This window comes from Apodemus sylvaticus, chromosome 3 (assembly GCF_947179515.1).
Source record: "Apodemus sylvaticus chromosome 3, mApoSyl1.1, whole genome shotgun sequence".
Classification (NCBI taxonomy): Eukaryota; Metazoa; Chordata; class Mammalia; order Rodentia; family Muridae; genus Apodemus; species Apodemus sylvaticus.
The window spans coordinates 20,730,633-21,307,348 of NC_067474.1; the positions used below are offsets into that span (position 1 = coordinate 20,730,633).

A 576,716-nucleotide genomic window follows, 5' to 3' on the forward strand; every position below is an offset into this window, starting at 1 on the left:
TACTTAGGCTATAGGGGTGTGTCCTCCAAAGGACTTGTGGAACTTCATATCATCTACATTCCTCTTAACTCCCTGTATTATGATATGGATGTTTTTGCTTTGCTACACACACCTGCCTTGTCAAGTGCTTGATTATGAACTAGAAACTTTAGAATTATGAGCCCTCTTAATAAGTTAACTCTCTTAGAGTTATATATAGTTGTAAAATTTGACTGATATATATATATCAGTAGGAAGTATATATATATATATATATATATATATATATATATATATATATATATATATACTCCTCCTTTAGAGGAGTCTTTGCTCAGAGGTCTTATTAGATAGAGCCACTAAGGTATAGGTTGCTTTTGTGCTTCTTTGTGTAACAAAATTGGAGACAGAAAGATGCTCTATGGTGGGTGAGCTCCTGCTCTTGAGTGACGTTGTTTTCATGGATGTAAGACCCTGACTTTCCTGCATCACGCTTCCTTATCCTCCACCAGCTTGTTATCAACCTCAGAGATATTAGTTTAAATTGGATTTTAAGATGAAGAAATAGAGGTTCTACGAGATGAAGTCAGTCATGAATGGATTGTGTGACTCAGCCATAGGGTGTGCATACATCTCAGTTGTTCAAAATAATCTCACTTCTGATTTTTCAGTGTGCAATCTATTCCTCACAAGGGACTCTATACAACCTGGGTTTTGAACTGATGTTTATTTTAATACATTTTGTTCTTGGACAATTACATATATGTAAATAACACAGTTTAGGTAGCCTCCTCCCTTTATCTCCTTTCTATCCCTGTCAGCTTCCTTCTTCCTTACAAATATCTTTCCCATATTTGCTAGTTTTTCATTTGGTGTCCTACAGAGTAGGACCATCTTTGTGACCCAGAATTTGGAATGCTCATTGGTTCATTACATCAAGCTTGTAGGGTTTATTAGTGAATACTGTGTCTGTCCTAGAATCTGTTAATTCCAATAGATCATCAGAACTTTATACTTTCCTGTGAGCCTGTTCTCCATCCGTAGGTGACCATTAGGAGATTCCTGCTTGTGCAGGCTAAGTGCCAGTAGGCACAGCTACTGTGCATCTTTGATTGCCATGGTGATCAGATGCTCAGAAGAAGGAACTTTGCATCCCTTCACCTTATCCCATAGCCCTACACTCTTTTTGCCTCCTTTTCCAGAGTGTTTAGTGAGCCTTAAGGGTGTGGTATAAATGTCATGTCAAGGGCTGAGCCCACAGTAGTCCTTTATTTTCAGCGTTTTGTGCAGTCATCAACCTTTGACTTTACCTCTGTTCAAGGTAAAGAGAGACTTCTGTGATTAAGGACGAGAGTAGCCTTAGGCTTTGGGAGTTTGCTATTTAGAGGGTTGCTTCCTAAAGAGGGACAGAGGGGAAGAAGTGGACGAGAGAGGGAGAGGGAGGTAGGGAACAAAAAGATGAAGAGGAGTTGAGGAGAGAAAAGACAAGTCAGGTTGGGGAAATTAGCATTTATGATTTGTAGGCGAACAATAAATCTATTTTTGAGCATTCACTTTTTATTAAAACACACAGATGCATTAGAAAATTACTATATTCCCATAGAAAAAGTAACATGTAAATCTGATGCAAAGGCAGAGCCAGAAAGCCGCCCCCAGAGGCAGTGACAGTCTGTTTGGGCCTGGCTGAGGTTCAGGACTGAGCATATATTGGAGTCTTCAAATAACATATTCCTGTACAGCAGCAGGTGATAGAAGTCTGAGTTAAAAAGATGTCTCTGTGAAGGAGTAAAAGTCTTGGAAAAGGCGAAGAATTACAAACAAACCAAGAATATGTGAATTGTTGCTATCCTTCTCCTGAGATACTTCCCTGGGATATTTAAGAGAAACTTAAAAATTTCAGGTTAGACATGGCACCCATTCAACACAGGGAGAAGGCTCATCGTCCAGGGCTAGAAGAAGTGAAGATTTTGCAGTCAAGGATCTTCTCCACCCATGTTGTGGGGCCTCCTATATTCAGAAGCACATTTAGGATTTGTTTTCCTTTTTGTATCCCTATGAGACTATGGAATAAATTCAGTGTGAAGAGACCATGTTGTCTTAAAGTTTCATTGCTGTGAAGAGACATTATGACCATGACAACTCTTTCTTTTGTATTGTTTTGTTTTGTTTTGTTTTTCGAGACAGGGTTTCTCTGTGAAATTCTGGCTGTCCTGGAACTCACTCTGTAGACTAGGCTGGGCTTGGAACTCAGAAATCCACCTGCCTCTGCCTCCCAAGTGCTGGGATTACAGGCATGTGTCACCATGCCCGGCCCATGGCAACTCTTAAAGGAAAACATTTAATTGGGGCTGGCTTACAGTTTCAAAGGTTTAGTCCATTGTTATCATGGTAGGAAGTGCAGCTTCCAGGCAGATATGGTGCTGGAGGAGCCAAGAGTTCTATGTTTTGATACATGGGCAGCTGGAGAATGTATTCCACACCGGGCAGAGCTTGAGTCTGGAAGACCACAAAACTGGACCTACAGTGACACACTTCTTCCAACAAGGCCATACTTCCTCCAACAAGGTCACACCTCCTAATAGTGTTACTGCCCATTGGCTAAGCTTTCAAACACATAAAGCCATGCCAATTCAGATAACCACATTGTTGAAGGTAGACATTTTTTGTAGCAGTTGGTAGAGTGCTTATCTGGCATGCTAAAAGCTCTGGGTTTGATGCCCAGTAATGTATAAATGAAGGTTTGTGCTATAGAAGTAAGCCTAGCACTTGGGAGGTAGAAGAATGAGTACCAGGAGTTCATTCTGGACTACTTTTCAAGTTCTAGGCCAGTCTGGGAAATGTGTGACTTCAAACAAAGCATTACAAAGTTCAAGCACATCTCAAATAAACGAACATCTTTAGATGGACAGATGTCCATGGAATCTTCCTTTCATTGTGTCATAGAATTTCCCTCATTCTCTACCCATTTTGTTCCCTGACTTCAACCTTGGAAAGACTTCAGAATGGCATGAATGTGTCTATAAGTACCTGAGTTAGTGTGATAGCTGCTAATTATTATATCAAAATACCTAAGGTTGTTGTTTATACTAAATAAGAGACGTGTATTTACTCTGAAGGATCAGGGGAATGGCATAATTGCAAACTGACTGGTCTCTTTGAACTGTTTAAATTTTTCTGATGTCACACTCCAGTGATTTAAGACCTGTCTCAAGATTTTCTTCTTTAGAGATTCCACCAATACAGGATGCTTAAGGTCAAGCCACATTCAAATGTTAGCAATGTCGACCAAGGCTTGCTTATATATTTTCCTGCCACCTGTTTTGATATATTTCCCCCGAAAATTCTTGACTCATATACAAGTCAGCTTAGAGCAAGAAATATGTCCGTGTGTGTGTGTGTTTGTGTGTGTGTGTGTGTGTGAAATCATTATATGAATTTGCTAAGCAAGTTGTTTGAGGCCCTCCCACCTTAATTTTTTCTTAAAATTTAATTTATTTCTATTTTATGTATATGGGCATTTTGCCTGCATATATATCTGAGTACTACATGTGTTTCTGGTGCCCCAAAACAGTAGAAAGAGTGTCTGATTCCCTGAAACTGGAGTCATAGACAGCTGTGGTTTATAGACACAACTGAACACAAGCACAGCGCTTAACCATGGAGTCATTTCTCTAGTCCCCAAACACCTTTTTTTTTTTTTTATTAGTAGTTAGCATCTTCCTGCTGTGCTATTGGAATAGGCTTTTCTACTAATCAGGGAGTCATGACACATAATGAAGGTTGGTAGAGTTAGAATACAGTTTTTCTTTAGACATAAAGATAGTAATCTGGAAATTTCTCCATTCTTCAATTCAGTCACAATATACAAGGAAAAATGTCATGTTATCACAGAAGAAACAAATGAGAAAGGATGGAAGCCATAATTAGATGTTTGCTTAATGGATTGAGAAATCTCTATCAGGAATTCACAGTAATAGAATATGTCTGCAGAACAGCATCTTAATTGTTCCTGAGGACCAAGTAAGCACTGCTTAGGGTCTGCTATGTGCTGTGGAAATCTCAAACTCTTTCTGGATTCCTCTGATTTCTCAGACAACATGCAAGAATGCTCCTTACAAATCTTGGACACCTCATAATTCAGACCCAAACATCTGATTCCACACCAACTTTGTTGTTGTTGCTGTTATTATTATTATTATTATTATTATCTTGTCTCTTTTATTAAGTTGTCAGTCCTATTGTGCTGAATCAAATGTGTAGTTCAGCCTTTTCCATGTTATCTATGAAAATTACACATATGAATTCTGTGCACGCAAAATATTTTTTTTAATTTTTTTATTAAATATATTCTTTATTTACATTTCAAATGATTTCCCCTTTCCTGGTTCCCTCCCCCAAAAATCCCATGAGCCATCTTCCCTCCCCCTGTTCCCCAATCAACTCCCTCCCACTTCCCTGTCCTGGTATTCCCCTACACTGCTTCATCAAGCCTTTCCAGGACCAGGGGCCTCTCCTCCCTTTGATGTCCAACAAGACCATCCTCTGCTGCCTATATATCTGGAGCCATGGGTAAAATCATGTGTACTATCTGGTTGATGCTTTTGTCCGTGGGAGCTCTGGGAGTTCTGGGTGGCTCATATCGTTTTTCTTCCTATGGCACTGCAAACCCCTTCAGCTCCTTGGGTCCTTTCTCTAGCTCCCCAATTGGGGACCCTGTGCTCAGTTCAATGGCTGGCTGAGAGTGTCCCCCTCTGTATTTGTCATGCACTAGCAGAGCCTCCAAGGTGACAGCTATATCCGACTCCAGTCAACAAGTACTTGTGGGCATCCACAATATGGGATGGATCCCTAGGTGGGGTAGTCTCTGGATGGTCTTTCCCTCAGAGTCTGCTCCACACTTTGTCTCTGTATCACCTTCTGTGGGTATTCTGCTTCCCCTTCTAAGAAGGACCCGAGTATCCATACTTTGTTCTTCCGTCTTTTGGGGCATTGTTTGACATGTGCATTGTGATTTGGATATTCCAAGCTTCTGGGTTAATATCAACTTATCAGTGAGTGCATACCATGTGTCTTCTTTTGTGACTGGGTTACCTCACTTAGGATGATATTTTCCATTTCCACCCATTTGCCTAAGAATTTCATGAATTCATTGTTTTTAATACCTGAGTAGCATTCCATTGTATAAATATAGCATATTTTCTCTATCCATTCCTCCATTGAGGGACTTCTGGGTTCTTTCCAGCTTCTGGCTATTATAAATAGGGCTACTATGAACATAGTGGAGCATGTGTCCTTATTACATGCTGGGGAATCCTCTGGGTATATGCCAAGGAGTGGTATAACAGGGTCCTCCAGTAGTATCATGCCCAGTTTTGAGGAACCACCAGAATGATTTCCAGAGTGGTTGTACCAGCTTGCAATCCCACTAACAGTGGAGGAGTGTTCCTCTTTTTCCACATCCTCGCCAGTAGCTGTTTTCTCCTGAGTTTTTGATCTTAGCCATTCTGACTAGTGTGAGGTGAAATCTCAGGGTTGCTTTGATTTGCATTTCCCTGATGACTAAGGATGTTGAACATTTCTTTAGGTGCTTCTTAGTCATTCGATATTCCTCAGGTGAAATTTTTGTTTATCACTGTACCACATTTTTAATAGGGTTATTTGGCTCTTTGGAGTCTAAATTCTTGAGTTCTTTGTATATATTGGCTATTAGCCCTCTGTTGGATGTAGAGTTGGTAAAGATATTTCCCCAATTTGTTGGTGCCTGTTTTGTCCTATTGACAGTGTCCTTTGTCTTATAGAAACCTTGTAATTTTATGAGGTTACATTTGTCAATTCTTGATCTTAGAGCATAAGTTATTGGTATTCTGTCCAGGAAATTTTCTTCTGTGCCCATGTGTTCAAGACTCTTCCCCAGCTTCTTTTGTATTAGTTTCTATGTCTGGTTTTATGTGGAGATCCTTGATCCACTTGGACTTGACCTTAGTACAAGGAGATAAGAATGGATTGATTTGCATTCTTCTTCATGCTAGCTGCAGACTGAACTAGCACCATTTGTTGAAAATGGTGTCTTTTTTCCACTTGATGGTTTTAGCTTTGTCAAAGATCAAGTGACCATAGGTGTGGGGGTTCATTTCTGGGTCTTCAATTCTGTTCCATAGATCTACCTGCCTGTCACTGTACCAGTACTATACAGTTTTTAACACTATTGCTCTGTAGTACTGCTTGAGGTCCAGGATACTGATTCCCCCAGAACTTCTTTTACCATTGAGAATAGTTTAAGCTATTCTGGGATTTTGTCATTCCAGATGAATTTGAGAATTGCTCTTCCTCTATGAAGAATTGAGTTGGGATTTTGATGGGGATTGCATTGAATCTGTAGATTGCTTTTGGCAAGATGGCCATTTTTATTATATTAATCCTGCCAATCCATGAGCATGGGAGATCTATCTTCTGAGGTATTCTTCAATTTCTTTCTTTAGAGACTTGAAGTTCTTGTCATATGGATCTTTGACTTGTTTGGTTATAGTCACACCAAGATACTTTATGTTGTTTGTGAGTATTATGAAGGGTGTTGTTTCCCTAATTTCTTTCTCAGTCTCTTTATCCTTTGAGTATAAGACGTTTGCTGATTTGTTTGAGTTAATTTTATATCCGGCCATTTTCCTGAAGTTGTTTATCAGCTGTAGGAGTTCTCTGGTGGAGTTTTTTGGGTGGCTTAAGTATACTATCATATCATCTGCATGTAGTGATAATTTGACTTCTTCCTTTCCAATTTACATCCGTTTGACTTCTTTTTGTTGTCTAATTGCTCTAGCTAGAACTTCAAGTACTGTATTAAGCATATATATATATATATATATATATATATATATATATATATATATGGCAGCCTTGTCTAGTCCCTGATTTTAGTGGGATTGCTTCAAATTTCTCTCCATTTAGTTTGCTGTTGGATACTGGTTTCCTGTATATTGCTTTTACTATGTTTAGGTATGTGCCTTAAATTCCTGTTCTTTCCAAGACTTTTAACATGGAAGGATGCTGAATTTTGTCAAATGCTTTTTCAGCATCTAATGAAATGACGGTGTGGTTTTTTTCTTTGAGTTTGTTTATGTAGTGGATTACATTGATGGATATCCATATATTGAACCATCCCAGCATCCCTTGGATGAAGCCTACTTGATCATGGTGAAGGATAATTTTGATGTGTTCTTGGAATCGGTTGGTAAGAATTTTTTGAGTATTTTTGCATTGATATTCATAAGGAAAATTGGTCTGAAGTTCTCTTTCTTTGTTGGATCTTTGTCTGTTTTTGGTATCAGAGTAATTGTGGCTTCATAGAATGAGTTGGGTAGTGTTCCTTCTGTTTCTATTTTGTGGAATAGTTTGAAGAGTATCAGTATTAGGTCTCCTTTGAAGGTCTGATAGAATTCTGCACTAAAACCGTCTGATTCTGTGCTTTTTTTGGTTGGAGACTTTCAATGACTCCTTCTGTTTCTTTAGGGCTTATGAGACTGTTTAGATGGTCTATCTGGTCCTGATTTAACTTTGGTATTTGTTATCTGTCTAGAAAATTGTCCATTTAATCCAAATTTTCCAGTTTTGTTGAGTATAGGCTTTTGTAAAAGGATCTGATGATTTTCCTAATTTCTGTTGTTATATCTCCCTTTTCATTCCTGATTTTGTTAATTTGGATAATGTGTCTGTGCCCCCTGGTTAGTCTGGCTAAGGGTTTATCTATCTTGTTGATTTTCTCAAAGAACCAGCTCCTGGTTTTGTTGATTCTTTGTATAGTTCTTTTTGTTTCTTCATGGTTGATTTCATCCCTGAGTTTAATGATTTCCTGCCTTCTACTCCTTTTGGGTATATTAGCTTCTTTCTGTATTAACGTTTTTCAGGTGTGCTGTTAAGCTTCTTTTTGGTGGCACTTAGAGTTATGAGTTTTCCTCTTATCACTGCTTTCATTGTGTCCCATAAATTTGGGTATGTTGTGACTTCATTTTCATTAAATTCTAGAAGGTCTTTGATTTCTTTCTTATTTCTTTCTTGACCAGGGTATCATTGAGTAGAGCACTGTTCAGCTTCCACGTGTTTGTGGGCTTTCTGTTGTTTTTGTTGCTATTGAAGACCAACCTTACTCTATAGTGGTCTGATAGGAGGCGTGGGATTAGTTCGATCTTATATCTGTGGAGGTCTGTTTTGTGACCAATTATATGATCAATTTTGGAGAAGGTGCAGAGGGTACCTTGAGTACTGAGTGCCATGAGGTGCTGAAAAGAAGGTATATTTATTTGATTTAGGATGAAATGTTCTATAGATATCTATTAAATCCATTTGGTCCAAAACTTCTGTTAGTTTCATTGTGTCTCCGTTTTTTGTGTTTCCCTGATCTGTCCATTGAGGAGAGTGGGGTGTTGAAGTCACCCACAAGTATTGTGTGAGGTGCAATGTGTGCTTTAAACTTTAGTAACGTTTCTTTTACGAATGAGGGTGCCCTGACATTTGGAGCATAAATGTTCAGAATTGAGAGTTCTTCTTAGTAGATTTTTCCTTTGATGAGTATAAAGTGTCCTTCCATGTCTTTTTTGATGACTTTTGGTTGAAAGACTATTTTATTGGATATTAGAATGGCTACTCCCGCATGTTTCCTGAAACCATTTGCTTAGACAATAGTTTTCCAGCCTTTTACTCTGAGGTAGTATTTGTCTTTGACACTGAGATGTGTTTACTGTATGCAGTAAAATGTTGGGCAGTTTATGTTTCCAGTCTGTTAGTCTATGTCTTTTTACTTGGGAATTGAGTCCATTGATATTAAGAGATACTAAGGAACAGTGATTGCTGCTTCCTGCTATTTGTGATGTAATTTTTATGTTTGTGTGGTTATCTTCTTTTGAGTTTGTTGAAAGAAGATTAATTTCTTGCTTTTTCTAGTGTGTATTTCACTCCTTTTATTGGTGTTTTCCATTCATTATCCTTTGAAGGGCTGGATTTGTGGAAAGTTACAGTGTAAATTTGTTTTTATCATGGAATACCTTGGTTTCTCCATCTATGGTAATTGAGAGATTTGCTGAGTATAGCAGCCTGGGTTGGCATTTGTTTTCCCTTAGGGTCTGCATGACATCTGCTCAGGCTCTTCTGGCTTTCGTAGTCTCTGGTGAGAAGTCTGCTGTAATTCTGATAGGCCTTCTTTTATGTGTTACTTGACCTCTTCCCTTTACTGCTTTTAACATTCTTTCTTTGTTTAGTATGTTTGGCATTTTAATTATTTTGTGACAAGAGCAATTTCTTTCCTGGTCAAATCTTTTTGGAGTTCTGTAGGCCTCTTGTATGTTCATGGGCATCTCTTTCTCTAGGTTAGGGAAGTTTTCTTCTATAATTTTGTCGAAGATCTTTACTGGCCCTTTAAGTTGGAAATCTTCATTCTCTTCTATACCTATAGTCCTTAGGATTGGTCTTCTCATTTTGTACTGGATTTCCTGGATATTTTGGTCAGGAACTTTCTGCATTTTGCATTTTCTTTGACTGTTGTGTTGATGCTTTCTATGGTATCTTCAGCATCTGAGATTTTCTCTTTTATATCTTGTATTCTGTTGTTAATGCTTGCATCCATGACTCCTGACTTCTTTTCTAGGTTTTCTATGTCCAGAGTTGTTTCCCTTTGTGTGTTCTTTGTTGTTTCTACGTCTGTTTTTAGATCCTGGATGGTTTTGTTCAATTCCTTCACTTGCTTGGTTGTGCTTTCCTGTAATTCTTTAAGGGCTTCTACCTGTTTACCTATGTTCACCTGTATTCCTTTAAGGGAGTTAATTATGTCCTTTTTTTCTCCCCCCCCCCTTAAATAGTTGTTTATTGGAAGAGGTCTGGAAGGGATGGCAGATTTAGCATTCACAGTCAACATGGCATACACGAGGGCAGCAAGAGTGATGGGAAAGAGCCTGAAGGCCCCTCTTCAGTAGCAAGTAGGTAAGCAGGTGCCTGGAGTGGTAGATCAGCTCTAGTTAGTAGGCATGGTTAGAGATGAAGAAAGATTCACTGGCTGCATCTCCAGACTGGCCACTTGGGGTATACTTTCCTTCACAAGCAAGGTTGTTGACCAGGGTTTGCTTGATCCACTCCTCCTGGGCTGCCTTCAGGTTCTTCTTCTTCCCAACCCAGGCCTTCAGAGCAGAGGCCTGCAGGGCTCGGCCATAGGAAAATGTCGAGGCCCATGGCTTCAGCAGGGGACACTTGTTGATAGCATTGAGGTTGATTGATGCCTCTTCCTTACTCTGTCCTCTAGACACAGGGACAGAAGTGGGCACTGTGCCACAAAATGCTGTGACTGTTGCCATGGCAGTCTCCTCATTGGAAAATTTCTGGGTGCAGGCATGGCCAGGGTGACCATGTTTGGCTTCAGCAATGTGCCTTCCAGGTAAACATGGCGATACCTCAGAGCCTTGTAGACAGCCACCAGGACCTTCTCAGTTATATATTGACAGCACTTCAAGTCATGGTCTTCATCAGGGAGAATTTCAGGCTCCACAATAGGTACAATGCCATTCTTCTGGGAGATGCTGGCATAACATGCCCAAACACTGGCATTTTCCATGATGGCAAGGGGCAAGGGAGTATGTTCCCCAATCGTTAGCACACACCACCACTTGGCAAAGTCGGCTCCATCCTTCTTATACTGGGCACAGCATTCAGACAGCCATCCAGCCCTTGGGTATTGGTCTCACCATTGGTTCCTGCCAGGGGCACTATACCCTTATCTACCTTAAAGCCCACAACACCACCCTTGAACTTGATAACTTGGGGGAAGGGATGTCCATCATCTGCCTTCTGGTACAGTGTCTTGTGGAAGAGGATCACGCCCCCAGTGCAGGGATTCACATGGTCAGCAGCAGTCAGCAGCAGCTGGCAGCAGAAGTGCCTGTTCTCCTAGGTGTTCTTGGTGCCAATGGAATGCAGGCGCTTGGCAATGCTTCCAGTGAACTTGTCTGCAGCTAGGATGCCCTTGCCTGGAGCCATAATTTGGTGAGTGATGTCAGACAGCTCCTTCTTCTGATCTGAGGTCAGTGCTGGGTATAGCATGATATACCTAGCGTGGTGTCGCTGGGTATAGGTAGGGCATGGTGCCTGTGGCAGTACTTTCCTGGCACAGGACGGGGTGGGTCTGCCGGGTACACCAGCAAAAGGACTAAGGAGCGAACTCGGCTAGGGTCACCAGAACCTTGTTCTGACTATTTATGTCCTTCTTGAAGCCCTCTATCAGCATCATGAGCTGTAATTTTAAGCCCAAATCTTGCTTTTCCAGTGTGTTAGGGTGTCTAGGACTTGCTACTGTGGGAGAGTTGGGTTCAGATGGTGCCTTGATTTCTGTTAGTAACCTTCCTGTGTTTGCCTTTTGCTATCTGGTTATGTCTGGTATTAGTTGGTCTGTCCAGCTTTCTCTGGCTGGTGCTTGTCCTTCCTGTGTGCCTGCAAGCATGCCTCAGCACCCCTGGGTGAACGGCTCTCTCTTGGCACAGAGTGTTGTGGTGCTGCCCAGCTCCTGAGTGCAGGTGGGGGCCTGGTGGACCTTGTCCCAACTGATCTTACACTTCGCTGGTCCCTGCATTCCTGGCTGCATCTGCCTGCTCAGTCCTGCCCACAGGAGCAAAGATGGCAGCCTCACCCCTAAATGTGGGACTTTCTCCAACTGCGGGACTCCCTGCAGAGCAGATGTCCCTTGGCAGGATAGGTGCACAGACAGGTGTGGTGCTGTCCAGCTCCTGGGTGCAGTTGGGGCCCTGGCAGACTGAGTCACAACTGATCTGACAAGTGGGTGTTCCCTGCGTTTCTGCCTGTAATATACCTCTCAGTTGCTGACACAAGACATTTTTTTATGAAACCATGGGTAAGTGGTAGTCAGTATAAGAACTGGGTGAGGGTGTTAAATCTAAAAATGGAAATAGTGAAGAATGTGATGTTCTAGGACTCAAATGTCCTTGGATTATCTGGCATTTTGGTTTCAAAATAAAAAAAAATGAGTTTTGGAATATTTAAAATATATAGACAGCAATATATAGTATTAAAATGAAGATCCTAGAATATTAACATTAGGCGATATGGGTCAGTTTTGAATGCACATTGTGTGTGTGTGTGTGTAAGAGAGAGGGGGAGGGGAAGGAGAAGGGGGAGGGGAAGATAAAGAAAGAGAGTGAGAGAGAGAGTGAGAGAGAGAGAGAGCAGGAGATGTGTGTGTATGTGCAGGTACCTTTGCCCATGTGCACATGTATGTGATGAGTGGAGACTGACGTCACATGCCGTTTCCTATTGCTCTCCGCCTTAGCCTCTGAGACTATTTCTTGTTGAACTTGCAGCACACTGATAGTGCACTAGACTGGCTTGGCCATTGAGCCTGTGGTGGCTCCAACTTTCTCTGCCTCCCTCCCCAGTGCTGGGCTTCCAGATGTGTGCCATTGCATCTTGCTTTTATGTGGGTCCTGGAGATGAAAATTCAGGTCCTCATGCATGCACAGCAAATACTTTACCCACAGAGTCATCTCCGTAGCTCTGGGTACATTTAAAACAAAGAAAACATCAAGACGGCTGACGTTTCTATTTAAAGCTCTCTGTTCTTCCTGGCCTTTTGAGAGAAAGCTGCTCTCAGAACCTTGCTCATCATTCTCATATATATTTTGATACTTCTTTTGCATATATACATTGCTACAGTCTGTATATATCATTGTATACTTCCTTTCAACTTTATACAAATGATATTATGAACATGGTATTAATATCTGTCTTTGAAAACACAATATTAACACATACAGTACTGGATTATTATCCAGTCATCCTATTTTTGTTCAGATAGGGTTTTGGTATAGAGTTCGGGCTGGCTGCAACCCTGTAATCCTCCTGTTTTATTCTCCCGGAGGCTTAGATTATAAGTCTCTAGATCTCTATGAAAATTCTATGTTTTGCCTACTTTCCTATCAATAAAACTTAGAATGTTTTGGTCTTAGCAATCACACACAACGTTGTAGTGAGCATTCTTTAATGTTTCTCCAAGGATGCATGTCATCGTGACTTTGCATGAATGTGAGAGGCACATTGGCCAATCCATCCCGCTCAAGGCCAGCTCTACACTTCTACTGCTTGCTATTCCTACTAGCCTTTTCTTTTCCTATCTTCTTCCTCATTCCCATTGGTGTTAAACATCTCCTCCAATTAGAATTATCAGAATACATTATTTTCATCTTTTGGCCAAATAGTTGAGCTCTTTCTCACCCCTACTCTTAGTTCTTGATTTATCTTTGCAAATACAGTTCCACTGTGACTGTAGGGCCAAATACAGAGGAAAACCAAACCACATATTTTAACCAGTCTCACTTAGACCCTTATCTGTGAATGCCCAAAACATTTGAAAGTTAGACAGTGGCCCAGCTATTATATTTCCTAAGATGTATTAAAATTAAAGACTATATATGTCTTTCATTCAAGAATATAAAACATTAAGGCATATAGGGAATCCACCACTGAGACTGATTAGTTAATTAATTAATTCAGCACATTACTTTTGCAAAAGGACTCAATTGGTTGATGTTTTACTGCATCTTTTGCTGAAAAGGAGTCTGGAAGAATAAAAGGGAGCCTTCACTTGATACTTGGTGTTCATCTTTGCCTAGTGCTAAGCTCATGTACCCTGGAATAACTACAAAGCCACTCCTGGCCTAAGTAGGCAACTCACAGTCTAGTGGAGGTAACAATCTAGAAGCAAGTATTTAGGTTTTCATTTTTTTCCCCAAGAGAGGAGCAGTGTTGTAGAAATGTTAAAAGAAGAATTTGCAATTTAACAAGGGGGACATTTCAGAAAGGAGATGCAAGAGAATGATTACAAGGTGATTAGAGTCTTGTGCTTTCAGGACTGACAAAGAATTTAATCATCACATCCTAGACTTTTGGGGTATATAGTTGAAGAACAGATGCAAGCAACATGTATTGTTGCTAGGTTTTATATGGTTGCATACACCAGCCTCTTATAAAAAAAAAAAAAAACAAAAAACTGAAGGGGTCAGGAGAGTTTGAGCAATGATTCCTTGTATTAAAGAGACACCAAAAGCTGTCTGTAAACACAAGTGAGGCCCCATGTGTCGCTGAAGTGTGGGTCCAGAGGACAATGCAGAGAAATGACAGGAAGACCCTGGCTAAGAATGAACAGCACACAGTACCTCTGGAATTTAAAAGCTGACCAGGATTCAGCATTTAAGCAGCATCACAGCTCTATGAGAAATGAGAAACTCATTGTCTCATGGAGGTTAGGGGTGGCATGGGGCCATCATTCAAGGGACAGGCTCTGGGAAAAGGGAGGTACCCTTTCCTGATAGGTTGTAACTTTGTTTTATACAGATCTCCATAGAGTGGTACTGTCTATTTGTGGCCAGTTGAACTGTGACTTAGTATTTAGAACAAGTAGGACAGAAAGGACGGTAAGAAGGTTTCAGTATTGTGAAGAGCATTAAGAAACCACAGAAGGTAGACACACAGAACTCATGGTTAGGGATGATTGTGAGTTTCATCAAGAACAGAGTGAGTAGGGGTACCCAGAGGTGGGGATGGTGGATGCTGCTGGTTCTCTCTGCCTTCCTTGCCAATAGGACACTGATTTTATGGGTGGAGCAACAATTAGTGAATGATGACCATGTGGAGCTCATAAGGCACAAGTACAAGTCTGTTGGAGAGTTCTAGAAATTGTGTGGTTTCCTGGCAAGCAGTATTATTTTTAATTTCCCCTCTCTGTTCTCCTTTCTTCTTTCTTAGAAGCTTTAGGAGGCAACAAGGATGACTGAGATGTCTTCTTCATATTTCCAGTGACAAGGTTGTTGAGTACCCTACAGTTCTCATCTCTTTAGCTCTGACCATCTTGTCATATAAGACAGACAGTTAAAGTGTTTTTAACAAATAAGCTAGCAAAAAAAAATAGCAGAAAATGTTTTTATATTTTACATTATTTACATGTCTGTATATAACACTGAACATTGATTCTAAGCTGGTGTGTTAGCATCAGAGAGCCTCTGAATCTCCAAAGTTGATCTTAAGCTTAGATTGACCTCCTCTTATCTAATGGCGTATGAACTTCTCCATAGAAATGCCTGGAGTAGCTATGAAACTGCATATGTATGTATATCTTTTTAGATTGGATATATCGCATTAGTGGGAAATGGAGCCTGAGGATCTACTAAAGTTTGAGAAATGAAATTTTAGTGTGGTATCCATACATGGCACTCACTCTCAGAGCTATGGATGTCAGCATGTGGACATTACAACTGTGGACAGCAGCTACAAATAACCGCATGTCCATTACCATGAGGGTGAGTAGCTCTCTGCATCTAGCTGGATTTGTTTAAGGAGATCAATCATCAGCAACATCAGGCTTAGATATGACACTGTCCAGGTTGATCTCAGATAATATCACTCAGTCCTTAGTGCCTTTAGGTTTTCTAAGGGATTTGGATATAGTGGCCATGCTTTCAAACCCAGCAGTCAGGAGGCTGAGACAGGAGGAATAAAGATTTGAGGCCAGCCTGGAGCAGGTGATTCACATTAAAATCTTGTCTCAGTCCCCACACATCCCCAGTAGAATGTAAATAACTATTGGGACAATAAAGGCATAAATTTTTCAAAAGGAAGGCAGGACGTGGGAGTGGGAAGTCAAGATGGAGAACAATCACCCTCTGTGTTTTCAGAAATGAGTCAGGTTTTTGAGGCATACTATATTTCTTATACTAGAGTCCATCAATGCCCAGTTCAAGGGAGTACTTTACTATCTAAATAAATACCTTAGCAGAACGTGTTTTCTTCTTGAGCTGGTAATATGGCAACTGAGCCTAAGGTGACAGCGATATCCCAAAATGGTAAAGATTTGAGATGCTTATCTGGACTCTCTCTCTCCTTCAATGTATATTCTCTGAAGTGCTGCTTTCTATTTTCTCTCCAGGATAGCATGTTGTCCAAATGGAAATAATCTCTAAGTAATGACATCAAAAGAAAGCAAGATAAAGACCCATATTTGACAGAGCCTGTGTAGGGCTTCACTGTAATTCAAGGGATCAAAACTAGTATCATAAAGAAAGGCAAACTCTCATAAAAATATGCACAAATCAAATCTGCCCAGAATGCCAGCTCATTTTCAAAAGTAAATCCCACCTTAGACTATGTATTAGTCAGCTCCACTGCTGCCCAAGAGCTTGTGGGGCAGTAGGGACATGAGCAAATGTCCTTACATTTACAAAGAGAAAGGAAAAGAGAAAAGGTAAAAGAAAAAAGAAAAAGAAAAACAACCCTGTAGGCCAAGTGCTAAAAATAGGCTCCTTTTGGTGCAATGAAGCTGTTTGAATAAATGAAACGAATAGTTTTTGTCTAAACCATCTGTGGTGTGAAAATGGGAAGTCATATAGAAAAGTCCTTGGAGACTGATCACACTGCACTGCGAGAGAGGGGGAGGGGAGAAAAGTGCTGACTCCCCATTTATCTGGGGATTAACAAAGTGATCAACAGGGAAGCTCTCCAGGCTGGCCAGAGCAGGCTGCAGGCGCTCAGCGGATGCCTTGTAGGTGCGTGTTCTCAGAAGGAAAACAAGAATCCTTGGAAACTGACACGTTATGAAATGTTGCAGATTCCGCCTTCTGCAAGGGAAATAGAAATGAAGGAAAGGAAAGGAGGGAAGCGGAAAGGAAGAGAAGGTAGTGAAAGGGAGAGGATAAGAGTGGAGGGGGAGAAACAAGATGGGAAACTAATTACAGGATCACTAAAGAATCAGGGAGTTAGTGTTGAAATCCCTTTGGTTTGGTTTGCTGAAACCGTGTCCTGAGAGCTGGTGTTGGGAAAGACCACTCTGATGCTGGGTGGGCGGCACAGTCCATGAATCACTTGTCCTGTGCAAGCAAACAGATCTGAGTTTTGGATCCCCAGAACCCAAGTAAACAAAATAAAGCAACGCCCAAACTCTGTGTGGTGGCATGACCTTTATAAAACCAACACCCATGACTGGGCTCGCTGGCCACCTAGCCTGGCAGCCTACTCTGCTTAACTAGTTTTAGGCCAGCAAAAGATTTGTCTAAGAACATATAGTATAGAGCACCCACGCAAGGACAAATGAGGCTGTCCTCAGGCCTCCATATGGACACACACACATGCCCCTGTATGCTCACATATAAACACATGCTCACATACATTCACACACACACACACACACATGCACTCACATACTTACATATACACTCTCACACATTCATACACACATACACACATACTCTCTCACACACACACATACACACTCTCACATACATGCCCACACACATGCTCATATACACACATGCTCACATACACACTCATATACACACACTCACAGTCAGACACGTACTCATACTCACACACATTCAGACACTCAAGCACTCATATACACTCTTACACACATACTAATGCTCACTAATATACACTTACACACATACATATATACTCTCATTCACTCACACACACAAACTTCTCACACACATACATTTCTTTCTTCTTTCTTTCTTTCTTTCCTTCTTTCTTTCTTTCTTTCTTTCTTTCTTTCTTTCTTTCTTTCTTTCTTTCTCTCTTTCTTTCTTCTCTCTCTCTCTCTCTCTCTCTCTCTCTCACACACACACACACACACACACAAGCAATCTCACATACTAGTTCTCACACATAAACACTCTCTGGAAACTCTACTTAGTAACTAGAATGACTCTGTAGGCTCACACTTTTCAATGCTACCTGGAATTGCAGTTCGATTTAGAGATATTGTTCTTTCTTTTTGTATCATACTCCTGCTCAGATTTAGGTGTCTGAGAGGATACCTTGACTTTTGCAAACAAACAAACAAACAAACAAACAAGCAAAACCCCAAAAATACATCCTAGAAGCATTCCAGTGTGCTGGAGTGAATTCTGAGGCTTCCCTTAGCGTGAGGAAATTGCATAACACTGGGAGACAGATGCAACAGGATGGAAGTGCAGGCTACAGCCAACCTGGGGCAACTTGTGTACACGAATCATGCCAAGAATGCTAGGTTTCTGCTAGAACAGCAAGGGCCATGGCGTCTACTGAAAGCCAGACAGTGACTGAAGCCTTGTGCCCTGAGGCACAAGTGAGAGGATGCATTTTGCCCAGTCTATCGTCTGGCCAGTTCTCTTCGAACGATGCAACCCTCTGGAGATATCTCTTGCCTCAGAAAGTGGCCACAAGTATGCACATGCCCAGAGTCATTTTAGGACTTAAGACACTCTGTAACTTAGAGTCATGGGCTGACGCCACACTCCTGTTTTGCAGCTTGATTTTTAAGTCACTTCTGCATTTGTCCCTAGGTTGAGCATTCGATGCAGAGCCAGGCTGACCCTGGCCAGACAGATGCACCTGGAGCCTGTGTGTTCAGCCGCTCTATTTTTTCCTCAACTACTCTTGTAATGGTATGAAGAAAGGTCAGGGTAGGCAGAGAAAGGTCAGGGTAGGCAGAGAGGCACATATTTGGGAGCTACATAGTATGGTTCATTTGTCTATTCTTTAGATTAGATTTGGTCTGGATTTCATCTATACTTAAACATCAAGGTCTGTCTGCACCAATAACTAACTTCAAAATTCAATTACATGGGATTAAGTGAAGTTTTTAGCACCTGATTTAAAGTCCTTCTAGAAAACTTAGCTCCTTCTTCCTGTGCCAAAGGGCATTGAGAAGTGCTGGTAGCAGAATATCAGAGTCCACCATGTCCTGTTGAGTTTGCCCTGATAGGTCATCCTATACCAGTGCCACATAGGCTGAGAGGAAGCCTCAACCCAGCCTTCCTGGGAAGGGTTCTGCTACTGCACTTGACCTTTGAGGTCTGGTGTTTAGAGCACTGCAGGGCTCTTCTTTCCACATCTTCTGAAAGATGGTGGTTGGGTCTTGGTCCAGTATAATTCTCTATCTGCCTTTTATTTTACAGATGCCAAGTGAAGTGGCCTCATCCTATAGTTTGCCACTAAATAAGAACAAGGGGTATGGTGCTTTATTTATTTATTTATTCATTTATTTATATATTTATTTATTTGTTTGTTTGTTTGTTTGTTTGTTGGGGTCCTAGAGGGAACCCTCAATGCCTTTGCTGTAGACAGATAGTATCCAACTTTCATCCCACTTGCCCTTGTTTAGTCTTTTTCAAACTAAAAGAAATGGTGATCTTTTGGAATGTCAATGGTTGGAAGCCTTTGATAGCACATCTCTGTCTTTAAAACCTTTGGCCATCAACAGTTGCAGGCTGTGGTTTTCTTGTCTGTGTGGGGTGACTAACAGTGTAGCACTCTTATGTGGGGTTTGTGCTCACCTAGCACCCAAAACCTCCTACTGGTTTCCGGCCCCCCTTATCAGCAAAAAGCATCAGGCTGGAGCTGACATTTCAACTGTGAGCGGCTCCTCATCCCCACCAAAGAAAGCCTGTGACGGGAGGAAGAAAAGGCTTATTTGGCAATAGTTGTTTGGCCTGGAGAGAGACGTTCAGGGCTGTGCAAGACTGTGCAGTAACAGCTGGCGGGCACCGGGGTGCGAGGCTGCTTTTCAGTGATGACAGCCACTTACAGGAATGCTGCCAGATACAGCTGTTTAAAAGCCTTAATAAACAGCAAGTCAATACTAATCTTTGCCAAATTAATCTTTTCCCTGACAGCCCATCACAGCAATTATGTTTGGGCTTATTGTAAACACACAATTGTCAAACAGGGAGATGCCAGACTTTAAAAATACTGTAGTTTTGTTCATAGGATGTTTAGAATTGTGTTTTTATTTTCCCTGTAGGGTTGTTTTTTCCATGTTATTGTCTGGTCTTTTTTTTTTTTAACCCCTTTTTGGCCTCACATCAGTGTGAATGAAATTTCACTTTGGAAAGTCTTGGCTAGCAAGCTGTTCATAAGTGTGAACTAACCATTTGCTGGTGGGCTTCTGTAATCAGCCCAGGCTCTGATGATGTTGAAATACAGCCTATCATTGCTCCTGGGTGTCTACCAAGGAACAAAGACTTCAACTACACTTAACATATACTCTGAGGCTGCACACAAAGGGTTGATTAAGTATAAAAAAAGAAGGTGGAGCTGACACTCAGTGCACAAAATAGATGCCACTTCCTCTAACTTAGTACTAAAGGTCTTTCTCATCTTGGGGTCCCAAACTCTCTCTCCTTCCTCTTCCCCCAATACCTGGAGACGTATTTGTTCACACAGAGAAATGGTGCCAGATGAAAGCATGAATATTGCCTTTGACTGTCTTTTAAAGACACTATTATTTCTTCCTCCCCTGGTGTCATTTAGGTGGGATCCAGAAAATGAATCCTTTCTTCCTGTACCAAGTCTACCTACCCACTGTATCCTGTTCCTTCATCACTGTTTGAATTTAGCATCCATACATTTGTCTCCTGAGAGTTCTCTCTTGTTCCCAGCACTCCTACATGTCTAGCACCTTCTCCTTGCTTGTATATTTCTCTTGTGCTGAGAGTGTATATTATATCTTGTCAGGAGTAGGAAAAAAAATTCCATTTCTTTCCTTCTTTCTTTCTCTCCTGCTTCCCTTCACCTTTCTGACTCTTTCTTTCTTTCTTTCCTTTGTTTGTTTGTTTGTTTCTTTCTTTCTTTCTTTCTTTCTTTCTTTCTTTCTTTCTTTCTTTCTTTCTTTCTTTCTTTCTTTCTTTCTTCCTTTCCTTCTTTCTTTCTTTCCTTCTTTCTTTCTTTCCTTCTTTCTTTCTTTCCAGAAGTTTTACTCTAGTCTTAACTGACCTGGAACTTACTATGTAGGCCCAGTTGACTTTGAAGTAGTAGAAGTGATCCTCCAGCCTCAGGCTGGATAGAACTAGACCCCATTCTCCTGCTTCTGCCTGCTGAATGCTGCTAGGATTAAGGTTATGTGCCTCCATGCCTTGCTCTTTCAAACCTTTGTAGTCTTAGGTATCATGGTGAGATATTGCAATCTTTTCCTCTTTAAATGCTTCCCTTTAAGCAAATATTTAATTCATTTTTATATTTAAAAGGAAACACAATACAATTTATGTGGAGGATAATTTGTGATGTGTTCTTGCTTTTTTATTTTAATTAATTAATTAATTAATTAATTTTTACACTCCATATTTTATTCCCCACCCTACATCTACCCTCTTACTGTCTCACATCCCTTACCTCCTCCCCACCTCCCTGTCTCCACATGGATGTCCCTACCCTCCATCCCCCCTGACCTCTAAACTCCCTGGGGCCTCTAGTCTCTTGAGGGTTAGGTGCATCATCTCTGAACAAACACAGACCCAGCAGTCCTCTACTGTATGTATGTGAGGGGCCTCATATCAGCACCAGCTGTATGCTGCGTGTTTGGTGGTCCAGTGTTTGAGAGATCTTGGGGGGGGGGTTCATGATTAAATGAGACTGCTGGTCCTCCTACAGGATTGCCCTTCTCCTCAGCTTCTTTCAACCTTTTCTAATTCAACAACAGGGGTCAGCTGCCTGTCCATTTGTTGGGTGCAAATATCTGCATTTGACTCTTTCAGCTGCTAGTTGGTTCTTTTGTAGTGTGATCATGCTCAGTACCTTTTTGTGAGCGCTCTGTAGCCTCATTAATAGAGCCCACCTCCAGCAGGAAGACAGGGTATCAAAGGAGGGAGGGGGCATCCCACAGTCACAACTCTGACTCATAATTGCGCCTCTCTGAAAGAATTACAGGGATGGAAATAGAGAGGAGCCTGAGGAAAAGGCTCCAGAGACAGACCCAAAGTGGGATCCAGCTCAAGGGGTGGTCCCAAGTGTGCTTGCTTTTTATAACATTAAATTTGAACCTACTGTGTGCTATAGTACTGCAGTTAGAGTTATGAAAATCACTCAATTTCATGGAGCCAGAGGGGTAGGAGAAGATGGAGAGGTATGGGGAATGGAGGGAAGAGGGAAGAGGAGGGGGAGATTTTGGCCATGACTAACTTATGAGTTTACCTACTTAAGGGGTGAACTTTCCCTACTTTTGTGTGTGCTTTGCCATTTTTATTGTGCTTTGCCATTGTCCAACCATCAGCAACACAGTTAGGGAGTTTCCTGTTTTTTCTATCCTCGCTTTAAAAGGAGGATCACCAGTAGAGTAAGAATATAGTCAATGCCAATTCTACAAGCAATATTGTGAGAACAACTACCTGTTATAGGTTTTCATGTTTTAGTAGACAGCAACTTCCCTCTAACAAAGACACCGTGATCTACTGGAACCTACTAGTTTATTACATTCCTTCCCGGGCTGAAGCTTTCTAAGATGGATTCTAATTGGAGAAATGTGTAAACCATCTGTCAGTTACTTTTTGAGTGTTTTGTTGCTTAGTTCTTTGTAAAGTGTTTCAAATGGACTTAGAAATTATATTTAAAGCTACAGCTAAAAGTGTAACTGTTGTCTTTAGTTCCCACATGAATCTTCTGATGGACCATAAAAATGGCTTCTTGTACTGGTAAAAAGGGTGAGAACTGTCCAGGTCACATGGGTCAAGCTAAGGACTTTTTGAGTGAGTGGGAAAACTCTTTAGCGTGGAAGGAGATAGATGGTGGCACTAATTCTAAGTTTTGCATTCTTACGTTTTAAAAATTTCTGGACAGTGAATTTGAGCTAGGACAGGACATATTGCTTTGGTTAATCCTGGTGCTTTATAGACAGCTCTTGTCCCATGTAGATGGGCTTCTCACCTCTAAGAAAGCAAATAATTAGCACAGAAGACAATTTCCTTTTAGCTATATTCCTGAATTGGATATTTCTGCAAGTCATTATGTGACTCATTTCCCATTGTCAACTCACAGGCATGTAGATGCAACTCAGGGTTCTATAGTACCACCCTTTCCATCTGTTAGAGATGTAACCAGGTATTCCCCACTGGTACAGTGCTCACTTCCTCTGCTTAGCCACCATTCTTATTTTGGATAGACTACTGACGATACTTTATGTTCAGTACCATTGTTGAATGCTAGAATGACTTTTATCTCTACCCAGGAGCCACTGCTTTGTTGGGTAACGAGTTATTTAAGTTTATTATCGTGTATAAGTTATCTGTATCTGAAGATGGCAGAATTAAAACAATCAATTTCTTTGGTTGGTGAGAAACACTCAAGAGATTCTGGGAAAGAATCTTTGAAGCCATCACAGCTGTTGCTACCTTTTGTTCTCTTTCACTTCTGGCCTGATGCTTCCAGGAGATTCCTCATTACACTGGGCATGTCCTTTCAAGCTTGAGGAATCTCCAAGTAGAATACAGTCATATACAGTAAGAGTTTAATTGATAATATGTTTCCTTTTTTATATGTTTTTTTTTTTTCATTTTGCCTGCTGGGAAAAGCTGCAGACAATCTCCTGACAAAACTCTTGTCTTAACTGGTAGGACCGTTCTCAGTTTAGACTTAATGTAGGGGGAAGCTATACTTTATCATAATACAATAATAGAAGACATTGCTTAATTAGTAGTACTGGTATATTTCTAAAATACTAAACAGCCAAACAATAAACTGGGAAGTTAGTCACATGAATTCTGATACAGTATCAAGACAGGAAAATTTGAGCTCTCAATCCCAGTCATTTTAATAATAACACTGGATCTGCATTATTTATTAGTTATTACATGCCGAGTGATTCAATGTTGTACAGTGTCTGAAAATCAATCCAAAGCAAGCAATCCTTTTGTCTCTTTAATTTTGACTGGATTACATGATGTATTTGTATTTAAATTGCTAAGGTTATTTCATACATTCCACAAAACCTTCATTCTCTTCATGTCCAGCCAGATGAATTTACATGTCAGAAGCCTGTGGAAGGGGACATTTGGTCACCCCCCTCTGCTATCAAAACTATGCAAACCCATCTAGTGGGGAATCAGAATGCGTGGAAAGGGAAGAGAGTGGAGGGGAGAGGGACGGATGGCAGGACTCCCAGTGTCTAGCAACTGCTTCGAGTTTCCATGTTTTTCCTACTTATTTAGCTGGTCTGATTACTAGCCCTTCATTTCTAGATTGATTCTAGACACTATAATACTCCCCTGATCTCTTCCTGAACCCTTCGTCAATTAGATGTTTTCTGCATGAGAAGCATGTGGCTTGAGGAATTTTGGGTGACTCAACTTGAATTTGGATTTTAGTGATGAGGTGTGTGTGTGGTAGGTGGGTGGTGGTGTTGGGGGCAAGTGTTTTGGAACTGAGAAGTAAGAAACAGCTCTTTTTTTTTTAATCTTTTTAGGAACAGGGTGCACTTGTGTTTGCTTAGGCTTGCAAATGTGAGACCTCCGGGGCAATCTTCTGTTGTATTGTTCAAGAAAAAAAGATGGCTAACAAAAGATATGCAAAAATACAGATTCATTACTCTATTTTGCTACTAAATGGAAAGCAGATTTGGTTTTATTCATGTCACTGTAAAAACTAAATAAGTATTCACACCAAGCATGGATTTTTTTTTTTTGCCAGCAAAAATTAAAACATCAATGAAACCTCTTTCAAATACTAACAAATTTACTTACAAACACCTATATTTATTATTTCATAAATAGGCGCAACAAGTTCCATAAAAAAAAAGAAGAAGAAGAAGAAAACGATTAAATACAGACACGGTATGAAGAAACAGTAACACAGAGCCATAGATAAAGATGACCTGTTTCTGCAGCTAAGATACCAGGTGAGCATTTGGCAGCTTTATACGTAAAAGGACTTCGATGACATTTACTAACCATTACACAAAAGTGATACAAAAAAGGATTTTTTTTTCTGCAATACAAAATAAATGTGTTTGCGTTTCCCTCCACACTAGCTTCTTTTTGTCTGATCAATACGACAAAGCCAATTTGTTCTTAAATTAAAATCATTTGGGAATATTTTTCAAGTATTTTGAAAATATAGAACTATTAGTCAGTCGTTTTTAAAAATGAAGTAAAAATATGAATGTTTGCCAATTTAACCCCTCTGTGAAATCAACAAACTGGGGCGAGCCAGTTTCAAATTACAATTTAGCTACAAAAACATTCACATTTTATACTCTAAGAGAGTGTAACATAGATGCTATTTACAAACTTGCTATGACTGCTACATCAAGCCATTTAAAAAGTCTTTAGTAGTTTCATATAAACACCCATTATGAAAACCAATGGAAAACCCAGGACCATTTACCCCAGACATCTACCGTTGCTAAGGCAGTACTAGAGCGGCAGCACTTCACAGCAAAACCAACAGAAATCAGAATGGTCCATACTTCCTTCAGGGAAGAGGAACAATGTCCATAAAAGATTAAAAAAATAATAAAGAAGCATGACTATTTCTTCCAGCGTTGGTGACCCACAAGCTCACATGGTCCTAAGTGCTTAGCAACTTGTATTTTCTAATCAAATGAAGAACTGCTTTGAATTGCACAAAGCAATCCGTGGTGAAAAGATTTCCCTGAACTCCTCAGTGGAAAGGAGAGGTGTTGAGATTTTCAGGTGAGGTACAGCGCTTTGTCCCTCTGCATGCCCCTGTGTGGAGAGAAAACATTGTTAGGAGGAAATTAGAATCACAGTGGGAGGGGGTGGCAGAGGGAGGCTGGAGGGAGCCTGGGTGGCGAAGGTAGTATCTTTTGCTCTAGCTCGAGGGAAAGCGCACAGGTAGTTGACCTGAATGCTTAGCAAAGAGAAACATGGAGACATTTGTTCTTGGAAAAGCTAGAAGATGAAGGCTCTACTTTTATTATTATTATTATTATTATTATTATTATTATTATTATTATTTATTATTATTTGGACGATAATTTTCTGAAGCCTTCCTGGACATGAGACCCCTCTCCCAAACTGAGGCGAATGCTGTGAGACTCTCCACCACCAGGTGGCGATGGCCCGCTGCTTACCCACTACTGCAGTAGTCGGTACTCCAGTCCACCGGCTGTGGGGGAGGATTTCTGCACCCAGAACGCACGTACTCCATCGCTTGGGTGACAACTTGTGCGGCTGTAGATGTAGGGTTGATAATAGTCTGATAGTCGGGTTGAAGAGTAAATCCCTGAGGGAAAAGCAAATCTACATTTGAGAAAAGGCGGTACCCTTTAAAGAAAAGAGCAGAGACATAGTTATCCATGGCCGCAAATATGGTAGGTCGCCTCAGTTCTGCAAGAGCCAGCTGAAGGGGCTCCCTGACTTAAAGTAAAAAAGAAACACCCATCACCTCATTATTCTTACCTTTCCCTCGTTTAACCAGGTGTCCAAAACCCTTTCATTATACCCTTGGGCAGATAAATTGAGTTTGGAAACGATTTAAAATATAGAAAAGCCAACTCAATCTAAGCAAAGGGAGAATGACCGTAAGCTCTTCACAGTTGATGTTTTCTATCAACCTAAAGATACATTAATGGTTAATCCCCAGAATAAGCAACAGCGCCTTCCTGAAGGATTCAGGCAGCAGGTGGCTGAGTGTTTTATTAGGCTATACCTATTCACACATTGTTACTCAAAACCCTTTTCTTCATTCAGTCACAATGGGACCATCTGCTTCTTCTTTTTCTTTATTTGTATTTCTCTATCAGCTAAAAATTTCAACCAAAGATTTTTTTTAAATCAGTTGTTGGACTAATATAGAGACAGAAAACAACTTGCCATTGGAAAACACAGGGAATAAAACATGTAAAGACAGCAAGTATTTTTAATTGAAAAGTCTCTTAGCTGGCAAACAATATTCAGACTTGGGGAAGATTCTTTTAATTCACTAGTGGTCAAGTGTTGACTTTTAATCCCAGTAAAGCTATTAAAAATTCAAGGACAGAATCTCTGAAGTATATAACTGTATCTGGTAAACAAAAAGCAGTATACACAATTTATTTTTAGCTTATCAGGTGAATTCAAGAGCAGCAGAAGCGGGCTTTCTGGAAGTGACCACAGAAAGAAACTTCATTAATTATCTCATGGCTGTCTCTGAAGCAGATTCTAGCCATGGTTTTTAACACCCAAGAAATCAAGATTTAAAGTGCACCATGCACAGTTTAGTTTCAAGTAGCCTTGGAAGGGGAACTGTTATGGACATATTCCTTAAACTAAGCGGGATGGTGAGAGGGTTGATTCTTTAAATCAGATATTTCCTTAGCCTTTTACTTATATGCAGGTGGTCCCTCACATAGTGATTTGAAGACCACATCTGCTCTCACTCTTCCTTAACCCTCTAGTTGGCTTCTAGATTTACCATTTCACTGATAAAGACTGTAGACTCATGTGCATGTCTACTCCCACTGAAACTGTGGAGAGAGATAAAATTCAGGGTCATGGGTAACAAGTCACCAATAGGTCCAGAGTTTAGTAATACAGGTTGTTAACCCAACACACAGTTAAAGCAATAGATTTCCTAAGTAACAACTGCCTTAGAGGAGGTGTTCCTGAACGGAGGCCCCGTAGCTCAGGCTGAAGGCCTGGTCCTGAGGGAAGGTAGCTGCCCCTGGCTTCTCAGCCCAGATGGAACCTTTCTCTAGGTCTTCCTGGAGTCCCAGCATGGAAGGAGCCTCGCTGGAAATGAAAGATCTTCATTTCCTTTGGTCCTGACCTGCTGCCCACCTCCTCAGTTTCTGTTCCTAGGGTCCAGTGTGATAGTAGGTGAAGAGCAGAAGTGAGTCTGAGAGACCCTATATCTCGTTCTATCCCCACTGAGCAGAACAACAGGCTGTGATTGCTGTTTGTAGAGCTTGCTGGGTAGCCTCAGGGCTTAGCCTACAGCAGTGGCTCAATAAATCATGTTTTTCAATAAAGAAAGATAATTTGGCTCTCCAGTTCAGAAAAAGGCAAACATGACCCTGTAAATGGCAAGAATTATTTCTCTCTTTAGTGTTAAGTTCTCTGTAGGATTTTTTTTTCTTTTTGGACACAACAGACAAACTCTAACTTAAAAGCAAACAAGGATCAAAACAAACAATAAGTAGAATTATCCCAAGTTAGTTGAAGTTACAGACACATGGAAAAATAATACAAACACTGGAAATAGCTCTACAGTTGAGTCAGAATATCAGGAAATCATTTTTTTAATTAGTAGGTTAAAAAGTATTATCTACAAAGTTCCAACATGGAAAACTATGCTATCTTCAAAATACATTTGAATAAATCACTTCTTCCTAAACAACCAAGGACCAAGAAAAATAGAGGTATAGACTGAAGAAATAATATTTACCATTATTTTACTTTCAACATAGAAACAGAAATGGAAACATTCCTCAGTACACTGTATAAAAAGATGCTAAGGTCAACCCTTGAGCCGAGTACACACGATTATGGATGTAAATAGGAAACAACAATGATGATATAAATTTTTTGAAACATGTTTGCTTAGCAGTCTAATTAAACGAGACTGAATATTTTGCATTTTAATGCTCAGGAGAAAAATCACCAACTGTTTTGTAGCATGCCTGGAATTTTAAATTTTATTTTCTGGTGCCAGATTGAAATAAAAATAGGAAACATGATAAAGATTAATTTGATGTCAGAAGGGACATTTGCTCTTTAATTAGATTTCTGTAGCCCTCACTGTTTTGTTTTGCCACATAGCAAGGCTGAGAAAGCCTGTAGCACCATGAAACAGTGATCCTTAGAACCACACGCTACTGCAAACTAATTTCATTTCCTGTCTGTCTGGAGAGGTATTTTCAACAGGCATCAGTGTTTTGTCTTTATGGCTGATTTATTCATCAATCTCAATGTGATTTAAAAAAAAAAGAAAACCTTCAAATTACACCCAAATCCTAAAGCAGCTGTTTATTACACAAGGAAATTGAAAAACTGTCTGTGGTATCATACAAAGATTTTTTTCTTATGGTTATAAAGGAAGTTGACAGATATTAATGATTTTTTTCTCTTGACCTCACTCAACAATAAAAGTGCACTGGGAAACAGAAAGAAAACTGAAACAACAACAAAATGTAGGTCCATGAACTTAATGTATAATAAGATGTCTTCAAGAAAATAATGGAATATTATTCCTGGTTACACTAACAATCATTTTTTTGTTGGAAAAATTTCATTTTTCAAAGGGATAATAGTGTATCCAAAGTAATACTGAAATGTGAGACCACCTTTAAAAAGTACAGTAGCCATTATTTTTATTTTGTCTTTCTTTCGGAACTTAGACAGGAATGTGGCCAACATAATAGGAAGCAAATTGCTTCAGGATAAAGATAGATTGGGTGATGAATCAGACAGGTCAACTTGAATCTACTGCTAAAATCTCATTCACGATGTGAACAGTGGACCTGACACGCTTTGAGAGTGTATTACACATGCCATCAGTGGGTGCCAACTCTTCCATCTTGCTTCAGAAGGTTAGCTGAGAAGAGCTTCTAGTCTTTCTAATCTACTGGTTCCTTGCCCTGTCTACCTGCCCACGACTCATACATTGTCCCTTTGACTTTCATTTCCTAGAATCTGTTTTTCTGGTTCCTGGTCTTTGCTGGAATGTCTGTACACCCTTCCTATCTTCCAGGGTTTAAAGGTTACATCCCTGGTCCCTGAGACCTCAAGGAGGACTATGAGAGTGCTCTCCATGATCGGGAATCTTCTCGAGTCATTGCCATAGAATTTCAATCCATTGTCTTCTTAGAGTAATTGTTATCACGTCCCATGTTCCAACTCTAGGGAGCAAGGCTTTCTTTCCCTGGACTCCTAGATCACTTAAGTTTCAGAGTTCAGGCAATGCCTGGCACATGTTAGGACACAATCAACTTATTTTTGTCATATCAACTGTTTTTAAACTTCCAAGGACTTAAAGAGTCCACAGCTAAATCTACAACTCCTCCAAATAGTCAAGGCAGTGTTGAAAGTGATTTTAGTCAGTGCCATTTTTGTATTTTTCTTCATTGTGGGTTTCTGTCATTATCTTTTATTATGATCTCTTGTCCCAGACACTTGTGGAAATATGTGGTTCCTTGACTTGCCTCACCACTGGGATGTGTGAACACTGCTGGCATGATAAAAAGGGAGGTGCTTAGGTTGCATTTCACCCTATGAAGTCATGGGTGTAGGGCTCATGGGAAGCTCTGATGCACCACATAGGGGTGGGAGTACACATCCTAAGATGGGGAACCCAGCCAGGTGAGAAATGATGCAGACTGAGGCTGAAGCTTGTGTTCCTTAACCTTGGATACCCATTTGTTTCTGGGAACCATGAGGATTCAGTAATGGGGCAGTGATAGCTAAGCCTAGGGGCATGGATCAGGGGGAGGGGGAACTCTGGCTTTGCTTAGTGGTTAGTGTTAGGGAGTGTGGAGGCCACAGGGGCCTTCTGCAGGAGACTTAGGAGGCCTGGCTCTATATGACAAAGGCTTCCCCCACTGCAATTCTGGGTGAGACTGTCCTTGCTTGTTCATACTGTTTATTTAGTATTCATCATATGACTTACTCAGGGTGGACCAAAGAGATTAAACACTTTCTGTAGGAAGGAATGTCCAGGAATGGAAGCTTACTGGCTAAATTTTTGGGGTCTGCCCATCTAGATACTTATTGGCCTGGAGAATTCTGTGTTACTTGATTAATGGCCATGATTTTCATGTGGGGTGCTGTAGTCATGTGCTCCAGGATAGTAACCAGTCGGGAACAGATGAAATGACTATTGGCCTCAGATATGAGAATACTGGGGTTTCTAAATCCTTTCAATCATCCCTGTTTTTGTCTGGTGACATGGTTCCACTTGCTCCACACTCTTCCTTTTTTTTTTAAGGGGAGGTGTCATGGGAGTGACTGTGGGTAGAGGGTGAGACTCTTAATCTCAGGGTCATGGGTTCATGCCCCACATTGGATGCCAGTTGCTGGTCTGTTCACTAGATGCTATCTGCAGACATGAACTGGGAAGAGGAGTCCGATATAGACGAGCTGCCTGGGTCTCTTGTGCAGTCGTTGGAGACAGTATGATGTAGCTAGACACTATGCTGCAGTGGGCCAGTGGGGCACAAAGGCTAGGAGCCAAGGTTGGTGCCATTGAGTGGGAAATGATAGCAGTAGCCTCCAGCAGCTTTCAACTGTGAAAGCTTTGGGGAGAACTCTCTTCTCCAAAGTGCTCTATATGACAGACAACCTCAGATGGTCTTTAATGAAATAACTTTTGTGCACCTTTTATTCCTTGTGGACAGGGTCTTTTATACATTTTTGGGTTGGGTCAGGGTTTAAAGGCAGATGTTTTCTGTTGGCTTGGTCTGAGATGTTAGGGATGCCTCATCTGCATCTGAAGGAGCTTCAAGTACTACCCCTAAGTGACTGATCCTCACAGTCTTCTCCATGATGTGTTGTGGTCATATGTTTCAGGACAGGAACCTGCTCAGGAGTAGATGAACCAACTACATCCTCATGTATGAGTGTACCGGATATGGGACCATGAAAGGTAAGTTGGTCCCCATTGAGCTAAGGTTTGAAGTTCTGGAGAACCTGAAGGAATGGTAGGCGCTTTGCCTGTTCCTGGGCACCAGGCCCCTGTCACTATCTGAAGCCCCCACCCCATAGATTTGTGGCTATCAGTCCTATGGAGGCAACACCCCAAGCCCCTCCACATGTAGAAGACATGACCTATGGTCACATAGGTTCAAGACAGATCTCCATTTCAATGAGGCACCTAGAGGCCTGAAGGGCTTAGCCATTAAGCTTTCCTTCCCTGACATTCCTCCTTGCAAAGGGTATTTAATTTCAGGCCCGCCCTACGAAGTGGGATATGGTTTTCTCATCTACTTTCTGCCATGATGATAAATGTCTTAAAACCATGGAATGCCTCTTTTCATCGGTATCCACCATAGGGAATCCTTCTCCTTTAGAGCCACCATCTAATATCCCACAGAAGGCCTCTCTGTGCTCCCAGCCATGACCACACCAAGCTCAAGCCAAGCCCAAGACTGTCACTGTCAAGCTAAGGACTCCCCCTGTGGGACCAGCAGAGATCTCCTTTCTGGCCCTAAGTCAGATCCAGCCCACAGGGACCCCTGCTCCATTCCTAGTTCTTCTGCATCTGGTGCCTAGATGTCCAAGACCCTGAGAAGCAGATGGCCCTGGCCTTGTCACAGGTCTGGGGACCCTGGAACTAGCTCAGGCTGTCCTGCGCCTCAGACTGCACTTACCCACACCAGAGTCGGGTACCAAGGCTTACCTACAGCCCAACAGGTGTAAGCTTGGTCAACTTCCTGTATCCCAGCTCCCTGAATGGCTATGCCCTGTGGCAGAGTGAATACAGAATCTCAACAACCTTACACCAGCAATTCTGAATCCACTCAACTTTACCAAATTTTCTGTCTGATGGCACAGTCCACTGTTCCACAGAGATATAGTGTTACTGACTTATAGACTAAAAAATACCTGGTTCAAAACAATAAGAGTTATTCATTCCTACCCTATTAAGACTTTTGTGTATTGGAATTAATCTCTTGAGTTTGTATAAGTGAAGTAAGAATGAAAACTATTTATGGTGACCTTTTCATTATTCAAGGTGTTAATATAGGAAAGAGTGAACAAATTAGGAAAGGGTCTCTGATCTGGATATTTCTGTCCCTCTTCCTGGGGGACAAAATCATGTCTTTGTACTTTCTTTCCTTGAAAAGAAGTAGATGAACTAGTGCATAGTGATCACCACACGACCTGGAGCTCACAGCACCTGCAAGCCAGTGGTGTCAACCTACCCCAGTGAAAGTGACAGCTCTCTAATTGCTGACTCATCATGCAGCTACCATTGACTTGCTAAAATAAGAAGGCATCAGTGGTGTCCATTTCCTTATGAGTAATGTCTGATGCAAAGGGTGAAGATTCTACTCCATGAACATCTCTTGGTCATAAGTGCATGGAGACCCTGCTGGAGGTCAGAAACTGTTACCACCTTGGTCTCCCCTCTAACCTCTAGTGAGTCAGCTTCAGCAACTGGTTGTGATGTGTAGTTAAGACAGCTGTTAATGTATTGGCTTAGGAACCAAGGAAGATAGTGAGTTGATGAATTCCATTGTTTTTCATAAAAGGTTTGATTTGAAACTGAGATTTAAAGGCATTCTAAAGTCTTAGAAGACACAGGATTTCTGTTCTACAAGTAAGCTTAAGGATGAGAGGCAGTCACTAAGCATTAGGTCTGGCACGTCTGAGTTCTAATTGGATCTGTATTTGAATTTCAGCTCTCACCTTGTGAGCTCATTAATCTAACCTTCCAAGACTCAGTTTCTTCATTCATAAAACAAGGACAGGACTGCAAAGTTTCTAAGAATTTAAATATAGGTACTGGGTTTGCTATAGTCAGCTTTCAGAAACCTTGTCTACAATAACCATATAAAATGCATTTTAGACTGCCCAGACATGGCCCCTCCCTCCGCCTCTCCTTCCGCTGCTTTTCCTAGGGTAAGCATGTGTTCTGTGTACAAACAGCCAGATATGAATTCTGCAGGAAGCTGTGCTTGTGTATTTTTCTCCCAGCTCTGGGAAAAGCATAATTGAACAGTGAAGTCGGTGGTTAAGTTTGCTATGCTTTGTAGTTTTTACCTTTGCCTATTTCCAAAAGTGTGCTTTTGGGGTATTTGAATAGTTTATGTTCCACTGTGTTTGTAGAGTATGCTCCTAATTCTCAAATTAGAAAAGAATATCAAAAATCTACAAAAAAAATCAGAAAGGAAAGCTTGATTTCAAATAAAAACTGAACAGAATTATCAAGAAACTTCTCGAGTTTTCTTATTTAGGCAGAGGACAGATGCCCTCCCTCTCTGCCAGCACACACATGCATTTGCAATGCAAGGGATTATACCCAGGGTCTGTTACCTGATGGAAAGATACTCACTCCAGGCTCCTTGTATGCATTTCTAAATGAAGCAGGAGTTACTGATTGGTTCTTACTGTTTCTAGAACTCTGCTAAATTTGGAATTCAGTCTGATTTCATTTGGTTCCAATTATTGAACTCAAGGGTCATCTCAGTCAAGAAAGCCTCATTTCCTAATGACATTAGAAAGAGATTACAGATTCTGTTTCAACAAGATCTACGAGACACATGGTATCTTAGCACATGTTAGCATTAAAGAAACAAACCAGAAATAAAGGGCTACCAAAAGCAGTGATTTGAGAGGAAGTGCTATCAATGCCTGGTTTAGACAACTTACCTCTCGTAAATTATATTTTCCAGATGTAAGTCTGAGAACTCTCCAAGGTCTCCTTTCCAATAGACTAACCACCCCCTCTAGCCATTGCTTGATATCAGGCATCCCACTCCCCAAGCATGCACAAAACCCATGTAGAGACTTACTTGCTGCATGGTGGGTGAGTGTAAGGCAGTCTGGACCTGCATGGGGAGCTGACTCCCAAGGGGTTGCTGCATAGCAAGCGGCTGATGCTGCTGCATGCTGAGATGCTGATGAAGAGGTGGGCTGATCTGGAGGGGTGGTGGTGGGGACACAGCCATGTTGGCTATGGAGACAGTCACTGGCATTTGGTTATTGGGCTTAGGTGCTATGTTTCTGGGGAGGCTCGGATGCATGGCGGTGAGCTGAGGACTCATTCCTGGTTGTTGGTGATAGTGAGAACTTAGGTACAGAGCTGAGTGGGCCTGGCTGGGCCCATGGAACACCGACGGCTTTGAGTTGACCAGCTGGGGTGGCTGAGATGTCTTTACATCAACAGGATCATTGTAGCTCTGCAAAGGGAACAAAGAAGAACGGTGTTAGGAGACAGGTTTCTGAGCATGATGCTATTCCCAGGATGTTTGTGAATTTTTTCAAGGACCCTCATAAAACTCAATACCCATTTTTGTGTCTCTTATCTAAGGATCGTTCCATTGTTATTTTAAAATAACTTATACGACATAGAGTTTCTAACTCACTCCTTTATGAACTCTTTTTAGTTCATAATGACATTTTATTCCTTTGCCTTTGCCTAAATGCTCTGCTCTGAATGACTGGTCATCCAAGGAAAGATAGAAAGATGCAGCAGACACCGTTATCACCGTAAGTCATCTCAGTTTCAGAGCATTTCAGTTCAATTCTCCAACTGATCTTATGCTAAGTTTCTTCTCTTTGCATTGTCACAGAGCCTTGGCCCTAGATATTTCCACAAAGGAAACAGAGCTGGTCCATAGCAGTGGCTATGGAAGAAGTCTAAAATACCTTCCAAAAGTCATGGGACATCATATTAATAAGTCTTCAAAGAAACTGCAGAACACATCTTGATTTTTCTTTTAAAAAGAAGTTAGTGATAAATTGTCCTCATTAATGAAGTGGATAAAAATACCTTCTCTTTGATATTTTAAACTCCATCATAAATTAATATAATTTTGCCCTAATTTTTCCACACCTGATACCCTTTTAATTGACTTAAAAACCAGGCACTTCAATGGCAGCTGAGAGGAATAAAAGACTAGCCATGTGGTATCCCCTCCTGGAGAAGATCCTAGTCATATATTTCCTGTGAGAAGAAAATGATGGAACAAGTATGAGAATCCAAGTGGAGGAGAAGAATCAGTTGTGCTTCTGGAGAAGAAAGCCACCTTTGCCAACCTATCTTGGGTATCCACATAGATGCTAACATGTGACTTTGATGTGCCTCTTTGGTTCATAAGTCAGCGCTGTGCTTAAGCCCTGACCATCACCAACAGCCAGGGGTGAGTCCTCTTTCAGTAATGCAGGGACTGTGTGTCCATGAAGGCATCGATGTCCGTCTTGCTTGGGCAATGGTACTCACTATCCATAGCCTGCACTATGGATGATGGAAGTCAACATAAGCTAGTCATTATCACAAACGAGTCTGAAGCACTATGAGCAATGTAGTACAAGCACTCCCAGGGATACAGAGAAAGTAAATGACTCACAGTAAGAATGATGCTCCTGAGTGTGTTAGATTCCCTGCCCTGCCCATTGTGGTTGGTGATTCTCAGTCCCTTATTATTGTTTTATAGGAAGGATATATATGACCGCTTAGAAAATATGGCAAAAGTGTGCATGTGTGAAAATGTTGTGATGGAATAAGGAAATGGATTATTACATAGATCCATAACAGGTCAAAAGGCAGATAATGTCATGGAGGGGTGCCTGTCCCTGGTCGCTACATCTGCAATACAACCTCTATATACAAGGCTCAGGAACTATCACTGAAGAGAGGGTGGAAAGATTGTAAAAGAAGGGGACTAGGACACCTGATCCAGATGGTGCCTTCTAGATAGCATAGATGATGAAAACATGGAAGCACAACAGTATGGCTACCTAAACAAGACCTGCACAATTACAATATTATGCCAGTATGAATGGATATATGAGAATTTCATGATGAAATAACAAAAAATGCTATTATAGAGATTCACAACAGGTCCAAACTCAGAGAATGTCACTTGGATGTGCTCTAGCTAGAGAGCTTCATTATCACAGGCCAGTCTGAAGCACTGTGAGCTACAGACGCAAACACACACACACACACACACACACACACACACACACACAATAGCCATACATATACACTCATATACTCACACACATACAATCACACACTCACCACTACCCCAAAACTGTGGGAATGCTCAGGGAGGTTAAATTTTCTCTCGAGAGCTGATAGAAAGGCACACCATACCCAAGGAAACCTATCGCCCTCCACCTCCCAAAACAATTTTGATTAGTAGAATTGGAACACAAGTTTGTGTTCTCTGTATTCTATAGTATACAGAGAACACAGATGCCAAAAATTGTTCATCAAGAATTTTTAAAAGGGTCTGTAGACAGAAAGAGTTTATGAAATATAGTTCCAGGGGATACTTTCAATGAAAGAAAACTAGATTGTTTTGCCTCTGTATTTAAGAGTTTGTATAAAACAGTTAATAATTTAAGGCAAAGGTCAATTTTTAGGCAAAGGTAAATTTTTAACAGGGAGAGTTTTAGAAAGCTATATATTCATCATAGTGGTAGAAATGTCTCTAAATGTGTTCAGCATTCTTAACAATCAAGAAAGAACAAATTTAAACTACTTTGAGATTTCATCTTATGCCGGTCAGATGGCTAAAGTCAAGAACCCAACTGACAACAGTGCTCGTGAGGATTTGGGGGAAGGAGAACTCTCATTCATTGTTGGTGGGATTGCAAACTGGTACAAATCCCAAAAGTCTCAAAATGTTAAAGAGAACCCACAAATGACTCAGCTATACCAACTTTTGGCATATGCCCAAAGGCCTTGACATCCCCCTGCACAAACACTTGCTCAGCCATTCCCATTACAGTATCTAGGAGCTGGAAACAACTTTAATGTCTTTCAACTGACACATAAATAATATAAAATGTGGCACATATGCACTGTGGAATACTATTCAGCTATAAAGGAAAATGAAATTATGAAATTTTCATGTAAATGGATGAAAATGGGCAATGATATGTGAACTGAGATAATCTATTCACAGACAGATAAACACTGCATGCATGTTTTTATTATGTGTGGCTCCTAGCTCTGAGGCTTACATTTGAGTGCAGGACCAGATGTGACCTCAGAGGCTCAGGATGCAGAGGTATCGGTGGAAATGAGGGTGAGGCACTCTAAAGATGGGGATAATAGGATACAGGTGTTATGAAAGGAAGGAAAGAAAGATAGCAGGGGGTGGGTAGGACAAAACTATGGGGGGAAGGGAGGAATACAGAGAAAGTGGGAGGAAGGAACGAGAGAAATATCACTAAATACACTGGAAGAAATAGGGAAATACTGTCTTATAAGCTTACTTAAGAAATATATATATATATGCATATATATATATATATATATAATGCGTATATATGTGTGTATGTGCTTGTATGTATATTGGGGGAGATTTAAGGGAGCTATGCCACACAGGGACATAATGCTTCCCTCTAAGCATAGACTATGCAATTAAAGTCCCAATACAAGGCATAGAAAACCTGAGTTGTTAATCAGAGTTGTTCATAAAACACAAGCTACTGCCATTGCCCTCCATTGCCTCTTAGAACTTGAAGGTATAAATTCATGGCTGAAGATAACATAGACCTCTGGGAAGCAGGACTGGGGGAAGTGGTCTGGTACGGACGGACGCTCCCTCCCCACGGAAGAGCTTCCATAGTAAGGGAGGGGTCTTTCCCTCATGGATGATTAAGTGCGAACCATTCTCTGTAAGACATTTATCCTCTTCTCAACAAAGAATTCAAAGACTAGCAGCATCTAAAACTACTTTGAAATAATGTTTACATGCCAGGATTATTGTTTTTTGTTTTTTTCCAAACTAAGTAGATTTCTGAAACAAATTTATTTATAAAACAATTAACATACAGTTTCTGACACAAAGGGAAGATTTTAGGAGACTGCCATTTTTAAAAATTCCTTTCCTCTTTACTTTGTAAGGAGTTTAGCCTATTTCACAGGCTAAATAACCTGATGGGCCATTTTTGTATCCACCACAGATGTCCAAGTGTGTGTTACCGCTGAGCCACTTCTAAAGCTACTGTAGACACTCAAGTATAAGTTCTTGTCCTAACTTGTGTTTTGACTAAGATATCCTAGATGAAAACAGAGTTCTTTTACATTTCAATGACCTGCTTCTCTATGACTTATGCAGTTTGTTGTCAAATCTATTGTGTCTGGACAACGCTTGGCAAATATAAGCTCAAAGAACACACAGGAGTTCTTTGTTCACATACTGCCCTTCAGCCTCATCATTTCTAAAAATATCTTTTAAGCTTCTTGAGATGATAACATATCATCCCCCCTCCAAGCCCTCCTATGAATTCCTCCTTGCTCTCTTTCACCACCATGCTCTCCTTTTCTTTAATTGTTGATTCCTCAACACATATATACAACCTATTCAGTCTGTATAATCATACTCATATGTGTGATTTTAGGGTGGTTGATTTGGTATTGGATAAACAATTAGTGTGCTGTTTTCTTGGGAAGATCATCTCCACATTCCTTAGCTGCATGGAGTTCATTGTCTGGGTTTTTAGGCTTATGAGCTTCCCTCTTTCACATTACCAAGTGTATTGCAGTCATTCCTGTTCAGGACAAGTTTGGATGGCTACAGGTCCCACAGGTATGTTTGCAGTGTCCTACCCAAATATGAAAAATTTGTGCCTTTATGCAAAGGTCAGTCATTTAGATGGGGCTTTTAACTCCATTTATGACAAACTATTAATTAGACCAGTACAACTGCCATCCACTAATTACAGTGACTTGTTTTGGAAATAGGTAAAATATATTCATTTTGGATAGATAGCAATTAATCATGAATTCATAATCTCACTAAATGGAAATACAAAGAAATCATAAATTTAGTATAAATTTTCTTCCAATGAAAATGCAAACGCCATCCAAAAATTCTGCCAAATCAGTTGCACTACATAAAACAACATTCTGCCAATTAGAAGTAAGAATTCCTGTCTCATATGTGTTAAGTAACTTAAATTTGTTTCAATTTTCAACCTTTCCATTTTGCATGTCTCATGTTGATCCTCTGACAAACATGGTATTAATGTAAATTGAAAATCAATCAAAGATTTTGATATTTTTAGAGGAGAGATGTGTTCTATAAATTTATTTTTCAGTTCTGGAGTCAGACACAAGGCCTCATGCATGCTAGGTAAGGGCTTTACCATAAGTCACATCTGACTTGCTATTTACTGTTGGTTTCTAACCATGCTCTCTTTCCACTTGTATTTGAACCATTGGATCTGGATGTCACCTTCTTTAGGGAAAAGGGAAAGTTAGTAGCAACAGAGACCTTTTAGGCATTATGTTGGAGACTTCCTTTGATGACGTGCAAGATGTACAAAGGGTATGATGCTAAAGGCCTTAAGAAAGTTCTCATTAAACAAGTTGATAACCACCCAAGAAAACTGCATTCTCATTTACTTTGTATAATGAAAATGATGCTGCAGTGTATAAATGCCCCCATTCTGGCAATGATGTGTGCTATAAAAATGAAGAATTGCAAAAATAATTGTTATTTAAAATAGCAAAGTATAAACACAAGACATAAAACTCAGTAGAAGCAATAATATAAGAGTTGCTGGACCAAATCAAATTAATAGTCCATCTAATTTGATTCTTGTTTTCAGTACTGACCAGTACTTGATGCATTGAAAATTAAACAAGATATATGCACCTCCTCTATTGTACATTGTTACTTCTGAGAAGCAAATCCTTCCTGGCCCTTGCAGGTGATTAACTTATACCCTGAAGCATGAGGTTTTATTATCTTTAAATCACAATCTTGACTCAGAGCTTCACATTTTATGTTAACAGCCATAAAATGATCCATCCCATTTGCAGATTCGCACTCACTATTTGTCTCAATAGCTCGCCACAGCATGAATGCTGCAAGTTTATCTTGTTCTCCAAAAAGAAAACATTTCTTTATTTCTAATTGAAACTAGTTTAATTGAAACTGGGCTTTGAGTTTATTATTGATAATAGCATCGGAGAACTTAATTAATTTACTTAAATACCATCCTGTCCTATATATTGCTTTTTTTTTTTAAAAGAAGTATTTTCACTGTCCTTTCTAATAAGCCTTTCTAAGGAAATCTCTTTGAATGTGGCATTAGTAAGCATTTGTAATCCCACCATAGCTAAAGTGAAATGGGCAGAGACGGGAGAATCCAAGATGCTCACAGACTTAGACAGCCCATCATACGCAGGAAAAGGAGAGTCTGACTCCAACAAGGGGAGAGGTGGAGACCCACACTGAGATTACCCCCCTCCCATGACTTACTGTGATATGCCCCCCTCATTCAAACACACACACACACACATACACACACACACACACACACATACACACACCCCTTGTGCCATCTAGGTTTTGCCAACTTCACACAAGCTAGAGTCCTTGGAGAAGTGGGAACCCTAGTTCAGATAATGCCTCTATAAAACAGGGCTGTTGCAAGCCTATAGGGCGTTTTATTAATTAGTGATTTATGTAGGAGGGCCTAGACCATTGTGGACTGGTGGTCCTGGGTTCTATGAGAAAGCATGCCAGTGGAACAAGTCATTGAGCAGCACCCCTCTGTGGCCTCTGTACCAGCTCCCGCCTCTGCATATGCAGTCCTAATAAACATTTTCCTCTTCAAGTTGCTTCAGTTTGTCGTGTTTCATTATAGCAATAGCACCCCTAAAGCCCCTTTTAGCAAAAATAATATCACACATATTATGGGTGGTTTCAAGCAACTAGCTAACTACTTTTCCTTATCACAACACAGACACCGAAATGTTCTCTCCCGAGCTGGCCTCTAAACGGGCTTCACATCCAGTATGGTTGCTGTAACAGAAGATATTTGGGAACTTCTCTGTTGGATTTTTCTTCAGAATCTAGAGGATGCCATTTTACATATCCCCATACAACGCTTTTGCCTCTTGATGGTGAATTCAATTTTTGGAGCTAGCCAATAGTGAGCCAAAGCCAAAGTTGTGGGTTCTATCTTGGTGATGTTTGGAGCGAAGAATGATGTGTGAAAATAGTGTAACAAGATTGATTTTCTAGAGTGGCTCATAAACTTTTCCTGACTACAGTTGTAAATGAGAGTTTCAAAAAAATCTCTTGAACCCTGGGAGCAATAAAAAAAAATGAGTTTCTGGCCTCCCAAGGTGACTTCTTTGAATGCAACACTCATTTGGGGAATATAAATCCTGGTCTATGTGGTGAAATGAAACCACTTCCATTGCTTTAAAGTTTTCTCTATTGCTTTCAACATAATGATTTAGACTCATGTCTAGGAATTTCTTAGTCTATGGAAAAACTATATTTCCTTAAGCTGTATTTAATAGCCCAACTCAATATGACCTTCCACAGTGAACAACCAAGTTGGAACAACTCTACTCTCTTCATGATCTTCTTCACAGGATTCAGGGAGCCTACTTCACTTAAGAAGAAGACTTGAACAAATGTATTTTTGTCTATTTTTAGAACATTTTAATTTTTTAATGGGATGGAGGTAAGAGCAAAATATTTAAATATTTTAAATATTAAAATTAAATTAAAATTAATAAGTTACTTTTTCTCACCTCTAGAGTATCTTTATGAAGAGGTAGTTTTGCAAACAAATTGAAGCTATGACCCAGCTATCTTTTCTCCACACAATGGTTCTTTTACTACTCCTGTGAATACTTACCCATAATATTAAAATGTAATTATGAATCCATTGTATTAAGTAAGATATCCTTTGCTCAATATCCTCAACCATGCAGCCGAGTTTTAAATCAAAAATTATTTTATCATGGTAAGAACACAACACAAATCTACCCTTTTCACACATGTTTTTAAGTGGATTAAAAGTCACTGTGCACTACAGGTATAGCTAATTCATCTTCCTCTCTGGACCTTTAAGCCTGCGGGTTAGCAATCCCTCTTTCCCTCTCAGATACTAGCAACCGCCGTTCTCTTTTTAAAGTCCACAGGCATGACTACTTTGCATACTACACTTAAACTCTAAGTGAAACCCAGGACTTGGCCCTTATGCCACCAATTTAGTTCATTTAGCTTATTGTCCTCAACTGTAACACGCAATTATCCAGATTTCCTTATTTTATTCTGGAAATTTCATTCAAAAGGTCCTGTGACCTCCGCTTACTAGTAGAGTGAGCTAAACCTTAGAACCTCTAAGTAACTGCGCAAACACAACTGGGTAGGAAGTGGTAAACTGGATTTGAACTCAGGCTCCTTTGTTATCTATCTGTGGCTGATGATTTTCCTCCCCATCCCCTCCCCACCGAGGCTGTCCTAGATTGACGGTTGCAACCTTTATGACGTCCTCTAACATTGTTCCTTTAATAATATATGGAAACACAGATGTTGAAGGTACCTCAGAACCCCTCTGCCTGCTTAATCGCAGCCTTTGCTTTTGCTTTTTAAAGATTCCTTGAAAAAGAGATTATTATATCTTACACTTTGAGACTTCAGCAAACCTTAACATCCATGATCTGATTACTCTCCTGTAAAATACTCGCTTATTCATTCTACACTCATTGTAAGTGCAATGTGGATAACGCCCTTTCTCTGCCTAATGCCCTGTGTGGGCTTGAACATCCCCAAGTCTTTGGTTATCAAGTGTAATCAGCATAAACTCCTCTTTTCTCTAGCACTATCTTTTAACCTCAGCCATTCCAGTAATACTGCCTTTCTTTATAATTTATTTTAAAATTATAGATATAATAGTTCTTAAAATCAGAAATTCTGGGACTTTCCTAGCACTGTTTGCACACAGGACTCCCAGAGAAGCACCCAGAAATTCCGGAATGCCTGGACAGTGTTGCAGCTGTCACCACTCAGAATGACTAGGTAAAATTCCACCCACTTGGAGCTCGGTGATATTGGGTGGGTGATCCCAGTGTTGAGCATAACTCCATTCCTCAGTACTCTGTTAAGACATCAGTGGTGGCTGTTGTTGAGCCGGAATAGCCTTCCAGAAGCCAGACTTGTTTGAGGCAAGGCAGCACCACTCTTAGCTGTTAAAAGGTTAGGAGCTGGTGTAGAGTTTCTTAGAAAAGAGTAAGAGGCATTGGTTCTAAAGAGAAGACAGATTTGACAGCCTCTGAGGGTAGAGGAAAACCTAGAAGCCCCAAAGGAAGACTACTGGGTTACACTCCTCGATGTCAGTACCACCCTGTCCACAAGGTAGACAAGACATTAGACTTCCTTTTGGGAGCGAGACATAGCCCTATAAAAGACAGGATTGTGTAGAAGTGTTTCCGCAGAAGAACGGCTCATGAGGGTCCACTCAGCAGCAGGGAGCCATTTCTATTTATGTTATCATTGGGAGAAAATTTGAAGGATACATTAGGACTGTCATTTTGAGGTTCAAAGGTCACTATTATCCTTGGCCCTTATTCTTAGGGGTAGATTTCAATTTCACTCAAGTCTGGGGCCACATTAAGTGGCATGTGGATTGCATTCTCTGTCACACACGTAACCCGAAGACTAAAGAGTGCTGTTGCCACGATTCAGGTTCACTGCTATTTCTATTTTTGATCATGTTCTGTTAGAATCAGCTAATTTTAGAAAATAGCTCCAGGTCATCTGAGTATCAAGAAACATTCCACAGGGACCTGCCTACCCATGTTTGTCTTTCAGCACCTTCCAGTGAGCCTGACACGGAGCAGGGTCCAGCAGGCCTGGGCTGGTGCACATTGGGGCCTGGGGTAGAAACCATGTGCAGTGCAGTAGCAGACTATGTCCTGACCACAAGAGAGGGAGATCTATCAGTCCAGGAATGCAGGAGAAATGCAGGCACCGAACAGAGCAGACGTCTGGAGAAGTGACGTGAAGAGCCTGGCAAGGACCCAAGAAAGCAGATGTGAGACTTACACAGTGATTTCTGGGTGGAATGACCATTGGGGGGAGAGAGGGAATGCTATGCCATGTCATAACTTCAGGACCCTGGCGACTTGAAAAATGTAGGTGAGTACTGTGTTTATGTCCTTGAGTAACATGGCCCAGAGAATGTCAAGAGTCAAACAAAAACAATGCTGCCTTGATGCTGGGCATCTCCTTCCTATGTAAGACTATTTCACAGAATAAAGCACGTAGAAGATTAAGAGAGCGCTCTCTCACGCCCCATCATTGAGCCCCGCATCCCCTTGCCCTGAGAATAAATCCCAGCTCCCTTCACACTCCCATATGGTATCCATTCACAACCCCTCTAATCACTCAGGTCTGGCCACAGCAGCCTCCTCTAAGTTGCTGTCTTCCCCTCCCTTTGGGTATTTGGGGTCTATAAGGTCAAGTCTTCTCTTGCCTTCAACTTCAATACCACATTTTCCATGAGGCCTCTGCTAATCAGTCTAACCAAGTCTTTACTATGTAGCCTTGGGTTTTGTAAACCTTAACCACTTATTAGCCCATGCTTTTACTAGTGGCCTTCCATGTCTGAAATGTGTTTTTTGTAGGAAGAGTCCAGGTTATGTGTTGTCTATTTTCTCCTCTCTGCTTGGCTTAGGACTATATCTACATGACCACGAAAATTTGCCAACAAATCCATGAATTAGCAAACAGCCAAAAAGAATATAGTCTTCCACATGCCTGCACATGAAAGAATTTTGGAATTATAATTTCTCGTTTGTCACTTTAAATGTGTAACATAGTATGGGCTTATAACATGGAAAAACAAATGTTTAAATTTCAGATAGTCTTTCTTTGCCTTGCCATAATTAAACTGGAAAAGGGTTAGATTTTTACACTTTGTGCCACACATTCTGGGAGGTAGGATGTGAATTGCCTATAACTGTGGAGAAGGTTATGCATGCAGGATTGCAGGGGTATCTCTCTGACCCACAGAGTCTAAAGCTTTCCTTCAATTTGTGTACACATCATAGAGAACCATACATAAAGAGAGATTCAACAGCTCCAGCAACATTCCTGCTGCTAAAGAGAAGGAAAAAAGATGTCAGAGTAAGCTGTAAAAAATGTGCTTGGTTTCTTAAATGTAGAAATGGCAATTTGCAGCGTTTACACAGATTGCCATGTGCAGAGGGAGGGTTGCAGCTTGGAGACTGAACAGGGAGCAGAGCTGCAGCTAATAGCAAATCTGGTGATGCATGCTTTCAAAGCTATGGCTTCCTCAGTACTTCGGGCATCATGGTGGCAATCTGCAAATCACTAGCCAAAGGGCTTTGTATCAAGACTGACACCTCCCATGTTGATTTTCTCTCAGGGAAAAGCACTCCAGCTAAATTCTCTCTTTGGGAGAGAGGAGTTTGCTGAGGTCTTCCTTGCTAATGCTGAAATGGATCTTACATTCGATGGGGGCTTTGTTACAATTTTCTGAATATTCTCTAAATTCTGCATATAGACTGAAATGTGAGCTCAGGTGAAAACACAAACAAGTCAAAGGGGAGTTAGACAAATCCAGAAAGTGGGGATGTGGAATGAGACCGTATGTGAGAAAAAATTAATTTTACATTGTCAACAGTAATTTTCCTGCAGCACAATCATATGTCTTTGTACTTTGCCTTCTTTTCCCCTTTGTGCACCAACATGCTCAGTATGGTTTTTTGCTGTTGTTGTTGATACCTAAAACCTAATGCATGTACTTTTTAAAGGGTTGTTAGAACAGAAATGGATATTTGTAAATGTGAAAAGAAAGCACATTTTGTGGATGAATGCAATGAAATCCAGAGCTTGTGGCAGGCACAGTGAACAAAGGAATAGCAATCTGAATTAGACAAGTCCTTCTACCTGTAACCCAGAGTCACCCTCCTGAGAACTCCTCAAAAGGGTAGTGTGTTTTTAGTAATACAAGACCAAACAGAGTAAACGCTTTAGTGTCTATATAAGCAAGGACTAATATAAGATTATCTGACTCACAAAATATTTTTTTCAGTTTATTCATTTAAAAACACAATGAAGCTGATATAATGAGACCTGAACTTGAAGTGGTTAGCATCTCCTCAGGAAAGGCGCGTGTGGTGGAAGGAAGCTAAGAATCAGATTGGAGTCATCTGCTAAGAATGTGCTGTGTTTGACTTCAAATGAACAACGCACAGGTACACAGTGTCTTACAAAAGGCTACCAGATAAGACTCTGGTCTTCCAGGGATGAGCAAATATTCTACAACACGAAGAAAATGATATAGAAATGCCAACATGATCATTTCTGCTTTAAAATGACTATCAAAGTCTGCATAAGATGGCCACAGTCTGTCGCAGTACCAAACAATTGCATGTTACCTTGGATACAAGGCTGGCTCTGTATGCTGCTAGCTGCTTCAGGTATTCCTTCTTTGCAGCCTCGGTTTTCTTCTTATAGACCTGTGACAGCAACAGAAAGTCTTAAATTAGACCGTGTACGTGCTTTTGTTTCAAGGGGTGATGGTAAAGACAGAATGGTAATCGAGCACACATATGGATAATTATATAATAATATATAGCTCTCAAAGAGTGTGTTTTCTTCCCAATGCAGGTTTGAAAGAATAATGAAAATAGATTGTTGGAAAAGAAGGAACATCATAATGTGTTACATTTTTTTCAGAATATGTACCAAAGGGTTTGAGTGTGGGATTATTGGAGGCATTGCTGAAGCCTTTCTGAAAAGACTCACCCACAATAAGGTGTTCCCATTTAAACAGAAGGCAGACATTCAACAGTACAGTAATATTCTAATATTTGTGATCCATGTCAAACGCAAAACTGAGATGAACTTCAAGGATGATGCCTCTTATCCGGTATGAAGACCAATGGACAGCCATTGGTATTTGTGGCTCCATCAGAATTTTAAGAGTCTCTAGAATTTATTTCCAAGGATTCAGGAGTCAGCAGCAGCAGGCAAGGACACCCTCAGGACAGGAATGGGGATGGCAAGTGGCTAGGAAAACAACATTCTATGGTCACGTTCTATGGCCTATGTGTCATGTCCATTCCAACAGAAACATGGACTACAGCCATGGGGCCCTCATAAAAAGTTTTCTGCAATGGACACTGACAGAGGCTTGAAAACCAAAGTAAATGCAGAGGAAACTCATTGCAATCTGACAAGTGACCAGCTCCTCTGTGCCAGAGGTCACTATGGGTCACTTAAACAGGGGAAGGGGCAGGGCAGGAGAGAGGGTAAGCTGGGGCACAGACAGGTTTACCTTCTGCCCTGAGGCTGCATTTCAAGGTTCCATAGTTTTGCAGTCTTTTGAAATCAGCCCAACTGAACAAAGTGCTCCTCAGTAGTTACTGTAGAAATGGAAACGTATTCGCCCTGCTGTGACTATTAACCAGAGTCAGGCGAATATCGAAGTGATGGAGAATCTATGTGAACAGGTAGTTAGGAGTGTCTATAAGGCCCAAGCACACGGCAGCTGGCAGCAGAGGGCAATGTTTAGTTTTAGTGACAGTGCTTTGCTGAGCCCAAAATACAATTCTAAAACTTTAGATGTGAAAAATATTTTTTACTCATGAATATTTTAAGTCTAAAAGATCTCCAGGTAAACAAACTACTGCACTAGTATAACAGGACCTATGAAATGAACATGATTACTCCCTTTTAGGGAGGCATGCAGTGTTGACTTTTACAGATAGCTAGAATTTTATGTAGTAGAAACTAATTAAGGTGAGGACTCATTAATCAGTGCAATATTATCATTTAATCAGCCTACTACTTTTACTAAATAAGAAACCAAAGAAAATTAGAAATCTTATTTATGAGTTCTGTTATTGTTCTTAGTAAAAAAAAAAAGTTGGTTGATACATCTTTTGATTGAAGCACAAAAGTGTCATAGATTTACAGGACTACCAATTCCAATCCAGAATCTTTTGTGGAAATTCTTACACGAATACAAATGGCCGTTCTGTCGAATTTTCACTGCTTTTACTTTAAACATTATGACCCATATTGGTTCAGCCACATTTAGAAAAAAGTGCTTCTGATCTCTATTGATTTATTCCCTTTCTTTTTCCTGTGAGAAAGATTACTCTTACTAGTTTTGCCTTAAGCCCATTTCTCCATGACATAATTTGTAAATAATGGCTTTAAGCACACTCTTTCCTCTTATTACCTTAAAGTGGTTCCAAGGAGGATCTGGCAGGATCGGGATCTGGTGAGAGTGCTTGCATACAACTATGTGAGCTTGTTTTTGAATGCCCAGGACCCATGCAAATTGCTCAGCATGTGACCCTGGGGTAGAGATGAGGGCATGCAGAGGGCAGAGCCTGCTGGCCAGGCAGCCTAGCAGAAATGGCAGGCTTCCTGTTCAGAAAGACTTTGTCAAGGCAGTAAGGCAGAGAGCAAGGGAGGAGGAGACGCAAAGTTCTCCTCTGATTTCTACATGCATACATAGGGGCATATATGCCTACACATTCATGTGCATGCATCACACACACACACACACACACATACTTCACAAATGGTTTTGAGAGGTATTTTCTCCTATACACACTGACATCTCAGAACATTTTGAAAAAATATTTAATCAATTTTTTATTTTAGTAAATAAAATATTTGACACTTCTAAATGTCCTAAATAATTGTATCATGATTTTAATGAACATGCCTCCCATTAGTTAGGGTCCATTTAGCTTTTAGAGGGACTTATAATACATATTGGCCTCTAGCCTTGCTCTAAGTATTGTTTTCTAAATAACAAAGGTAAGATGGCCTGATTCTAGCATCTCCCGTCTTTTTTTTTTTTTCATTTGATTTCTATTGAAAACAGCAACATGTAAGTATGTTGTTACCCTTTGTTGGGCTGCTGGCAGTAAACACCACACAGTGTTAACATTCCTGCAATGTGTTGATTAACAACGAAGAGGAGGAGGCAGGTACCCCCCACCCTTCATGCTGAACAGAAGGCCTTGTTCCATGCCAGGATCGATGCTGTTACAGGATGCCTGACTAGCATCCAGTCATCCCTGTTTCACAAATGGCTCCCCATTGGCTATTGATGATCGGCTATGCTGGGATCATTGCGTAAGTGCCTAAACACCACTTTAGGGAAGAGTAAACTCATCACTTTACATTATGTGGATTGATGGGTCTACACGTTCCCAAATAGCTGCAGATGTTCAGAGGGAGAATTCAAAGGGGGGTCATTTCAGGAGGTATATTTCTGTAATTGTGTTTAAAGGTGGGTAGCCTAGATCAGAATGAGGTTGTCTGCCCACAAATAATTAGACCCTCCACCTTTGAGAACTACCTAATGGTTCCAATTCTACACACTAGGTATGCCTCTCTGATGCTACTCCCTAAAATTGAGATAGGATGCTGTTTGAATCCTGTATTAGTGGAAGTGTCCAAAGAGAATGATAGTCATATATAAGAATTTCACATGTAAAGGGAAATAGGGCAAATTCTTACTTTAGAAGAGACATTCCAAGAAAACTGGTAAAAAAAAAAAACCCTGAAAGATGTTTCAAACTCTAAGTTATAGTTGGAGAAAGCCCTTTATTTCCAGAAACCGAAGGGGTCGTGGGATTGTATTCGGCAGTGAATGATCACTTCAGCGATCAAATGCATGAACCTGGCCTTTGAGGATGGGTCTGATTTATGTCAAAGTTAAGTTTGGGAAAGGCATAGTTTCTCTCAGGAAAGACAAATATTTTAAAGGTATGTGATTCATACAGTAAATATTAGTGTTCTGCTGAGCTACAAAATGGCTTCCAAATGGGCCACAGCTGTTTGAAATAAAGTACAAAGTTGGCCAGAAGAGGATTTAAAAATCATAATATATCATTTATCATTTCCTCAGCTCATCTAAACACTTTTGAATTCATCCTTCCTTAACATAGTCATATGCTGTGGTTTGTTATTCCAAGAAAGCCACCATTTCCTATCTAAGCATTGCATCTCGTTGGTTAAACTAAAACATGTATAACAGCTAACCCGAAACACACATAGATAGATATCAGAGAGCAGTTCTGGAGGACACAAATCCTGTTCATGTGATCCTGTGATTCACTGAATTCTCTAAATACCACTGAGTGCATGTGTTTTTATAGGGTGATAATCCCTAATTAAAATCAGCACTTCAATGTCAGTGATTATGACACACTTAACCAGAATAAAAATTCTAATGTAATCTGTCAGTTCACCCTTGCCTTCTTCTTCCTCCAACAATCCACCTAGCCCACAGAGAAAAGCAACATCTTAAAAATACTTGATAATTTCTTCTTCCTTTCCTCTCTGGCTCCAGGTTGTAATCTCTAGTCAGTTTACTTCAACAGTTGTTACAGTCATAAGAAGAAAAGGTGCAAAATCCTTCTTATTCTGAATTCTATTCAAACCTTATTTAAAAAACTGACAAGGTGCTTTCCATTTTTGTTAAGCACAAATGTATTTTTTCCACTACCGTTTCTTATTTATAGAAAATGCTTAGCAACAGAATTATGTATGAAGAAGAATAACTTCATCACAATCCCGGAGATACCTCTTCAGCAACTTCATATGTATTCCCGCTTTCAGGGATGATGCCCTTTAGGCCAATCGGAGAAAATGCATCAGTATTTTGCATGCAACTTGGTCCTTAAATACGGCGACCTACCTATTTTGTATAACTTGCTCAGCATCTTTGTAAGGACACTCTAACTGGAAAGATTTCCTAAGGTTGTGTTTTGAGGTCTGAAAACATTACAGGATGTGACAGAAATCTTGCTATCGATTCCTTTTGAAGACTGTTTGATACACCTGAAGGGCTTCAGCCATGTGGATACCATCTGTTTCTAGGTGCTAGGGACCAGAAACCAGCAGTTTGCCTTTAGAAATGGCTGCAAAACATATCTACTGATTTATTAAATGATGACGACTCACTAAGTACCATGTTGTTAGTTAATTACTCTTAACTCACAGGCAGACTCCTAGGTGCCTAATGTAGCCTGAAGCACATAGGGTGCAGACACCAAGAAGCAGCAAAGCATGCTCTGACTACTTGTCTCCTGCCATTGCCATCACCAGGCTCTTTCTTTTATATATCATCTTTAGTTCCTCCAAAAAGAATGTTGCCTTGGTGATGTTCCTTCTCACGGACACAATAAACAATACCGTGTGGCAGAATTAGGAGTGAGTCAAAGCAATATGGCATCAAAGGTTCCTTTATGCTTGCTCCTGCCTCCCCCTGGATGTGAAAATGCCCCCTGATGCACCTTGAAATTCATAGTTGCAAAGTCTGGTCTATTTCTCATGATAGAAGTCCAACATCACATAGTAGGTACTCAGGAAATAGGCATCAGCAAATGATAGGGCAGTATTCTGAGAAATGTATTGGTAGGTGGTACTGCTATAGTGTTGACTTAATGGCGTGTTTACACTATACAGGAGCTGCAATGGTATTGGGCTGTATAATTGCACAGAAGCACTGTTGCCCACGTTGTCCATGTCACCAGAAGCAGTATTGTGAACCCCGTGGCAGTATTTATGGAATAAAAATCCTTGGAATGGGCTTTCCCATTGTAGGAGTCAGCATTCGCATGGATTTTAAGGATAAATTACTAAATTGCATCTTCTAAATTAAAACACACATCAATGGAAACAGAACTTGATAGATATACAACTTATCCCAAACATTTATACAAATGTAGAGTTGCAAGAGACTTGAATGGAATGAATATCATCTGGTGTTATCTCCTCATTCAAGCTATGGAAACATTTAAATGAATTATTAACTCTTACTGTGTATAGTATATAAATATTCACATATCTGAATTATACATGCTTATATCCATGATGCCATGAAACACTCTTATTGCTGTCTTAACATGTGTGTGTATAATATATATATATTTATTATATATACATATATATATAAAACTTGGCTTTAGAAGTAAAATATGCTTTACATTTTTTACATTTCAAGTTATAATCTAATTGCCCCTCTGCAAATTTCCGTGAATATAAACTTTGCTTATGTGCTATGGTTGTTATTACTTTTTGCTAATTAAATTTTTCTTTATATATTATTTTAATATTGTAATTTTTGAGACTAATTGTTTTTCCTTTTCTTATTTTCTGTTTCTGAGTGTATCATTTATGAGTACAGTGTATTTTCATCATATCTATTCTCCCATCCCCCTCCATCTCCTCCTGTGTCCTTTCTGATACCTCCCAATCAAATTCATACCCTCTTTATAAATGTGCGTGCGTGTGTGTGTGTGTGTGTGTGTGTGTGTGTGTGTAAGTGCTGCCTTGTGTACTTGGGTATAGTATTTAGAGTTCTGCATGAACAATTGCTTTACCTATCCATAACCTGTCCAATCCATTTCATCTTTCAGAGAGTAGGAAACACGCCGTGTTTAGATGTAAATTGTTAAGATAAAGTTACGCCTGTTAAAATGCTATAGTGTGGCAGGGTTTGCGGTAACCTTAAGTATGGTTGACATAAAATCCAAATTTTGTCCTAAGGTAAGGAGCGCAAGCCCAGCAGCATTTATGTGGTGTATGTCTGAACACCAGTGAGGAGCAAGTGATTGGATTCCACGGACTCAGAGGGTCTGTCAGCTGTTTCCTAAGTATAATTCTGGCTCTTCATAGCCCTGCTGCTTCTAATTTAGCAGGACAGGCTCATAATTGAAGCAAATTAACTATTTACAGTTGCCCCTTCTACCAGGGAAGAAGAAACAGCAGCAGGAAGAAGGAGGAAATGACACTCTTCCCACTTGTCAGATCTGCCCTTATATAAACACATTAACAGTAATTTCATGAGGCGTCAAACATAGGAATAAATACTGAGAGATAAAATAATGAGGTGCTGCTATTGAGCTGAACTGCTGGGGCTAATATCTTTGGATATGAATTATGCATCCCGAAAGAAGGCATATGCTACAGTATTCAGACATGTTCCCGGCAAGTGATGTCTGCTCATTAGGCTGTGCATCTTGAGGTAAATCCACTCTCTTCTTCCACGACAGGACTAGCATTTACAAAAATACACTCTCCAGGCCCCCGTGGGCTGCGGTTTCCCCCAACACACCAAATCCGAATAGGCTTTCCACTCCATTTTTAGCATAACAGCATGTTTATTTAGCTCCTGGCTGCAGCTTTAAAGCCATTTAACGTAATGTAAACAAGAACATTTTGTTTGTAATTTGCTAAATGTCTTACAGCCCGACTGTGTCTCCAATTAGGAACTTAAGGTTCATTTAGTAATTTACATCTGGTTCTGATTTAAGGTGACTTTCCATGACTAAAAGGGACTCAAGAACCCTTTAGAGCTCCCTGGGTCAACCTGTTCTGTTGGAAGCTGACCAGCCCTTTTATTTTATAGAGTTGGAATTGTCTTATATTGTCATCGTGAGCTCAGGCCCTATACCACAGTGATCAGAAAGAGAGCATTCCAAAGTCATGGAGGTAGATGAAACATGTAGATGGAACCTTGTAAAAAGATGCCCAGGGTTGCTGAAGCAAGGCACCAGGATGCAGGAGGATAGGACTGCTAACTTATTTTTCTTCCTCTGCAGGCTCCAGTCAGGGAAAGAAAAGTAGCAAAACCCAGAATCACAGCAATACTTGTGTTTTATCTCCTTTCTCCATCTGGTGCCTTTTAAACAACTTGGTATGCTTCTGAAATGGGTTCTTCATTGTCTTACGAGTCATTAGCATTTAAAACCTCCCGGTTGGAATCCTAAGCACTGCTTTCTCTGCATTCCAGATTCAGCATTGTCTTCCCAAGTATTAAAATGGAGGCTTCTCTGAGCTGCGGATTGTGTCCAGTGTCTTTGAAGGGAAGGATCCATGGGCAGGGGTGTTTTTCTTGCTGTAGTTATTACTCCTCTTGCCTTCCTTTCAATTTTTTTCATTGACAGAGTATTTGCAGAACCAACGTACACACAGTTTCTCACTCACCATGGTTTCTAAAAAAACAGAGATCTGAAAGATCTCTCCATGCTGGGTTTCCATCCCTGCCTCAGTTCCACACTGAGCAGGCATGGAAACTCAGGGATGGAAACCGTGCTCCATCAGGTGTGCTTCTTCTGGTTAGCAGAAAGCTATTTATTTGTAATCTTGCTAATGATGTTTTCCCTTAAATATTGTCATTTTTTCCAAGTGCCCAATAGGGCATTGATAACTCTGTCCATTTCCCTCTGTTTGTTTTTCTATTGGTAGCTGCTCACAATTGTGGGCTATTATGACAACAGGGTTTTCAAGTAACTACAGCACATGAAATCTCGACCTCCTACCCTAACTGCCTACACAGCCTAAAACCTTCCTGTGGGCTTCTCTAAACTAATGTGGGACTGTTCCTTTAAAAATACAGAGCAGTAAGCAGGCTCCCCAAATTTGAATATTCAATGAGAGTTAAGTACAATTACTTTAAGTTGGAAGCAGATATTATAGTGAGTTGGCTCGATGAGACAACATCAAAGGGGGATGAACAGGTGGTAATGCAGCAGATAACAACATTCTGGAGTAATTTCAGGATGGTTTTGGAAGCTCCAGAGTGCCTTTGGGCAGGCACGGTCACCACACTGGCCTCTCCTGCAAACATTTAGTGACAGGTGGCCACAGAGCAGCAGAGCAGTGTGGCCAGACCATAGGATGCCATCCACTCCCTTCTCTGATGCGCAGACAGGTGTAGGTCCTATGTGTGTTGTAGTGTAGTATGATAATCCAATCATTGGAGAGGAATGTGTAGTCTCTGTCTTTATTAAACAAGAGCATCTTTAGAGGAAAAGAGTCAGTTCTCCTGGATTCCTGCTATAACAGGGAACATCAGGCTCAGACACAGACTATACGGACTATCTCAGGGTAACATAAATTGCTCACAACACATTATTTGGGTAACTCTCCAAAAAGTACTCAAATTTAAAATACTTCCTTAAAGAAATACAATATGGCAATATTTTCGTAGACAATCTTGACATAAATCTTTTTATTCAGTAGATTTGATTCTTGGATATGAACCATATTGCCCAACTATTATATAATTGTATCCTTCATTTATCAAATGAGTTTCCTCTCATCGCCTCAACTACTTCCGTAAGTGAGAACCAAGGTAGACACATTTTGAGTTCTTTCTTTCTTTTCTTTTCTTTCTTTCTTTCTTTCTTTCTTCCTTTCTTTCTTTCTTTCTTTCTTTCTTTCTTTCTTTCTTTCTTTCTTTCTTTCTTTCTTTCTTTCTTTCTTTCTTTCTTTCTTTCTTTCTTTCTTTCTTTCTTTCCTTCCTTCCTTCCTTCCTTCTTTCTTTCTTTCTCCGTCCTTCCTTCCTTCCTTCCTTCCTTCCTTCCTTCCTTCCTTCCTTCCTTCTTTTCCTTTCCTTTCTTTTCCTAAAATTCTCTCTGAAGATCAGAGGGGTCTCAAAGTCACAGAGATCCTCCTGCTTCTGACTTCTGAGTGTTGGGATTAGAGGGGTGTGTCACCACTGCCCAGCTTTGAGTTAGTTATAGAATGAGAAGGAACACACAAAAGAGAAAAGGGAAAATGTCTCGACATTGCAGGTGTTTGATTAATAAATCTTGACTATTATATTATAAGCCCTGAAGCATAAAGTAGGGGAATGTGAATAATGTCCACCTTTAAATTGATAAGAGCACTTCTTATAATCTCTCTCTCCTCTCTCTCTCTCTCTCTCTCTCTCTCTCTCTCTCTCTCTCTCCCCCTTCCTCACCCTCTCCCTCTCATATGTATAGACGTGTAATCACAGACACAATTTCCTTATACAGCTAGGCAAAAAGTATGTTGAAAGCTATTTTAATAGTCCCCTCTTGCTATATTAAAAATACAAATCATCATTGTAATAGAATTAGTAGACAAAACTTCGCTTTACACTTTGGCTTTATCTGGTTTTGTTTGCATGAGCATCATGATTTTCCATCAGAAATAAGAGTACAGCCAGCCATTTTTTACATTGGTAATGCAAAAGACAGATCCTGGGCTGTGAAAAGTCTTTATAGACCTCTCTCTTAAACACTCTGGTTTTGAATATAGGAGAGTATTAGGACCTCTGTGCCCACAGAGGCACGTAAGAAAAGGTGACTAAGTGTTAGCTAGAGAGAGTGATGGTTTCGAAAAAGCAGAAGGCAAGGCAGAACGAAGAGCAGCCATGTATGACTTCTGATGAGCAAGGGCTGCTGTACACAATCCCCGAGGACAGAATCTAATCTCAGAGTAGAAGAGGACAGGGCAGGGCTTGATGCTCAGACCATTCCCAAGAGCACATGGGAGATTAGCAGAACAGCAGGATAGCTGGGCATGGACATGACATTGTTCAGAGGACAGGGCCAAGGGCTGGGCTTTCTCCTCCATGTGTTCTTTGGCCATCATTCAGCAATTGCATGGAGGAGAGGAGGATGACTGGATGGGAAGCTATTTGTACAGTTCCATACTCATTTGGAAATTTCTTTTAAGATCTGGGGGTATGGGAAATAATTGATCTGTGTTAGGGACCAGCTCGAAACTGGCTCCAAAGTCCTGAAATGATCATTTTAATTTTCACTTAGAATTCTACAGTACAGCATTACCTGCTCCAATTACATGGCTATGTTAACATAGTACACAGAGAGTTCATACAGTATCTTTATCATTCTTAAAGGTGACTCTTAAAGCCCAGTACTCTGCATGCCAGGTCTTATTGACATTTATCCTGTGTGTGGCAATCTTGAAGGCATAAAAAAATGTGTATCAAGATAGATGTGTCTCAGAGGTTAAGAACACTGGCTGTTGTTCTTCCAGAGTACTGGGATTAAAGTTCCAACACCTAAATAGCAGCTCACAACTGTCTACAAAGCCAGTTCTAAGGGATCTGACACCCTCACACAGACATACATGCAGGTAAAATGCCAATGCACATGAAATAAAACTAAGTTGAAAATGTATATTATTTTCAGGTCCTAAATGATAACTGACAAAGAGTTGGAGGTGTTGGGGAGTGGGAGAAGTAAGTTTTGTTTCTCGGTATCTGGTTTTTAATCATTGCAACCTTTGCCATTTCTAAGAGTTTTTCAGAAAGAGAACTATAAATTAAATGGCAAGTTCTCATCGAAATTCTATGTCCCAATGAAATAAGAATAGATTGCTTGTTCAGCGTTATGGAGACCCATTTGTCTTGCTTGTTGCCAAATCTTTTGTGTCTGGACAATGCTTGGCAATTATATGCTCAAAGATTCTTGTCAAATAAGTGAGTGAACTTAATTTTCCTGACTCTATTTCATAGACTTTGGACAATTTATTATAGACCTATGACTACTGAGTAGAAAAAAAAGGAGGTAATTCAAGTGTCTCTCAAGAGTATACAACCCTACTTAGCGTATAGATATTGACATAAACTAAGGTAACTCCAGAACTTAGACATTTTTCTTTTTACTCTTCTTAAAAGTCTCATTCTCTCTCATGCATCCCTGCCTTGTATGTGTGTTTGTACATGTGTGAGCACTTGTGTATTTGCATGCATGTATGAAAGCATGTGTATATGAGTATGTGTGTGTGTGCATGTACTTAGGTATGTATGTGCATGTGTGTGCATATGTGTATGTGCATGTGTGTGCATGTGTGTATGTCTGGGCGGCCTTGTGTGTGCCAAAGTCCATGTGTAGAGGTCAGAGTGCTGGCCATCGCCTTCCATGTTGTTTGTAGCAAAGACTCTTTCTTGTTCTCTCCCATGCATGCCAGGCTGGCTGGCCCATGAGCTTCCAGGAATTCTCCTATCTCTGCCTACTATCTCACTGTGGAAGTGCTATCAATACAAACGTGTTACCTCGCATCTGGCTTTATAGGAGCTCTTTTCCTTATGTGCTTTAAACTCAGGTTTTCACATTGGCACAGCAAGTACTTTATCTTTGTTTTAAAATACATTTCCCTGGGCATGGTGAAGAGTCAAATGTTATCTTAACATACATACATGCAATAGCTGTGTTTATGTTGTTATATTAATAATTTATTTGGGTCATCATGATTATTTAATGTTTGTGGCAATAAATACTACATCGTTACAATGACTATCTAGTCTCTAGTTTAGACATAGAATTTCTTCTTCATGTTGGTAAGCTCTCAGAGTGACTCCTCACTGTCTTTAAGATTTCCTAAATGACTGTGGTACTGTCGGCATGTCTCACAGACCCCTCCCTAAGCATGGCCCTCAGTCATACCTTGGCCATCCATAGGAAAAGAAAGCAAAAGCAGCCGACGGGTCCCACTTAGCACAGCCTAGAAACATGAGCTAAATATATGTGAAGGGTTAAATAACATTCCCTGGTGGTCTTTAGAGAAGGGACAAGGATAGAAACAAACTTGAGGTTCATTTGCAAAGAACAGAAAGAGTTTGCTGAAAGGAAAGCAAATAGCAAGCCCCGAAGAGAGGTGTGGATAGTTTTCAAGGGGAAACTTTTAGTCTCTGTGCTCATATGGGCAACATTAAGAAGTGATGTAATCCTGGCTGGGGTATGTGGAAGTCTTTCCAAAAGCCGCTACACTGTGTAAACTTTGAAACGAGGGGAACTAACATGCTACTTAGGGAAGAGTATAAAGAGAGTACAAGATTAAGTGGCACTCTCTAAAAGTATCATTCAGATAGGGGCCATTTTCAAAGTCATAGTTATGGTGTCTGACCAATTTCCCTGCGGCTCATAGAATTTATCTCTGAAGCCCACACACGCTGTCTGCCATCAAGCTGATTCCGGTGATTTTAAGCCCTCTTACCTGTTTCTGCTCCTCTCCTAGGCCATCCCACATGGAGGCCACAATCTTAGAGACTTCTCCAAAAGTAGCATTTGGATTCTGGCCCTTGATGGCAGCCTGGGTGTCACGAAAGAACAAAGCATAGGCAGACACAGGCTTTTGGGGCTCATTGGGATCCTTCTTCTTCTTCTTTTTGGGAGTTTTTGGTTTTTTCCCCATATCAGAGGCAGGCCTCTTCTCTCCTCCATTGATCTGAAACAAACACCAAGATAGAGTTAATGAAGTAACTGAGAAAATCAGCAGCTGAATCATATTGCTACATTCCCTTGACACAGTCTCAAAATGCCACCCCGACAACCATCACCAGAGACATTTCTAAGAATAGTAGCTATTCATTGTTCAGTTTACACATAAATCCTCATATGGTGGGGGGTGTGGATATAGCTCACTGGTAGAGCGCTTGTCCAGCATGTTCAAGGTCTTGGATATTTTTCCCTAGTACATAACAGAACAAAAAAGTACAAACAAAAAAGACAACATATCTTCACATTTCATGTGCCCTCCCTCCTCATCCTTTTCCTAGTTCAATTTGTGTAGCTCGACCTTGTTTTGTTTCCTTTTGTACCTTCTGCTGTGTATGCCCTGCCTAGCTGATGCTTTGCCCAACTCTACTTCTTTCTGTAGATGTGCAGGGATTAAAGACATGTGATAACACATCTGGCTTTACTTGAGTTCTGTGGATTTGTACTCAGATCCTAACACTTATCAGCAGGTGCTACACAGTTAAATGCTACTCCTTACCTGGCTTCATCCTCTTTCTGCCACCGTGGCTGTGACAATAGCAACCTGCTCTTGTAGGGATTCTCTTCTGGGGAGTTCTGACGTAGCTTTCTAATTATGACTTTAAACATTGGGTCAACATGCCTAAGAAATAAAGTCAAATGATTCTTGATTTTACACTTAGGTCTGTAGATGTGGTTGGCAGTTGAGGTGGGTGGAAGTGGGGTGGGAATCCAGTAATGCTTATGGTTTTGACTGGTTTAGAATCTGGGTCATTTTTATCAAGGGGAACTTTCTGCAATGAGGATAAAATTCTAGAATCTGCACTATCCTGTTTGGGTTTTGCGAGCCACATGATGGTAATGAATTCTTAAATGAGTAAGATGAGTTATATCCTTTCTAATAATCTATGAGTACCTAATGGCTACCATATTGAAGAGTATACCCTAAAAATCTGGATTCTAGAGATTTCTAGAACAATTTAGAACAGCATTTTACTCCACTTAAAAATAGATCCTGTCTTTTCCCACTGTTCTCAAGTAATTTAAATGGCTATTCTGACACAATTAGAAAGGCTACACCACTACTAGTGTGTTTGTGGTACCTGTATGTGAATAACATATTTGTTGTTAAGTAAAGGTGATGTCATTTAATCCCTCCCGGTAAAATCGGGATTCTGGCGAGTATTTCTTTTCACTTTTCAGCTATAAAGTCATATGAATTGATAGGAATATGTGTGTGTGTGTGTATGTATGTATACCAGTGCTAACTGGATTATTCCATTCACAGGTGCCTGTCATACTGACCTAAATCCTATTTACACTACTACGACCCAACAGTGTACACTCTCACAGCTATTCTGACTTTTATCTTCTATGACTACTGTGTACTTTTCCTACCTGTGGATAACGTACAACATGTTCATATAGCATGCTTGATAAGGTGTAAGTGTAAAATAACACCCCACCCATCATGCAGAGGAAGAGTGTTCAATTAAAAGTTCTATGGCCGTAGCAGATGATCTAAATTCATGACCTCTCATAATTACCCAACAGCTATGTTGTCTTTCTGAAATTAATTTTCCTAAGCTCTTATTTTTCTACCATGAGTGAGTTTCAGATCAATTTTTATTATTACTGGAATGTATATACTTATATATCTGAAAAGTTTAAAAGTCTATTCAAATACAAATGATGAGACATTTAGAACTTCAAAAAATTAACTTCACATATGATATGTAAAGGCAGTTTAAAAGACTTGCTCAAGAACCAATAAGAAACAGGAAAACAGCTGAGAGGGAATTCTTTGGCTTTGTATTCATTTGAGAAGCATAGAGAACTGAGAAAGATAATAAGATGACGACTGGTTACTGAAAAATGGTGGCTTCTAGGAGGTAGACAGTTGATTTTCTACAGGGATTTGACTCCCAAGTCTCTATCCATTTTCCACTATAGGGTCCTACACTCTTGAACATACAGGTAGCACTTGTGGACTTGTGCATTTCAAAAGAATACATAAATTGGGAGGTGTGATAATTTGAGTAAGAATATCCCATTGGCTCATATATTTGAATGTCTGGTCACCAGAGAGTATAATTGTATGGAAGAATTAGAAAGATAGGAGGAACACCCTTGACAGAAGAAGTGTGTCACTGGAGTGGGTGTTGCAAAAGCGTAGTATTTCATGCCAAGAATCTATTTTTTCTTGTTGCCTGCAGATCTGGATACAGAGTTCTCAGTTACTTCTCCAAGAGCAAGTGTGCCTGTGTGCTGCCATGCTCCCACAATGATGACAATAGAGTAACTTCTCAAACTGTAAGCAAGGCCCCCAATTAAATGCTTTCTTTTATAAGAGTTGTCTTGGTCATGGTGTCTGTTCACAGCAATACAATACTGACTAAAACAGGAAGGAAAGAGGGAGGGGACAAGAGAGAATGGGGAAGTTTATCAGTTTACATTATATGTATGGATGAAATTCTTGAACAATGAAAAATAAAAAATTTACAAAAAACAATTAAAAAGTTACAAAAATATTCTGCTATAAAAAATAGAAGTTGGCTACTCTGAATATATCTACTCCCTGAGCTCTAAGAACCCCATGATGCCATGATGCTCTGAATCAAGTTGCAAAGCTAGTTTGCATCTTAGAGGTGATCTTGGGAAACTTCTAGACCCTATCAAATTCTGTTAGAAGAGATAGTCATCAAATATGGCTCCCCATTGGGCTTGCCTGAAGAAGCTTTAACAGATGCCCTGATATACCTAGGCATGGGAAAATAATCTCGGTCAAACCACTGACTTCCACTTGATTACCTAACATATAAAACATACTGAAAGAGAGAAGAGCTACCTTTTTCTTTCTGCTAAGAAGACACATGCTCACAGTCTCCTCCTTTCTGTAACCAACCCCTCCAAGCATGTTTTGTGCTGGCTGTTCCCTGTCTCTTGTCATAAATGCCTACTGCTTTCTACTCTTTTAGCTCTTCATAAAGTCACTGATGCTTTCACAGAGCCATCTACAGGAAGGCTCTTCTCTTCTGTTTTAGAACACACAGCTCTTGAATTCACCTCTTGTGTTGCTGGCATTGCTGGTTTTAGAGGAATTTTCTTTGGCCCATCTTCCCCTACACAATCGTTTTATGGCAGCATTCTTTGCCGGGCTTGGTGTATAACTCTCTTCTTTCATGAGAAAGCACCTAAGCACATATGATTTCTGTGACCATTTATGGCTGGATGATTGTTAGGTCTGTGTGTTCCTCATTTGACATGAATAGAAGCAATTGCTATGTGACGTCGTTATCTGAACACCTTAACCATATCTCATATTCAAGTCAGTCTCTTTTAATGTATTTGTCGAGTTACCTAGATTTCTATCCATAGCGTTCAATGAAGTACACAACAATGTGCACATGGTTGCTATGCTATTTTTCAGTTCAATTGGTAGTTCTACCAAGGTAGGGTCAGGTCTAGTTTTGCTTACTAGTGCTTAAGTAGTTCCTGAAATAAACAAAAAGTACTTAACAGTTGCTAGAGTACTAGCATAAAATAATATACTATAACATAATACTTTGACAGGAAAGATGAATGAATGTCAGTAGAAGTGGTTTCTATTACAGGAAATTACACACAGATGTGCTTGAGCACTTTAGGATAATAAACAACTATGTAGCAAAAGGAAAAACATGGATAGGTTTTCTTTAACAAGTATTTGAAATCTTAATAGCAATTTCTTTGCACTACAGGATGTATCTTTGTGGTTTTCTTCTTTATAGTTTTTTATAACTTCTAATTTTATAAACAGCCATCTGCAGTTATAACAATAAAATCATTTAAAAAGAGGAATAATAAAAGGAGCCAATGAGGTTGTCTATGAAGAAGGTTAAAGATGGTGTATGAGTCACCTTTCCTGGATCCATGTGCTTAGGGCCCCCCATCAAAGAAGTCTTTCTTTACAGTAAGTGGAGACACAGTAACAGAAAAGAACAACTGCATTCAATGCAGAGATCAACAAACCATGGGGAGCCCTACTCCAACAGAAGCATCTGCCTCACAGCTCCTGCCTCTGTGGATCATGAACTGTGAAGTAAGGGGGGGTGGAGATCTTGTAAGCATCATAATACCAGGAAGCCTGATGGGAAACAGTTTCTCCTAGAAATAGCTGCACAAACAAGATCAGAACAATGGCAGTTTCAATGGATTTGTTAATGTGGAAGGGGAAATTTTTCTCAGAAACCCACCCCTGTGCAAAGAACTATAGGCAAGCAAGGAATGCTGGGAGAAGAATAATTAGCCTCTCTCAGGGAAAAGTCCTCTATCTGGGTATCCAACGCAGAATGGTCAGCCCTAAAACTCAGTAGGTGATATATATTTGTGCATACACACATGTGCGCACGCACACACATGTATGTATGTAATAGTAATCAAAGAAAAAGAAGCTATAAGTTTGAGAGTTGGGATATGAGAGGGCTTCGAGGAAGGGTGACTGCGAGGGTCTGGAAGGAGAAAGGAAGGGGTGCAGAGCTATAATTCTATTTCGATTAAAACCATATTAACAAAAATAATATTAAGCGTAGAGTAGCCAAAGGAGACAAGCATTCAACTGTGGATGACTTCTGTTGATGCAACAGGAAGCACGGCTACTCGGGAAGTGATATTGTAGTATATGCTTAGGCGAGGTGGAAGGCAGGAGGATTGGGAAGAACAGAGATAGGGGAAACTGTGGTTGGGATGTAATGTATGTATGGAATAAAAAGTAAAAAAAAAAAAAAATTGAGCAGAGTTTCTCTGGGTAACAGCCCGGCTGTACTGAACCTCACTGGTAGACCAGGCTGGTCTGAAACTCACATAGATCTACCTCCCTCTGCCTTCTGAGTCCTGGGACTAAAGGTGTTCATCGTCACTCCTAGCCAAGCAAAAACATTTCTTAAAATGGAAAAAAGCAGAAGGAAAAGGCGATGATATTGTGAAAACCAATATATGCTACATGAAGAGTCTATCTGGAATTTATGTCTACTTATTATTAATGATTTGGTGTATATGGGGATAAGCCTATGGGAATAAAAAGATATAGAAATGTTGGCTTTTAATTCATTAATTTTTTTAATGAAAGTATAAATAGCAGGCATACTTAACTTGAGGAATTGTTTGTATAACAATAAATTGAGATTCTGTATTGTACTTTATGAACATTAGTAATGCATAAAATTCTTTCAATAAGCTCAGCTTCATTATTAAGGTTGCAGTTTGCAATGTTTAGAATAAGTGTCAAGGTGGTAAGCTAAAAAATTTTCTAAGTGAGGTCATATAGTAAACATCCTTACTAACAACAGAACAGAACAAACAAAAATAATAAGAAAACAAAAATGGGTGGCTCGTTAAAATCAAGTGGTGGGTGTGTTAATTATCTTGGCTGTAGTATTAATTTGATAATGTATATAGTACATCAAATTGTTATGTTGCACACCTCATATATAATTTTATTGGTCAATCACAGCTTAATAAAGCTGGAAATAAAAGGGGGTGGTTGGAAAATGAAGGAGCTTATTTCTTCCACGATGGCAATACTTAGAAGTGGAGTAAAGCACAGATAACTAAATGCTTATCTACAGAGAATGCTACATATATTCATTTTAAAAATTAATTAAAATAGCAATGGTTGGAGAAATTGAAATAATTATGAATGACAGTTATGCCCATCTTTCCCAAAGATTATCAAATGTCAAGAGATAAATCTGTCATGTAAGACAAATTTTTTTAAAGGATTTCCTCCAAAAATTTTTAATTAATTTCCTTCCTCCTCTGTTCAAAATTGAGCCTGAACCACAAGGATTCAGGTTTGTTTCATTTTTATTTTTATTTATTTATTTATTTATTTATTTGTTTGTTTATTTATTCATTTATTTTAGTTTTTCGAGACAGGGTTTCTCTGTGTAGCCCTGGCTGTCCTGGAACTCATTTTGTAGACCAGGCTGGCCTCGAACTCAGAAATCCACCTGCCTCTGCCTCCCAAGTGCTGGGATTAAAGGCGTGCACCACAATTGCCCAGCTTGTTTCATTTTCAAACTGGTTTTATAATAAATATCGCCTTGGTTTTATAATAAGACTCTACTCTCTGGGATGACTGAATAAGGAGAAGAATCTGTAACAAAAGAGGCCCAGGGATGTTGACTGAAATACAGATCATCATTTGAAGCCGTGCAGAGCATGGGCCAGAAAACTGTAAGCTGTCTGCACAAGCGACCTTTCAGGTAGCTGACTGCAGGTTTTCTAGACTTTCCTGACTTGGTTTGCAGTGCTGGTCAGGGTGGATTCTGTCTTAATATCAGAGTTTTGTTTAACTGAAGGAAGTGTATCATGATCTCTCTCTCCATATTCTGAAGGCACAGGAGACATAATCTGTGTGCCATCGTGGATTCCTCTGGATCTTTGGGGATGCATCTGACATTCCTGAGAAATACCAATCTGTAAATCTGCGTCTCATCCCTCTTAAGGCCAGATTATTCATAGTAGTACACTCCATCTTTACTTTTGCTCTGCTTGAACCAAGAACATACCCATCCACTTTCAGTCACCAATATGCTAAGTCTTCCATTTAGAGGCATACTCTTGCTATGTCACTCGTGCTCAGAACTGTCTACCATGCATCAGAACTGACTGCCATCTGAGAGCACCAATTTCAAAGATAGCTACTCACTACTCATTTCTAAAGATTCACTTTCCTTATTTCAATAATTAACCTATGCCATCTAAGCTCTCTTGGGTTGTAATTGTCTGAAGACTCATAAAATTGCCTGCATGTAACTCAACTGTGCTTTGAGAGAATGCCCTAGTTTTCACTAGAGATACACACGAAGGGGGAAGATGTGTGCATGAAATATCTTCCCTTTTATAAAAATGAATTGCAATTTAGAGAGGCTGGTTTATTAAGAAAATAAAATGAAACTTCACGCATGTTGCTTGATGTCTTCTGTGTTCTAGTTCTTGGGTGGTTTTTCGTAAAGATATTTGCCTTAGGATGGTTCTCTGATGTGTGGTTTGTATTTTCCACTGCTTTTCATACACGAGAAGCATGCAAAAAGGAGCTATCCTTTAAGAGTCTAGTTGATGTGCTGGGATTGAAAAGGCCTACTTTCCAGTGGGAGCTTTGTTATTCATGTGACAAGCACATGGTCACTATCCATACGCAAAGCTTCCTTGGAACCGAGCATTGTTTCAATGTGGACCACGTACATGCTAGTAATGGATTGTATTTTGAAAAGTACCTGACTCTTCTGAGCTCAAAGTATTTAGAATGAACATAAGAATAATAAATATAGTTGAGGTGAAAAAAGTAGCTAAATGGATTTACAATATGTTTATGGGTTTTGCCTGGATTTTGGTTTCATATGTTTATGTATGAAAGCTTGTGATTTCATATCTTAACTTTCTAAAAAATTCTAAGTTCTATAATCTGTCTCATAGAACATTCTAGAGTAATAATTATGTTCTCTGTCCTGTCTACAAGGGTGGCTACTACCCACATATAGCTATAGGTCACCTGTATAAAGCTGGTACAATTGAGAATTGAAAGGCTTTAAATTGAATATTAGTTGTTTAATTATAAATCTAAGCAGCCATTGGTGACTAGCGGGTCTGTTTTATTGGATGGTAGAGAAGGGTTCAACAGACACTAATCTAGAGTATTTATTAACTTACTACGGTTCTATAGGGTTCCATTTAGAACACAGGAGAAACCTTATTATGTACAAAATAAACTTCCAAAGAAGCCAGGCATATTGAACATCAGAAGGCTTAGGAATCTTGATGCCACCTCTTCTCTTATGTGGTTCCATTCAGTGGTTCACCATATATTTCTACTCTTCTGTTCCACAGTGATGGGCAAAGGTTTATTATTGCAGGGCAACAATTTGAAATACATTTAAAAAATGTATGAACACCATAGTAGCTAACGCCATGGCTAAACTAAAGCATGCAATGTATCCAGGATTACCCCCAGCCATTTCATACTTAGAGCACTGATGAATAAATATAGTAAAATACATATATTTTACTCATAAATAAATTTATACAAAAGCTTTTTCAGGTTGCACATGCTTAGTCTAACTTACTTAAATGTGTTTGTCATAATTCTACAATATCTTCAGGCTTCTGGCAATTCACCTCCTGTCGTGTATTATTTCTTAGTTATAATGGTGCATTTAACAAGCGTATCACAAGAAAATAATAATCTCTTAATTTAAAAGAAGCATGTGCTCAGAATGTTGCTTGGAGAATACTTCCTACAGTACAAAAATTTAGCATTATCAGGGAAAGAGAGCCAGGGGTGGGGCTTAGTGTTGGAGCTCTTGCCTAGTATGCAGAAAGCATAGCATCACACACTCTCTCTCTCTTACACACACACACACACACACACACACACACACACACACACGATTATTAAGGAAAGAGAATCATTGATATTGAAGCATCTCTGGAGAAGTTAGAAATGTCTATAAGCATATTTAAAATAAACTGCCACAGTCCCAAACCCTTTAATAGAGCCAGGAGAGCTCTTTAATGCATACTATCTAGCAGTAATCGCTGCAGTTTAAAATAGATTTTAATCAAGCACCATCTGCATAATAGGTTGAACAAATGCATAGAACGCCACTTATAACTCTTATCATACAAAGTAAACATTGTAAAGTCTTCACCAGAGAGACAGGGCACACCACAGCAGTTTTGGGATGCCCTGTTTCCAAAAGTGAAAATTCTGCTGCTTCCAACCATTCTCTTTTCCTCATAAGCGAGGTCATCTAATCCTCATATGAGAATAAATTCAGATAAGCATGGAAAGTGAGTCATCTAGTTACTGCGAAATCAGCAAGCCTGTAGCACTTCTTTCATTTTACAGTTTGGTTTATTATCTTCATTAATAATACCACCATGTGCAATGACTCAACACATCAATTATAGGAAAACACATAGAAAGGCCTTTTGGGTTGAAATGATTCACAACCGTGGGGGCACTGTAGCATTTGTAAAGCAAATTCATGTTTAAGGACCCTTGATTCTAAAATAAAACAAAAAATAAACCATGTATGGTTTTTAGATGAGTTTAGCAAAGACACCTGGCAGCATTACGTGAAGTATAAACTTTGGGCTACTGTCCAGAGAAACTATTCTAAAGTGAGGTACGGTTGGTTATAATTACACATACCTACTAGCTTTTAGGGACAGTCTCTGGGATCCACTGGATCTTTGCTCAATCTCTCTGAATCAAGCAATATGCCTACTTCTCATTCCTCTGTACCGGGGCTCTGCCTTATAAATAACACAAGTGGTTAAGGTAAGGGCCCAAGGAGGCAGAGACCAGGTGGCTAGTCTAGGCCTCATGTTATTTTTATTCCATGAATTACCAAATGTGCTCACTCATCTAGAATATGTCTAAGAACATATGCTCTTTGAAAATACTACATCCTAGCATAATTTGTATGAATTGATTTTTAGAAACAATCATTTGACAGACTGAATTTTATCATCTTCCTGGTACTAGATTTTAGGATCGCCATTAACATGCATGTGTGTGTGTGTGTATGTGTGTGTATGTGTGTGTGTGTGTGCGTGTATGTGCATATATGTATGTATGTGCATGTGAGTGTGAGTGTGTGTGTGTGTGTCTGTGCATGTGTGTGTGTGTGTCTGTGCATGTGTGTGTGTGTCTGTGCATGTGTGTGTGTGTGTGTGTCTGTGCATGTGTGTGTGTGTCTGTGCATGTGTGTGTGTGTAGATGTGGCAATGGATCTAATAACATTTAGCATATGTTAGAGGAGAAGGTCAGAAGACTGTCACCTAGGATTCCAGCAATTCCTCTTTCCTGCCCTCCCCACCATGGTAAGTGACCTTGAGTGTCAAAGAGTATATGGAAAATAGAAGCTTGAAGGACGCAGCTTCGTTGAGGTTGTCATCCATGGTGAAATGCCATCTTTGCTAAGGTATCTCTTTGGGGATCTTCCAAGTTTTTGTAAGTAATCCTTTACCCATTTTCCTTAATTAAGCCCAGTTAACTTATTGATTCATTAAGTTGGATTTTGATGGACTCTCATTTGAGTCTCTTAGTACCCTATCTGTAGTGAGTAGATGTGTATTGCCTCTCTCAATGTAAAGTTGACACAATAATATTTACATATAAAAATAGGCAAAGAACATTTAGTAATTTAATTGGCATGAGTCTAAGAACTTGGACAATATTGTACATATTAAATCATGTGAATTGTTGATATGTAATTGCACAATACAAAAATGCCAATATGGAAAATATCTGAGATTCAAACCCTAACTTAAAATATTATGTCTCATTTCTTGATAAAGTTATGTGATATTTTGACTAAAAAACACTGTTCAGTTTTACTTAATGAGTATAGAAGATCATCTAGAATTTTTACTGCAGTCTAAGAATCTCTTGATTGTAAAACACTGCTAAAGACAAACTACTCTGAATGAGGCTTACTCTAGTGCATGAATAAAGCACAAGGAGGACACTCACCAAGTCCCTACCTTTCTGACTCTATTTGCATTTGAGATCACATGCACTGAGGAATCAGCAACTCAATAAGAGTGCCTTAAAGCAAAAGGTCTAAGTGAAAGGAGAGAAGCAGGGAGAGTCCTAAGCCAGCATTCACTCCAAGGTATTGCTGGAAAAGCTTCGCCTGGGTGACGACGAGTCCAGGCCACAGAAAATAAAACTGAGGTCCACATAAGCAGGGTGCTTATAGCAAGGATTTGTTAAAAGAGCTCATATAAAAGAATGAGAATCATCCATCTCAAGGCTAGGGTAAGAGGAATTCTCCTTGCAGGGGCCCTCACACCTCAAGGAAGTATGCCCTGGAAACTTGTCTCTACAAAGAGAGAAGAAAAATAACAGGATAATGTCTAAACAGCAGCCAACATCTGCAAGGGGTTTTCTTCTTATCTATTTGGGTGGTTGGAAAAGGTCTGAACACTTCAAGCTAAGTGCGCATCTATATTGTAAAGGTCCAAGAGATCCAGTAGAAGCAAACTAAAACTCTCTCTTGAGGACTATGTTTTCAAACTGCGACTGAAATGATTTTTATGGAATTGAAAAATAAACTCATATTCCAAAAGCAGAAACCAAAATAAGGTAAGATATTAAAAGAAGAAATAGATCACAAACTTCATGAGTAAGAATTAGGCAAGGGAATGTGTACTAGTTGAATGAGAATGGTCCTCATAGACTCCTATATTTGAGTGCTCAGTTCCTAGCTGGTGGAGCTGTTTGGGAAGGATTAATACTACCTTGTTGGAGAAGGAGTGTCATGGGTCAGGCTTTTAGGTTCCAAAAGCCCATGCAACAATCTCTCTCCCTCTCTCTCTCCCTCTCTCCTCCTTTCTCCCTCCCCTCCCCTTCCCTCCCCTCCCCTCCTCTCCCCTCCTTCCCTCCCTCCTCCCCTCCCTCCTTCTCTCTCTCTCTCTCTCTCTCTCTGCCTGCTACTTGCAGATAAGTAGGCAAATCTCTCATCTACTGTTCTAGCCATGTCTGCCTGCTTAGTGCCAGCCATATTCCCTGCCATGATGCTTCTGGACTCTAAACCTCATGGACTTGAAGATTCCAATAAACTCTTTGTTTATAAATGGCCTTAGTCATGGTGTTCTGTCACAGCAACTGAAAGGTAACTAAGGCAGAGGGTATGTAACATAATGCAGATAAGGAAATAAAATATATGAGAAAAATATTAAGTAACTAAGAAAATGTTTAGGATTGAAAAAATACTGCTAGAAATGTAATTGAAATTACAATTGCTAAGGATCATTTAAATTTCAGATTAAATGTAGGTGAAAAAATTACCAACTAAGATATAAAGATAGACAAATTAGTCAGAATCAGTATAGCTGGTAAAAAAAAAATAATTGCACAAAAGCACTTTGGGCAGAAGAGGGATCGTTCAAGGTTAAGAAGGGATGTCTATCACAAATCATTTTGAAACTACCAAATGAAAGGAAGCAAGGGGCAATATCCCCCCCCCCCAAAAGAAAGTGGTTGGAGTATTCCCAAAATGAAATACGGAGATAATTAAAATCAGAATAAATATGACGAAGCCCACACACACCATCTTGAAGCTGAAGAACACCAATGGCAAGAGATTTTCAAAGCCATCAGAGAGAAGAGACAGGTTACTCTCAAAGCAAGGTGGAGGAAGTGGATCTCAAATGCCTCAACAGAACCCAGGGCTCCAAAGGCTAAGATGGCAGCCTAAAATGCTGGAAGGTAGGGATGGCAGTCTAGAAATGGATGCAGCAGAAATCTTCTTTAAGGTAAGCATGTTCCCAGCAGACCCACTCCAAAAGAACACTTTAAAATTAAGACAAAAGTAATACTAAATGAAGGTATGTATAAATAAAATTGGAGGAAAAACTTGTGCATGAAACAATAAACATGGTATTTAATGAATTTCACTGTTAAAAAATTAAAAATTATACTTAAAAGGATCGTTGCAAAACTAGAAGTATATAAATGAGAAGAAAGAGACTAAGACTTAAAAGTAATTTAAACAGTAATGCAAAAATACCAATTAATTTATACCTTTCATGCATAAAAGCCATGGAATCCGAAATTAGACTAAATCCCAGGGTAGAAAGAGAAGCTTGGTCTATAATCCCACAGCCATGAGCTATTGACCCTTGTTAGCTATTGGGGAAGGAAGAATCGGTTTTCTGTGCAAGAGTAGCTACTGTCACGTCAACCTCAATCCAGTGGAAGACAACACAGTCAAGTATATTTTGAGACCACAAATTATTCTTGAGGATATGGAAGGGACAGTGGGCTTGGCGTGACATGGTGAAGGAACATCACGAAAACATGTTGGAGGCAACTCAAAATTCTCAAAGAATTAATAAAAGAGAAGTAAGAAAGCAAACATCAACTTTCCTAGTCTTAAACTCAGAGATGGTGGGAGAAAAAAAAATCAAAAACCTTAAAGAAGGTAGAACAAGTCATATCAAATACCTATGGGGCAAATAGGAGGAACTACAACGAGAAAGGGAATACAATGAGAAAGGGAGATGGGCCCAGCTGTTTGTGGAAATGATGCGACCGTCCCATTTCAGAGTAAAAGATTATTTACCCATGTGTCCTTTATGAGACACATGCAAACATAAGGATGTTTTCAACAGAAAAATGAAAGCAAAACAAGCAAAATTAAACCCTATATCTACTGTGATTCATAGCCTATAATTTAATTAAAGGAACTGCTAACTATATCCCAAATGCACTTGTAACACCAGGTACCATAAGTGTTTTGAAGTGTCTGTTAAATTACAGGAGCTGGATTACAGATGTAGGACCCCAAGCAGCTTGAGCTTGTTTTTTTTTTCTTTTCTTTTTTTTTCTTGTTTCTTCTCTGCAGGTCTCGTTTGTGACTTGAAGCTGTCAACAGAACTCCAGAGTAATGAAAGCCATGGGTGGTGCTTGTAAGATGGTAATTAATTCTACTGGTGTATTTATGATTTTTTTTTCTGTCAAAACAGAGTTATTCCATTTAATTGTTCAATTAGATAATCTGGAATCAATATGTAATTGCCAAAAGACAGCATGGCGTGTTAAGAGGGATGCTTTGAAAGCTGCTTTCGCTGGGCTGCAACTCCTTATCCCTGTGTGGCTCACTAGTTATAAATGATTTCAGTGATCTTTTGACTTAATGCTGTTTCAACTAGAAACATGTTCAACTAGAGTTGTTGTAATACAACATTCCACAGAAATCCTACACACACACACACAAAGGATAAAATACTGTATAATTCTTAAACGTCATGAAAAATACTGAGACAGTTTCAGCAGAGGATTTTTCCAGCAGTTTAACACAGGTAAGAGGATATAACACACAACACACACACACACACACACACACACACACACACACACACACAAAGAGAAGAATTCTGATTCTGTGGAGAGTAATGGCATTCAGAAGTAGACTAGGGGACAGGTTTTCTTAAGATGGAAAATACAGTTGAACAGAACCTCGGAATGTTTGTGTAAAAGAAAAGAGTAATTGTAAAACAAACAAACAAACAAACAAACAAACAAACAAACAAACAAAGCAGACCAGTTCTTCCCTGTTTGAAAGAACTGCAGGGACAAAAAAAAAAGTAGAAGAGCCTGAGGAAAACAAGGTCAGTGGCAGGCCCAAATTGGGACCCAGCTCAGGGGAGGCCCCAAGGCTTGACACTAGTACTAATGCCATGGTGTGCTTACAAACAGGGGCCTAGCATGGCTGCACTCCCAAAGGCCCAACAAGCAGCTGTCTGAGACAGATGCAGATATTTACAGCCAACTAATAGACCCCTGTGGTCGAATTAGGGAAAAGTTGGAAGAAGCTGAGGAGCAGGGCCACCCTCTAGGAAGACCAGCAGTCTCAAATAACCTGGACCCTGGGGATCTACAAGACACTGAGCCTGTTTAGGTTCTGTCTAAGCTCCACCACACACCTACCTGGCAATAGCCAGGTATGCCCCGCCCCAAAGATCTGGCCCACTATAAGAGGGGCTACTTGTTCCTCCTCTCTTTGCTCTCCAGCTCTCCCACATACTCTCACCTCTCTGCCCCTTGGGCTCTCCCTCCCTCCATGTGGTCATGGCTGGCTTCCACTCTACTTCTCTACTCTCTCTCTCTCTCTCTCTCTCTCTCTCTCTCTCTCTCTCTCTCCCTTTCTCTACCACTAACTCCCATCCCCTACTCTGAATAAACTCTATTCTATACCATGCCTGTGTGTGTGTGGTCCCTCAGGGAGAAGAGGTGCCTGGACAGGGGCTTGCCTGGGCATCCCCTTCCCCATACCACCATGCCACACTTCCCTAACCCCCAATCTTCTCCTTTTTAAGCCCTCACAGAGCCACCAACCAGGTAGCATATATCCCCTGATCTGAGAACCGCAACACATATACAAGAGGACTGCCAGGTCTGGAGTCAGTCAGAGAAGATGCACCTAACCCTCAGAGACTTGGGGCCCCAGGGAGTGGGGAGGTTTGGTGGGGTGGGGACATCCTCTCCTCTTGGAGACAGAGGTTGGTAGGGAGGGAGGAGGTGTGGGATGTGGAACAGTCGGAGGGTGGACCGGGAGTGGGATAACTTCTGTACTGTAAAAAAAAAAAAGACTAAAGAATAAATTTTTAAAAAGGAAGAAAAAGCCGGGTGGTGGTGGCTCACACCTGTAATCCCAGCACTCTGGGAGGCAGAGGCAGGCGGATCTCTGAGTTCGAGGCCAGCCTGGTCTACAGAGTGAGTTCCAGGACAGCCAGGGCTACACAGAGAAACCCTGTCTCAAAAAAAAAAAAAAAAAAAAAAAAAAAAAAAAAAAAAAAAAAAAAAAGAAAGAAAGAAAAAAAAAAGAAAAGAAAAGAAAAGAAAAGAAAAAGGAAGAATAAAACAAGGATATTGTTGAGAAATCCATCTTTTTACACCCCCCCCAACACACACCATTATAGCTCATGAGACTTTTGCTACAGAATATGAATTCTTCCACACAGGCTTATAGCCACTGGCAGAGTTTTTTAAAATCTGAGAATTGAGTGATGGACTAGAAACTCATGGTAAAATTTCACATCAGTTTGGAGGTTTATAATGTACAAGTTCATGCCTTGGGACAATTATGAGCTGTGTTCCTAAGGAGTTAATAGTACAGGGCAGAATGAGAGTTCTGAGAATTTCAGACTCTTATCCACTCAGCCACTTGTGTAAGCTGAAGAGTGGATACAACGTTACTGTAGTTAAGACATACACTGTATAAAATTTTTAGAAGATACCACAATTTTGCATTAATTTTTTGAAATGTCAGGAAGGATTGCTGATAAAGACATAATGATGATGCACAAATTGAACACACACATGTATGTATGTATTATATGTATGAATATAATACAACACATATCATTTCTGCCTAGGCCTAGCAACCATGAATTTCTGGCAATAAGCATATGGTTGATGTCCATATTTGAGGCAAAGAATCACTGGCTGTTAGGTACTATTAGAATAATCCACATTTCCTTAGGAAAATGTCTTTGTCATCTAACTATTCAGCTGGTTTCTAGGATTTCACTGAAGCAGCAATTAGATTATTATTAATTAGTCTTCTAGTCGTATCTCTTTCTGAGCATGGCTACAACCTCTCTTACCTCAGGACTGACAATGAAAGTAAGGAGAATCGAATGTGTTTGCAGACACACTCAGATTCATACCTGGGATTCATTTTTATTTCGTTTGGGAAGTCTTCAAAGCATGGAAATGGCTGTGGGGACTGGAGAAGTTTGCACTCACAGATTCCCCAAAGCAGGAGGCACAGCTCAGTACATGACTGCCTGTGGAGGGACCTAACTCAATGAGGGACAGAAAGGACCAGGGCAACACAGGACACGGAGGATCTGCTGGCAGGTTTGTATGCAGGAATGGACAGTGTGGGCATGTTGCAAGAAAAGAAAGTACCCGGTTAGCACAATGTCATCAGACTCTGGCCTGTATGGGTGGGTCTCAGTTGGGTATACCCAACCCAGGGTGGTAGCAGTCCTCTGCCCGGCCCATCCCAAATACCAGGGCATCAGGAGTACAGAGATAAGAAAATACTCTCAATACTGTCAATAAATTGAATTAATCTGTGAATTATAATTCATTTGAACTATTAGCAGTTTAGTGTATATATTTACAGTCACACTGATGACAGCTGCATAGATCTGATCTATAGATCAGATCTCATAGCAGTTCCTTTAGCTGAATGGTGAGAGTTTAAGTTCTCCCAAACAAAATTCTTATGAAGGTGATAAGAAAACAGAGTGGTGGACACATTTGCCTTTTTATTAGGAAGATTTTAAAGGAAATAAAAGAGGTCTTGAAAGATGGTTCAGCAGTTAAGAGCCTGAAGTTATCACGCAGAGGACCTGTATTTGGTTTCCAGAATCTACATCAGGCAGTCACAAAAGCCCCCGAGGAGCCCGAACCTCTGGCCTCCTTGGGTACCTGCATTTGCCTGCATATTGTCCACCCACTGCCTATACATAACCACAAGTAAAATAAATCTTTAAAAATGAATGACAATAGAAAGACAGTATTCGTGTACTGGTGGGCATGTTCACAGTAGGGAGACACACATCCTTCACTAGGATAAATTTGGGTGGCGCGTCAATGGTGATGAAGGAGGGGAAGAGGGAAGAGTTTAGTAATTTTCAAGCAAAAACCTACAGAGTTTTGGTAGACATTTCTTTTTCTTTCTTTTCTTATCCCCCCCCCTTTAAAAAGGTATTATACTTTAAAGTAACAACTCCCTTAAACAACTTTTAACCAAATTTAAAGGGAATTTCACCTAATTTTCCTCTCCAAGAGCATTTAAAAAGCAATGTCCCACTCAAATGACTTAAAGAAAGACATCTAGTGACAGACCCATAGGGAACCACAAACATTAGCACCCAGGCCTCTCTTCTGTATCATCGTCCTCTTATGTCCCGCCTGTCAAGTTGGGTGCAGTGATCTGAGTCTGTCATCCTTCTGACCCTCTCCTCACTCCCTCCATACACACCACAGGACTTCTGCTGTGTCCGAGTAAACTGGGGTGGAGATGGAGCTCAGTTTTGTAGAGTGCTTTCCCAGCAGGGGTTTGACCTCCAACATTCCACAAACCTGGTGTGGGGCTCCAAACTTTTAATCCAAGGACTCAGAGGTTGAAACAGGGCCATCAGAAGGTCCTCCTCAGATACATAGCACCTACCTCAGGCATCTGAGGCTAGCCCATGCTACATGAGATCATTGCAAGGAAAATAAAAATGGGTCTACAGAGAAACATGTTTTTAAAGGAGAGTAAGATGGACTCAATTGCAGAAGTGAAGTGCAACAGTTTTTCGAGTCTTACTCTGTAGACCATACATTTTAAGAGTTAAAACAACCTTTGTGATGCATACACACACACACACACACACATATATATATTTGTGTATTTATATATATAAATGTATATGTCAAATGTATATGTGTATATATACATACACACATATACACATATATACACACATACACACACACACATTGAAAGGACAAATAAGGAACTTAAAAGTATAAGGTAAGCACGTGATTGAATCCATTAAGTTTGTAGCCTCCTGCTTCGTTAACCAAGTCTTTGCTTCCCATCAGTGTTTCTCATAGGGGAGACATACGCACGCCCTCCTCACAGGACAATGAAGGTGGCAAGCACAGGTCATACCTTGGAGGTTTCCTCACACTCATCCTCATGCACTGAGCTGGATGGAGAAGGGGTTGCAGACTTGCTCCCGGGTGGAGAAGGGGAGTTGTGGGGGACATTGGTTCCTCCCATGTTCAAGCCCAGCTGTGCGCTCAGCTGCGACTGGTTGATGGTGGTCAGCTGGCCGTGCTGCATCATGCTTGCCTGCTGTCTGATATCTGTAGGCTGGCCTCTCGGCCTCATGGCTGCCATCTGAGGATGGGAACTGTACTGAGCTCCTTCTGCGTTTCCAATATCTTGCATCTAAAATAAATGAACGAATAGACACGTTTTCAGAAACATGCTTCTCGAAAGGTTTCTTCTAATTTTACTATTTTTACGTTTTGACTTTTTGATGAAGGATCTCACTGTGCCGGCTCAGGCTACCATGCAACTCACGAGTCTTCTGCTTCAGCCTCTGTAGTTCTGAGGTTAGAGGACAATGCTACTGAGACCAGTTCAGAAAACTTTAACGTATAGATTGTAGGATGTGCTTCTAAGCGGTATAGACATTAATTTTCTCTGTAGTGTAATAATTCTAACATATACATTACCTTACAGAATATCAAAAATAGAGCTTGAAAATCGCTCACTCGTAGTGCTTGCCTGGCAGGACAAGGTCCTGGGTTTTCCTCTCATTATCACAGTCATCCAACCCAAACAAGATTTTGATAATTGGGTCAACATTGCATTTCATCACCCAAGACCAGGTCCACATACTTAGGTCTTTGTTCTGATAGACATCTTATTGGCTTACATTTACATGTTATAACATTGTATTTATTTATGTGATGAAGATGTCAACATGCTGGCTCTTGTTAGAAAAACGTACAAATTACAAAGCCATTTGTGATTTTAGCATTACAGTCACCCCTTAAGCCCTGTGTTTTAATTCTAATCATTTAAGGAAGGTTTTAGAAGACGATAAGAGAATAAACATTCTCAGTTGCTATTTTTTGCGAGTTTCATACATGACTAAATTGTACTTACATCTCTTCTATCCCTCACCCCACATCCCCCATTCCATATTTATTATATATAATGCACACACTCACACACACACACACACACACAAGCACACAAATGTATATGTTTAAAAAACTTGACAAGTCCATTGACTGTTGCTTTTAGGTGATAACCTATCAGGGTAATTGTCCTTTGAGAGAACTAATCTTCCTTGCCTCAGAAGCCATTGACTACCCTTGTAGCTCTTTATTTAAGGTTGGGGTTTGGTGGGTTTCCTCCAAATTTTTGGACATGTCAACTGCTGTGACTATCATTCATGTCTTTCTTAGGCAATCATTTTGAGATTTCAGGGCTGCAGTTTCACGCCATGTCTACAAGACACTCTTTGCCGCCAGGAGCTCCTGTTCAGTTAATCCTTTATCCAATAGCCAGAAGTATCTCCTAACTACCTCTCTCAGAATGCTTATGAACAGGTATGAGCCAGTTGATCAGTTGACTATTGCAGTGACTTGACTGTGCAGACAGATTTGATAGCAAGGCTCTAAAACTGCCAGGTCTCCGTATTAATCCGCTATGCTATCAGGGTGACTGCTTTCCTGCCTTAACAAGACTCACTCTTGTAATTCGAGCAATGACTTTTGTCTCTGTAGGATTAAAATGAAACACATTGGGAGATGAAGCGCTTAACGTTATCTGGAGGTCAAATGCACTGTATAAGAGGAGTATGGTGGATTTCACTTAACATTTCTCTATCAGGTCTAACCTAAGACATCAGGGAACAGTCCTGGTATGTATTGGTGTGGCTTGTTTAGTTCCCTGTGAGAAGGCTTGTTTAAAAAGTGCTCAAGACGGGAGAAAATGAGTGAAGAATATGGACGAAGATGCAGTCAGTGAAGGGCTTGATAGTTAAAAATACACACGGAACTGAAACCTCTAATTAATGCTATCTGCAATTGCATAGCGAAAAGATTCCACATAGACTGAGTTGTAAAGATTTTTTCAGGTCATAATAACATTTCAGTCGGGTAATTTCTAAGCATTTTTTTTTTTTTTTGTATAACAGCAACATTATTTTCTACCAGTGTGCACACACCATTTCACAACACTAACTAGTCCAACTGAGTGTACACTGAGGCTGTGCAGGTCTGGAGTCAGTGTTCTTGTGTTCTGACAGGCCTTTCGTTGGACCATTTCACCCTCTGACTGTTCCCGGCTCCAGGGCAGGCTCCACTGTGGAGCCTTGAGTCGCTGCACTTTGCATGGTTGTTGCTGGTGAAGCTTAAGTTGGTGCCACAAGTTTTCTAACTTCCTGGTTTCAACCAGAATTTATTTTCCAAAAACACATACTGTATTGCTCCATGCCTTTAAAGGCAAATCTCATAATTCACGAAGCCTCCCTGTCCCGCCCCAAACAGTCATGGAAGAGACAGCTCTCACAGATATTCTGCCGTTTTCAGAGGGTAGCGAGAAAATCAGAACTGACTTTTAAAAGAGGGAACATCAACTATTTTTCGGAAAGGCGTACTCCCGAGTGTATTGAACTCCTATGCCGCGTAGCATTTCGCACAGCTTTAATTATGGGTAAGGAAAAGAGGCCGCCCATGAATGAGTACAGCCACGTCTCCTAATCCCACCTCCTGTAAAGCGCTCAGGTACGCATTCAGCCCTGGTGCTGGGGAGGACGTGTTCCACAGCTTTGGGAATGAGTGCTCGCCAGATGAGTCAGACTTTAGCTAAATCATCTTTCTAACAATGTGGAGCAACTTGATACCTTGATTTCTTCTTTCCATGCACCTCTGGTTCCAAAGCATGCGCCCACGTGCGGCATGTTTTGAACCCATGTTATCTCGTCTGTGCAGCAATCTGGTAGTTGTAGCTTGGTGCTTCAGGATTATCCTGTCTAAACTGAGTTTCTCACAGAGCCTCCAGATTCATGGCATTGAAGTGTTCTTTCCTGGAGGAAAAGCTACCTTCAGCAGCAGCAATTTCTTTTACTGTTTTGGAAAATATCCATTTTTTTGTATGCTAATTTGTGTTCTTCTAGGTCTATACTCTTGCCCAAGCCTTAAAGAGGAAGTAGCCTTTGGCTTAGTGGAACAAAGAATAATGCGGGTAAGGACTTACCATGCCACCAGAGGCATCTGGCTAGGCAGATACTTCTGACACTGTACCAGGCAAGCATAAGCCAGAGTCCATCATCAACTCTTCAGGACTCACAGGCTCATATACAACGGAATCCTAGCACCACCCTGACATTCCTGATTCGGAGAAGTACACTAAAGTTGTGTTGCTTTCATGGGAACCAGTTAAGTTTTAATTACTATTGTTTAAATATGGGGGATGGGTGGATTAAGGGAGATGATTATACTAATTATAAAGCATAATAATGAGTGACGTCACACAGGCCAGCAAATGCCTTCGTTACCAGACTCCTCCTGCAGGGAACTGGTTGGTTGTTACTCTTTGATGACAGATACGAAATTTAAACAGGCCAGATAGTTTTCTGTTATCCTCATATTTTAAATTTATAGTGAACAAGTGTGTACAGTCACACTTATTAGTGATGATTTTTTTCTGTGCTCTTTTCTTGTTCCTGTTAGTAAAAAATGTTGGATGTTGGTTCGAGTTGGAGGAAGTGGCAGAGCTAATCAGCAGGGCTCTGAGGTGGCTGGGAGAACAGGGAGCACAGGACTTTGGTCTCTGATTAACATGTATGGTCTGTAACATGACCTGCTAACTTTTATATTCTGCTAAAGGTAATTTTAATTGATACAGCCTAATTGGTTATAGACTAAATCGCTTCTGTTCTTCACCACTGTGAAGAATCCAGCACGTAGGAGGAATTCATCATGCTTTTGTGAACTGGAATGTAGAGGTGTTTTGCTCAGGCACAGTTTGCATTGATTGGGCTAGCTCCGTATACAGGGCACTGCATATCCTCAGCACTTGGGGATTTTATTTGCTAAGTCCTAGAACTCAAATGCATTAGAAGTAATATCTAATGTGTTTATTTCTCACTTTAAAAAAAAGTTGTAAACTTTATGTTATCTTGTCTAAAAGTACTATCTACCATTGGTATTTTAACTTCCTATTTATTTCCTCATTTAGGAATCACATTTGATTTGAGAGTAGGCTGGATTTCTTTCTTAGGTGGACTGGATTGCATTGTTTCATTGAATTTCACTAGTTGCTATTGTACAATAGTATTTTTTCATACTTACGGAAGTAAAAATGCCAATTAAAATAAAGCAGGAAGATTATACCAATGAAGGGGAATTTCATATGCATTCCTTCAAAGCCTTTTTTTTTCAATTAATTAGAGCCCAATATTCCATTAGAATCAATTATGAGAGCAGGGTAGAGACTGCCCACTCATTCTGCCTGTGCCCTGCTTGGCCATGGACCTTATAACTTGTATGGCACATTCCTTCTATAGCAGAAGAGTTCCAGGTTGAAGAACAGTGGGAAACCCTAGGTACAACATGTAACACACCTTTCAGCACGTGTGAGTCCTTTGATTGTCTTTGAAAATGGAAAGAAAAGCACAGGCCCGTGTTGCCTACCTAGGACTGTAATTGTTATACATTATTTTGGTGTGATTGGAACACCTCTGCCTCCAGAAAATACCTGTAATCATGTTAGCTCTATAGTGACAAATGATGTTAAAATTGCACTCTAGAATAATACAGAACATTGGAAGCTTGCTGTTGGTGTTCAAAGCTCTGTGTGTATATCACAATTCTCCTGTCTGCTGTTTCTTTGAACATCAGCATTCTTCCCTGTCCAATGTGGGAGCCTGGGAAGCTATCATTATCCCTGCCTCTAGCAGACAATCTATATTGAAACAGTTGTACACATAAAACTCTAACGACACCTCGTCTCTCTCTGCTCAGATCCAGCTGTTTAAGTGAACAGCAGTTGCTGAACAGAGCTCCGGAGCAGGCCTAGCCCCAAGGCCTTCTCTGCTAATATGGTTTACCAGCTGCTACATTCTGTGGTCTATGCAGGCAACTCCTGGATGTGTGCCAGATGCAACTGGAGCAAGGGAACATGAGGAATCTCTGAAGCTCTTGTGCTGAACCCTGTCTGTCAACATTTGACACCTTTCGCTGTGGAGTGCTTTCCCCGGGGCCATGAAGAGACCCTACTGGCATTGGCTGTGACAAGTGCTTGCTCCCAACCCCTTTTATGTGTGTATATCATCAAACACAAACCATTCTTAGCATCTAAGACAAGCTTCAGAGTCTTGCTCTGGGTTGCCCGTGCAGCCCTGCATGATTAATTAGGGCTGGAAGGCCAAACAGTTTTAGTTTTTTTCTAAGGAATGATACACTGTAAGAGTCTATGAGAAGAACGGCAATGTTGGTATTATTTAAATCCACAATTTGATTACATATTTTGAAGAGGATTCAATTAATATGTAAATGTATGTATCAGAACAATTCTGTATGTGATTTTAATAGTTAAATTTTACTTATTATTCTCATAAGTACATTTCTATGAGAAAGCTTAATTATTTGTTGTCTAAAAAAGTTAAATAAATTATCCTAGCGTGATGTCCTTGCATGTTCCATTTATTATTTGGACATGCATAATTTACACAAATATCAACATTTTGCTATTAGGTATTTGACACTAAACACTGATATTGTCAAAAAGAAAGAAAGAAAAAAATATCTAAGTACTACACAAATTGTATTTTTAAAGATGAAGAAAAATAAATTTTAAGGAAGGGTAGAACATTTAAAAGAAAACATTTCCATCAATAAATGTTTAAAATTTAAATTAGCTTGATTTCAACTCTAAACTTCCAAAACAAAGTTTACTTTTTGAATTCAGTAATTCAAAAGACAGTAGAAACTCTACAAGGCTTCGGAGCTCTTTCTGGTACCCTAATGTGAGATATTTGTAGTTAGGACAAGTATATAGTGAGGGACACAGTTCATTAGATGTTACATCTCTGAGACACTACATTCTCTGTAACTATCGCCCTGGAGGGACATCTAAACCTGTGAAGACACACAGGTCCATGCTGACGTAGCCTCCCTAACGCTCATCCCCTGCTCCGCCAGTGCTACGTCAGACTCATTCATGACGGGGACGCTCATTACTCAGAGACTTTGGAAGTAAGAGACAAACTTTACTGAAGAGTGTTACAAGAGGAACCGAACATACTTTGCTATATCTTTAAAAAAAATCTTCTCCCACAAGATGACCCAAAGAAGAATCTTTGTTACCCTCACAAATATGTCCAGGTTTCTTGCACAAAAAAGACAATCTGTTAATGTGTGCAGCTGACATGTCTTCTCGGGCTCAGGATTTGCACACTTGAAGCCTGGTTCATGCAGCATTTTGAAGGTCATAGAGCCTTTAGGAAGTAGGGTCTAACTGCTGAGGTATCTTGGTAGGGACGAACCTTTGATAGCTTTGGAATGCCCATGCTCCAGTTCCTGTCTCTTCTCTCTGTAACCCACCTGCCATCATGGTAATAAGTGCCCAGTGTATGCCCAGGCACTGTGACCTGTGCCACGCTTTCCTACCAGGACATGCCATACTTCCTGAAACTGTGAGCCAAATGGACCTTTCCTCCTAAAGCTGTTGTGACAGGTGGCTTGTCACAGAGATTGTACAACTAGTTAACCTACAGAGTCTTTCTCCTTTTATTTGACTTCTTTTTCTCTCCTCCTCATCCTCCTCCTCTTGCACCTCCTCCTCCTGCTCCTCCTCCTGCTCCTCCTCCTCCTGCTCCTCCTCCTCCTGCTCCTCCTCCTCCTGCTCTTCCTCCTCCTCCTCCTTCTTGGTAAATGGTTTGCTCTCATGGAGACACTACTCATCAAATCAGCCTGACTCTGTTTCCAGTGAACTATCATAGTTTTTAATTACTTCCACCTTGGACAAAGGAGGGCTTTTCACATTCTTACTATGCCTACTATATGGCAGGTCTTGACTCCTGGCCAACCGAAAGGGGCCAACTTGCCTGACACCTCTGCTGTATGCAGCTCAATTTGAAGTGTGAGAAACACAAAGCAACATGTACGTGTCACTGGTGCCATAGTGATGAGTCTCCAGAAGAAACAAGGAGAGAAGGTAACAGAATTTGCCTTTAAGTACCTCACCTTGAGGATTAACTATGATAGAAGTGTTTTCTCAAGATTGAACTTAGTTTCACGTTTGTGGCTTGTGCTGAAGTCTTTTGTTGCTCTCTTTGACAAGTTCTAGTTCGTGCAGAACTGTTGACAGACTACTGTGAACCCATGCAGCCAAGGGCTGTGACTGTGGAGATTGTCCCTAGAATAAGATGGGCAGTTTATGGCCACAAAGCACAGAGTGCCACTGTGAGGAAGTAAACAGACTCCACAAAGGCTGTTTATAACTTGGTTTTACTGGCTCCATGATAAGGCTAAATGGGTACCTGCCTGGCAGAAGGCTTAACAAAACTGTAATGCATGTAAAGGCATTATGACTCACAGTCCATCTTTCTCATTCACAAATCTTGGCCCTAGCCCCTTTCCTGCACAACATCACTATGGGTAGTAGTTAGGGGTTGTGCCTTTTTACCATATAGTTATCAACTGTTTGGACCTGGGTTGAGAAAACCCATTTCAGAATATTTCATATGAATAATAATTGTCTCCCAATGTGATTTTTAAACTATGGACAATATCAATATCGTCAGGCTTGATGAAGCTTCAGGAGGCTTCAGGGCTCTTCTGTTTCACACAAATAAGGGAAACATGAAAATTGCATGTTGATGCGAACCTAAGTTCAGTTCATTGCAGGATATAATGACTCATGGATGAAATGCTCTGTCACGTCTAAAGAATTTTGGGGACCATGTGATCTATCCACTGTTTCCCAAGACTGGTGAATTACCAGTCTCTACAAGGTTGTGTCCCTCTGACAGTAAGAATCGATAGACTATTGTGACTAGTCATGAAGGTGTTCCTTTGTCTATCTCATGTCGTTTGTGTGTGTGTTTTACAAAGTGTGGGCAGTGCTTTGCTCTAAAAAAAAAGTGTCACCCTTTAGCAAGTGTGTCCCACAATGCTCACGTCTGTTCACATCTCCTTAACTTGAATGTGCACAAAGACAGGAGAGAATTATGCTGTCTATATTTCTTTTCAGGATACTTTTGAGGACTGTGAGCCTAGCAACATGAAGAACAACCCGGAAGAGTAAGTGATGAAGAATTGGGAGGTCCTCTGCGGCTCTGCGCTCTGAGTGGTAACCAACTGCTCAGAACTGCCTCTGCGTGTTCATGGCAGTGTGCAGCAGCCCAAACAGCACTCCACGCTATATTTAGATACTATTAACTTGTGTTGTCATCTTTTCCACAGGGATGTTGATGGGATGCTGGTAGAAATGGAGATATGAGTGGCATGTTGACCTTTTCACAGCAGTTCTGAACGGGGACACTGGAGTTCACCTGGAGGCTCTGACATCCCTGGAAGCTGGCAGCACCCAGCTCAAAAGCACATCCCAGGAGGCAGAATTAAGACTCTGCTTGCATAAAAGAGCTTCTTGGACAGTTTTTTGTATGTTTCCAGCTTATTAAAAATTTGAAGAAAAGTGCTGCTTTAAATTAGCCTTTTATTATGGAACCCATCCAATAATCCTTCTAATAATATATTATGAAACATTAAAATAGCATGAAACCCAGATAGGAAAAGGCTAGAAATCCTGTCCTGTCGAGCATAGTATTAATAACTTAGGAAAAAAATCAGTCCAAGGAAATTATAATTCGTTCAGTTCCTTTAAAGTGACTGACTCTGTAAGTGACCTTAAGCTCCTTTAAAACAATTATGATTCAAATATTTGTCTGGCAAAATTTTATAGCCTGTTAGATAATTGCATGAATGTAGTTATGTACAGTCTCTCTATTTCTTGGTATACCTGATTTAGTTAATCTCAACACACTTCATTCATTTATGTTATTACATACTTTGAGTCATATAAAGTCAAGGTCTCAAAACTAATCATAAAAAATACTGACTGCTATTCATGCTAACATAATAACCCTTTCTTTAAAACAACTTCCAATAAATTTCATTATAAGAAGTTATTAAAAGGGTTAAAAACCTATTAAATGTCAAAGAATTTGCTTGACTCAAACTTCTAATAAAGAAAGAGAATAGGCTTTCTTACTAAATTATTTAAATCTTTACTGACTGTGCAATGAACCATGAAATTAGAAAAGTGTTATTAGAAATGTTCACTGGTTTTTATAAAAGTTGGAGCACAGAATGTATCAAGCCATAGTCTTTAACAAGACTAGTTAGAGCAGCAAGTTCCTAATCCTAAATATACAGCTTCTCTTGATAGAAAGGTCATAATTAAAGCCGTGCTGTAAAATGGTGATAATAAAATTATGACTACAGAAGCTCACATGTTCATTTTGAATATGGAAGATGCATGCTTTAATTTTAATTTGGACAAATATCCTCTATTTTTTAATTTTTCCATGTCCAGTAAAGAGACTCTCTCAATCAATGATTAGGTTTTAATAGTGGCTAATTTTAAACTAGTGTTAGCTTGAATTAACCATCATTTATGGGTTTTCACTTCCCAAATGCACACCAAAATTAGAAACTTATGATCTAAAGAGTTAAAAATCATAATGCTATTAATTTTGTATGTCAGGCTAAAAAATAAAATGGGTAGAAGTCATTATCTCTTTTTTCCCTTTCCTTCTTTCTTTCTTTCTTTTTTTTTTAATTTTTATTGGGGCAGTTTTTACTATGTAGCCATTGCTAGCCTGTAACTTGCTACATAAATTAGCCTGGCCTCTAACTCACAGAGATTCACCGGTTTCTGCTTCTGGAATGCTAGGATTAAATGTGCACCATGATGTCTGGCCCTGATAACAATTATTAATATAACAAGCTTAGATTTTCATGATTCCTAACAAACAGTGCTTAGCACACATTATTTAAATTGGTGAGGACCCAAAAACATCAGTCTCCTCATTGGCTCATTCCTGGCCTTAAGTAGTTGTGGTTCTAAGCACTTGTATAAATAATACAGAATACCAACAGATACTGCACACCAATGAGAGTGCTTACCGTGGAGGGCCACCACACTAGTGCAAAGGAGACTACTGCCATCATCAGCACCGTGAAAATACAAAGAAGCAGAGAGGCAATTCTGAAGACAGTGAGATTAATCACAACCATCACAATCTGTCTGATCTTCAAACTTCACCCTAACCACGACATCTAAACTAGTCAACTAGTGTATGAGCTCATATAAGCATGTTCTTATAACAAGAGGTGGCCAGAAGGACTTGCCAATGAAGATTCAGCTGGAACACGGATCTACTGAGTTGAAGGCACTGATTCCTTAGGTAGAAAATTCGATGTAAGTTTCTTTTTCTAAACACTCTGCCTGGCACTGAAGGGGACCCTGGGAAAAAGGGCAGATAAGAAGCATCCTGTGTTCAAGGCTCTCCCAGGCAGCCAGGCACATACATCAGAGGGGTTTACTGTTCTGATCAAAAGTACAATACAAGTGCAGAGACCACTGCTCCAACAGGGAAACTGCACTGCAGTTAGGCCCCCAGCAAGCATCTTCTAGAATGAAGAACTCTGTTTAATATGGGAGGATGTGTGAGAATGGAATGGGTAGAACTTCACCTATACAGCTGTGAGGATTGCATTTTCAGAACAGCAGTGCTTGTCGGTAAAAATGAGAAATATGTTGTGTGAGTAAAGGAGGAGTTCCAGTTATGAAAAGTTAGATGTGTGAGGAAACCACTTTTCAAGCATGTAACTCAGAGCTGTCTGGTAGGAGATTGCATGTAATAGTCAAGGGTCACACCTTTGAAGTCTTTGGATACCTCCTTCATCTGGTAATAGTTGATGCTAATTTAGCAGAAAAATCCTTATTAGTTCTTAAACTGAGGCTCAAAACAGTAACACGTTTCCCCCCCTGAATCTTAAACAACAAAACAACAACAAGTAACTACCACCCCAAAACAGATGTGGGCAAAGCAATTTCAATTATGTGTACCCTGGATCTATTCAAGACACATACAAATTATGCTTTTGTAGATCATCTGACTCAACTATGTCAATAAAAATATTTTTATTTTTGTTTACCTTTTATTTTTATTTTTTAAATTTATTTTTATGTACACAGATGTTTTGCCTGAATATATCTCTGTGCATCACATGTTTGTTTGGTACTCAAGGAGGCCAAAAGGTCAAAGGTCAAATTCCTCTAGACTGGAGTGTTAGAGAGTTGCAAGTGGCCATGTGGGTGCAGAGAGTTGAGGCCAGGCCTTTGGGAGACAGCCAGTGCTCCTAGCCTTGGAGCCGTCTCTCCAGCTCCCACCCTTTTCATTTTTGTTCCCCTTGGGACTCGGGCCATCCCGAGTAACTAGTTGGCAGAATATTTTATCAAAATAAAATTCAAGCAAGGCACTATGCAGAAGAAAAGCAGTGTATTCCATCCTTAATGTGGCTTCATCTGTCTCCTAGAATCATTAAGGGAAGCTATCGGGCACACTGGGACACATAAGAAAGTTTGGACCCAATCTCTCATCTGGGATGGGCATTGAAGTGTATTGCTTGCTTAGAAAAAATTTTTACTTTTTCTTTAATAGTAAAGAATAAATAAATGCTTCCTAGGCTTGTGGCAGAAGAGGGTAATGTTTGAAAAGTACAGATTTCCAGTCTCAAATGTTGAGCCTTGGTTGACGGCGGATGGAAATTTTGCAAAGTGATTGGATCTGGAGGGCTGAGACCGAGGCCAGAGATCACTTCCTTAGATTCATGATATTATGTCATTACTGGGAGCTGGGTTAGAGAAGAAGGTGTGGCTAGTTGGAGGAAGTATGACCATGGGGGTTCTCCTTTATGATGATAGCATCCTTGGTTTTTTCCTATAATCCTTTGACCCTGCTTTCCTGGCCACCGTGATGTGAACATCTTCGCAACACACACCCCTACCCCCATGGTGTTGGACTGAAGCTTCAAACTTCTTTTCTCAGATTATTTTGATCACAGTGCCACCAAAGCAAGCAGCTCAGATGATAGCAAGGACTTCTATTGGAGTTGACTTTCTGAACTTACTGTATTCAGTGTTTAGTGAGTGGAACTCCAGATGCAGGGAAGCCTGAAAAAAAATCACTGCTGCATCACTGTAAGCTTTTAGAGCTGTGTGACAGCTACACCAGAGGAAGGGAAAATACAAATGGTGGCTTAGGCCTGGTTCTTGACAACACAGAAGCTAACTTCCAATACAAATGCAGTTTGAAGTAAGTTACCTCTAAACATCCATGTTATGTCATCTGAATATTTTCTGAAACCATAACTTTACTAAGATACCCAAAATTTCCAAAGAAACCGGGTATCTTATTCAATGCAATTTGAGTTAAATTGAATATCCCCGTATTCCTTTTGTTTTTTTTATTGCCTAAAGTTGTTCTTGAATATCTCTTCCACTTTTGTGATCCAGAAAAATCATATTATTTCTGATAAAATAATGGAGCTGTGTTATTTTCCTGGATCTTGGATGAGTGTAAAGACCAAACACAATCACCTTAGCCACCCTGCTATTCCGCAACTATGGAGTGTGGAACAGACCAAGTTAATTACATGAGTATATGTGGACACATCCCTCCTGGTAAAGTTGTTCTGGGTTTAAAGTATTCTGTAGGAAGAAATGGAAGTGTGGGGGGTGATAAAAGGGGGGGAAACAAGGCAATTGTCATGGAGGGGCTTGTTTGTAGGGATTCTTAACAGATATTTTAAGAGAAACATTTTAATCAGAAGGACAATTTAATTAATTGTCTTATTTTTTTCTACATTTTAATAATAGCAGTGACTTGTTTTACCACCCCTCCCAGACTGTTATTATCTTAGAGGATGTCTAATGTCTGTTTGAGTTTAAATCCACATGTGTACCAGCAGAAGTACTTAAACAGGAAGATCCTGAATAGTTAAGGACTATTGGACTCAACCATTCGGAGGGCACAGCCACCAGGTGCTAGTGAAGTCCAGCAGGGGCAGAGGCTTGGCCATTGACTAGGATGGTAGTCTAGGATCTGAATAATTGGTAGACTAGTATGACCAATAAGTTAAACACCATGGGAATAATAAAGCAGCAATAGTTATTATGAAAATTTAATTGCAGCAAATGAACAAACAGGAAAGAAGGCTTTACTGTTTGTAATTTTGGACACGTGTTTTTATGCTTTTGGGTCTTTTCATAAGCAGTGCCATTTCATAAAGGTTATCCTGGCTCCTGAAAAAAAAATCTATTGATAGAATGACCATTCAGAAAAGCATAGAATTTAATAATCAACCATATATATTGATACTTAACAATTGACCATAGTATATAGTCTCAATATATTCAATATATATTTGTCAATTTTGCTGTCCCTTTAGTCTGTTATAATAAAATAATCCAAATAGCAACATCAAGTTGAGTGGCTTTAAAAGAACATTAACTGTGTGTCACTGTAGAGCAAGGCATTTCTTGCAAGTTATGAAAAATGCACTTTGCTTGTAGGTAAAATGGGGTTTAATGACATGGAAATAAGTTCATGATTCCTCTATATTGTATTTACATTTTTCGTTTCTAAAACATATTTAACATCTCTAGCATAATTAGATGACCCCTTAATGACAGCTCCAATAAATAGGAAAAATCTGAACTAGTCAACTGAAGGAATAAGGAGACATTCTTATTCCAATTATATAATAAGTCTCAAACTTATTCTAAGTAACAAGAAAGAATATCGACCCAGCAGTTTTTAAAATTAAAGCCATCCAATCATTTCTCTGCATCTACATTTACAAAAGCTAATAGAATGTCCGGTACCTATTTATTTTCTGATGGAAAAAACATTTTCTTTTGGAAAAGACAAACTCAGACTTTTTGTAATACTGTATCATACTCCATTTCCTCTTTCATAGGCCAGGGTATTCTAGTTGAAGACTATAGCTGCCTATCTCTTATAAAGAGACAGGGAGATTTTTTTAAAGTTATATACCCTGATTCTCTCTTTCTTAGATATTTTTTGGCTTCTTTCTATGGTTGGTGCATGGGCTTCAGAACAGATGTCGGGGACCAGTAGAGTGGAGTTAAGTCCCTCTCCTGTGGTCTCACTCAAGGGAAGTCCTTTTTGAGAGATTTTTCTCTGAGCAGTTCATCAAAAGATCATCCTTCCCAACCTGGCATGTTTTTTTGTGGCATAAACACATTCAAAATTCATTTCAGACAGGGCTCTGTAACCTTTAAGATGCACATGAACTTTTCAGGGATGCTATTAAAGCATGAGTGATATGATTCAGAGACTCCAGAGAGGGAATTGGAGTCTACATGTCTACTGCAGAGCCCTGTGCCTACTGGACAAACAGAGGTTAGAGTGGTAAAGCACAGAAAGTTCTTGACTCTCTTTAGCAGCACTATAAAGCCCCTGCTCTGTGTCTGTTGCCAAATGTCAATCTGAGCCTCAGTGAAGAGCAGGTCTCAGAGGGGAGCTTCAGGTGATGCAATGGCAGCAGCGTCATCAGCTCAAGGCTCATGGACACCTACACCTGAGTGTTGGCCACTGCTCAGGAATGTCTTGTTAGTCTAAATCACACGGAATTGTCAGCTGACAATGTATCAGTGCAACTCACTTTTTGGATAAAGGTATCAATAAGGAAGTTATTTCTTTTTGGTCCTGAATTATTAATTGATTAACAAAGACAAGGAAGGAAGGGGTTCTTTTTATCTGGCTTGATAGTACATTGATTAACGTCAGAGATTCTTGCTCTTAAAAATATTTCATAGCTACTTGAGAGTAGTCCCTTTTCAAGGGTTAAAAACTTTATTTATTAAAATTTAATTAGAATTTCTCAGTGTGTGAACAACTTCAGAAACAACTGATTAAAAATAAAAACACAACACAATTTGCTGGCAATGCTTAGAGAAACAGTTATTGGACATTTTACAAAATAAGAATAATATAAAACCTGTCACCCAAGCTTTTGTCTAGGCAGGCTGGAGAAAGAAGACCAATTTAAGATGAACAAGTAGAAGAAAATAGTAAAAACCAGAGCAGTAACCTCAGAATGGAGGGGGAGGGGCCAGCAAAGCAAAAGTAGGTCCCTTAAGAAGCTTTAAAATTGTTAATATATCAAGCAGGCTAAGTAACAAAATGGGGAGAAGACAAACTGTGAATACCAGAAAAAAAGAAGGGCTCTCACAACTCATTCACAGAAAAGTTAATTAAAGGGGAAAAGTGAATGAACATGTTTAAAATTTAACATACTATGGGATATACAAAATTCACTGAAATAAATCAAGACAAAACACATCCAATAAGAGAAAAATAACATGAACTACCCAACACCCATCAAAGCAAATGAATGGTTACTAATGCTCTTTCAGAAAGAAATCACCCTTGCCACTGGTGTTTACCCAAAATGTATGGACGAAATGGACTAGAGCTCTCAAAAACCTCCCCGAATTAGAAGTGAGTATAAGACTTCATAATTTATTCTTTGAGAGCATATAGAGGAAAAATTATAGACTGGAGTCTCTCATGAACATAAATGCAAACTCAATAAAATATTCACACATTTAAACACATTTAATCCAACACTACACAAAAGACTTATACTCCATAATCAAGTAGAATGTTAGATGTGTAAGAGTAACCACCATTTACATACCTCTCTATAAAATCTGATGTATCGGTAAGATAAAAAAATCCTATGATCACATCTGTATAGGCAAAAAAGGACACGGTGAAGCCTAATAATTATTCATAATAAAAAAAAGCCTTTCAATGGGAAGGAATTTTCTCAGCTTGATTAAAAATATACTATATCAAAAGCAATATTGATAGAAACCCTACAGTTAATATTACAGTAGTGACGGAAAACTTCCTGTAAGACTAGAAACAAGACAAGGACATCATCTCAGCCCTAATGAGGACTGCATTGAATGTCTGTCCTGGATGCATAAAAGAGACAGAAAGAAAGAAAGAAAGAAAGAAAGAAAGAAAGAAAGAAAGAAAGAAAGAAAGAAAGAAAGAAAGAAAGAAAGAAAGAAAGAAAGAAAGAAAGAAAAAACAAAGAAACAAAGAAACAAAGAAAAAAAGAAAGAGAGAGAAAGAGAGAGAGAAAGAGAAAGAAAGAAAGAAAGAGAGAGAGAAAGGGAGAGAAAGAAAGAGAGAGAGAAAGAAGAAAGGAAGGAAAGAAGGAAGAAAGAAGAAAGGAAGGAAAGAAGGAAGAAAGAAAGAAAGAAAAAAGAGAAGGAAAGAAAGATAATTCCTTTCTAGTCACAGATGGCTTGCTTTTGCACATAGAAAATCACAAAGAATTATCATCAACAACAAAACTGACCTGAAAACATTAAGCAACAGATATACAGAGTGTTCTGCCAGCCACAAGATCTGCATGTTGAACATATAAAAACACCACTTATAAGAGTCTTCTAAAAATACAATACCTAGGTATAAATCTAAGGGAACATGTATAAGTCTTACAGACTATTCCAAGCCACTGATGGAGGAAATGAAGTTATCTAAATACATGGCAAGTACTCCATGTTAACAGATGGGAATGCTCACTGTTGGGTGTTGTCAAGTTATTTCCAACTTCATGTATAGCTTCAGTAAAATTTCAATGAAATGCCCATAAGCAATTTTATAGGTACTGATAAACTGATTCTGAAAAGACAGGGTGAAGCAAGGGACCTGAAACAGACAACATAATCTGAAGTTGAATTCACACTGACAAAGCTCTGCTGAAAGGGCAAAATATTGAAGACTGAACCTATTGGTAAAGAGCAAACAGATCAATGGAGCAGGATGGAGAACAGACATGGATGCTGGCATAGAGATTCCTGATCTCTGGAAAATGAACAAAAGTTATTCAAAACAAATGACAATGTAAAAATATGGTGTTGGCATTGTGCATGCACACCTAGCATCTGCACTTGCCTCTCTGGCCTTAGCAATTTAGTATGTTTACAGACATCAGGGTGGCATCCACTCACAATCTGTATCAACTGCAGCATCTTATCTTGATCATCCCCATATCCAGGTAAGAATTAGGTAATTTTGGTAGAATGGCACATTTTTACTATATACATTGTTGGACCTTGTTATTGATCCCTTAAAAATACTGAGGATTTTTTTTAAAAGTGATTATTTAGGAAATCTATGGTGTAACTCACCATTCTATTTAGCTTCAGCCCAAAGCAGTTCAGATGAGATATTGTTGCAGTGTAAAACACAGTTGTTTACATGAGCATGGCCTTTTAGTCACAACCACGCAACAATGGAAGATTCTTTCCGTTTGCACGAAAGGAGTATATGTTTGAGTCCCTGTTATCAATAACTAATGATTCTGGGGCTAGAGACAAGACTCGGTGGTTCGGAGCACTTGTTGCTCTCGCAGAGGACACAGGCACCCACATGGCGGTGTATGAAGATGTACAGGTATATCACATGCACTCTGATCCCGGTCAGGCCTGGCTCACTGCAGAAGTTCAGGGACCTTTGTGGGATGCCTGTACATTAAGCAGAAGGTCTCAGAAAACACTGATTTCCCCACTCTCACTATATGTTCTGATTGCTCAGGGTAATGAAGATGTCAGAGGGGCTGTTTTAGGTCACCCTGTCTGCAGCAGATCAACCATCAAATATCAAATACCAATGCCAGGTGTCAAGGGTTCCCAGAAGCCGGGTTCCCAGGCTCTCCCTTGAGTGTCTGAGCTCAGAGCCATCACTAACTGAGCAGCCAGCTTTGTAGCTTTCAGATGATCACATGTGATGTTTTCCTTCTTTCCTCCTTTCTCTGTCTCCTTCATTCCCCTTTTTTTATGTCTTGTTGCTCCCTTTTTCTCTCCATCTCTATCCTTCCTGTTCTTCTCTCCCTCTCTTGTTCTTGTGATTAAAATGGCAATTCTCTATGATTTTCTAGTCAAAAATACATTATCTCAGTCTAACTATAAGGAAAACCTCGGATAGTTTCCAGCAGTAGAACAATCTAGAAAACATAGGAATTTTTCAAAGCTGTTGAGTCATTCCAAAAGGAAAAATCATGTTGGAAACAACATGTAGTGGGGAAAAAAAGAGGCTATGAATATGAAAGAGAGCAAGGAGTCACATGGACCGGTTTAGAAGGAGGAAATGGAAAGGCTCTGATTCTTAGCTATCACACTAGGAGGCTAGTGTAGCTTATTTATTTCCCGAATATCAAAGTATCATCTATACTCTATAGCTCCAATTGGTTCTGTAGAATACTAATTGGAAGGCTTTGCCCTTGAGTGTAGCTTTTAAAGGAAATGAGAGTTTATTCACTTTCCTTTTCCTAAATTTACTCAAACTCAATTACTGTTATGGTGATCTGTCTACTGGCAGGGGGGGCGGGGAGGGAGGGAAAGGGAGAGGGAAAGGGAGAGGGAGAGGAAGAGAACAAGGGAAGGAGGGAGAGAGAAGGAAGGAGGGAGAGAGGGAGGGAGGGAGGGAGAGAGACAAAAAGAGAGAAAAAAGAAAATTGTAATACTCTTTTAAAAGGAAGAAATGAAGGAAAGAAAGGAAAAAACCAAATCTTTTAGTTTATTTTCATCTGAAAAGCACACAAAGGCCCTGAAAATATTAAAGGACTCAGAAACAGTCCAGAAAAACAGAATCCCAATCAAAGACAAACCCGAATCACTGGGGTGAGCCAAGAATATGGGTCTGTATAATGTTGTTGTGAAACAGAACTTGACTGATGGTTTTTCTGTTCTCAAAGAGTACACCTTATCTCCGCATTAATCTCTTCATCCAGAACTATTTCAAGCCAACTGAAATGGAGAACTGAATAAACCTTATTAATCTCAAGGAAGCTCGAGAAGGATGAAGGCTGCAAGATTCTAAAGAAAAAAAAAGGCTTGAATTTTCAGAGAGATCTCGCCTGTTTCCAAGGCACGCTCTCTGGGATGCTTCTGAAGCCTGACCTTGGCCTCCTCCGAGAGGAGGAGGCTGTGTTCTCTTCCCCTCAACAGCCTGTGCTTTTCTCCTCCTAGTCCATGCCCTGGATATTGGTGGGAACTTAGGAAACAACAAGAGGTTCCAGGTTCTCTTGCTCTCAACAATCACCTAAGTTTGAATCAATGCCTCTTCCTACCTTCTTCTAAGGAGACAGAGAGGGACTATGAGTTGTGGTGTGATCGTCTGAGCTGGGTGTGTGGTGGTGCACACCTATAATTCTAGCACTTGGGAGGCAGAGTCAGGAAGATCACTCCAAGGCTGAAGCCAGTCTGCACAGTGAGTTCTAAGACTGGGTGATAACTTGGAGTTTAATGACGCAAGATCCTAGATGACTCAAAGGGGATATTTGGAGAAGGCTAGGGCTGTTCAGATGTGGAGGGACTTAAGATGGCCATGCATCAAGGCTAGTTCATAATGTTGACTCGTGTACCCTTCAAAATGTGATGTGTCAAACCACGAAGCTAGATCTAGTGTGCTCTCTCTGTAGATGAGTACAGTGATTATTAAATCACAACCCTTTTCAAAATAGTGTATTAATTTAAAAGAAACCAACCGTACTTTTATTCTTTAAGGGTTGAACTGTGAACTATAAATAACCAAGTCAGTTTCCAAGCCTGCTACATTTTGTGATGTGATTAAAACATGCATTCAAATCTTGTTTAACCAGGTTGTAATATGTTGCATGAAATGGGATTTCTAAATCATTTAGCCCTAGGAAGACTAACTAGAGATGGTTTGCTAATAAACTTGTTAATTTTGGCATTCTACTTTGAAAGCTATGAAAATTTGAAAGACTTCATCAAGAATCTTCCTTCATGATGACCAATAAGAAATTTCATTATTTTTCTACCATTGTAAATAAGTTTAATTGGATAAATTCTCAAAGACGTAGAGTTAGGGATGATATTCCACAGGAACGATCACTCGCTATATACTCATCTGTGTTCCATCCCTTTAACCAAGGGCTGTCCCCTGATCTTACATTAGATTATTTTTAAATTTGTTTACTTGCATTTTATGTGTTTGGGTGTTGTTTTGTATGTACCATCTATGTAACATGTGAATGCAGGAAACCACAGAGGCCAGAGGAGGATATTGGTTTCCATGGGACTAAAGTCAGAAGTGGTGGTGAGCCCCCACATAGGTACTGGGAACCAAATCTTGGTTCTCTGCAAGAGCAGCAACTGTTCACAACTTCTGACACATCTTTCCAGCTTCTTATATTAAAAAGTTTTAATTCTATGTAGAACTCTGTTTTCCACCTACTTTAATCTTATACATGGGTGAACTGGACTTGTGCCTAGGACTGGTGGCTTGTCACTGGTCAGCATTTGATACAACCTTTCAAACTAAAGACATTGAACTTCAACTACATGTCAGTAGATGATGCTTAATTCAACTTATGATAGCTTTTGATATTTGCACATGAGGGAGTCTATGTGTGTATCTGGAGGTACATAAATTCTGGATATTTCACCTCTACAACTAAGTAGAGATTTTCTGAGTGACTCTGCTTTACCAAAAGGCATACAGGGCCTGAATGCCAAGGTACTATCCTCTTGATGATAGATGCTGGTTTATTGCTGCTGACCAGATATGGCAGAAAACGGGGTCCTATCATTAATCACAGAGAAAGAAATAATAAAAAAGGAAAAATACATTACAACTTCTAGGGTGTTTCTTCTACCTGAGATGTATCCTGTTTGGGGGTTCATGCATTTTTGCCTCACATCCATTTTACTGGATGGTAAAGGCTGGCATTGTGTTGACTGTTTAATCCAAAATTTTCTCTTTTCACCTTTCACTACTTGGTTGCTTTTTAAATTGATATTAAGTTTCTAGTGACTTTTCCTGATGCTTATTGGGTAAAAAAAGTTTGTAGGCCACTTTGTGTATATGTGGGTAGACTGTGGTAGGAATAAATGTGTTCTTACGGAAAATTTGGCTTCCTGAGACTTTGTGAATATAAAGGTAATGCTGGCTCTGGATTCACCCACTTAAGGCATTTCTTAGCCAAGATTAGAAAAATCAGAGCCAAGGACGTGTGTCATACACTGTGTATTCTTGGGAGAACAGAGTCTATTTGTAGTGGAGTCCATTTCCAAAGAAGGATGTCTAAAAAAATCTCAATAGCTATTTTAATATGCAAAAATGAAGGCAAATTTAATTTTAATTTACTTTAATTTAAAACACTATCCTATGCTATGAAAATCTTTTAGGGTAGAAATGTAAGTTGCTAAGGATGTAAAAATATACTGACTGCCTGATATAAAAGGCCGGGATTCCTGTTATTTGCAGATAGCTCCTTTAATGGCTAGATCAGTACTCTGCAGAAGAGACATTAAAACAAAAATCTTAGCTAATTTTTTGTTGTTGTTGCTGTGACCAAATACCTAACAAAAAAGAACTTAAGGGGAAACGTTTACTTAGTTTTTGTTGTTGCTGTTGCTTTGTTTATAGTTTAAGGGATATGGTCCATCAATTTCTAGAAGGCATGATGACCAGGGTATGGGAAGCCAGCTTCCTATATCTCCAGTCAGGATGCAGAAAACACACAGAAAGTTGGGCAGGGTTAAGGAGCCCCAACGCCCATCCTCAGTGGCTTTACTTCTTTCTGTCAGGTCTCTCAAGGGACACCTGTGCCAGGGACTAAGTGTGGAGTATTTATTCTCAAACCACTGAAGACAAGCCATGATCACTGAACATCTCAGAAATTTGTCTTTTCTAGGCAAAGTATCAAAAACAAATTTTTTTTGATGCATTTATTTAGTGAATGCAGCTAGTACATTTTATAATGAAGAGTTGTAATAGGTTCTGTGTATTGCATGACTTGTAGGAGTCCAACAGTTCACACAAATGAAATGCAGCATTTGCCTCTCAGAAGACTGATGCGTGCCTAAGCTACACAGGGTGCAGAAAAGTCCTCTGCTCCTTGGAGCATCCAGAGGAGGGCTCTTGCTCTAGGAGCAAGCACACAGGCAGAAATGTCGGAGTACACCCAGGCTTTCCACTGTCCCTCGGTAGTGTCTGTCAGGGTTGGGATCAAGCACAAGGCCTTTCTGCAACTGCTTTTGTCGCTCTTACCACAGTACTAAATGGAAGGCAACTAAAGAAGTCTTCATGCTTTCCAAATTTTTCATCATCTTTTTTTTTTACAGGTAATATTTAGTATTTTACTTTTTTTTCCCCAATTTTTTTATTGGTTATTTTGTTCATTTACATTTCAAATGTTATCCCCCTTCCAGGTTTAAGAATATTTTAAGATTGGAGAGCACATCTATATTCATTGACTCAGTAAAGTCTCTGTACAGCCAGGAGAACAGAGCAGTGTGTGGTAATTCCCAGTACTCTGCGCCTTCAGATCTCACCCTCTCCTTCAGTGATCTGCTGAGTTCAGGGATCTTTTTGCTCAGGACAGGCTCCAGAAAAGCCACAGAAATATGGCCACCTGCTAGAACAACAGGACACTGTGACAAAAGTATCCTAATGCACTAAAAGACTATGCTGTATGGTATTCTAACTGTACACTAGAATAGGTAAAGTGAAGATGATTGTGCTTAATTATATGCAATACTTTTGGTGTTACCTGCTTATGATTCTTCTGTATAAAGTGAAAGGAGTGCGCAGGCATAGAATATGTCCTCGCAAAATTTCTGGGAAGGTCAGAAATCTAACACAGGCAGCCCCAATAAATACACATAATATATTTAATATACTATAACATTCAATTGTGTAACATAATATAATATATAAAATATAAAAAATATATTTTTTGCCTTGTGTATTGTACATTGAAATATTGGCTGAGGGCCAGCAAGATGGCTGAATAGACAAAGGTACTTCCTGCCAAGCCTGACAACCTTAGTTCAATTCCCAAGCCCCACATGGTGTAAGGAAAGAAGCAATGCTAGAAAAACGTTCTCTGAGCTCTGTAAGCACTTTGTGGGATATGTGGCCACACACACACACACACACACACACACACACGCACACACATGCACACATATACGCACATATACTGGTACACATATAAACACACACACACACTATTATACACACATATGTATATACACATATACCCAAATGACACACACACGTACATATACAAATATATAAATATATACATATATACACATACACAAATATATCCTCCACACATATGTATATACAATTAATAATTGTAAGAGTCTTAAGTTACAGGTGAGATCTGGTGATTCCTGAGGCTTTGTCAGGGCCTGGGGCTCATAAATGGGGCGGCACTAATTACAGAGGGAGGCTCACACAGGAGAATGGGAGCATAATCAGGTTCTCACTGGAAAGGCGGATGGGCTGCGGACCTAGCTCAGTGATTGAGCAATCGCATGGTCTGGGTGAGGGCTTGAGCACAGCATTCCACTCCGCCAACATGCGCACCTCCACACAAAAGAGCAGAGCTGGCTCCCTCTGCACTGACCATTCCCTTACTTTGTATATTAAACACGAAACATTAAAAAGCTTTCAGGATGCCTTATCTGTTCATTGTGACTATTTCATCAACAAAATAATTTGAGATATAGACATTTTAGCAACAGAAGCATTTCCAAAAAGCATCCATTAACATATGATATAGGTGGATTTTGCTAGTCACATTCTTTCCAGCTTTATTCACACACACACACCACCACCCTTCCCCCCCACCCCCCTCACACACACAGTGAGGCTTGGCACTGTCTTACCCCCATGTATTTATGAAGAAGTACACAACAGATCTAATTAGAAGCAATTTCCTCATGTAACTTTTAAGACAGTTATCTCTGACAGCCAATTTCGACTATATATATGCTTTAAACTTATTTTTCATGTTTTGATTGTACGTATTCATTATATGTGTGTGACACAAAGATATTTTATGCACGTAGGTAGTGTACGTGCAGCATATTTCCAGGCCTAGAATTTTTAGTAGGTAAGATTATACTATATGATGTGCTAAGAGAAGTAATGAATGCATTAAAGTGTTTTGTATGCCAGTGTTTTTCAAAGGTCTGTAACATGCCTACTCTATGTATCTTATGGTATTACAATTTGGGCTCAGGCTGTTTTATTATGAGAAGGTGGTTAAGTGGGCCCCTTTAGCGACCAGGACAGAACACGACGTGTTCTGATTAGAGGCTGTCTATATCAGCTCTGGCACCTGCAGGCCTCCTGGGCAAAGGCTGCCTTTCATTCCTCATTAATTTGAATTGACACAATTTTTGGAAAATAAGCAAAAAGGACAATAGTGAATGTGTGGAGCTACTCACAGCCACTCACGTTCTACAGCAATGATGATGGTTTATGTGACGTCTTTCAAAATGTAGTGTGAGGAGGGTCTGAGGGAACATGGCACGTCCTAGGTAGGCAGAGGCAAGTGGGTAGCCAGGAGAATCTTGAGTGTGAAAGGAGCACCAAAGAATATTTCAAAGATTCAAGTTAAACCTCATGCTTTCAAGCTACACTGTGGTCTGAAGAGTGCCCATGGCGTGCCAACCACTCTTCAGGAGCTACAACACAGACAGAATTGTCTAGTTCTGTTTTTTTCTGTTCAAGATACAAATATACAGGAGCAATATTCTTTTAGCCTTTCTGAGGATGCGCTGAGTTACAGTTAGTGTGGTCTCTTCAGCGTATTGTATTTTTGAACTTTTTAGTTGAGGTACATTAATAATTCAGCTTTGAAGTGAACTCATGTGAAATGATGGAGAATTAAAAGCATCACGAACGCTGCTAAAATATTTATGGAGACTGCATTTTGGCTAAAAGTCTGCATTTACAGAGTGATTTATGCCCTAATTCCTGAGATCCCAGCTTATAAAGGAGCAAGCCTGGGACCTAGCTTTGCAACTGCCTTTTCCATATAGGCATGCATCAGCCCAGTTGTACCTTAGATACATAGACGTGCAACTAGATATTCTATGTTTGACTTTCAATTAACTCCTCTGAAACACATATCTTCATTTTGTCACATCAGAAAAACCAATGGTTTCTGGAACCAGGAAGAGTCAAGAGCTTGACCACCATGGTAAGTGCTGGCAACAAGAAAGCATGGGTAAGTCAGGCATGGCAGCTCCTGACTGCAATTCCTGTAGGGAGGCTGAGGCGTGAGTTTAAGGTTAGTTTGTTTATAATGAGTTTTAGGCCACTTCAGCTCTAGTATGAGTCCCTCAATCAATCAATCAATCAATCAATCAATCAATCAATCAATCAACAAATAAAAATACAACCAAAGAAACAAGCAAGTAAATAATAAAAAAAGAAGAAAGGAAAGGGAGAAAGCAGCCATTAGGAACTAAAACAGTAACGTTAGGTGAGGCCAAAGGGCGGGGGTGGGTAAGGGGACATGGGACATGAAAGAAGGCAAGAAACAGGGAGCTAAAAGAAGGAATGGGGACATGGGGAATTGGGAGAGGAGAGAAGGAGAAACACAATGACACACTAGGTTAGAAAATATCATAATAGTATCTAGACCATCATATGCTGTTCTAAATATAAATATATGTTCATCATAAAAAGGAAAGGAAAAGAAGGATGTGGGGATTCATCTTTGTAATCCCAGTACTTGGGAGACTGATGCAGGAAAATTGTTGTGAGTTCAAAGCCAGCTTGGGTGGCTATGTAGTGAGTTTCAGGTCAAGTGAAATCAGAGAGACAACCTCCCGTTTAAAAAAAAGAAAATGCTAAGAAATGTGTGTGCACATGATGTGTGCACATGTTTATATACATGTATCTATATGCCTATTGTTGCTGAGGATGGAACTCAGGACCTCACTCATGCTAATCATGCACTCTTAGCACCATATTCCTGCCTCATGAAAGACAAAGCAAGAAAGCACAAATGTTAGCTTTGGAAGTATGACAGGGAGAGTAGGACATGCACACCTTAAATTTCCTTCATCCTGGGAGAACTCCGTCCGTTACAAATGTGTTCTCTTCCCTAAATTTGTGACATGAGAATTAAAAGCATTTTTAACTCTCAACATTGCCTGCTGTGCACGCACAGTTGAATCATAGCCAGTACATAATCCAGTAAAGCTCACACCAACCAAAGCCGGTGCAGTCAAGGATCAGAAAGAATATTCTTCAAGTGGTAGCCAGTCTCGTAAATTGTACCTCGCAAAACAGACAGACTCTCAAGCAGAAGGAAAATATATGTCTGTTATCAAAGCAACCATGAAGTGCGGTGTATGAAGATGTACAGGTATATCACATGCACTCTGACCCAGGTCGGGCCTGGCTCACTGCAGAAGTTCAGGGACCTTTGTAGGATGCCTGTATATTAAAAGAAGAAGGCCTCAGAAAACTTGGCCACTGATTTCTCCACTCTCACTGTATGTTCTGATTGTTCAGGGTAATGAAGATGCCAGAGAGGCTGTCTTAGGTCACCCTGTCTGCAGATCAGCTATAAATACCAAAGCCAAGTGTCACAGGTTCCCAGAAGCCAGGGTTCCCAGGCTCTCCCTTCAGAGTCTGAAGTCAGCTCAGAGGCCATCACCAACCAAGCAGCCAGCTTTGTAGCTTTCTGATCATCATATGTGGTGTTTTCCTTCTTCCCCCTTTCTGTTTCTTTCTTTCTTTTCCCCTTTCGTTACATCTTGCTTTTCTCTTCTTTTTCTCACCATCTTCATCCTTCCTCTTTCTTCTTGCCCTGTCTCTTTTTTTTAATTTTTAAAAAGGTAATCTTGGAACTCACTATGCAGATTGGCCTCAGACTTGGAGTGACCTTCCTACACTTGATCTTTGCCAAAAATCTGTGGAGTGATTGGTGTGACCTTCCTGACTCTGCCTCCCAAGTGCTAGAATTATAGGAATTATAGGTGTGCACCACCACACACCCAGCTCAGACGATCACACCACAACGCACAGTCCCTCTCTGTCTCCTTCGAAGAAGGTAGGAAGAGGCATTGATTCAAACTTAGGTGATTGTTGAGAACAAGAGAACCCGGAACCTCTTGTTGTCTCCTAAGTTCCCACCAATACCCAGGGCATGGGCTAGGAGGAGAAAAACACAGGCTGTTGAGGGGAAGAGAACACAGCTCGGAGGAGGCCAAGGTCGTGCTTCCATAGGGTCCCAGAGAGCGTGCCTTGGAAACAGGCAATCTCAGTTAAAATTCAAATCTTTTTTGTTTGTTTTTCTTGCCAAAAATCCTTAGACTTTTCTATCTCTCATCCTTCTCAATCTTAATTCTTAAGACCACTAAGGTTCACTCAGTTCTCCATTTTAATCGACTTGAAATGGTTCTAGATGGAGAAATATATTTGGGGCTAAGGTGTGCCCTTTGAGAACAGAAGAACCATCAGGCAAGTTCTGTTTCACAACTACCATTACAGCCCCGTATTCTTGACACAACTCGTGGCACTGGTTTGTCTTTGACAGGGATCCTGTCTTGCTGGACTGTTCCTGAGTGCTATGACACTCTTAGGGGCTTGCTGTGTTTTTCAGCTCTCATATAGATGACAATTAACTAAACCCTTGTCAAGGGATTATTTTCTTTCCTTTCTTCATTTCCTTCCTTCCTTCCTTCCTTCCTTCCTTCCTTCCTTCCTTCCTTCCTTCCTTCCTTCCTTCCTTCTTCCCTCCCCTCCCTCTCTCCCCTCTCTCTCTCTTTCTTTCTCTCTCTCTCTCTCTCTCTCTCTCTCTCTCTCTTTCTTTCTTTCTTTCTTTCTTTCTTTCTTTCTTTCTTTCTTTCTTTCTTTCTTTCTTTCTTTCTTTTTGGCCAGCAAACAGATCACCATAAGAATTGAGCTGAAGTAAATTTAACGGAAGGGAATTGAATAAAACTTATTTCTATTAAATAAATTCATGGGCAAAACCTTCCAATTATAATTCTATAGAACCAATGATGCTTTGACATTTGGAACATAAATAAACTGCACTAGACTCCTGGTGTGATAGCTAAGAATTGTTGTGTTTCTATGGCAATTTATTTTAGACAAATTTTCCATGATGGTTAAAATAAAATATCAATTAGTGCACATGATTTAGAAATTACACTTAAGCCTCCAAAATTTTAACTAAAATCAAATGTTATTTCAATAGAGTAAATTAACTTTCTTCAAAGGGGTATCACCACAATTCAATAATAAAAATCAAAAGGAATTGCCTAGTTTTGTGACTTGGAGGCCATGCAAAGAAAAACTTGTTTCAGGACTGCTATTATATTAAGCAAAATCATTTTATTATAAATAATAAAATATACAAGGCCCATAGTGCTCAGCCACTCAATCCGGTCATCTAAGGAGTTCTTTAACACAATTGATTTGTCCTTTGATATTCACTATGTTATGTTCCTTGAAAAACATAAAGGACTGTCACGGTGTCAAGGGAAGTAGTTCTTACAAACAAAATCAAGAGAAATAAAAGTCAATCTTGGGTTTGTAGTTGACTGAACTGCAAAGCAAACAGGACTCTTCAAATGGTCTTCTGTGACTAACATCAGGACACAGAATTCAATTATTCAGGCTTCTGAATTAGAACCAAATGTTCTCCACAGTAGCACACACTTATCGCATGTTTCAGGTACCATGAAGCCTATTTCTCTTCTCTCTCTCTCTCTCTCTCTCTCTCTCTCTCTCTCTCTCTCTCTCTCTCTCTCTCTCTCATAAATGGCAGTAATAAATATTTTTAAATTTTTTTATCCTCAATATTTTTAAACTATCTGACTCAACTTTACATCATTCAAACACAAAAGACTATCCTTTGGAACTCCATTCTCAGGTGCCCTGAGCAAGTTTATACAGTTGCTTGGCTAGAAGGGAAGATTATTCTAGGGGCACCAAAAACTATTGAGAAAATCCAGAAACCATGTGGACAGGACATACTCAGTGCAGTACACACACCCTGTGCAGCAGGTTGCAGGTTGGTCTAGCTAGTGGCAGTTAGAATCTCAGGCAATGGCCACGAGGAATGGATGGACAATTAGTTCAGCATCCCATATGTACTGGGGAACTGAACACAGATCCTCTGAAAGACAGTATATGTCCTTAATCACCATGCCAATCTCCATGGTCCCTAAAACTGCAACCTAGGGCTAGTAAGCTACAGCACACTGATTTAGCAATGAGGATTATATACAACCATTCTCAAGTCTCTGAAAACTGGTGTCAGATATATTAGTTACTGTGGGGACATCGCAGCACTTCTGTAGTAATAATCAGTAGGTGCAGGAAGGAGGTGAAGTGGAAGATTCCGAGTAGATACACCGACTTTAAGCTATCCCCAGGAACAAAGTGTCTTGTGATGGACTTCCCAAAACATTCCCCAACTTCTGCTGGTAAATGGATGCAATGCCAATCAGGTCACTATGTCAAATAATGCCAAATAAGGTTACTATGTCAGCCAGGCCACTTCCCAATAAACTCGTGAAGATAAACCCTTAGATTGAGGTAAAAGGGTTTTTTAAAGTATTTTTTATTATGATTGTGTGTGTGTGTGTGTGTGTGTGTGTGTGTGTGTAGAGGATGTACAAGCCAAGATCAGAACACAAGCTCATGGACTGGGTTTTCTCCTGCTTTTAGGTGAGTTCTAGGGACTAAACTTAAATCATCAGAACATGATTTTACCCACAGCACCATCTCACTGGGCCCTACACAAAAGCAGACAATCAGGGTAGCTCTAAGGTGTATTGAGAAATAGCTTGATTTGTGTTTGTTATTACCATTTTTTAACTATGTGTATGTGTGGAGGTGTGTTTACATGATGGCAGATGTCCAGAAAGACCGCAAACATCAAACATGTAGTTACATGTTGTTACATGTAGTTTCTAGTTCACTAACATGAAGTGCTGGGAACTGAGCAGAGGTCCCCCTCAGGAGCTCTGTGTTCTCTTAACTGTTTCTCTAGCTGTGTCTTATCAGTTCTTCAGCAAAGTCCACAGGCGTGTTGACAGAGCCAAGGATGGTGCTAGATTCTCTGCTTACAACCATAGCTTAAAAGCTCGTACAGTTTGCTCACAATATAACTGTCTGGCACCCAGGGTCGCTGTCACTCATGACTTGTGAACATTGAAGTGTTTAGCCTTTCTTTTCAGTCACATATAAGATTGAAATTTAGGAACTTGTTTGCTTATTATAGATCAAATATACTTAATATCTAATTAATTATTCTCTGATATAGTTCATTAAAAGCTTAAGATAATGCATTCCAAATTACCTTCTGCATTCTTTTATTTTCTATGTGGTCAATAAGCAAAATGCTGGGGAGTTTGGTGTTGTAACCAAAGCTCACCCAGCGCCTTTGTTCTTTTAAAAGCACTATGTTTGCAAGTGGTCACAATGATGTCACCCAGCTACCTCTCTTGTTCACAGAATTTTCCTACTGAGTTTGTCTTATATTGAAGTTCATCACTGTGACAGTCTTGTCGAATCAAAACTACATTTTAAACCCAGTATTTTATTTGCTTACAAAACCTGTTATATTTGAGACCATTTTTTAAGTCTGGAAAAGTGAACCTAGTCTACGATGTGTGATTTCTGAGAAAATCATTCACTCGTATCCTGTTTTAGGAAAAAATGAACCACCTTCTAGAAGGAAAATATAATCATGAGAAATAGTCCATACCATAAATTGAAACCTCCAAGAAGACATATGATTGACTTGAAAATTAATTGGTATCTTTCTACTTAATCTACATTAATGTAAACAATAAATCTTCTTTTAAACAAAGATTGTGTGACTCTTCATTTATCTTTTATGACAAGAGAACAAAGGTTGTGGTTTAATGAATGGAGAGAAGCAGCAAGGTCAGGTTTAAAAGCCTCACAGGTCAAATGTCTGACATCAGTGAACATTTCTTTGAAAAGCCCCAACATAGTAATTTCTATTTTAGTGAAACCTCAGGGGTCCAGCTGAGGCTTCGGGTAGGGAGAAAGAAGACACCATAATTTAGTAACAGACAGACAAGCAATTGGAATGACAGCACTCTCTTAGGACATATTCAACAACATCTTACTAGGACTGGATTAGGTAGATTTGAGAATAATTTTGAAGCTTTAGGCTTTGAAAGCTGACAACAGTTTCTTGTGTTGAAAAAGGGAGGGGAAGGAGGGGAAGACCATAAACTTTTAGTTTGCATAAGCATTGATACCCCCACCCCCAATGGATGACCTCTGTCATCTAGAAAGGTTATTCTTAGATCCAAAGAGCTGATCAGGGTCATTAGTAACAATAGTAAACTGATCATCATTGCAATGGGACCTGACAAGTTTCTTTTCAAAGTGGATCCTAATGTATTGATGCCTGTGAAGTTCATTACAGCAGTAATAAATCATTAGTCTCCACAAAGTGATTTATAACTCTGTTGAAGTGCATTATAATAGGCTGCCAAAAGCTTTGCAGACACAAGAAGGCTTTCTCTCAAGCTCTGCCCACACTGTAATAGCAAGGAGCAACCACTATAAATACAGCCAAGCTTGTAGTAACCACAGATGCCTCTTGTTTGCTTAAAAAATATCAAATTTTAATTTGGCATATTCTTAGTCCTGCCTTGAACTACTACTGTCTTAAAAATGCTTTAAGATTCCCTTTCCTCCTTTTATTCCATAAAGGTGCATTGCAGCCTTTCCTTAAATTTCAATTTTTTCCCTAGTCAGAATTAATTCCATAAGGTTATTTGCATGCATGATGATATGCAGAATAAATGCATTCCAATGCATTTTACATTCTGAGCTAAGATTGTAATCAAGTGATTCTAAGTACAGCTTGGGCTGAAACACTTACTTATAAACTTGTATAAAAATGTTTCTAGCATTCCTATAATGGTCTGACATGATAAAAATGATAAAAGCACTTTTATCTATTGATTAAAGTGCTTTGAAGCCTGACCACCTCAGTTTGATACCTTGGACACACAGTGGAACTGTGTGTGGGGGGAGAATAAACTCCCAGAAGTTGCCTTCTAACTGCACATGTACATTGTGGAATGCAAATACAGACCACCATTAAAAAATAAACAACTATAGTAAAACTAGGTCTTTTGTTTAGAAACAAAAATAATAAATAATTTAATCATTAATCATATTTAAATTTCAGAATTTTACTTTTTCTAGTACACATATGAATATTTTAATTGAAAAATATTTTAATTCTAAAGAATTTCTATTTATATAGACATAAAAGATGACAACAGATGATACATCTTTAACTTAGGTATAGATTGAAAACAAAAGTATTCTGCATCATTTGTGAACAGTACAGTAATAGAAGAAGTAGTTTCTATCCAATTTTAGAGATATCAGTTACTAAGCAATGTCTATGTCCTTGGGAGTCAGACCCTTACCCATTGCTAGCTGTGGCTGAAAAGCCGACACAGACACAGATTTGCTAATTTCCAGTCTCTTTCTGGCTGGTTAGCTGTGAGGTAAAGCTGGTGCTAACTCTGTCACCTCTTGTCTCTGACAAGTTGTTGAACTTTCCCCCAAATGAGCCTGTCCTGATGGTAGAGCAATGCACTTGAGTGTCTGGAGTTCTCTGCTGCTGGACCAGCAAAACCATATCCCTCCAAACCAATTCTGAATTCAGGACAACTTGTTGCTTGTTCTTGTGCATTGTGTCTAGAGCTGTACTTCAAGACAAATACTGCATGAGCCTCCCTACTGGTCTCCCAGTTAGTGAAGAGTGTTCAATGGATTCATGACCATGCGTGTGTTCCTGATGTTCATTCTTCAGTGATAACCTGTTATATTGACTCTATAATTTGACTAGAACTTCCTTGATGTCCATGCCTTGTATCTGGATATGTCACTTAAAGTGCTTCCTAAGACAAGGCATTCAGCCTATCTTAGTCATATTCCTGTATCAAACCATGTCTTCATCTACAAGCTGATCTGGAGCTGTTAACCTTGAAGGTAACTGTAATGTCAATGCTTTCACATTTTGTACACCTGTCACCTTTTATCCCCGATGACCATCCCAACATGTATTCTTCTAGTTGATGGCTTGTGCAGCGTCTAAATGGGAACAAGCAAGGTGACTTGGAGGTAGCAGCTGAGACCCGCCCCAAGATCCTATATCTCGAGTGAACTTTCACAGCCTCATTCAGCAGAACACAATCACCAGCTTTCTAACCAACAACCTGGGACTTCCCAGATGCCTAGACTGTCATCCAAGTGCTGGATGTAAGGAAGACTCATGACAGACATGGGGTTAAAATGTTTTATTCCAAAGTGCAGCCAACTCAGTGACTTTATAAAATTAATTGCTTGATTTATTAATTTGTTATAAAGACAACTGAAATGGCTGACTTCATACTCACATCAAAGGGGAATCTGGATTCATTTCCAGCTGAGGGCCAACTTGTGGACTCCAGATACCTGTTTCTGAAGAGAGTTTCTAAAGTAGGAAGATGAGTATAAAAGAGAATGCTGGTACTCATCACCAGGATTATCTTCATTTTAATTTTTTTGTTCAGTTTGTGTCAGCTCCTTAGTAATTCACATACGGTAAGATAACTGTCTATACAGAGCAACTAAAACTAATGACAGGCGGTGTTCAAGTGGCAAGACAATGAATTTTACGTATGAAAGCAGTGCTTAACAACAATTATATTTGAAAAATCATTTCTTTCTACTAAATTTGTATTAATACTACACACTGCAGAAGATTCGCAACAGTCCTTTTGTAGATTTTCCAAGATCCACGTTCATCACCAAGAGTTTTACCTCTTTTTACCAATGTTTCTTCTCATTAATTGATTTCTTTTGTGTAGTGACATTGACTAGTGTGTTAAAGGCAGTTATTATAAGTGGCATTTTGGCATGGTTTTTGTTTGGTTTTTAGTTTTTTGGGTTTTTTTTTTCCTGCATGGTTCTAATGTCTGTCATGGAAACTCGAGGCTATGCTCAAATACATGAATTCCATTCCACTGAGGAAGGAACCGATGAACCCAATTTTATGTAACTTTAGAAATAAAGAACCGGACAAAAATACAGAGAGTGAGAGACTTTGGAGCACTCAGTTCTGAATGGCAAGTTGTAATGAAAGCCCTCTTCTCAAGGCTCAGGGATTTTTGTGAAAGAGGGGCCTAGTGATGGAAGACTCCAAGGAAACAGTGTCTTTCAGAAACAACAGGACTGATACACACATAAACTCACAGAGACTGGGTCAGCATCCACGTACATATACAGGTTCAAGCCAAAAGAGGTCTTAGCACCCCTGGGAAGGGAAAGTGGCCCCAAAGTCCCATTCCAAACCAAGAGGCTATCTGCATTAATTCTGCTGCTGGCAAACGCAAACAAGTGTTCTCCAATGAAGCTTCAGAGGGCGTGTCAATCACACCCCAAGGCAAGCCCAGAGCCTAGCAGTAGTGGGCTAACCTAAAATGAATTCCATGGGCCCTTTTTCCATGTGGAAGATTTTTGCTTCATTTCTCGCTTTGGCATCTTACTGTGGTTTTTTTGTTCGTTTGTTTTGATTTTCTTCTTTTTTGTTCTCTTTTTTTTGTTTTTCTTGAGAAAGAGAAAGAAAGAATATAAAGTTGGGTGGGGAAAGGGGAGGAATTAGAGGAAAGGCAAAACGTGGTCAAAATATATTTATATTGATATTAAAATCTTTAAATATATTTATAGTTATATTAAAATCGTTAAAATAGAGAAGCAGTGTTAATGTTTTCAAACATGGCTAAGTATTTACCATATGATTCCTGAGATGTTAATGCTTTGTTTATTTGTTTGTTTGTTTAATATTGAACCCATTGATGTAATAAGCTCTTTCAGTCAGAATGCATTCTTACTATTAAATTTTCTTTACTAACATTGTACTCAGTCAAACTTGGTAGCATAGGCCTCTAAACCAAGCTGCTTAGAAGGGAGACAGGAGGACTACAGTTGCAGTCGGACAGAGGTCAGAGCCACCTTGAGAAAAATGAGAGTGGGTCTCACTATAAAAAGAGAACTCAGGATGGGGCTCTGCAGCAGGGTGCTTGCCTGGTCTGCATGAGGCCTCGGATCCAGTCCCCAATCCAGTCAAAAATGAAGAGCAAGTGAAGGGTTTATTGAGGCTTTTACGTTGACGTATGCTGGACTCTCTCCTCTGTTCTCTCTTTTGTGCCACTGAGGTCACTTTAAAATCAATATTGTGCTTCCCTCAAACAAATAGACAGACAGACAGACAGACAGACAGACAGACACAAAGTTGCACTTTTCCTTTACTCCTGATCTTTCAAGCAGCTTTGACAACTTTAAACATTTGTTACGGCTCCTTCTCTAAGCTGTTGGAACCGATTCTATTTTTATTAGTAGGGAAACAATTTTGACAAGTTACTAATTTCTTGTCATCAGCTTTTAGTTTTACCTCGGGAAGGGGGGAGATAAGTTTTTAAATAAATTTTATCCTTACAGATTTCAGATCCATTTACAAAAAGAAAGTAATCTTTTAAGGGTGTCTCAATTTTATATGAATCTTTATTTAATATATATATATATAGTTATTTTTTTCTTTTTAAAAACTAACCTATTTTGCTATATCTTTAAGAAGTAGAATTTATTTCTCTTTTGCTTCCTAATGTATATTTTTTGCTTTTATTTTTAATATGTTTAATTTTTCTTCAGTGTATTTTGTTCCTTTCCTAATCTGCCTAACTTATACATTAAACTTTATAATTTCATTTTTATGCACTTTATATCCTTACCAATAAAAGCACTCAAGGCCACAAATCCTCCTATAAAAGAATATTCTGTCTTCTCTACATTATGCTCTTTCTTATTACATTTTCTTATTTTTTTGAGAAAGCCTCCAATCACTTAGAAAAACCATTCATAACTGCAACATAAAACGTAACCATTAATAAGTAGCTAGCAACAAGTCTCACAGAACTTGTAAGACCTTATAAAGAGAACTTATTAAAACACTGTTGAAGATTGCAGAAAACACCTGAAAACTGGACTTGTGTTCTCTGACCTTGAAAAGAAACCTGAATCACACCCAGAGAAGTCTTCAAAGGCCTGTTTAAAAGCAGAGTGCTGTGTTACACAGTGTGATACCCATCGAGGTAGCCAGGTTTGATGTAGGTGCTTTGGTCACTGGTCAGAAAGCACAAGTCTCAGAATTTACAGAAGTAGCCAAGAAGAACAATGAAGAAGGCTTAGAACTAAGAGATAATAAAAGCAATGAAATGCTTGAAGGAAACCACAAGGGCAGAGTTAGTACTGGAATAAACAGAACATAGAACAGAGACCTGAAATAGAATCAACTATATTTGCAAACTCGCCGAGATAATCCACTGGCGCCAAACTGCAGAACTAAAGCTGCCTGCACAAGGAGTGCCGTGAAGCTGATCAGGGAGCCCACAGAAAGTGTTACACAGTATCCTTACCTCCTTTTTAACACTAGGATAACTTTTAAAGAATTTGCCCCTTAAGGGTTCTTAATTATAGGAACCAAGTTTGTCTAATTATGATTATATCATCAAGTTTGTGTGATGAGCAGATTGGTGGAAATCCAAAATCCGATAAAGTGAGGGAAAGGAGACAGCCATACGCAGGCAGTGTCAATGCAAACTGGTACAACAGATAGACTGTGTAGTTAGGTAAGCTGACAGCAGTCACAGACAGACTTTTTTTTATTGATATATTTTTAATTTACATTTCAAATGATTTCCCCTTTTCTGGGACCCTACTCCCCGCAAGTCCCAGAAGCCCTCTTCCCTCCCCCTGTTCCTCCATCTGCCCCTTCCCACTTCCCTGTTCTGGAATTCCCCTATACTCTTGCACAGAGTCTTTCCAGAACCAGGGGCCACTCCTCCATTCTTTTGGACATCATTTGATGTGTGGATTATGTCCTGGGTATTCAAAGTTTCTAGGCTAATATCCACTTATCAGTGAGTGCATTCCATGATTGATCTTTGAGACTGGGTTACCTCACTTAGTATGATGTTCTCCAGCTCCACCCATTTGTCTAAGAATTTCATGAATTCATTGTTTCTAATGGCTGAATAGTACTCCATTGTGTAAATATACCACATTTTTTGTATCCATTCCTCCGTTGAAGGACACCTGGGTTCTTTCCAGCTTCTGGCTACTACAAATAGGGCTGCTATGAAGATAGTGGAGCATGTGTCCTTATTGCATGCTGAAGAATCCTCTGAATATATGCCCAGGAGTGGTATAACCGGGTCCTCATGAAGTGTCATGCCCAGTTTTCTGAGGAACCGCCAGACTGATTTCCAAAGTGGTTGCACCATCTTGCAATCCCACCAGCAGTGGAGGAGTGTTCCTCTTTCTCCACATCCTAGCCAAGAAGACTTAACACCAATACTCTTCAAACTTTTCCACCAAATAGAAACAGAAGGAACACTACCCAACTCCTTCTTCGAAGCCACTATTATGCTGATACCAAAACCACACAAAGATCCAATTAAGAAAGAGAATTTCAGGCCAATTTCCCTTATGAATATCGATGCAAAAATACTAAATAAAATTCTTGCCCACCATATCCAAGAACACATCAAAATGATCAGCCACCATGATCAAGTAGGCTTCATCCCAGGGATGCAGGGATGGTTCAATATAAGGACATCCATAAATTCTATCCACTACATAAACAAACTCAAAGAAAAAAACCACATGATCATTTCATTAGATGCTGAAAAAGCATTTGACAAAATTCAGCATCCTTTCATGCTAAAAGTCTTGGAAATGACAAGAATTCAAGGCCCATACCTAAACATAGTAAAAGCAATATACAGCAAACCGGTAGGCAACATCAAACTAAATGGAGAAAAACTTGAAGCAATCCCACTAAAATCAGGGACTAGACAAGGCTGCCCCCTCTCTCCATATCTTTTAAATATAGTTCTTGAAGTCCTAACTAGAGCAATTAGACAACATAAGGAGGTCAAAGGTATACAAATTGGAAAGGAAGAAGTCAAACTATCACTATTTGCAGATGATATGATAGTATACTTAAGTGACCCTAAAAACTCTACTAGAGAACTCCTACAGCTGATAAACAAACAGACATTTTTAAATCCAAAAATCCCACCACAGTATTTGTTCCCTCATGAATAACAATTTACACATGTCTCACTTACAGCTTGTGTATATCAGCAAAAACAAGACAAGCAAACATCAAAAACAAAAAAGGACAATGCATGTTTTAATAAGTTATTAACTAATTGAACTGTGAAAAATTCACACAGTAGGAGACTATGCAACAATAAAAGCAGAAGAGGAAATGACAACTGTTATTTCAAAGATGAACAAATCAAAAAGGTGTTAGAATATGGAGAGATGGCTCTCTGGGTTAAGTGCTTGATGCACAATCCCAAGGACCTGAGTTCAGATCCCCAGCCCCCCATGGAAAAGAGAAAGTGGGAGCAGTGGCAAACACCAATAGCTCTTGTCTCAGGTGGGGCAAAGGCAAGATGGCTCCTGAGGCATGTTGGCTAGTCACTCTACCAGAAACTGAAAGCCAATGATGCTTCAATATAGGTAACCCCAAACATGGGATGTACACCCTCTCACAGGTACACATGTGTTCACACCCATGTGTGCACAGGTGCACAGGCACACACACAGAGCACACACACACACAGCACACACCACACACACACATACCACACACACACACACACACACACACACACACACACTGTATGCACAATTTTCAAAAAAGAAAAAAAAACAGTAACAGGTTCATAATATGGAAAAAGACCCAGGAGCAGTAGAGCTTAGCAATAGAAATCTTCCAATGCTCCCTTTGAAGTTTTCAGGTCTTAAGGAGTTATACTCAAGCCATGGCTTAAGAAGTCAATTACCATGTCCAGAGATTTGACCCAGCACAATTGCAGTGTGTGGATGCTTGGAAATGCCTTGTATACATCTGAATGTTTATTTAAGCATCAACAAAAAATTTGTTATTGGTAATTAAGAGTTCAATTTCAGGAAATTATGACTAAAATGATCTTTTAACATTATAAAATTGAGGTTTCCGATCGGGAAAAACCTAGAGGCTATATAAGTTGTGACATATGACTCAGAGTTTTCCAGATGGATATGTATTATTCAGAAAGGATGGGTGTGAACATGGAAAAATAGGTTTGAAAAGTTATGCTGGTAAAAAAAAATCAGAGAAGTAAGGTTTAATCATTCTGCACATTTTATAAAATAATGTTTATCCTTTTGATAAACATATATTTGGCTATTATTATGATGATATATTTGATAATGACATATGCCAATTCATCAAATAAATGAGAGGTGTCATGTTCCAGAATGGTTAGTATTTCTCATTGGCAAGAAGTGAAACAAGGATCCCATGTAGCTGTTGCAACCAGAGTTCTTGCAGTCTAGAAGGGACTGCATACCTCAACACTGAAGACGAACTGTACACTCTGGAGAGAGGGACACAGTGAGAAGGCAAAGCCTCACATGAGAGGATCATGACCTGAAGTGTGACAATCTTAAGAAGCAGAAGAAAGAGAATTAGAAATATCTAAGTCAAAATAACTATAATTTGGCACAGAAACCTAGAGAAGGTTATTTTCTTAATGCTTGTATTGGACACATGAGAGAACACATTGGAGAAGTAAGTCTGTAGTTAGAGGTGAGTTGGGGTGAAACAGCAGGGAATTAGGAAGTCCAGGTGATCTGGTCATGTAGTTACCAGGGCCCCATTTCACCTGTAGCATTACTTCCAAAGTTCCTTTTCTAGTGAATGAAGCGTGATAACTCAAGAAAACATGTTGGGCATTGAAATGACGCAAAAGAGTTATGTTGATCATGGCAACAACTACATGGAAGAATGGGAGAATAAATACATACTTTTGGATCAGAACCCACAAAAGAAGGTCCCTTTTCTGTCTCTGTGAGAAAAATGTCCAAGAACAACTTAAAGGTTTGGGGGATATTTTTACTCACAACTTGGGCGGGTTATGTCCATGTTTAGTTGGCTAGAACCAGATATCATGGTGGCAGGAAGAGATGGCAGAGGGATCTGGCCACATTAAAGCAGAGAGGAAGCAGAGGATGAGAGGAAGTAAGCAGAGGGACGAGGAAAGCCTCAAGGAGTAGCCATTTTTATTGCAGTCAGGCTACACTTTCCAGATCATGGCAACACAGTATCCCAAGCATGGGACCAAGAATTCAAAACAAGAACCTGTGTAGGACATTACAGAGTTAGCCCACAATAGTACTTCATTTTTTCTTGCTTAGAATTGTTAAAAGAGCATCTCTCTTTGTATGTTGATATGTGGAAGGTAAAAATGTGTAAAGAGACACTGAAAAGGCAGAAATGTGTTAGTAGAAATGATGACATTGAAATTTCAGCAGTTAACACTGAAGGTGACCAATCAATAAATGCTGTCAGTATTGCAAGGAAATTAAGCTTGAGATGCTAGCAGACGACCCTGAAAGGTATCTAAGCAGGGTAGGTCATGGATTGAGAAGGCGCAGAGCAGAGCAGTGAAGGAGGCATGGATAGGTACCTAAACAAGGAGACGGTTAAACCAGGAAGCCAGCTGAGGTGCACATCGTCAGGACTATCAGAGAAGATGAAGCTAGTGGTGGAGGTAGAGGTTTGGTATCACACCCAGGGGGGAAGCGGTCTCAGAGATCAGTGCTCACAGCACCAAGCATGACCATCTTCCTTCAGAAATGAACAAGTCAAGGGTGTAACATGTGCAAAGGAAGATAAATGATGTTTATTAATTCATAGAAGGAGAATAAGGTCATATCTGATATTTTGAAAGTAGTGAGACATTGGGCAAACAGATGAGAAAAATCATAATCTTCAGGGAGTTGCCATTTTACTTTTAAGAAACTAAGAGTCCTAATTACAATTATAAATAGAAGCAAGTCAATCTGAAGTAAGAGGACCAAGATTTATAGCTGCTAATTTAAATAGAGAAAAACAAATAGGAAATAAAAACAATAACAACAAAACATAAAAATAAAAATTAAGATGGCGTCTTTGTCAGATGTTGAAGGGAATGAACAGCAAGAAGACTAGGTCGGTTGAGTGCCCTGCATGATCTGTGACTTGAGAGAAATGGAAGCAAATCATATTGTTTTGAAGTTGAGGCAAGAGCTCAGCTATATCTGAGCAAAGAACCCCAGGGTCATGAGGGGGGTGGAAAGAATCACACCTCACCCCCATCCCTCCACGACTCCACTGCCCCAACACAATGATGTGTAAAAAATGGGAGATTGGTGGATATCTGAGTATATCAGGATGAGAATAAGGAAAACCCACAGACATTTTCTCAGGTTGCTATGATTTCCTTGTGAGATGGAAGGTCAGCTCCACTGTTCACCTGGGGAACTGAGGGCCTAGAAAGGCTAATTTGAACACAGTGTCAGATGCAGGAGAAAGTGTATAAGTCTCATCTGCAGACGTTCCTCAGGGAGAGGCCAGGGCCTATTTTTCTAAAATTTTACAGAGCCACATCAGTTTCTTAAGTACATGTGGTTCTCCTGTTAATGTCTCTCAGCTCTTGCTGCTGGTTTTTGAGACTATGTGTGCTTGCAATCAGAGCACGCCATAGTGATCGGTGATAATGAGCCAGAGCTTGCGTATGAAATACCAATATTGTAGGAGGAAACTTTTCTCTACAGTCTTTGATCACTATGCTATCTAGACATTTCAGCAATTTGCCATCATCATAACCGAAGTGACTCACATTGGATTTTGAATTTTCACTCTCAAATATACTTTTATGTATGTATCCACTAGCCAAACCTGAAAACACCACACCAGAGTTTGAACCAGAGAAACAGCTAGCTTTCTATCTTCATTCCTTTTTTGTAACAGGTAATGGTATGGTTCTCAGTGTTTCTTCATTTTATTACATGCATGTCTGCAAGAATGATGACTGCTTCAGTCTTAGAAAGAATAAGAGTCTAAGGGAGGCAGCTGTGAGGGGGAGAGGTAGGTACGGAGAGGACAGGAGGCACGTGAAGATAGATATCCAAGCAACAAACCAACAAGGGGCTTTTCTTCTCCTCACAGAATAGTACTATTTCCCTGGTATCTCTCAGTCTAACTGGTTAAAATGAACAAACAGGCTTGATATGGCCGCACATTGGATTAAAATGCACTTGTATTATAGTTGCTTGATGGATGCTAGGTATGTTATGTCGAAAACAGATAAAGAATGTGATCTGATTTGTAGCTCTCTTAAAAGTACTACACCGCAATAGAACCGTGCCTCTGCAAGATCTTTGTTGAGGTACTGTTGGGTACATAAAACCACACTAATTAAACATGGTTCAGATGCAGGTCGTGTGTCAGTGCCTTGGCTGAATGTCTGGATTGTACGGTTCCGAGAAGATTTTAGTAGTAGTGTCTAAAATGTTGCCGATCAGTGTCTCACTGTCTTGAGTCTGACTATAAATCAGCTCATGGATGCTCTGGAGAGTTCTACAAACAACTGTAGAGGCTAAATTTCAAAAATTACGAAGGGGTTAGCAACAATAGCAGAATGCTGCAAACTACGTGATGACCTGCTTCGAGATATACTTAGACGGAGATGAATTTGTTGCTTGAAGCCTTGTGCTTGAGGTCAAACATTGCACGTATTCAAATACATTGTCTTTCTGCCACTCTGTCACACGTTTAAATTTTAGTATAGCTTAGTTGTCACTGAACCCAAGAGTGTAATTACTTCATGTCTATACTAAATATTTAAAAGTTAATTTTGTATTGAAATTATGACTTATTTTTCACATTGTCTTAAGTCCAACACTTATACATGTACTGGCATGAGAGAGACACACATACACAGAGACAGAGAGACAGAGACAGAAAGACACACACACACAGAGAGAGAGAGAGAGAGAGAGATCCACAGATATGATCCCTGACAAAAAAACTAAAATCTCCATAATTTCGTGCCCATTGTTGGCTGGCTAGTAAAATGTTTCTTTACTTTCCTAAAGAAAGTATTTACTTTTCAAAAATCTCTTCTCATTCTATAGAAAAATACTGCCCATTCCAAGTATTACCCAGTTCAGATGGTGCCCACTGTTTCAGTGGTCAATATCCAAGACACATGGGCCAAACTGCTGATAGCATTTTCAAAACTGAAAATATATTTTAAATTATATATTGGTGTATGTGCACAAAGCATTTTAGTTTCCTATAAATGGAGGCAATTATAATCTTTTGAGGGCTAAATATTAATCTTCTGATAAAATAAATCAACCCTTGTTCTAGTAGTCAGTTATATTGACCTTAGCTTCATAGAGTGTGGGTTCCTTATCTTGCCTGATAAACACCAATAATGTGTTTCATAAAGCTAAGGTTTTTTCCATGGAAGATAATAACAAAAGCCTTCAAACACTCCATTGGAAGATATAGCTGAGCTCTGGTCTCAACTTCAAAACTCTTTATGGTGAAAATGTGAAGGCTATCGAATGAAATTGTAAATATACATAGAACTGAGTTTAGCATTTTTCCTCTTCTCAGAGTGCTGAGAAAGATGGCAGATTCCTTGGGTAGTGGCTGGGAAGGCACCCCTCCTTCCTCTAGAAAGTGAAATGCCCTAGCTTTATGAAAGTCAAGAATGAGGACCAGTTTTTGAACACAAAAGCCCATTTGGCAGTGTCATATGGGCTACTCTTTGCTTTATTGGAAGCTAGATTTGAGAGAAGGAATCCTTTGTTTTTAACTGTGCTGAAAATCTTCTGAAATTGCACTCATGTTCTTTGAAATGATAGTGCACTAAGGCCACTGCTAATGTTTGATGAAAGTTGCAAACACTGTCATGCTGTGAGGCCATGGGTTAGACTGAGACCTGGGGACTCCTTAGTGATTATACATGCTGCTACAGGCAGGGCCTGCACTGGTGATGCAGCATTTAGGTTCACCAAAGGATGTTTGTTATCCTTACATCTTACATAAATGAGTAAGGACTCTGGGCTCACTGTCACTTGATGTCAATAAAGTACTCTTAGCAACAAGGGTGTTTTCTTCACTCTTGGGACTCAGCCCCCCCCTTTAAAAATCAATAATGTACAGGAGTAAGAAAGAGCTGTGTTTAATGTTACTTTTTATTTAGTGGTGTATTCTTAAGACCATTGCTGATAACAATTTGCTTGGGAATTACGTGCAGTATTAAAGGATAAACAGACTGAGAAAGAAATTAGAGAAACGACACCCTTCACAATAGTGACAAATAATATAAAATACCTTGGTGTGGTTCTAACAAAGCAAGTGAAAGATCTGTACAACAAGAACGTCAAGTCTCTGAAGAAAGAAATTGAAGAAGATCTCAGAAGATGGAAAAATCTCCCATGTTCATGGATTGGCAGGATTAATATAGTAAAAAATGGCCATCTTGCTGAAAGTAATCTACAAATTCAATGCAATCCCCATTAAAATTCCAACTCAATTCTTCATAGAGTTAGAAAGAACAATTCTCAAATTCATCTGGAATAACAACAACAACAACAACAACAAAAAACCCAACAGAATAGATAAAGCTATTCTCAACAGTAAAAGAACTTCTGGGGGTATGGGGAATCAGTATCCCATACCTCAAGCAGTACTACAGAGCAATAGTGTTAAAAACTGAATGGTATTGGTACAGTGACAATCAGATCAGGTAGATCAATAGAATAGAATTGAAGACCCAGAAATGAACCCTATGGTCTATGGTCACTTGATTTTTGACAAAGGAGCTAAAACCATCCACTGAAAAACGACAGCATTTTCAACAAATGGTGCTGGTTCAACTGGAGATCAGCATGGAGAAGAATACAAATCGAGACATACTTATCTCCTTGTACAAAGCTTAAGTCCAAGTGGATCAAGGACCTCCACATAAAACCAGACACACTGAAACTAGTAGATAAGAAGGTAGCAAAGAGTCTCTAACACATGGGCACAGGGGAAATTTTCCTGAATATAACACCAACGGTGTATGCTCTAAGATCAACAATAGACAAATGGGACTTCATAAAATTGCAAAGCTACTGTAAGGCAAAGAATACTGTCAGTAGGACAAAATGGCAAGTAACAGATTGGAAAAAGATCTTTACTAACCCTAATCTGATAGAGGGCTAATATCTAATATGCACAACGAACATAAGAAATTAGGCTCCAGACAATCAAATAACCCTATTAAAAATGGAGCACAGATCTAAACAAAGAATTCTCAGTTGAGGAAACCGAAATGGTCAAGATGCACCTAAAGAAATGTTCAACATTCTTAGTCATCAGGGAAATGCAAATCAAAACAATCCTCTGATTCTACCTCACACCAGTCGTAATGGCTAAGATCAAAAACTCAGGTGACATCAGATGCTGGTGAGGATGTGGAGAAAGGAACACTCTTCCATTGTTGGTAGGGTAGCAAGCTGGCACAACCACTCTGGAAATCAGTCTTGTGGTTCCTTAGAAAATTGGACATAATATTACCTGAGGACTCAGCTTTACCGTTCCTGGGCATATACCCAAATGATGCTCCCCCATATTACAAAGACACATGCTCTGCTATATTCATAGCAGCCTTATTTATAATAGCTAGTAGCTGGAAAGAACTCAGATGTCCTTCAGCAGGGGGATGGATACAGAAAATTTAGTACATTTACACAATGGAGTACTACTCAGCTACTAAAAACAATGACTTTATGAAATTCTTAGGCAAATTGATGGAACTGAAAAATATCATCCTGAGTGAGGTAATCCAATCACAAAAGAACATACATTGTATGCTCTCACAGATAAGTGGATATTAGTCCAAAAGCTTGGAACACACAAGATACAAATTTCAGACCAAATGAAGCTCAAGAAGAAGGAAGACCAAAGTGTGGATGCTTCAGTCCTTCCTAGAAGGGGTAACAAAATACTCATGGGAACATATATGGAGAAAAAGTGTGGAGCAGATACTGAAGGAAAGGCCATCCAAAGTCTGCCCTATCTGGCATATACAGTCACCAAACCAGCCACTATTGTGGATGCCAAAAAGTGAATGCTGACAAGAACCTGATATAGCTGTCTCCTGAGAAGCTCTGCCAGAGCCTGACATACACTGAGGCAGATGCTTGCAGCCAACCATTGAACTGAACACGGGTCCCCAATGAAGAAGTTAGAGAAAGGACTAAAGGTGTTGAGGTTATTTGTAACTCCATAGGAAGAACAATAATACCAACCAATCAGAGCTCCCAGGCTCTAAATCACCAACCAAGGAGTATACATGAAGGTACCCATGGCTCCAGCCCTATATGTAGCAGAGGATGGCCCTGTTGGGCATCAATGGGAGAAGAGGACCTTGGTCCTGTGAAGACTTGATGCTCCATTGTAAGGGAATGAGAGGACAGGGAGACAGTGGTGGGTGGGTGGGTTGTGGCACACCCTCATAGAAGCAGGAGGAAGGTGGATGGTATAAGAGGGTTCTGGAGGGGGAACGGGAAAGGGGATAACATTTGAAATGTAAATAAATAAAATAACCAATAAAAAAACAATTGTAGTGACTTATTTGGAGTGCAACCTTCCTATTTTTAAAATACATAGTATTTAGAAAACAGAAAATATGACCCCTAATTCTATCTGTATATACAAAATGATTATAATTCTGTACATTCAAGGATATTATATACAAGTAAACTTCCATGCTTATTTTACATATATGTATGGAAAAATAAAACACTGAGATCAAAGCATGAGAACAGGAGATGGATCTCTGGAGAGGTATGAACAGCTGTGTAAGGTACTAATAACTCTGGGTCACTTCAAACCAGGCAGACCCTATTTATGGTGGATATGAAGCCCAGGAGTTCAGACAGGCTCACTGTGTCTCCTTTAAACTTCTGGACTTGAATATCCTATGACTCCACCTCCTTCTCTGCTTTAGTCAAGTGTTGTTCTCTAACAAAAGCCCTCCTTTGCCTTTGTATAACACAGCAAATTATTTAGGTTGGGAACAGTCTGGAAAGATTATCAGTAAGCAGATAGATCTTTGGCTTGTTTCCTGGAGATGGCCCCAGACTGATAACCATGGTAGACTAGCAATCTACTATTGAGCCATATTCTCAGCTGTTTTTTACATTTTCCTTCTTGAGACAGGATCTCATTAGGTTTGTCACCCAGGATGTCTTGAACCCAAGATTTTCCATTATCAGCTTTGTGAGTATCGAGTTACAAACACATGTCTGGCTATAGACTATGCTTGCTTTATAATTCCCCTGAGCACCAGTGTCTTTATCAACAAAAACATGGCACTATGTGAAGAATAAATATTGTAATGTAGCCATAGAGATCCCAGCAGAAGCCTGAGCTGTAGTTCATGACTTACAGGTTTAAAGTACTTCACAAAAATAATTCAATTTGATTAGAATGATTAGAAGAATATTCAGTAAGTCAGATATGTTGTTCACTCTAATTTTTCCCTAACCCTACCCTAACAATGCTAAGATTCTAGTGTCCATTCAACTCTGAGTCTCTCCATCTCATTTTCCCTCCATTTGGTTATGTGAAAACCTTGAGTATAAATCTTTCTGCTATGATCTGAATGACTTGCTGGGCTGTGGATACCTAGAGGTTTGAGCAATGAACTCCTGGTTGCATTTGGATATTGGTAACATGTCGGGAAGCTAGTTCTGCTGCTGTACCTTACATAATAGGGGAAAAATTTCTGAACTGGCCTTTAGAATTCCGTGTTACTGTCAATAAGTTTCAAATTTGTATTTACTTGTGAGAGGAGATGCCAGTGCACTAACTTGCTCTCTTCCAAATGTTAGCTTAGCACAGCTGTTCAGGGTGGATCAGATGATAGTCTGCACAGAACAGGAAAGAAACTCCCTCACATATTCTCACCGGCGTCATGCACAAAGACATACTGAGACTTACTTTAGCACAGTCCTGAACCATGGATGATTCTGTCTCAAGAGGCACAATGGCATGAGACATGTTTCCAGTTTAATTATCTATCTATCTATCTATCTATCTATCTATCTATCTATCTATCTATCTATCTATCTTTGATCAGCGTCCATTTCTTTTCCTAGTCCACAGCTCTGGAAGTTCAAACTCTTAGAATATTACCTCTAGATATAATAAAATATATATTTCTAATAATTGCATCCACCTTCTAATATCACCACTGACAGTGTGAAAAATCAGGTCAATTAAACCCTGGGTTATATAATGACTTCTTAGAGACAAAAGATTCTAGAATCACGTTTACCTATATGAACTCACACTTTCCCTAACTTATGACCACTATTTTTATTAGTCATCACTTATTTCTTACTTTATTTGTGCTTAATTTTTAATTAATATTCAATTTATTCTTACTACACTTGTCTAGTTACATGGCAGCATTCTAGAATAGGATGCAGAACTCCTGGATACTCTAGAACACGTTATTATGTCAGTGAAACAATATGCTGTGAAGACAGTGTCTTTACAGCATGTGCCAGAGGGCACAACCATATATCTATCACATGAGCATGTCAACTACAGGAGTGACAGGAGCCCATCATATGGAGAAATGCATCACTCAAAATCAAACTGTAACACCAAGGAAAACTCAGCAATGTGTCTCTGCTTCTTTTTGACCTTCTGTTGTTGCTTATTTGAAGATCCTGGCAACTGTCAGGAATGGAATATTCATGAGGCTAGAGTCATTCCAAGACTAAAATGTTAGATTCTGCCATTTTTTTCATAGATGGCTGCAGAAGTAGGATTTCATTTAAATAGAAGTCTTTAAAACAACACATCCTACACACATGAGTCAGTAGGAACTGTGGATGAACTAGGAATGTTATTTCCATGAATGATAAGTCCTGTTATCCTGCCTACCTCAGACACGTCCACCTTTGTTTTTAATTTGGGTGGTTTGGCAATCTATCAAGAGACTGGCAAGCCTTTTATTGTTCTCATAAAGAAAAAAATTAATTAAAGGTTTCATATTAAATTGAATAGTAATTTTCCCATAATCACATGTGACCTAAGAATATGGCCCTAAACTATAGCAACAGTAAAACATTCGAGAATAAATAAAAATATAAACATACTTTCAGGTACCTTTCTCCACTGAAAATGGTTCTCATTGTAAGCCCATGGTAAACACATTCAGGTGGTGTCTCATAAGTCTATGCAAATATCAGAAAGAGTTTTCAATTTGGCTTCCTCAATAACTACATAGGATTATTGTGAGTGTAATAGTTTTATGTTCAAGTGGGATTATACTTTATTAAACTCATTGTTAATCAAATCAATCAATCTCCCTCCAGAATTTCAATTTACACCTTTGCAGAATATTAGTAGTGAATAATGTCTGATTTATTCATGTTTGCTTATTCATATAGACTTGAAAACACAGCTCTCCATTCTCCAAGCTGTCTTCATTTATCTTTTGTTACACTAGAAAACTATATACGCAGTCCTCACAAGTTACAATTAATTTTAAGAACATGACTGTTAATACATTCACTATAGAAACAAAATGCACTGAAATATTGGTTTGGGGGAAGGGACTCCTATTGTTTTTGAAATTCAGACAGTGATGATATTGTGGCAAAGCAGCAGGTCTAAAGTTTCAGTTGGTGTGAGCAGAGAGCCCACAAGAACATTTCTCACACAGAGATGTGGAGGGCATTGGGGCAGACCAGTGGGCGGCACAGCAATCTGTGCTCAACTTTTCATGAGTCTTGCTTTGCTCTACATCTCAGTTCTGTTCTTGCTCAGAAAGAGTCCTGTGATTCCCTTGCAATGTCAACCGCAGGATTGAAGGATCTGCTGCAATTCAGAATAGCTTTTTAAGACCTTCTTCTTCCCTACCTATGACTTCATAGTTGGTTGTGCCCACTTGCCTACTCCAAGGCTCAATTCTGCAATCAACAACTGTAATTCAGGTTCTACGTGTATTTAGTGAGCATTTATTACTTGGACAGTTATACATCTGATATTGAGGTTGAAACACTAATCTGGGAAATATACAGTCTCCTTTTAGAGGCTACTGAGGTACTAAGGGTCCCACAGTTTGGCTGAGGGTACACAGTGAGATGTAGCCTGAATCTGGTCCTGTCACTCAAAATCTAGGTTGTTTCTGCAGGAAACTGCTTTTTTTTTTTTTTTTTTTTTTTTTTTTTTTTTAGTAGCAACTCATGTACCTCGTCTATAAGAGGCTAGGTATAAAAACTGAATTCAGTCTCATACATGATTTCTTGGTAAGCTGTGATGAAATGCAAGGCCCAGGTTAACATGATCTTTTCCCATGTTTAAGTCTTTCCTTTGCACTATCTGGTTAATGAGAGCACAAACTCCTCATTCTGTACCAGTGAGAGTCAGCCCCACCAGACCATCATTTTAGGAAGACCACCAACCACCAAAGCAGGCAAGTACCCTCATTTTCAGTTCTTATCAGAATCTAGGTATCGGAACCAGTCTTTTTCTTGTTTGTTATTGTTGTTAAGATGGATATTTCCATGTTTTTGCTAAGTATTCTGAGACCATTCAAGCAGAGTATCACGCCTGGATCTCAAACATAACTGAGGCAGAGTCATTAATGAGAACTTCACCCTTTGCTGAAGCTGGGTCGTTTGTTCACTTCTGAAGAGAGCAATCTTACTATCTCATTTCAGTTGTGCTAAACACCCTTCACCAGGAAGCTATGCAAGGAAAGTCTCTGCTCTCTCTCAGCAACAATCAGTGTTACTGCCTGAAACCACAAACTTGTTTTCCTCCATAGATATGTTTCAATGAATGTGATTTAAAACCCAGTTGGATTTGAAGGTTGACTCCAAGATTGGCATTTCAGAATATGGTCTTTCCATTACTTTTCTATATGAGGAATTACTCTATATAAATTCTTTCCATCTACAATGATCAATAGTATTCCCATTTGCCCATTTCTCTTGGAACTCACTTGCACTAAACATGGTTGGAATAATCCATGTCCTTATGGACAAAGAAGCACCAGTGGTGTAAAGACAAGAATAACACAACCCCCTTTCCAGCAAGATGTTAGATTATAATATAATGAATCCTGCTCTCAACATTCCTAAGCAAGATGTTACATAAAACAGCCACTGGACATGTAAAATTTGTCATTTAAGAAATACAATTTCCAGGTATAAAGGAGTAGATGGATAAATGTGCTTTGGCCAAGGCAGATGAAAATACATTATGAAACATGCTATGTGGATTATAGAAACTGTAGTGAAATGGGGAGCCAAAAGAAAATTTTGTAATACACACACACACACACACACACACACAAGATGCATATAAATTTTAATATATATTTTTATTTAACTGTTTCTGTTTTAAGGTATTTTTAACTACTTTTCCAGCTGCGGGGTTTTACAGTTTCTACAGACCACTTTAAATTGTAGAAGCACTCATACCACATATTTCGAATGTGTTATGAAACCATCTATTCATATTACATGGATGAATTTCTTGGGATAAGAGCCTTGCAGGGCAATACTACATAAGGTGTAATCCAATCACTGCAGCAAAATGCCCAAGAATGATAGTGATATTTTATATATATATATATATATATGTATATGTATGTATACTTATTATATAATATATTACCACCGTGTTTAGCATACCAGATAATGCGCACAAAAATAAAAATAAAGGCAAATATATAACTAGTAAAAATTTTCTGATAAACATCTGGATTTTGTTGAAATGAATTTTTACACACATCAAAGGAAAATATTTAAAAAATCTATTCTTGTTGTGTTTCATAGACTACAGGGTGTTTCTGTAGCTTATATAACTAAGAATCCATTATTTCAATCTTATACCTTGGAAAGCATCAGCAGGATTATGAATTCTATCAGAGTCTATTCTTAATTAGAAACCAATGTAGAATAGCTCATCAAATATTTTATTTCTTCCTTCAAAAATCCACACAGGATTGTTTGGTGACTTTGCTTTGAAGAAAGTGTCTTTTATTACTTATTTTAGTACAACACATTAAAATCAAATATCTCCTGTAGCAAAACGATTCAAGTCCCCGGAACTCAAATAATTTTCTAATAAAAAATGCATGAGACAAATAAATGCACTTTATGTTCCACAAGAAAAGGCAGTTTCAACAGGCTAATGCTCAGAGAAAATTCATTTTATCAACCAGCCATTTCATTCTTTGGTGCTGTTACAAGCTCCTTCCAGTTGCTAGGCAACCATAATTCATAGTACCTTTTAATGGATACTCTGCTACTGCTGAGAACATTAAGGTGAAGAGAATAAATGCCTTGGGTGAATCTTGAAATCTTTCATTATGCATGTCATTCTATTCCTGTAATGCTATAATGTTGCAATGTTTCTGTGGCAGGAAGCGCAGTTGTAGTAATTGCATATTCCACTCATATGTGTTTTGTAAGCAGAGCAGCGCATACTTGTCTGAAATGAGTTATTTCAAACATGATTGAAATTGGACTTTTCTACTTCTAAAGGTAGTAAATAAATCTAAAGAAAGAAAGAATGGGTTTAGAGTAAAATGCCTGGAAATTTCCAGGAAGAATAAAGAAATCTTACAGCACAAATCAAAAGTAATCAGGCTGGTTCAAGCTTGGTCAGGGTGGTTTATAAATATATGGTACATACGAGTTGAAATGTAAAAATACAACAATAGGCAAAGAGTAGCCTGCCAGCCATGCATAACCCAGGCAGGCTTCACAAACAGGTGTTTGTATGCAAGAGACATTTTGGGTCCAAATCTCATAGACTAGGGCTGATATGTACCTGGTATGCTCAATACAAGTAATTGCAATAACACATTGAGAAATGTATTACATGCTAAAGAAATATTTTATTATTTGGAAAGTACACTGTTTTTAATTCATTTTTCTGATACTGGTACCTTATCTGTATGTTTGGAATTCACAGGTGCATGTCATTGTATCAAGCATACATCTGGGTTTATAACATATCAACCTTCCTTGGAGTATATATATTTCTTCTCACAGCCCCGCCTTTTCTTCATACTTGCTGCATATATTCCATGTAATGTGGAAATCCCAGCCTTTCTCTAACAGGCTCCCACATTTAGCTCTTTCTTTCTGCATTTACTTGTTGGCCACCTTTAATCTCTGAACTGAAACGCAGAATCTGTCCCTCTGTCTTTATGCATGGATGACAAATGAGGACTTCTGTCAAGAGCTCGATCTTGATCTTGATCTGGGTCTTCAGAGGTGCAGGTGGGGGAGAACTATAGGGCTGCGCTTTGTTTTTTTTTTTTTTTTGTTTTTTTTTGTTGTTGTTGGTTTTTTTTTTTTTTTTTTGGTTTTTTCTCCTTCAGTCCTGTGGAATCTCCAGGAATGAATACTGGCAGGAAAGACAGCTACTTGGGAATGTAAATACAAGCTTAGCACACACTTTCAAGTCTGGATGCTTCTCCCACCTGCAACCCAGGGATTGCTTTGGCTTTTGTTTTTGCAGCAGAGAACTTCCTTGTAAAGATGTGTTTTCTGGAGACATGCGTCCACCATTCATGTTGTTTTGTTAATAGAGGGGAGGATAAGAGAGAAATACCTCTGTCTTCTGGACACGTGGATGATTCCAAGTCCTGTTTCTTTAATAGCTGGTTGTATATAGCCACCCCTTCATAGGGAAATGTGTCCCATGTTTATCAGGCATGCAGCTGTACTTAAGGCTAGAGCCTCTTTTATATGAAAATTCTTTGCGTGTGAAATTCATGTGCTTCTACTTACTTAGAATAATGCCAGCTATACTAGTTCTGGATAAGTGTCATCTCTGTCACAGGGCCTTAAAATGACATTAAACTATCTTTTGCCATCTCATTAAATGCTGGCTGGTAGCCCAGACTGAATTCTGAAAATGAAAGTAGCTGTCCTAAATAAAAATGATGCTGTTTACCACTGAAAAGTGTCTTTGGTTGGAGCTTAATCTTTTGTGAAAAGCAACAAACCAAAAGAAACCAAACAAAAACAAAAAACAAAAACAAACAAACAAACAAAAAATCCCAAAGTCTACCACCTGAGTAAGTCGGGTTCACATAGCCCTCCTTAGACAGCAACCATAGAATTAATGCTCTGCAGAACTAAGTCAGAGCCAGACCACAGGGCCTGGACAGAATACAGTTTTATAAGGATGTGAAGTACAGAAACACAGCATTAAACCTGTTCCAACGTACTGAGGGAATTGACCATGCTACACCAGTCGGGTAGACTTTTTGGCTTTGCATTTAGTGTTAAAATTACACTCACCTGCCATTAGCATCACATGGTAAATAGACTTCCTGTAGGAGGAGGTGGTTACTCAAAAGCATTTGGACAAATTTCAATTGTGTAATTACATCGCATTTAAATTCCTCCCCATCCCTGTAGCTTCACCTGGATAAAGTATTTCTTTTTTACTTCTATTTCAAAATTCTTGAGCAGTTTTTCTCTGCCCTGCTAATCAGCTGCTATGTTTCTGTCCCGGGCAGTGTTGGAAGTGGACTCAGAAGCTGGGCTTTCCCACTATCCCAGCACTATTCATCTTGACTTCCTGGTCTCAGTAAGGGATCTTTTCAACGTTACCATTGTTATTTGCATTACTTAAATTCTCACTGAATCACGGGTACAAGGTAAATACAGAGATTTCAAACAGAGGACAAACATAGGTGCCGCATACTCTTGCGCCCTTCCTTTCAGGGAGATAACTTAATTGCTAACAAGCTCACACAGATACAGGGCCTACTATGTAGACCTCAAATATTTCAGTAATCAGCTGCACAAAGTTCTAGAAATAAGTAGTCTCGGATGCAGAACTCTTCGCCTGGATTCCTGCCTGCTCACCCAACACTCTCAGCTCTGTGTTGGTATGATCTCTGCATATTTCTAATAAAATGGACTGCCTTATGTTTGGTCATGATAGCTAGGTGACCAAGCAGTGTGATAATAGCCATCTACCTAACTCTACAAGCTTATTCAAGCATAGGAAGGATTACAGGGGCCGTAGAGAGATGGCACAGTGGGCAGGAACAAGGGCTACTTCTCAGAGTTTATTTCCAACAGCAGCATGGTGGCTCAAAACCATCTGTTACTCCAGTCACAAGGGATCCAACCCCGACCTCTGACTTCCACCAACACTGTATGCAGACAGTATGGAGACGTATAGATAGGCAAAGCAAACACATATATATAATAGTAATAGTAATAGTAATAATAATAAAATATATAATAAATAGTAATAATAATAATAGTATAATAATAGTAATAGTAATAATAATAAATATATATAATAGTAATAGTAATAATAATAAAAATAAGATTAAGAATAAGAATGATGATGATGATGATGGTGTTGATAATAGTAATAATGACAATAAATTCCATGTTTAGAAAGCTGGGAACAAACCACATTTTTAGGAAAAGATGCCTGCTGTTCTCCAGTGGGGAAAGCATTACAAATATACTGACTTGGATACTTTACTATGCTATGTACTAAAATGCTGGACTAGTAGACTGACCCTTGATATAATAAAATGCAGAAAATGCTTTTATGCTATTAAATGAGATTTATTTTTGTATTCTAGTTAACTATGTATCTTTCATCCACAAATATAAGTGTTAATATTGGAGGGTGCTACCAACAAAACACACACACATACACACACACACACACGCACACATGCATACACACACACACACACGCGCACACACACACACACATGCACACACGCATAAACACATGCACACACACACACGCACATGCACACACACATACTCACACACACACATGCACACACACGCACACGCACACACGCACACACACACGCACACACACACATGCATACACACACACATACTCACACACACACACACACACACACACACACACGCACAAGCACACACTCATACACACACATGCACACTTATATTTGTTTACTGCTTAGTGTGCTGCTGAGACACAAGCCGTGCGCCCCAGCAGGAGGCAGAGCACACTCACCCTGTTCTATCACTTGCAGGTTTCCCACATTACACGGAAAGCACTCTATTCTCTATTACATCTCTACTTCCTCAGCCTACTGGGGACTGCAGCACTGTTTCCACCCCTGGAAGTCTGTGAAACCCAACATTGACCTGTGTTCTGTTGACATAAAATGACAATTTTACCAGGGAATTCCAATGGCCTAAAAACACTAGCTACCTGCCAATAGCCACTTTTATTTGTCACTCGCAGGCAGTGGCAGCAGGGGCTTAACTGAGTTAATGACCCTATTGTCCATGCTTCCCGTCCCCACATGGCAGGGGCCAAGAATGAACTCTAGTCAATGTTTGTGCAAGCCACTATGCCTGTCACAGGGGAGGAGGCCTTTAAGTTTTTACTGAATGAATGAATGAACGAATGTAAATTATAGCCACAGCTGGGTGAAAGAGACGATCATCCTGTGAACTGACCTGAACAAGGTTAGAGTTAGCACCCATCCTCATCTTTGTTGATCTGGAACACAGGTGCAGTGCATGTGGGTTTTTGACCAGCCACTACAGGCTCGTTTATTTGAATGTGTGGTCACCGACTGGTGAAACTATTTGGGAAGGATTAGGAGGTGTGGCCTTGGTAGAGGGAATACCATTAGGGATGTAAGTTGAGGGTTCAGAACCCACTGCATGGCCAGTTGGTTCTTTCTCTGCCTTCTACTTAGGAATAAGGAGGCAGCTCTCAGCTACTGCCCCAGCAGCACACCTGCTTATTGCCACATTCCCTGTCAGGAAGGTCACAAACCTTCTGGAACTGTAAATCCCCAATAAACTCTTCTTTTAATTGTCTTGCTTGTTGTATCTTCACAGCAATGAAATGAGGCTAAGCATCCCATGCTCTGATGTTGGAGTTTCTTTCCAATGTTAAAGTTAGCAAAGGAAAGGGTTGATTAAATAACCAACAGCAACTTCCAAGACCTGAACCACAGAAAAGTTCAAATATTTCCAGTGTATGTACTTTCCTAGGAATGTAAAATATTAACTGATACTTCTACTCTCCAAAAGATTCCTATTAATCCTTCCCTGAAACAAATTTAATTTTAATCTCAATATTAATTTGAACTTGATGAAGACGACTTTTACCTTAACATAGAAAATGAATTTCCTGCCAAGCAAAAATGTTTTCTGCAGCCCTCTGTCTGCTTCAGTATGCCCGCTGAGCGGCCCGTAATAACCCAAGAAGAACATGCAAAAGTCATAGCTTAGTTGTGCAATGAGAAAAATTGTGGCTGTCCAATATCATTTGTCAAAGGATGAAGAAAAAAATGGAAAAACAAAACAGAAACCCATCCAGTGAAGGTCAGAGCCAATAACATTCCAGAAAGCAGAGGAGGCAGCCGGGGCATTGGATGGAAATTGCCGTCTGCTGGAGAATTTTAATGGACTGCTACGTCACATTATAAAATGTTTAATTGTAACCCCATTTTAATAACAACATCTGATTAAATGAAAAGACGCCTTGCTGATCGCAATTACAATCTGTCAAACTGCATATTTATTTACAGTTTGGTTTTCTAAAACCACAAGATAAAAAAAGAAAACTCTATTCAGCTTGTCAGGAAACTATAATTATTGTGTATCCTTCTGTCAGTTTCTGCATAAAACTTTTGGTCCTAAAATGGATCTAATTATATCTACATCAACATTTTTATAAATGCAACATTTTTCCCTCCATCTCAGTGAAATCTTTGTCATTAACTAGGAGAAACATATTCTCTCTTTTAAAAAGAGAGACATATTCTCTCTTTTTAAAAATTAGCCAGGCTTGTTTGCTTTCTTGCCTTCAAGATGTTATAAAATAAGACGTCCTTTTCAAAATACAAAATATTTGCTTATGTCCCCTCCTTTTTCTGGCATGAAATGATGAATAAATCCAACAGTTTGGTGTTTCCTGACAACATGTTTTTTTTAATTGTCTAGGGTACCATATAATTTCTTCAGTCTGTAGCAGTGAAAATACAAGTCTCTTTTCATAAATATAACTGAGATGCAAAGCTTAGAAATCCTCTACAGACACCAGCAGAACTGAGATGCTTACAGGGAAAGGGCAGTTCAAATGGGACATCTGAGGTCTTTTGACCTCCAGCCTGAAGGGTTTTCCTGCCCATTGACTCCCAAAGCATCTGGTGGCTTCATCCTTCTTGTGGTTCTCCACCCTGCCACAGAACTAATGAATGTAGGGAGACAGTGATGTATGGTTATAAACCCAGCACCTTAGGTGGTAGAAGCAGGAGGATCATCACGAGTTCAAGATCAGCTTGGGTAATAATCTCTCGTCTTAAATAAACAACAAATGAACACATAAGCCACAGACATGTCCCAAACACTGAACATACATCAAATCATACATATTCTGCCTTCTGTTACTTGAAAATTTACTTAGATAAAAGACTAGCTGGTCTGATTCTTCACAGTTTTACCAAGATGTATAGCAGTGATGATGGTAAATAGGCAGCTTACTCTAGGAATTGCAGCTATAGGCTTCTGGGTTTAAAAGAACACCAGCTTTGTTTTGGGGAACGAAGGGGCCATATATGATGTTTTGGAACAAAACTGGACACTCTTCCTGTCTGACCATCTAATCCAGCCTCTATGAAGACCTTTAAAGATCATTATATTATTCCAAGCTAGTTTAACAGAGTGAATATGGGTGTACTAGTTACTTTTCTGCCGCCATAATGACCGAGGCATCTTATAAAAGGGAGGGTTGTTCTGGGCTTAGTGTTCCACAGGGATTAGTCCATAACAGCAGGGAAGCCCAGTGGTAAGGAGAAGGCATGATGGAAGAGCAGGACCCTGTGCACTCACGTCTCCAACCACAACATGAAGCAGAGAGCCCTCTGAAACTGTGAGTCTAAAGGAAAATCATTCCTCATTTAAGATGCATTAGGCAGTCGGTCCAAGTAATGAGAAAAGTAGTGTGTTCTGCTCTGAATGGAGAGTTTTAGGGATTACTTCCAATGTCTAAAAACACCATATAAATGGAAGAAGTTGCAGACCAATGCTTTTTAAATCTATGCAAATGCTACTGACAAAATACAAATGCATTCAATAGCAGTGTTACCAATTTCGAAGTGAAGCTTCCAAATAATAATTTTTGAACTTTTAGCAATCATTAACACAGATTAGATAAACTTTAGAAATTAGAAGATAGATAGTACGAAGGCGTGTAGTGGACAGGTTTGAGGACAACATGACAAAGAGTGTGCAGACATTTACTGGAGCCTGTATAAAGAGGTATGTTCACCTGGTATGTTCTATAGCAGAGATACCCTCAGCTTGCTGAAGCACGTTTCTACAAAAGAAATTACCCAGGAACTGGTTTCATTTCTTTTTTCTTTTTGAAATACAATCCTAAACCTTTCAAGTAAGCTAATTAAATAGTGTAGTTTGATTTTCCAAAATATATGTTGCAATTACCCGTTAAAGAGACCATTTCATCCTTAACTACAAAACTCTAGAAATTCTAAGCACAGAGAATTTAGCCTTGCAGAAAACTTATTTGTATTGTTTAAATTAAACTGTCTCCACCCTCTACATGAGGCTTTCTTTCCAATCTGAAGCTATTGCTATTGTTTACCAAGGAGATCAATGAACAGTTACACACTGAACAAGTTTGGTTAGCACCACCAGAACCTGCTACACAAGCACTCAAGGGCACCCCTCTTCCTAAAAGCATCATTATACATGAGATCTTTCTAAACATTGCCCAGTTTACCCCTTGTCTCTTTTCTTTTGATATAGAGAAGTATTCCTTTATGTGATGTATTTTTTAAGTCTTTTTCACTTTCATTGTCAGAATTTCTAGCCTCTTAGATACCTCCCAAATTCTTTGGGGAATTTATTTTATGGTTTACTATGGGATGAACTATTTTAAACAGTTGCCTTAAGAAGGATGAATGAGGCTGTTTTAAATGAGCAACACTTGTGTTTGGGACAAGGGTAGTTCTTGACTTTAATACTAGGTCCATACTGACTGGTGTAAGGTGAAATCTCAGGGTTGTTTTGATTTGCATTTCCCTAATGACTAATGAAGTTGAGCATTTTTTAAGATGCTTCTCCGCCATCCGAAGTTCTTCAGGTGAGAATTCCCTTTTTAACTCTGTACCCCATTTTTTAATAGGGTTGTTTGGTTTTCTGGAGTCTAACTTCTTGAGTTCTTTATATATATATTGGATATTAGCCCTCTATCTGATGTAGGATTGGTGAAGATCTTTTCCCAATTTGTTGGTTGCCGATTTGTCCTTTTGATGGTGTCCTTTGCCGTACAGAAACTTTGTAATTTTATGAGGTCCCATTTGTCAATTCTTGATCTTAGAGCATACGCTATTGGTGTTCTGTTCAGAAAGACTCCCTCAAGGGTCTTCCCCAGTTTCTTTTCTATTAGCTTCAGAGTGTCTGGCTTTATGTGGAGGTCTTTGATCCATTTGGATTTGAGTTTAGTACAAGGCGACAAAGATGGATCAATTCACATTCTTCTGCATGCTGACCTCCAGTTGAACCAACACCATTTGTTGAAAAGGCTATCTTTTTTCCATTGGATGTTTTCAGCCCCTTTGTCGAGGATCAAGTGGCCATAGGTGTGTGGGTTCATTTCTGGATCTTCAATCCTGTTCCATTGATCTGCCTGCCTGTCACTGTACCAATACCATGCAGTTTTTAACACTATTGCTCTGTAGTATTGCTTGAGGTCAGGGATACTGATTCCCCCAGAATTTCTTTTGTTGATGAGAATAGTTTTAGCTATCCTGGGTTTTTTGTTATTCCAGATGAATTTGTTAATTGCTTTTTCTAACTCTGTGAAGAATTGAGTTGGGATTTTGATGGGTATTGCATTGAATCTGTATATTGCTTTTGGCAAAATGGCCATTTTAACTAATGAGGTACAAGAAGAAAGGAGGAGTGGCCCCTTGTTCTGGAAAGACTCAGTGAAGAAGTATAGGGCAAAACCAGAACGGGGAAGTGGGAAGGGGTGGGTGGGAGGACAGGGGGAGAGAAGGGGGCTTATGGGACTTTCGGGGAGTGGGGGGCTAGAAAAGGGGAAATCATTTGAAATGTAAATAAAAAATATATCGAATAAAAAAAAAGACAAAAAAAAAAAAAGAAAAAAAATACTAGGTCCATAGCTACAGAGCTATAGACACCTAAATGATCGTACTCGAAGTAGAATGTGGAGCTCAGTAACATTAGAGCAGCTGGTTCTGCGGTAAACATCTCTTCAACTTTACATTATTTCACTTACTATAAATACATGTATGCATATATATTTTTCAAACTAAATATACTATATTTTGTTAACACCAGGTTTAAATTGAAGAAATGAACCACATAATTAAGTATTCAATTATAGATGAGCCTCTGCTGAGAATTCTGTATTGTTCAGAGTTGATTAGATGCTACACAGAGGCTGAGATTTGAATTATTTTGGACTTTAGTATAGGATGACAGAATCATCTCTAGCAGAATATGGAAAAAATACTCATAAAACTCAATTACTTTTCAGTGCAACATCCTGTGCTGCCGTGACTCCAGGCTTCTATTAAAATAAAAATGGGGTCCTCAAACTCTAGAAAAGAACGTTGAAATGCAGTTAAATGCTTTCTTCATTTTCTTCTGGTTATCGAATTTTATGTTGTTTGTTTCCTGTGTATTCCGTTCTAATTTGTTAATTTAATGAATTTATATATTGAAACCAAAGATGTGTTTTTTTATTTCTGTAATGATCTTTTGCACAGATTGGTTCATTTTATCACATACACACACACAGAAACATATATATATATATATATATATATATATATATATATATATATATATATATATGTATGTATGTATCAATGGATCTAATTCTCTGCACCTGTCATGATTGTGTTATATCTTAAACCAAGACTAGATCATACGCTGCCTCTAAGTATTTGCTTTGAGGAAGAACAATAGTAAATTTTGTTTTCTTTCCCTTTTAAAGGCCAGTTTGATTATGTCTAGTGTAAGATCTATTTCCTGGTTTCCTTTCTCTACACCACAGTCGTTTTTGTAGTAAATGAGCACAGCTTCTCTCTTTCACTCTGGCATGTGATGGCTATAATAACCTTCTGACTTTGAGGGTATGATTTAATGTATGGCTTCTCACTTCGGTCATTCTTTGGTCTTATATCAGAGCTAAGATTCACATGAAAATCCACAAGAAGACAGTGGTAAACTGTACAACTCTAATCACATCTCCATCATCACAAACTGTCCATGCTCCCAACTGCCTGACTAGCAGATGAAGTTTAATTGCCTCAGTTTCACATGCAAAGGTCGTAATCAGCAGGCCCTAATCTACTTTTCATTCACATCCATAGAATTGGTGCTTGGTGAGATTAATTCTAGGTTCCTGTTCCCATTCATTGTATGATGCAATGAATGTTTGTTGGTTGAGTCTCCATTCTATATGCTCTTACTAGCATTGTTCACAAGGCAACACTTTATTTTTGCAAATGCAGGAAATCATGCACATTTCAGACCACAGGGCTGTAAAATGGCATCTTTAAGAAGCAACCATGATAGCTGGCATAGTATATTCTTAATGAACATGGTTTTTTTTTTTTGTATTTGCTCTTTTTCTCTTCTTTGTCACACTGTTTACTTGGAGGTTGTTGAGGTTTGGTCTTGCTGTCTATTGTAAGAAGTGTGGGTCCCTAAGACCTGGAGTCCACTCTTAGATCCAAGTGACGCTCTGCAACCCCTGCCTCCAGGTTATTTTTGATTGGTAAATAAAGATGCTGACAGCCAACAACTGTGTAGAAGGGACATAGGTGAGATTTAGGATTCCCAGGGTTGAGGTCAGAGGAGAAAGGGGTTGGAAGGGGTAGGGGGAAGGAGAGTAGAAGGTGAGGAAGAAGGGAAGCCAACATGTATGAGGTGAATTCATGAAAATGTGGCTGTGAGGGCTGGTCATTTTGAGTTAAGAGCTGTCCAAATAAAATATAGTAAGTAGCAAGTAATACCTAGTGGATATCTGTAGGAAAGTAGATTCTAATAGTACAAAGGATAGCTATTTGCAGAACTTTCATGATGTTTAAGGCTTATTATAAATGTAAAGTGTGTATGTATCTTTTACGTGGGAAGTGATTATCAAGGCAGGGTAGAAACCTTGGATTGGGATTCAAATGTTGTGCGAGAGGAGATCAACTTTAGCCACCTTCTAAATGTTCACTGACTTAGGTGGCATGTTTATATATCACGTCTTCAGTAAGCATTTTTCAGATTGCTCATGTGAAGAAGTCACAAGAGTGTCAATAACTTCTTTATTCTTACTACAGACATGAATTCTTACTACAAATGTAGAGTGTTAAGTATTTTTATTGCAAAACTCAAATATTCAATACTTGAAATTACAAGGGCATTTAAAAAAAAACTCTACTCAAAATGCAAGAAATATTTATTGATTGATTATATACACAGTATATAGACTAAGTATACACCCTGAGTTTATTTAATTTAGAATTTAGGAACCACTGGCTCAACGTTAGTTTTTACTTAGCTACTTTTCAAGAAAAAAAAAAGTCACATCCTAGTTATTCCAATGATAGGAAATAAAGCAGTGAGTTGAAAGTTTGCTTTGTAAACTGGAAGGAAGCAAGGTGGCAGGAGGTCCACCTGACTTCACTCTGCTGTTGCCTAAACCATGTAAACTGCAGTAAGTGCTGTTTATCAGAATGGCTACCTTCAGAAAATGGGGGCAGGTGCTGTGCTGTCGATACCAATGCATCTTTTATCCAAAAGCAATGAGATATGACAGTAAGAACCCAGAGAGTGTTAGGAGGTATGGTACAGGGGGAGGATTTCCTGAGGCAATCTTGACTATCTTAAGGAAGTGATGCTTTGGGCTGTGGTGTGAAAGCTTTTCTTAATGAGCTGTGGTAGTTTGAATAACAATGTTCCTCTTAGGCTCATATGTTTGAAAGCTTAGTCAACAGGGAGTGGCACTATTTGAAAGGATTAGAAGGTGTGGCCTTGGGGTTGGAGAGATGGCTCAGTAGTTAAGAGCCCCGACTACTCTTCTGAAGGTCCTGAGTTCAAATTCCAGCAACCACATGGTGGCTCACAGATGTAATGGAATCTGATGCTCTCTCTTCTGGTGTATCTGAAGAAGCAACAGTGTACTCATATAAATAAAACAAATAAATCTTAAAAAAAGAAGGTGTGGCCTTGTTGGAGGAAGTATGTCAATGACCAGTAGGTTTTAAAGCCCATACCAGGCCCAATCTCCCCAGATGTCTTTCTCTCTCCCTCTCTGTAATCCATTTCACAGATCAGGAGATAGGTCTCAACAATTTTTCCAGCATTGTGCCTTTGGCCATGATTCCTGAGATGATGAAAATGGACTAAACCTCTGAAACTATAAGCAAATCCAGCTAAAATGCTTTTTCTTGTAAGAGTTGTCTTGATCCTGGTGTCTCTTCAAGCAATAGAATAGTGACTGAGTTGTGAGGCTCATAATTTGACTCTATGCTTGCTCCTAAGAGACTTGGAACGTAAGTAAGAATTCTGATGTGCTCCTGCAAATTCCTTTGGGAGGCAACTGGTGCATAGCTATAACTACTCTTTATCACACTTGAACTGAAATGTTCTACACAGAAGAGTTGTTCCCATTCACACACAGTTTTACCTCCCAAACGCCCTTTCACAGAGTCTCCAGAGTTTCTCATTTTTATCACTGTGGAGTAAGGTTGATGGGTTCAGGTCAGCACTGTAGGAAAGAACCTACAAGGCCAAGACATTACCTGCTTCATCCTCTATGGATGAGAATGTTCAAGCTCAATGCATTATTCATCACCAGATGTCAATTGTGCCAAAGCCAAGAACTCCAGCCTAAGTATTAAGTTACATAACATCTCTGTGAGAGATATTTGAGAATATTCACACTCTACAAGAGGCCAGAGGTTGATAACTGGCGTTTTCCTCATGTCTTCCTCAATCATTCTCTTCCTTCATTTTTAAGACAGTTTCTTTCTGTACTTGGAACTCACTTATTCAGCTGGATTTGTTAGTGAGGGAAGGCTAAGAATCCCCCCTCCCCAGTGTTAGGATTATAGGTGCAGATCACCCCAGTTAGCCTTAACATGGGTGTTTGGGATCTAAACTCAGGATCTAGACTTGTGTGATAAGTGCTTTACATACTGAGCATCTATCCCTGTCCCTACATTTTAGTTTCTCTAATAGTTCTGGGAACATAAAAAGATTTCAATATAAGTTTATTAAATCTGAAAACATTGCCTAGTTTAAAAAGCATGAGATAGTCTCAGCTCATTAGTTATGCCTTTGAGATAAGATTGTACAGATCCTTCTAGAGACTCATCTGTGACTCATGGATGGGTGACGTAGGAGCCGATTGATTAAGTTAAGTGTCTAATCATTGCTGAGCACACATCCTGCTGAGTGGAGAGACAGGAGCTTAGAAAAGAAACAGGACCATGAGGTGGAAGCCTCAGTACACAGAATTGAAACTGCAAATGCAGCCTGAGATTCAGACTTCTCAATGTTTGACATTACCTCTGTTTAGTTTTTGAATAAAAAAATTATGTCTCATTTACTTGATTTTAAGTGGCCAATTTTTGGAATTCTATTATTTATCTACTGATATTAAGCACGAAATAAAAATAAAGTCATGTAAAAGTTTACAAAGAAATACAGCCTTGACACAGGAACTGTGCTTCAAATTGATAGGACTCAAATGTCACAAACACTTATTTTGTGAATTTCTATGATAAATTTCCTAAAACCAAGTTGTTATCGATAAACACAGAGTGTTATAACCAGAAAGGACATTATTTTGTACTGTAGCCCGAAAAGATATCTATTTGTGTTGTAACCACAAAGAATATCAATTAGACTGCATTTTGGTCAGAAAATTAGGTGACTTACCATAGGTTTTCATCTGTGCATTCAATATGTCTAATAACTCCAAAATGAATCTCTTCACCACTCAATCAGCATTATTCTCCATAACAATTTCCAGGGTTAGTAAGAATAGTAAGGAAATGAGTCTAGATATTTTTCTGGCTTTCTATTTTGCAGATATTCATGAAAACCATTTGCTATCTACCAGATCTCATCAAAACTTACTAATTTGAATTTTTGTCTTGAAAGTGCCTCTTAATTTCCTTTTAGAGTCTTAAAAATATTATCTTAATTTTCAAAGCTATTTTATCAGACATAGTTATCTTAACATTGAAACTTTAAAAGTGCATTGAAGTCTAATCAACTATATAACTTTCCTTATGATGACCGAGATTTTTATCATGATCAGAACTGTCACCAGAAACCTTGAAGTGGGAAAAAGAGTTGTGTGCCAGTCTCTTGGTCTCCGATTATCCCTCTATGCAAAGATATACACTATTGTGACTTATTATAGTCGAAGGACTGAAAGTGGAAATAAGAGCATGCTTCATTTAGGTTCTTCTAAATGCAGGTACCAGACACAAATAAATTCACAGTGGGATAATTCATATTGTTTACAGACAAGACCCCTGGCTTTGTAATTATGTCTATCTTGGGAAAGTCCTAAGTGCTTTTGTTTTTATTTTGTCTTGTTTGTTTGTTTGTTTATTTTTCATTTATGCCCCTGGAATTGAAGTTTAAAAGTAAGATAGGATAAGAACATATACAAACTATTATAAGTCAGTATATTTGTACAATAAGAAAGAGTGCACAACTCTATACCTACTTCTGAGGTATCTGTTTTACTGAGGTATAAGGTATGAGTTATCTGATAGTCACCATGTTTCAAAAACTCTTTTTAATCTACTGCAGATTATACATACAGTATATATGTAATTGAACATCTACCATGAAGCTGCCTCTGCAGTGTCTCTTAACTCTGGGGTCTCTTCGAGGTTACACTGTGAAATTTCTACCTATCATGGGGACCAGCATCTTGCAGTGGATTGCAGATACCATTCCTGAAATAAACCACCTCATCTCAAGAGTCAGTGCTTCAAGTGGCAGATATGTTCACATCTCTGTCTTAGCTCATGTGCTTTCCAGTGTTGAGGAGATCATAAAGGAGGGCAACATGATGAGGCGTGATCAGCAGGGCAGGGGCAAAGCCACTGTCAACTCATGCTCTCGAGGGCTCTCTTCTGAGTGAGAAGTAAATGTGAAAATCTTGGGCAAAGTTTTGGGTCCCAACTGGGAAAAGCAAGCACAAATGTCATTAGGTGTAAGGTGAGAGAGAAAAAAGCCAGGGTGAGGCCGTGCTCTTGTGGACATGCAGTAGCATGAAACCAATTTCGAGAGTTTAGAGGCGCGTGCAGATCCTATTCAGAAAATATGCAAGTTGTTTGTCTTTATTGTTCTCGGTGCAAGAGAGGAGAGTCGTTTGTAATTCATGCTAAGAAAGACAAAGCAACGTGAAGGGAAGATTGTGGAACGACAGTGGGAAGAGTTGATTTGTTTGGTTGCCATGACTTAGCTGGGCGGTGGTGGTGCATGCCTGTAATCCCAGCACTCTGGGAGGCAGAGGCAGGCGGATTTCTGAGTTCGAGGCCAGCCTGGTCTACAGAGTGAGTTCCAGGACAGCCAGGGCTACACAGAGAAACCCTGTCTCGAAAAAAAAACAGAACAACAAAAACAAAAAAACCAAACAAACAAAAACAAATCCACAATCCACAAAGCAAAGACCGATTTGGAGAGTGGCAGGGACAGAGAAGAGGCAACAAAGAGCGAAGACTTTGAAGGTGGATGGTCCAAGGCTTGTCATGAGCCAGCTGTCAGGACTGAGACCCAGAGATGAAGATGCGCTGAGTCTCGGGGTTTCAGGCGGAGGATCCAGGGTGGATGATGATTCACTTCCCATAACTATTCAACGAAACCTGCTCACTCCAAAATAGTCTCCATTTCTTCCTGTCAGTAATCAACCATATCTTCTAGACTCTGTTCAAAGTCTACCTTTATTAATTAAGATTATTGCAAAATATCCAAACCATATTTTAAATTCTTATTGTATCACAGCTTGAACTGTTTTGATAATTTTTAAATTTTATATTTTATTCTAATTTAAAATTGCGTGTGTGTGTGTATGTGTGTATGTGTGTGTGAGTGTGTGAATGAGTGTGTGTGTGTATGTGTATGTATGAGTTTGTGTGTGTGCGTGTGTGTGTTGAGGCATATGTGAACATGATTGCTGAAGTCCATGGAGCTTAGATGAGGTTGTCAGATCCCTGCTGGAGTTACAGGCAGCTGTAAGTTATCTGATGTGGATGCTGAGACTCAAATTCAGGTCCTCATCAAGACCAGCAAGTGCTCTTAACCACTGAGTCATCTCAATGGCCCATTTCATGACTTTGAATCTATACCGTATTTACGAGGCACTTCAGGTCAAGAACCACACCCATGTTAAATCTTGTATCACTGCCAGTCAGCACATTGTCTCCTAAGGAGTGGAGACAGAATTCCATTTTCCCCTGGAGAGCATAGCTGCAGGCTTCATTATGAGAATTTTTCCAATTTTCTCTCTACACTGTCGGCTTGGACAATGATTCTACATGTAGTACATGCCCCATTGCCTAGTTATTGTAAGATGCAGTGCAAAAGGAAAACAGGTTCAATTTTGGAATCAATTTTGGAAACTTTCAGATTCTCAGTAAAGAGTCTTGAATAAAGAACCCAGTGCAGAAGCCAGATCTGTTCTGAGAAATTCACACTCTGCAGTTGGAGAGAGTGCAGAGTAATGGATTGCACATGTTTGATGAGTTCTCTGCTTCAAGCATCTTTGTGATCGAGGTAAATTTTGTAATTGGCACTAGTGTGACTTCAGTGTATTCAGTGATAGTGAAGTTTTAGAACATAATGTGACATTTCCAAGATTTGCTGTAAATAGGAACTGGCTTCACATCCATATTTTTACATTTAGCCAAAGTAGACAACTTCTCATCAGGACTATTGTTACCTGTTTTAACTCAATGACTGTTAAAGAAAAGCACCTGTAACTAGGCCTATTCCGTGTTCACACCTTGAATTGCTTTCTTGTGGGTACAACCCTAATCCTTTTTTCTTTCTCTTCATTGTATCTCCCCCAAGAGGCCTCTGGCCAGAATCCTTTCTCTCCTGTGTGGCACAGCTCTGTGTTCATAGAGGTGCTTATCCAATAACTTGTAATAGGAGGAATCCACTATTTTATGCATCATGAAGTTGTCACCGAGGTGCCTGAGGGAACCCTTTGTGATCCATGATTTAGTTACACGCATTTGTCTCCCAATGGGTGTTTGATATTTTCTCATTACCAACATATTTTTCTCAACATTTTGATAGATTGCCCAGGGAAATTTAATGCCTGTTTTTTTTTTCAAACTATTCAGGAAGGCACTACAATTATTTTCTTTCTGTTTATGTTCTCTGTGTTTTTGGACTAGTTCTACCTTTTACATTTTGTTTTTAAAGATTGTTCCCAGATGTAAGAAAATGAGAGGCCCAGGAGCCTCTTCCCTACTGGAGCAATGAAGTTTCAAAGAAGCAACCCTATTACCTAGGTGGCTCCTCCTTATTCCCACTAAAGCTTCCAATGGTAAGGCAAAAGAGAACTCTTATTTAATGCAAATACTGCATTCAATAACCTCAAACCCTTCATGTGTTCAGAAAATTTGAATATTTTCTTTTAAGTTAATACATACAGCTAAAATCTTTACTCTGTAAATTATTTCGGTGAAACTTTTATATTCTTACATTTATAGTGTAAGATTTCAGCTTTTATAAATCCTCACATTTATAAATTACTAGATATGATGTTATGTAATCCTCAACACAACAGCGTTGGGGAAAACTACTACACACCAAGCATTTTCCCACTTTCCAAAGTGGAGACTCAGTAATGCCTGTCTCCAGGTTCTGCAGCTGTTATAATGATTGATATTTTTTGGTATTGTTTGACAGAAAAATGCCTCAAATTCTCAACTTAAAAACAGGGAAGTTTTGTGTTTGGTTAGTGGTTTTAGAGTTTTCATTCCATGATGCTTTGACTTCACGGGCTCTGGACCTGGGATGGCACATTGCCGTTGGAGTCTGGCAGGAAACAAAGGGAGAGAGGCAGAAAGGTACCAACTCCCTGTTATCTCCTTCAAGGACTTGGTCCCAATGTCCTATCCTTCTTCATTCCTCATGAGCCATTGTAGTAAAGGTGTGGATAAGCCTCCAACATGGGGCCTTTGGGGACACTGCAAGCAACTGCATGTACCATTGTGTCTGGAATTCTGTACTTTTGGACATAAAGAGCCTCAATAACTTTTTTTTGAATTTTCAAAAAAAACATTTGTAACTGCACTATCAGGTTTGAAGTCTCTTTCCCCCTCTTCTCTCCTTTCTCTCCTCCCCTCCCTCACAAGCCAATACGTGTGCATGTGTGTGTGTGTGTGTGTGTGTGCATGTGTGTGTGTGTGTGATCAATGTGGGAGGCCTGAGCATGTATGGCATAAGTGTGCACATGAGAGAAAAACTCACGTGGTCTTTGGGGACTGGTCATCAGGTTTGGTGAAAAATGTCTTTAACCATGGAGAAATCTCTGCATGCCCACTGAAAGGTATCTTTTAAGTTATTTTGAGTAGATTTTCCAATGTTACTGGTGCCTGGTACCATGCTGTCGTTTTCACTGTGCATTAGCCTTTTAACTTTAATTTAATTTTTTTTGTTTATGGAAAAGAGTATCACTCTGCATCCCAAAGTGGCTTTAATCTCACAGAAATCTTCCTGTCTCTACTTTCCAAATGTTGGGATTCCAGGCAGATGCCAATGTAATTGGCACAGCCACCAGTAGTGTCCACCATGTGTTGATAAGACTCCACTCATAATTTTCAGTGCATTTCTTCATATTTGAGGATTTGATCACCCACATTGAGTCCCATATTTTCACCTTGTCCTATATATATAACCCTCACCTTTCCAAGAGAATCATCCCTGGGCCTGACAGTACTAGGTGTTCCGAGTCAGCAAAGTCTCCATAGTGTATTCACCAGAGTTGTGCTAATTATGGAAACATCGTGGTCCATGTCATCACATGGTGCATTCATTGAGGACCAAATTCCCAAGGAAACTACCACAGGCTACTAAGTGTCTTAGTTGACCTGGATTTTAATTATTGTGAAAATCTCACAAATTTGATGTGTCTGGACCCTAGAGTCCCTCTTCTAAAATAACTGAATATGGACTTGGCAGGCACCTAGCTTCTGTTTTGGGAAGAGATCTCAATGAAACTGTGCTGGGATGGGCTCATGTTAGTGAGGAGGACGCTAGGGAATGTTTGCCTGGCTGCCCTATGGGAACTCATTTTCCATTGTTATCCAATTTAGAGTATCAGAGACAGCCTGAGCCCTTCGGAAATCCTTGCTTTTAAGATTCTAGTCTCAATGTGTAGCATTGTTGGGAAGAAATGAGTAATATTTGATTGACGGTCATTCACAGAACATTATTTCTTTAGTTTTTTAATAAATTTTCTGCTATAAAGAGTATTTGAGTCGTTAAGAAACTATAATTGCTAGGAACATACCAGGACCAGTAGCAGAACTGTAGGTAAGCTGTCTAGAGCTTCCTCCTTTTTGCTTTTGAAAAAAATGTGGATGCCTTTTGTACTTGATTAAATTTCTTAAACTCTTATGGAGGAGAAGTATCCTTTCATAGTTGTTCAAATATAGCTATGTAGCACTGGGCCCCAACCCGAGTCCTGGGCCTGAGGCATAGCCAGAGGACACCTTGCCTGCGAGTAAAGTCTGCTGCTATTGGAGATGACACTGTCTTCCTTGCAGAAGACAGGGATAATTTCAGTCAATGGGTGTGTGTGGTCAATGGTACTCAGTTGCAATTGTAATGAGCTATACATGTTTTAGAGAGGGCATATAAGCCCTGAAGTATCAGAAATCCTGTTTTTAAGACTTAATCTCTGTAGCCACCAAGCAGACTAAATATAATTGTTGTCACACCCCCCATTTCATTTATAGATATAGAAGAAATAAGATTCAGAGAAATCATGTGATTTATCCGCATTCTCAGGCAGAACTCCAAGTTCATCATCTTGTCTAACTGGAGTATTAGATCCCTCTTCCTACACACTCATTATTTCAGCAATGTAAGAAGAATGTGAGTTTATTATATATATATATATATATATATATATATATATATATATATATATATATATGAGCAGAACTATGTGTGATGTGTGGGTTGGCATGGTGATCTTAACTTCAGCAGCCAAAGCATCAACTTTATCAGGACTACTTCCTCAAAATTCAGTGAAATCTTACCAGACTGCTCCCCACAACTGCGGGCTTTTCCACCTGAGCCCCAGTTACTGGATAATGACTCAGAGACTTACTTATTTATGAACAAATGCATATGCTATAGGCTATGTTTTTTCCTTGACTAGTTTATAGCCTATATTAACCCATTTATACTATTCTATGTATGCTTCCAATTTTTCCTAAGTCTAGGTGAAGAAATTCCTGTGCCTAGCCTATTTCCCAGAGTTTCTCTCTCTCTCTCTCTCTCTCTCTCTCTCTCTCTCTCTCTCTCTCTCTCTCTCTCTCTCTCCCTGATGGTCTACCTTCTAATTCTGCCTTAGCTTGTTGGCCATCAGGTTTTTATCAACAGGTGATATTTCTACTCAATACACAAGAGATTATCCCTATATCTATCATAGGTAAAGCTAAGGCTCTGATATGATGTAAATGAGGACACCAGCTCCTCACCAACTGCCCTGCCCAGGAAATACCCCCTGCCCCCTGGGTATGAATCACAGTACCCACCACCTGGTGTGGCTGTGTGGGATTAAGGCCATGTAGACTCACATCTGGCCAGATAGCTGTCCATCTTGTCATGGTAACAAATAACAGAACTACCAACTTATAAAGCGGAGAAGCTTATTTGGGCTCTGTTCACTTGGTCATGTTGCCTCTATGCTGGTGGCAGAGAATTACGTAGACTATGTGGCATAGGAAACAGCTCTCTTCATGGAGACGGAAAGAAAGCAAGGACTAGGATCCTAACATCCACCTTCAAGGCTATGTTCCCTGGACCTGATCTCCCTTCACAAAGTCCCACCTCTTAGAGACTCCACAGCTTCCCAAGAGCTCCTTGGACTTCTAGTCAAGTCTTTAATATGTGAGCATTTGTGGGACATTCAGGACCCAAGCTATGACACCCGGCAAGAGGACACGTTTCAAAAGGGGGAACTGAATAGTTCCCAGTATTGTCTGTGGAACGTGGAGATGAGTAACTAGGAGAATGAGAGGACGGGTAAGGAAACCTAGGCTGCCAGTGATGGACATACACAGGGGTGGGGGACAGAGACACGGATCTGAAGTTTGCTATTTGTCTAATGCTGCTTCTAGGGCTTCACACATACACATGCACTCAAGCCCAGGTACTGAAGGGGAAACTGAGGCCTGAGCAGGTGAAATTGACTGCCTGGGCTAAGGCACCTATAATGACATTATACCTACATTAGACAGGGTCCTAATGTAGCTCTGTAGATCATCTTCCTTAGCTATGTTCTCAGGAGTCCACTGTCATAGGTACCACTCAACAGGTACTGCTAGGACATCTCTGGTAATTTAACTCGTGTTCACCCATATTTGAGGTTTTGATCTCCTGTGTGCCCACAGTTTTCCATGGATTATGAATGTAACTCTCACTTCCCCCAAGTGAATTGTCATCTCCTACATTTGAACATATGCTCCAGATAACACCTAGCATATTGAGGCAAAATTAAGACACCCCAACCATTCTAGGAAGGAAAGAAATGATACCATGAACCATGGCTTGAAAGAAGATAAAGTTTGCTGGTCCAGCCTCAAGCATTGCTATAATCAGAAATGAGGTTGTTTTGGGGAAAGCAAAACCAGCCAGATGCTAAGCAAACAGTGCACAGAACTAGGAGCTTCTACTTAAAGGCAACACGGCTGTTGGTAGGCACTTCACAGTAACTTGATTAGCCTGTTGCTTCTCCTTCCTTCTTAGTTATTCACTACTTAGTGTATTATGTGTATAATATGTATTGTATATAAATAATGATAAGATGCTTTAAAATGCTAATAGTTTTCCTGAGAGTTTTGTTTTAATGTTTATAATTTGGTTGTTTGAAAGTCATTAATACTATACATCTTTATGACCTTTTCAAGCATCCTACTTATTTTAGTCTCCCCTCCTTTTGCTGTGTTTACCTTTTACCTCCTCTATAACTAGAATCTCTGAATTTTTTCCAGTCCCCTAGATCTGACCCTGTGTAACCTGCTGATCTCCTAAGGCTCCCAACCTCACCCCAGTAATGGTCCCTTTTTTTCCTTCCATTGAAAACAGACTTCCATGCATATAATATGTCCTAATTATTGCTTCCCCTCCCTCTACTCCACCAAATTTCTTCCCACCTTTCCTCTCAACTGGAGCCATACTCTTAAGTTTCTTATTAGAAAACAAATAAGTTTCTAAGGCTTAAAATAAAATAAATAAAATGAAACAAAACAAAATTAGACAAAGCAAAAACAAACACATTGGAATTGGAAATAATAAACAGAAGAAAGAGAGCCCAAGAAACAGCACATGGAACAGATGTAGAGACAGATATTTCTGCATTCAGGAATCTTATAAAAAACACAAAACTGCAAGCCATATTAGATATGCAAAGAGCCTATAGGGTTAAAAAAAAGGAAAAAAAAACAAAAATACAAGATAAAAGTCTTTTTAAAAAGAGGATATAATTTTTAAAAAGGCAAAGAAAAGGCCCTGACATGACATTACAAGATGAGGAAACTCCAAAGATGGCGATGAGCTCATTTTCTGTGAGCCATCTTCTGCTGGGCATGCGGCCCACCCGTAGCAGTTTGTTTTCCTAGTGAGACTCCCTTGGAGAAAAGTAAACTATCTTTGGCAAGTGATTATTAGTTGGAATAATACCAAAAATTCTGGGTAAGGAATGGGGCCACATGTCTAGTTCTCCTTTCAGCTCTAGAACCCTACCTAATGCAGACCCATGTAGGCATGTGCAGGCTGCCTCAGTCTCTGTGAGTTCATATGTGCCCCAGTCCTGTTGATTAGAGTGGCGTCTATCCCTCATGACCTGGTTGCCCTCTGGTTCTTATGCATTTTTCGCATTGTCTTCCTAAGGGGTCCCTGTGCCCTGAGAGTAAGAGTTAGATGGAGATATTGCTGGGAGCTTTATTGAGGTAATCATGGGTATAGATACGTGGGATTAAACCTAGGTCCTCACACATTCTTTCGCCACTGAGCTATGTATACGCACTCTTCTTTCTCTTTTAACTAAGTGTTCAGCTGTGTGTGAATCGTATTGCAGACAGGCCTTGGATTTGTAATTCTCCTGCTTTACCCTTACGAATTGTGTCTAAACTTCCTGGCCTGTGCTTCTAGGCCTGCTTGGTTCAATTTCTGGAGGCCCCAGCGGGATAGCATTTTTTGTTCAGCTGTGTGTGAATCATATTGCAGACAGGCCTTGGATTTGTAATTCTCCTGCTTTACCCTTACGAATTGTGTCTGAACTTCCTGGCCTGTGCTTCTAGGCCTGCTTGGTTCAATTTCTGGAGGCCCCAGCGGGATAGCATTTTTTAGCAAGGACCTTTAAGAATCCACCATCTATAGAACTGATGTTTTATTCACAGAAATTGCAAGTTTCAGTGTGGGAAGGATGGTCCTATCTCTGTTTGGAAACCATTAGTCATATGTGCTGTTTAGTACAAAATGAGATTAGATAAACAATTGAAATGCAAGATGTGAAATTTTTTCACAGTGTAATATGTTCTCAGGGTTGAGTAATTTTTTATTAAAGATTATGAGTGTTGTTATTACAGAAAACAAAACTCTGAAATGTTGAAGAATAACGCTTTTCAAATGCAACATACTTTGATAAAGTATCTTGCTATCATAACTAGAATACAAGCTTAAATTGTAAAAGGGAGTTTAGTATTTTCCCTTTAAATACTCTATTTCTAAGTATCTCTGCTTACCTAGGGAATCTGTACAATGATTAAGCTCAAGGATGTTCGACTATCAGCTTTATGATTATATGTTTATCAAAATGTTCAATTAGGCACAGGAAAAAAATTGTGTTCTCTCTCTGGATGAGTAAAATGTCTGTAACATTTTAAAGGATCAAAAAGCGGGAGAGTGAAATCTCATATCTTAGTGATTCTAACAAATGTCCAAACCCTACAGCCCTTTGCTATACAGCACTTACCCACTGTAGGCAGAGTTAGAGTAGAAATGGTTAATACCCAAAGACAAAGATTATTACGTTCCCTCGGGTAACACTTGTCCACACCAAACTAGAAGAGAAAAAATTTAAAGCAGAAAGGAAAAAGTGAAAAAATGTAATAGGAAACCAAACTTGCTCTTAAAATCCTCCTGTGTGTTCTGAATAAGAATAGTCAAGGAGGAAGGAAGAAAGTGGTGTTTTGAAATCAGACTTTTTCATTATACTGAAACCCATTTGAGGATACTGCTTCCATGTCTCTATGACAGAATGGGTTTATGGGGCAATGTTTTAATGCTAATAATCCACTGGAGCAGACCAAGCAAATGGCAAATCAACAGACAGTCAACAGGCAAATCTCTCTCTCTCTCTCTCTCTCTCTCTCTCTCTCTCTCTCTCTCTCTCTCTCTCTCACACACACACACACACACACACACACACACATTTTCTACCTTCTTATCTTGGCCCCTTGCCTGAGACTTTGGGGGGAACCTGGCAGAAACATTTGCCTTTTGAAGTCATAATTTTGTAGATAACATTTCTTCATAGGACTATCTCTCCTCAGAAAATAAAAGCATGCATTTAAAAAGGAGGATCAATATAAACTGTAATTAGTTGATGAATACATCAATTTAATTGTAGTGTGCTAGAGTAACTAGCAGTAACTGATACAGATTACGAAGTTGAGTTTATATTTAGGGCTGAAACTGGCTTAATTGAATGCATTTAGACCCCATGGTACTTGCTGTTATGTGTGCTTACAATCTGGACAGTTTGACCTGAACATGATGCCACAGGATTATAATCTCAGTGCTTGCTGAGGAACAGACCACATCTGGGACCTCACAAAAGGCATCAATGGCCCTGGAGGCACCTGGGGGAAACAGCCTTTCAGAGAGAAGCCTTGTGTTTCTTCATACACTGGCCTGAAATAACTGTGTTTGGTGCTCACTAGGATGTTGCTGTAATCAGTTTGTTTGAAAGCTTGACACAACCTGGAGTCTTTTGGAAAGAGGAACTCTTAACCGAGAAAATGCCTCCACCAAACTGGACTGTAGACAAGCCTGTGGGCATCTTCTTGATTAGTGATTCAGATGACTGGGCCCATCCCATAGAGGAGCAAGGCCAGGGTGTGTCCTGAGATTTGCTCAGCAAGGAAATGGACACAGAAGCCATCTGTAACTTAGGAAGGTTACAAGTTGCTGACTTGTTTTGTTATTATTTAAGAAGGCCAAAGAAAGGAACATTTCTTAAACCAGGAACAGAGAGAAAGTAACACGTCAGGAGCCTAGTTTTAGACGCAGCCACCACTACAAACAGAACTATATTTTCATATAGAACCTCCACATATAGCACTGGGGCTCCAGAGGGGTGCTCAAATTTGTTCTTGCTCTCTCTCTCTCTCTCTCTCTCTCTCTCTCCATGTACACACTGGCACGCTGAGCTTTCAACCCAGGGCCTTAAGATCTATCACTAGGCTCTACTCTGGCCCCATTTTTCTGTTATCTGTTTCTTGTTCATACCTATTTGTGACCCCACTTTTCAGCTGCCTCTCCCAAATATCCACAACAACACCTCAAAAAAGCATCTACTAACAACATCAAGGATCCAGGAAGGAAGGTTGGCTCAAGCCTGGACAATTCCTTTTGAGGAGCTTACTTAGAAATCTAAGAATTCTGTAGCTCAATTTTCTTCCTTCTTTATTTGCTCAGGGCTATTTAATGGCCAATGCCCACTGGGAGTGAGGTATGAGGGGGAATTCCTTGAAGAGCAACCCTATAATGGCCTTCCCAGATGTTTGCCTTTAGGATGCAAAATGAGTTATACAAACACACATTGGAACATTGCTGGCCAGATACCAAGAGTGAGAAACACTCAACAAATAAGAGTGATAGATGAATCAAAAAATTAATACATCAGCAATCCACGATGTCATTAAAGACCCAGTAGACTAGCCATGAGGAGGCAAATACAATTTCAAAACTCAGAAACTGTTCTGTAGTTTCTGCAGCTCTGCCTTCCATTGTGGTCAATGTTCTCTAGAATTATGAATATTCGAGAGAAATAGTAATAAAAAGAAGCTAATTTGATTTAGAAGTTGAACAATACAGATCTTTGAGAAAAAGTTCAAGAAATCGGGCTAACTTGGCCTAGGTAAAACTCACCTGCTAGAGAGACTCAATACATGTCAAATACTTGAGCTCACCTGCTACCCAATGGGAACAATGCATAAAGTAGACAGCAATGGCAAGAAGAGATGTTGGGTTAAATTTAATAGGTATTTCCTGGAAGGACTCTAAATCTCTTACTGCAATTTAACTCAGTGTTACAAGGTTAATCAAACACAAACAAGCTACCAAGGAAAGCTGTAGAATCTTGGCTCTTGAGCAGGAAACCACGTATCTCAGCTGTTTTAGGTTCATGACTGCCCAGACTATCTAGGCTGAATAGAAGAGTCACCTCATTTTCTCTCAGCAGATCATGTAACTGACATTGCAGGTTTTTGACTTCTACTACATATGAGTCGAAGTGGAGTTTAGTGTGAGTTCTGGAAATGAAGAAACTGGACAAGGCCTGTATCCCAGAGAACTTTGACTTTTTGCTTGGTGTACAAAGAGTACTGTTGTTTTTTAAATTAGCTGCTTTCCAGATCCTATTACTGACAGTTCTACTTTGGAATATATTGTCATAACACTAAAAGATAGCCCAAATCATTAACAAACTGAGGCCATAGAACTGCTTATCAATCCCACATTCAAAGAAGAGGCTGCATAGAGTCTAATATTTAACCACAAACACATCTAGTTTTGGTCTTATTGGGAATTAATCAAATGCAAAACCAAGAATGTGTGGCCAAATATAGGAACAAAATGGCAGCCTTTTTTTTCAAAGTATTTAAAGTAGTTTAAAAGACTGTTCTCTGTTTTGTGACATTCAAAGAGAATAATTTGTGTGTGTGAGCATACCTTAAATTAATCATTTTTGAGAAATTATGGCATTATTCTAAGTAATTATCTACATACTTCACCTCCTGTAATGGTAGGCAATATCATTTTTTTTGCCCTTTTTGTATTTTTTAGAGAAAGAAACAAGCCTCTTTGGCGTCCCCTCCATTCTAAACAGATGTATTAATTATTCCATATGGACATGGGGTGACATCCTCCGTCCCATGTGTCCTGAGAGGTCCTCAGCTCTGCTTGCTCACTGTTACACACTTTAGGCACTACACGGAAAGAAATACCTCAAGATTTTTGAAAATATTTACTTTTAAAAAAACAGCCATCAAATTGTCCGTAATCACATTTTCTGCCTGGCCTTGAAAGGAGCATTATTCAATACATCAGTGGCCCTTCCCATAATGGCAACCTATTAGAAACTCATGCTGTTCTTATACATCTGAACTCCTTGATGTACTGTGCTCCCCCGTGGGCCCAGGGGAGCACTCTTGCTTCCGTTTCATGAGTCCTGTATGGTACCTACTGAAGCGATGGTTGTCAAAACAGTTGTAGAGTGGCCTTTGAATGCCAAGTGTGCCATGCCTTCACGCTGCAAATGACAATAAGTCTGAGTATATACATTATGCTGGCTTTTGTTGCCTGGAAAAAGGGAAGGCATTTGGGAAATAAACCCCCCAATTTTATTGCCTTTTAACATCTTTTTTCCATTTTAAACTTCAGAACTGGAAATTTGAAGCATTCAAAGGAACTGAAATCTCCTTTGTTGCCTTTTTTTCATTGTAAATTTTCTATAATGTGCCATTAGAAACTACACTCCACAAAGCCAGGCTTCTAAATGAATCCTTTCTGTGAGGCCATTTGAAAACTTCTCACGGTTTTTCTTTGTATGAAAGAGCTTCTGTTGATGGCACAAAGAACAAGCCATCGTCACATATAGGCCAGGCTGAGCAGCCCGGATAACTTCATACAAGGTTGCATTTTTCCCTCCACCAGTTCTTGATTAAGCTCAGCAATGACTGTTATCTGGGTGAGGAGCAAAAGCAGGATGCTTAGTTTTACTTTGCAAAAATCAAAAGACTCTTCTTAAGTCATGAATATTTACTAGGACATGTTCTTATTTTTCTTTCTTCCAGAATAATTTTCTACTTTCTAACAACGTGAAAACCTCCACTATCCACACAATGCCACATCGCTTTCTTTGAAAGAAGATTGTATTTATTTTGTGTGTATTGGTGTTTTGCCTGTATGTATGTCCATGGTACCTCATTGTCCACCGTGCTTGTGGAACCCAGAAGGGAGCACTGGATTCCCTGGAAACTGTAGTTACAGACAGTTTTGATCTGTCATGTAGGTGCAGAGGAATCAAACCTGGGTCCTCAGGAATAGTAACCAGTGCCCTTAATCACTGAATCATCTCTGCACGCCCACCCCTTCCTTTGTAACAGGAAATGACACTAACCACTGTTCAAATATCTTTATATCTGATTGACCTTTGAGAAAAAAATAGTTAAAAATCTGAGATGGCCAAAGCCACAGCAAGAAAACCAGCCAGGTACAATGCACACACCTGTTACTTCAGCACTCGGAAGGGAAGACTCCCAAGTTGAAGGATAGTCTAGGCTACAGTCTGAGACTCTGTCAGAAGACCAACAATCACAGGGTAGGAGTAACAGTAAAGTAAAGTCACTAGGTAACAGTGCTATTTAAACTTTATTATCAAAACTCTGCCAACTCTAGACTGGCCTACCAGAGGTCCTCTAGACCAGTTCTCAATCTTCCTAAAGCTGCAACCTCTTAATACAGTTTCTCAGGTTGTGGTGACCCCAACCATAAAATTATCTCGTTTCTACTTCATAACTGTAATTTTGCTATGGTCATGACTTTTAATGTAAAAGTCTGATATTCAGTATATGTGAACCTCCACAAAAGGGTAGCCCACAGGTTGAGAACCACTGCTCGAGGCACAGCATCATTCCATTTATTTGGGTCCTCAATAAAAAAAGAGAACATCACTGAGTAGGTGCAGGCATTTCTCTGTTTCCTGTCTGAATACAATGTGAATGCAGCTGCGGTTCCCAGTGTTGGACCTTCCTCACTGCGATTGGACTGTGTCCTCGGACTCTGAGACAAAATAAACTTTCCTTCCATTTAACTTGTGTTTGCCAGGTAGTTTGTCAAGGCAGCAAGAAAAATAACTAATTTAATAATTAACAGCAGTAGACAAGTTTAGTCAATCTTAGAATCTTGACAAGGCACGCGTGGTCTCAGGAGGAATCAGGGAAATGCCGGCCTGGCAGGAACCAGAGCCACCAACCAGGCAGTTGTGGGTTTTTCCCTTGGAAAGAAGATCTTGTGTTCAAGGATGCTTTTATAAGAAATGTACCTAAGAGAAATGCTTCGACAAGTCTGCCTTATTGCCTTACCATTGCCCCTCTCTACTCTAGGGAGCTGAGCTTGTGCCATTGAGCAGCTCCAGCCCTGCTGGGGTACAGACGTGCAAGGCTTACTGGTAGTTAACACGCTTATCTGACATTCCTGCTCCACTGCGTTTCCACCAGACTCCAGTTCTCAGGAAGTGCAGACAAGTCAGTTCCCCACTATCAAAACAACTCAGGGGAGTTTTGAGAAATTGGAGCTCTTGCATATTGGGTCATGAATGGCTGTTGAATTTGAACCTAGAGAATAAGAACTCATCGTCACCCACCCACCAGTGTGTAATTCAGAAATTCTACCTGTTTTATGGCCTGTTCTTGGAACAGAGAGACTTTAGGAATATGCAATCTATTTTAGGAGTGCCAAAATCTAAGTTGTTGCTGGAGCTCTGAATAACTACTGAGTAAGGAGTCCCAATGGACCATAAAATGGCACAGGCACGAATTTTCAATAAATAAATCAATGGAGGAAAATTTTGAAAGTCTGAATCCTCATCTTATGTGTACTAAATGAACCCTGTACAGGATTTTGGTGAATTTTATAAGGCAATACACATTTTCTACTCTCGTGAAAAAAAGATTATTAAAGCTGAAAGGCATCCTGGTATAAAGGACTTAAACCTATTGTGAATCAGGTACCATTTAATGGATATAATCTATTTTAACGCTTACCCACATTGTGGGATTAAATATTGCATTATGCCCTTCCAATTTTATGTTTATTATTTTAAAAGACATGAAATGGCATCGCATTGCTCAGGCTGGCCCCAAACGTTTGGATGCAACCATTCTCCTTTCTCAGCTTCAGAAGTGCCTGGGACTACAGGCCTGGTGTACCATACCCCACTATAGCCATGTGATAGGTAAGGCCAAGCAAGCACAAAAAGGCTATTTAAATGGCTCAGGGTCACACATCAGATAGATAGTAGCACCAGGATCTGAACTGTGGCAATCCAGCTCCAAGAAAACAATGTTAGTTGCAGAGATAGACAACGGCACTGTAAGCAAGGAAAGGACTTCTTTAGTTAATAGTAGGCTTAGTGCTGTCTTGTTGACAGATGTGAAGAAGATTAAAGATTAAAAGTATGAATAACTCTTTGAAGAGTCTTCACTCTCATGCATTTTAACCTTCTCGAAAGTGTCACACAGGCACAGGCTTGGGAAAACCATTTTACCTAACCAACACTTACATAAGGCATCCTATGTGCCAGCCAGTGGTCTTAGCAATTTATCAAACTCAGTTTACCCCATGAGATAAGGCCTATCATTGTCCCCATTTCCCCAGAAAATGGAAACTAGAATGTTTATTGGCTGAGCCGTCAAACAATCACTGGAGTCCTCTGAGAATCCATCTTTTGTAAAACTGGGATACTAATACTTCACACAGATAGAGATTTTTAGCTGTGGACTAAACGTTTTGTGTCTTCAATGCTGGCGCATGTTAACAGCAAGACTGGCCCTGTTGTTGCCAGAAGGAATAAGAAACAAAATATATACGAGAAAATTTAACTTTAAGATACCATATCACTAAGCATTATGCATTATAATGTATATCAAACAGTCATATGCATAACACATAATAATATATTCAAAGTATGCATCACAATGTCTAAAATATATACAATTTCTAACTATGAACTAAAATACTGACATCTCTTTCATTCATTCACTCAAACACTAAAGTTCTAGAATGGAAAAATGCTCATGCAAAGATTCGATCACAATTCTAAGGGCAACAGTTTCTGTTTATTACATTGAGAAGTGTCTGGAAAACACAGTTAAGGCTAGTCAATTCTGTCTATATCTCAACAGGCTTCCAATGATAGGATTCTCACAGATTACAGCAAATGCCTCACTCAGAGTCCACAACTGTTATGCCTCTAATGTGCTACAACCATTCTGGACAAGCTCCAGAGAGATCTCCAAATGAACATTATAATGCTTAGGATTTTAACTGAAAATTTTTCTCTGTTACGCATTTTAAACTTTCCAAAGGAGCCACACAGGAACAGGTTTGTGAAGCCCACTGTATCTGATTTCTGCAGCCATTTGTATATTTAACCAAAGCTTCCCTTACTTGTAAATGTATTTTTGAGCATGGCAAACCCACTAACATGGTATTGTTGGTTCACCTAATTTTAAAGTAATTTTCTAGTTGGCATATGAAGTTTGCAGGCCATATGGGATTCTCGGGGAATGCTTTGCTGCATGTGTTCACCTGTGTGATTCTGAACTGTGTTCTTCCTTTCCATTTAATTTTTTCCATGAATTTGATGATGTTCAATAATTTGACAAGCTGTGAACCTATAAGCAGGAGCTAAGTTCTTTAGAGCTTAGATAGAACTTTAGTTTTTATCAAAAAGTATGCTGAGGCATAGAGAAGAAGTAGCCTTATACAAAATCTTTTTCAAAGAAAATGACCCTGTGTGTGTGTGTGTGTGTGTGTGTGCGCGTGCGTGCGTGCGTGCGTGCATGTGTGTGTGTGTGTGTGTGTGTGTGTGTGTGAAAGAGAGAGAGAGACAGAGACAGAGACAGAGACAGAGACAGAGAGATCTCCAGTAGGTATTACTAATGAGTACATATGCTCAATACAAGTAGACCTTCATCCTCTCTTGGATTCTAATTACTTTGTTTTTCCCCCATTTTTGTTAACTCTTGGTTTTCTTCAGTTGTCTGTAAGTGACTAAGGTACCATGTTTCTTATTAATCTATTATTTGAGCCTTTCAGACTGGCAGGTTATGATAAATACCACGTGATATGGAAAAGTAACTAAAAAGGTTTTTGTTTCAGTTGGTAGACAAAAGATAGCTGTTGGTACTTCCACCTTTATGAAACTTGTATTATGACATTAGAGTCTAGGAAACTGTGGTTCTTAGACTCCATCCAGAAAGATTCCCACAGGGATGACTAATTTCACCACAGCATCCACTTTCTCTATTGCAGTACTTGCTTGTAAAAAATCCACAGATTTAATCATATCACTCCCTATTTCCAAAACAGAAGAGGGAAAAGTAAGCCAAACAACTAAACAAAAAACCCCATAAAGTAAGTCTGTAGGATTTCAGGGAGCAAACGACAACATTGAGGCTAAGAGCAGGCACTCCCAAGAAAATGCAGGCATTTTGGCTAGCAACCCAAGACATCGCTAGAAATAGTACTATTCATGGCTACCTTTTACCTGAAATCTGGCAAGCTCTTCTTTCCTAACAGTGTTATGAACCGGATATAGTACTCTGACAACCACAAGTGAACACACAAGTAATTCACTGATTTAAATACGAAATTAAAAATGACATAAGGAATTGACAATATTTACAAAGCCATTGCTATAGCTAAAACTTCTCTCTGGGTTTAGAAGGCCATTCACACAATTTACAGATCATTGAATGGGGCTGACCCTTGTTTTTCCTGCGACTTTCATGCCCGCCACAATCAGACATGCCAATCCTTACCACAGAGATGGAATTGGAGAGCAGCGTGCCATCCTGGCCCAGCATGTTGGACACGGTGATCTCTGGCAGATCCATGTTTTGTGGATGGAACGGGAGCAGGCCATTGTGGTTCATGGGGTGACACAGAGAGTGGTAACCGGACTCCACGTCATTCAGGTGCACCAGAGTGTGGTCAGGGAGGGAGGGAGGTGTGATGGGTGGGATGTTAAAGTCTTCACTTTCCAGACTTGGGCCAGGGTAGGACTGAAAAGACAGAGTGACACAGATGGTCATTAGCACTCACTTGTTTGTCATTCAAACCCAGGGACACAGCGTCCCCGATGATGGAAATGTCTACCAGCAGCATCACAGATTTGGCTAGGACATTCAAACATTGAGATCACCCCCATGCTTTGTTTCTTTTATGTTTGGAAAAAAATGCTTGTGAGATATCTGCTTTGGGTATAAAACCTGACTCTGCTTTGTGGCTGTTTTCCTAGGAAGTTGAACTCAAACAGATTTCAAAGATCCCATTAACATTTTCTAGAGCATTCATCTAGCTGAATACTTTTTTTTTCCCAATGAGAATTGTAGGGAAGGAAGACAATTTGTAAAATTCTTTGATCAAACATGTTTTATAGGACTCCCTACTGCTAAGATTATGGGATGCAGTAAAAATGAATTCCAGAAGTCTGGGGCAGTTGCTTTTCAGTTTGAAAAACCTATCTGCTTGTAATTAAAAAAAAAGTTATTACTTAAGAAGTAAGTTAAGAAGTAAGTGCCTAAGGGTGTGCTTGCTGAAAGTTTGGGGAATTTTAAAATGCCATTCGATGCTAATTTTACCATTAACATTTTATCATCAAAATAAAAGTGAAGATTGCTTTCCTGACTTCTGTAAATATTTATTTGAATTTCCCCCACAGGCTGATAACATTGCAACTGTTTAAATTCAGTCCCTTCCATGGTGCAAGACACAAACAATATTAATATTATATAGTACTCATTGTGAAACAAAAGTTAATGAGTAAAATAAATGGCATTAATATATCAGAGGCGTTTCTTTTATAAACTAGCAGGAAAATAGGAAGAAAGGAAGAAAAGCAAGATTATATTAAGACAAGCCTGCTTAAGAAGGGAATGTGGGAAAAGTTGAAAATGTTGGAAAGAGCTGAATAAACATTGTAGCAATCAATGTGCAGGGTCAGAAAGAACTTATTTTGTTAAACAGGTGTCATGATGTAAAAAGAAACATTTTGGCCCAAATTATTCCTACAAGTCAATCTTTCAAATTCCAGGGGCCTTTAATGTTTGTGTGCATGGGTAACAAAGATTCTCTTGTCTAACTGTACAGTGCTGGTTACAGTGTGCAGAATTTGAAACAAGCGAGCAGGCAAAGTGTAGGAGCCAAAGAAAGTAGTGTTCACTGTTCATTGAGTGTTCAGCCAATAAGCTCTATGCCTCCCTGCCCAAATGCCTGGGGTTATTTTTTCCAGATGGCGTCTATTTGTCTAACAGAAAGAAAATCTTCAACTTGCACTTGCTAAATGTTGAATGAGTTCTGATATATTTGTTTAGGTGCCGTCAGAAGGCACAATTAAATGGAGTGCTGCTTGGAACATCTGGAGTCTGGAGGTCGTCCCAGAGAAGAATGTGTAGGTATCATCTGAAGTCTATGAAGGAAGGACTGCCTTCTCCTCAGTTAAGTTTTTCTTAACTATATACAGCCTTCTGTTAAAAAAAGGCCAACCTCTCTGAAAGTTTAGTTATCCTTCACCAAAGTATTTTATTAATAGTGTAAATTTTTTGGCAGAAAAACATGTCAGTGCCCTGTGTCAGAATTATGTTTGATTACCCTGGGTGTAGAGACCCCAGCTTGAAGTTCCTTGTAAGTGAATTCAATATGAGATACAAAGGGCCTGATGGAGAAGAAGAAAGCAAAGTGTGCTTGGCCACTCCTATTTCAGATGAGTAATGTGACAGCCTGTTTACTATCTTGTCGTTATTCAAACCTTATAACTGCTTTCTCTGTTTTCCCCCTTTTGCTAATTAGAAAACTGGAATGCAGAAGTTTCTTAGTGGTTGACAGTCCATGTATAGGGGATGAATAGAAGACGACAGAATCCCTTCTTTCTCTTTTTATTTGTTGTGATCAAACCCAGTGCCTTGTGGATGTGAGACTAGTGTACCGGATGGAGCTCCGTGGCTAGTTGCCATCGTTTTTATCAGGCCAAATGATACAAAATGTCTTTGCTTCACAAAACTTCATAGTTTAAGAATCATCGCCATCAACAGCAGATTTTCCCTTGTGCTAAATTCTGTCACAATGTCTACCCATTGATTAAATATTTAGTTCACATAAGCACAAGAATTCACAATCTGTCTTTCTGCAACCACTGTCAATTGTGATTTTAGTTTATTTTATTGGTAAATTATTGTTTTTATTTAGCTATTTATTCATTTTCTACTTATGTGCTTCATATCCCACTCACTGCCCTCTTCCAGGTCACCCCACTCTACAGTGCTTTTAAGACATCAATCAGTGCCTGTTTGAAACGTTCCTCAATAATCATAACTAATACAGAGGTAAAGGAGAAAGATGGTTTTAATTTCAGAAATGCCATTAACCCTCTGAAAATACTAAGTGATATTTCACCCTGGTGGACCAGGACTTTACATTCTAGAGTTTCTTCGGTAGTTAAGTCTTACTTTGTGGTATTTTAAAGGAAGGTTTAATTGGTATCACTTTACATTGGGTGATAACAATTGCACTGCAATTTAGCTAAGCTACATGGTTTATTTTCACATAATTACACATTAAGGTTATTTAATCCATACAATTATATGCCAAAACCACAGACTCTACAACTTAGCTGGTAATGCACAGTTATATGGGTCAAGAATTTTAACAACGTAAGGTTACTTAGCAGTTTCTGTTCCTTACATTAGAAGTCATGATGTGGTTATTTGCTATGAGCCTATTAGAGAGTAATTGATGCCCCATAAAAGTACCATGGTAATTGTTTAAATGTCAAAATGTCCAGGAATGTTGAAAAAGTTGACTAATTCCTAGCTTTTCTAAAGTGTGGAAATGAATTAATATCCAACAGTGGCTTCCATAGGACATGGCAGGTATAACCTGACTTTCAAGACCTTACTTATGACGTGTTTAATAAGTGCAGTTTATATTACATCCACTTTCAGTTTGAGGGCATCTAGCACAACAGGGTGTGGTTTAATACTTCTCATTCCACATGAAAATGCTTTCTAGAATTGTCCTTAAATATTTGTTGGACAATTAAGAGAGGATTGCCAAATTCGTTCACTCTTCCATTCCTTCCCTCCCTCCTTCCTTCCTATATGATAAACTGAGTCTTTAAAAGCATAAAGTTTGAGAATATATTGCAGTTATTGCAAAGGCTCAAATAATTATATTCTCCGAACTACCATTACCCGATCCTAACACAGAAGGTACAAGTTACACCACAGAGTGCCAAACAGCTAAGGTGTCCTGTAAGGAGAGTGGTGGGTACAACAGACCCAGGAGGCTGGGCAGAGGAGTCTTAATTGTCCTGTGACTGCTCACCTGGCCATGGCATGGTTTCCTAGCCTTTCCATAATTACACAAATGATGTATAATGCAGAATTTATGATCCTCTGGCTCTCCGAGCTGTTGGCAGCTAATCCCCCATGTCTCATGAAGCCCCTAATGCCCTATCCTCAGATAGGGTCTGGGGAAAGGAGTAGAGTCTGATCAAAGCAACAGAACACTCCAGAAAGATTGGCCTGAGAAGACGAAGGTAAAGTCCTCCTGTGGATACAGGACCAGATGCGGCACTTGCTCATTGATAGGCACCTTTGGTTCCTACTTATTTTCTCGCTTCATTGTGGCCTGTATTTTAAACATTCAACTATTCTCAAACTCTCCCAGGAACAAAGATTATGCATGTGATCCTTTTTTAAGGGTCTCCATATTCCTATAAGGCAAGAGCAGCACTTTTTAAGAATTGAATTAGAGATTGCAAAAAAAAAAAAGTTAATCCCGTGTTCTAGAAGGCTCCCTTGGGCTGGGGCCCGCTACAGAGTGCGGTGCAGGATAGGCACAGAGTTTCAAGGTGATACTTTCATCTTGATCCTCATCTACAGTCTCTTCCCGGGGCCAGAATCTAAACCATTGGCCTCCCGTGTCCCCAGCAAATGTGGAAGTCGCTAGTAACTGTCTCTACGAATAGAAGAGGATGCTTTAGGGGACAGCGGGGCAAAATGCTTTCCTGCACTTTTAACTGCTGAAATTTACTTCAATAAAATGTAAGCTGGAAATGGGCACACAAACTAATCTAAGCCACAGCTGAGCTACATACGTATACATGGATCCAGTCCCCCAGAAGAATTCAAATCGCCCCTGAGTAGCAGGCTTTTCATTGTATATATACATGGGGAACTCTCATGGCGATGCAGTGCTGGGCCTCACTGTGTCCTGAGGAAACCAAGCACCATCAAGTGTGGGGTAGGACCAGGTGTACTGGCTTGAGGTTGGGTTAATTCTGAAAAACAGACCAACTACTCAGGCTGCAGGGGGACTGCCTGAAGCTTTACAATAGCAATTTACAAATATTACCTCCCTCAAGAGAGTACGTTTATAGTTGTAAATAAGAGGCCATGACTACTACAACTCATTTTTGTAAATCCTGAAAAAAAGTGGAATTTGCACAGTTTCACTTAAAAGGTTCTCTGGTGAGAAGTGGACTGGTTACAAGCATGCTAGTGAGTCCTTCAGTGACTAATGAAAGCATCCACAGCATGTTGGAAAGACTGGCAGCTGCTCAGTCCAACAGACAAGACTCATCTAGGGTCCCAAGAGCAGGTAGGAGTTTGGTTTTGGATGCAAGTTTTCTTCTGCTCTTGAACCTATTTTAAAACTCAATTTATAGAGTTCTTAAGAGCATTTACAACATACATTAAAAATCCAATAATATACGTTCTCCAGATAAAATGTACCTGATAAAGTGTTGTTGTTAGATGGATTTGTATGTGTCTTAGAATGAGTCCTGTCTAAGAATAAGCACTTTAAGACAGTTCATGAGGGACTACATGTTCAATAAAATGAGATTGTATAGGATTTTCTATCATAGGTAAGACCTGATAGTGAAAAAAATGTAGTTATACACAATGTACTTAATTATTCCACAAACAGCTAAGTTTCACACTTAGTTGAATGGAATTAGGTTGAATGTCTTCCTTTTCATATCTGTGTACTGGCATGTGTGCATGAATGCTTGTGTGTGTGCTCACTGGTGGTATATGTGTGTGTATGATATAGGCCAGAGGATATGTATAGAGGTCAGAGATCAATGCTGGGTGTTTCCCTCAGTCCTTCTCTGCTGTAATAACAGACATTTATTATTTTTAGTTTATGTGTATGGGTTTTGCTTGCATGCATGTTTGTGCAATATGTGCCAACATTGCTAGAGCAGGCCAGAAGAGGGCATCAGATACCCTTGGAACAGGAGTTAGAGAAGATTGTTAGCTGTCACATGGGTGTTAGGAACTGATCCTGGGTCCTCTGGCAGAGCAGCCTGTGCTCGTAACTGCTGAGCCACCTCTCTAGCTTCTCTGCCTTATTTTTTGAAACAAGGTCTCTCACTAAGCTCAGAACTTACCTATTGAGCTGCCTGTACAGCCAGCGAGTTTCAGTGAATAGGAATACAGCTCTAGGAATACAGCTCTAGGAATACAGACATAGGTAACTGCATCTGGACTTTGGTTGGTTGGGCACTGGTTTTAAGGCATCATGAAGCCAGCACTTTGCTGACTGGACCATCTATTCAGTCCCTAAATTGCATGCTTTAAATCAAAGAATAAAATAATAGGGAACAGAGAGCGTACAAAGGATACTGAATGCTGGGATTGACTTACTGAGTAAAGGCCGACACTTGGCTCCTTAAGGAGCCTTGCAGCCATGCAGTCTTGCAGTCTTGCAGCCATGCAGCCTGGGACTGCAGAGTTCCCATCCAAGTCAAAAGATGAAGGAATCTGTGAGTCAAAATGATCATGCTAATTTTTCACAAACAATACACTGCTAGCATTATGGCCAGCCTGTCTTGGATTTGGGGCAGGTCAGGGATTGGGGAGCTTCCCAGGAAAAACTTTGGCAAAGCGGCAAATTGGATAAGGAAATGGTTTCATTCTAAGACTATAACTAAAGAGAGTAGGGTTAGGAAAACTCCAGGGGATTGGTCTGCTTGCAGGCCTTCTCAGCCATTTGAGTAAAGCCGACGTCCGCCCCACACGTGCAGCCTTCTCCAGCTCCCATTTCAGTGTTACAGGAAAAGAGAGTTCTCACCTAATTTCTGGAAGGTCTCATTCTCCTGACTGTTTGAGTGCATAGGTACTCACTTCCTGTTTAATTGCATAGGTAATCGCTTCTTGAACCCCTCGCCTTACTTATTCCATGGCCCTGTATCCTGTTTATGTTATTTTCTCTGTCTGCAGCTCCATTTCCTTTGCCACGGTCTGGTCTTTATTTTGTATTCCCAGTCCACATTATTGTATCTGCAAATGGAATGTTAATTACACTGACTTTTCTTTCTTTCTTTCTTTTTTTTTTTTTGACTGCAGAGAATTCAGGTTTTCATATCATCAAAATAATCCATGCCGACCAGAAAAAAAAAAGTTTCTCCCAGCTTTTGTCTTTTCTTCTCTTTTCAAAATCTAATCCTCTACCAGAGGGACACTATATTTTGTGGGTCCCTACCACATATTGCAATCATTATGCACAGCATTCAATCTTTTGTGACAAGAAGTCCCATAACTCAGAAGAATTCAAAAGATAGCGTCTTGTACACATCTTTAAATTATGTGATGGACTCAAGCAATCATGCAAACACTAAAAATATGGCTATAGTTATAGTGCTGTAAAATATGGTTCTCATATAGGTCTTTATTTGAAAGATAAATAAATACTACTGCCATATACAGAATTCCTTAATTTTTAATCTGTCACATAGTTCCTGAAAGTGAAGGACAGAAATATGCCAATGTTTAAACATGTTTTATCTTCTATTACTGAGCAAATAACTCAATGGGAATCAAAATGAGCTGAAAAATTTACAGGAAAAAATGTAAACAATAACTACCAAAAAAAAAAAAAACCCAAATCCTTTAAGCATTCTCCGTACACTTTGTTGAGTGTCTACATTGCATTGCAGAAGTGATTTTTCCCAAAGGCTTTGAATAGCATCAATTCAATCTCTAATTTCTTTTGAGAAGACCTTCAGAGTCAGATTTTTTTCTGATTCTTTTGTCTCTGCATGAACAAGGGTTGATAGCTTGAGACTATAATGTATTACTGTGGAAAGCTTTGGTCTGTTACATAAATCATTTTAACACTCAGCAAGAATTGTCCAACAGTGCCATTGACGTGCTCAGGCCAACGATCCTGAAAACAATTTTTTTGTCTTTCTTCACATGCTAGACAATAGCAATAAATCATCTTCATTTAAAAACACACAATGTACTAATTTTTCAACCAATAGTTATCAAAATAAAATTTTGGGGCAGGAAGCATAGCATTTATATTATTGTGGTCATTAATTTTTAGAACGTTGTTAAAAAACAGACAGTTCATGCTCATTTAGTATAGAAACGTTGAATGTCTACTATGTTTAAGACATTCTGCAAACAGTCACTTGAGCTACAAAAAATTCGAAAATGGTTTGTAGGAAGGAACAAATTGGAAGATACAAAAAGAAATCCAACTCCCCTGTAAAGGCCATGTACTTGAAATATCAAACTAGGTCATCCAGAAAGGGAAATTATGTGGAGCTGGATGTCGAAGTGGTACTATCAGCAGATTACACAGATTTCCCATCCTGAAGATCAGATATTCTTGTTCAGATGTGACAAAAGAGGACCATGATATAAACCCGTGCTTGACCAGGCAGCAGAAACAAGACTCAAAGCAAGGCCTTCATGGGCAAGACCAGTCTCACCAATCAAATCAAACTCGGGTACGGGCTCAGGTCTGGCCTTTACTAGCATTTCAATAGAAGATCAAAGTAAAACTTGCATGAAACTAGAAAGTGGGATCACCTTGTGCATACCTAGAGAATCAGGGAGCTAGGACTGGAGGAGCTGAGCGGTCAGGGCTAATAGCGGGAGCTTCAAGCATTTTTGGCGTCATGAGGTCAGTGCTTATACCAGATGTGCATGGGACATGGTTTCCTGTCTCTCATGTCTGTCGCCAGCAGCAAAGGGCTTCTTTTGCCATTGTCTATTAATGACCTCAGAATGAGGAAGAAGATTATTTCCCCTCAGTGTGGCTTAGAATTCTGTATGAGTGTCCTCACATATTTTAAATTCAAGCATGGAGTCTAGTTGTCATGAATAAGGGGAAACAAAAACAAGAACTAACTGATTTCCTCACAACATTGTGTTTCTCCCACCATGTGGGTAGTGAAGAAAGCAGGCAGAAGCTGAGGCATTACCTCTAAGACCCCAGTCGGGGTCATTCCTGATTTCCAGTGACAGGCCACCATTCCATGTTTGCTGTTTACTGGGCTAATTGAAGCATTTAATTTTCAATTTTCAATATATAATCTTAGTGGAAATGTAACCTAAACTTTTTCAAATTTTTAAAAAGTTTTTATGACTGGATATCTTGTTTTACCAAATGTATTATTTTATAAATAACCCAAGTAAATCAAGTTTTGAAAAAGGAAAACCATCCTGAAATGTGTTTTTTCCCCCTAGAGCCTTTTTACTGCATACTTGACACTTCATTTCGATCCTTTGTTTTCATTTCTAGTAAGGAATATCCTATCACCGGTGTCTGATTTAGGAGACAGGAACATCAGGCACAAATATCAGATCACCTCTTAATAACAACTAATATTTTCTTTCTTTACACCTCAGATCTCAAGTCTGTACAACAGGGATGAAAATGATCAGCCCATCCATGAAGAGGTTGTCATGGTGCAATAAGGAAAATGAAAGATTGTCCAGGCTCTAGGTGCTACCCTAGCCCAGCAGCAGCAGCAGCAGCAGAGCAAAACCCCCAAACTATATTTATTCAACTCTGTATAATTTAACCTTTTCACATATAATGACCAATACTAATGAATACTATCTAGACCATTGTTTAAATATATGTATATTATTTCATTGTTGTCTAATTTATTTCAAGTTTACATTTTGCATATTTAAACTGTTTCCAGTTTTCCTGTTATGAGTCACTGTGATGAATCATATCCGTTTATTTCCTTAGGAGAATATTCTAGAATTCTATGTTTATCCTCAAATGGAATCACAGAATGCCAAGAAAATTTCATGTTTAAAATAGTGTGTCGAAACCTAATGTGTTTTGTCAACTTAATAAATTAAAAAAAAAACTTTGGATTTCTTCTGTTCCTAAATATGTCTAAAATAATCAAATCCTTCAGCATGTCTGAGCTCGGGTCTCATCTACAGTGCATAGCTGCAATTGCCCAGACACTGCATGTCTAGTGAAGAGGAAGAAGAACTCACCACCACTGATAACCTTATCCAGGTTGCAAACAGCCACCTCATAAAAATACATAAAATATATGCAAACAAACATGCATTTGCTGATTTTATAGCTGAAAAACTCTCTATGGCTTTTTTGGTTCAACCTATTATTTCTCAAAGCATTCCCATACATGTCACACCGTACACCTCTTTTAATCCAGGCAAGGACTGAGGTCAGGATACTGACACATAACTAAGTTTTTAAATTAAAATTAAGCCTCATCCAACAAAGAGGTAGGCTCATGTGGGCTTTAGATCTTCCCAAGCCCAAGGAGTTCACTATGAAGTTTACTTTTCAGTGTTTCCCATGTCACTCAAACTTTCTCAGCATCCTTGAGTGGTAGGAAGGATTGAAGGCATTGCTGGTCAAGGTTTTCTTCAGTTCACCCACAGAGAGTGACAGCTGGCAGTCCCTTTCATTCTTAAGCCTCTAATTCATGCTTGACGGGAGTAAAGGACACACTGACAGAAACTTCCAGCAAGCATGGATGTCCTGGTGAAGTTCATCATCAGCTTCAGAGCATAAGAAATAAATGGCTGGTGAATGAAGATAGCAACTGCGTACGATGGTCAACCCTGGGACTGCCTCTTCACAGAGGGGCCAATGTAAACTCACACACCAAGCTGGCCTTACAGGACAGAGGAAACTGGGAAGCTGCTAAGGCCTTGTTTATCAGACTCCCTTTTCAGTATGGAGGAGTTCCTCTTGCGTTCCCAAAAGGTGACTGCTACATGGAAGTGCCAGCCCCTCACCCGCATGGCCTCCAGAACCTTTCTGCTTTATGATTTCTGGATGTGAGAACTCACAGTAGGCTCAGCTCTTGAAAAGCTGTTTTCAGCTGAGTCTAGAGAGGCCTTCAGGGTTGGTCGCAAACTCTGACCCTCAGAGATATGTGGTGAACCATCTGAGTCACAGGCCAAGTCACCTGGTCACTTGTTTAACTTTCCAGCTGACAGGATCAAACGCCAGAACCGATGGACAGGAAGGACAGCACGGACAACATACTCCAACTAGTGCCACCAAGTATATTCAATATATAGACTATTAAATAATGTAGGTCAGATGAAGCATAGAAAAATACAGAAATAAATAAAAATTAAACTGAAACCTTGGAGTTTCTGGGACCTCTAGCTGGTTCTGTTTCCAAACCCAAGGACAGAACTACTCAAGGAAACTTGACACTTCTGAAAAGTGTTTGAGGTGGCAGATGAGGGGACAACAGAAAGTGGTAGAGTGATGGGGGTGAGTGGAAAAAAAGTCCTCGGGCCAAGGCAGTGTTCTTGTGTTAAAAATGAGCAGCACAGTCATTTATGACATATTAAGATTTTAGTGATTGTGTAGAACAAAATTTAATTGCCTTGGTAACACAGTTGGTACACACACATCATGACTCAGCACAGTAGTGTTCTGAGACTGAAATGCCACTAAGTTTTTAGGCATTCCCTGGTAACAGGTTTATTATGAGTGACCCAAAATATAGAGCTTTACAAAGACACATTGCATTCCCAAAGGTCATACTCTTCCATGTGTTAACGAAAAAGAAATCCAAAATATAATTGTAAAAATGGCAAAAAATTGGTTGAAAAATGCTTCCCATGCTATGGGTGGTGGTCAGCTGTGCTCTCCCTGCACATGTCTCCCCACTGCCCGAACAGCCTGCAGTCTCCAGAGGTCTTCCCACTGAAGAAACCAAGCTCTAAACAGAGTGTGGCTTTTCCAGAATCTGCTTCTACCACAGATGATGCTCCATTCACGTGCTTTTGTAATTTTTATCACTGAGATGCATTCCCCAATGTCTAAAAAAACACACTATTAGACAACTCTAATGAAATGCTCAAGCAGGCCCAGCAACAAACATTCATTTTCTGAAAGTTAAAAATGAGTCTTTATATTCACAAATCCCACCGCTTGGAAATGTATATGATACACAACATTTAACCTGTCAGCAGCCTCATTAGTGTCAATGAGTAGAAACTGGCAATCAGGAATGGTGAGCTTCACGTGTGTTTATGTTTTAAAATGTTCCTGAAATAGCTCTGCTGGCAGGGATGAAACACACACTTCTCTGAGACAAATGGATTTCAGTCTCCATTTTATGGTCTATCTACATTTTTTAAGAAATTTGTATTTCACACATAGACAGTCGTTTGTAATTAACAGAGTTAACAGCCCACAAAATAATAATAAAGTGTAATAATAACAATTAATAATAATAATAATAAATTTAAGTTTAACCATACTGGTACATAAATGATCCATAAAATATGCGAGGAGACTGATGGGTGCTTAATGAGCAGGAGCTCAAAGATATCTATTTGGATGGAGCCTGTCTTCAGTATCCATACAGCCATTAAGACATTTTCATAAAGTGGAAGAAATATGTGAGCTATTTCAAGATATAATGCAGAAAAACAGACTTCCATGTAAAAAACCAATTTAGGAAGAAAACAACATAAACAATAGTAACTTGTGTGTTCAGGGGAAGCATCTTTTAAATTTTGAGTAATGAAGACGTCAAGCCAAATGCTAGAGTAGTTTAACTTAATTAGGTGGCCTAGTTCTCCAGGCATCCTTTCATTTCCCATTGAAAACTCAGCTTGTATGCGAGGCAACAGGAGCAATTTTGTCTGTAATGAATACCTCTGGGATCGCACAGTAATCATTTGAATGTTATTCTGAAGACTGGTTTGAGTAACTAGTCTGTGCTTGTTAAGACACCAGACTCTGTTGGGCTAACTAGATTACTTGCTACATGCAGTTTCATCATTTTATTGGGCTAATGGACAAAAAGTCAGGTTGACTTTACTCCTGAAAAATGTCCAAAGGAGCCAGTCTAAGGGCAATCGGCCTAATCCACGGTAGAAACTTAGGCCATGATCATGGATATTTTCTGGCCCAAGATAAAGAGGTTTTGTTTTTTAAATTTAAAACTACTCTTAAAAACACAACCCCTTCCAGGCTCTTTTTTACCACACCTCATTTACACTCTGATCTACAGCGTGTTCTCATTAGAAAAACATATAATTACAAAAATAGAGAGTCATTGCAATGCTTGCAAATTTTAGAATATAATTCTTAGAATAGGTTGAGGAAAATATTGGTGCAAAACTGAACGTGGAGAGCCAAATAGCCCCACTGCCTTTGGATTGCTTACCACAAACAGCAGCAAGTTGCTGTGATGATAATTCCAGTTATTATTTAGCTTATTACCATATTAACGCTGCATGTCCTGTTCTTGAAATGACTCTCCCAGGAGGAGGAGACACTGGCACCTCAGATTAAATGTGTCTTGGCTTATCACCCAGACAATATCACAATAAACCAAGGAACCCGAGGCACACTACATTTCAGCAAGGCAACATTGAGAATCCTTAGGAATGGAAGTGTCAAAGTACTGAGGTGACAAAACCACACAAAATAAGTTTATTCATCTACTTATCTTACAATAAATGGCTCTGCATACTTGATGATTCAAACATGTTTCTATGCCTGGAGAGAAAGAAGAGCAGCAAGTCCTACCTTTAAGGGTGCACAGCCACAGGGAAGGGCTCAGGCGCATGGAGTAGCAAGTCCACCCCTCCGTATGACACTGCAAAACCTTGACGACCACCTCTCCATTACAATGAGGAGCAGACAGGTAGCAGAAGTGAGCATGCAGGGTGAACTCTTGAGGGATGGTGACCAGGAGAAAATGGTTTTATTGAGTGAAGAAAGATCAAAATTGGAGTGAAGACTATGTTCGATTAAGTACAGCTTGAGTAATGAAGGCATCCCCATAGGACTGTGCCTGAGGATCAGGTAACGATTTTACCACTTCTAGAAAATAAGTTTGATGTGTAAGGAAGCCAGAGGGTCAGCTCCCCTCACGGGATCCCTGAACTCAGTCTGATGGTTGGCTCCAAGCATCCACATTTGCATTGGTCAGTTGTTGGAATGGCCTTGCCTGACAGCAGTGGGAGGGAAGGGCCTTGGTTCTGTGGAGGTTTGATGCCCCAATTAAGGAGATGCTGGAACAGTGGAACAGGAGAGGATGAGTGGGTAGGGGAACACCCTTATGGAGGCAAAGGGGAGGGAGAAGGATGTTGGATGTGGGAGGGGGGTTTGTGGAGGAGTAACTGGGAAGTGAGATATCATTTGAGATATAAACAAATGGAATGATTTTTCAAAAGCATGAAAAAAGAGACAAAGTAATAAAAAGGAGAAGAAGAAAGCCAGAGGGCATGCATCACAAGTTGATGAACTGGTGAGCTAAAGTCTGCACTGCTACTAGGTTCAAGTCCCAAGATGAGTCAGAAAGCAATGTTGAAACTCATAGAAGAGTTTACCCACATGTATGGACGAACTTGAATTTTTATTTGTATTTTAAGTGAACTGTAAAAAGTTTGAGTCAGTGCTTCTTAAGACTGGTGGAAAACATAGCACTGCTGCACTTTATTGTTATTGGTTAGCTTCTTGAATAAAGCAGTATCGGAGGCAATTACCTTACAAAGGGAAGGTTTGTTTTGGTCCAGAGTTTTACAAGTAAAGTTTCAGCCCCTTTGCTTTAGGTTGCTGGTGGGCCTGCTGGACGGTAATTGGAATCAAGAGAGAGAAAGGGGTCATGGTACAATCCACAGTAACAGTGTGTCCCTGTGGCCTAAGGATTTCCCACTCTGCCCAACTTCCCAAAGGGGCCATCCCTTCCAAACAGGGCCACTGTACAGAAGAAGATGAGGGTGACGTTTGGACCTCTGAGGACAGCCATCTGAAGTGCTGCATCTACCACTTGCTTGAGACCTGGAAACTTCAGTAGAAGATAGAAGAGAGAATTTTGATGCAGATGAGAGCTTGGAAGGAGGCCGAGAGAACATGGAACACACACTGAGAAGAATGGAGAGTATGATCTTAGGTATGGATGCTACACATATAGGGTGTGGCATGAGGTTCTGAGTTAGTACAAACAATTCATTCAAACTGAAGGAAAATCATCCCCAGAAGGAAGGACAGAAGAAGGAAATAAAGAAGAAAGGTACAGAAACAGGAAGTAGGATGGGGGATGGGAATAGAACAATCAAATAGAAAAAAATTAATATAGTCAAGGCAAAGGTCATGGATGATGTAATTTCTCAAAAAAATTAAAACCACAAAACCTAAGGTTCTCCATTTGTGCTCATCAGAAATATCTTTGGAAATCCACCAGCAACGGACTGCTCCCTGTATAAATATGAGCCACCCTTCCCCACTTTTTCACACAGACCTATTCCTGAAGGAGCAGAGTTCCTGTGTCCATGGACCAGGAACATGATGCTGTTCCTAGGTGTGGACAGCAGGGAGCAGAAGATGGAGAGGCAATGTGAAAAGAATGCTCCTCAAATGTCTATGGAAGAAGAAAGAAGCAAAGGTGTGTACCCAAGAATAGACTATCTCAGGAGCCAGAGAAGGCACTGATGGGGAAATCCAAATGACATACGTCCCTGTGATGCACTCAGTTCCGATGGTCACAGCCATCTTAATTTACGACATCTAAGGAACTCTGGGATGTACTACCATGCTGCTGGGAACCAGCGAGAAGAACTTACTGTGAAAAACAGTAAGGAGTGTTGCACATAAGGTAGATCTAACAAGACTTAGGAAGGTGTGGGGGTTCCAGCTCAGGCCAGAAGCCCTGTTTCCCACCACCTTGATGTGCATTCTGCCACAGCAGTGTAGGTAATGTGTAAATTAAATTTTGTTGTATCTATTCAACATACCCAGAACTATGAGGAGTATATAGACACAACAAAAATGGTTCCTACAGAGAATGTGGCTATCATCGCAGAGGAGCCCTTACCTTGGCATGTGACAGGAGCATCATCTACTCCTTTAGGAAGGATCTCAAGTATGTTACTAACAGTCTTTGTGTTGCATGGTAGGTCTGCAGACTTATTCTTTCCAAGTATCTGCTCCTTTGTTTCTATCTCTGTTATCTCACACAAGCATGACAAGAAGGCTGCCCACATCTCTGTCCCGTTCTCATCTGGCCCTCTGTTAGTCTCTTCACAGCTCTCTTAAACTGGACAAGCCAGATCTCGCTAGGTCGTGGGCTACCCAGCAACATAGTCCCGTCAGACAGGGTTTGGAAGCATATGAAAAGAAATATTGCATTGCATGGTGTAAAATGATTTTACTCAGGGTTTAAACAAGTTAACTAGTGTTTAAAGCCAAGTCCTGAGTGCCCAGAACAGTTACAGCTGTTAGAGCAGAAAATAGTCAGGTTTGTAAGCATGGCACCGGGGTGCAGTGGCAATGTTATGGTCTTTTATTACATACTCGTCAGTCTCATTATGGGTGGTGTTTTCAATTTAAAATCTGCCTATCAATTACCAAGCCATATGCAGAAACATTTAAGGGTCTGTATATACTAGCTTAAGAGGTAGAGAATGCTCTCAGCAGATAGGGCAAGGAGCCCTTTGAGACTGTCTAAAAGAATATCATTAATTTTTACAGTGTACTTTCGTTTCTGGAGCAGCTCCAGCATGGGCTTTCTATAAAAATCATCTCAAGTTCAGGATTATGCTATTGCTTGCAGAAGCATCTCAGCAACAGCACTGTTCCATATGCTGCTACTTAGCAACATGGTCTGTAAGTCCCACAGCAGGCACGGAGTTGAGAACTAAACAGGAATTACAATGTTGACTGATGCGATGAAACAAGTTGTCCTTGACCACTAAGCTGTACAGCTGTTTGATGTTAGGTAGGAAACAGAACAAAACTCCTTTCTTTCCTACAGGATGGCGGAGATCGGAGTTATGGCTGCCTAAAGGATACATTGATTCAAATTGCCAAAAAGAATACTAGGTAATGAATTCTTGAACACAGTGTATCACAGGAAACCAAAAGAATGTTAAGTTGTACAATTTGGCAAAGGCCATTTGCCTTGGGTAATTTGTGAAGTTTATTTGCCTCCAGGGTATGTATTCTCTTACATTAGTCTAATTTTTAAAACAGCTCATTCTAAAAACATTTTAATACATTATTTTAAAATAAACTTAAAATAAAAAAAATATGTTGCTCCTGGATCACAAAGCTGCCATATCTTTAGAAAGCAAAAAATTCTTTGGATCTCTTTTATTCCTTCATTACAAACAGTCATTATCTTGGAAACATTCTCCTGGCCAAAATATTTTAAAAAATTAAGCCTGCTTGTTTGACTTTAGTAGGATATTAATAGTCCATACTGTAGTTGAATTTAGAAATCTAAGGAGCTGAATTGCTTAGATGCATATATTCTGAAGTTGCCATCCTTTATCCAAAACTCTTTAAAATGGACATAATGATTCTCTGCGAGTGAGCAGCTGCTTCATAACCGTAATCATTTATTGAGTTTGTGTTTCTACTGTTTCAAACAAATTCAATTAGCCCTCACACTTCAAAACCCTAAAGGCCCAAAAGAGATGGTACCAGGCGGCTTTAATCTAATAGTAATACTAAACTTGTCAGTACAGTTTTGGGATTGATGGTTAGAAGCAAATTAATAGTAACATTTTTCATTTTTTAATCAAACAGTCCTATTCAGAACTACCTATGGGTCCTAGAGGGTACTTAGCAGAACGAATTCAGTGACGGAAAAAATTGTACATTCAAAGAAAGCTTCCCATTCAGACTGGTTCCTATAAGGATCTTCTCAACAAAAAAGGAAGCAGGAGACTCCTGGCCTCTGAACTTCGTGATGACCTTTATGCTTGAGTGGCACAGTGGAGTGTCCAGGAATCAAGGCAGTGGGCATAGTGCCTTCTAAAAAATGTGGAGCTCGTGGGGATGCCCGCCTGCCTGTTTTTAGTTAAACTGGAGACATTTGCTCACAGAGAGCTCTCCTATTATATGCATTAGATTGAGTTTCCTGTCAACCACCGTGAAAGAAAATGTTTTCGTATGTAGCCCCTTTGCACCCCTCTCCTCTCAGTAATCAAACCAACTTGGGCAGATAAATAGGCATTGAAAACTACTACCTGGGCCGGTATGGGAAATTCCAGGCATATGCGATTTTTACTATTGAAGAAAAAAAAAATAGGTTAATGTCCACAGACTGCTCCCGTGAACTCTCCCTGCTCTCATATATTTGCTTATTTATTTTTGCTTATAGTGCTCTGATATTCTATGTTATCCTGGCACCCTGGGGGAGTTATAATTTTGCTTTAACTGCCCTCTCTGGATGAGAGGGCCAGGCTTTAAGTATCTAAAAATAAATAGGCAAGCATTTACTTTTATAAATGTAACCGTTTACATTCTCATTCGGCCTTTGCTGTCAATTCTCGTGATGGAATACCTTGTCAGCCCTTCCCAGGAAATGGACACAAAGGTGCCCTTGAAAGGTTTCAGTCATGCTTAGGCTCTGGGGCCTAAAAGCTGCGCTCTCCCCGGTTCCCCAGAAAGTCCCAAAAGTAGTGACCGAGGAGCCACCAACCATAACACCTCAGTGAGGAAGAGAGTGACAGAAAAAATCTCCAAATGGTTGATAATTGGAGCTATCGGTGGCGTGCGTAGCTTACTACGATAAACTCATCCACAGTCAGACACACAAATAACTTGCACCTGTAAAGACTTTATTTCCTAAAGGTAACACAACTGTTTAGGAAAAGCTCATGCTGGCAAAACAGCTGCTTGTCATTCTGGAGGGGAAGCAAGGTAGCATCCTTCAACAAATGCCAAGGCTGGGGTTTTATCAGCTCCATCTCATTAACTGGAAACAAGGCTTAAATGCTTTGTTTATAAATTATGATTATTCCTGATTGCGGCAGTTACTGATAGTGCTACTCATTTGCAATGCAACTCTTTGAATTTGTTTAATTACAATTTGAAACAAGGCAGAGAAGATTAATTAACCCACCTGGCTGGCTGGCGCATAGTCCTGGCTCGGTTCTGTCATGCTCATATACATGTTCTCACCGTCAAACTGCAGAGGAAATAATAGTAAACATTGAGCAATTCTGACTGCATGTATGTTTTTCTTTCTTTCTCTCATTCTTTAAAAAAAAAAAAAAAAACCCTCACCATCAAACTAGGGAAACAGTAGCCATAAAACAATAGCACGGCTGAGAATATGAAAAATCTGTCGTGGTAAGTGAGCCACATCTTTCCTTTGATGTTTCTGTTGTCATCTTTCCTGACCCTGCGTGTCAGTGATTTGGAGTAATTAGTGCTCTAGTAATTACAGCAAGCAAGCAAGAAATGAATGGTTTCCTTTCATCTGCAATCTGTTTTAAAACAAAATGGCTCATTTTGCACGCCATGTATACATACTGCAGTTGGGCTGTAATGAAGTATTAAATGAATGGCACGTTTTCTGAAAGGAAAAAAAAATAATGGAATATACAAGGAGGAGGCAGAGCTCCGTGCATTCTGAGTTTAGCTCTCAAAAAAGAAAAAGTGCAGAGCTTCATAATGGACTAAAGCTGGCTTCACTCTAATGGCCTTCTGATTAAAAAGCATTTTAAACTGACAGTAATATTCGAAGAAAGCATGTGCCACCCGAGCCATGCCTACGAATGGAATGTAAGAAAACCAACAATAGCATACAGGTACCATGATCCAATTTCTTTTCCTGAGGAAATGCAAATTCATAGAATGAATATAAACAGGCAAATGCATACAAATCGACCCATATATTTGTGAGTTAGGAACGGAGAGAAGGAGGCTATTCACAGGGCAGCCCCTTTGCAACACCGCCAAACAAGCCAGAGCATTGACAGCAGCAAAGGGCTCTTGGCAATGCTGGGTCTGAATCCTTCCATTGAGACTTAATCCTCCTCTATCTTAAGTCACTTGGTAAGTGGGAAATGAGGAGAATATTCCTCATTAGTTTAAGGAAGATTTTTTTTCCCATGTTAATCACTAAATGCACCGATATAATCCGTTTCAAAACTAGGTCTGGATAGGCTCTCAGTGGTAGACTTTTGAGACATAGGAACTTGCAAATCTGAGAATCTACTTTTCAAAACAAAACCACCATTGTTAGAAGTACAAATTGTTGGTAACATGGAGATTTTTACATACCACCAAATGATATACAAACAGAAATCCATGAGTCAGAGAGACTGTAGTCCATCCTCTAAGGATTGCTGGCTCTCTAAGAAGGTTAAATGAGATCCACAGATATATCAGGGCCTCTACTACAGTCAGCAATAGTGACTTGTGGTGGTAAGAAGCCCCGTAGTAACACTGAAGAACTCAGCAGGCCCACTTTAAATACTAAAAAGATTTCTTCATGTATCACCCTACACTACCGACCTAAGTCGTCCCAAAATCTTTTATGAATGACACGGTCATACAATTCACAGATTAGTACAAGGCTCAGGAGCTTTGAGTCCTAATGACTTACCCAAGGATGCAGCTCCATCAACCAGGTGCACCTTGATTGATCCCTAAACACCCAACATGTCCAAAAATTCAAACCCCAACAAAGATCTTCACAGGAAATTCACCAGCATGGCCTGCTGTAGGGTGGACTGGTTTGTTTGCAAATGTTTTTAATGTTGAGATGCCAAAGAATCACTTAAAATATGGACACTTTTTTTTTTTTACTATAACAAACTAAACGGAGCAGAAGTAGTGGAGTGAATCAGATGTTCTGCGGTCCATGCATATTCTAGAATGTGTTACTTTCTATTTCATCTACTCAAACTCAGTTTTTAAATTTGGCATTCTTCTCCAGCCAGCTAAGTCTTTGAAGTTTTGGTTTTAGTCTATCCAAACTGTAGACTAATTGAATATGTTCATGTTTCTGTTCTGGATGAACACTTTCCCTCAAAATGTATCAAAGTTAAGTGATTTTTGAGCCAAGGCTGAAATAGCATTTCAAAATAAAGCGTATGCAGTTACAGACATTGTAACTTTTTTAGTGTATTCCATGTCTCCCCTACCCATACACATACCTACTGTAAGCATTAACTAATTTTATTTTTTGTGTCTATTGAGAGTTAGGTACCATTATTAATACTTGCATAGTATAAACAAGAATTCAAAGAGACAGAGTAATTTAACTAGATGCTGAGTTATTCGCTTCTACCAGGCATGTTAGGGTATAAGCCCAGGGTGACTAGCACATGCATTCACCACCAGGGCCGGTGGACATATTCTCAGTTATAACGGCAAGTTACTACTAATGCTGGAACAGTGTTACTGCAGACAGGTGACAGTTCAGGTTAAGTGTCCCTAATCTGAAAGTTGGAAAGCCAAATTGCTTTAAAATTCGAGACATTTTAAGCACCACTATGTTGTCATAAATGCAGAACTCCACACATCTTTCTCTAGTCAAAATAATGCAGGCACACTAAAAATAGTATATGAAATTGCCTTCTGATTACAGTTATATAGGTAAATGAAATGCGAGTGTCTTACTTACAATTAGGTCACCTCTTGCTCTCTCTCTTCACACATGTACACACACACACACTCACACACACACACACACACACACACACTCCAAAATAAAAAAATGTGAAATTCTGAACACAAAATTTCAGGTAAGAATAATTTAACCTGTATCTTGTTGGATACTGGTCCAGAATTTCCATCATCTAGATGGGTGCTGTTTTTCACACGACAGTAAACTGAATGTTTAGTGTTAAGCTTGTCAAAATGTCATTGGATGCTCAAAAGACTGTGTAGGTTAGGATGGTTAATTTTATGAGTTAAATGGACTGGACCTTGGGGTGCACAGATATCTTGTAAAATGTTTTCTGGGGTGTGTCCCTGAGACTACTTTTAGATAATCCCAACATTTGAATAGGTAAACTGAAAAACCAGACCACTCCCAATATACATGTGCCATATCAAACCCACTGAAGGCCCTATTTCTCCAATCGCATAAGGAAATGTGACACCTGTGTTTTTCTGCCTTCATGGTCAACTGAAGCATTGGCTTTCTAAAGTCTCAAGTCTATAGCTCTCTCTAGGCTCTGTTTTTTATTTTTATTTTTAATTTTTTTGATTTTTCATTTTGTATTAGATATTTGCCTTATCTACATTTCCAATGTTATTCCCTTTCCTTATCACCCCTCTGAAAACCCCCTATTCCATCCCCCTCTCCCTCCTTACCAATCCCCTCCCACTTTCCTGTCCTGGCATTCCCCTACACTGGGGCATTGAGTCTTCAGAGGACCAATAGCCTCTCTTCTCATTGATGTCCAACAAGGCCATCCTCTGCTACATATGTAGCTGGAGCCATGGGTCCCTCCATGTGTACTCTTCGGTTGGTGGTTTAGTCCCTGGGAGCTTTGGGGGTAGTGTTTGGTATATATTGTTGTTCCTCCTATGGGGCTGCAAACCCCTTCAGCTCCTTGGATCCTTTCTCTAGCTGCTCCATTGGGGACCCTGTGCTTAGTCCATTGGTTGGCTGGGAGCCATGGGTATTTTGATCCTCCTTCTAAGAAAGACCAAAGTATCCACACTTTAGTCATCCTTCTTCTTGAGCTTCATGTGTTCTGTTAGTTGTATCTTCACAGTCTCTGGATTTCTAATTGTAGATTTGGAATTGCTCAGTCTCTTTAACTATACGGGTTAATATTTTATAATTAATCTGTCCACCCCAACACACTCATGCACACACCCTCTATATATCCATCCATCATCCATCTATCTATCTATCTATCTATCTATCTATCTATCTATCTATCTATATCTCCTGTTGACTTTATTTTTCCAGGGAACTGTAACACAAGCAGCTTCTTTTATTACTACTGTGGTATTCAGAACTCTTTACAATTGTATTTTTGGTAGGTATACTGCCAGACATTAATTGTACTGGCATGCAGGTGACAGAACCATCAGGATCTTGAGTTTGTGGCCAGTCTTCACTATACAGAAAGAGCTTTTTTTGAGGCAAGGAAGAAAGGAGAGGTAGAGTGGGGAGAAAAGGGAATGAAGGGAGTGTGCATTATTTCTGGACCGCATAAGACTTGGAAACACTCAGTTCTTGTGTGCACTTGCTTTCTAGAGAGTAGAGCCTAGTTTTCTAGGAGAGTTATTTTGCTGTCTTTTGCTAGGAGACTCCTTAGGTCTCTTTCCCACTATAGTACTTTCTGTGTCTATCCACACCTCACAAATCACTCTCATAGTTCCACTGTGCCTTTCTTCCCTTCTACATTTGGAAGTATTTCCCAATGCCCACTGCTCCCTTCAGTAAAGGCCAGCCAATCCCGGCCTATGGGCTCCCCTAAGTAGTTCTGGGTTTCTAGGCAAATGTTGTGGTAAGAGATGGACTACACTAGATAGTGGGTGACCTGAATACACTGTGGTTACACTTTGGGCCCCATAATGTAGGATAAGCATTAGATTATTTAAAAACTTATGTAATCAACAAAACTCAAATCATACTTGTTTCATTGAACAAATTATTTTTCTAAATAAAGTAGAAGTGGATTTAGAAGAGAAAGAAGGTAAAATTTCCAGACAAGGCCTTGATGAATTTTTGTTATGCCATTGATGAAATCTAGGACATTGGACAAATTTTGAGCTCCATCCTAGTCCTCACCATTGTCTTAATGGTGATTCAATCAAAGTTTGTAGCAGATTAGAATGGGTTGAGGGACAGGGAAATAACTCAGTCAACTGTTTCTATGCAAACCCAAGTTCAGTCTGGAGTGCTCACAATTTTTAGCCTAACTGGCAAACATCAACTCTCAGTGGGAGACTAGGTCTAAGCAGTGAAGCAAATGGCATCTGAAGGACACATGAGTTGACTCTGGCCTCTGACATGTATCTCCACATACATGTACCTGCACTTATGAGTGTGTGTGCAAGTGTGCACATACATATGCACAACTGATTAATTTTCAGGCAGAACCCTTGGGAGGAAAAGAATGCAAAGTACAGAAACGATAAGGGCACCAGCATTCTAATTCCTCAGGCTTCTCATTCGTAAGACTGTATTTAATAGAAGACACATAGATCGGCTGGGAACCACAATCCCTGATCCTATGTAAGCAGGCTCCCATGTATGAGTTGTGAAACAACAATCTGTACATGTCCAGACATACCTCCACCATCTCCTTGCAATTGGACAATGACCAGGAAGGAGAGAGGGCACGGCTATCCTGACCCAGCTCCTCCCCCATCAGGCTGGATTTTCATAGCTTACCACACCCTGTCCAGGAGCTGCTGCCAGGGTCTCAGCAGGCCTCCCACTACTCCAACCATATTGAAAGGCAGCCCATGTTGTGGGCTAAAGCCATGTTGTCACTTGAAGTAGAATTATAGCTCGCAGAGTCCTAGAATTTTGGGTTTGGAGAGATCCCTAAAGACATTTATCTGAATTTCTCACGTCGTGTGGAAGAAATAGATGCTTTGTTAGTTACATGGACCATCTGGGAATAGAACCAAGGTCTGGATTCGGAGCAGGAAAGCTTTCCACTCTGATATGCTGCTTTATTTTGTGTTACTCATAAAAAGTGGTGATTGGACTGTATGGCTACCGATGTTCCTCAACGTGCAGAGGAGTTGTGTCCTGATAGAATCATTGTCAAGTGAGTAAAACTATACGTGGAACACGTCTAACCTACTAAACATCCCAGCTTAACAACAAAACACTGCAGAGTGTTGCTTTCTTCCGCCTATGATTGTGTGGCTGACTAGAAGCTGTAAATTGCTGTCACTGCCCAGTAACATAGAGAGAACTGAATTGCACAGTGCAGGCCCAAGAAAAGAACAAAATTCAAAATTAGGACTAGGGGGCTGCAAGTATTGTTTAGTAACAGTGAACATTCTTAGCATATACAAAGCCCTAGTCTCAACCCCTGGCTTCATTAAATAAATAAATACAACAATTGTGGTGTCTAATGAATGTACATTGTTTCTGCATTTTCATAAAGCAAAGAAAAAAGTGTTGACTTGAACCATCGTAAGTCAGAGGCTGTCCTGTGTGTGATGTATATTTGTGTATTCACAAATCTGGAGGCACAGCAGGAGGATTATTATACTCTAATGACCCCAATTCCTTCTGCATGGATCACATATTAGATAACCATTATTAGATTATTAGTAATTACCACAATAAAGTTGTTTCATTAAACATAACTAACTGCATTTACCCATGCTTTATCCTGATTGCTCTTAGTATTCTTGGAAGTCAACTGAATTTAGGCATTATAACTTTTCAAAATATATATGACCATACTGGGGCTTTTAATTTCCATGTTTTCTCAATTTAAATCCTGCAGTAAAGTTTAAAAGAATAAATAGACTGACTTCTTTAAATCTAAATGTAAATGGCATCAACTCAGGATTAGCTTTTCTGACCAAGAGCTTTTATATTCTTTATTGTGTTTTCATTTCAAAGCACCAGGGGATGCAATCACATAAAAACTCATTTATAATCTTCTACTACAGTTTTTTGAAATTGTTTTTAGAGCATATTAAGCAAGCCCATAATCCCAAAGAGCCTTTCAAACTAGGTAGTCATTATTTCTTCTGTTTAAAAGCAGAAAGCAGACATCCAGCACTGTGTGAACGTAGTCAGCGATGAGCAACATGGGGCAATGTGACACTAGGCAGTGTGAGGCTCTCCAAAGAAGAACACAAGGGACAGCGAAGTGAGAACACGACACGCACATCAGTCACCGACTCTGGTACAGAACATGGTCTCTTTTCTTATGGAAACCATGAAAAAAAACCAAAACAGAAAACTACTGCTAAAGGGGAGAGATACAGAGAGGAGAAATACACACACACACACACACACACACACACACACACACACACACACAGAGAGAGAGAGAGAGAGAGAGAGAGAGAGAGAGAGAGAGAGAGAGGAGAGAAAATCTCAAGAAATTCATGGAAAGATACCACACTGTGTCTATGTGGGAAAAATCCTCACATACATTTCTACACGTTTTCTATAGGAACTGTTGATTCCAAAAACAAGCTAAGAACAGAAATGATTATGAAAGTGATAGATGACATTTCTTAGACAATCCATTATGCTAAATCATAAGAAGAAGTAATAAATATCAAAATAAAATTTTCATCTTTGTATTGTTTGGTCCAGCATTAGAAGCTGTATTTCTTTATTTATTGTAAATAAAGAAGTAAAGACTTTGGGCAGCAAGTCCAAGCCTTTCCATGTTTTGTCTGGATGCAAGTGGAGCTGGAGGATTAGATCAGTGGTAGAATGCTTGGCTAGCAGATACAAGACCTCAGCATCAACCTGCTGAATCTGAAGGAAAAAATCACATTGAAAGAAACACCTTGAAAGCTAGGCATAAAGAAACAAATGGGACAATGTGAGCCATTAGAAGGCTAGTCATATGGTCACCCAGGAGGGATCCAGGAGGGCCCCACCCCTCCATATCCAAGATGTTCTGATTTGGCTAGGGGGCACTGGATGGGGAACAGTTGTCTACGTTTCTTCCAGTAAGAAGGCTGCACCTGCTAATGTGCAGCCATCATCCTGTGTGCTGAACCCTGATGAATGCATTGGAAATGTAGCTGGCACAGCCAGAAACACACTATAGCACAGACAAGACCAGGAACCTAGCTATTCTGATTCCAAGTCTGTGTGTATTGCAATGAGAACTTCAGAGAACTGACGTGGCTAGGAGGCTGGCTGACCGCCCCCCTCAGGCTCCTGTGACCTGAACTGGAGTGTTAAAGAATACACTGTGGACCTGAATTGCATGTAGCTAAGTAACATGGAAAGAATACTAGACCACAGCTTAAAACCTAGATTCTACTTTGAAACCAAATGAATGTTCTCACTGTATAGCATTTGCAGCAGAACATTTACTTGGGGATGCTTTGCTTTTGAGAATTCTGAAACCTGAGATTTCCATTATTTGCTTAAGGATTTTTCTAGAACACATCTTGTGATGCAACATGCCTGTGGCATGCATCTCATGGAGAGATGCCTCTAAAGTTCAGGGCATGGTTGTCATGCAATGGCTTTGGCATCTTGACTGCTTACAAACAAACGTACTATGCTCATATATTCAGATGGACTTGGAATTCCTAACAGGCTCCACACACAGTCATAATTTAAACGAGTTTTAACTTCTTCCTTTGTAAGCACTTCCATTCCCATCAAATACATAATTTTAATTATAGTTGTCATGCAGTAACTATCATAGCTCTTATTATATAGATGATAAAGAGTTTGTATACTCTCTGAGATGGATTGAGTCTCAGGGATTAGCTAGTAACTCCAGGGTTAGCTAGTAACCTTTGCTTCCAACAGTGGTTGATGCCAATTCCATAGCCATTAAAGCATTCAAAGACCGTATTCGTAGCCATAGGAGTTATGGGTCCTCTAAGCAGAGTACCAGGCTATATGGGGACAAAAACTGCCTCTGAATGGGAGCCAGAGAAGGTCGTCCCTGTCTCAGCATCTGCAATCCTGGATGCAGCAGCTTAGGGTATAGGGGTATTATGAAAGGAAGGAACAGACCCTGTGTGTTTCCTGTGGCCTTCCTGGAAATGGAGCTCACAGCCATTGCTATAGAGTCATCGCCAATTGGAAGTATTGCCGTGTGATTTGATCCCTCAACCTCCTCCATTTCATCACTCAGACTTCCCAGGGGTTGCATTGCCAGGGTTAATCTGTGGGCTTGCATTCGCTACACGGTGGGCTAGAGCAACATCTGATGGCACAGATGGTAAGTTCTGATGGTAAACTCTGTTCTTACCCAGAGTTTGTTCTTCTTTCATTGTATGATGGTTAAGAGCCATGATTTCTCTCTTATATTCTGATGCAAAGGCTAAAATCAGCTGAAGAAGTATAGAGGTAGAAGAAACAAGATTCCATACATCATGAACAGCATTCCTCTATTTCAAGCAAAAAGTTCAAGTTTCTAGGAAAAAAATCAAACAAGCAGAAGACAACCAGCCAAACAAAATCCCCCAAAAAGGTCATTTATCACAAACCTTCAACACCAAACAATCAATATGCATTATACCTTGTGTTGGAAAGAAGAGAATGTATAAATGAAAGCTTAATTACCAAGCGCTCCTGCTGAGTTTAATGAAAATTTATTTAAATCAATCAAAATATTCATAATGTAGTTACACATCTTTACAAAATATGCACCAAAAACCTCAATATTAGCTAATAATGAGCAAACATCGCTAATACCATAAGGTAAGACACTGTCTCATAAAGAAATACCTGCATAATTCTGAAATTCTGTAAAGATCCAAGCTGTAAAGCTATGCTACCGAATGTTTACTTCAGAGCGTTCTTTGGCCTCATCTTGCTTTAGACCAATTTTTCTGAATCTATGAAAGGAACATTTGAGACGTGCTTCGAACTTCCTGGCAACTTTTACCTAAGCTTGCTTGCCTCCACATTCTATCAGCTATCACCACCTTTACCACAGAACTCTACTTCAGTGTGGAATGAAAAGCGTTAGGGCCAATAATTAGCACGAGGGTGGCTGGCTCCTGCAGTGTCAGAATCCCCTCTTAAGCATAGGACATTTCCAGTATCTGACACAGAGAGAAAAAGGTGAGAGTGTTTTTCAACATTTGTCTGGTTTGGAGGAGTTTGCTCACTTCTGAGACTCTCTGAGTAAGAGAAATGTAAGACTAGGAAGAAATTAGGCACTGACTGACCAGTCATACTTATGAGTTACAGTGAGGTTAGCTTCAGAATGATTGAGAAGACCATGGGCAGTAACTGATGGTTACATATTTGTTGCAATGAAGTTATAATCAGACTAGGTTGGGGCAGTTGAGTGGACAGAGAATGGGTACAGCTTTTTAAGAAGACTGAGGACAAATAGTGATTGAGCTATTTTGAGAAAAAAGTGATAATTTAAAAGTCTATAAAGTTTTTGGGTGATGAGATGGGTAATTTCATCTCTCTTAGTAATTACCCAGACAAACAGCATTTGGACCGAGTTGACAATTACGTTATAGGAACAGACTAAAATATTTAAATCTAACAGGAGGATAGGTGTAGGAATGGGTGTTGGTGACACAGGGAGAGTCTGACCAATGAGAAATGCATCTGGCTCCATTGTGATATGTTGCAGACATTCCTTTTCTTTTTAGAGACTCTAGAGTTCCTATGTTTTAAACAAAAGTACAGTGATATTTTAAAGAACCAGAGGAGAAAAATCTTCCAAGTCACTGGGTTTGAGGAGGGCTCTGTTCACCCCTTAAGGGTCAAGATTTGTTTGGGAAACAGGAAGTCGTGAAAAAAAAGGTGGACCAGTACATTTTCTTTTATCATCTTCAAATATTATGTGGTTATAGATATTTTGCCACTTCCAAAGAGGGTCTCATGAATTTATCATCTAATGGGACTTTCTTGGATGACTTATCTATATTTTAATGGAGATGAATCAGTTGTTTGTTCCTCTGCTTAAGTTTTATACATCAATTGTCATCCCCCCAGGGAATCCTCATTATAAATGGTCTGAGTTCCAATCTGAAGGCTCCCTTTGCTCCCTCCTTGCAGAAGGTTTAAAGATTCTACACAGGTGTTCTTTCATGATCCTGCTCTCATTTCATGGTTTTTGCTTTTGTGGGGATTGATTTTTGTTTTTGCTTGTTTGCTTGTTTGTTTTGGAAGGGACTACACCTCAAATCTTTTATCCTCTCCTTTGTAGAACAGAACACTTTGTCAGGAATACACTAGAGCTGACACTGGAACTCCTGTGCAAGGCAGTGTTTGAATGTCCACTCAGAACACCATTCTCTCTGTGGTGAGAAACAGTCGGTTTCCTGTGGAAAAACTGAGACTGGAAGATAGTCCCATATTATGCTAACCATCTGACCTACGATGGCCATGCTGACACATTAAAATTAAGTGATAATCCATGCGTGTCTACATAACACTGTGATAATGACTCACTGTTACTCAACCAAATGCTTATTTAGCACAAACTTATGTGTAGAGGGCACAGAAAACCCCACAGTGCAGGCAGCTCTCACAATATCACTTTACCAACAGTAGAATGAGTGCTAGACAATTGGCATTAAGTGCGTTAGAATTGTTCTGTGCACTTTCTCCAGTAATTCTGAACTCTGTGTTCACTTAATAATGTTTTCCTGTCCAGACCTGGGACTCAAAGGCCTTCCAAGGGCTCCTCTCACCTTTGGCTTCCTACTCTTTCATGCCTTACTTCTTAATAATAAGACGATCAGTGTGAATACATCAACTGACTTGGAGTGTGAGAGGTTGATGCTACCACTAATTATTAGCAACCAAGCATAAATGTGGAATCTCCCAACCAGGGACTTTTCCTACCAAAGGACAAAGTTTCTAGATGTCAGTGATAATGTCACTTCTCTGCCTTGTGTAAGCTCTCTGCAGCATCTTGTGCTTATGTTGGCCTGTGTCTCATTGTATTGTCCCCAGCCTCACTCATGAATTTCACTATAGATACTATGAGTTCAGAAACTTTCTGACCCAGGGCTGTCATAGTTTAGTGCTCACGTAGTGGTGTGTTCCTGTCAATTAAAGGAATGAGTAAATAAAATTCAGTCCTATATGATGAGAACTATAGCATTGGAGCATCTCATGACTTCACAATTCTCTAGCAACATTTATTTGCTATGCATTAATTTCCAAATAGTATCTGTTTACGGAGAGTGGTTCTCTGGGGGTTATGAAACATAGGTGCCCAGATCACATATCAGTTTTCTGGTACTTATTGTTCTGTAGAGATAAACTTTCTCGAGACACTCTATACTTGGAATATTTTGAAATGAAGCTCATTTTACAGGAGTTTAGACAACAGTTCCAAGCTTTATTCTCCAGAGTTGTCCAGGCTTCAGGTTCCTTACTCCTGGCATTAGCCAGAGATCAGATTATGGACAAGATGCTCCAGGTCAAACTGATGTGTGCTTTCACAGTCAGCATGATACTGAGGGTGAACAAGTCACTAAAGCTAGACCAGCACGCTGATGAAAGGTTGGAAGGCCTGGCAGGTTAAGGGAGTCTCCTTATTTCTCTTTACCACATGATTCCAGGGTAATTTTGTAATCTTTTCCATGTGCAGATATGGCACGACAGGACAGGTATGGGAGGGGCTGGCATCTGAAATGAAAGGCCCAGGTCAGAATCAAGGTCTGGTGTTTCCTATTAGATTGGCTTTGGGATGAAGATGACAATTATAGTCTCCTGTGATTTTTTTCAGATTCAAATGAGACATGCAAATGTGTTTGTGAATTGTAAAGTTCTATACCCACATGTGCTGTGCTCGGTTGTGGAAACCATGGGACTTCCCCACAGGCAAGTTTGCTTAACGGTTTCCATCAGTGATTGGAAAGGTTAATAACAGGAAAGCACTAGAGACAACCAACTTTGTGCCTAAATTTGTGCAATATAGCATTCAGACAGAAAATTATATTTAGACCTATGTTTTATTGCCGTATGTCCAAATTCAGTCAAACATTAACTATGGGATGATCCGGGGAAAGCAAAGAGAGAGATAAATATTGGTAGTCAAGTCCTCAGGTCAAGGACAGCTTGCGGATCATCCCAGCTGTGCATGCAAGGATGCACACATCAACATGTTATTCACACTTGCACATACTTACTTCCTGTCTGCACAAAATGTTTTTTGCTTCCAAGGTTTTTAATCAGCTAATGTTTAACTTACTTGTAACTTGTAATGTTTGAGGGCCCCTCTTGGAGTGCGCTTTTAAAATCTCTCACACAAAGCTGTTGAAGTTGCCGGGAAGGACACAGCCTTGTACAACTTTTCTCTTAATAAACAGGAAATATTACCTACTCATAGCAAGACCCACTGTATCTTATCTGCCAAAACAATTTACCCATTAACCTAATTTATTGTCATTGAAAATTAAGACATCAAATAGTTTGTCCCTAAAGTACAGGATTATGTGCCTCACAGCAGCCATACAACATTGAATGGCATAAATCTTCTATACATTTCCTTTTTCATAGCTTATTAGTTTTATACATGAAATTATCCTCAAGCTAACAATCAACTATATTTCATAGAACTATACACCCATTTGTCGCTAACAATTACATAACCTAGCTAGACCCTAAGGTATTTTATCTATTCTGACCATTCTTCTGTCACTGCTATAGATGAAGTGACATAGCTTCTGGCTTTCTTTGTTCTATTATGCACCTCTGAAAGAAGAGATGCATTATTAATACCTTCTGCGCATTTCATATTTGCTATGAAAGACTTTGACATAACATACTTTTATAGCCATTAAGTTAATTAATATTAATGTTAGATTAAGTGGTTTTAAGAATTTTTTGTTAGAAATTCCTTCTGAATAGTTCTGGACAGAGTGTACATACTTTAAATATATCTAATGAGTCTTGTCTCCAAGAAATTCTTCAATGTTACTTGAGACATTAAACTTGGACAAATAAGTTAAACACACTGAAGGGAGAAGAAACTGGAAGCCAAACACTGCAGCAGACTAAATGATCAAAAATGGACTTTTATTTTAAAAAGCAGAACAATGTTGTCTTTTCTTGAAAACTAATACACATTTCTCCTAACTAATATACTTTCTCCAAAAGTCATTGTTATGTGTCTAATCCTCATTCCACATAATTTAAGAGCAAAGCTCTCGGGACACACGGCAGGAAATAGGCCCACGGTGATTATTTAAAATCTATATTTTATAATACCGGCTGCAGTCCATTTTCAGGCAATGAACCCATACGTATGAACGTCCAGCTCTATTAATGCTTTCAAAAGCTAATGTGGTTCTCAAAGCTCATACTTTGTAACCTCGAAGTGCACTGTAAACTCAGATTTTCAAAACACTGCATCCCACACTGTTAGATGGTTGATAGGAAAGAGTTATGGATATGTTTTGCAGAAGTCACTGTCAATCTCAAGGTGCCGGCTATTTTCTTCATAGCTTCTCTTTAGCCATTAGCAGCTACTGCATACTATTTTCAGTCAGATGGTCTTTGAGAGTTAGGCACATTAAGTATATGGCATAAGAGGTAACAGTATTTAAAGGGTTATTAGTATTTTCTTTGTTTTGATTTTTTTATCCAAATTTTGTTTTGATTTCCTTTTTTAGCTGCTTCTTCATAGATTTACCTATTCTTATTAAAATATATAGTGATGGAGATATAACTTCTGTGAAAGTGGCTCTTAGAAAAGAAGATTTTATTCTCTTCTGGGATGTCAGGGCATTTTACACTTAGGAACATTTGATGGCTGATGCCATTTGTTTCTAGAAAGTAGGAGCATAAAGCCATGGAGGCTTCTTTCTATTTTACTGCACAAGACAGACTTGCAAGAATGGTCTAACCTCATACCAACAGAGCTGTTGCTGAGCAAACCTGGTCTATGATGAGCAACTCAGGCTGTGTCACTTTCGTGACGAACCTTGAGGAAAGATGTGAAGAACTGTGAAATGGTTCATGTGAATAACCAAAGTATCTGCTTAGATTCTAGATCGGACAACGTATCATTTTGAAAAATCACACAGATATTCCCTAGCAGTGTGGTATAGCCACAGAACTCTCATTGAGCCTGCAACTGCTCCAGGTCTTTGGGGTATGGTACTCAAAAGAATTATGGAGCCTTGAGGGGCTTAGATATCTAGTCCATTAATTCAAGATGAATACACACTGTACTTCATATACTTGGCAGTTACAGTTGTTCTTGGTTAATATAAAATTAGAAAATGTGTTCTTCAAACTATACACAAAATGTGACTTGTCATGCTTCAAACCTAAAAGCTCTAAGAAAAATTAATAACTTGTTAATTGGGATTTTATTTATCCTTTCCCTTATAAATCTAATCATTTGTTTGCAAGATGTTACATCTTCATTAACGCCATTAGTATTCCAAGTAGATGGCTGTACTCATTTTCTTAATGCAACTGGAATTCTACCACTGTGTTTCAAGCGGCTCTTAGAAGTAAATATTCTCACATAATATAATTTCTTTCAAACGAGCAATCTTGACAACAGGTATGTGGGAAAATAGGCAACATCACTAATCCTGGCAGACAGGCACACCAAGACCAGTGTGAGACAAGACTTCTTTTTACTTAAAATATCTACTCTCAAAATGAAAAAAAAAAAAAAAAGACAAATGCTAAGACGTGAAAAAAAAGAGAAATATATATATTTACATATCTTATACATCATGATAAATAAATATTATATGGTAAGAAAAGAGAACACAACATTTGTGAGAATCAATACTAGCTCAGCCCTTAAAGCAAAAGTAAGCAGGTTGCTCAAAATACTAAAATAGAACTAACCTATGCTCTAGAAATCCCATTCCTGGATATAAAGACAAGAAAAATGAAGCCATTGTTGCACTGTCTGCTTATTGCAGCAGTATTTATAATAGCCAATCTGTCCATCAACTATGGACCGAATGAAGAAAATGTGGTGCAGTGTGGAGTGCTATCTAGTCATAAATAGAATAAAACGTCATGTTTGGGACACATGGATGGAGATAAACAGCACATAAAAGACAAATACCTCTCGATCTTAGTCTATGTAAAATTAAAGAAAATTAACCATGAGAATAGGGTGGTGGGTATTTATCACAGGCTGGGGAGAGTCTGGAGCAGTGTATGAGGCAGGACCAATTAATGGGTTGTAACCTGTAGCTGGGAGAAATGAGTTTCCTGCATTCCACTGTATATAGTATTGCCACTTAGAACAATACCATTTTGCATATTTTTATAAGCTACAAAAGGACCTTTGAATATTTTCACTCCAGAAAACATGATAAATGTTTTAGGAAATAGCTGTGTTTACTCAGATGTGACATAATGTTTGGTTGTATAAACCATCATATGGCAGTCCATAAGTTTATCATTTAAAAGGTAAAAAGGGGCAATTCCTTATAGCAAAAACAACAACAACAAAAAGCCAGTTAAATTCAACTTATACCGTCTGAGAGTTTTCAAATAGTCTTATTATACATAAGGCCAAGATTATATGCTGTGTATGTATAGATGTATGTAAATGTTATATGTAATAAATAGTACATTATTTGAATCTGAGGGTGCAGATTCCATTTTAAAGAGATAATGTCTCTTTTAAGGAAAGACAAGTTTATAGTAAAGGTGTTTCCTAGAAGAGCAGGTCATAAAATCATCACCATCATCAGCAGCAGCAGCAGCAGCAGCAGCAGCAGCAGCAGCAGCAGGAGCACATTCCACAGTGTTTAGGTGGTGCATTGGTCTCTGCAGCTGTGATTAAATTTGTTGGTGACATTATGGGCATGCCCTTCTGTTCTTATGGTAGATGGGTAGCCAGGGAACCTCTAGGGAAAGAGGCCATGGCTACTGAAGGACACTAAGTCAGAGCAGAGGGCAAGGTCAACCAGGTGGAGTGCTCACAGAAGGCATCAAACAGAATTCTGGGAGGAGTTTATTTGAGTTCTCTTCAATGGGTTAGAGAGTTTTCATTTAAAAAGACCTCGAATTTGTCTGCACAGTATGCTTAATGTTTCTAAGTATTCAAATGTTTTTCAGCAAAATTCTATACATAAATTTTATCTTTAAAATAGCTTTAAAAACCCCCTCAAAGAGCAATTACTTGTTTATGGCAACAGTGAGCTCTACCCGGCAAGGATTCCTATTGTATTGCTAAGTCTACACTCATCATCAGCCACAGGTAGCCATCAGCCTGCACAGGCCTGTCAGTGTCTAAGTCCACCATTTAACCCAATGGCTGCGGACAACCCACTTGATACTTCAAACTTCCAGATGATATCTTTTGATCTCTGTGACCTCATTGGTGAGTTTATCTAGTTAGCAAATGTTATCTACTGCCAAGTCTCCGATTTAATTTCTGTTCTATAGAAAATTATTTAAAATTTTCAGTAACTCCAAGTATCCACTATGTAAAGATATGAGTATTTTAACATTGAAGCTGGGTTTCAAATTCCGTGCTGACAATGTAGAGGGAATCATGGGAGCACGAGTCCAGGTGTCTGGCATGAATTGAAATCAAGTCTGGGGCCAGATTAGCAGCACTGGAGGAGGCTAGCGACTCACAGACCTGACTTTTAGAATTTCCACAGGGGTCCATCTTTGCCCAGTGAGGAGGCTATACTCCTCATTTGTAGTTCACTCTAAGCATCAAACAAGCCACTGCTTTAAATGGGGTTCACCTGAATTACCCTCCCAAATGCAGCCATGTTCCATATATTAAACTTATTAAGAAGATTAACAAAAGCTGGTCCTAGGAGATAGCACAGTAGATAAAGTGCTTGCCACACAGGCAATAAGCAGTAGGATCTCAATTTAGATCCAGGGAACTGACAGCAAGGCTGATGCAGTAGGGCCTATCTGTGATGCCAATGCCCCTTGGAGAGGTAAGGGATGGAAACAGGAGTTTTCCAAGAGCTCATGGGCCAGACAACCTGGCAGATGCTCTGACAAACAGTAGACCCCCTTTCAAACAAGGTAGAAGGCAAGGACTAATGATGGATTCTGTCCTGTCTTCCACGTGTGCACCATTGCACATGCGTACCACATTCACACACACACACACACACACACACACACACACCAGATACACACACACAACTGGAAAATCAAAACACTGACCATGTACATCATTGCACATGCATACCACATTCACACACACACACAAACACACACACAAACACGCGCGCGCGCACGCACACACACACAACTGGAAAATCAAAACACTGACCAAAGCTGTAAAGAAATTTTGAGATGATGAAACTATTCTGAAACTGAATTTTTTAAAATAAGGGTACAATAAGATAAATTAATGTTAAACTCCTTAACTTTATTTAGCAGAGAGGAGAAGGGGGAGTTTCATGACAAATAAAGCTATTATTTTAAAAGAAGAAGACTATTCAACCTGGTAGCTTTAGGCTCCTATAGCTAATTCTATATTTATAGAATATAAAGCCTATAAGATCTGTGAAGGAAATCTGACCATCTGATGACACTAGAATATCCCCCCTGTCTCATATCCCCATGTAAGATGTCCTTCTTAATGCTGGACCCAGAAAGCATCTGCAGAGCATCTTCTCTGTACTAGTTCATCCTCTGTCATTGCACATCCAGTAATGAGGTAGAGACAATCTACGCAGCACAAGCAAGTGTATCTTAAACATCTAAGTATGTTGCTATAAGGTAGCCACATTTAGGATGTCTCAAGATTACCCCTAAATCTTGTTTTCTACCCTTCTGTTCCTTAAAAACCAAATACAACAAATGGGCTCACCGTATGATCCAGCAATTGACATGCTGGTTACACACTAATTTAGGAAATGAAATCTGCACCTTGAAGCGATGTCCTACACCTCATCATGGCAGCACTAGTCACAGTAGCCAATCAATGGAATTAAGTATCTATCAACCGCTGAGTGGATCAAGGACCTCCTGGGAAACTACGAAGCCATAAAAAGATAAAACCTTTGACATTTATGAGAACATTAGGAGCTGGTAGACCTGAGAGTGACTGAAGTAGGCCAGACACAGAAAGACCAATGCTGTGTGACCTCACCTTTAAGTGGAATCTGGATCTCAGAGATGAGAGGAAATTCTCTTTATCAAAGATGCTTGGAGGGTGATGTGCAGAGGCTGACAAGCAGTCTCCCAGTTACAGTAATGCAGTGGTAAGCTCTGCAGTACCTCATACATTAGAGACTAAAGGCAACAGGATGTCTTATAGCCTTTTACAAGCTATAAGACAGCATTCTGTAGGGTTGCTACCACAAAAACAAAACAAAACAACAACAAAACCAAATACATGAGGTGGTACAAATGCTTTTTCTGTGAACATTACACAGTGTCCATAGGTGTGAAGATGACTCTAGCCAAGAATTGTGTGCTTTTCTTTTTTTAAGTTTCAATAAAATCACATATCAGGTACAACCTGGAGATGTCTTTCCATTGGCTAAGTGTTTGGCTAAGATATGTCACACTCAGAGTTTAATCTCCACTACCTCCTAACATCAAGTATCATCATCATGGTGACACTTGAGGGTAATCTGAGCATTCTGGAGGGAACGGCAAGAATTCCAAAGCAAAAAGCCAGCCTAGAATACATGAAACCTTGTATTAGACAAAGTAAAGATAGAAAGAAGGTAAAGAAACCAAGCTTAGCTACTCAACTAAAAATAGCCTGAAAGTGTATCACATGCCTCACTCTCGCTATCCACTGACTGATAGCTTCTTTTAAAATTTGTTTTTTTTTTTAAAATTGGTGCAATGGTTACTTCTTGATTTGGCAATTTATTGCCAGACTATTTTTCTGTTCTTGAACACAGAAAGAAAAGGGGCCAAGATAATTAAATCTCTTTGCTCCAAGGTCTAAGCATCTTCAAGCTTATTTATTATTCGCCATTGAAAAGAAACGCTTTGAAGCTTTCTCGCTATTAGTACCTTTTCCTTAGAGCTAATCCCTCTAGGCTCTTCAAGGTGTGAGTTTCCAGAGAGAGGGGAAGACTGAATCTTTCCAGAAGACCATTCCACTGTTCTCAACCGTTCCTCAGTAGTTAACATCTGCTCATCCTGTGTTTGTGTCTTAATGTTGGCAATTCTGGTTTATAACACCTCTTCTTCCCACATCTGCTTCTGGTTGCCACATTTCTGGTGTCGACAGTTGTTTCAAAAGTAGCTTCATGTTCTGTGGTTGTCCCAGTGTTCACTAATGCCTGGGCATGGTCTTCCTAAAAGCCCAGGAGAGGGCACGGACCAGCGGTCATGGGAGAAGGGAAGGGCCTCAGGAACAAGATTTACTCCCTCGCTCTGCCTTCTCCCCTTCTGTAGCCACATAGGGGTCTTCAATCTGCCCTTTCAACTATCTTTAATCTCATCTATCTCTCGTCTTTGTTTACTTGACCTGAGATATAAACTAGATTTCAGAATGGGTCATTGCAAGAAAACATCTATAATCCTGTTGTTCCTGAGTTTCAATATACTGTTTTATTAATTCTTTGAGCATTTTATACAATGTACTTGGTCATTTTCACACACACCACGCCTCCCCTCCCATTTGTCCTTCTAACTCTTCCCAGGTAGGTCCCCACTGCCTGCATTTCTGTCCTCTTCTGTTTGTTTTTAGCGTCAGGTCCAGTTTGTGCTACTCATATAATCCTGGGTGTGGGGTCAGATCTTAGAGCATGGTCAGCCTACCAGGGGGCCACAGCCCTAAATAAAACTCTTGTCCCTTCCTCTAGGAGCCATTAACTCTCCACGGCTTGTTTGTTTTCAACGTCTTTGACATTTTGCTTTTGGTTCCTGGTCCTTCTGGGTTTGGTTCACTTTAATTTCTTACTCTTGAATCCTTCCTGACCCCAATCGTCCCTGATTCAATGACACAGCGTAGAGGCATCCAAAAGGCTCGGCTGGTTAATTCCTCTTACAGTCATGGTTTCCATTAGCATCAAACATCATCGCTCACTGTTTCCACTGAGTTGCCGCCACACGTTCCACCTTGTCTGTTCCAAATTTCTTCTGATCTTTGAAAGCCATGACTATCCTGATACTCCCCTACTATGCTGGATCAATGGAGAGAAGAGGACTTATGGAACATATGGGGGGGATGGGAAAAGGGACGGCTTCTAGAATGTAAACAAAGAATATAGAAAATAAATAAAAAAAATTAAAAAAAAAGAAAAAAAGAGTATGTGGCATATTTACACAATGGAATACTACTCAGCAATTAAAAACAATGATTTCATGAATTTTTAGGCAAATGGTTGGAACTGGAAAATATCATCCTAAGTGAGGTAACCCAATCACAAAAGAATACTGATGGAATGCAATCACTGATAAGTGGATATTAATTAGCCCAGAAGCTCTGAATACTCAAGACACAATTAGCATATCAAATGATTCCCAAGAAGAAGGAAGAAGAGGGCCCTGGTCCTGGAAAGGCTTGATCCAGCATAGTAGGGGTGTACCAGGACAGAGAAATGGGAGGGGGTGATTGGAGAATGGGTGGAAAGAAGAGGGCTTATGGGACATATGGGGAGGGGGAAACTGGGAAAGGGTAAAGCATTTGGAATGTAAACAAATAATATAGAAAATTAAAAAAATAAAAGAGTAAAAAAAAAAAAGAAAGAAAGCCATGACTAGGTGACCACTCTGAGGATGATATGCTCTCTTAATGCACTGAAAGCTCTCCCTGAATTAGCTAGTAACTCTGTTCAAGATCTCAAAATATATTGATCTCTTTTGGGTTTGGACCCAAAGTCTCTGCTTTGCTCTGTAGTTTCAGCTCCTGGCATGCACTCTTGTCCCCTCATAGGAATAATATTTATTTCACCATTACCTTTCTCCCTCCGTTAGCTTGACGAATCAGATGCTGCTTAGCTTTCTGCACCTTCTCTGCCTACAAAAGTCTTGGGATCTTCTCTTTCTCATATGCCCACAAGTCATCAGTGCATCTCCGCACATAACTGGTGTCTCAAGCATCTCTCTACTTCCTGACATCACAGTATTTCCTTAAGATTCTGCTGTACATGTTTCCCCACCACAAATAACTTCTGATGACTTGATTTGGTGTCATCATCCCTTACACACTGTTTCTCATTGTTTCTCTCCTTGAGAAGCCATAGCCAGCCTTCCTGCTGATGTCTCTTTTGTTGGTCCCACAATACTGCCACTCTCTGTCTTTACCCACAGCTTTCCCCAGACCAAGGGCTTACCACACCATCTTTTCAGAAGTGACTACCCCTTTGCTGAGATGACTTTTAGACATATCTTTGGAGGAGTGATATTTCTGCCATTGCTTATCATCATTGCCATCCCTTGCTGAATATCTTCAGCAAACAGACTTAATAGAATCTCAACCTGACTACGAATCTGTCTCAAATTTTCCTTCTTATACATTGAGACTTGCTTCTATTTAGAGCACATGGCACCTGCATGTAAGATCTTTAAATATTTTGTGAACTTATCTTTCTTCTTTATATACTAAGTTGTAGCTGATAGATGCCAAATATTCTCAACCCCTTACTACCTCTTGTCTAGCCTGTTGCCACTGTGAGCAATATCATCAAGTAATTTTCCATATCCTTCCTGCCCCATCCCTATCATCTCAGTCTTGATTTCTTTCCACTATTTGCATCTGTATCTGCATCTTTATCTCCACCTCTATTTCTGTCTCCTAAGCACTGAACTCAGGCTCTCGTGCATGCAAAAAGCACATGCTACTGTTGACCTGTGTCCATAGCCATCAGCAGCTTCTCTAATGCAGTCTATCAGACTTAATCATGAGGATAATTTTCTCAGTTTTTAACCCTGATCATCATTCCATGATTCGAAATATGCCCTGGCTTCTCATTTCTAAGTGAACAAAAAATTGAATTCTTCTTATTCTGGTTTCTGAAGTCTCTTCCTATGGCACTCTCTGATTAATGAAGCTTGTGCCATTACCAAACCAAGTTGCTTCCTGTGCCCTATGAGGTCATCATTGCTCTTGCCTCAACATTCATTCATGTGGGCCGACTTGATGTACCCATATTTGATATCATTCTCCTGATCCTTCCCTCATCTTCAGATCACACTGAAGCTTAACTGTCTTCTAAAATCAGAAAATGTTATATCCATATTACTATGATGTTGGCGTCCCTGTCTTCCTACACATGAGTGTGTTTCTCACTTCAACTGTTTACTTTTAAGTCAGCCTGGGGAACTCAAGACTAACTCAGTGCCTGTGGATGTGGATGTGCCATTATGCAAAGTGATGGTTGCTATGCAAGCCCGACAGAAGGCAGAGCTCCCAGGGAGCCAAGTCAAACACAGATGGCTAGACCACTCCTCTGTGTCTGAGTCAGCAGGACAGGGATGGGGCCTGATAATTTCCATTCTTTGAAGGTTCACAGGCTGTACCACCCCTGCTGGTCCAGGGGCCACACTTTTGAAAGAAACTTGCAAAGAGTTCTGTGTCTGAGATAAATGTAGTTTCTATCTCTTAGATGCACGGAACATCAAATGAGTCGGGATGTTTTCTCTAGGCCAAGTTCCTTCTATGAAACATAAAACTATGATACTGCCAAACTCACAAATATCAGCAATGCTATTGAAATCAATCACTGAAAGTTTTTAGAAATCCACATAATCAAATGTCAAATAAAAAAATAATTATGCTATCCACAGTGGAATGTCAAGTTTGTTTTGGTGACATTTCTCTAGGTGTCTTTCTTCTTGCTCCAGGATATGTTTTTGAGATTGCTCTCTAGGGAAATAATCACTACCACTTTTTTCTCCTATAGTGCTGCATCTTCTTAAAAAGTACTTGATAAACCAATGCTATATTTAAAACCAGATGCGATAATATATTCTATAAATTCCCATATTTTGTTTACAAAATGCCTATGTAGAAAGTTTGGCTCATCATTTGAAACACTGCCTTAACTATAAATGAATGACATGGTTCCTTTTACATATGTTTCCTAAATTCATGGCCAATACTCAGCTGAACTACATTTGACTAAAGAGAAAAACTCAAGAGAGTGCCAAAGAGTTGAATGTCCAAGATCAATGATATTTTAAAAATATTTATAAAATTCAAAATCAATGTTAAAGAAATCCATTGTGACAAGAACATGTCATAACATGAATTTAGCAATGATTTTGTAGATTTACCCAAAATCTATTTACCCACCGGTGTTAATAGAAAAACACCTATAAATTTGATTACATAATACCATAAACTTATAATAAACAAAGACACAATCGATAATATAAGAGAAAATATTAAAGAGCTCATTTCTCAGATGCATAAATAATTCTAACAATTTGTCAATACAAAATAGCAAACAAGTTATTCTAAAGACTTCTCTCATCGAAGAAATAGAAGTGAACAGAAGCACAAACAGTAACACCCAAAACTGAGCAGTAGGCATCCTTCTCTTGCCTTTGCAAGAAGCACAGGAGTGCATGCACGCGCACACACACACACACACACACACACACACACACACATACACACACAGAGAGAGAGAGAGAGAGAGAGAGAGAGAGAGAGCACATACCATCACCACATACAGAAGAAAAAGAGGAGGAGAAAGAAAGAAAGAAGTAAAGGAAAGAGCAGGAGAAGGAGAAGGGGAGGAGGAAGAATTGGAAGCCTGGTATAGAATATATACAAATAAAAGCTGATGGTCATAGCAGCAATATTCCCAAAGCCAAATGGGGGCAGATATCCAGAAATTCATTGATGGACAGGCAGATACATGAAATGTGGAATGCATAGAAATACTACTAAGACATGAAATGAAGGAAATTCTAACACATACTTAACAGGAACAAAACTTGGGGCCTGCCTTCTGCGCTAAACAAGCCAGTTACAAAATGTCAAATGCTGTATCATTCTACTTGATGACATTTCTAGGCGAATTTACAGGGACAAATGTATTTGGTAGTTAGCAGGGCCCTGAGGAAGAGGGAGCAAGTTGCAAGTTTATTGTTTATAGAGTGTCAGTTATGCAAGATCTAGATTCTGATTGTCCTGAAAGGTGAGTGTACTGATCATTATTGACTGCACTTTTAAAGTTAAGAAGATGGGGTCAGGACAGATGGCTCAGTGGTTAAGAGCACTGCTCTTCAGGAAAACTGAGGTCAAGTTTCCTGCACCCACATGACAGCTCATAACTATCTGTAACTCCAGTTTCAGGAGATCCAGCATTCTCACACAGATATTCATGGAAGAAAATGCACATACAGATAAATAAATATTTTTTAAATTAATAAAATGATAGATTTTGTTATGTGTATTTTACCAGGATTTCAAAGCATATCTGAAAAAATGTAGTAAACAAATTATTAAAATGTTAATAAAGAGACTGGAGCAATGGCTCAGGATTAAGAGCACCCGCTGCTCTGATAGAAGACCCAGGTGTGATCCCATGTGGCAGCTCACAGTTCTCTGTACCCCAGTCCCAGTGCATCTGACACTCTCTTCTGGCCACTGAAGGCACTGCATGCATATGGTGCATAGCCAAACATGCAGGCAAAACACCCATCAACACAGAATATAAAACAATTTTTTTAAGTTGAAAGACACATTGTGTTGCTTTATGGTAGAGATCAGCTGGCCAGAGTCTCTTTCCTTGCTAGTTTCTTTGAATGAGGTTTTAACCAAACATCAGATATTAGAGTTGCTGTATAGTAGCCTTCTACTATTCAACGCCTCAGTCTTCATCCATTGAGAGGATAACAGAGTTTGTAATGACCCATCCATGCAATACATCTTTTAAAGGACAGATTCTGACTTTCTGATCTACGTTTTATGAGCTTTACCTATTGCTCAAATATGAATCGTCATAATAATAAATGGCATATTTTAGCTGCAGCACACTTCAATCGCTCATTTTACAAATTCTCTCCAGTCTTTACAAACACAGTACTTAAGGTTCATCATGTAAATTTGCTGGTGGGGAAACAGTCAGGCCAGATCCAGCACTTCAGCCAAGTACTTACTGTTTTGCTAATCAGAGAAAGCACAGAGAAAGAACCTCATTAGGATTAGAGCCCAGCCAAGCACTGGTGACTTCACAAAGGTGTGGCCTGAGAACTAGCACAGGCTTTAGAAAGAGATGATGGATTTGCATCCTCAAACTTAAGTTTCTGCCATTTGATTCCATTGGTTGCAATAGAAACCGCTGCAAAACGAGGGTGAATGCATTTTGCTGCTTCTTGCAGCAGTTCAAAATAACTCAGAGCAGTGAAGATTGGATGAACCACCGGAATCAGAATGAGATTTGAGGAATATGCTTTCTCCTTTTTTTTTTCCTTTCTAATTTCTGCTCGAAGAGCAATTTGACTTATATATTCAAGTTTGTTTCTTCCCGTTGAACACAGACATTGAAATGTGCATCCAGGGTCTTTTAGGGATACAAACTAAAAGCCATACCATGCATTGTGCTCCTACAGGTAATTCAGCATTTTAGCAGCAGTCAAGAAATTTATCAAAACGCCTCTGAGGGAAGCAGAGTTCGTGGCTGGGCTCATCAATAATACATAAATAAACTAAACAATTAGGTACAAAGTGGCTATCTTGTCAGACAACTTATTAGCCGATAAGTGATGCTCTCACTCGCAGCCCTGGATGCTGGAAGAAAGATGAATTAGAAAGGAAAGGGCTGAATGACAGAGTGAAGGAGCATCTGAGGTGTGCCTGCAGCCTCTATGGGTCCTTCCTGTCATATCCTGTTGTGGGGAAGTAAGACCTAAATGTGAGGGAGGGGCACCTGCCAAATGCTCACAATCTCAGTGCTTCTATTAATAGCCGGGAGAATCACAGGTAGACAATGGAGGCAGGGCTAAGCCCATTCAGTATCAGTCATTGTTTCTATAAGGAGCTCCGAGAATCACAAGTAGATTATTGGGAGTGGGAGCTGTTAAAATTTATTTTAGACAATGACCCTTGTGAGGCACAGTCTCTCCTGTGAAGGCCTAATGAAGTGGGGTGCAGGTCTGGGCTGCATTGGCTTATTGCTAACAAGGTGCCAACAAACAGGCACCCCTCATTTGCCTCTATTGAACATGGGGTTCCCCACCCTCAATTTGTGGCAATTAAAATCAAAAAAGAACTTGCTTTCCACATCCTTGATAGTAATTCATAAATCCCACTGGAGCTAAGTCTTTGGACTATCTAGAGCCTTGCTGATTCAATCCCGTTGTGCAGTGTGATTAACAACAGCAGGTGAATGCAATGCCGTGCAGATGCTCTCGTCCTAAGCACCTTTGGATGCACTGTGATCTGGAACTCCGAATAATGAACCACCTTAACAATTTCACCATTGCAAAGACTGAAGTGAGGCAGCTCAGAGGCCATGAAACACACATGCTTTACCAATAAAGCTGGGTGATTTGTGTCTCTCCTTGTACCACACTAGGGCTTCTGAACCTGGGCAGGAGCAGCAGAGCTTCAAGTCCCAATTGTCCAAATGCACGTTGTGGCCTATGAATCGCTTCTTTAGCTGTGACTCTCGGAAGGCACGCTTTAGTAAGCACTGCTTTACTTCTTAAACGCTTTTACGCTATGATGAGTTCATGCGGTTCGTTCTTATATATGCACTCTATACTTAGCTTTCTATACTACTGGACTATGGAGTAAGTCTCAATTCATAGGATATTAATTCCCCTAAATTAGAGATCTTAAACTATTGCTACCAGCCTCATCTGGCCTTCCATATGTGTTTTTGACTGTTAGTCTATTGTACATTTTAGGCCATCATGGTTAGGCTGCCTTTGGACCGCAGTGACAGAGCTAGGAGGTGGCAGAGTAGCTTTTGAACCTGCCAAAAAAATGCTTACCACCCCACCCATGTCAGGAAGTTTGCCAACTCTCCAGCTAGTTCAGGCTAAAGCCTGGATAAAGTTGTGAGTTACTGATTGCATTTGTTCGTCAGGGCACACAATTCTTGAACTGGGACACATAAAACCACATCTGCTGGACGTTATGAATAATCTTGTAAGGGTGGATACAATGAACCAATGTATTTGGGAAAGGCTGAAAATCCTGGGGAATAATCATAATTTAAGGCTTATGATAGGATTCCTTAGTCTTTAGTATGCAATGTGCTGTAGGGGTATTCAAGATAAGGTGGGGACCACCACTTCTTCAGCACCCCCATAAGTCATTTGAGAAATTGTCCACAACCCACATACCGAGAGCTGACTCAGCTGTCTCTACAAGTATCTTGCAAGATAGGCATTTGAAAGGCAGAATGAACACCAAGACTGAGATGCACCCGTCTCTTTGCCTGATCACTGGATTCTTTATTTGTACCATGAAATAAACCAAGTTTTCTTCCAAGAGCCCAGAGATCAGTAAGTTCATCACAAGCTGAATACATCATTTAGGATGAAAACTGCCCTTGCTAAAACCGCCTTTCAAACACGAGCTCAGTGAGCAACGCTTAGCAGGAGTGACTCATTCCACCTGGGGCTGAAGTCCTTCTGCAAAGAATTTGTGTGACTATCCAACAAAAAGAGAAAAACTTAAAACCTCAAGTCCAGTTTCTAATCCAGTTTCTCAAGTCCAGAATCAAGGTTGTGCTCAATTCTGCTCTTAGCAGAAGACCCACAGGAACACCTCACTGACCAGTGCTCGCTGCCACAGCACCTCCTCTTTCACAGTTTGCCAAAGTCTCTCTAAGCTGCTCAACACTTCTGTTTGCGACTGAGCAGAGGCAAGCCTCCTAACACTCAGGGCATCCTTACAATGTCCTCTCTCCACATACGGGGACAATGGAAAAGGTGAACATGATTTAGATTCTCAATGTCAATTCCTTTGTCCAATGGCTTCTTTGCTTTTCATCTGACATGTATTTAGGACTAGAATTAATGGAGTCCATTTCTATGAGAATCCCATAAAAGATAACATGAAGTGCTACAGATGCTAGAGACTGAGGCAGAATGTGCTGCTAGGTACAACCAATCCAGCTGACATGGCCCAGAATATAAATGCTGGCTTCCACCCCCACTGTCCTATCTAGGAACCACAAAGATGTATCAGTTGTAGGCATAAACTGTCTTGTTTTGTAATTGTGAAGGAAATTTGCTAACTCTGGATCTAATCAGTAAGAAAATTAAGCACCGGCCTTCCAACTAGAAAAGAGAGACCTCAGAGCAGGCAAAACAAGAGGGGAAGTCAGTCCCAGTCCACAATGGTGCACTTTCTCAGGAACACCCAACAATGCCTAGTTTGCATCTTAGATATCTTCCAGAATCCTTTATCAAATGCGTGGTCACTACCTTGTGCCGCCATTGAGGGGTGGTGGGAGCTTTCAAACAAGGGGTTCTATGGAGGAAGTCAGGTTCTTGGAAACATGTCTTTGGAAGCAACACTGGGAGCCAACCCTCCCCTTTTCCTACTTACAGCCACTACAAGGTACATATTTATCTATTGTGGTTTCTACCACAAAGCACTCTACCACCACAGGCCTCAAGGTAATGGCCAAGTGGAGGCTGAGACTACTGAAACCCTGAGCCAAAATCACTCCCCTTCCTTAAGGTGTTTTGTCTCAAGTGGTTCACCCTGGTAACAGTAAGAGACTGTAATCTAAGTAACATGGATTACACTAAAGTCAAAGCCAAAGCCTACAGGAAATTCACATTGCAGCACTCTTCTTCCTAGTCACGTGGTTCCTTAGAGTGAGGGTTTTCTGAACCCCCTCTCCCCTTGTTCAGTCACATCCTTCATTTGTAAATTCTATCCTTTCCTTCTGGCTTTATAGAAGTGTTCACTAGGACTCTGTCTACAACAATGATTTCCAAGCCAGCTCAGCCCTGCCAATATGTAGCAAAATAAGATCTGTGATTTGAAACAATTTCAAAGAAACATGCCTGCCCACACTCCAGAATGTTCTGGGTTCTCCCCCCACACACCCCCACCCTTTTGTTTTTGGTGTATGTGTTTCATCCCCAGCAATGAATTTATCTGAACAGGTTCCTGTCACATGCATTGATGTTACAAACAGAGACTTATGGAGATGTTCTATCTTGGGACTTAAGGAGGGTTAAGGAGTCCCTGAATGCAGTGTCATTCCCACTGCTAAGTGTCTGCAGCAGCAGACACAGGTCTGCGCATGGCAGGGTTGGCAGCAAGGGGCTCCCGCTGCAGCCCCTGTTACACTAGTTGTGCCTGGCAGGCCATGCTGGCTCTGGGCAAAGATTAAAGAAAAAGTCCCAGAGCAACCTCAGGCTATCTGTCTCTGCTACACATGCTGCTGGCTGTGACTTTGTAGTTTATGTAAAAATAGTTGTTTTCTGAAATGTAATGAAAGCTAGTCCGAGGGAGGCAACTGGAGACTGGGAAAAGCAAGTTCTGACACAGTGCCTAAGCCCACAGGGATTCTGAGAGGACAGATGATTAGCACCGACTAACAGCGAGGAGGAAGGCAGCCGTAAGAGTGTCCCCTTGATGTCTTGGTCAGTCCCTATGCAGGAATGGTTGCTCCAGGTGGGAATGCTCTCCATGTTTCGAGTGGGAAGTTTTGTAACTTTGTGCTCATTCCTTTTACGGTATGCATGCCTATCCTGTGGGCACAATAGCCTCCTTTGGATGCAGCCACACATTTTTTTTCCTTTCAAAGCACAGAAGAAGATGCTTATGGCTACGGCTCTGTCTCAAGTCACACGTCTCAGGACTCACTGTTACCTTTGTTCAACCCCCAGCTCAAAACAGCTCAGGTTCAGGGCACATCTCAGGACTGACTATGACCAAGGATCAACCACCAGCTCAAGAACAGCAACACAAAACCCACGCATATTTTAAATTGCCAACACTATCTTGGGAGGGTGGTAGCAAACTCTGCTTTTTCTGCCAGATGGAGTCATGGTTGCCTACTCGGTTAAATTCTGAACTTAGATTAAGAATCTTCAATAATAGTTTCTTTACAGAATAGTGATAATTTGTTCTCAAGAAGAAACAAATTGGTGGGAATTACTTGATATATAAGAGTCTATCTTCATGGAAAAAATCTAGAATCAAATACTGCATCTTGTGTGTGTGTGTGTGTGTGTGTGTGTGTGTATGTGTGCTCATGTATTGTTGCTTGGGGGTCATCTACATTTATTTTTTATTATACTGGTTATTTTTGAAAGATGGTCTCCCACTCACCTAGGACTTCCAATGAGGCTAGATTGGATGGTAGCAAGACTTGGGAATCTGTTTTCCTCTGTGTCCCAGGCCTGGGATTTTAAGTACACAAGCCCAGTCTCTTCCCCCCTCCTCTCTCTCTCTCTCTCTCTCTCTCTCTCTCTCTCTCTCTCTCTCTTTCTCTCTCTTTCTTTCTATCTTTCTTTCTCTTTCTCTTTCTTTCTTTCTTTCTTTCTTTCTTTCTTTCTTTCTTTCTTTCTTTCTTTCTTTCTTTCTTTCTTTCTTTCCTTCCTTCCGTATCTCTCTTTCTTTCTTTCTTTCTTTCTTTCTTTCTTTCTTTCTTTCTTTCTTTCTTTCTTTCTTTCTTTCTTTCTTTCTTTCTTTCTTTCTTTCTTTCCATATCTCTTTCTTTCCACATCTTTCTTTCTTTCTTCTTTCCTTCTTTTTTTCCATCCCTCCCTCTTTCCCCTCCTCCCTTCCTTCCTCCATCTCTTCCTTCTTTTCCTTTAAACAGTGTAGGGGTTCTGAATTATAGACTCCTCTGCTAGATACTGAAGTGGTATCTAGCAGAAGAGGTAGAGGTGGTTTTTTTGCACTGTAGAATTCTGGCTACTGGATGATGGATCGTAAGTAGAGAAGAGAGTCAGAACAGTGTTCCTTTTCTTTACATTTCTTCATCATCCCAGGATGAGGGCCTGAAACTAGGGTCGCCATCCTGTCCAAGGGCAGGAACGAGTTTTACAGGCTGGAACTGGAAGCTATGGGAGGGATCTCCTCATTCACTTGATGCTGAAGACTTCAGAATTTGGGTGTGAGAGACCTAGACAAATGACTATCCAGAGCCGACTGTTCACAGAAGGTGCTCAGTGTTCATTAAAGTTTGGTGTCATTTGGTAGGTCAGCCATGAGGGAAGCGACAGCAGTAGATAGACCCAGTTCATGGGCTTACTGTCCTCTGTGGGTACTAATAAGCTGTGGCTGTGTTGTTACACTAGGAAAAGCAGTAAGGGGAGCAACCGTGTGCTCACAGGATGTCCAAAGCACTGGCTAGGAATGGACAGGAAAACTTTAGTTGCCTGCAGGGTACAGGAACAGCAGAGCCACCATGAAATAGAATGCATAAGTGGAGGCCAGGCCTCTCCTAAGGGAAAATGAGGGTAGGGGTATCACTGAGGGGAAAGGGGGGAGAAGATGTCATTCTGGGGCCACTGTTATCTTATTTCATCTTGTTTTAAACTTCTCACCTCTGTAAGAGGTAAGGACAAGGCAGGAGTCTAATCTGAAAAGCACTTTAAATATAGGGTCTTGAGAACACTAAGTGTGCTCTTTTTTATGTTTCATATCCTTGGGATATTAGTAACGATACCTCTGACCAGCCTCGTATGGTATATGATGAGCTAAGAGGAAAGCCTTCTTACCACACTTCCTTCTTAATACAGAGATGAGAGTTCTGGGCTTGGTTGGGTGATCAGTTGCCATGGTAGCACAAAGTAGTCTCTAAGTATAGACTGAACAGAATGTTCTACCTATGGAAAGAGTTTACAAAAATAGAACGCAGCCTATAGTAACCTAGATCCACATTTGTTTGCCAGCACTTATCAGAGATTTCCAGAGCCTCAAGCTAAGAGTGCAATAGTCAGAAAACACAGAAGGGTACACTGGCTTCTCTTTTACAATGTACACATACAAACGTCCTCTCTCGGTGGTCATACCATTAGGAAGACACAGTGAAATGATCATCTTTTCAGTGGTATGGTTGAGAAACTGCAGTTCTGGAAGATTTGAGCAGTATGTGAAGGAAAACACAGGAGGATCAGTTCAAATCTGTCTATGGAGGACACATTCAACAGATGGGCTGACACACATTTCCACAAAGGTCAGTAAAGTCATTGGTCATAGACTGTGCCTTCCAGGTATCAATGTGCATACACACCTACACACACATTTTCTTTCCTTCTTTTCTTTTGATTTCATTGTTTTACTTAAACACGAAATCCTGTTAAGCCTGTCAGGAACACGCAGCCTCTGTGGTAGACAGGTTCGGCAGTGTAGAAGTCTGTTTCTACCTTGACTTGGCTGATAATTCCCTAGCTCACTTCTTAGCACACTAGAGGCAAGAATGCTGTGGTAGGGCTGTGTTTTCAGGAGCACACATGGAATGTGAGGGTGTACAATTTCAAACAGTCACAAATCAAACCCAGCTTCTAAGGGATCGTGTAACCGTTCACTGGTGGTCCTGAGCTTGGTTGCTTTAAGGAAGCTGTCAGCTCTCCCATTCCTCGTGGGTCTTCTTCCCACACCGGTGACCTGAAGCTGGGTCAGAAGCACAGAAGAACTGCCGGCTCTCTGCTCTGTGCAGGTCACTCCCATCAACCTCTTTCTTGCATCTACCATCCTCCAGAGCCACAGTCCTTAGGCATCATGCCACCTTAAGTCACTTTGTAGATCATATTTCTAATCAATAAGTAGATACAAAACTGTCCAACTGGAGAGTCAATTGGTCACTCAATGGTGTCGACCATGTCTTTATATCTATGTACTTCATGAGCTAAGTTGATTTAAATTTGTTTTGGTCTTTTACCATAGCCACTGTCCTCTGGCATGTCATTTCTTTAATTTGCCACTTAAAGACTAATCACCATCTCTGTAATTAGAGATATAAGTCCAAAGGTTTGGTATTTCTTACAAATACAGATTTAAATTTCATTCTTTCTTCTTTTAATTTTCATAATTAAGGCCAAATAAGAACTTTCTTCATAGCCCAGAGGCCTGGGAATTAAGTACCAGTGACTAAATTTCTATTTCAATTTCTCAAATGTAAAACTGAGCTCTAATATCCCAAATTTCTCTTAATGAATGTTTAAGAAAGCAAACTGCAAACTGAGGAATAGTGGTGCCTTTACAAGCTAGGCTGAAGGTGACACATGACAGTCATCTTGTTGTGTGGTAACAACTACAAGTGCCACCTATTTATTGTTTGTATCAAACAGAGTGAAAAGGAAACAGAGGCAGCACATATGTTGTTTGTAAAGATCTGAGCACCCCTCTGCTTGACACAGATGACCAAGGCTCGGCATTTGAACAGTGCAGCGAGGAACACACACCAAACTTGATTATCTCCAAAATGGAAAAATAAATGCATTCATTTTACTTGGTAAAACATGGTGAACACAAGGACAGAAATCAGGCCCATCCCCTTCTGTGCTGGTCATCTTTTCCATCATGAATAATATGCTTTAGCATTTTGTATAGCAGCGAGGAATGCACTGGCCTGGATGAACCCTTACCAACAGGTAAAATATCATTTCCATTACCCGGTGCCATTTCCACACCGAGGTGACTCAGCCAGTGATGAGATGGAGTGTAAAGCAGTTGTTTGCAGTGGGTTTTTTCCCCGGGACTGGGTAGTGTTTTAATTTACTCGTCCCAGATGCCACATTTCATCTAGTTGGTATTCCCTTCATTCCAAGCCACTCTCCCCTTACTCAATAAATATGGAAATCTATTCCTCGTCCAGTTTGAACATTGTAATTTTTATACCAGTTCTACTCTTTCTGACAAGCGTATTTCCCTTCTCCTTGTGTCCCTAAAGAACAAGAAGAAATGCATTGTCTCCTGAGAATGCTTTGCCTGTGCTACGCCCACTGCCCGGTTTAAATTGTCTACAGCCATCCACCCAGGCATCCCCACAAGACCCCCAGTGTCCTCCCACACCAAGAAGGTGAGTGGAGGCAGAGGCTGGGCAATGACTGAGGCAGGTATGGCTGTGTGCAAGTACAATCTCCGTAAGTCCAGTTTCAAGTGTCCTGGCTCCCAGGGTATCACGTGACGACAACAGCAAGCCCAACGCCCAGCCCATCTTATCCCACAGCTGCCCACATCCCAGCCTGCACAAGACCAAATAACCTTTGGAGTCACCTTCCTCCCACGTCTTCCTGTCATCCCCACTCAGCAATGGTCCCCGTTCTGCAGCTAAAGGTGGAACTCTGGACTCCTTCATGATTGGCAGGTGCTACATCACTAGGCTCCGCCCCAACCCCCTTTGTCTTTCTTGTAATCCTTGCTGGAAAGTGGAGAATTTCACAAAACAAGTAATTTAACAGTGAATAAAAATAAAGACGATACCCTCTAACTTTACCTGATTCCACTGTGACTTTTTAAAGAGGAAGCTCTTTCTCTTAACTTTTATGAGTTTTAAAAAATATCTGCAGAGCCAGATAAGGTTGATGCTTACTCTACGATCAGCACTTAGGAAAGAGAGGGGAGAGAATTTGGAGTTTAATACATTCCAAACTACACAGGGACACTCTGTCTCCAAAGCAAAAATAAGACTTTTTTTCATACTAAATCTTATCATTGCGGTTTACTTGGAAAAGAATATCATGACATGAAATAAATGTTATAGGCAAATGATACCCACATGTGTTCCTATTTAGAAAATTCTTCTTGTTTGTTTTTGTAAAACAACACTGAAGTGGTCACAACAAGTTTCTGAAGACCTCGATCCTTGCTGGGGATGGTAGTTCCTGGAGTTAGCAGAAGCCAGTGCCAGAGGCTGCTGTTATGGCCTCTACTTCAGCCTCACCCTGTCTGTCCCTACAGCCTCCACATCAGCCTCCACCCTGTCTGTCCCTACAGACTCCACTTCAGCCTCACCCTGTCTGTCCCTACAGCCTCCACCTCAGCCTCCACCCTGTCTGTCCCTACAGACTCCACTTCAGCCTCACCCTGTCTGTCCCTACAGACTCCACCTCAGTCTCACCCTGTCTGTTCCAACAGCCTCCACCTCACCCTCCACCCTGTCTATTCCCAGAGCCTCCACCTCAGCCTCCACCCTGTCTGTCCCAACAGCCTCTACCTCAGCCTCCACCCTGTCTGTTCCAACAGCCTCCACCTCAGCCTCCACCTCAGCCTCCACCCTGTCTGTCCCAACAGCCTTCACCTTAGCCTCCACCCTGTCTGTCCCAACAGCCTGCACCTCAGCCTCCACCATGTCTGTCCCTACAGCCTTCACCTCAGCCTTCACCCTGTCTGTTCCTACAGCCTCCACCTCAGCCTTCACCCTGTCTGTTCCAACAGCCTCCACCGCAGCCTCCACCCTGTCTGTTCCTACAGCCTCCACCTTAGCCTCACATTGCCTGTCCCTACAACCTCTACCTGCCTTATACTTCCCTACAGATGCCACCTTAGCCTCACTCTACCTGTCTCTAGATGTCTCTACCTGTCTCTAGAGCTTTCCTTTCTCCCTCGAAATTTCCACCTTCACAGTTCTGCCTAGAGCTCACATGGATGGAACACTCTGAAGACCAGCTGTGTATTAAAGGCATAGCACAATCACCCGAGTTCAGAATCCAGGTCCCTCCCCACACCACTGCAGGATGAAGCTGCGTTTGCAGGTGTCCAAGAGGATACCTGATGAGTGCTGTGTCCCCTGGTGAAGGGCTGACAGTGTCTGTGGCTACAGAAGCAGCTCCGAGAGCAGAGCAAGCCAGGCCAAAGCTGAGCTAGAAAACAGTCTTAGGAGTAAGACTCGGCCGGAAGCCAGCTCTTCGAGACCAGACTGCATCAGTCTGAATCTCGGTCTGTAGCCCTAGGCCGCGAGTCTTTAACAGGTCTGAAGCCGGCTGCTAGGCCTCGGGCTTAAGCCGTGGATTGAACATCCACCACACATCTGTATTCATCCACTGTTTCCCTTCCACTGGGCACCTGTGTACGTCAGCCTGCCTCTGTTTACAGGTGGCAGGAAGTAAATTAAGTATCTGTTCCACTTAGCCTGTCACACTTGCCGGTCATAGTCTGACATTATCTTGCTGACCATGCAGATTACGTTTTAAAAGTAGCGATTCAATGTGGGGATGTACTTCAGCGGCCACGCACTTGACTAGCTCGCACCAAACCCCAGGTTTAATCTTTAGCACTACAAAGTACATAAATAAAACAGTTCTAGAAACACAGCTCTCAGATCATCAAACTACTATTTCGCGAGTGACTTCTTTGGGCCCTGCACAGAGTATGCATTTTAAGTGTACATATGATGTGAGGAAAGATTATAAATTTCAAAATTACTTCTTCCTGGGGTGTAAATATTACATAAGTGATTGTAATGCTACATATAATACCTTGATTATGTTAATGAGATTATCAAGGGTAAATATGTACATTTAATTTAGTACAGAAAATATTTAATTGAACATGAGAGTGAAGATTAGTCTCACCTCAGTAAAATAATAAGGTAAGATTTTTCAATATATTCTGTTATTAATCACTAGCAGCCTGAAGGGCATGTTTGCCTCAAATTAGGCTTGTGTGATAAAAGTTCACAGCCTTCACAGCTTCTGCTGGCTGCAAACTGACTCACAAGATTTTTTTTTTTTTTTTTTTTGGTGGTGGTGGTGTTTGTTTGTTTGTTTGGATTTTGTTTTGGGTTTTTTGTTTGTTTGTTTTGTTTTTTTAGACAGGGTTTCTGTAGCCCTGCCTGTCCTGGAACTCACTCTGTAGACCAGGCTGGCCTCGAACCACCTGCCTCTGCCTCCCAAGTGTGAGGATTAAAGACGTTTGCCACCACTGCCCTGCTTAGATTTTGTTTTGAGTGTGGAAGTCCAGGGGCTGAAGCAGATCTGTGCAGCAGGACAGTCTGAGTTCAGGGCATCAGACAAACTTCCTAATGTCCGGCTTCTTCGAAGAGAGTGCTCTATATCCATCAGCTACTAATTCTCTTATTAATTCCATTCAATCTGTTCTTCTGAGACCTACCAAATGTTTTCTTTGGCAACGTGTTTATAATCAAAATGTTTGCTCTAAAGTGAAAACATTTGTGTTGCTGACGGGAGTTCCGATAGCAACTGATTCCCAGTGAGAGGGGAGGGACCAGGTTCTGATTGTTACATAGCGGTTTTTGTGTTTCCTGTTCCTTCCCAATGATGAACCAGGCTGGTCAAGAGAGAACAAATTATTTTTTGAATTGAGATTACAGACATGACTGAAAAAAATTAACTGATTTTAAAACAATCCAAATATCTGGTTCTTTGAAATTGAAACCGATGAAGGAAATTTTAAAACAAATGAAATGTGAATTTCTTGATCTTGAGACATAGTACGTATATGCATTCCTCATGAACAGAGGAGGAGACAAAAATTAAAGCTTAGGTTGGATGTTGGAAGTGCAGACATTTAATCTCAGTGCCTGGGAGGCAGGGCTGGGGGCATCTCTGTCAGTTGAGGACAGCATGTTCTGATAGTAAGTTCAAGCCCAGCCAGAGATACCCAATGAGATCCCATCTCAAAACATTTTTTTTAAAGCACTGTAACTTGAAATTAGTTTCCACATGGAGTTTTGGTTGATTATTAATAGCTGGTGTGAAAGTGGTGAGTTATTTCAATTGATTATTCACAGACAGTTATAGATTGATTAGTAAGAATGAAAAAGTAAGAAAACCAAGGAGTGGAAAAATTCTGAACATTGAAACCTACTTGTTAGGTGAACTGTCTATTTTATTATTTAAAAAAATCAACTCTGAAGGGATGGAATTGCTAAGGTCAGTGACTGCGCATAACTACGCATGGTTTACTTGAATACGTAGTTTAGATGGAACAAAAAGATGTTCCATCACTCGAGGTAAGGTGCTGGAAAGAAGCTGTGTGACAGGAGACAGATTAATGCCTTTCTGTAATGGGTACCCTCTGTGTGTGTAGCAAAGGCCGGCAGAACAGATCAGCAGAGGCAACCGTGCCCTCAATGCACTGGCACAATAATACCTCTGAAGGAAGACGTATGGGAGGGGTGATTCTTCACATCCCATTCACCAAGTGTTGGCTCTCACCATGAATGTAAAAGACATAGCCAAGACATTTTATATAATCTATATAGAGTCTTATATAATAGACACAGGGGAGGTCCACCTGATTTTAAAACTCTAATAAAAAACTTGATGCGAGATAAAATTATTTTTCTAGAATTTTTTAAGTATAGAATTTGAGACGATAAAATGAAGGTAAAATAGAAATTGACATTTAGTCAGAAGCCTAGCACAATTTTCTTTTCTTTCTGTTATAACACAATTAAATATTCTTTTAAGATGTCTTGTCTTTATAGGGAAAAGAATTTGATCTAAAAAGATCTACTGCATACAGGTTAAATCACGGGAAATCATTTGGAGAAAATGAAAAGAAAGGTTGTATGCATTCAGTTCTTACAGATACTAGCTGAGGGGGTTATAAAAAAGCAAAAATCAAATTGATTGGCAGCAAGGGAGAATGATATTAAGGAAGAGTGATAAGAAAGAAAAATTGTGACTATGGTTATACACTCTAAAAAGAATAAAGTAATTACAGCAAAGACCCCATGGGAATAGAAAGGAGACGCTGGAGGCTACATGAATATTACTTAAAGTCCAGTGGAAAAAAATGAGCTAGGTACATCAAAAATTGCAATTACACATTGTTCTACGCAGTTATAACTGACTCTCCAATTTTTCCTTAAAAACAACTTTCAGATCAAACCAAGAGTATAAGATGAGCTTAAGGAATCTCATAAGTTATTACTAGAATCTGCAATTAAATTTAGCCAGCTCACTGTATCACTGAGTGGATAACCTGTCTCATCCCTTCCATAAACCTCATAGGGTTATCATCTCGAGAAAGTGAAAGTTGAGAATCTGTCATATTTGACTTCTGTGGGGCAATGCCAGGTCAACAATCAGACACACGTTAAAGAGTTCTAGACCACACAGCAAAGAAATCGGTTTTTTCACACATCAATGAAATTTTACAGGGTAAAATTTCAGATCACAGGGGAAAATATGAAATAATTCAAATTAAACTCAAACCAGCACTTTGGTTATGAATTTGAAGGGTACTTTCTTATCTCCTCTGCTTGCCCCTTTCTAACCTTCTTGCTGATAATCTACTTAAGAGTATCTACTCCAGAAAGGAAATATGGATTTATGATAGAATGATGACAGCAAGCTTTTGTGATCCCAGTGGTCTGTGTACAAACTAAACAAACAAAATAGCAAAACCCCTCCATAGCAGTCTTAAGAAGTAGCCGTGAGTCTGCTAAACGTCTACAAGAATAATCTTGTACTTCTTCAGTCTTGGTCATTCACTTCCAATGTGACAGCAAAGAACTTACCTTGACTAAGGCACTTAGGCAAAATATAATGGATTTATATTTTCAATTTAGACTATGATGCTAATGTATCAAAGAAGGAAGACAAGTCACCTAAGAGCTATTTGGTCTTTCTAAACATTTGCTCATAATGTTGTGTTCTGTAAGGCCCTAGGGATTGACATAACCAGAGGAATAGGGGAATGAAGAAGGGACGGACTACACAGATGTGTAATCAGAGAAGCTGGGGTCTGGTCAGCTGTGCTCACTTGAATGGAAAGTACCAATTGCAGCCTGGAACATTCGCTTCTATTGTATATGTTGAGGAGAGGGTTATGGTATATCACTGAGCAAAGAAGTGAGATTTAAGAATACTATCGAAAATGGTAACTGTGGCATGTTTTCTTTTGTTTTTGTTTTTTTTTGGTCAGAAATTGTTACTATATTCAGGAAGCAATAAAAATTATGTCATTCAAGATATGAAGCGATATAATAAGATGAGATGAAAGAAGATTAGGAGAAATAACGGTAAAAATTCTCACAGAAGCAACATATACGTAAAGAAGTGCAGTTTCTTTTGTCCCTGAAACTAGCTTTTCATTATCAATGAATTCTAAAATCATCCTATTTGCAATATCAAAATACTTTCCTTTAAAATATTGCCATGCAGTATAATGAGACACCAAGATTTTAAAACACCTCCTAACCATTTAGTATGTATATGATAGCATCAGGTAAATGAAAATTACACATTTTTTTACTTCATAAACTACAAAAAATAGTAAGATGAACAAAATTTGTTTGTTTTTCAACCAGGAGTGAATTAGTGACAACCTAAGCGATTTCGTTGCAGAATGAACAAATCATAGTTCAAGTCAGCTAGCGTCCTCTCTTGACAGCATTTGATGGTTGGAAATGGTGTCTCAAAGGGTATGAAAGGGACATACAGATAATAGCCACACACACGGGTGAGGAGAACTCTACTCCTTCCACTGCACTCTATGCTTTATTGATGCTTAAATGTATTCGCATAGCTTAACTGGAAGCCTCTAATTACATTTCAATGAAATTGATCCTTGGGTTCATCTTCTTCCAGAACTAAATACTTCTGATTTGTTCTACATCAACAGCAGTCAGAACAAATGCTCAAGTAATTACACTGCTACTGGGTAACAAAATCCCCCAGCTGTATTATTTCAATGTGTTTGAAAACTAACAACTTACCCGCCACAATTTTCAGTGTCCTTTTTCCATTTGGTGGTTTATTTATAACTGAATAAGAAGTGAATTTTCTTCTTTAGATCTGATTGAGGAAAATATTGAGTTCCATGACTCGATTCTTCAGCTGTAAATTTCCCTATCTTAGCCTACATTTGGTTCTCACCTGGGCCAGTGCATTGTCAAAGAGCCTGGGATGGCTTTCTAGTCAGTGGTGTAAGGATTAAGGGCACTCTGGTCTGTAGAGATCAGTATCCATGACAATTATGGAAAAACACAGTGCTGTTCTTTTTTTTATTTTCCTCCAACAATGAAAGGCAAGAAAGAAAAAAAAAGAATGAATAAAATGTTTAGATTTTGAGATGTTAAATGATTGAAACAGTTTCTATTTAAATGCAAATTTGACTTTTTAAAAGATGAGACTACCAGTAACTGTACCCTAAATGGTAAAATGAAAATCAATTTGAAATATGAGATGAATAACATATATGTGGACTTTCTGAGAGTAAATTTTATTATGGAAACCCTGATGTATTCTCTTTTGCTCAATCCATCTTAGACTCCGGACAGCCAGGTCTGGGATGAAAGGCAAATATTTTTAATGCAAACGTGGTCAGCTCATTGGATGGTTGTTTATTCAAGTCAGATTCTACAAAGTGATGATCAACATCACGATGTATATAAAAAGCGAGACTAGGAAGAAGTGTTTAACGGCAGCATTATAATCACCAATACTCACTCCACGTCTTTTACGATGCTGGAAAAATCACTTTTAAGAAATGGAAATCACTACATTCTATTGATTCAAGGGCAGAATCTTCAGATATAAGTCAGAGAGCTGACACCTTCAAATACATAAAATGTGACATCTGCTCTTACAAATGTACTATACAGGCTGTAAATCACCATAGAGAAAAACAGTTCAATGTCATCTCAGCCTCTGTAAGCTATGGTTTACAACTGAGAGATAAAAATAGTCAGACTGTCTCTCTGACATCTAAGTCACTTTTCTCTTGCAGAATACTGGGTTCTAATTTATCTTTGTGGTTGAACAACACGCAATCAATTGTGAACAACTAGTGCGGTTTGAGTCCAGTCAAGTGCAATTTTCTATGGCTTTATCTTCCCCTCAGTGAGGTGAGTTTTAGAACTGCCCCCTGCACACTGTCTCAATCCTGTGGCCCTCACAGGTTGTAAAGCTTTTCGACAACATTCCATGTATCAAATTATGGCACTAATCTCCACGTCACATTTACATTTCATAAAATGTAGGCTTTAACACTTACATGCATTATAAAATTAAAGATCTGTAATCCAGAATGTTTGATGTGACTGAATGTGAGACCAGAAACAATATAGGTCTCGACTCTTGGCTTTCCCACTTTACTAACTGTAGAGATTTGGGAAGATATATTTTACTGTTTCAGAGAGAAGAGGTGTCATCTGAAAAATGGGATAAAGGTTCTATCTTGCAGGGACTGCTTTAGGAGAGCTGCTTGAAGCCTGGCAGATACTACAGAAGACACAGTCCACAGTCACTATCATCATCAAAGCTGAGTTATTTCCTACTATTACCATTGTAACTATTCTAGTATAGAAGACTTTTCAGTAAACAATAGCCTTTGTTCATTTTTTTCCAGCACCTGAATGGATCCAGCCCCTAGCCTATATTTGGAATGCATGACTGTACTCTGACTGTTTTCCAAATATTATGTTGATACTTTATTGTTTGCAGAAAGTACTTCATGTAATCTTACCAAGAAAATTATCATATGAAGTTTTACATTTTTCTTCTCCAATGAAACTAATTACAACATTTATTAGAGTTATCGTTTGTTTAAAAATACTGAATGCTAAATTGATCTGAAAAAGACCCTTTAGAAATCAGTTATGATTAAATGAGCAATGGACTCCTGTACCTGTGATGGGATCCTTCGTTAATGAGTAATGACTTAAAGGACCACATTGCTGAGTTTGTTCCGTATTCACTTTCAAAGGAAAAAAAGTCACACTAGGCTATAACTGTGAGGCTTTCTAGTAGAACTCAACATAAATAACACAACTAGCCCTCCAACTTTTAAAAACCTCTTTTCCTCAAATGAAGCTAAGACCAAGTGAAGATCTTCTGTTGGTCAGGTTGGGTCGGTGCTGATAGACATGGTCATGGAACCCTCTGCAAGTAAAACACAAGATCCTTCCCACAAACTGCAGAGAAACTACAAGTCCAAAGCCAGTGTCCTGGGGTGGGACAGCAAGAAAGGCATATCGGTCCTCATGGGCTTGGAGCCATCTCTTGAGTGGTAATGTGTTTTCTTTCTCTGATCATTCTATGCACAAAATCAACTCTATCGTCTACACTCGCCATACTAGCACAAGCCCAGCCCTTGGATGCCTTCCTTGACTCTGTGGTCACAACCACACACAATGATTGTGTAAACCACTCTCTGCCACTTGCTTATGTTAACAGATCCTGCCTGATGTTTGACTCAGTGTGACAGTGTGGGACAGGGCCATTCTCAGTCCTCCAGAAACAAAACGTCCCAAATGTTCATGCTTTAGACCCATCGTGCGTTGTGTTCTCTGACTCTTCCCACATAGACTACTAAGCCTCTAGTCTTGAAAAACGTGGATTGGAACGTACGTTATGTGACCAATGACAAAAGGATAATAGAAAAACATTTCATAAGAAACTTGCCTGTTGTTTCATGAAGTTCTTAGGTTACCTGATCAGTACCATGTCTATGTAATTCTGTGCTCTAAATGATTCACTGCTTTCTGTCTGAGAAAGGAAATAGCTATATATATATATATATATATATATATATATATATATATATACATAATGTCTATGCATTTGAGTACATATATACATATACATACATGTATGTATATGCATGCATGGTTTAGGTCCATAGTCAAGTTTTATCCATAGTCAAGGACTGCTAGATTAGAACTGTATACCTGTCTCACCTCTTCGTCCTTTACATTGCTCACAGGAGACCAGACTTATGTAATCCTCTGGTAACAATTACTAAATATAAACTTAGCTGTTGATAGCAATACCTACAACCATCTTTTTAAGCACAGTCATTAGCTTTGGTCTGAGGTAAAAACCCTGGCCTTTAGTTCTGGAAAGACGCATGTGAAGCTAATTGTAACAACTAAGCCAAAATTTAGAATTATTAAAAAAAAAATTTGTGCATAGATATCCACACCAAGAAATGATTTTTAGAAAAAGGAAGTATGTTTGAATTCAACAACTTCTGCTGGCTCACCAAGGCACGAGTCCACTTTGCTTCCTCACTCTGGAAGAGGCAGATCCTCTCTTGCCTCAGTTTCAGGAAGAGTAACACTAAGAGTCTGAGCATGGCTCAGTGGAAAAATGTGCTCATTGGGTATGAGAAAGTCATCGGTTCAGTCCTCTCTCCCTTCCTTAAACCATAAAACCACTACAAATAATTCTTGGCATGAAATGCACCATGTTCACAGTTGTTGATGGCACTGGGAAGTAAAGTCTGGGGCTTCTGACATGACCAAAAGCTGGAAGATTCTAGTCTTTTTGGTGGTAACTGATAACAGTGAGTTTCTCTTAGTGTGCACAAAAGAAACACTGTTCCCTCTGTGTCATCATGGCTGTCACTGTCACCACTGCTCAGTTAGAAATATGGGGCCATCATCATTGCTTGTAATTGTTGTGATGGTCTGAGTGACAAATGGCCACCATGCTTCCAGGCATTTGAATACTTGGTCCTCTATTGATGGCACTCTTTGGGAGACTTAGAAGGTGTGACCTCTTGGGAGGAAATAAGCCATTGGAAGCAGGCTTTGTGGGTATAGAGATTCATGTCATCTTCTCTGCTTCCTGCTAAGAGTTAAGATGTGAGCCTTCAGCTTTTACAACAGCCACCATGTCTGCTACGTATGTCCAACCATCATGAAGTCTCACCCTCCTAAAACAATCAGCCCAGATAAATCTTCCCTTCTCTAAGTTAGGGTGGTCATGGGTTTTCATTTCAGTAACACAAAAATAACTAATACACTGGTACAAACCTTTTTTTATGATTATTAGACCCTCATTTATCTTAGTTCAATGGAGTTAATTTCTTGAAAATTTTGTTTAACCTACTGAAAATACTTCCAACTAAGAAGGGGAGAAAATTGGTAATTAGAACAGAAAGGTTTAGACTTTGAAGCATTGCATGGATGTCTATAGGTAGCACATGTTTAGGAAGCACATGGAGCTATAAAGCATTTACTAAAGTTAAAAGACTCTAAACAGACTAGAGTAAACCAAGAACTCTGGGAAAAGTGTGACTATGAAGTTGCACAGTTAATAGCTGTAGCTGAGGTGTTTTCTTTCTTAAACAACTCTACCTGCTTCCAAAGCTACCGTGACACAGCTTTTTACTCATTTTGTGCTTGTTGAATTTAAATTTAACCACACTGGTTTGATTTATAAACTATGTTTTTTAAGAAATCCATATCCATTTCTGGTTTTTCTTTAAAGATTTGCCTTTGTTTATATTCATGCATTTGTGCATTTGCATGAGGGCTTTGCTGCATATAAGTGGCGGTAAAAAAAAAAGTGTGTCAGATACGCTGGAGGTGTTATCCTAGGTAATTGTGAACCATCAGACATGGATGCAGGGAAGCAAGCTCAATTCCTCTGGGAGAGAAGGATGCATTCTTAACCACGGAGCCACCACTGTTTTTAGGTCTTTTGGACAGGATCTGGCCATTACATCTCAGTCGGTCCTGGAACTCACTTTCCACCTGCCTCAGCCTCCTGAGTGCTGAGATTGCAGAAATGCACCACCATGTCCCAAAGCTCTCACTAGCTTCTTTCAGCAAATGAAAATAGCTTTAATTAGCAATGATTTCCATCTCCTTGAACTAACTTGAAAAACACTGGCTGAACTCTCTGTGCCTTCATTTGGAAAAGAGGGCTAAGCCATAGCTAAATGTACAAGTTGTCTCTGCTGACTGTACTCTGAGGCCAATGTGCTTGCAGAATAAAGAATCTTGATGAGACATTTTAGGTTAGAGTTCCTATGTGATGAGATTATTAATGGGTCAGGAATAACTAAGAAGTGGCAGTTGCTTTGGGTGCAGTTTCCTACCAATAAAGAAGAAAACTGCGGACTGGGGAGACAGCTCAGTGGGTAGAGCACATGCTGCACAAGCCAGAGGATCTGAACTCGAATCCCAAGATCCTATGTAACACTCTTACTGTAGTGCAATATGTGACTCCCTAGAAGCTGACAGGCCAGCTAGCTTGGTGATCTCAGCCACAAAGAAGAGACCTTGTCTCAATCAGAGAAGAAGGGGAGTACTGATATCTGAGACTATCTACTGACATGTACACACATGCAATGGTATATAAGTATGCTCTCATGTACACAAGCATGCACACACACGTATAGCATATTCACTCCACTATAAGCAGGCAGGGAGACTGCAGTTCCATGTTGTCTACGGAACCTCTGGCTGGTTTATTTCACACAAACCTATCCAGAAGTAGTGTTAACATGATTTCTGTAAGACAGAAACTTCTATAAAGAGGCCCCACTTACACATAAAAGAATCACTGCTGGAGAAATCACTAGTTCCTTGTGATGACCTGAAGTTTCACTGGTAGCAAGATGCCAGTAAAGCAAGATATGAAACAGATACAAATATGCAGAAAAAAGTAGATAAAGATCTGACTAGCTCTAACTTATCTGTAATCCAGTTTTATAAGAGAATTTACAGGCTGTTGACTAGAAATATTGATGTATCATAGAGTTCCCATCAGAACTATCTCTTCATCTTAAAATGACTGTCAGTTTATGTCCAAGTGCAACTAGAGCAAATCTGATGAACACCAGCCAGTAGGTAGCTGATCGGATCACATCAATAGGAAATCTTGGCTGAGATACTGAAATTCTGCAAGCTCAAGGATGCCTTTTGTGAATAATATGAATATAGAACGGATACTTAATCAAAAGATTATTGCAAACATTTAGAAAACAATATGAATAAAATGCACAGCAGGTTTCTAACGCTTAAGAAGCATTCATAAATGTTGTCAATTACAGTGGTTGTTATTGTTATTAGTCATCGATTGTGCAAAGACCATCACAAAAGAATTCAAAAAGTGAACAAGATGGCTGAAGTACTTTAGGTTGGATAGCCACCGACAGCAAACTATGAAAACATTACTAGGCCGTTCAGATTGAAATTTAAAATTTCACAGTGCCAGCACTGGGCAAGCTCCCTCTGTACAGTGGGTTCTGATGGACTGTGAGCCCAGTTCTACCCACTGATCACAGCAGGAGATCACAAAATCATTTAACCTTTCAGAGTTGAGGTCCTCACAGTGCTCTTCAATGAAACTGGGATAATAATCCATACCACAGAGCGTTATCAAGAGGATCAACTGTAATAATGTGTTTGACAATGCTCGGGAATGAGTCAAGTGCTACTATCTGCAGTTTCTGCACCATGAGAACACATGGATATCCTCCTATCATCACAACTCCTTTTAAAAACAAATGGGAGTTAATTGAAAAGACTGGCAGGGTTTTTGACAAAGGATCACAGTACATGTCAGCTCCATTAGCCTCCCTGATGTGGTTCAGGTCGCTGGCACATGTGCCCATTTGCATAGGAGCCTCACCATCTGAATGGCCCAGGCAACACGAAAGGGTGTTTCTTATCCTTGCTTTGGGAAACGAGACAAAGCCAGGGAGCTAGAGAGAGAAGTTTGCCTAGATACTGGACAAATTCAGGGACAACCATCAAGTTAATTTCAGATGTGCTATATTTTTAGATCCCCTTTCACTTGGCTCATGAAACACATTAGGCTTGACAATCACACATGATTTATCTAAAGCACCTAAAGATACAGATGGATTCTGGACCTTGTGTAACAGAAACCAAGATAATAAAGAGACCCAGGATTAGACCTGCCAACAATGTGATTTCAATCCGTCAAGAACTTTCTCTCTTGGGCAAGAAATCCTATTTATTTCTATTCCATCATCTAAGTACAATGAGCAGCTTTTCTGTGCAAAACCCACCCCAAAAGAAGCTGTGATTTCCCAGAAAATCCTGTCAGTAGCACAATGAGACCTCATAGGGACCCCAGACAAGGTTTGCTGACACTAAGGGGCAAGCCTTAGGAAGTAGAAGAGGCAAGAAAATTTGCTGTTTTGAGTTTTGGTTCTTAAGAAAACCAGACCTTCTGTGGACAGCTGGGTTGGCAGAGCTCAGTGAACTCTTTTTGTTTTTTTTGTACCCTGAAATATGACAACTACACTTTGGCACCGCTTCCAATGTTTTCAGTTTGGGCTGCAAGGTTGGTGCCTCTGTCTCTTCTAGTCTGAAGCTCCGACCAGATATTCATGCTCTCCTCTTCTTTTCTTTCAGTTTCCTAATGTTTCTGATGGGGCATAGCCTTAATAATATTTGAGCCATGTGCTGAGTTTCCTGGCTGGTGAGTTGAGAGGCAAAAGTGCCACTCCCATCAAGTTGCTGAGTGCAGTCATTTCCAAATGTCTTAGTTTCCTCCTCCTCACCTCAAGAATCTACACACACCACCTGTTATTTTCTTTTTTATTCTTCTTTCATATATTACCTCTCAACCACAGCTTCTCCCCCCTCTTCTCCTCTAAGTCCCTCCTTCTCTCTCCCCAGATCTGTCTCTATTTCATTTTCTCTTTAAAAAGAGAACAGGCCTCCCAGGGATAGCAGCCAAACATAGTATATTAAATTGCAATAAGATTAGGCACTTCCCCTCATATCAAGCAATCCAGTAGGAGGAAAAGGGTCCAAAGATGGGGCAAAGAGTTAGAGATAGTCCCACTCGCACTGTTAGTAGTTCCACAACAAAGCCAATGTACACAACCATAACACACAAGCATTGGACCTAGATCAGATCTATACAGAATTCCTGATTGTTGGTTCAGTCTCTGTGAGTCCTGGTTAGTTGATTCTGTGGGGGCATGTTTCTGTATCACCTATTTGCAGTCACTACACAAGTTGGGACTGATGAAAATCTGTTCTGCACATGATGAAGGTAAACAGTATACCCAGAGGAATTTGTTAAAGAACAAGATGGAGGTGACAAGAAGGAACAGAGCGTTCATGGAACTGACTTTATGCTGGAATCACACAAGGCCACTAAGTCACTGCATGCTCTGTTCCTTCTTGTCACCTCCTTCCTTTCTCCTCTCAAACAGAAACAACTAAAGTCTTGTTTCTTTAAATGGTCATGATAAGCATATACAAATGTCCTAGACTCCATTCAACATAGAGATTAGTAACATAATGATCATGCTGCAGTGAGCCAGCTTCCCAGCTGACACTTGGAACATGCACTAGAGGAACTCGGATTCCTACTTGAGAGAAAATGCCAAAGAACATGAAAAGAAAGGAAAGAAGCATGCTCAGGACGCAGATGGTTTGGTACAAAGATCTTAGAACTTACTGTGACTGTTGGGGGTCTGTGAAAAAGAAGAAATGGGTATAGAAGACCTAAGGCAGTGAGTATCTGGAAAACCAGGCAGGAGACACTATTGAGCCAGATATGTTCAGGACAACTAGACCTGTTTTGATGTCTTGCCTGTGGTTGGCAGATGACAACAGCTACTACCCCAGACCTCATAGGAGATTATTTTCATTTTTGGAAAAATAAGACATACCTAGTCTTAGAGCCAGAATCAGGATATTAGTTTCTCCCTGGGAATGATATTTTGAACTGTTAATTGATGGTACCCTAGCTGGGAAGTTAGTTAATATTCACTCTGTAATGATACCTTTCATTAATATGGGTGATCATCATAACCCATTTTTCAAAGAATTGTCTCCATGTAAACACCATGTTTTCTCTTTGGTTTAAAGCCATAACAGAGTCTGAGTGAGGCAGAAGAGTTCACTGTCTCTCACCTTCCATGTGATGAAAACAGAAACTGGGGTGTGATATCTGTCTTTGGCTTGCTCAGTGGGCTGCAGGAAGCCTCCAGGTCCCGGGCATCAAATCCTCTCCCCATCTACATCTGTCTCAAAGGTTAAAAGCAGCTCCCGCCACCCCCCCCCAAAAAAAAAAAAACTGCTCAGGAAAGACATGTGACAAATCACTCTAGCCTGTGGCTCTCACCTGCATCAGTGTTCGCTTATCATACATGCAACTCTACTTCTCTTTCTCATACTCTTCCATGCAATGGCCAGCAGACAAGTATTGCCTCACTTCTAGAAGGTGCACCAGTTTGCTGCTGAGGCTCGCTAGGTTTTATTGGTACTTCATACCCTCTACTCTTAAGTCTCCCATTTTCACCCAGCTGGAGTCTGAGGAACTGTGAAAGGACACCCTGTTTGGGATTTTTCTCGAACAGGGCTTCTATCAGTTGTGTAGTACATTCCATTCATAAAGGTGTGGAAATAACTCATCATGGTGCCGTATGAATGCAATTTCTGCACTGGGGAGGCTGAAGTAGATAGATCTTGTGTCTCAGGCCAGCCTGGGCTAACCATCCAGATTGTCTCAACACAAGACAAGACAAAAGAATTCCATAGTTTAAAACACTGTAGGCTTTGAACATTAATGAAATGTAGATAAACAATTCATGGGTGGCCCTAGTCTCTGCCTCCAATTTTTTCCATCTGAATTTGATTGTGACTCAAAGTGTCTTTGTTTAATTCAATTTAGTTACAGGGCCTAAGCAGGAAAAGGAAGTTGTTTTCTTCCCTTCTTTTTGAATAGAAATTGGGGAACATTTTTCAGGATTCTATCTCTCTCCGGAGGAGTGGAACATCAAAGTGACCTTGACAAATCCTGTTGTAATCTATTTCTAAATCGACTATCCCAAGAGACTTGTTTTGCCCTCCAAAGGTTTTCATTGTAGTTGGGTAAAAAGGAAAGAAGTCAATCATTGTCTAGAAATGCAAAATGCACAATGACAGCTAAATCTCAACTGAGTAACTAGAAAAACACAATTTATTAAGAATTCATATTTAAAAGTAATATTAGCATGTTAAAACAAGGCTTTTATAGGATCAAGAGGTTAACGATATCTTCTTACTCTGTAGAGTACATAAGATATTAATAAATAAGCTCATAAATAGAACAATGATAATGGCAATTCATGCTGTGGCTTCCCGAAAGTCCCCTCACATCCAAAGCTAGTTAAAAATGGGATATTGTCTGGAAATGACCAAATTCACTTTTCCTTCATGACTGGTTCTTTTTCATTTTTCTGCCCTTTCTGCTTCCCATACATGAGTGTGGTCCACTCCCTCCGGAAAGGAAAAAAAGAAAATCCATCCTGATAGAATGAACTAACAGGGCAGCTGAATTGAGAGTGAGCTCCCTCTGCAGAGGAAGCCATCCACATTCACACTATCCACATGTAAACTTGTGAAGACTACAGAGAAAACTCCAGTGACATAAGCACTGAGAGCCCACACCAAAGCATCAGAATCTTGGTGGCAAAGACGGTGATCAAAAGTGAGCAGATATGCATCATCTGGAAGACCCTGACCTCATCCCACTACTGCATTTATGTTTAGTATTTACTATTGTTTATTAACTACTTCTTCAATCATGGTGGTTTGATTATGCACAGGGGAATAGTATGAAGGATTTGTATTTATGTGTTTATAATGCAAAATGTACAAACAAGGAGAGAAATTAGTAATACTACAGTTATCAAAGGAAACAAGCCTAATTAAAGAAATAGCTGCTCCAAAACCATATGCAACTCACAGCAGAAAAAGACAATTCAAATTTAATGAATGCCTTTAATATTAATTACAGAATTCTTAACAATACATTGGGAGAGCTCTCTTGGAGAATTCAGCTTACTGTTTAACAGTTTCTGACTAATTTTATTAACCTGTACATCTGAGAGGATCAACCCCCTCTGGGTTTAATTAGAAGGAAATTCAATTTGGATCTAAATGTCAACAGTGGTTACTAATTATGGCAACGCTCGGGACAGGACAGCCTGGCTGCAATCAGGCAGTTCCCTACTAACATTAACACCTTCTTTCTGAGTTCCGAGAGTGTTCGGATGTTTTAAAATAAATACAATTCAGCATGGGACACTGCTAATATCATGAGCCCCCACTGCTAGGTGCAGACATGCAGAAGTGGATGCCAAATTAAATTACAGGGCTCTCTCAAACATATAGCTGAATAATAAGCCGCTACAAAACTAGGTCAGGGTTGAAAAGCCGGCTCTGAATGCCCCTCCCCCAACATGCAAAATAAATACCCCACTATCTCTGAATAGAAATCATTCTTTTGTTATGCCCTTTGTCAAGAATACATTATTGCAAAATGATATTTATTTCCACAATCTTCACAGCTGTGAGCACAACTAAATTAATCTTTCTAGAACTGATTTCATTTGCAATTTCATGATTATGATTATAAAATGTAAATTTATTACTTAAAAAAGAAATGATTATAAAAGACATAGAATTTTTTTTTAAAAAAAGACAGTTCCTTATCTGTTGACTTGTTTCACTTAATACTAATGAAATAAATAGCTGACTAACCCTGGGATAAAAACAAACAGAATGAAGATGGTTGCAAAATATGTGAAATGAAAACTAGGAAGGCAATTTTAAAAAGTCAGTCCTTTTAATGCAAAGCATATAGGGATAGGGGTCATATAGCTCTGGGAAAGACCAGAACATGCCTGTTTGTCGCAGGGAGGCTGATACTCATGGTCGGCCTTCTGAAGTGTTTCTCTTGCTCTGTGGCATTAAAGACAAGACAAAACAGACTTGGGTACTACTGATCCCGCCCCACCCCCAGCTTTCAGTTTTATGCTCTTAAATGTTAATCGCCAGAAAGCCATTTTCAGACTGTTTAATATTGATGACCCAAATAATAGATTAGTTTAAAGAAATCCATGTTTAAAAGATTTATTTTTCTCTTATTTTTAACAGAAATAAGTCATTAAATTGGTATTTTCTTCTTTTAAATATATCGTTTCTTATAATTAATATCCACATGTATACTCTGTGCAGAGAATTGTTCTGGGTGCTAAGATAAACAACAATGTAAAAGTAAGCATTATTTAATTATGCTAGTTAAAAGCACTAATGACAGGATTGGATTTTTGTTTTATTTGGTTTTTAATAACCAAGACAAAATAAACCATCTAACTTAAAAAATATCTTTATTTACATAACTTCTTTCCCAAACAGAAATAATCTATTTCTTTAAAATATCAATTTAATTTTCCCTATTTAAAAACATGACTTGTGAGTCCAGGCAAATACAATTAGCACACACATTTTATTAAATATATTCAAGTGTCAAATGCCTATTTATGGAAAGACCACTAATGATAACTTAGGCTCAACTAAAAATGAATGTCAATAAACGGTTCTATAAGCACTTACTCTCATAATAGATGCAATAGCATCTTCGAATAAATATTAACATGTAAAACCACTATTTATCATGTCAACGCAATCAATAGAGACCATATTTCTGGACTAGGAATGCATCAGTAATCTTTCTGCATTTGCTCGAAATCACAAAGCAAAAATGCAAGCACTGTCACAAGACATTTATTGTATTCAATTGGATCCAAACTAGCTGCTGGGGAAAAGGCAATTTAAGCCTGTGCAACAAAATAAGCTATGTATATATGAATAAATTATTTTTTTACTATGATTCCTTTCTAGTTCTTTACCTGCCTAAGATGCTGGGTTTTCAATAAGAGACTTCTACAGCTTCGTAGAGTGTGAGTCTGGTAGACTTCTGAGTCACGCTCCCACTCTAAACATTACCCGCCCCTTCCGTTACAATGAATGCTGATAAATACCGTTGAGGGATCTATATTGCTTGTTTACTGTTCACGGATTCAATCCTTCCCATGAGGACAGCAGGCCTCTTCCTTAAAGAGTCCACCTTTCACCTCTGGGAGGCGTGGTACCCCCATCAGGCTTCTGGGGACCAGAGCCTTTCCACTCCCTCTGCAGCAGTCACAGTGAATCTGCTGCTGGCACCTCGAGGTGGTTAGAAACTCTGTGTTTGGAAACGAATGGATTTGGAAAGGCCATGTCTATGCACACACTGCTTTCATCTCTCTCCTCCCTCACTTCTTCTTCCCTCTCCTTCTCCATCTCTATGTCTCTCTCTTAATCTCTCTCTCCCTCTCTTCCTCCCTCCTCCCTCTCTCACTTCCTCTTGCATTCTTTACTAAGGAATCTTCCTTTCTTTGTCTTTCTCCAGTGTTTCTCAAAACACCAACACACTCTCCCTGGCACCATATCATCCCCTAGAGGGAGACTGGCATAAAGAGTGAGCCCTGCTGCTCAGTTGTAAAGCTTTGAGGTCACTTTTAACCTAGTATTTAATGACTCGCTCTCCTTTGCTGAGGGTGCCTTTGAGATAATTTTCATAGAGGCATGCTGTTATTAAACACCTGTTAGATGCCAGATCTCTCAGAAGACTGAGACGCACTCTTTATAACTTAAACGAAATAAACAAGAACAATGGTATTAAATGCCCGGTGGACAACGTAATACGACATGCTTCTTACACTGCTTTTAAACTGCAATTTACCAGGTCATATTATTCTGAATATTATATTACAAATTCGGAGCAGGTGTTTAAAACTATTTTCCTACACGATTAGATGTTAACTCATTCTCTCTGCATAACTGAAGCTTTGCTTCAGATCTTCTGATAACAGAAACGGAAGCTGGGGAACCACAACTCAATAATAAGGTGAATGGAAAAACAGTTGGTTTCCGCCTCTCTCAACTGCTTTCCTTGATGTGTTCCAGTCAAAAAAGAAAAAGAGAGAGTGTGCGTTCTCGGTTGTACCAATGACCACAGCGTAATGGATAAGCATACCCGGCTGTTTTGCATTCCCTAGTGGCATAAAAGCTTCAGTTTTGAAAAGTTTTCAAGTAATCTATTTTTTTTTAACTTTTCTCTAAGACCGTAACTTGCAAGACAAGACTATGTGAACTCATAAAGCCACGCGGTCTGGAGAAATTGTTTCAACCACTAACATGGTGGTGTTTCAAGGAAAACTGTGGTCGTCAGATGTCACTGAATGGCAGCCTCCCCTCTCCTCAGAGCAACTGACTGAGTTTCATGGACAAGGGCCTCCGTGAAGAAAACACGTCTGAAGCACCTGTGTAGGAAGTCAGGGAAGTCAGGGTAGGCTTTGGAAGGATCTCAGGTTCTGCCCTTACCCTTGACCTTTAACCCTTGGGCTCAGTGACACAGAAGAGCCCTCACATTTCATTCTAGGATGAAGAAGATTCCAGAATAGCAACTCTCAAAGTTGGCTGCCCTGTGGGATAAAATATCCTTGAACAGGTTTAAGATGCTGTTTAAGGGTTGTGAGGCTAGGCTCAGGTTAATGGTCAGGAGCATCTTTGTTGGAAGATTTCCCAGGCTTTCTGAGTGATATCAAAGGATCCAGATGCACATAAGTCACTTGCTGGCTTCCCTTCCATGCTGCCCCGGACAGTTGGGAGAGCTAACTCTGACTGTAGGTGGACACTAAGTTTCCTCACGGTGGGCAAAAAAGAATCTGCTTTTGAAATTTTTTTTTGTTTGTTTTTGTTTTTGTTTTTTTTTGAGTCAGGGTTTCTCTGTGTAGTCCTGGCTGTCCTGGAACTCACTCTGTAGACCAGGCTGGCCTCGAACTCAGAAATCCGCCTGCCTCTGCCTCCCAAGTGCTGGGATTACAGGCGTGAGCCACCACGCCCAGCTTGCTTTTGAAATTTTTAAACTAATGTGCTCATAACTAATATCCTTCTTATTAAAAGGGGCATTGTATTACAGGGTAGCCAATAATCCTACTGTAACCACTCAGGACAGAAAAGAAATGTAATTTTATTACTTTTTACATAACGGAAAGTTATTTAAAGAAACAGATCATCCCATTTAGTTTGAGCAGAGTCGGTTCAACAAGATATTTTAACTTATCAAAAAACTGTTCAAAGACTCCTGAAACTTCTGTTTATAATTTTTCCGTAGGTAAATCCTGATTAATTTTCTCAGCAAGATGCATTCTTTGCCTACTTGAATAGTAAGCACTTATTTGCTCCTCTCAGTGATAAGAATTTGGACTTTACGCTTCTTCACATTGAAAAGCAACAGACGCAGCCTAGCTGCTGTAGGACTGTCAGAGTTCTGCATTTCTGACCTGCCTGTTTAAGAGATTTGTTAGTCTTCAGCTGAATAATTAGCAAACAAGGAAACAGAACCACAACAACCCTGATCTTATCAAGATAATTATGAACCTTAATGTCCCACTAGGCGCGAGGAGAAAGACTGTGGTGCAGTAGGAGCACAGTAATGAAAACAGACAGAAGTAGGCCAGCGCTCTGTTTTTGACAGTAGACTACGTGTGCTGCGGAAACTACATGACAATGAAAGACTGCCCAGCCAAAAGTGACATTTTACTTTGTGTCTCAACCGGTAACGTGTTTATAGTATAACGGAAAGAAATGCTCACTTCCTAGGTGCCTTTACCCACAGACACACTGTCACTTAGAGCAGGCAAACAATACCCACATGTGGAGGCAAGGCTTCGTCAAATGCAATGGGAATGTGCTTCATGTGTGTGCTTTGCTTCATGTGTGTACTTTTCTCTGGTAGAATCATTGCATATCGCCACCTTACTTAACAGCTGGTTTATGTAATATGTCTTACAGTTTGGCTATTCAACATTCAGGAGATTGATTTGCTCTATAAAAATTATTTCTTCTCATAAAACTTGGCTGTAGAACTATAATGATTCTTCTTTCTTTAAATTCAAGTGATAAGTTGATAAATATAAAATAACCGAAGAGTGCATAGTAGGTGCTGTTTGTGAAAATAAGCAAATGAATGCATGAATATTTATTTCATCATGAGTCATTTCTAGGATGGTAATTTTCATCCCAGCTTGAAAGGTTATACAGACTAAGCTTCCCTAATCTGAAAATCCGCACTCAAAAGGCTAAAAAATCTGAAATGTCTTGAGCTCTACCATGAAACAGGTGGAAATTTTATATCAAGAAACCTTTTCACACACAAAATTATGAAAAATAATATAAAATTTCAACTCTCCATGTAAGGAATTCAAAAAATATTAGTGAATTTCATGTTTAGATTTGAGATTCATGTACAAGATAGCTCATATATATGTGCAATATTGCAAGATCTGAAGACACTCAGGCATCTAAAATGCTTCTAATCCCAAAGTATTTGGAAACTGGCTACACAACTTAGCTCAGGAATTTAAACAGGTGGTTTAAGAACCAGCTTTCATAATCAACTTCTGACTTTGTTTCAGGAATTGTATTAGCCAAGTCTTCCTATAAGATAAACATACACACCAAAGTCTCCCCCACCCCACCCCCCCCCACCCCCCGAGACAGGGTTTCTCTATATAGCCCTGGTTGTTCTGGAACTCTGTAGACCAGGCTGGGCTCGAACTCAGAAATCCACCTTCTCTGCCTCCCAAGTGCTGGGATTAAAGGCCTGCGCCACCACTGCCCGGCCAAAGATTATACATACATATATATACATATATGTATATATATGATATAAGTACACTATAGCTGACTTCAGACATACCAACCAGAAAGGGCACTGGATTCCATTTCATTTTAGATGGTTGTGAGCCATCATGTGGTTACTGGGAATTGAACTCAGGGCCTCTGGAAGACCCATTAGTTCTCTTAACCACTGGGCCATCTCTAGTCCTATTTTAAATTTTAAATTTTATTTTAATTAGGGCTGTGTGTATGTGTATGAGCACTCTTGCTCTTAGAGGCCAGTGGCACGAGATCTCCTGGGGCTGCAGCTCCCTGTGGTTGTAAGCCTCCTTACTTTGGTGCAAGCAATTGAACCCAAGCCCTGTGGGTGAACAGCAAATGCTCATCCAGCCCTCCATATTTGTGTTCTAAGAAGGACACATGGCTTTGGGTTGTAATATGAAAGCTGCTGGGCCATGGACTAACTTAGCGATCTTCACCACTGGGAACAAGCCCGTTTTCATTTCGTTTGAGATAAAGCAAACTATTTGTGATTACCCTGCATGTCCTTACTGCGACACCTTCCCACCAAGAATGCTTCTTTTTATCCTCTCTGTGGATTCAAACCTGAATTCTGCTTTCTAGACGTAGCTGGAAGTCACTGTTTCCAGTGTCCACAGCTACACTGCACTAAATAAATGTAATGGAGGATTTAAGATACAGTTCCCTTCAAAGCCCTCAATTCCAAGTGCTTGCAGGGAAAGGTGCCCACCACTCACATCTGAGCAATCCTTTGTTTTACCGAGAGTGTTACAACCCAGATCTCCCCTATAGCCATGCATTGGATGCATTATCAATCCATTTTAAAAATGCAAGGCCAGTATTTAAGTTATTATCATTTACAAAGGAAGTCATTCTATTTTACTGAAAGGGGTAAAATTGTAAAGAATAATATTTTGAAGAAATATAACATCAGAAAATGAATCAAAAACTTTCTAACAAAGGGAAAATTCATTCTGACTCTTTTTAATCTGTTAAGAAAAATATTTCGTGAAATCTACAATGATTCCCCAAGAACGTGAGCTTCCTACTGTGGGAGGTAAGGCAGTGGGAGTGGGGGAAGTAGAGAAAGAATTTTAGTAAAAAGATTCTTTGGTAGCTAATAAACACATGGCTATTGTCCCTGAACACACTGCCATCTGTTGTCAGAAAAAAAGGTCACTTGTTAAATTTTGCTAGGCAACAGGTTTTCTACAAATGAAGAAAAAAAATATCTGACAGTTTTTCTTAACTGAGCAGGCCATCCTGGGGGTCGGGGGAGTCACCATGGAGAATACAATTGGAAACATGTCTTCCATGCTCTAAACCAGCTCTCCAAAACAAAGCAACTGTGTGCTCACAGCTCTGAATAATCACCCTATACTACTATATGCTGTTTAAATTTCCCTTCAAATATACGCAAAAGGCCTGCATTATGATCAAAATTCCAACCATCACAGCTGTGCTAATATTATCTTTTTATTAACTTTTCTTAAAAGTTTCCATTAAATTTTATGATGTGATAAATGGCACAATATTACCTTGTGGATCCGTCATAAAAGATAAGGGAGAAAAATCACCCAAAGCATCATCCAGTCTCATCTTTAAGTAAAGCAGCTTTAAAATTATGTATGTAGCATATTATCTTCTATTATAGAAACACATATTCCTCACCAAGGGACTGCTACAGAATCCACTTGTCATGTACTGCCTTCCGAGGAATTCACAATTATTAATTAGGAAATTTGAAGTTTTACCCAGGCTTAAAGGGAGAAGCCATCATTAAATGAATATAAAGTCTTTAAATTTGGCTGAATATTTTAGCTATGACTTAGAAACACCAAGCAAGCAACAAGCAGAGGCAATCTGAAGGTGATGGAGTTCATGAGCTTCACCAGTCTCTTCCCAGCCTATAAACATACTGATTCTTGGTTTGACCTCCCAGAACTACACCATCCCTTGAGACAGGATCCGTATAGAAGGTCTGAGAGACACTGCACCAGTGTTTATGCACCCTGTTTTGCACACTACAATTCTGAAAGACCATTGCTAGACCTCAATTGCAAATAAAGACACAGGGAGGCTATTTCTTGCCAGGTTCTACTAGCCAATAGCACTAAAGCCAGATTCAATACCCCGCCCCCAAATTCCCAATTGTTGTCTTTGCCTTTGCTTCACACCATCTCCATAGACATGGATATAGGCATTGTGGTAGAGTGGCCTTTCTTCAGAGAATGTATGCTCCATGAACTATAGAAGCTGTGTTGTCAACTGGTGGTCATACATGATGTCTAAATGGAGGGAGATCATGAACATAGGATTTAAAGCTCATGATCTACAATGATTTATAAGGTAGAAACAGACCTAGTTGTAGAAAGGCATGGATGAGAAAAAGCCTAGCAGAACATTCCAACAAATCTCAGCTTCTGAGCTTTGGAATTGAGCCCTTGACTACCCAGTCAGTGGGGGAAAATGGGCAAAATGGATGCGAAATCACACACTTGTCTGGAGACAGCTAAATGCCAGCTACCAAGATGATCTGAAATGCTCCTCATCAACAGTGATGCTTAGGTTATAACAATCTCACCGTGAACGAGTCCTTGACTATGTGTTGCTTTTGAGATCAAAGTCAGGGTCTCATACAGATGAGATAAGTGTTCTTACACTGAGCTACACCCCCAAGCCTCACATTGTGAGGCTCATGCTAAACATTCAGCAAAACTGCTTAGAGATCCCAGTCTGCTAAGAAGGCAGAAGTTTTGGTGAAACTTCAGAGCCTGTAGCTAATAGAGCCAGTATGTGTTCACTGCATCTTGTATACTTCTGAGGAGGGCTCATGAGTCTAGTTTACTAGTTAGTGTTGTATCCATGCCTGTTGCTGTGGCACATAAACCTAACACAGTCCCCAACACCAATCTTTCATACTCTCAAGAACTGGGAAAATAGCCAAATAGATTGTTTTCATTACAAACCATTTTAAAGGTATTCTCTGATGCTGCTTTGCAATAATTCACAATTATGTAACGTACCAACTTTGTATTGTGTCCCATCAATCCCTTGATCTCACAGTTAGAACAACCCAGTTAGAGACGTGAAGGGTTTTGTTCAAAGTAAGTACCACCATTGCTCTGCTAAGAAGACATGTCTCAAGAGTGTCAGGTTATAGCTCTTTCCAGTTTCTAAGAACACTATTGTTTTTTCATGGTAAGAGATGTTTAGTTGTTATAATGTCATGAGTTGAGATTTAGTTTACAAGGACAGGCTCCTGTGATTCCAATATCCAGGAGACAAAGACTGGATCATGATAAATACAAGGTCAGCTTGGGTTACATTTTGAGCACAAGGCCAGCCTAAGATATGATATACAGTGAGCATCTGTTTCAAAAAACAAGCACACGTGCACACACACACACACACACACAGGGGAGAGAGAGAGAGAGAGAGAGAGAGAGAGAGAGAGAGAGAGAGACTGATCTAGTCTTGGAGTACTTTGCTAGTTGCTAACCCAACTTTAGTAGCTTTGGGAAATGATATAGATTAGTTTTACTTCTTCAGATCTTTACATTTCTATCTTACAAATGGAAATAACCATACTCAGTTTACCTTGTAGCACTGTTGCACCAAATATATGGGTTTTGTCCCTCTGATGAAGCTCCTTCTGAAAGAGATTACAGCCATTCTGGCTGTTTCCTTGAGCTGGGTGTAGTGCAAGGGAAAGTACATGCTTAGCAAACAAAAGGTCTTAGGTTCTGATCCCCAGCACCGACTGTTTATAAAGGAAAACAGCCCTGTGCTGGAGAAAAGACACCTCGCTGTGAGACACTTTCTTAATGGGTGCTTTGAGGCCTTTCTCCTACCTACCTTACCACAGTTGATTTTAAACTACATGGAGGTAGGACACATAGCTTTCCCTCTGGATATCCCTAGCTGTGAACACAGAACCTGAGAAGCATGCAACACGTGCCTGCCTGCTGGTGTTGAGAGACAAGTCTGAAAGGCTGTCTTTCACTTGAGTTCAGAAAGGACATAAATTCTGAAGCCTCTCAACTTTACTGAAAAGATATGTTTCTAAATGAATTGTATAATTGACACTTTATTTAAACAATTATTGATATTTTTTTGGTAAATCTGGACTTGTTTGGGGAACGGGGTGTATCTTTTTTTACTCTAACCTGGCTTAGAATGGTACTCTCTGAAGGCATTGGTCAGCTTGTACTAAAATCTCCCACCTCTCTCTGCTGCTGCAGAATTTCTTAGAAGTGAGTATTTGAAAACGCATTTTCAGGAGCCCACAAACTTGGCAGACTGTCACACTTCTGTGGTCTATTAATGAATAGCCCAACAGTAGTGGCCAGAAGCGTTCTATAACTTGCTATTTCTAAATGCACTAGTGTAAGAAACCTCACTAACACAACCAGACTGCATAAGCACATGAGTATCAGGGCACCTGCACTCTCAATTCTGGCTGCTACTTTAAAAAAAATGAATTTATGCATGTTGATCCCTTAAAAGGGGAAAAAATAAACTTGGACTCTGGAGAAACAGTGGCGTCACTGTCCCATACAATTAGGAGCAGTGTATCCAATGATCTTCTTTGCTTCAAAAGTAAAAATATAAGTTGGTAAAAATTCTGAAGCTAGTTCAGTTTGCCAAAGTGGGTCTATTCAATAAAATCCTGAAGTGCCTTAAATATTTCTTTCAGAAAAAAACTAAAAGTAGCTACTGGAATCCCTTCTGGGCCTCAGAAAGTTTGTCAGCAAGGATAACACAGAACACTTTAACTTCTAAAATGGCACAAAACCATGGGCTATACTTTATATTTTTTTCTCTGACCCACTTTTTACTAGTCCTTGAATACAGATCCAGGCCTTATATAAACCACGAAAGTATTCTACCACTGAGTTTTACCTCTTCAGTCTTTTTAAATAGTGTTTGATATTAAAGTATTGAGGGTTTTTTTTTTTTTGAAAAGTTAAGCAATGTAATTTTTAGTGATAACTCAGAAGATTTTAATAAGCCCATAGAGTAAAAACAACCATGAGTCAGACTCAGAAGGCCCAGATCCTGACTGGATGGCCCCTCATAGCTTACTATGAACATATCAGTCAGATAATATATATCTGCCAGACTCACATTATGCCCAAAATATGAGTTAGGGGTCTTTAAGGAGAAAAGAGCTGATTCCATGCCATTTTCGTAAACAATATTCATCATAGTGTGTGTGAGAGAGAAGATGCTCACATAGGAAAATAACAGCCAAGGAAGTTCAGCCAGAGTCTCACTAGCTGCCCATTTAGTTCAGTTCTGTGGAGCTTCACTACCAACTGCATTTAGTATGAGACTAGTTCCACTCTCTCCCACACAAAGTGACAAAGTCACACTCCTTGCAGGGCAGCCCTTGAGACTTCCGACACATTCCTAAGCAAACTCTCAATCTCCATTCTGAACCACTCTGGCCATGGTAACCCTATAGTTGGAGCATTTTAAGCACACTAGCTGATTCCTCTGGACAGACAGTCTCCAATACACTTCCCTGTGTCTCTCTGCCTGGTTCACAAGGTCCTGCAGATTGCTACCAGTCCCTTCAGTGAGGACTGATGAGCCGTTCTTCAGGCCCAGTACCTCAGGACAGGTCCTTCTACAGAGAAGGATGTTCCCTCACTGTGCCTCCTTCAGTCTTCATGCACACAAGTGTGATGGGAGCTCACTACAACTCTGTTGAATTATGCTTCAAGAATGAAATAATAATAATAATAATAACAATGAAAAGATGAAACACACCAACTTTACCCATTCCAGTTTTTGAACAGCAGTGATCACACATAATTTTACCATGTGTTCATCCAACAAGCTGCTCATTTCTCTGCATTATCCATGACATTGTAAATCCGTTCTGGAGTGTGAGGTGGCAAGGTTGCCAGTTATCAAGCCTGACGTCACGAGTTCAACTAACTTTTGTAAATTGTCCTCTGACCTCTACTCATCTTGACATGTGTTAGCGTGTGGGTGTGTGCACATGTGCACACACAAACATACAATCACACACACTTAAAAGGCACTAAAGTGTATACTATCTATCCATGCACACACTGCACTTTGATACACAGACCATGATTCATTTCTCCCTCTGATTTTTCTTTATGTGGGATCTCCATGTGATCTCCAGACAGGTCGCATATTTCCAAGCTCCAGCAATCCTCATACCTTGGCTTCTGAAGGCACTAGGACTGCAATATGCCACCATAACTAACGAGGACAGTCTATGGCTCTGTCATGTGATGACTTACCTCCGGGTCAAGAGCTGACCGATCTTAAAGAACAAATTTCAGATATCAGCAAGTCCGGGACTGATGAGAAACGTTCTAATGAACATCAGTTTAAGTGTGAACTTGAGCAAGCAATGGATATGAATGCCTCTTTTCCTGAAGTGCATTTGAACTACATGTGCACACTTCGAAGTGACACTCTAGAGCTTTGGAAGGGATGGCCTACAAGCTGATAAGTGAGCTTTTTTCTTTAGCAATCTGGGTTTGGATAAGAAGGTTTATGATATCTAGAACCCACTGTTACTATCAGCGCCATAAGCCTGTGACCCTTGGATGGTAAGAAACACTATTAACTACCACACTTGCCATTTAAGCAGCAGTCGGCTACTTGCCATGCCCAAGACAGAGATTATATCGTTTCTCTCCTCAAAGTTTCAAGTTACAAAAAAGAAATAAAATGTTACTCAAATTCCAAATGAAAACTGTTGACTTCTTCCTGTTTCCTTAAAAGCATCAGCTATTTGGATGCAAAATTTCCAAGTGAGCATCCAAAAATTTACTGCGATTACAGAATTCCTATAAAACACAAGTAACAAAAAGAAAACTAAATATTCTTGTGCTTCAAACAGAGAGGATGGTGGGGTGGGCTTGGGGGCCAGCCTGGGATCAGGAAAAGGCAAAACACATAATGCTTTCATGATTACAAAAGTCTGGGGCTAGTCCCTTATGTGCTGCGTTTACTTGTGGTCTTATCAAGAAAGCAAACCTGTTTAGAAACAGACTTGGTGTGATCTCCTAGCAAAACCACTTCTAGTTTATGATTGACTGTTCAGAGTGACTCAGACATCTTGTCCTAGACCCTTGGATACAACATTAGTAAAATACTGCATTACATGAGTGGGGGTTCCAAACGTCATATCTACATACATAATCTCCAGGAGGAGAAATATCTATATATCCAAGAGATCTTAGAACTGCAGAGCACAAAATTATCCCACTTCAATAAAACACTGTCACCTGTGCTGTCACACATATTTTTGCAGTCTGTTGTCATTTTTGTTTCTGTGTCAGTCACTTAATCTGCAACTTTAAGTATCGTGGACAAGTTGAATTTTCTAAAGTTTTTCAATGACCTAAAGATGATTTAAAATATGGGAATGTTTAAAACCAGCCATTCTACTTGGCAGCATTGACTAACTGTGTTGAGTACAAACATCTTTTCTAAACCCTTCGTGATTTGTTGCATAGACTTTATCTTTTCATGTTCCCTCTCATCATTCAGTCAATTATGAAGGAATTATTACCTTTGCTCCATCTGATTGTTGTGGTCTACACTAAAATCACCTCATCACTCACGATACACTCAGGAGATTAGTCTATTGCTCAGAAGTGCACAAGAGCTATTTCTGGGCAACTCCCATCAGTCTATTGAGGCATTACCCATACACATATGATCTTCATCAGGAGCTGAATATAAAAGTCTATACATTTGAGTGTGGTAGTAGAGCTTGCCTTGCACATCTGTGAGCCTCTTTGTTCACATGGTTCTAGTCAGCGAAATGTAGGGGAGCTTAATATTTCAATAATCCCATGTGAATTATTAAGCCTCAACTCCCAACTTTACATCTTACAATTCTGTGTTCAAAGTGAGACATCTTTAAAATTTTTTGAAGAGTGGCTTCATAAATAGATAATATACTTCCTGTTAGAACTAACTATAGATTTGTACTTGTTACTAGATTTCATTTGTATAAACATCAATGAGCACCCCATAATAAGATATTCAGTTTCATATTACCAATCAAAATATTTTTACTTTTGCTATTTTTAAGTCAATTAGGCCTAGCTTATCATTTTTCCATAAAATAGTTTTAAATATGATTCTAACTCTTCTGGATATATATAGTTCCAATTTTAATATCAAGCTGATGACTACAGTGAGGATTATAGAACTCAATTTCCCATGGTTTCATACCATAATTCAGGGTGATTTTTTTTGTTGTTGTTGTAGTTGTAGCTGTTTTATTTTTTAAAAAGGCTTAGAAAATATATTTTGTTTCTACTTGGGCACAAAAGTACGGATTATTTGAGGCAAAATATTTATCAAAGATAATTCAGGCTATTTCAGCAAATGAATAATATTGGGGTGATTGGACATATCCATACATGCACATGAATATATAATGTACATGAAATGCATTTAACATGTATATGTAATCTATAAGCATTTTTTTGAAGTTATATCAAAGGTGTACGTTAATCTAGAAATGCCATCAGACCAGTCCCTTCGTCTGGCTGCAACAGTGGAAACAAAATAGACTAGTCTAAAAGACTCTTATCACAATGAAGGAAAGTTACACAATGTGCCTGTGAGGAGCAAAGCCTGCTCCATCTTACAAAGCTATTCTGGAAAGACAGCAGTTTCTGCTTTTCCAAAGTTTAGAAGTGGTTAACTTTAGGAATTTCATGCTAACCCTAAAATAGCTTTGAAAAATAATCTTTATCATTGCTTCCATTTTCTGCTTGATCAGCTAGCGACTGAGAAAATCTGGAGATTCATGAAGCTGTAAAATTGTGAATTGAGATTTTAGGAATTTTACTTCATTTTCATCAGCATAAAATAGATAATTGCTCGTGAGGGAGCAGAAACATTCTCTAACTAAAGTACTTTCCCCTAGAGGGGACTGCACTGTCAATTTGTTTTTATCTTTAAAATGAAAACAAACTGAGCTCCAGTTCCTGCGGACAAGAATGACTTCCGCCGTCTCCTTTCCCCAAAACTCTAATATATTCATCTTTGGTGAGGTGGAATATAGATCGAGCCCCGCCCTCCCCCTCACCTCCATGACTTCCATTGCTACAAAATGTATTCACTTGCTGTACAGTAATTAACAGCTCTTGACTGGAAAGCTGCCAGCATGTACAACGTGACACTCTTCCTTTGAACACTAACAAAGTGCATAAGTAATTTATGTTGGATTAAATATCCCTAACAGGGACCCTTAAGTAACCCAATCACTTTAAACAGGCTCCACATGCATGCTCCTGAGCAGCGAAAATGTCAGACGGTGATAACCCACTAATAGCACAATTCTAACTATATTCCAGCCATTAGCATTTTATGACATCAATCCTCATTAAACCTGGCAAGGAAAAAGATACTAATGTTTCCCAATTTTACAGCCAAGGTGGAGAGAAATCGAGAAAATGTAGACAGGTGCTGTCTCCCAAAAAGGATTAACATTTTTTAAAATGTGGTAGCAATTTTCTGTTAGTACCTTTGTTTGCACTGAAAGAGAGACAACAAAGAGGTAATGGCTACAAGGACCTCGATGGAATCCAGCCAAGAGCGAAAGAAAAGACTGGTATTTCAGCCATTGTGCGCGCTGCTAAAGCACTGTGCCAACTCATCTTCCAACCCATTATATGAAATTTAATTTAACCTGCTATGCAATTAATTCAGATGTTCAGCCTATTTTTCTCATGGCAGAATCCCTCACACAATGCCTTATTTAAATATTAATCAGTCCTCTTTCAATTAGGACTAATTTGCTTCACAGGGTTTCTCTCATCTTCTGATTGCAGGAAAATGGAGGTAACTTGCAACGTTTGAGGATAATTAACATGGTATTTTTATAATACTGATACATCAAATGGGACCTTAATGAACCCCGCTGATTCCATTTAGTAAAGCATGCCTCAAAGTTATAATCAAGAGGGAAGCCGTTGCCATCTGTTTAAAATACTAAGGAGCACAATTTAAACACAAAATGCTTATTTCTCTAAACTGTCTATTGGAGAGGTCTGCAAAAGTCATTTTTCTAAGCAAACTAATTGTACAGTATTTTAATTTGAACCTTTTATTGCACATATACAAAACAGTGACATCTTAAGATGTAGGGGCCCTATTTAATTAAATGTTGACAACCACAGAAATAAGTAATGTTTGTTAATGTTACTTTTGAAAAAGCCTGCTGCAGTCACTGCTAAAGCAACAGTGGACTCACAAGCTGGACATTTCTAATGATTTTCATCGTCCACAGCATTTCCTTTAATATCGGAAGAACTTTTTGGAATAAAAGTCACCGGCATTCTGTGAAGTGGAAAGACGGCACACACTGTATTTTGGCTCTCACGTCACAAGGTAAACAGGTGAACGTTTACACATGGCCAGTTGTTGTCGAAGTGTTCCATCTGCTTCCAGGCAGGTCAAAGGTCAATGTTTTAGGCTTGGCTCTGTTGTTCTGGAGTTCCTTGGTAACATCCAGGTTTGGGAGGCCATTGGCTCCCAAAGTCATTATCGAAGCACTCAACTTGCTCCAATGGTAATAAAAAAAACGATCAATAACAGATTGCTTGTTTACAATGTTGACACTGGCCACAAGGATATCCTCTGTTAACATGGGGAAAGGTAGGCAATACCTGTGGGTGTTCAACATGTGAATCCCGATCTTTCTTCCTGTTTTTTTTTCCTCTCCAAACAGAATCTTAGATCAGAATCTCTGCAGCTAGAGTATCAGTTAAGTGGGTAAGATGCATATTCACAATATGCAAGATCTACTAGAGGTTCTCTGCTTACAGGTTACCCTAGGAGATAAAATATATCCCAGTTAAACATGAAGGCTGATCAGGAGAGACAACGGATAGGGAAGAAAAGGAAAAAAAGTAACAGTCCCATCTTGTTAATTACCAGCTAGATTGGAAAAGTGGGACCAGGTTGAGGCATTACAGATAATAAAATCCCATGACTGAACTTATGATATTTCATCAGTCTTAGCAGTAAACAGAAACCAACTGTTCTGAAACCTTGATGTCACGTTCCAGAAGCTTATCACCCTAGTGTATGCACAGCAATGGTTGTGACTCACCTAGACCAAACACCTCAGCCATTATGCATTTCAGTAAGATTCTTCTGTTCTCCAACCCAACACTCCAGTGCCCTCCCTGGTACAGGTACTGTCTGTGCTTTTATGAATTGTTGAACAGAGAAGGGACAGGCCCCTGATCTCAACAATCTTAAATTCTAGAGGGGAGAAACTGTTGATTCAAATAGTCAGCAGTACGTGGGTTATCTTCCAGCCACACAGATTCAAAAGGAGTCCTAAGGTGTGGTAAAGATGAGGAAGGTGGAGATTCAAGGAAGGCCTCTCTGAGGAAGTGACCTTATCCACAGGAAGACTCTGTTGGAATGGGAAGATCTTGAGGCTGGATGAAACATGTTGGTGAATGTATTTCCCATGACAAATGAGTGCATAACTAAGCCAGAGGGAAATACAAAGGGGGGGTTGGAAAAATATCGAATTGCAACAAAATTCACAGGCTTGAATTCAAGAAAAGAAGTTGATCCCCACCCTCACCCCCAGCCCCCACGCTCTCTGAGTGCAAGGAAACTGAGGCCTAAAAGTCACGCAGCAACTTCCTCTTTTCTTCCAAGCAGAGAAGGGATAACAGGAGCAAAGTCAGTTCTAGTTGGGAAACTTCTGCCGTGGGTCAGGCAGGCTGCTGCGTTCATGGCTAGTTGGCCCAAAGAAAAGCAGGTGCATCAAATATAGCCTTGAAGTGTCTGGAGTGATGTTTGGTGTGTGTTTGTGGGGAGTTCTGACAAAAGTCTGTACAGAGGTGAGGGTGTTTGAGCAAGGAGCAACTCAGGAAGAATCTAGATTTCTCTGAGAATCCCTTTATGTGGAGATGAGAATCAAATCAAATCTCTCAAAACAATACCTGTTTTATATCACATTTACTGTCAAATTTATGTTACAGGAAGTTATTTGTGACTTAGTAACTCCTACTAGTAACTCCGTGAATGAGATAGGAGAGGGGAGGAGAAGATAACCGGATGGCTGGGGGTGTAGGAGAGGGAAGGAAACCAATGGTTACCTACACTGAAGAACGGGGATCCCTGTTCTTAAGATCTGGCTATGGCTACTTCTCTGAAGTTTTGCTAACAGACTTTGCAGTTGGAACCTGGGAACTTCTATCTTCTGATTGTGTTGGTTTTTCTGTGTTTTAGTTCCCAATACCTCTACCTTCCTTAATAATAAATAGCAAAGGCTAATGCTTAAAAGTGCTTACTGAGAGCAAGGATTTATTAAGAGTTTACCAAAATTCGGTGAGGTAACTACTATCCCAAGTTCACAAAACAGGAAAGTAAAGCTGGTATTAGTGAGGACTGATCTTGGCTCCAGTCACAAGCCACCCTCCCTGATGGCTGCAGGGTTTATGTCCTTCTACTCCAGATGTTCTATATATCTTGTCTTTCATTATGTACCAGAACATCTAGAACCCAAAAGTCTTGGTCACTTTTTTATGAGACCCATGAGGTCAGACTTCATATCTGATTTTTCCTTTATCATTAAGCTAGTGGTCCTAGAAAGTACTCAGTAAAAATGAGCTTAGTAGATATTAACTCGGGTGTTACTGGTGGCTGGCAGCAGAAAGAATAGAAGATATTGTTTTTCAATATAGATTTCAGTTTGGGAGAATGACATCCTTCTGTAGGTGGATGGTAGAGGGGCTTGCCCAATAATGTGTAATGACATACAGTCGGACATGCAAAAATCATACAGATGAAGAATGTTTTTTTGTGTTTGTGATCATAATATATTTTTATTAAAGATCACTGCCCATACACTGCTATTACAAGATAAAAACAATCAGTTGAGCTTTGCATGAATGTAAATATCTGCTAAGGGAAAAGTAATAACTATATCTCTACCCTGTCAGTAGAGAAAAACTACGACAGAGCCAAAACTGATGCCTGTGCAACCTCCTGAGCAGTGGTTCTCAAAATGTGGGTCATGACCCCTTTGGAAGTTGAATGACCCTTTCACAGGCATCACCTAAGACCATCAAAAAACATAGAGATCTACATTATCAATTATAGCCCTAGCAAAATTACAGTTGTAAAGTAGCAATGAAAATAATTTTATGGTTGGAGGTTACCACAACATCAAGAACTATATTAAAAGGCTAGTCTGGATGGTTGAGACACACTGTTCCGGGAGTGGGGGGTCTTAAGGTTGATCTCTACCAGATTAGGTCATCTCAGCAGAGATTTCTTTTCACCTGTGAACACCTCTTTCCCTCTCAGAAGAATGATGTTGGACAGTGTAGAAAATGTACAAAATTTGACTGCAGTCAAGATTTAAACTCCTGCAGGAGCCATGTGTAAAGGGACTGTATAGGGATCTGCATGTGCCACAACTTCTACTGCTGTCTGAGTGACAGAGGCTGACTTCTGACAGATGCTTCCTTAATGCCCATGACTTCTTCAAGCTCTCCCATCCAATTACTTATCCCTTACAGTGGGAGAGATGCTATCTCCTCCCACTTTAAAGACAGAATGGCTGCCAACAGGCCAACGAGATCATTAATAAGTTAACTGTTACCAGATAAGATTGAAATCTAGGCCAGTCCTATTTTAAAGTAATCTCTACTATAATTACTAATGCCAGCTGCTGCCAAAATGCAAACCGACTCAAGAGCAAGGTGAGGCTGTGGGTGTACTCTCATCTGACTGGAGTTCATGGTTGATGCCTGTACCCTTCCCCGTCCCTGTTCCTCCTCAACCCTCTTGTCCTTAACCCACAGCAGCACAGAATGTTGAACTGTGTTACAAATGAAACTGTTCTTTTTTACAGTACTCTACCCCTTAAATACAAAAATTCCCAGGTTCTGCCTGAAGCACCTTCTAAAAGCACAAGCCTAGTGTTTGGCATGGGATCAGGAGAAGAGAAACATAAAGCTCTCTGTACCCTCAATGCAAACAAATCTAAAGATGACTTTATAACCAGAATTCATCAACACTATCATCTCATCCTCCATCTGAACTGTTAGAGATGAGAAGAAAATGGTAAGTATGAAGAAGAAATGACAATACAGATTTAGGACACACATAACTCTCATGCATTGGTCATCTCTAGGGGCCATAGTAGGGTCTCACGTCATCCAACTCTCTGGTCCAATATCCTCTAAGGCAAGAACAATTGTAATCGCCCTTCAGGAGATGAGCAAGGTTAGACACAAAGTTGAAGGTCCCTCAAGGGTGTGGCAAGAGAGCTTGGAAGAACATAATCCTTCTATGTCCCCAGCAAGAAATACAGCAGACAGAAGTGCCATGCCTTCCAAGCCAATAGCTCAAAGGCAGCCACTCTTTATTAGTCTATTCTACTACTAAGAATTTAATTATTTATCCAACTAATGAGGAGTCAGTGTAAACTTTCAGAACACCAAAAGATATATACCCCACATTGTCATACCCCATAAATTTACTTGCCCAAAATCACCCACAATTTCAGAAAATTCTAGAAGTAAGAAGTTCACAAGAATCAGAGCCTTTACCACAATATATTTTTAAGCTTGTCCTAGTTTTATGGGTTATTGTAACTATCTTATGGTGCCTAAGATATGGCTTTAATATACAGAGCTTTGGTACATGGAAAATAATGGCACATGTGGAATTCAACACTGGTTTTGTTTTTAGGCATTTACATAAGGTCTTGGAATATTTATTCTGTAGACGATGAGAGACTACTATCTGATAAAAACCATCCTGGGGCTCAGGAGACGATGAATCAATGGAAGAAGTACTTTGCCTGAGAACATAGTGATGGAAGTTCAAATCTCTAGCACCAACACAAGAGCTTCGAAGTAAAATATCTGCCTGTAATCCTCACACTTAGAAGGCAGAAACAGGCATCCCCGGGAAAGCTGGATACCTACACTAGCTACAATTGGTAAGTTCTGGGTTCAGCAAGGGAAATCGCCTCAATAAATAAAGAAGAGAGTAATTCAATATCAACCTCTGGCCTTCACACATATTCATCCACATGCAAACACCTGCACATGTACATATATGCAAGCCAACACATGTAAATGCATGCAACACACATAGGCACACATAGACAAACACAGACACACACACACACATACACACATACACACACACACACACTCCTACCTATAATGTCTGGCATGCCAACTTGTACAAACATTGTTTTTGGTGTCTTTAACTCACATTTCTGAATGTTCATTAAACCCATGCCTTGGTTAAATGAAGGAATATTATGGAATGTTCTCTACCTGTAGCTTTCATGCACACTTCCTCTTGTTCTGTCTGGTGTAGAAGCTGACAGGTTAGTGCTATCCATAAAAGTATAAACCATACCCTCCGTCTAATGAAACAACAGATTTCCATTGCTAAGCAGCACAAACGTGTGTACAGCTGGAAACCTATCACTTAACAAAAATTATGGTGACTTCAGTAAAATTGCCATTCCTGGGTTATGTCCATTCCTATTTTTTTATTTGCCTAAGCAAATAAACAAGAGCCGTGTACTCCACGGTTGATATACAATGCCCTCGGAGACTGTACTCACTTGTTTTTCCTTGAGTTTTATTCATTTACTCAGTAAAATGTTTAGTGAAAACTGTGGCCTATGGAGGTTGTGAGATCTTGTTGTTGGAGAATATAAACTGTGATATGGCCTGAAATATTTCTTTTGTGATCAGCTGTGATGGCAGTGTGACTAGGACTCATGAGAACAAAGGGGTGGGACAGGACGACTCTTTAAGCACAGCCATTCAGCCAGCCATCGGGCACAGTTCTTGCTGCGTGCTTGAATTCTCTCAGACATTTTCACAACACCTTAGGCTCTACTGTAGTTTGGGTCTTAGGCGTCTCTCAAAGGCCCACACGAAACACTTGGTCCCAGCTTACCGCACTGAGGTAGTAGGGGGAACTTTAAAAGGTGAGGCACAGTGGGAATTTTAAAGACCAATGGTGGGCTCTCAGAAGATGATGGGACCCCAGGCCCTTCCTCTTGCTCTTTTGTTGCCTGCAGAAGAAGGAATTAGTTTTGTTCTACTGCACAATCAACTGCAATGTATTGTCTTGATCAGGGTATAAAGGGATGGGTCTAAGAGATTGTAGATTGAGAGCCCAGAGAAGCTCTGCTCTGCTGGTTGGCTTTCTCATGGCCTTGTTATAATAATGAAAGCCTACCTAGTGCACGGAGATCCCATTTCGCACATTTCAGAGAGGAACAATGAGCCCAGGGAGGTAAAAGCTCAGTCATGCAACTTGGCTTGGCCACAGCGGGCAAGAGTACAAGCTGCCCCTCTGTTGGCAACACTGGCTTTATATTTAGCCATATCGGTCATAATCAGAATGTTCTGGAAGCTAGAGAATCAGAACACAGGTCAGAGTTAGATGAAGTGAGTACTTAGAACAGTTCTTATGAGGAGGTGTTCTTTGAATTAAATTGTAAGTGTAAGTAAGCCATTTATGAAAAGGTTTCAGGGTAGCAAGTTCCAAAGAGGGGGCCATCCTTAGATATGGAGTCCATAAGTAAGCCCACTCCTTTGGAAAGCACAGGCTGCCATGGTAGCCTGTCACTTACACTGTAAGCAGTAGAGGGAAGCCCAGACGACTACTGAGCGTCTCTCTCTACTGGAGACTATAATTTTTTTTTTTAAGTTCTGCAAACACTGAGTATCAACCCTCTACCCAGCAGTCTGTCTCGGAACAAATCATGAGGTTCTTTCAGGAACTGTCAGTGAAAACATTGTAGTGGCCAGTAAAATTAAAACACTTTTGTACAGCAGATGCCATTATTTGTAGCATAAAACCACCTTATACATCGCTAGTTTCAATAGTGGTTTAATTTGGAATTTCTTCTTCTTCGGTCTGTTGTATGTATGTGCTCTTAAGTGTACACTACTGAAGGTGTTGGCTGTTACATGCACTGATAAGACCCATGTTGAGTCACTTGTTTTGTCAGCCTTCACAGATGCAGAAAACAGACCCAAATGTCTGCCTCCTGTGTGGAAGTTTAAAAACCAATGGCCTGCTCATGAGTACTGACTGCTGACCAATGGGAAGAGAGGCAGGTCTGGGTCTGCACCGAAGGGCAGCTGGCTTTGATCAGAACATGCTGCAAAATCACAGTGAACCACAGAGACATGCACAGTGACTCAAAATAAAAGTGAAGGTAACATTTTAAAAACATGATTTTTTTAAATGTCAAATGGAAGGAATAAAGAGATGGTTTTATTTTTGTCTGGGTTACCTTACTATCCTTTACAAATACAGAGACGCTTTGTTATGGAGAGATGGACTATCCATGGAAAGCCAGGCTTACAACCTAAAGATAAGACGATGTTGGGACCGACCCAGTTGCCTTTCCCAAACTTTCACACACTGTCACCTGAAAAGGAGGCCTGAAAACAACCATCATTTGTGATGGGCTAAAAGAAGCCTTGAATTCAATCCCCCACAAACAAAAAATGTGATTTCCAAATAGCACATGAGAGCTCATTATATGATTAGGTTGCTTGACAAGAAGTGCCCATAGTTGACCACACAGGCTCTGTGATTACAGATGATCAAGTGCTTTCCCGATGAGCTTGATGCCTTATGCTCAGTCCTTAGCTTACTTAAAAAAAAGAATCATAACAATGAAATATGAAATATGTGTATGTACATTTGCTTTATACATATCCATAGTTATTATTGCAAATTCTGACAGTTTGATTTCATTAAAGTCTTTAAACTATTAAAGCTTCGGGACTGATGACATCACTCAGAGGCAGGGAGGCACTGGGCTTCACCTTCTGCATTGAGATAGTGCTGCCATGACACTTCAGGTTGAGCATATCATTTTTCTGGAAATTTTGGTTACCTTTGATGATTTGTGGCTGTCTGTATGAAAGGTGTTTCTAAAATTTCATGTGAATGGAAGAAATGTAGGAAAAACAAATAAGGCCATTAAACAAAGAAGTTTGATTTTGTTTCTTTAACCATTCGAAATTTGTTTCCACTGACTCCTCCAAGTTGTCTTCTGACCCTTACATATAATCACACACACACACACACACACACACACAAACATAATGAGATATAATGAAAATGAGACAAAAATAGATTTAACAAATGTGTTCTTTGCTTCGGCTCTCTCCTCTTCTGATTAAGTGTTTTCCCAGCAGCCCATCTGAGAGTTGGGGGTAAGAGTATCATTTCAAAACAACAGTAGCCATTTCTGACAGATTATGGGACTGAATTTTGCACACACTGATAAGACAGAAGCCATAGTGTCATTGAAAGTTAAGATTATCGTGGTACAGTGACATTGTATTAGAGGAGGAAGCGTGGTTTGGGAAGCCCTGGCCTTGGCCTGCTAGAAACTGAAGAAACAGTTCCTCCAAAGGGCTCAGAGCTTTCCTATCTCCTAAGCTCTCAGCCTGTGGCCCTGGAGACAGGATGCTTGGTGCTTTCTCTACAATCCCTTTAGCATGCCCACACCACCAGCCTCTCCTTTCATGAGAAGTTCTGACTCGTTTTTATTTCTATGTATTTCCCCTTTGGTGCTTCCACTGGAAAGCTGAAAACTGAGGTGACTGGTAAAATTTCACCCATAAAAGACAGCACTTGGTTCCCCTGTTGTCAGAGACCCATGCCCATGGTACTTAGAATTCTCCTAACCAGCCTGTAGCAGTAGGCATGAGAACTGACATTCACTAGTAACATGTTTTCTCCCTTGATCAAATCACAGCTGGGCTAAAGGACCTCTGACCTCCCTTCCAAGTTTCAGAATCAAAACACTGTTCTCCAAATGCCCAGCACTCACTTAAGAACTGCAGTGATGTGTAATCCTACATAATGTCAAATCACATCAGTCATTCATTAGGGGACTTATCTAAACTGTGTGAGCAAGCCTGATTAATCAAACCGTGTCAAACCCAGCCAACCTGAATCAAACGATTGGATATGAATTTGCAGCAATTGTATTGTTCCTGTGCCTGTTATGACAGAAAGGAATGATTATCAAATATTTTCCAAATTGTCTCCTAATGAATCGCAGAGACCATTCATGTCCCAGGAAGGGCCACTGTCACAGGACTGCCCTCTCCTCACCACCATTGGCTTTGGGTTGCTCATTATCTATTAGTGCCAACGTGCCTACTCAATGAAGCAAAAGTTTAGGCTGGAGAAATGAAGATTTCAATCCTGTTTATGCCTCCCCCTGTTCTCAAGTCAGATATATTTTTGCCCTCCTCCAATAGTTCAGTTTCTTTTTTCTTCACAAAATATTCAGCAAAGTTTATAAAGTCTCTATGTATTTTCCCCCTGGCTTTCAGAGAGAGAATATTAATTTAAGTACAAATTTTAAAAGACTGTGTCCTCAAAGAAGGGGTAACTATTGTTTATTGAATCGGGGCTTTGTAATTAGCATTTTATTCTGTTTTCTGGCAAAGATTCACCCCAAGTAATGTGAAAAGAAAAAAGAAAAAGGAAAAAAAAAGAAAAAGATAAAAACACTAAGCTTACTAAAGTGCCATTTTGATGTCTTTGCTTAATGAGAATTCACAGGGAATGTCAGTTATTTGAAAAATAATTAAAAAAAATAAACAGAATATGCTGCTCCTGAAGTGTGACCCCTCCCACACTGATTTCCTCATGAGCATGAGTACAGTGTCTGCAGTCCAGGCCCAATACGGGCCTCTTTCTCCAGAGTAAGCTAAGTAGCAGTAGGGAATGTGGGATTATAAAACTGTGCTAGGGCAGGATATAAGATTCATCAGAAAGCAAGTCTGCTAGCTGAGTTAAACAAGAAACCCCTTTCATGGGCTTCTGAAACAGTTCATTTTAGAACTCTCTCTTGTGCTTCTTCTCACAAAGGGAATATAGTGTTTATAAGAGCTCAGCAGTTTGAAGGGGGGAAACTGGTCTCTGCAAAGCGTTGATTTCCTTCCCTTTCAGGCAACTCAGAGGGTCTTAGACTTTCCTAGATCCTCCGTTCAGACCTCCCAGAGACAGAACAGTAACCTCCAACCCTGCTAAGGGTAGTGTTTTGTCAAGCTCAACAAATGCTAACTTGTGTGTTAATATTCATATTAATGTACTAATCATTAGTTACATAAACAAACCATTTGGCGGTATGACTGTCAACAGGACCCAAATCTGCTCACATAGACATCAGCTTCACACACATGCCCGCGTACAACTACTGAAAGGTAATAAGAGACTCAGGAGTCCTGAGTCTCTCCGAGATAGTATTGGTGGCAGTGTGTGCAGACAACTTTTGACTTCCTTAACACTGCCAGAAGCTGGAGGCTGAGACACACCTGAACAATCACATTACTCCTCTAACCAAGGAGGGCAGTTCGTTTTCTTTGTTTCTCGTTTGCATATAGTACTGGGGTTCTGCAAGGACCATGTAGGTAAGAATGGAGTCTTGGCCAATCATGTGAAACTGATGGATGCTGGCAATCAGGCCTGAAGTCACTTAAAATCTGATACCAAATACAGTGTAGAGGGACTGAAACTTGTGAATGGATACTTCCCGTCTGTTCATGGCACTGAACCCCAAGGGCTGCCCTAAACCATAAGACTTAAAACCACAAAATACACTCTTCCTTTTTTCTGTTCCCTTTTCTCTTTTGGGACCTACCAGATCCTCTCTGTACACAGCTATTTCCCTGAGCTGGTAGTAGCCGAACACTTAGAAACCACAGAATTATGTTGAGAGGTTAACACTCATTCCACGATAAAACTGTGTGGCTGTGTCATATGCGGAAATTGTCAAAGCTTCAGAGGGAGGAAGGGAGGTCATTTTCTTTTTTATGGCATTAGGCACGTGGGGGGGGAAGGTGCTGGTGTATCGCAGCCACCCACTGTGTATGAAGCAACAGTGCTGCCAAAACTGTGAATAATTAACAGATCTGAAAATATAGGCAGATAAAACCAATGGCATGTTTGGCAGGAGTGAAAGCTGACGGCCACAACTTGGCCCACAGTGCACGTTTCTTCAAGAGCACCATTTCCCACCTGTCCCAGGAAACCTGTCTATGGAAAGGCGTTTTGTTGTTGTTTTGTTTTGTCCATACTGGTATAATCTAAGACACAGTGTCTTTGAGGCAAACGCAGGGCAGATGAATGGATATTTGTAACACTTGATATTTAAACCATTTCCAATAGAACATTTTATGCTTGAAAATATTTCCCTGTATATATATATATATATATATATATATATATATATATATATATAGTCTTTTTACACCTAGTACTGGAGATAAAAATAAGACTTTTTGCTGTGTTATAATAGAGTATTCTAAAGCTCTACATCAAGACTCTCAAAATACAACCCATTTTCTTCTTCATATATATAGCAAAGCATGAAAACCCATGTGTTAGCTGCATGATGAACTGGTTAGACACAGTTTTTAATTTCTTCCTTTCTTCCTTTCTTCCTTCCTTCCTTCCTTTCTTCCTTTTTTTTCTTTTCTCTTTCTTAAATTTAGGTCATAGGACCATTTGGGTCTGCACACAATATTCTTCTGAGGAAAAATGGTATACATTCACCTTTGAACTGAATTACTTTTTGGTAATAAAGTGAATATCACTCTCACCGTTTTCTTGCCTTTGGGATAAGACTTCATCTCAAATTTCTTATATATAATTTCGTTCTTTTTTTTTTAATCTGCTTACTTTTTTTCCCTACTTCTATATGGCTCTCCATTCTTAATTTCTGCTTCTTTAGTTACCCACAGATATGCTTTCTTAGTTATTCCAACGAGCTATATTTAGAAGCTGGTTTGCTATATTTCTTTAAAATACTTGAGTTTCAACTCCCCAGCACACATATGCTATTTTCTGTGTTTATACGATGTGGTAATAAAAGAGTTTTCAAAAATGTCTTGGAACTTGAGATTTTTATGTTTTGAGTAATTCCCAGGCAAACTTTGAAACTGGTAGAAAATGATTTTGCTGCTGGAATGTAAAGGAATCATGCCTGATGTTTAATGGCCACAATTCTGCTCTGACCCGCAGTCTGCTGTACCGGTGTCAGGACTGGGTGGATGGTCGTTAGGTACAGAATACACAAGGTCACTATGATTCACACGCAAGGTGATTCCTAATCAGAAGGCAAACCAAGCATAGTAAAGATTCAGAAATAGTCTAATGGATTCTCATAATTCTGGGTTCCTGTGCTCCCTTCTCTCTCATGCTCCTGCCTAGAAAAAAAAACAAAAACAAAAAACAAGTGGTGACTTCTAATGAAGTCTTTACTTCATAAAGAGTACGTAATGATTCAGAAGTTGACTTTTACAGAACTCAAAAAAGTATATATATTTGCTGGCTGAGTACTTTTGGTTATCATGGAATGAGGCCAAAATACTTAAAGGACTCTGTTTTCCTTTGAGCTCAGGGGACTTACCAGGAAGTTAGAACTAAAACAGGTTTCCAGAGGTGGGGCCAACAGCCACCCAGCTAAACAGTGTTGGGGTCACTTAGATTGGTAATTTTGTGTTTCCAGGTAATTTGGCCTGTCTTTGTGTTAGCTGATAGTTTCTTCCCATCACTGCTATTATTATACAATCTCATATAGTCATTCCTGAAGCAATATGAACACACACTCCAATACCACGTTTCTGAGCAGCCTGCTACACGTCTAGTCATTATCTACTTAATACATATACCATATGAAAAAAATCGAGATACTTAATTCAAAATCAGTATTAACATTAGAGAAATGTGTTATAAGTTAAATAGTTGATTTTCTTGTACTATTTATTATTTATTTCAAGAGAATCAAATTCTGCTCATGAGCAGTCTATAACAACAATGAAGGTTTTATTGAGTAGGCTAAAATTCCAAAGAAGTAAACAATAACATAGGTGTTAATGGCGCTCAGAATTGTTGAGGGTTAACAGTAGAAAGCAATGGAGGAAGGAACCAACATGTCTGCCTGTTAAAAATAAAATAACATTCTGAGCTTGGGCTCTCAATTATCTGGATCTATGTCCATGCTCAGTGTAATGCTTTCCAGAACACATAATGGGCCGCCCAGTCTGTGGCTGTACTCAGATGACACCCTGCACCATGGCATGGGTCAGGCTGGAGTGTACGAAAAGAGACAGTAAGTGCCTGAGTTTCCCCCATGGCTGCGAACAGGTGTGCTTACACGCTGTGTCTGTTCACAGGTGTGACACACGACAGCATGACCTGGGGTAGCCTGGCATGCACTTGCAGGAAAGGAAGCAGTAACAGTGTAAGCTTTGGGGTTTCTGTCCGATGCTAACAAATGCACCTAGGAAAGCTCCCCGTGTACCCAAGCATGTGCAGCCTTTCAAAGACAGGTCAATTTTCATTAAACAATTCTACAGATAAACCCAGATCAAACTCAGAATTGTATTTCCAGTAAAATTAGAGGTAGTTCAGAAAATTTTAAAGTTGGAGGGGACCTAAAAGGTACCACCAAAACCACTTTACTTAAACTATTACTAAATTATATTCTAAATAATAGTTTTCTAATCATCAGAGAGGCAACTGTAATGATTCATATTTCTCACTTTGCATTATAAATAAAAAGAAGAGTTTTCAGTCTCATGGCAAGCTGCAATAGAGACATTTTTTGAATGAGTTTCACATGGCTCCTATAAAAATCCAACCACCAAATTTCCAATAATACTTAGAAAGATATTAATAGCTATTAATTACTTTGACAGAAATGTAAGTTCAGAAAAATTTCTGAAGCAATCCTTAGTAAAAACAATTGCAATTGCTCTTAAAGGAGAAATAACTAATTCTCTCCTGTCCGTAAGATCAAGATGGGTATGATCTTAAAGCTGCCAGAGAGAACAATTCAACACCTCAGAATTAAAAACAAAACCCCTCAAAGCATCCCACATTATAAACTTTCTCTTTGAGCTCTATGAAAGTATTTTAAGAGGCGAAGCAAGAAGGCAACTGACTGAGCCCCTGCGGTGTGTGCTCAGCTCCTTACTGCCTGAAGGGGGCCTTGCACGGGCTAAGACATCAAGCGAGAGACCATGTTACCTGGCTGTAGAAACTATCTTTACATATTGGCAGGTCTCAAGAGATAGCTGGCTAATTCTGTTTGAGAGCATTCTTCAGTCGTAACTGGGAGGGCTACCTGATTGGCTCTTTGTGCCCATCCCAATCCTGGACACTCAGAAAGCTCCGCCACCCATGGAGACACTGAAAACACCAAGTCATGCACAGAAGCCCAAACTGTGCAGGAAGGTTCTGGTCTGAGTTCAAGTCCACAGGCCTCTTCACAGAGCAAAGTAAACATTTTATTGGAATGATTTTCCTTTCTTACACTACATGAACAAAGCCACAAAAGAGAAAAACAGAGCCTACTATTTACTGATTTTTTCCCCTAGAGGCATTATTTAAACATTTAGGTAAAATCTTCTGCTAATTACTTTTAAATTAATACTTCTAAAAAATATTTGTGGTGTTTTTATCATGTAGTATACCATTTTTTCCGTGTTTATCAAAGCTGAAGTAGCATCAGAGGTATTAACACATGAAATAAAACTACTGCAAAGAAATCAAAATGTCTTTTATTATTTCTTAATTTAGTCAAGGACATCAGAAGCAATCCTAAGGTGGTTTGACCTCTAATTTGGTCACTCATTTTCAATGGTAGGATAAGCAAATTAACATATGAAGTAATTAATATTTGATCAGGTAATGTACATTTTTCAAGACAACAGTGAGTTTTGTAAAGGAATATCAGGATGACAGCATCTCAACTGTATTTAACCCTATTCCATAAATTAAAAAAAAAGCACTTTCAAGTTATATGAACAGTTAATTAATCACTCAACCACTAACAAATGTGACTCAGACTTCACTTGGCAATTATGTGGTCATCCAGAGAATCAATGACAATTAAGTAGGTAGTCAATAGCTTTTCCTTTTCATTGGGGAACAATGACCAAAATTTAATACAGTTCTTCTAAACAAGCCACAGAAAATGGACATTTTTTAATCAGTAAACTCAGCTGAAAAGACTTAAAAATTCAAAACCATGTTCTACTTTTTGATAAAGATGAAATCTGGTGTGCCAGTGATCATACCTTTGATACATCAAAGTGTTAATTATTAGAAGCTAGATTTAGGAAAAGACTACCTTAACTGAATAAGATACCCAAAGCAGGCCAATAGCTAAGCAATTATTCACCCTGCTGAACATTCAGTGTGGTGGGCCTGCCTAGCGCTCCATTTTTCCAATCTATAAATTATTTTAAATCCCTTGTTAGAAAAAGATTTCAATAGAATTTCAAACAATGGATTTCAAACACTCAGGTAGAAGAACATTGCTGCGAGCCAGAGATACCTTTATGAACTCCTGAGTTAAGCCACTTCTTTGGTTCACAGAGCGCTTTATAGTTTCCCAAAAGAAAGTGAATCTGTTTGAAATATGAGTATTTAGAAAGTTGCCTCTCTTTTGGAATGTAGTCATAGAAGAAAAGCATGGAGTTTTGGGGGTTCTATACTAAGCAGGCTTTGAAAATTAAAAGCAGGGAAGTATATGCTCTTGAATTATATTGTCACAAATAGAAACGATAAAACCGACCAATGATTTCAGAAGCCTGGTATTGATCCTTGGATGCTTTCAAGAGAGTTTGCTTTGCGTCACCTGTTTTATTATGGTATTCGGCCTTGTGCTAAATATAGGAGAATTGAGGACTCATGATTTCTGACACTATATTGTCACAATATTGTCAAAAATACTGGTTCATGAGAACATAGCAAGAGTAGGCAACCACCAAGAGAGATAGACTTATTGAAACCTATGGGAAGTTTTATTTTCTCTTCAGAAAATAAGGCTGGTGGTTCGTGTTTGTGAAAGTGTTGCTTGATACTCAAATATGGAAGAAGATAAACTAGAAAGGTGTCCCCATCTCAGTGCTCAACACTGAACTGGGAATGTAGCTCAGTAGGACAACTCTTGCTAACTACGTGTAATGCCCCAGTTGATAGCACTACAATGATTTGGTTCACATCTTTTAAAGTCCTCACATGAAGAAAATAAAATCAAAACTGCATGCTGTTTAGCTGATAGTTTTTCCTACTGTCATGTCAAAGCAAGTTTAATTAATCTGTATGAATTTATCATCAGTTAGTTCTAAGGCCACAACAAAAAAGGGCAAAGCCCACAATTGGCCTTTTATTAATACAAACTGACTGTGTTCTACAGTCATCTCAAGTGGACCTTCAGATGAGCGGACCTGCAGCTTTTAAAACCTCACTTGGACATAGTTGGAGTGACTTTATTTTGGATGCAAAATATCCTCCAAAAAAAAGTTTCTGGTTGCCCCCAGCAGTACTCCAGTAAGTACACACAAATCTTTACATTAATTCCCATAAAGGCACCAGAGTATCCTCTGCTTCAAACATCAATTATTCATTGCCAAATGCCTATTGGAGCCTATTTTACATGAGGCTCTGTAGTAAAAGTGGATCTTATGAAAACAAGCTGTACACACACACACACACACACACACACACACAGTTCGTGGCATCCATGACCTGCTGAATCAGGATGATCACATGTGCAGCAGAGGAAGGCTATACCACAAACATTTGACATCAGGCTATACATGTTTAGAAAACAAGGCTTGGAATGAATCACTGATGTGTTAAACTAAAAACAACGAAATATTCTTTGTAAAAGAAAACATTTCCTATTACCTATTATAAGGATAAAGTTTCTCATAGTTGATTTATAAAAGCATAAGTGATATCAAGAAAGTACTGAACAAAAGAATATGTCCAAAGAAATCTGTAAAACATGGAAACTATGTCAATCTCACAAATAATTAAAAGATTGAAACATTTTTAAAACACAAATAGATTAGACAGCAGTAAAAATAAAAGCGGTTTGCATTTTAGTTTAAACTTTAACCATGTAACCTTATAAGCATCATTTTGTTCCTCAATACAAGTCTTAGCAAACAAATAAAAGAACACGGTGCTTTTCTTTTTTTGTTTGCTTTTACTTTTAAAATTTTTGTCAAACTCCTAGATATTCAAGCTGATATTTTTAAAATCAAGTGTTGGATAAAATTAAATCTTCAGATTTGTCATAGAAGTAACAAAATTATGCCACTGATGGAAGAGGCCGGGTAAAGAAGTAAACTGTCAACACTGCATGGCCTTAACTTGGCCTTTATAGTCAATTAAATAGGAGAGTTCGATCAGCACTTGTCAATGAATCTATGATGTAATGAGCATATCTGAAGCATCCTAAACCCATTTCTTTGCCAATGGGTGTTTTTAGCAAAAGTGTTTATTCTTTTAGATTTTTAACACCTCTTCCAGAAATAAGAGGCTATTACATCTCAACTAAGTAACAAGAACAGCCTCTAGGAACGTTATAATATCATTTTATATGTATAAATGTTTGCCTACAAATGAATGGGACAGTTATTACAAGAAGGCTTCTCCTGTGTTGGCTTGTAATTTGCTGAAGTCGCTTTTCAGTGCTGTTACATTTGCCAGGCAAGCACTCTTCTCTCAGGCTCTGAGATAGCTCATTATATTCCAAATTAAGCATATGCAGTAGAGATGTTACAGTGATTATAATTCACACATTTTTCTGTTCAACTTAAGATAGCCTAACCTGATTCGGCACAGTATCAATAATTTTGAAGGTTTAATTTTCAGAATTAATTCAGGTGTTGATTTTTACCTGCCGATTCTTCAAGCAAAAAATCATCACTTTATCACTTACTCAAAGGCTGTAAGATGTTCCCCTGGCAATTGTCTCCTTTCAGATTAGTTTCCATGGCTTTAAAGGACGCCTTGACAAACCTACTTCTGCATTTACTGTGTGGTGCCACGCAAGCCAGTTGCCATCACTGTTACCGTCCACTTCTTCCCATCAGATGACCTTGGGCATTAGAGCAGTGGCCCGATCTCTTAGAGTATTAACCACACACTTCATAAAGCAATACGAGACTTAGTATATTAATATCTGCAACGTTCTGAGAAACAGGCCCAGCTGATAGCAGTTTCCTGATGAGAATGCAGGGCCTGCAGGCCGAGGTGGGTGCTAGAGCTGGGCTTGACAGACAGGAGGTCCTGAGTCTTTCCACTCTCAGCATCAAAGAAAAACATAAAAACTTTAAGTGTGCTCTATAGTTATGTCACTTTTATGGGAACAAAATCCAAGCCCAAGCAATGATAAGCACAGTTCTAAATGATTCAGGGCCTAGACCTAAAATGTTTCCTTGAAATGCATATGGTAATAAAACTAATGAGGATTATAAATTCCAAAGGATGCCCATGACAATTCTTGGATGAAGAAACATCATTTATATTGTCAAACCAACCACTGTTTAGGTCAGTGATAAAAATTTTGTTCCTAAGTATTTTACTTAATGTAAAACATGTTCTCTCACATTTTCTAAGCTATTCGATATTAAAATCAAAGCATCATAATATTTTGGCTCCAAAAATTCAGTATTTCTCTCTCCCTTTCAACCTTTTAATTTGTTTCAATGAAAAACTCTTATTTGCCGTTGAACTATAAGGCCTTTCGATCTCTGGCAAAAAAGGGAAACTAAGGACTTTATTTACCCAGTCGCTTTTCTTTCTGTTGGTCTTTCTCTGTGTCTGTGTCTCCATCTCAAGCTGTGTGTCTCTTGCACACACACACACACACACACACACACACACACGTATAGTAATGCATCTAGAATCACAGCAGATTTGTCTGAGAGATATATTAGTCTGCTTCAACTAGAAAAGAAAACATAAAACATAATCTTGACTGTTGCTTCATTCTTTTTATAAGACCAATAATTCAGTTGTCTGGTATCCAGAACTGCTGTCTTTACAATACTCTGTTCCATGCTGACATTTTTATACTATTTTTCTGTAAGTGTCATGTATTTCAAACAGTGTTGTGGGAAGAGTTATTACCATGGACTCACTACATTCCTTATGGGATCTGGCGAATGTGGGGAAATGCATAAATGGTATTGAAAACATGCGCTCAGGGCTTCAGGCTTTGGACCTAATCATGAGCTGTGAGATATTCAAATGTTCAGTGTATTCCACTGAAAGGGAAAATAAAAGCATTCCTTGATGATGTTTCTCTAACAGTTTTCTTAGAATTATAGTTATCCAAAACCAAGCAGTTCTCTTGCCGGCTCTACGTAAATGGAAATGACAGTCTACAGTTTAAAAAGAGCCTGTGTAATTTATGTTTTCAGAAAGAAGACTGTGAACAGTGGTATTAAGCACGACTTCTCAACTCTGCCTCTGAAGCCTAGGACTAATTTTAACCATTATGGGGGAAACTCAGAGAGTGATGCAACTGTGGTACACTCAACCACTCGAACTAACTCGGAAATCTCCCACTCAGTATTCCTGGCTCAGAATGTGAAGACAAATGCCCAAAACATCTAATAAATTACTGTGTGTTAAAGCTGCATATGCACAATAGAAAATACTGTAATTATTAACCAAATGATCACACTATAATACAAATAATAATGTATACTATAATTAACTCTATTCTAAACTGTTCCTGAATAGGCATGGGGACAAGGGTCATTAGCATACAAGAAATCACCCTGATCCTTTCTCACCCCCCCTCATCTGGCAAAAAGAAAACATTTTTACTTGTAGGTCATGTACAAAGCTTCTCACAGTTTCCTACCTCACGGGCCTGTTTTCTTTTACCCTGACTGTCTTAGAGTGTGCTGCTCACTGCTTCTGTGATTTGTATCCTGTAACTTAAAATTGTCAGGATTCAATAATTAAAGGGGAAGAAAAGTTTAGGGTTTGGTATTAAAAAAAACTCTTACTGAGATAAATATATGGTTTCAGAAATACATTTAGCAACACTTCCAAGAACAATAAAAAAAAATGTAGTTCTGAGAATCTCTTAAAGGCTGGCCCATTATAACTTTGAAAAAGGAAGTTTCCTCACCACAAACCAAATACATTCCTCTAAAGGTACACAGTCTCATAAATTATACAAATGTTCTCTGCCGGGTACCACTAGCCACCACCACACTCAGACACAAAAAGAAAGAAGGAGGCAGAAGTGGAGAATGAAACAAGGAAGAGAGAGAAAAAGAAAAAAGAGAAAAAGGAAGAGAGAGAGAGAGAGAGGAGGAGGAGGTAGGGAGAGAAGGAGAGATGGAAGGGAAGGAATGGAGGATTAAGAGACAGAGCCTAGGCCATCTGCCTACATTTTAACAGCTTACACTTCCACAGCCCCTCTTCTCAGAGCTGATATGCCCAGCTGCCAGCCTTACCTTGGACTACATCCTGGAGCTGGTGTCTACAACAGGCTGCTGTGCTATCGCAGGAGAGCACTGCTTGGACGAGTGTAAACAGGCCCCAGGGGACAAGTTTTCTTGTAAACCTACAGGAACCAACCCTTGGATTCCCCACCTGCTCACTGGGACCTCAGAAAGGCTTTTGACTGTTTGTCCCCTCAAAGGCAGGCAACATTTTCTCACACCTGGGCTTATGAACAAAAGGCTAAGGTCCCAAGTGCCCACTTTCCCTTCTGTTTGGCCAGTTAGCCCTTTGCAAATGCAAAGTTGTAGCTACTGAGCAAGATGGCAGCCCAGGCTAGAAGGGGAGGGTTTCTGCTCTGTTAACATGGATAGATGACTGAGCTTTTGAGCCTACAACCAAAGAAAGAGAAAGAGAAGCAAAGCCTCCTCTTCATGGGAAATTCTAGTCTTGATAAAAGTACCACTGGGAGCCAATATGGGGAGGAAGAGATGTGACACCTCTACCTCACACCACAGTCAAAACTAAATCAGTTAGAGGGTCAAATATCCTAAAGTGAAAAGTGAAACCAGTACAGTAGAAAGTGCTGTAGTCTACCAGTGCTAAGGCCTTCCCAACTGAAGAACAGGCCACCGCGGGCCCTCGTTCCTCCCCAAGCTCATATGCCGGAACTACATTTACAGCAGCACTCATCGGCTTTATGAGGAATTCTAAATCTCCAGACTGTAACTTTGAACAACCTACAGAGAATGGCATCCCAGGGTACAAGGGCAGTGTCTTTCTAAACCCCATTAGTGTCCTAGCAGGAGCACCCAGGTCAGCTCTTAGATTTACTGAAGATTAAAGTAACTGCTTGTGACCATGAACAACACAAGTTTTCTTGCCAGACATCACAGAGCAGTTAGTGAAAATGATTCATTTTAAGAGTTCCCCCAAACTAATAACCCCCAAACTGTCTTGACACAACTACACAGAAGCGATGAGGTAAACCTGAAGTAAAAGATCTGAGGCTGAAGTTCCCCTACGTTGATTTTTCAATGTCTCTAGAACATTCTACAATTGTCAACTTTCATCTTTGACAGGGGAAAAAATATGTGCTTTGTGACTTCTGCTATTCTATTATTTCCTGACTTAAAATTAAAGTGTATTTTATGGAGAGCTAAGAAAAATGTCCTGACACATATCACTCATTGTATGAAGGACCTGTGGATTAGTGCAGAAATTCCTACACTGCTCTAACTATAGAAAAGCCACTTTCTATCTCAAAGAGTCTGATCAAGAAAGAAAGTATGCATGGTGCTGGACACTCTCAGCGAGGGGCAATCAGGAAGAGATAAGAGGCAGGTGTGTCTGTCCTGGAAGCAGATGACAGTTCCCCAGTTCACTAGAACATTCCAGAAAAGCTTTGGAGGTCTGCATGCCCACAGACATGTCAGCTTGTCTGAAGGACAGACAGAGAGCTGAACCGAATCTTAGTTAAGGAAAGGATCTGACTGTTTCCTCCCGTAAGAAAGAGAGGGAATGATGGACAACGATTTGTATGTGGAGATGTCAACCAGGAAATTCGTATTATAAAATTTCAAAGCAAGATATTAAGCATAAAATGAGAACCACCATATAAAACTGGATCTTTCTAATGAGCTATCTTGTAAAAATAATTACATACAAGGCATCTAGCATCTGGCACTACACTGAGCTCTCTCTGTGAGCACCGCTCGCATAGAAGTGAGGCTTTAGAGCACACAGTGCACATGTGGACGGTGAGAAGGAGAGGGGGGTACGTGTAAAAGGACATGCTAAGCACTATCCGGCACACCAGAAATCATGTTAGTGCCCCGTATCTCAATGTTCCCAACACACACTCCAAGTTAACAGCTATCAAACTGCTAACTAAAATGAAAATTGTGAAACTCTAGAACCTATGTCTGAATATAAATAAATCAGTTCTTAGCCTCCACCCCGCCGCCACGCTCCACGTGTATTGCATGTGCCTAGATGTCTTTGCTTCCAACAGCTGTCTCTTCACCTCTTCATACAGGACTCACGTGCATAACAGTATGCATATGATTGATATATACTTACATATTATATATGTAAATGCAGAAATAAAATGCATGTTGAGTGGTAGAATTACTTATTTTTATAGTTTCATTTTCCACATTTTCTGCAAGCAATATGAGGTACTCCATGAATAATTAGCTATTTCTCCAAGATCTGCATAAGACTTAAATCATGGAATTGGAAGCGTGGCGTACTAGATCATTTATCATCCTTATGAACACTGTCTTTTTTGATAATAATGATTATTAGAGACAGCAATTCTTTTCAGTGTTGCGAGTCACACAGCTGGATACGGAGTGCACGTAGAATGTTCCCAACACTTCTAGTTCCATGAGTCAAAAGGAGAAGAAATTTGTCGCTGGGGAAGGCCCACAGGATGCCTTAGAACGTACACTGCAGTTTACTCTCCACTCCAGGAGATAAATGTCTAATCTGTAAATGGGCCAGCATCGCACGTCTTTCTTTGCAGACAGGGCTCTGTAGGATATGCACACCTTTAATATAATAAATGACATATGCCAGGAAACATTTTATCCTTAGACCTTTATGAAATAAACCTTGATTTTTTTTATGTGGGAAAGAATATCAGAGTTCATAGATTCTATTTTATACTTCAGAAAATTACTGATTGAGCAGACAAGCCCAGCAAAGTTCACCCCCTGCGTGTCCACCGTGAGGAACAAAATGTTCCAGAGCTGCTGAACTAGGTACGGGCATTTGGAAGCCAGGGCAGCTATCTCCTGGAAAGCTTGAGGAAGCACTTTCTTGTGGCAAGAAATCCCTTTCAGGAGGACTACTTTCTCTTTTCTGTCATGGAGCCTTTGTTACCAAAGAAACATTGGTAAACACAAGTACGTGAAAGTACAGAAACTAAGTACTGAGGCTAAACATTTGCCGAAAAGGAGCTGCATGTTTATTTTCAAAGAACCCTTTCATGGACACAGAGTTCTAGTGGTCAATAAGAAAAAACGATCTTGCCTTCCAAGGAGACGGAAGTGCTGCATGACTTTTACATAAGGAGTTAAATCCTGGGAGGTTGAAGAGATGGCTCAGCAATGAAAGAGATTAGAGAGGACCTAAGTTTGGTTTCTAGCACCTGCAATGGCAGGCCCATAATCTGTCAATCCAGCTAGCTCCAGAGGATCTAACATTCTTTCCTCGCCTTTACACACACACACACACACACACACACACACACACACATACGCACGCACACACACCCACAGATACACATGTACACATACATGCATACGTGCACACACCCACACTTTTAATAATAAATATTGTTTTTCTAAATTGTTAAATAAATCCTGAGCTGTGGAGATGGCTGTGTGGGCAAAGAGCATGCTGTACAGACCTAAGGTATAATCCCCAGCCTTTGATAAAAGCAGTGCCACATGCCTATAACCCCAGGGCTGGGAGGGGAGGGATTGGGGGGGGAGGAGGGAGGGGGAGGGACTGGGAGGGAAGGGAGGAGGAGGGACTGGGAGGGGAGGGAGGGGAAAGGGCTGGGTAGGGAGGGACAGTGACATGGGTTGGGGGGAGTGGGGGGGGAGGAGAGGGACAGTGACAGGGAGCTCATTGGAACTCACTGACCAGCCATCCATCAATTTCCACAAGAGACCCTCCTCAAGAAGAAAGGAGAGTGAGAAAGGAAGAAACTTTTCCTTGACCTCTGGCCTTCACACTCATGGACACAGCCAGGTACTCACCTGTGCTACGCATATCCTGAGAAAAAAGGATAACTATGGCACATACAGGAAAAACAAAGCTGGCAGCAGCAACAACAAGTCCTTGGCTGAACTGTTGGCTTTGCACTCCTCTCCTCTCTCCCTGCTGCAACTGCCCAAGCGGCTGTTTTCTGGCAAGAGAATCCTATAGCGGGCATCCTTTTTACTATTTGTATGCAATTAGCAAACAGCAGGCAAGCAGGCAACCACTGAGCTATATCGCCACCCCACCCACCCCCTTTCTTTTTAAACCTTTTATACTGAGCTGAGGATTTTGCTATATTATCCAGCCTGGCCTTGAACCCACTCTGAACCCACTCTTGAACCCAAGGAGAAGCTGAATTTATGATTGTCCCTGTCAGATTCTAACTGCCTGTAATTGCAGTTCTGTGACATAATGCTCAGCCCTTTTACTTTAAATGCCCATTAAATAAGTAGACACTGTTGTGTGTGTGAGGAGTGAAGAAGGGGAAGTGTGTACACTTGTGTACAGAGGCCAGAGGTCATTATCCACCTTGTTTTGTGGATAGAGTCAAGATCTCTTACTGGTCTGGATTTCACCAAGTAGGATAGACTAGAAAACTCCAGGGATCTGTTTTTTCTCTGTCTCCCAAGCACTGAGATCCCAATGGACACTGTGATAACTAGACTCCTTACTGCATGCTAGATTCAAACTCAGGTTCTCACACTTGGAGGACAAACACTTTAGCAGCTAAGCTACTGTCTCAGGCCTTAATAAAGAATTTTAACAGAACCCGAGGTAACTATAAGATAGCCTGTGCTGTCCTTCTGTCTTGCTGGTCAATCACACCTTGATGAGCAAGGTCTAACAAGTTCTCGGGCTTGTCTAGGCCTTCTTAACAATAGTAGGAAGAGAACCGGAGCCGGGAAGGATCTGAATCGTCTTGGTACACATGGTACAGAGCACTTCTGCTGTTAGAGAAGAGGCGGTGTTTTCTGAAACCAATACTTAGTGCCAATAAAAATATAAGTAGGAGCTGTGTGGCTGTGAAAGTAATTATTTTCCTTGTGAAGGAGGATGTTGCTTAGCTGTAGCACTTGCCTAGCAAGGTAAGGCCCTGAGTTTGATCACTAGCACTGGAAGCAAGCAAACACCAAAAAATACAAAATAACAAAAACTTAAAGGAATTATTTTTCCAAAACAACAACAAAGGACCAGAAAACACCATCACTTTCGATTCCTACTTTTCCATAATAACATGAAATTCCTTTCCAGGAGCCAAGCAAGTGGCTCTCCTTAATGCTCAGCTAAAGAGCATTTGAACTCCCTGCTTCAAGGTTGGGAAGCAAACATTCAGCAGAAGGGAAAAAGAAGAAACTTTTTCCTGTCTAAAAATTGCAGTATGGAGAAATGCTACATATTTAGTAGAGATGCTGAATGGAGGAATGAAGAAAACAACTCATAATACATGTTTCTCCATGAACAACATAAATGCCAACATTGTTTCTTAAATGTCCATACACAGGACTACTGTCAAGATAACATGGGCCTATATCATTACTCATGAAAGAGTTCCATATCAGGCTGCCCATATTTTAGTGCAGAAGGATTACATTATTCGTCAAGGAAAACATATTACTCTTATGAAAACAGAGAAGTTGACCTTGGCAAACAGTTGCTAAAACTGTTCCCTCTTGATTTCCCGTACACACAGTGTGGAAGAGTGTGCATTTGCTGCTACTCTGGGGCATTATTTCCCCAAGAAGTTTTGATCTTTTGGGCAAAAATGAATAGAGAAGGCAGAGCTCACATGGCTTTGGGAAGGCTGGATTCTTGTCTCCACTCGTTGCATCGCACCATAAAGCATCTTGTAAGAATAATGGGCTAGACGCCCATTTTTCAAGAAGAATGAGTCCTGGGTCCATGTATCCTGATACTTTCTGATTTCCCTTGGTCTACCACAGTTCTGCTTCATTCCAATAAACAAGTTTTAAAAACACATTTATTCTTTGACAGAATTCTAAATCCGTGTAGTTTTTGTCAACACCATTGGCCTACTATCTTGAAAAGTCTCTCCCTGGTGGCATGACCACTGTTTCTATTATAATCAGCAACTCAGTGTTCCATTCTACAGTCTAAGCAAAATTGTGTCTCTCTGTATCCATCAATGGATTTCCCATGGCAGACTCCACAAAATTACTTATCCTAACTTTTCCCTTGTTCTTCTCTCTCCCAAGTCTGTTATTGTTATTGATGATAACATAGAAATAACATGGCTTTTTGTCCAGTACCATATGAGAAGTGACCAACATGCTATGTAATCAGGCTCCCTGGCACTCGTCAATTAGAAAATTCCATTATCCCCTTGTTATCCGTAAGGAAAACAATGATCATTCCCCTGGCTGAATGACAAGCTTTCCACTGCATCTTCTTTACCATTTCTCACATTTTATCGTATTAATGATGAAAAAACTAAGCATTCCAAACCAACCAAGGTTAGCTAAAGAACATCTCTTTAGTTGAGAGAAGGAAAAAAAAGCCCTAAATGAAAAATGCAGTAGAATTTTTTCTGCTGAGTATTCTTCTCCTTTTGACTCTACTTAAAATCTTCCATAAAGCTGCATCTTTTTGGATTTACTGAGAAATGAGTCAGCAAAGATTACAGGAAATCACCAAGAGATTATACAGTAAGAACGATAAATTGTCAACAATGCAAAAATAGAAGATGAAAACAGAAGCTCTTTTTTTTTTTCCAAAACTGAAAACCAAATCTGTGTTGGGGTATGAATGTGTCTATCTGTGCATAAAAACGTGCCATGAAATGACTGGTTGGAGGTTTTATCAATGGCTTGTCCCTCTACATAATCAGAGAGGATCACTGGTGATAAACGCAACCAAGGCAATTGGTACTGACTGCTGTGGTAGAGGCTTTTGATAAAAAAGACCTCAGAAGCAGCAGGGCCCACAGCCAGCTCATTCAACCTCAAATAAACAGAGACCCACACGGCAGTTCTAAAAGATTGAGTTCAGTAATGGTTTAGTAATTACCTGTCCCCCTGTCCAAAATTTCCTCTACCCCATCATTTAAATAAAAATTTAAAAATGTTTACGTGCAAAAATCCCCTCCCTTCCCCTACCTCAGAGTCCCTCACCACCAGTGAAACCCCACCTGACCTTTGCTATTCATCAGTTTCGTAGTTAGAGGCCAAATTGCCTGGTGAGGACATCTCTTTGAAAGAAGCCCATCCCTTGTGTTCAGGCATCTCACACTGTAGGTTTTGCCATACAAGTCTAAACCATCAGAATTCAGCAGATCTGGATTTCCCATCTTGAACATCGCTGAGGAAAAGGAAGGTAGAATGAGAGAAGGAAAATTCCCTATCTGGTAACCCTCTGCCTTTGCTTTGTATTGGAGACTGAAGAACACAAGCTCAACAGCCAGGGAGCTGAGAGATAACCTATTCTTCTGCTCTGGAGAGTTTTATTGTCTCGTTTCAGGTTTCTTCTAAATTTTGCTTCAGTCTTTGCACTCAGTTTCATTAGTTCAAAGTCTTCCTTGAATAAATACTTTCCCTAAACAAAACAGCATAGTAGTTGGCCCCAGTAAGCCTCCAAGCCCAGGGTGGTGGTGGGGGCTGTCCCTATCCAATGGATCCCCTTGAACAGAGGAAAAGGGTTTTGTCAAAACTTAAATCTTAAGTCAAGGAACAGGTTCTAGCAGTGACTTCAGTCTAATCTCTGTCATATTTCCTTATTTTTTCACTTCCTGCTTCTGGTTCAGTCGTTGACATCCCATCCATTTCTCCTTACTCTACCACAGATCTTTTTTGGTCTTTCACTCATAGAAATATTCTCACCAAGTGCCTTGAGAAAATTAGGAGATTTCAGACAAGACAAAAGGTATTCTTCCTCAGGAGTTAAAGTTAAGAAGGTGGGCTGGAAACAGGCCTCAGTGACTCAGTGCAAGCATAGCATGTGTGGGGCTCTGCATTCAATTTCCAATAGTTACCATAAGCGAAAGGCAAGAAGGCTCACTGACAATTAAAAAGCGGTACAATGAAAGGAAGTGGAGAATGGCAAGGAAGGGTAAGAAGAGTGAAAAGAGAGAGCGAGTGACTCCATACTTCAGAGGTTAGGAAGTTCTTCCTTCTTGGAGACTCAGAGAATGAATATGACCAGGCCAAGGAGATGGCTTCTAGAGTCAATACTAAGACCAGATGTAGGATGGTCACTTGAGAGAAAAAAAAATAACAAAACAAAACAAACTCAGGAAAGGATGATAATTAGACCAGGTCATAAAAATGTGGCTGGGCACACACCTTCAATTCCAACACTTTTGGTGGTAGAGGCAGATAGATGTTTGTGAGTTCAGGTCCAGCTGAGTTCAGGTCCTAGTGAGTTCTAGGATAGGGATAGTTACATAGTAAGATTTATGTTAAAAAAGAAAAAGATGAAGAAGAAGAAGAAGAGGAGGAGGGGGTAGAAGAAAGGGAAGAAGAAAGGAAAGAAAGAAAAAAGAGAGAGGAAGGGAGGGAGGGACGGAGAGAGAGAGAGAGAGAGAGAGAGAGAGAGAGAGAGAGAGAGAGAGAGAGAGAGAGAGAGAGAGAGAGAGGCAAAAGGCAAAGTCTGGTTGGTTGATAGTTATTAGTCTTATGGCAACAAGACCCCCCCCCCAGAGCTCCCAGGGACTGAACCACTAACCAAAGAGTACAGATGGAGGGACTCATGGCTTCAGCTGCATATGTAGCAGAGGATGGCCTTATCTGGCATCAGTAGCAGGAGAGGCCCTTGGTCCTGTGAAGGCTCTATTCCCCAGTGTGGGGGAATGCCAGGGCAGGGAGGTGGGAGTGGGTAGGTGGGAGGGGAGCATCCTCAGAAACAGGGACAGGGGGCATAGGAGAGAGAGGGTTTCTGGAGGGGAAACCTGGAAAGGGGATAACATTTGAAATATAAATACATAAAATATCCAATAAAAAAAAGAAAGAATCACGTGATTTTATAATTGAGGTTTGAACAAGTAAACATGGAATGAGTTCAGAGGCTTCATCATGATAAAGGAGATGGCTTCCACTTGAAGCTTCGTAGCTGGCTTTCTTGAAGGAAAACTATTTGCTGCTCCATCCAGACAACTTAGAGGATTATTGTTGACTTACTTAGAGAGCAGGTCATCTCCTCCATTTAAAAACTCAAAAATAGGTGGTGTTTTATCATTGCTAAGTGATTAAAACAGCCACAAAACTCCTCAGTATATTACATTTTACTAGGGAAGTCAAGGCTACATCCAGATATTCTTGTTTTCCCAAGAATTGCAAGATCAATTTGCAAGACAGAAGGGGTATGAGGAAGAAAGATCATGTATAAAGTCACAGAATCAAAGGAAAACAATCAGGTCTAGTGTGTTTTATGTCAAAATGGTTTTGTGTTTTTGTTTTGTTTTGTTTTTCCTGGTAACAAAAACGTTTCAAAGAAATTTGATGTGGCGTCTTTAAAAGGAATTAAAACCAAATCCATATTCAAAGTTAGAGTCTGAAAAATAAATAGGGAACTAGAATTGTAGACTTAATTTTATATCTACTGATTTTTGAGTACAATTAAGCTTTACAGATTCTTGAGAGAGGCATTTTTATTATTTTTTTTTTTTGGTATTAAGATGCACATTTTCAGCTGATATTAATTGTAAGTCTCTAGCTCCTGAAATCAGGTCCAGTCCCCAGTGGAACAACCTAAAACCTCAGCATTCAGAATCTGCAAGGATCTTGAGTTAAACAAACAACAAAGCACATAGACAGGAGAAGATTGGCTTGTTAACTCAACCCATGAAGGTAAAAGCCAAGTTTAAATCATCCCAAATCAACTGCCAATGACTGATCATCTGAGTGACTCTCAGGTAGCAGGAAAATTTACAAAATTGTTTCATTTCGAAACATCAAATGCTGACCAGACATTTCTGTCTAAGGATGCTTCACTTGATTAAGGATACATCATTTACTGACAGCGCAGCTTGAGTCTTCTTCTCAATTCTGGAAGAGCATTCCAATATTTTGTTTCTAAACGTCATCACTATAAAGTACATAAGTGGAGATGTCCACAGCAGATTTAAGGATAGGAAAACAGGCTTAATTCTTACTGCTAAGAGGATGCCTGCCAGGACCTCACATTCCTGGAGGACAAATGTTGTGCAGAATGTATTAGAGAATAAAAGCGTGTGGAAATGATATAGGTTTCAAGTCCTTTGATTAATTCCACTGGGGTCATTCAAGAGCTTGGATGTGGGGGAAGGGCAGGGCAAGGGAAGAAAGGAGCCAAATATCAGTGCTGTTGTAATTACTGTGTTCCCTATGGTATGAAATGCTAAAAATGAATGTTTCCTCCCTTACAAGGATATAGACCTTTCTTGCTGCAAAGCTATTAGCATATATAATGCACTTGTCTGGAAATCATGGCTTCTCTGTCATTCTTGGGAGACCTTTAGGGACCTGGGTTATTGTATAGTCCTGAATTATAGCAAATGCATAATTTGTAGCCCTTCAGTTTTCCAGCTTGTATCAGAGAACCGGTTTAAGCAATTTCAACCCGTATTTAACAGCTCAGTTTTCCTCAACAAATTGAAGTGTTTATATTATCTTAATTCTGTACACGATTTTTGTAAACTTGCAACTGAAAAAAAACCATATTAAGGTATTTTATCTAGGTCAGTATCTGTGAGGAGTTCATAATTTGAAACCAAATTCTAGAAATCAATTAATACTTCTTTCAGTACAAATAAAAAGTCCCTCAATAGTCAATATATCCATAAGCCTTCTGACCAGCTTACTCGACCCTAAACCACACAGAAGTCACAAGAAAATAAATGGCACTAATTTGTACCTTCTGTTCAAAGACATTTCCTTCCCTTGTTTGGGAGGCAGAAATTGTACCTTAGCAGAGTCTATGCCTTTTTCTATTTCAGCTCTTTCATCCCCAGAGTAGAATAAAACAAGAAATGTTACTTCACTTACTTGGTTGCATTTCAACCAATGTCAATTTAACATATTTTAAATAGTCTGTATAATTTTTTTTAAATGAAAGGGCCATTCTGATGTTAATTTGGATCAATCTTCCAAACATATGATTCTGGGTTTTTGAAAGGGGCCCACTTGAGGGGGGCTTTTTAAAAAGTGAAGAGAAAGGCACCCCAAGGCTGTCCAATTCACATTTAACCTACTTACATGAAAAAGGAACTGCTTTGGTTAAGAATAACGTGCACACGCTCAAGTTCCAGCTAAACAGACCAACGTATTAGTGAGGAAGTGAGACAGCAAATAGCAGCTCCTTTCACACAAGTAGAAGAATACCGTGTTTATTTAAAATAGTTGGCACAAATTCTCATTTTAATTAAATTACATTTACTAAAATAACATTTTCATAATTAAAAAACATGCAAAAATCATTTGTCCCTTGTAGTGCTAGCAACAAAAATATAATAATCACAGTAGCTTAAAATTGGGCAACGGGGTAAGATAATTGTTAAGAATAAATGTGACTAATCTGGGTTACAATTGTGTATTAGTTCAGTGGTTTCCAGTGATTCAGAAGCCATTATTATCTCCGTTGCTATGTAAAGTTAATACAAATAGGCACCAAGTTTTGTTATTAGCGCTTTTCTACAGGAAGTCATTGTACAAGTTCATATCTTGTATTTTAATGCTGGTATATTACAACTGGAGAATATTATCTTATGTGAGATTAAAACAACTTGATCTGACCTCTTCCTTTTACAAACGAGGAAACTGAGACCCAGAAAGATTCAATGCCTTTGTCTTAATTACTTAGCTAGTTAGAACCAGTCCTGGCCAGGAGAACTTCGACTTCCTGACTCTGTGGCTCACAGAAGCCGGAAGAAAAGAAATCAACAAAAGCACGCACCATCTATGTGAATTATGGCAGAAATGAATTCTACTTCTAGTTCAGGTTTCACCTCTCCCCATCCTTCCTCTCCCTGGAAGCTCACACAGGCACCCAAATTCACATTCCAACGAGAACAAAGATTACCCAATAAATCAGGTTAAGTCTCACCCATGGATAAAGCCAGTAAAAGAATAACATGTCCAAGATGTACTAATAGCCATCTGAACGAGAGCAAAACTTTCCATGAATGAAACAAATCCAGTGGCAAACGCTGAATTGTGCCAGGTAGACAAAGGACTGGGAAAGCAGTCCAATGCTCAAGCCATTAGGACAGGTACACAGGAAAAGGGGAGGGGCATTTAAATGAGGAGGGAAAGTTCCAAACCACAAGGAAAACAGAACCACCCCTTCCTTCTTGGATATTGCTGAATGCCAGTCTTGTGGAGAGAGCAAAGCATCATATGACCTACTAATGTCAAAAAAGTTTCCATCACTCATAAATGGCTTACAATAGTTTTATACATGTGCAGCCTAAGAACTTAATGAACAAATACATCACATCACAGTGAAGCCTGGACAAGCCGTACAAAGGCACAGTGATGAGCGTTCATTAGTTTCTTCCTCCACGATTTGCTTGCAGTGAGCAGATTAATAACAGATTAAATATTCTTGCAATCTTAACTAGCCGAAACACACACACACACATACACACACACACACACACACACACACACACACACACGCACACATACACACACATGCATGCACATACTTTCACATGCCCACACACACATTCACACACACACACAAATGATCAAATAAAAGTTACATGTTGTGTCTCATAATGCTGAATATTTGTAACACAGAGAGCCCCTATCCTTTACCAAGTGGCTCCCCAGTTTATATGTCTTAACAACACTTTAAATATATTTCACAAATTCTTTGCCCTGAGAATCTTCCCCAAGATTTCTCTGGTAACAACAATCTCTGACTTTTGCTGCCCCGGGTAATGTTCAATTGAACTACAGCATGAAGGCCATTTAAACTCAGAGGGCTTTGACTACTGTTATGAAAAGAAGCAAACAAAATTTCTCCCCAAGAGTCTAACTTGCAAATTAATTTCCTTGTTCACTGTCAGTTACTCGCTACTTACAAGCTGGAGGGTGAACCTCATTACAAACAAAGGCTTATTAAGACTAAGATGCCACAAAACCCAGCATTACCAACAGCAACAAAAAATGCTCCACATTTCATAGGATCCAGCCCAAACCAGTAAATGTATTAATATTATGCAAAGCGTGTTCCACAGAACACTAATTTGCTTGGGGTTATTGATATAGATATTGGGGTAAAGAAGGGTGAGTTTGGAAAATATTGAGGTATGTACCAAAATACTTAAGGCCTTTTGGCAGCCCCTTGAGACTTTTAATGATACTGCAAATCGGAGTGGGAACCGGCAAAGGGGGTAATGTTAACACCTTTTAACTTTGAAATAAATTGCAAACACAGGAAAACAAATTGTCTAAAACTCTCTCCAACAAAGACCCAAAGATAGATGCTAACAGTTAGCTCATTTTAAAACCCAGCAACGGTCTGGGGTGTGGCTCAGTGGTAAACACTTGCCTAGCAATGCTTATATACAAAGCCTGAACTGCAATCTCTTCATGGCAAGACTAACAAAAAATGTAAAACCCACTAGAATAGCAAGCACAGTGCATTATATTTCTGAACCCATTCCCTCCTGGCTTATGTGCTCTGGAATCCTGACAGTTTGAGAGTGTGGGCGTGGCTGAGAGAGGCCATGAGGCCGAGGCTCCGCCTCCTTCCATCCACTACAATAGTTTCACTCACTAGGAGAACTATGGCAATCTTTTTTATAAAAAAAACTCCTTCTCTCCTATTAGTTTGTATATCTATAATTCCATACCTCTTTGTCTGATCAAAATGATATCATGTTTATTTTCCAATATTATAAAATCCTTACCCATCATTTCAGTTTTCGTATGAACATGTGTGGTCATAATAATTATGATATAGAAAAGTTTAAGTAACCCGATCATGATAGTCAGTCAATCACTTGTAAAAATCACACAATCTCAGAATGTGTTTAAAATTCTAAATGCTCTTTTGACTGAGTAATAGGTGGTGTTATTATATTTATCATGCATTTATGGTTCACATTTCACATTTAACATTCATACAAACCTTTCTTCCTCCTTCCTTTTATTTATTTGCTTGTTTGATTACTGAGTACTAGATATTAAGCCCTGTGCATGTCAGGCAAACTTCCTACCCTTGAGCCCCACCTCCAAGCCCCTGCGATACCTTTTATAAGCATTATGATGACGCATGCTAACTCTAGCACAAATATTTTAATACTTTTTGCTTCTTATATTTTTTGAGTTGTTATTCAAAGTACTGGGTTTAATTATTCTGCTTTACAGGTCCATGTCATTATGCTTTGTTCTTATTCCTGCCCCTAATGCCAAACAACGGAGAACTTCCTATATGGTAGTCACAACAGACAGAGTGAAGCATTGGTGGCTTCAGATTTTTACAGTTTTCTCATGAGAGAGATTTGTTAAAGGAAGAGATAGCGGATGAAAAAGATATGGAAATGCAATGGAAGAAAGGGAAATATGAAGAGAAGAAAGAAGAAATGCAACAGAAAGGAAAGGATGAATGCTTCTGCTACTGTTGCTGATCATGATGATGATGGTGGGCGAGGAGGAGGAGGAGGAGGAGGAGGAGGAGGAGGAGGAAGAGAAAGAGGAGGAGGAGGGGGGGGATAGTGCCACAAGGAAGAAAACTTTTCCTAAACCCTACTCCATACTAGACATTCTAGATGTCTTCAGTTTTAGTTCATTTACATTACTCTGTCTTCCTGGGAAGATCTCTCTTTTAAAGAGGGAGAAACAGGTGTGGGCAGGTGAAGCAACTGACTACCATTGTATATATTTTGGTCCTTAGCCACAGTCCCACTAGGTTGATTGTGAAGCATGGATTTATAATCACAACACTACACTCCCACCTGCCCTGAAGTGAAGAGTCACATGGAGTGCCTATGAAACCACTGAAGATGGATGAAATTACTGCAGGGTCTGGGAAGCATGGTGTATAAGCTTCCTGGAAAGAGGGATGTGGAAGAGTTCAGGAGAAAGGTCTGGAAGAAGTATGAGGAGGGCATCTGAGTCACAGAGAGTTGCCTGTGCAGATTCAGAGGAAGACTTCACACAGGAAGGTCAATGGGTGTTCTTCTTGCCATAGGCATTCCTACGAATCTGAAGTCATGTCAGAAGGGCCTGTATACCTGGACATGAAAACTGTGGATCTGTGGGAACCAGGATAGACTCAAGTGTCAGAAGTAAAAAGCTATCTGGTGCAAGTGGCAAGTAAGATAGATAATTGTTCATGCACATGGAGATGTTAGCCATTTACTGAGTTGGTTGGTTTTGTTTGTTTGCTTTTTTGTTAATTTGAGGCAGGGTTGCTTCAAACTCACCATGTAACTGAAGATGGCCTACAACTCTTTGATCCTTCTGCCTTAGCCTCTAAGTACTAGGATTGTGTGGTGTCTCTGACATTGTGTGCTGCTGGACTTTGGTTTAAGGAGGTGGTGAAGGTTGAATGACTACATTCTCTCTTAGGACCTAGCTTGAGTTAATTGTTGAGGGATGGAATTTTCCACATTAAGAGATTACAGCAAGGAAGCCATCAGGATTATATTTGAATCGTGTGTCTTAAGATGTAGGACATTTCATTGCAGGTGCCTATTGACTCTAGAGCCTTAGAAATGAGGTTGCAGATGGATTTTTTTTAGGGATGTTAGCTTCCCTTGTATATATACCCTTGTATATATACAAGGGTTGAAGCCACTTGTTTGGGATCAGTCAACATGGAAAATGACATACTTACAGAAAAGAAATGCAAAAATATGTCCTGAGGGAGGCCAACACATTATAACAATCCTTAAGAACCACACAGTTTACCAATTATTCATATGTCAACTCTGGTGATACTGAGAATTGACTGAGATTTTGAATGAAATAGCATTGGATCACTGAGCTAAAAGGTCCACCAAAGATAAGAATACTGGTACAAAAATTCTAGAAAGATCTAAGACACACCTACATACAGTGGGTAGATATCCATCAGAGAAGGTAAAATAATCAGTACATTTGGTGACATAAAAGATCACCTTTGGCTTCTGAGAATGACAGGGCCCGAAAGCATTGGTGGGTCAACCAGGTGAAGGCATGTTTACAGGAGGACCTGACCTTCACCATGCTTGGTGGGAACTACAAACAAAGAGAAAAAATTGAAACAGAGGAGAGATTTCAAGAGCCATCTTGGTTCTTCTCCCTATATTTTCAAGACTAAAGGAACATAATAAGTGTATATACTGAGAGATAAGAACATGCAGAGACCAAAGTTGGAGATACAGGCCAGAGAACACTGCCAGACTGACCAAAGTTCCCACAGATGAGAAAAGTGGCTTCCTGTTGCTGTGGTAAAGATGACAACCAAGAACACTTAGGAAGGAAGTCCAAATCACAGTCTATCACAGATGAACGTCAGGGTGACAGACTCTGGCTACGGCAAATGCATAGAGCAGGAGCTGTAGCAGAGACCATGGAGGAATGCTACATACTGGCTGTCTCTGCAGGTTCAGAGACCTTTCTTACACCTCTCAAGACCTCCTGCCCAGGGGTCCTACAGTCTCACAATGGGTCACACCTATCCACATCAGTAGTTAACCAACGGGGTGGGTAGGTCTACCAACCTGGTCTACATGCAATCTGTTGAAGGCATTGCCTCAAGGTTCCCTCTTCCCAAATAACTGGATTGTGTCTAGTTGACAAAACTAGCCATCTCAAAAGGCTGACTCCTACTGAGGTGGAAGATCATGCGGAAAGGATGAACATGGATGGGGACAGGGACAGACATTGTGGCTGTAAGGCCCGGTCTGTTCACATGTAACCTTATTTTTCATGAACCATGTTCAAGACCCTTTTGGGAAATGATGAAGTAAGCGGAGGAGTAAGTTTTGAAAATCAATTTAAAAATTTTGAGTGGACTGGAAGCTGTGGTTAGTGTTTTCACATAATTGTGAACTAAGCAAAGGTTTGTAAACTGTGTAAGAAAAATTAATTGCAGATAAAGCTAGAATATTTCAACATAGAAAGCTGTTTCTAATCTCTCACACAGAGATACAACTACACATGGACACCATTATCAACTATGTATCAATTTCAATTTCCATAGATATATAATACATGCACACATATATACCTACACATATATGTATATATATGCATGTATTTCCATGAATAATTATATATACAATTATACACATTTCATATGTGTGATATATACATATATACATATATCATATCTCACACACATACTCACACACACATATATATGTATGTCACATATGCACACATATAAAAAGTAACCTTTGTTCCCTTTCTGTGATTATAGTGAGAACCACAGACATGGAGAGAGTTTGTCTAATCCACTGGGATTCCACTTAAAGGAGGGAAGGAACAAGGAAGAGTGGAGGACAGCACTTTGGAGCATATAGAAGACCTCAGAATACCGACTCTAGGGGCACTCATGATGAGAAGCCCCACCCCTCCCCCTTCCCCTTCTCCTCCCCTCCCCTCCCCCTCCTCCTCTCAGTTCCGTATGACATAAAACTCAAGTCGCTGCTTAGGTCTTATGAAGTGAACAGTTTGCAAAACTGTGAAACGCTCCACTCGGGTGTCTTTATCCCTCAGAGGAAAGATGCTCCTCTCTCAATTAATTGCTAAGTTATCAAGTTCCAATAGCAGCTGGCTCCAGTTACGCTTTAATTGAAAAGATGCAGTTGTTTAAAAAAATATTAAAAGGGCTGCTTAGCGTATACAGAAAAACAAGTGATTAAGATTAGGGAGACAAAGACTAAAATTCCTCAATAGGAGAGAGTCAAACCTCCATGCAAATTTTAAAGTAGGGCTACAAAGGTCCAAGGACTTATCAGCATGGACCTGTGAGAAGCATCCTGGGCGTGGGCTGGGTGCTTGTGGCTGGATGGTAGTGTAGGTCTACAAATGGATTTTCTCAGCCCGTTCTCTCTGTGTGCTGTGGTCCAATTGCACAGAACTGTGGCCTGTGAACACCAATCTGAATGACCTAGGAATTTAAAATTCCAGGAGTTCTGAAACGTTCATTTTCATACATTTTCATGAAGTTCCTCATATGGAGGGAGGATGGCACAACACTCAAATATATGTATATATACATTTTTTAGAGTCAAGAGTTTCCTCTGAGTTTTTGGATGCTTCCTTTAACCCCATAGATGAGAGTGAAGATTTACAACTTAAAGGGCCAGCAAATATCTTCAATACAATTATGGAAGAAAACTTCCCTAACCTAAAGAGAGAGATGCCCATGAATATACAAGAAGCCTACAGAACTCCAAACAGACTGGACCAGAACAGAAATAACTCCCGTCACATAATAATCAAAACCCCAAATGCACTGAACAAAGAAAGAATACTTAGGGCAGTAAGGGAAAAAAGGGCAAGTAACATATAAAGGAAGACCTATCAGAATCACAGCAGACTTTTCACCTGAGACTATGAAAGCTAGAAGATACTGGGCAGATCTCATGCAGACTCTAAGAGAACACAAATGCCAGCCAAAACTACTATACCCAGCAAAACTCTCAATCACCATAGATGGAGAAACTAAGATATTCCATAACAAAACCAAGTTTACCCAATATCTATCCACAAACCCAGCCCTACAAAGGATAATAGGAAGAAAACACCAATACAAGGAGGGAAACTTCACTCTTTTTCTTTTCTAGGCATCTAGTAGAGACTTGCAACTGATGGACTTTAGTCAATATTGAGAACCAAAAAACACAGGAAGGGATCCATCTAAAAAGTGGGTTGTGGCTGGAAGTGGGTGGTAGAGTGTTTGTCTCACACATACAATGTCCTGAGTTCAATCCCCAACACTAAAAGCACTGTGACAGAATGATATGGACAAATTATGCTGATCATTAGCAAATAGCTCAAGAACTTGGTGTTTACTCTCCTACTTAGCACAGAGCTTCAAATACCACAGAAATGTGAAGAGACAAAGATCTGTGTAGACCATGATGCTATCTTTCTTCGCTGTAGTGTCTTACATTTGAAAACATGACAAAGCATTTTTATCATTTCCCAGTTTATATATTTTCTATTCTTACATTTTAATATAGCAGTTTTGTCAAATGCCCTAAGTGTTAAACAGAAAAAAAAAAAAAGGTATTACTGAAAACATCTAAGAGCTTGTAGTCATTTTATTCTCTGCTCACGTTTTCATCAAACTTCCTATTACTTTTTCTCTTGGCATTTATTTAACCCCATTGTTGAACTTAAATATGTGTATTTATAAAGCTGGATATTTGTGTACTTATGCTAACCTGCACTAAGAATCTGAGTGGGCAACTACTTGAAAATATTATGAACAAGTAACTCACCTATCATGGCCACTTCTAAAAGATTAAGAGCCTTATGACTACTATGGAGCAAAAGACAAATCATTCCCCTTGACAGCATATACATTGTCTGTCTGTTTACCTCACTTTATTTTATGTTGGTTTGCTTTATTTAACTTTTTTATGCTATGCTGGGGATGGAACCTAGGGCCTCCTATATTCAAGTGTACTCACACACACACACACACACACACACACACACACACACACACAAAGAATCAGAAAATGGTTTCTAAAACATAAACACGCTGCTGAGCCACACCCAACCTTTGTGTGTGTGTACTTTCTTAATGGGGCTCATCCCAGCATAGTGACAAACTGGATCCAATTCTAAAGTAAAGCTGCAAATGCCCCAAAACCTTCAAAGTGACACCTGGAAGCATGCACAGCTTTCTAGTGCTCTGAATCATTTTAGGAGAAGTTTGGAACATCTCAGGCATCAGTGTTATGTGCACTTTGCTAAGAGTATACAATTGTTGTGACCCATAAGTCTTATCAAATCTTCTTGCTGTGCCATAGAAACCATGAGAAAGGGGATGGAAAGAACCAGAGCATAACAGCCATGCCATGTATCCAAAACACTTGGGGGCGGTGGACAAAACCACACTAAATGCATTGTTTGAAATCCAGTCACTCTTGAGGCTCACGTGGTACCTGGTCACACTCACCATCTTTACAGTCCACTTTGTACCACACATATTTGAATATTAGGGTTTTTTTCAACTTTTAGTTTTTCTATCCAAAATTCTAGTGCTTCAGATATTATTAGTGGATATTCTTTTTTAGAAAAGTAAAGATAAATCCCTAAGGTGGAGACAAATGGTAATGGTCTCTTCCTCAACCATGGAAAGAAAATGGAGTCTTCCATTAGACTGGCTCGAAAGATGCAACTTAAACAATACTAACCTTGTCCTCTAGAAGTCATCTACTATGCCCAGTATTCCCTTCTGTCCTCCACTGGACCCCAAAGGTACTCTGGAGTTATAGCTGGGCAATGTCTACAAAGCCCTTCATCTAAATCACCATTGCTAAAAGTCCAGAAGAACTCACAAGTGTCATCACGCAGAGATGAAGCGTCTCTTCTAAGTGTGCACAGCATGCTCCCATTTTCACTGTACCCTTGATGTTTATACAGCTTGTGTTTTTAAACACTTTCATTGTTCAGATAATAATTTCAAATTGTCTCTTTAATATCCATTGCCAAAGAATAAATAACTTTGGACAGTCATTTAATTTCTTAGTTGTTAATTCCCCTAACAACAAACCTGCTTGCAAACATGCTGTCTGTATATTCTCTGAACTAGCCTCTTTTAAGCTGTCATTTTAAAAAAAGGCAAAGAAGAATTGCCTTCTGTAATACTACTGGGCACACAGTTACAGGACAGGGGAAGAGTAGTAAGAGTGTCTCCTACATAAGATCAATACATTTACACTTCAGCCAACAGTTGAATTACAGAAAAGGGGTAAAGGGCCAGGAATACAGAGTTAGCATCTTCCATGTCAGAAAGCTGGTCACTGGACAGTCAGGAAGTGTTGAGTGAACCTTTTTCTGTCATGCAATGTTCTAAGATATCCAGATGGAGCCACATAAACGATGCTTGACTCTGGGGGAATGGGAGTCTGCACCAGGCAGGGGCTAAGGCAGGTACCTGGGAAAGAGAAAATGATGACACTGGAAGCTAAGCTTAGCTGTTAGTTTGTGGCACATGACCTACTCTGAAGACAGGGACTGCAGCAAAGGATCTGCTAGACAAATAGCCAAGAGATATCAGTCACCCAAACAGGAAATGGGGCGTAGTCCAATAAGACAAATTGCCATCCCATCCATTAATAAGATGAAGAAAGGGTATAAAGATGAAGCCCAGAGTTTTACCCTGATGGTCTAGGAGAACTAAGATGCTAATAACAAAACTGGAAAAGAAACAGTTGATAAATGTCTTGGATACATAGGCCCCCAAAACATCAAAAATCGAATTCTGAGCATGGTATTCTCAAAAGAGGACACATCGCATATGGAAACTCCTGAACTGAAGAGATCTGAGATACAGAAAGTATGAGAGTCTAATGGGAGAGATATCTTACCCACAGGAAACATTAACAGGAAAGCATTGTCCTTACTTCTAAACACAGAAAGACACTGAAATAGAACCTGAACTGAGGTGCCTTTAGTCTACAACACCAAGCTCCTATGTCTTTCCTTCCTGGCTCCATCCAAACTGGGAAGAAAATGCCCAAATTGACTTGTGGCTTCAGGTGTTCATGCCATTTTGGAGGTATTAGTGTCATGCAAAACTCATTAAATTCACTTGCATACTTTCTCCTGGTAATCTTAATTTGTTTCAATTGCCCCAACAGAAAGCATGAAAGGATAGAAGGAAAAGATATTTTTTCTCCTTGAATCTATAGAAGCTGGCAGGATGAAGTCAGGGTTAATGGATTGACTAGAGGTATATATGTACTTTAGTAATCAGGACAAGAAAATGAAGGCAACAGTGGAAGGACTGGACAGCCAAGGGCTTGCTGAACCAGAATGATGCATGAGATGCCCATGGAAGGGGTAAGAAAAAAACCAAGAGACTGAGAGAAACTATACCCCAAGAGAAAAGAATCCTCCACAGAGAGGCCATCCATGGGAACTGTGCAACACATACCCAAGAGGAACCACTGAGGACAAAAATGATTTCTTAACAGCTAGAAGAGTCCTATGGATGCCCCTGGATGCATGATGGTAAGGGGGTTATATGAAAGTTGGGTTACAAGAGTTTGCTTGGAAAAGTGTAGTGAAGATGTGAAAAATAACAGTTATACAGCTCTAGAAACTAAGGTAAAGCACTGTTCCCAGTGGTACAGGGAGGCCCTTCCCTTAAAGAGCTCTCAAGAGGGCTATGAGACATGAGTGTCACAGTGACAGTTCTTAACATGGGCTTTGCCACAAATGCTGATCAAGGATTTTACACTAGTGAAAGTAGAGCCAAAGTGAACTTAACTACATTAAGTTTTAAAAAACAATTTGTAATACCACCACCACTACCACCACCACCACCACCAACACACACACACCACACACACACACACACACACACACACACACACAGAAATCTAAAAAAAAAAAAAAATCCAAAGTCCATTTCTAGTCCCAACAAACATTTTAGGTAAAGACTGTTGAACCAATGTTTTCTCACTCTGTCAAGAATTTGGGATGTAGAAAGAGACAGAATGGCTGGAGGATTTCTACTGTTCTTCCTGTGTCTAGAGTGTCGGAGCCCTGCTGACTTCACTCTGTCTCTGACAAAGTCTATAGCAGTGAGTTGTCTGCTTATTACTGAATAATATTACTGCAGCTCAAAGCTCGCTTCTGACCACTCAGCTTGCTAATTTTTAAGTCTAAGCTGGGACCCTAGCTATTTTCTTTATAAATATGTAAGGAAATAAATCTCCTGTTTTTGTTTGTTTGCTTGCTTGTTTGTTTGTTTTTGATGTTGGTAGTGGTTTTGTTGTTGATGATGTTAATATTGAGGTAATTCTGTTTCTTTCAAAACAGGTTTTGCTATTTATCCTTGGCTGTCCTCAAACTTACAACACTCCTTCTGCCTCTAGTCCTCAACACCACCGTTAACAAGTATACATGAACACTACTAGATTGTCTCATGTTCTTGTGGGCACACATCAGGTCAGACTGTTTCCTCTGTTCATTTTCATTAAGAAATGTCTTTGCTTTGACTTTTGGGCCCTGGGTACCATGGATATATCCATTCACAAGACACTCAATATTTGGTAAAATATGTGATCCTATACCAGTTCCTATCTAGTGCCAGGTGAAAGTTCTGGAAAGACTTGGTGATAGACTAAGACCTTTTCCACAGCTTGTGCTTGAAAACCTGACATTTTATTTACATGGTTAATACTGAATGAAGTTCAATACTCATTGATTCCTGCTTGTTTGCTAAAGGCTATGGTGTAGAAAACGTGCTATTAAAAGAAGGGAAATGTATTTATTGGACTATAAAAAATAGAAGCAATTGAAAGCTCACTATATATGGAACACTCTTCATTCCCTAATCACAGTAAGACAAATGTTAAACACAGAAAATAGAGATTTGTCATTTACCACACAGGCCTGCTTAAGCTTGGGAAGGCATGCACCAAAGCAAAGAGAAGGTGTATCAGCTTTACCAAGGGAAAAGGGTGATGAAAAATAAGCAAAAGCTACTGTCCATGTCAACAGATAAATAATGGAAAATATTAGCAATGCTGCCAAAAGTCACTAAGCTCAATTCTACTTGTGTAATACCCCAACTTTGGGACACAGCAGTCCCTTGAACTCATCTGATCATGGTGATAAGGCAAAGACAGCAAGCAGGTGACTCGAGCACTGAGCAGCCCTGTAGGTCTATGGAAGCAAGTACCAGTCAGTAGTCTGAAGACAAGCCTGAATAACAGCCTCAACGATGGGGCTGTACAAATGACAACTGTCACACGACTGTCACAGACTGCATCTGGTAGTATGCATGGAAGGGCCTTTAATGGGAATGATTTAATCCTGTGTAGAAAGGAAACTTGCAAGTAATTCAGGGTCATTGTACAGCCCCTATACACAACCCCCTCAAAGTCCCTAAGCGATAGCGTCATGCACTTAACGGTTCTGTCATAGTGTGAAAGAAGAGGGGCACCATGCCTGGATGGCAGCTTCAAGTGTCATGTTTTGGATCACATGCTCAGAGCATTATTTGGTATCTTTGAAAAGTAGCTCTTGAAAAAAATCTTTATATGATGTCTAAGAAAAGCACAATCAAATGATTCTGAAGGTATTGACGATGTCTCTCACAAAAGCCCTAATTACCGCCAGCCATCATGTTCACAGGCAAGGGATAACATTGAGGCAAAGAATTAATAACCCATCTGTTTTTTAAAGATGTAGGTAACTGACCATGAGAGTGATTTGAAAAAGGCTGTATGACAGATCTCTCAAAGCAATTCTACTACTGTCCCTTCACAAATACCATTCCTACACAGAAGTGTGTGTGTATCTTCCCACGCATTTTAAGTTATAACACTCTACAGAAAAGAGGTCTGTTTGATTTGGATCTTTACTGTTAACTAGAACAGTAATTTAATCCATCCTGCGAATACTTTTTGGTAACTGACGTATCAACCTTGTATACTTCAGTGCAGTTTTAATCTTGTCCTGTTCTTCTTAATGCTGTAAACCCATTAACTACAGATTTTTTTTTTTACATTAGTTCACTTTTATATCCTAACATTTGACAGTTGTGTTCTTTGGTTTGATCTTAACTTGAAATACTTATAATCTATCATTTCTTTTCCCACACCCCCACAAATAAATGAGCCACTAGTACCTCATGGCTTTCTTTCAAACAATCTTCCAGGAACACTTGGGGAATCAAAGATCATTCTTAAATGGGTTAGTCTGACTGAGGAACAAACTTTTCATAAACTTTGGCTGTGATGATGATGATGACGTCTTTCTGCCCTGTGAAATCAACCTGGGTTCTTAAGAGGCAGAGTAGAGCCAATGACATGATAATACAGCTATACCAATTCTAACAGGTATTTGTGGGCATAGTTCTGTTTAACAAATGCTCATATGCCCTCCCATCTCTATCAGCTGCGCATGCTTTAAGCACACATTTATTAAGCACATTGCAGATGTGCACACAATGGTAACTACTGAGGGAAGCAGGCATGGCATAGAATTTTTCTCTGACTGAATGAGAAGCCACTGTCCTTACCAGGTGCCATGCATGCGTCAGAATAGAGGTCTTTGCAAACTCCTTCTCAGACACAATGTGAAGTTGCTCCACTTTTGTCAGCTAACTGATCCCCTTTTCTTTTAATGTATTTTCCCTTGTATATCTCCCTACTTATGAAACTGTTTGATTTTTTCCCCATAAACAAACTAAAACCTTGAACTCCCTCTCTTCCTTTCCTTTATTCTGTAATTAGAGAAGAATCTAGTTTCAATTCGCCCATCCCCCTTCACCACTTTCTTTCTTTCTTTTTAAGTGAATTCTATCAGGTATTTCCACTGAAGAGGCTATTTTTGAGCCTCTGTTGCTATGGATGGAGCTGGGATGGGGCTGGGGGCAAAGAAAACTGACTCTGAGAAAGGACAGGCTTGCCTTTGTACCTTGATGGACAATCAACAGACTAACCAGGGAAAGGAATTCCTAGTCTAGTTGTCTTAATAGGCTAAAATTAGAGAGGGGGCAGGGAAAGGGACCAAAAGAAAGAAGAATGGGGGAGTTTCCAGAGAAGCAGCAGAAGTATACTTGTAATGTTCCATCTTGGAGCTTGTGCTTCACTGCAGTATTGATTTAAGTAAAAATTTAAATCCTTATCTAAATGCTACCTTCCCTGTTTGAAATACTCTTTAATTCTCTACCTAGCAGAGGGATCTTAACAATCAAAATCCTACCAAAAAGTCCAAATGATGTTTTAAGAGTTATTCAAATATATTTGTTTATTAGACAGGTTTACTGGGAAAATAAAATCAAAACAAGTGCCTTGACATTTCAGTTTTTAAATCAACAATACACGGAACATTTATGAAGATGAAATATATTGGCAATATGAGGGTTTGTAAATGAATGTTATTAAGAAAGCTTAGAGAATGATTGTGTTTTATCTCCAGAGGCGAAAAACAACAACAACAATTGCACTCTGCTCTTGTCTTCTGTTTCAACATCATGTCGCTGTCCTGCCTCCTCCTGTAATAAATATTCTCTTGCCAGTCCTGTTGCTGACAATAATGTAGGTGAACTCTGCACCGCATGTGTCTGTCATTATTAATGACCACGGGAGAGAGAAACAATAACTCACTCCTTTAGGAACTGGAGGGATGAGATGCTGTTGAAATCTCCTTTTGCTTGTTTTTTTCTAAAGAATATTTCCACCTGTTCCTTCTAAATTCACAAAGAGCTTTCTGTGGCACAACAGAAATTCTCTCGCATGTTCTTGCAGCAACTTTAAACATTGTTAGAATAGCAGACACTTGTTGCAAGATAAGTGTTAATTGTTATAACAATACCATGCAAGGAAGTTTGGGATACCATCATACATGTAATGCTTTTAATGCTTGGGTGATTAAAAAAATGTGGTAAGAATACTTTCTTTATCTAAGGCTTAAATAAGTTTTCATATAATCACACCACAGACAATCTTACTAAATTGATTAATCTACTCATTAAGTTTAGTGTGTGTGTGTGTGTGTGTGTGTGTGTGTGTGTGTGTGTGTGTGTTTTAAATGAGGTCTTTTGGTGTTTGTTCTTGAGTCACCTTTAAATGCTGTATTTTTCTTGTGACACTGTTTTGAAGTATTTGTGTTTGAATCATGGAAGAAGGCTTTATGTTGTATTTTTTTTAAATTATCAAACTAGAAACAAAACACTGTAGAGAAAAAGAACAGTGATCCCTCGAACATGTCTTAAACAAATGGAGAGCTGATAATGTTCACACTGTGATGAAAAATAGCCACAATGTCTGGGTTAGTCACTTCTGAACTGGGAAATAAGCACCATTCTGATAAAATAAAAATATAGCAGTTCATGCAAATGAGACATTTCAAACTGATTCTCAGGTAACTATGTCCTGTCATTTTTCAACCTTATGCTATCAATATTCTTTTACTTCTCCTTAGCATCAGTGCTGATGAAATATCATCATGAGGGTTATTCTGACTTAGTAGAAATGGACTTTTCCAGAACATTTAAGATGTCAGTGGACTTGTACAACTCACATAGAGTGACCAAAGATTTTCTGAGTTTCCCCTGCCTTCTCACTGGCTTCTAGGGTGCTCAACAGTTTTACTAACAAAATTCTAGAAATGCCAGCTCTTGGCAATGGTACACTTCAAATTGTTATTAGTAACTTTTGCAGGGAATATAAGAAAGCATTAGAAAATAACTTTGTCTTTCAACAGATTTCTAGAAGACAGTAAACTATTTTTAAGTTTTAAAGATTCCTTTCCCAAATCCCAAACTAAAGTATTGTTTTTTAAATGAAATAGTGACTCAACTATATCAATAAATAGTAAGTCATTGTAGCTTAAGTCTGTAAATGATAAATCATATCAAAACAAAAGACAATAAACCAAGCAAAGATATATGAAAAATATATGGGGACCTCAGGTTTATGGCTGAGAAATACACCAATCTCACAGAAACCAAACTTAGCAATGGCCAAGACATGTTGACCCAAGAAATAGTATATTCCAAATCCTTAGCAAAAGCACTTTTTTTTCTATTTGATTTGCAATAGTTGGTCATATCTCAAGACTACAACTTTCATCTGCCAGCCACTAACAACTGTGTTCAATATCCAGTTTCCCCTAAACTCATTCTTAAGGAACAATGAGTCTACTCAAACATATCTAGGTGATTAAGAGTTCCTTGTAAGATGCCAAGTCACCAATTTGAGATTTTGTTTCTAATTCCATTTTTCCTCAAATGCAAACACACTGAAGGGCAGCAGCAGATTGTATGCCAAAGGTGATTTTTATAAACTTGATGAAATGGTCCCTGGATTCCTTATTATAAAAGGAAGAAAGGGGTCTGGGAGACATGAGGCTTGGGACAAATAAAAGGAGAGTCTATCTGTTTTTCCCAACTCTTTCTTTCTCTAAGAGTACCCATACAGCGGTGAATCTAACCATTCTCCTCAAGCCATAGACTATGAAGCCTTGTTTGTTTCTGTCTCAATTCTCCCAGCACGTGGCTCTTTCCTCATTCTTATCCTCTGCTCTAAGGTCCACACCCAGTTGGCAGAGTCAGGCCCGATAGCTAAACTGCTATTTCTGTCTCAGATTTGTTACACAGACTCCTGTCCCCACCGTGATAAAGGCCTGTATTAGAAAACCCACTCCTTGGCCTCACTTAACGTTTAAGTAAGACTCGGAAAGAAGTTATCGATAAAGGTTTCAGGGACATAAAAGTATTCAATCCATCAAACTACTCCGAATCAAATTAGCCTGGAACACTATCCTTAAAACTGCAAAAACATTGTGATACTAAATATTCAATATTATCAGTCAGGCAAATTGGCCTGGGTCAAATGGGCAAATCTAAAAAAATGAGATTGCTAAGTTTCTCAGCCTGATAGCTTCGTAATAAATAATGTGCTTCTATTCAATCTGTACATTAAGTCTTTATGTGGCCTTAAGGCACTATCTGATGGCCATGCCCATTACAGTGTAGCCATAGAAACTGACACATTTATTTCTTGGATTAGTGTGCCATTGAAAATATTAATATGAAGCAGTAAAAGGGGATTTAATCTAATCTACTGACTGGAGGGTGAAGTCAGTAAAGGGTTGAGTGCCCGACAGGGAAGGAAAGATTATTCCTGCAGTAAGATGCTTGTTAGCTTTACAAAGATCAACTAAACAGCACAGGACTTCTTTGGTACTTTTATATTTAAATAAGCATCCTCACACCCAGCATGCAGCACTTTCTGCAGACTGGAGAATTCTTTGAAAATGAAATACATATTCTTAAGGATGCCGATAGCTAAGCCAGACGGACACCTTTTGCTTATGAGCATAAAAAGAACAGCACCCTTCACACAACATACAGGAAGCACAGTGCCCAGGCCCAGAGTAGACTGTCACAATAAATTGCATTTTGTTTTGACTTGAAGGCTTTTGTGTAGCCCTTCAGGTTTAAAATATAATCATCAAAAGGAAAAAGACATTATCAAAGAAGGCCAAGCAGGTTTCATATGTTCAGAGAAATCTCAGGTAATCAATTTTACCCTTGATTTTGTTAATTCCTCACTCAAGATCAGATGCTGATAAATATCCTTTTAATTGTGGGGCAGACCACATGTAACATTGGTGCCTCCTGATAATTCACAGGACACCGCTCCGGCCCTCCTTTACTCTGCTGCAAAGTACATAAATTTCCAAGATATATTCTGACAGAGGAAGCATTGTTGAAGAGCAAAGTATAGCACTTTGTCCTTGAGATGTTAACATGGAATGCCATAAAGTATTCAAATAATAATTTACTCAATCTTTCAGGGTAATTAATTAAAATGCTGGAGATGTTGGGGAAATCACCTTGAGCTTAGATGCCTGAAGGGCCCTCCTTCTCTCTCAGCATGCAAGCTGCCCCAGCAGACCTACCACATGCTTTCCCAGTTATGGGGTTTGATTTCAGAAGATAATAAATAGCCAGGATCTAATTTTGCCATGTCACAACCGATTATGTTTCACAAGAAAAGGTGGAGCGCTCACCTACCAGATGAAGGTGAAACATAAAACCACTTTTATTTATGTCGTGTGTCCAAATTCGGCTGAGCCTGGCCCGGACACTGGGAGCATGTGGACTTTCACTGTCACACAAATTTATGTATCTTAAGAATGTGTCAAATATAAACATAAATTTAATCAAAGGGATGGAAACCTTTATTATATATAAAAAACACATTCTTGACATCTAATATAAATTATTTTAATGTGTGTTTTATCATTTTTCAGAAGGTCACAAAAAAAAGAATAAGACATTAAACAGTTACAGCCTGAGGGTTTATCATAGTTCTGGCCATCATTAGTAGTCAGTTCCAAACATTCTCTCTCTCTCTCTCTCTCTCTTTCTCTCTCTCACCATCTTACTCAATTGCACTATCCTATACTCCCACAATGATATGTAGAAACCAGTGGGAGATTTTAGTTATAAAAATTTATATTTTCAATGGGATTATAGTCGGGCCTGAGCTTCTGAACTTGCATGTCAAATTAGAGGATTTCTCAAGCAGTTAAACCAAAATCCATGAGTCTAGATAGTCAATATCACTGCTGAAGTACCACACTTTGGATACAGAATCAAAGGCAATGTTGGGGCACCATGACTTCAGTTTTGGTTCATGTCAGGAGACTAAACAGAAGCCTGACTAGCAGTAGATTAACAAGTCCTGGGTATTACTCAGTCATGGCGAGGTTTGGGACAGAATTATAAAGATTAAAAAACTTGTGTATGATGAATAAGGATGCCATTTTCCATTATATGAACAAAGAAAGGGCCATGTCCATAGTTGGTAAATGGGGTGTAAGGGGAGCAGAAGCAGTCGCAGATAGCACCTCACTGATGCAGATCAAAACAAACTGATGCAGATCAAAACAAAATGATGCTTGCACTGACGGGACAACACACTGTTTTAGCCCGGTCCTTATTAGTCACATGCGACAGATTACACTAATGACCTTTCATTAACTCAAAACAACACTAGCTTAACAGGAACCATGAAACACAGTACCTATAACCTAACTAGACTGTGCAACAGCTTCCAGGGTCTAAGTTTATTTAAGATAAAATAAACTTTAAAAACGAAAAAGACTTTATAAAAGCACTTGTTGAAATCAAAAATCAAGGTCTTACTAAACCTTGATCCTTTAACTCACTTTATAAAAAAATCTACCTGGAGAGATTCTGCCAAAACATGCTTAACTTACTACCTTGGTGCATAGTGTATGAGTTTAAAATGTGAACGTATGAGAACATGAGAGAGATGCAGAGAACTGAGGAGATCTAGGGCTATGGCTGACCCATTATCCCCTGGCCGCTTTGTACACATTCTCATTTCAGGGCCTGCATCAAGCTGAGTTGGATGCAGGATTATCCTCTAGATACTTTGGGCTCTATAACAATCTGACACACACACTTACAATTCCTGCAAGCCCCTTGTGTAGTTCTTATTTTATTTATCAGTTCTGTCAGATGGAAATGACTTCTTGGCTTCAGAGACAGCTAAGAGACATTGACCCAGTGCTGGCCTGTAAACACCCCAGGGAAGCAAAACAAGCCCACTTCCTCCAAACCGTACACCTGAAGTTCTGTGTGCTGATACGGTTCTCCACACTGAGAACTTAAACCTTTCCTACTCGCATTTTCTAGCAGCAGCCCATCAAAGTGAGGTTCCAAAGATGGCACGTGCTAGCCATCAATGTATCACACTGTCAGTGTCTGTGTGGTCAGATACTAAATTACTTCTCCTAATACTGTTCCATTGGGTCGTATAACACTCAAGAACTGACAAGGAACTGATGGAGGTCTTAGAGTCTTTTAGGAGCCAGCATGTTGTTGAGTGTATGTATGGTGGTCGGGGGTGGGGGCATGCCTGTCATACCAGCAGTAAGAAAGCTGAGGGAAGAGGATTGTCATGACTTCACAGTCAAGCTTCATAGCAAGTACCAAGTCAGTCACGAATAAATAGCGTCTCTCACCCACTAAGCAAACAATGTGCCATAAGATAACAGAAGACTAAGATTGTCATTTCCATTTATTTCCCTCAGATAAACTCACATGGAGCTTCTATTAAACATAAGACACTCATATTTTCCATAAGATCTGAAGCTGGTAATTTAATTAAAATTACTAGCTGTGTAATAATGGCCCTGAGATTCTCTTTTAAATTTGAGCCAGTATGTCTCCATGCAGCTAAGACTGACCCCAAAATCTCTATCCTCCTGCCTCTGTCTCCCAAGTACTGGAACCACAGGCTTATACTGCCATCGTTCTTGGTAGTCCTCTGATAGTTTAAGTTCTGTTTAAATACAAAGACCTTTCCTAGAACTCATTTCCCTAATTCCCATTTCAGAATAAAACCAGACACAATCTAATGTATGTCTGCATATTGTCTACTCTTATTTCATTTCTAATTAAACTTAGAAGAGTGAACAGTAGCATGTCCCAGCAGGTAAAGGCACTTGCTGAAAATCCTGACAACCATGTGGCATGAAGAGAAATGATTCCGGCAAGTTGTCTTCAGATGTTTACACATGTACTCATACATACATACATACATACATACATACATACATACATACAGAGAGAGAGAGAGAGAGAGAGAGAGAGAGAGAGAGAGAGAGAAAGGACAAACTAGAGAATGTCATCTGCCTAGTAGTGACTGATTTTAACAGAAATATCTCTAAAGAAGCAAAAGGTTCAGGATGTTGACAGAGATGAGATCCATTTTTTCCTCAGGTGGAGAACTTCTTGAGAAAAAATTCTAGCTCCTAGGCTCTTCAGTACTACCCATGAAGCCTTGAGTCTGTTGCTGGTTGACAATTTTCTCTTGCTTTATAGCATACATTTCAAAACATGCCTTTAAGGTCGCTAACCAAGACCATGATCTAGCTTCCTGCCTATGATTCAATCACTAATGAGAGATATTGATTTGAGGAGCTCGCTCAAGGTTCTTAACGTGACCTTCCAGTTCGTCTCCCCTAGTTTCTTTCCACTTGCAAAGCTTCAGTGTGTTTTTAATCCACTAAAGGTGGTCATACTTCAGCTCCTGCTTGGCCTTAGTTTGTCTCTCCATCTTCAGCTCCATGAGTGTTTTTCCACTCCTCTCTAGAGGCTCTTTCCCCTTATTTATCTTCAAGCCTTTCCTATTGAACACTAAGTCAACACATGAGGCCAGAAGTCCTCCAAGAGCTACTCCATTCTTTTCCTTACAGCTCAGGATAAGGATGCTGGAAGAACGCCCATCCCAGCTCTCTACAAGCTCTTCTCTTTCCTTCACCCACCTCAGTGTAACTTCAAAACTCACCATTTCTTCATTAGCTTTATCAACCTGACAATGAACTCTATGAAAAAGTCAATGGCCATTGCTACATCCTTATCTTATTAGACTACTCACTCTTGGTGATAAGTCTCCTGAAAGCCTTTATCCTTGTGCTTTCTATACACCACTACATACAGATATGTGTACACGTCCACTGAGGTTGGTAAATCAAGTCAAATTTACAAATGATATTCCTTCTTCCCACCTTGGAATTTAGAATGCTTTTCCCAGTATCTCATCTGATAACTTACTTCCTCATCGACACTTTAAAATGGTTTCTTATTAGACATCAATGACAAATGCCAATCTTCAAAATAACTTAAGAGAAAAGATGCCTAAGCCCAGCCACCACTACTTTAAGGGATTTAGTAAAACTAACATGCAAGTAAACTCATTAGTCCAAGTCTTGAACTGGTTAAGACTTCAGATTCTTCAGGATTGCTTTAGTTTGGTTTCTGTTACTATGATTAAAAAACAAAAAACAAACAAACAAAATAGAAAACTCTGACTAAAAGAAACTTGGGGTATGGGGTGGAATTCAGCTCACAATTCTGTGTCACAGTCCATTATCAAGGAAAACTAGGGAAGGAACTCAAGCAGGAACTGGAGGCAGGAACTGAAGCAGAGACCAAGGAGGAATGTTGGTTGTGGTATCTTCTCCCTTGCCCAGTTTCTTTTCCTATACAAGTCACCTCCACCTGAGTTCTCAGGATGACAGCAGTGCCCACAGTGGGATAGATCTTCCTATGCCTATTAGCAATTAAGAAAATACAGACTAGTCTGATGGAGACGATTCCTTGTGTCAGGCCTTGTATCAGGGTCCTTCTTCCTAGGTGACTCTAATTTGTGTCAACGTGATGAAAACTAACCAGCACACATAGATTATCCCTTCAGAGTCCAGGGTTGTTCAGGACCTCCTTCCATGTGCCTGGCGAACTGATTTCTCCACGACGCAGAACAATAACCTGTGAGTCTCTGCCCTAGCAGACTGCGGGTCTTTCTGTACATGACTGCATTCTCCTTCCTTTGCCCTCTTCATGCTAGGACATAAGAAAAACAGGCATACTGCTGTATGATGACTGGGACTGCATTAGGCATATACCTAGGAATGGGAAAGCTAGATCAGATGGTGGTTCATTACTTCTATTTGAATTATTTCAGTTGCCAGGAAAGCCTTTTTCCAAGGCTGTTGAATGTTGATACTTCAACACATGTTAAGTCAGAACAAATAATTGAATATTTACTTATTTAAATTTTCATTATGGAGAAACCTGTTTAGAAAATTTACCTTAAGTTTTTTTTTGCTTTCCTATATAGACTTTTTTCTGTGATTTGCGTGCAATCAGACCAGAACTTGTTTGCTCTTCATATTGTTTCTGTATATATGGCCACAATCAAATCTTGGAATTACTTTATGAGTATGTAGCTATGAGTCCTGACTTTCTCCTTAACAATCTAGCTTTATATTTGAGACAGGTTCTTGCTGTGAAGGTCTGGTAAGCCATGTTTTAACTAAGCATCCCAAGTGAGCTTTGAGCTCACAGCAATCATTCTGGCTCAGTTGCCCTACTCAGAAGCTGAGATTTTGAAGACTGTCCTACCAAGAACAACTATAACTCAAGCCTTTAAAAATAACTCAACAGGGGCTAAGGGAAAACTGATCAGCTTTGAATTACATGTTGCTATGCACCAATAACAAGGTTTTCAAAAGTTAACGTCTCATCATTTGCTGTTTCTATTGACTTATCATGCTAAAGAAGACAAATACAGCATAAAAATACCGAAAGAGTAATGGTAATATGACTCTTTTCAATGATAGTATCCAGTTAACAAACTAGAGTTTCAGTTATTATTATTATTATCATTATTATTATTATTCAGTTATGAAAAGAAAAATGAAAAGAACATAATAAACATTGTTCAAATTTGGTTAAATGTGCATGTTTTATATACTTTGTAAAATTAAATTGTTATTACGTATATTTTAATAACAAATATTTATGTTTAAATAAAAATATTAGGAAGGACAATATTATTAGTAGATGTTCTTTCACTAGGTATAATTAAAGAGAAAAAGAGGAATGTATTAACCTTTTACTTTGGCTGTTTCTAAAACTAATAAATATTATCAAATGCAGTACTATGAGCATTACAAAAGCATAATGTTCCAATTAGTTTATAGTGTAACATGAAAGTAGAGTGTTATAATGTTTTATTATAACTGTCTATATTAATATATTATTTATATTCTGTAATATATTACATATTAATGTCATAATAGCATGCTATTATAGTAATACATTAAATATCCTTTAATCATTGGTTTTGAAAATTTTATACTAGTTTTATTATATTTCATTATTTGTTATGTTATTATGATAACTACTAATGTTTAATTTAGAAAAAATGATTTATTTATCATAATTTATCTGTTTGTTTGCTGTGCTGGAGGTCAAGCTCAGAGACTTGAGGCATGTTAGACAAGCACTCTCTCTCTGAACTAAGATATTTAAGAAATGCAAACCAATAGTTGGCCTGAGTCAGTGCAGAAGGACTGTTAGAAGCCAGATTTGACATTTCTGAAGAATGAACTCTGTCCCTTAAAGTTACCTAAGCCCCTAGGAGCTTTCCATTGGGCAGGATAGCTTCATAAAGGAAACACACATTCCAGTCATTTTCCATTCTGCTTGGTGCAGAAAGGGCTCCTCACCAGTCTTTTGTCTTGCAGATGCCACAGTATTTACTAGAGGCCCACAAAGGCCAGCAGCTCCACTGTATTGCAAGATAATGACACAGATGAAGTTGAATGCTGGCTACTGTTATTCAAATGTGACTAGTATTTGCATCTCTTTGATACTTCTACCACCAACTTAAACACTCATCACATCATTATACAAATTTCTTTTGTCAACGGAGGGAAAGAACTATATTGAATCACCTTCCCTGGCTGTATTATTAGAGGTAATAATTTTAGGGTATAATTTGACCCTGAAATGTCACCCAGGAAAAAATACTTTCTTATAAACTATCTGTTATTGTTGCTGTACCTGGTAGCTTTCTGGAACTAGACAGACAGACAGACAGATAGATGATAGATAATTTGAGATCAATATAGTTTAACCAAATTCCAGAGCATTCAAAAAAATCACTTATAAACACTGTCAATGTTATTCTTATAAATATTCAATTCATCCAAGATTACTGAGATAGCTAAGTTTATGTCAACTTGACATGAGCTTGAGTCATCATGTGGAGAGATCTTTAATTGGGAAAATAGGTCCATAAGATTAGGCCGTAGACAAGCGTGTAGTGCATTTTATTAATTAGTTATTGATATGGGAGGGCCCAGCCTATTGGGGTTTCATCATGGCCATAGTAACCCGACTACGGAAAATACCTCTCAAAGCAACCTATATTGATAATATTAAAAATGAAGCACATTCTTTGAAAACAGGGCTCCTATAAGATGAAATAACTGAGTCTCCTTGACATCCTTACTGTCCCACTGGCTTGCTGGTCCTGGCAGGAACTCCCCTCACCTCAGTTACTGGAATGCATGGAGCTGGTTGCATGGATCAGGTGTGTGGCAAACTCACTCAGCATGTCTTTATTCCTCAAGCACTGGTCACATGATTTTAACTAAGTCTCTGAACAACACACAGCCTCAGTTTCCTCTGTTGTAATCTGGAAATCTCTTTCTCCACCCTACTCCATGGCATGACTTGACATTTCAAATACTTGCATTGAAAATTGTAATGGGACATTGCCAATTACAGGATAATTGTTAATTATCAAGTTACTGATAAAAGTGCAAACTTAATGGTGATGTCTCTTTCACACTCATATCACCTGGTAAAACAGACTAATATAAAATGACTCTAATTAGTTTATTTTAAATGCCCATTAGCATTTCCAGTACCATAAGAGGCCATTTGAACAGTACAGACTTGTTTCTGACATACTTTAGGAGGTACTTGCCCATCTCGATTGTGGAAGTTTACTTCTGATTAACCTCAAACCAAAGCTGAAAGTGCTAAGTGACATGTACAGATAGGGTCTATCTCATCTCCAAGGCAAAAGACAGTTCCTCTCTCCCTTTATCAACAATTGCACTGTAATACCTTAGAAGCCTCTCTCTAAACCTTGTGACACACATCAATTGTGAGTCTATAATGTAGTTAAGAGCTTGAAACTCAACCCAGAAATCCACAACAAAGCTGTTGTGAGTCCTGCTTTACCGACAATGGTTAAAAGATCATTTCCGGAAATCTTGGAGAAAACAAAAGGTTACTAGAGGCGCAGAGGTACACAAGACTGAATCTGTTCTGTCACCTTGCAGACCTTAGAATACCTCGGGGTACCTGCTACTGAGAAGCCCTTTTCCTGCCATTCTCTCCAGCCCTGTATCCAAGCAGGGTGCCCCCCAACAAACTGACTCAGAAGTCCCCCAGATGCATCCAACTCCCCTAAGCTTGCTTAAGAAATTTGGTGACAAGAGTCTTATATATGTCATTGCCTATACCAGATTTGATAGAAAATTAGTGTATCATCTCAATTCAAAAGGCTACACACAAGTAATTTACAGTCATCATTGCTAGGATGCTTATGTTTGTGTAACATACATGTAAGTCCAAGCATTTTGAATCAAATGGTTTATACAGGATGGTAAAGAAGTCTCCCATATTTTCTTAGGGAGGGGTTGGAAATCAGCTACTTTCAAAGTTGTAGATTACATAAACATGATGGTTTATGAATATGTGACAAGAATAATTTTATATTGTTATAAATAATTATAATAAATTATATATTTTATTATATATTTATATATAAAGAAATTATTATAACTAATAACTATTATTTACTTGTATCTTATACGTAAACATTCCTTTAGTAGTGTCTAAATTGGTGGCTGCCGAACCAGTTTGCCAAAACATATTCACCTTCCTTCCCAAAGAGATTTCTAAATTTTGGTCAAAATCAACCATTTGTCTTTGCTTTACCAGATAAGTGAGACTTGCCATTCCTTAGCCAGGGGACGGAGATGGGGCCTTGATGCTTCTAAGGTAAGAAGTGTGAGAGGCAGAATGAACCAGAGGGAACCAGAGTGAAATGGACAGGGAGTTAAAAAACGCCCAAATCCCTGGCCCCATGAGCACTTAAGGAAATGAGCTACCAACCTGAATAGTAAGGAAGGGCCCAGGAAGCCATGCAAGGTTCCTTTCTCTATTTTCTGACACTTAAAAAACTTACTAGAAATGAATCTCTAGAATATTCACTTGTATGTGGGAACCAAAATGCTGAAGAACTTAGTGCATATCTAGAGTAAGACCTATTTTTCTTTGATGTTCTTCTGTCTGTACTTTCTTATTTTTCAAACAACTGTTTGTTTTTTTTTCCAAACCAAGAACTTATGAAGTCAGGAACTCTGCCTCTTGGAATCCTAATAACATTGCTTTAAAAAGGAACAGTCTGAGTCAATTGGTGGGCGGTGAGTTTGAAAGTTTGCATAGTCCCCTCTTATCGTTGAGTCAGAATTGCTAGGAGTTGTGACAGCAACGTAAGAACCCTAGCAATGATAATCATAAATCTACCAGTGGAGTGGGAATCTGTTGTTGGCTTGTTCTCAAGCCTTGTAGAACTCTTGAGTTCGTCCAACTCCTCTCCTGCAGCAGCGCTCTGGCTTTCTGATTCTCAAATTGTTCTTGCAACTTGGCCACTCACTACAATGATACATTAAGGAAATGCCTTCTCACTTCTCACTCCAATAAACTCAAGTTGCCTTTAGTCACACACAGTTTGGGTACATCCCAACCCCAAACAGTTCAGTTACTCTTAGCAATGCTACAAAGGAACTGGTGGAGATCACTGTCAGCATGGGTTGTGCCTTAGAAACCTGCTTTGCTATGTGTGTTGCCCATAGCACTGAGTGCAGCAGAAGTTATGGAGTTTCCCCTTATAATATGGACTAAGTGACAAGGTTAAGTGTTCAAATTTGTTGTCTATCGTAGATGCAACACTGGTTGGTTGCTTTTGCTGTCATGACATCTTAGCACTGGAACTTACCCTCTAACAAAGCCATATATTCCATTACCCCTTGTGTAAAATAACCCTGAGGTGGTCAAGCTGGATGATTTAGAGGAGATGGGAATTAAGTAGCTTGCTCAGATTTTTAAAGCTCTATCTATCATTGGTACTTGGGCCCTAAGATTCTATTGCCATCATTCTTACCACATCGGGATACAAATGGGGGTAGTTTGGTGATCTGGTGGTGTATTGTCAACACCAGTCAGAAAGGTACAGGAATTTTCCAGAGAGACAGCAAATGGCCTGGAATCAAATAAATTCGTGATCGTGCTGTTTTAAAAGTGACGTTGTTCAAGATTAAGCCCTCTGATGGTCTCCATCGATCGCTTGCCCGTGTCTGGACATTCGGACATTCTAGACTTGTAATCCAGGCACATGTCGAACACTCACTTTTGGCTCAATGATTTTTCATTTTACAAATAACTTAGTGTTTATATTAGATTGTACGAAATCGCGTGAGTGACTGCATTCTAGTAATTTCCCATTATTTACATTCTCGATGTGATACTTTGTAGAAGGTGCGCTGACATGTTAGGTGTTCTAACGTGAGAAGAGTTTAGCAGTGAAACAGAATTGGGAAGAGAAAACTTCACTAAAGGGAATACAACTGTACCACATGGTTCCGAGCCAGCCAAACCTCCTTGTTAAAGGTTCTGGAAAATCCTAAGAACTGGATCTTTGCAGCTGTTAGGTTTTTAATTTAAATTTTAATAACAGCAATGAAACATCTTTTTGTTTAAGTGTATTTCATATTAGAATCTAGGGCATTTCAGCTTCTGTTTCAAGACCTGGGGTGGAATTTTTTTCCTCTTTTTCTCCCCTGTAAAATGCAATTATGAAGAATGGAGGAGCTTTTTAGCAAATTATGTGAAATAGGGAATCTTAAAACAACCTCTGTTTTTAGTTTTTTTAGTTTCATTTGGGCAAAAATGCTCAAACATAGTGACATGGTAATTCTCAGGTTGCTACAGACACAAAAGCACACTGTTAATGCTACGTTGTTCTCATTTTTAGATCATTGACAAAGATCACAAATAAAGATCCAACATCCTAAAACACACGGGCCTGATTCTGCTTGCCGTTGTAATGAAGTCCTTTGAATTATTATAAATGCTTGAGCATTAAAAATTCATCAGCAAGGAGAGAGAGGTGCTCTCTATTTGTGGTGTTCTGAATTTAAACACAACCTACTAAGAATGGTTGATTGTCCCGAGGAAGCGCTGCTGACAGCCATCAGCAGGTCTGTGCAAATGGTATTTGGAAAAGGTAATAGGAGCTTCGGGAGTATATTTCAGCCGTATAATAAAGTAATTGTGAAAGTGTAATTGCAGTCTGCCTCCATACCATATTAGGGTAAGGAATGAGATGGTAAGAAAACATGAGATCTGCAGAATTATTTTATAAGCTTGCAATGCCTGTCTCACAGAATTCAGAGACTTTATCAGAAAAAAAAATTAACTGGGCAGTGGTGTTTACCTTCTGAAATCTATTATAATGAACAAACCCACCAGTGATTATGTTACCATTTTACAAACATCCTGAACTCGAGAATGGCTTGCAGCATAAAATGGCATTGGGTCATGTTGATCAACTAATTTCAGCTCGCAGAAACATCAAAGGAAATACTGAGCACAGAGCCTGCTGTTTACTTTTGAACGATACCTGGTTTAAATTTCTAAAGACTTAAATATTTGTGTGACTAGAATTTCAATTTTTAAAAATTTATTCCCTCGGCTACTTCATAAACAATCACTATTGGCTTATGTTACAGAGTCACAGTATCCCATGGGCATCAGTTGCTTTCCAGGCAGGACTTTAGGAGCAAGAAATACTACTTCTGTTCTTAGCCCTCTCATGTAGTCTACAGGAATGAACAGGACTAAGAAAGGAAATGTATGGATAGACACGTGGACACGTCATGCTGTCTGTATTCAGTGGTATGAGTTGTCATGGGAAAATTTAAAATTTTCTATTCCATTTCTGATTTAGTCTCATCTTTCAGTAGAGTTACCTAGATCGTATGTAAGATTATCACTTACACAAGTGCACACTAGTTCTCACAACTTCAGCACTTGTCTTGGCACTTAACAACTTATGATAGAGTATTTAGTGAGTACACAACAAAGACAGACAAGTACACATAGCCACATCTCTGCAATGACAGACACCAAATGCAAAGGTCCCATAAGGTATTATCACTGGATGATGGTGCTACATTAACATACACTCTACAATGATCACAGATGAAATCACCTGACATGTGTTTCATGATATGCCCTGTCACTAGGTGATGCTTGCCTTTGTTTACAAATATCATCCCACTCTCCTGAAGTGAGTCCACAGCAGCCCTGTGCCACAAGCTCCCAACACCACAAATTCATCCTGGAATCAGGTGAACGGAATCTGTTTCTCACTGCCATTCTGTTACAATAGAAACTTGGGAATAAAGTCCACAAACCATTGCTATATACAATGCATGCTCTTCTAACCTGCCATCTTGGACAAACATTTGAAATATTTCAAGTATAAAATCCTGATTTGGATATAGGCAAAAATTCTAAAAATAAATATTGGTCTATCATGAGTTTCTTGGAGACAAAACACTCATGTCACCAGAAGAGAATTTCCACTAATCATATATTTCTGCTTTACTTTATACAAACTCTACAAAAAAGCAAAAACAAACAAACAAACAAACAACAACAAACAGATGAAGCCCTATTGACATTGACTTAATGATAAGTTCCAGACATAGGAATAACACCTGGGAAATCCTCAGTGCACACACCTGAAATCTACCCATACCATCCTTCTAGCCAGAGCTCCTATCTTCCCAACACTGAGAGGTCTAACCTATGTGAATCTTAGGATGAAGAGGATGGGAAAGAACAGAGCCCCCTCTAGGTAGAGAAAGTCTAGGGAAAGACATCTAATTCTGTCACTTAAAGGACTCTTGAAAGTAATTACAGTCATGTTACAATTTACATCAGCAAGAAGTGAAAAGAAGCAAGTTTGCAGTGTGTGTGTGTGTGTGTGTGTGTGTGTGTGTGTGTGTATACACCTGTGTGCACATGCACGTGACAATGTCTTTGTCATCTGTTAGGTCATACTCCGTACTTTGCCTCCAAAACCTCCACAATTATTACTCTTTACTTTCTTACATCCCCCTCCTTTGGACTTTGCAAATTCCCAGCATGTTAGGTCCTACATGGGTACCTAAAAGTGCAAAAGCACACTCAAAGATCTTCCTCCATCACCAACCATCATCTGTTCATTCTGTGACATGAGCACTTTATCCCCCCAACTACATGCAGGCTATCTGACTTCCTCCCTTTTCACCATTGCCTCTCTTCAGACCAGTAGAGATATCCTGGTCACGATCTTCTTGCTGTAACATTCCCAGTGCTGAGATTACATGTGTGTATGTCTATTCTTGGTATGCATATTCTTATTGGGGCCAAGCATCATCCCATTGACAGTAAGCATTTGACTTCCAACCCAGCTTCCCCTCTCTCATTCTGTTTAGGTTAACATGCTCTTGACTGCTCCCAGTGCTGTGAACGTGCATCATTCCGGGGAGCCTTTCCCATTAGCTAGACCCAACCTCATTCCAGAGTTCTCAATTCATAACCTAATTCCTGGAGTTTAATCTCCCTCATCTTATGCCTCGCCTTCTTTAGCCTAGGGGCTCATATTTTGATGTCTTTCTACAATTTCTGTGTTTGATATCATTTGGTTAGAGTTGTCACAGCTTTTTACTAGAGAAAACCTTCGGCTGTGTAAGCAATTAGCACCGATGCATGCCTCAGAAAGTCAGAGATTTGTTGTTCCTTGTGTTCGCCAAGTTTCTTCCCATCAGGAGGAAGCAAGGGCTAAATCTTCGTATTTACGTAGTTTAATACGTAAGACAAGAGGCAAGTTTTCCTCTGATCTCTAGCTGGGGCCTCATGTGATTCTAGCCCCCAAAAGCTTGTTCTGCTTGGTTCCTTTAGAGTTTTTGGTTGTTTGCTTTGACTAGTTTGGTTTGGCTGTAGAGGCTTGACTTTAGGCAGGCTAAGCACGGACTCAACCATTGAACTGTAGCCCCAGTCTCTGTTCTTTCTTTTCTTTAAGTTGTGTCATGTCATCTGGAAAAATAAGAGTCTAAAACAGAAGTCAAAGAGTCAGAAGTAATTTTCCTCTTCCTTGCCAACCAAATTTTAAGGCCAGCTGAAAGTAAGTCTCCTTTCTCCAGGAAGCCACAGGGGTTTCTCCTGCCTCAATTCCTAGCCTTTTTTCTGACCCTCACACTGTAACCTCAAGTTTTCTGTCATGGTACTTAGGCTGTGACTGTACTGTTGTTGCCTCTGTTCTGCTACAATCCGTCTGGGGCCAGATCTTACGCATCTCTCAGCCTCTCTCTTGCCCCTTGCACATTCATAACTAGGTTCTCCCTCCAACGGCAATCAGCAAATACTTTTTGGTTTCTCACAATGAATAAGAATGGCTTGTTACCATGACCAAAGCTATATAGCAGGTGCACTCCAAATAAAAAGTCTACTTATGCTGAAATATTCCGCTTCACCTGTGTGCAATTATTTACGTGGGCTCTGCACTAGACCAACCTGAACATCAGAGATTATAATAGAAATGGTACTGGCACGCAAGTGCAGCAGCCAATATGGAAATGACCTTAATACTTTTACTGCTACAGCCTCTGCCTGATGAAACTCACTACCAGAGTATCAGCTGAAATACATTCAGACGAATACTTTTTTAAAAATCATTTTGTAAGTGTATATATTTTCTCCCTTGCTTGATCTCTCAGAAAAAAAATATGAAATAGTCTTCCAGAGCATTACAAAAATGTCACCCCATACAAGAATACCCAAGATCTAAATGCAACAGAGTTTCCTTTGGCATTTTACAGACTTGGTTGTGCCTTCATTTGGTCACCCCTCACCCAGCAAAGCCTGGAGAAGCAGTGGCCATTTCATATGTCCTAAAATGTGTTGAGACAATATTTCAGAGCCCAGAAGAAGGTTAAATCTGTTTGGGACACACTACAGCTGTGAGGTCACTATTTCTTCAGCGTCCCCCTTACTGCTACATATTAAGTATGATTCCGGCATTGACATTTTCTTGACTAATTGAAATGATTCAGAAGTATAGCTTTGCTCTAAATTTAATATCAAAGTACCAAACTTTGGGATCCCATCAAATGAAACAAAACAAAAAACTATAGACTGTGCCTTCATTAAGAATCCCAGCACACGGCAGGCAGAAGACAGATCTCTGAGTTCAAGGCTAGCCTGCTCTATATAGTGAGACCGTGTCTCAGGAAATAAATTTTTAAAAAGTCTCTTCTCTTTTTATATATTAATAAGCTCTTGATTTACCTGGAGTTATTATAGCTTAAAGATACCTAAAAAAGAAACTGTCACTTCACTTAAAAATCACATATGATTCATATTGCAGACAGTTCAAGAGAGTAGAATATGTCCACTGGTGCAACTTGGCAAAGATGTGCTTATTACAAATACATCTCTCTCCCTTATATGTTATCAACCAAAGTGGAATTTTTCTAAATCTATACTGATAGGTTTATTAATTCCATTTAAAATTCAAATGCAGTACGAATCTTCCACATCTCAGAAATCTACTGCCTAGTCTGTCATCATTCCCTACAAGATCTATAGGCTCTAGGCAGATAACTGACCTCAGTACATTTTCCCACTGGTTTAGGATTCTTCTTTCTTCTCAGAGTACTGTTAGGAAAGGCTAGTCAGAATGAAGCAAGAGAAACACTTCTCATAGAAAGTGACATTAAAAAAAATGTTTTGGCAGACTTTCCCCAACTTGTAGCTTAGAAGAACTTACATCATCCAAACATATTCTAAGTGCAGAGTAAAAGAAAAAAATCTCTAGTTTTTGTTCTACTTTCAAACTCTGAAGCTAAGAGAACAGAAGTTATTTCACTTCAGAAATGAATAACACATGATTTTAACACACACAAACACACACATCACCTTTCTAGTTTGGAAATTGCATATAAAAGAGCACTATTTTGGCATGGCTGACCTGTAGAGATATGGAGCTAAGCAGAGTCATGAATTCACTCACTCTGATATGCACACATGATACGCAATTAAAATCTCCATTCACATTCCTGCCGGCTGTCAATCATGAGGTAAACCTTTTTGACAATACTCAGCGAAGCGTACCAGCAGACTGCTCCACGGGAACTTAAACAGTAGCAGCTTTTCTTACTAGCAAGAACAGGTTCTGTTCTAAGAAATCAGTAGATGCTTGAAGGCTAGAAAATTTCATTAAAAATGAAAATGTCAAGATTGCATCTGGAAAGCTATGTGATGTCGTATCTAGAAAATAGAAAGTATGTTTTTAAAAAATATACCAGCCTTTGAAACAAGGGGAATCATTAAAACCCTTCTCCTATTTAGAACCATGAGCCTATATCTTACTGAGCAGACTGCTAAAGAAAGGACTTACTTTCCTATTTCTACTTCATTATGAAGGGTTCGTGGTTGAATTTTAAAACTTTAAAAATAGACCATGGCTCCAAGTCCACATGAAAACTGGCCAGTTTATCAACCAATGGGGAAGTGACTTTTTAAGTCAGGATAACACCACATAGCAGGTGGAAAATACCATACCCATCAAAAGTCCGAATTTATGGAGCTCAATAGAAAATGTTATGCACATAAATTCCTTCCAGATGAACCCAGAAGGAACTCTGCTCATAAGTTAGCTTCTGTTGAACACTGAACCCAAGACGGCATCCTTCCGAACAGAGCGTCCGTGTGCTTTAAAGCCCTAAGCCCACAATGCAGTACAGGAGGACTGAATGTAGCATGCGTGCCAGTGTGCTGCTGTGTCTGCTTTGAGCTGCTAACCTTGGATCACAAATTTGAAACAAGTTAATACTATCAGATGTTGAAATATCTGTCTCCTTATTTATTGGGCTGTGCATGAGAGGGAGCGCTTGCATCCTGACCATTAACAACCATGACAAATTGCCTTGCTAATGAACGTTACACACTGAAAGGGCCATAACTGATTAAAGTACAATTTCCCACTAGTGGAGAGAGATGGAGAAGCAGGGGCTCCAGCAGTGGGTGACTCTGATACTCTGCCAACAGGCCTCCAGGGCTCACTGAGATGTTTAGAGAAACACTCTCCGTTCCATATGATCGTATTCCGAAAGCCTATGTGTATACAACAGGTTTTTAAACTGCTTAGGTTCGAGCTGATGAGCCATGAAAAATAGATGGATCTTAACTATTTGGCCTCCTTGCAAATGTATGTTAAAGAATATTTTTAGTGCTGGATTTCTTTTCTCTTGCTTTGCTTTCTCCCCACTTCCCCCTTAAAAAAAAAAAAAAACAGTGCGTGTGCTTTGCATTTCACATAAAATCTTTCTTTTGTCAGTTCCTTTGTTGGTGCAAAATTGGCAGCAGTTCAAATTCAAAGTACCCCTATTCATTTACTGACCAATGTCATTGTAGTTCACATCAGCCAGAGAGGTAAGCTCTAAAAAACATAAAAGACTTGCTCTGCCACTGACGAATAATGTGTACATTTTTACAGAGCTTAAACCTTAATGCTTTCCCTGAAACTAACAATACAGTGTATCTTATCATTCCCTTTTCACAGGCAGGCAGCTGCTGAAACGCTTGCCACTTCAAAATATCAATTGCTTGCCAGGGTTGTCCTCAACACACCCTGTCAAACTCATGTATGCTGTGCAGGGAACACGGGGCCGGGCTGAAAGCTAGAAATTGTGTCAGATTCTGCTGTAAGGGTCTGATGTGCAAGGAACAATGTATGACAGCTGTAGAGACTACAAACAATGGCACCGAGCCAGGGGCTTCATAGATCACAACTGTGCCTGTACATATTTGATTGTAGGCATTATATATTAAAGCATGACAAATGCACCATTGTACACTAGGTTTCCCCCAGGGAAGCTCCTCCCACTAGCAGTCTTGATGATGGGAACACAGTTTTGTTTTGTTTTTCTCCTCTGAAAATATTTAAGCTCTCTCTCTCTCTCTCTCTCTCTTTCTCCTACACACTTCCTCCTTCTCTCTTTTTAATACACATATTCACACTTAGGGCTCTGATAATAAATAACAAAAGCCAAGAAACAATAGTATAATATGAGAGAGTGAGGTCTTATTCGCTTAACACTTTGTCTTCTCTGAAAGAACACAAAAACATGGCTTATGTTACATGAACAGTCACAGAGGGCAGGAAAACAACTAGGCTCTCACAATGTCTACTTAGCTGGCTTACTGATTTGCACAATTTTCCAACAAAGTGAATATCCCACAGGAATATAATATTTGCATGCAGAAAATATGGCTTAGGAAGCTTTTACTAATATTTTCCTAAGCATGAGAATGATTAAGAGAATAGTATTTCACTGCTGCCTCAGACCTATAGACTGACACTAATTATTTGTTTTTAAATTATAAATACTTCTTCCTCTTACTCTATTTACTCTGAGTACATGAACAAATTCTGGATACATAAAACTGTTTTATTCTTACATGTTTTCATAAATGACATATAAAGTTTGACTCCTCACTCTGCCACGTACCTTCTTAATTACAAAGGAACTCATTGCTGCTAGATTTGGACGCTAATTCAATAAATGACTGTGGAAATTGAAGCATGCTCATGGAAGAAGATTAGTATGAATACATATTGATCTCTTCTATGACCTAGCTTAGGTTACAAAACCTTTATCACACAAGTAGTTTGGAGTGGAATTAACTCACCAGAGGCAAAGAAAAATAAAGAGATACGCTGTGAATGTCTTAATAAATATTTTGGAAAGAGGCTAGGTAGTTTAGGTGCTTAGGGTGATGACCTTTGCTGTGTTGATTAGCGGGACAATGATGCATTATTAACACGCAGCAGCTGTACCTGAACTGCTACCAGGAATATAATAGCCTTTTATAGCCATCAGGGGAGTGAGTAGGAGGCCTTTATTAACCACCAGACATGATTAGCACATTATGTAAACTTTAACCGGCAAATTATCTCTTATTGAAATATAATGTTGGTTATAACTAATTGTAAACATGATTTTGAAAATGTCTCAATGAAATATTCCAATGTCTTGGTACCATTTGGCTCATTACTGCTTGGTAATGGACGAGAAAAACATGCTTTGTTGTGGTATTAGAAGTACTCCCCACAATGTCTAAAAGACGGAGTGTGCTACACAAGTCTGACTTTAGCATTCTCTGGAATTACAGAGTCAGTGATATTAGCATGCATGAAAACTTTCTTTTCGCTAATTAAGAAAGATTGTTCACAACTGGTAAGGCTCTGCTGGGATTCCCCTCCCCCATCTTTTTTATTACTTTAAGCAGTTCTTAAAAGATTAGTTTTGCAGTAAATTTTTTAGAGTTACCTTGAAAAATAACAGCATAATTTATTTCAAAAGCTTAATTTTGGGAGAGGAAAGATTATCCCATTAGCCTTAGTAACTGAACAGATCTCTGAGAGTCCATTATGAGCGGTCTTTTATGCCTGAGCAGAAAGTCATTAACATAAAATAAATCATTAGCTTTGATATTAAGCTTCTACTATCTGCAGGTTTCTATGATTAATGTTCATGACTGCATCTGCCAGATGATAAAATATACTTTTGTTGAAAGGTTATCTTGCCTCTTTATTATTAACATTTCTCTTTATACAATTGTTACTGGCATTTTAGGCTAAGGGGTACTGGTTTCAGAAAGAACTGGTATTTAACATGTTGAAAAGATACCAGCAAAAGGCAAACTTTGTCCACCATTCTTTATATTAACCATTTCATTGAGTTAAAGACTTAAGGAAATAAGGTAGTACACAGACATTCTTCTGATGCAACTGTAATTTCTGCAGTCCCAGTTGTTCCATTTGCTAATTCATTATTCATACAATATTGTAAATATCTCACTCACAATCAAAGGAAAGGGCAGAGAGGTAACCTTGATTCCCTGAACTCAGGAACTATCCTCTTGGGTTGTTGTAAACTTTAGTCCTATCTTATGACAATGAAGATCATTCAATGATCTATATAATATTTTTTTCTTCTTATGTACAAGACTTCTGACTGTGAAGAAGCAAGTTTCCCAGAGAGGCATACCCATATCTAAGTAAAGGGTTAGCAAACTGTACCTCTTCAGATCCCTTCTTGCTCATTTTCTCTTTTGCTCCCCCAAGATATTATCTCTTTCACTAACATGCAAAAGATTCACCGATTTGAACCTTTTGAGAATACTTCCATCAGGGTAGGAGAAACAGATATGGGCTGAGCATCGTGTTTTGCTACCGCCTACCATTCTTTGAACCACTGGATCTCTTTTACCAAAGGACTACAAAATAATCTATTTGCATTGGCTTCTGAATTCTCATGAGGCTCAGAAGATTCCAATATAAGTTTTTTCTGTCTTAGATATAAGAAAAAATGGGACACAGGGTTTTAGTGTCAGAACTTTTAGCCAGCCTCAGAACAAAGCCAGACTTCTCCAGACACTGATAAGCATAGCAGGAGGGGATCATGGTCGGGTTCATCTTACCTAGAATTAATAGGCTTATGAGGTTTCTTCCCAGACTATCAACAAAAAGAAGTCTTGTCTTGAGAAAGGCCTGGAGTTCACTTCAGAAAGACTTGATTCTCTAGTCCACTAGGTTTTATAGCATATGTCCAATTAAAAAGTCTTGGCCTTTAGAAGCATCTTTCCCCCTAAAATATGGCTAAGTTTCTTAAAAGGAGTAATCATCAGGGATTCCTAGTAGCTGTGATGACTTCCTTAATTGCTGCTCTTGTACACATTGATTGATGGAGTCTGCCAGTGAGGATAAAGTCTCCTGTGCATTTATAGCCAGAAATAGATTGAGAGCCATGAGAAGCACAGAAACACACTCACAAACCCAAACCATACATTACATAAATACCGTTCGCTCACAATGTTTCTGGAGAGGCATCCATGACATCAGTCCAAGGGCATTTAAGAAAGAAAGTCTTTTCATTGGTGTTGTGGATCAGACACATGTAAATTCACATGGTTTCTCAAAACATAGCAGGTTTTCCTGGCCCCTGACAAAGGTTTTTATTAGACAACCATGCCTTCAATTCTCTAGGAATCCCTCCAATACAGATGTTATGCAAAAGGCCACAAGTTATAGATAAAAAGTAGTAGACAGTTGGCTAAAGCAACTTAAACCACTTAAAACTTTTAAGTAAAAAAAAATGGACAAAAGAAAATAACTCATAGTGACACGAGTGTTGTGAAGTCTGGGACTATAAATACACATCGGTGATGATGCTTCCCGTGTAAAATGGAAACTGAGGATTGGTCTCAAAAATGATCTTCAAAGTTTTTTAAATCAAGTGAGATAAATTTGTCAGAGAGCAAGCTGAAGAGGGCTGGGAAAATGCTACTCCCTATATGATGAAAGAAGAAGCTTCCTCCTGGAAGGACGCTGCTCCTACCTACTCTGCCCAAGCACACAGCAGGATAATGTTCCATTCCTTACAGAAAGTTGCAAGGTGAACACATGCCATGGTCAGAGAACATTCATGCAGGTTGATGCTGACTGCACATGGAAGGGCTGCTGTAATTAACCGTCTTTTGGCACTTCCATTATAAACCATATTTATAAGCAGTCTATAACTCGATGTTTTTAATGAGGATTTGCTCTTCAGAATAAAACTTGGCATAGAGGGATTAAAACAAAAAACATCTCAAATTCGTTAGAGCACATGTAAGCAAGCCAGGTTCCATAACAGCAAGTCACTAGCCATCTAAGCAGACCTTAGACTACTGGCTCTGAAAAGCACACATTCCAAGAAGACTAACTGAAAAGATTTCAGCAACCATAGAGCAAAGGTAAGGACAAACATGTTGTCTTTCAAACTGGTATGAATTAAACACCTGATTTAGATAAACCAGTCTTGGGTCTTGGCACTTCAAATGAAAGCTTCTTGTAGCCAAGAACTATGTTTGGGGGGCTGGGGAGCCACGATATCTATGGTCATAGTGGATTGCAGTCTTTCTTTCCCTGTAAGTATACTCTCTAGGATTTGGTTGCATGAGTTTGCTCTAAGCAATGCTTAAAAATAATTTTTTAAAGATACAATCATTGAAAGTGTTCAATCAATTCATGATGATCATTGTTGATATTTAATGAGACATGAAACACAACTCCTACTTATGACTTCCTGGAAAATGTCAAGATTATTATTCAGGGTTGTCATAAGACCTAAATGTGATGTAGTTGGTTCAATAAGCTCTGCAGGAATTACTATTCCCATTTTAGTTCTTTGTGGGCATTCTTATAGGAATATATGCAAACGATAGATATTTTCTCTCTAGCACTGTAACATACCTAATGTGATGTATGTGCCAGTTAAGGTTAAGAGTCTCATATTTATGTTATTCTGGAATTCGACAGAAGTTTTCTTGCTTAAGATGAGCTTCACAGAGCGTGTCTCTAAACTCTAAGCTTATTGAGTAGTAGGAGAAAGATGATGGCCTAGAGAAAACAGGCACAATCACTCTTCCTGTGCAGCACATGTGGACTTCTCAGTCTATTACAGCATGACAATAGTGTTGAGGTGGATGGGGATGGGGGGCAGCATTGGAGTTTTAAAAAGTAAGTAAGGGCCAGTTCTAATTAGCCATAAAATACAACAAGGATCCTTCAGGAAGAACAGGTAGGTCAGCATGATGGTAGTGATGATGTTAATAAGAAGAAGAACAAGGCAACCAAGAACATGAGGTCAAAGGCCAGCAAAAGATAGCTAAGTGTGGACCACACATGCCCGGTGGGTTCATATGAAGAGTGGACAGGACAGCATCCAAGCCGGGTTTGTTCAAGGACTGAAGGAAGTAGAGAGAAACCATTAGTAGAATATTAAAAGTGTAGGCACCCTAACAGATATTCATCTTCTCCAGCATCCTAGGTTATTCCCCCTCAGCCCATCACATATACAAAATACTGTGAAAACACCACTACAAACAGCCCATATACAAAACCAATGTGAATTTCCTTACTCCCTCGGGCTTCAAATTTAATTTTATTGCTATCTTACTCTTAATGTCTTTGCAAGCTCATCCCCAAAATAATTTCAACCCCATACTACCTATTCAAGAAGGTATTGAATATTGCTTCAGATTTTATACCTAAGCAAACTATCAAGTCTACTTAAAATTATCCAGTAACTTTTAAAATATACAACAAAATTTCAGAATACTCAGCTACATATGCTATGTTAAAAATAACCTAACATCTCTGCAGACCCCATGACTATAATTTTTGGCACAGTTAAAAATTGGGATTGGTGACACTAAAATATCTGACAAAGTCAAGATAGCAACATTAAAGATGTTGTTGCTATAAGATTTAGTGTTTCAAACTACATGATTTCTTGGCCTATGCTCTTTCTTGTTTATAAATTCATTAACTAATAGAAGGTTATAGCCCATATAACTCCCAAGGAAACTTTGATTAGACAAATGATGCATAGAGTATCAATACACAGAGAAACATATCAGTAGAAGTTCTAGGAGTTATGATGCTTTAAATTGCCTATGACCCTCCCATTCTTTCCCTTCCATCTCCTCTCCTCCTGTTCCCCCTCCTTCTGTCCTCCTCTTTCTCCTTACATTTATTCATTGAAGTAGGAATAATGGCTCCTTCTCAGTGTGCTTACAAATCCAGGATTTTAGGCATGGCATGTGCAGCCACATCAGAATACAATGCATAATATAATACAAGAAGGAAAATATGCCCGAATATTTCATTACTATGATTAATAATGTTTAACTCAAAAGTTATCACAGATGAAACATCTGCCCACAAATGATCCTTCCTCTTGAATCTTCATGGAAAGAGTATTCACTCTCCATTGCAAAGCAAAAGCACAGAATTCTAAATGGTCACTCTACTTTGCACGTAGCTAGTATTAGGCATGAGTTTCTGTGTAGGGCTCCCAGTTTTCAAATCCACCAGTGGATGACTCAGGACATAAAGGCAGCTCCTGTGAGCAGTAAACCCTATGATGCCCCTCCCACAGCTGGACAAGGTCAGTATCTCCATCATTAGCCAAGCCACAACGTAATTTTATTAGTACTCCTTACGTGGGCAGATACTGAGCAATAGCTGAATGCATCACATCACTGCAAAAATAAAAAGTGCCATGTCTTTGTCCCATTTTAGCATAAACTCTGTAAAAACGGTCTTTAGAAATGACACTACACTAAGAAACTGAAAGCTGTTATTATTCCTGTAGGTATATGTTCAAAATGATGATTTGACATCTTCAACTAGAACAAAAAAAGGGGGGGAGACTATATTTTGCTACAGCACTCCAATTGGGAGCTCATTTAATCTAATTTCTTTGGTAACATTCAGTTCAATTAAGGGATACACTGTTACTTAAAATAGTCTAATTGGATGAAACTCTCATCTGGTACCCATCTTTCAATGTCTACAATAGAACTGTGCTTTCAGTTGCAAGAAGCGAAGGCTGTTCCCTCCATCCTACATGCCTCTGGCCGGTCTCTGAACTCCACTGCTCTTTCAAAAGCTGACCTACATAAAGCATGCACCATGCCACCAGTTCTAGCAGTTTGTCTAAGGGAGGGGAGAGCCTCACACGCTTGCTGTAAGCCACATCACTTGCCTTGTTCCCCCAGCGGGCTACGTGACTGTGAAGGCCAGTTTGCACTGTGATATGTTCATCATGGATGATGCTTTTACAAAAGACCACTGGGTTAAACTGCTTCCAAATGTGCCTCCTACAGAGTTTATTAACTGAAAAATCTAAATAGTCTTTTGGCACTGTACAGAGCAGAGAGGCTGGGAAGTGTCAGCAGAGTAAAGCAACCACATTTCAATTCAGAAAAGCTCCGAAACAGGATATTCATTTTCTCAATTAGGGTCTCTTCTGACATTGAAAAAAATATTCCACCAGAAAACGGTATTTACATTTCGTGAGACACCAAAGCACAGAAAGTTATGTTTCCACTGGGACTAGTGCACCAACTTTGAACAGTATAGCCTTGACAGGTCTAAAATAAAGATAATTAGTAATTTATGACCTTATCAACCTGTTAAAAACAAATAACCCAACAAACTGACTGTTATTTCAAATAAACTGTGTATTCATCACAGCTCAGAAGGAAAACAGGTTTACTTTGCAACCTGTCTCTATGGGGAAGCCTGATCCAACTAGGATTTTGCCAAATATAGATACAGATTTATTTGTTTCACCTTTCCAAACTTCTCCCCTTCTTTCACATCTCTCTACACCTCACTGCTAAATGGGCACTAATTGACTCAGTCCTAAGCAATTCAAATAGTGGATCTAGGCAGGAATTTTACACCAATGCAAATCACCATGGGGTAGGGGACAAGAAAGCCAAGAAAACGCCTGGGCTTTGTGGGATCCTGAAACCTTCTCAGTATGTTTAATACAATCAAGGAGCAGTGACGAATATATTTGATAGACTGTGGCACAGAGATGGATGAGTAGGGGAAGAGTCCCTGGAGAAACCTTTCCATGAGGTATTTTTCTACTAGAAGAAACAAGTCTTATGACTTTGCATTTTTAAAAATCCATTATTCCCCATCTAAGTTAAATAGAAGTCTTGCAACTAGTCTATAGAAAGGATGGCTAATTTGCATTTAAAAAGAACAGTTTGCTTCTTACACAAGGGTGACTTAAAAGGAACTTCAATGGACTAGTAAAGAAATGGTGAAGACTTTCAAAATTAATTCATTCAATTCACAGCACAACCCTCTAAAATTATTTAAGGCACTTAATTGGAAAATGATTTAATATATTGAAGTAATTCCTGATTTTCCAAAGCATTTAACTTTTAAATTAAATCTGACCCTACTATCACAGGAATGATGAGTGAAATGTGTATTCAAGTCATTACCTTCTTTTTTTGGAGCCTAAATTCACTGATGAATGTAATAAGACTTGTATAGTTTTGTTGCCCAAAATGGTGCCGCTCTTTTGATTCTGGTAACAACTACAGAACAGGTCTTTAATCTCCAAGACAGACTTGCTACTTTAAAGAAAAAAGTAATAGTATTCTGGTTATCAGAGGGGGAAAGTATCAAGCATAAAACTCTAGTTTTTAAAGTCAGACTATATTCTAGGCTGCAAGAATGATGTTATCAGCAGAGTAAAACTTCATTTCACCAACTCCGCTGTGCATGCTGTGCTCGCTGAAGTTCCCGGTACCTTTCAACTTGCCCCTGGGCTCAAGACTTCCCTCTGTGTCTGAGTCTTTCTGTTTCACCCCTTTGCCTAATTCCTAACCTCCTCTGCTCACAACTCTTACTGACTATTACAGTGGACATGGTACCCAGTTGCTTCTCCATGGCGTGACTGATGTCTGTAGGCTTTGTAACTCACAGCTGTGTGTGTGTGTTTGTGTGTGTGTGTGTAATAACCAAAACTGAGAGCTGAGAGCTACTATCTCAGGGGCCAGGGGTGCTAAACACTTCTACATCACATTTTAAAGTGAGGACTCCTCAGCAGAGTCTGTTGGGAGTTTCAGACTTTCCCCATAGAATTCATCTGCTTGTCAGTGAGAAGTGCCTGAAAGGACAGGAAAAATCTGGTGGGGTTTTCATCAAGCAAGAACTGGGAGTCCAAAAGGCCCGCCACGCATTTCAGAGACCTCGTCGTCCCCACCAACCTCTGCAGGCTAGGGCTGCTTAGAAAAGTCCAACAAGCCCCAGGAGAGGAGAGATGTGGCCTGTGGCTGCTCTTGGGAGAAGATCCCTCCGAGTCCCTCTGCATGCATGAAGCCAGGGAAGCAATGACTTCCCTAGAAACTCCTGACTGTCCTATCCTTGGGCCAAGCCGAGCTCCGGAGCAGCTTTGCCAGCGTCCTCATTCTGGGTCACCAGCATAAAATACCTCTCTCCCTTGTCCCGGGTGGCCCTTGCACTAGTAGTCAGCAGACTATGGTGTAGCCCAGCCAGGGACCCTGCTTCAGACAGGCAAAGAGCCTCGGAGCTTTATACTTGAAGGCAAAGCGCTAGCTTGGCTTCCTGTAAACTTGCTATTTCCACACACCCCGAACAAGATCTGTTCCCCAAAATCATAATCCGACTAGCCCACAGCGCCCTGGGCCTCAAGGGCCATCGTCCGAACTCCGGTTCTGCGGCCGAAACAGAAAACAAAAGAGTTACAGAATAATTTTCATGGTGCGGGAACTCCGGAGCCTTCGGGGTCCCTGCACCCCGACTCCTAGCTGCTCCTCTGGCAAGTGATCCGGAGCAAGGAAGCGATGCCACAAGCCCCCGCTGTCCAAGAAAGGGAGGAAGAAGAAGGAACTAGAATATAAACTGAATTCTCCTACTCTGCCTCAGTTCCCAGACCCCAGACACACCCCCAAAGTATTCCGTGGGTTTTCTCTCTCGATCGCTCGCTTTTTTTTTTAAATGTCTCCCGGCAAACCTAAGCAGGGATCCTTAGTGGCGAACAGCAGGAAGGAAAGAATCCGAGCAAATCGTGTCACTTTCCGCACAATCGCGTTGTTTGGCAAACCCCCGGAGCTGCTCCACAATATTTACTACCCGAGCGCACGCAGCGCCGCCGCGGGCTGCGACCGAGCGCGCCCGGGACGGGCCTCTGCGAGCCGGCCCTAGTCCGCCCAGCGGGCCCCATCGCGGTACAGCCACCGCTGCCCCCCTCCCGGGATCGAGCGGCCAGAATCGGTGCAGACAAAAGCAGAGTGTTCACCTTGTTGCAATAGTAGGGGTCCAGGCAGGGAGAAGGTCCCAGACAGGGAGCGGCGGGCGCAGCAGCGGGCTGGGCTGGAGGTGGATAAAATCTTACGTCCATTTCACTCTCACATCAAGCAACTCCTTTTCTTTTCCTTTTTGAAAAAAAAAAAAGTGCTCAGAAGAAAAAAAAAAGCTTAGACGAAACAGAGAGAGGCGTCTGGGCTCAGGAGTAAAAGAAACACCTTCCTTCCCTCACATCCGTTTGTGGTTTGTTTAAGAAGAGGAGGAAAAGAGAGAGAGAGAGAAAAGAGAGAGAGGGAGAAAAAAAAAACAGAGGGTGGAAAAGCGCTCAACTCTCCCCCCCAAGCCGCGGCGCGCACCCGTCCACGCCGAGCGCGCAGCCTGCCTGGTCCGCTCGGCCCCGGCGCTCTCGGCCCGCCGCCGCCGGGCAGGTAACTTCACGCGCTCATTGTCCCCCCCGCCCGCCGCCCCATCCCCGCCTCCCGCGCCCTTCGCCGCCCGGCACTCGCGCTCGGGCTCGGGCTCGGGCTCGGGCTCCGGGTACTGGGCGTTTTATTGGAGACTCTGCCTTTCTTTTAGTTTTTCTCCACGTTAGAGGCCTGGGATTGGGAAGTGATGGTGTGTGTATGGTGTTGGGAAGATTGGGATCAGAAGACACTAGTGCCCCGACCGGCGGGGTGCGGACAGCGGCGGGATGCGGCCCAAAGTGTACAGTTGGGGACCGAGGACAAGGCGTGGGACAAACACAGGGCGCGGAGGACGGGAATGCGGCTCGAGTAGTAGTGGCGGGACCCCGGGCAGCGTCAGTGCCCCGGGCAGCACCTCCGCTGGGTGCCGTGGAGGTGGATAAAAATCACACAAAGGGGCTGGAGAGTCGGAGCACGGGCTGACTGGGGCACCGCGGGGCTCACACAGCAAGGGGGCGCTGTGGCGCACCCCGCCCAGCACCCCGCAGCCCCGCCTCCCGCCCCACCCCATTCTTTGAGCCCCCTCACCACTTACTCCCGCCCGGAGTAGTTGCACTGTCAACCTCTGCACCACGAGGGAGGTAGAGGAGAGAGAGAGTGCCTGGTGGCGCTGCTCCTGAGCCTGCAGCCCAGCGCAACCCATGCTAGCGGGCAGCTGACCAAGGGACCCCAGTTGATCTCAGTGTGAGGAGTTAGGGCTTAGAGGGACCTAGGCATCCTACTTCGGTACTCAGAAGGAGGGTTTGCAGAGGCTGAGCCTGCCCTTGAGGGACTCACAAAAAGACCCTTGGGGTGCTTAGAAGGATAAATAAGGAAAACAGTTATCAGCACACCATGAGCTACAGGGAACACATCTGTGTTTGTCAGTTGCCTCTTGGAATTAAACTTTCACTGCTTGGATTCCCAATAGTACTCTCGGAGCTCCACGCCTACCCCAGGTTCCACAAACCTGCTTCTCATTCTCTCTTGGTCGGTAGGATAAGGATATCATCCATATTTTGCTTTTCTTCGTCAACCCCCAAAACTTGCAATATTGTGTCCCTTGGCATCTGGGAGAGTTTTGGGACCCTGATGACTATCCAGCGGACATCCTCAATTCTCCCGGAGAAAGACTTCAGAGAGAAGTCAAAATAGGAGTGGGCAGTGTTTACCTTTCAAGGGTGAATTCCTCATTGCCGCACACCTTAGGGGCCGAAGACCCTGTTTAAAAACAAAAAAAGCAGAAAGTTCATGTCCACAAGTTTCTGTTTCAGGCGTCAAAGAATATATGGAAACAGTCTTGTTACCCCATCCCCCATCCAATACCGTTTTAGTACATGGTGGGTAATAGCCAGCTACTCTGTAGTTTGCTGAAGCCTTTTCCAGGTTTCTCTTCGCTTAAAATTGGGAGCACCAGGGAAATGCAAAGACCTGGGGAAGCTACAGATTCCCTGTAAGGATGATAAATTAGCATCCTTGGGTTCTCTCCTCCAAGCAAAGGCCTTTGGGAACTTTTCTGTGACTTTGTAGCCTCTTTCTCTTAAATTGTTGTTCTCAGGTCTTCCTTTTATGGGTACCAAGAACACAGCTTCTTACCTTAAGACGAATGCGATGGATGTTGTCATGGGACGTGAAGAAGGATTTTCACTAAGCATTCGAACCCTTGGAGTCACAAAATAAGTGAAAGGGTGATCTTTCCTCTATTAAAGGTCTTTACAATAGCACATACATCAAGTTCAGTGGTTCATAATATTGATTTTAAAATTCATTTGTAGATTTAAAGTGTGTGTGTGTGTGTGTGTGTGTGTGTGTGTGTGTGTGTGTGTGTGCATGTGTGTATCCTCCCAGGATAATAAAAAGTCTGTAGTTTTAAATGAGACATAACTAATCTCAATTTTCTGACATTGTAAAATTATGCCATATAAAGTTTGAGCTTAATAAAGTTCCCTAGGATTCATAATCAACTCTGCTTGGCCCTTGGATCACCAGAACGATGGACTGGTCTTTGGCTGGAACGGTCCTTACTGCCCGTGTCTTCACTCCTTGGACATACTACCATACCACTTCTTTCCTCTACCATTATGAGAAACCCAAATGCCAGGGACCTGTGTCTTCCCTCTGCAAAGCAGCCTGATTTCTTTCACAGGAAGTGTGTGGAGTCAAACAGGAGCTTTGCATGCTGAGGCATTTGAGCTATTGGGAAGTACATTAGCCAGGAGAGATCTTAACACTAAAGCATCGTCATCTCGATATAATAATTAAAAATACCCACCACTGTCTAACATCCTATCCAAGGTCTACATTATGCTGAATGGTAATAATATTCTATTCCACTGGAGGGAAATTTAAATAGCTACATTGTGGAGTAAATACTACTTTAAAAATGAGATAGTGCCCACCACAACATGCTGAGTTACTCATTTATATCTTCAGTCATTTATTTGTATTGTACTAAGCAAAGAGAGACACACACACACAAGGCTATTATGGCCATGCAAAACAAAACAAAACAACAACAACAAAAACAATACTTAACACAGGGCACAGCAAGAAAATGGAGACTTATTCAGATATTCATTGAGAAGGAAATACATAATGGAAATGTGATCCTTATACACATTGGGGTTCTATGCAGCTGTAAAGGAAAAGTGAAACCTGGAAGATGGATGGAACTAGAAAATATTATAGTGAGCTAACTCGAAAAGACAAAAATCAAATTCTGTCATACACAGACCCTAGCTTAATACAGTCCTATGTATGTATAAAAGCAAGAGTATGTATCTAGGACATGAAACTAGAAAGGAGACCATGAGATGGGATAACAGAGTTGAAGAAGCCGGGAGAACAATAGAACATAAGACAGGAGACAAGGCAGAACGGGCAGGTTCAGTGGCAGGGTAAGAGGAGGGAGGGCCAGAGGGATAGGAAGAATCAACATGCCCAAGTCTTGTTTGAAAATGCCATGAGGAAAATGAATAGTGTACACACGCCACTTAAAATAAGTCTAAGACAAGATGGAGGCAGAGGAATCAAAGGTTCAAGGTCATTTTGGCTACACAGAAAGCTGGAGGCCAGCTTTGGGTGCAAGAGTCCCTGTCAAATAAAAATAAAATAAGTAAACAAACAAATTATCGTAAAATAATAAAACATACTGATTAAAATGCTCCCTGCTCTAGATGAGGTATGATCTTCAAAATCTTTTCCAAATTTGTTGTCATTTTTTATTGGGTATTTTATTTATTTACATTTCAAATGTTATCCCCTTTCCTGATTCCCTACAAGCCAAACAGAAGCCATTTATCCCGTTCTTCCACCCCCTGGTGGGTAGGTAGTCCCCACCTACCCACCCACCCACCCACCCACCCTCTCACTCCCCTACACTTGGGCATTGAGCCTTCAAGGAACCAAGGGCCTCTTCTCCCATTGATGCCCGACAAGGCCATCCACTGTTGCATATACAGCTGGAGCCATGGGTCCCTCTATGTGTACTTCTTGGTTGATGATTTAGACTCTGGGAGCTCTGGTTCATTGATATTGTTGTTCTTCCTATGGGGTTGCAAATCCCTTCAACTCCTTCAGTCCTTTTTCTAACTCCTCTATTGGGGACCCAGTGATCACTTCAATGGTTGGCGGTGAGCATCCACCTCTGTATATGTCAGGCTCTGGCAGAGCCTCTCAGGAGACAGCTATATCAGGCCGCTGCCAGCAAGCACTTGCTGGTGTCCACAATTGTGTCTGCATTTGGTGACTGTATATGGGATGAATCCCCAGGTGGAACAGTCTCTGGATGGCCTTTCCTTCAGTCTCTGCTCCACACTTTGTCTCTGTATCTCCTCCTGTTAGTATTTTGCTCACTCTTCTATGAAGGACAGAAGCACCCACACTTTGGTCTTCCTTATTCTTGAGCTTCATGTGGTCTTTGAATTGTATCTTGGGTATTCCAAGCTTTTGGGTTAATATCCTCTTACCAGTGAGTGCATCACAGATGCTTGGACCTGGCCACCAGCCCCGAGCATTCAGGGTCTATTCATTTAGGGGTGGACCTGGCCTAAGGGATGGCTTCTATCTCCTGGCTTTAAAACCCTCAGGAAAACCACTGGTCTGTTACTTAGATGAGCACGCAGAAATGCTAAGAGCAAAAGATGTTATTAGCTATGCAAGGTTGCCTTTTGTGTTGGTCCTCACATGATCCATTGAGAATCTAAGGACACTTAGAGAAAAATGTGTGTCCATAAACAAGCCTCTCTTTGCTAATTTATTGTCATAAGACCAATATTTTGACTTGTAAAATACCTATTACGTTTTGGACCTGATCTGAATATCTTTACATTTATTTTCATAGTCTCATTTAATCTTGTAATTTTATAAATTACACTGGAAAGCCTAAGCAAAACATAGGCAGAGTTTGACTTCACTGTCACCCATGTTAATTGTAATTATAGTTTCATAAATTGTTGTGTTTTCAAATTTGCAAATATTTGCACTGACCACATTTCATGTTTACTGATCCTTTCTATCGTACACAAAAGCTTTTCTATTACACACATAAGATCCTGTATGAACCTTACCTAATTACATACAGAATTATGAAAATTTGATATAAAGTGGTACTCCCTGTCCAGTATTTTCGGTTAGCGTTTGCTAGTAGTTGCTCTCCAAGGATAAACATCCTCTGTAGACAACCTCTCAGAATAAAGCATCATGTATAGGGACTGGCTGTACAAAGCTAGGCAATAGTACCCAACTTTCACTGAGCTCGATCTTATGACTAAATTAGGACTCAGTCCTTTAGTAGCATCTGGCTGCAAGGATGGATATTCAGAGCTAGCGGATTCAGCCTCTTTTCAGTAGAAGACAGCCCCCAGGACCTTAAAAGCCAACTGCTTGGGCCCTCTTTTGCCTCTCTGTATTGTAAAGCACATTGGTAATGCAGGAATACGCAGATTTGCCTTCCCAAAGGCATTATGGGAGAAGTTCTATGTTTGTTTCATTAGAATCTTAATCAACACTCAGTCCTCCTCATTCTAAAGATTTCAAAAACATCATTAATGGTTGTGATGGGAACTTTTACATTTTCTCAATTTACTTGTTAGAACTCACTGCTGTCCAGGGTTATTTAACATTTTTTTCTAAAGTAATTTAAATGTAAACTAGAATGATGTGCAATAAGTAATATCTTACAGTGGAGGAACAGAAAGCACTGAAGTTTATTTCCTGGGGAGACGAGTGAGAAATGACTAGATTGTAAGTCTTTCAACCAGAAAATAAAGGATTTCAGAATGATGAGGAAAGTTTGAAGGAAATGCTAGTGGCTGCACGGATACCTCACATGGTACTAAATGACTCATAAAATGCAGTATTTCTTACATAATATGGGAAGTGTGCCATGCATGGACATCTCACCATTGAGGGCCGTACACGACTTTGATCTTCAACAATATACAACATTTGCGGCGTAATAACAGTAATAAGACTATTCAGTTCTTTTGCACTGCAGTGATCCAGTTCTCTCTCATCAGGATAAACCGTGGGGACAAATCCTTTCAAAATCAGAATTAGTTCCTTGTAGAAGAGTGAGACTACAATTATGCTTTAAATGGGAGCAGCTGCAACATAGTATGGGCCCAGAATGTAGCAGTGAAGTGGTTTTTTTTTTTCCAATGCAATTAAGGAGATTTTTTTAAATGCAAACTAATATTCAGTTAAAAGTCAGTTGAAAGGTGAGTAGGTGTTGAATTGCTGAGATGAAAGCAAATGTCATTTTGCTTACCTGAGTTAATTTTCCTGCTTGAGTAAATGCTATTTTGGTGAAAATGGATGGTTGAGATTCATGTTTTCTCATGAAGAGGGGCCCCAGTGGAAACCAAGGCAATACAAAAGAAATATGGATTTTGTTTTACCCGTGAATTCCATATCCTATTTTTAAATGTTTTCATAGCTATGTCCTGTTATCATTGGTTTTCAAAAAGGCATGTGTCAGCTGCAGAACTTCAGTTTCAAGAGCAAAGGTGATACCTGCACAGAGAAGCAGAAACCACAGAATGTGAGGAAGTTGGTGCGCACATCCTGAAGGAGATGAAGAGGGGTGGAAACTTGCTTTCTTCCAAGATGACTAAAGGGTTGGGAAATAAGGTGTTTAAGAAGAGATTAAAGGGGATAGACACCTAGAAAAGTCAATGCAGAGAAACAGTGTAGTGGCCTGTCATGCTGACTACCAAGGGTTTGATCAGCAGCACCAGGGAATGGCACCTCAAAGACTTCCTGTGTGATATTATCTCAAAGATTTCATTAAACAAAGTTTATCTACTATGCCATATAACTTCTCAACATGGCTTTTATGATATATTTCATGAACAAGGAAGTGGATTATAAGATCTATTTTTGAAGTAAACTCACCATAAATTTTGAAAGAAGATCTATTGGGATTAATTTGTCTATAATTGAATATACAGGGTTGTAAAGCTTTTGACAAATGTGTGAGTTGAGGAAGCATTACCATAATCACAATCCAGACTCCCCATCAGTTCAAGTTCCCTAAGTAGTCAACCATGTGTTCCAGCCATCAGTCCTGAGAAACTACTCACCTGATATTCCTTACTCTAGCCCTACCCCCAGAGCATAAGTCTCCCATGCAGAATGGGATCCCTATATATATTTTCATAAAACACTATCATTGAGATACATTGTTAAGAAGATCAGTAATATGTTCCTTTCCATAATGGAATAGTATTCTGTTGTGAATATAAGCTAAGATATTTTTTTCTATTCACTGGTTCATAGCTATGTGGTTTATTTCTATTTTAACTATGGTGAATAACGGCATTGCGAAGATTCAACTACAAAAGCTTACATGGATATATTATACTTTGAGTAAATAAGAATGACTTTACAGGTCATACATATTTAAAATTTTGAGAAAGCACTAAACTGATTTCAGAGGTGGACATGTCCTTTTTAAACACCATGAGTGAAAGGAAATGTATTATCTCAGGATCCCCAAAACCAAGTTCTTAGACCAATTTCTCAGCACATGGGAGATTTATTTTCCCCACAGGGACAAAGGGCAGCTATAAATAGACAAAGCCAGGAGGTAGAGGAAGAGGAAGAAGGGGAAGAAACCAAAGGAGAGAGGTTTTTGTCTTAGAGTGAGACTGCGGACTGCCTTTGTATGGACGGGAGACAGATTCGGCACGTAGGAAAATAGAAGTTAATAAAGTTTCAAGGGGAAACCCTGTGTTAGTGTGAGGTATTTAATTTTAATTAGGTATGTTAGTTAGGTAAACCAAAGTGGGATCTTGATTGCTGGACTTCAGTATTTGGATAGCTGGACCTTGGTAGTCAGTCTCAGGAGAAGTTGCACTTGTTAGGAAATAGACCTTGGGGCTAGCTTCAGGAATGTTGTTATCTAATGGTTTCTAACAAGGCAGAGGGAATTGGGGAGAAGGGCAAAGCCTGCAAAAGCCAAGCGCCCCATGCTTGAGCTGGCCAGGGACCCTTCAATGAGGAACACATGAGGAATCCTTGTAAACACTTGGCATTATACAACTCTAAGCTAGCTGTGATAGTGTGTCTGTAGTAATGACTCATTCACATTTAGACATCACTGTGGATATCTTCCTGTTTGTTACATTTCCTAAACTACTTAGATGTGTAGGTGATTTCATAGTTTTTCTTTAATGTGCTTTTGGTGAAAATTCCATGATTTTTTTTCCTTTCTCCAATTGTCCATTTATTCCTTAGAATGGCAACTTTTTAAAAAGGTTAATTTCTTGTACCAATAAGATTTCTGTTTTGTTTCTTCTCCTGTATATTACATTCCAGCTGCAGCTTCCCCTCTATCAATTTCTTTCAGTTCCTTCCTCACCTCTTCTTTCCCCCAGTTCCATTTCTACTCTATTTCCCTTCAAGAAAAAGAGCAGGCCTCCCAGGGATATCAACAGAACATCACTTAACAAGTAACAATAAGAACAGGCACAAACCATCCTATCAAGGCTGAAAATGGCAACTCATTAGGTGGTTTGAGCAAAAATGTCCCCTGTAGGTAACATAGGGAGAGGCACTGTTATGAACTTTAATATAATATGATCATCTTGCTTTAGTAGACATGGCTTTGTTGAAGGAAGTGTGTTTCAGTCTTCCTGCTGCCTACAGAACCTGATGTAGAACTCAACTCCTTCTCTAGTACCATGTCTACCCATGAGATGTTATGCCTCCTACCATGACAATAATGGACTAAACTTGTGAAACTGTAAGCCAGCCTCAGTGAAATATTTTCTTTTATAAGAGTTGAATTCATTGTTTCTAATTGCTGAGTAGTATTCTATTGTGTAAATATACCACATTTTCTGTATCCATTTCTCCTTTGAGGGGTATCTGGGTTCTTTCCAGCTTCTGGCTATTATAAATAAGGCTGCTATGAACATAATGGAGCATGTGTCTTTATTGCATGCCGGGGAATCCTTTGGGTATATGCCCAGGAGAGGTATAGCAGGGTCCTCCGGAAGTGTCATGTCCAGTTTTCTGAGGAACCGCCAGACTGATTTCCAAAGTGGTTGTACCATCTTACAGCCCCCACCAGCAGTGGAGGAGTGTTCCTTTTTCTCCACATCCTCACCAACATCTGCTGTCTCCTGAGTTTTTGACCTTAGCCATTCTGAGTGGTGTAAGGTGAAATCTCAGGGTTGTTTTGATTTGCATTTCCCTAATGACTAATGATGTTGAGCACTTCTTAAGGTGCCTCTCGGCCATCCGAATTTCTTCAGGTGAAAATTCTTTGTTTAGATCTGCACCCCATTTTTTAATAGGGTTATTTGGTTCCTTGGGGTCTTCTTGAGTTCTTTGTATATATTGGATATTAGCCTTCTATCAGATGTAGGGTTGGTGAATATCCTTTCCCAATTTGATGATTGCCGTTTTGTCCTTTTAACAGTGTCCTTTGCCTTACAGAAACTTTGTAATTTTATGAGGCCCCATTTGTCAATTCTTGATCTTAAAGTGTAAGCTATTGGTGATCTGTTCAGGAAGTTTTCCCCTGTGCCCATGTCCTCAAGGGTCTTCCCCAGTTTCTTTTCTGTTAGTTTCAGTGTATCTGGTTTTACATGGAGGTCCTAGATCCACTTGAAGTGAAGTTTAGTACATGGAGATAAGAATGGATCAATTTGCATTCTTCTGCATGCTGACCTCCAATTGAACCACCAACATTTGTTGAAAAGGCTATCTTTTTTCCACTGGATGTTTTCAGCTCCTTTGTTGAACATCAAGTGGCCATAGGTGTGTGTTGGGAACCAGAGAGCTTGGCTCAATGCCCCCAGCTGAGCTGTTTGCACAGGTTTCTTCAGAGCAAAACATCCCGTGGCTTAGCTTGATTCCTGCCTTCCTGCCTGGTGTGGTAGGGACTTCCCAGGTGCCTGATCTATGACTATAATTGATTTTTCATGTTCCCTTCCCTAGCCTCTAGTATATATATTGCTGGTTTCTCAGTAAGTTAAAGAGGCAGGGGGTGGGGGGCATTCTCCTTGCAGAATGACCTGTGTCTGTGGTTTTTTTTAAATCCCCCTGGGAATAAACTGCTTGAAGAAGATCTTCCTGCATTGCGTCATTCCTTGCTGGCAAGGGTGGTCGCGACAGATGTGTGGATGCATTTCTGGATCTTCAATTCTAGTCCATTGGTCCACTTGTCTGTCACTGTGCCAATACCATGCAGTTTTTAACACTATTGCTCTGTAGTATTGCTTGAAGTCAGGGATACTGATTTCCCCAGAATTTCTTTTGTTGTTGAGAATAGTTTTAGCTATCCTGGGTTTTTTGTTATTCCAGATGAATTTGAGAATTGCTTTTTCTAACTCTGTGTTGGTTCATTCATTATTCATTTATTTATTTTTGGTTAGTGTTTGGTTCTATCCTAAGTCTCTGGGCTAGCCACCCTCTGGTTCTTGGCCATCCAGGCAGTGTCAGATATGGGCTCTCTTTCATGTGTTGGTCTCAAGTTGAATCAGCCATTGATTGGCAACTACCACAAGTTCTGTGCCACCACAGGCCCAGATGACACTTGCAGACATGACAGATCGTAGGTAGAATGTTATGTGGTTGGGTTGGTGCCTTAGTCCTGCTTCTGAGAGCATTGCTTGGTTTTGGAAGATGGTAAGTTCAGACTCTGTATTGCCCAAGACTAGGAGACTTTCCTAGGGTCACTCTCCTAGATTCCAGAGTTTACACTGCACTAGGCTTCTCTCTTGGTTCCACAATTCCAGTCACCTCTTCTAGTCCTTCCTCCATCTTGCAGTCTCCTGCCTGATCCCTGTTGTTATCATCCCCACCTGCTTCTCAGTCTACCCCCAAAATCAATTCTATTTCCCCATCACAGGGAGATCCTATGTGTCCCCCGTAGAGCTCTCCTTGTTACTTAGCATCTCCATATCTAAGTAGCATTGCTTCTTTCCGGCTACCACCCACTTATAAGTGAGACCATATCATGTTTGCCTCTCTTGGTCTGAGTTACCTCACTCACAATATTTTTTTTGTCTAGTTCCACCCACTTTCCTGCACATTTCATGATGTCATTGTTTTTAGAAGCTAAGTAATATTCCATTGTGTAAACATACCCCATTTTTTAAATCAATTCTTCAATTGAGGGAAATTTAGATTGTTTCCAGTTTCTGGCCATTATGAATAAAGCTTCTATAAAAATAGTTGAGCAACTATCCTTGTGGCAGGATAGAGTGTCTGTTGGGTATATGCCCAAAAGTAGTATAGCTGGGTCATGAGGTAAGTCAGTTTTTCAACATTCTCAGGAACTTACATAGCGATTTCCAGAATGGCTGTACAAGTTTGTACTCCAACCAGCAGTGGGGGAGTGTCCACCTTACTCCACATCCTTACCACTCTGAGCTGTCACTTGTGTCTTTGATCTCAGCCATTCTGACAGGTGTAAGATGAACCCTTAGGGTCGTTTTGATTTACATTTTCATGATGATTAAGGATACTGAATATTTCCTTTCGTGTTTCTCAGTCATTTGAATTTCCTCTATTCAGAGTTCTCTGTTCAGATATGTACATCATATTTTAATTGAATTGTGTCCTTTTTAAATATCTAGTTTCTTGAGTTCCTCATATATTTTAGAAAATAGCCCTCTATCAGATGTGAAGTTTATAAAATCTTTTGTAATTCTACAGATTGTCATTTTGTCCTCTTGATGATGTCTATTGGCTTACAGAAACTTTTCAGTTTCATGAGGTCCCATTTATCGATTGCTGTTCTTAGTACCTATGCTATCAGTTTTCTGTTCAGACTTTATCTCTTTTGCGAATGTTTTCAAGGTTGTTCTCTACTTTTTCTTCTATTGGGTTCAGTGTATCAGGTTTTATGCTCCGGTCTTTGATCCACTTGGACTTAACTTTTATGCTGGGTGATAGATATCTATCTGTATTCTTTTACATACTGATATCCAGTTAGACCAGCACTATTTGTTAAAGATGCTGACTTTTTTCCAGACTGTATTTCTATCAACTGTCCATAAGTGTGTGGGTTTATTATGTCTGGGTCTTCAATCAGATTCTATTGATCAGTGTTTCTGTTTTTAAGACAATACCAGGAGGTTTTTTGCTTTGTTTTGTTTTTATTATTATTACTATAGCTCAGTAGTACACCTTGAAGCTAGGAATGATGATACCTCAAAGAGTTCTTTTATTGTTCAGGACTGTTTTTATCTATCTGGCTTGTTTCTTGTTGGTTGGTTGTTTTTGTTTTTGCTTTTTTTCATATAAAGTTGAATATTGTTCTTCCAAGGTCTGTAGCTTATTGTGTTGGAATTTTAAGGGTATTGTATTGAATCCTTAGATTGCTTTTGGTAAGATGGTAGTTTTACTATGTTGATCCTACTAATCTATGAGCATGGGAGATCGTCTGTCTTCTGATATATCCTTAAATTTCTTCAAAGTCTTGGAGTTTTTATCATACAGGTCTTTCATTTGCTTGGTTAGAGTTACCCTAAGATATTCTATCTTATTTGTGGCTATTGTGAAGGTTTTGTTTCTCTGATTTCTAACTCTGCATGTTTATAATTGGTATATAGGAGGTTTACATATTCTTTAGAGATAATTTTGTATCTTGCTACTTCACTAAAGTTTTATATCAGCTGCAATTGCTCCCTAGCAGAATTTTTGTGGTCTCTTACTTATAGCATCATATCATCTGCAAATAATGATACAATGGCCGTTTCCTTTTCAGTTTATATTCTCTGGATCTTCTTTACTTGTCATATTGCTCTAGCTAAAACTTTGAGTATTATATTGAGTAGGTATGGAAAGAGTAGACCGCCGTGTCTTGTTTTTGATTTTAGTGGAATTACTTTGAGTTTCTCTTCATTTAATTTGATGTTAGCTATAGCCTTGCTTTACTATACTTATATTATATTGCTTTATTATGCTTAGGTACATCTCTTGTATTCCTGATCTCTCTAAGACTTTTATCCTGAAGGTGTATTATATTTTGTCAACAGCTTCTTCAGCATCTAATGAGATGATCATGCGTTTTTTTTTCTTCCAGTTTATTGGTATGATGGATTACCTTGACAGAGTTTTGTATGTTGAAGCATCCTTGAATCTTTAAGATAATGTCTACTTGATCATGGTGGATGATCTTAATGTAATCTTGGGTTTAGTTTGCAAGTATTTTATTTAGTACTTTGCATCTATTTTCATGAGAGAAATGTTCTATAAATATCTGCTAGGTACATTTGATTCATAATGTCTATTAGCTTCATTATTTTTCTGTTTAGTTCATGTCTGGGTGACCAGTCCATTAGTGGGCATTGGGTATGATATTATTAATATATGAGGGTCAATGTATGATTCAAATTTTGGTAGTATTTCCTTTACAAACACTCATGCCCTTGTTTTTGAGGGCATAGATAGTAGGAGTTAAAAGATTATATTGGTGGATTTTTTTCTTTGATGAGTATGAAGTGTCTTTCTCCATGTCTTTGGATGAATTTTGTTTGAAACTCTATTTATTTTGTTAGATATTAAAATATCCACACCAGCTTGTTTCTTAGTTCCTTTTGCCTGGAAAAAATTTAATAACTCTTTTCTCTGAGGTAATGTCTATGCTTGAAGTTAAGATGGGTTTCTTGGATTCCATAGAAGAAGGGATTCTGTTGTTGCATCCATTCTGTGAGCCTATATCTTCTTATTATGGAGTCCAGTCCATTGATAGTGAAAAATGTTAATGTCCAATATTAATTTCTGTTGGTTTGTTGTTGTTGATGGTAATAGTGTGGGTGTGTGCACATGTGCATGCACACTCACATGCACGTTTGCATGAGTGTGCATGCATGGCCATTCAGATGAATAATTCTCTTCATTTTTTTTCCTGGTGTGAGATTATTTATTTCCTTTCTTTTCATTATTGTTGTTAAAACTCCTCCTCAGTTTGGAATTTTCCTTATAGGCTCTTCTTTATGACTGGATTCTTTTAAATTTGGCTTTATCATGGATATCTTGTTTTATCCATTTACGGTGTTTGATTTTTTTGGGAGGGTTCTATAATACTCTAAACTGGCATCTGTGCTCTTTTAGAGTCTTCAGAACATCTGTTTAGGCCCATTTGACTTTGAGAACGTTCATAGAGAATATTTTGTTAAAATTATTTTCTGGACTTTTGAACCGAGATTATTCTCTTTATGCCTATACTTAAGTTTGTTCTTTTTATACTTTTCAAAATTTCCTGGAATTTTTGTGTCAGGAATTTCTTAGATTTAACATTTTTTTTGACAGATGTGTCCATGTTTTAATTTGTGTTTTCAATGCCTGAGATTGTCTGCTTTCTATTGCTGAAGTTTGCCTCTGCAGTTGTTTAAATTCCCACATGTTGCATTTCCAGATTTCCCTCAGTCTGTGATTTCTTAATTTCTACTTTCAGGTCTTGAACATTTTATTCATTTCCTTCAGTTGTTGTTTCTCTTGACTTTCTTTAAGGGTTTTATTCATTTTCTGGAATTTTTATTTCCTCAATTTCCTTAAAGGATTCACTCCTTTCCTTTATAAAAACCTCTATCATTTTCATGAAGTTGATTTTAAGGTTATTTTTTTATGCTTTATCTATGTTGGAATATTCAGATTTGCTGTACTAGGACAGTTGAGCTTTGGTGGTGACATATTGCCTTGACTGTTGCCTATTGTGTTCTTACAGTGGCACCTACACATCTGGGTTTAGGATAATTATAGGTCTGAGCACTGATTTCTGGTGTCTTTTCCATTGATCCATTAATTTCTGTTCTCTCTCTCTCTCTCTCTCTCTCTCTCTCTCTCTCTCTCTCTCTCTCTCTCTGTCTCTCTTTCTTTCTCTGTAGTCTCTACAGCTAGTGTGGCCTGTGGTTGAGTAGAGTGTCTCCACCTAAGATTGGGGTTGGAGTTATTTATGGTGGGACAACATGTCTCCTGGTCTAGCAAGGTGCTTCTGCTGGAGTTCGGGACTAGGATATCATTATATGGAAGGGAACAATAGTTGGGGATGGCATGAGCAGGCACTAAGAAAGTAGGGATGTTTCATGGGAAAACAGCCTTCTGGAGGCAGGTGTGGCCTCTGGTGGGGCAGGTGGTTTCTACTGGAGTTAGGGGCTGGAGTTGGTGGCAAGGGACAGTAGGGAACAATCTGAGCATGGTCTGAGAAAATGTTGGTATTCTGCAGGGTGGGGGGCTCATTAGGCACTCTGTTTGCCAGTGTTGCCTCTGATGGAACATGGGTCTTCTCTCAGAGTTGTGGACCAGAACATGGTGAGGAAAAGCTTGTGTTGTTGAGAGTATGCTAAGTGAACACTAATGGAGTATTGGCAGCCTGTAGGGATTGGGGTTAGCCTGGGGTTCAGGTTGTATACTTGGCCTGTGGTGAGCCAGGATATGGTCAATAATCAGATTTCTCAATAAGAACACTGGTGTTCCAGTAGTTGTATTTATTTCAGATGTCAACCAAAAATTCAGACACTCATAACTAACCAGGAAAAGAGTAGCCTCAGATCCCACGTTACATATTACTTTATCAAAATGAAAATAGTATATAGAACCACTTTCAAAAGAAGAGGTTTGGATTTAACAGAGGGAACTATTCAGTGACTTTATTTCATATGAGTAAAAGTAGGGAAACTTTCCCCTCTGTCCTTCTCAAAAAACAAAACGTCTAGTATTTGCAGTGCTGGATTTGTGTTTCCTAATAGAGTCTGTTTAAAACTTTTTTTATGGTCCTTGAATTCTCAGTAAGAGATTTATTTTAAAAGATTAAAAATAAAACACTCTATTACCGAGTTATAAGAGTTATTTATGTATTTTAGACGGAAGACCGCTATCAAAATCTACAGAGAAACACACCACTAGACCTAATAAAGTAGTTTAGAAAGCCATAGGATGCAAGGAGTTTGCAAAAGCAATTATATTTGTGTGTACTAGTGACAACTACTTCTTAAAAATGCCTATAATATAAAAAATTACTTTGGAATGAGTACCACAAAGTATTTAAGCTATGTAAACTATGAGAAATGAAAGAAGACCAAGAAAAATGATAAAAATTCTGTTTACAGTTTGGGGACCTCAATATATTTAAATGTAACTTTATTCTATATAGAACTTCAAACGAATTTCTAGATCTTCATTTGAAAATATGTTCATCTTAAAATTGTTTATGAAAATATAAGCATTTAAAACAACTTGTAAAGAGTCACAAACATTACATTATCTTATTTGTAATCCTTCTCTAGATGCATAGCAATGAAAAGCAAATGATACTCACCTTTGGAGAGTCATATAGAGCAAAGGAGCACAAGAGAAGTTTGCAGACAGACCCACACATCCATAGTCAATTGGCTTATCAAGCCAGTAATTTCAGTAATTCAGCAGGAAAATCAGCATATCTTTAAGCAATGTAAGTTTGCTGCAAAATTTTGATATCAGTATGCAAAATTTAAGCTAGATTCATACTTATCTAAAGTTAGGAGAGCACAGAACTGCTTATAAACCAAAACTATAACAAGACAATAAAGGACCAGGTCATTGTGATGAGTTTAAGGAAACCTCCTAACAGAAACGAAGGACTTGGGGATTTAGCTCATTGATAGGACACTTGTAACTCAAGGCTCTGGACTTAGTCTCAGCACTGGAAGAAAACAAATTTAACAAGGGTAAAAGATTCAATTTAGTACCACAAATTTTAGAACCATTGAAAATGTACTACCTTGAAGACCTTTTCCAAAGCTGAAACTCCATTCCATGGTTTGTGATAGATCACATACAACACTGTCCATTGTATTCATACTTTTAAGTAGTCTCTGATTCATTCTGCCCAGGGTGATGTGTTGTTTTGTCATTAGTGTTTGGAGTCTGGACTGGGATTTTTCAGGTTTTTAGCTTCTTATTCAAGAATGAAATACAGGACAGCCAGGGCTATACAAAGAAACCCTGTCTCAAAAAAAAAAAAAAAAAAAAAAAAAAAAAAAAAAAAAAAGAGCCCGGAGGTGGTGGCACAAGGCACTTGGGAGGCAGAGGCAGGCAGATTTCTGAGTTTGAGGCAGCCTGGTCTACAGAGTGAGTTCCAGGACATCCAGGGCTACACAGAGAAACCCTGTCTAGAAAAAAACAAAAAACAAAAAAACAAAAAAACCAAACAAAAACAAACAAACAAACAAATAATGAAATAAAAGCTCACATAGAATATAAAACAGCTAAGAAACTTTATTCAAAGTCAAAACAATAAGCTAGGTTAGGAAATACGTTGTTAAGAATGACAATGTGCCAAATGAGTGAAAGATATTCACGCCTCCTCTTCACTATTTGGTGCCTCCTATGGAATCAAGAGGAGGAGGACTTTGGTAACTAAGGGGACAATTTGGGTAGTTTGGTATTATGATCGATAGGTTAGGTAAGGCCTTGCTTACTTCACATGTCTCTTTTCTTTTTTTTCCCCATTTTTTTAATGATATATTTTTTACTTACATTTCAAATGATTTCCCCTTTTCTGGGTCTCCACTCCCCGCAAGTCCCATAAGCCCTCTTCCGCCCCCCTGTTCTTCCATCCACCCCTTCCCACTTCCCTGTTCTGGAATTCCCCTATACTCTTGCACTGAGTTTTTCCAGAACCAGGGGCCACTCCTCCATTCTTTTTGGACATCATTTAATATGTGGATTATGTCTTGGGTATTCAAAGTTTCTAGGCTAATATCCACTTAGCAGTGAGTGCATACCATGATTGATCTTTTGAGACTGGGTTACCTCACTTAGTATGATGTTCTCCAGCTCCATCCATTTGTCTAAGAATTTCATGAATTCATTGTTTCTAATGGCTGAATAGTACTCCATTGTGTAAATATACCCCATTTTTTTGTATCCATTCCTCCGTTGAAGGACACCTAGGTTCTTTCCAACTTCTGGCTACTACAAATAGGGCTGCTATGAACATAGTGGAGCATGTGTCCTTATTGCATGCCGGGGAATCCTTTGGGTATATGCCCAGGAGTGGTATAGCAGGGTCCTCAGGAAGTGACATGCCGTTTTCTGAGGAACTGCCAGACTGATTTCCATAGTGGTTATACCATCTTGCAATCCCACCAGCAGTGGAGGAGTGTTCCTCTTTCTCCACATCCTCGACAACACTTGCTGTCTCCTGAGTTTTTGACCTTAGCCATTCTGACTGGTGTGAAGTGAAATCTCAGGGTTGTTTTGATTTGCATTTCCCTAATGATTAATGATGTTGAACATTTCTTAAGGTGTTTCTCATCTCTCCGAAGTTCTTCATGTGAAAATTCTTTGTTTAGCTCCGTACCCCACTTTTTAATGGGGTTATTTGGTTCTCTGGGTTCTACTTTCTTGAGTTCTTTGTATATATTAGATATTAGCCCTCTGTCGGATTTAGGGTTGGTGAAGATCCTTTCCCAGTCTGTTGGTTGACGATTTGTCCTTTTGACAGTGTCCTTTGCCTTACAGAAACTGTAGTTTTATGAGGTCCCATTTGTCAATTCTTGATCTTAGAGCATAAGCTATTGGTGTTCTATTCAGGAACTTTTCCCCTGTGCCCATGTCCTCCAGAGTCTTCCCCAGTTTCTTTTCGATTAGTTTCAGTGTGTCAGGTTTTATGTGGAGGTCCTTGAGCCATTTGGAGTTGAGCTTGGTACAAGGAGATAAGAATGGATCAATGCGCATTCTTGGGCATGCTGACCTCCAATTGAACCAGCACCATTTGTTGAAAAGACTATCTTTTTTCCACTGGATGCTTTCAGCTCCTTTGTCAAAGGCCAAGTGACCATAGGTGTGTTGGTTCATTTCTGGGTCTTCAATCCTATTCCATTGATCTGCTTGCCTGATATTGTACCAATACATGCAGTTTTTATCACTATTGCTCTGTAGTAAAGTTTAAAGTCTGGGATACTGAATCCCCCTGAAGTTCTTTTACTGTTGAGAATAGTTTTAGCTATCCTGGGTTTTTTGTTATTCCAGATGAATTTGAGAATTGCTCTTTCTAGCTCTATGAAGAACTGGGTTGGGATTTTTATGGGAATAGCATTGAATCTGTAGATTGCCTTTGGCAAGATGGCCATTTTAACTATATTAATCCTGCCAATCCACGAGCATGGAAGGTTTTTCCATTTTCTGAGATCTTCTTCGATTTCCTTCTTCAGAGATCTGAAGTTCTTGTCATATAGGTCTTTCACTTGTTTGGTTAGAGTCACCCCAAGATACTTTATGCTGTTTGTAGCTATTGTGAAGGGGATCATTTCCCTAATTTCTTTCTCAGTCTGCTTATCCTTTGAATATATAAAGGCTACTGATTTGCTTGCATTGATTTTGTAGCCAGCCACTTTGCTGAAGTTGTTTATCAGCTGTAGGAGTTCTCTAGTAGAGTTTTTAGGGTCACTTAAGTATACGATCATATCATCTGCAAATAGTGATAGTTTGACTTCTTCCTTTCCAATTTGTATCCCTTTGACTTCCTTCTGTTGTCTAATTGCTCTAGCTAGGACTTCAAGAACTATATTGAAAAGATATGTAGAGAGGGGGCAGCCTTGTCTAGTCCCTGATTTTAGTGGGATTGCTTCAAGTTTCTCTCCATTTAGTTTGATGTTGGCTACTGGTTTGCTGTATAATGCTTTTACTATGTTTAGATATGGGCTTTGAATTCCTGTCCTTTCCAAGACTTTTAGCATGAAAGGATGCTGAATTTTGTCAAATGCTTTTTCAGCATCTAATGAAATGATCATGTGCTTTTTTTCTTTGAGTTTGTTTATGTAGTGGATAGCATTTATGGATTTCCTTATATTGAACCATCCCTGCATCCCTGGGATGTAGCCTACTTGATCATGGTGGATGATCGTTTTGATGTGTTCTTGGATTCGGTGGGCAAGAATTTTATTTAGTATTTTTGCATCGATATTCATAAGGGAAATTGGCCTGAAATTCTCTTTCTTAGTTGGATCTCTGTGTGGTTTTGGTATCAGGGTAATAGTGGCTTCAAAGAAGGAGTTGGGTAGTGTTCCTTCTGTTTCTATTTGGTGGAAAAGTTTGAAGAGTATTGGTGTTAAGTGTTCTTTGAAGGTCTGATAGAATTTTGCACTGAAACCATCTGGTCCTGTGTTTTTTTTTTGGTCGGAAGGCTATCTATGACCCCTTCTATTTCTTTATGGGTTATAGGTCTGTTTAGATGGTCTATTTGATCCTGGTTTAATTTTGTTAATTGGTATCTGTCTAAGAAAATGTCCATTTCCTCCAGATTCTCCAGTTGTGTTGAGTATAGGTTTTTGTAGTAGGATCTGATGATTTTTTGAATTTCCTTGTTTTCTGTTGTAATATCTCCGTTTTCATTTCTAATTTTGTTAATTTGGATACTTTCTCTGTGCCCTTTGGTTAGTCTGGCTAAGGATTTATCTATCTTGTTAATTTTTTCAAAGAACCAGCTTTTGGTTTTGTTGATTCTTTGTATGGTTCTCTTGGTTTCTACTTGATTGATTTCAGCCCCGAGTTTGATGATTTCCTGTCTTCTTCTCCTCCTGGGAGAATTAGCTTCTTGTTCCAGGGATTTCAGTTGTCCCGTTAATCTTCTTGTGTATGCTCTCTCGAATTTCTTTTTGGAGGCACTCAAAGCTATGAGTTTTCCTCTTAGCACTGCTTTCATTGTGTCCCATAGATTTGTGTATGTTGTGCCTTCATTTTCATTAAATTCTAAGAAATCTTTGATTTCTTTCTTTATTTCTTTCTTGACCAAGGTATCATTGAGTAGAGTATTGTTCAGTTTCCATGTGTATGTGGGCTTTCTGTTGTTTTTATTGTTATTAAAGACCACTTTTACTCCATAGTGATCTGATTGTAGGCATGGGATTATTTCAATCTTCTTATATTTGTTGAGGTCTGTCTTGTGACCAACTATATGATCTATTTTGGAGAAGGTACCATGAGGTGCTGATAAAAAGGTATATTCTTTTGCTTTGGGATGAAAAGTTCTATATATATCTGTTAACTCCAATTGGTTCAAAGTTTCAATTAGTTTCACTGTTTTCCTGTTTAGTTTCTGTTTTTCTGATTGGTCCATTAGTAAGAGTGGAGTGTTGAAGTCACCCACAATCAATGTGTTAGGTGCAATGTGTACTTTGAGCTTTAGTAAAGTTTCTTTTATGAATGAGGGCGCCCTTGTATTTGGGGCATAGATGTTCAGGATTGAGAGTTCTTCTTGTTGGATTTTTCCTTTGACCAGCAAGTAGTGACCTTCCATGTCTTTTTGATGACATTAGGTTGAAAGTCAATTTTATTTGAAATTAGAATGGGAACTGTGGCTTGTTTCCTGGGACCATTTGCTTGTAGAATTGTCTTCCAGACTTTTACTCTAAGGTAGTTTTTGTCTTTGACACTGAGGTGTGTTTCCTGTATGCAGCAAAATGTAGGATCCTGTTTACATAACCAGTCTGTTAGTCTATGTCTTTTTATTGGGGAATTGAGTTCATTGATGTTAAAAGATATCAAGGAGTAGTGGTTATTGCTTCCTATCATTTTTGATTTTAATTTTATACTTGTGTGGTTATCTTCTTTGGGTTTGATGAAAGAAGCTTAATATCCTGCTCTTTTCAGGGTATAGTTTCCCTCGTTGTAATGGTGTTTTCCCCCTATTATCGTTTGTAGGGCTGGGTTTGTAGAAAGATATTGTGTAAATTTGGTTTTGTCATGGAATATCTTGGTTTCTCCATCTATAGAAATTGAGAGTTTCACTGGGTATAGTAGTCTTGGCTGGCATTTGTGTTCTCTTAGAGTCTGCATGAGCTCTGCCCAGGATCTTTTAGCATTCATGGTCTCTGGTGAGAAATCTGGTGTAATTCTGATAGGTATTTCTTTATATGTTACTTGCCCTTTTTCTCTTACTGCCCTAAGTATTCTTTCTTTGTTTAGTACATTTGGGGTTTTGATTATTATGTGACGGGAGGTATTTCTCTTGTGGTCCAGTCTGTTTGGAGTTCTGTAGGCTTCTTGTATATTCATGGGCATCTCTCTCTTTAGGTTAGGGAAGTTTTCTTCCATAATTTTGTTGAAGATATTTGCTGGCCCTTTAAGTTGTAAATCTTCACTCTCATCAATACCTATAATCGTTAGATTTGGCTTTCTCATTGTGTCCTGGATTTCCTGGATATTTTGGGTTATAAGCTTTTTGCATTTTGCATTTTCTTTAACTGTTGAGTCCATGGTTTCTATGGTATCTTCGGCATCTGAGATTCTTTCTTCTATCTCTTGTATTCTGTTGTTGATATTTGTGTCTATGGTCCCTGATTTCTTCCCAAGGTTTTCTATCTCCAAAGTTGTCTCCCTTTGTGCTTTCTTAGTTGTTTCTACTTCTGTTTTTAGATCCTGGAGGTTTTTGCTCAGTTCTGTCATTTGCTTGTTTTTGTTTTCCTCTAATTCTTTAATCGATTTTTGTGTCTCCTCTTTCATGACTTCTGCCTGTTTATCAAAGTTCTCCTGTATTTCTTTAAGTGATTTTTGTGTTTCCTCCTTATTGGCTTTTGTATTCTCCTGAATTTCTTTTAAAGATTTTTGTGTTTCCCTTGTAAGGGCTTCTAATTTTTGATCCATTTTCTCCTGAATTTCTTTAAGCATGTCCTTCATGTGTTCCTGTACCAGCATCATGACCAGTGATTTTAAATCCAAATCTTGTTTTTCTGGTGTGTTGGGGTATCCAGGACCTGCCAATGTTGGAGAATTGGGTTCAGATGCTGCCATAATGCCTTGATTTCTGTTAGTAACATTCCTATGTTTGCCTTTAGCCATCTAGTTCTCCCAGGTGTTAGATGGTCTTATTGTCACTGGCTGGTGCTTCAACCTACTGTGGATCTTTAAGATTATCTCTGCAACACTGGATGACTTGGTTTCCTCTGGCACATATTACTGATATGCTATCTTCCTCTTTTGTGCCTTTGGAGCCCTTCTCAGTCTTGCCTCAAGCAATATTATACTTAGATTGTCAAGGTCAACCAGGTGTTCTCTGTCTGTTCTATTATGGAGCAAAGATGTTGTGGTGGGGGCCACTCCCTCTGTTGATTCTCACATAGGACACAGGTCCTGCGATGGACTGGCTTGCAGATGAACCGCCTATGTGCTCAGTTCCTGAGTGCAGGCAGACCCCTGGCAGTTTGCACCACCAGAAATCTAAAGCTCAGGGTGATACAGTACCTAGTGATCCTTTTCTGTCCCTGCAGACAGCAAATATGGCCGGGGGCTTCTCTCCTACTGCAGCTCCCTGGGAAGAATGCAGGCCTAGAGCCCCGCGGGCTGGCAGACAAACCAGCCTATGTGCTCAGTTCCTGAGTGCAGGCAGACCCCTGGCCGTTTGCACCACCAGAAATCTTAAGCTCAGGGTGATACAGAACCTAGTGACCCTTTTCTGTCCTGGCAGGCAGCAAATGTCCACATGCCTCTTTTCATGATGCATCTTATTTCAAATAAGATATGCATGCACCTTAATGCACTGGCATTAGGTGGTAAATTCGGGTTTCAGCCCCTAAGTTCCTGTAGGACAAGTTCTTAGGCTCTAAGCTATTCCCTACACTCTCCTACTCACCTTGGTTATCCCAAGATGAGTCATTTCTCTTGCACACTCAGCCTTGACATCATTTTCTTGAATAGGCTTTACAGACCCTCCCAATTCTCACATATGTGTGGTTCATGGCATCAGGACTCTGTAGCTTCAAGGTGATTTTGCACATCTGTTTTCTATGACATATAGCACACTTGGCTCTCTGCTATAGTGTATGAGAAAAGAGTAATACAAAAAGATGCAAGGGCTGGTGTACAAATGGATATAATGAAATAATTAGAATATATTCTCATTGTGGGACCTTTTTAGAAAATATGTTTTTCATTAATTCTTTGAAGATAAATACATGCATAAAAGACTCAACCAAACGTGAAAGAAAACTAATTAGATGTTTACCTGAGGAACACTCACCTTCCTGAGTAGCACCAACCTCCCCATTGTCAATAGAGTTTTTAGTATTGCCTCCCCTCTAGTAGTAATACATATTCTTCTCCTGAATTATTTCCCATCAAAGTTGTTCTACTGAGTTTATACCTATTTAATTTCAGGCATTTTTAATTTTGCTTTATTCATCTCATTACCTTACTTTCCTGAGCTTTAGAAGTAGATTCCATATGAAACCATGATATTTCCTAACCAAGGTTCACAGCTTTAATTTTCTTAGTAACTAGATAGTGGAGGACACTAGGGTGAGAAGAAGCAGGAAATGGGGAAGCCATATGTCCACTAAGACACGGAGAAGTTCAAAAGAAAAAAACACTACATGGAACTTAGCACTCCAAATAATAATTTCCAGGAGTGGATAGTAGGCCTTTATATGTTCCGTTAAATAATCGATCATCCATTTAACAGTGCTTCCTCTGGTGTTCACTCTATTACAGATACACTGCTAGGCTCCAGGTTCAGAAAAGTTCTTCTAAACAATTCCTTTGGTGGCTATCTTATCCCAAAGTTCTAAGTACCATTCTCTTGTTTTGTTTTTATTAGATATTTTGTTTATTTACATTTCAAATATTATCCCCTTTTCTGATTTCCCCTCAGAAAACCCCCTATCCAATCCCCTCTCTATGCTCACCAACCTACCCACTCCTGCTTCCCTGTCCTGGCATTCCCCTACACTGGGGCATCGAAGCTTCTCCGGACCAAGGGCCTCTCCTCTCTTCAATGTCCAACAAGGCCATCCTCTGCTACATATGCATATGGAGCCATGGGTCCCTCCATGTGTACTCTTTGGTTGGTGGTTTAGTCCCTTGGAGCTCTGGGGGTACTGGTTGGTTCATATTGTTGTTCCTCTTATGGAGCTGCAAGCTCCTTCAGCTCCTTTGGTCCTCTCTCTAACTCCAGATTATTTCCAAACCAAGAGCCCTTTTCTACGTTCTAGGTTCCAGGTGCCTTCTTCCAAATAGTTGTATTTCTGTAGGTCCTAAACTCAACATGCATTTATACACAGACAATTTGATGGATACAATACATTATGAATTATCTCCATCCATAATGTACATTTTATTCAATAGTAAGTGCTTAGCATGCAACTATGAAAATTGATTACAGTCCTCATAACTTTAGAACTTTATCTGATAGAACTTTATCAACTTCTATCTGGAACACTGCTATGATCCAGCATTCATTGGAGCTCCTAGTCTGTATTCAGAGCTATCTTCTAATTGTTCTAAACTAAATAGAGTATCTAAAAGACATTTGGGGCATAGGCTGCCTTGGTTAAAAGGCCTACTCTCACCCCTGCCACATACCACCACACACAAATAATTTGTAGTCCTGCAAAAGCATGGATGCTCAAAAGACTTTGCAACTACTGCTCTGTCTTAGAATTCCTCACTACTGTATTTTCATGATCAGTAAACCATGTTCAAGCTCAAATCAGACAAGACTTCAGTAAGGCTTGTCACCCCTGAATACTTACTGTGGGTTTCATCTGACTGTGTTGCAATGATTAGTTTAAACTCTTCTTCATTCACAATTGTAACTCCATCATTTTTTTTCCCACCAAACATCTGAAATAAAAATAAGTAGAAAAAAACTATTCTTGAAAAGGCAAATAGTGCCAGGAGTTGACCCGCCCAGCTTTCTGTTAATGTCATTTGGGGACACTGTATTTTATGATGAGTACAGTGCTCTAAAAAGACTCAGCCACTTCCTTCTCTGTGGTTTATCTTTTCCTCTCAGAAACCAAAATGAGTTTTTTTTTTTAATAAAATGATTGAAAAGGTACACTAAATCTCCAATTTAATTATTCCAATTCCTGCACAAAGGTCTTTCACAGGGGTGACTGCTTGGTAAATGTGATAAAGTTCAAATGCATTCTTAAAAATTGCAAATTAATTTATAAACTTCCATTTAAAGTTTGAGCTTGCTGCTTTCAAATAGGAAAACTCATTGAGGTAATTCTTATTGATTTAGTATCTCTACATCTAGAGTTTTAGTTAACATTTAATCACTTTCTGGAACTTCCAGAGGTGTGGGATACATCCCAGAGGGAAGGACTGCGGTCTGTGATTGGAATTTGATTAAAGATCCTTCCCTCGGGAATCCAGGTTCTGATCTGTTTCCCATTCGATTGCTCTCAGCTTTCGTGTTTTCACATAGCAAGTCACTTTCTATGCTCCTCCATGTTCCTCCTGGGCTCTGAGTTTTTCTGGATTTTGTCTGTCTGTGGTGTGCTGCCCTCTTTCCCTTCCACATCCTATGACCGGCCTCTCCTCTGTTGTCCGTAAGTGCTACTGTCCCCTCAAACTCTCCCCTGGGCAGTACAAGGCAGCCTAAGGTGTCTTTCCTTACATTCCCTGGCACACTTGGAGACTCTTAGTGTAACAGCTTTTATGTGTCCTACCCTATCCCTTTCAGCTGGGTACAAAGCCTCTGAGTAAGTATCATGGTGTCCAGTTCATCTCCAAGGCTCTTACAACACCTGGCCCAGATTCTTCTATATAGAAACTTCAGTAATTATTAATTTATCTGAACTAAAGTAATGTCAAACCACTTTCCTGTTACTGTGTATTGACAAAATAATTATAACAAGTTCATACCAATGGTGAGCAATAGCGACAGGATTTGAATATAGGCACACACATACACTTTGAACATCTGCACTTTGTTGCCTTGGCAACAGACAAGATACATTGTAAAGTTATTAGTGCAGTAATATAAATTGGCTACAGTTGCAAAAATAAAAAAAATGGCCATAATAAAGATTAACCCTGATTGTGTGAAGTGTGTGTGTGTGTGTGTGTGTGTGTGTGTGTAGTGTCTGTGGGTGTTGTATGTGTGTGTGATGTATGTGGTGTATATGTTTGGTGTCTATGTGGTGTGCATGTGTAATGCCTGTGAGTGTTTTATGTGTGTGTGTGTGTGTGTGTGTGTGTGTGTGATATGTGTGGTGTGGTGTGGTGTGGTGTGTATATGGTGTGTGTGTGTGTGTCTGTGTGTGTGTGTGTGTATGTGTGTGTTTGCTGTGTGTGTATGTTTGTGAACTGGCTTTGGCTCAGTTGTTTAGAGCACTCATTATTTTTGCAAAGGTCTTGGGTTCAGTACCTAGCCACATGATGTATCACAGAAGTCTGATTGGTATATGTGCTGCCGAAGCAAGCACCAAAAGTCTGATTGGATGACCTTTGCATTGATCTCTCCAGGTTCCTGGAGAGATGTGTATGTATGTATGTATGTATGTATGTATGTATGTATGTATATATATATGTGTGTGTGTGTGTGTATGTATGCATGCATGCATATATATATGCATACATTTTTATGATGCTGGTATCAAAATTGGGATGTGTTACTCAAGTATTTTAATACTGGACTACAACACCAAGTGTTCGCCCAACGTTGTCATTTTGTGACATCTATTTATTTATTAAGACTTACTTTCTTATCTCCTGTCTACTTAATTCCTTTTTAAAAATATACTTATAATAAAAAATTTGTAAACAATATACACTTCATACTGCAAATCAACAGATACAAAGTCTGTACATTTCAGTGAACAATAGTTAGAAGAGTTATTCTAAGAGTGGAACTTCACATTGGATTTTAGACTTTTAGTATAGAATATATTTCTATGTATTTACTAACTTTGAAAATAGGAAACTCCATGACAGAGTTTAGAACTTGAAAAACAATTTGCTTTGTATCATCTTTCATAACTGGTGTCTATTACCTGTGCTCAGTCCTTACCCCATCCCCTAATGTTTACCCACTTTTGTTCTTTTTTTCTACATATTATACTGAACCCTTATATTTGTTACAGATATTATCCATTGCTTCTTGCATATGGGGGAGAACATGCAGATTTTTTCTTTCTAAGATTGTTTGGTTTTACTTAATATTATGCATTCTAATTTCTTCCATTTTGCTGAAAATTTTGTGATTATATTTTTCTCTAGAGCAGAATCCTATTCATAGATATCTTTTATTTCAGTTCCTCTGTTGATGGACTAATAGATTGATTCCAATTCTTTGCTATAGCAAATAAAACATAATATCTCTATGGTCTGGTATAGAGTTCTCTGGGTGTGTGCCAAGGAGATATGCCAGATGGTATTTCTAATTTTTTTGAGAAATTTCAAAACTGATTTCCACAATGACTATTAGTTTACAACCTCTACAAGCAGTGAATAGGGGTTCCTGTCTAGCCATATAATTTTCAACATTTGTTGTCACATTTCTTGGTGATAGCCTTTCTGACTGAGGTAAGATGCTCTCTCAAAGCAGTTTTAATCTGCATTTCTCTGATGCCTAAGGATTTTTTTTAGCAGTATTAAAAACAAGTATTAACCATTTGTGGGGCTTTTAGAAATTGGAATCGGTCCAGTTTATTGGCTCATTTGTTGACTAGCATTTTATTTCCTTGGTATTTAAGTTCTACAGCTCTCTGTAAATTCTGGGTATGAGTTCCTTGCCTGAAATGCGGCTGGTAAAGATTTCTTCCATTCTATGGGTTCTGCTGATTGTTTCCTTTGTCTTACAGAAAACAAAACCAAACAAAAAGTCCCAAACAAACAAACAAACAAACAAAAACAATCCTGAACACTAAAAGAACTGCTGGAGGTCTCATCATTCCTGATCTCAAGTTGTACTACAGATCTACAGTAATAAAAAAAAAGAAAAGAAAGAAAGGAACAAACAAAGAACAAAAAGTCACATGGTATTGGCATAAACATAGAAAAATTGATCAATGGAATCTAATTTAAAACCCAGACATATATCCATGCGCTTAACTATGCACATGTGATTTTGATTTAAAAGAAAAATTAAAAAGCTAGAAATACACTCTGAAAAAAGAGAGCATCTTAAACACATGATGTTGGTCCAAGAGGACATTTACATGCAGAAGAAGACAAATTGATCCATATTTATTACCCTGCACAAAACTCATGTCTAATGGATCAAAGACTTCAACATAAAGCCGAATATACTGAAATAGAAGACAAAGAGGGAATAGCTTGAAACACATTAGTATAAGAGAAGATTTTTTGACTGGAACACCAACAGTATAGGCACTAAGGTCAGCAATTAATAAATAAGAGCTCAAGAAGCTGACAGGCTTCTGTAAGGTGAAGGACACCATCAATCAGAAAAAGAGGCAGTCTACAGAATGGGAAAAGATTTTTCCCAACTACATATCTGATAGAGGATCTATATTCAAAATATATCAAGAACCTAAAAAACTAGATATCAAAAAAAAACCCTCAAAGTAATCCAATTAAAACATGGCATACAGATCTAAACAAAGAACTCTCAACACAGGAAACTCAAATGGCATGAAACACTTAAAAACAAATGTTCACCATTGTTAGCCATCTGGGAAATGCAAATCAAAAGAACTCTGAGATACCATGTTACGCTGTCAGAATGACTAAGATCAATAACACAGGTGACAATGTCCTCAAGGGTCTTCCCCGGTTTCTTTTCTATTAGCTTCAGAGTGTCTGGCTTTATATTGAGGTCCTTGATCCATTTGGAGTTGAGCTTAGTACGAGGAGACAAGGATGGATCAATTCGCATTCTTCTGCATGCTGACCTCCAGTTGAACCAGCACCATTTGTTGAAAAGGCTACCTTTTTTCCATTGGATGTTTTCAGCCCCTTTGTCCAGGATCAAGTGGCCATAGATGTGTGGGTTCATTTCTGGATATTCAGTCCTCTTCCATTGATCCGCCTGCCTGTCACGGTACCAATACCATGCAGTTTTTAACACTATTGCTTGGCAATATTGCTTGAGGTCAGGGATACTGATTCCCCCAGAATTTCTTTTGTTGTTGAGAATAGTTTTAGCTATCCTGGGTTTTTTCTTATTCTAGGTGAATTTGAGAATTGCTCTTTCTAACTCTATGAAGAATTGAGTTGGGATTTTGATGGGTATTGTGTTGAATCTGTATATTGCTTTTGGCAAAATGGCCATTTTAACTATATTAATACTGCCGATCCATGAGCATGGGAGGTTTTTCCATTTTTTGAGGTCTTCCTCTATTTCCTTCTTGAGGACATCGGTACAGGGGGAAAGTTCCTGAACAGAACACCAATAGTTTATGCTCTAAGATCAAGAATTGACAAATGGGACCTCATAAAATTACAAAGTTTCTGTAAAGCAAAGGACACCATCAAAAGGACAAATCGGCAACCAACAAATTGGGAAAAGATCTTCACCAACCCTACATCAGATAGAGGGCTAATATAATATCCAATATATACAAAGAACTCAAGAAGTTAGACCCCAGAAAACCAGATAACCCTATTAAAATGGGGTACAGAGTTAAACAAAGAATTCTCACCTGAAGAACTTCGGATGGCGGAGAAACATCTTAAAAAATGCTCAACTTCACTAGTCATCAAGGAAATGCAAATCAAAACAATCCTGAGATTTCACCTTATACCAGTCAGAATGGCTAAGATTAAAACCTCAGGAGATAGCAGATGTTGGCGAGGATGTGGAGAAAGAGGAACACTCCTCCACTGATGGTGGGGTTGCAAATTAGTACAACCACTCTGGAAATCAGTCTTGCAGTCCCTCAGAAAACCGGGCATGTCACTTCCGAAAGATCCTGCTATACCACTCCTGGGTATATACCCAGAGGATTCCCCAGCATGTAATAAGGATACATGTTCCACTATGTTCATAGCAGCCCTATTTATAATAGCCAGAACCTGGAAAGAACACAGGTATCCCTCAACAGAAGAATGGATGCAAAAAATGTGGTACATCTACACAATGGAGTACTATTCAGCCATTAGAAACAAGGAATTCATGAAATTCTTAGGTAAATGGATGGAGCTAGAGAACATCATACTAAGTGAGGTAACCCAGTCTCAAAAGATCAATCATGGTATGCACTCACTAATAAGTGGATATTAGCTTGGAAAACTGGAATATGCAAAACATAATCCACACTTCAAATGAGGTACAAGAAGAACAGAGGAGTGGCCCCTAGTTCTGGAAAGACCCAGTGTAGCAGTATAAGACAAAACCAGAACAGGGAAGTGGGAAGGGATGGGTGGGAGAACAGAGGGAGGGAATGGGACTTATGTGACCTTTGGGGAGTGGGGAACCAGAAAAGGGGAAATCATTTGAAATGTAATTAAAAATATATCGAATAAAATTAAAAAAAAAAAAGAAAAAAAAAAGAAAAAAAAAAGAAAAATTCAAAGTTAAAAAAAAAAATAACACAGGTGACAGCGCTTGCTGGTGAAGATATGAAGCAAGGGGAACACTCTTCCATGACTGACAAGAGTGCCAATTTGTGCAGCCACTATGAAAATTGATATGTTGATTCCTCAGAAAGTTGGGAACTGATCTACCTCATGACTCAGCTCTGCCACTTTTGGACATTATTTCCAATGGACTCTTCATCCTACAGCAAGGACACTTGATCAACTATGTTCACTGCTGCTCTATTCAGGGTAGCTAGTGACTGGAAACAGCCTAGACGGTCCTCTACAGAAGAACAAAGAAATTGGACTATATTTACACAATGGAGTATTCAACTGCTGAAAAGAAAAAAAAACACCCAGCAACAACATAAATGATAAAACTAGAGAAAAATTATCTTGAGTAAAGTAAACCAGATTCAGAAAGATAAACATTATATTTCTTCACTTATATGTGACTATTAGTCACCAAATAAATGTTAACTAATTGTACTGGCTGGTTTCGTGTGTCAACTTGACACAGGCTGGAGTTATCACAGAGAAAGGAGTTTCAGTTGGGGAAGTGCCTCCATGAGATCCAACTGTGGGGCATTTTCTCAATTTGTGATCAAGTGGGGGAGGGACCCTTGTGGGTGGTACCATCCCTGGGCTGGTGGTCTTGGGTTCTATAAGAGAGCAGGCTGAGCAACCCAGGGGAAACAAGCCAGTAAGGAACATCCCTCCACGGCCTCTGCATCAGCTCCTGCTTCCTGATCTGCTTGAGTTCCAGTCCTAACTTCCTTTTGTGACAGACAGCAATGTAGAACTATAAGCTGAATAAACCCTTTCCTCCCAGCTTGCTTCTTGGTCATGATATTTGTGCAGGAATAGAAACCCTGACTAAGATACCAATCTACAATCCATAGATTGAGAGAGGTTAGGTATAGAGAAAGGGTCTTGGGTAGGGGGTGGCACATGGATCTTTCTAGAAGAAGACATAGAATGTATTTTACCAGTGTGCTGATGGTAGGTGGGAACTGGAGCAGAGTCGGGGTGTGGGATAGGGAGAAGGGAGGCAATATGGGAGAACAGAACTGGAACTGAAGGGTATCGTGGGATAACATAAAAATCTAACATATTGGAAAACTCCTAAAATATGTGAAGGCAAACAAAATTAGGTCTTCTAATAATGGTGGATATGAAGCAGCAACTAGACATCTCTCATCACCAGCCAAGACTTTCAGTACTAGTCCTGATTCATATTCATGTGATCTGTTGGCACAAGAGATCCCATGGAAATTCCCAAACAATCCAGGCCGTTGCTAAGACAATGTGTTGCTCTCACAAATTGACAGCAACATTTGTGTGGGTGTCATTGTTGAGGATAGTACCCACACATATTATTAACCAAGGAGAAATAAAAAATGGTGCCTACAAGGAGCCTTCAACCCTGTGTTCTAGCATCTTTGGTGTGGGAAGGTACTCCACAGTACAGCAACTGGCAGTATAAATACCAACCCAGCTCTAATATCTTTGACCTACAATCCATCTGTCCTCCCTCAAAGATATGCTACGACAATGGTGGTACAAAGTTTATGGGAGTAGCCAACCAATGTCTAATTTGACTTAAGGCTCATTCCATGAGTTGGAACCCATACCTGACACTGCTTGATGTCCAAGGATTAATGATGAGATACATCAAGAGATCTATGGTAAAACTAAAAGCTACTGGTCTTAAAAAATAAGGATAACTGAAAAGACTCCTAATGATATTCTACAACACTCACAGATCTGTGCCTTATTCAGCTGTCATCAGAGAGGCTGCCTTCTGCAGGATAGAGAAACAGATACTGAGACCCACAACCAGATATTAAACAGAGAACACACAGTTTTAAACTGGATGACTATCAATCTGATATCTCCCCTCAGATATCAGGAAACACAACAGAATCAGAGGCAGCAAGAGTGTAAGAGCAAGAAGGGATGGAAGACAATAGGAGAATAAGGCCTTGTGAATCAACTAAGTAAGACCCATATAAGACCCATAAGTGGTTAAAATGGGTCTTCTGCGCATGTGTATGTGTGTGTGTGTGTACAGTTAAATATTTTTATGGGACTCCTCGGTGTGAGAACAAGGGGTTTCTTGTTCTTGTGCCTGATCTTGGGGGCTCTTTTTTTTTCCTCTTAGGTTACCTCATTCAGGCTCAATGTAATACCTTTTGTTCTACCTTACTTTATTTTGACATGTTTGGTTGTTATCTCTCAGCAGCCTGTTGTTTCCTGAGGAGATACAGAAAGGGAGTGGATCTAGAGGGAAGGGAAGAGGAGATAAATTGGGAGGAATAGCTGGAGCAAAGACTGTAACCAGGATATAGTGCATGAGAAAAAAAAACTATTTTCAGTAAAAGTAAAAAAATATGGAAAGGAAGGACATGCAGGATTATTGTTGCTTTCTGGGATTTAGCATAGAGCTTTGCATATGCTAGACCAGTATCCTACCACTGACCTCTATCTCCACATTCCCACTTTGTCAAGGCTCTCCCTCCGCACATCCCCACCCAGCTGGGATGGAGTTTTTCTGTCACCACATCTTCTATAGGATATCATGAAGTATTATCCACCCATGGCACCATTCCCAGCCAACACAGGTGATCTCCAGCCCTGCAATTCTGACTTGCCTTTTGCGGCATCTCCTGTAGATGCTCATAAAGAAAGAGAAAAAATGTAAGCCATTTACAAAGCCAGTGATTCCAGAAGCCAATTCAAAATAAACTGATGGAAAAGAAAAAAATGCAGCCTAAACATCAATGTATTCTGATCCATAATTTACAAATAATTTTTTAATGAACAGTAAGAGAACAAATATGGTCTTGAAATTTAAGGGCACAGTCAGTTTACTAAATAATAACTAAATCTGTCCCCATTATTTTAAACATATAAATGAAAACTTAAAAGAATTACTCTCTGACCCCCCATCCCAACCCCATACACAGAAAGAGTGACTAGGAAAGATGTATATACAATGGGAGCATGAATGGTTAAGAGAATGTCAGAACACATCTTTTGTGTGTAAGCATGTTAATGTTTAGCTAACAAGAACTTTTTTAAAAAAAATGTCCCTGGGACAGTGGATTGCAATTACCTTCCATACTTTTGGACATTGCAAGTACTGATGGTCCTGCAGGCTTTGTTTTTTGAAACCTTCTGGTCTTGAGGTTGGACCCCACATCATCTTCCACTTATGTTGAGACCATAGTCTAATATGTTCTTGTATTGGATGATGACACATTCTAAGAACTTCATTTGTCAGAATTATTCCTTGATATAATATATGTATTATTCTGAATACTAGGTTTGAACTTGAATATGTGAAGTTTTGAAAACTACAGTCTAGTTCAGAATTGTGACTGGTAATGGCTACCAATAAATAACCAAATAAGTAATAAATTCATGTGTGTTTTATGATCAACCCAATTAGATAAAACTAATTATTAGCAATCTCTGGGATTTATACTGGTTAAATAGGAAACATGTTTCCATATACAGTCTTGAAAGTTTTGGTATCACAGTTTGTTCCTTGTAGAGTTATTCAGGCTTTTTCAAGTCATAACAAAGATAATAGAAGAATTACATGCAGAAAAGTTATAACCATCAGAAGTAGAAATTGACCAGATGTTCCTCTACTTCAACACACAAGGAAACTGTTTTCTGGCTGTCTTACAGTAAGACCGAGGCTTCTTCAGCTCGGGCAGAGGAAAAGAGGCAGAAAAAAATAAGACACTTCAAAGTTTGGCCTTAAAAATAACCTCCATTTTATTTTGAATTCCACATTTCTCTCATTTCTTGGCAGCTTATCAAATGCGAGGGATATATTGAAAAGAACCCTAGGCCACTCTCAAGATGTGGGGAAAATATGGTGTCCAAAGTTGCCTTTGTATGGTCCCTGAGAGCAAGGCTAGCTACAGCTACCTAGCCTGTATTCGATGTCCTCTGTGCTAAGCCACTGGGTTCTAGGGTTATTGTGCCATCAATTAGAATTAATTTTTATGGCAAATATATTGCCAGGATTAGCTCCGACTTGGAAAGTAAATTGTATCATGGAAATGAAAAATGTATGTGCCCTTTGAAACAGACACTTTTCTGTTTTCCAGGAAAGAAACCTAACATCTGATTATGAGGGAACAAGACAAGCTTGCAATCAGGCGATGGGGAGAGGAAGAAGAGCCAAATGTATTCCCGTCCATAAGAAAAATGTAAATAAGTTATGGCACATTGGTTTATTAAGCCTACAGAGCTATAGACAGCAGGAAAAGCTCTGTGCAGTGACCTGGAAGCATGCTAGTTACATACAATAATTTGTTCAGGAAACCTGCAGACAGGCAAACATTTATAGCACAATTAATATCTTTTATTAAGGTCACATGTACAAATGTTAATGAAATTTTTTAAGGCAGAATTTTGTTTAAGAAGAAAAGGCATCCCTCTTTATGCAAAGTCTCTACATTAAGCAGGTAGTTTTTAAGAAGCTTAATTTGTGCTTAACTTTCTTACCCAAATTCCTTGCAATGGGACTCTATTTTTTTTTTTTTTTTTTTGCCTCAGGAAATAGAATCCATTTCTCTTACATCTAAATTAGACAGGAACTTGCAGAAGAACTGGAAAAAACGGCAGGAAACAGGAACTTGCAGAAGAACTGAAAAAAATGGCAGGAAACATGATCTCTGAATTTTGAGCCCAAAGACTTAGCTGGCTTGGGACACAGCCTCTTCTCTTTCCTGGGCTATGTCAGTTACAGTGAGGGCAAATTTAGGGTGGAATGCTGGGTGAGACCAGTCAAGGTCAGAAAAGGACAAAAGGAAGGCAAGAAAAAGCAAACCTACCTGAAACTCGAGGGGCAACCAGCTACCTGCCACACTTCCCCCCACTCCCCTCTCTTTTCCTCTCCTATTATCCCTCTCCATTCCCTCTTGGTTCCTCTCCATCCTCCCCTTCCCCTCCTCTCCCTATCCTTTTTAATCATCTCCCCTCCCTTTCTTCTCTCCTGTACTCCATTCCTTTCCTTCCCATTTCCTCTCCTCTCCTTCTGTTTCTCCTTTTCTTCCTTCCCAACCCTCTCCTCCTCTGTCCTTCCTTCTTTCCTCTCTTCTCTCCCTTCCATTCCCTCCCCGCTCCACCTTCCCACTCCCCTCCATTTTCTCGCTTCCCTCCATTCTCCCCATCCCTCTCCTCTCCTCTCTTCTCCTCTCCTCTCTTCTCCTCTCCCCTCCCCTTCTCTCCCCTCCCTTCTCTCCTTCTCTCTCCTCTCCTTCTCTCTCCTCTCCCCTCCTCCCTTCTCATCTCTCTCCTCTCCTCTCCTCTCCTTTCCCCTCCCCTCCCCTCCCCTCCTCTCCTCTCCTCTCCTCTCCCCTCCCTCCCTTCTCCTCATCTCTCTCCTCTCCTCTCCTCTCCTCTCCTCTCCTCTCCTCTCCTCTCCTCTCCTCTCCTCTCCTCTCCTCTCCTCTCTTCTCCCCTCCTCTCCTCTCCTCTCTTCTCCCCTCCTCTCCTATCTCCCTCTACTCCCTTCTCCCCATCTCTTCTCTCACTCTCCTCTCTCTCCTCCCCTCCTCTCTCCTCTCCTGTTTTCCTCCTCCTCCCTTCTCCCTTTCCCTCTCCTTCCCATTCCCTGACATCTCAGCCCCCTCCACTTTCCTCTCCTCTTTCCTCCCCTCTCTACATCTCCTTTGCACTCTCCACCTCTCTCCTCCTCTCTTCTCTCTTTATTCCTTTCCCTCTGCAGCTTCCTCCTTCCTTCCGCATTTCTTCAAGTAGTGATTGGCAGGTTCCTTTTACTGTCTTCCTCAGTCTCTTGTTTCTCCTCCCTTCTGCTCAGGGCTTCATCTGCATGAACCAAGCTCTTTCCCAGGGCCTCATCTGTGTGAGGTAAGCTCTCTCCCATGGAGCTCACATTCAGCCCTCTCCCCTCTCTCCCCCTCTCTTCATCTGTGTGAGGTAAGCTCTCTCCCATGGAGCTCACACTCAGCCCTCCTCTCTCTCTCTCTCTCTCTCTCTCTCTCTCTCTCTCTCTCTCTCTCTCTCTCTCTCTCTCTCTCTCTCCCTCTCTTCATCTGTGTGAGGTAAGCTCTCTCCCATGGAGCTCACGCTTAGCCCTCCCCCCCTTCCAGTAAATACAATATTTTTCTTAAAAGTCTCCATAATGGTGTTGAGTACTTCAATAACCCATCATATTACCCTGTAGTGGTTGACATTAGGAAACTAAACAGTGAATAAGCCCTTCATCAAGCCACTATCCTGGCAAAAGTAATGTAAAAATTACCACAAAATGTCAAAACAATTCTCTAGATCAAAATGTTTTTAGTAGTTCAATTTTTTTACTGCACTAAATTTCTAGTGTTTTTATGCTTTAAGTTCCAGTGTATATTTATATAAATATATAAGTATTTTGAAATAGAAGCATATGTATATGCACAGTACACATTAAATATGCTGTTAATATATGCAATATAAAATATATTTTCATATATTATACATTATAATTTATATATGTATGTATTTTCTGTTTTCCTTTGGTGCTGTTCTCTGAGACAAATTAAATGTGTGTGTGTGTGTGTGTGTGTGTGTGTTTATCCTTGCCTGAAGCATGTGTGCTCAACTGACCGCTCTTCCTGGCTATAAAGAAATGCCAAGGTGAACAACTCTATTTGGAGTAGCCGACAATTTCACTGGGACGGCCACATTTCCACATGAGTGGTCCCCACACAAGAAGTATGATGAAGAGTTATGGCAGTGATGGGAAGACGAATGAATGGCTGTCCCATGGGTGCAGCACAGGGAGAGATGTTTTCCAGAAGGAAGAGACTGAATTTATATTTGTGCAGTGAATGATACTAAGAGAAGCTGAGAGTCTTGACAGTTGTATTAAATTGAGGCCAGTCTTCACAGAGTTGGTCAGCATTCCTTCAAACTCTGATTAGCAGATCCCTTTCCAAAGACAATGGAAACATTCAATGTGTAGAGCAGTGTTTTGATACAGAAAATAAGAGCTAAATGTTTCCAAACAGTCCTGCAGTGGAAGAACAATAGTAACAGCAGTTTTTAAAAAAAAGCTGAATAAAAAAAGCCATTTAAAATCAGACATCAATATGGTATTTTTCTTTTTAATAGAAAACATGGAATTTTCCTCACGCTCATTGTTATTCTTCAGAACGGTAAAGTGGGGTCTTTTATTTGGTACAGTGTTGTGTTTGCTGAGCAGAAGTGTTCATTTGCTGCTACATTTCCCAGCATCTTTATTAATAATTCGCTTGTATGCCAGTTAGTCCACGGGCATGGAAGGATGCTGTGCTCAGGAGCTAATCCTTTTCTTTAACACAGTGCTACTCACTGATAAAGATTCACAAATACCATGAAGGAAGAGGTGAATACAGCCCAAATCTGGATGACTAAAGCTGCTCACTATCCACACATGGTAACGGGTTAAGCATCACATACTGTGTTCATGGTCATCCTCCTGAGTAGTCAGGAGATAAGGGGCAAATCCCAGAGAGTACATCCATCCCTTTTCACCCACGCAGGCTGCGGTGGGTTCTAAACGGCTACCTCTTTTCTAGAAAGCAAGTTGGCAACATGTATGGAGAGTTCCAAGAGTTTATACTTTTGCTATCCAAAACAGCATATGAAGGAAAGAATCAGAGATGTAAAGATTTTTGTGCACTTTTTAAAATTGTGAAACTACTGCTACTTTTTGAGAAGTTTGAAAACAGAATTGTTGGCTAAAGTATGCATCATGTCTACGGTTAAGTGTAGTGAAGCCAGTAATAATCACATTCTTGAAGAACATTCAATGATAGTCAGAAATATTTAAGGCAAGTTTTGCATTTAGTTGGTGTGTGTGTGTGCATGTGATCAAAAGAGAGACAGAGACAGAGGCAAACGGTCACCCAGAGACACCCAGAGAAAGAGAAAAATTCACAAAAGTTTTGAATAGTAACTTCCTAAAATATATAAGCCAACGTGTTTTAATGCATGATGGAGTGTCTGAAAAAAAGGAAATAATTTTGGGGGTGGGCTAGAGAGGGCAAAGATAGAGGAAATTATGGGGTAATTACTGAAGTGAGTCTCTCATTTGGGGAAGTGTCTTAGCTTGTTTAACGAGTCCTGTGTGCTGAGGGAAGGAGCCACTCTGAGGCTTCACGAGAATGCTAAGAGTTATGGGGCATGCTCCATCCCAACAGCCCGAGGAGAAAGCTCTCGGGGAGATAGATATGGGGGATTGTGCCTCTCCTATTTTGTGATAAAGAAGAAAATACAGGAAGAAAAGCATCCTATTTTCTTGAAAGAGGATGCAAACTTGAGTTACTTAACTTGAGTTTGAAGTCTGAATTTATACTATCTGTAAGGGAGACTCCAGTGTCCCAGTGTGTGTGTGTGTGTGTGTGTGTGTGTGTGTATGTGTGTGAGTGTGTGTGTGTGTATAGGCTTGCATGTGTGCAAGCCTGTGTGTGTTTGTGTGTATATGTTTGTATGTGTTTATGTGTGTGTTTGTGTATATGTCTGTATATGTATATGTACATGTATTTGTGTGTGTCATTGTCTGTCTGTGGGTATGTATGTATTTGTGTGTGTGTGTGTGTGTGTGTGTGTGTGTTTGTAAGTGTATGAACTTGTGTGTATGTGTGTGTGCTGCTTATGCAGGGGTACACACATGCAGAGGCCTGATGAAGATTTTAGGTTTCCTGCTCTTTCACACTCCATCATGTTTCTTTGAGACAGAATTTCTTATCAAACCTTTTTCCACTCTCTACAAGTAATGTGATGACCATGCTTGGCTCTTTCTTTTTATATGATAACTGGTACCCAACCTCAGCAAGTGTTCTTACCCTTCTTTTATTTAATTATTTTAATTTTTCAGCCTTACAATACCAAATTCTATGCATATATATGTGTGTGTGTGTGTGTGTGTGTATCACTAGATGTTACATATATTATACATACGCATATATATGTATACACACACATATATCACTGTTTGTCTGATTTAAAAAAAAAAAGTCAAGGGATGTATGTAAAACTTTCTCCCCACAATCAGTTTTTTTGGTTTCTTTTTCTAAGTCAAGAGTTTTAACTATTGTGAAACTGTTATTCAGTCTATAATTTATATCACAAAACTTATTATTCCTGATGCTCTGTCATGCCCTTATTTTAGTATGTGCACACATTAGTTAGGATGTTGGAAATGGGGGCTATCAATTCTTGTCTTTTAAGTTTACCCACACATGTGTTTATATGTGGACTTTTAATGACATTTGTCCAAGCATGACTTTAAGACAACTATTTTTTGTGTGTTTTCACACAGATATTACAATAAATATTAAATGCTTTATCATCTTGCACTGTGGAATATGAAAACCATATGTTTCTTATTTAATGTGATATTTTTATGCTATAACTTTTCTTAAAAGTTATCTTTGACCGTTTTAATTTAATGATGGTTTACATAAAGATGACTAAGATTTAACTCCTTTCAATGTGTATCACCAGACAAATTAAACACCTCCATTTGAGATTGTCACTATAACTATCACATGCATTTGCATTTCTAGCTTTTCAGATAGTATTGCAAGAAGTGTATATTTTATGTATTGGCTTGTCTGAGAATTATTTTTCACATTTCAATTGATTAAAATACTGATTACTTAAATGTATTAGTGCTCATCCTGTGTGTTGGAAACTAAAAGCATTAATCTTTGCTCTCATGGCATTTAGGGGTGCAGTAAGAAGTAAAACTCAATTTGTTCTTTATTAATGGATGCAAGATGGTCTTATTTTTTCTCATTATATGGAGAAACATGAACAGTGAACATTAAGCACTTTTAGATCTTCTGGGAACCTTCCTACAAGCAAGAAAGGAAACCAAAACCACACAGTCCTATCGAGCCCATACTGTCTTTTCTTTCTTTCATTTTCTCCTTTTATTAAAAATATATTCTTTTCTCACACAGTATATCTTGATTAGTTTCTCCTCCATATCCCTCCCAGTTTCTCTCCACCTCCTCTAACTCCAGATTCACTCTCTTTCTGTCTCTTATTGGAAAACAGTAGGCAGTTTTTTTCTAAGACATGACAATCAATAAATGACAAATCAATAAAATGACAAAATAAAACTTAGTGAGACAAAGCAAAACCCATCACATCTAGGCTTGACAAAGCAACACAAGAGAAGGAAGAGCCCCAAGAGCAGACACAGGAACAAGAAACCACTCGTTCACACACCAGGAGTCCCATAAAAATGCTAAAAGGAAAATTATAACATACACACAGAAGACCAAGCCAAGACCAGTGTAGACCCCTTTTTATTGCTGCCTCAGGCTCTGTGAGCTCATATGGGTCTTGCTTTCATGGTGTCCTCCATTTCCTTTGACTTGGACACTCCTTTTGCCTCCTCTTCTTTGGAGTTGCCTGTACTCTGAAGGGAGAGATTTGATGAAAAATTCCATTTAGAGCTGTGTGTTTCAAGTGCTCTCTGCATAATCTCTATCTGTGGTTCTGATTCCATTCTCCTCTCTTCCTGTCTTCTGCAGGAGGAGGCTTGTCTGATGATGTCTGAAAAAGGCACTGATCTGCAGGTACAGCAAAGTATCATTAGGAGACATTACATCCTTCCTTCCTTCCTTCCTTCCTTCCTTCCTTCCTTCCTTCCTTCCTTCCTTCCTTCCTTCCTTCCTTCCTTCCTTCCTTCCTTCCTTTCTTTCTTTCTTTCTTTCTTTCTTTCTTTCTTTCTTTCTTTCTTTCTTTCTTTCTTTCTTTCTTTCTTTCTTTCTTTTATTCCTTTTGCCATCCTTCCTTCCTTTCTTTTTTAGTTCTTATTTGGTTTTACTATATGATCCTGAACTATCTACTCTCTGCTTCTTGGTCAACCTAGCAGCGTCAGCTATGGGTTCCATCTTGTGGAGTGGGCCTTAAATCAAATCAGACATTGGATGGCTACTCCTACAAGTACCACCACTGCCCTAGTATATCTTTCAGGAAGGAAAGATTGTAGGTCAAAGGTTTTGTGACCGACTTGGTGTTTACATTTCTCTTTTGGTAACCTTCATACCAAAGACACGACAAGATAGGAGTCAAGCCTTCACGTAGGCATCATCCTGACTTCTCAGCATTCAATGAACTGCCTGGATGTTGTCCTTAACAATTCCTCCCATTTCTTTCACTTTTCAGAGAGTAACCCATTATCTTAGCAATAGATTGTTTAGAGATTTTTTCCCATGGGACTTCACTGACCAAACATTCAATTGAATGCAATCCGTCTTCATCCTGGAAGCTTTGTTTGTTGACCCAAGATGGTCAGCTTGGAATCTGTATCTTCCATTATTTTTCAACTTGTTTTTAATTTTTAAATTACATGTCTATATGTGTGTGGGGGGACAGGTAATATGTATGTAAGTACAGGTTCCCATGGTCTCCAAAGGGGACCTGTAATAAACCTGGGATATAGGCAGTCATAGTCCAAATATGACAGAAATTACAGCCTGATATGGGTGCAGAGAATTAAGCTCAGATTCTTTGAAAAACAGCAAGTGCTTAGGAACATTGAGTTGACACTCCAGCCCAATATCATCTTTTTAATATTTGAATTAAAAAGTAGAAACCTGGTTGAATACTTGTGTAGCTCTCAAAATGTGTTGCTGTAAAATTCAAATTTTCGTCTGGAATGTTTTGTTTAAGTAGTTCTTTGGTTATAGCTTCTGTATCCACTGTTCTAGTGGGCTTCTCATTGTGGGTTTTGTTTTTCAAATGCAACTGAGTCTCTTTTGTGTTTTCACTCTAAGCATTTCATTTCCTCTTTCTCCCTGGAACCTCTTCTTGCATTCTAGGAGTTCCACAGGTCATGTGTACATGGATGGTACACGTGGACCTAGGTATATTTACTTGGATGGTGTGAACAACTCTGAGCCTTATTTTATTTTATTTTTCCAAAAATCCTGTGCTTTCGAAAAAAAATTTTTGAAAGAAAAATGTGCTACAGAGCATATGTCAATCATATTCATATTCTACAAAAGGAACTTATTACTCTTATCCTGGCTGAGTCTCTGGCTTGATGAAGTCTAGAATGTTCATTACAGCCTCCTCTTCTATGGTCTTTGAACATCGTCTTCCTTCTCTCCTGCACACTGACTTCTGAGAGGGTGCTTTTTGAGGCATGTTGACTTCACTCTGAGGTCCTCTCCTTCCAGGTGGCTACAAGCATTCCTCTTTCCAGTGGGAGACTCTCAACAAATCAGAAGACCATGTGCACTCAGTAGTACAGTCAGCAATTTAAGAAGAGGGAACGCTGTAATAATTTGTAATTTGGCTTGTCCACAGAGGAATTATGCTTGCCCTTGGATTTCAAAGCATAGTTTTTACTTACACAACTAACTCTGGCGGTCTGATTTCTCCTTAGTCTCACTCATAAACTCAGTGAATTACTGATTTCCTTTGTCATTTAAAAATAATACAACAAAAATGTCAACAAGACTTCAGAATAAAGGTAAACAAGCTACAGAACTATGAAGTGTATTTATTAACTTCAGGTATTACCTACTAATGGCTTTCAAGTTTGTCAAAGCATTCTGATTCAAAATGAATTCCTTCAACCTTCAATAGTAAACTGTTTCACTAAATAACAGAACAAGACCCTAAGGGCAAGAGTGTATAATTCTTCTTAGTTGAAGCTGAGAAGAGTCTATTCCACATCAAGACCTGGAATGCATTAATTAAAATTCAATATCTTACTTGGTATGTGGGTTACAACATGAAACAACTGTCACTGTTAAAGCTTAAGGTAAAACAGGTTAATAGAACACAATAATGCCTCTGTTGAAAAAAATATATCATTTTAACACAAGTATTACAGTCTAGGACCATTCACAGCACTTCTTACAACTCCAGCCATTCCCCAAATGTTACTATCACTCTAAAATATAACCATTTACCCACTTCACAGTTTCATATTCTTCCTTCTTTCCAAGTCAGGACAACCAATAATGTATGTTTTTCTTCTGAGGATTTATTTATTTAAGATATTCTGTCTTCCATCATTAGCATAATTTGTGTGGAGTTTATTTATAGATTAGAGTATATCAGGACTTTCTTTTATCATAGAATAATATCTGTTGTACAAATAAGTCACAAACTGTTTATCTATTCATTACTTCATGGTGCATTTAGCTGTTTCTACCCTGTGTCAAATGTGCATCATGTTGCTTTTAGAATCTGTGTATATGTGTGAGCTTGGGACAATATTTTCAGTTCTTATGCATATACAGCTGAGTATCATATTTGAAGGTACATGAAAGTGAACTGTTTTATTGTGTGAAGAACAACCCAATCTGTTCCACTGAGGCTGTGCTATTGTGTTTTCCTACCAACAGCCCATGAGAGATTTAAATTACGCCCTCACCAGCATGTGCCAGGTTCCTTTTTTAAAATGATATGCACCTTGTGTTTTCTGATTAGTACCTTTGTGGCATTCCCTCTACGCTCCACCCAACAGTTACTTAGCAACAGCCAGGTAGACATTGCATGCCATAAAGGGGAATGTTTGGCCTCTCCCACTCTTTCTCACTCTCTCTGACTCTCTCACTCTCTTTTTCCCTCTGACCCCTTTCTCCTGCTTTCCCCTCCCCCTCCATGTATTCTGGCTGGCCTTTTTGCTTCTCTTTTTCCTCCCTTCTCAATTCCCCTTCTCATGTTCCCAGATAAACTGTATTGTATACTATAACTATAGTATGTCTGATACCTTGGGGGAAGGGGATACCTCTGCAAGGGCCCTCTGAGGTATCCCCTCCCCCTGCACTGTACCTTGCTCTATGAAACATATCCTTGACTCTTCAAATTATATCTTTGGCTTTATAAAAACATGTCAACCTTGTTGTGATTCTGACTTGTACATTAGCCACTTATACATTTTTGTAGAAAAGTCTATTTATATCTGTTGATTAATTTCTAAAATATACTGGTTTTCTCATTATAGGTGAGATGTAACACATTTTATCTCTAGGGTTTCATAGTTTTTCATATATTCTAGTTACTAGATCTCTCTCAGACAATGGTTTACAAATATTTTTCTTCTGTGAAATATGTTTTCATTTCCCTTTTCAGGGTAAGATAATAATATTTTCTTTTTCATTAAATTTCTTACTTAAAGCAATTTTTTAATTTAAATACATTTTGAATGTATTTTCCCTTCCTTGAGTCCTTCCAGATCATCTCCCCCTCCCTAAACATTCAGCTTTAAGTTCTTTCTGAAGAAACAAAAATCCAATATAACAACTAAACACTCCCAAAACAATAAAACAGAATAAAATACCTCCCTCAAACCAAAAAAAACCAACCAAAAAAAAATTCACCAAACTGCAATTAAATAAGCACACACAATACTGAAGAGTCTATGCTGGTCTGGAGTGCTGTCACTTCACTGGAAAGAACTAAATTTATATCTCCTAGCAGGTATAAATAGCTCAGTCATTAAGCTTTATCCCAGTGACTTGGTTTTCATTCATTCATTCATTCAAAAATACAACAAAACAATATATAATAAGATAAAACAAAAACTATCACATCAAAGTTGGACAAGACAAATCAATAGAAAGAAAATAACTCAAGGGAAGTTACAAGAATCAGAGACTCCTGTGTTTGCACACTCAGGAATCCTATGAAAACACTAGACTGTAAGTCATAATATATAAGCACAGGACTTGATGCAGACTTGTGCAGGCCCTGTGCATGATACCCCCATCTCTCAGTTCATAAGTACTTTGATCACCTTGACTTAGAGAGCCTTGTTTTGCTGATGCCTTTCATCCTTTCTGACTCTTACACCCTTTCTGCCTCCTCTTCAGGTTTCCCTGAGCTCTGAGGCATGCACTCACAGGGGAGGGAGAAATTTGATGGAGACATCCCATTTAAGGTTTTGTGTTCCTAGGTTTCTTATCTTCTGCATAATGTCTGACTGTGGGTCTCTGTATTTTTCTCATGTGCAGCAGGAGAAAAATTTTTTGATGATGGGAGAACAAGGCACTAACCTATGAGTATAGCAGAATATCATTAGGAGTCATTTTATTACTACATTATTTTTTCAGCCATCATTTTGGACCCATTATCTAGTTCCAGTATTTTGGCAATAAGCAGGGCTCCATTTCATGGAGTGGGCCTTAAGTAAAATCATCTATTGATTGGTTACTCCTACAAGGATTTTACCACCATAGATAGTACATCATTGCAGATTAAAAGATTTGTGGATGGTTTGATAGTTATGTTTCATTTTTGGATAATGTATAGATTTTTTCTTCCTGGACCAATGATGTTGGAACGTAGGAATGAAAGTTCTGTTTAGGCAGTAGGTCAACATCTCCATGTTCACGGAGCTTGCGTTGCCGTTATCATCAGCTGTGGAACCTTGCCATTCATTTGTGTCTTGACAACAGTATGGGTTAGTTGGGGATTCTCCTGGGGCTTCTTTGACCAAGAACTCAATTAGATGTAATCCAGGTAATGATAGATGGCCAACTGGGACTCTATCTCCCTCATTATTTGATGATTTTAATTAGAAATCATATATGCACATGTTTTAGGAAGTTTCTATTGTATTAGGTTTCCACTCTATTTCTCAAATGCCCGTTAGCTGACTCTCCCCATATCTCCTCCCACAATCTCCTCTCCCCACCTCTCCCCATTTGATCCTCTCAATCTAGTCCCCCCATTCATTCATAAGTATATACTCTATTTTCCTTTCTTAATGAAGTCTCTCTGTTTCCCCAGTCTCTTACTCCATACATACCCTCTGTGGGTCAATGGATTACAGGTTTCTTATTATTTGTTTCACAGCTAATATCCACATATAAGTGAATACATACCACATTTTTTTCTGGGTCTGTGACACCTCACTCAGAATAACTTTCTTCCAGTTCCTCCATTTTTTTCTTCAAATTTCACAATGTTATTTTTTAATGGATAAAAGATATTCCATTGTGTAAATTACTAAAGTTTCTTTATCCATTCTTCTTTTTAAGGATATGTAGATAATTTTCAATTTTTGTCTATAATGAATCAAACAGTAATGGCATGGTTGAGCACTTGCATTTCTATGGTAGGTACGAAACATCTTTTCTCTATATGCCAAGGAGTGGTATAACTGGATCTTGAGGTAGACTGAGTCCCAAGGAACCAACACAATAATTTCCATAGTGGCTATATAAGTTTGCACTTTCACAAGCAATGGTTGAGGTTCCTCTTATTTCATATCCTTTCCTATATTCGTCCTCTTTAAACTGGCACTGATCATCAACCACAGTGTTATGATACTGTTGACACTCACAAGCCAGGCCATGTTGTTCTCCAACCAATGAACTCCATCTTATCTGCCCTTGCCAGTGTACCATTCCTGGAAGGCCTTGACCTGAACCATGGCTGTGAACTGATTTGAGATGGGATGGAAGAGCTCCTGGATTGTTGGCAACAGGTGCTTTTGACTTTGAAGGTGACTGACACTTGAGGTCTCATGGACAGATGTCACACAGAGTGGTTTTTATATTGCTAAGGATCCACTCCATGAAGTAGCTACTGTTCGTGTTCTGCATATTAAACATCTCTTCATCTACCTCCTTTGTGGACATGTACAGAATATGGCAACCATGGTGAAGTTACAGTCATTATGTTTGGAGTTGAACATATTCTGGATGAGCTCTGGCACAGTCATAGCTTGGTACTGCTGACTACTGGTAAGCTAAGGAAGCTTATGGAAGTGAATAAGCTATGTGTGATGGCCCTGCCTATGAGGATGGAATTCCCCATAGTTCTTTCTAGTGGTTCTTACCATCCTTTCCTCCCTCTTTCTTTTTCTCTCTGCCTTCTGTACTTCTGAGAGGGTTTCTGGTGATGCTTTGTTGAAGCTGAGAAAGCATTGATGAATGGATATCACAGAAGGTCTTTAGCACTCATTTTACTGCAATGTTTCAGAACAGATGTATTTGATTTTCCCCTAGATTCATGGCTTAGCTAATCTCAGATTCTTGACCCACCAAGCAACACCAAACATAGATTTCAGAACATGGAGTAAAATTTAAGTATAACCAGATACTTAATGTAGCATATTGTTACAAAATTTCCTTTGTATTTATGATCTCTAATTTTTAGCACATCTAATTCACAATTAAATTTTGTTTTTACTTATGCTTGAATGCAATGAAACAGCTCAATGATAATTTTAGACATTTCCTGGGGTGGATCTCATGAGAAGGAAAGAAGGTGGAAAGGGAGAAAATATGGGGAGGAACAGATAAGCCTCAGGATCTTTTGAGGTCATATGGAAACTTACTACAGTAGAAGACTTTAAAATATATGCATATATGAACAAAGTTTAAATGGCATCATCAAATACTAGAAGAGACAAAGTCCCATCTCAACACCAACTCAACATCTTTTTCTATCAAATGAAATATCCAGTGTCATAAATAGGTCGCATCTAATTGAGTTGTTATCCAAAGGTATGCCATAGAAATGTTCAAAGAACTTATTGTTAATGCCATTCATTGATTGCTCTCCACAAACTAACGGCAAGGCCCTATTGCTAAAGTCACTACCTGCATACTTCTTTGAACAAGGAGGAACTAAGGTGGTGCTTACCTATAGAATCTTCATTTCTACTCTTCATGGTACTGAAAAGTACTCTGCATACTACTGGAGGAAAAAGGTAAACACCAACCAAGTTGCAAATCCTTTTATCTATAATGATGACCTGCCTTCAAGATATGTCAGTGCAATAGTGGCATAAAAGATATAGAAGTAACCAACCACTATCTGGTTATACTTAAATTTTACTCCATGTTCTGAAATCTATGCTTGGTGTTGCTTGGTGGGTCAAGAATCTGAGATTAGATAGGCCATAAATCTAGGGGAAAATCAAATACATCTGTTCTGAAACATCACAGTAAAATGAGTGCTAAAGACCTTCTGTGATATCCATTCATCAATGCTTTCTCAGCTTCAACAAAGCATCACCAGAGAAGCTTTCTCCCACTGTAGAGGAGAAGAAATACAGAAGTCCAGAGCAGGTAATGTTCAGAGAGTAAGAGACTCTGGAAAACACAATCTGAAACAGGATGTTGCCATCCATCAAGTATCTTCCCTGAGGTCTCAGGGAATGCTATGAAAGAGGAAGCAGAAAAAATTGTAAATGGCAGAAGGGATGAAGGACACCAAGGAATCAAAGTCTTCTAGATGCAATAGGGTTGATGCACATTAACTCATAAAGGCCTTGCAGCATCCAGGATGCCTATACAGGTCTAAGCCAAATGAGGTCTCGGCTTTTAGAGGTTAGGTAGACACAAGCCCTCATGCCTAAGTCAAAAGCTATCTATGATTTTGACAACCACTCACAAAGGAAAATTAATTTTTTTTTACCAGTCTTACCAGGTATGCAAACCACATTTAAGGTCAGGCCCCATGCACAAAGTAGATGGCCAACTTTAAGTGAACTAAATGGTATTTTCAGAGACTTTATTATTTTGTTTTGTTTTGGAGTCTGGCCATTTTGTTTAACGTACAAACATCTTTGCATGTATATTTTGTTTAAGTTTCTGTATTTTTATGGGATTTATGGGTGTGTTTGTGTATGTGAGTGCATGTGTCTCTGCATGTGTTTCTCATAGATTATATCTAAATGCATGCTTGCTTATTGTGTCCCATTCTGGATTTTCTTGTTGTTTTATTTTGTTGTTTTCTGGTAAGAAATAAAAAGAGTATGTATTTAAATGGTGGCAAGGTGGTGAGGATCTGGGAGAAGTTGGCGGAGAGGAAACTTGGATCAAAATATATTGTATAAGAAAATATGTGTGTAAGTTTCAATATAAAGACTGCAGAGACTGCTCTATTCAGAAGCAAGAAGGCTTCTTAAATAGAAGGGCCTCCAACTTCTGAAACACTACAGTCCATGGTCAGAAGCAGATCTGGTGTAGCAGCAGGAAAGGTCTTGCCCAGCTGCAGCAACAGGGAGCAGAACAGGCATCTCCAGGGGCTCAGGCTGACATGTCTGAAGGCAGGTCTGAAGGACAGCTGCTCTGGCAGCTGAGATGAGGGCTGGCAGTCGCCAGGATGTAGGTAGTCATGGTGAAGGGAGGTATCCTGCAGATTCTACCCTCCCACGTGCATGCTGGCCAGGAAAGAATTCTGGGCAGACTTTCAGGAGACCCTAGCAGAGCAGACTGAAGTCTAAGACTGGTGTGAGCTTTCTCACATAACACAAATCACTGGATGTTGACAAATTCCATTATAGAATAGGCTTTTGAAAGTGGCACTTTGTTTCATTCAGACATAGCTCCTCACTCTATTCCTGAAATTCTACTCACATTATATTGTGACAAATCAATACAGATAAAAGTGCATCAAATTAACGAATAAGAGAACAATAGAAAGCATCACTCATTAGTTCCTATTACCAACGTCTATTGGAAATACAAGAGTTAATATGATTTTTGAAATGAAACTCTTTCCTAAATTTAACTAGGTGATTCCAGATTGCCAATATGTGTATAAAACACAGCCAAATGTTCCCTCCTTCCCAGTCATATCTTATCAGTGTCAGTTGAAGACAAAGCCTCATTGTTGAGAAGTTTTTCCAAGAGAACCTTCTTTCAGTAGTAGTGAAAATCTGAAAAATGAAAATCAACCTCAAGTCTGTTTTGTATATGTTAATGTATTAAAATCCAAGTTTTGTTTCAGTATAATTATTAATTAAAACTCCCAACACAAAGTAACTTTTCTCTGATTTTATCTGGATTGAATGAGGGATGTAAAGGCAGTGCTTGAACACACTCATAATGTCGTTTGGCAGGTTATTGTGTTTTGGGCTCTGATCCACAGATACAAAAGTCACCCTCCATCTTCATTTGTAGAAGGACAGAAACTGACAGATTCATGATGCATGAACAAGCCTACTCATGCTGTGGGGAAGGCTGATCACTTTGTCCAATTTTGGGGAATTTAGGAGGGTAAAAGCTGATTTTTTGAAACAGCTAAACTGCTCAGCTCTGTTGACTTAGAAGACACTACAAGTGACAGAGACTGAGGCAGAGGCAAGAAGAGGATTTCTACTCTAGATAATGGCTTAAAAGTCATGATTCTCAACTGCAAAGAAAGCATATTATCAGTCAGTAAAAATTACTTTCACGTTTTAAAGAACTCTGCCTTATTTTTTTTTATTTCTGGTGTGTATATGTGTGTGTGCACATACACATGCACATGTAATGCACATGTGCATGCACACGCATGCACACACACACACACACACACTAAAGCCAGAAGAGAACAGAACACCAAATCACCTAGACCTTGATTTACAGATGGTTGTATGCCATCACTATATAGGTACTGGCAATAGAACTTGTTCTTCTGGAAGAGCATCATGTACTCTTAAACACTGAACCACCTTTCTAGCCTCCAGTTCTGACTTTCTAAGCCAGAAAACTTGCAGAATCATATGTTGTCAAAGCATAAAGTTTCCACTAATAATCAACATTGAAACACTTGTAACTAGTATTCATCACTGCTCTGCTTAGAAAACCAGCTATTATGATATATTTTGAGCATATGTATGTGTGTGAGAGAACATCATATAATAAGAAAATAATAATAGTAAAATAAACTTTGAATTGTGTGAAAAGGATATTTTAATGAAAATGGAGTCATTCGTATTTGAAAGGCAACTAAGAATTAGCCAAGTCTTTAACCCAAGTGTAAGAAGTCTTTCAAAAAACATATAAACTTAGTAATAATGAGAAAAAATGACTTAGATTTACTGGTGAAATTAGCACCAAGGAGAAATGGTCACCCATAAAGGAAGAGCTCCTTTTAAAAAGCAAGTGAGGCACTTACTACATTTACATCTCTTTTGACACAGCTGTGTCAAGGTGAGTTACAACCAAGTCAGGAAAATCCACAGTAAGTGCACCTGAGAGCAAAAGCTAAGCAGTTATTCACCATTGGTGAGTCCATGTTGGAAACTGGTCTCAGTGCTGAGATTGCACCTGCAAACTTTTAGTGCTGAGATGAGAGATTTACACCTGTCAAGATGCATCTCCTTTTGTTTCCAAGGCCTTCCCAAGGAAGGCTCTGCTTTAGTTTTCTTTCTACTGCTGTAATAAACACTGTGACAAAAAGAAATTTGGGGGGAAATGGATTGTATTTTATGTCACCATCTATCACTGAGGGAAGTCTGGGAAGGGACTCAAGGTAAGAACATGGAGCAGGATCTGAAACAGACCACAGAGGGTGGCTAACTCCTGGCTTGTTGTTCAGTGTGCTTTCTTATACCATCTAGGATCACCCACAAAGGCATAACTCTGACCCCACTATGGGATGGGCCCATATCAAGCACTAATCAAGAAATTGTCCCACATAGGTTTGCTTACAGGGCAGTTTGGTGGAGACACTTTCAGTTGAGGTTCTGTCCTCCAGAATGACTCTAACCTTTGTCAGGCTGACATAAGACCCAAGCAGAACAGCCTTCCAGCCCAGCTCCTCACCATTCTTGCCTCTCTACATCTGCCATTCCTTTCTTTTAGAATTGTTTTTTATTTATGTGTATATTTGAGTGACCTCATGTATGTCTGTGTAGCACATGCACACAGGTACTTGTTGAGGCCAGAAGAGGGTGTTGGATTCCCTAGATGTAGAGCTACTGGCTACTCTGTGGGTGCTGGCAACCAAGTTGGGTCCTCTGGAAGAGCAGCCAGTATTTTTAACCACTGAACTAGCTCTCTACCATTCATTTTTGAATACCACATTCTGGGATCTTTGAAAACACTATTTACTATATTAATCCTGCCAATCCACGAGCATGGAAGATTTTTCTATTTTCTGAGGTCTTCTTCAATTTCCTTCTTCAGAGACCTGAGGTTCTTGTCATTCAGATCATTCACTTGTTTGGTTAGAGTCACACCAAGATATTTTATATTGTTTGTGGCTATTATGAAGGGTGTCATTTCCCTAATTTCTTTCTCAGCCTGCTTATCCTTTGAGTATAGGAAGGCTATTGGTTTGCTTGAGTTGATTTTATAACCAGCCACTTTAGGAACATTCCTCCACTGCTGGTGAGATTGCAAGCTGGTGCAACCACTCTAGAAATCAGTCTGGAGGTTCCTCAGAAAACTGGGCATGACACTTCCAGAGGATCCTGCTATACCACTCCTGGGCATATTCCCAGAGGATTCCCTGGCATGCAATAAGGACACCTGCTCCACTATGTTCACAGCAGTTTTATTTATAATAGACAGAAGCTGGAAAGAACCCAGATGCCCCTCAGTGGAGGAATGAATACAGAAAATGTGGTATATTTACACAATAGAATACTACTCAACAATTAAAAACAATGAATTCATGAAATCTGGAAAATATCATCCTAAGTGAGGTAACCCAATCACAAAAGAACACACATGGAAAGCAGTCACTGATAAGTGCATATTATCCTAGAAGCACTGAATAGCCAAGATGCAATTAAAATATCAAATCATTCCCAAGAAGAAGGAAGGAGAGGGCCCTGGACCTGGAAAGGCTTGATGCATCATTGTAGGGGATTATAAGGACAGACAAGTGGGAAGGGGTTGATTGGGGAACAGGTGGAGGGAAGAGGGCTTATGGGACTTATGGCGAGGGGGGAACTGGGAAAGGGGAAATCATTTGGAATGTAAACAAAGAATATAGAAAATAAAAAAAAGACTTTTTAGAATTTAATAAAAATGAAGCTACAACATAGCCAAACTTATGGGACACAATGAAAGCAGTTCTAAGAGAAAAATTCATAGCTCTTGAGTGCTTCTAGAAAGAAACTGGAGAGAGCATACACTGGCAGTTTAACAGCACACCTGAAAGCTCTAGAACAAACAAAAAGAAAAGAAAAGAAAAGAAAAGAAAAGAAAAGAAAAGAAAAGAAAAGAAAACACTATTTAGAACAAAGCCATTTTCCTGATTAAAACTTCCCAAGTGTGCTCCCTTCACAGGACAGGCACCTGTCCCAGCCTAGAGTTCTCACCAACTATGGCTCCTCCTGGGTTGTCCCTCCATCATTATCTCTCTTGCTCACTAGGCCTTAGCTACATTGCTCTTCTAATCCTTAAAGTACACCACTTCCTTCCATGGCACAGGGTCCTTGCTCTAGCTGCTAGTGTTGCCTACACAGATCTTCTGAGGGTGGCTCCTTTCTTGCTATTCAGATCCTGTGATTGAGAGCAATCCTGCTGCAGTATCATTGAATCTCAGCATATCAAGTCACCACATGATTATGTGGCCATGGTCACATCTTCCTGAGACATATCTGTTGTGGTCACTATGCTGCCTTCTTCCAGTTCTTACCATGTGGGCTTGTTCCCTGTGAGATGCAGCCAGTGTGTGGGCTGCCACAATGGACAAATGCTGTCTTATATCTAAATGTGATGAGGCATCCTGTATTTCATTCCTGATGCTATGATTTGATTTGTATCTTCTCCATTTTTAGCCTTTTCTGTGCTGCTAGAGATTTTGACTGACTGACATTTTTTCTGAAGTACCAGAATGTTTTCATTAATGTTATCTATTGTGTGCCCATTTTCAATGCTGCTTATATCTGCTTTTATCCTTATTATTTTTCCTCTCTATTTGCTTTGAGTATATATTTTCCTTTTTCTAGTTTCTTGGTGGAAAGATGAATTATTGATCTGATACTTTTCTTTTTCTCATGCAAACATTATTGCTCTCAGGTAGCCTTTCTGCACTATTTATTTTACATTACACCTTCCATGTTTTAGTGAATATTGTCTGTCTTATGTTATTCAATTTCTTTACAATTTCTTCATTTAATATGAGGTATTTGGAAGCATTTTTAAGTTCCAAATATTATGCATTTTCCTGATGTTTATCTGGTTATTTATTTTTAATTTTTTCAAGTGTGGCTGGAGCTCATCCTCTATATTACTTCAAAATTATTAGTGTTTCTTAAGGTTCACTTTACAACACAGGATATAATCTAGCTTGATGAATGGTCATGAGTTCTTGGTAGGGTGGGAGTGGGAGATGGGTGGGTGGGGAAATGTGTGCTGTGCTATTGATGGAGTGCTCAGTTTGGTTCAGGAATGTCAGTGGAGACAGGTCATTGGAGGGCGTAATCTTAGTCTTAGTAGTATTATCAACAGCTCTGTGTTATGAGAAGCAACATGAAGTCTCCAAGTAAGACTTGAGAATCTTGCATTTCTTCTTTCCACCTGTTTCACTAGGAGTGTGCATATTCATGTTGATATTTCTTCAGTGTGCAACATTCCTCTGTTTGATAATTTTCTTTGTTCTGAAATTTACTCTACTGGTTATTGATAGAGTTCCTCCTGTTTATTTTTGTGATGCTTTATGTTATTTGAGTCATATGCCACCTAATTCTCTCACCAACCTGGAGGGTTTTATAGATTCTCAATCTTGGGCAGCCCTTATTACAATATATTTCAAAACATTATAATTGCTTACAAGACAAACCCATGCCCTCATTCCTCTCTGGCTTATATGTCTAACTGAACTGTTTCTATTGATTTGCCTTGTAGAAATTTAGCTTAAAGGGACTCATATAAAATAAAATTTTCCATGCCTGTTTTCCTTCACTGAGAGAAATATTTTCAAAGTTGTTACATGCCATAAATGTTACCCACACTTCAGCCATTTTTTAAAGCAAAGTAATATTCTATTTTATGGCCATATCATTTTTGTTCATTCATCATCTAGTAGACTTTTGAATTGTTTCTGTCACTTCACACACAAGTTTTGTATACTATATATTTCTGTTTCTCTTTGGAATCTACCTCCAGGCAATACAATATATAACGCTGTGTGTAACTGTAGACACTGTGTTTATAGTTGCACTACTACTTCTGGTATTCTACATCTTCACCAACACTTGTTGCTTGATTTTTCTTTCAAACATCTCATCAAAACAGTGAGTACTTATTACTATTTCATTGCAGGTCTTTCCCCTAGTGATGAATGTCTTGGGATATATTTCCCTGTATTTATTGGTCATTTCCACATCTTTGGAGAACATTTTGTTCTAATTGTTTTCCCATTTTGTTGTTAGGCTGTCTTTCTGTTTATTGTCAGGTTGTGAGTATTGTATGTGTACCCTGTAATGAAGAACCTCTATAGACATATGGTTTGCAGATGTTTGTTGCTTCCATTAGAAACTTATCTTCACTTTTTTGATAGTATACTTCAAAAGGTTACCTTATCTGTTGTTACAAACTTCTTTTGTTTAGAAGAAACCCAATTGATCTCTTTCTTCTTTATTGTTTGCATTTTTAGTGTTGAGACAAACAGCCATATGCAAAACCACAAACTTGGACATGACATCTGACATTGTGCCTGACATCTCAACCAACTTTGTCAACGAACTGATGCTAGAAAGAGTAATGCAAAGTCAGCCTTGTGACCATGGACTCAGCTCTTGGTCTTCCTGCTACTTGGACTGCTTTTGCTGTCTCCATAACCATCTCAGGAATCCATAGCTGTCCATAGCCGTGACAGGCGTTCAGTGGTATCTTGTTCAGATTGGAAACCCTCCCTAGAAAGGATTTCAGCTGCATCAGTTCTAGCATGTCTCTTTGTTTCCATTGGAACTCATCCTATCCCATTTACCTTCTGTTTAAGGGACTTTATCTCGGGTTGTGAAGAAGGTCGCGAGCTGCTGTCACTAAACTGCTCTTCTCTCACTTCTATTCTGGCTAAATTTCTTTCACAAAGAGACGTGTCATCAATCACTGCTTTGTTGGGACAGAGGAAAGGGAAAGAGTGATGGCTGCTTCAGAGTGAGGGTCGCAGTGTACCAACTGTTGTGGCTCTTCTTAGACAGCCTTGCTGCAGTTGCTGAGACCTCTGGCTTCCCCAGTCTATGGATTGCAGCAAGAAAGGAGGCCAAGCACATAATTTATTAGTTGAAAGTCTGTCAGGCTCTGATTTCTTTATTTGCAATGTTGAATCTTATAAGAGATGAGACGTTCTGTATATAAAGACATGGCCTTTGTGTGTGTGTTATCTGCAGATTAGCCCTGCTCACAGTAGTCCCTCTATACTACATTGGTGTGCTGCTTTGTTTGTAAATGATGTTCCAATGTAGGCTAAAGCTTTTGGTTCTTAAAAATCTTTAAAAAAGCCTTTTGTGATACAGCTTAAGACTACATATCAGACTCTTTCTACTCCATCACACCTACGTTCAGTCTTACTTGGCAAAAGTTCTCTTAAATCCTATTTTTCATATTTCAATATCCATCCACATATATTTATTCACTCATTAAATGAACATCTCAAATTTTCTGCCTGTTATGTTTTATTTTCCCAATAACCTGTATGTGACTGTAACACTCTGGAATAGCTTTACTGAAACTTTTGCCCATCAGACTTTTAGAATCTGAATCACAAATTTTACTAACATCAGAGTATACATAGTAGAGCATGGAGTGGCACCACAGCATGGACTGTTAAATATTGGAATAATAGTTAATACTGATGAGTTCTCTGTATTCTAATGCATGAACCAAGTGAGAAATATAGGTCTAATAATTTTTGTGAAAGCATGAAATTATGTATGTTTTGTAGGAAATGGCAGGCACTCACTATATCTATTTTTTCTGAGCAGATAATTAAGCTTCTTAACTATATTTCTTAACACTCTTGCATTCCAACAGGGCATGTGAATAGCTTTAGCTAATGGAGTTTGAGCATAACTGTAGGTGTCATGTCTAGACTGAGGCAGAGAAAGCAATGATGTCATCTTCTCCCTCTACATGTTCCCCCCCTCCATTCTCTCCAGACACCTTCCAGTTGCCTCTGACATTTCAGCTTTATGGTTAAGATGGGGGAGATGCAGATGAAGCAAACAGGTAGAACACACATTCAACTACCTGTCTTTCAATCTTCATGGAACCATATTGAAAAACAGTATTCTTACCAGCCTTTAAACTTCGTGACTGACAAGTGTTTCACTAGCTGAATATTCTCATAGGCATCCTCATTCTTTACATATAATCTATGACTTTGAAGTCTTCAATGGCTTTCTTTACTCTCAAATTTTTGTGAATTCTACACATCGTAAACTTATAAATATTTATTTTTAATGCCATGGAGTATTAATACCCCAAATCTAGGGAAAGGGAAAGCTTCAGGTATTCTTGTCTTCTAAAATAACTCAAAACATGCCATTAATATCTATTTGTACTTATTCATTTTATCTTGGCTTCTATGTAAATGCCAAAAGATGCTTAATAACCAATATGCACATTTTTTCTTTTTGGTTTTTTGGATTTGGTTTTTTAGAGACAGGGTTTCTCTGTATATTCCCAGCTGTCCTGGAACTCACTATGTAGAACAGGATATCCTTGAACTCAGAAATATGCCTGCCTCTGCCTCCCAGAGTACTGGGATTACAGGCACGCACCACCACTGCCCAGCTACATGCCATCTCAAATCTTTTAGATAATAGTTGTAATATGATCAAGACATATCTCTTTCTAAATTAAGATACATTCCGTGGTACTTTTAGGTTCATAGCAAAATTGAGTAGAAGGTACAGAAATTTCCCATATGTCCCACTTGTATGCAACCTGGATGGATTAACCTCCCCATTATCAACCATCTAGTTGGTACCACTGAAGGATCTGCAATGCTTTACCTTTAAAGTTCACTGTTTCCAACAGGGTTCTGTGTTCATGCTGTGCCTTCTAGGGATTTGGACAATACATAGTGACATATGTCTGCCATTATAACATCACACAGAGCATCCTTGGTGCTCTGCTTGTTCATGCTCCAGCTCTATAAATTCTGGAAACAGTCTTTTCTTTTTCAGAATATCATATAGTTGGGATTAAATGAATTGTTGGTTTTTTTATCTTGGTTTCTTTCCTTAGTGATGTCCATGTATATTTTCTGACTATCTGAGTGGATTACTAGCTCACTTCTGCCTAATATTGACCAGAATTCCATTGTCTAGATGTATCACAGTCTATCTATTTACCCATTGAAAGATATCTTGGATGTAGTCTTGTTTGGACAATTATGAGTGAAATTGCTTTTAAAAAGCAATGCACAGTTTTGGTGTGGACACAGTAAAACTAACAGAAGTTTTGGACCAAATGGATTTAACGGACATCTATAGAACATGTCATCATTAATCAAAAGAATATACCTTCTTCTCAGCACCTCATGCTACCTTCTCCAATACTGACCAGGTAATTGGTCACAAAACAAACCTCAACAGATATAAGATCAAACTAATCCTATGCCTCCTATCTGATCACTATGGAGTAAGGCTGGTCTTCAATAGCAGAGAAAACAACAGAAAGCTCACATACACATGGAAGCTGAACAATGCTCTACTCAATGATACTTTGGTCAAGGAAGAAATAAGGAAACAAATCAAAGACTGTTTAGAATTTAATGATATTTTTAAAGAAGTGTTCATAGTGGTTGGCATCATCCTGAAGTATTTGACCCTAGGCTGTATAAGAATGTTGTCTAAGCAAAGGTCTACTACCTAGCTGCCACAAACCCTAAGAACCAGCTGATTTCTGATGCACTTCTTGAATAAATGAGGTGCTTTGTCTGAGATAAAGCTTCATGGAATAGCATGCCGTTCTGCCTTGAATTTCCATCTGTGCTTTCCTTAAAGATGGATAGGACTCGGAAATGTGAGATGAAATAAACCATCTTCTCTCACGGTTGCTTCAAAAAAAAAAGTGGCTAGAACCTATCTTCCAAAGCAAGGGTAGAATTTTGGTGACTATCAGCAAGTTAAGAATGCTTCCTTCCAGTGCTTCATCAGTACATTATAGTTTTAGGCCGCTTTAGTATGTGTGTGTCAAAATCTCATTTCTACAATAGGATATAAAGAACATGGTGTGGTAATTAGTCCTCTGTCTATCTTCTCTTGTGAGTCTCATTTTGTCTGCTCTGTTGGTAGCACAGGTTTATGCTTCATTTATACAAAGATTTTTTTCTTGATTGGTCATTTAGTCACAGTATATTCTGGAGGGGAAAACCTTTTTCAGAAACTCCTTCACAACATATTGCCTCAATATGTAGTTTGTGGGGTTTTGCCGCTTTATTTATTTATTTATTTATTTATTTATTTATTTATTTATTTATTGACAATGTTGTTAGCAGAGTTGAAAACTTTTTTGCTGACAACCAGAACATCTGTTCTTGCTTTTGTGGACCACACTTTGGCCATGGGCCTGACTCCTGGTTTTTCCTCTGTTACTTTTTAGGGTCTTTACACTTTTTATCTTGCATTTAGATTAGTGATGAAGCTTGAACTACAGTTTGTAGAGTTTTACGTTTTCTTGCTGTGTCGTTTAATGGTCTCTCTTCACTCAGTCAAGTGTCTCTGTGATCTGTGCTTCTCACTAGTTATGATGTAATAATATTAGCCTCCCAAAAATCCTTTAAGTTCTTGCCTATTGTGTTAAAGTTGAGACCACAAGTCTTACACATTGGCCACAATGGGTCTTATACTTTCACATGCCTGATCTTGTTTCTTGCTTCCTGTATTCCAGACATGTCTTCTTTACTCCTCCTGTAGCATGGAAGGTCTTTCCTACTTAATGGCTCCTCTGAGAACACATCTTTCATTCTCTTAAGTTTTAAGTCAAATATCAGCTTTCCAAGAGCCTTATGTTGGATTATATTACTTAACACTGCACTAGAAAATCGTCACCCAGGATTTCTCTTCAGTCCTTCATCTGACTCCCCGCGTTTATATCTGTACCTTGTACCTTGCACATTATGTACCCAACATATTTTGTGTGATTCTTATTGACAGACACCTACTTCTTCTCTTGCTCCTAGAAACGAAGCTCCACAGTGGAGGAAATCTTGGTCTTTTTTGTTCATAGATACATTTAAGACATTTGAGGGAAATTCTGGCATACCACACATGCTAAACATAATTAGTGAGTGGACAGATAAGCAAGTCAGTCAAAGGTACCAGAAAGCATAATGTTTTCTTTTAACAATTATTGATTCATTAATCAGCACACAAAATATATGTTGTTTAGACTATGTGAAAAGTGTGTGTATGTATGTGTGTGAGTTTGTGAGAGAGAGGGAGAGAAAGAGAGAAAGAAGAAAGAGAGACAGAGAGAGAGAGAGAGAGAGAGAGAGAGAGAGAGAGAGAGAGAGAGAGAGAGAGAGAGAGAACATATGTGTAAGTAGGTGCAAGAGCAAAAAGACACCAGAGGCACCCCATATCTCTGGAGCGCGGGTTACAGGATATTGTGATCTGCTTATCTTGCACTGGAAATTGAACTTGGATCCTCTCACAAGGGCTGAATGTGCTCTTAACTGCTGAGTTATGTTCCCAGCCCCCTCATTAGCGTCAACCATAGCTTATCTCTGTTCATTCTGCTTCCTTGGTTTTCCTCGCGAACCCTCTGCTCACTCCTGTCCTTCTTCCACTACTCACCTCTCTTCTCAGCACAAGGAATAACTTTTAATTGTTAGGTATCAGTTATTTTTTTTTTTAATTTGAAAAGAAATAATTCAAGCGATGGTGGGAAGAGTCATAAAACATAGAACTATGTAGAGCAACAGTAGGCATGTAAACAGCCAGCATTATTTTCCCAGCCAGATTGGAGGGACTTTCCCATCAACAGAAGGCCCTTAGAGCTGAGGCATAAACAGAAGCCAGAACTGTAGGCTAATTAGATTCTACAGTGCAGAATATGAACAAATCAAGTCCTTGAGACTGTTTTCAAAACTCATTAAAATACACCATTCATATTAACATCATAAATCATACTTGGATCGTGTTTTCGATTTGCGTTATTAGCCCCATGGTTTCATTAATTTGGCTATTGATTGCTTTTTAAATTATTATCTAAAATTTGCTTATCCTTGTAGCTTCTTAGCTAATATTCCTTCAGATGTATTCAAAGAAATATTTACAAGTATTTCATAAGAAGTAGGCTCCAGGCTCAAGAAGGTTAAGGGAACATGATGAACATTGTTTCTTACTAATCCTCAGCATGTGGGTTTGAATTTATCATGAAAGGTGTTTAGTAGACAGCTATCCCCAAATAATTTAGTCCTTGAAGCTAGTAATCAAACACTCTCTCAAGTTTTGGAAATGATGGCACAACTAAAAAAAAATCATGCTCCAGTATCATATTCATGGTCACACTTGTGCTTCTATAGTTCACATCTACACAAATGATTGCTTAGCAACAGCACTTGCAGGCCTGAGGCCTGTGAATTTGAAGTTGCATGGAGGTGATGTATACATTTAGGTAGAGGGTCCAGCTAGAGCACTAGCTAGAATTTGAAAGAATGATACTAAGCATAGAAGGGATAGAGACTTTAACAGAAATGATAGAGAGGGGTGTGTGAAAAATTATAGTGAATGCTTTTAGTGCTGAAATCGAATTTCAGATCCAAGATAGAGAAGCCCAGGAACTCATGATTCAGGGAAGATGACCAAGTCTAGGACTTCTTGCTCCTTTCCTCTCTGTCATTTCTTCAAACTATATTTGTATATATATTTCTTAGGAGTAAGCAGTATTCACATAATATGATTTTTTTCTGACAGAACGGCAAGTTACCTCTGGAAATCAGACTATTGTGTTCATTGTTGCTCTATCATTACTAACCAGTGTTGAGTTTCAGATCCCTGATTAATCATCTGATTAATAATGTGTATGGAACCATTGAAAATCCATAATGTACATTTTGTACAATGTTGCTTGATATCAGTAGTAGGGACAAAAGCTTGATGTCTGGGAGAAATGGCCACAATTTCTCAACAAATGTGTTATATTTAGTGCAGAGATGAAGAATAGATTTTATTAATTTGGTTTTATGTCAATATTAAACAAATTTATTTGAATTTGTAAAACTGTAGCATTCTGAGATATCTTTGGGCGCAGAAAAATCTAATTTGTTTTTTATTATGCCATTACTGGCCTGCAAATAATTATTTTGATATGATTTATATGTATATATATATATCTGATGACATATATAATTACAACAATATATACTATTTATATAAATAAATATAACATTATATATAATAATTGTGTATATGGAGATGATATTTATTCTTTTCTTTTTAGGTGATAACTTTTTAGAAGATTTGACTGAAATGTGTGTAGAAAGAATATTTAGGAGTTGGGCTCACATTTGAATGAGAAGTGTATCATCTAGCAGTTAAATTGTAGTTTGCTCAGATGCTTACTTAGTTAGACTTGGGTTACTGAGTGGAATTTTTTTCTGTGTTGGTGAAGGATACTGTCAATTGGTATCTTTTGATCCTTGGGCTCTAGTTTTCATAGAAAGTTCTGGAGCCTCCATAATCACAAAGTGCTGATTTTTTTCCCTTGTGGCTTGTGTTGGTTTTCAACAGCGTGAATTGAATTTCAGGACCAGAGAATGGTCTATCACATGACAGTAATGGCTTAGTTCATTATCTCTGCTTCCTACCTACTGTCTCATTTTTGGAAGCAAGAAGCATGCGATTAACAATGGTGGAATGAAAATAAATGATACTCTTCAATGTACATCATGCAGTTCCAGGTGGAAAGCATGCTTCTTGTAAAAACCTAGTGACCCTATAAAATGTACCTCCATAGAGAAGAGGCTGGAAATGAGACAGTAGCCTGCATTTTTGCTACTACCCAACACACACATTCTTATCTTAACATACCTATATTTTCTTTGTGGCTTAGAAAAAAGAAATGAAAGACAATTATATTTTATGCACTGTGCTCAGTAGTGTTTGTCAACTTGACACAAATTAGGGTCCTCTGGGAAGAAGGAACCATGATTGAGGAATTGTCTCCATCACATGGGCTTGGCATCATGCTTGTGGGGGCATTTTCTTGATTTAATGATTGATTTTGAAGGTCCCAACCGACTGTGGATAACCAAACAACCCATAGTGGTTGTCCTTGGGTTATTTAACAAGCCAGATTGTGTAAGCCATGGGAAGCAGGACACTGCATAGCCATTCTCCATGATGTATGCTTCAGTTCCTGCCTTCAGGTTCCTGACTGAGTTCCTGCTTTGACTTCCTCAGTGATGCATTGTGACCTGGGTGGGATAAGGTATAAGTCAAAAAAAATTCTTTCCTTTCCACGTCTTTTATTCCAGCAACAGAAAGCAAACTAGAACACATACCCAAGTAAATTACAGGTGTAATTCTACAAATGCTGAAAACATTAAAATATGTTTTATTGATTTCTACCACATCAATAATTAAAATTTAGGATAAATGAAATACAGTCAGAGTGTCATATTTCAGTTGGCTTATATAGGGTTAGTTCTATAAATAGTAATAACTTAAAGTAACTGATTCTTTTTTGAACAACTTTTGGACATTCATTTGTAAAATATATATTTTAAGCCTAATTATCAAAATTGCTTCTTAATATACATTTAATGTAGCTCTATTGGGTTCAACTGATAGCAACTCAAGTCATGCAAAAAGGACATCAGCAAAATAAGAGCACTGGTTGCTCTCCCAGGTTCAATTTCTAGCACCTACATGGTATCTCAGGACTGTCTATAATGCCAGGGCAGGAGAGTTTTATCTCACTCCTCTGGCCTCCATGGGCACCAGAGATGTATGTAGTACACAGAAATACATGCACAACAAAACTACCTTACACATTTAAAATAAAAAGATATAGACAAATTAATGCTGCATTCTGCTCTACACTGAGCAGATCTACCCCTTTGTAGTGATGAGCTGAGAGCAGTGAGCCAAGTATTAGAACTAGGGATCTGGGTACTGTCATCATGCTGTTAGAGAAACCCAGAAATGTTGACTTTTATATTAAGATTTGAATTACATTAATTATGGCATCTTCTAAATGCTATATGACTTCAAAGGGAGAATGGCATTTGTCATACCAAATATTTTTAAAACATTTTAATATTTCTAAATTAAAATACTTATAAAATATTTTAAAAGTAGACTATGTTAAAAAAAAAAAAAGACCAAGGAGGGGTTTGCATAAAGAAAACTCATTGGGACTATCTGTCAAGACTCAGATAATGTGGAATTAAACTAAAATAAATGAGCCCAAAGCAGGTAGATGTACAAGAACCCATGATTAGCATGTTAAAGATGCTCTGCTTTGTGACATGACCTCTCTGAAAGAGAAAATCTATAGAAAAGTAAGGTCCTTTACTTACAAAGCAATACTTGGGATCTTTTTAGATATCTATTAAAATCCAAGTTAATAATGCCAATATTGCTGTCACAAGTGACCTATGATATTAAAGTTTCTGTTAAAAATATTTTCTTTACTGCAAGACAAATATAGTATTATAATGCTTAGTAATAGAGAAAGTGTATAGAGAAGATACCTATGCAATCAATGCTGGGCTGGCCATGTAGGCACTAGTTAGAGTTTCCTTATCTATAATGAGGTCCTTCTCTGGGCTTCTTGGAGCAGTGCTGGAAGGTGACTCTCTAGTAGATCCTCTTTTTCATTATCTTCCACACCTACAATTGTTTCACCAAAGACCATTCATGGTATACAAGGGCTTGATTTCTTTGCACTAAGTAGGGATTTGGATGAAATATGATTGGGAAATTGGTGACACCAATGTCTGGGAAAGAGGTATATAGGTAGATATGTCAACTGTTAACATATGTGAAGATGTTATGCTGTAGTAGTCCTCCCAAAACAGTGGTCTATGATAAAAAGAGATTAATAATGAAGCAGTTAACATGACTTTATCAATCAGCCTGTTTCTGTGGTTACTTTATTATCTGCAGTGCTCATAAACAAAATGGCCTTGATCTAGAGATGGAGGTTATGCATAGACTCAGCAGTAAGGTCTTCTTCTAATCAAAGCTAATCTTGCTAGCAGCAGAAGCTAACATAGTCCTTGATATAGTGTCATTCCATGGGGATAATCAATGAACAACAGGTGCAGATGGATCCCACTGGAAGTTGCTCTTGTTGGAATATCTTAGTAGATGTGGACTTTCTTTCCATGACTGCAGTGATTAGCAGAAACTTTCCTTTAAGTCACCCAGATGGCTCATAATATGAAAACACTTCCTTCAAGCTGGTGATCTGAGTTCTGTCCCAAGACTAAGAAAGTGAAATGGAAGACCCAATTCCCACTTGTTGTCTGACTTCTATATCTGTTCTGTGACATGAATTCCTCTCATAAATAAATAAAATTCAACAACAATATTATAAATCATGCATGGATGTATAGGACACTCTGTCCATTACTGAGATATTTCATTCATTGCATTTTCCCTGCAAATTTTATTTTAAGAAAATGAAAAATGATACTGATTCTATGTTTTTAGTATTCCCAAGTCTGACTAGGTTGTCCACAATAGTGAAGCACTGGATTGACAGCACTGGAATAATTTAATTTTCATGTAATTTTTTTGAAATTTTCTTTTTTTTTTTTGGTGGAACATTTCCATGACATTTTTTTTCTTCCAGGGAACATGTTAAAAGTCATGTCAGTAAAGTATGTATCTAGCAAAGATAAAAATAAGAGAAGTTGGTTGAAGATTGTGGGCAGGTATACAGGACGAGAGGTGTGGGAATGCGCTCCAGATGCCTGTGGCTAGGGCATCAGGACAGGCATCTGAAAGCTCAGAGTTGTCCTTCTCCATCGTTTTCACAGTCCAGGGATGCCAGACACACAACTCACAGAACTCTGCTCCTCAAGCTTGCATAGGAAGCTCCCTATCCACCCAGCTGTCTCTCTAGCTGTGTCTGCCTTTGTGTTTGTCTCTTAAACTCATTTGAGCTACTTCAGAGTATGGAATGAAAACCATTCACATTTGTTTTCTTCTACATTTCTTCCACTTTCACCAGCCTCCACCTTAAATCAAACAACCTTCCCCCTGTTCAAGTTTGAGATGCTCTTGTATTTACAGTATTTTCACATCTCTTCTTTCACCCTCAAACTCCTCTTATGAACCTCCAACTTTCTCGCCAATTCATTAACTCTTTTTAAATTTTATATTTAGTGGTATTTACATATCCAACATGACAAGTCAATTTAATTTTGCTCATATAAAAAGGTATTTGGGGATGACCATATTGGATTGGATATTCTATGAGGGAACTCATTCATATTGAATAAGCCTTAAGTTCAATTAGACCGTTATTGGTTACCCCAAAGATTAAAGTACCACTATCATATCATTGGGGATATGGTACCAGACCAGTCATTGTTTTGGCTTGTATATCACACACACACACACACACACACACACACACACACACACACACACACGCGCACGCGCGCACACATTGACTTTTGATTTCTCAGTGACACCAAAATTAATCTCAGTTAGTTAAGTGGCCATACATACATTGGGAATATTGTGAGTCAGGGTATCCATATCTTCCATACACAGGAATACAGGGTTTGAGAACTTAGAAACTGGAATGACTTCATTCACTTATAACATTTCAGCTTTTTTTTCTTATTTCTTAGGGCACTTCTTGCCTAAGGGTCTTAGCTCTAGAAGGAAGAGGGCTACCATAAGGATGCAATAGAGTTATGCTGAACTGGAAATCAACACTGTCACAGTTTTCAAGCATTTGTGAAAATTCAGATTTTTTTCATTGACCTCTGACCAGGTAATTTTATTTTAATATCTTTTACTCACATAGGGCCTGGAGTGTGATGGAGGTAGGTATGTATAAGTATATCCCTAATTTGGTTAGTATACTTTCTCTTATTTGTAGCAGAGCAACTTGGAAGTTAAATCACAGGCTTTTGGACACAAAAGAAGCTCATTTAAAATCAGAGCCTTGATTTACATTATTGTTTAATTTCTTTAGCCTTGGTTTTCTCATCTGTCAAAAAGGAACAATGATGCCTGCTCTGTCATGAGCATAAAATATTTCAGTAATAAGAAATCTGCCATAGTTTCTACATGGTGGCTATATGGGCATCAGGAACATATCCCATTTGTGCTCAAAATAATTATCTATAATTAGATTAATTAGTACTTAGACCTATATTAATGACTATAGTAATTATTAATTGCAGTTTCTCTTAGTGTCAGAGGCTTGGATGACAAATTATATGTTGCCTTTAATAATCATCACAAAACGCTGGTTCACACCCTCCCCCTTCTTGTTGATGGTTGGGAAGATTATCATTATGTGGGGTTGAGGATTCATGCCACTTCTGTCTGAGGAATGTAGATTTTAACTGGTAACTACAGCTTCCTATTTTATGGTGAATACAAAAAGCATACATGTTGAAATCTGTCCAGTGGCTGGGCAGTGGTGGCGTACGCCTTTAATCCCAGCACTTGGGAGGCAGAAGCAGTCGGATTTCTGAGTTCTAGGCCAGCCTAGTCTATGGAGTGAGTTCCAGGACAGCCAGGGCTACACAGAGAAACCCTGTCTCAAAAAAAAAAAAAAGAAAGAAAGGAAGGAAGGAAGGAAGGAAGGAAGGAAGGAAGGAAGGAAGGAAGGAAGAAAGAAAGAAAGAAAGAAAGAAAGAAAGAAAGAAAGAAAGAAAGAAAGAAAGAAAGAAAGAAAGAAAGAAATTTGTCCAGTGACAAAAGTGCAAACTGATAGTCTTGTCCCAAGCTTTGATTTTATTCAAGGTTGTGTTTTAGGGTGAACATTTTGCCACACCCACACTTCTATACTAAAGTACTAGTCTTCAATAGAATGGTATTTGGAAATTGGGCAGTAGGAAGGAATTGACTTTGATTAACTTCACAAAAGCGTTGTTTCATAGGTTAGTGACTTTATAAGAGGAGGGGAAAAAGACCAAATGAGAACACAGTCGTAAAATATCTCTGGTTTGTCAAGAGCTGGTGATGCCTGCACATCAGTCATTTGCCTTGGAATATACAGGCTGAGAATTAAGCACCTGGACACTAGCTTCTTGATAGTATTTTCTATAACAGCCTGAGCTGAGACAGGAGTATAAGATAGAAAACTTTCCCAACCAAAAAGAGTTCTTAAAGAATTTAAGATAAATCAAATATAGCCCACCATTAAGCAGTAGAATGCAAAAATTTTAAAGGTATTTAGGACAATTTCTATGGTCTCATATCTTATAATGCTTCTTCCATTCAAGGCTTGTGCAATGCTCTATATAGGACTGAGCCTGGGGGTCTGTAATGTTTGGTTGTCATGATCACCTGAGTTGGAGCAGCTTGTGGTCCTGGTCACAGGCTCTGAGGACACATTTCTCTCCTTTCTTGCCAGGCAATGTAGAGAAGGATGATGTGTCAGGGTATTTATAGAACCCATTAGCATGATGAGGGAGTTCAGCAGATGACTGATAGCTCTTTAAAAATATGGCCTTAAGAAGAGAAAGGAAGAGGCTTGTAGGGTGTCTTTTCCAAATAGCACATTGCTATATTTGGGTGGTCTGAGGATTATGACAAATGTCAAGGATTGCGTCCTGCACAGAACAGCTCATTACAACTGAGAACAGAGAATGCCATGCTCAAGGTTGAGTGGATGATTTTGTTGCAAAGACCAATTTTCAGATTATACAACTTAAAAATTTTAATTAGCCATGAATCTTAGAGATAACCTCCCTATCCCCCTTCATAATATTGTGAAAATAAGTCAGGTTTTGCTTCGGCAAACTAAGAGCTCAAAACAAGGGTGTCAGTGTCTTACTGATTCTGACTTCCTCAAATGTTAATTTTGACAATTCATGTTTCAGAGGAATTAATGGCTCAATCCTGTGATCAGTCAGTATTTCTAAATTTTATTAAAGTTAATTAACTCTGAAAATTAAATTGTAGAGAATACCTTTTCAGTTTGTCTGAAATTTTACTGTTTAATAAAGTAAGTCATCCAAACTTCTTGAATCAACTGGTATTTCACGCTTTGTAAAGGTGGCTACATTCACATACAAGATCTTTATTGTTGGGTTCATGGCATTGACAACACAAAGCACAAAATGAAAAGGATTCATTAGAGAATGTGGTCCATTCAGTGAATGGACAAAAACACAGTCTATTGCAATGAGGGGGTATTCCACATAAGGTTATATATAATATTGGAGATGATGCCAAGAGAGATGTGGAAATATATCTAAGTAAAGTATTATGGGAAACACATGGGAATGGACAAGTAACATTCTTCTCTTCCTTATTCAACATTTTCTTGATTTCTTTCTTTCTTTTTTAAAAAGATGTATTTATTTATTATATTTAGTAAGTACACTGTAGCTGTCTTCAGACACTCTAGACAAGGGAGTCAGATCCCTTGCGGATGGTTGTGATCCACCATGTGGTTGCTGGGATTTGAACTCAGGTCCTTTGGGAGAGCAGTTGGTACTCTTAACCTATGAGCCATCTCTCCAGCCCCTCTTGTTTTCCTTATTGAGTATCTAATTGCAAATAATTATCTGCATGTGTACATGATGCGCCTGATTCCAGATCTTCTAAAATCATGTCTTGGACTGTATATATGGGGAAAAATATTTTCTGGATTTCTAGAACTCAAATATGCCTATATCAAGTCTGTAGTCAATAACCTTCTTAATCCATAATCATCTTTAGTTTTTTACTCTTTTTTATTCATTGGTAGTACTAAAAATAAATGAGTAAGTATTCTAGTTTAAGCTTTTGATTTATGGTTAGCATTTTGACTTGGGTAAATAGAAGCCCAGTGTCTTGAACAAAGTCTCTTGCAGTCAGGAGTGGGCATGCTCCAACTCTTTTTTCATAGTGTTAGACAAATTGAGACACACTGAGTGAACTCAATTATCTATCCTGTGGAACTACCTTTATATTAGCGTAAATTAGGAATGTTAGAATTACGGAGCAGGATAGTATTTCCTCTAATTATTTTTATTATAAGGCAGAGACTAATAACTGAAAGCACTTTGAGCTACATTAGGAACATATTCAGCCATGGAAATATCTCTTAAAAATTCTGCCTTGATTCCTTTAACATAAACCCAGAATAGGCATCACGAATGATATGGTCATTTTCTATTTTTATTTTTTGGAAGCTAATATATTGTTAATTTTGTTTCATTTTACTATAATATTTTAAAAGTATTTGCCTTCAATGTCTTTGGAGTGGACTTTGAATAGTGGTATGAATAAGGCAGCAGGTTATATATAAATTTAATGTGTCTATATGTTATTTGTATAATTCTAAAGGGAATCAGATCGCATCGGAATATTCATGTGTCTATATGCTTGCCTGTCATTTGTCACCTATCTTTTATGTGTCCTTATATGTTCTGATTATCAGCACTCAAATAATTATCTGTTCAGTAATGATTGTACTTGCATATATCCTCTTTAAGAAACATCAGAATAAACTACTTAGAAATGGAGAGGTCTTAAAGATGGAATGTTAAGTTATAGGCCACAGAAGAGAAGTTAGAGGATTCTTTTAATAAAAATAAATAATATTTAAAAGAACCTAATCTGGAACCCAAAACAACAGGAGACAAGATAGTTCCAGATGAGAAAAATCCACAAATGCTTGTGGAATTAGAATGGCAGCCCACAGAGATACAGCATGCTGAGTAAAGGATGCAGGCGCTGGTTAATTAATGGTGCCACCTTAGAGCAGCGTCATACTAGAGGTTCTGTGTGTCATTGTATGGAGTTTGGGGAATTAAAAGATGTACATACAGTAAAGCATCACGCAGAGGATTCACACTCAGGATTTCATCCTGCTTTTGTCTTAAGTTGTAAAAAGGCTGATTCTGAGATTGCACATTTATTAGAGGCGATCTTTTAGCAATATTTCATCCACGTTAGTGGGAGTCCTTATACATATATACATACTTATTGTTCCTTAAGTCCATGATGGTATTATACAGGACAGTGTTTTAGGATGCCATTTTCTCTTTTTACATTGATTTTAATTTAAATTTTGAAATATGGAAATATTGTTAAAATTACTAATTCTAGTATTGTTTGTAGATGTTTGTATTATAGCACTATGCCTTTTTAAATAGTGACAGTGTCTTCAAGTATTTTTCTTAATGTATTACACTAAGACAGTCTATGTCCAATTGTTGAATAGATGTGTCTGTTGTGATGATCACTGTATATTTTCTAGTCATGGGAAAGTTTTTAAGATGTCACCATTTTATATATTGTTTAATATAATTTGTTGCTTTTAAATACTATAGTATTTAAAATGTAGTCTGTCAGACTAGAGTTACATTCTCTTTATAGTTTGCTAAAATTCTTTATTAAATGAAGATACTTAATGTTTTTATGCAAATAACAATATAATTTTGTTGTTTTTTTTTCAGTTATAGACTCTGGCTTTAAAATGTGATTTTATTTAACTATCAACTTCACTTGTGCAAAAAGCATATGCACCCTAATGAAAAGATAATTGATTTGATAATTGAGACTTATTGCATTTTCTTTCTTCTAGGGTAGGTCCTGATCATGTTTCAATGGCTCTGATTTGTGTCCATGCAATGTGAAGCAGGTAGACATTACTGCACCCGTGTCCTGTGTGTGTGTGTGTGTGTGTGTGTGTGTGTGTGTGTGAGTGTGTGTGGACAGTGACCATATCATATACAGCTTGGTGCTGAGTTCAGTCTCAACAAGTGGCTTTTTACTTCACCTCTTGAAATGTTTCTGCTGCTGTCTGACTATTCTTGTCCCTGCTATTGTATCCTGGACTGCTTGGCTGTGGCTTCATTAAATGCTTTGTTCTTAAATTTGTCCTTGAGATATTACACCCATTGCTGTCCCTCCCAATCTAAGTGGTCAGGTTGTACCAGGTTGGCAGCTGTACCATGTTGGCAGTTGTATCTTCACAACTGACATTCATTGCTATGATCTGACCATTTGGAGGTGGACACAGTCACATCTTGGGAAAGTTATCTAGCTACAAGTCATCCATAATCCACAAATGTTTAAGTGCCTCATATAAAATGACAATGACTATATTTGACATCATATACACTTAGGCTATCTCAATTATTTAGTAATATATTGTCAATACCTCAGGAATAGTTGTTACCCTCCATCACTGTAGGAATAATGTCAAAGATCAGGCTGGACACAAAGTCACAGAGTTCCACCTGCCTCTCCCTCCCAAATGCTGAGGTGAAAAGGAGGTGTCACCACACCGGACTAGAGTAAACCTTTTTATATTGGAAAACAGTAGTAACTTTGATGTCTCTTAAGGATTTTATCATAGCTCTGTCAAATATTGGTCCCCAACATGTATTTTGAGCAAGACAGAGGTACTGTGAGATATTGTAGCAATATATTTTTACAAGATTGTATATATATATATGCACACGTGTGTGTATGTGTGTGTAATTTAACTATATAAATCTATAATTATAGATTTATAAATATGTAAATATAGTTAAATAAACATGTATACAATATTTAAAAACTTTATTAATTCTTTCTGAATTTCACATCACATATCCCAGTCTCAATCATCTCTTGTCCCTTCATATCCACCCTCTGTCATTGCAACCTTCTCCCCTCCAAGAAGAAAACAAAACAACAAAAACCAAAATCATCTCCCTCTGGAAGCTGCGTGTGTCAGCTTCCAGCTGTATTTTGCCCAAACAGCTCTCACTGTAAATGTTCATTGCAGCAGTCTGGTTGGAGGCATCTGGCATCTGCCACACTCTAGTTCCTCACCAGGAATCCTTCCAGTTCCCCTGCTGCTGCCCTGAGCCATGGAGATCTTCCACCTTTGGATCTGCAGACCCTACCTCTTATAGATGGGCCAGATGTTGGGGCAGGCCAACTCAGAGCCTTTGAATGGGCACCATATATAACTTTTTACTTCTGAGGAAAGCCCATCTCTGCTTTTCCACTTACCTAACTTCAATATTTCTATTTAGATCCTATAGATAAAGAACACAAGGAAGACTAAAATTACACAAACTTTAATCTCCATGGGACACTTGATAGAATCTATTCTATCTTGCTGTTTCCTTAATAGATGGGGTCAACAAAACAGGATCACAAGCGGAGCCCTGTGGCTGGAACACAGGCGTGATGATTGGTATTGGTCATCAATGTGGCAACCTGAAAGCATCTAGACAAGCTTCCGGGAATACCTGTGAATTGTTTATGTAGAATACTGTTCATCTCTGAGGATGTCTGTGAGGGATTTTCTTAGGCTAATTGATTTGGTAATCCCCATCTTAATCGTGGACAGAACCACTCTTTGGGCAGGGGATTCTGAATTGTACAAAATGGAGAAAGCAAGCTGAGTGCTCCTATGCATTTCTTCCTGTTTCCTGAGTGTGACTGTTACATGACCAGCTGCTTCAAGCTCCTTGACTTGACTTCCCCACCATGGTCAACTGTTAGTATGAATGTAGTCCATGACCAACCTTTTCTCCCCTGAGTTGCTTTTATCAGATATTTTTTCACCAAAGCAATGGGGAAAAAATCAAAGAAAACACGCAGCACACAAGTGAGCCTGGATATGATGTTTTGTCCATTGAAACATTTCTGGAGTGTGGGATCTGTGCTCCTTGGCTCATAGCTTTATCAGCAATTATTAATCACTAGTATTCATTTTTTAAAATGTTAGTGGACTTTTCTGCTTCAATGCTTATACCATTGTTTGTTTTGAACAACAGACAATATTAAAAAGCAGCATGGTTGGTAGTTGAGGAGAAGAATCAAAAAGAAATTGCTGTATCTGAGATCATAAAGTCTTAAAGGCACTCCATTTTTTTCCCTGAGGACCTTGTGTATTACTCTCCCAAAGGTAAAATGAATGGCATTGGTTGCCCGGATCCAGCGAGAAGGGGAGAGGAGCTGGTGATCAGAGAGGATTCTTAGGGTGGGGAAACCACTATTGGAGTACCACAGGAGTTATGTATGCCATCACAATTTATCCTAATCACATGAGATGAAACACCCAAAGCAAACAATAATATAAACTTTAGACTTCAGGGTTTTTTTCTATTTTGCTAACCAGCTATGGCAAGCACACTGCTGTAGTTAGGGGTGAAGATACTGGCAAGTCTGTGGCTGTGCTGCTGTGGTCTGTTAAGACCCTCCACAGTTTACCTGCGGAAAGTTGAGTGACCAGGGAGATAGACAGAGGGAGGCTTTGGGGAGTTGGAAACTGAGGACTCTGACCTAATCAATGGATCAGTCCATCGATAGATTCTCAATTGAATGGACTAGTGGGATGCTGGGGCTGACTGGAGGAAGAGCATCACTAGGGTTTAGGGTGTGTCTTAGGTCAGGGTAACTTCCCTTTGGCTTCTCTGTATAGCTCTGTCCCTATGACCCTGGCCATCGCCAGTGAGCACTTTCAATCACTACATCCAAGAACTTCTTCAGCAGATGCCAGAAAGCAGTGGAGGCAGAGAAGTGGACTAACCTCTAAAAAACAGAGGTTAGTGGAAACTTCTCTTTGTTTAAATCAAATTGTCGGTGTAATGAAAAAGATAGCAAACACGTTTTCACAAGTGTCTTTTCACTTTCTACTCAATTTTATCTTGACCTTACAACTCTTCTAAAACACAGGCTGTTAAAATGTTGTTTTGGGCTGAGATATCACTTAAAGACATATGACTTGCCTCATATAACCAAGGGTCTGGGTTCAATTCCCAGTACGACACAAAGAAAGTTAGGCTATGTGCTAACCTCAAGATCTGTCTTCCTGTAAGCATAATAAAATAAAACCACTTCCCCTGGAAAATTAATGAATGAAGTATTTTTTGCCTGACATTCTTAGTATCAGAACTTACTCATTTTATATACAGTGGAAAATTATGTGACTCCTATTTTCCCAGAAATTATATGTTTCATTTTATAATAAGTGGTTTAAAAACGTATATGTCAGCAAGGGACTTTTGGGGTTATTAATTAAACAGTTGGTCTATTCCATAAACAGTAACTTATTGTCCATATTATCCAGTTCCTGTGTTAAGAGTTCTAACAGAGGCAGAGCTTTAAAACCTTACTCATGAGGCATTGTGACATTTTCTGCGCCACACACACACACACACACACACACACACCCACATACACATATTTCGTTGCCATTCTGAGAACTAACAGGGACATTTTTAATGCTCTCACTCATGACATTTTTGTCAATTTTAACTTCATAGTTAGTACAATAGTGTTAAGCCAAAATAGGATATAAAAGCCTTCCACCCAATATTTTAAGAAGATACCCAATATTTTCTTAAAATAAGTTTAATTTATTTTTTAATGTGTGTGTGTGTGTGTATGTATGCAATTGTGGTCTGTGTATATGTGTGTGTGTGTGCGCGTGTGCGTGTGCGTGTGCGTGTGTGTGTGTGTGTGTGTGTGTGTGTGTGTGTGTGTACTTATATGAGAGCAGAGGAGGTCATCTGGCACCTTCTCTATCTGCCTTATTCCTATAAGATGAGTCTCAGTCAAACTAGAGCATACTTGGTAGGTGGCCATCCTTAGTGAATCTCCTGTTTTCACCCCAAATGGTACTAGCTTCCAGGAATATCTGACCACCCACATTATCATGGCTGATCAGAACTCAGGTTCCTTCAAGGCTGTACAGCAATTTTTTTTAACATATTAGAACAATTGAACTTTCTCCCCAGTCCTGGAATTCTAAAAGTGAAATGCATCTTTTATAGACTGCTCACAACTAAAAAGTATTCATAACTAGGACAGAGGGATATCCAGCGAAATGATTTATAGAATTAGAACAGGTTATTAAATGTAGTAATCAAAGTAAAAGATGATACTAATATATTTAGGAGGAGTAGTAATGATTAAGCGCTTCCCAAGTCACACTGAGAACACGTGAGTGAACCTTGAAGCACTGGATGATGTATATTTTATATTTTACTTTAGGCGCAGAAATTGGGAAGTCGTGGGTAAGCTTGTTAAAATGACCAGGTGGAATTAAAGTCATTTGCAAAGTACAACTCTGAATTCTTAGTTTTAATGACCTCAGAGAGGAGTCGTAACCCTGCTTGAATTCCATTCTTTAGAAACCTCTGTCATCTAAAAACAAAAAAACAAAGCGATGAACATTTGCACGTAAAGCTGTTTGGGCAAAGGGGTGCCCTGTGTGACACACCACGGCTTCCACAGCAAGATGTTATCATGTATGTATGTATGTATGTATGTATGTATGTATGTATCATTTTAATTTTTTGTTTTCTTTTGGAGGTGGTGGAAGAGGATAAATATGGAGGGACAGGAAGATAAGTGGTATTGGGATGCCTAATATGAATATCACAAAGAATCAATTAAAAAGTTATTTAAAAAATATTAATGAAGGAATAACTTTTGCTTTAGTTAAGATCTGCAAACTTCCCCAAAGGCTCTGGTATTAAAATCTTAACCCCTGTCTGGGTGACTCTGGGTGGTGATGGGATCTGTAAGAAATGGAGCTTGATGGACGTTGGGTTCCGGCTATGAGCGGTATTCTCAACTTGTACTGCCTTGCACACATCCAAATCAATGTGGTCTGCCCATCATGGACTGAAATGTCCCAAACTGAGCAAGATCACACCTTTCTCTTCCTGCGTAGATTATTTCTGCTATCTGTGACCTCCCTGGAAAGCTTGCTGACACCATGGGTTCGCTAGTCAGGAAAGACTGGGGCCAGGATGCAGTTGATGTCTGAAGAATTTATCTCTATGAGTCTGAAAACTGGTATTTCTCTCTTTGCCTGGCCAGGCATCAGCCCTGTCTCTACTCCACTGAACATCTAACCTTTCTCAGTTCTGCCAGAGTATAATCAGAGTGAAAAGGCAGAATGGTGAAATTTGACAAACTGCAAGGTAGAAACACATCTGTTGAATGAGTCTTCTAGCCTTAAAAGTCAGCTGGGGAAGTTCGATCAGAATGAGTGAAACAGAAACTCAAAGTCAAGTCTTCCAATCACGTGAATTACAATCTTTAAACCATGTAATAAAACTCATTTCTTTTTTAAAGGGTTTGCTTTATTTTCAGAGTTATGTGTGCACTTGTGTATGGACAAGGCTCAGTGATATGTACACATTAGAATGCAGGTGCTCAAGGAGTCTAGAAGAAAGGTTTTAGATTTCCTGGGACTGGAGTTACAGGTGGTTGTGACCACCAGATGTGGGTGCTGGGAATGAGATTCAGGCCATCATCTCCCAGAGCAGCACAGTAGGTGACCTTAATGCTGAGCCCTCTCTCCAGCCTCTGTCCTCCAGACTCCATTTGTTATTCCTTTTGCTCCACTACCCACACTTAACGTGAAGAATGATTTTATATGTTAATATTCAAATTATGGGATCACATTATAGAAGAGTCCATGCAATAATATTTCTTGGTATTTAGAAAAGAACTAATTTATATTTTATAATTTACATTTCATACTTATAATTTATGTTTCTCCACTGTGAACATCTGTATTCTGTACTGTTTCACTAAAATGGGATGTGGAAGTGCATTTCAATGTGGGACAGAGTGGGAAAGCGCATCTTTGCTTTCTTAAAAATTTCTGCTGTGAATAAGTAATCATTGGCTTCACTCACATCTCAGTTGTTAGATTTCAGTTTAATTATTATTAATTATTTCCCTTTGGGTGTGAATTACTAGCTCATGTGCTTTTCCTTCCTCTTTCTGTTCTGCTATCGTGTTCCATATGTTTCCTGTTTGTAGAACTTAATCCCTGACAGAAACAATAAGGGAATGCTTTCAAGCTGTAGTGATACAAGTCAAAACGCCAGCCCTCCTCAGCCAGAAGCAGTCTTCTGTCACCTCACTGAGGAAGCTATTCTTGACTGGTTTTTAAGCAAGTTTTGTTTTTGCACTAAGTTTCACTATATTTGTATATATATATACAAATATATATATATTGTATATTGTGATATATATATATCACATATTTTTGTGTGTGTATATATATCACATATATTTGTGTGTGTATATATATATATCACATATATTTGTGTGTGTGTACATGTATGCACATGTTTACATGTGCATATGCAATGAATATGTGAGGACACCAGAAAACAGCCAGCATTAGCTGACTCTCCTCTATTGTGAGTCCTGGGAATTAAACCCAGGTTCTTAGGCTTGCCAGCAACCATTTTTACCCATTGAGAGACTTTCTCAGTCTCCTTTTCCCTAAAATTTGAAAAGGCATTCATACCACTTTCCCTGTTCTTACTGCTTCGATGAACTTAGCAAACAATAGATTTCTGGTCTTATCAAGGGTCTTTCCTTTCTCCACTCCATTCCTGTGCCTTGACAGTTGTGTATGGTAAGCATGTCTGCAATTCTGAGTTTTTCTTTTTCTGTGTCCATGGACATGTTGAGTTCACATCAAACCCACATTTCACTCACCTTCTCTGCTAGACTGTGAGCGCCCTTGCTCTTGGCTATACCTCTTCTCCCAGTCTGTTCTTAGAAGCCCCACATTCTACCCATGGGGTCTCTATTGATGCTCATCTGTTCCCACTGAGTTGACTGACACTGGATCTCTTTAATGCTGTCCTTGCTTTCTTCTCTCCCATGAGCAGTGAGTGGATCCTTTAGACCTCTCTTTACTTCATGGTGTATGACTCTTACTCTTAATTTTGTTTATGATCATAATTAAGATTTCTGTTTGATCCAAACCCATTTATTTATGCACTGCCTGACTTTTTCTGCTTGGGTTTGTCTGAGTATTGCATGAGGAGGCTAACAGACAGGAAATTTAACCCTGAGTTCACTTCTTTTCTTTCTTTCTTTCTTTCTTTCTTTCTTTCTTTCTTTCTTTCTTTCTTTCTTTCTTTCTTTCTTTCTTTCTTTCTTTCTTTCTCTCTCTCTCTCTCTCTCTCTCTCTCTCTCTCTCTCTCTCTCTCTCTTTCTTTCTTTCTTTCTTTCTTTCTTTCTTTCTTTCTTTCTTTCTTTCTTTCTTTGTCAGGTTAGACCCCAGCAGAATGAGAATTGCCTGGCTACATTCCACTGTCTCAGATCTCGATGTCTTCCCTCCTGTCCACTTGCATGGAGGTAACTTGCTCCATATCTTTTGCATCTGTCTGCAGGTCTATGTCTTCACTGCTGCCAACCTAAACTAGCTTCAAAGCATCATTTGCTTGAAAACTGTAAGCATCTCTTACTAGATAGCTGCTTCACATCTCTTCCTGTTCTCCACTCCAAGCTACTTATTCCCAGTCCACCTAACAGTAGTTTTCTAAGTTTTGATCTCACCATACCATTGCTATATGCTAGCAAAGAGAGCTTCTTTTCCTGGATTCAAGGCCATGAAATACAATGTTTTCTCCCTCAATTGCCTTGGCATGCTATCAGCACCCCAGTATTCTCTCATTTCCTCACACACTTGGTCTTGCTTTCATCCATATTTCCTTTTTATTCTAGAATACTTTCCACATGCCCCTCCTCCAGCTCCTTTGTTTCTTCTGGAACTCTACAATCCAGTTGTCTCTTCACCAGGCAAAAAAACATTTTATGTTTCATAACTGGTGGAGGTCTGAGCTGCCCAGGCAAGTCCGGAAATCCTGAGCACCCTTTTAGTTCCAGCCTTCTGTATCCTCAGGCCTGGGCTAGGAAACAACATTCTTGGTGCAGAAATCCTTTGTTCTATGATCTGAGAGGGCCTGCTCTTGCTTTCACATCACGTTCGTTTGCACCCCAGTAGTTTCTAGGTTGTATTGAGAAGTTCACTGAGAACTAATAAACCTTACAAAAGGAAAAAATTCAATTTCCCAGGAAGCAAACTGGGCTCCTCAGAGGAATCCAATGGGTCTGTAGTTAATGGCAATGCTGAACTAGAGAAGTCAGTTCCAGAAGAAGTCCAGAGCTGAGTTTGTTCCCAAGATACCTGGCAGGAGGTGATGATGAGACCAGAGCTGAGCTGGTCTGAAATTCTTCAGGGTCTCACCAAATATAGTCAATCTAATATAGTAAACAATCAAAATTGTACTAATGTCACTGCTTTGCCCCTACCAATAATATTAGAGGTTACTTCACCGTTCTAGAAAATTTTCCCTAGCCTTTCATACAAGGGGACCTATGAGTCCTTCAAGTGGTCATCATTTTGATGAATGATTGACCAACCCCCTCATGCTGTCTGTTTCTGCAGAATAAACTCTCTTTGCCTTTGCATAATATTTGAGTCCGTTGTCTTCTTTCAGTGATTCTTGGACCAGAACTGTATAAAAGCTGACACTTCATTGTCTGGAACTCAACCACTATCTTTATTAAATGAATAAAGCCTCACACTGCCCAAACTCAGGTGGTACCCTGCTCTTTTCAATCCTTCAGATATGCTTGTGCTATACTTAATATTCACATTCTCCCTGTGGCTATAATTCACCTGTTGCTGGCTCTTCCTTAGCTTCCAACCTCACCTCAGCTAAGTACCACAAAGTCAGTATTTCTTGAATAAATATAGAAAGTAGAGCTCTGTGCTAACAATCTCAGAGACTGCCGAATAAAAGCTACCTGAGGACAGTATTTTGGGCAGTTCTGGTTTGGGTAACATGAGTTCACATACTTTACATCAGAGAAAGAAAGAAAAGCAAACTCTCATGTGGATTGGTAGACACTATTACATTAACTTTTGAGTCTTGCCTTCCAATAGTTATGGTGATATCTTGTTTCTCTCATTGGTGAAGTTATGGAAAGGTTTGGAAACCTAAATGTGATTCTTTACATAAAAAAGTCTAAAATGCTTCAAATCACACAGTCCTAGGGTCCAAAGTTCAGCGTACACCTTGCAGAGATGCTGGCAACAAGTCAAGGTCGAGGATGCCTTCACAGAGCTGGGGGAATTCCTGTTAGCCTGGAGGTGTATCTTTTGACTATTTATATGTTGTTTGTTTTATTTCAAAATCCCTATCTTTTTTCTCCCTGGTCATTTAGTAAAATGTTCTTTTTAAATGTCAACTGGCTTCGAGCATCGGAAGAGGAGTTGAGAAAAATAGTGTTTGCATGGTGTTTTGTTTTTCTTGGCATATGCTAGCAGGGTACATTATTAGGAGTTTTGTTTTGCTTTCGCATATGTCATCAGATCCTGTACTTTAGGGTCCCTAAGCCTATCTGACTTTGTTTGATTATCAAGAATTGAGATTTCTGTGTGATCCAAACCCACCTATGCAGTTATTTTCTGAACTTTTAGGAGTTTTATGATGCAGCATAAGATTCAAATGAGAATGCAGCACTGTGAACTTTGAAGGAAAAGCAGAGTCATTTGTCCTGTAACTGCCCAGTGTGGAGGGCTCTGTCCACTACTTAGAGAGAAATGTGATCTCAGTGTGATAGTGTAGCATAGTTGACAGAGTGCACATTTGAGAGCTAATCAGCTCACTCTCCTTACAAAAGTGAAATCCATCCTGGAGTTCTTGTTAGCAATATTTTTATATATTGCTGATGTTTTCATTTATAAGTTCCCTGCATGACTTGAAGTATTTTGTACTTATTATTTGTTCAGTAATCTCCCATTATTTATTTATTTATTCATGTCCTCCGATCACAAATTCATTACAAAAACCAACACAGAGCAACACGGACATGCTGGAGCTTATCTGATCCTCATTGGCATTTTGCAGAGAATTTATAAATAATTCACAGGGAATTTGGTGTCATTAACAAGGAAAATGAAAGGAAAAGAAAAGAGTTCTCCCAAATGCATCTACTGTTAGCCCATAGAAATTGGAAACGGTCCTTACCTTGGTTTAGACTTTGCATTCAAATCCTCATAACTGTGTTAGAAAGCACAACGCCCACACCCCAGGATCTTGCTCCTCTTTAATTTTCTCTAATTTGTGTAGTGAATAACCAAATACTCATAATGCAATTAGAAGATAATCAGGCTTGTAATTATGTTAATTGCTGGAGACTTACATCAATCCTCCAGCAAAGTGATAGGATTTCAGGGAAAGTATTAATGTGGCAGGAGAATAAAGCAAAAGCCTGTGTAAGAAGGGAGGGAAGCAAGGGACTGAGTGCAAAGGGGGGGGGGGTGCTTAGGCACACCATTGACTTGTATCATTTAACAACCCAGAAAAGATAATGGAGGCTTACATGAAAAGGGCCTTTAGGAGAGACACAGAGAACACGGGGTGTTAGGTTTCAGCCAAGCAACTCCATTTTGCAGTTTTCTCCATGAGTAATTACATTGTCTACTTACATTTATTGTAAGGAAACCTAGCTCAGTGAAAGCAAGAGGGCTGGGGGAGGAAGAGAGATGGCATTCAGGAAGGGAAAGAGGTCTGCAATGGGATGGCCATTGCATAGGCTGGGCCACTGCCATGCAAGCTATGAGGATGCGATGCTGACAGCCAGTAGTCCAGTTGGAAGCAATCTTCACTTGTTATAATCTGCATACCCCATGCATTGCATAGTTTCCTAAAACAAGGTATAAAATATGAATTGATGCTTCTCAGTTTCCTTCCAAGTTTCTGGAGAGCTTGCCACCTGGAGCCATTGGGATTACCCTCTCCATGTCTTTTCTGGGGTTTCCATTCCAAGATCCCTTCCCTACATCCAGTATGCTCTGTGCCATGACATCTGAGAAAGGCCTGTGGATGGCTGTGATTGTCACCCACAAAGCTCTCTGGCGACACATTTCTATTCCATCAATGGGCAAGAAATTAAACCACTCTGCAGGTTTGGGCTATTAATTTTAAATAGGAAGAGAAGACACTGTAAGAACATCTAAGAACGTGAGTGTCTTAGTCAGGGTTTCTATTCCTGCACAAACATCATGACCAAGAAGCAAGTTGTGGAGGAAAGGGTTTATTGAGCTTACACTTCCACATTGCAGTTCATCACTAAAGAAAGTCAGGCCTGGAACTCAAGCAGGTCAAGATGCAGGAGCTGATGCAGAGGCCATGGAGGGATGTTTCTTACTGGCTTGCTTCCCCTGGCTTGCTCAGCCTGCTCTCTTATAGAACCCAAGAGCACCAGCCCAGAGGTTGTACCACCCACAAGTGGCCCTCCCCACTTGATCACTAATTGAGAAAATGCCCCACAGCTGGATCTCATGGAGGCACTTCCCCATCTGAAGCTCCCTTCTCTGTGATAACTCCAGCCTGTGTCAAGTTGACACACAAAACTAGCCAGTACAATGATATATAACATAAAATATAGTACATAAAAATAGCCCACCCTGGAGTAGGCACAAACTGAAAGGTTTCCTTTCCTCAGGTAGGTGCATAGGAAATGGCCTCATAGCTAAGGTAGGGTTTTGAAATACAACTCTCTACCAAGGCTACTTCGCATGGATACGCAAGAACTCCTTTCCATCAGAGCTTATACTTCGCACCTTTAATGTCAAAATAACTTGACAAATTTTGGTTTATAGCTCGCCATATGCTCACAACTTCTTGGCCATTCGGGAAGCATATTGAAGCTGTAGAGTGTAAAATTAAGCTGTAAGAACATTGTAAGCTGAGTTAAATAAGGTGGAAGGTTAAACCCCACAGCAGTCACTCATCTTCTGCAACTGTTTTGATTAATTTTTTTTTAGCCATTAATGAAAATACAGGTTCTTTGGGCTTGAGTCATTAAATGGCCAACGTAATTAAATCATGCTTGGTAGAAGGAAGCCACCAAGGAAAATCCAGTGTAACTAGAGCCATTGGAAGGGTTTTATTCCTCTGAAGGAGGAGGTCAACAGGTAATTTATTTGGAAATAAGGATGATTCTCTCATCAAAAAAGGAGTAAGCACCAGTTGGAAATGTTCAAGAACAAATAAGGGATTTGGGAAAAAGCCAAATTTAGTGAAACGGAATGATTAGGAAAATATATTGCTCATAAAATCCAGAAACTTTTTCTGTAACTTATTCATGGCAAATTGTCCAAAAACCTAATTAGACAAGCTGATGCTTTTGGAAGAGGAGGCATACGTGCTCATTATAGTAACTCCATAAATGTGTTCTCTCAGGAATCCCCAAGTAGACAGCTAATCAAACATAGCATTTCTCAATTTTTCTCATTCTCTAATTTCAAATTTCGTGATTGTTTAAATTCTATTTTCTGTGTGCACAGAAATGATTGAGGTTGAAAAATTTGTTTAGCTTGTAAACCATCACTGCAAATCGGATTCAGATATGAATTACATCTGTTAACATTTTATCATGATTTCCTATCACATAAAATGTGAATTTTTCTTTTATACTTCTTAGTTTATACAATGAGAATTGCATTATGCTTGTATTGTCATGGACTGAGAAAGAGGTTACTTATTCTCAAAAAAATGTAAATGAAATCTATTGTAAGTATAAAAATGGTTTTATGAACTTGTTTCTTTTTAGCCCCTGTCAAAATCCCAGAGTGATAGAAAAATCAGTGGTGGAACAGTTGTCATGGTGATTGTGTTCCAATTCAGAAGGAATAGGTAGATGGTTTCCATTATAACTACATATTGGTAAATGTCATACGCTATTTAAAAGTAATGGTTTTAGTGAGGCAGTTGAGGTATAATATTATCTGTGTTAGAACCTCACAGTTTAGTCTAACTGGGGCTTTATGAAATGTTATAAAACACTGATGAAAAGCAATGGAAACAGTGTTTTGTTTTTAATTTTCCTTCCTCTCCCTAACCAACGTTCCTAGCCCAACAGCCTGCAATGTTCTCCTAAAATTAACAAGTTAGTGTCTATTTTCTCCAATTGCATGTGAGTTTCTCTTACCTCTGTAAAAGACTCTATACTATTTCCTTACTTGTTAAAAATACCTCAAATACATGATGAATGCAGCACAGAGTAGCTAAAACCTGTGTTTAAACTTTAGAAAATGATTGGACACAGATGCCTTAAGAGTATTAATAAATTGAAGAAAAGTGCTAGACATGATGCTGAAATTACATCACTTAAGAACTATTATTTGTCAAAATCAAGCTTATGGCTCTGGACAGGGACGTTCAAATCTTGTTTTAAATGTAAATATTTCATCACTGAAACCTGAAATCCCCCTTGAAAATGCTAAAAAGTATTGCCTTAAGGTATGAGTAAATTATTTAAGACTTATTCCCTTTCAACTTTAATTTATAGTACTAAATGATAATAATAGAACATAATCAGAGTTAAAAATGACAGTTTATCATTGACCTGATTTTTGAAAAAATATCAGTATGTTCCTGCATTTACATAAAAGCTAACTTTATTTTGTTTAAGTACAGACTTCAACTTGAGAGAAATGACTTTTCTTTACCAAGTTCCTGAAATGATTTATTGAGATTAATAACAGATGGCTGAGTGATACTTACAGGATTTGGTTTACTAATGGAAAGAGAAGGGCTGGTGTTCATCATTGGTTTGTCTAGAGAATGAGAGTGGAGGAGTGGTCCTGTTCACTGGGTAAAATGTATATTCAAAAGAAATTAGAATTAGTAAGATAGAATTTAAGGCAGTTTAGAGAAACTTTGTGTGTAAAGAATTTTAAGGGCTGTGTAGTCATTCACTGGTAAATAAAGGTATTTATTGTAATCAAACTTTAAAATTTGATCTTAGGGACATCATTAGACAATCCCCACTTAATGACTGTATGATCACTGAGTTAAAGATATTGAAAAATATTCATTGTCAATGCTATTCAGGAATTTATAAATCTCGGATTACAAAATGTTAGTTGCAAGGAATATAACTGCCAAATATACTGAAGATTGGAAATAAATCTTATGCATCAATGTCACAGAAAAAGTTATATATGAATATATAACACACAGTTTTTTTCCACACAGAACATGCCATTGTGTGGATGGCATTGTGGTTGGACAAAGGTGCATTTTCGCCTTCATAGGAGTCATGGTTAGATAGCACCAATCACTCATGGGTTTATCAGTCAACTTAAATCTACCGAATGTTGGACTACATGAAATGACAGTTTCATAGGATTGACAATAAAAGTATATTTATGAATTATAAGACTTAGTAATTTCTGAGTTATTTGAAGTCAATGTGTCAAATTATTCCTATAAAAGAAATCCTTAAATATAGAAGAAATAGGAAAATAATTACAGCATTGAAAATGGTGACACATTTGGAGACTATGAATTGCCAAACAAGGCTGTTCTTTCTCACAGATTTGCCTTAAAGGATCAAGAGCCCGCCTCCTTGTATCATTAGTACTCGTTAATTACTATTTTTGTTACAGTAGCATGCCAGTACTGGTATGGAATGAGGAATCCATAAAGCATTTTGATTAACCACTCTAAAATTGTGTTTCTCCAGTTAATGTATGAACTGAATTAGAATTTATTGAAGATAAAAATGTCACTTTAGATATGTGATAACTCTTGCCATCTCAAATGAATGGTAATATCTCAAATGGATGATAAAAGATTAAGTCCATTTTAAATAATAATACATGTAATCTAGAAAGCAATTGACTGGGTGGAAAGGGGGTTCATTTTTAATACTCCTGATTTTCCTATAAATTGAAGAGTTTAGTGGTACAAATATTGTCCTAAATGGGGTTGGGACCCAGAACCCCCAAAACCAAGTCTATCTCCCCCCTTTGCTGTTCATTACCCCTGGCCATTCCTAGACGATCAGCCCACAATTTTCTTCAAATGTCTGAAATGTCACCAAATTATATATGACTCTATCATATATTAACATACCCATGACAGACTTTAATATATAAACTTAGGCTTTCTATGAGATTAGCCACAACAGCCACAATAAATTAGAATAATTCAGCAATATGCTTTACAGGAAAGTTATTTATTTCAAACTCTTGAGTTTTTTATTTCTGGCGTTTTCCTTTTAATTGTTCAGGCTGCTGTCAGGTGCAGGTTAACTGAGACTCTGTGAAGAATTATTTTGCTTGAGTCTAAGCATAGGACATTATCAAGATTTCATCACGTGAAGCTTTTGCACTAGGTCATCCTTGAGTGCAAAGGGATGGTTTCCTATTTAGTAGTGAGCTCTGGTAGGCGGAAGCAGCTTCTGAGTGTAGGAGCAGTCAGCAACTATGGACTCTGAGTAGCCCTGTAGCCTTTTGCATTTATTTGAGATTTAATGGCCATATCTCACAGACTGTTTGAAGCTTAAGTCTGTAATGAACTACTCATATACACATATAGAGAAAATAAAAGACACAAGGGAAATTTAAAGTACTTAAATATCTATATAGAATTACATATGGAAAAACGCCAATGAGCATTATTGGAATTTTTGTTATCTTGTGGTTAGAAGAACTTCCTGTGATTGACAAAGTCTGCATCCTCACTCTGTATCCAACAACTCTGTCTTGGACTAAGGTTGTTTTCTGCTTCTTCCAGGAAGTAAATGCTTCCTACATATTTCCATGTGTAAAGTCCTTTTCAAGGCCAACAGTATGAAGTAGGAATCTGGTTAAGAGGCACTGGGGTGCTTGAGTAGCTTGTAGGAGGCCCTGGGTTTGATCCTCAGCACTGCAGAAATTTGTTTATTCCATGCCATTGTATTCTGGAACTAGGTGGCTTGATTTTAGCCTTATAGCAACTCACAGTTAAGAGAATTTGATTTGAAATTGTTGGGATTTTTAAAAAACTAATGGTAGCTTTAAAGTTAGATTACACTCTACATTATGAGATTAAACAGGAGATTGTAGGGCCACAGGATACACTTAAACTTGTGTGTTGAGTTGAGAAAGGATGATTATGATGTTTAATTTTAATTGTGAAGTTGACACAATCTAGAACCACCTGAAATTGAGTCTCAATGGAGAGCTTGTCTAGATAACACAGGTTTTTGGGCTAGTTTACAGGATAAGAGCCAGCCAGAAATGAACATTCTCAGGGGTTGGTTTTGAAGTGGTGATGGAGTTGACTAGTAGTCATGCATATATTAGTTTTTTCTCTCTTCCTGTATGTGCATATGATATGACCTGCTGTCTCAAACTCCCGTCACTGTGACTGCCACACCATGATGGCCTGTAACCTAGAATGATGTAAAGAAGGACGTAAAGGTCAGGTACAGATGTGCATTTAATAAATGTTGCTAAATAGCAATTATTGGCATATGTAATCCTAATACAGAATGAAGTATGATTTTAATCCTTCGGTAGCTGGAAGTATAAAAAAAAAACAATCCATGCTGTCACTGGCAATGCACGAGCAGGCTTTGTTTTCATCTCTGGAGAACGTTCTCACTCGGAGCTCAGAAACCTGACTCCTGTTCCTACTGTGGGCTCACTACCACACCAGCACCACTCTTCCAAGTCCCATGGCCTTTTGGGGTGCACTTCTTGTAAACCCATGCTTTACTGCCATGCATTTCTCGCTGGAACCCAGTTGAGTCTCTGCATGAAGGTAAACACCACACAAACGTAGTTCACAATCAACAGGTAACTCAATTGCTGGGCACAACAACTAGAATCCTAATCTTGAAAGCCATATTAAACATGATCCTTCCGTGGCAATCCCGGCAGATTTGCCATCTGAACGGGTGGTGGGTGGGGCCACTTTTCTTTCTCTGACCTGGGGAAGTCCTACTTCCTCCTCTCCCAATGATTGGCTCCTAGAACGCTATTCATCAGGGGAAGGTTCACAGGAAGTCACCTGAGTATGTGATTCACTCCTCTTTTCAGGCAGACCCTCTTGGGGAAGCAGAATTAGTATCAAAATACAAACAGCACTAGGGCTATCCATAACATCCTTCTGACCTTAGGCAAATTTCATTAAAAATATTGGGTGTCACTATTTAAAAATTATATGAAAAAAAAATGTGCTGGGTACTCTAGATGAAACAAGCAGACTTTTTTCTTTCATCATGTGCTTCATCACCTTGAGAGAATTGAAGATATTAATTCTGTGGACTTGATAGACAGTCACCATGGAAAGATTCTTAAGATTTTCTGCTACAGCTTATTATTTACTTCATAAAAGAACATATTTATCTCACATTTATTCTTGAAAGTAGCTTTCCTCTGTCTAGCATCCTTTTGTTCTGTTTTTCTCATGGAAATTATGGTTATTCATTCATGGATTTTTCTGATGGCTTTACCATTATTGTATCTATTCTAAAAATAGAATATCTACTTAACATGTACAAGCTCTGAATAAAAATCTTTGTGAGTGTGAGTGTCTGAGACATGGTTTCATTGGTGAGGAGCTGTATTTGTTACCCCCATACTCATATAGCAAAGCAGAGGTGGTTGTGGATGTATAGCAGAATCTCAGCGTTGGGGAGGCAGATGGAAAGATCGCTGGAACTCTGACCAGCCATGCTAGCTAAGTGAGTGAGTTCCAGGTCACACAGGAGATAATGTCTCAAAAATAAGGTGGAGAAAGAGAGGAAGACACTCAAGTTTGACCTAGTGCTTTTATACATATGCACAGAGAAACATGCACATCTGTTTACATATGCCTATGTAAACACATAAAAGTCTACACACACTACACAAAAAGATGCATATTTCTCAGCACCACACACATGTCCTCACATATCCATATCCCAGACACACTCCTCACTACCATCGCTACCAAGAGCAGCAGAATAAGTACCCATTAGCTCAGTCATCATTTCTGTCAGGGTTAGTTTACTGCAATAAGCTCCTAATTAGTGCTTTCTTTCATTGTTTTGAATCTCTCATCCTACACCTTTAGCATGATTGCTTTACTGTCTTCTTTCATTCCTACTGTACTTTGTTGTCTTCTTCTAGGAATTTAATTACATTGTTGAAGCTTTCAACAGTGTTAATTGTTTCATTTTTTTCTCCAGTGGCATTGGTATGATTACATGTGAACCCATGAAAACAATGAATCTACATACAGCTCTTACCCTGTCACAGAAATCATCTCCACATGTATCAAAGAACTAAATGTAAAGAGTAGAAATATAATATTCCCGTAGAAAGGAAAAAGATCAAGTGACTTTTGGGTTGCTGGTGAGTGGTACATAGACATGGGAAGAGCACAAGCCAATGTGAAATCAGCTTATTCATACTAAGTTAAACATGTGCAAGTGAGGATGTGGTTTTGATAGTTCTGAGAAAATTTATGGGTTGGGAAAAATACTCATGAAACCAAGACATGATAAAAGACTTACATGATAAAGTTCATATATTCAAAGAACTTTTAAAGTTAATAAGAAAATTAATAATATAATTAAAATTGATGAACTATGCATAGATAGAATCCCCCCAAATTACAGACATGCCTCGTACAGTATGCATATCCAATAAAACTCAGCAACATTTATTATTTGGAAATTCAAGTTAAGCGAAACTTGGGACTTCAGACTACCCAAAGGTGGGTGGGACCTTCTAATAAGCTGGGGGAGATGGACACGGACTGAAGGACAGCGGATGGTAGCCAGCAACTTCAAGCTCCACTTTGGGACAAGTGTGTCTATCACAGTTGTTATCATTGAGGCTCTGGATTCTTCAGCCTTTCCAAGTAAACTCACAACTTGAGGTTCCACCCTTCAGTTTTAACTGACTCTGAAACATTGCCTTCCATCACCTTGCGATGGGGCTTCTTGCTTCTTGGACTGAGTACATACTGAGTTCTCTCTTTCCATTGTGCAGGTAGATACTTGGTCACCATGATATAAGCCAAGTCAGTAAAACCATGCTTATAAAAGCAAGCAATACTTATACTTGTATTGTGTGTTGTAGTTTTATTGCGCTCTAGGAATCATAACAGATTATTTTTGTGCCAAGACTCTCTGTGTACTTGATATAAATAGTTAAACAGGTTGAAACAAGTTTTTTTCAGTAGTGGAGAAAGAATTATAGATAACCAAAGGGAATGGGCACCATATATTCAAATGCCAATGAGTTAGCTTTGAAGACATATAAAGTCCTGTTTAAAGCAATATGTATATAGATGTTGTTTGTGGATAGCATACACACATATGTTAGTATATTACTCTGTTCTTTGAGACCTTAGACATAATTATACTACATTAAAACCCAGCGTATCTAGTTCCCAGATCTTGGATTCTTATATCTCTTTTTTTCCTAATCAAAGGACCCCTTGTGGAAATTAAAATATTCAGGGGCTATGACCAGAAAAATACCGCATTATCTCAGAGTATCATATGCCAGTAAGTAAGTAAGTACTCAAAATAATCAAGGCACACATATAAATGTCTTTTAATAAAAAATATCAGAATGACAATAACATTCAATGCAAGAGCTCTCAACTGCTAAATCGGAAATAGTTTTGGGAACAAAGTAGTACTGGGTTATACCTCAGAGCATGTATAATACATTAGAGTAGGATTAGGTAAGATACAATCAAGATATGTTGTACATAGATGAAATTCTCAACAAATAAAACACTACATTTAGGAAGAATAACCCAGAGAGTGGATAAATCTCCCATATAGAGGTACTCTGTATAATTTATATAAGTCCTTGACCCTCAGGAAGAGAAGCATAGGCTGTACACAGACACTTCCTTCTCAGAAACTAAAACAATAAGTGGAAAAAAAGAAGTTTTATAGTGGAAAATCCTGGTAAGCCTTTGCTTCAGGCTGACAGCATGAACAATGATACTGTGTTAAGTGGGCAGACGGCAGACATGACACATGTGACATATATAACGAGTGCTGTTTCATCTCTGTGATATGCCTCTTCAAAATCACAATGCTCACAAAACCATGAGCAAAGCAGCACATATCCTAACAGAAACATGTGCATCGCATTGCCCTGAATTGAAACATTCCTTTTTAGAGGGGCTTACTGAAAGCAGACTCAGAAAGTAAACAAAACTTAAAAGGTTCAAGAATAAAGGTCTCAAAAGTCTCAGGGAGCTCCTGAAACTCAGAGAATCCACACAGTCCCTGTCTAAGGTCATATAAGGAGTAATAATTGCTGTGGAGAAAAGACTGTCCTACCTTCTGAACTGTCTACAAGCCATGAAGGGAGGTCTACAAATGCAACTTTCTTGAGTCATTACCCAGGCTGTGATAGGATTTTCAGTGATCTAGCCATCCTTGAGAGATTTATGCCCATAAAGTAACTCCCATAAACTAGCTAAGGTCCACTAAGCTAGATTTGTGTGGCATAGTGTGTTTTGTGGAACAGCCTGGGTGACATATCTGGGGTGAATGACCATCCATTCACATATTCCCATGAAAAGTCACTCAATGAAAACATCCACAAAAATACCTGATCTCCTCAAAATGCTAATTATCAAAAGCAAAAAAAAATGGATATGATGGTTCACACCTTTAATTCAAGCATGTGGGGGGTAGAGGCAGAGGCAGAGGCAGAGGCAGGGGCAGGGGCAGAGGCAGAGGCAGAGGCAGGGGCAGAGGCAGAGGCAGAGGCAGGGGCAGAGGCAGAGGCAGAGGCTGAGGCAGGGGGAAGACAATCTTTGAATTTGAGGCCATCCTGATCTATAGAGCAAGTTACAGGATAACCAGGGCTATACAGAAAAATTCTATCTTGAAAAACCCGCACCTTAAAAGGATATCAAAAGAAAAGATAGAAATAAAGGAAGGAAGGAAGGAAGGAAGGAAGGAAGGAAGGAAGGAAGGAAGGAAGGAAGGAAGAAGGAAGGAAGGAAAATCACAGAAGTGGTCATGGCCAATAGAATGAGATACGACAGTAAAATGAAATGTGGCATGCTGCATGAAATTTTGGAAATAAAAAAGTAAAGATTAAGGAAAAAGGAAAATGTGAAAAATAATATACAAATTTTAATTCTCTAAAATCAAGAAATATGTCATATGAATACAAAGCAGTGGTAACAGGAAGAACTGAGTGTAGGTGTGTAGGGGTCTCTAGCTCTGAAACTCTTTAATAATAACTAAAAATGAGATTGCTAGACTTTTTCAACATATGCATTTAATCTACCTTCTTTTTGTGCCCCCATCGTATTGTTGCTGCAATACAGTCTAATTCTTCAATTCTATCTTCAATTTAATATAAAATCCCCTTTCCCCACAAATTTTGTACTTATAATTTTTTCCATTACTAGAAATTTCTTTTTAAAAAAGAATGTGTCTCTTTTCACTATTTTCAGTGTCTTTGGGACATTAAATTTATCTATCTTCATTCAAAAGATTGCATCTTTTTCTTGATGAAAGGTGACTTGTCTTAACCCAGGAACTCCAACAACAGTCTACAAGTGTTAATATAAAATCTCTTTATTATTATTGAGTAAAAATACTTTCATGCACTTTTTTTGAGTACAGTGTTATTTAGGAATTTGCTGCTTAATTGTGAACAGTTGGTGATTTTCAAGCTATTTTCCTTCATTAATCTTTTGCTTTAATTCAACTTCTGGTGGAGTGTGTTCTGAGGGAATGCAATCCTTCAGAAATTGTAAGCTTCTGTGGAAAGAAGCATATGGTTAATTTTGGTAAATGTTCCACTTGTACATCAAAGTATGTATTTCACTACTGGGAAAAGAAATGTTTTATAGATGTCAATTAGCTTATGCTTGCAAATTACATTCTGTCCATTTATATATTCTCTTTCTCCTGTTTTGTCAGCTACTGAGAGTGCATGGCAGACTACTACTAAGATTATGGATTTATTCATTTTCTTTGCATGTATGAAACTTTTTCTTTACTGAGCACATATTTTTTAGAGTCATAAGTTTTGCATGGATTGATGCTTATACCATTGAAAGGCCCTCATTTTTAATGCTAAAGATTCTTTCTACATTAAATTATGCTTAACTATTAATATAAAATGTATTTTATATGTTTTCTTAGCAACAATTTGTTCATCATGTATTTTCCTGAAAACATTTTTATTTCTACTCCCTTTCTGGTGAATATTTTTGTTGGTTATAAAATTGTAGTTAACCAGTTCTTTTTAAATTGTTTTATCTTACATTATCTATTTATGGGGAGAAATGTCTATGAGAGTGGACGTGAGTGGCTGTGGAAGGAGGTATTGCATCTCTTGAAGTTGGAGTTTTAGTGTAGGTGCTGAAAATTGAACTCTGGTTATTTTAACTACTGAGCCATCTCTCCAGTTGGCTGTTATCAATCTGTATTGTTCTTAGTGCATTAGAGTTGGTAGTCAGACTTGACTGCATCCTCCTCCTGTGTTCCGATGGAGCACTCAGCTCCCAGTCTTGTTCTTCTCCAAAAGCAACAATTCTTTTCCTTCTGCTCTGCTGCCCACATGCCTCTGTGCTTCCTCATACTCACCTTTATTCCTCAGCACTTTTAGGATAACAAGGCAAATGGTATTCTTTGCACGTGTCCCAGTGAAGCTTCTAGAAGCCTACAGAGGAATAGGAGTTGACACCTTTCTTCAGTTCAGAAATGTTTCTGCCATTATTCCTTGAACATACTTCACATTCATTTCAGACATTGCAGACATTATTTTATAGATAGCACATGTAACTTGAGTTTACAGCCATGGTACCTAGCATTAAATTTTATTCTGGTTAACTTTGTTATACATTTAAAATTTCTCATCTTATACTGTAAAGTCTGGGCACATTCTGCTGTCATCATATGATGAAGACACCTCCTCCTCTCACCACATGTCTTTTTCTTTTTGTTAGGGTCTCATTATTTATCCATGGATGGTCTGCAACTCACTCTGTAGACTAGGCTGGCCTGAGAACTAATATTTCTATTTCTAAGCAGAGGTCTCTATCTGCTTCTGTATCCCCTAGTACTTGGGATTAAAGGTGGACACCATCACACCTTTTTATACACCAGGGTATACTGTGATGCTTCACAGACATTCATGCAATTGGCTAACCAGAGCTTGGTACCTATGACTCGGATCTCACTATATCACTCTTAGCCATCTCAGCAAAGAAAAGCCCATCCTTGTTTGTTTTAATTTAGTTGCTTATTCCTAGGCTGATTTAGACAAAGGGATAATATCTGAGAGATAATCAAGAGCTCTTTACAAACTATCTTAGACATTTTACATAACCCTATTTGTTTATTTATGTAAATAGCCCTTCCTGTGACTGCATCAGGCACTCATGGCACAAGTGACTTGGTAGCTGTCGCTGAGCCGAACACAGTGCCTGCTTACCATTTTCACTTCAGTCCTCATCTTCTCACTGTGCAGTCCTTTCTGTACAGTGTGAAATACATCCGATGTTTGACTTCCATCACGCTTGCTGTGTAGGATCTCTTCTAGACGCAATGTCAATGCAATAGTTGTTAACAATCGCCTGCATGTACAAGAGACCATTTTGTGTTTGTTTTGCGTTTTGCTAGTTCTAAACAAATCATTTTTTTTGTACCTTGAATAGCATTGCAGAACGAAGCAACAAAGTCATTTCTGTAATTACTTATTTACATTGTAACAATAGCTGTAATTGTTGTAATGAGCCAGGCTGGTCTGGTGCTCATCTGTTTAAAAATGTCAACAATTTCTTCTCAGAGCTGGGATTTGAATGCTAAATTCTAATCTAGAGAACTTTCTTTCTAATATCCTTTTCAAAGTATCTACCAATAATTTAAGTCAAGATTAAAATTAGAAAAACTACATGGCAAGAAACAATATTTTCCCTTAGGTCAATTAACAGCTTTTCTGCTCTTGCTGCTGACACACTAGGGGTCTGCCCGAAACAGGTTTAACCCAGCAGTTACCTAAGGGCTTGTTGGCCTTTGAACTCTTTGTCACACTTATCTTGTACCACAGCATCAGTACCAGAGAGAATGTTGACAGAAAGAAGTATCCTAGCATTTTTTGTCTTGCACTGTAGTTGTTTAGAGACATATCATTTTAAGTCACTTACTAAACAATCATAAAATTCATATGGAAACACACATACACGTTTCACAATCTTTACTAGAAAGACAAAGAGAAGTAATATGCTACAGAATAGAGTACCACAAAGCTATTGTAATCAAAACAGCATAATATTCCTATCAGAATAGATCCATAAACCAATGGAAGAGAATGGAGAGCTCAGAAGGAAAGAGCAGCCTCTACCAACCAACTTGCAGCCAAGCTCCTGATGTTCCACACCTATAAAGACAATCATCTCAATTCACGCTACCAGGATATTAGGTAGTTTTACCATTGGCAATGTAAATGAAGATGTTATTCAATTTAAAAAAAGATATCTATATTAAGAAGGGTGGTAAGAGAACTTTTTCTTACAGCATATAAAAACTCACCAAAAAAAAAAATATTGCATAGCTGGACAGATGGTTCATTGGGTAAGGTTACTTCCTCCAAGTCAGATAATAAGAGTTCAATTTCAGGGATTCATATGGTAGGAGATAATTGAATGCCATAGTTGCTCTCTGACTTCCACAGACATGTACTACACACAGACAGAATATAAAGAAAAGTTTGAAGAGGTCACAGGAAATAGTGCAATCATTAAAATACCTGACACAGATGCATAAGAATCTGAGTTTGATCCCCAGACCCTATGTAGAAAACTGCATATGGTGCCTTTTGTAATCCTAATGCTGGGGAACTGGAAAGAGGAAAATTCCCTGGGCTTGTCATCCATCCATCCTAGCCTAACTAAAGAATTCAAGCTCTGTCTCCTGAAACAAGGTGGTCTACCCTGAGGAATGTCATTTGAGTTCAACCTCTGGCATCCACATGTATACATATGTACACACTTGCACATCTACACACACACAAGCAGTTGTACGCACAAGTTAAAAGACTTAATTCAAGACACAGAATTGTGAAAACATTATTGAGTCTTCACAATTTGGAATGGGCAAGGTTATTTTATATAAAACCCTGAAAATACAGGAAAAAAGAAAGAAAGAAGGAGGAAGAGGAGGAAAGAAAAAAGGGAGGAGAGGAAGAAGATGAAGAAGAGAAGAAGGAGGAGGAGGAGAAGGAGAAGAAGAGGAGGAGGAGGAGGAAGAGGAAGAAGAAGAAGAAGAGGAAGAGGAAGAGGAAGAGGAAGAGGAAGAAGAAGAAGAAGAAGAAGAAGAAGAAGAAGAAGAAGAAGAAGAAGAAGAAGAAGAAGCCTCAAACTAAAAATTTCTGCACAGCCTAGAAAACAATAAGCAGAATGAAGAGACAAATTACAGAGTCAATGAAAATATTTGCAAACTATATATCTAACAAACAGGTTAGGGTCTAAACTGCAACAAAGAGTTCTAAGATTTCAACAGCTAGGAAATTTCCAAGGAGTAGATTGAAAAAATAGTGTCTCACATTTCATAAAGAAGAAATAAAAATGGTATTTGAGTATACGTGAAAATTGTCTTCATCACCGACTCTCGGGAAAGTGAAAATCAAAACTTTATGAGATTATTCTGATTGAATGACTGTTACTAAAAAGATATAAGGTGGTACTTCCTCTGGAAAGATCCTCCTCCTGAAGATTTCTTAACCTTCCTGAATTGTGCTGTCAGCTGGGGTGACCAAGTGTTCACATATATGATCCTGTAAAAGATATTTCATGTTCCAACCACTACAGGTAATGTTTTTCAAAAACTGATTCATAGCCCACAAGTTGGGAAATTAAATCAACTTAGTTTTGAACAGTATACTGCGGTAGGGAAAAGATTAAGAATTTTGTTGTCATTTTGCTTTGTTACATTTTTAAGTGTTCTGCATTTTGAAAAGCATTAAAATTCAAATCAGCGGGTCTGGCTGGTGTCCTAAGCAGTCCTTGGGCACTAGCTCTACACCCAGACTCACAATGGCCACAGAAAGCTTGATTCACAGGTGCTCTAAAATGCCCAGGATCGTAGGATCTCAGAAGCATGGTCACACCAGGATTTCCAGATCCCAGAGGTAGCTTGATTCCCAGGAGCTCTGACACACCCAAGATCCCAGGGTCACAGGATCACAGAATCATAGGATCACAGAGACAGCTAGACTCTGAGGAGTTTTGACAAAACCAGAATCCCAGCGGTGACAGTCTCCAATCAGACAGTAAAGGGAAGTAGTACTAGAGATGACCAGATGGCAGGAGACAAGTGTAAGAACATAAGCAACATAAACCATGGCTACTTATTAGAACCCACTTCTTATGCCACAGCAAGTCTACCATCACACTGGAAAAATTAAGATTTAGATTTGTAATCACTTCTCATGGTGATGATAAAGGGCTTTAAGAAAGACTTAAATAACTTCCTTTAAAAATATAGGAGAATAGAAGTAAACAAGTAGATGCCCTTAAAATGGAAACACACACACACACACACACACACAAAACCTTAAAGAATTAGAGGAAAACACAACCAAATAGGAGAAGGAATTGTACAAAACCATCCAGGATGTAAAAATGAAAGTAGAAACAATAAAGAAATAACAAAGGGAGACAACCCTGGAGATAGAAAGCCTAGGAAAGAGATCTGGAGTCATAGATGCAAGCATCACCCACAGAATACAAGAGATAGAAGAGAGAATCTCAGGTGTAGAAGATACCATAGAAAACGTTGACACAACAGTCAAAGAAAATGCAAAATGGAAAAACCTCCTGACCCAAAACTTCCAGGAAATCCAGAACACAATGAGAAGACCAAACCTAGGGATAATAGGGATAGAGGAGAGAAAAGATTCTCAATTTAAAAGGCCAGTAAATATCTTCAACAAAATTATAGAAGAAAAATTCCCTAACCTATAGAAAGAAATGCCCATGAACATACAAGAAGATTACAGAAATCTGGTACAAATAGACTGTACCTGAAAAGAAATTCTTCCCATTACATCATAATCAAAACACAAAATGCACAAAACAAAGAAAGGATATTTAAAGCAGTAAGGGGAAAATGTCAAGTGACATAAAAAGGCAGACCTACCTATTAAAATTACACCAGACTTCACACCAGAGACCATACAAGCCAGAAGATCCTGGGCAGATATCAAACAGACCCAATGAGAACAAATGCAAGCCCAGGCGACTCTACCCAGCAAAACTCCCAATTGCCATAGATGGAGAAACCAAGATATTCCATGACAAAATGAAATTTACATAATATCTTTCTACAAATCCAGCCCTACAAAAGATAATAGATGGAAAACTCCAATACAAGGAGGAAAACTATACCCTAGACAAAAGAGGAAAGTAATTTTCTTCACCAAATCCAAAAGATAGCCACACAATCATAATTCCACCTCTAACAACAAAAATAACAGGAGGCAGCGATCACTTTTCCGTAATATCTCTTAACATCAATAGACTCAATTCCCATCCGGGAAAGGGGAAATCATTTGGAATGTAAACAAAGAATATAGAAAATAAAAATATTTTAAAAAGACAGAGATTAACAAACTGGATACATAAACTGTACCCAGCAATCCCATTAAAATCAGGGACTAGACAAGGATGCCCACTCTTTCCCTATCTATTCAATATACTACTTGAAGTTCTAGCTAGAACAATTAGACAACTAAAAGAGGTCAAAGGGAAATAAATTGGAAAGGAAGAAGTCATAATATCACTATTTGTAGATAATATGATAGTATATTTAAGTGACCCCAAAAATTCCACAAGAGAACTCCTAAACCTGATAAACAACTTCAGCAAAGTGACTGGAAATAAAATTAGCTCAACAAATCTGTAGCCTTCTTATACTAAAAGGATAAACAGGCTAAGAAAGAAATTAGGGAAATGACACCCGCAATAGTTGCAAATAATATAATACACTTCTGTGTTACTCTAACCAAGCAAGTAAAAGATCTGTATGACAACAACTTCAAGTCTCTGATGAAAGAAATTGAAGATCTCAGAAGACGGAAAGATTTCTATGCTCATGGATTGGCAGGATTAATATAGTAAAAATGGACATCTTTCTGAAAATGAATCTGCAAATTCTCCATCAAAATTCCAACTCAATTCCTCATAGAGTTAGAAAGAGCATTTTTCCAACCTTCTCAGGAACTGCCAAACTGATTTCCAGAGTGGTTTCTACCAGCTTTCAATCCTACCTTCAATGGAGGAATGTTCCTATTTCTCCATATCCTCTCCAGCACTTGCTGCCCCCTGAGTTTTTGATCTTGGCCATTCTGATTGCTGTGAAGTGGAATCTCAGGGTTGTTTTGATTTTCATTGCCCTGATGATTAAGAATGTTGAACATTTCTTTAGGTGCTTCTCAGTCATCCAGTATTCCTCAGCTGAGAATTCTTTGTTTTGCTTTGTACCCCATTTTAACAGGGTTATTTGATTCTCTGGAGTCTAACTTCTTGAGTTCGTTGTATATATTGGATATTAGCCCTCTATCAGATGTAGCATTGGTAAACATCTTTTCCCAATCTGTTGGATGCCATTTTGTCCTTTGCCTTACAGAAGCTTTGCAAGTTTATGAGGTCCCATTTGTCAATTTTTGATCGTAGAGCATAAGCTATTGGTATTCTATTCAGGAAAATTCCCCCTGTGCCCATGTGCTCCAGGTTTTTCCCCACTTTCTCTTCTATTAGATTCAGTGTATCTGGTTTTATGTGGAGGTCCTTGATTCACTTGGTCTTGAGCTTTGTACAGGGAGATAAGAATGGATCAGTTTGTATCCTTCTACATGTTGACTGCCAGTTAACCCAGCACCATTTGTTGAAAATTCTGTCTTTTCCCCCACTGGATGATTTTAGCTCCTTTGTTAAAGATCAAGTGACCATAGTGTGAAGGTTCCTTTCTGAGACTTCAGTTCTATTCCATTGATCTACCTGCCTGTCACTGTACCAATACCATGCAGTTTTTAAATCACTATTTCTCCGTAGTATAGCTTAATGTCAGGGATGGTGATTCTGCCAGAAGTTCTTTTATTGTTGAGAATAGTTTTCACTATCCTGGGTTTTTTTGTTATTCCAGATAAATTAGAAAATTGCTCTTTCAAACTCTATGAAGAATTGAGTTGGAATTTTGATGGGTATTGCATTGAATCTGTAGACCCACTTCTCACTCCTGGGCATGTACCCAGAATATGCTCCAACATGTAATAAGGACACATACTCCACTATGTTCATAGCAGCCTTATTTAAAATAGCCAGAAGCTGGAAAGAACCCAGATGTTCCTCAACATAGGAATGGATACAGAAAATGTGGTACATTTACACAATGGAGTACTATCCAGTTATTAAAAACAATTAATTCATGAAATTCTTAGGCAAATGGATGGATCTAGAAAATATCATCCTTAGTGAGGTAACCCAATCACAAAACAAGACACATGGTATGCACTCTCTGATAAATGGATATTAGCCCAAAAGCTTTGAATATCTAAGATACAACTCACAGACCACATGAAGCTCAAGAAGAAGGAAGACCAAAGTGTGGATGCTTTGATCCTTCTTGGAAAGTGGATCAAAATACCCATGGCTCACAGCCAACTCATAGAATGAACATAGGGTCCCCAGTGGAGCAGCTAGAGAAAGGACCCAAGGAGCTGAAGAGGTTTGCAGCCCTGCAGGAGTCACAATAATATGCACCAACCAGTACCCCCAGAGCTCCCCAGGACTAAACCACCAACCAAAGAGGGGACCCAAAGGGGGACCCATGGCTCTAGCTACATATGTTGCAGAAAATGATCACTTCAGACATCAATGAAAGGAGACGCCATTGGACCTGTGAATGCTCGATTTCCCCAGAATTCAAGTCAGGAAATTGGTGGGGGGTGGGAGGAAGGGGGTAGAGCAGGGGGGGTGGGATAAGATAGGGGGTTTTTGGAGGGATAACTCAGAAAGGGGATACCATTTGAAATGTAAATAAAGCAACTATCTAATTTTAAAAAAAAGAGCAATTCTCAAATTCATTTATAATAACAAAAAAACCAAGCATAGTGAAAACTATTCTCAGCAATAAACAAAAACAAACAACAACAAAAAAAAAACTAATGGAGGAAATCACCATCTTTGACCTCAAGCTGTGTTATAGAGTAATAGTGATTAAAAACTTCATGGTATTGGTACAGAGAAAGGCAGGTAGATGAATACAATAGAATTGAAGACCCAGAAATGAACCCACACACCTATGATTCCTTGACCTTTGTCAAAGGAGCTAAAACTATCCAGTGGAAAAAAGACAGCATTTTCAACAAATGGTGCTGGTTCAACTGGAGGTCAGCATGGAGAAGAATGCAAATCAACCTATTCTTATCTCTTTGTACTAAGCTCAAGTCCAAGTGGATCAAGGACCTCCGCATAAAACCAGATACATTGAAACTAATAGAGGTGAAAGTGGGGAAGAGCCTTGACCAAATGGTCACAGGGGAAAATTTCTTGAACAGAACAGCAATGGCTTGTGCTATCAGATCAAGAATTGAAAAATGGGACCTCATAAAATTGCAAAGCTTTTGTAAGGCTAAGGACACTGTCAATAGGACAAAATGGAAACCAACATATTGGGAAAAGATGTTTACCAATCCTACATATCATAGAGGGCTAATATCCAATATATGCAAAGAACTCAAGAAGTGAGATTCTAGAGAATCAAATAATCCTATTAGAAATTGGATATAGAGTGAGACAAACAAACAAACAAAAAAAAACACTCCCATCTGAGAAATGCTGAATGGTCAAGAAGCACCTAAAGAATTATTCAACATCCTATCATTAGGGAAATGCAAATCAAAACAGTCCTGCGAATCTTCCTCACACTAGTCAGAATGGCTAAGATCAAAAACTCAGGAAATAGCAGATGCTGGCTAGGATATGGAGAAAGAAACACTCATCCATTGTTGGTGGGACTGCAAGCTGGTACAACCTCTTTGGAAATCAGTCTGGAGGTTCCTCAGAAATTTGACATTAGTAGTACCTGAGGACCCAGCTATACCACTCCTGGACATGACCTCCGGAAGTGTCATGTCCAAAAGGATGGGATACTTTCATTGCAACAATAATAATTAAACTAGGGCTCATTATGCCAAGTGAAGGAAGCTGCGGAGATGTAGGTGCCATGGACAGATTCATTCATTAAGCAAAGCCTTAAGAGACTGAACTCAGAAGATGGGAGTAGAATATGCCACACCAAAGACTGACTAGATGACAGAGGGAGAAAGAAGGAGAAAGACTGGTTAACAGACAATAAGTTAAAGTTAAGCGAAATGACTATTTTTCTATTGTGCATTAGGGTGACCAACTCTCTAAAATCTATCATATTGCATCTTTAAGAAAACTTTATTTCATAAACATGATTGATCAACTTGTTAACTATTGGTGATCATTTTATCCTCCCAGTATCTCTAACTACTGTAAAAGATGAAGGTGGGGCTGACTGTCCCAACACTCTTATTCTACTCCGGTTCTTCCTGTGGACAGCCCTCATTCTGAAGCAAGCTGTGGCCTGAAAGATTTAGGTCAACTCACTGGCACATGCATCATGTAAGCACAATGAAGATTCTAGGACCTCTAGCAGCACACCCTCCAGCAACCTTTATGATCAAAATTTCTTTCTATTCCTGGATTCAGCCAAGTGTACTCCCAAGGGAGAGCTCCTATGCTAGCACATTCGTATGAAACGTCCTCAAGAATAACTTGCATCTGATTCAGGTTTTTATCATGAGCTTTTGGTGCCCTTTAATTGGGAGTGGGCCCTGTGGTCAGTAATAGTATTCCCATTATTCATCTCCTAACACTTATCACATTATACTGTACCCATAATCTATTTGCTTTTTTTTTTACTAATGCAAATGGTATGAGGTGACCCCAGTCTACATTGTTCAGTTCCCACCCCTAACACCTTGAAGAGTGGTTGCCATAGAGAAATGACCAATAAATACATTAGACACATAAATGAATTGAAACTCTATAGACATAGCTGGATGAAACATAGATTGGCAGGATTGTATTTGAAGTCTCAGTTGTAACAAAAGGAATACAGAAGAAATGCACATTTAAAAGGTGTTTCCAGAATCACCTAGTGAAAGATTTCAGATGAAGTTTTCTTTTAAAATACTAGATTTCAAAATTCAAAAACAGAAAAACGAACTGTTTATTCTCAACAAAGGGGAGCTTTAAAATATGTCACCCTTCCATATTCTATGCTATTATTATTGCACTAAATAACCCTAGGTGGAGAAGCAGGTGGCCTTCATCCTATCAGCACTAAATCCCAACCATTAACCATTTGATGAAACATCAAGTATATGTAGCATAGGCTGCTCTTACCGATAATAGATTTCATTTTTAATCTTCTCAGAAAATGTAGTCAGCTCTGTCCTTGCCTTAAGGGTCATTCTGAGGCCGGATTATAAAGGGCCTGCTCCAGCTCATAACAACCACAACCGTTGGGTGAGTCCTGCTTCCCTGTGGTCCGGGCAGGCAATCAAGTTGCTCCCATTACTTCTCCCATATGCAGGGAATGAAAGGTGAACAGAAACAAACATATTTCTGCCAGAGCGCAAAGTTCCAAACTTTTCACTAAGCTTTTCTCTTAAGAGTGAGTCATAAAACCGATTCAAGTTCTCTTGATCATTTTCTCCCATAGGGAATGGATGAGAAAGACAAGGCTCTCTTGGAGATCAAAATGCAGGAACAAATAACTTTAATGAAAGGAACAGCAGGCTGTGAAAATGAGTTGAACAAGTGTTTGAAGCTCTCTTGCATGTCCATCTCTGGGCAGAAAATAGAAGAGGGCATAGACACTTTCCTGCAAGGAGTGCACTTGTATCCTGGAGTGACAATCTGCTGTTCTTGGAAACTTAAAAAAGGAACTCAACAAATGGATAGCATGCCCCAGATAATTAGCAATAATTGTGTGCCTCTTCTGTTGACCCATTCTAGAGCTTCTTGCAGGCTTTCCATGCTTTCTGACAAAGCTGTTCTGAGAAGCTATCTTTTTCAGGCTTAGTTTCTCTCTTCAGGCAACCATTTCTGCACAGTGGCTGTGGCCATCCTCAGCATGATCTTCTTTTTATATGTTGCTAAGTCTTTGATGGAAGAAGGAATAGGCCTATTTATAGCTTCCCTTCCTGCCATCCAACTTCTGCATTCAGCAAAAGCAAGCATGCTTTTCTCTTTTGATGATGTCATTTCAATACCCACATGTTTGATTTAATTTTTATAACTGAAATAATTACAGTGGTTGGTTATATTTGAATTAGGTAGAGTTTCTGATGTATAAAAGTGGTTTTTACCATTTAGTGAATTTTTACCTTCTGTTTCTTGAAAAAGGAAGGCAGATCATTAAAATATAATCACAGTTCTTGATTTTCAACATCTCACATACTCAAGCAGCACTATGAACTACATTTTAAAGTAGGTGGCCTGTACTTGTTACAGTACCACTCAAAACAGAAGTTCTATTCTGATGGAAAGAATTAACATCATATTCATCCATGACATGTCTACTCAGTGACAATTCTTATGAAAATTACAATGCAGTAAGCTTTTTGTACCAACACATGAATATAGGGCCATGATATAGATAGATATATTTACTAATAACATTTACAGCTCATAGATAGTATTGAAGTAAATAATTATTAAAGTCTAATGATATTAAATACTTTAAAATACATTTATATATTGATTATATTTCACACTTACTATTCTGATTGCATAATTAGAATTTGTAATTTCTTTCTTCTAGTTCCAATGAGTGATTACTCTAGGTTTTCTCAAAAGTTCCCTCATTCTATGGGTAGAGTGACTTGGGGCAGACTTTCTCTCATTGTGAGCAACCATCAAGAAGACAGGCAACAAGATCTGCTTGAAGGACGGATAAGGCAGAACTCTCATATTTGAGAAGTGGAAAATCAGTGGACAAGCTTGAACATTCCTTTGGCTTTTCATAAAAGCACATTTCCATTTATGAGGTAATGGCAGAATGCCAAGCAGAAGAGAGAGATCAAAGTCTGGAAAGACTGAGGAGGGTGACGACTGTAAGACACAGTTCCACACAGCTGATACCACATAAAAAAGTAAACGTGAGAAGATGATATATAAGCCCACTTGTGTACTTATTTAAACCTTAAACACAGAGCGAACACATGTGAAACAAGGCAAAGACATGACAGGAAGCCAGAGGAGGAGAAAGCAGAGAAGGAGGATCCACATGTGCTGACACGGAGCATTCTTTTCTAACCACCTAGAGAATTCAGTAGTGACTCCCCAAACGGTAGCTGGTTAAGCAACGTTCAGGATAAAGGCTGCTCTAGATCCACGCTGACAACGATGAAAGAGGCATGTGAAGATCAAGCTTTTTGCAAGTCGTAAAGTATACCAGAGCACGCACACACACAGAACTCCAGAACTCAGGGATGTAAGAGCATGGTATCTAGAATCTGATTCAGTCATAGTAAGGAAAGAAACCGAATGCATAAATGAGCAAAGGCTTAGCCTAGAGAAACAGGCTCTGGGAGAGAAAACATGATGGGGTTGGCAGCAGATAGAGATAAGGAACTAAAATCTAACTGGTGGACAAATATTTAAAAAGGTGACTATGAAGACAGGAGCAAAGGACGATTTCATTTAAGACAGCACAACATTGCACGGAGCTCTTCGACTTGTGATCATTGAACTGTGTCCTCTGGAATGCTGAGATTACAAGCAGTTACCATCACACCAGAGAAGACTTTAACAGTTAGGACCAGAAAGGAAAACTTTTCTATATGTGATTTATAATATAGTAAACAGTAGAAACAAAACAAATGATCAGGAAGACATTACTGGTCTTTGTAAAACAAAATACAAAAGAACAGCCTAAATGCAAGAAAATTAGAGATACTCAATCAACTATGAACCCCATCAGAGATCTAACACATTTGCTATTTGAATTACAGAAAAAAATGAAGATTTAAGGAGCAAATTAAGTAAGAGCAATCTATTTCCAAATTTCCAGTACTTTGTGTATTGTGCCCATATACTGTTCACAAATGATAAACATAACAAAACCACAAAAAAAATAAACATTTTGTGCAAAGAATTGCAAAAGACTTCATGCCAGGGATTCTGGAAACCAGAAGACATGCAAATCAAAGTGTGCACTTCTCAACACACACATAGTCAATTGAGAATTTTATATCCAGTAAACAGTTGTTTCTAGTCATAAGAAAAAGACTTCTTTGTAAACAAAGAAAAGAAAAATATAATGCTGAGGAGAGTTTAGTGGGTAAGAGAGTTTGCACTGTATACATGAGGATCCAAATTCAAATTCTTTATACTAACTTATAAATGTGGGTGTGGCTGCATGAGCAACCATAACCCTAGTGCTGCAGAGGTAGGGCCCAGGAGGTCACTAGAGCACAGCTCCAGCTTCAGGGAAAGACATCAAATCAAAAGACTAAGGGGGAGAGTGACATAGCAGGATACCTGGCATCTTGTGACTTTCCTGTGTGTTTGTGCAAGCTCACCCTCTCACATTCGTATGCACACCACACACACCACTCATGGGGGTATTGATGGCTATTACAGTTGATGCATAACACATGTTGACCATATCATCAGTCTAAGTTGTCAAATGTAAATCTACAGAAACGATTTATGGAGCATCAGAGATCATAACTATTACAATAAATATTTGCATCAATCTTATTTTAAGCAGGATTTCTCATTAGTACTCATTAGTGCCATTCTGGATGAGATTCAGTTAAATATATATTTATGTATATATTATATACATAATACATACATTTACATATATATTATACATATATGCATATTTACACACATACCATTTATTTTATAGGACATTATAAACAGAATGAGATTAAAAGAAAGTATTGATGAACTAGTAGAAGCATTGGTTGAAGAGGCATAATTCATTAGAATTTGATTAAATGAAAATCTTAAAGCTAGCAGGGTGGGTGCTACACTCCTTTAATCCCAGTACTTGAGAGGCAGAGGCAGGTGGATCTCTGAGTTAGAGGCCAGCTTGATCTACAAAAAGAGTTCCAGGACAGCCAGTGCTACTCAGAGAAACCCTGTCTTAAAAAGAAAAGTAACCAAACCAAACAAAACCTTAAAAGCTTAGTAAAAAATAATTTTTGAATGTTTTTATTTCAGAAATTTAATCTGTCTCTCTTTCTCCTCTTATATTTCTTTACTTTTGATTTATTCTTCTCATAAATTCTTATCTGTTTCCTGTTCCTTATGTTTTCCCAGTTGCTCCACTACATCTCTTTTCCCTCCAGCCCTACTATTCTCCAGTTCCCTTCAGAAAAAGAACAGGTCTCCCAGCGATATAGACCAAGCATGGGACAGTAAGCTTCAATAATATTAGGCACATACCCTCATATCAGGGCTGGAAAATCAAGCCAATAGGAGGAAAAATGTTCCTAGTGCAAGCAAAAGAGTCAGATAAATTGCATTCCCTCTGTTAGAACCCACATAAGAACACATAAGTGAAGAGAACCTAGCTCAGTCACATATAGGCTCCCTGATTGTTGTTTCAGTGTCTGTGAGAACCTACAAGCTGGTTAGTTCATTCTGTGGGCTGTGTTCTTGTGGTGTCCTTACCCCTCTAGCTCCTAAAATTATTTCCCTCCGTCTTCCACGGGATTCACTGAGCTCCATCTAACGTTTGGCTGTTGAGTCTCTGCACCTGTTCCTATCAGTTGCTGCATGAAGCCTCTCTGATGACAATTTTGCTAGGCTCTGGTCTACAACTATAGTAGATCATTCTTCATTGATATTTTTTGCCAGTTCTGTTTGGTTTTAGCCAAATCTGAACTATCTAGCCTCTGGTTAACAGGTTCTGGGCTGTGTTAGACATGGGTGCCCTCTTAGTAATGGTCTCAAGTTGGACCAGTCATTGGTTGGCCACTCCCACATGTTTTGGACTACCTTTACTGAAGCACAACTTGTAGGAAGGACAAATTGTAGGTCAAAGGTTTTGTGGCTGTTTTCCAAATCCCTCTATGGAATCTTTGCTTGGTTCTAGAAGATGGCAAATTCAGACTCCATATGACCCAGTATTAGGAGTCTTTCCTAGGGTCACACTCATAAATTTTAGAGAGTTTTCATTGCATTAGATTATATTCTATGTCCCCTAATTCCAGTCTTTCTTTCCAGTAGTCTCTCTCTCTACCCTGAAACCTAATCCCTCCTGTTCCGATCCCCACTGGCCCTCAGTCTGCACTGGGAATATATTTTCCCCCATCTCAGGATATCCATTCTTCCAGCTTTGAGATCTTTTTGTTACTTAGCCTCTCTGGGTCTGGGTCAGGTTCTGGGTCTGGGTCTGGGTCTGGGTCTGGGTCTGGGTCTGGGTCTGGGTATTGTAGCATGGTCATCTTTACAGCTAATATCCACGTATAAGTAAGTACATGCTACATTTGTCTTTCTGCCTCTGGGCTACCTCACTCAGGATGTTATCTTCTAGTTCCATCCATTTGTCTGCAAATTTCATGATGTCCTTGTCTTTAAGAGCTGAGTAGTATTTCATTGTGTAAATATACGAAATATTTTTTTTATCCATTCTTCTGTTGAGGAGCATGTAAGTTGTTTCCAGTTTCTGGATATTTTGAATAAAGTTGTTATGACCTTAGTTAAGTAAGTGTAGTTAGGTGGAGCATCTTTTGGGTATGTGCACAGAAGTGGTGCGACTGAGTCTTTAGGTAGATCAGTTCCCAACTTTCTGAGGAACTGTGATATTGATTTTCAAAGTGGTTGTACAAGTTTGCAGCCACAAGTAGTGGAGGAGTGTTTCCCTTGCTTCATATGCTCACCAGCATGATCAGACACTTGTGTTACTGATCTTAGCTATACTACCAGGTATAATATGGAATCTCAAAATCACTTTGATTTGTATTTCCCTGGTGGCTAAAGATGTTAAACATTTCTGTAAATGTTTCTCAGGCATTTGAGATTCCTCTGTTAAGAATTCTCTGTTTTGATCTGGATGCCATTTTCAGTTGCATTATTTGGCTTGATTTTGTTTAGTTTATGGAGTTCTTTATATATTTTTGATAGGGTATGGAATTGGTGAAAGTCTTCCCGTTCTGTAGGCTTCCATTTTGTTCTATTAAAGGCATCTTTTGCCTTATGGAAGATTTCCAGTTCCATGAGGTCCCATTTATTAATAGTTGATCTTAGTCCCTGTGCTATTGATGCATTCACTTATCATTCTGCAGAACAGGCTGGCTCTGCCTACCAAAAGCTAGGCTTAAATGGGTGTGCCAGTGCCTTAATTTTATCAATAATCACTCACATGTTCCATTCTATTCTACAATTATTTAGTCAGTCTCTTATTATTGAGATTCACGTGGCTTTTGTTATTATTATTATATACATTTCAATGCAGAAATGATTTAAAATTACTCATAAATAAGAATCAATTTTATGTTAAAATGAAATTCCTAAACATTTAAAACGGGCATAATAAAGATTTTAACTTTTTTTTTAATTCTCCATCTGGCAATTAGCAACATCATTTGCCTGGGGTTTAAGTCACAGCACTTTAGAAAAATAAAATAGAGAAATTTTGAAAAAACGGAATGGTTTTAATCTTTATTTTTGCTATATTCATAACTTTAGAATATATTTATATATATTTTTCAGTGGTTTGAAGTAAAGTAGTTAACATGGTGTCTTAGTGCTTTACTGCTGTGAACAGACGCCATGACCAAGGCAACTCTTATAAGGACAACGTTTAATTGGGCCTGGTTTACAGAGGTTCAGTCCATTATCCTCAAGGTAGGAACATAGCAGCATCCAGGCAGGCATGGTGTAAGCAGAGCTAAGAGTTCTGCATCTTTATCTGAAGGCTGCTAGAAGAACACTGACTTCTAGGAAGCTAGGATGAGGGTCTTAAATCCCACACCTACAGTGACACACCTACTCCAACAAGGTCACATCTACTCTATACCTAAGTCTTTCATATTTAATAAAGAAATGGTAAATCTCTTATTATTTAGTGTTGATTTTTAATAAATGTATTAAAATTTTTCACTGATATACTGGCCTATGTGTGTTTTTAAATTCTCATCATCTTTTACATTTTCAAATTTTTATAGAAATTCATCTACCTGAAATCGAAAAGCCACAAATATTATATTGTATATAAAAAGTCGTATTTATCACTGTAAATTTGACTTGTGTCTTTTATATTGTTACATTTGTTAAGAATTGTGTTTGTTTATTTACCAGCAAAATACTCTTTTAGATTTGCCTGTGATCTGTTCTTCCAGACCTTTATAATAGTTTTCATCTATAACAGATTGTCTTTCACTGTTTAGCCATCTATCTATCTATCTATCTATCTATCTATCTATCTATCTATCTATCTATCTATCTATCTATCTATAACTTGTGAAGATGTATGGCTAATGCTGGCCTCAGTTTCACATCAGCCCTTCTACCTCAGTCTCCCAAGGGTTAGAATCATAGGTATGAAGCATCAACCTGAACTCAATTTTCTAAATTTTAATCAGAGCTCACTGTGACAATTTCCTAAGCATTTTTTGACACTCAAAAGAGGGGGTAGCATGCAGGCAATAGCTTTGAACCATTTCTAGAAAAACGTTTGCCAGATTCTATCACACAACATTGAAATACAGTTCCTAAAGTAGTCTTTGAGAATATCATATTTGTATATAATGAATTTTGTCATTTACAACCTAACTCTGTCCAAAGGGAAGCATTTGCTCTTTTATTCATTTCTTTGCTGTGTGTGTTCAATTTTTCTGGGGGTTTAGCTGGTATAAGTGGATGCTGTAATAGAAATGTGGGTGTTTAGAAATGGGTATTTTCTGGGTAAGTCTGCTCTTGCACTTAGTTACTTCAGCTATGAACTCACCTGACTATGATCTGGTTAACATTAAAAATGTACATTTATTTTATTTTTGGAGATTATAATTATATCATTTGTCCCTTCTCTTTCCTCCCTCCAAGTCCTCTTTTATACCCCCCTCCTTGCTCTCTTTCAAATTCATGGCTTCTTTTTTAATTAATTGTTGCTACACACACACACACACACACACACAGAGAGAGAGAGAGAGAGAGAGAGAGAGAGAGAGAGAGAGAGAGAGAGAGTCTTAAACACCAAGGACAATATGATCAGCCTGTGTAATTGTTACTTGTATGTATGTGTCCAGGACTGACCACTTAGTCTTGGATAACGAATTGGTGTGCTCTTCCCAGGTGAGACTTTGTTGACATAGCTTCTGATATTCCTAGGAGACACTCTCATAGTGCTCCCTGTTACTCTGACTCTTAGAGTCTTTCCTCTCACTCTTTGAGCCACTGATTTGAGCTTCACAAATATGAATTTCTGCTGGTTTTTGTTTTGTGGTATTGAGGATTGATCTATAGACTTATTTTTAAGACTTACAAGTATATTTTTGAAAACTCGGATTTTTCCACATTGCCTTGATTGTTAAGGGTAATTAATAGGTGTTTCCTTCAGAGAGCTTAGAATATAATGAAATATCTAATAAAATTACCTCTGATGTTACAGATTGAGCAAAGTAAGACTTTTTATATTTGGCTCTGTTTCATTGCCATCATATATGCTTACATAGATCCTTTATAGTTTTATTATTTTGGCTCAAGTCTCTTTTCCTTAGCATTAAACTACACGAACATTTTCATGTCATTAAATATAATTAAAGAATGTGATTTTTATCATTCTCATTGTTTTACACTGTGTATATATATTATAATATGCCAAATTCATACTCTTGGTTGCTGAAAACTTTAATTATATCTTATGTTTATACAAGACAAATAACAGATATCGGTATGTTTTAAATTTCACTTACAATATAACAAACGAAATAACTTCTTAGAAAAAATCCATTATCCAGTATGACCTTGTCATTGAACAGAGAGCTAATAGATGTAAAATATGCATCATGTTTGGGGCACTTTTATTCTCAATGTTTCTTTGACTATTCTTTTTTGGCTGGATTTTATCAAGAACTATTTCTCCAGAAATATTCTAACTTGGTACTCCATAGAACTTACATACTTTAATTAATCTATCTGGCAGCTTAAGGCCTCTACTTGTTCTGATGACAATAGATAGGAGAGCTAACTTGTTCTCTCTAGATAATAATCTCCAAAGCCAGGTGGACTTGGAAAGCACATTTGAAAGAGATTAAATGCTCTGGAATAAATCTCCACAAGACTGCTCATTACTGATACTTTGGTCCTCCCCATCCTTGGAATTTCATCTTCTACTTTCTTGAATTTGTTATCTGAATATTTGTGCTGTTCTGTAAGTGGTTTGTGTAATACAGAGAACATTTACTTCCCATTTGACTATTTCATAATAGCTTCTAAATAGGAAAGTTGTGAGAAAATGTTCACATATAATGTGAAGCTATTGAAATTTTTCATAAAAGGCAAGAAAAAGCGAAAAAAAAATCTCATTTCATTTAATGTATTTCACAGATTGCCATAACCTAGGACTCTTTATTATTGGAAAGAAAATACAGCTTTTCTTCAATAGGAAACAAGCATATTTGCATCATAAGAGAATAGGGAAACTGTAAATAGAAGGTTAACTTTGGGTTGGTATTATGCAGCCTGAACTGTCATAACCTTCAGAGACATTTCAGGAATATTTTCACACAAAGGGTGAGAATCTAATTTTTTATTCATTAGAATCTATGATTCGCTTCCCACTTTAAAAAGTGTCAACATTTCAAAGACTTCAGGTCTTGTAGGCAGATTTCTCATGTGTCCTGATGACCCTTTCATAACTCTAGCCCATACCTCAGCACTTCTGGAACTTCTTATCAGGACAGCCCAGTCAGTACATCCCTTTGATGCATTTCTCTCTGACATGTCCTGACTGTCCAAATACGAGTTTATAAATATTTCTATTCTAATAATTATATTTTATTTTGTCTAGGGAAATCACCCTTCTTATAAAAGAGATTGTTTTCATCAGTTTTATATATGTTCACAAGTTATTTTGATTATAATCACCCCCATTATCCTGGTTCATCTCCTTTTCCTCTTGTTGATTCTCTTCTCCCTCTGAACCATCTTCCCCTCCCATGTCCATGTCTTTCTGTTATGCGGGTCAGATTCAGGTATCACTGCCACTGTCTGCTCTGTCATGCCCAGACAGCATCTATCATCCCTGCCCAGTCTCAGCCCCTTACAATTGTTCCCTACCTTCTCCATACAGCCCCCTGGCTCTTGGAAAGGGGTGCTATAGATGCCCAACTCAGTCTGTTATTCTCAGCTCTTTACACAGTTATCTGTCTCTAAATCAGGTGTCATCCTCTGTAAAAAGAAACTTCTCTGATCAAGACTGAACACAGCACTGGTCTATGGATATAAACACGATGTCTAGAAGGTGCTTAGATTACAAATTCATTTAGCAAAACATCAGGAACAGATTTGTCCCTAGAGCCTGTGACTTCCCCAATCATAAGTTTTTGACCAAAAATACAGTGCCAGGCATGTATGTTGTTTTACAAAGTGGGGCTCAGATGTAATCATAAAGAGGATGATTATCCAATCATGTTATTGTTGTCTTGGTGGGCACATTTTGCTTGACAGATTGATAAGAAATTATTTTTTATGTGCACTGTACCATTCTAAATAACATGGATTCTGTATTTCCACATTCATTGTCATTTCCGTGGGTGGTCTATTGATGTGATATGTCTTCTAAGATGGCACATTCACTCCTACCTTGGTATCCACCTAAAAGTGGTCTTTGGGAAGGCTCCAGAAACTTTAGGAGATAGAGACTCACTGCAGGAAGCATGCTACCATTGGCATGCCCTGGGTACATCTTGATCTTGTTGAAGCTTCTCACAGTTTTTTTTTTCACCCTTTTCTTCCTTTCTTCCAAGAAGCCCCTGTCACATGTATCAATGACTATAACATTTTACCTCTCACAGGCCTAGATTCAAAATAGTCAATGGCTGCAAATGAAACCTCTAAAATCATGAACTAAACATATCTTTCTTCTTTTAAAGTTCCTCTGTCTGGTGATACCTTGTCATGGTAACTAGAAGCCTGACTAATATGCATGACTTCCTTTTCTAGTCAGGACTAATTGAGTGTTTTATCTCTTTGACCGCCTGTTATTTCTGCTCCCTAATAATTAATTTATTTTCAAAAAAATTCCATAATCTAATCTCTACTGCTACTCCTGTTGTTCTATTAAGAGTTGATAAGGTTATATCGACGAGCAAATCTCTCACCAGCCCACACTCATTCACTATCCCGAGGCTCTTAATATTGCTAAGAACATTTCTCTTCATTTCTCGAGGACCACTATCCCCAGCATCCACAGCAAATTCAGTTGATTCTCTTGCTTTCTCTTTTCAAGTTAGTAGCTTGATTCTGCTTCCTTGGTCAGCTGAATTACTAAGCCTCTTGGGTCATCTTCTGTGCATGTTTCTCCAGTGTGTCTGCTGCCTGTTGGCCTGCTACTTTATTTCCTAAATTTGAAAAAAAGAAATTCTTGCAAGAGCTCCTGGATCTCAGAATGATGGAGAAATCTTCAAATTGGAGAGGATTTGTGTTGACCTTGGGGATGATAATGACCCAGGTTGAAGCCAGGGCTTCACACTCAGATGAGCAATGTACCTCAGTCTATTACCATAGACTCATGGAGATGCTGCCTCAGGGCTAAGGCTCACTTTCCCACAGTCTTTGGATCTCATTTCTCCCATCAAGTTGTTGATGCAAGACAAGGTACCTTTTCCAACTAGAATTTCAGATGAACAGTGACTTTTTTTTAAGTATTAAAATGCCTTAAATGTAAGAGCTACAGTTACACTAAGGAGAACTACTTATCTGACATTCAAATGAAGTGGACAGCAGGTAGTTCTGCTTGCTAAGCTTGGAACCATGCTTCTACCTTCACCTGTGGCTCTTCTTCACTGTTCTATTTATCTTTCTTCTCCAATGAGTGTTAGTGAACCCTCCTTCCCATTAGCCCCAAAGCACATCTTGGACTCTGCTCTCCTAGTGCTAGGGACAGGACTGGTTTTCCTCTCTACTTCCTGCCAGTATCCTCTCATATCTCTCAGGCTTTATCCAACTCTGACAGCATATCCTTGTCTTGATTGCTGCCTTTCTGTAGATCAAAGTCTTTGCTCAAACAGTGGACTTCTACTGGTTAAAATTCAACTTTTCCTTTAATGTTTAACTCAACTCTGCCCCACTGGTCTTGTACACATTCCCATCTTCTCTGGTGGCCACTTCCCTGTTTAATACAGTATCTTTATCAAAGGATTGCTCTGATCTGCAAGGTAATTATTTCCTAACTGGAACCTTTGCATTAGAAAAGAGGAATATTGGGAACCTCTGTTTTATGAGTTCCAGTTGAATAAGCAGGTAAGATGAGTGGCTTTTCCTTTCCAATCCATTTCCTTGAAGTATAGCTGAGTTGGAATTGTCCAGAAATACTGTTGAATTTATTTCATTGTGACAATGATTCTCATGCTAGGAGATGAGGTAGGGATTATGGCTGATCTGAAAGAAGTTAGGCATTTGTCCTTAAAGAGATGTTGATATAGCTGGAGACACAAAGAGTCATGCACAGAGAAAGTGCCAGATAGTTAAGATTCAAGTATTTAGTATGGAGGCAAAATGGTAGCAGATGCAGGTCTCAGATGACTAAGAAAGTGGGTAACAGGAGTTGAGTCTTTAAAATGTGACCTGAAGTCCTATTGTAACAGGAGACCTGTTTAGCACTACCTATCCATTGGAAGGAATTATTTAAATTTAAGAGGAAACCAGTTACAAAGCCTTTTGTAATTTAAAGCTAGGCTCTCAAGAAAATGACAGATTTCAGGCCCAGTTGACTTGAAGATTTGACACATAATTTGAAAGTACTTTTAATAATCATCCCTCCTTTTTTCTTAGTCCCAAGGCTGAGTAAACAGGAATGCCATCCATAAATATAAATGCCTTTGGCTTCTCCTATTTTGGTTGGTGCTTGATATTTTTAATACCTTTATTTGCTAAAAAAAAAAAAAAGTGTCCATTATTTGCTGCTTCTTGCTCCCTTCTCTCTTTGTTTATGATCAGAATGACTTTAGATAAAGAAGGGAGCAGGCCAGCATCAGGCTTCTCACATGCAGGTGGTCCTCTGTGATCTCGGCCAGCTGTGCTTTTTGATCAGTGATCACAAAAAAAAAAAAGAAGAAGAAAGAAAGAAAAGAAAAAAATCATGAAAGAGGGGAAGAGGGGGAAGAGGAGAGCTCTTTGCAGAAGCACTTGAGCTCCCCCAATCCAGCCTCTGGGTCCCTTTTCTCTAGGATTTAGTCAGGTTTTAAAACCCAGGGAAAGAACAGGAAAGCACTACCTGCTATTTCAATTTTTTTCTAAATTGGTCTCATCAGCAGCCGCTCTAATGTGATGCTGGGAAGACGGTTCCTTTTAAGAAACATTTGTTACATGGGGTACTTTGACTTGTGGTTTATCTTAAAGTGAGTCAACCTCCCTGATATCTTAAAAAACACTCTAGTGTTACAGGATTAGCTCTCATCTCCAACCTGAGCACTCAGCATTAGCTTCCTGTAAATTACTATATAAGCTCAAAGCCATTTAGTCCATAGAGCACCTGATTCTTTCCAGGCACAATCAATGGAATGACATTTTTTTTTTCCGGAGATAGATAGCATCAAGTTTTGTTCTTTCTACATGGTACATTAGTGTGTATTATTGTATCAATACAAGTTGTACATTAATGAATATAGGACTTTGGGGGGAAGGATATTTGTTCTGACTACTAGAAAGCTTGTATCATTATTAGACAATTGATTTAGTTGAAAGTTTCAGTTGAGTACTTAACAGATCAGGAAGGGCCCGGGTTCTGAAATTACTCATAAGAGTTTCTTATAAAACGTCTTAGAAGGAAAGGAGAGTTGATTTTCTTTCTTTCCCAACATCTATTGGTGCCATCCACATTATTTTCCCCCTCTACTGTTTCTGTCACTCTTTGCCAGTATCCCAAAAGTGATAGGTTCATAGATTGTCAGGATGTGTGCTGACATGAGCTGCACATAGAGAATCTTGAACTTTTCCAGCAGCACACATCCACCCCCGTTTGAATTCCTAGGACAGGCTAATTAACAATGGATTAAGTGGAAGACCCACTGAGATAATATGTGGCCATATGTTTTTATTTCTTAAAAAATATACAGCTAACCAAGTATCTCATGACAGTCATTATAAAATAACACCAGTGAAGGGAATTTCAGTCAATATGCAAGTCTCTAAGGAAAACATTTTCATTAATAATGCATATTTATATTAATTGACAAAATAATTCCTTAAGCATTTTACAGTGCATGAAGCTCCTTCCATGAAAACAAAGACTAGGATAAGAGCAAATTTAGAGGCAACACCATAAACAGAAAGGGGCCACCATGTCTCATGTAATACACAAGATGCTAAATCACAAATTTTTTTAAAAAATCTTAACATTGAATTAATTTGAGTAGTGGCAGATAGCTTGACCTAAGCAGACTGAACCACATCTTTTACTTAGTTTTGTGTATGCATATATGTGTGCAAATGTACACATGCCTCTAAAGTCATCAGACTTGGACAGAAATGCCCTGTGCTCTTAGGCACTTTTGTAGGTCAAGTCATAACTTTCTGAGACCAAATGGAAAAAAGAGGCAATATTACTATGTATCAAGGTTTTACCATTGTTGCTCCCACAGTGGGACAGCTCATAGTTTTCAGTCAGTTGAACAAGAGCAGTGTATGACAAATACCGAAAAGTAAAACTGGAATAATTCAACAATTTACTAAGAATGAGACATATATAGTATACTCATTTTGTTGGTTATGCTATAAAGGCTAGACATAACAGTGTGCTACTTTCTTTTTTTTTAATTCATTAAAGTTTGGCTATACTTCCTATAAATACTGTCTAGTTGGATTAATTCTTCCAGAAAACTGCATTGTCCTGTGGTAGCATGTTCTGATCGCAGCATTCTTTGGACCTCTATACTCCTCTTCCCTGCTCACATTTTTTCTGTCTCATTCTTGTTTTCTTCTACTTCTCTTTCATTTTTACTTTCCCTTTCTTATTTTATTTTATTTCATTTTATTTTATATCCTCTTGCTTCCACCTCCTAAGTGCTGACATTATAGTGTGCCCCATGATGCTGGGCTATTGTCTACCATTATTTAGCCTTGTGTCCACCCTTGGGGCAGTCTTACGACAAGACTTTGTCCCATGGCAGCAGAACACATCCTTGGCTTACAGTAGGCTGCAGCCTGACCCCCTTGTATCTGTCTTTCTTATCACATTCTGAAAAAGATGAACATTTTTTTTTTTACCTTTCTGGATTCATATATGTATCAGAGGAAATATCAAAACATTTTTAACTCATAGGTTCTTGGTCATTAATAGCCATAATAACTGTGGCAGACAGAAGAGGAGACACAGCCTCTGCTAGCACTGTCCATTTTCTAGGCCATCTCCACAGTGCCCTGTGTACTCATGGCAAACATAAGTCATAAGTGAAATTCCTCAGGTCTGGACAGTTTAACAGTCAGACTTTAGAACCTGAAATACTAGAACATCATGGTAGATTGCTACAGAAATAGTCAATGTCTTATGGCCACAAGGAACCTAACTATTCCAGATGACCATTTTGTAAATTTTAACTAGCTCCAAAGCTGTCATAAAACAGCCACCATCTCACCTTCTGCATGTAAATAGACTACTTAAAGCAAAAAATTGATCAGCAATTCTGCCAGTAATCAACAACCTCAACATTCAGGTTCAATTCTATTCAACTTTGGAGATGAATAGTTCTTGACATAGCTCTTGATAAAGACGACTTTCTCCATGGCCTACAGTTAGGAATTTTGTCTCTCTAAGACTGTTAATCTTCCTCAGCCTCCATCATTCTTGTTGGGCACAGAGGATGGTGCCCTATACTGACTCCCAGTTGGTTCTCTAACTCCTGGCAAGAGTAGGATACAGTTCAACTCTGACTGTCTTCCTGCTTGTCACCCACCACAAGGAACATCTCTGTTGACTGACAAAGAAAGTCACATGTCTGAAACATCTCTCAGAGATACTTCAGACTTAGTGTTGACTTAGGCAGTGCCTGAACTCAGCATAGCATGATAGATGGTGTGATTTCATTGTGCCTCATTTGTTTTAGAAGTATACTCTAGATTGTGGTTAGTAGACCTCTTCTCATCCACTCTACTCTCCAATAGACAAGAGATACAAAAGACTGATTTCTGAGGGTCTGCTCAAGATCCTCTGTGTATTTATATTATGGCTTCCAGTTTAGATTTTATGAGATTCCTGGGTTTACAAACTAGTGAGTCTCTGTTTCTTCTGCCTTCTTTTGGGATCTTTTCCTTCTGTTTAATTGTTATGTCCTATAGTGATGTGTTAGTTTTTGCTTAATCATATTATATTGTATATTATTAATATTATTTAGAAACTTGTTTATTTCCTAATAAGGGACAGAAAAGGAGTAGGTCATGATGGGATGGGCGATAGAGACAACTGGCAGGAATAGAGGGAGGAGAACCATTTATCAGGATATAGTATGTGAGAAAAATGTTATCAATAAAAGGGAAATAAAACCAGGTATCTAGAACAATAGAATAAAACAAAAATCATAGCAATAAACTCGAACATATATAGCTAGCTTATTCTCAACAGAGGCTATATGAGGACATAACAAAGAAATGCTATCTTTTATTAAATTAAATTTAGTTTATTTCATTTGTATGAGTTTTTGCCTGCTTGTATTGTACTTCTGTATGCTGTGTGTGTGGCTAGTACACATGGAGATAAGAAGAGGGAGTGTGATCTCTTCAACTTATAGTTACAGATGGTTTTGAACCACAGTGTGGGTGCTGGGAACCACACCTAAGTCCTCTGCAAGAGCAGCAAGTGCTCTTAACTGCTGAGTCATCTTTCCTACCTTAAGAATATTTTCTCTGATAAATGGTTCCAGGAAAAGAATATACCAATGCTAAAGAAAATATTGCTCATTTTTTTTCTGATGTCATTTACAAAAAACAACCCACTTCTCGTTAACACTCAAATTGCAAGAGTGGAAGAAAGTTCTCGGCATTGGCTTAGGAAAGGAACTTTTTAGTACAACTATAGAATTGTGGGTTAGAAAGGACAAATAAATACATGAAAAATGATATCAGACTAGCATCGGGGGAAAAAAGTAACTACAGACAAAAATGGCATGAAACCATGGTAACCAGGGTGTGATAGCATGTGTAGAAAGGGGTGATATGATGTAAAGGACGCAGACCTAAAGAACACATGACAAGTGACAAGTCAATGTGCAATGTTACCTGGAGTTAACAGTATTGCATTATGGAGTTTGGTTACTGTTTTATTGGGAGAGTATATCTCAGGGGTTCTTGTCACTCTGTAGCATAGGTGACAAATGATAGCAGATTAGTTAGTGCCTTTGACTAGTGTCCTGATTTCCTTCTGTGAAAGCACATGTGAGCCCATGCTTTAAACCTGAAACACATGTAACTAAAGGAAACAGAATTCCTGAAACAGACATAACTGCCACCCCACTCAGAATTTCACACATTCTAGCCTAATTTTTTTAAAGATGTATATATAGGAGGTCTTTGAATGAAGAATGCAAGATTCTGTCTGTTTTCAAGTTATACCTATTCTCCAGGCCTTCTGACAGAATCACTCCTGCTTCAAGCCCAGATGGCTTTATCTCTTCCCTAAATATGGAGACCTTTTCAATTTATGGCAATTTTCGGGAATAATGATGTTCTGGAGAACTACTTAAATTGTCGCCAATATCTTTTCTTTAAACTTCTTTGCATCAGTCATATTTGCCTTTGATCTAGTCAGACCATCAGTCTGCAGACTGAGACAATGACTCATTATTCATCAGGAGTCTCTGGAGTTCTCAGATGATCCTCTTCTGGTTACCCTTGAGTCCTGCACAGGACATCATATAGTTGTAAGGTTGGTTGGGCAGTAATCTGTGAAAAAACTTTGTGCACATCGAAGGCAGTGGGGCCAACCTTGGCTAGGATCCCCGCTTGTCTTTCACAGTCTCTCATCCTCTAGTTGGTTAGAATTATTTTCTTTCCCTTCCTTCCTTTCTCCCTTTTTCTCCCCTGGCTGTACTCTCTTCTTCTTTACTTTCTTAAATCAAGGTCTTACTTATTGCCTAGGCTGATCGTAAACACATCCTGACTTCCCAAATGTGTACCACTATGCTCAGTTAAGAGGGTTTTTCTTGAGGAACAGTCTCAAAGAAAATTATCAGAGGCAATTAAGTCTGAAAGTCTGATCTCACAGAGACTTAGCTGCTTATCTTTTGCATTCTATTGCTCAAAACAGTACACAATATTAGTCTTAATTCAGAGAAAGGAGAGGGGAAAGGAGATATCTCCCCAGTTACCTCCTGGGGAGATAAACAAAAGTCCCATAGAAGATGTGAACATGCTGGACTGGGAGGCAATTACAGCTATCCTTTTTAATAATTTACTTTATTTTTTTATATTTTATTGTTTTGGGTCAAATAATTTATTTCTGTAAGTCCCAAGAACCAACTCTATGTTGTATTGAATTTTATAGATCAAGAACAAACTTAAGTTATTTATGGCCAGTTTAGTCAAAGTAGCAAAGAGATAACCATCAACTCTGTCTGTCCTCTCAAATTTGGATATAGGTCAGAGTTGTTAGAATTTCCTGTCACTTGGATAAGTTTCTGGCCATGTATTATTTCAGTTCTAGAAACAAAATGAAACTCAAACTGGCTTGCACAGTGGAAGCCCTTGCAAACTGGCTGGGTATCAGTTGTAGGCTCTTCCATGTTAACAAAAACCATTTTCTTTTGTTTTACTTTTCTTTCTCTGTGTCATTGACTTCACTTGATACCTAGATAATCAATGTCAGTATCTCTCAGAGGCGCCTGCCTATTCAGTATGTAAGTCCAGCACAATGCACCTTTGTCGCAGACTTCTCATTATCAGAACATGCTTAGGTAAGAAAGGGTGGTAAAGTTGGTAAAGTATTGGCTATATAAGTGTGAGGATTCTAGGGCAGAATCCCTAGCAACCCTTGTGAAAACCTGAATCCATGATCCCAGCTCTAGTAGGCAATGGTGGAGGACAAGTGGAGACGGCATAGCCCTGTAACTCATGGACCAGATGGCCTAGCTGAATTAATAATGAGCCCCAGGTCCAGTGAGAAACCTTGTCTTAAAGAATAAGGTAGGAAGTGGTTTAAGATGCCACTCAGTGATTAAGGGACAAAGATGATGAGGCATGCAGAATGAGGTTGGGAGGAGGATGTGTACCATCTTCTGGAAATCCCCACTTGGTCTATCCAAACTTCTCCAAACCCTATTCCTCTGAGGTTTTTGTGGTAGCATTCTAGGTGCACTGGTTAAATTCATGGATCATTGGGTCTTGAACTTTAGTTCCTGGAATCCTTTATAGAAGTTGGAAGATGAGCTAAAAATGCCAACTCTCAAATCCTACATAGCACTTTTTGTTGACCAGCCTACACGTGAAGCTTTCTAAGGGCTTGTAGTTGATTACTACACCAAAAGGCACTTACTATTGGAGACCACAAAAGTTTTAGGATTTGAGTTCTAGGAAAGGAGATAAACTATATATATGGCAGTTTTAGAAGACTCTAGAACAAGCAGCATCAGTACACTCATGTTTCATTTCATAAGTGTTTAAAGAGCATTGTGTCTTTAAAATGGTTTCCAAAAAATTCATTTGTTCACTACAAAATAAGACAATCCAATGTGCACAACTACCCCATGCAGGGAATGCTGCTCATTGATATAGGCACTCACTTTCTTCAGAGTCTTTCACAAATACTCTCTGCTCTCAGTCTATTAACACCTGCCTGGACTGGTGATTCCTTGAATTTGTAAGAGTAGCAAAAACTGCAGAGTTAACCAGAAAAGTAAAGGATTCAATGTCATGGCTTTTCAATACATAGAATAGAATTAAAATGACTAGATGTTAAAGTCATTTTCCATTCAAATATAATTGTAGGTGACCTGAATCATCCCAGCAGATGGCCACTGAACTGAAAGGCTTCCAGACTTTGAAGTTGCTTCATAGGAGGCAGCCACGCCTCCTTTGCCTAGGGCATGGGGAGGCTAAGCCAGGTACCTGGATTTCCAGCCTCATTACGAAAGCTTTAGTATGAATGTCTGGATGTTGCAGCTTACAGTACCCAGCATTCAAAATGAAGCAGTAATGGTGAACAAAGATGAGCAAGAGGGCGCATGTTCCAATAGTCATCTCCCCAACAGATGCTCAACATCTGGACTGAAGAGATGGATAACTAAAAGGGGGAGCTTTTTTCACACCTTTTTCTTCTATTATGTTGGTTTTTGAAATTAAACATAACCACTTAAAAAATTTGGAAAACTCAAACAAATACAAAACAAGGAGAACAAAAGAATCCAAAGAGATAGCCCTCACTTTCCAACATCCAAAAGGAAACTTTGATTTATAGTCTCTCTTAACTGATGGCCCTCTTCAGTTATTGACCCATTTCTTTGCTCTTTCCTACCCAAAATTCCCCTCAAAAGAAAAAAAAATATCTATGGAAGGCTTGTCCCATTCTGTGTGGAAAGCCCACTGCCCCATTCCCTCAGCCACGTGAGGACCTGTTGGGGATCAAATCGGACTCCCAAACTAAAGATTAATCCTCAGACAGAACTCCCTGAATTCTGTGGCTCCAAGGACACAACCACTCTTTGCCTCTTCCACCCATGTGGCTGCTTTCCTTGTATCTTGTATAGTTGTTTATATTTCCCTCATTTAGTCATCAAGCAACACAGAGCTCATTCATTCCCTTGTTCAAGTCATCTTCGTGGCTAACAAGAGCTGCTTTTCTGGATGCCAGAATCTGATTTCCAGCCAGATGTTTTATTAGGCATGTTAGCGTCTGCAACATCAAGGTTGGTTCCACCTCCCACCTTCCAGTCCTACTATTCACATAATGGTTATTTCAGGAAACAGTAATCCATCCTTCCAGGGACCTAAATGAAAAACTGTAGCTTCTGTATTTCCTATTTCTCATACTCAGCACAACCAGTCCTTCAGCAAATCACATTGGCCTTATTCATCATGTGTCCTGAATCCACCATGACTTCCTCTTCTACCAGTCTGGTTTGCTCCTCTTCTTTTCTCTGTGCTATTGCAATTGTTTTCTGAAATGTCTCGTGTTTCTACCTTGCCTGACGGTGATAATAACTGGCAGAAAGGAACTGTAAGCAACCCCTAAAATGCTCCAGGCTTTCTGCCCGAAGCCTTCTCTGCTGGGGCTCTTGGCTAAACCTCTAAGTTCACCTCCATGTTGCCTTGTTTGCTTTTAGTACTCTGTTGGAAATGGCCAGCTTCTTTTTCCTTAAACATACAGTGTATTTCTTTCTCTTGGCATTTGCTCTCCCATTGTTCCTGCTGGGAAATCAGAACTTTTCAGGTTCTCCTCCCCCTCATTTCCTTTATGTTTGTACTCAAAGGAATACTATTTTGTTTCCCTTTCTTCTTTTGTGGTACTCAAAACAGACTCCAGGGCCTTGTATATATTAGGCAAGTGCTCTATAATTGAGTTATGTCCCAGCTCCTGGTTTTTTGAAACAGGGACTCATGGTGGAACTCAGACTAATCCTGATTTTGTGATTCTCTTCCTAGTTCCCAGGTTCTGGGGTTACTGGTAGTTTTCATTTTATTATGTATCATTAATTCATCAGCAATGCTTTTACTGTTCAGATTTTGCATTTCTTTTGTAGGTTTAAATTTACTGTGTTCAAAGTGTTATTACATGTGTGTGTGTGTATCTACTGAAAGTAATAACAATATAGATGTAGAAAAAAAGGTTTGATAAAATCAACCACTTTCTTAAAGAAGTTCTCAGCTCAGTAGGGTTGGAGAGACATCTCTCAACAGAATAAATAACATTAGTAGCAACTCTAAAGTAACAGTGCACTTAGAAGCTCAACACTGATTTTCCTTATGTCAGGAATGAAATTTTACAATGTTATAGGGTGGGAGTCAGAAAGATAAGATGCATCCAGATTGAGAAGAAAGAACTTCTATTCTCTGTGCTGATGACATGAGGAACCCAGTATGAACCACAGAACAAAACAAAACAACAACAAACAAACAAACAGCCTCCCACCCCCTCTCTCCTTCTTTCTTACTCACGCATACATATACATACTCACTCACACACACATATATACTCACACACACTCATATATACACAGACACACAGACACTCTCACACAGACATACTTTCTCTTACACACACAAATGCACACATACACTGTCTCTCACACACACTTTTCTCTCTTTTTGCATACACTCACGAACACACAAACACATACACACACACACCACTCACTGAAATGCATAACAACAGCAATATCAAAACAATCTGCCAGACTTACCAGTGTGTTAAACTAGATTTCAAGATAATAAAAAACAAACAACAAACAAGCAAACAAACAACAACATGGTCAGTGTGTAAATGTAAGTTTCATTTCTTAAAACAAACAAACAAACAAACAAAAGATGTATACTATAGGTGTGGCAAAAGCTATAGAATCTGGTGCTGATTCTAAGGATGGACACTAACAATGATGATGCACTGTCTTCACAGTAGTCATCTAACTGAGACCATGAGGCACCCCTTCTGCGAGTTGTCACCCATGTACTCTGTATCATACTTGTGTACTTTTGGAGGTGTTGTGTTAAAAACCTTTAAACTGTTCATATTCATGGTCATGAAGGATTTGGCCCTTTTTTCCTTGATTATATTTCTTCTTCAACACTATGGAATGATTTATGTAAAATTGGTATTACCTCTTCCTTAAATTTTCATAGAATTTGCCAGTTACTCCATTTGGACCTGGAGTCTTGGGGTCCAATGGTTTCCAGGAGAAATTATTCCAGCAGAATAGGAGGGTGAGAAGGCTTCCCTTCCATCCAGGCACGATCACTTCATCTACGTTGCTGAGCTAGTCAACAGGAAAGTGTCCATGCCAACATCTACTACCCCGACTAACCACTGAACCTGAGCTGAGCGGCTTTCAAAACACAGGTTTAGTTTTACTGGACATTTTCTAGTTATTTAAATTTTCTGTACTGCATTGATTTTCCTTTTAATCTTCATTCCTTTCCTTTTTGTGCTTGCTTTGGTATGATTCTACTTTGAAATTTTAAGTTGATATCAAAACAATCAGTTTCAGACATTCATTGTCTGCCTTTGATCTAATATTTTAAAATTGCTGCAAGTCTTTTATTTGTTTGTTTGTTTATTCACTTTTCATCCTGATCACAGCCCTCCTCACCCCAAACCCCAATCCTACCTCCCCCCCCCACCCCGCCATGTTACACAGCCCCTTCCACATCCCATACTCCTCTGCTCCTCTGAGAAGATGGAAGCTTCCCCTGGGTATTGCCTCACATTAGCACACCAAGTCATGCAGGACTAGTCACATCTTCTCCCACTGAGGCAAGAGGAGGAGGCCCAGTAGGGGAGCAGGCAGACAGCAGAGTCAGGGACAGCCCCTGCTGCAGCTGCTGGGGAGCCACCTGAAGTCCAAGCTGCAATTCTGCTAAATCTGTGCTAGTGTCTGGGGGCATCTGGGTCAAGTCTATGCTTGCTCTGTGGGTGGCGATTCAGTCTCTGGGAGTCTACAAAGGTCCTGATTAGTTTACTTTGTGTGTGTCTTCTAATGGAGTCCCTAGCCCCTCCGCGTCCCTCAATCCCCTCTTCCTCCATTCTTGCACATGAGACTCCCTGAGCTCCATCTCATGTTTGGCTGTGGCTGTCTGCATCTGTTTGCCTCAGCCGCTGCCCTGCTTTAAGTCTTGATTAACAGTTTTTCACAGCTTTCTGAACACTGTACTTTCATTTTCATCTAGCTTACAATACTTTCTCTTTTAAAGTTTTTCTTCCCCTGATGCAAGGTCTATTTATAAATGTTAGCATCAAACAACTCTGAGATATTCCAAGGGCTATTCTCTCTGTTCTTTTTAGTTCAGTTCCACTGTGGCTAAGGTTACGGAAAATACTTTGTATGTCTTCAATCTTTTCAAATATAATCTTTGTTTCTTGTAATTTATATTTCTTTCTGAATGAATGTACAGACAGAATTCCGTTATATTATTTAGTGCACTCATTTCCCAGTTCCAACACTTACGCCACTGCTGACTCTTTGCAATTGCTTTTTTCTCTTTATTACAGTTTCTGTTTTCTTGCTTGTCTGCAATTGTGACAGTTTTTCTGTTGGGGATAGTGGACATTGTGAATTTTAAATTTTGTGGCATTGAAAATTTAATCTTTTTATAAGCATTATCTGGTGAGTTCTCAGTCAGTGTTATACTTCTTGGACATATGGTTACTTATTCCTTAACCATGTTTTTTTTTTTTTTCTAAAGTGAGCGCATCATTAGGTGCTTACTGTGTGAATATCATATGAACACAAACTCAAAAGGATGAATTATCAGGCAATATGATCTTATGGGCTGTTATATATGTGGAGCACATAAACACACACATATACGTATATGTATAGTGTATGTAAATGGATGTAAAATGGATATATATATATTTTTTCTTATATTCCTTTATTAGCTAATACATTAGTGAATGACACATTTTGGTCTGTGGACTTTTCAGGCTTTGCCTTAACACTGGGTAGTTGCAGTACTGGGCTTAAACTAAGTAAGATTATTTTCTATTGCAGAATTAGTTTTGTCTGCCTCCTGTTTATTTTGCCAGCACTCCATGATTTATGAGTGATGTGGTGAAGTTGGAAAACACACATATTATTGTCTGTGTCAGTTGAGTAGTGCTGAGTACCCTTACCCTCTACTTCTTTCAGGTAGGTCTTTCTCAAGTTTCAGATATTTCATCATATGTATGCTTTGGACTTTTCTCTTGGGATCTCTCCCCTTTGCTGTGCTTAACTCTAATGTGTGCTCCCTGGCATCAGTTTTGTGCTCCCCAGATTGTGGATGTAGCAGGATGTCCTCTGGATCCTGCATCCCTGTCCTGCTTACTGAGAACACCACTGCCAGCACCCCTGCGGCCCTCCACAGCTTCCCTCTCCCTCCCTGCTGTCTGCTTTTGTCACACACGGAAGTTTTGTATCTCAGTCACATGTTTCGCTCTATCTTCTTTCTCTCTTCTGGTCGGAATCCATCTTTTCCCTACCTGTCCTGTTGGTTAGATTGTCAACTTGAGACAAGAGGGTCGCTTGAGAAGAAGGAGGCTCAAGAGAGGAACTTCCTTCATCTGACTGGCATTTTATAGACTGGTGACTGAGGCAGCAGGATACAGCCTGCTCTTGGTAATGCCACACCCTGGGAGGGGGAGGGGGATCTGGGTGATATGAGAAAGCAGGCTGCGGAAGCAAAGGGGTCAAGCCATTTAGCAGCACTCCTTCATGGCCCTGGCTTCAGTTCCTATCTCTAGATTCCTGCCTTAACTTCCTGATGACTGTAAGCTTTAAAATGAAATAAACCCTTTCCTGCCAAGGTTGCTTTTGATTAGTGTTTTAACACAATCATATACACTAGAAAATATATAGAGAAGCAGAGGGGAACAGTAGAAGACACAAGTTTATTTGTGGTTAAATAGATCTTCTATCTGTTTTATTAGAGAAAATATTAATGCACTAAATTTATATAAGGCCTGAGATTTCCCTTTTGTCCTGCTAAGTTTCTGTTTAATTTATGTAAAACTGTCTGTGACTAGTTGCAAGGATGTAGGCATTCATCTGTAGAGTAGTAAGTTTGTTAGTAAGGACAAAGAGCAACAGAAAATATTGAGTTAAGAAGAAGTGCTTTTCCATTATTTTAATTCTCTTTTAAAGTTAAACATTGTTATTTTATTTACATACATGCCTTAGATATTTACTACAAATTGTATGTCTCTTTTTTCCAGTTGTATTACATTTATCTATCAGGTTCTTTTGACTGGAGTAACAAATTTGTAGTTCTTTATAGATAGATATAGGGACTTATACATACCATACTCCCTGTTTAAGATTAATCACCTTCAAAGTTATATAGAGATTTCGATAAAGAAAATTAAGTTTTTCTCATTGTTTTCATGATATCAAATAGCTATAGATCTTATGATTTTGTTTTAAAGTCAGGTAAAATAAAATATATTAGATATGGTTACAAACATGTGAAACTTGTCTTTAAATGCTGACTAACTGATGTATTTATGTGTAAGTCAGTTAAGTCTTTTTAGGTTTTCTTATATAGATTAAATAGTATTACAAAGATTATATCTAATATTGATTTCAATTATAAAGTGAGTTTTGTTGGTTAAAGGTCTCTGTCTCTCTGTCTCTCTGTCTCTCTCTGTCTCTCTCTGTCTCTCTCTCTCTCTCTCTGTCTCTCTCTCTCTCTCTCACTCACACATTGCTGATAAACAAGGACAAGGGGAACCTTTGCTTGACTTTTCCACTCACTAGATGTTTACACTCCTTGCTTGGTAAGTGATATTAGAGGCTGATGAAAGAAATTCTTCCTCAAGTGAAAGAGATGTGATTCATGGAATTGCATGCTTGTGTCCCATTGCTAGGTCACAGGCTTTGTAGCAAATCTACTTCCAACTATCCTTGGGGAAGTACATATACATATATATTGATATATATTGTGTGTTTTTAATATTCAAATGTTAACTGGTGTAAACAGTGACAATACTTGCTTATTTTTGATTTTTTTTTCAATTTTTGAAATTGATAAAACGCATATTCTGCTCTTCTTTGTTTATCTTTTAGTAAATATAAACTGTGGGTATAAAACATAAGTGGTATGCTCTTTTAGTGACAATCAAGTCTTATGTCAAGTGACAATCAAGTCTTATGTTGGCATGTCATAAGCATTATAGCTAGTTTGTAATATTTCTATTAAGGTACAGAGACTAGTTCTTACCGTCCTTCTAGAGGAGGCCATATTTTGAGTTTGTTTTGCTTTTCCTTTTACTTATGTGCACATACACATATGGTAGTTTGAGATAATGAGATTCTTTTCAGTGTAGGCTGCCTGGAGTTAGACATATGAACAAAACACCTCCACATAATTTGCTTCTTTTAGTGGCGTACACATGGGTAGATGTGTTTTGATTTGCCTTTATGTAGCAAATACTGTGTTATCTGGGCCAAAAACATTTCACCGTCAGAATGAGAGACTGTAGGCACAGCTGATTCTTTACAGTGTTTGTGAAGATGTACAATTCTGATGATTGTCCACTGGGCAATGTCTCCCTTCAGTGCACAAATTGACTGAACTTCTCTCATATGTAACTTGATAAAAACATACAAACAACAACACCAAAAACTCCACTCTAAAAGAACCCTTCTACCTAATACAGTAAGTGTAGGAAAGAGAAACAGAAGCAAACAGGAGATATACGCAGAGGAAAGGTGTTAAGTGCTCATTACTTCTAGGTTACTGTGACCAAGTGCTTGGTTTAAACTCAATAAAGGAAGAGAGGATTTCTCTTGGCTGCAGTTGCAAAGGGATGTGTTATGAACTCCTTATACTTGAACTGAAAATCATGGTGGCCCGATCATATGGTAGACAGAGCCAGAAGGGGTCTACCTACTGGGTATAACTTCAAATACATATCTGTATTGACGTTCTTCCTGAAGCTAGGCTTACCTTTGGGGACATTTTTCAGAAGCTCTCAAAGTTAACTAACACACCTGGGACCAAGCATTCAAGGATGGGCCTAGGTAAGAGATTTCTGTCTTTCTTTCTTTTTTATTTTATTTTATTTTATTTTATTTTATTTTATTTTATTTTATTTTATTTTATTTTATTTTATTTTATTATTATTCAAGCCAGCACACTTTGTGTTGAGCAAGTACACTGAGCATGTTGAAGTTAACTTAAGACAATACTCATCTACACACTCTTTGGTCAGAGTTCATCTTCTTTAAATGCAGCAGGAATGGTCCTTAACTCTAAAGAATTGTGTGACAGATATTGTATTGTTTTCATAGAAATAAGATATGACAGGAAAAAGTATATCTTGATTAGACATAATTGAGAGAGAGAGAGGCTGATACTTGATCTAAATGTGCATGAGGCAGGGGTACAGCTCTGTGGTAAAATGCTTGTGTAGTATGCATGTATGCACAAGACCCTGGATTCTATGCCCCAGAACTGGAGATAATATAAACAACAGCAATAATAAAAAGAAGTTTGCATGAATGAAGTTGTGTTTCTGAGACGAAGAGGGACGATGGCCTAAACCTGAGGATGGTCCCGAAACTACTCTGTATATGGACCCATTACATAGGTTTATTTGCTATAGCCATTAGTTACTTAAAAAAATATTATTTCCACATTTATTTATTTATTAATCTATTTATTTATTTATTATTTTGTGCATGTGTGTATGAGTCTCTTTCTCTTTCTGTGTGTGTGTGTGTGTGTGTGTGTGTGTGTGAAAGAGAGAGAGAGAGAGAGAGAGAGGGAGAGAGAGAGAGAGAGAGACAGGGAGAGGGAGAGAGAGAGAGAGAGAGGGAGAGGGAGAGAGAGAGAGAGGCAGACAGACAGACAGACATAGAGAGAAAGAGAGAGAGATACAGGTACATATAGAGGCTAAAGTGGTCATCAGGTCCCCTCGATTTCCTACCATGTGACTGACCTAGGCCATTCAACTCCAAATTAACTTGCAAGAATAAAGGCAACTTGGAGTTAAAATGGAACAAAAAAAGTAGTGAGGTAGAAACTTAATTATAATCTTCAGGAAAACAATCCTATATGTCACTAACCCCTTTCTGAAACCCTTATTATTTTATGCCTTTAAAACTTACATATTGGTATCAGTCCTATTGAATAAAACAGATCTAACAAGACAAATTATACATCTAGTTCAGAGACCAGAATGTTGATCTAACCTGCATGAGATCAAGGTCCATCAGTTCCCCCTCTAAGAAACAGAGTCTAATATGACCTCACCTCATCATTCTGACATGCCTCCCACTAGCAGGGCATAGCTACCAGGAACAAGAGATGTGCTCTTGTGCTCATTCTCTTTCTGGTTAGTGACTGGACCAGTCCTGCATCAGGCTCTGTTGCCTACAAGAGCATGAGACTACTCAAAACCACCCCTACCTCTTGTTTCTTCCAAAGAAAGAGCTTTTCATTTATTTTCTCCATTTTAAATCCCAGCTTGCATTTTTGTTACTGTTGTTTAAGGAACTAATCTAATGTGTAGTTGCTGTAATGGATGCTTTTTCCCATTGGCTCCCTGACCCAGGCCAGTTCCAAATGACACCTGCCTCTTCTACTGCCCTTCTCACGGTGTTCTGAGGAACTAGTTTGTGTTAGAAACACAAACCTTGTCATCAAGGAAACATGAAGACAGCCAAATGCTCTTTAAAAAGGCTGGGATCTTTACTGTGGTCATATGTTTTATTCTTATCCAAAGGAAAAAGTTAGAGCTTAGGATGCTCACAGAGATACTTGGTTACACCTAGATACTTTTGTTCATTTAATAAAGCCTTTAAGGGAAAGAGGGTTCTGTACAAGACACTGCCAATCTTGCTGGCTTAACCTAGAGAAGCAGTGGGGATTTCCTAAGCCTGTAATAGGCAAGCAGAGGAAATACTTTATAGTGTCCCTATTTGACTCTATAGAGGATGTTTTTCATAAGGATGATTTCTGAGCATCACATTGGACAGATCTTTTGAATGTAATACCCCAATGCTGGCATCATCCTTGGATATGTGAAAGTCTGTGGTTGAGAACTGAGATGGATGAATGAGAGATGAAAAAGAGAGTAAAAGCCAGGTTGAGTCTATGGATAGCCATTGTATCCACTAGAGCAGGTCAGGGCTCCTTTCCTCTGGAAAGGCTTCACAGAAAAGGTAAGATTTGAGCTCAATATTGTAGGAGGGGCAGCCTTGGCAGAATTCCCCCCAGTCCCCTGGGCATGGCATAGAATTTGTGAGGACAGAGATGATGAGTCATATCCTGGAGACTGAAAAGTTGATTTCTGCTTCCCCTCTGTACAGGCATGTCTAATTGACTTGTTTCCCCTTTCCAGAAGAAGGAACACATGAAGGACAGGAACAGGTGTGGAAGCAACCTGGCCCAAACTGTTTGACATGAATAGCCAGGTAAGTACATCTATGTAGATGCTTGATCCTGTACAAATATGGTGGCTAGAAAAGGCAGGCTAGAAAAAGTGAGTCACGAATTCCCAACTGTGTTCTTAGAAGCATTAGGCTAGCAGAAGATCAGTAGAACCACAAGACAGACTATGAGGCTTAAGTCAGTACACTGAAGGAAATGACAGTCCTTCAAAAAGGACAGCACTCTCCTGTCTTTCATCTCACACCCCTGACTCCATCTTGCCTGTTACTCTTCCTTGATTCCTTCTCAGCAGGCTCTGGGTGCAACTTCTGCTAATGGGAGGAAAATGGCCTTTTAATTAAAAATTGGAGCATTTATTTTCTCATGCTCAAAGGTCACTTAAAATTTTTTTCTGCCTTCAAAAGATCACCCCCTCTCTCTTTTCGTAGGATACCTCCACATCCTCTGGCCTCTACTTTCCATTTTGACTCTTGACAATCAATGGTTTTTGCTTCTGTTTCCTCCTTGCCCATCAAAGTCTTGAGAAACTATGACCCACAAGGTTAGTTTTGACCTTTGTCTTAGTCCCTTAAGAGTTTTTAAAGCAATTTTAAAAATGCAGGGCTGAGGGGAGGACTCACTGTGTAAAGATGCTTTCTGTGTAAGCACAAGGACACCAGTTTGACTGCACAGCACCCATGAAAAAGCCAGACATATAAGATAAGTATGTTAGCTCTTCAATGGGAGATGATAAGTTTCTACAGAAACTTGGACGAACAGCTATCATGGCAAACGTAGCACAAAACAAGAGGATGAAAGGCAAAGACCAATGCCCAAGCTTGTCCTTTGATCTATGCCGGTGCGCAAATAGCATATATTTGCCTGAATTCTCTCTGTCTCTGTCTCTATTTCTCTCTCTCTCTCTCTCTCTCTCTCTCTCTCTCTCACACACACACACACACACACACACACCAATCAAGTGCAGTCTATACACCCTATGTGTTTAGTTTCTTGAACTTTATGAGAAAAGTTTTCCTATTCCTGATCTAGGTCATGTTCGCTATTAGGCTGTTCTAATTAATCTCTGTTTTATTTACCTCGACTTACCAATATGTTCTTAGTAAAACATCTCCTCCTTGCCAACTAGCCTCTCCTCTCAGATTTTAGTGGCAGGATATTCACTCAGGCTCCTTGGTCTACCATTCAGAGACTGACATGTAATCTTTTTTTTTTCCAAATTTTCTATCTTATTTCTCTCTCTCTCTCTCTCTCTCTCTCTCTCTCTCTCTCTCTCTCTCTCTCTCTCTCTGTCTCTCTCTTATTAGATATATTCTTTATTTACATCTCAAATGATTTCCCCTTTCCTGGTCCCTCCAAAAGTCCCATAAGCCATCTCCCCTCCCCCTGTTCCCCAATCACCCCTCTTCTGCTTCCCTTCCTGGTATTCCCTTACATTGCTACATAGAGCCTTTCAAAGACCAGGGGCCTCTCCTCCCTTTGATGTCCAACAAGGCCATCCTCTGCTGCCTATGCCTCTGGAGCCATGGGTAGGTAACATCCTGTGTACTATCTGGTTGATGCTTTTGCTTCTGGGAGCTCTGGGAGTACTGGGTGGCTCATATCATTGTTTCTCCTATGGCCCTGCAAAATCCCTTCAGCTCCTCGAGGCCTTTCTTTAGCTCCCCACTGGGGACCCTGTGCTCAGTTCAATGGCTGCCTAAGAGTGTCCCACTCTGTATTTGTCATGTACTAGCAGAGTCTCCTAGGTGACAGCTATATCCAGCTCCTGTCAGCTAGTTTTTGTGGGCATCGATAATAGTGTCTGGGTTTTGTAACTGTATATGGGCCGGATCACTGGTGGGGTAGTCCCTGGATGGTCTTTCCCTGAGCCTCTGCCCCATACTTTGTCTCCGTATCTCCTTCTATGGGTATTTTGTTCCCCCTTCTAAGAAGGACCAGAGTATCCATACTTTTTTCTTCCTTCTTCTTGGGCAACATTTGATATGTGAATTGTGTCTTGGGTATTCCAAGCTTCTGGGCTAATATCCACTGATCATTAAGTGTATACCATGTGCACTTAATATGATTGGGAAACGTCACTTAGGATGATATTTTTCAGTTCCACCCATTTGCCTAAGAGTTCTAAATAAATATCTATGGTTTACTTCCAGTGTCCCAGAGATGGCTTTATGACCACTGTTCTCAGCTGTGGTCACTCTAGGTGCCTAAGTCATTCCTGTTCCTAATTAGTCATGGATATTTTGTACATCATGAAACTAGCATTCATTGTAGGCATAAACTCTGGCATAAGGGGATGTCATTAAGGAAGTGACCTTTTATCTCTATAGTGGTTCTGATGAGCATCTATTGTGAGTCTTTGTGACACGTAGGCTAGTCCCTAAAGCATTACACTTAAGCAGAATTTCACAGGTGCCCCAGAGCTATCCTCATGTTTGTCTGAACCCTGATGATCTTCAAAATTGAATGCCCTGTCACTGCAACCTAATAGAGAGGCATTTTTCTTACCTCCTGAAACTAGATTCCTATTGATAATTATCTTTCTACAACCACAGGAGATCCATGTTAATAATTCCCTACAATCCTATTCAATGATGACATCTGTTTAAGCATACATTATACGAGTCAGACTTGCTTCACAGATACTATATTAATTTGTTACTTTTCCTGAGCAAATGTGACTGCGCATTTGGTTAAATATTTACAAAATGTAGGTGAGTGAGCAGAAGAAAAAGATGAAATTAAAGCCAAATAGGACCCATGTTTTTCAAGGAAGAGTTCCATTGACTTTGCTGTTGTGTGTATAATGAGTTGCTACAGAAAATGAGATATGTTCAAACTGCGCTTTTCATAGTCACTGATTGAAAAGGGACAGTTCCATTTTCTGCAGTTCAAAACCAAGTCATTCTTATTAAAAGGTCACAGGAAACTGAGGAGAAATGTCAGGCACACAGACTGACCTATTCAGAATATAATCAAGCTTGCCTTAAAAAGACAACATCTACATTATGAAGGGGAGAGATCTGATTGTATTCTCTATGCCTTGATAATGCAGTTAGTGCTGATAAGACCTTGAGACAATCTTGCCCTTCAGAAAACGAGTGTTTGTGGTGGGTGTGGGTAGGCTAGGGGAACCTTGTGATGCAATGTGGCTAAGATCATCTCTCTAGCCCATTTCCTTTTGAGTTTACTGAGTCTACCCTTTTCTCCACAAGATGTGCATTTTTAGTCTGTTTTTTAGTTCCATGATAGCTTTAATGTACTTTATTTTCCCCATACATTAACTACCTTCATAAAATGGTGATAAAATTGGTCCCCTTGCCCCACCAGTGGACTGACAGCTGTATAGATCCCATCTTCTGCTTGCCCAGTGGTACCATTTGTGAATCGTAGCTTCTGGAAGTCTCTCGTTCTATTTGAAGAGAGCAGCTGTAAAGGCAAGATGGTAATTCCGTTTTCATGCCAGTTCATCTTTGGCTTCTCTCCAGATTTCTAATATGTAGGGCTTGATTTTGCTGGCTGTCCCCTTCATAGATGCACAGAGCTCCCACTGACTTCATTATGATAAGCAGAACGATGATAAACTCAAATGGTAAACAGAAGGGTTCTTCACGTCAATGGAAATTCTCTGCGTGTGAAGAGATATTGTCCAGTAAAAACCATCCTATTTCATATTAAATAAATAAACAGGATGGTATCTGGAATGACAACTTGGTGTCATTTAACATATGTCTAAGATAGCATGATGACAAGAGATTCCATTCTCATCATTACAAAATTTCTGTCTGATAAACAGACTTTATTTCTTCACTCCTCTTAAAGAAGAGTCCCAGATGCTCCATCCTTCTGCTGGTGTGACTCTTTCTGAAGATGTACACAAAAATACTGCTTTTCTTGTAAAGATGGGCCCACCAATAATGTTCCTCAAAGCAAGTGAAGTATAATATTTTTAATATTTGACATTTTTCATTGGTTCAAATATGCATGCCCAACAAACTTGTGTGTAGTTTCCTTCCAAGTTTGTGGCAAATTGACAGAGGGAGGATGGTGGTGCTGGATTAAGAATTCAGGGTGCTAAATGACTTATGTAGACATGCATAATTAATCACGTCAGAAGTCTTTGCATGCATTTTAATTGGTTTTCATTATCTATAAAATAGTGTTTTCGTAAAATAACAAAACGGTTTCTGCTAAAACTGCTAATTTGTTGCCTTCAAAATAAGGGGAACCCAAAGTGGAACCCAGGAGGAGTAAAATCTTCATGCTCCTAAAAAATGAAAGCACTTTAGTTAAACTGGAGGTGTGTGCTTCTTTTCACATGAAGACATAGCTTACCCTTGTTGGCAAAATGTTTCCATTGAATCAATTTGTTGAAACAAATTTGGTTTTGGTAAAGTTCTTTGGGATTAAGTTTGTTTTATTTTCCCAACTAACAGACAAAATCTCCTCTATGCAACTATTTAGATTTTTTTCTTTTTTGAATTTTCTCAGTCCTTGAATTTGAATTTGTATTACTGCTTGTATTTTATTTTACCTTTAGCACAGACCATATATGTTTTCCTAACTAAGACCTGCTTCATTTTTATCTTTCTTTTCCTGTAAATTATTTAATCTAAATGCCACTGAAATTTTTACTTATGGTTAAAAATGTTCTGTGTTTTTTTCTAGTACTCAGTACAGATTACATTATGAGAATGCACTATTTTTATTTTTGGAGTATTTAGTTTCTAAATATGCATTAAAATAGTTTTTAAAAGGCATGTTTCCCTTCAAGTGATTTTTTTCTATTAGTATTATGTGGCCTAGGCTCCATTACATACCAAGCAGGTATATGACGGAAGCTTCCATTGACCAGGAGGGAAATGGTGCCGAGTAAATATTAAGAAAGGGGACATGAAGATTCAAAAATTTCAAGAAAATATTGGTATGATTTTTCTCAGCGTGTTTGTACAGCAGTCTTATTCTTCTTATTCATTTTGACCTATGCTTCATGAAAAACACAAACAAACAACTATTTAAGTAGCCAACAGGAAGATTCAAGTGGTCCCTTACCTATAGCTAAAAATTAAATATTGAAAGGAAAATGGGGAAAGAACAAAATATTTTAGCATTTCAACTAGTCATATTATCATTTTCTTGGTATTGCTATTTCTTTTTTACTCTTTTGATGCTCTATTATGATAATGTCTGGACTTTTCTTTCTGCTCTATTAGTCAATGTGACATTTTTAAAAAAATGCTTATACCAGTTGCTTTGATTCAGTCTCAGGACATGATGCCTCTAACTTTGTCCTTTGTACTCAAGAGTAACTACTGATAGGAAAGTGCTTAGAGAGAGAGGAAATGATGCTGTGTGGACTGCTGTGACTGCTAGCTTTGCTCTTTGTCTGTCACTGTTTCTGTCACAGTAGATGACGGAGCCCTGTGAAGCACCAAGTTTTCCTGTTAACTAAGGACTTTGCCAAGCCACTCTCCTGGCAATCAGCAGGTCCAGTTACTTTGCACGGACAGAGAAGGTGGAAGGGTGAGGAGAAGCTCTTCCACGGACCCTCTTTGCCAGTCTTCGTGTCCTCTAACTTTATAGTTGTGAGCAGCAGCAGGCTGCTTGGAAAACCCTTATGTGGCTCTGGTTTTAGGTGTGGAGTAGGGGTGAGGATGGGGGAAGGTTCTTTAACCCTACAATGACTGACGACTGCTCCAACATTTGTTCAGACCTTGGAAGATAGGATTCTGCAGTCCTTGGCACCAATTAGGGTTATAGTTCACCTGAGGTTCTTAGTCTTTTTGCCCATGTAATAGCTACTACAGCCCTTGCCCTCCTCTCTACTGCCTCTCCTGTGTTGCTAACACTGCCCTCTAAGATAAGGCTGATCTCACCTCTTGCATCTAAGCCTTTCTGCAGCTATCAGAGTTCTGTACTCTCCAGTTCTACCTCTTCTATAGTCAAACTGCCAGTCGATGTAGTGCCTGTTATTGGTCCACTGACACACCACTATTTCATCTTTCTTCATAGTATCAGCTCAGCCTGTGCTTCTAATAATAGTCACCAAAACCAAGATGATATGGATGTGTGAGGGAGGCATTTTATTGGGCCTAATGTTGCCATGCTGGAAGAGGCGACAGAGAAGGAATCCTCCCAGCAGGATCACAAAATGACCTGAACAGCTTGATTATTCAGCAGAGAAATATTTCCACCAATTGCTGCAGACTTCATTACAAAATATTTTATTGACAGCAATCATGATATGGTCCTAGTTATAAACTCCCTCTATTAGATGCCAGAAGAAATGTATCCATTGGGTTTGGATGAAAATGGTTGAGGAAAGATTTAGTGCAAATTGATAGAAACAGCTGTGTCTGGTTTGGCAGCAAGCAGCTTTGGTTGTCCAGTAACTTTGTCAAGGAATTTGTGAAATGTTCAGAACTTCTGTTCTGACACAAGGTGGTATGACTGACTGTTTGACTGACAGGACACCAGTGAAAATCCATCCACTGTTGACTAGTGAGTTATATATTGCCCCATCTCCTAACATTTTGCTTATTTGTACAAAAATCAATATCAAAGGACATGTCAATAATATGAAAAGAATGAACACTAATATTCTAACTACTATTTAACATGCTTTCACAGGGCTTAGCCCTTGTCCAGCATCCCAGGGAAAGACATCTTCACCCAAATCTGCCTCTCCTTCAGTCAACTGATCCTCAGTTTCCACATCTGTAATTAGTCATTAATATTTCCTAACAATGCAGACACTATGTAACACAGTTCATTGAATCTTTTATGGCAGAAACAGTTTAACATATTTTCTTTCTTGTTCCACAGTTCTAGCTGGGGTAATGTTCATTAAACTCTCTGAGGGAGTGCACTATTCTCCTTATTTGAATGACGGGCAAACTGAGGGAAAGGGAAGGTACAGACAAAGTCAGGATTGCAGTTTAGGCAGAATGCTCTGGAATTTCTCTTCATTCAACATTCTGCAACAATGATAACACTATTACAGAATAATGAAAATCATATATTACAATAGTAAAGTTAGAATCTGATCAAAAAAGATCAATTGATGTGATCACATACTACATTCTCTAACTTTTCAGAACCACCCACGCTTACTGCTACTCTAAGCAGGAACTTCAGAACACTTCTCTTCACTCTGTCAGTAAAGACGAGGGCTCCACTATCATCCACAGACTTGCTGCAAATTAAGGAGGTTTTCCCTGCACTTATATGCACCTCTGATTAATGAGAGACCCCAACAGGTGCTCTCTAGAGGTGCTACCTGCCTGCATCTGTCATGACCATCTGGTTGGGTAGTCTTGCACAAAGGCCCTCCAGGCACTGATGCAAAGGAAAGTCTACAAGTTTGGTGGTTAGACTTTGAGGCTATGTCTTCAAGATATGATTGGGGAAATTTCGTTAATTAAAATTTAGATAGCTAGGCACAGTGTTGGGATTCTGAGGCAGGAGGATTATTTGAACTTAGTTCAACCTGGAAGAACTTATATCCAAAAATAATCAACTCACAACACAATATTGTTTAATTACTCTTTATTAATGTTTATATTGAGAAAATTAATCTGATAAAAGTTGTAATGTATTCCCAGAGTTATATGAAGTGGCTAGCAGAATAGACACATAAGAAATAATTAAAATATGAGCAAAGTATCAAGATCGGCAAGTCCTCTCTAGTAAACTAATTCTAAGTACACTACTACATCAGTAGACATTTGAGACTGGATCTGTGACAAACATACAGCAAAGTATTTACCCCATTAAAGCCAGACTTATTCAGAACCAATACAATCTAAAGAAGTCAACTCCAAGGAATTAAAGTCTATTTTTCAGAATTTAGCTTTTCCATTAAGGCCATAAATACTTCTTTGTTTGTGGGTTTTGGCTATGGATATGCACTAATAGAGCTAGATCCTTCTGATGTCCCATGCTTAGGAAATGTACCTTAGAAAGGCTCTCTTTGAGACCAGGCATATGCTAAGCAAGTACTCTACTACTGAGCTAAAAATGTTCTACAGAACTTCTTAAAGAATCTAGTGACCATAAATTACTCCTCTATGATGCTGATGTCATCTGCTCTGAAAACAGACATTTCCCTGTCTTGTCCAGGCAATATAAAAGTGAAATATGGGGTTGGTAGGATGGGCCAGCAGGTTAGCTGTTAATCCTAGAGATTTGGATTCAGTTTTCAGAACCTACTTGGTGTGAAGGATAAAGCAAACTCACCCAGTTTGATCTCTGACCACCATGTGCATCTACATGCTTTTCTCCCACATGAAAAAAGAAAAACAGATAAAATACAGATGGAATTCCTGGAAAATAAACGTGCTTATAAGCACCCAGGTATAGTGAGTGCATACATATGATAACGGCAAGACAGGGTCAGAATCACTAGAGATCAAGAATTTCTCTTTCTGTTCTTCATCCTGCATGTTCATGGCTGCAAAACAAAACTGTATCTTTGCATTTCTTACACTGTAGTTGGGGTGGTTTGAATATACTTAGCCCATGGGAAATGGCATCATTAGGAGGTGTGTTCTTATTAGAGTAGGTGTAGACTTTGTAGAGGAAGTGTGTCACCATCCTGGTGGCCTTTGAGGTTCCAGCCAGTGCAAAAGAGAGTCTCCTCGTGGATGCCTTCAGATAAAGATGTAGAATTCTCAGCTCCACCAGGCCCTAGACTGCCTGGGTGCTGTCCTGCTTCCCACCATGATGATAATGGACTAAACCTTTGAAACTGTAAGCCATTCCCAATTAAATGTCTTTGTTTATAACAGTTGCTTTGGTCATGATGTACGTTCGTGTTGAGTAGAAACACAGTAATTGAGTGGCTTTAATATGATCCAACACATGCTTAAACTGAGAATAAGAAGCACAGTAATGCAAGAATCTATAAAGTCTTACTTGAATATTTATAAATAACTTGAGATGTGGAGCATAACATATAAGACATTTAAACTTTATTTATAGTCTATTATGTGACTGTCTAACGACACCTTGCTATAATGATATAATGGAAAATTTATGGTAAATAGTTCTTTTAGCTTTATTAACTACTAAGTTTGCCTTCACCACACTGTCATTATTATTTAAACTCCTAGCCTTTTCTTTTCTCCTTCTAAACCACATTTCTAGAATTATACCACTGGAACTCCAGGAACTATATACACATGCACCAGAATTTGTTTTATTTAGATGCTCTGTAAAATTATGCCTTCTATTTATTAACCTTTAATGCTATAGAGGTAAGAAAGCCTCTCCTCATCTCAGGATGATGGTACTCCTCCTCTGAGGCAGTTATAACTTCCTCTTGACTTGATGGCCTCTAGAGGAAATGCTATGTTTGTTCCTTGTTGACCTATGGAACTGAATCTCAAAATGAGTGGTACCTTCTGCTGGAATGGGTATCATTGAAAAAGACCTTTGTTCAAGTGAATTGGTTCACTGAAGTGCCTGGGAAGTTTTAGGATTTGCTCTGTAGCAGGATTCATGGGGGAACTGCATGAGAGTTACAACCTATCTTTATTTTTACCATATTTATGACACGATTATTTAGTTTAAGGGGCCCAGTATAGGTACCAAGGGTAGGATACTTAAACCACAATATTTAAAATAGTATAGTGTTTGCATTGAATCTGCATTATGCCTGTGTACACTTGAAATTGTGTCTACAAAGTTTGTGTTATGAAAACTCTTACAAAACACTATCGATTTTTAGAATAATGACAAAGGTCTGTACACACTCATCACAGGCACAGCTTTTCTTTTATTTGAATATTTTCAGTTCCTTGTTGGTTGTATCCATGAGTGAAGAACGCACTGATGTGGAGGGCTGACTGTTAAAAGCAGTCTGAATCTCCTTGCAGATAATGAGGGCTTGCCTGCCAGGCTATCCTGCCCCAGTCCAGACTGGGAGGAACATTTGGAAAGTGCTTTGTACTGTAGATCTGCAAAGCCTGAGATCTGAAGACATGAATTCAGGCTGGTGATTTTCTTCTGTTGGATCTCAGCGGACTGCATGTGGTCAGCAATGAGCACCAAAGATGAATCTTGGCTATAAATCAAGCACTCATTGATCAGCAGAGAATGGGCTATTGGCATGGTGCTCCATATATATATATATATATATATATATATATATATATATATATATATATACTCACAACCAAACCCGTTTTGGGGAAATAAAAGCTGGCTTCTCTCCATGCAGAATGAAACTGGAAACTCTAAAGTAGTTGCCCTTCTTCTTGTGGGTAGATGACCAGAAATACATGTATAATGTTTATGAACCAAATTTTTGAAACTAAAGTGTGTTTCTCACAGGACTAGAAGCCACATTTTGTCCATTTTAAAAATACTGTTATTCTCTTTCAGTGAACAGGATATGCAGAAATTCTGCATCATGTATAAAGCAGGCATTACAGAGTCTTACTGTGTTAGTGACCAAATACCTGACAGAGATGACTAAATGTGGGAAGGGTTTATTTTGATTCACAGGTTCGAAAGTTTCAGTCTTCCTGATGAAGAGGTTGTATGGATTGTGTGGCAATTCCTATAAGCAAAGTGATGCACAAAGCATCTATGGGATAGGGGTGGAGTCATGGAGGGAAGATATGACCTTCAAAACTTTTCAATAGTAATCACCTACAAGCACCACAGCTTTTTAAAACAACATCACTATTTTAGGAATAAGCATTCAAAACAAAACACCATCTCAGATATTACAGTCAAACCATAACAAACTATAATCTCAGTACACACATGCTTTCATTAAATGCTTGTCAAGTGATTAACCTGAAGATGTTGTATTCATTTTGTGTGGGTTCTGGGGATGCAACCAGGGCCTTGAACATGCTAAACATGCTCCCTGCCACTGACTTACAAGTCCACAAACTTTCTTTGATACACATTATTTTAAAGGAGTCCTAGATTTACATAGAAGTGTAAAGGTTATAACAAGCTCCTCTGTGGCCCACTCTTAGCTTTCCCATTACCAACAGCTTACAGTAGCTCAGTTCATTTCTCATGGTTTAATGGCAAAATAGTGACAAGTAAATACACCCACTCAATGTTCAAATGTTCAATTTTTTAACTCATTCAGATGTTCCAAGTTTTTGCCTATTGTTTTTTCCCCTGCTTTTAACTGCTTATCTGGTATATCAAATGTATTTAGTTCTATCTTCTTAGATTTTCTTCTGGATATGGCATTTTATTGGCCTTTTCTTGTTTTCAGTGAACTTAACAGTTTTGATTTGTAGCAGCCAAGGGTTTAGAAGAAATGTCTCATGATTGACATTCAACCAGTGGTTCCCCTGTTATTAGTCTGGGCTTATGTGCTTTCTTGATAATTACAGAAAAAAAGAAACAAAACTTTCAGGGTTTTTTGTTTGTTTGTTTGTTTGTTTTTTTGAGACAGAGGTGACTCGGCTAGCCTAGAACTAGCTGTATAGATCAGGGAGCAGGTTGGCCTTGAATTTCCAGAGATCTTACCTGCCTCTGTCTCCTAAGTTGAAGAATTGAAGTTATGTGCCACCAACTCCAGCTTTTCATTTAGTTTTGATTGTGTAAACTATTGAAGATGTCCACATACTTGTATCAATATGTTTATTTGCATATGAAGAAAAATGAGTACTATTCTTAAGGACATTTTCCTGTCTATTATAATCAGTGGTTATTTGCATGTGTGATTTGGGCTCCTACTATCTAGTCTTTTAGTAAAGTTTCCAGGTGTCTATTTTGATCTCTACACTTGTTTATTTTATGAAACTTCAATTCCCTTCCTTTAACATCCCCTTGGCTTGCAACCTCCCCTTGTTGCAGCATGAGTTCAGTTTCTGTGGAAAGGCAGGGGGCCCCTGCAGAGGACTTGTGTGAGGCTTCCAGCACCAACACCTGCTGTCTCACAAATACCTACAACTTCAGGTCTGGAGGATCTGATGTCTTTTGTGCTCTGAAAGCATCTTCATGCACACTTAAAATAAAACAAATAAATAATCATGCTTTTAAATTCTATACAGGCTATCAATATAACTGACCGCTGTTGATTCTGATCTTGCTGACCTTGGCCATTGCATTGAATAATGTTTGGCAGGATTTTCTGTTGAAACATTTCTCCATTTCCCCCTTTTCAGAATGTACACTTTGAAAAGGAGCTGTGCTTGGCCCACACTAAGAAGTGGTGAGGCCACAGAATCTACACAAATTATTTGAAAATTATACTTTTGTCTCCTTATTCAATAATATTAATGTAGTTGCATGAATATTTTATGGTTACACAACATTTCAACATTCCTCTGTTTATTTTGTTGATCAGATAGCTCTAGTCAATGGGATCCTATTCAGCCAACTATCTAAGCTTTTGCCATTGCTCCATCACTGGTCAGGTTTTATTTATTTGTTTGCTTATTTCGAACACCCCACCTTCTTGTTATTCAATATCCTCCAGGTTCAAGTTATCTATTTTCTGACTTAATTCTAAGGAAAGCAGTTTTGCCAAAAGTTCCGCTTATTCCAGAATGGTATTTGAGTTCAGGTCTCAGTCTCTGGGTATGCTCCTTGATTCTATGGTATTCTTGCTCCTCAGTTCTCTTTGCTGACAAAGAAATACATGTAAATATGGGAATCTATGTGTATACATATACCTATAAATATATGCATGTGTGACCATTTGTATGCATATTAGGCTAACAGGCGTGTGTACTGACATACTCAATTTTAATCTATCACCATCTGGATAACTCCAGCTTCTCTTGCTATCTGGAGACTCTCACTCCAGCAGTGAGATGCCAGCTGCCATCCATTTACCTCATTCAGTTGAACATGTCCAATTTCTAATCCATCATGCATATGTCCAATTTGTCCTCTACTGTTATTTTCTCTATAATATTTCTCTATAGAGAAAGAATAAACAAGACTGGTAGTTGATTCATCTACAGAAACTCAAACTTACATTATGTTTTCTTGTTCAAATTAAAAAAAAATCTGAAACCAAAGTCCTGTGTGTATTCAATGATCAGATGAAGGTATCTGACTCATCCTTCCACTAACTGCAGTACCATAGGCTCACTTTTGGAAGCATGTTTACCTATCATATGGCTAAAAGGATCCATGATTAGCAGCAGGCAGTGTTCACAGTGGCATTGGAGATTCTGAACCTCCTCCTGGTAATCCCCTAGCCAGATACCTCTGTGCATCCCATTTCCAAAGGTCTTACTCTGCCGTATGTCAGGTGACTTCCATATGGTGTAGTTGCTAATACCATTAGGGATCACCCTTTCCAATAACTTTAAAATATAATAAGGATGCTAAAGATACAAAAGTGCTCTGAAATATGGATTATATTTCCAATGATGCAATTCCAGAGACAGATATTTCTAAGAAAATACTATCTCTGGTTATTAACTCGTCCCTACTTAACACCCCAAATATGTATCAGCTAGAATAAGACCATCTTTCTTTATTCTCATCATTGCAAATAGGAGATAGAAGTGTTTTGGGAACTAGGTGCTCTGTTTAAATGAATGTGTCTTTTGGGTATTTTAATTTATGTTAGAACTTAGTTTAAGAATCAACCTCTTGACATTGTCCAATAGCATTTCAACAACCAAAGCAATATGTTGTCAAAATCTTAATTAGAAGGATAATCTGAGGCACATTCACACAACAGGAACAATTACATAAAACAAAAGCCAACACCCTCAAGTACCACGACTATGTGAATTACAACTTGCAAAGACTATACAGTACCAATCATATTGGATTAACCTGTCCACATTTTGTTTATTAAAAATAATTGATGTAAAATATACCTTATAGACTTTTATTTTTCAAAAATTACATTGTAAAGTAGCACACTAAATCAAAGTTCCTCTTGTGCACATTGTCGAATACTTTATGCTTTAGAAAAAACTGAGGAAATGACTGGCATAAAAATTATGTTAATAGAAGTGAAGAAATTGTAGGTGGAACATATAAGAAAATGATTGCTTAAATGCTATGGTTTCCATTTGGAAAATAACCTACACCTAAAATCTTTAAAGTCAGTGTCCTTTGAAAATGGATTGTAGTGGGCCTAAGTCTGGGCAAACTGTCACCAAAGTAAATGCACAGAAGATAACCAAACTTAAAATTAAAGTGGGCTGTAACTACTTGCAAAACACACAAACAATCTTGGGAAAGTGTCTAGTAAAAATATTCCTGCCTTAGCTAATATTTGTTTGAAAACTGCAGCTCACTAACCTCATGTCTAGATTTTCTTTGGAGACTACAGTCCTGCCCAGGGTTTCCTTAGTCAAAGAGAGATGATATGAAATTGTACCCAGTGTCTATCCTTCCATCTTAGAGGTCTGTGCATAGGCTTGGTTTCTCACCCTTCACTTACCCTGTCAGGTTTCTTTTATGCACGTAGATCACTATCTCTGGTACTTAAGAGGCCTTTTGAGGTACTCTGGATAGACTTAGGTAGAGAGAGTATTTGAATTACATACTAGGGTAGATTGTATTTTTCCTGTTCTCTCTCTCTCTCTCTCTCTCTCTCTCTCTCTCTCTCTCTCTCTCTCTCTCTCTCTCTCTCTCTCCTTTTCCCTCTCCACCCTCTCTCTCTCTCATACACACCATTAAAAAATAAATGTAGTTACTAAAGAAAAGAAAAACAATATGACTCTTGCAAGAAAAATCCAAGAGTGGATGGCAGAGATCTTGGTTATTTGGACAGTTGTTTTCTGTTCTGCCTTTTGGTGACATAATTCCTAGGATAGTCTTCGGTCTACCTTGCCCATTTTCTTATTTTTAATTTAAAAAATCATTTTCTTGTCTATCAGTGTTCTACCTTCACATATGTCTGTACACATGTCCATGGCTGGTGTTCTCAGAGGCTAGAAAAGGGTACTAAATGCTCTGGAAATAGACTTATAAATTTATAATAGCCAGAAGCTGGAAACAACCCAGATGTCCCTCAACAGATGAAAGGATACAAAAATGTGGTACATTTACACAATGGAGAACTACTCAGCAATTAAAAACAATGACTTCAGGAAATTCTTAGGCAAATGGATGAAACTTGAAAATATCCTTACTGAGGTTAACTCAGTCCCAAAAGAACACACATGGTATGTACTCACTGATAGGTGGATATTTAGCCCCAAAGCTCTGAATACCCAAGATACATTTCACAGACCATAAGAAGTTCAAGAAGAAGGAAGATAAAAATGTAGATGCCTACATCCTTCTTAGAAAGGGGAACAAAATACTCAGTGGAGGAAATACGGAGATAAAGTGTGGAGTAAAGACTGAAGGAAAGGCCTACCAAAGACTGCCCCACCTGGGGATCCATCCCATTTAGAATCACCAAACTCAGACACTATTGTGGATGCCAAGAAGTACTTGCTGACAGGAACCTGTTATAGCTGTCCTCTGAGATGCCTGCCAGAGGCTGACATGTACAAAGGTGAATGCTCACAGTCAACCATTGGACTGAGCATGGGATCCCCAGTGGAGGAGTTAGAGAAAGGACTGAAGGAGCTGAAAGGTTTGCAACAACAATATCAATCAACTAGAGCTCCCAGGGTCTAAATTACCAACCAAGAAGTACACATGGAGGGACCCATAGCTCCAGCCGCATATGTAGCAGAGGATGGCCTTGTTGGCCATCAATGGAAGGAAAAGTCCTTGTTCCTATGAAGGCTCGATGCTCCAGTGTAGGGAAATGCCAAGGCGGGGAGGCAGGAGTGGGTGAGTAGGTGGGGGAACATCCTCACAGATACAGGGGAAAGTGGCTGGGATAGCGGGTTTCCAGGGCAGGGGGAACCGGGAAAGGGGATAAGATTTGAAATGTAAATAAAGAAAATATTCAATAAAAAATGACTGGTAAAAAAAATAGTTGTGAGTCAAAATGTAGATGCTGGAGATGGCACCTATGCACTCTAAGGAGCAGTGGGTTCTTTTAACTACTGAGCTATTTCTTCACCCTTATGACTTTTTTCTTTTCTAAAATTTTATTTATTTATTTATTTATTTATTTATTTATTTATTCATTCATTCATTCATTTGTTCAGTTTTCATCCTGCTTGCATCTCCCCTCCCTCTTTTCCTCCCTGTCCCACCCTCAGATGCCACTCCCTCCATTACCTCCTCCCCTTTTCCTCAGAGAACAGGAAGCCCCCCTATAGCAAACAGACCTGGCACATCAAGTCACAGAAAGATAAAGTCCACTGAGGCCAGACAGGGCATCCCAGCAAGGGAAAGGGAATCCAAATGCAGGCAACAGTCAGAGATAGCTTCTGCTTCAATTGTTAGGCTAGCCACATGAAGAATAAGTGGCACACCTACTACAAATGCGTAAGACACCTAGGTCTAGCCCATGCATGATCTTTGGTTAATGGTTTCCTCTCTGTAAGCCCACATGAGCCCAGGTTAGTTGACTCTGCAGGTCTTTTTGTGGTATCCTTGTCCTTTCTAGTTCCTTCAATTTTTCCCTAGACTCTTCTACACATCTACCCAGTCTATGTCTGATGTTTGCCTATGGGTCTCTGTATTGTTTTCCCTCTGCTGCTGGATGAAGCCTCTCAGGAGACAGTAATGCTAGGTTTCTGTTTGAAAGCATAACAGACTATCAATAGTGTCAGAGGTTGACTCTCTCCCATGGGATGGGTCTCGAGTTGGGACAGTCATTGGTTGTCCATTCACTCAGTCACTACTCCATCTTTATTCTTGAACACCTTGTAGGCAGAATGAATTTTGGGATGAAGGTTTTTTTTTCAGTGACTTAGTGTGTCCCCCTTCCTCCATTGGAAGTCCCACCTGGCTACATGATGTGGCCACTTCAATCACCATATCCCCAGCTGCTAGGAGGCCCAGCTAGGGTCACCCCCTATAGACTCCCAGGAGCCTCCTTTTTCCAAGGTCAGTCTTGGAAAAAGATAGATGATCCCCAACAATTTCTCCTCTCTCTAAATCCCCTCCCCATCACCCCTCCCTATAACCTCTCTCACACTCTCTCTCTTAAACCCTTACCCCCTTGCCCCTCTTCATCTCCTTTCTCACAGAGCTCTCTGTCTTTATCTACCTCCAATGTCTATTTTATATCCCATGCTGAGTGATATTTGAATATCTTTCCTTGGGACTTCCCTGTTACTAGCTTTTTTGGTCTTTAGATTGTAGCACAATCAGTCTTATACCTTTATGGTTAATATCCACTTATAGATCTTTGTTTTCTCACTCAGATGACATTTTGTAGTTCCATCCTTTTGTCTGAAAATTTCATGTCTTTGTTTTAAATAATTGAGTAGTGAATGTGTAAATGGACCACATTTTGGGATCCCTTGCTTTCTAGCTGCTTTGTTGTGGTTGGTTACTTTATGCATGCAGAAGAGCCAATATATATGACTTCTAGCTGAACTCCTGACTTGAGTGACCTTAATGATATACTTGCCTTGAATGAAGTGATGCACGCAAAATCCCACATGTGAAGCAGAGCAGACAGCAGCGCACATCTGAAGGAACAATGGTATTGACATCTGGTAGAAATTTACAGTATGCTGGGTCTTCTGCTATTGAGCATAAAACATCACCACATCTGATCTTCAGCTAGACTTCATGTGGTTTCTTAACTCATGTACTCATAATCATAATCATGTATTCACTACTTATAAGATGTCTCCCACCTGGAAGTCACTGAAAGTAAACCAGAGGGCTGGGGAAGCAGCTCAGGGGTCAGTACTTGCTTAGGACATGAGAGGTCCTAGATGTCACTCCAATATAAACAAATCTTCAAAACGGTATCAAAATTAAGTAAAACATAGCCCTTGCATTAGGCTAATTGCATCCTGTTCGGAATGGCTTGGTAGAATGCAAAGGATGAAAAATGTCAGGAAAATAATAATTCTTTTCCTGAGCATACCTGTAAGCAATTACAGAATTCTTGATTCTTTTTCTTGAAAGTATAAAATGAAACTTGTAAAACTTATACTTCAGAAAACATAAGAAATTCAAAGCTAAGAAAAGAAAGAAAGAAAAAAAAAAGAAACCTCTTCCATAGTTCTTAGATCCTTTGGTGCAATTCAAGAGAGAGTTAATATTGGCAAAGTCCAGTAACACTTTGTAGCAGAACCAATGTAATAGGAGACATACTTTTACTGTGGTTTGAATGTTTTCCTCAGAGTTAATGTGTAGAAAATGAATGGCCTTTCTTGGAAAGGTAGTGTCTATGAGAAGCAATTTTGTGGCGAGTCCTTTTGTCCCCATGAATGAACCAGTGTCATTATGTTGGGGCTGTGCCAGTTGATACTTTATCACATAGGTGAGTGTGGTCCATTCTTGCTCTGCCATCTTGAGGCATCTCTGTGATCCACCACAGGTTGCTATAGCAGGAGGACCCTCAGAAATGCCATGCATGGCACTTCGACTTTACAGCCTCCAGAAGACTGAGTCACACATGTATCTATTTATTAGAAACCCTTCAGTCTTTGAGATTCTATTATAGCAATACAAATAAGACTAAGATGAGCCCCCAATTGTTTTTCTTCTTTAATGAGGACTTTATATACTAAGCTAGAAGCAGACAAAATAACAAGTCATCATGCAGACATTTTTGTCTGTCTCTAGGATTTTGGAAAGAAAGAAAGAAGACTGTATTGCTTAACAAAGCTTAAAAAGTGTGCTATTTTCTTTGTCTGACTGTGTTGCTCCAAACAGAGTGTGAAGAACTTGTTAACCACGTCTTGGTGTAACAATCTTGGAAGTATGTGAGACGTTCCAACTTATTTGTACTATTTAATTTTGACAAGTCAATTTATTTAAAGAAATGTATAGCCAATTGTTTGTCTTGTATATACCACAGGATGCATTTTTTCTCAGATGCAAAAAGAACTAACTGATGACTTGTATTAGAATTCTAGGACTCTGACTTTTATAAATGTTTTTTTTTTATTCAAGTCTAAATAACAGCCAAAGATGCTAATTATCAACAGTTCTTGGGTATTATGATTAATTAACATTATTGAGAAGAAAGTTTCAGTGAATTGACATACACATGAATGCACATGCACATGGTTTAACTTTTGAGGAATTGATTTAACTAATTAAAAATCTGCTAATACTATCTTCATTTCTTAACACTGAGAAAAAGTAAGAAAATCTTAAAACAAAGCTAACTGACAAAAACAAAAATTATAACTGCTTAGACAACATGAGATAGTTAAACGTATTGGTACTTTTAATGCATATAAGTGTTTTACTCAAGTCACATATTTGGCAATTAATGGTAAACTGTTTTTCTTAGTGGATAGTTAAGACACTTATTTCTGTCATTTATATCCAAATTAAATGAGGACAAATGAAGCCATGAAAAGGACACTTTGGTCATGGGGTATAAGAATGGGGGTGGTTTAGAAAATATCCCCAAGGAAATTTGACTCTACCATTGTCCTAAAGGGAAGTTTAACTTCAAATTGAAAACATTTGGGGGTTTAATAAAAGGAGAGTCTGTATGTAACTGTGGCTTGATTTTTGCTTTGGTAATTGAGGGTAAGAAGATACCACATGTATCCCATGTGTTAGTCGTTAGGCAGCAACTAAGACTCCAAGCACAGTCACTTTGTGAGGGAGATTCCAGGCAAGCATAAGTTATGGTCTAAGCCTACATAAGTTACAAACTCACAGGGATCCTGGGGTGCTGCGTAGAAAGAGCTAGTAAACCTCAGTACCAAACAATGATCTCTACATGTGAAGTTTTGTAAATATTTGCCATACATCTTCTTTGGTTTGCTGGTCACCTGTTTCTTCTAGCCTCAAGGTTTGATTGCACACCAATAGTCTCCAGTGCTGTTACTATCGTGTGGGTATATGACTTCATGCATTTCTTTTTGTTTTGGATATTGTAGTGCGCAGATGTATAAGATCAATAGTAGATAGAGGCACACATAATTTAAACATAAAAGCAATTTACTAAATCATATTTAAGTTTTCTATATGAGATAGTGTGCTTTGAGTAACGTCTTGGGTCAGGACCACAGTGAAAGGAATGATCCGCAGTGGTTAAGACTAACCTGAAATATTATATTCTTGACTAGGAGGTGATACTCTGAAGCCTGGGTTTTCTTTCCCTTCTGTTGGATACTCTTTATCTCCTAAAATTGTTTGCTATTTAAACCATTACTATTCAGTCTGATCTTGGCTGTTGAAACTATCTTGTGGCTAGAGAGGTAGGTTGGTAGGGAGTGTTTTCATCTAGGATGCATGAAGCCCTGGATCCGATGTCCAGGGCCAAATAAACCAAGAATGAATGAAGGTGTGTGGCACTCTCCCCAGCTCTCAGAGAATGTAGATTGCAATATGAACTACAACAAATTAGGATAAAAAGAAGACTCAAAACAAACACAAATGACTTGCCTTTCAGCCTTCTTGTTCTTGTCGCCCGAATCCTGTGTACACTCAAGCAGTTAAATCTCATCCCTTCCAAGAAGTTTCCCCTCATTTCACCACTGATTGACTATTTTCCAAAGTACTTGGCCAAAATACAATCTGAGGCAATTCTCTCAAGATTGTAGGGCAATCTATTCATTAGTGTAGTGTTTATACATATCAGATTACATTTTGGAATGCATCAAACCATACAGGAATAAATCATACATTTAAACATATAGATATACACGTATAACTCTCCATTTTGTAGATTTTTTTTTAAGTTAACAGCTGAGGTGAACTTGGATGCTTAGTTTCAACCCTCAGAGTGGTAACGTTGAATAGTCTCTGCTAGATATAATAATTTCTTCACTGGTTTCTTTGAGACAGACATTTTCATCCTCCTCCTTGTATCTATGAAAATGAAAGTCAAAGTTGCACAAATTCTCCACAAGGCAGAGCCCCAGCTTTGGTTAGCTCTTGCAAGGGCCTAGCCTGAAACATCAAGAGCTACAAGCCCCTTCAGGACATAATTCCTATAATTTCCTTATGCTTACATGTCTTTCTAATATTTGACCCTCTGGAAAACTACAGAACAGAGTCCCTATTATGGAAAAGGCAGGGCATGAACCATGACTTTGTGTAGATAGTCAATATTTACAGTAGAAGGTAAGTGAAGTCTGCCTATAGCACCTCAGTGCCCTCCCTACCCACAATCCCCTTCCCAGTGCCCCGCCCCCAATCCATCCTATTACTTGAAAAGTAGAATGTCTACTCTTTCTTTCCCCTCAGGCTTGCCCTCTCTCCTTGTGGAAGCCATTGCTCTCTGGGATCTCATTTTGCTAATTATGCCTGCAAGTCAGCTCAAATCTAGACTGCATCACTGAAAAACATTGGCTCTCAGACCAGGCATGAGTGACCTATCTGCTCTGAGCCTCAGTGGTTCATGTGCACGTGTGAATAAACGTGACACCGAATCTTAGAGGAAATAGTAAATGAGACAATTCATGAATTGTTATTAACATGAAACCTTGAACAAAGCTCAATAAATACTTCTTCCCCTTTTCCTTACTACCTGTACTTTCTCCCTCTTATCTCATGTTTCCACTAAAATATATAATATATGTGGAAGTAGTGTTAATGGAAAGGGAATGAGACAGTATATTGGAATTCCTAACACACAACCTGGAACATAGCTCTGTGTATGTCCTCTCTTCCCCCTTCCCCTCCTCCTTTTTTCTCTTCATTTTTCATTGTATTTTCTTTTCTTTGTTTTTATTTTGTCCTGTTTTGAAATCAGGTTTTTTAGTTATAGCCCTGGCTGTCCTAGAATTTTCTCTGTTGGCCAGGTGGGCCACAAACTCAGAGAGATTCACCTGTCTGTCTCCTGAGTACTGGGGTTAAAGACATTCACAACCAACTTCTTGTATTTCCTTAGTTTGGTGTGGGGTCCATTTAAATTTGACTCTGCTTTCTTTGCAGTCAATGTCCATGTCTGTTAACATAACTACCGTGATATGCCCAGCCAGTCTCAGAGATCAAGACAAATGCCCAGCAAGACTGATAGAGTCGAGTAGACTTCCGTTTGGGGGAAATCATTCAGTTATGTAAGTACTGCACACCAACATCATGGTTGCAGAGATACGTTATTTTTCCCAGAGTATAATGTAGGCACATTTGCCCCATATTAGGAGCATTAGAGACAGGCAGGCAGGGAGACTTGGTAATCACTGTCTGCTTCTCTCCAGTTCTCCCTTCAGGCATGCCCTCCCTCTCACCCTACCCTTTCCTGCCCTTTGTTTCTCTCTGCTTCTACCGTCCTTTGGTGCTTTCTTTCAAACACTTAGTCTCCTTCCTTTCCTCCCCAGCCTGCTCTCTTTTCTGTCTTTATAATATATTTAATATTAAAATGATGTTTTCAGTATTCTACGCTCTCTAACAATAAGCCTTGCATACATCTGAGTAATGGTGGCTGCATGTCTAGGCTTGAATTCTATGAATATTATATGGACTAATAAATCCAACAAAGAACACATTTAAAAAATACATTTCATTATAGACATATCACATGTACCAGGAGTGTGCCAGGGTATATTTTTCCCTCCTGCAAACACCTGGTAATGAAATTTATTGACATTTAAACTTAATAAGCGCTAATTGAGTAATTATCGATCAGAGGAAATGTGTTCTTAAAAGTCACATTATCAATGGACACAGTGGCAAAAATAGAACAGACTGAGTTTTCAGCTTACTTTATAACATTACCTTAGAATTGTAAAGAGTTTATCTTATCACACTACACATGGCTGAATTTATAAAAGATAAAATCACAAACGAGTAATACACAGTTACTTGTTACATATTCTTCCCATTACAACTGACAGGTTCATTAATCATACAGTGTATTTTGCTATTAGAAGCCATAAAGGAGATCAAATCTCTTGTAATTTTTCTTCTTCTCTTTCGTTTGATAAGTGTGTTGTTTCAGTGTGCAGATAAAATATAGTGTCAGTCAGCAATGGTCTCAGGAGGTTTTCATTTTTCCAGTAAGAAATGTCCTTGCCGATTTGCAATGTAAAACACCCTTAGCTCATGCATCATTTCCTTAGGATTTGACCATCAGATCAAGGGAAATGTCTGTGTGTGTGCCTATGCACAGGAGCGGTCACCCAGAAGGAAGAGCTGGGGAGAAACAGTGTTTTTTCATGTGAGCCATATTGCTTACTGAGCACTGAAGGCATTAGTGCTGAACACCTCTATTCATAACGAAACACTGATTTATAATTAAGGTTCATGTAAATTACACAGAGAGCTGACAGATTTCATAAGCTGTTCTGGGGAGAGGCGGCAAATTTTACAGTTTGACACAGATTGCCGATGCAACACTTGAGAGCATAAATGAAATATAAGACTATTTGCCAATAAATAAGGGCAACCATGATATCCCCCTTTCACATTGCATGATGAAAAATAATGTCTCAAAAGGCAATAGTTGTACCTAGAAAACAAAGGTGCTTTTTATTTCCACATCTAGGGAAAAATCTGAAAGAAGATGTCATCAAGCCAACAGTGAAAACAGATGAACACATTTTAATTTTTTTAATTAGTGAAGATAAAGGAGAAGTGCCTTTCTGAAATCATGCCTGTCAATTCAGAGAGGGGAGATGACAACCATGAAAATCCTTCTGTATTTCTCAGTGTTTTCATTTTTTATTTAAAAAAACATAGCTTATAAATAAAATTCTTAGGATTTCTAAGTTTTGGTGATTTGTATGACACTGATGGACTGTAATTTATACAAGAGCTACTTTGGGGTCTGTTTTTTTGGTGTTTCTTGCCAACCTAAGTATTCTAAATATAAACTGAAGAAATTCAGTCTGGCACAAAGCAGCTGATGAAATATTCTGGGCTTGTGTTCTGCTGTTTTCCCATAAGCCCTTCTATGAGAATCGGGGAATGTAAAGAGATCTTGATTGAAGTGTGAGAGCATATGTAGTCAGTACCAGGAGACTCAATTCAGAGTTACCAGTGAGTGGCCTTTCTGCTCCATCCTGAGGGCTTAGCTCGGACAAGGACAAGAGTGGCTAACAGATCCTCTCCATGATACAAGCCTCTCCCAAATTTGGAGATGTTTTATCATGTTTGCCCAGTAGGATTTCTTCAGAGGCTAGATTGGTAAAGCCATTTACTTGGCCTCTACCCATAAGACATCGAAGGCCTCATTTCCACAGCATCATCCTAAGAAGCTTAGAGGTATAAATTCTTAGTCTTTTGTTCCACCCAAGGTTATTATTTTCCCTTCTGGTTATACACATAGTTATCTCGGTCTATATCTTTTATATAACTATTACAATTTATATGTGAGAATAGTTTCAGATTTTTTTTTTCATGTTGCTTGTTTGTTGGCTTACTAAAAGCTTGAACATAGGAAACTCACTCAAAATATCAGGTCAGAGCTCCCAGGGCTCCTAAGACTCCCAAGGATTCCCAGGGCTTTTAACGTACAGGTTCTTATACCTGGACACTTTTCCTTCCATCCCTTCAGAAACAGTGATGTATCGGTACCTGTGTTTAGGGATGGTCAAAGAAAATCATTATTCTAGTATCACCAAAAGCAGTCACTTAAAGAAATTCTGCATGTGAAGCCTGGTTGCATTCTCCCATACTTGCTTCCATGTAGGTACTAGGACTGGAACTAGTGTCTTCTAGAAGAGCAGCCAGTGTTCTTAACCACTGAGGCACTATTTTTCTTAATATGCTGGAAATTCTACTCACAGACCTGTGAGATTTTCTCTCAGCAGCTAAGCTAAGGGATGTCAATTTCTCAACAGCTCCTTAGGATGAGTTAGTAAACGGAGCTTTAGAGCAGCATTCTGGTTCTGTTGCTTTTACTAAGAGTATACTGGGAGTTTACTTCTATAGCATTTTCATCTCTCTTAGAATCCCAGACGTTTAGACCCAGGCAAGCAAGATACCACTCAAACCTAAGGTTGGATCACTTTACACTATGTCCAAGACTCAGAGGCCAAGTACCAACCTAACACAGACATCCCTATCCACAGACTCCCTATCCTGGAGTATACCCAAGGGAGCCTGAGTGTTTTTGACACTTTCAGTCTGGTTTCCTAGGCAGACAGCAGTACTCTAGGAACACAGGTGACTAGGTTATAGGCATGAAGCTGATTGGCTTACTATAGGCCCCTTTCACATTGATGGGTCATAGGAAAGATTTTTACTTCAAAGTGGTCTTGAGCTATTTGTGGCTTATAGATTGACAGAGAATCCAATGCCAGAGGACTGGGCAGTACAGATGTGAGCAGAGAGTGACAGGCCTCCCTCTGTAGCTGTCCACTTACCTCCTCTCAAGACTTTTTGGACCCATTTTCAAGAGTCCTTCAGCTCTGTGTTTGCTGGTTGCTATGTCACTAAGGGATGCAGCAATGTTGAGGACACTCATGCAGATCTGCAGCTGCAGAGGAGGTTTCATGCTTGCAACATTCTCTCTACCAGATTTTCAGTACTACCAAGAGACATCACATTCTAAGAACTCAACAAGCACGACACAAGGCAATCAACCTAAGATATGGAGAGACTATGCTGCTTTTAGTTATCAGACTATGTAGAGGAGAGTTTGTATGAGCAGGAAATAGATTAACATTTATATCTTTTGTGTGCTTGGGTAGGGATTGTGTCTGTGGTCAGACCCAGGGGGCAAATAATCTCCAAGATTGTCACTGGAAGCCAGGATATGGTAGGCAGGATGGATGACAAAGGTTATAGGCATCAATGTAACACTGAACAAATGGCGCCAGGGAACTACAAAGCTAAGTACCAAGATGAATACTGTTTAACACAAGTAAGATTCAGAGCCCTGGCATTGACACAATTTTTTTTCTGGAAAGTAAGATTAGAAATCATCTAGACATATGAAAGTGTACCTTACATAAATTCATAAGCTTTTATAACATGTATCTTTAAAATTGTAATTTTCAATATTTGGCCCCATTTACTGTATGGTGACTTTGCTTTAGGTACATATATCTGAGCTCAGTGGTGGGTGTTACTAAAAGGATACCCAATGGCGATTCTGTTGGGCTTTCCTTTTCACTGACAAGATTGAAATTGATAGACAAAGCTATCACACTTAGTTTTCATTAGCAAAGCCATGCCTGAAGTTAATTGAGTCTATTATTAGATACTTTCCTTTACAGCATAAATGTTTATTATTTTATCACTTTGTATTCTCTCCACTGCATTAAATAACTTAATAAGGAGCAATGTTAACATATACCGGGTGCTTACATAAATGCTTTTGGAAGAGAAGAAATAGTGTGCTTTATGTAAACAGACAAAGAGAAGAAAGCCGAGGGCATTAATTTTAACTTCTGTTTTTTCCGTGTCACCAAAGGTGATGAGAAGGGGCTACTTCTCCCTAAATGCGAATACATCTATCAGCAATCTATGTGTTAATGTATCTATGCATTATCTATGTATCTATGTATCTATGTATCTATGTATTTATGTATCTATCAATCTATCTATCTATCATCTATCTAGTCTTTAGATACAAAAAAAAAAAGCAAAAAGAGTTGGTTCAGCTTCAGATATAACAAAATTTTGTCACTCAAAATACCACATTTCAATAAGAAGGGATCTTCTATATTTTGAGCATCATTGTGGATCCAGTAGCAGTACTGTGTAGTCAGCTCTGAGATTCTGTGTTGGATTCTGAGAGATAGAATGTTCACTCTGCGGCACATTCCTAATATTTTTCTTTGCCAGATTCCCCTCCAGGTCAATGGTACTGTGTTTGTCCATTGTGTGTTGCCATACAATGAGTTCTGTCACAGCTACATTTGTGTCATTTGTCATATTTTGAATAATCTTTAAACTAGATATTTTCTATTTCCTCATCCACTTCTACTTCATTTTCCTGGGCTGTATTCCACTATGCTGAATGTTACAAACTGAATTAGCAAGCCCAAGTGGATTTGTTTTCTCGGAGTCAGGTTAAACATCTGTAGTGCACTATGCTGTTGGCAACATCTTTAGTTCTCATAATGTCTCCTTCCATTGTCATCAGGCCTTAACTCTCTGTGACGTTTGACTATGGACACTTAGGTAGACTTGCTTATTCCTGAGAGCCTAGTTAAACACTACCCTTGTTACACTTCCCCAAATCACCCTTTTGGAATATCCCATCTTGCTTGGGTGTGGAACTCCCTTTAGCAGAGCCCTCCATCTCCTCTAGTTTCTAAAATCATATTCTTTGTAACAAACATATCTGGGAAGACTCAGCACATGGGGACCATGTGACTCTGTCTATCTTTCTCTAGTTTTTATTATACTTTTCCCATAAGCTTAGATGTTCAGTATAATAGAGTGTATAATCTCTATCTAGTATAATTTTGTTTTCTCAAATCCCAATACTCAGGGGTAGAAGCAGGATGATTAGAAGTTTAAGGCCTGTGAATTGAATCTTGGGTATTCTGAACTTTTGGGCTAATATCCACTTATCAGTGAGTATATACTGTGTGTGTTCTTTTGTGACTGAATTATCTCACACAGGATATTTTCAAGCTCCATCCACTTGCCTGCGATTTTCATAAAGTCATTCTTTTTAATAGCTGTTTAGTATTCTATTGTATAAATGTACCACATTTTCTGTATTCACTCCTCTGTTGAGGGACATCTGGGTTGTTTCCAGCTTCTGGCTATTATAAATATGGTTGCTATGAACATAATGGTGCATGTGTCCTTATTACATGTTGGAGCATCTTCTGGGTATATGTCCAGGAATGGCATAGTTGGGTTCTCAGGTAGTATTATGCCCAATCTTCTGAGCAACCACCAAACTGATTTCCAGAGGAGTTGTACCAGCTTGCAATCCCACTGGCAATGGAGGAGTGCTCCTCTTTCGTCACATCCTCACTAGCACCTGCTGTCACCTGAGTTTTTGATGTTAGCCATTCTGACTGGTGTGAGGGTTGTTTTGATTTTCATTTCCCTGATGACTAAGGATGATGAACATTTCTTTAGGTGCTTCTCAGCCATTTAAGTTTCCTCAGTTGAGAATTCTCTCTTTAGCTATGCTCCCCATTTTTAATAGGGTTATTTGGTTCTCTGGAGTCTAACTTCTTGAGTTCTTTGTATATATATATATTGGATGAATATTCAAGATTCAATTCACAAACCATATAAAGCCTAAGAAGAAAGAAGACCAAAATGTGGATGCTTCAATGTTTCTTAGAAGGATGAACAAAATACTCAAAGGAGGAAATATAAAATCAAAATGTGGAGCAGAGACTAAAGAAAAAAGCCATCCAGAGACTGCCCCACCTGAGAATCCATCCCTTATACAGCCACCAAACCTGGACACAGTTGTGGATGCCAAGAAGTGCTTACTGATGGAAGCCTGATATGGTTGTCTCCTGAGAGGCTCTGCCAGAGCCTGACAAATTGAGGTGGATGCTGATAGTCAGCCATTAGATTGAACATGGGGGTCCAGATGGAGAAGTTGGAGAAAGAAGTGAAGGACCTGAGGGGGTTTGTAGCCCCATGGAGGGAGCAACAGTGTCAACAGGCCAGACCCCCCAAGCTCCAGGGGACTGGACCACCAACAAAAAATACACATGGAAGGACCCATGGCACTGGCCTCATATGTAGCAGAGGATGGCTTTGTTGGACATCAGTGGAAGGAGAGGCTCTTGGGCCTGAGGGTGTTCAATTCCCCAGTGTAGGGGAATGTCAGTGTGGGAAGACAGGAGTGGGTAGGTGGGTGGGACGCACCCTCATAGAGGCAGGAGGAGGGGGGATGGGATAGAGAGTTTCCAAAGGGGAGACTTGGTAAGGAGAATTGTAATAAAGAAAATGCCCAATAAAATATAAAATAAAAAAGTTTAAGGTCATTCTTGGATGCTAGCCTACACTACAAAATACTCTTTGTGAGAGGGAGTAAATCATGGAAAGATGATGAACAGAGCTCATGCTCTAGTGCCTTGTAAAACAGCCAGCCTCTTTCTTTGGACTTTGGGGAGAGGCAGTGATATATGCAATTACTAACTTGTCTTATTTGTTTAGAGTAGACTAGAAGTGTCTGCCATCCACCATTACCTTTGGTTTTTGTCTTGTTCTTTTCAGCTTTCTGCAATGTGCAACTTTGATCACACCATGTTTTATCTCTAAATAAATTGGTCACAGCATAGAGTCTCCCTTACCAATTGTTTGCCCCTCTTTTATCCCTCTTTCTGCTCATTCAACTTAATTGAGTCTATTATTGTATTCTTTTCTTTAACGGTATCTGCATTTTTATGTCAGTTTATATTCTCTCTATTGCATTAAATAACTTAATAGGGACCAATACCTTCTGATATACAATGTGGTTCTCTTGTTTCACTTCTTCCCTGGATGGGCTTTGTTTGTTTGTTTTTGTGTTCTTTGAACAAGGGCTTGCTATGTTGTCCTGGCTGGTCTGGAAGTCTAATCTGCTTGCCTCTGCCCTTGGCCTCCTGAGTGCTGGAATGGAAGGTATAGACCACCAAATCTGGGAGGTGGGCTGTGCCATGTGACTGTGCTCTAACACCTCACTTCCATCTACCTTCCACTACTGAATGAATTCCACTATCAAATGACTGAACATCTTGCTGTAGGTCGACCATGTGTTCTAGTGTCCAAGTTCTAACCCACTCTTGAATCTTACCTCTCAGAATTATTTATAATTTCCCAATACTCCAGTCCTGCCACTTGACCCCATAGTGCTCTTCTTTTACAAACAGATCTCAATACACCTTGTTTTGTCAAGAGCAGTCTATTCTCTCCTGTTTTCTATACACAAAGCTTTATACTTTTTAAGATTTTGAATGGAGCATATGGCCTTGTACATGCTAAGTAAGTAGCCTATCACTTAGTTACATCTCTAATCTGGGCAAACATTTGTACCATTTGTACTGCAAGCTTCCCTTCAGTACAACAAATTTTGTGGGCACATTATTAAAATTTCTGGAGGTTTCATAAACTTCTATGTTATCCAGATGTTTACACTGTAAGTTCTATCACTATGAAACTTGGCTGCTGGTCTCATTGAGACCAGTATGTGCATGTACACAGAGCTTATCTTTCCTAATAGCAGTAACCCAATGTTTACTAAACATATCACATGTCAGAAATTGTTTATCTGCGGCATGGCATAAGCATTCACTAATTTAATTCCCATGAGTGTTGAATAAGTTCACATCCAGCCACAGAGAAGGCTAGTACTCAATTGAGAAAGTCCAATTTTATACTTGGACTGCTTCAAACTGTGCCTTCATTAGCCCCTTTGTGACTGCCTTGGGAAGGGCTTAGGCTGCCACTCACAGTACTCAGTCTTCTTGTAATGACAACATGCAGGCTGGCCCCTTCTTAGCCTGGATGGTCCAGTCCTACCTGGTAAACCAGGTACTCCAATTCTATTGGTCACTGGAGTCTTCCATACTGAGTGTGGCCAGAGAGATATCATGAACAAGACATGGAGCTGTTTCCTTTGTTGCTGGTCAGAATTCTGTAAGTCAAAACTCTACTGTCATCTGCTTTGGCGAACCATTCATATTAATACTAACATGCAGAGCTTTGAACTAAAGTTGGTTTAAGCCCAAAAGGAGATTGGGGAGATGATGGGTGATTGGGTATGCTGACAGTGTCTTGTATGTAGCACTGGATTGATTCTATGGTGTCTCAAGCATGCTAGGCACTCTGTCTACAGCTGATCACTGGCAACCACTTTTAACATTTTTTAAATTTTTTTTTTCATATAGGTCCAGCAGCTTACCTAGACTAACATGAAACTCCATATGTAACCCAAGTAGGCATTGAGTTGTGAGCTTCCTCCCTCAGTCTCTCAAGTTCCTGGCATAGCAGACTTCCATAATCAGGCCTCCACTGTGTTAATAATTTAGCAGACTAGGTTGATTTTAATTGTAGAGTTAAATAGGAAATAGTCTACATAACCCCAAGTAGTGACATTTTCTGTGGCTCTATACAGTTTATGTTACTGTGTGACATAAACTTGTCTTGCTGGATTCTTCCTTCTCTGAACATTTTTTTGTATGTATCACAAAAACTAACTGCTCTGTGTCTATGTCTGTGTGTGTGTGTGTGTGTGTGTGTGTGTGTGTGTATCCGTGGCCATTTTAAAGTTTGAAACTCTACAAGTTTAAGAGGAGAACCATGCAACATTTAGTTTTTGCCCCTTCCTAACATGCCTAGTTCTTAACGTATGTTGATGGAAAAGGCAAGTATATTTGGAGTATATCCCTGTTGCTCTTGGAAGTGAATTAAGTTAAATTTGTTGTGTTAGTTTCTCCCTGCATCATGAATTCTGTCTTAGCTTGTGAAGGTGGTTGCAGTGAAACCCCAGTACTAGTTATCATTGACTACAATAACACATTTGGTCAGAGATCTCAGAGTTAAAATTTGTTGACAGGGTTGTTTTCTAACAAGGCCTCTGCCTGAATTGCAGTAGCCATCTTCCTATAGGTCACAAGTAAAAGTCCATCCCTGATGTCATGGATACGCTTTCTTCATCAGCATACCAAAAATGAAGGAGGACCCATGTAAACCTCATCTGATTTTAATTAAATCTGTGAAAGTCTCTAAATTTAGTCAGTGAAGTGAGGGCTCTAAAATTAGAATATGGGGACCATAACTCAGTTACAACAAATGTCAAAGGATAATTCTTTCAAATGCTCCTTAGACAGATTGTGATATATTGGGATAGAAATACAGAGGTATGTAAGCACAGTGTACAAGTCTTACTGTCAGATTGAGAAATTAGAGTCTGACATTAAATTCCAGACTCTTATTATTTTTTATGCTGAATAGGCTGTGCCTAGGTAAATACATGTAGTATTTTTTCTCATTTTGTATCTTTACATTGCAAGGACACTCCTGACAAATCATGTAAAAGAGTGAGACTAGTTTGAACATCTTACAGGAGGACTGAAGATTTAAAATGCTGGTGTTTTCCACACACTTCCAAGTGCATTGAACTTTCTTTGCAGTGGTGTGTGGAAATCAGATGCAGACACAACAGGAAAGAAAGCAATGTATAGGTGTTGCCAAGCAGTCTGTCTCTCTTAGGGCCTCCCTTTAATAGAACAACAGTCTGAAGCTTTTAATGATTACCACTGAATGAACCCACCCTTGACCTCTGGGGCAAGTCTCAGGACCCTGTGTTCTTTGTCTAACTGAGTGTATCCTGTGTAAAGGATAGACTTGGTCTCTGAGTGTTATGAAAATTTGGAAGTTATATAATTTTATAGAGGATAATTACTTTAAGATTTGAGGTAGAGACAAAAACGGAATTATTTTTAAACTTTAAAGTGAAAAAAAATTGGCCTAACCTAAGGAACATATGGAAGAGCACATTGGAAACTGCATGTTGCTAAAAAATCATCAAATCTTTCTCGAGTCTCCATATTTTTCCACCACCATGAAACTGATTCTAGCCCCAAATATGTAAGTCTCACCACAAAGGTAGCTGAGGATGTGATTGTTCAACCCATATCAGAGCAGGGATATCTTACTGGGGCCAACGTGACTTCCTGTGTTCTATATCTTTTTGTGAAGACAGTCATGTAGAGATAGGAGGAGTGTGTGTGTGTGTGTGTGTGTGTGTGTGTGAATGTATACATTCATGCATATATAAACCCTGTGTTACTATTTGGGGGGACACATCATTTAATGTGACTTTGGTTTTGGGGGACCCCACGTCTACTCATGGCAGGTGCACCTGCCACGATATTAGCAAATGATATTGTCGTCACCTGCAAAGTCCAAACACTTTTGTACCATGCTGTGTCAGTCAGTAAAGTCAGACCTATTTCTTAATCTTACACCCAGTGACACTCATACAACACACAGTAGGGCTTTTGCTTCTAGAATTCTCCTGTTCTTGGCACAACAATGTGACCATTTCCCTCGATTTTCTCCTTTTGATTTAAAAGAAACTCCCAAGCTTGAATTTGAGTTTCTACAAATGATATATATCTGTTTTATTAAATGATGTTTTGAAATTTTGCTAGTGATTTAAGCAAGAAAAAAGAAAAATAGCTTGGTCCAGTCTATCCTTTCATTTAGTGAGGAAAAGCTATAAGCAGCATGACTCCTTATGTTAAGGATAATTAACTCTTGATATTAAAATATTAAAATAATTAACACTTGATATTCAAATTACAACAGGAAGAGGCATTTCAAAGGGGAATATGTCTTTCAAGGGGGGAACAGGAAAATGACAGACTGAAATAGCTCTTTGGACATAGACATTATAATGTCCAAAGGATATTAACTGTGACACCAGTCAACTACAATAAATGACTAATTTTGTTATGGGCTTTGAAAATAACCCCTCTATCCCTAGTGATTACACAATAGCTGTGGAGCTTTGACCCGACCTCTGTCAACTGCAGAAGAGTTCTCTTGTTTCTAATATGTCTGGTGATAGCTATAGCTTTGACCTTACTTCTGGTGATCTTCCATAAATTAATCTTAGCTCTTCCATGAAGTACCTATGCTGAAGTAGTTTTGAGGCAAGTTCATGAAAAAAAATTCCTTTTAGAGATTAAGTCTTATGTGACCCCTAAAACAAGAACCACAGACAAGCACATTTAAGCACTTCTGTCTGGCTCAGAGTTTTCCTAGTAAAGAGTGTCTACCACAAGTGGAAAGAACATTTCATATTTTATTTAAGTGATAACCAGGGACCAAATATTCATTCTTCTATAAATATATCTAAACAAATGTTGTTAATGTGTTTGGGGGGGGGTTTGCATTGCATATTCAGTCATCTCTTGCTTTAACTAAATTCTCCAGGTGAGTTAATTATCTTAATCTCCCTGACAAAACTATTCCAGAAGACTGCAAGGTATTCTCTTTATAAATCGTCTGCCTATAAACTTCTATGACTTTCACTGAGAAAAGAAACATATACAGTAGAAAAAGCAACCCTAAAAGTTTGAGAAAATTCACAAGGGTTGAAGCCTGGGGTGATGGGCTATACAAGGTACCCACGGACTACTTCATCCTAAACTACTGAACACACTAAATGAACAGAATGAATGTGGAGGCAAAACATGCAAAAAACACTGAGCAAGTTTGCTTAAAACCTCATTTTAGTTTGATTTTTAAAAATTAAACCTCTTTATAGCTTTGGAATTATAAGTGTATTTTAAGAAAGCAAGATAAGAGTTTCCTTTATTTATTTGTTTATTTTTAACAGGTGGTATCTTGTTTTGTAGCTCAGGGTAGCCTCAGAGATAGCCTCTACTTTCTACATTCCAAGTACTTGGATTACAGGTTTACTCTACTACACTCAATTTAGAGTTGATGATGCTTTTGATCTGTTAGGAGTATCACTGTCCTCCATTCCGTGCCCCTCATCTATCAGAATTTGTATCAGCATTCCTGACCAATATGGTACCAATTACACCAGTCAATCAAATGCTAACACATTCTACTCTGTTTCATGAACACTAACAATTTAGGCCACTTAATAAAAATTTAAATTGATTCAACTCCAGTGATATTTTTATAGTCAAATGTTTTATTCTCTTCCATTTTTGAGATTATAATAATGAGCTATTCAGCATATCACAAGCAGCTTATTATTGGCAGATTTGATAAAGTGGGTGTGAATACTTCCTATCATGAGAAATGCAGAGGCATTTGTAGGCAATGCGTAGAAATCAATTGATTGTGGATTGTGGTTCACCTGCGTCTGGTGCTCTGCCAGGCTAGGGTACATTTGAGTTAATTCATTAACTGAACAAGAATTGTTGCAGTTCCCTGATAGTAACTGTAGTCACAGGCACTATAAGTTTCCAAGTTTCAGATTAGAAGAGAAATTGGCGATTTGTACCAGTTTCCATTCTTGTACAATTGTTGTCATGAGAATGGATTCACGTTGTGCCTTTTTCTGTTTCTTTGTCACCTTTTTTGTCCTAAGAACACGATATGGGAAACTCAATGGCTAGTGTTATCTATGAAAGACTGTAAACTATTCTGCTTTAACCTTTTGTAGACTCATTTTGATTGACTGGCTATTCTAGCTTTCTCCTAAGTTCTCAATGCAGTTAAAAGAAGAGAGAGAAATGGCTACCCAATCAGGTGGCAGGACATTAGAAAGGGCAAAGACACAGGCCTTGCTGCTGGCATTCACAGCATGGATGAAACATTTTTTTTTATTTTAAAGGAAAAAAAAACTTATTCTTGTGATAAAGATTGCAATAAGAATAGAAGGTGTCAGATCAAGTATCTATTCATGGACTGATGATTGTAATGGGAATGAAAAATAGTGCCCACTTTAGCCTTTCTTTTCATAATCATGCTGAAGTCCCCCCATGGGGTGCTGCTGTAGTGCTAAACTGAAACCAAGAGGAAAAAAGTCAAAAGGAATGGTGGGAAATGATGTACGGAAAATCAACATTTAAGTGACCACCCAAGGGCTCTGCTTGTCTCAATTACAGAAAGGTGGGTGGCTTTTACTGAAGGTGTGCGGAAATCAATCTGCAGATTAACCACCACATGGAGTTAAACGGGACATGTTTGTTATTTTTATACCTACAATGCCTCAAAATACCAAACTGTGACTCTCCCTTTATTATGCAGATCACAAAATGCATTTCTGAATACCTGTTAAGTAGAAAGTAGGTCATCCAAAACTACAACACACAGAGATTTGATTGTTTTCTCCTGTAACCACAAATTAAAAAAATAATGTAATTTTTTAAAGATTTCTTCTGGAATAAGACTCTAAGATGAGATGTTTAATATGCTTAAATATTGGCAAATCAAGTTTATCTGAGTATTTTATTTAAAAAAAAACTAATTGCAAGAAGGTAAATTAAGCCTTTCAACTTTAACATGAATTTTAAAAAAATTTAGTACATGGCACATAAAGGTCATTATTAAAATAAAGATGCAATTGGTAAATGAAGTAATATTTCATGACTGGTCTGCATCTATTGGAAAATATAGCGATAATAATAATAATAATATTAATAATAATTTGTCCACAAGTACTCTATTTTCATAATTCATATCCTCAAGTACTTTGTGTGTACTTCATATTTTTAGCTACAGGGGAGTATCTGGGGTCCTCTGATGCTAGTCCTCTGATGCTAGACTCAGAGGTTTTTTTTTTTACATAGAAATATAAACTTTATAAAAAGAGAAGAAAAAAGAATGATATATATACATATATGGTTATATTTGTATATATTACTATATATAAATAATTGTATTTATGGGTTTAAAATCACATAGATATATTCTAACATAAATAATGGCTTCTTGATATGACATTTTTCAGTCTTGTAGCTTTGTCAACAGCATGTTCCTGTTCTGAAAGATAATCAAGAGTGTCTGTGACCTTTAAACGTTTAAAGACTAAGATTTAAGAGAAAGAATTTGGACGGTACCTTTCTACTAGGAAACAGTAAAGTTTTTACCTACGACCTTCAATCATTCCATTACTTTTCTCCAGAGAACTTGGGGTTCCTGCCTCATTTGGGGAAAAATTCACAATTCTCCAGGTTGCAGAAACAGAAGTTTCTATGCTTTGTTTGATCTTGTTTTCCTCAATCTCCTGTAGTCTACCCTACTAGCCTAGAACGCTCTATTCTCCTGAGCCTGGTTTTGAACCTCCTCTTTCTATTCACCAGGTTTAGGATTTTGGTACTTCAGGTACTTTACCACCCAAACAAGGCTAAGAAGAAAGTTCCATGTGTAGGAGTTAGAGCTTGACCTCTCCAGAGAAAGGACCACATCTTATTCCTCCCCAGCACTGACTGCAAGCTTAGAGTCCTGGGCATTTTCTATAACTGGCTGTGTTACACCTATGTTAGCAATCTCCAAAGGCTCACACAAACCACACATTCAAATGAGCTTTCCAGAGAAAACTGCTAGCAAGCTAGATGCCAAAAAGTCCTTTTGTCCGTCATTTCAGAGCAGTCACAGGGAAACTCCATTGGGAAACAGTGGTGGGCAGAGGCTACCACACTGAGAGAAAACATTCATGGTGTATTTTGGCATTCAGTTGGGATTTCAGACTTTTGGAAGGCTTTTCTCCACAGTTCCTATTAGGATGACCCCAGCACTCTATAAAAGATCCTGAGAACTCAGATGGTCAGCCTATTAAAAATGCAAGCACTCCTACCCAACACACAACATGCCAACCACCTGGAACATCTTCAGAGCACTGACAAAGCTCCTCAAATACAAGAAAGAAAATTTGTTTGTATTTAGAATAGTGGGTCCTGGCTGTCATTCTTGTACTAGGCTCTGAGCTGCAAATGGATTTCAAAGGAAAACAGAATCACCCTGCTTGAAGATGCCAGGGTATGAGGGACTCAATAAAGAAGCCAGGGATGCTAAAACTTTATATTTGCTACATAGGGCAGCAAACACATTCAAGGTGTTTTATGAGGGTTGTTTTACTTCATTCAGGTAACTTTTGGGGGGTTCCCTAATTTGAAATGCTATGTTAATAGTTTTTAAAGGAGACTTGTTTTTTGTTGCTTATTGTAGCATTGAACTTGTACTAGAAGCATCTGAAACTCTTCTCAGAATTAACACGTCCCTGAAGCCTAAACTTCTCCACTAGGCCTCCTCTCTACTGTAAGCTCAAGCTGAAACTACCCAATAGCAGAGAAATGAACATCACCTTTATTCAGCATCTGAATTCTTTCTGGTCTACAAGAGCTGTATTAACACTTCAAGAGAACAATTGCTTTCTGCATCTGTGTTCTAAATGTATGCACATTTCAACTTTTTCAAATAGAAGTCAAACATTGAGCACTTGGCTATGTAGGTGGGATGTACTGTCTGGGTAGCCCTTAGCCTATGCAGAATTGGATATACTCATATGCTCTGTGGGCAAGAGAAACTACTTGAAGGAATTCTTTCTTATGAATGGAATTTCTTGGTAAACTGAACATCCAAAAGGATTCAGTTCCTTAAAAGCCAGAATGAATGCTTGTTTGAAATTATGTCTGCTTCTCTGCACATTTGTGTGTACATGTGCACGAGTGCATGTGTACATGCATATAGAGGCCACATCTTTTTGTTTTGCTGGGTTTTTTTGGTTTTTTGTTTTTTTGTTTTTTGAGACAAGGCTTATTTCTGTAGTCTTTGTTGTCCTGGAACTCACTTGTAGACCAACCTTGCTTTGAACTCAGAGATCAGCCTGCCTTGGTCTCTTAGTGCTGGGATTAAAAACATGTACCAGCACTACCTGGCTGAGGTCAGATCTTAATGTCAAATGTCTCTCTCAATCACTCTTCACCTTGTATTTTGAGACACATCCTTTGACAGAAATTGGATCTTATTGATTCAGGTGAGCTAGCTAGCCAATCAGTCTTAGGGATTCCATGTTTTTATCACCCAGTGCTGGGAATACAGATGCATGCTGTTGCACCATACTTCACACATCTTTTCTGGTATATCTAACTCAAGTCCTCATGCTAGTATGGCAAAGACTTACTGACTGAGCCATCTCTGAGCCTCTGGTGTGAATATGTAGAAAATATTCTCTTTTTTGCTACAAGGTCATGGTTAACTTTTTGCCTAACAGTATAAATATTCAAGTTGAACTTTGTTTTTCCACAGTGTCATAGATTATTTTCAGAATGAAATGTCAAAGAATGTGTTTTGTTGCATAGTATAGATTAATTTTTTGTACATGCAGAGTTTTCCTGTGTAGCTCAGGTTGGCCTCAAACTGATAATAATCCTTTCTCAGCCTCCAGAGCTCTGGAACTGCTATCATCTATCACTTACTGTGCCAGGGTAGGCTTTTGTTTTATTTATTTATTTATTTATTTATTTATTTATTTATTTATTTATTTATTTCAGATCATGGTTTTCCTATAGAAATATAAAATCATTTTTTTGTTCACTAAGCAACATGTCTGTGAATATTGTTAAAAAATTTGTAAATGCCTGATCGTGAAGACCACAGTCAGCATTCCCATGGATAAGACACCATGCATCATTGGGGGGAAAGGCACTATGGGGGAAGGCTTGAGAAATTTAGAACTGGTTACTAATTAATTGGCCTGCTGTATCTCTTCAGATAGAGTAATATTAATTTTCAGTCATTCATAACAAAGAAAATAGATATATTTTCAACTCCTGCCTCTTTTCTGCAACTTAAAGAACTGACTTATTTTTTCAACAAGGTAGGGGGAGGTGATCTACTCCAGATTTAAGTCTTGATTTATGTGGGACGAAAAATAAGCAATAATCAAATTTGTGTGACATGATTGGTGGTCACTTGCTGCAGATTCTGCTTATGCTCACATGGAGGATAATGGGGAATTATCTGTTCTTCTAGAAAATGCGTCTTAACCCCTGATAGTTCTTATTGAAAGAACTATACAAGTTTCTTTCTATAACACTTAAAGCTTTCCTTGCTATGTCCAATTATTCCTTGTGTTCTGTTTCGTGAAAGTCATCAAATCAGCTGAATTTCACATGGAGACTTCATATACGTTTGTGTTATGAATTCAATGCTACCCATATCTTCTGCTGTTTTTCCCATGTTCAGGAAGAAGAAGGGGAATGTTTCCATCTCTCTTTGGGTACCCTCTGGACAGCCATTCTTTTTCTGTGCTTGAGTGAGATATACAATATAAATGTTAATGCCATATATATGTTTGTATGTATATACACACACATACACACACACACATATGAATAGTGAAGATCATTCATCCACATCATCCATGCACTTCTTGTTGCTCAGTGATTGTTCATGAACTTCTACTTTAAGCCATGAGTGTTTTGTGCTTAGAATTCTAATGAACCAGCAATCCTCCAGTTCTTGTTTGTGTTGTCATGAGCAAAGAAGAGGAAATAACTAGATTGACAATACTGTCAATAGTTTTACATGACAGCTAAAGGAACTATTTAGGAACTTGACCTGAATATGGATGTCACCTAGTATGATTTCTTAGGAGACAAAAGAGATGTTTAGAAAGAAGTCCAGAGGAAATATATGCTCTGATATGTGGTGTGTGCTGAGACAGGCCTAGACCCCAGCCTGCAGCCAATTGAGAAAAGTATAGAAGCTCTAAGAGCACACATGGGTAGAACCAAGGCTGATAAAGCAAACTGAATGAACTTACAGGGTGCTTTTAGTAAGTGTTTCTTCTAATTGCATTGGAGTAAGCTATATCCAGCTACAGGTTTGAATGGTAAAAGGCGTGGGGATGTTTCTTTAATGTGAGAATGTATGTAGAATTATTCTGCTGTCTTCTAGAGGTACAAGCACTAAGTTGCAGAAAAAGATGTGGTCAACCTAGGAGTACAGGAAACCACAGAAGGAACTGGTTCTTTATCTTGCTCTCTGGTGATTCTTCCTCTTCTACCAGTGAGTGGGGGGCAGGGGTCCTCCTGTCAGATAAATAGGGGAAGTATTTAGATGATGGCAGGATGAAGGTTGTCATAATGTCCTGTGCATTTGGAATCCATCTTGAAAGAAGGAAGATTTGACTTGAACTTCCACTGTTCTCAGTGGGAGGCAGAGAAAAGCTGCACACTTGCCTGTACATCAGCAAATATCTACGGGCTGAAGATGCTGGGACTCTTGTCTTCATGACACTTGTGGGCTTGGACTATGCATATACTTGGTTGACTCTTTTAACTACAGGCTGGTTTTTTTAACCAGCTAGCTACACACAACTTTAATCAGTAGCCCTTTGTCATAGTTGGAATCTGAAATGACTCCAAAGGGTCAGCTTAAGGTAAAGCGAAAGCAGCCATTGGAACTGGTAAGGCCCAGTGTAATCAGTTGGCTCTTTAGAGGTTGTCCCCAAGAGGGTACTGGATTTCTGGCCCTTTCCTCTCTCTTTCCTTTTGTGGCTGGGCCCACATGGGGATCTGCTGCCTGCAGTCCCACCGGCATGTTTTGCCTCCCCATGAGCCCACAGCAGTGTATCCAGGAGAATATGGCCTGAATCCTGTGAATTCCTGAGCCAGAATGTGTCTTTCTTCTTTAAAGTTGCATGTTTGGGTCATTTTACATCAGAGAGGAAGCTAACATACTCCTTAGGCACTTATAACCTTTAATATAGAACCCGATTAACATTGGGATTATATATGTGAATGTATATATGTGTGTCCTTATATAGAATTAGAATAAGATTGGAATGATTTTCATCTTATTATTATTTTGATAACATGGATCAGATCTAGGGCCTCGAAGTGGCTAAGCATATTCTGTACCATTGATATGTATCCTCAGATACCCTATTATTATTATGAAGACCAACTTTATCAGGTTATTTTAAGGAATACATGAAACTGGTTATGTGTGTTAGCAGTCCTGGTTATTTCTTTGGAAGTTTCCTTACAGTGAGATATATCTTCAAAATTCCAGCACTGTTTAGATATTGTGATTATCATGTGTTATAAGTATATTATTAAAATGCTACAATGTGGGCCACACAATGTATCAATAAATTGGCTGGGTGGGACTGAAGGCTGGAAGCTGTTAAGGAAAATTCCATGTCTCTACTGAAGTGTTTTTCTGTTGCCAAAGAATAATCTAGAGCACTAAATCTGATCTTGGACCAAGGGGAAAGAGTTAAAACTCCAAGATGCTGGATGTATGAATGTCTGTCATGTATGAATCATTTCACCTACTCTCAACACCAGGTTATGAAGCCAATTACTGTTGTTCCATTTCAATAGATATTTATGGCTTGGAAGGCTTGCATACACTGAGGAGGATATGGGAGAGCTGGAGTCGGGAAAACACTGGTGGGTATTTCATTGTATACATACATTAAATCCTCAAAAAAATAATATATTTCATTGTGAAGATATATTTCATATATGAACATCACAAAGATTATATATTATATATAATTCAATATATTGAATACTAATACATATATTATATATTTATATATTATATATTTATAATTATGTATTTATTATATATTATATTTATATTGTATTATATTTTATATTCAAGCATTGTAAGTATTATATGATATTCTCTCTCTCTCTTTATATATATGGTATTGGTGGAAGACTTTTAGCTACCTAGTGGCAGAATACTTCAATTGTAGGCTTAGTTTGTAGGAAGATTGAAATTTCACAGAATTAGTAGAATCCTAATATATTGCAGAGTACAAAAGGAATTGGACTTAATAGATGGCCATCAACTAATAAACATACCCTACTAGAGAAGCGGTAACTTACTATAGTTATAGTTTATCGCAACATACTATATAGCATGTACTGACTCTTTGTGTTTAGAAAAGCTTGGGTTAGACTTTCACCAGGTCAAGATTTGGACAGTTTTCTTTTATAGAATAAGAACTCATCTTCTCTTAGATACAGACTACTATGTATACTTTAAATGGGAAAATATTGGAAAGAATGGTATATGTGCAGAATTTACAAGGAGAATAAGTTGCTTCTTTATTGTCTGTGTATTGTAGGAATTGTCTGATAAAGATGTCTTTGTAAGGTTGTGGCAAAGTGACATTGAACACTGTGATGCCTAGCCCTTCTTGGGAGCTCTGACTTGCTCCCAAGAAGGGCTAGGCAAGTCTGCTCCTTAAAACTTCCAATGAGCTGTCACCCATCAGAATCTTCACATGAGTTATTAAATTATAATGTAGAAGAATCAGGGTCTTCTCGCCACTGAACTTTGAAAATCTTGTGTGAAATGATATTGATAATTATTTCCTTAGTGGACTACAGTCATTTGATGTCATTAAGATTATATAAATCTTATAATTTATATAGAAACATTTTGGATACATGTCTCACTATTCTTGAAGTGAAAAATTAGCCAAGAACTTCCAGTCTGTCTTTGTTGCCTGACACTGTTTTCATGCCCTAAGTCTTTGTTAACTAAATGTATTAATGTGCCAATTCATTTGATGTTTTACAATTCAATGATGAAAGAAGACATAGGAAAGGTGCTATATGCATAGAATCCTAGTGTTCTTGGTAGGCAAAGGCAGGAGGATCTTAAGTGCTAGGACAGTTAACGATACATACTAAGATTCTGTCTAAAACAGAGCAGCTGTGTGGTTCACTAGATGATGGTGATCGCTTGCCCTTGAGCCTGAATTCAGTTCCTCGAACCCACATCAAGTTAAAGTGAGATGAGTTCTCAAAATTATCTTCTTACCTCCACAAATATATATGACATGTCCACTAATACATATACACTAATACTAATAAATATTAAAATAAATATAACAAAAACAATAATATATCAATAGTAATGATAACATGAAAAGGAAGGAAGTAATCTAGTCAGTTTCAATGCCTTCCTGAAGCCTCTGAGTTGTTTATTTCCTGGATTTCAGGAGCTTCTCCCCAGGATGGGGTGTTTCACCTCCTTTAGAACATCCTGTTGCTTCACCTCCTTTCTATTCTATGTCTTAAGAAGCTTCCCTCCAAGACAGAAGTTTTTGATCTCAGAAGAAACTGCCACACAACAGCAAAAGAGTCTATCTTATGGTAAGCTTTAATCAATTTTTGTCTGGGAGATTCACTGTAGGAGCAGCTGTGGGAGCTTGCCGATATAACCCCCACCCTGGCAAGTTCTGTTCTTTTCTCATTGAGGGTTCATGGCTTCTCCTCACTGCTGTTTGAAAGTTGATCTCTGTATGCAGCATCTGCTGAGTCATACAGTCCAGGGAGGGACCCAAAGCTTCCCAAATTCCTAAATCAAACACCTTGCTTGCAGCAGTTCTATGCATGTCATTAACATAAACTATGGAGACAATCATACCAGAATGTTCTCCAGAATGGAGGGTAGGTACTGAAAGAAAAGCCAGGTCCCCTGCTTGACTTCTCAGCTGTATTTCTTTTTGTTTGTCTGTGAAATAATTTCTAGCTTGGGTTAACTGATTTAGAAAGAACCTCCACAAATGAGTGGCTCTATTCCATGGGCCTGAATTAAAAGGAGAACAGAAACTGAGTACCAGTGTTCATCACTCTCTGCTCCCAAACTATGCAGCCTGGCCACATGCCTCCCACTCCCCCCACCAGGACTTCCCGCCATGATAGGCAGGCCTCAAACTGTGAGCCAAACAAGCTCTCCCTCACTTACCTTGCTTTTGTCCAAGTATTTTGTCACAGCAACTTGGAAGTAACATGCATTTTGATATCCCTTAAAAACTCAAAAGAAACTTTATTTGTAACTCTTCTAGCCCATGCTATTTTGCCACGAGAAATGAAAGCATTTATCCATGTAGGAGTTTGAAAGTGAAAGTTCAGAAGAACTTTGCTTTTAGATCCCGAAACTGGAAGGGTCCCCAATCTCTGACCCAACTCTATCCAACTCACAGTCCCCTTCCTGGTGCCGAAGAAAAGCACATGGACCATTTGTGCATATAAGTTTGGATTGTTGAGCACTGTGGGGAGCCCAAGAGGGATGACAAAGGCGTGAGGAAAAGAGCAAGTTTGCCAAGCCCTGGGTGTGGGATGCTCTTTTACAAACACGGGCTGGCATCCTGATGGTGCTCATCTCTCACTTCACGTTATTTCCCAGGAGGCTTATCGATGCCTTCTTTCTCAGTGCTTGTTCCTGTCCCTTTACACCAGGCTCACAGAGACTAACTTATCCCCACACTTGGCGTGAGTTGGCTGAGTCAACCACTGAGCACATTTTAACTGGATACACTTGCTCTCAATTAGTCTGCAAGTACAAATAGTTATATAGTTTCTTTTTGTCTAAATGGACTGTCTAGCTGCTTTTTTGCAGCTATAGGGCAATAACTATTATGGGAAATGAGAAACAAAACCTGTATTATTAGTTCCATTTCCATTTGCTAGAACCAAGCACCCGATTTTAAAGTACTCTGCAATGTTTTTAAGCAGCTTGGGACATAACCAGAGAGGCTTGAAAATGCTCTGCTATTGGGATTTACTATAAAATTAACTATCTTTGTTACTATATGATAAATTTTCTCCAGCTATTCAGTCTTTTGACACAAATCCAAGGAAAACTTTGTTGACCTTTGGACCCCTGTGTGATAATGAATTTTAGATAAGAACCTAGAAGCAGAATTCCTTAGTCAAACAGCAGATTTCTCTATACCAGCCTGCCCAGTCCCAGTCACTAAGTGCTCCACCCACCACCTCAGAGTTGCGACATAGCTCTGCTGAGCTGCTCCTGTGCCTGTCTCACAGTTCTGAATGTGAATCCAGTCAACAGACAAGACCAGGAGGTTATCAGGCAACAGTTTCTGTTTTCTCGTCTTGAAAGCTTCATTCTTTTGGATGTTTATATATGTCCATTTGAAAAATAATGGCACTATCCAGTGTCTTCTATTCTGTCTACCAAGATCTACAAGATCTAATGTGGTTAGTAACTATTAGGACACGCCAATTCACAACAGGAGGACAGTACTAGGAAGTTCATTGGTGTTTCAAATTTCCTACCTGCTTCCTTTTTCTGGTCAAGATGCTAATCCAAAATTCCACATCACATTTACCTTCTTAACTGTATTTTTCTCTAATCTGCAAATACAAATTAATGCTCAGTCTTTGTCTTTCACTAACCTACTGTGTGTGCTTATTTGTTTATTGCTTTGAGTTGAACCCAGAGCAAAATATATGTTAAAGACATTTTCTACCACTGATCTTGGCACCAACTCCCTTCAATGTTTATCAATAATAATTGCCCTGGTGTTTCTCAGAAGGATCTCTACAGGATTTTAAGAACCATTTCCTCACCATTTCAAGCAGGCTATGTAGTTTTCACTGGAATAGGACAGAAGGAACATTGGCCCCTTCTCCAAGCATCTTATCAAATGTCACATCCCAACCAATATGACTCACTAATGGTAATGTCAACTTGGATTATTTAAGATGGTGGCAGCCAGTATTTTTTATTGGAAACTTTCTAAATGAAATATCTTCCTTGAGGAGACTTTCCATTCTGTGTGTGATGAATGTTTGATTGTGCATTTATTACACTCCCACAGGCTATGTCAATAATCTAAGTAACTGAATGACATACATATTGGATATTTTATTTATAGACACATTCACACCACAGAGGTTTTAGAATCAACTCTTCAGGCCAGATCATGATCTTTTCCTTCAGATATGTTCTACTCATTACTTCTTACCGAAACATTTTGTGGGTAGCTGACTTTCTGGTTTTATATTTATATCCATCTTAATTTTCACTAGGGCTGTATCTAATGCCACAGCCCACTCTTCTGCTTGCTAGTTTTCCAAGAATTGGCTTTTCCCAAGCATCAGTTCCATACATTCCCATCAAGAATTGTTGTTAGCCAAGGACAGGGGCTTTCTACATTGTGCTAGTCACGGCTAATGCTTCTGAGGGGTATGTCAGTCTTGAGTTTAGTTCTACATAGTGCCTTGCACTTGAAAGCCTCTTAAATTAGCCTTTCTTTATTGACTGAGAGGATAAACATTTGGGGGATGTTGGTAGGGTGAGAATGACAGTCGCTCTTCTCCATTGACTATGGCAGACACTCTTAGGTTGGCTGCTATTTCTCCCTTCTTCCTAGCCAGCTTCAAGTTAGTGTTGGGTGTATGGTGTAGGAGGAAGAGAAATCATATGTGTGCTTCTGGTAAAGCTTGTGTTTGCCTCAAGGCATTGGAGGCATTGTGGTTTACTCTTTTCCCAAGTCATTGTCTGGATGAACAGGTAGTGTCTGGGTGCAACAGCTTCTTTTATATAAGAAAAAATAAGATAAAAAGTCATGATATTCATTACTCTTCACAACTTTAAACTGAAGAAATGAAACAAGATCCATCCATCTGCTTTGGAACATGTTGCCATTTAAGAATTCCACACTGGTATAAACCATGTGGCTAGATTTTCTTCTACTGGACTAATAAAAACATTCCTGGCTTATGTCTCAATGGACCTGATAAGCAGAACTTGCACTTCAGTAAGTCCTAAAGAGATTTAGTTACAAGGAGATGTGGTCTCAAAAAAAAAAAGAAATCAGATCTCTTAGGATTATATTCTGGATTATTCTGGATACATTCTGTTGCTAGCTATGGCATGAGTAAAACAAAGGATGCTCTTTTCTAAGCTATGCTGATAGAGAAGGTGATGGACAGCTATGCAGAGGGAACAGACATCGGCAGTAGACTTTTTGGATGTAGAAACAGGAAACCTGCTTCACCTCATGATGGAGAAATGTGAGCTTAGTTGACACAGTGCTGTGTTGCATGGGAGCACACTAAGGTAAACGGAAAGCTGTAGAGGCCACTGGGCTGCCAGGGAACCCAGGGGAGAGTAACAGAGAGGAAGGCTGAGGCTGGCCTCACAACTCAACTTCTATTGGGTCCCAGCTGAGCAGCTTGGCCAGTTCCCATCCATGCCAAAGCTCAGCCTTCTCATCGAGGGGTAATGTGTGACTATTGCCTTTTGTATGGCATATGCCCCAAGAGAAATAGGATTGGATATCCAAGTAAGCAATAGTGAGCAGCAAACAACATGTGATAATCTCAAATTGTAGTTTGAACTGAGGGCAATTATCATACTCCATAGTCCACAAATGCAGAAGAGACCTCTCATTACTTTCTTAGAGATTTGTTGACAGTACTCCTCGGAGATACTAAAACAAGCATTATACCAATGCTGAAAGCCAGTCTCCTTTCCTTTTTATTTATTGAGATAGTGTCACACTAAGTTTTCAGGGCTAATAGCCCAGGCTAATAAGAGCTGCAGTTGTTCATCCTGTCTTGACCTCTGAAATAGCTGGGATTGTGACTCTGCAACGCTAGGCCCTGCCTGAAATGAATTCAGATGGAGTGGATGGGTACTGTCATCACAAGGCAGCTAGCTGAAGGCTTTCTGTGTGCTTGGGGCGATGAACATTGTTCCACTGACTTATTTCTTGCAGCCTGTGGCTGAAAGGTTAGCTCGCACAACCTTAGCACTTTCAGACTCTGAGTCTACAAGCCTGTGGTGGTTGGTTCATGTCCCATAACACTTTCTTCACGTGTGTTAATTGGGGAACTATTTGGGGCTATTTTGGGTTCCAGCACATTCACCAGCAGTGGTGACTACTCAAAGCCAAAGTCATTCAGCCAACAGAACTAAAAATACCCTTGGTTTCAACCAGTCAATTTTCTTCTATTTTCACAATTAGTGGCTCTGCCTGGAACCGGCCTGCCAGCATGCAAATCTCCTCCTGGTGCTGATGGAAATCTGAGAATGTGCTAAGCTGTGGAAGGCTTAAGAGCAACATTATTCATTCACTATTTGAAATATTTAAACAAATGGAAATCAAAAAAGGAGATGAAATCTCATTATAAGAAATGAATGGCTGCTTTCTGCTCTCTCTACAATACAGTCTCGATACCATTTACATACCATTTGTAATATTAATATTATCGGCATGAAATAAATCACATCCTTCACTTTTACATTTTTAATTACATTTTACTGCATTTGTTCTTTTGTTTATAGTTAACTAATAAAATATTTATTACATATTACATATATGATGGCGTTTCTGTATTTTAATCAGATTTTACACATAATCTTTTCTCCCTCTTTTAGTATCTTTTTTATGACCCTACACACCACAGGATGTTGTTTGGTGGAGAACCTCATTATTTTTTAATGCATGGCTATTTATTAATGTATTGTGTATATAACACACTATGCATTTCTTTGAATTGATGAATACATTTACATCCACTTGAGAATGAAAATTCCCCTAAGGGCCAATCTCACATTTCTCTGGCTGTGCTGCCAGAAGCTGGATCCTGATTGTTTTTCTTGTTTTGCTTAGGAGTGGAAAGCAAAAAGAGGAGAAAAATACCAGATTGGGGGAGGTGGGGAGGAAGGGGCGATTCAGGGAATCTTGTTTTTAATTTCATTTTCTGGAAAACCTTTCTTCTGAAGTAAAAAAAAAAAAATAATTAATTCCTCATTGCAAAAAAGAATCTTGAAGCATGCAAATTAATTTACCTTCTGTGAAATTTTATAAGCAATATGCATTATTGTTGAGCACTTGATCTGGCATGGCATGGCTCAAGCAAATCATCTGCTTTTGTGTTTATTTAATGCTTCCTGTTCCTGTTCTACCATATTATCCTTAAACGTTAATTGGAGGACCGGGGAGATGTTCAATTAGCTATTTTTGCAGGTTTGACAGGACATTCTTCTGCAGCTGTAGCAAGCATGACTTAGTCTCCCTTAAAAACTCACTACAAACCACTCCAGTTGTCCAGAAGGTAAGGTCTATATTAGGCTGCAGAAATGATTCCCACCCAACCCTCATTCTCTGTGCATTGACTGCTTGCATAGATAGGATTGTTCTGTGGAATCCAGAGTGGATCTAAATCAAGCATCATGATAGACATCTGCTGATTATGACAGCTCTTTTGGATCACTTCTCTGGGTTCTCTTTGGAGCAGCTCAGAACAGTCATTACTATTAATGGATAGAAGAAACACAAAGAGTAGGAACCTGATATAGAGGAGGGCAAGGGGAGGGAGCAGCAGTGCAACAAGCAGCGAATTGGTTTTCTTTTTTTCTCTTCTGAGAACTTTGCTTTGGAAATCTCAGAGAGGAAACATGTAGAAGAAAAGCGTTTCTCCACTGTGTTCTCCTTCTGGCCACCATTGAAACTCTGCTGGATATCATCACAGCCAGTACTGTTGGAAGTCTTTCCAGGCTCACAGTATTTCAAATGCTTCTGTTTAAAAATGTTCCCACATAATATGGAGAGCATGTAGAATACGACTTAGTCACCTTTAATTTCAATATATCAACATGTATTGGTTGCAGAAAATCATCAACATGGTGATTATGTTTGCAGAAATATCAATATGAAATGTTTCCTACGATAGACATTTCTAGAGGAACTGCCCCCATCTACTTGTAGAGAGACACAGAACACACTTGTCAAGGGTCAACATCTTCTAGGTGACAGTCTCCTATGTGTGTTCTTATAGACTGGATGGTGAGCTTCTTCAGCAACAAGGAGCACACAGTTGAGACATTCTTTCTCTAAAGCTATGATGATTCTGGACAAGCAACTAAGAATATTCCCAGGGTTCAGACAACATAATTGATGCCTCTTTCTTCCCAGATGTGTCTTGTGGTCTACTGTTATCATACTTCTCAGTACAGCTATAAAGGTGTCTCAGCAACACACCTGGAGCTACATCATTGTGGAATGTCAAAATGTTGGATACTCTGGCAGGAAAGCTGTGAGGACATGGGGACTGGGCTTCAAGTGAAGGATAAGAAAGCATGGTTGAAGATAAACATAAACAATGTTTTGAAATCACTTATGAGTTTGGTTGTGGGCCAAATGATCTTTTTTCTTTGGTATTCAGATTGATTTCATTTATCAGAGCCTATTTCCTGATCGAGATAGAGGAAACATTACAACAGTTAGCCATCACCACACCTCAAGGATTTACCTGGATATTAAACATTTTCATCTCCTATTTCTTTGTTGTTTACATTTGCCCTCTCCCCATCTAATCACATCCCTCCCTTCGTTTCTTGCAATCTCTCAAGATTTTCTTTTGTTTTGTTCCCTTCAAGCAAGGCTAAGGCCTCCTTCCACCTGCCATTCATCTCCTTTAATCCAGTGGACAATAAAATATACATATAAAATCTACGTAGAAAGTTCTTCATGCTATCTATGATTTCCTTAACACTCAAGTAAATATTTTACTGTCTAATTTGGTACCAAAGTCTAGTCTTAGGGTCACTCCACTCTTCAGAGCTTACAGTATCGGGGTTATGGGGCATCTCTTCACTCTTTCCTCTCTCTGTATCTCTCTCTGTCTCTGTCTCTCTCTGTATCTCCCTCTGTCTGTCTCTCTGTCTCTGTCTCTGTCTGTCTTTGTCTCTGTCTCTGTCTCTGTCTGTCTGTCTGTCTGTCTCTCTCTCTCTCTCTCTTTCTCTCTGTAAGGTGAGGCCCTTCTTAACTTGGAAGGAAGATCCTGCCATAGTCTCTCTCAGAGCAGGACTTCCTTCCCAGTTAGGCACTTTGGTAACTGTATCCTTGTCTGGAGGCTTTGTTTCAAGACTGAGAAAGTAGCTCAACTTCACATACAGCTGTTAACAATTATGTACTGAGTTTCCAAGTAGATAGTAACTATGCTTGATTCATGGCTACAGGTTCTGTATAGATGTCTACAAGCAGAATAATACATTTATCTATTTACAATCTGTCTGTCTCTCTGTTAGTCTGTCTACTTTTTTCTCTGGCCATCATTCATTTTTCACTTGCTTTAAGTAGTTAATATTCCACTTCTTTTCATTTTTTTTCTAGTAGCAGTTGAGAATTCTCCCCACCACCACTACACAGGCATTATGCTACTCATATTCTTATCTGAATAATAAGTCATAATAAAAATTAGGACTTTGTTGCTTAACATCTTACTGAACTTCACTCCACTGCTTTCAGAATAACTTTCATTCCCAAATATGTGCTTTTAAATTACCACAAATCACACTCTTCCCATCTTTTCAAACTCTTTAATACACAAGATAGGGGTAGGCAGTGACCTTCTCCCTAGTAGGTGTGTCATTTCCACCTCTGGGCATGCTTTCATCATAATGGCTTTTGGATTTCAGTTTCTTTAAGTGTCTTTTCCCTTGCTCTGTGCTGTAATGACACTTTCATAGCCTTCTTTGACAGTGTTTGTGAGTATGCTTTCTCTGAGTACTGTCTAACTTCTACCTCTATCAGAAAGGTCAGGGAAAGCAACAGAGGGAGCAACTCCCTGCGGCCATCTTTGCTGCTTGCTGGGGTAGAAAAGCATCACTAGGTACTGTATTACCCTGAGCTTAACATCTCTTGGGGTGCAAACCGCCAGGGATCTGCCTGTACCCAAGACCTGAGCACATAGGCGGTTCATCTGCCAGCCCACCAGTCATGGGGCTGGTGTCCTGTGTGGAAGACAGCAGAGGGAGCAACTCCCTGCGGCCATCTTTGCTACCTGCCAGGGCAGAAAAGCATCACTAGGTACTGTATTACCCTGAGCTTAACATCTCTTGGGGTGCAAACCGCCAGGGATCTGCCTGTACCCAAGACCTGAACACCAAGGCAGTTCATCTGGCAGCTGGTTGGGCGTGGGGCCTGTGTCCTGCTCAGAGAGCAGCAGAGGGAACAACTCCCCGCAGCCATCTTCACTACTTGCCAGGGCAGAAAAACATCACTAGGTACTGTATTATCCTGAGCTTAAGATCTCTGGGGGTGCAAACCGCCAGGGGTCTGCCTGCACCCAGGACTAGGTGGTTCATCTGCCAGCCGGTCTGTCATGGGACGCCCCCCGCCCCAACTTTACTACATGACAGAGCAGTCCGGGAAAACCTGGTTCACTATTACAACCCAAGTAGAACATTGCTTGAGGCAAGACTGAGCAGGGCTCCAAAGGTACAAAAGAGGAAGGCAGCATATCAGCAATCTGTGCCAGAGGAAACCCAGTCATCCAGTGTCATGGAAATAGGCTTAAAGGTCCACAGTAGGTTGAAGCACCAGCCTGTGAAAATAAGACCATCTAACACCAGTGAGAACTAGATGGCTAAAGGCAAATGTAGGAATGTTAATAACAGAAACCAAGGCATTATGGTAGCACCTGAACCCAAATCTCCAACAACAGCAAGTCCTGGATACCCTAACATGCCAAAAAAATAAGAGGTGGATTTAAAATCACTGGTAAGGCTGCTGTTGAGGAACAGGTGAAGGACATAAATAAATCTCTTAAAGAAATTCAGGAGGAAAATGATCAAAAGCTAGAAGCCCTTAAAAGGGAAACACAAAAATCACTTAAAGAAATTCAGGAGACTATGTGTCAGAAGTTAGTAGCCAATAAGGAGGAAATGTAAAAATCACTTAAAGGAATACAGGAGAACTTTGATCAACAGGCAGAAGTCATGAGAGAGGAAACACAAAAATGTCTCAAAGAATTACAGGAAAACACAAGCAAGCAAGCAAAGGAACTGAGCAAAAACTTCCAGGATCTAAAAACAGAAGTAGAAACAATTAACAAAGCATAAAGGAAGACAACTTTGGAGATAGAAAACCATGGGAAGTAATCAGGGGCCTTAGATGCAAATATCAACAACAGAATACAAGAGATAGAAGAAAGAATCTCAGATGCTGAAGATACCATAGAAACCATGGAATCAATAGTCAAAGAAAATGCAAAATGCAAAAAGCTTGTAACCCAAAACATCCAGGAAATCGAGGACACAATGAGAAAGCCAAACCTAAGGATTATAGGCATTGATGAGAGTAAAGATTTTCAACTTAAAGGGCCAGCAAATATCTTCAACAAAATTATGGAAGAAAACATCCCTAACCTAAAGAGAGAGATGCCCATGAATATACAAGAAGCCTACAGAAGTTCAAAAAGACTGGACCAGAACAGAAATACCTCCTGTCACATAATAATCAAAACCCCAAATGTACTAAACAAAGAAAGAATATTTAGGGCAGTAAGGGAAAAAAGGACAAGTAACATATAAAGGAAGACCTATCAGAATTACACCAGATTTCTCACCAGAGTCCATGAAAGCTAGAAGATCCTGGGCGGAGCACATGCAGACTCTAAGAGAACACAAATGCCAGCCAAGACTACTATACCCAGTGAAACTCTCAATCACTATAGATGGAAAAACCAAGATATTCCATGACAAAACCAAATTTACACAATATCTTTCCACAAACCCAGCCCTACAAAGGATAATAGGGGGAAAACACCATTACAATGAGGGAAGCTATACCCTGGAAAAAACAGGATATTTAACTTATTTCATCAAACCCAAAAGAAGATAAACACAATTATAAAATTAACATCAAAAATGATATGAAACAATAACCACTGCTCCTTAATAAAATAACTCTTAACATCAATGGACTCAATTCCCCAATAAAAAGACATAGACTAACAGACTGGTTACGTAAACAGGACCCTACCTTTGCTGCATATAGGAAACACACCTCAGTGTCAAAGACAAAAACTATCTTAGAGTGAAAGGCTGGAAGACAATTCTACAAGCAAATGGTCTCAGGAAACAAGCCGGAGTTGCCATTCTAATATCAGATAAAAATGACTTTCAACCTAATGTCATCAAGACAGACATGGAAGGACAATTCTTGCTGGTCGAAAGGAAAATCCAACAAGAAGAACTCTCAATCCTGAACATCTATGCTCCAAATACAAGGGCACCTTCATTCATAAAAGAAAGTTTACTAAAGCTCAAAGCACACATTGCACCTAACAAAATAATTGTGGGTAACTTCAACACTCAACTCTCATCAATGGACCGATCAGTAAAACAGAAACTAAACAGGGAGACAGTGAAACTAATTGAAGCTTTGGACCAATTGGATGTAACAGGTATATATAGAACTTTTCATCCCAAAGCAAAAGAATATACTCTTTTCTAGGCACTTCATGATACCTTCTCCAAAATCGATCATATAGTTGGTCACAAGGCAGACCTCAACAACTATAAGAAGATTGAAATAATCCCATGTCTCCTATCAGATCACTATGGAGTAAAATGGTCTTTAATAACAATAAAAACAACAGAAAGTCCACATACACATAGAAACTGAACAATACTCTACTCAATGATATCTTGGTCAAGGAAGAAATAAAGAAAGAAATCAAAGATTTCTTAGAATTTAATGAAAATGAAGGCACAACAAACCCAAATCTATGGGACACAATGAAAACAGTGCTAAGAGGAAAACTCATAGCTTTGAGTGCCTCCAAAAAGAAATTGGAGAGAGCATACACTAGAAGATTAACGGAAAAACTGAAAGCACTGGAACAAAATGAAGCTAATTCACCCAGGAGGAGAAGAAGACAGGAAATCATCAAACTCAGGGCTGAAATCAATCAAGTAGAAACTAAGAGAACCATAGAAAGAATCCACAAATCCAGGAGCTGGTTCTTTGAAAGAGTCAACAAGATAGATAAACCATTAGCCAGACTAACCAAAGGGCACAGAGACAGAATCCAAATTAACAAAATTAGATATGGAAAGGGAGATATTACAACAGAAACCGAGGATATTCAAAAATCATCAGATCCTACTTCAAAAGCCTGTACTCAACACAACTGCAGAAGCTGGAGGAAATGGACAATTTCTTAGAGAGATACCAAATATCAAAATTAAATCAGGATCAAATACATCATCTAAACAGACCCATAACCCCTAAAGAAATAGAAGCGGTCATAGATAGCCTTCCGACCAAAAAAAGCACAGGACCAGATGGTTTCAGTGCAGAATTCTATCAGACCTTCAAAGAAGACTTAACATCAATACTCTTCAAACTATTCCACCAAATAGAAACAGAAGGAACACTACCCAACTCCTTCTTCGAAGCCACTATTACGCTGATACCAAAACCACACAAAGATCCAACTAAGAAAGAGAATTTCAGGCCAATTTCCCTTATGAATATTGATGCAAAAATACTCAATAAAATTCCACCGAATCCAAGAACACATCAAAACGATCATCCACCATGATCAAGTAGGCTTCATCCCAAGGATGCAGGGAAGGTTCAATATACGAAAATCCATCAATGCTATCCACTACATAAACAAACTCAAAGAAAAAAAACCACATGATCATTTCATTAGATGCTGAAAAAAGCATTTGACAAAATTCAGCATCCTTTTATGCTAAAAGTCTTGGAAAAGACAGGGATTCAAGGTCCATATCTAAACATAGTAAATGCAATATACAGCAAACCGGTAGCCAATGTCAAACTAAATGGAGAGAAACTTGAACAATCCCACTAAAATCAGGGACTAGACAAGGCTGCCCCCTCTCTCCATATCTTTTCAATATAGTTCTTGGAGTCCTAGCTACAGCAATTAGACAACATAAGGAGGTCAAAGGTATACAAATTGGAAAGGAAGAAGTCAAAATATCATTATTTGCAGATGATATGATAGTATACTTAAGTGACCCAAAAAACTCTGCTAGAGAACTCCTACAGCTGATAAAAAACTTCAGCAAAGTGGCTGGCTACAAAATCAACTCAAGCAAATCAGTAGCCTTTATATACTCAAAGGATAAGCAGACTGAGAAAGAAATTATGGAAATGACACCCTTCACAATAGCCACAAACAGCATAAAGTGTCTTGGGGTGACTCTAACCAAAGAAGTGAAAGAACTATATGACAAGAACTTCAGATCTCTAAAGAAGGAAATCTAAGAAGATCTCAGAAAATGGAAAAATCTTCCATGCTCATGGATTGGCAGAATTAATATAGTTAAAATGGCCATCTTGCCAAGAGCAATCTACAGATTCAATGCAATCTCCATCAAAATCCCAACTCAGTTCTTCATGGAGCGAGAAAGAGAAATTCTCAAATTCATTTGGAATAACAAAAATCCAGGATGGCTAAAACTATTCTCAACAGTTAAAGAACTTCTGGGGGATTCAGTATCCCAGACCTCAAACTTTACTACAGAGCAATAGTGATAAAAACTGCATGGTATTGGTACAATGTCAGGCAAGTTGATCAATGGAATAGGATTGAAGACCCAGAGATGAACCCACACACCTATGGTCAATTGATCTTTGACAAAGGAGCTGAAAGCATCCAGTGGAAAAAAGATAGCCTTTTCAACAAATGGTGCTGGTTCAATTGGAGGTCAGCACGCAGAATAATGTGAATCGATCCATTCTTATCTTCTTGTACTAAGTTCAACTCCAAATGGATCAAGGACCTCCACATAAAACCTGACACACTGAAACTAATAGAAAAGAAACTGGGGAAGACCCTTGAGGACATGGCCACAGGGGAAAAGTTCCTGGATAGAACACCAATAGCTTATGCTCTAAGATCAAGAATTGACAAATGAGACCTCATAAAACTACAAAGTTTCTATAAGGCAAAGGACACTGTCAAAAGGACAAAATGTTAATCAACAGATTGGGAAAGGATCTTCACCAACCCTAAATCTGACAGAGGGCTAATATCTAATATACATACAAAGAGCTCAAGAAGGTAGAATCCAGAGAACCAAATAACCCCATTAAAAAGTGGGATACAGAGCTAAACAAAGAATTTTCACATGAAGAACTTCAGAGGGCTGAGAAGCACCTTAAGAAATGCTCATCATCAGTAATCATTAGGGAAATGCAAATCAAAACAACCCTGAGATTTCACCTCACACCAGTCAGAATGCCTAAGGTCAAAAAATCAAGAGACAGCAGGTGTTGGCAAGGATGTGGAGAAAGAGGAACACTCCTCCAATGCTGGTGGGATTGCCAGATTGTGCAACCACTTTGGAAATCAGTTTACTGGTTCCTCAGAAATCTGGACATGACACTTCTTGAGGACCCTGCTATACCACTCCTGGGCATATACCCAGAGTATTCCCCAGCATGCAATAAGGACACATATTCCACTATTTTCATAGCAGCCCTATTTGTAGTAGCCAGAACCTGGAAAGAACCCAGGTGTCCCTCAGCGGAGGAATGGATACAAAAATGTGGTATATTTACACAATGGAGTACTATTTAGCCATTAGAAACTATGATTTCATGAAATTCTTAGACAAATGGATGGAGCTGGAGAACATCATACCAAGTGAGGTAACCCAGTCTCAATAGATTAATCCTGGAATGCACTCACTGATAAGTGGATATTAGCCTAGAAACTTTGAATACCCAAGACATAATCCACATATTAAATGATGTCCAAGAAGAATGGAGGAGTGGCCCCTGGTTCTGGAAAGACTGAGTGCAGCAGTATAGGGGAATTCCAGAACAGGGAATAATAGCCAGGGAGTAGATAGGGGAACAGGGGGAGGGAAGAGGGCTTATGGGACTTTTGGAGAGTGGGAAGCCAGAAAAGGGGTAATCATTTGAAATGTAAATAAAGAATATATTGAATAAAAAAAAGGAAAGATCAAGAAAATGTGCCCTAACCTCTTTAATACCCATGGGTTATGGGTATTCAAACGTATCATGTTATTAATAAACACAGTGAGCAGCTTCAAACTCACATGTATCTGATTCAATGTAAATGTTTTTCTGTCTTTTGCTTAAAACCATCAAACAAATAAACCAAAACCAAACAAAGAAAGCAGAAAAATAAAAATAAATTACTGAGTTTTAAACCTGTGCTATATCATTCATGAGAGGGCAAGAGCCCCACTACTTAGCTACAGCCCTAGCTCATAAATGTTCTTATTTCAGATCAGAACATGGTTCAAGAATGGAGTTACATGGTTTTAATTCTGAGTGCCTGTGAGAAAACTGAAAGAAACCAAGACAAGAGGCCTGTTACTTCAGTTTCTTCCAAACCATGATGTACTTTGTGGATTGTTCTTTGGTGATCCTCTAAGGTTTGGTTTAGATTATTCATGGCAACTGGCTATTATTATTTGTTTATATGCCTCTGTGGAAACATATATGTTTGCCACGTGTGGTTTGCTTGACATGTGAAGCTTGTCCTTGTGATTATACATTTTACTCTTGTGACTCTTCTTAACCCTCAGAGTATATATTGTCTGATACTCTGAAGAAAATGTCTATCAATAAGACTTTAGTCTGACTCATTTTTATGTTCTACTCTCTCAGATCCCGCTGCCTATTAGAGAGGTAAACAAACACAGTCACTGGTATTGTTGCTAAGTACCTCTAAATGGATGGGACATATAATAACTCAGTCAAGTGTATTAACTGATATCATGCCATATTAATTTATACTATATTTAATTCATTAATTGTATTTTTTGCATTTTGATTCATGTAGCACCTAGGTAACTATTTAGGTGCCTACTGACCATGGGAACAAGCAATTTCCTACTCATGAGCTATCCTAGGGTCCTCCATTTCCAGGAGACCTGCCATTGGTACTTTACAAATGGCTCTAAGGGCATGTTAAAGCCAACGATTTTTTTGCCACAGATTTTCAGGAAATTATTTGATTTTTTGATTGATTTTCTTCTCAGTTTATGCTGCATGGAAGCAGGTTTTATGGTGTTTCAGTTAAGACTTTCAAAGACAGCCCAAAACCAATGATTTCATAATCTAGTTTACTGTTAACAAGAATAAGGTTTTGATGGGTGAATCTTTGCTCTGGGGAATATGCCAGAAACCCAAGCAACTGACTTGTGTTTTATACTCACTGCTGACCAATTTATGTATACTCCATTAACTTGGTTGATGTGTTTCATGTAGGCATTGCATATCCCATCTTAAGGCATATTTTCTCATTCTTCCTATTTATTTGATTTTCTCTTTCTGAGACAGAGACTCAGTCCAGTGGCGTCTGCCCTGGTACTCACCAGGATTAAGCCAGACTCACTTGAGGATTAAGTGATCCTCTTTCTCTTTCCCCTTAAGTATGCTTAGGATTAATATTCTATACCAATGAATAAAAGCTCCAGAGTTTCTGATTCCCATCTATTTTCTTTCCTTGCTCAACTATTTGTCAAAGAGTAGGTACAAAAATGCTGATTCAAAAATTAGAAAAAATCACTCCGTCCCAGAAATAAACAAATATAGAATATTTGCTGTAACAATAGCTCATTTGGCATTTCAGAAGAGTCCAGCAGGTGTTATTCTCTTGAGGCAGTGATTGTAAAAGTGGCTCTTCTTTTCAATTCCACTGTCTATCAATACAAGGGAATTACACACAACTAGACCTAGGCACTGAATCCATTTGTTGCACTGACACGCTAAGAAAATTGATTATTTTAAAATGTTCTGGGAGAAGGCATTCTGGAACCTCAAATATTTGACCCCACTTAATTCTCTTTATAACTGTATCACAACAGTAACCTGAAATATTTGTCTCCTTTATTCTTTTTATAACTATATCAAGTCATTCTATTAATTTGTTATTAATATGTAAATTGTTTTGCTTTACAAAAAATAGAGTATGGCATTAAATTTTAAAGAATCTAAATACAAATTCTAAAAATTTTATTCTAAACAAAAACATTAAAATATTCATTGAAAATCCAAAATTATTAAAAGACAAAAAAGACCAAAATTAAAGTAATTCCATTTTTAGTGATTTTTAATTTTAGGACATGATGAATGAATTGTTTATATATAATCTTTAAAATGAAGCTTGAGTGATACATGTGTATGCTGTATTACATTGCATTGTTAAAATAAATTATATTAATTAAAACTAATATTTATTATCAAAAATATCTCACAATCATCATTAAGATGTCTCTATTAGAATTACTTTAAAACCCTTATTATATTATATATTACACATTACACATTACACATTACACATTACACATTACATATTACATATCACATATCACATATCGTATATCATATATTGTATATATCATATATCATGTATCATGTATTATATGTCATATATTGTATATTGTATATCAATATACTATAAAAATCAACATCTTATAAATCATATGCTATAGATAATATAATAATGTAATATATACTTAACATTTAAATGCATACATTTTAATTTACAGATTGTAATATGCTTAAAGAAAAAACACTAAAGTTTAATGATGCAAAGTTTGAAGTATATCATAAGCATTAATTACTTAAGCAAGTATGGAACAGAATAAACATTTTATATATAGCATGGAACTATTAATATTACTAAGGTTCACTCAAGGATAACTAAAAATAGAAATAGAAGGCTTCAGACAACAAAAATGTATGTGGTCTAACATAAACATGAGAGACAGAGCAATACGCACATGCAGGTGCAGATGCGCCATCAGGGGAATCTAGAAGCATTCAGAAAGCATCTTCTAGGGTTTTTGCATCCATCTCCTTATAGCCATTTCCATTGTAAAGTCATGTTGGACTCTGTAGCTGTCATTCCATCTCACCAAGCCTTCTCCTGCCTCAGAGCCTTTGGATTTGCTCATTCACGTTGTCTCCTGGCCTTCTAACATATTTAGTGTCATAGTACCCATTAGCCTCCACCAGACCAAAAGCCACAAGAACATAAGGGCTTTCTTACAGTTGCTTCCATACTGAACCCACAGCACATACACAACAGTAGCACATTATAAATGCCCATTAATGTTCATCATCTGGATGAGTTAATGTAGCACGTTGTTGAGAAGTGATTTATTGAGAAGTAGAACTCAAAACCCAGTATCTCTGCATGATTTTATTGTATAAGTATCACATTCCTTGCGGGAGCTCCAAGGTCCCCAGATCATCTTGCCAAACTCTGCCCCCTCCCCGTTGTTTTGTCTTTTTTGCTTTGTACACTGTGAATAATGACTCATACGATAGATGTAGACAAAGACACTCCTCTAGTTGCTCCTTGCTGACTAGTTGTGGTGAAATGACAGCACATATCTCAATTACTTGAGGCTGTCTCAGCCACCTCACCGGATTGTCACCCAGTTGAGCCCTGCAAGTGTTAAGTCAGCTCTACAGTGAGAGAAAATGAAATAGAGGCAAACCTAGCACAGCACAGCCGAGCACAGCACTGCCCAGCACAGAACAGCACAGCACAGCACAGCACAGCACAGAACAGCACAGCCCAGCACAGCACAGCCCAGCACAGCCCAGCACAGCCCAGCACAGCACAGCCCAGCACAGCCCAGCCCAGCACAGCACAGCACAGCACAGCACAGCACAGCACAGCACAGCACAGCACAGCACAGCACAGTACAGCACAGCACAGCACAGCACAGCACAGCTCTGCTAAACTAAGCTAACTAAGCTTCTTTGTTTTCCCCTTATTTCTTACATCTTTGGGAATCTATATTTTTAAATGAAAGAATGGCATTTTAAAATTTTTTCTCATTCAATGAACTTTACGATTGAAACAGATAAATTACATGGAATTGTAATTCTGTCATATAGTTTATACTACTCTTTGCAATATACCCAAAAAAGGGCACACCATACCACAGGAGCACATGTTCTTCTATGTTCATAGCGGCCTTATTTGTGATGGCCAGAAGCTGGAAACAACCAAGATATCCCAGACATAAGAATGGATACAGAAAATGTAGTTCATTTACACAATGTAGTACTACTCAGCTGTTAAGAACAAGGACATCCTAAGTTTTGCAGGCAAATGGATGGAACTAGAAAATGTCATCTTAAGTGAGGTAACTCAGACCCAAAGGACATGCATGGTATGTACTCACTAACAATTGGATTTTAGAAAAAAAGTACAGAGTACCCAAGAAACAGTTTGCAGAACTCAAAAGAGTCAAAAAGTTGAAGTGTCTAAGTGAGGACTCCTCAGTTCAGCTTGGGAGGGAGAACAAAGCACTCACAAGTCGGGAGGGAGGGAGGAACCTTGGAAGGAAAGAGGACAGAGGACTGGAGGAGAGTGGGGATGGAGAGAGTGGAGGGGAGAGGGGAACCTAATCTGGTATTAGGTGAGGGAAAAGGACTGAAGCCCTAAAGGCCAGCAGAAAGAATGGAAACAAGCAACCTTGGGAAGTAGGAGGTTGGGGGTCCCTCAAGAATGCATCAGAGACCTGAGAGGTGAGAGACTCTCAGGACTCAAAGGGAGGGTTAGACGAAATGTCCAACGGTAGGGAGAAGGAACTTATAGAACCCACCTCCAGCAGAAAGACAGGGCATCAAATCAGGGAGAGGGGAGCCATCCCATAGTCACAACTCTGACCCATAATTGTTCCTGTCTTAAAGAACTACAGGGATGAAAATGGAGAGGAGCCTGGGGAAACAAATATCCAGCAACAGGCCCAGTCGGGATCCAGCTCAAGGGGAGGTCCCAAGGCCTGACACTATTACTGAGGTTATGGGACGATCATAAAAAGGGACAGAGCATGACTGCACTCCAGAAGACCCAACAAGCAACTGAAAGAGTCAGATGCAGATATTTGCAATCAACCAATGGACAGAAGCGGCTGACCCCTGTGGTTGAATTAGGGAAAGGCAGAAAGAAGCTGAGGAGAAGGGTGACCCTGTAGGAGGACAAGCAGCCTCAACTAATATGGATCCCAGAGATCTCTCAAACACTAGACTACCAAACAGGCAGCATGCACCAGCTGATATGACACACATACAGTAGAGAACTGTTCAATCAGAGTTGATGCACCAAATCCTCAAAAGAGTGGGTGCCCCACAGAGTTTAGAGGTCAGGTGTGGTGGGAAGCAGGGACATCCTCTTTGAGACAGGGGTTGGGGAGAAGGTATGTGATGTTGAATGGTTGGGGGTGGATTGGGGAGAGGATAAAATTCTGGAGTGTAAAATAAATAAAATAAAATAAAAATAAAACTTAAAAGGCAAATAATTAGATTATTGTATTTTATATGCATGTATTAAAGTATGGATAATCTCTCAGGAGTATTTACAATTGTTATATTTCAATTAAATTTGATTTAAATTATGAGTTCATGTGTAAAGTATATTTGGAGGTTGTACATTAGCCATAAGACACTTGTGACGGTATAAAGACCACAAAGATTTAAGTTTTTCACTCTGTCTCTGTGAGTTCTAGGACTCACACTTAGGTCATTAGAATTTCATAACAAGTGCTTTGCCCACTGAGTCATCTTACATAGCCCATACTTACAATATTTTTAAAAGAAAATAAACTACTCTGGTTGTATGCACTTATGTCCAGATATCAAAATAAGGAAACATTTCTTGATCAAAGACAATATTTTAATAATTCCATATTAAGCAATGTATTTTATTGTTTATTATTATAATTAGAAAGAAGTCACGAGTAGACTTTACTGTAACTTTCAACTTCATAATTGACCTAACAGGTAACTACAACCTTGAATATTTGTCTATTTGGTATTTGGGTCTTCACAAATCTTCCAGTCAACTTAATTGCAGAAACTTCAATACACATTATGTCACTAGTAATTGGGGAAATACAAAACAAATCTTTCAGAATTATCAGATTATAATTCAACTAGGAAAAATGAATCTGAACATAATAAACACTGATAAAAAAATAGAATTGCAGAGTCAGAGTGCTTTGGAGAACCATTTTCTGTGGACTTGGTCACTTAAGCAGCCATGGACTGATGGATTGTGCTGCTTGGGAGAGTGGAGGGTGAGCGAGCCACAACACTGATAAATTGTGTGTCCAGGGGAGTTAATTTTCCCTATGCAGATGTATTAAGAATTACAGACTACTTTGAAGAGGAGTTTCCTGTAAGGTATGTAGGATCCTGTATCTAGATTGTAGATGAAACAGAGCTGAAGTCCCATAGAGGTCAGTGATGCCACTAGTTTTAAAGGAGTTTGGACTGTAAGAACTAAAACAAGAAGAGTTTAAACTCCAAACTGTTGTCTGCACCTGTGCTTTCTACGATATCGATTAAACTAGAGCCATAATGTATAATCAGTTACAGAAGGGAGGTATACATCTAAAATATTAATAAGACAGTTGCCTGCCTCACAGATATAGAATGGAGTGCAATAATACCTCAAAGAGTCCTTCCGGTAGCAATTGTCTAACCAACTAGAGAAAGAGGCAGGACTTGCTTTAAAAAGATTTCTTGCATTTGAACACTCAACTGTGTTTACACACTGAGATTTATTTCTTCCTTCTAGTGCGTGCATTAAAATAGTGTTTACAACCTGCAGACCACTTGAGACCTAGCATTTAATTGGGGGGGGGGGTTACAATTTGAAATTTGTTTCAATAAACAAATGAAGGCATAATCATTGTGTAGATTTCTAATGTCAATTTAATGGAAAGATATTTAGGGATCAGATGGTAAGCAAATATTAAAATGAGGCTGAAACACCTGTTTCTGGGAACAAATCAATGACATATTTACATCTACTTTAAATGATTCTTCTTAATGACTCCTGCTCTTGTTCTGAATCATTCTTCATCAATACAATAAATCCATCTTTATCGTCTCTGTGTGTGAGCCATGCTGGGGTCAGAGGAGAACTTAGAATGTTCTGTTCTGTAATTATCTGTATCATTCTCTTGGCTTCTCACTGAACCTGGAGCTGGGCTAACAGCCAGCAGACATCAGTAATCTTCCTTCTCATTTCCAATCACTAAATGAAACACTGGAATGGATGGCAGGCATAATTTCTTTATGTGCATTATGTGATTTCGAACCCAGGTCCTTTTGCTTGTACACTAAATGATCTTATCCACCAAGCCACCATCTGGTAACACACAGTTCTTCCAGGAACTGGATCTCAGTGATAGTGAGTCCCATATTTCAGGGGAATCATAGAAGACTGACTGCTGGAGAGTATTTAGTCACTTTTCTATTGCTGTGAAGAGATACCATGACCAAGGCAACTCTTATAAAAGGAAGATTGTAATTAGGGGTTTCCTTACAATTCCTGCCACCATTATCATCATGGTGGGGACCATGGCAGCATGCAGGCAGGCTCTAGAGCAGTAGCTGAGAATGATATCCTGATCTATAGGCAGAGAGACTGGGCCTGAATTTTGAAATCCCATAGCCCACTCCCATGGACACTGCTTCCTACAAGGCCAGAGCACCTAATCCTTCTAATCACTTTTCCCCTTTTTATTAATCATTCCATTTATTTACATCTCAAATGATATCCCACTTCCCAGTTAACCATCCACAAGTCCCACATCCCACAACCTCCCTCTCCTCCTTCCCCGTTGTCTCTATGAGGGTGCTCCCCCACCCAACCTCTCCCACCCCAACCCTCCAGCATCCCCCTACACTGAGGCATCAAATCTCCACAGAGCCAAGGGCATCCCCTTCCAGTGATGTCAGACAAAGCCATTCTCTTCTACCTACATATCCCTCCCTATACACTCCTTGGTTGGTGGTCTCTTTTGTGAGCACTGGGTGGTCCAGATAGCTGATGTTGTTCTTCCTTTAGGGTTGTAATGCCCCACAGATCCCCCAGTCCTTCCACCAGTTCCCCTGCCAGTGTCCCTGAGCTCAGTCTGATGGTTGGCTCCAAGCATCCACATCTGCATTGGTCTTTTGCTGGCTGAACCTCCCAAGGAACAGCCACACCAGATTCCTGTCAGTAAGGGCCTCTTGGCAAGAGTAACAGTATCAGGTTCGGTATCTACAGATAGGATAGATCCTCAAGTGAGCCAGTCCCTAGATGGCCCTTCCTTCAGTCTGCTCCAGTTTTTATCTCTGTTCTTCCTTTGGACAGGAACATTTTTGGGTTAAAAACTTTAAGATGGTGTGTGAACCTATCCCAGGAACAGGAGCAATGCCTATCTACTGGATGTGGTCTCTACAGGTTCTATTTCTCCTTCTCTGCTAAGATCACCCCTGGTTGGTTCCTGGGAGCCTCTCATTTCCCTGGCATATGTGACCCTCCAGTGGCTATCCCTACTTCCTCACCCCCAAAATATACATATTTTTCTTTCATTTCCTGATTTTCTGTACCTCTCGTCTGTACCTGATACCTGTCCCCCACTCATTTCCTTTCCCTCTTTTCTCCATGCCAGGTTCCCCTCCCTCTACTTCCCTTGATCATTTTGTTCCATGCTCAATGCAGGACTGAAGTACACATTGGTCTTCCTTCCTCCTAAGCTCCATATGGTCTTTGGCTTGAATCATGGGCATTGTAAGCTTTTGGGCTAATATCCACTTATCAGTGAGTACATATCATGTGTGTTCTTTTGTGTATGGGTTACCTCACTCAGGATATTTTCTGGATTTATCACTTACCTGCAAATATCATGAAGTCATTGCTTTTGATTGCTAAGTAGTACTCCATTGTGTAAATGTATCACATTTCCTGTATCTATTCTTCTGTTGAGGGACATTTGGGTTGTTTCCAGTTTCTGTCTATTACAAGACTGCTATAAACATGGTGGGGTATGTGCCCTTGTTATATGTTGGAATATCTTTTGGGTATTTGCCCAGTAGTGGTATATCTGGGTCTTCAGAACTCTTTCCAATTTTCTGAGGAACCACCAGACTGATTTCCAGAGTGGTCGCACCAGTTTGCAATCCCATCAGCAATGAACAAGTGTTCTCCACATCCTTGCCAGCACCTGATGTTACCTAAGTTCATAACCTTAGCCATTCTGTCTGCTTTGAGGAAGAATTTCAGGATGATTTGGATTTGCATTTCCCTGATGACTAATGTTGAACATGTCTTTAGATGTTCCTCAGTTATTCAAGATTCCTCAGTTGAGAATTCTGTTTAGCTCTGTACCCCATTTTTATAGGGTTATTTGGTTCTCTGGAATCAATCTACTTTCTTGAGTTCTTTGTATATTGTGGATATTAGCCCTCTATCAGATGCAGGGTTTATAATGATCTTTTCCCAATCTCTGGGTTGCCATTTTGTCCTATTGACAGTGTCCTTTGCCTTATAGAAGTTTTCAATTTTATGTGCCATTTGTTGATTCTTGATCATAGAGCATAAGCCATTTGTGTTCTCTTACAGGAAAATTTTCTCCTGTGCCCATATATTCAAAGTGCTTCCCCACTTTCTCATCTATTAGATTCAGTGTATCTGGTTTTCTGTGGAGGTCTTTGATCCACTTGAACTTTATTCAAGGAGATAAGAAAGGATCAGTTTGCTTTCTACATGCAGATCATCAGTTGAACCAGCATCATTTGTTGAAAATGCTATCTTTTTTCTACTGGATAGTTTTAGCTCCTAGGTCAAAGATCAAGTGATCATAGTTTTGTGGGCTTATTTCTGAGTCTTCAATTCTATTCCTTGATCTTCCTGCTTGGTTTTCTCTAACAAAGTGAGTAAAAGAACTATATGACAAGAACTTCAAGTCCTTGAAGAAAGAAATTGAGGAAGACCTCAGAAGATGGAAAGATCTCCCATGCTTATGGATCGGCAGGATTAATATAATAATAATGGCCATCTTGCCAAAAACAATCTACAGATTCAATACAATTCCCATTAAAATTCCAACTTAATTCTTCATAGAGTTAAAAAGAACAATTCTTAAATTCATCTGGAATACAAAAATCCCAGGATAATGAAAACTATATTCAACTATAAAAGAACTTCTGAGGGAAATCACCATCCCTGACCTCAAGTTGTACTATAGAGCAGTAGTGATAAAAACTGCATGATACTGGTAATGCTTCTAATCCTAAAGATTTCCACTCCCTGGTAGTAAATTATTCAAAGATATGAGTCTGTGGGGGTCATTTTTATTAAAGCCACTACAGAGAGGGCTTGAAATCCAGGAGGTAGAGACGGGAGAGTGAGGAATGTGAAGTCAGTGTGGGCTACAGAGTGAATTTGAGGACAGTCTGAGTTACACAGCTTGATTCTTTCTGTAGTGTGTTTGTGTTTGTGTGTATGTGTGTGTGTGTGTGTGTGTTTATTGGATGAATTAGATGAATTGGACAAATTAGATGAATTGGATGAATTGGATGAATTCATTAGTTTTTTCAAAAACCATAGATTGAAAATTTTTGCCTGTCAGTTGTCTACTTGTCTTCTGTGATGGATGATTGGTTCAAGTATAAGGCAATGACTCAGCTGGACCATTGGAGAAACCTGGGAATTTGGGCTCTGCCTTCTGTTGAAGATAGTTTTAATTTCCAATGGATCTGAGTAAGAAACTGTACAGAGCAAAGGTACAATATGAAAGTGGGCCCTTGAAGAAATACCTTATTAATGAGGAGCCAATCATGCACTGGAGATACAGGGTATTGATCATAATGCCTAAGCTGAACTCCCTTTGCCCTGAAGCCAATTTGGGCTTTGATTTTTCTTTTAAAATCTAGTGCCTGGACCAAGTAGTGACTACATTTCCTATTCTGTATTAGAGCTCCAATTTAAATGAGAGTTATCATATTCCAAACCATAGCTTGATGCTCCAGTAATCTACTAGCATACTGCACATAGCAATGACTGAAATGTGGGCTTCCTCCTATTGTGGTATCAGAAGAAACCATGCCAGGTTGTATATGACAAAGCATGGTTCAGTGCCTGGGCATTTTTGTAACTTGGATGGGAACCTCTGTCAACCGCACAGAGGTTGGCTGAAGCACTGTAACTTCTCATAAATGATACATCATCTGTTCTCCATTTTTTTTCTTCTTCAAGGTAAAGAGTCAATTTTTTTCAAAACCCTACAACCTTTACCATATTTTAAGGATCATGCATCTGCACTTATGTGTACCCCAGGATTGCACAAGCCCTTATGGACTATGTCACGCTAAATTTCAGTTTGTGACCAAGCAGACAATGACGATCTCCTTTTATTGTGGTTACTGTATTTTATCAACCTTTTTTTTTGTGTGTGTGTCCAAACCAGACCCAGAAAGCAGTTGTTTGTGTCCAGAGGACAGACAAGAAGACAGCTCTTTTAACACTAAGTCCAGGGTTCTGCATCAATTGCCAATAAAGCCAGGAGCACTGAAGCACCAAGCATTTACAAGTGTGGCTTTCTTCTGGATCCAGATGGCAACCTGCCTTCTCCACAAGTAAGTGAGTAGGAGGCGAAGGTCCTACTTGCTGCCCATGCATCACATGCTTTTTCTGTTTCCTTATCTTTATGCCTCTCACATTATTCAGAGAACAGGAATCTTCATGAGGGCATGTCTATGAGCTTGTGCACACTTCTGTTCTATTTGGACTAGCTACTGCATATGATCTTCTACCTGGGACTGGACAGCAGCTTTCAACCAGAACTATGGTTGTTGTACATTGTTGCCATAAATAGCCCAAACCCCATTCCTTTCCGTTGGATGTGAAGAAAATAGAAGACCAGAGTTGGCTGCTAAATTGTATTAGAGTCTGTCATTAGTTAATAAAATATGTCCATGTTTACTGTTATTTGGGACAATATGTTGTGCCTTACCAAATATTTTGTAGTAATTCCAGGCTGCCAAGAAAAGAAAGACCCAAAGATATTTTTAGTGTAATTTTAGGCTCTGTGAAATTAGCTCCTTTTCATAGTCTAATTAGAACAATACAGTAACAGATCTTTCTTTAAAACAATAGATTAATACATATCTTGAGCACTCAGGAGCCTGTGGAAAGCAGTTATGGCCATTATGAATGCCATGGTCAAGTGAGAGTCAGGAAGGCCTCTGGAAGCTACAGCCACTTGCATGGACACATATCCCTGTGTAAGCACTTCCCAGGAAACAAACTGTGGCCTCTTGTAGAGGAAGCTTTTCTTCCTGGTTGAGTTTTTTAGAACTTTAAGATATGAGTGTCATGCTCATATCTGAGGAAAAGTGTCATGCTACCTTGCACAGAAAAACATCTGGAAATATTCTCCCTCCCTGTCTAATTATTTCACACTTCCTTGAAGGGAAAAATACAGTTTTAAACTTTTATTTATTAAGAAATATTTTTGAGAAAGTGCCTCACTACATAGAACTGGCTGGTCTGAAGCTCCCTATGTAGACCAGGATGGCCTCCTCATGGAGATGAGATCAAAGGTGTGTGCCGTCATTCCTGACTTGTTTTGTATATATATGAACAACCATGTCCTCTGACAAACAATGGCTGTCAGTAGAGAGACTTCTTGATTTGTAAGTTCTATGGGAGGTTTGGTGATATTTAAAGGAGGGCTTACCTGGTATTACAGGCTTCTTCTTGAATCTCAGACTATTCTTTCTGTCTTCCTGTTTTCTTCATGTACTTCTACATCTTTGATTAAACATAATATTAACATGAAACAATTTTGTAAAATGTAAAGACATGTATATGGACATTTTAATTTGATTATTGCTGGGACATGAGTAATTATTGTACATTCCAAAGGAAGCAGTCTTTGAAACCACTCTAAAGGCTGTTTGTTCCTGATTTGTAAATATTTTTCTATGTTAAATATGCCTTGTCATCTGTGATTTTGAGAAAATATTTACTCTTCTAGAATGTATCACCCAAGAGTTGTAACAAACACACACTGGATTAAATTTCATGAGTTCTTTCAAAATCTCTCTGCCTAAAGCAAGAGAAGAAAAATTCATTAGCTTTATTACTTTATTCTTTTTCTGTCATTCAATAGCACAGAGCTGAAAAGGGTGTACTGCTCTTAAGGAGTAGGAAAGATAAAACAGATAGACAGATGGATAAATGGTAGGTACATGGTAGGCAGAAATAGACTATAGATAGATGATAGATGAATAAATAAATATAGAAAGAAAGAAAGGATGGAGGAAAGAATCCTGTTATTTTCCTACTTGTGTGAAAGAAAACGCAATTCACTTCTCTGTCTTCAACAATTATCTAATTAGCAATTTGTTCATTCTTCCCAGACTCTACTCAAGCTCACATCCTGAATCCAAGTTGACATTTGCCATGCTGCTCTCCTCCTCCCCAGACTTGTCTTCTCCTCAGACTCCCTCATCTGGCGGCTGACCATTGGGACTGGCAGGTGTCTCAGTTCACCCACTCTGCTGAGCCAGTTGCTCTCAGTTTTGAATTTCTCTACATTTCCTGGGCCGTTTGTAAGCTCCTATTGCTTTCCCTTTGGAAATCACCATGGCTTCAGGCTGATCTGTGTTCTTGTTAACCGCAGTTTCTGTCTATTTAAAGACACAGTATAATGACTTGTGAAGATTTTCACATGTCTGTCAGTTCAATATGCCCTGCCACCTGCCATGAGAGGTGCCAGGCAAAACACAGAAGTAGCCTCTTCTCCACAGGATGCCACCACACACACCCCAGCAGCCATGGGCAACTCACTCAGGGTTTGCGGTATTCCAACAGAGCCACATTGCTGGGAAGAAGAGACACAGGTCTGTGGACTCCCACCTCTTGCTCCCTCTTACATCCTTTATCCCCTGGCCTCCCTTCCTCCATCCCTGCCTCCTTTTTTGCCATGTTTTGAACAGGAACTATGAGTTCCCATCCACTTTCTTGTTATGCTGACTTGTTATGGCCATAGTCCAGGACAAATGGTGAAAGCAAAGTGGTCCCCATCCCAGTATACTGACAGAGACTAGAATAATAAAAGTGTAGTTACAATTTAATTTCTAAGACAGGCATCACCATGGTAGCACAAACCTATACACCAATAATCCTAGCCTTAGGTAGGCTAAGGCAGGCTAGTCTGAACTACATCGTGAGACCTTGCCTCAAGTTGGTAAACCAACCACAAAGTTGAAAATGTACTTTATAAAGAATCAATAGTTTTAAATCTTCTAAAATGCATTCCATGGGATTTATATATTTCAAGTTAATGTACTAAGATTCTATTTTTCTGACTTTAAGAAATCATTTAATATCCTCAAATGTTTAATAAACTCATATATTATTTGCTTAGTATCTTAGTTGGTGTTCTTTGAGATTTAGTCAATCATTACTAATCTCAGGAGTAATTTAGATTTATAGTATTCCATTTTATGTTGTCTCGCAATATACAGGTATTAAATATAATATCAGATTCTGATAAAGAATCATCCTTCTCCACCATCCTTCTCCAACTCCAGTCATCTAGGAGCTCCTAATTGTCATGGGATTGAGCTATGGATTAAGACTAGTTTTAAAAGAAAATTCATTGTGTATACATAACATGTGCATGACATGTTTGAATCTATTAAGACAGTAGAAAGGTGACTATATGGAAACTAATCGATGTGTCTGTTTCACAGTTATAGCCTTTTATTTTTTGATGCTAGATGCCTTAGTTATGGTTTCTATTATTACAATGAAAAAGCATGGCCAAAAAGCAAGTTGAAGAGGAAAAGGGATTTTTGGTTTTTGTTTCTTTGTTTTGTCTTATACTTGCATATTTCTGTTTATTATCAAAGGAAGTAAGGACAGTAACTCAAATAGGGTAGGAATCTGGTGGCAGAAGCTGATCAATAGGTTGTGGGGAGGGGTTGTGTAGCTTACTGGCTCGCTCTCATGGCTTGCTCAACCTGCCTTCTTATAGAACACAGGAACCAGCCCAGTGATGACACCACCTACAATGGACTGGGATGGTGGAGGATGCTGCTGGTAGTCTAATAACCAGATGGATCCATAGCTCAATGCAAAATGGAGGACTCCCTTTTTCAGCCTGACTTCCTCTTCTCCACCTGACTTTGGGGAGTCCAACTTCCACATCCTCTGCTCTAGGAATGTTTCTATGTCATTGGTGAAATCACAAGTTTTACTTCTTTTCTCTGGGAAAGAACCTGAACAGCAAGCATCTGAAATGCTTCTCCATGCAAATGAGGCACCCCCAGTACCTTAAATCTCAGCCAATATCCATTATGTGAATAACCCATTCCCACTCTTGAACATTTATACATACTATGTTCACTCCGAATAAAATATATACACAAGCTGTTTCGCTGAATATCATCTAAAAGAGCACTAAAATTCTATGAGAAGACCCCATCCCTCCCCCTTCCCCTGCACTCATAGCAGAATCAAGATTCTGCTGATCCACCTGTCCTGGGTTATTCTCTATTCTTTCCTATCCCGTGGGCAGTGGTGTATGGACACCCCGAGAGAGGAAGCAAAATTGGAATCACACTGGGCATGACCCTACCAATCACTAATTAAGAAAATGCCTTACAGCTGGATCTTATGGAGGCATCATGTCCCTGGAGGTTTCCTCTATTCAGAAAACTCTTGTTGTGTGCCAGGTCATCATAGGACTAACCAGTGCACTAGTCTACAGTTTGCTCAGCAAAAGTCCTGCACATAACATGCTATCAGTAACTGTAGTCATCTTCTATCCCACCAGTACCCTAGACTTGTTCATGCTACATCCCTGTTACTTTACGTCCTTTGAACTTCAACTTTCCATTAAACCCCATCCTCTGCCTGAATAAGCACTGTTTATTCTTTCTCTGCCCAATTGTGTCTTTTAAGGAATTCCTCTCACGTGAAAATGTTGAGTAGACATTTAGGCGGATTCTATTCTTAAGCTATTATAATTTTGCAAGAAATATTAGAATTCATTTAATCAACAAACTGTGCCTTTGCCTCAGTGTTTACTGTGTATGTACACATAAGAAGATCAATTCATTGGTCAAGCCTTGCAGGGTCGGTATCTTTTGGGAAAGAGTAGATGGTGATGGTAGTGACCTGCTTCCTGTCTAAACCATCCCCTATCTAGCATGCTATTATTTCCTCTTCCTTATCTTCTTCCATGGTAGCTTAAGGGGATTTTTCCCTGTCATTTTTTATGTTACAGTGTTATATTTTTAATTGATTAATTAATTTATATACACTCCATATTTTATCCCCCCCTTATCCCCCTTCCATCTCTTCCACATCCCATACATCCTCCCAACCACCTTGTTTCCACATGGATGTCCCCACCCTCCACCCCACCTGACCTCTAAACTCCCTGGGGCCTCCGGTCTCTTGAGGGTTAGGTACAACATCTCTGAATGAAACCAGACCTGGCAGTCCTCTACTGTATGTGTATTGGGCCCTCATATCAGCTGGTGTATGCTGCCTAGTTGGTGGTCCAGTGTTTGAGAGATCTCGGGGGTCCAGATCACTGACACCGCTGGTCCTCCTACAGGGCCACCCTCCTCCTCAGCTTCTTTCAGCCTTTCCCTAGTTCAACCACAGGGGTCAGCAGCTTCTGTCCATTGGTTGGATTCAAATATCTGCATCTGACTCTTTCACGTGCTTGTTGGGTCTTCCGGAGTGCAGTCATGCTGAGTCCCTTTTTGTGAGCGCTTGCTTCTATTACTGTTAGCCTCAGTAACAGAGTCAGGCCTTGGGACCTGCCCTCGTGTTTCTGGCTCATATTATGCATTTTCGCCAGCACTAAATTCTCATTTTCCTGCTTCACACTGTCCTGACTCTTGCTGCTTTGTTCAGTGAAATGCCACCATTCTGCCCCAGATCAGAACGGAAGAGGAGAGTAGTGGGGGGCGTATGGGCATTACATTCTCGTCAAGATCCAGGGATTTGGGGCTTAATTTAGAATTTTTGATGCTATTGCATTTTTTTGAAATGTACAAGCAGATTTGTGTTTCTTCAAATGCCCTATTCTGTTTGCTGATGTTTTTAATTTGCAAGGTTACATTTTTCAGAGGAGGTTTTATCCAGGGACTTGCCTAAAAATCTGGTAATTGATTTCAGATGAAGAGGGAGTTGAGCTGTGAGCCTCACAGCAATGTTGCTGAGTGAAATCCGCTAGGAGAACCATTCAGTGATGGTTTCAGCCAGGGCCTTTCATTCACACAGTAAACACAGCACACATTGCTGCTAATTGATAATTTTCAACAAACAAAACACTGTTTAGAGCAACATTTTGAAAATGTTTTCCCCCAACATAATATTTCTATTAATTTTTTGGAAATTACATACAATTTGAATTATACTCATTGTGAATTCTTCCCAAATCCATCCTCCCACTCCTTCCTCATCCCCTCCTGTCATACCCACCCCACCAAGTTCAATTTGTGATGTTTATGAGGAGCATATTGAAATTCCCAGTAGCCAGCCCATTAAAGAAAACTGAGTCCTTCTCCACCCTCCCTCCTATGCTCCCACCCCTTGGCAGAAGCCTTTAACTCCGAAGAGCTCGTTTCAGCATCTTTATCACAATTTTAAAGAACTCTTTCGATGGCTTCCTGTCTAGATTGCTTATCTGGGGGGAGGGTTGTTGTGTCAAAAGTCTTCAATGTCTCTCATTCTCAATTATGAGTCTGCAGTCATCTATACCACTGCAAAGCAAGCAAGCAAGCAAGCAAACAACAACAACAACAAAAAAGAAAAAACAAAAGCAAAAGCAGAAAACCAAAAAAACCTTGCCTGTTGGTAGCAGCTGGCTACAGGACGATCATGGACTTCCCCATGATTTCTGTGCCAGCCCAGATGGTGGACTTTTTGTATTATATATTACCTCATATATATGTACATGTATATGCATATACATATGTACATACACATATATATGCATACATGGATATGCACATATGTATATACATAACTACACATATACATGCTTATACATATATACATGCATGCACACATATGTGCACACATGTACATGTAAATGCATGTACACAATACATACATGTACATACAGGTGTGCAAATATATGTATATATATTATATATGTACATATATATTATTTTTAAAGTTGATCTCACTGTAAAGATTATTGAGTTCCATTGTGTTTTGACTTTTTTTCATACCAAGTTTTTACACGAATCTGTATTTCGGCAATGTCTCTATTTCTCCCAGATGCCTTTTCAGAGCTCACTAGCCACATGTGATAAGGAGCTGTAATAATAGACAGTGGAGGTCTGGAAGGATAAAGATGATGTTGGTGAGCAGATCATAGCTGAGGGCCAGCTGAGGGTCCATGTATGGCTTTAATTCAAATGCTGTTGTCCAGAATGTCACAAAAGATGTCAGCACAAAAGCAAGCCAAATGGAATCTAGAGGTGACTCCTTGTAGGGATGAAGATGGAGACAGAATGTGACAGTACAAAGCGAGAGAGGGCATTTGGGTAAACAGAGGTCCTTATCCTACTCTAGAGGCCCTGGCTCAGGGTCCAGCAGGCATGTTTTGACCATGGTGAAGGAAACATGAGTTTATGACTTATTAACCTGCACCAAAGGTACTTAAGAAAAATGCCTTGTTTTGTTGTTTTTTGTTTACCTATTACTTGATAACTTTTTATCACATGGCTTATGCTAGGTCCTAGATTTTTGTTAACACATAGGGTAAGTGACCTTGGCTAAGCTTGACAGAATTTGCTTTTATACATGTACCTGATTCTAACTCCTCAAGGGCCAGATTTCTGTCCTGGAATGAACTTTCAATGCTGCTGAAACAGAAGGCACAACAGCTTCTCTATACTGAAATACCCGTTGCTTCTTCCCAACTTCCATGCCTCCATGACTTTCTAACTGCATGAAAATAGCACTTCTGTGTTGTGCTTTTGAAGCAGGTAAGACACTGGAAATTATCACATCAACCATTGACAGGGACTTCTGAAAATAAATGACCAATCAAAATGTGAATTCCAAATTAGATTACAGATCCACTAGCTTTAAGTTGCTGGTATGTTGTTATCATGTTCCAGGTAATTCCAATGGCTTTAGCACTACTGTGTCACAGTTCAGTTCTGGTAACAGTTGCATAATCTATCCATCCTTACTGACTGTGTATTTGATAAGATTACACTAAGTACTGTGGCCAAAATAAAGTGAATCAAATCTAGGAGATAGATTACTCATAAATCATTAAGGGAAATTATTCGAAAAGAATTCCGAGGTTACCTGCAGGACATCAAGAGTTTGGAAGATGACAAGTTATTCCAGGTTGTGTTAGAAAGAGCAGAAAGCTTAAAACACCAGTGGAATGTGCTGAGTTTAGGGTTTACTATTTTCTTCATTAGGTTCACTTAATAGCCTCTCACTTGGGTAAGCTACTGTATCTTATGGTTGTGTGTGCTGCTGATATCCAAAATGCTTAAATGTTGGCATGATGTATAAAGGTCAGCAGTCAAATGGAACTATTCTCTTTAGCTCTGGGGAGACTGGGCACTAGGCTTTGGCTTAGAATAGCTGGAAATCTCTTTGCTTCAGAAGTGGGCACCTTTATGTTCAAAAGGAAGGATGTGGGCTCACATGGTGTACTCTGATAGAGATAGTAGAAGGAAGATGATGGTGAAGATATAAGTCAGAAACCCAAAGTCCACTTTTTCATACAACTGAAACTTGTTTATGGTGATTCTAGATTTTGTGAGTATTTGGCTGTATTTCATGAGTTGAACTGCTTTGGAGGTCAATAAATATACATTTCTTTAAAACGTTTTTAAAAATAAAATGGCTAATTAAAATGCCTTATGGTTTTATAGCACTTCATAGTAGAGATTAACACCAACAGTCATTCTGAGAGAGCATTATTATTTGCTATACCAAAACCAAATATAATTCTTAAAATGTATGGTTCTCACAAGGCTTGCCGTTTCACATCACAGAGATGTATTTAAGATGTTTGGTTATATCTATTCTATACTACATACAAATATTCCATTACATCCAAGTTTTCTTAAATAAAGGATATAAGTCTGAATGTTGATATATTTTGTTCTTTGTGATGTGATAGAGGCATTGTTACCCTTTCTTCAAAGTGTGTGCCTAGGGTCTTCAATGCAATGTCTGATATTCCCTGATTCTTCCTCTCATCCCTATCCTCTGCACATCTCTCCTCTTTCTCCACCATTTTTTTCTTAACAAGGCTTTGAAAATACTTAAGTCAGTGTTCTATTGCTGGGAAGAGATACCATGACCAAGGCAACTCTTATAAGGAAAGCATTTAATTGAGACTGGCTTACAGTTTCAGAGGTTTAGTCCATTATCCTCATGATGGGATGCATGGCAGCATGCAGACAGACATGGTACTGGAGAAGGAGCTGAGAGTTCTGCATCTGGACCTGCAGGTAACAGGAAAAGAGGAAGCCAAAGGGTCTAGCTTGGGTTTTTGAAAACCTCAAACCTACCTCCAGTGACACACTTCCTCCAATAAGGCCACATCTGCCAATCCATGCAAATATTGCAAATCCCTAATGACCAAGTACTCAAATCCACGAACCTATGAGGGCCACCCTTATTCAAATCACTATAATGCTTAATGTGAATATTGAAATGCCATCAGTCTTTACAAAAGGATTTTGTTCCTAGACATGGGACACATACGATTTAGGGAAGATGGATTCATCTGCAGTGAGTGATGTTCTCAATAGGAGGTGCTTTCAAATGGGAACAATTTCATGGATTGCAGTACTCGATGTAAGGCAGTGACCACAGGTGAACAGTTACTTCTGAAAGGATGAAAAACCATGGGTATAGTTGTGAGTGACAGAAAGCCAAATGTTGCCAGTTCCTCATTCCATTTATGCCCTATGGTGTTCATCTTTTTAGCAGCAGACCAGAAATATTTCTCATGAATTATTTATGATTTTATACAAATTAATTGAAATAGGTGAAAATATATAAATTTTGAAATAAGGAATACGAAGTAAAACTAAAGGAAGAATAAGAAAGAGGCAAATTGTAGAAAACACAGGAAAGAGGACATGAAACAGCTATACGATTACTAAATTAGGTCTTGGTAGGGAGCATGAATAAGATTGATAAGGTTCTTTCACTTATGATGAAAGAAGAATGCTGTTTGCAGATCGAGTCTTTGAAAGTTTTCCCATTAAATCTTATAAGATAAATGGTGAGTTAAGGTAATAGCAAAATGTAACAAAAGACTAATAATATCTAGATCTTGTTCATATACTGCACAAAGAAGACAGAGGGATTATTGATAGTTCTTCAACTACCAACACACAACTAGCATATACACACATGGCTACAAAGCATCTGAGAAGATGGTCAGTATCAGACAATTGGGGGTATGCTAATCAATCTACAAGTAAATGTTCTTTATCGCACATCGGGTTGGCTATAACTCCAAGTTAGAAAATAGGATGCATTGGCCAGGATGTTGAGAGAATTAAAACCCTAAAACTCAAATGGCGGAAATGTCAATTACACTGTCATTGTGAATAGTTTAACAATTTCTCAAAAAAAAAATTACACATTTGCTCTATGACTCAGCAGTTCAAATAACTTAGCTTTGCTAAGTAAACATGTTATATATGAAATTTCTTAGCAGTTCTGTTCAAAACAGCCAAATGATAGGAACAAGTTAGTTCGTACATAGAAGAAAAAAATGACTAAGATTTGGAACATCCATGGAAAACAGTATTGTTCAGTCATAAAGAATGGTGTTCTGGTACATGCTACCATGTGGGAAAGCTTGAAAAAAACCACGCCAACTAAAATCAACTAGTATTCAAATCAACATGTGTCCCTCGGTTTGTCTGAAATTTCCATCTCCAGAAAGATCTAAAACACAGATTAGGTTAATGGTTTTCTCTTAGTAGGTACTAGAGAGCAGGAGGCAATGACAGCTTGAGGAAATGGAGTTTCTTTTGGGGGTGAGAGAAATCTCTAGGAAGTAGGAGAAGGTAATGGTGATACAACATTGTGTTATCTATTTTAAAATGGTTATCTTATAATATGTGAAATTTAACTCCCTTAAAATAAAAAGTAAAATTTGGAATATGTAGACAGATGGGGGTTTATTGGATTTGTGAAATTCTATGTAAAACTCTTTCACAGAGTTTGGATTTTGTAGAAAGTTTTGCCATGGACAGAAGAATTCACTGATGAAGGCCTAGTGTTCAGGGACTCCCCTCCTCCCTCAGCCCCAGGACCTTAACAAAGAAGAAACTCAAATCTGAAAACACTAGAACCAGAACCGATGTGGAGTGGGAATGCTCATGAAAATGTCCATCAAATGTCTGGTATGAACAGATGCCCGAATCCCTGTTGAAACAGTAGTAGGCAAGGTGTCTGTGCAGACGCAGGTAGTTGTAGCAATGCAACAGTAATAACCACAATAAGTGTCCAGTGTCAGAGTATTCACATTTGACTTCCTAAGCCCTCATTCTACCAAGTAAGAAACACTAATGCAGGCTTTGAGCATCTTTTAATCTTAGTAATGCTTTAATGAACATACCATAGAAATATTAGAATACTTGTGAAGCATTTAATCTCTAGAACTTTCCTTTACGATGTTTCTGAGTAGGATCAACAAGAAATAAGCTGACCTACTTTATAAAGCTGCCAATTTAATCATTAAGTTTAAGTTAAGCTGATAAACCAGATATAATGATTAGGACATTAGAGGTGTGTTTTAAACTTTTTTTCCCTGTTGCTGTTTAGCTGCTACCTTTGGTCGGGGTCGATTTCTGCTTGTTAGAATGAAACTAATTTCTGAATAGAAAATCCTACTTTATAAAACCTGTCTAAGAAGCGGTCTGTGGATCTAAGTAAGAACTGACTGTTATATATAGGTAATGAATTATTGTTGGATTGAAAGTCAATGCATCAATTTAATTATAAAAATGGACAGAAGCCAATACTCTACATTGTAGTAACAATGACATCAAGAATAAACTCTTTAAGACTTTCTGAAAGGGGAACTGCCCTATAAATCACTTGTCCGTAACTGTCATCTGACCACTGTCAGGACACCTTAAACATTATGGAAACCAAATGGAGCAGGGCCTTACCCTAAAAGATACTTTTTGTCAGTCATTCATTGTAGTGGAGCTTGCCTTGAATTGAAAGTATTGAGGTAACTGGGGCCTGGAAGATGATTAGGGATGGTAGAGGGGTAAGGATAGGGGGAAGGGAATGAGGGAGGAGAATCAATACAAAGGAAGTATGAAAATATCACAAGAGCAATGCATGTGTACGATAAATAAAGAGCTAATAAAGCTAGGCTGGATAGATGGCTCAGTGGACATAGTGCTTGAAATACAAGTGTGGACACCTATGTTCAGAGCCCAAGGAACCAAGGAAAGCCATCTGTGTTAGTGCACATCTGCAATCCCTAGGCTCCCAGAGGAAAGTAGAAGATGAGTGGAAGACCTCAGGAAGTTTGTAGGACAGTTGGCTTGTCATACACTTCTGCAAACAACCAAAGTCCCTGCCTTAAACAGGGAACCAGGGCAGGGCCGACATAGAGCTGTCCTTTGACCTATTGACACACACATGCACGCACATGCACACACACACATTCACACACAGAGAGAGAGAGAGAGAGAGAGAGAGAGAGAGAGAGAGAGAGAGAGGGAGGGAGGGAGGGAGGGAGGGAGGGAAGGGAGGGAGGGAGGGAGGGAGGGAGGGGAGGGAATGGGGGAAGAGAGAGAGAGGGGGAGGAGAGAGGGAAGACATTAAAATGGGGGAGGGGAGTACCTCTGAAGCCACCCTTTAGCTCATTGATTTTCCTTCCCTCAGGTTTAAAGTGCAAGTAATGACCAATTCATGCTGCAAATTATGTTATATTCTTCTTAACACATTTCTAGAGAAATTGATCAAGAGTATGATTATAATCAGTTGTAGAACAATCATGTGTAAAAAGACTTGCTTGGATCTCATATACAATATTGATCTCAATCCTTAGATCTGTAATTTTTACCGTGTGTAAACCACTTCTGCAATACATGGTTAGCACCTTAAATCTATAAGATGACTTTTATGTCCTCATTTTATTATGACCTTTCTAGGCCCAATAGTTGATGGACTGCCACCTGCCTCTCAGGTGCAAGCATTATATCTCACAAGTCACCTGTGAGATGCTCAGCGGTGATGGGATTTGCATTGAATTGAAGTACAGATTTTCTAAGGAGAACAACGTATCTCACATTGAACTAGTGTTCTCTTGTTAGTGTTGGTAGATTTCTGAAGAAACTTTCAGAGAATGATCCTTTTGTTGACCTACTGAACAAGAAAGTTGCCAAGACAAGGACAAGGACTAGTTTGCGACCAGTAGGAACTGTAGGGCCCAGTGGAAGGCATGAATTCAGAATTTTTCATTGTAAAGTTGAAAGTTTCAATGATATAATTATAAAACATTAGCCCAAGGCCAGGCCATCTACCTTGCACTTAATATTTGTTCAAGATACACACTCATAATGACAGATTGGCTAAAAACAAGTTTTTCCCCCTTTTTCTTTTTATGAAAGTGTCACGAATTATGTTTAAGTAAAGGTTTTCCAGACACAAGAGACAGCAAATAAGATGACAGGAAGAACAAGTGTAAAAACATCTGGTTGGTGGCATGAGGAGCAGTTCAGACTGGGTCTGTATGGTGCATATCCAGGGGACGTGATATTTACACAAGTTTATCATTTTGTGATGGGCTACATTCATCGCTTACAAGGCCTGGTTAGTTTTTATTGTTTACATAGCACAGCCTAACATTGTCTAGGGAGAGGGAACTTCAATTGAAGAATTGCTTCATGGGTCTGTGGCCATGCAAGTAAGGAATTGTCATGATTGGCAGTTGACGTGCGAGGATCCAGCACATTGTGGGCATCAGCATTCCTAGGCAGGTGGCTCTGGGCTGCGTAAGAAAGCAGGAAACAAGGGAGTGAGCAAAGCAGTCTCGGTGTTCCCCAGTAGTTGCTGCTTGAATTTCTGTCGGCATTTCCCTCAGTGATAAATATGCCCCTCTCTCCCACAACTTGCATTTGGTTGTGGAGTTATCACACAAAAGAAAGTGATCTAAAACGCTGCCCTTAGCCATGTGCAGCCAACGGCCACAGATTGGACATGTTGTCGAATGTGTCCTTGTCCCCTGCTTACATTTTCCAACCATTTCTCCCTGGAATGCCTAGTTATATCTAAGTTTCTTTGAATGTACTCAGATTCCTTTTCCTCCTAACCTTGTGGCCAATGGGAGCTGCCGTAGCTGCTGCTGTCCTGCAAGAGGACTGGACTGCCCATTTGCAGACGGAAAGTACACAATTCAAACTCTGATACCATGCAGTTTTTAACACTATTGCTCTGTAGTACTGCTTGAGGTCTGGGATACTGATTCCCCCAGAAGGTCTCTTTTTTTCCTGCTTGTGTGTATAGTATATGTGTTTACCTAGTCCTTTGTGTACAGTGTGCGTGGGTACTCTTATGTGTGTGTGTGTGTGGGGGGGGGGTGTGTGAAAGAAGCAGAGAACAATCTTAGTTGTTTTGCCGCAGGAGCTACCCACCTCTTCTTTTGAGAACAAATCTTCCTGCCCTGGAACTCTTCAAGTAGGCTAGATGGGCTAGCCAGTGAGTGTGCACTCTGCTGGATTTTTGCATATTGTCTTGTGTTCTGTGTATGAGGTGTGGCGGTGAGAATAGAACTCAGATATTTCTTTACCAATATTTCAGTCTTTCCAGCTCTAGAAGAATGGTGTCTCCCTAGTGCATATCGTTCTCATATACCACACTGAAAGTTTTTGCATCAAGTTGGAAAATACATAGCACTATCATTACAGATGAGGTCACTTCACCTTGCACCTCAGTCTGAGAAACAAAGCGAAATAGAATCAAGCATGTTTCTAACGACACTTTTTCACTAACCCACTTGGTTTTACCTAGGATTTCCACTAGGAAAGGGGAGAGAATGCTTTTGTGTGGCTGTTTGGTACTAGTCCTCTGGGCCTCGAATCTGAACAGCACAGAGTGTCTGCTTCAAGGGTGGAGTAGGGCAAAAGGGTGCTTAGTGAGTCAATCCAAAAGAGGAGAAAGGAGAAAAGGAGGAAAGGGGAGTTGTTTTCAGAGGATGACTACCACCAGTCTGTGGATGGAAGACTTGGCTTTCTATCCTCACTCTAAGCAACTTTACCCAGTTTGTAAATATCTCGAGATCATCTTGTCATGTTTGTATCTTCATTTATGTGCACTCAGTGTGCATTGTAGATGAGCACTGCCTCCAACTGCATGCACCGCATGTTGGGGCTCCATTTTCTGCTTTCTACCACAAAGCAGCGCAGCTGACTGAATGCAGAAATGAGCAGAAATGCTGATGCCTGCAGACAAGATGCTCACTGGGAAAGTGTCTCCACATCATTATCCTGTCAGAGAGCTGTGGTGTCATGCAATAAGGGGACCCTTGTTTAAAAAAAGTCACTTTTATCCCCTATCAGAATGTCCTGGTTATGGGACTTGATGGTCTTTTGGCCAGTAGGAAGGATTGGTGTGATATGGCGCTGAGAGCCCTATGCTGTGTTGGGTGACTGTTCTCTGAATACTACTAGGGCGCCTTCCTAAAGTGGATTCAGAACAGAAAGCTATGTCAGTGGGGCATGAGTTATGTCACTTCTGGGTACAAAGTGACAAATGCAGTTGGGGACCTGACAGAGGGAACCTACTATAGCTTATAAACTTATTCTGTTCCCATGACATAGAAGCAATAACAAACAGACTGCAAGATCAGCTACTTTTCCAATGTCAGGATGTAGAAGCAAGACTTAAGTTCAGGTTTTAGTCTCCAGACCTGTTTATTTGTTTATTTTGTGACTACAGTGTGTCTTTTACAGGCTTTGAGAGACCAACTATAGAGTAGGCCTGAGAAAGTTATGTGTGTACATATTTAAAGACTACCCTTAAAAAAAGAGCTGGGCATTCTCACGACTTCTATTTCTTTTTATGTAATATTGGTACAGTTAAGGAAGAACAGTTCTACTCAAATTTGCAATGTGCACAATTGGTTTGGTCAGACTTTCACTGTTTAAAGGAGGCATGGTAGCAGAATCTTCATAGAACTCAGCTCTTGCAGCCAGATCTGTTAATATTTTATATTTAATTGTAAGTTGAATCTCAAAGCAGTCGACAATACCATGCCATCCCGAAGCAATGAGGCTTCATTGCTCTATGACAGTTTGTATTCATGTCCCACTGTTGATGTTCCCTGCAACCCCCAAAGCTCAATGCAAGCAACCTATACTTGTCTCCCTTGTCTGTAATAGTAGGCATTAAAGTTGCCAGTGGGGAAGTAGTTGGAAAGTTGACTTTCACCATCTTTATGATGGTAGTGATCCTCTCTCTGCACAAAACCATTTCATTTAATATAGAATGGAAAACTCTGTAAACCCCAAAGAGACTGTAGTTGTAATTACTGACTGACTGGCATTGTCAATTCTGTTTCTACTCCTATTGACAAGGACAATAAACCAAAACAAAAACAAGGAAAACAAAACAAAACAAAACAAAACAAAGCAAAACAAAAACAAAGCAAAACAAAACAAAACAAAGGGCCTTCTTTGAGGTGACTTTCCACCAAGCCAGTGTCACGGTTGAGTGGGAATGAAAGCTGCAGTGAGAACCACACAGCAGCGCTGCTGACAAGCCACACAAAAATCCAACTTTTCACAGGAGATGAAGACTCCCTTTGCTTCATTTACTCTCTTAAGACACATTAGAATCAAAGCTATCACCGCACTTGGCCATCTGTCAACAGTCCCGACACAGTAAGAGGGTAGACTTTCTTCCCAAAACAGGATGTTTTGTTGTTGTAACAAATGGTTTTGGACTTAAGAGCTGGAAATAAATCAACGGGATTTATAAAGTTCAGGGTGAGAATGTTAGGTGCGGTTTTCTAAAGAGGAGATTATACATGGATGAGCAGTAATAAATAAAACACCACATTAGCAGTTTAAAGAAATATGATGAAGATGAAATAAATTAGTGCAGAGTTGTCTGCTTGGAGCTGCCCATGCTCTCACGGAATGCACATGACTGTCTTTTACTCAATAACTCGAAAACTTGGCGATTGAATGTCATATGGGAGAGAGGGCCTTCCAATTTCCTGAAGCTCAATCTCTAAACTTTTGTTTAGCATAGACCAACTAGTTGGTTCCAAAGGCTCCCAGAAAATTGTTCTCTTGTTTCTTAACTATGCAGTACCTTTGAACAATGTCTTGGAGTTTGAGATTGAGCATAATGAATCCAATTTGCTGGCCCCATCTCAGTCATGCATATGCCCTAGAGCTGCAGGTGGCAATTAATTGATGTTGTGTGGCTACCCTCTTCAGAGCCATCCCAGGGAACAGGGTGCCCTGGAATTCACTGGCAAGCACCAGCTCTTGTTCTTAGGACCAGACTCCAAATCTGTTCTCTTGATTTATTAACTGTGGTAGGTGAAGCTCTTGCTTCCTGGATGAGTGTTATCAGTGAGCCCAAGTTCTTCAGGATGAACAGCTATTTAAATAGCCAGGCAGGAACAACACTACACATATGGTTTCATATAGAGATTGGTAATAAAATCTTTTGGAAAATCAGACAAATATCAAGACAAAAATCATAGAAAATAATGTGCAGTGTTTGTAAAAGATAAAAGAAGAATATAAAAAGAATATAAAAAAGAATATCAAAATAGGTTTTTTTTCCACAAAGAACACACCTTATTTTCAAGGCTTAATTATTTTGATGAAAATTTTATTTAGCAATATTCATTTTACTACATATAAAGTGATATATATTCTGACATATAGAATGATAATAACTACTAAAAACAATGTGATGAGAAACACTCATCTTGCTAGCTAATAGGTGTTTCATTTAGACAATGTTTATATCCTTATTCTTATCTAATGTTTATTCCTTATTTGGACAGTCAAATATTTACATCAGTATCCTCTACAGAGAACCCCTACAGAAATGAGGCACAGTTAAGTTTCTCAGCTCCACTGTTTCCATATTTGCCAGGGTGTAGAATATTTGGTTTGTCATGGTATTGACTTATATCAGGCAAAACAAGTTTTGAGGAATTCACTGGAATAGTTTCCTAGAAATTTTTACAGATTTCTTTTAACACCTTCTGTTCTGTTTCTGAGAAGGACACCATGGCCAAGACAACTCTTACAAAAGCAAACATTTAGTTGAGTGCTTGCTTTTAATTTCAGAGACTTAGTCCTTTATCATAATGATTGGGAACAGGGTGACTTGCAGGCAGGCTCTGGAATAGTACCTGAGGGCTACATCCTCTTTGATAAAAGAGGATTTATTAGAATAGCTTTCAGTCTCTGGTTCAGTTATGCTAATAATGGCTTTGTACCAATGGAAGATCCATGAATCCAGTAGTTGTTTTTAATCTATTAGGCTAGATGTCTCAGTTGGTCTTCAGAATAAGCTGGAATCCAAAGAAGCAGGTTCTAAAGCCAGTGAAATGAGCTTCCCAGCAGGAGTGGAAACAGTCAGAGATCTTCCTACTTCCTTTTCCTGGGGTTGGGGGATTATAAAGGATCATATATAAACTGCCTGCCAAAGGTGTGCTCTAAATTAAGAATGTATCTTCCCACCTCAGAACATCTGGATTAAAAATGACTCATTTTATTTCAAATGATTTAATTAAGAAAAAAAATCCTTCATAGCTGTACCAGCTGATTGAGTTTTTAGTAATTACAGATGTAGTCAAATCAAACTATGAATAACCATCAAAAGTCTACCCCTTGAATACTTGACATGCAATCATATCTCCTTATATTATACTTAATTTTCATTATACTCAAATTAAAACAATGATCAGGTCATAATTATGTGTACAACCAGGACTTTGAACTCTGTGGAGAGAGATTAAACTTTCAGTACCTTCTGAGCTTCTAGGAGAGACTTCACTGACTGGAGAGGCTTCAGTAACTGTATGTGATGGCAAATTAGAAAGCATATTTCAGTTAAAAAATTATCACACACATTATATATGATATATGAGAATGGCCTACAGGCTATGGTCTAGCTAATCCAAAATGGCTGCCTACTAATGGAAAGTCCAATGATTTAGCAGTTGTTTAGGCCACAAGATGGATATCTCAGCTGGTCTTCAGTATACACCTAAAGAAGTAGGCTCTAATGAGAGTGAAGGAATGGATTTGCCAGGGAGAATGAAAGCAAGCAGGCAAAGAAGTCTTCCTTACTCTTTAGGCTTGTGTGGAATGATTATTTCGGACTATATATAGGCTATCCATTTAAAGATGAGTCTTCCCTTCTCAGAAGATCTGGATTAAAAGTGGGTCTTCCAATTCAAATGTTTTGATTAAGAAAAATTTCCTTCACAGTTGTACCCACCCACTTAAATTTTAATTAATTTCAGAAGTAGTCGAATTGTCAACTGAGAATAGCTATCACAAACATCAAAGCAAAAATCTAAATGGCCAGAGAGGAGAGCACATTCCTGTAATTCCAATCCCAGAAAGGCTGGGGTGGAAAGATTTAGAGTTTGAGATCCTGTCTCAACAATTAAAGATGAAGGATAGAAAAACTGAAAAGAAAGGGGAAAGGGGAGAAGAAAGGAGGGGAGAGGGAGGATGGGAGAGAGAGAGGGAGAGGGAGGAGAGGTAAATACCAAGAGGAAGTCCATCAGTTATATCTGGTTTTGTTTAGTGTGCTGCTTCTTAATCGTTATCTTAATGTTTATCTTGGTGTCTATGACTTTATGAACATTTCTTTGATTCTTTCAGGCATTTTGAGTGTACAGGTTGGTTCCCTAGCTTCTTGGCTATAGAAGATTACTGCCCAGTCCCCTGGCTTAGTATATCCTAGGAACCTGTCAAAATTTGTGCCTATGTGTTTACAGGCTGCCTTATCCTTAGTGTCAGTGAGATTGGTAATGATACTATGGCTAGTCTGCCAGACTCTGCAGTCACTTGTTCTCCCTTATCTGGTGTCTGGATATTGAGCGCTACTTAAACTGCTTCCTCCTATCTAACTCTTCAGGGATTTAAAAAATATGCTTAAATATATTGTATTTGTAGCTGTGCAGCTTCCTGTCTAAAGACATCTGCTCACACTTTCTTTATAGACAACTTTCCATTCAATGTGGAATTGGCTTCAACATCCTCAGTCTTGAGCTCCCGTTCTCTTGTTCTGCCCATTGTCCTAGCCATTTTCCTATTACCTTTAAGATCATTCTTAGATTTGTCACTCGACTTGCTTTATTTCCAAATCTCTGCCAACTTGGACCACAACATTTCATATATTTGGATGTAAATGTTCCTACATAGTAAATAACAGATATTTAAATATCTTAGTTATATTGATTACTTTTTAAATTGATGTAAGCAAATGTCTAATAAGACAAAACTTAAGGGAAGAATGGTTAATTTTAAAATATATCTTAAGGGAAAGAGTCTCTGATGTCAGGGAATGCGTGGTGGCAGAAGTGCAAGGTCATGTGCCCTCCACAACCAGGGAGAAGTGTGCAGAATGCACTGTCTTCAAAGCCAGAAGCAACTTGTTTCCTCTAATGAGGCTCCACATCCTAAAGATTCCACAGCCTTCCAAAACAGCATCACCAGTTTTGAACCAAGATCCAGTTAATATAAATTAAATAATGGACAAATTTATAACAGTTTTAGGAATAAAATATATACATGAATACCTAAAATATTTATCTGTCTTATATTTGGCATTTATGTTCTATATTATGTTCTATATATAATACTATATATACTATATAGAATATATTTACTGATACACTAATTTTCATTATTTCCTCCCAGATCTAGTGAACATACCACATGAGAAGATAGAGTAAGAAACTCTGTCAGCGTAGGAATAAGGAAGATGGCAGAGGGCTATATGTAAATGTGGTGACTCCTTATATAATCCCATCTGGGACAGAAAATGGACAAATATGCTAATTGTGATGTAGGATATTCACAAAAGCAAAGTCCTAGATCTTATAGAAGTTGGTAACAGCCCTTCTGAAATGGGCAGCTAAGTGTTCTCTCTCATTACTGCAGTACATAAGTACAACTTATAAAAAATGTCTGCCTCCCTGTTTTCAGGATCAAGGGTCTGTATTGTGAACGTGGACAAGATTATTCATATAAAGTACAATTCTGGGTACACTGATGGTGTTTGATGAGATCCTTGAAACACTGAAAAGAAAAAAATCATGAAAAGAATCAGGCTGGAATAGACATTTGAAGCTTTTAGTGTGTTTTGGAAGTGGATGCATGTATTCCCAGGCTTTGGATCAGAAAGCTAATGGAAACCCTTTCCAAGGTGAACAGACAATGTGAGGAAGAGACCCAGCTGTTCTTTGCATCTGTTGGGAGCACACATCAGAACAAAGGCAAGAGCAGTTGAGATTGCTCGGGTTATTAATGCCCTTCACACCGGCAGAGGGAAAAGAGAGATGGCCACCCTCAGACACTCATGAATTGGAGGTAACTTTCATTTCATCCATTCTGTTCCTGAGAGGTTGACATTATAATAATGAAAAGCATGGCAGGTTGGTGAGATTTGAATTGAGTGTGCACATTTGTTAGCATTGCTGTCTGTGTGGCTTCTTTTGTTGACGGAGTGAAGTGCTCCGTGATATTGTCATTATTTTATTTCGCTTGTATTAATGTTCTGAATGGCACTACAAATTCTATTACATTATTGCTTATCATTGATTAACATACTGTCAGTTGTATCTCATCTGCTAGTTAGGATTCTTTTTTGAAGTAAATATTTACTATTTCCCCTAGAGATTACAGATCCAATGCTTTTTTCCTCAAATTATCAAGAGTAGATGAATAATAAAATGACAGATAGGAAAAATAAGCAAGAGATGGGGTGATCCCTCAAATTTTCCATGCAGACATTTCTTTTTAAAACAATAATTCATTTTTAAGTTACAGATAATTATATATCAATATGAAATAGTGCAATGCATAATAATATTTTAGTATATCTATGTATCTATGTATATGCCTATGGATTTTATTTTATTTCCTCTGAGACAGGGTCTTCATATTTAGTTTAAAATTGATTCACAATTTCCTTGTGTTTCAATTAGGGTTTCTTTTGCTGTGAAAAGACACTCTGACCACAGCAACTCCTATAAAGGAAAACATTTAATTGGGGCTGCCTTGTAGTTCAAAGGTTTAGTCTGTTATCATCATGACAAGAACTTGGTGTAATCCATGCAGCCATGATGCTGGAGAAGGAGCTGAGACTTGTACATCTGGATGCACAGAAGGCAGGAAGAGACAGTAAGTGGCTGGGCCTGGCAGAGCCTCTGAAACCTCACAGTTCACTGGCCGGTGATGCATTTCCTCCAGCACAGCCACACCTACTTCAACAAGAAACACCTCCTAACTGTGCCCCTTCCTCTAGACCAATATAGGTCAGAGTTATGCAAAGCATCATTCCCTGCTTCCACCTCCTAAAACCCGAGGTTACTAGTATATGCTACCATACCAGATTTGATACATTGATGACACAAGGCATTTATGTATGGCAATCATTTCAAGATCTTGAGGTTGCTTGACAAGTGACTAAAGAGAGAAGAGGCTCATTTAAACTCATGGTTCAGGGGGAGAGTAAGGAACAGCAGGGAAGTCAGGTTGGTTGAGAGACTCCACAGGTATCAGGAACAGTGGGAGCAGGAAGTGGCAGCCTCTCACATCAAAGCAGATTAGGACAGAAAGCTCCACCAGAGGAAGGCTTGTGTACAGTTCTCATTTCTATTGGGCTACAGCTACAAGGTAGACCTCATGTCCCACAGGCTTTATAAAATAGCTTCTGGGGACATTTCATATTCAAACCATGTTACCATCATTCACCTGAAATATCATTTCTCTGTAACATCATTTTAAATTCTTCTAGGCATTTTGAATTAAATGATACAAAATTGCTACCTATAATCACCATTCCATGTAAAACAAAGTATTCCTCCTGTCTGGCTATGACCTTGCCCCCATTTACCAGTATCTTCCTTAACCTGTTTAGCAATAGCCTCTGTCCCTCCCTCCTTCCCTCTCTTTTTACCATACCATTCAGATCTCTCATAAAAATGGTATTCTTTGCTCTATCATCCCCAGTCCCTCTCTGTTTCAGAAGCATTACAGAAATCTTAAGCATGGAAAAAACCCAAAACATTAAATAAAGAGCCTCAAAAAATCTTGAGATGAAGAATTGGAGTAGTCACCAGTAAACCTCCAAATAAAGAGAGGAGCTTGTTAATATGTTAACACTGCAAGAACGGACCCATTCTGGAGTTCCGGATGTCAGGGGATCTAGCTGGAGTAACAAATTCTGTCTGTAAGTGTTGTAGAAAGTACTCACTCTGGGCTCTCTGGATGCTTCCAAGAACCTCCAAGCCCACTTAAGTCTGTGCATGTGAATGTAACCACTCTCTCTCCCATTCATTTGACTCCCTGGAACCTGAGAGAACCACTCAGAACTACTTGGAGCAGTAAAAGAGGGCACAGTAATGACATGCTAAGCAGGACTTTCACTTGCCTGTTGATTATGTATTACTTACTTAATAGGTTATCCTGTTTAAATGTCCTGTGCTAAGGAGTAGTACTTTATGATATTATTCTATATACTATTATCAGTAATGTTAGTGGTGATCAACACTTACTAATTAAATAAATACTTAGCTATAAAAGATGTATCCACTGAAGATACATATTTACCATGTAACGATTTAAAAATGAGTTATATTTGTTATGTTCTTAGAGTACCAGGCTCAACTCAGAGCTCTTTATGTGTGTTAGATCATTTAAGGCTCATGACAATATTACCAGGTTATTTTTAGACAACTCAAGTGTATAAAACTTGCTTTGCTTGTTGTGTGTGCTGGCTCCTGTCTGTAGCCTCAGTACTTGGAAGGCTGAGGCAGGAGGTTTGCTTTAGGTATGAGGGCATCCTTGGCTACGCAGTAAGTTTCAGGAAAGCCTGGCCTTCAGAGAAAAGCCCGTCTCAGAAAAATGAAGCAACCTGAAAAAATAAACAAATCTGAAACATTAAACAAACAAACAAAGCAAACAAAGTAAACACTTAGTTTAGGGAAAGTTACTCAGCTGTACGTAGTTGATCAAGAAGTTGAAGCCATTCTGTCTTAGGCTGCTCTTCATTCTTCTTTAATTTTTCACAAGTTGACTAAAAAAAGGAAGTGCCATCTACCCTGGATATGCTAATATCTTATTATCAGAACGCACCTTTTTTTTTTTCTAAAACGTCTTTGTAAACCTCAATCCCTGTCTAGAGTAGAAGTGTCACACAACGTCCCACTTTCGGTGTTCATGTGTCCATTAGGGTCATCATGCTTATACACTAATGCTGATGAGACTTCTTAGGTGTGGTTGGCTTCTCTGACATGTTTAGGGATGAAATCTCACTGGAAATTTCCTGTTCTTCTGATTCTTATCATCCTTCCACTTTCTCATCAATTCAGATCTCTGAGCCTTAGGTCCAGGAACTGTGTCTTATGTGAATCAGTTGTGGCAGTCACCACATGGTCACTTGTTCAGAGGACCACAGACAGCTAAGGAATGCTGAGAATAGGAGAAATAGTCTCCCTAGAAATGAGTTCCCAAATTGGCTATCTAATGCTCAGGAGTCAGCCCTGGTTTCATATACACACAAGTAACTTATATGGGCTGTGTAGGTTGTATTTATATTATTAGGGATTTGTGCACCTACCTCCCCCCCCAAACAGTTAAAGAAATAAAGGTCATGAATTTGAAGGAGAGAAAGGGAAGTACATGGGAAGGAAGGAAAGATTTAAAATGAAATAATTATATTTTAATTTTAAAAATTGAAATTGAAATTAAATTGAAATTTAATTCTCAAAACCCAAGTTTCCCTCTTCATTATTTTGGAGGTACTATTTTTTTTTGTAGTAATATATTCAAGTTATCTGAGACCTCATAGAGTCTGTTTCCGTCTCCCCATCCCCAGGGAGTTAGGCTTCCCTCAACTTGCCTGAAGGTCTGCTAGTTCTACTACATTGTGAATGGTACTGTCTCTATCAGCAACCCAGAGGCCCTAGGGACTAGAGATTTGAACTGAACCTTAGAGATTAAGAACCATGCTTGCCCCAGGGTGTGATTATGAGATATGGAAAGTTTGTACAATACTTTTCTAGTTCTCTCCCATTGTAACTGGAACCTCTTTCATGGAGCCTTGGTCTCCGTGACGTAAAATCGATGCCCATCTACCATGGAAGGGATGGGACAGGAAAAATAGCTTCATTAGATACCTCAAAATTAATTTTGGAGTATAATTCTACATCAGTCTAAGTCAGTCCTAATTTCTCTATTATCAATGGGACACTATCAATTGTTTACACGTGACCTAACCTCAGTTTGAAACATTTCCATTTTATCATGTAAATTCTATTCATCAGGTCATTTCATCATAATTCCAGATGGCCAAGAATTTGTAATTGTGGTAAATAAGAGGTTCAGTTGGATATCAGGGACACGCAGATGTCTAAACTGATTCTCTGTAAGGTTCTAGTTAGAATGAAGCTTGTTACACTAAAATTACACAAGGATATAGAATCATGGAGAGAATACAGAATACTGTTTCTCAAATTAATGATGAGCTTTAACTTATTTAGACACTTAAAGTTATCAAAAATGTTAAGTACATTTAAAGTAATTTACATTTGTGTGTGCTTCTATAACTGTCTTTTTCTCATATGATCATTGGAAAATAGAGATAGATTTAAAGATTGTCTCTATTTTATCCTTTAGTATGCACTTCAAAAAAATATCCTTATGTTTTTCTGCGGAAACAAAATTTCATTCTTATCCTCAGCATTAATACTGATTTAAACAATTATGAATTATTGATTTTATGCAAATTTTAGCAATTGCTGTCAAAGTATTTTTCATAGTTATTTCCTTAAGGAAATTAAAACCAGGACAAATTAAAGATGATGCACTTCTGGAATGTCTCAAATTCTTAGATTTCTTGCAGGCATAATTATTTCTGTTGAGTCTTTGAATGGCTGGATCCACTGTCTTTAGGATATTTCACCTTTGACCTGTCTGATCGTTTCAGTCTGGTTCTATTCCTCTTTCTTCTGCAGTTCCCATAATCTTGAAATTATATCTAAAGGCTTGAGGAAATTCAGGTTAAATACTCTTGGCAGTGATGCTCACAGGTGAAGTCATGGCCAGAATGCTTAGATGTCTTTATGTGACAGTGACATAGAATCAGTGGTCTTACAGAAATATTAGCCTCCTAGCTTTACTTTGAGCTGATCATAGAGGTGCTAGTTGCCAAAGATAACTCTCTCATTGTCTTCATAATTTCAGGAATGTTGACATTGTTAACCTTTGTTTATATGAGTTGTGGATAGCCTCTCAGAGAGCTTTCCTGCTGAAAACCACCTCCTGCCATTTATTCTTTATCTCGGGCCATATTATTAGATTACATAGGATTGATCCATCATTGTACTAGAGGAGAAAATAATAGTCTCAGTGGGAAGATCAGGCAGTCAACTTGGCAGACAGTACTGCTATTTCTCAATTATTTTGTTGTGGGTAGACTGTTAGTGTAGGCTTGGGAGTGGATTTGTGGGTGGAAATGGAAGTGGGTGAAAAGAGAAATAGATTTTAAGATTGTCTGGTAGGTGGGGCTCTAGCACAGTACTAGAGCCAGTGCGCAGCATGCTTGAGGCCCTGGTATCATTGCCAGAACCAAATCAAAAAGAAAAATCCCTAGGATTGTGAGGAACAGAACAACCAAAAAATGCGCTGGAAGGCTAACCTGCTGCTCTGTAACATGGATGAGCGAGTTAGGAAGTGGTCCACTGACCTCTATCACAACCTTCATGTTCATTTACCATAGGAAGTCCATAACCTTCCTCCTCTGTTCACAAAGGAAAACACAACTTGAGACTTGGTAAGAGCAGGAGCTGACCGTCCTAGTACACTGTTCAGACTTTTTCAACATTGTGACTCTAATTTGCTGCCTTTAACTTTATTTGCTTACTAGTGACGCCCTGTTGGGTTCCACAGGACTTCTTGGCCTTAGTTCCAGTTCAATGTGGCATGTAGAAAATGGAGGAAAGAAGCAATAGTGATGTTCAGTGAACAAATGAGTGGTCCTCAAGAAACAGGCTTTGTCTTACCTGTGCTGTATTGTTCCTGTTGACACTTTTTTCCCTCCCACTGTTCCCCAATCCACCCCTTCCCACTTCCCTGTCTTGGTATTCCTGGACACCTCTGCACTGAGCTTTTCCAGGACTGGGGGCCATTCCTTCCTTCTTCTTGGGCATCGTTTGAAATGTGCATTGTGTCTTGGGTATTCCAAGCTTCTAGGTTAATATCCACTTATTAGTGAGTGCATACCATGAGTGCTCTTTTGAGACTGGGTTACCTCACTTAGGATGATAGTCCCCAGTTCCATCCATTTGTCTAAGAATTTCATGAATTCATTGTTTCTAATGGCTGAATAGTACTCCATTGTGTATATATACCACATTTTCTGTATCCATTCCTCCATTGAGGGACATCTGGGTTCTTTCCAGCTTCTAGCTATTTTAAATAGGTCTGCTGACACTTCTAATCCTCTTACCTCTCTTCAGTGGAGTTCTTTGAAAGAGGATGTGCCCACTGAAAGAGTAAGAAATATATGCCCTGAGCCACCATCTTTCAGCTGTAAAGACCTCATAGAGCATCTCACGTATTCCACGGACCACCTGTAACTGCCCCGCACAAGTTTTAGGTGTGTTTCCTTTAATCAGACATTTTAAAGATGAGGAAGAAACAGGCATGCTCTTCACTGAGACCTTTTGCTGTTCTCGTAACAGTACATACCAAGTTGAAGGAATTTCTGGCATCTATGCGGGCAGTGAGCTTTGTTAGATGGAAAAACAAGTCCAGTTAGAAAATAGTCTTCCTGGATTTCTCTCCAGAGAAAGCAGTGAATGAGTAAAGCGTAAAGAGTTCTGGATGCTGACCTTTGAAACTCCCCCCAAAGCTGCGTGACTGCTGATGGGAAGACATGAAGTCATTTCGCTTGTAATGAGATACCAAGTGGGCCTGTCTTCTTTTAAAACCTGGCATTTAAAAATGCATTTACTTCTCTTACGGACTGCCTTAACCTGCACAGGCTACTGCGTATGACATATTACTGAAGCAGATGTTTTAGACAACATGCTGGCAGCAGGGCAAGCCTGGAATAAAGTTGATGGTTTTGTTTCTTCAGTCTCAGAATCACACAATTGAGAAAGATTTTAGATCCAGCAATTTATTGCAAATGTTGTATAAACTGCCTATTAATTTTGTGCCTACTGTGCACTGGAATTGTTTAATATGAGGAAACAAGTGGGAGACAGAGAGGTAGATTATTTCCTTTCATAGGATATCTTCTCACTTTGGTAAAATCCTTTGTGGTCAATTCACCCCTGACCTTACGCGTGAAGAGGCAGGCTAGGGGCATGCAATTATTTAGAGCCTGGTAAGTCAGGAGAGAGAAAACTGAAGGAGAAAGATACACTGACAGGAAGTCTTGGGGTTTTACTGTTGTGAGCTGTTGTTCAGTTAACTTCTGGGTTAAAGAAGCATGGGACTGGAAAATCATTGGTCTAGGGAAAGAATTGAGTTTATCTTACTGCTGTGATTTCTACCGAAATGTATATTATGAACTAAAAAATGCCTGTTTGATATTTCATTAAAATACATAAACTATAAGCATGCAGTATCATGTTACATAATATATTTTTAAGTCCATAGTCACATGTGGGAGATTTCTGTATTCATGAAGGGATAGCCAGTGGAAGATGGTCAGTTTATGCTGTCCTATCTTGTTTTGTTCTGTTTATGTAACAAATGAAAACAGAACATGATAATCATCCTCTTGGTCAAACACATGATTAGTTAGAGAAGGCATGGAAACTGTTTCTAGTAGGTTGGGGACAGGGGGCTATCCCAGTAACTCAGCAATGACTAAGAATGCTTAATTCTGCCTGTCCTTTAGCATTTGTATTTGTCTCTCTGAAACTTGCCTTTCCTTGTGCAACTCCGTAGAATAGTAATTAGACAAATGGAAAAGCATGATTCCTGTTCTTTGTAATCAGCAGGGAACATGGGTAAATGGTGGAGAAAGGGAATGTGAGAGAACAGGAAGGGAATTGTTGAATAGCAAATTAAGTGACAAAATACCACTATGGACATAATGTAATCAGAGACTTTAGAACAGCTTGGGTCAAATGTGGAAAATGCATCAAAATAAGCAGTTGACTTGGAGAGTCCAGAGTTGTACAAGCATAAGACCTCGATTTTGATCCCCAGAACCTTCATGAAGAATCTGAGTACAGTTGCAATGTTGTCATCCTAGTGGTAGGCAGGCAGAATCAGGGGGCTCTCCATGTGACTGACCTATAGTCTCACCAAAAACGTCAGTTCCAAGCCACTGGAGAGTTCTTGTCTCAGAAGATAAAATGGGTCACTCCTGAAGAACAGCTGAGGTTTAACTCTGTTCCCAACACTGCATATATGCACCCCCCCATATGAGTATACATACAAACACACACAGGCACACAGTTGCACATGCCACACTCATACGCACACACTCATACACACAGGTATACCCACACCCACCCACCCACACGCTCCTAAACACACACTCACACACATTCTCACCCCCACCCCTACTCTCACCCACACAGACACACATGATGGGGGAAAGGAAGAAGGGAGAGGGAGGGAGAGGGAAAGGAGAGAGACAGAGAAAGAGAGAGAGAGAGAGAGAGAGAGAGAGAGAGAGAGAGAGAGAGAGAATGAATTCTTGTCTATTAAATTTTCTGACTTGGGTGGCATGAAAAAAGCTGATGATTTGATTTAGAAATTATTTAATCATAAATTATGACAAAAAAGGAAATCAGTACATTTAAATTACTTAGAAGTGGAATTATGTGCCTAGCTGGACTTAAGAAGCTTTCTTTAAAAAAAAAATATATATATACATATATATGTATATATAAATATATGTATATGGTGTATATGTATGCACACATACATATATTTATATATAAGTATATAAATATATATGTATCACAGTGTGCATATATGTGCATATGTGTGTGTGCACATCTGTACACACATGTGTGTATGTATGTGTGTGTGTGTGTGTGTGAGATCCAGCTGTTACTGTGACTTCTACATAAAGTGACTTTATATTGAATATATAAATACATTGAGAAAACTGAAGTTGCTCCTTCCTTAAGACTCAGTCTCTCAGCAGTCATACTGTCTCATACTGGAGAGGCCAATAACAGGGTAGTTCTTTATTCCACAAGGTGAGTGTCTCAGAGTCGTAGTGTGGAACAGAAAACCTAGAATGTTCCTGGAGAGCCATTGATCCTTAGTGGAACCCTTGGAATGCTGCCTCTGATAACAGCAAAGGGAGCAGCCAGAGCAGTGATGGGGGGAATAACTTGGTAGCAGGATGGTAGCCAAGAGAATCTTCCTTTTTCCATGTCCCTCTGGAGTGCTACCAGAATTTGCTGTCTATAATCAGTGTGGATCAATTAAGGCAATTGGGACAATTCCTTTGAGACTCTGTGCTCAGCTGATTCTGATCTGTGGCAAGTTGACATTAACCCCAACCGTACTAGGTACTCTTATCAACTATAGTTACAAAATGACAGTTTTGAATCTCAACCCTTTTTCCTGTCATTAAAACCTTGAGGTATGTTTTCATAATTCATCATAAAAGGAAGAAAATGCAGTGAATGCTCATGTGGGTGGAACTATAGTAAGCCGAACTATCCTGTCAGCCATTTTGATTTTCAATTTATCAACAGGAAAACAGGAAAAAGAAGGTGGTCGGGCAAATATATGCTTACTACAACTGCACTTTCCCTCAACTATTCCATATTAGGTAATGTAGAGAATTAAATTTCATAGGAAACCAAGATAACATGTAATTTCTGTCTTCTACCAGCTTATATTTTTTCAGCACTACTCCACTGAGCTGATGGCAATGTTTGCAAGAGATGATCCTAACCTCGAGAGAGGAGCACTTCATTCCAGTATGGAAAGTCTTTAATGGTGTTTTTCCTTATTTTTCATTATATTCTATATTGGAAATAACCAGTGAAATAAATTATATGCATTTATTATTTTATATGAATTAAACTAAACCTAAAATATGAATATGATTGGACATTTAGTATAATCCATTTAAAAAATGTTGACTTTATTTTGAAAGCAGTTCTTTGCTATTCATGTTAGCTCATGTCACCATCCTAGTATTCATAATCAAACTTACAAACCTTAAATTATTTTTCAATATTTTATTCCATATTGTGTTTTTTATTAAACCAATAAAATATATTTTGAAATATACAACTCAGTATTGACTTTTTTAAGTCATCAAAATAATTCATAATAGTTAAATGCCTCTTAAATATACATATCTTCTGAAGCTAAAAGTAATATGCACTCAATCAGTTTTTAAAATCAATTTGAATCATTAGACATGATAGGAGTAGTAAAAATCTCTTATGAAGTCCTCTATGAAAGGAAATTATGACAAGTTCCTGAATAGACAGACCATTCCATCTCCAAGGGAGAATACGCAGCGTAACTGTGGCTTCAAAGAATGAATTGGGTAGTGTTCCTTCTGTTTCTATTTTGTGCAAGAGGTTGAAGAGTATTGATATTAGGTCTTCCTTGAAAGTCTGATAGAATTCTGTACTAAACCCATTTGGTCCTGGGCTTTTTATGGCTGGGATACTTTTAATGACTGCTTTCAGTTCTTTAGTAGTTATGGGATTGTTTAGATGGTTTATCTGACATTGGTATTTGGAATCTGTCTAGAAAATTGTCTATTTCATTCAGACTTTCCAGTTTTGTTTAATATAGGCTTTTGTAGTAGGATCTGATGAGTTTTTGAATTTCCTAAATTTCTGTTGTTATGTTTCCCTTTTTATTACTTATCTTCAACAAGATTTTGGTGAATTTTGATTTTTTAAGAGAGTTGATTGTTGCTTAAAATACAGCCATTCTTTGTGAGAATGTTAAGCATCCTCTCTCTAAGCCTGTTTGCTAGCTCTTACTTATTGCATAGAGCTTTTTATTTACTATCTTTAATGCATACATAACATTAGTACTCTCTTAGCCTTACCATTTCATGCAAGGTCTTGATTGCTCTTTAGATCAGCAAAACCAGAAGCAACTTTGATGCCAGCTTCTGGTTACTCTTATTTCTTTTTCTTTTTTTTTTTTTTTGTGAGGATTTTTTTTTTATTTGATATAATTTATTTACATTTCAAATGATTTCCCCTTTTCTAGCCCCCCACTCCCCGAAAGTCCCTTAAGTCCCCTTCTCTTTCCCTGTCCTCCCACCCACCCCTTCCCACTTCCCTGTTCTGGTTTTGCCGAATACTGTTTCACTGAGTCTCTCCAGAACCAGGGGCCAGTCCTCCTTTCTCCTTGTACCTCATTTGATGTGTGGATTATGTTTTGGGTATTCCAGTTTTCTAGGTTAATAACCACTTATTAGTGAGTGCATACCATGATTCACCTTTTGAGTCTGGGTTACCTCACTTAGTATGATGTTCTCTAGCTCCATCCATTTGCCTAAGAATTTCATGAATTCATTGTTTCTAACGGCTGAATAGTACTCCATCGTGTAGATATACCACATTTTTTGTATCCACTCTTCTGTTGAGGGATACCTGGGTTCTTTCCAGCATCTGGCAATTATAAATAGGGCTGCTATGAACATAGTAGAGCATGTATCCTTATTACACGGTGGGGAATCCTCTGGGGAAGACCCTTGAGGACATCGGTACAGGGAGAAAGTTTCTGAACAGAACACCAATAGCGTATGCTCTAAGAGCAAGAATTGACAAATGGGACCTCATAAAATTACAAAGTTTCTGTAAGGCAAAGGACACCATCAACAGGACAAATCGGCAACCAACAAATTGGGAAAAGATCTTCACCAATCCTACATCAGATAGAGGGCTAATATCCAATATAAATAAAGAACTCAAGAAGTTAGACTCCAGAAAACCGAACAACCCTATTAAAAAATGGGGTACAGAATTAAACAAAGAATTCACACCTGAAGAACTTCGGATGGCGGAGAAGCATCTTAAAAAATGCTCAACTTCATTAGTCATTAGGGAAATGCAAATCAAAACAACCCTGAGATTTCATCTTACATCAGTCAGAATGGCTAAGATTAAAAATTCAGGAGACAGCAGGTGTTGGAGAGGGTGTGGAGAAAGAGGAACACTCCTCCACTGCTGGTGGGGCTGCAAATTGGTACAACCACTCTGGAAATCAGTCTGGCGGTTCCTCCGAAAACTGGGCACCTCACTTCCAGAAGATCCTGCTATACCACTCCTGGGCATATACCCAGAGGATTCCCCACCATGTAATAAGGATACATCCTCTACTATGTTCTTATTTCATTGTAGATATAAAAGATAATAAATGGAAAACAACAATAACAGAACCCCACGCCATAAATTTGCTGGGAATCTTCAAGCAGTGCCCCTGGGAGCCTATACTACCTTGATGACTAAGTCTGTCTCTGTCGCTTATAGCTTCCTATTATGAATTAAAATAATGATGAGGTTATTATTGACATAGTTGTCAAACATGTTTTAGTTTACTAAATCACTTTCACAAGGGTTCCTTGACTTTGACATCCATGCAATGGGAATACACCCATTCCTGTGACAACCCATACATAGCACAGGCTAACATATATTTGTGTGGTTCATAATTAGACTGGCCTTTGCAAGGTCTGTTTCATTTCAGAAAACTAAGAATTAAGTCTATAGAGCTCATAGGTGGCAGTAAGAGGTTATATAAAATAGGGGTGAAGGTACAATAAAAGGGAGCTGATAGGAGTCTCTGATGGGCTTGGCTATTGTTCTGAGTCATTTCCAAAGACTTGCTTCAAGCCTGGTTATTGTCACATCCAGGTAGTATGCCACCTACCAAAGGCTATACTCATACATGAGATCCCTCACATACAACTTGCCACTTATGTATATGGACTGGCGTATACCACTGCTCTCCTCTTGCTACCATTAGGTAGCAATCCTGTGACCAGCTGTCCTCTGGTGGGTTTTAGAACACACTCTTCCAGAAGATGGATTGGGCTGGGAGCAGGGAAGGCCGAGAGACTCGAACAAGCTGCTGGACCATAGAACATCCACTATATCACTTTGTATCTGAACTGCTGTGAAACTAAGCCAGAGATACTGGAAATTTTATCTAGTCATTTACAGAAGAGAAGCAGTTGCTAATTCAAAAAAATCAATTGAACACTAAATAAAATGCTTCTTTCTTTTTATTAAAATGAAAGCAAAAACATTTAATAAGAAATATCCTTTAATATTTTCATAAAATATATTTTTGCTAAATTATTCTTCAAAAAATTGGTGTGGTATGACAAGATCCCCCAGTGAAGAACAAAGTGATTGTCTGAGAGAAGCCAAGTCAGTGAATATTTAAAATGTACTCTGAGGGAATGAGCTTGATTTAAATACAATTAATCTGACTAATTGTATTTTACATTACATATCACAGTCATAGTCTGTTCAAACATTAGCGCTCTGTTTTAAAAATATGTGTATATATTCCTGATTCCTTTATATTTTCAGTGGAATTTGAAGGTCATGGTTGGAAAATAGTAAAATTATGAACAAAAAACAATCATAAGGAATAACAATCACTGAAAGGATGATTTAAAGAAATACCATAGCCACGGGAGTCTCAAGACAAAGTGCTTGCAGGGAGAGTGGGGGGGGGGGATGGGAGCAGGAAGCCTCTTCCTTACACCCCAGGGAGTTGAGGTGATAGATGATTTTGTTACTAAATGTACAAAGGAGTTATTCTGTCACCAGAAGCTGGCTCTACATGGCAACCTGTCAACTTGAGTGCTGAGGGGAAGAAATCACTGGGATCATTTAACAGACAAGATTCATTACTCATTGCATGGGATATTACAGGAAAAGCCTTTTAAGAATCTACAGCATCAGTAGGGTGCTGACTATGCGTGGTATCAGCAATGCAGGATGTCAAAGAGGATGACCATTTCAGCCTGGGAGCTTGAGATGAGATTAGGAAACACAATGAGTCCTTTTAGTCAAAAAGGAAATCTAGATTATTTGTCTATCAACTTGTTAGCCAGTTCTCTGATACTATTTGTTGAAACATATTATCCATATTCAAAATCTCTTATAATTCACATTAATGTCACAAACTCACCATAGCCTAAGCTATTCTTCAAGACATTAACAAGTCTCTCTTTCTCTTCCCCTCCTTCTCTTGCCCCTCCCCATTCCCCTCTCTCCATCACACTTTGCTCAGTGACCTAGTAGAAAATAAATAAATCTACAGTAATGAAGGCATGTCATAACAATTCATCAGAGAACAGGATGAAAAATAAACTGTAAGATCACAGAAGGCTTGAACCACATGACTAACATTTAGACAAACAACAATTATAAATTTGCACTCAATACTATGGAATATGTATTTTCAAGTGTGTATAGTGTGTTCATAAAAATTTCTACATTCTGGACAAAAAGGTAGTTTTCAATAAAGGTTGAAAGGTTTGATTGTGATTGTTATAGCATGTCACAATATGATATGCAGTGGGAACACTCTTTAGAGAGAAATACACACTGATAATTTCACATAGAGAAGACAGTGGGTTGGAAATTCCCTTTTACTACTATCCATTTAAAGGTGATAGAAGAGAAAAATAAAACTCAATGAAGTTTAAGGGAGCACATAGAAGGACAGGGCCAATTGTGGGCAACACTGACCTCAGGAGACTGTCCATTCCACATTTGTGCAGAATATAAATTTTCCATTTGAATTCTTAATGCAAAATCTCATCTTCATTAATCCTTACGGTATCTCCTGGACTACTTCAGTCCTTCCTGACAATACCCCATGTCCATGAATGTAGCGCTATAACCCTTTGCTCACATTCAGACCACACAATAAAAGATAGGTCTTGAGAGGGCGGCGGCGGCGGCGGCGGCGGCGGCAGCGGCGGTAGCGGCGGTGGCAGCGGCGGTAGCAGTGGCTGCTCCAGCTGAAGGGCCATCAGCGGTGGAACCAAGGTGACATAGGGTCCAGTTAGGCCCTGCGCCCACGACCACTGACCTTCGCTGACCAGCCGGGCGGCAAGCAGCTGCGGTTCTGCGGAGCCTTTCGCTGCATGGAAGCCACTTCAGAACTTGGCTTCCCGCCAGTCAGGAGAGACTCACCTCCATCTTGATCCCAGGCTCCAGAGATCGGTCAGACTGAGGTACACAAACATAATCCTAGGACCAACACCGCAGGGGTCTGAGCCAGACGGGCGTTGGCCTGCACCCAGGCCCTGGGCTGTTCGAGTGGCCATCGGGGCGCCAACCCAGCCAGGAGTTTTTTTTGCCCTGGCTGGCGCATGCGCCGCCATTTTGCCTACAGGAGCCAGAGTGCTCGGGAGGGCAGAGACTGCTAACAAGCGTAGCCTGAGGCTAACAAAACGGGGGTCTAGGCCCCATAAGGCACAGGACTGACCCCAAGAACTGGGCGGCTTGGTGGGCCATCTGTGTGTAAACCCGCCCAGGAGGTTATTAGCACAACAGACTCTCCCGGTGCTTTCGGGGAGCACGGACGCGCAAGCCCGCCATCCGGGTCACCTGGCGGACCCAAATAACAGTCATAGCCCTAGGGGAACTTTGCTCGGACCTTGGCCTCCCAGGCGTTTGCATGGACTCAGGGCCCGGGCGACAAGGCTAACCTAGTGTGCGCCAGCCCGGTTGGGGAAATCGGCTGCCCAGCGGAGTGAGTGGAACACAGGGGAGGTCACAGCAACATACACCTTCGGAGCTCCCTGGGGGTGCACACGGGTTCCATCTGGCCCACAGACACAATCTGGGGCAAGGCCTCAGGCAGAAGCCCTCAGGTCAACTCTCTCTGCTTCAGATCAGCCTGGGTGGCCGCCACATCTCCAGGTCCCTCAAGAGGCTAGTGGGGGCTTCCGGGCGGCCACCTGGGAGAAGTCGGTGTGCTCCAATAAATCCTGCGGGCCCCAGTAGGAGCCTTCAGGTGCCTGCTTCGGGATCTGAACAGCCTGGACAACAGCACCCTGTCTACAGGCAGTGCAGAGTGTAAGCTGTGCACCAGAGGCCAACGGGGAAGGGGCAGCTTGCACTGGTGAGTCCAGCACTGACAAAACCAAGTAACACCAGTGAGAGCTAGATGGCAAAAGGCAAACACAGGAATGTCACTAACAGAAATCAAGGCAATATGGCAACATCTGAACCAAATTCTCCTCTACCAGCAAGTCCTGGATACCCCATCACACCAGTAAAACAAGATTTGGATTTAAAATCACTGGTCATGATGATGGTACAGGAACACATGAAGGACATTCAGGAGAAAATGGATCAAAAGTTAGAAGCCCTTGCAAGGGAAACACAAAAATCATTGAAAGAAATCCAGGAGAATACAAAAGCCAACAAGGAGGAAATGCAAAAAACACTTAAAGAAATACAGGAGAACTTTGGTCAACAGGCTGAGGTCATGAAAGACAAAACACAAAAATCTCTTAAAGAAATACAGGAGAACTTTGGTCAACAGGCTGAGGTCATGAAAGAAAAAACACAAAAATCTCTTAAAGAATTACAGGAAAGCACAAACAAGCAAGTGAAGGAGCTAAGCAAAACCATCCAGGATCTAAAAACAGAAGTAGAAACAACTAAGAAAACTCAAAAGGAGACAACTTTGGAGATAGAAAGCCTTGGGAAGAAATCAGGGGACAGAGATGCAAATATCAACAACAGAATACAAGAAATAGAAGAAAGAATCTCAGATGCTGAAGATTCCATAGAAACCATGGACTCAACAGTTAAAGAAAATGCAAAATGCAAAAAGCTTGTAACCCAAAATATCCAGGAAATCCAGGACACAATGAGAAGACCAAACCTAAGGATTATAGGCATAGATGAGAGTGAAGATTTACAACTTAAAGGGCCAGCAAATATCTTCAATAAAATTATGGAAGAAAACTTCCCTAACCTAAAGAGAGAGATGCCCATGAATATACAAGAAGCCTACAGAACTCCAAACAGACTGGACCAGAACAGAAATACTTCCCGTCACATAATAATCAAAACACCAAATGTTCTAAACAAAGAAAGAATATTAAAGGCAGTAAGAGAAAAAGGCCAAGTAACATATAAAGGAAGACCTATCAGAATCACAGCAGACTTTTCACCTGAGACTATGACGGCTAGAAGGTCCTGGGCAGATCTCATGCAGACTCTAAGAGAACACAAATGCCAACCAAAACTACTATATCCAGCAAAACTCTCAATCACCATAGATGGAGAAACTAAGATATTTCACGACAAAACCAAGTTCACCCAATATCTATCCACAAACCCAGCCCTAAAAAGGATAATAGGAGGACAACACCAATACAAGGAGGGAAACTTCACCCTGAAAAAAGCAAGATAGTAACCTTTCATCAAACCCAAAAGAAGTTAAGCAATCAAATTTAAAAAATAACGTCAAAAATGATAGGAAGTAACAATCACTATTCCTTAATATCTCTTAACATCAATGGACTCAATGCCCCAATAAAAAGACACAGACTAACTGACTGGATACGTAAACAGGACCCTACATTTTGCTGCTTACAGGAAACACACCTCAGGGTCAAAGACGAACACTACCTTAGAGTAAAAGGCTGGAAGACAATTTTACAAGCAAATGGTCTCAGGAAACAAGCTGGAGTAGCCATTTTAATATCAGATAAAATTGACTTTCAACCCAAAGTCATCAAAAGAGACTCTGAGGGACACTTCTTGCTGGTCAAAGGAAAAATACAACAAGAAGAACTCTCAATCCTGAACATCTATGCTCCAAATGCAAGGGCACCCTCTTTCATAAAAGAAACTTTATTAAAACTCAAAGCACACATTGCACCTAACACAATAATTGTGGGTGACTTCAACACTGCACTTTCCTCAATGGACCGATCAGGAAAACAGAAACTAAACAAGGACACAATGAAACTAATTGAAGCTTTGGACCAATTAGATTTAACTGATATATATAGAACATTCTATCCTAAAACAAAAGAATATACCTTTTTTTCAGCACCTCATGGTACCTTCTCCAAAATCGACCATATAATTGGTCACAAGACAGACCTCAACAAATATAAGAAGATAGAACTAATCCCATGCCTCCTATCTGATCACTATGGAATAAAACTGGTCTTCAATAGCAACAGAAACAACAGAAAACCCACATACACGTGGAAATTGAACAATACTCTACTCAATGATACCTTGGTCAAGGAAGAAATAAAGAAAGAAATTAAAGACTTTTTAGAACACAATGAAAATGAAAACACAACATACCCAAATCTATGGGACACAATGAAAGCAGTGCTAAGAGGAAAACTCATAGCCCTGAGTGCCTCCAAAAAGAAAATGGAGAGAGCATACATTACCAACTTAATGACACACCTGAAAGCCCTAGAACAAAAAGAAGCTATTTCACCCAGGAGGAGTAGAAGGCAGGAAATCATCAAACTCAGGGCCGAAATCAATCAAGTAGAAACAAAGAGAACCATACAAAAAATCAACAAAACCAGGAGCTGGTTCTTTGAGAAAATCAACAAGATAGATAAACCCTTAGCCAGACTGACCAAAGGGCACAGAGAAAGTATCCAAATTAACAAACTTAGAAATGAAAAGGGAGACATAACAACGGAAACTGAGGAAATCCAAAAAATCATCAGATCCTACTACAAGAGCCTGTACTCAACACAACTGGAGAATCTGGAGGAAATGAACAATTTCCTTGACAGATACCAAATACCAAAATTAAATCAGGACCAACTAGACCATCTGAACAGTCCCATAAAGCCTAAAGAAATAGAAGGAGTCATAGAAAGTCTTCCAACCAAAAAAAGCACAGGACCAGATGGTTTCAGTGCAGAATTCTACCAGACCTTCAAAGAAGAGTTAACACCAATACTCTTCAAACTATTCCACAAAATAGAAACAGAAGGAACACTACCCAATTCCTTCTACGAAGCTACAATTACACTGATACCAAAGCCACACAAAGATCCAACAAAGAAAGAAAACTTCAGACCAATTTCCCTTATGAACATCGATGCAAAAATACTCAATAAAATTCTTGCCAACCGAATCCAAGAACACATCAAAACGATCATCCACCATGATCAAGTAGGCTTTATCCCGGGAATGCAGGGTTGGTTCAATATACGGAAATCCATCAATACAATCCACTACATAAACAAACTCAAAGAACAAAACCACATGGTCATTTCATTGGATGCTGAAAAAGCATTTGACAAAATTCAGCATCCTTTCATGCTTAAAGTCTTGGAGAGAACAGGAATTCAAGGCCCATACCTAAACATAGTAAAAGCAATATACAGCAAACCGGTAGCCAGCATCAAACTAAACGGAGAGAAACTTGAAGCAATCCCACTGAAATCAGGGACCAGACAAGGCTGCCCCCTTTCTCCTTATCTTTTCAATATTGTACCTGAGGTACTAGCTCGGGCAATTCGACAACATAAGGAGGTCAAAGGGATACAAATTGGAAAGGAGGAAGTCAAACTATCATTATTTGCAGACGACATGATCGTCTAACTAGTGACCCAAAGAACTCCACTAGAGAGCTCCTACAGCTGATAAAGAACTTCAGCAAAGTGGCAGGTTACAAAATCAACTCAAGCAAATCAGTGGCCTTCCTATACTCAAAGGATAAGCAGGCTGAGAAAGAAATTAGGGAAATGACCACCTTCACAATAGCCACAAACAGTATAAAGTATCTTGGTGTGACTCTTACCAAACATGCGAAAGATCTGTATGACAAGAACTTCAAGACTCTGAAGAAGGAAATGGAAGAAGACCTCAAAAAATGGGAAAACCTCCCATGCTCATGGATCGGTAGAATCAATATAGTTAAAATGGCCATTTTGCCTAAAGCACTATACAGATTCAATGCAATACCCATCAAAATCCCAACTCAATTCTTCACAGAGTTAGAAAGAGCAATTATCAAATTCATCTGGAACAACAAAAAACCCAGGATAGCTAAAACTATTCTCAGCAACAAAAGAAAATCTGGGGGAATCAGTATCCCTGACCTCAAGCAATACTACAGAGCAATAGTGTTAAAAACTGCATGGTATTGGTACAGTGACAGGCAGGAGGATCAATGGAACAGGATTGAAGATCCAGAAATGAACCCACACACCTATGGCCACTTGATCCTCGACAAAGAGGCTGAAAACATCCAATGGAAAAAAGATAGCCTTTTCAACAAATGGTGCTGGTTCAACTGGAGGTCAGCATGCAGAAGAATGCGAATTGATCCATCCTTGTCTCCTTGTACTAAGCTCAAATCCAAATGGATCAAGGACCTCCACATAAAGCCAGACACTCTGAAGCTAATAGAAAAGAAACTGGGGAAGACCCTTGAGGACATCGGTACAGGGAGAAAGTTTCTGAACAGAACACCAATAGCGTATGCTCTAAGAGCAAGAATTGACAAATGGGACCTCATAAGGTTACAGAGTTTCTGTAAGGCAAAGGACACCATCAAGAGGACAGATCGGCAACCAACAAATTGGGAAAAGATCTTCACCAATCCTACATCAGATAGAGGGCTAATATCCAATATATATAAAGAACTCAAGAAGTTAGACTCCAGAAAACCGAACAACCCTATTAAAAAATGGGGTACAGAGTTAAACAAAGAATTCTCACCTGAAGAACTTCGGATGGCAGAGAAGCATCTTAAAAAATGCTCAACTTCATTAGTCATTAGGGAAATGCAAATCAAAACAACCCTAAGATTTCATCTTACACCAGTCAGAATGGCTAAGATTAAAAATTCAGGAGACAGCAGGTGTTGGAGAGGGTGCGGAGAAAGAGGAACACTCCTCCACTGCTGGTGGGGTTGCAAATTGGTACAACAACTCTGGAAAGCAGTCTGGCGGTTCCTCCGAAAACTGGGCACCTCACTTCCAGAAGATCCTGCTATACCACTCCTGGGCATATACCCAGAGGATTCCCCACCATGTAATAAGGATACATGCTCTACTATGTTCATAGCAGCCCTATTTATAATTGCCAGATGCTGGAAAGAACCCAGGTATCCCTCAACAGAAGAGTGGATACAAAAAATGTGGTATATCTACACAATGGAGTACTATTCAGCCATTAGAAACAATGAATTCATGAAATTCTTAGGCAAATGGATGGAGCTAGAGAACATCATACTAAGTGAGGTAACCCAGACTCAAAAGGTGAATCATGGTATGCACTCACTAATAAGTGGTTATTAACCTAGAAAACTGGAATACCCAAAACATAATCCACACATCAAATGAGATACAAGAAGAAAGCAGGAGTGGTCCCTGGTTCTGGAAAGACTCAGTGAAACAGTATTTGGCAAAACCAGAATGGGGAAGTGGGAAGGGGTGGGAGGGAGGACAGGGGAAGAGAAGGGGGCTTACGGGACTTTCGGGGAGTGGGGGGGGCTAGAAAAGGGGAAATCATTTGAAATGTAAATAAATTATAATGAATAAAAAAAAAAGAAGAAAAAAAAAAAAGATAGGTCTTTGTATTTTCCCTAGCTATGGACTGCTGGCTTTCATAATGGTGGTCACTCTCTCTAAATGCACCTGTGACTGATCTCTAGCTGGTGGCACAGTAGCTCTTCTCAAGGCTTAATTGGTAACTTTTCTTCACTTGTACTTTGAAAATAAATTAATCCCCACAGTATTCATTTGAACTTTAATTTACAAACTCTTTTGGCACCAAGCCAACACATTTATGAATGACAAAGCTCTATGGGATTCTTATTCATGAGTTGACTTCTCAATGCATGTAATAACAAATCCATATGCTACTTCTGCTATGAGTAAATTTGGTATAGGCAGACTTTGTTCTAAGAACACTGGCTCAGAAAGAGCCTCAAAGAAGAGAGTTTCAACGAAAATGATTTGTTTATATCCAGAAAGGCACTTTGAAGGTTTCTCAAGAGCTGATAATATGTGAAGGTGGTTTAACTGACATGGGTTGATACCTCCTAGCTTCAGAGAGTCTGAATTGTGAATATGAATAAATAATGTAATAATTTAGATCTCAACAGTGTTTATCAGAGGATATAGTGCAGAATTTGAAATATAATATCCAAGATGAGGATGAAATCATGTATTGGGTTATGGGCTCCATTGTTCCTCAGAAGGCCAAATATTTTAATGGTATCTATATCTCCATCTAATATTTGCTGGTCATTTGTTTGCCCAAATTCTGCTTGTAAGCAGCTAAAGGAGTCCTGACATCTTTATCACTTACACATTTTTCAAGTTAGGCAATCTTAATATTATTCATAGAATGACCTCGGTTAGACTTGAATGTAAAATGCTTTCATTCATTTCTCAAAAATCTATCTTTTTAATTATCTTCTTCCACATAGAACTAACTTTGCATTCATCCACTCCTCCTCACACATCATAGTTATTCCTCTCTTTCCATCTTTTGCAAACTTGATAAGTCGCATCTCCTTGTCTATATCTCCAAAGTGACATGAGGAATATTTATTGTGCCATAAGAAGATATTTTTTAGCACCAACTGTAAACGTGACATTATCCATTCTGCTAAAATCAATCTTAGAAGAACTTCCTCAATCACCTCAGTATCAAGACTGGAGATAGTAGCTAGGACAACACAGAGGACAGCAATGGCTTCCATAATCACTTAGATTAGACAGGGAGACAAAGTCCCTTACCCTAATGGGTATTGCCACTCTAGGGAGACCAGTGGCCAGAACATGTCTAGAATGTTACAAGTAAGAAGGCCCCCAACAGAAGTCACCCTGAGAAAGGTGGGGTTTTAAAAGAGCAGACCCTCCTTGTGAAGTCTTGAAACCAAGTAGTTGGGGTCCTGAAATGAAAAAAATAGCATCACTTTGATCTCAGCCCCCAAGAGACTCACAGGAGACACACAGAGATGGCTGCTGGGATCTGCTGGCAAGCTCAGCAGGGTCAGGAAGAATGTGGACTATAGTTCTGATCAGAATCAACAACACAGTCGATTTATTCTAGTATATCTAGTGTACCAATGTGACAAAATGTACACAGTGACTTGCTGAAAGCATGAGATTCATTACTTTGTCAGGATAATATTCAATGATTACTACCTATCTTTTGAAACAGATTGAAAGTGCACTTAAGCAGGTGCTCACAGTCTTTTCAATGGTGTGTTTCTAAAGTAGGGTTTTCTGTTTCATTTCTTGCTGATGTTTTAATGCTTCTCAAATAAATAGTCCAAGATCTGCTTTTGGTCAGTAGCTCTTTGTTCTAACTGGTCACCTACCAAATAAATAATGATCCTTCTGATATTTGAGGTATTTTAAGGTCTGATGATAAAACTCTGTATGAAATATTTCTTGCTTTATGACCTTTTCTTTCTATAAATGCATTATTTTTAGTGACATAATTCCCCATATATTCAAAAAACTTGCTGACTTTTATAATCTCAGGCAAATTTCTGCAGGCTATTAAGGCATTATACTTTTACAAACTATTATTTACTTAAAGCAAATATTTAATTTATCATACACTTTGGCCAAAATGATTATATTTTGTTCTAAATTGTTCTTTATACAATTTTATTTATTTATTCTACCTATCCCCTTTTCTCCTTTGATAGGACTTCACTATTGCTCTACCTCCATCTTCCTTTCTCTCTTTCTTTCTTATTACATGTTTACCAGAATGTTGAAATGTAAAAGACTCTCAATAAATGCTTAATAGTTTATCTTGTCACTCAGGAACATCACAGAGCCACTGTCTTGGAGATTCTGGGGAAATGTCAGATATCTTTGGCTTGTCATTTCACCATCTGCTCCTCACTACAGCTTCTGTTTTGAACCTTTGCCTAGGCACAGAGATGATTCATTCTCTCATGGTGCTGATGACATTTTCCCAAGTGTTAAAGCTCAGTCTTATGGTTAATCAATTCTTGGATCATACAACCATTTGAGCTCTGTGACTCTTGCTACTGAATCCATGTGTCCTTTGTGGAGGCTCTGGGCTCAGGTCTTTAGTATGTCAAAGGCTTGTGACATACTGGAGTGTGATAGTTCAAGTGTTGCCAGGTTTTCTCCTGTGGTGAGAGGACCTTCACCAGGAGCATTTGCCTCTTCTCTTGTTAACCAACTGTTCAGACCCTGTGTAAGAATTAACTCTGTTTCAAGAATCTACAAGACTTTTGAGAAAAGTAGACTAATGTTATGCTAGAGACTTTGAAAGCCAAAATTCCCAACAAAATTTCATCAACAAGTCATTCATTCTGAAAATTCCAGTGAATGGAAGACTTCAGAGAGTGTTCGCCAGCATGTGAATGAAATAATTAGATTCTGGAGTTGGAAGGGAGCTTGGAAATAACTTAACACTTCCCTTCACTTAAACTTGCAGGGGGAATGAGACCCAGAGAGACTGAGTGATATGCCCAAAGTAGTTTTATAAGTAAGTTGTCACATGAGAAATAGACATCAACACTGTGACAGCAATCTTAGAAGAAATTCGTTTGAATGGACTTGCTCATCCTCACAGGCTGTTCTTGTCAAATACTGTACACAGGTCAGGAAGAGGCAGGGCGTGGCACTGAAAATCAAGAGAAAGTTCAGGCTGTACTGTGGACTTTCATATGTGAACTACTGTGTGGGCTTAGTGGAGGGACTTTCCATATTTTTTGTAAGTGGTGTAACCAGAGGTTTAGTGGAACTTAAAAGAAATGTTCTTAGATGTGACTGGTAGTGATTGGGGTGGAGGGAATGGAAAATGGCAAAGCTAACTAATGGAGAACATTCTAAGTGGTCAAGTAAGAAAGCATTTTTTCTTTCAGTTATTATGGATTTATAGCTGATGGGTAAAAGAAACATTGTTACAAAAAATGATTTATGTGGAAGTATCTGTATTTCTCAAACAATAAAGACAACATCTCTTGATCCTGGATTGACTCTCATGCAGCTTCTGTACTGCTCTGTTCCTACTTGACAGGAACACCCTGGGGCAGTGGTTCTTGTGTTGGGACTGTGATTATACATGGAAAGACTTTTTGTTTCCCATTGCAGCTGTTTCTCAGAGGACACCTGTGACCAAGTGATGGCCCAATACTGAATTGTGTAACACTGGATCATTGCAGTCTGGCTTTGCTATTTATAGGCTCATGAGACAGTCTAACCTTTCAATATATGCCACTCACCACACTTGCCACCATTTTATTTCTTCTCCATCAGCTAAGAAATTTGCCCTTCAGTTTTGTATACCTCTCCCTGAACAAATGCTGGACAGAATCAGATCAGCATGCAGCGGTGTTCAGAAGTTTGCTTCCCTTGAACATGCATAACAAGCCAGCAGCTTTCAAAAGCCATGCTTTGAAAAAAAAGATTACTTCTAATGAAAAGAACTCTACATTTTCCATCTATTACAAGAAAATGCAGGCACACAGAGCTTGGAGCAAAAAGAGACAGGACAGAATAAACCTGCATTGTGTCGAATCATAAAAAAAAAAATGCTAGGAGGAAAAAAGGCACAAAAGATGCCACCTTATTGAAGAAGGATATAAGGTCACAGTGGAGGGAAAAAGGTGAACTACAGTGATAAGAGAAGGTGAAATGTAATTGTGTGTACCTGAGGGTAGGCACTGCAGAAGCCCAAATCTCAGAATTGCTAACAATCAGCTCTGTGAGAACACTAATACTCAGACTGTGGAGCACTGGAAGTCAGGGGATCAGAGAATGTAAAGGAAGTGTATTTATACCACTGAATATCTTTTGAATAATTGTACATACTGTTATAAAGGGAACCACTATTTAACTTAGAAAATACATAGTTTTGCAACTGAATGAACAATCAGCTAGGAAAAAAATTGTCAAAACATGGTTGAAAAGGGATAGAAAGAAAACCATTCTTGCTATCTCTTTATTCGGGCGGTCACAACCAACTTTCCGCTACAGCATCTGTGTAGCATGGACTCCTTTCTCTAATCTTCAGGGTTAGTCAATGCATGTTAATTGTAGACTTGTGCACGCTCTGTAGAGCCATGCTGTAGCTAAATAGACAGACTGAACCTAATACAGGTGGTATATTTTGCCTCTTTGAGATTTGAGCTAATTCTTCTCAGGTTACTTCAGGATTAACAGGGCTTGTGATTTGTGTAAACTGAGGTAAAGCATAGCCAGTCTTCTAAGAGCAACACACTGGGGAAGTGGGAAACAGCTAAAGGAAGTGCTGTATTTGTGACTGTTTTCTGTCCATAGCATGTCTCCGAATTCCACACTTCAGGAGCACCCGACTCTCATGCACATTTTCTGGCAAGCAATTTCTACCCTGAGCCTGAGAGGCTATCTGTGAAACTCCTCCCTGTTACTCACAGCATTTCTCTTGCTGAACTCTTGTTTCTGCCATCTTAGATGATCCTTCAGGGGTAAGGGTCACAGCTCTTTGAAATGCCTGTGGCTGTTGACGTGCCTAAGAAATCACTGCACACAAGGAAAGTTCTTGCAGGAGTCTGATTTGAAGAAAACCTGCATTCCTTCTACTTGGGGAAATGACATGTAACTGGGTATAGTTTGCTTCTTATTTCGTATGACAAAAATCATAGCACAGAATTCCTTACCCAAAGCCTTCCATTTGCCCCATTCAGTGTCTGAACAGCATTCATGTTTTCATATGGCAGCCATTCTGGTGTATACTGA

The 576,716-nt window shown here is 39.2% G+C and overlaps 1 protein-coding gene, 1 long non-coding RNA gene and 1 pseudogene across 4 annotated transcripts; 1 reads left to right on the plus strand and 2 right to left on the minus strand.

Moving 5' to 3' along the window:
* Positions 1-9,977: 9,977 nt before the first annotated feature.
* On the minus strand, positions 9,978-11,052 carry LOC127679810 (fructose-bisphosphate aldolase A-like; annotated as a pseudogene).
* Positions 11,053-23,580: 12,528 nt separating this feature from the next.
* Positions 23,581-325,632, minus strand: Tox (thymocyte selection associated high mobility group box). 2 transcript variants are annotated; one of them, XM_052176040.1, is made up of 10 exons: positions 325,573-325,632; positions 325,209-325,344; positions 180,767-180,832; positions 162,399-162,641; positions 77,463-77,744; positions 58,970-59,200; positions 46,597-46,677; positions 34,211-34,597; positions 25,850-26,001; positions 23,581-25,481 (listed from the first exon to the last, which is right to left on the minus strand). In XM_052176040.1, the coding sequence occupies exons 2-10, from the start codon at positions 325,308-325,310 to the stop codon at positions 25,445-25,447; spliced, it is 1,581 nt and encodes a 526-aa protein (XP_052032000.1). In that variant the 5' UTR covers positions 325,311-325,344; positions 325,573-325,632; the 3' UTR covers positions 23,581-25,444. The 2 variants fall into 2 exon arrangements, with proteins under 2 accessions (XP_052032000.1, XP_052032001.1); XM_052176041.1 differs by lacking the exons at positions 325,209-325,344; positions 325,573-325,632 and adding an exon at positions 268,611-268,777.
* Positions 325,633-468,684: 143,052 nt separating this feature from the next.
* LOC127679811 (uncharacterized) lies at positions 468,685-531,999 on the plus strand. Of its 2 annotated transcripts, none has more exons than XR_007976906.1 (3): positions 468,685-468,825; positions 529,180-529,348; positions 531,137-531,999. It is a non-coding gene; the product is annotated as an uncharacterized LOC127679811 (long non-coding RNA). The 2 variants fall into 2 exon arrangements; XR_007976907.1 differs by lacking the exons at positions 529,180-529,348; positions 531,137-531,999 and adding exons at positions 501,711-501,779; positions 503,351-503,498.
* Positions 532,000-576,716: the final 44,717 nt, after the last annotated feature.

Coding starts and splice junctions, on each gene's coding strand:
- Tox (XM_052176040.1), bottom strand. CDS start 325,310: ATGGACGTAAGATTTTATCCACCTCCAGCCCAGCCCGCTGCTGCGCCC. Junction 180,833..325,208: donor ACCCCTACTATTGCAACAAG/GTGAACACTCTG, acceptor TTTCCTCTGCAG/TTTGACGGTGAGAACATGTA. Junction 26,002..34,210: donor ACTCACCCACCATGCAGCAA/GTAAGTCTCTAC, acceptor CTTTTCCCTCAG/GGATTTACTCTTCAACCCGA.